The sequence below is a fragment of the Homo sapiens genome, chromosome 7 (assembly GCF_000001405.40).
Source record: "Homo sapiens chromosome 7, GRCh38.p14 Primary Assembly".
Taxonomy (NCBI): domain Eukaryota; kingdom Metazoa; phylum Chordata; class Mammalia; order Primates; family Hominidae; genus Homo; species Homo sapiens.
Genome location: NC_000007.14, coordinates 66,485,278 through 66,959,706, shown reverse-complemented (window position 1 = coordinate 66,959,706; position 474,429 = coordinate 66,485,278). Strand labels below are relative to the sequence as shown.

The following is a 474,429-nucleotide window of genomic DNA, read 5'->3' as shown; positions in this document are numbered from 1 at the left end:
CTGCAACCTCCGCCTCCCAGGTTCAAGTGATTCTCTGGCCTCAGCCTCCCAAGTAGCTGCGACTACAGACACCCCCCACCACGCCCGGCTAATTTTTATATTTTCAGTAGAGACAAGGTTTCATTATGTTGGCCAGGCTGGTCTCGAACTCCAGGCAAGAATGTTTCTTTGAGACAGCAACTAAGTTCACAATGACCTTGAGTAGACTCCGGAGTGCTATAGTCTGTGCGTTCATTCCACTTTTGGGGGAATCCTTACAGATCCGTGAGTGTGAGGGAACTGGAAGCACAGGGGGCCCACCGGGAAAATGAAATGATTTTAAAGCAAAACCTCTGACCTGACTTGAGAACCTGGCACGTATCAGGTTTTACCAGGCTAAGACAGCAGAGAGACATGAGTTCTTCTCCTCCAAGGCGTATTCTGTACTGGGATGGAGGGGAATCACCACCTACACAAATACTTGAGTCCAAGGAGAGAGCAGGAAATAACACTGCGCTCCACGCAGAGTTTGCCTGTTCCAGGCAGGAGGCAGGGAGAGGTGGAGGCAGAAGGAACAAAGAGCTCATTGAGTAGCACCTTCCTCAACCATGAGACTGACCTTGCGACCCCAGCACCTGCTGGGGAGGGAAGGGAAGGGACACAGAGCCTCTGGCTGCTGGAAAGGGGAAGGATTCACATTAGTGAATACGATCTCCCTTTAGCTATGGAAACTGCAGAGGATGCACTGTCTTGGCAAAGGAGGTCTAGAGCGGGCCAGAGCTCTGCAACAGGAGACCGCAGAGCGGGCTGGGCACCTGCGGCTGGGCATACAGGCTTAGTGCATGCTGAGGGTTTATGTCACCGAGAGGGGTGTCTTGGAACTCCTATGTCTATTCAGTGCTCCCTGCTGGTATTTATTATTTACTTCCTTGGGCAGGATTAGGGTCAGGCCTGCAAGCACTTGTTGGTCTAGCAAGCTACAGGAGGTTTTGTACCCTCAGGGGGAAGATGCATGTGCTGGGTGAGGCTGCCTTCAGCAGAATAATGACCACCCCTCGTCCAAATGAGAAGTGACATTTCAAAGCAGCAGCTTGCAAAAAACCCTCAGCTGCTGATCGCACACGTTCTTCCCTTAGAAAACACCCATCCGGCTGGAGGAAGAAGACGCGGAGCAAATAAATTCAGATGTTTTATTCTGTAAAGCACATATGCACATACTTCAAACACGGAAAATTAATCTGGAAGTGAATGCCATAACAGATCAGCTACTGACCATCATGCAGCAAGAGGTGAAATGGACCCACTGGCCCTCAGGACCCCACAGTGCCTGCAGGAAGGGTGAAAACCCAGGAAGCTGAAGCCCTACACGCTGCCGAGGAAAACGCAACAGACATGGCAGGTGCCTCACGACAAGAAACACTTACAAATAGAATCAAAACTGATTCAAGTCATACAGTGAAAGGACAAAAGGAAAAAGGAAAGAGATCAATATGATCCGAAACAATCGTTTTAAGAGTAAGTTGCTGACCTTCTGCTGGCCCTCCAGTCCGAGATGCCTGAGGGTGAGCTGGTGCTCCTGCACGGGGCCGCCCTGAACAGCAAGCGCACTCCGTCTGTTGCACACTTCGAATCCTGAGGTCCACCAGCAAACTCTGGCTGAGCATTGAGCCTGGGAAGTGCCCAGATGGTGACAGGTCCCCTGGGCTTCCCGAGACTCGCTGGAGTCTCTTCAGGTCCTAGGCCTCTTCGTCCAGGCCCCCAGGCCTCCTCTCTCCCCTCAGCCTTCCTTTATAAACCTGATTGACTCTGCGTTTCTGTAAGATCTTTAAGAATTACTTGCTTAGGTGAATGTTGGATTTTAAAGTGTGTGTCCTGGCCTTGGGACAAGCCATCTGTCCAGGCATTTTTGGCACTTCCTTTCCTCACATCTAACAGTGTTGCCCCTCCCCTAGCTACAGATTCCAGCCACTCTCTGTCATTAAAACAAGGGTAACTAATATTAGCAACAAGCTGGATTGAACGAACCAGTGAAATTGGCTTTTTCACTGTTTTTCTCCTTTGATACCACTCTGCCAGCTATAAATCTATCCCTATAACTCTGCTTCATTGGGATTTTATTAATTCAATAGCAGCTTAATCTAAAATCTGATGGTCCTAATGATAATGACGTTTCTAGAGCCAAGCCACATGGCTCTTTCTCAATCTTGTCTCTTAAGGGTCTCAAAGTCTCTAAGGAGAAAACTAAATTAACAAGTTAGCCATGCATCGTGTAAGCAACTCGTATCATACATAGAAACTGGATAGACAAGTACGATTACTGCACTTGAAACATACTAAAAGGAAAAAGAAAAATACTAACATATCAAGTTACTATGGTGATTATTTTAACAATCTTCAATAAAAGCACGCAACTGTTTTCTATTCAAAAATGCCTGGGATAAAATGTTCTAGGCCAATGTATTTCAGAATGCAGGAACTAATCCTAATTTAAAACAGACTACAAACCTAGAGTTAAGGAAAGGAAGCACTCATGGTCATGTCCAATGTTTTCATTGCCCTTCTGTTATAACACTGCCTGGGAGAACACAGAAGTTATTAGTGACAATGAGCTATTAAGGCAAAAAGTTATTTTAAAAAAACAGTAAGAATACAAGAAAGGACTGGAAAAGATAATGTATGGTTTTGCTTAAATGAATAAGGATTAGAAAGAAAAAGAAACAGGGACTAGACAATCAAACAAAATGGTGTAAGAGGGCCGAGAGCAGTGGCTGACGCCTGGAATCCCAGGATTTTGGGAGGCCGAGGTGAGAGGATCATTTGAAGCTAGGAGTTCCAGACCAGCCTGGGCAACAGAGGGAGACTCTGTCTCTACAAAAAAATTTTAAAATTAGCCAGGCGCGCTGGCACACGCCTGTAGTCCCAGCTACTCAGGAGGCTAAAGTGGGAGGATTGCTTGAGCCCAGGAGTTGGAGGCTGCACTGAGCTAAGCTCCAGCCTGAGGGACAGAGCAAGACCCTGCCTCCCCCCTCCAAAAAAAAAGAAAAAGAAAAAAAGTTATAAGAAAAATGCTTTCAGTTTTCCCTGATAAATGGCAAATCAGAATTGCATTCCTTCAAATTTTGCAGGCATCGTTTTCGTAATTTTACTGATCTACTAGTTGCCATTTCCTTCTGAAGATATGTTAGTAGCATGAAAATAAAAGCAAAACAAAAGGGAGAAAATCCACCCACTCTTTAAAAAAGAAAGAAGAAATCCTTTCCTATTAGATAGAATCATTATTCTTTCTTTCCATACTGTCATCTGCATTCCAGAAAGCAGAAGAGCAAACAGTCACTCTAACTCTAGAGCCATTTACATTTTGAAGCCCTTTTGAGTGAAGAGGCGCTTTAACTTTGATAACAGAAGGGAGGGACAAGAGTGGACGACAAGACAGTAGAACCTCCTATGCCAGCTCCAACAAGACCAGGTTCCTGGTCATCCATGTGGAAAATGAAACTTAGATCTTTACCATGTATGTGACTTAAATATTTAACTTTTTAGTCAGGATAAAAGCACAAGTCTGTCCTAACTAGAGTAGTATTAAAATGTGACTATTTTATTTTTTCTTCATAAAGGAAAACAAAAAACAAAAAAACAAAAACAAAACAAAAAAAACTTAAGGTATGTTTCCTGCAAGCAAAATGGAGAAAAAGGTATTATTGTTGTTACTATGATTATTAAGCCACAAACACATAAAATCCACAAAATGGATTGGTGGCTTTGGAAATGCAATACCGTATCAAAGGTGCAGACTGTTTCAAATGTTCTCTACATATTGGGCTGAAACAAGAACCAAACCAAACTTCAACCCCATCAGCGACGCAATGCTCCTGTGACCTTGGTGAAAACATCGTCGTGACCAGCTAGATCCAGGAATCCTTCTCTAGAGACACGTGGAAACGTCCCATCAGGTAGGTCCTCAAGTCCAAGGTGGGGTTGAAGGGCTCTGGCTGTACCCAGGGCAAAGCACGTGCATTATTGGACCAATTTCTGAATAGATTTTTATAAATATGTACAAATCAGTTACAGGCACTTGAAATGTCTTTGGCTGGAATAACCCAACATCGCAAGATAATGTATTCACAGAGCATCCAGGCCCAGGCTGGGTTCAGCAGGCAAGGATTATGGTTCTCTCAGTCTCTCTCAAAAAACAAGGAGCTGTGGAATTAGGCTTCAGCCAAAGCCACCTGGAAGACAGCAAGCCAGGGAAACCAGTCAAAAAAGGGAAGCCTAGGTAACTCAGCCCCTACCCAAAGACCAGGATGCCACACTAATTGCACATATCAACCAGACAGTGAAGTTACTAAATCCCTAAAAAGAAAATCTCACCTAGGAAGAAATTACTAGAAATCTCAAAGTCTCCTGCAAGACGCGGCCCATCTGGAACCACTGTGCGGAGACAGAATTAACTGGTTTTTGTTTTTTTGAGACACGGTCTCGCTCTGTTGTCCAGGCTGGAGTGCAGTGGTGCAATCGTAGGTTACTGCAGCTTCCAACTTCTGGGCTCAAGCAATTCTCCTTCCTCAACCTCCCCAGTAGCTGGGAATACAGGCATGCACCATTACATCTGGCTAATTTTTTAACTGTTAGTAGAGAAGGGTTCTCACTATGTTGCCCAGGCTGGTCTTGAACTCGTGGGCTCAAGTGATCCTTCTGCCTCAGCCTCCTAAAAGTCCTGGGATTACAGGTCCACCTAGCTGAGGTAACTGTCTTTAAACCTTGATAAGCATTCTGTTAGAAGACTTCTTATGCTGATGGAACTACAGAGGAGGCAGCTACCCAGAGTCAGTAGTGCTCCAGTGGAGACTTGAGAACAACTGCCAAGTCACTCCCTTTAATAGCAACAGAGGCTTGGGTATATGATTAAAAATCCAACAACATAATTTAGGTTGAGAGTAAAGACACTTCTAATGAAGACAGAAACTACCGCTGGCCTTCTGTAATTGTGGGTTTCATATCCACAGATTCAACCAAAAATACACAAAAGAGGGCTGGGCATGGTAGCTCACACCTGTAATCACCTGTAATCTTTGAGAGGCCAATGTGGGTGGATTGCTTGAGCCCAGGAATTCAAGACCAGCCTAGGCAATGTGGCGAAACCCTGTCTTTTCAAAAAATACAAAAATTAACCAGGTGTGGTGATGCATGCCTGTGGTCCCAGCTACTCAGGAGGTTGACGATCGCTTGAGCCTGGGAGGTCAAGGCTGCAGTGAACTATGATTGAGTCATGAGCTACGATCGCACCACTCTACTCCAGCCTGGGTGACAAAGTGAGACCCTGTCTCAAAAAAAAAAAAAAAAAAAATTAAAAAAGCAAAAATACTCAAAAGAAAAAAAACCAATACATAAGAATACAACAATAAAAATAACACAAGTTTTAAAAATACACTGTAACAACTATTTACATAGTATTTACATTGTATTAGGTATTATAAGTAACCTAGAAGCTGGGCCCAGTGGCTCACGCCTGTGATCCCAGCACTTTGGGAGGCCAAGGCAGGTGGATCACTTGATAACAGCAGTTCGAGACTAGCCTGGACAACATGGTGAAACCCTGTATCTACTAAAAATACAAAAATTAGCTGAGTGTGGTGGCACATGCCTGTAATCCCAGCTACTCTCGAGGCTGAGGCAAGAGAATCACTTGAGCCCAGGAGGCAGAGGTTGCAGTGAGCCAAGATCGTGCCACAGCACTCCAGCCTTGGTGACAGAGCAAAACTCTCTCAAAAAAAAAAAAAAAAAAAAAAAAGAAAGTAATCTAGAGATTAACGTTACAGAGGATGAGCTGGGCACAGTGGCTCACACCTGTAATTCCAGCACTTTGGGAGGCCAAGGCGGGTGGATCACTTGAGGTCAGGAGTTTGAGACCAGCCTGGCCAACATGGTGAGACCCGGTCTCTACTAAAAATGCAAAAACTTAGTGGGACGCGGTGGCTTGCGACTGTAATCCCAGCTCCTCGGGAGGCTGAGGTGGGAGAACTGCTTGAACCTGGGAGGCGGAGGCTGCAGTGAGCCAAGATAGTGCCACTGCACTCCAGCCTGGGAGACAGAGCGAGACTCCATCTCAAAAAAAAAAGTTACAGAGGATGTGCAGAGGTCATATGCAAATACTGTACCATTTTACAGAAGGGATTTGGACATTCATGAATTTCGATATCCACCAGGGTCCTGGAACCAATCCTCCTCGGATACCAAGGGATGACTGTCATTTCTTTAGACGAAAGGTGCCACCCACAATAAATAGAATAAGGATAACTGGGACTTTCTGTATACAGAGACCTCTAGTAAAATGCTGGCCCGGACCCCATCCACCGCTCACCTTCTCGGGACAAAATTCAGGATTGCTCTGACGCAATTTGCTAGGTCTGCCCTTGATAACAGCATAGCAAAACATTGTTATCACCATCACAAAGAGGAAGTAACTGGTGTGCATGAGATGCAAATTTATTAATGAACGGTCATCCTAAATAAAGAAGAGAAAAAAAATCAGAAACATCTGCTCTGAGTGACTGAAAGGTTTTAATGCTGGGTTTTGAGAGACAGGATTGACAGCCTCCAGACTTGCCACAACTTTTCTTCTTAAGCTGCAAGAGGAGGTTTCTCCTTTTGCCTCCTAAATGACCAAAGCTGGGTCTCATTAAGTGAAGACATGGTGCTCCCGAGCCTCTGTTGGAGAGCACCACGCCTTCCTAGCGCTGTCCTCTGCCCTGCCTTCTGCACCCCCACACTGCCTGAACCCTGCCCCTCCAGCAGGCTTCCTCCCCTGCAAATGCTGCAGACACTCCATCTTTAAGCCCCACTCCTTTCTGGACACATCCTCGTCACAAGACTGCCCTCAGGTTGCATGGCTGACAGCCGAGGCTGCATTCCTAACTCCTGACTATGCCCCCACCAGGAAGGCCTCGGCACCTCACCCCTCCCCAGGGGTCACGCCCTTCCTCCTGCTTTTCTCTATTTCCCTAAGTCCTTGGATGAAAATGCTGAGATCATCCGTGATTCACTACCCTTTGACCTCCCACATGCAGTCAATTCCCAGACCCTGCAAGTTACTAAAGGGACCCCAGACATGGTTCCATTCCTTTACCCTCTAGTATCTCCAGGCCTCAGGACAGCTCTGGGCTCCCCCAGGTCATTTATAACATAGCGGGGCAGCTCAGTCTTCTCAACACACTGCTTTACCAACACCCACGCCCCAAACACAGGCAGGGACTGCCCTTGGCCAGGCACTAAGGGCCTCAGCCCACCATCCAGCCTGACCTCCATAGCTGGCTCCTGCAGGACCCTGGCCTACAAATGAGCCCCAGAAAAGGGCAAAGGTCGGGCATAGTGGCTCATGCCTATAATCCCAGCACTTTGGGAGGCTGAGGTGGGAGGATCACCTGAAGTCAGCAGTTCAACACCAACCTGGCCAACATGTCGAAACCTTATCTCTACCAAAAATACAAAAATTAGCTGGGCGTGTTGGCAGGTGCCTGTAATCCCAGCTACTTAGAATCACTTCAATCCAGGAGGCAGAGGTTGCAACGAACCGAGATTGTGCCACTGCACTCCAGCCTGGGTGACAGAGAAAGACTCAATCTCAAAAAATAAAAATAAAAAAAAATTAAAATAAAGAAAAAAAGAAAAGGGCAAAGGGCCAGGCCAAAAGAAGAGAGATCCAGCTAACACACACTGCCAGAAAGGAACATATTTATAAAATATCAAAGCAGTGTTAAAAAGTGGGCTTGGGCCAGGTGCAGCGGCTCATACCTGTCATCCCAGAAACTTTGGAGGCCAAGGCAGGAGGATCGCTTGAGACCAGGGGTTCAAGACCAGCCTGGGCAACACAGCAAGACCCCCGTCTCTACAAAAAGTTTAAAAATTATCCCGGCATGGTGACATGCACCTGTAGTCCCAGCCACTTGGGAAGCTTGAGCCCAGGAGGCTGAAGCTGCAGTGAGCTATGATTGCGCCACTAGACCCCAATCTGGGCGACAGAGCAAGATCCTGTCTCTAAAAAAGTAAGTGGGCTCAAGTCTAAGTAGGAAGCTGAGCTAGCAGCACACAGCTACTAGATGAGATAGGTAAGTATTTTGTTCCCCTTGCCTCTTGGTTAAGTTAAATCCTATTCAGGCCTCACTCTCTAGCCGAAGATTCATCTCCTCCTACTACTCCCTTCTATCTTTCAGAACTCTAAGCAGCACTATTTCTTGTTCACACGGACACTAACTAGATAGTCTTCTATGAACGTCTGTGAACATCCCTCTAAGATAATATTAATAGAAGGATCCCTTGTAACCCCCCCCAGGGATTAGGCAGTTGCTCAAGAAATAACTGCTGCTGAACAACAGAGAAAATGAAGAGAAAAACCAGATTTTTCTTAACCAATGGGTAACATGTTTTTCCAAGCATCCACCACTCCGCCTAGTGTCCTAACTCACCTGGAAATCTAAAGTGGCAGAGGATACGCTTACCCAGGGAAGTCAGCAGGGCCTACACCAACGGTTGCAGCACATGCGCACACATGTGCATATGCATGCACGCACACACACACACACAATTTTTCTCACTTACATCTGGAACAATCACTGTAAGCTTGGGATTTAAAGCATGATAGACTTTTCCAATGGCCCCCTTATAACACCAGAAAGGATTGTAATCTTGGGCGTATTTTGTGTTGGCATCTCTGGCAGTTGTGAAGATCTTGTACCAGAGCGTGGCGTTGCTGTACGTGTCAGGAACACAGTGCGGTGGCTGTCTGCAGGAGAAGAGGAGGAGGAAAGACACGTGCTCAGTGGCCTGAGTCATTCACTTGTGTCACCCCCACAGCAGCTGGTAAAACACTGAACACGGCAACACACATGGAAAGGAAAAATGTAACTTACACGTTCATGCTTCTTTGAGATAAATACCATTATATTTTAGTTTGAGGGTCTTTTTTAAAAAATAAAAATATAACAGAAAAATAAATAGGTGCCTGACATTTAGGAGTTTGGGTGTTGGATTTTTGCCTTCAGAATTCAGCCTACAGTCCTCTCACATGTGATGCAAAGCACATAAGCTCCTTTTAAGCCTATCTTCTCAAATGAGCTAAACTCTTAGTATATTAGTCCTTTCTCATGCTGCTGATAAAGACATACCCGGGACTGGGTTATTTATAAAGGAAACAGGCTTAATTGACTCACAGTTCAGCATGGTCAGGGAAGCCTCAGGAAACTTACAAGCATGGCGGAAGTGGAAGCAAACACATCCTTCTTCACATGGCGGCAGCAAAGAGAAGTGCCAAATAAAAGGTGGAAAACCCCTTATAAAACCATCATATCTCATGGGAACTCTCTTACTATGAGAACAGCAGCATGGGGGTAACAATCTCCAGGATTCAATTACCTCCCACTGGGTCCCTCCCATGACACATGAGGATTATGGGAACTACAATTCAAAACGAGATTTGGGTGGGGAGACAGCCAAACTATATCATCTTTTTTTTTTTTTTTGAGACGGAGTCTTGCTCTGTTGCCCAGGCCGGTGTGACCTCGGCTCACTGAAACCTCCACCTCCCATGTTGAACTGATTCTCCTGCCTCAGCCTCTCAAGTAGCTGGGATTACAGGTGTGAGCCATTGCGCCCAGCCCAAAGCATATCACTTAGTTACAACTGGAAGCTTTACCTACAAAATTCTATATCAGTCACTGCAACACAAAGTAATGTTTAACTTAATCTGATCTTGTCCTACAAACCTCCAAATGTCTAAAATAGACAAATCCTGAGATAATTCTTATTTAAAAAGGATTCACCATAGAATTATTTTAAATAGGCTATATCTTATGTATTTCACCTATTTATTTATAGATAATTATCTCCTTTATAGAGACAGGAGAGACCAAAAAAAACCAACAACAAAAAAAACCTAAAATGCAAAGCAGTAACACTGAATGCTGCTCAAAAACACTGAAGGAAAAGCTTCAAAAACCTTAATTGTTTAATGGAAAATAAAGTTCAATTTATATTTGATTTTAAAACTAATTTTCAAATTCGCAGGTAAAATTAAAGTAACTGTTTAATGGGAAATGATTTAAAATGTTAGATTTTAAAATTAGTTAATTAACAGAAAATAAGTTTTGATTTATACTTGATTTAAAACTAAAATCAAGATAAACTAAAATCAACGATTTTAAAATATCTTTCTGGATAATGGAGATGAACAAAACCTTTATCTTTGTTTTATTTGATTTATTTATTTTTTTGAGACAGAGTCTTGCTGTTGCCCAGGCTGAAGTGCAGTGGCGCGATCTCAGCTCACTGCAACCTCTGCCTCCCTGCTTTAGCCTCTGAGTAGCTGGGATTACAGACATGTGCCATCATGCCTGGCTAATTTTTATATTTTTAGTAGAGATGGGGTTTCACTATGTTGGCCAGGCTGGTCTTGAACTCCTGACCTCAGGTGATCTGCCCACCTTGGCCTCCCAAAGTGCTGGGATTATAGGCATGAGACACCGCACCTGGCTGAAAACCTTTATCTTTAGAGAGCCTCTTTTCTTTTTTCTTTTTCTTTCTTTTTTTTTTTTTTTAAATAGAGACAGGGTCTCCCTATATGTTGTCCAGGCTGGTCTTGAACTCCGGGGCTCAAGTGATCCTCCCACCTCAGCCTTCCACAGTGCTGGGATCGCAGGCCTGAGCCACGGCACCCGGCCACAGTGAGCCTCTTTTCTGTAACTTGCTGCTTCTACTCCTGCGGGAAAGACAGCCTATGAATGTCCAACAACAGCCAGGTGCTTTTACTGCCTCGAGGGGGCACTAACTTTCTGATTTTATATGCAGAAGTTCTATCTTTAGAATTCCAAATTAAATAATCCTTTAGACAAATTAAATAATCCTTTAGATAGGTCCGAGTAGAGATAATTCTATAAAGAAATGTGAAGTGAGCCATCCTGAGAATTTACAGCTGAAGCAGCCCAGCCGTACTCACGGCAAGTGGAGCTTGTTACGCACGTTCATCAGGTGCCGGGTACACTTACACAGTGACGGGGAACACCCCAGGGCTGGCCGTGAGGGTCATGCAGGCTGTGAATACCACCTGCTCACAGTGACCGTGGAGGGCGCAGTCATCTGAGCTCCACGCTGTAGGCAGGGTGAAGGTGATGTTTATCTCCTCGTGGGCTTCCCTGCCTATGAAAGAGAAATCATTTTTTTATAAAGTCAAGAACCACGTACTTGTCATTCTCTGGGATACAAATAAATCCTGAAATCAAACCCACACAGGAATCATCTATCAGCCCAGGCACCTGCCTTTGTGGGATCTGAGGAAGAAGAGCAGTCCTGACCCTGACCATGAGTCCTACTCAACTCAGAGCCACGAAGCAGCGAAGGAAGTGGCCACTTTCCAGTACATGGCCTGGAGATGCCAAACCAGACCTCGGGCAGATCAGAGATGAAAAGCTCGGGCTGGGTGAATTATCCCCAGCATTTCTGCACAGCTGTCTAGCCATTTTCAAACATCTTTTATATGTATTATTTCACTTAAAATTTACTACTCTCCCATGAACATGACTGAAGAAGTGCAGCTGTTCCCCTTTTACATATGAACAAACAGAGGTCAGAGGGTTTCAGAGTTAAGAAAGGCAAGTGATGAAGCTTAAACTAAAACCAACGTATTGCCAGGCACAGTGGTTCACATCTGTAGTCCCAGCACTTTGACTTTAGAAGGCTGAGGCAGGAGGATTGCTTGAGGCCGGGAATTCACGACCAGCCTGAACATGACAGCAAGATTCTGTCTCTACAAAAAAGTTTTAAAAATCAGCCAGGTGTACTGGTGCACACCTGTGGTCCCAGGTACTAGGGAGGATCACTTGAGCCCAGGAGTTTGAGGCTGCAGTGAGCTATGATCACACCACTGCACTCTAGCCTGGCGACAGATCAAGACCCAGTCTCAAAATTAAAATAAAATTTTAAATAAAAATTAAATTAAAATAAAAAATTAAAATATTAAAATAAAATTAAAATTAAAAAATAGCCAAGCGTGGTGGCTCATGCCTGTAATCCCAGCACTTTGGGAGGCTGAGGCGGGCGGATCATTTGAAGTCAGAAGTTCAAGACCAGCCTGGCCAACATGGTAAAATCCTGTCTCCACTAAAAATACAAAATTAGCTGGGCATGGTGTCACGAACCTATAATCCCAGCTACGCGGGAGTCTGAGGCAGAACAGTCGCTTGAACCCGGGAGACAGAGGTTGCAGTGAGCCAAGATTGTGCCACTGCACTCCAACCTGGGCGACAGAGTGAGACTCCATCTCAAAATAACAACAAAAAATCCCGAAGGTGTCCTTATGCCATGCCATAAGCAACAGGTCCACTTGCTACATGGAAAACCCAGAAGTCACCCATACCTTGATTATTATGGGAATATTCTCACCTCTAACAGCCAATAGGAGGCTGGTGGGCACTTAAATTCCTTGAAGGACTTTTTATTTGTTTCTTGTTTTTTTTTTTTTTTTTTTTTGAGACAGGGTCTCACTCTATTGCCCAGGCTGGAGTACAGTGGTACAATCTTAGCTCACTGTAGCCTCGACCTCCCAGGTTCAAGCAATCCTCCCACCTCAGCCTCACAAGTAGCTGGGACTACAGGTGCACGCCACAACACCTGGTTAATTTTTTTAATTTTTTCATAAAGACAGGTGTTTGCTATGTGCCCAGGCTGGGCTTCAACACCTGAGCTCAAGCAATCTTCCTGCCTCAGCCTCTCAATGTGCTGGGATTACAGGCATGAGCCACTGCATCTAGCCTAAGCAATTTTTAAAAAGCCTTTTGGTAACCAAAGAACAAAAGGTTATTCTTCCAAGGCCCAGGTGTCCCATATGAAGCCTTTCCTGATTATTCCAGCTTCCACTGCCTTCTAGCCCTTCTCCTGCAACACTTACAGTCTGTCATGGGTTTAGTACTGGTCAAAGGGCAGTGCTCCACATTTTATAAGTATGTATTTTTTCATATCCCTTATCAAGCACTTACGTAGCATTTCCTTTGTGGCAGGAACTATTGTAAGTGCTTGATAAACATTAACTCACGTTTATCTTTGTCTCTTCCATAACCCCAAAATTCCAAAAGGAAGAGACCAAATGTTAGGCCTTTTTTTTTTTTGAGGTGAAGTCTCACTCTGTTGCCTAGACTGGAGTGCAGTGGCATGATCTTGGCTCACTGCAGCCTCCGCCTCCAGGGTTCAAGTGATTCTCCCACCTCAGCCTCCAGAGTGGCTGGGATCACGGGCGCCTGCCACCACGCCTGGCTAATTTTTTTGCATTTTTAGTAGAGATGGGGTTTCACCATGTTGGCCAGACTGGTCTTGAACTCCTGACCTCAAGTGATCCACCCACCTCGGCCTCCCAAAGTGCTGGGATTACAGGCGTGAGCCACTGCGCACGGGCCCATCTTAGGCATTGTCTTTTCTTTTCTTTTTTTGAGATGGAGTCTCGCTCTGTCGCCCAGGCTGGAGTGCAGTGGTGCAATCTCGGCTCACCGCAACCTCCACGTCTTGGGTTCAAACAATTCTCCTGCCTCAGCCTCCTGAGTAGCTGGGACTACAAGTGCGCACCACCATGCCTGCATGCCCAGCTGACTTCTTTTTTTTTTTTTTTGGAGAGAGAGTCTCCCTCTGTCGCCCAGGCTGGAGCACAGTGGCATGAATCTCAGCTCACTGCAACCTCTGCCTCCTGGGTTCAAGCTATTCTCCTGCCTCAGCCACCCGAGTAGCTGGGACTACAGGTGCCTGCCACCACGCCCGGCTAATTTTTGTATTTTTAGTAGAGACGGGGTTTTGCCATATTGGCCAGGCTGGTCTCAAACTCTTGACCTTGTGATCTGCCCACCTTGGCCTCCCAAAGTGCTCGGATTACAGGCGTGAGCCACCGCGCCCGGCCAATTTTTTGTATTTTAGTAGTGATGGGGTTTCACCATGTTGCCCACGCTGGTCTCAAACTCCCGAGCTCAGGCAATCCACCCACCTCGGCCTCCCAAAGTGCTGGGATTACATGCATGAGCTACTGCACCCAGCCATCTTAGTCATTTTCTAGTTCTTCCCAGCAGCTTAGCACAGTGCCAGACTAACAATGGCCATTAAAAAATATGTAAACTAATAGCAATAGAAGATGTGTAGTAAGTAATGAAAACTCCAACAGGACAAGCCTGAATTAAAATTACATGTTTGTAAATATTAGACAGGCCTTAACAGTTTTCTCACAGTTTCTCATTCCTACAGGCTTTTGAGAAACTACTTCTAGCCAGGTACTTTACCATGTAACGATGGAACAGAAATGGTTCATGTAGTTCAAACTCAACAAAAAAAAGACACGCGCAAGACTACAATCTAGTACAATATAGTCAGTAAAAACATACACGGTGCATCCTCTTTTTGTAACAGTGGTTGCCTAAGGAGCCTGAGTGGAGAGTGGCTACTGCATACCTGAAAGTCCAATCTGATGCCCTAAGATGGTTGAGTACAGATGGGTGACGTTGCGGGAATACCCTCCGAAGGGTTTCAGTGGGTCCAGGGTTAGGGTGATTGAGACTGAGATATTCACCGGGCCCGAGTCCTCCAGGGCCTGGGGGGACTGGGTGGAAGCTCGGGCCTGCCCGCTGGTCATTGTACTTTCCGGAGTTGTGGTGTCGTTTGTGAGATGCTTGAGGGTTTCATTCTCTGATACACACAAGTCCAAATCATTGAACCGTAGCAGAAAAGTATTCCAATCCTTTGGGAAAGTGAAAGAAAGAGAAATGGGTGTTAAGCAGCGCCTGTCTCCCACTGCGGGAATACAGGTAAGACCCCAGTGTGGCACCGCAGCACATCAGCAAACTACAATTCAGAGCTGATCATTTAAGATCATGACAACTCGGCCACCACCCTCTTCACAGGCAGCATGATGTGGCTTTCCTAATCACTTTTATATTCACAACCTAAAATATGAACTCTTCACTGGCACAAGATACTCAATAAACTGTGAAATCAAATCAATTTATTCAAGAAAATCTTTTTAAAAAATCCAGCATATTACACTTAGAGAAAATGATCTAGCCTCAGAACCAAACTTGAAAAGAACGCTTGAAGAAAAGCATTAATCCAAACTCATTTTGCAACTACAATTCTTTTCTTTAAATAAAGTCACCTTAAAATAATGTCCCAAAAGGTCAATTCCATACACCTTGCTCTCTTTCTCTAGAACACAAAACAGCAGTGAATACTAATACTCATTTGGGACACTGCCCCCCTTCTTATGGACTTTTGATGACACCTTAGAGCAGCAACGATTTCAAAAAGGAAGGGGCCAGGTACGGTGGCTCGCACCTGTAATCCCAGCACTTTGGGAGGCCAAGGTGGGTGGATCATTTGAGGTCAGGAGTTCGAGACCAGCCTGAGCAACATGGTGAAACCACGTCTCTACTAAAAATACAATAATTAGCCGGGTGTGGTGGTGTGTGCCTGTAATCCCACCTACTTGGGAGGCTGAGGCAGGAGAATCGCTTGAACCTGGGAGGTGGAGGTTGCAGTGAGAGGAGATCGTGCCACTGCACTCCACCCTGGGCGACACAGTGAGACTCTGTCTCAAAAAAAAAAAAAAAAAAAGCCATCTGAGGCCAGGTACGGTAGTTCACGCCTGTAATCCCAGCACTTTGGGAGGCCAAGCAGGGTGGATCACTTGAGGCCAGGAGTTCGAGACCAGCATGGATAACATGGTGAAACCTTGTCTCTACTAAAAATACAAAAATTAGCTGGACATGGTGGCGCATGCCTGTAATCCCAGCTACTTGGAAGGCTGAGGCACGAAAATCGTTTGAAGGGGGGCAGAGGCTGAAGTGAGCCAAGATCGCGCCACTGAAGTCCAGCCTCAGCCTGGGTGTCAGAGTGACACTCCACCTCAAAAAAAAAAAAAAGTCATCTGAGCAACCCCTACCCAGCCCAGTAAGTCTACCCTTACAGCATCAGTTTAACTGTATGTGACATTTAGTAAGACTGCAACTGGATCTATCAAATTACATTTTCCCTAACACCTACAAACTCAACTGACCATTCTAGTACATTAGGGTTGAAAATGAACATTCTAGTCTCAGTCCTTCATAATCCTAGACATGAAGAAACTGAGGCCCAGGGCAAATTAGGGACTCTCCAATTCTAGTTCAAGGTAAAATCAGCATTAAGTTCTGATTCACAGCCCCAAATGTTTCCCATACACCACTGCCTTTCCTACAACCTAGGATCCTCATTTGAAAACAAAAATCACGAAACTAATCATAACCAAAGTTCCGCAGCATCTCAACAATGCGTTCCTACAGAGCTGGAGTCCACGTTGAACAGCTGGCTAAAGCCAATGCCAGGCCTAATTTGGATTATTAAGGGCTAATTATCCAGGCTTCAGTGCAACCACTGGCCTTGGCCAAGTGCTCAACATGGACTCAAGCTCTGCGGGAAAGAAATGGCAGGAGGCTGTGCAGCTTTAGTTTTGAGTAGAATATTCATTTTCAGCCCTGATGTGGGGGCAGCCTGTTTTCACAACCTTTAAAGATTGAGGCAGGGTCAGAAAAGAGAGAGAATTAAGCCAGCCAGTATGTCTCTTAGTAATAAACTCTTTGAAAGGGTTACATGGTAGAAATAGCTAAAACTCGTTACTTGAACTGTGCTAGAAAGAGCTCACATGTGTAGGCGGTTCCTTTTGCCAAGATCACTTAAGATCTAGAATGCCCTAGAGCATGAGAGAAAGCTACGATCTCAATTACATGGAACACAACTCTCCTCTCCATTGCAAGGCACACTCAATGCGGCAACCACGCACTCCCAGCCCCACTCCCACCCCCACCTCCACCCACCAACAAACCCAAGAAGAAGGAAATAGAATAAGAGAAGGCACCCAAGGAATCTACTAAAAGACAGGAATTAGGCTGGATGCGGTGGCTCACACCGGTAATCCCAGCACTTGGGGAGGCCGAGATGGGTGGATCACCTGAGGTCAGGAGTTCGAGACCAGCCTGGCCAACGTGGCGAAACCCCGTCTCTACTAAAAAGACAAAAATTAGCCAGACGTGGTGGCAGGCACCTGTAATCCCAGCTACTCAGGAGGCTGAGGCAGGAGAATCGCTTGAGCCCGGGAGGTGGAAGTTGCAGTGAGCTGAGAGTACGCCACTGCACTCCAGACTAGGTGACGGAGCGAGACTCCGTCTCAAAAAACAAAAAACAAATATATTTGGAAATTAGGTCCTGTTTTTGAATTTCTTTAGGATTCCTTCTTATCTCATGAAAAAAACCATTAGTATAGCTGATAAAACTCCATGATGATATGTGGTTTTAAAATACCAAATGTTCAGTTTTCTAAAACAGCAATGAACCCATTTGAGATGGAATATTACAGAGGTGAGGTCTCCAGCTTTTTGACACAGATCATTTTACAAATGTACTCTCCAAAGTGCATGTTTCACTGCTAAAATAGTCTAACTGAAACTGGTAGCATATTTAAATCGAACAATACCCATCTAGGTATTTCCTAACAAAGTGAGTCCTGGGGAGATGGAAAACAGAAAATTCTGAATAAATACTGATTTTTCTCACTAGGAGAGAAAGGCCAAAACCCAAGAAAGCTATATGGCAAGCCACAGGGTGTTGCCCCACTGCACAAGGACCAGCCAGCCCGGGAGAAGTCAGAGCATACTATACCTCTGCCATTTCTGGGGATTTAATCTCCTTGATTTTGAAGAAGTAGCCCAGGGTCAGGAAAGCTATGGCCATGGCGCTTACGCTGATCATGAAGACCACCAGGGGAGGCCGACTGCTGATGTACACCTTCAGGTTCTCCAGGGGGTTGATGCTGAACATTATTCTGATCAGCTCCACCTGAAAGAAATGAATCAGAAGCTTCAAGGACTGACTTGCCAACAGGAAAGCTATGATTCTTTTGTTTCCTTTTGAGGTGTTGGGGGGTGAGCTGGGTGGGATGGGCACTCATTACTGAATTTGAGAAATGTCGGATCATAACTTCATTCAAAAGACTAGAAGGAAGAAACACTAAATGTTAACTGCCATTACCTCAAAGTGGCAGGATCCTGAATACATATTCTCTTTCAGTTTGAATCTTCTAAATATTGTGTGTGTGTGTGTGTGTGTGTGTGTGTGTGTGTGTTTTAAGAAACAGGGTCTCTCGTTCTGTCACCCAGGCTAGAGTGCAGTGGCGTGATCATAGCTCACGGCAGCCTTGAACTCCTAGGCTTAAGCTATCCTCCCACCTCAGCCTCCCGAGTAGCCAGGACTAAAGGTGTGTACCACTATGCCCGGCTAATTTTTTTTTTTCTTTTTTTTTTTTTTTGAGACGGAGTCTCACTCTGTGACCCAGGCTGGAGCAATGGTGTAGTCTTGGCTCACTGCAACCTCTGCCTCCTGGGTTCAAGTGATTCTCCCACGTCAGCCTCCCAAGTAGCTGAGACTACAGGCATGTGCCGCCACACCCAGCTAATTTTTGTATTTTTAGTAGAGATGGGGTTTCACCATATTGGCCAGGCTAGTCTCGAACTCCTGACCTCGTAATCTGCCTGCCTTGGCCCCCCAAAGTGCTGGGATTACAGGCGTGAGCCACCGTGCCCGGCTAATTTATTACCTTTTAAGAGATGGGGTCTCGCTATGTTGCCCAGGCTGGTCTTGATCTCCTAGCCTCAAGCAATCCTCCTGCCTCAGCCTCCCAAAGTTCTGGGATTGCAAGTGTGAGTCACCGTACCCAGACTCAATCTTCTAAATATTCTATAATAAATACTGTTACTTCCGTATCACTTAAGAAAAGGTTTAGGTGGGTCAGTAATGTGACACAAATACACAACATGTACAGAAAGAAAGTGAGGATGCTCTCATTTCCTGCCACTGAAAAGCTGAATTCTATTTATTCGACATTCTGTCCTGCTCATTGCCATATGGCTCACAGCCATCCCAGCCCTGCTTAAAAGCTCCTAAGGCTTCTACCAGACCTAGGAGAGGTCGGCAATAGCTCCCTGTCATGGCCCACAGGGTTTTCAGGACTCAGAAGCCCTGCCAGTCTCCCTGACTGCATCACCATCCACTTCCCCTCCTCCCTCCTGGGCTTTGGCCACACTGGACTTGCTATTCTTCAGGATCATCTTGTCAATGTCTGCAAGGAAATCAGCTGGGACTGACAGGGACTGCACTGAATCTGTGGATCGCTTTGGGGAGTGCTGCTCTCTTAACAAACAACGTTGTCTGCTAGTCAAAGAGCCTTGCAGACCTTTCCATCTATTTAGCTTCCTTATTTGAATAATGTTTTCTGTTTTCAGTGTTAACGTTTGCACTTCTTTTATTAAGTTTATTCATAAGTATTTAATGCTTCCTGCCATTTTTGACCATGATGTAGCTGAAGAATTTTGTATCTGCCTGGATGCTTTCCCCAAACATTTCCACGTTTGCTCTTCTTAAAACGCACATCTATGGCTGGGCGCAGTGGCTCATGCTTGTAATCCCAGCACTTTGGGAGGCCGAGGCGGGTGGATCACTTGAGGTCAGGAGTTCGAGACCAGCCTGGCCAACATGGCAAAACCCCGCCTCTACTACAAATACAAAAATTAGCCAGGTATAGTGGTGCACACCTGTAATCCCAGCTACTAGGGAGGCTGAGGCAGGAGAATCACTTGAACCTGGGAGGTGGAGGTTGCAGTAAGACAGGATCACGCCACTGCACTCCAGCCTGAGGGACAGAATGAGACTGTCTCAATTAAAAAAAAAAATGCAAGTCTCTGTTTAATAGCCAGCTCCTCAGAGCACACCTTCCCTGGTCACCCTCAGCCCCTGCTTTATTTCCTTTATATTGTTTAGCATCAACCAAGAGCACAATTATTTTCCTACTTGTTTACTGTTTGTCATCCCTCATTTATGAGCCCAACGAGAGCGGAGATTTTGCACACCTTCCTTGGTCACCCTCAGCCCCTGCTTTATTTCCTTTATATTGTTTAGCATCAACCAAGAGCACAATTATTTTCCTACTTGTTTACTATCTGTCATCCCTCATTTATGAGCCCAGTGAGAGTGGAGATTTTGCCTGTCTTGTTCACAGCTACAGCCCTGGCCCCTGGCCCCTAGAACAGTAGCTGGCACACAATGAGCACTTATAAACACGAGCAAACTGCGACAACATTAGCAAAAAGCAATTTTTTAAAAAGTCTGTATCAGCGTTTAAATTTTAGAGACAAAAAGATGCATCAACAGCCCCTAAAAATCAACAGCAACACATTTTCCATGCCACTTTCACTCAACATTGTTTTTCTGACATCTCTGTTGATCTCTGTTGATCTAGTTCGTTGAATTTCACTGATGTATATATGTAATTGTTCTGTGGTTGAGTTATTCCAGTCTGAGGGGCCTAGCTGGGTTCCTGTTACTGTTTCACCCACCAAGCGCATTGCAACAGGTACAAGAGTGGCTGTAGTACAACAAAGTCACAGAGTAGGGCCTGTCTTCAACCTGATATTGTCAGACCACTCTCCAAGGAGATCAACCAGTTTACACTTCCCCAGCAGTGAAGGAGCCTGCTCCATTCCATGAGATTTGTGCCAACACTTGATTTCCTAAGGCATATTAATATGGTCCAAAAAGACAGATGTGAAATGATATCTCTATTATTTTAAATGGTATCTCCCTGAAACAAAGCATCTTTCCGCTTTTTTAATCAGCCATTTAGGCCCAATCTTAACTGAACTGCCTGAATCCTCTGGTAAGTTACTAATAGGGTGTTAGTCTATTTCTTATTGATGTTTAGAAATTCCTTTTGTGTTTTGGGTACTAAGCCTTTAACAGTTTTATATGTTACGTATAATTAATCCAAGTCTGGGTTTTCTTTAATATGGTTTATGGTATCTTTTGCCATATGAAAGGTTCTTGAGAAGCCAGGCACAGTGGCTCACGCCTGTAATCCCAGCACTTTGGGATGCCAAGGCAGGTGGATCACGAGGTCAGGAGTTCAAGACCAGCCTGGCCAATATGGTGAAACCCCGTCTCTATGAAAAATACAAAAAGTAGCTGGGCATGGTGGCATGTGCCTGTAGTCCCAGCTAGTTGGGAGGCTGAAGCAGGAGAATCAGTTGAACCCGGAGGGCGGAGGTGCAGCAAGTCGAGATCACACCACTGCACTTCAGCTTCGACGATAGAGCGAGACTCCATCTCAAAAGAAAACAAAAAGAAAAGAAAAAGAAAGGTTCTTGATATTTTTAATAGTATTAAGAAATAATTCACATACCATACAATTCACCCATTTAAAGTATACAATTCAATGATTTTTGGTATATTCACTGATTTGAACAACAACCCTCACTATCAATTTTCAAATGTTTTCACTGTCCTATAAAGAAAGCCCAACCTATAACAGATACATAAAAAATAAAAAGAAATTAAAACATACCACCAGAGAAAAATCACCTTCACTAAAATGAAGACAGGAAGGAAGGAAAGAAAGAAGACAAGACCACAAAACAACCAAAAAACAACTAACAAAATGGCAGGAGTAAATCCTTACTTATCAGTAACAACACTGAATGTAAATGGACTAAACTCTCCAATCAAAAGACACAGTGGCTGAATGAATAAAAAAACCAGATCCAACGATGTGTTGCCTACAAGAAACACACCCTACCTATAAAGACACACATCAAATGGAAATAAAGAAATAACCGGGCGCAGTGGCTCACACCTGTAATCTCAGCATTTTGGGAGGCTGAGGTGGGCAGATCACCTGAGGTCAGGAGTTCGAGACCAGCCTGACCAACAGTCAGTTTCTTTAGTAGAGAAACCCTGACTCTACTAAAAATACAAAAAATTAGCCAGGTGTGGTGGTGCATGCCTATAATCCCAGCTACTCGGGAGACTGAGGCAGGAGGATCACTTGAACCTGGGAGGCAGAGGTTGTGGTGAGCCAAGGTCGCGCCATTGCACTCCAGCCTGGGCAACAAGAGCAAAACTCCGTCTCAAAAAAAGAAAATAAAGAAATGGAAAAAGATATTCCATGCAAATGGAAACCAAAAAAGCGCAGAGCAGAAGTAGCTATATTTAATCAGACTAAATAGATTTCAAGACAAGAACTATAAAAAGAGACAAAGAAGGTCAAACGGTCAATTCAGCAAGATGATGTAACAATTATAAATATATATGTACCCAACACTGGAGCACCAAGATACATAAAGCAAATATTAGAACTAAAGGGAAAGACAGACCCCAGTACAATCATAGCTGGAGACTTCAACACTCTGCTTTCAGCATTGGACAGATCTAGACAGAAAACCAAGAAAGAAATGACTTAATCTGCACTACAGACCAAATGGACCTAACAGATCACATGGATCATTCCCAAAAATAGACCACGTTAGGCCACAGAACAAGTCTTAAAACATTAAAAAAAATACAAAATTATATCAAGTATCTTCTCTGACCACAATGGAATAAAACTAGAAATCAGTTACAAGAGGAATTCTGGAAACTATACAAACACATGGAAATTAAATAACATGCTCCTGGATGGCCAGTGGGTCAATCAAGAAATTAAGAAGGAAATTAAAAAGTGTCTTGAAACAAATGAAAATGAAAACACAACATACCAAAACCTATGGGATCCAGTGAAAGCAATACTAAGAGGAAAGTTTATAGCTATAAGCACCTACATAAAAAAGTAGAAAAACATCAAAAAAGCAACATGCAATGCATCTTAAAGAATTAGAAAAACAAGAGCAAACCAAACACAAAATTAGAAGAAATAATAAAGATCAGAGCAGAAATAAATAAATTTGAAACAAAAAAATATAAAAGATCAATGAAACAAAGAGTTGGTGTTTTGAACCAGATGAAGTCAGAAAAAAGAGAGACAAGATTCAAAGAAATAGTATCAGACATGAAAAAGGAGACATTAAACCAACATCACAGGACTTCAAAGGATCATTACAGGCTACCACGAGCAACTGCACACCGGCTGGAAAACCTAGAAGAAATGGATGAATTCCTATACACACACAACCTACCAAGACCTGATGGCTTCACTGCTGAATTCTACCAAACACTAAAAGAAGAACTAATACCAATCCTACGTAAACTATCTCAAAAAGCAGAAGAAGAGGGAGTACCTCCAAACTCATGCTAGGAGTCCAGTATCACCCTGATACCAAAACCAAAGATACATCAAAAAAAAAAGGAAAACTACAGGCAGATATCCCTGATGAAGATTGTTGTAAATCTCTTCCAAAACATACTGGCAAACCGAATTCAAAACATTAAAAAGATCATTCATCATGACCAAGTGGGATTTATCCCTTAGAAGCAAGGATGGTTCAACATATGCAGATAAATCAAAGCGATACATCATATCAGCAGAATAAAGGACAAAAACCATATGATCCATTCAACTGATGCTGAAAAAGCATTTGATAAAATTAAATATCTCTTCATGATACAAACCCTCAAAAAAACTGGGCTTAGAAGGATCATACCTCACACAATGAAAGCCATATACAACAGGCCCACAACTAGTATCACACTGAATGGTGAAAAACTGAAAGCATTTCCTCTAAGATCTGGAACATGAAAAGGATGCCCACTTTCACCACCGTAATTCAACAGAGTACTAGAAGTCCTAGATACAGCAATCAGACAAGAAATAAAGGGCATCCAAACTGGAAAGGAATAAAATAAATTATCCTTGTTTGCAGATGGTATGATCTTATATTTGGATAAATCTAAATACTCCATCAAAAAACTAGAACTGATAGACCAATTTTCAGTAAAGTTGCAGGACACAAAAACAACCTACAAAAATCAGTAGCATTTCTACGTGCCAATAGAGAGCAATCTAAAAAAGAAATCAAGAGGTCAGGCATGGTGGCTCATGCCTGTAATCCCAGCACTTTGGGAGGCCAAGGCAGGTGGATCACTTGAAGCCAGGAGTTCGAGACCAGCCTGGCCAACACGGTGAAACTCCATCTCTACTAAAAAAAATAAAAATTAGCTGGGCACGATGGTGTGCATCTATAATCCCAGTTACTCATGAGGCTGAGGCATGAGAATCCCTTGAACCTGGGAAGCAGAGGTTGTAGTGAGCCAACGTCGTGCCTCTGCACTCCAGCCTGCACAACAAAGTAAGACTCCGTTTCAAAAAAGTATAAAAACTATTTACATAGTACTTGCATTGCATTAGGTACTGTAATCTAGAGATGATTTAAAGTAAATGGGGCCAGACGCAGTGGCTCACGCCTGTAATCCCAACACTTTGGGAGGCCAAGGTGGGTGGATCACCTGAGGTCAGGAGTTTGAGGCTAGCCTGGCTAACATGGTGAAACCCTGTCTCTACTAAAAATACAAACGTTAGACAGGTGTGATGGCAAGCACCTGTAATCCCAGCTACTTGGGAGGCTGAGGCAGGAGAGCTGCTGGAACCCAGGAGGTGGAGGTTGCAGTGAGCTGAGATTGCGCCACTGCACTCCAGCCTGGGTGACAGAGCAAGACTCCATCTCAAAAATAATAATAACAATAATAATCTGGAAACAACACTAGTTAGGTTAAGATTAATATGATTCATAAATAAAAATGTCAACAGTAAATCAGAGTTCAATTTATTGAGCAAGAACAAAAACTTATTTTTGTTTTTTTGTTTTTTTGGACACAAGAGTCTCACTCTGTCGCCCAGGTTGGAGTGCAGGGGCACAATCTCAGCTCACTGCAACCTCCGCCTCCTGGGTTCAAGTGATTCTCCTGCCTCAGCCTTCTGAGTAGCTGAGATTACAGGTGCATGCCAACATGCCTGGCTAATTTTTGTCTTTTTTTAAGTAGAGACAGGGTTTCACCATGTTGACCAGACTGGTCTTGAACTCCTGTCCTCGAGTGATACGCCCACCCTGGCCTCCCACAGTGTTGGGATTATAGGTGTGAACCACCACACCTGGCCCAAAACCTTAGCCTTATATAAAAATGAATAGGACCCACTTACCACTTGGAACTACAATTATGAAACATTCAGGAAAACAGTAGAAAAATCTGAATTAGAATTCACTTCAAGGAAAACTAATAGTCATTAAAAGCACATCACACCAGAATTTAAACAATTATATCAACAGAAATACCCACAAAATGGCAAATATTGTCAACATAAGCCAATTTAATTTAGGGAAACTTCCAGCACAGGACAATTATAGTCACTAAAAAAGCGAAAGAATGGACCGGGCGCAGTGGTTCACGCCTGTAATCCCAGCACTTTGGGAGGCCAAAGCGGGTGGATCACCTGAGGTCAGGCGTTCGAGATCTGCCTGACTGACATGATGAAACCCCATTTCTACTAAAAATACAAAAATTAGCTGGGCATGGCGGCGTGTGCCTGTAATCCCAGCTACTCAGGAGTCTGAGGCAGGAGAATCACTTGAACCCAGGAGGCAGAGGTTGCAGTGAGCTGACTTTGTGCCACTGCACTCCAGCCTGGGCAACAAGAGCAAAAGTCCATCTCAAAATAATAATAATAATAAAATAATAATAATAATAAAAGAAAGCTTGAATAAAACTATTAAGATTCCAAACATTTTACAAACTTAAAATTCCTTTCTACCATTCACAAGCGTTTTCAAATAGGAAATTAATGAAGACTAAATAAATGTATCCCCTCTGCAAAGAGTTACGAGAAAATTTCTGTAAGCGTCACAGTGGCAAATGTTAGTTTTAATTAATGAATAAATTAAGTTCTGTTTAGGAAAAAAAAAAAGAAAAAGAGATAAAAGAAAGCACACTATTTGACCCCTCCCGCTAAATTCATTCCAACTCCAATTAGGGCATCCTGGTATTGACCAAGATGAAGAAAGAAATGACCACTGCTGGGAAGCTGCCTCTCTGAAAAGTTCAGGGATTTAGGGTACACTGAACATGGCCAAAAGGCAAATTCACAAGCACGTGAGAACATGTGATGAAAATCTATCAGCACAGTACCTTAGATCTCTGAGACTAACTCAGTGAAGACGCTAAACATCAGACGGCACTGTAAGCAAGCAAAAGGCAATACCAAGATTATCCCAAAGATATCTCTAGCAACCCACAAGTTACAAGAACACAAGTTCCTTAAAAAGGGGCGTGGAAACAGCTGTGTTATAAACTTTCTGGAAACCAACTTGGCTATACATATCAATAGTGTTAAAATCTGGCATATTTTATCTCCAACATTCTACTTCTAAGAACTAAACCTAAGGAAACACCCATTGCTCCAAAGATTTAACTACTCAGAGTTATTTTTGGAGTGTTTGCAATTGTTAAAAAATGGAAAACTACATATCCAACAATAGCAGGGGACAACTGAATAAAGCAGGATTTCTCCCCAGTATTGTACCTATCAAAAACACAAGATCTGGGCGTGGTGGCACACGTCCATAGTCCCAGCTACGTGGGGGGCTGAGGCAGGAGGATGGCTTGAGCCTGGGAGTTTGAGGCGGCAGTGAGCTATGATTGATTACGCCACTGCACTCTAGCCTGAGCAACAGAGTGAGTTCTTATCCCCCACAACCACCAAAACAAAGCGGGAGCTAGGCACAGTGGCTCACGCCTGTAATCCCAGCACTTTGGGAGGTCGAAGCAGGCGGATCACCTGAGGTCAGGAGTTCGAGACCAGCCAGGGCAACATGGTGAAACCCTGTCTCTACTAAAAACACAAAAAATTAGCCGGGTGTGGTGGCGCGTGGTTGTAGTCCCACCTACTCAGGAGGCTGAGGCACAAATTGCTTGAACCTGGGAGGTTGAATTGAGCTAAGATCGTGCCACTACACTCCAGCCTGGGTGATGGAGTGAGACTCTGTCTCAAAACAAACAAACAAAACACCCACAGGATCTTAAAATATCACATACAGTTGCCATAAAAAAATAAAATCGGCCAGGCGCGGTGGCTCATGCCTGTAATCCTAGCACTTTGGGAGGCTGAGGCGGGTGGACTGCCTGAGCTCAGGAGTTCGAGACTAGCTTGGGCAACATGGTGAAACCCCATCTCTACTAAAAATACAACAAATTAGCCGGGAGTGGCAGCGTGCGCCTGTAATCCCAGCTATTGGGAGGCTGAGACAGGAGAATTGCTTGAACCTGGGAGGCAGAGGTTGCAGTGAGCCGAGATCACGCCACTGCACTCCAGCCTGGGTGTCAGACTAAGACTCCATCTCAAAAAAAAAAAAAAAAGTTCTCAGGGAAAACTGTGCTCTGCACAATCCTCCATCTGGCGAGGTGAGAACAGGGATGGAGAAACTGAGGCAACAGGTAACCAACAGAAGGCGCTTTACGTAAGCAAAAGGCAATATCCAGGTTACCCTGATAATATTTCAAGCAACCCACAGGTTGCAAGAACACAAGTTCCTTAAGGGTGGCCAGGAAAAGACTGTGTTATAAACTTTCAAAACACTACTAGTTCAGGTGAAAGGGAGAGGTGTGGGAGGAGATGCTTACTTTTTATTACATGAGTTAACAAAAACACAGTTAATTGTGTTGGTGCAAAAGGAATCGCGGTTTTCACCAATACATAATGGCAAAAACCACGATTACTTTTGTACCAACCTAATATAAGGGGAGGAAAGCAGCTAGTAAAGGAGGAAGGCCGGATGGGTGCAGTGGCTCACGCCTGTAATCCCAGCACTTTGGGAGGCCAAGGTGGGTGGATCATGAGGTCAGGAGATCGAGACTATCCTGACTAACATGGTGAAACCCCGTCTCTACTAAAAGTACAAAAAATTAGCCAGGTGTGGTGGCGGGCGCCTGTAGTCCCAGCTACTTGAGAGGCTGAGGCAGGAGAATGGCATGAATCCAGGAGACGGAGCTTGCAGTGAGCCGAGATAGCACCACTGCACTCCAGCCTGGGTGACAGAGCGAGACTCTGCCTCAAAAAAAAAAAAAAAAAAAAAAAAAAAAAAGGAGGAAGGCCTCCTGGTTGGGCACAATAACTCACACCTGTAATCCCAGCACTTTGGGAGGCTGAGATGGAAGGATTGCTTGAGGCCAGGAGTTAGAAACCAGCCTGGCCAACACAACAAGACCCCGTCTCTACAAAAAACAATTTTTTAATAAATTAGCTAAGCATGGTGGTGTACACCAATGGCCCAGCTACTTGGGAGTCTGAGGTGGGAGGACTGGCTCAGCCCAGGAGGTCAAAGCTATAGTGAGCTATGATCATGCCACTGCACTCCAGCCTGGCCAACATGGTGGAAAAAAAAAATGTAATTTTGCAACTTAATAACATTTTATCAGAAAAAAAGTAAGTTAACATTCATTATGCCACAGACACAGGAAGCCTTTCAGTTTCTCCCTCTCTCCAAAGCCCGCATATGTACACATGGCTACTTGTCCAAGTTTTAAACTAACTTTATTGTAGTTTTAAACTGTTCTTTTTTTTTTTTTTTTTTTTTTTTGAGATATTGTCTCGCACTGTCACCCAGGCTGGCATGCAGCAGTGTGATCTCTGCTCAACCTCTGCCTCCCAGGTTCAAGCGATTCTCCTACCTCAGCCTCCCAAATAGCTGAGACTACAGGTGCACATCACCACGTCCGGCTAATTTTGATATTTTTAGTAGAGATGGGGTTTCACCATGTTGGCCAGGCTGGTCTCAAACTCCTGACTTCAAGTGATCCACCTGCCTCAGCCTCCCAAAGTGCTGGGATTCCAGGCACAAACCACCACACCAGGCCCACCATTCATCTTAAATGAGATTTTCTACCTTAGGTTAAATGGGAAGTTTCTGAAAGTTGAGGAAGAGAGGATGGGAGAAGCAAGCCTGCTCTCTACGCCAACCAAAGGAAATACATCGGACTTGTGCTAAGACAGAATGACAGAAACTCACCTTCATGTAGCAGAAAGTAGCATTTCTCAAATATCCTGTGATGTCTGAGACCCTCAAAGAGCTTTAAGGCCGGGGTTACAAACCCTGAGCCTAGTAAACAACAGTCATCGATGCGATGCCAGATTATCCAACACTTAGAGCTGAAGACACTTACTGGTATCAAAGAAACCCTGTGCAAGCTCCAGCACCCAGCTGCCCCAAGCACTGCGCAGAAACCATCTTCCTGCCCCACCGCAAAGCAGTGCAGGCAGAATGAACCTTCAGAGAGACAAGTGAGAAGCAACGAAGACACAGGAGAACTTCAAGGTCTCCAGTAATCTCTGGGCTGCTAAGTCCAAAGCTGGAGCTCCAGTCCCTAACTCATGTTGCTGCAGCATCTGATACAGAAGTGGGGTGGATCCTCTCCCAGTTTCCACTCCGGGTTTTCTTAACATTCATCTGGCCACCCCTTCCTTCTCAGGATCCTTCAAAAGCTGGTGTTCCCAAGTTCCAGCTGGGGCCTCTGCTCAAGGGGGACACGCTCATTCATGCCTTAATCCCATTTTATGTACCTACTCACCTCCAGATCCAAACAGTCACCTACTGGAGCTATCTCCTTAGATGACCCAAAGGCCATCAAGGCCAAAACTTATCCCAAGGCACCAAACTGGCTCCTTCCCTAAGGAAAAACACCGTCATTTACCTAGTGATCCCTGCCAGTCATTCTTTTTTTTGAGACAGGGTCTGGCTCTGGTGCCCAGGCTAGAGTGCAGTGGTATGAGCATGGCAGCCGCCTTGACTTCCTGGGCGCAAGCGATCCTCCCACCTTGGCCTCCCAAGTAGCTGGGACTACAAGTGCATGCTACCACTCCTGGCTAATTTTTGTATTTTTTGTAGAGATGGGATTTTGCCATGTTGCCCAGGCTGGTCTCAAACTCCTGGGCTCAAGCGATCCTCCCGCGTCAGCCTCCCAAATGCTGGGATTACAGACGTGAGCCACTGCGCCCAGCTCCTGCCAGTCATCCTTGACACTCTGGCTCTCCTACAACCAGTTACCAAGTCCTATCGTTTCCACATTTTAAGTGTCTCTCAAGGGCAGCTCTCACTCCATCCCCACTGACACTGCCTCCCTGCACCCTCAGCCAAATTAAATTGTTGTCTGAGCCGGGTGCTCACAGATGTAATGCCAGCATTTTGGGAGGCCGAGGCAGGTGGATCACCTGAGGCCAGGAGTTTGAGAGCATCCTGGCCAACATGAAACCCCATCTCTAATAAAAATACAAAAATTAGCTGGGCATGGCGGTGCACGCCTATAATGCCAGCTACTCAGGAAGCTGAGACAGGAGAATCGCTTGAACCCGGGAGGCGGAGGTTGCAGTGAGCCAAAATCAAGCCACTGAACTCCAGCCTGGGCACGAGAGCAAGAGTCTGTATCAAAAAAAAAAAAAAAAAAAAAAAAAAAATTTGTCTCTCATTTCCATGATATTGTTTCTGCATTCCTCCTACCTTGGACAGTGCCTGACACCAGGAAGGTGCTTAACAATAATAACGTCTACCGTCATTGCCTACTTTTTGAGAGAGGCACTGCTCTAAGAGTTTTGCACCTATTGTGTATGATCCCTAAAACATCTCTATTTTACAGATACGGAAATTAAGGCATATAGAAGTCAGCTAATGTGCCCATGATCACACGGGAAGTGAACCTGGATTCAAATCCAGTTGGCCTCCAGAGCCCATGCATTAACCATTAAGTTCTACTTCGGTCCAATAAATGATATAGGTTTGCATAAAGAAGTCAATCTGGCAGGGCACAATGGCTCCTGCCCATAATTCTAGCACTCTGGGAGGCTGAGGCCAGCCGATCACTTGAGCCCAGGAATTCGAGACCAGCCTGGAAAACACAAGAAGACCCTGTGTCTACAAAGAATACAAAATTTAGCTGGGTGTGGTGGTGCACACCTGTAGTCCCAGCTACTTGGGAGGCTGAGGTGGAGGGATCACCGGAACCCAGGAGTTTGAGGCTACAGTGAGCTGTGATGGCACCACTGCACTCTAGCCTGGGAGACAGAGTTAAACCCTATCTCAAAAAATGAAAATAAAAAGGAAAAAAAAAATTTTTTTAAGAGTCAATCCCATCAAATGAGAAAAGGCAGAAAAGCATCCATATAATTTTGCAATCGAGACATCAATAGTGATGTAAGCAAAACCCCTTTCACTAGGGTGATAGAGGCAAAAACCAGGTGACAAGGACGAAGGAGTGAGAAGAGAGCATTCTTAACAGCTACCACTTAGAACATGCCATTCCCAGGCACCGTGCCAAGCGCTTAACATATTTTTTAATCCTTGCAACACTGCTAGATAGATACTACTATTCCCACTTTACAGATGAGAAAACTGAAGCAAATGAGCTTAAGTAATTTGTACTAGGTCATGCTGCAAATAAATGGCAGAAATGGATTCTGACTTAATTCATCTGACCCCAAAAGCCATGCTATCAATCACAATGCCAAGGTTGATAAGACAGTTTCAAGTCAAATGCCAAAGTGAAAAAAAAAAACAACTCACATGCCATAGATATACAAAGTGCATTTTAGTCACTGATTTTAACAAAGACACAAGTAAGAGATCAACTTTTTTGAAGTTTAAAATGTTTAACTTAGTTTCTTTTTTTTTCAAGACTGAGTTTCACTCTCATCACCCAGGCTGGAGTGCAATGGCACAATCTCAGCTCACTGCAACCTCTGCTTCCTGGGTTCGAGTGATTCTCCTGCTTCAGACTCCTGACTAAATGGGATTACAGGCGCCCACCAGCAGGCCTAGCTAATTTTTGTATTTTTAGTAGAGACAGGGTTTCACCAAGCTGGTCAGGCTGGTCTTGAATTCCTGACCTCAGGTGATCCACCTGCCTTGGCTTCCCAAAGTGCTGGGATTACAGGTGTGAGCTACCGTGCTCAGCCTATTTTCCATTTCTTTAGCAGGATTCCTCCCATCTCAGCACTCATTCATCAGTTAAGAGTATGAAGCAAAGACTGGCACAGTCTTCTGCCAATAGTGTCTTGTTTCTTAATGTGATACAATTCACAGTGTAGAACAGACTTTCACAATAACTCACGTTTAAAAGGAACCAAAGAGAGACTGGGCATGGTGTTTCATGCCTGTAATCCCAACACTTTGGGAGGCCAAGGTCAGAGGATCACTTGAGCACAGGAGTTCGAGACCAGCCTGGACAACACAGTGAGACCCCGTCCCTAAAAAAAAAAAAAAACAAAACCCAAATTAAAAAAAATTAGCTGGGCATGGTTTCACCTATAGTCCCAGCTAATTGGGAGGGCAAGGCAGGAGGATCAGTTGAGTCCAAGAGTTCAAGGCTACTGTGAGCCACGGCTATGGTCACACCACTGCACTCCAGCCTCGGTGACAGGGAGAAACCTTGTCTCAAAAAAAAAAAAAAGATCAAATAAGAAATTACAAGAGAAAGCATAGTTTTAGTTGCTAAACGTGTAGTTTAGGCAACATCAGTAGTCTCATAAAGACAAAAGGAAAGGAATGTAGGCTGACATAATTACATGTCTGGAACCAGACTTACTTCTAAAACTCAGACTTCCCGTTTATTTCTCCTCACTTACGGTTGTTAATGAATGCATCGTTCCATTTTCAAAATCATGATATAAAACCATGGTAACGTTCAACCCCCCCGCTTCTTAAAAAAATTCACTACAGTCTCAAGATGGAAAATAATTTATCTTTGTTCTTTAGTTTTTTAAATAATTGCCAACCATCTTAAACACCAAAATTAAAAGTACTCCCATATTAAAATTTAATAATCTGGGGCTTAATTTTTAAGAAAACAAGTCATGAGGGATGCCAAGATCAAACAAAAGCTAATAGTTCAGTATGAAACCTTTCTGTAACCAAACTCAGTGTGTAAGACTGGGACATGTTTGAAAAACAGCACTTGTAACCAAACAACACAAAAGTCCAAACGGCAGTGTTTCGAAGGCTGTGTCATGTACTCCCCAGGATCACACTCAGGTATGTAATCACACGCAGAAAAAACACTACAGACCTCTTGTCAAATGTATTTGATTCGTACATGAGAAAGTTAACTTAAGGATTTCCATGTTCGAAATCAATCTAAATGAAAATTCAATTTGCTAAAACCTCTATCTTTCCTCCTTTCTGTTTTTTCATTTTAAAGAAAGGCCAAGGTTCTTTGTCCATTTTTCTTTCTTTTCTTTTTTTTTTTTTTTGTTTCAGATGGAGTCTTGCTCTGTCACCCAGGCTGGACTGCAGTGGTGCGAACCCGGCTCACCACAACCTCCACATCCCAGGTTCAAGTGATTCTCCTGCTTCAGCCTCCTGAGTAGCTGAAGTAGCTTGTAAGCATGCTTACAACCATGTGCCACCACGCCCAGCTAATTCTTGTACTTTTAGTAGAGACAGGGTTTCACCATGTTGGCCAGGTTAGTCTCGAACTCCTGACCTCAAGCAATCCACCAGCCTTGGCCTCCCAAAGTGCTGGCATTACAGGCGTAAGCCACGGTGCCTGGCTGCCCATTTTTCAATTGGATTTTTTGTTTTCTTGCTACTGAGTTGTTTGAGCTTTGTATATATTTTGGATATTAACCCCTTTTCAGACGTATGGTTTGCAAGTAGCTTCTCCAAATCCCTAGGGATTAAAAAATGGGCAAGGGACACGAACAGATGTTTCTCAAGAGACCGACAAATGGCCAACAGATATAGTTGGCCAACATATCACAATCACTAGAGAAGTGCAAATTAAAATCACAATGAGATATCATCTCGCGCCTGTCAGGATGACTTTTATCAAAGAAAAACAAATGCTGGTGAGAATGTGGAGCTAAGGGAGCCGTCATGCACTGTGGGAATGTAAATTAGTACAGCCAAGATGGAAAACAGCACAGAAATTCCTTTAAAAACTAAAAATAGGCCGGGCGTGGTGGCTCACGTCTGTAATCCCAGCACTTTGGGAGGCTGAGGCGGGTGGATTATGAGGTCAGGAGTTCAAGACCAGCCTGACCAACATGGTGAAACCCTGTCTCTACTAAAAATACAAAAAATTAGCGTGGCGTGGTGGCGTGCACCTGTAATCTCAGCTACTCGGGAGGCTGAGGCAGGAGAATCGCTTGAATCCAGGCAACAGAGCGAGACTCTGTCTCCAAAAAAAAAAAAAAGAAAAAACTACAAATAGAATTATTTCATGATCCAGCAATCCCACTGCTGAATATATACTACCCCAAATTGAAATCAGATTGTCAAAGAGATGTCTGTTCACTGCAGCACTATTTGCCACAACATGGACAGAAGCGATGAACGTTATACTAAGAGAAATAAGCCAGGCATAGAAGCACAATATAGGATTCCACTTATATGTGGAATCTAGAAGACAATGGAACTCATTGCAGCAGAGAGCAGAACTATGGTTACAGAAGCAGGGGGTGGGGAACAGGGAGATGATGGTCAAAGGGTACAAAGTCCGTTAGAGAAAAGGAATATATTTTTTCTTTTTTGAGTTATATTGCACAGTGTGGTAAATATAGTTAATACAGTTATTTTTGGGTGGCTCACACCTTTAATGCTAGCATTTTGGGAGGCCAAGATGGGAGGATCACTTGTGCCCAGGAGTTTGAGACCAGCCTGAGCAACAGAGTGAGACCTTGCCTCTACAAAAAATCAAAAAATTAGCCAGGTGTGGTGGTGTACATCTGTGCTCCCAGCCACTCAGGAGACTGAGGCAGGAGTATGACTTGAGCCCAGGAGGAGGAGGGTGCAGTGAGCCATGATCACCCACAGCACTCCAGCCAGGACAACAGAGCAAAACTCTGTCCCGTAATAATTATTTTTTTTAATTAAAAAATAGGGCCGGGGCTGGTGGCTCACGCCTGTAATCCCAGCACTTTGAGAGGCCAAGGCGGGCGGATCACGAGGTCAGGAGTTCAAAACCAGCCTGACCAACATGGCGAAACCCCATCTCTACTAAAATACAAAAAAATTAGCCAGGCGTGGTGGTGCGTGCCTGTAGTCCCAGCTACACGGGAGGCTGAGCCAGAAGAATCGTTTGAAACTGGGCGGCGAAGGTTGCAGTGACCGAGGTCATGCCACTACACTCCAGCCCAGACAACAAGGTGAGACTCCATCTCAAATAAATAAATAAATAAAAATAAGGCCAGGTGTGGTGGCTCATGCCTGTAATCCCAGCACTTTGGGAGGCCGCAGTGGGCGGACCACCTGAGGTCAGGAGTTTGAGACCAGCCTGACCAACATGATGAAACCCTGTCTCTACTAAAAATAGAAAAATTAGCCAGGCATGGTGGCGGGCATCTGTAATCCCAGCTACTCAAGAGGCTGAGGCAGGAGAATCGCTTGAACCCGGAAGGCGGAGGTTGCAGTGAGCTGAGATCGCGCCACTGTACTCTAGCCTGGACGACAGAGCAAGACTCTGTCTCAAAAAATATATATAAAATAAAATAAAATAAGGGCTAAGGCTGAGGCCAGTGAGGTCCTGAGATCAGTCATATCATCTAGAGCAATTACATGGCATCCTGTGTGAATGGCTTCAAAGGTTCTTCAGTACTGGGCAAGGGAAACACACCATCTCTGTGACATGGACCAGATTTCACTAAAAACCCTCTGGAGAGGACTGAAGGGCTTGCCATTTATCCTTTGGCTGTAGCCAGAGCTGCAGAGACCAGACTAGAGCTGTGCTCCTGCAAACTGAACACAGGCACTGAAACAACTCACAGACATCAAATTTAATTTCCTGATTGTCAATACCAGACAGGAATGACAATCAGCATCTTTTTCATTGTCCTTAATAAAATAAGTTAAGCATTGTTTTATGCCAACGGCCTCTTACAGAACAAGACAAACTCATTAAATGAAAACAATTCTTTAGAAACCAAAGGCCAGGCCTGGTGGCTCACGCCTGTAATCCCAGCACATTGGGAGGCTGAGGCAGGCGGATCACTTGACGTCAAGGGTTTGAGACCAGCCTGGCCAACATGGTGAAACCCTGTCTCCATTAAAAATACACAAATTAGCTGGGTGTGGCGGCATGCACCTGTAGTCCCAGCTACTCAGGAGGCTGAGGAATCGCTTGAACCCAGAAGGCAGAGGTTGCCGACTGCGTCACTGCACTCCAACCTGGGCAACAGAGCAAGACTCCATCTCAAAGAAAACAAAAACAAAAAAACCCAGAAATCTACGAGAAACTAGACTGGGTAGCTTATGCTTATCTTTCTTAGAAAAGCATTTAACCCTTAACTAGCTGCCTCTGCCAATATTTCTAGGCACTGATTGTCCAGCTACCTAGCCTGGGTGCTTGTCCACCAACTGGCCCTAGTTTTTTCATTTCCCAGCTAATTCTGAATGGCCCAAATCCTCTTGATCTTTCTAGGTCCACCTCAAAGTTTACTTCACGAGTTTCGGGCTGAGCAAGGTGGCTCACACCTATACTTCCAGCACTTTGGGAGGCCAAGGTGGGCAGATCACCTGAGGTCAGGAGTTCAAGGCCTGGCCAACAACATGAAACCTCGTCTCTACCAAAAATACAAAAATTAGCCAGGCGTGGTGGCAGGCAACTGTAATCCCAGCTACTCAGGCAGCTGAGGCAGAAAAATCGCTTGAACCTGAGAGGCAGAGGTTGCAGTGAGCTAACTTCGCGCCACTGCACTCCAGCCTAGGCAACAGAGCAAGACTCCGCCTCAAGAAAAAAAAAAAAGTTAGTTTCTGATCCTAACCATAACAAAATCCTGAACAGTTGGTATACCACTATGGCAATTCAGTCCTGCCACATTTTCTAGCCTATTGCTTCCTCTAAGTACATTCCTTACAGGCAGAAACTATTAATATATTCGCACTTATGCCAGGTGCGGGTGGTTCACGCCTATAATTCCAGAACTTTGGGAGGCCGAGGAGGATGGATCACCTGAGGTCAGGAGTTCAAGACCAGCCTGGCCAACATGGTGAAACCTTGTCTCTACTAAAAATACAAAAATTAGCTGGGCATGGTGGCGGGCACCTGTAATCCCAGCTACTAGGGAGGCTGAGGCAGGAGGATTGCTTGGACCTGGGAGGCAGAGGTTGCAGTGAGCAGAGATCGCACCACTGCACTCCAGCCTGGGCGACAAGAGTGAGACTCTGTCTCAAAAACATATATATATATAATCTACCTTTCCTCCTTGCCACAGATGCAGCTAGAGCCTAAACGGAGAAGGTGCCAGTTAACTAGCCTTTGGTGATTTTAGCATTGAGACTCCGGTGCTAGCAGTGATTCCAGTCCACCTGATTCAGGCCACAGGAATTCTCCCAGAATCTTCACTACAAGTTGAAACTCCAAATCCTTAATCCTAGAGAGTAAATGCACTTAGGGTCAATGCACACCTAAGTATACCTTAGGTGCGCGACAGGTCTATTTCCTGTCAGAATCCCTAGATGAAAAGAGGAAGTAGATGGACACCCTTATCGGTCAAGCGCTGATGGAACACTCATCTACAAATGAGATACACATGCTGAGACCCTAAGCTGACCCAAGCTGATGGTGCTATCGAGACAAACCACTTTATCACATATTCATCAGCAGTCTCGGAGTTTTTCTTCCCATTCCCTCCCGTAGCGGCTCACCTTTGAGGCAGGAAAGAAGCAGTTCAGGCGGAAGCCACAATCTTTACAAAGCAGGCTTCAGAGAAGCTCACCATTCATCAGCCAGTGAGGGCTGTCACCTGCTAGTTGAGAACTAAACTCAGACATCAGATTCTTCCACAAAGGCCTCCTCACCAGCTGTCCGATGGGTACGGCGTTCAAACGACTCAAAACAGCACAACAAGCCTGGTTTTATTTCTGATGGTCCCCATCAAGGGAACTGAAACTACATGCCTCTAGATTACCTTGCGATCACTCCTCATTTTATTAAAAACATGAAGAAAGAATCCACCCCATTCCGGATATTTACCAAGCTTGACACAGGGAACACCACTATGCCATTTAACTTTGTGGACGTACGTGAGTCTCTCCCTCCCACCTTTCTGAGATGTGTTTCACTGCCAAACGGAGAAGAAACGCAAACACTCCCCAAAGCCGAAAAATGGCAAACGACCAAGATGTTTCCCGTGCCAAATCCGAATTATCCAGGCCTCGGCTCCAGACGTGGGAAGTCCCGCCATCTCCAAGGCCGGCAGGGAACCCTGGCTCGGGGGACGCGAGTGGGCAAACCCCAGTGTGGGGGGACCAGGCCGAGGTCGGCCGATGCTGGGCGACCCCCGCCAGCAGTTGGGGCGGGGTCTGCACCCTGAGAAGCGGTGAAAAAAGCCGGCGGAGGAGCCGCTCCCGACCAGCACGCTCCCCGCTCCCGGCCCCGCGGGCAGCCCCGACTGGGCCCGACCCCAGCCCGCCCTCCAGCCCCGGCTCACCCCGCCCCGGCGGGCAGCTGCGCGCCCCGGGCCCAGCCGGGCCAGCTGCTCGGCGGACGCCCGCGGTCGCGCTGGGCTCACTCGTGGCGGCGCGTGGCGGGCCCGAGGCCGCTAGGCACCATCTTCTCCCCGCGCCGGGGGCAGCGTCTGGCTCCGCGGGGCCGACGCGAAGACCAGACGCCAACCGGGCTCCCGCCGCCGCCTCAGTTCGGGCTCCGGCAACCGCGGTTTCCGGGTGAAAAAAAAAAAAAAAACCACGCCACCTCCAACGCCGCCGTGACCTCCGACCCCGGGCGTCCGACGGTGGCGCGGCCGGGACAAGCTTCGTCAGAGGCAGGCGGCGGAGACCACGCTTCCGGGACGGGTAGCGTGCATGCGGACGTGCGTGGAGTGCGTGATGGACGTTTATGGGTCTGTGTGCCGGTCTGGTGTTGTGCGTGTGCGTGTGTGCGTAGTGCGTGTATGTGGCTTGTAGTGTGCATCGTGTACAACGGTGTGTGCAGTGAGTGCATGTATGTGCATCTGTGTGCGCGTGTGTGGTGTGTGATGGTATGGGTGTGTGCATGCGTAGATGTGTAGGGAGTGCGCACACGTGTGCATGCTCATGTGTGTGCTATGCGTGTGTCTGTTGATGTGCTTGTATATTAATCACTGCTGATAAACATGTAATTTTGGACCAGGCGCGGTGGCTCAGGCCTGTAATCTCAGCACTTTGGGAGGCCAAGGCAGGAGGATCGCTTGAGTCCTGGAGTTCCAGACCAGCCTGGGTAACATAGGGAGTCTCTGACTCTATTTATAAATAAAATAAAATGAAAATGAAAATTTTTAAAGTATAATTTTGTACAATCACTTTGCAAAGTAATTTGGCATTATGCAGTACACTTAAAGATATACACATCCTCTCTTGAGAATATATTACCCTGGAGAAACAGTTGCACCTATGCACAAGTAGACAAAATAATGCTCATAGCAACACCAATGTTTTTAGCAGCAGTATGACTCACTAAAAATTGGGGAGAAAAAGCAGATGTCCATACAGTCAAATGTAAAAACCAACTTTGATATATTCATGGTTTGGTTTGTTTTTGTAGAGACAGGGTCTCCCTATGTTACTCAAGCTGGTCTCGAACTACTGGACCCAAGTGATCCTCCCACCTCGGGAGGATCTGGGATTACAGGTGTGAGCTGCCACGCCTGGCCCATCTTCGTGTTTAATCGGGTACAAAAGACCAGTGAAAATTATTTAATACAGCTCACACAATTATGGTAGTCAATTGCAGACTATATTGGCAGGGACCAAATCACAAAATGGTACACTGCTACATATTTCCATTATGTAAAATTCAAAACAGGCAAGTTCATAACATATTGTTTAGAGATGCATACATAATTGTTTGAACTGACATGAAGCATGAGAAAAAGATGTATAAACTTCATGTTAAGTGTTAGGGGAATGGGATGGGGGAGGAGTACAGGGTGCTTTAAAGGTAATAAAGTTTTGTTGTTCTTGCTTTTGAGACAAGGTCTTGCTCTGTCACCCAAGCTGGAGTGCAGTCGCATGATCATGGCTCACTGCAGACTCGGCCTCCCAAGCTGAAGTGATCCTCCTGTCTCAGCCTCCTGAGTAGCTGGGACCACAGATGTGCACCATCGTGCCCAGCTAATTTTCATATTTTTCACAGAAATGGGGTTTCCCCCAAATTGCTCAGGCTGGTCTCAAACTCCTGGGCTCAAGTGATCCGCTCACTTCCACCTCCCAAAGTGCTGGGATTACAGGCATGAGCCACCACACCCAGCCATCTTTAACAAAAGTTTATCAGGTGAAGCCTGTAATGTTCAACACAATGGCTCAGTTCCTTCACTGAATACCCTCTTATTTCCATGATTCTTGCCCTCTTTTGTTATCTTGCACCATTTGAATTATCTTCCTTGTTGTAATGGGTGTGACATTATCTGCAAGTGCAGGCAGTATTGAATTGTGTATATAATGATGGAACCAAACTTCCTAATGAGATGTCCCTTACCAGGCTAGGACTGATAATGTAATTAAAGGAGCCCCACCACCAATGGCACCATATATGACTTAGTGATTGAGACCGTAGGAGAATGTAAAAAAGGCAACCTCAAACCTTTCATCCTAGCTGCCTTGTATGGGATTTCAAAAAAAATTTTTGTTTTTGTTTTGAGATGGAGTCTCGCTCTGTCGCCCAGGCTGGAGTGCAGTGGCACGATCTTGGCTCACTGCAACCTCTGCCTCCTGGGTTCAAGCGATTCTCCTGCCTCAGCCTCCTGAGTAGCTGGGATTACAGGCGCATGCCACCACGCCCCGCTAATTTTTGTATTTTTAGTAGAGAAGGTGTTTTGCCATGTTGGTCAGGCTGGTCACGAACTCCTGGCCTCAAGTGATCTGCCCACCTTGGCCTCCCAAACTGTTGGGATTACAGGTGTGAGCCCGAGTCCAGTAAAAAAAAAAAAAAAAAAAAAGAAACCTTTTTAAATAGAGACAAGGTCTCACTGTGTTGCCCAAGCTGGTTTTGAGCTTCTGGCCTTAAGCAATCCTCCTTACTCAGCTTCCCAAAGAGCTGGGATTATACGTGTGAGCTACCATGTCCAGCTGGATTGTAAAATTCTTTTTTTAAAAAAAGATTACATGGTGCAGCCACTTTTAAACAACAATCTGGCAATTTCTCAAAAAGTTTAACATAGAGTTATCATTTGAAGCCAGGTGTGTTGGCTCACGCCTGTAGTCCCAACAGTGGGAGGCTGAGGCAGGAGGATCGCTTGAGCCCAGGAGTTCAAGACCAGCCTGGCCAACATGGTAAAACCCTGTCTCTACTAAAAAATAAAAATAAAAAAATTAGCTGGGCATGGTGGTGGGCACCTGTAATCCCAGCTACTCAGGAGGCTGAGGCAGGAGAATCACTTGAACCTGGGAGGCAGAGGTTGCAGTGAGCTGAGATTGCGCCACTGCCCTCCAGCCTGGGCAACAGAGTGAGACTGTCTAAAAAAAAAAAAAAAAAAAACCATTCTGGAAAACATAGCAAACCCCATCTCATAAATAAATGAACAAGTTCTAAGACATATGGCTTTATTTAAAAAAATAAAAAGTTACTGGCCACATGTGGTGGCTCACGCCTTTAATCCCAGCACTTTGGGAGCCCAAGGTGGGTGGATCACTTGAGGTCAGGAGTTTGAGACCAGCCTTGCCAACATGGCGAAACCCCGTCTCTACTAAAAATACAAAAAATTAACCGGGTTTGGTGGCCGGTGCCTGTAATCCCAGCTACTTGGGAGGCTGAGATGAGTGGCTTGAACCCAGGAAGCAGAGGTTGCAGTGAGCTGAGATCACGCCACTGCACTTCAGCCTGGGCGACAGAGCCAGACCTTGTCGCCAAAAAAAATAAAAGTTACCATTTGACCTCACAATTCCACTCCTGGAGATCCAAGAGAATTGCAAACAAAAATTCCAAACAAAAAGTTGTACAGGAGTGTTTATAGCAGCATCATAATAGCCAAAAAGTGGAAGCAACTCAAATGTTCATCAACTGATTAATGGAAAAACAAAATGTAGCAAATTCACAAGCAGAATGGTATTCAGCCATGAAAAGGAATGAAGAAATAATGCATACTACAGCATAGATGAATGTTGAACACATTATGCCAAGTGAAAGAAGCCAGTCACAAAAGGCCCTGTATTGGATGATTGCGTGTCTATGAAATGTCCAGAATAGACACATTTATGGAACAGAAAGCAGATTGGTGGTTGGGTTGCCTAGGGTGGGTAAGAGGCAATTGGGAGGTGGTAATAGCCAGGGAGTTTCTTTTGGGAGTGATGAAAATATTCAAAAACAGGCAGTGCGCAGTGGCTCATGCCTGTAATCCCACTACTTTGCGAGGCTGAGGCTGGTGGATCACTTGAGGTCAGGAATTTGACACCAGCCTGGCCAACATGGTGAAACTCCATCTGTGTTAAAAATACAAAAAATAGCCAGGCGTTGTGGTGCCTGCCTGTAATCCCAGTTACTCGAGAGACTGAGGCACGAGAATCACTTGAACCTGGGAGGCGGATATTGCAGTGAGCCAAGATCGTGCCATTGCACTCCAGCCTGGGCGACAGAGCAAGACTCTGTCTCAAGAAAAAAAAAATTATGATGATGGTTGCACAATTCTGTGATTAAACTAAAAACCACTGAAGTGTACACTTTTAATTGAGTTAATTGTATGTATGTTAATTAGATCTAAACAAACTTTTTTTTAAGGTTAAGGCTTTACAAAAGAAATAAAACCAAAACAAGAAAAGGGATAAAAATATAGGCTCTAATCATGTGGAAATCCTTAGACAGTTAATTTTTAAATGGCATGAAAAAGAAGGAAATTGACAAAGAGCCTACAAAACTTTGAGATAATTTTCTAGGAATCTGGGGTTCCCACCGTGAAGTCTCCTCAAACTCCTTAGCATATACAGTTCTGAGGCTTAGAGAAGTTTCAGAAAGAAAATTCTTCCAATGAACCTACAGCATTGAATGCCAAAATACCCATGTTTGTTTGGGTTTTTTTATTTATTCATTTTGAGACAGGGTCTTGTTCTGTTGCCCAGGTTGGAGTGCAGTGGCACAATCATAGCTCAGTGCAGCCTCAACCTGTCGGGTTCAAGCAATCCTCCTGTCTCAGCCTCCCAAGTAGCTGGGACTACAGATGCGTGCTACCACTTCCAGCTAATCTCTTTATTTTATGCTTTGTAGAAACTGTCCATTGCCCAGGCTGGTCTCAAACTCCCAGGCTCAAGCAATCCTCCCACCTCAGCCTCCCAAAGTGCTAGGATTACAGGTGTGAGCCATCGCATCCATCCCCCACTTTTACTATTAAGTCAGTAGTCCCTTGTTCCATACTTGCAAATTTTTATTTAACATTGAGATGGTTTCAAAATTAAAAAATTAGGCAGAGCATGGTGGCTCATGCCTGTAATCTCAGCAATTTGGGAAGCTGAGGCCGGAGGATCACTTGAGGTCAAGAGTTCGAGACCAGCCTGGCCAACATGGTGAAACCCTATCTCTACTACAAATTCAAAAATGAGCCAGACATGGCGGCGGGCGCCTGTAATCCCAGCTACTTGGGAGGCTAAGGCAGGAGAATCGCTTGAACCCAGGAGGTGGAGGTTGCAGTGAGCCGAGATCAGGCCACTGCACTCCAGCCTGGGTGATAGAGTGAAACGCCATCTAAAATAATAATAATAATAATAATAATAATAATAATAATAATAATAATAATAATAAAATAAAAAAGTAAGTGACATTCCTTATCAAAAAAAGAATCAATGTGGTAATAGTGAAAGAAGATCGACAAGAAGGACTGAACCTCGTGATCCAGCTCCCAGTGGGGTTCCTGAGGCCTTTCACAAACATGTGTGGGAAATGGTCAAGATTGAGAAGAAACTCTTTCAAGTTTACCTTGACAGGAACACAGTGGAGAGTATTGCCTAGGCCTACTAATGAGCTTAAGGGCCGCAGAATTGATTCAGGGCTGTATGGGGAAGCCACTGTGATAGGGATCAAAGGTAAAGTCTGGTTCAAAGTTGGAATGTGTCATTTTTAAAAAATGTATAATGTATATTGTGACAGTGTCTCCTTTACCTGAATGCTAATAAGGGTATGGATAATAATGTCTGAATGGAAACTTCTTTCCCTGCTGAGTAAAATGAAATAAGGAATGACATGTACATCTTTCTCCAATTGGACATGCAAAAATGAGAGCCTTTACCATTACCCAAGCCAATTCACATAGTACGTCTGAAACTGTATCAGAGACCTGGGCCAGGCACAGTGGTTCACGCATGTAATCCCGCGCTTTGGGAGGCCGAGGAGGGTCACTTGAGGCCAGGAGTTCAAGACCAGCCTGGGTAACATGGCAAAACCCCATCTCTACAAAAAATACAAAAATTAGCCGGGTGTGGTGGCAGGCGCCTGTAATCCCAGCTACTTAAAGAGCTGAAGTGAGGCTGGGCGCGGTGGCTCATGGCTGTAATGCCAGCACTTTGGGAGGCTGAGGCAGGCAGATCACGAGGTCAGGAGTCTGAGACCAGCCTGACCAACATGGTGAAACCCCGTGTCTATTAAAAATACAAAACTTAGCCAGGCATGGTGGTGCATGCCTGTAATCCCAGCTACTCAGGAGGCTGAGGCAGGAGAATTGCTTGAACCTGGGAGGTGGAGGTTGCAGTGAGCCGAGATTGTGACATTGTACTCCAGCCGGGGTGACAGAGTGAGACTCTGTCTCAAAAAAAAAAAAAAAAAAAAGAACTGAAAGGGAGGACTTGCCTGAGCCCAGGGAGGTTGAGACTGCAGTGAACCATGACCGCACCACTGCACTCCAGCCTGAGTGACAGAGTGGGACCCTGTCTCTTAAAAAAAAAAAAAAAAAAAAAAAAAAAGACCTGAAGAGCAACAAGAAATTGTTTCCTAATTAAGGAATTTTTTTTTGACAATTTTATAACTTTATATGATGTATTTGACAATCAGCGATTAGTTCTCATCCACATTGTAGATTTTTGAAAGTAGTAACAGGTACATAGGTAACCAAAGTATAGAGCTTATTTGGTGAATCTTCAGCCTCATTCTATTTTCTGGACAACCACACACAGACATGGTATGGGATATTCCTTTGGCCCAGACAGCTTTGTTGAGCCTGGTATCAATGTGCATGTCTAGAGTTCCCATCTCCTTCATGGCATATTTCTGAATTTCTTTGAGTGCCCGAGGGGCACGCTTCTTGAAGCCCACTTCATGGATGCGCTTGTGAATGTTGATGGTGTATTCTCGGGTCACCACCTCGTTGATGGCAGAATGGCCCTTTTTCTTCTCACCACCCTTCTTTGCGGGAGCCATTCTGCCGGGTCTCATTAATGAAATATTAATGCAGGTATATTACGAATAAAATGTATATACAAATAGTATGCACAAACTCACTGTATGACACCCTGGTGTGGCCAGTGTGAGAGGCTGACAGATCATAGAGACTCATGGTAGACTACAGGGGATTCAACCAAACAGCAACCCCAAGTAGCCTCAGAGGCCCGGAATATGGTGCAGACTATGCAACTTACACAGCAAACTGAAAGTGAAGTGACTGGTATTCCACAGCTGATCTGGCTAGTCAATTTTGCTCCATGTCAGTTGCTAGACAGCCAATAATAATTTGCATTTATGTGCGATAGTCTACAATATACATGTGCTCTTGAAAGATATTTGAACTCTCTTGCATACTGTCACAAGCTGGTAAGGTGAGACATAGAGCTAATATAACTGGACATTATTCTAGTATGCTATATTGATGATATGATTTTCTGGGAGATTATGGGTTAAGCTAAAAGCAATCATATTTATTTATTTATTTATTTATTTAGAGATGGAGTCTCACTATGTTGCCCAGGCTGGTGTCAAATTCCTGGGCTCAAGCGATCTTCTCGCCTCAGCCTCCCAAAGTGCTGGGATTACAAGCGTGAGTCACCTCACTCAGCCTAAAACAACTTTATTAAGCTCATAATCAGATTAGGGATGGTTAATGAACTGCAAAAATCCAAGACCCACACAGACTGCAATTCGGGAAGAATTACATGGCTTTCAGTGACCTATGACCTACCACATGCAGACAACTTGGAATACAATGTCTCTCCCCACCCCTCAGAGTAAACAAGAAGCTAAATGCCTAGTGGGCCTATGTGGCTTTTGGAGACTCATATTCCTTACTCGGCCTCAGTATATAAAATCATCCAGAAAAGGGATCATCTTTGATTGGCTGGAACAGCTTCTTAGGTCTGCAGAAAATTGTAGCCCAACGTATTCTATTAGAATATGATCCCACCACTAAAATAACATGAGAAGTGTTGGCCACCCACACTCATGGCAGCTGATTCTCTAGCAAAAGCCTATAGCTGCTTGCTAGGCATGATGACTCATGCCTGTAGTCCCAACAACTTGGGAGGCTGAGATGAGAGGATCGTTTGAGGCTAGGAGTTTGAGACAAGCCTGGGCAACAGAGCGGGACCCCATCTTGAAGAAAATAAGAGAATTAAGGAAATAAAAAAACTTAGCCAGGCGTGGTAGCACATGTCTGTGGTCCTAGCTACTCAGGAGGCTGAGGCAGGAGGATCCCACTTGAGGCAAGCAGGAGGTTGAGGCTGCAGTGAGCCATGACTGCCTCATTGCACTCCAGCCTGGGCAACAGAGGGAGGCCCTGTCTCTAAAAAATAAATAAATAAACATTGGCGAGGTGCAGCGGCTCATGCCTGTAATCCCAGCACTTTGGGAGGCCAAGGCAGGCAGATAACTTGAGGTCAGGAGTTCGAAACCAGCCTGGCCAACATGGTGAAACCCTGTCTCTACTAAAAATACAAAAAATTAGCCAGGTGTGGTGGCATGCACCTGTAATCTCAGCTACTTGGGAGGCTGAGGCAAGATAATCGCTTGAACCCAGGAGACGATGGTTGCAGTGAGCCGAGATCATGCCACTGCACTCCAACCTGGGTGACAGAGCCGGTCTCAAATAAATGGATAAACAAACAAACATCGGCCATGTATTGTGGCTCATGCCTGTAATCCCAGCACTTTGGGAGGCCAAAGCGGGAAGATCACCTGAGGTCAGGAGTTTAAGACCAGCCTGGCCAACATGGTGGAACCCTATCTCTAACAAAATACAGAAGTTAGGTGAGCATGGTGGTACACGCCTGTAATCCCAGCTACTCAGAAGACTGAGGCATGAGAATCACTTGAACCCAGGAGGCAGAGGTTGCAGTGAGCCAAGATCATGCCACTGCACTCGAGCTGAGGTGACAGAGTGCGACTCTGTCTCAAAAAATATATATTAAAAATTTTTTAAAAAATAAATATATTCAGGAACAAATAGCCTCTCCTCCTAGGACTTACTCTAGAGATGTCCAGGGACCTGCCTGCTACTATTGCCATATGTACCCCTCTGTTCAACCAATTGCCAGAGGATTCCAGGCAACTGGCTGGCCCACAGATTACAGTTTCAGAATCACAGGCCATAGATCAACATGGAGAGCTGCTACCTGAGTCCAGGAGATTGGCAAACACAAGCTGACCCAGGGGCTATATTCAGCGCAGTAATTGATGAACTGGACACAGATAAAGGACCCATTGGTTGGCTGCAGATTGACACTTGTCAGTGGACTTGCAATGTGGCTTAAGTGGGTTCTTACGTTACTGGAGAATACAATGCATCCCCTTGTGGACTACTGCCCTTGGGAAACCTCCATGGGAATTTAAAAGGCAAGTGAGACCAGGTGCAGTGGCTCATGCCTATAGTCTCAGCACTCTGAGAGACCAAGATGGGAGGACTGCTTGAGGCCAGGAGTTGGAGACAAGCCTGGGCAACATAGCAGGACTCCATCTCTACAAAATAAAAAAAAAAAAATTAGCCAGGTATAGTCGCACACGCCTGTGGTCCCAGGTACTTGGGGAGCTGAGGGAGGAGAATCGCTTGAGTCCAGGAGGTTGAGGCTGCAGTGAGCTATGATCGTACCACTGCACTCCAGCCTGGGGAACAGAACAAAACCCCGTCTCTGAAAATATATATAAAATAAATAAAATAAAAGGCAAATCAAAGCAGGGCATGTCAATGCTCACCAAAAGAAGCCTTATGCCAGGGTCTGAAGGTGGCCAGAATCAACAAGTGAATACCTAGTTTATTTTTTTATGAGATGGAGTCTCACTCTGTCACTTAGGCTGGAGTGCAGTGGAGCGATCTTGGCTCACTGCAACCTCCGCCTCCTGGGTTCAAGTGATTCTCCTGGCTCAGCCTCCTGAATAGTTGGGATTGCAGGCATGCACCACCACATCCTGCTAACTTTTGTATTTTAGTGGAGACAAGGTTTCATCATGTTGGCCAGGCTGGTCTCAAACTCCTTACCTCAAACGATCTACCTGCCTCGGCCTCCCAAAGTACTGGGATTACAGGCATGAGCCACTGCACCTGGCCCCTTAGTTCATTTTATTTATTTATTTTTGAGGCAGGGTCTTGCTCTGTTGCCCAGGCTGGAGTGCAGTAGCACCATCACAGCTCACTGCAGCTTCAACCTTCCAAATTCAAGTAGATCCTCCCATCTCAGGCTCCCAAGTAGCTGGGACCACAGGCATGTGCCACCACACCCAGCTAATTTTTTTTTTTTTAGTAGAGATGGGGTCTCCCTATGTTGCCCAGGCTGGTCTCAAACTCCTGACCTCAAGCAATTCTACTGCTTCAGCTTCCCAAAGTACTGGGATTACAGGCTTGAGCAACTGCACCTGCCCTACTTCAATCTCATAAAGTAGCAATGTGGGTCCATAAAATGAGTGGGCCCGGGGCACTCGTGCCATGAAGTGAGGGGCTGAGCACCATGTAGTACTTTCCCTGCAGAAGTTCAAATGTTTACTAAACATTGCTCTGTTTACCAACAGAAAAGGTTATGTTTGCAGTTAGGTCTGGGAGTATTTCCTGGGGAGGAAGTCCAGCCCACAGCTGGCAAGTAGATGATACTGGCCCTTTACCCATTTTTCCAAGAGAAATTAAATGGACACCGACAGGTCTGCATGCATACTCTGAGTTTGGCTTTGTTTTTATTTTTTAATTATTTTTAGTTTTTACAGGCAGGGTATCACCTGTTGCCCAGGCAGGAGTACAGAGGTGCAATCACAGCTTACTGCAGCCTCAACTTCAGAGGCTCAGGCGATCCTCCCACTTCAGCCTCTTGAGTAGCTGGCACTACCAGTGCATGCCACCAAGCCTAGCTAATTTTTTAATTTTTTTGTAGAAATAGGGTCTCACTATGTTGCCCAGGCTGGTCTCAAATTCCTGGGCTCAAGTGATCCTCCTGCCTCAGCTTTCCAAAGTGCTGGGATTACAGGCATGAGTGATCACACCTGGTCTGTTTGGCTTTGATAGCCATATTGGTTTGGCACTCTCAGTTACGTTTTCCCAGATCAAGACACTCAATCCACAGCCCATGCCGAGCAACAATGAGCAAAGAACCAGCATATTCGATGGACTTATCACATTCTTTATCACTCTCAAACTCTCAGGTTAATTGAAAATTAAAATGGGCAATTAAAACACTGTCATGTCTGTAATCCCAGCACTTTGGGAGGCCGAGGTCAGGAGATCGAGACCATCCTGGCTAACATGGTGAAACCCCATCTCTACTAAAAATACAAAAGTTAGCTGGGCATGGTTGTGCGCACTTGTAATCCCAGCTACTTGGGAGGCAGAGGCAGAATCGCTTGAACCAGGTTGTGGTGGGCAGATCGCTTGAGGCCAGGAGTTCCACATCAGCCTGAGCAATCTAGTGAGACCCCGTATCTATAAAAAATTTAAAAATGAGCCAGAAGTGGTTCATAGTGGTTAAGTAGCTGTAGTCCCAGCTACTCAGGAGGCGGAAGGGGGAGGATCATTTGGAACCCAGGATTGAAGGCTAGAGTGAGCTAGGATTGTGTCACTGCACTCCAGCCTGGGCAAGAGGGAAACCCTGTCTCAAAAATAAAAAAAAAAACTGAGGAGACGTGATAAAGGAGTGACACTCAGCCTACAACCACCCGGCATTTTGTTCAGAGAAGGACTAAGTGTAGGACTCTTTGGACAAATTATTATGCTTTTGTGGTGGGAATTGGGGAAAGGAGGAGGGGTGTGATGGTTAATATTGAGTGTCAACTTGATTGGATTGAAGGATGCAAAGTATTGTTCTTGGGTGTGTCTGTGAGGGTGTTGCCAAAGGAGATTAACATTTGAGTCAGTGGACTGGGAGACGCAGACCTACCCTCAATCCAGGTGGGCACCATCTAATCAGCTGCCAGCGAGGCCACAATAAAAAGTAGGCAGAAGAACGTGAAGAGATTAGACTGGCTTAGCCTCTGAGCCTACATCTTTCTCCTGTGCTGGATGGTTCCTGCCTTCAAACATCGGACTCCAAGTTCTTCAGCTTTGGAACTCAAACTGGCTTCCTTGCTCCTCAGCTTGCAGATGGCCTGTGATGGGACCTTGTGATTGAGTTAATACCCCTTAATAAATTCATATATATATATATATATTCTATTAGTTCTGTCCCTTTAGTGGACCCTGGACCCTAATACACATTTTGGTACCAGAAGTGGGGTCCAGAACAGGAGAAGGCTCTGCAACAGGTCCAGTCCACTGTGCAAGCTGCTCTGCCACTTGGGCCATATGACCCAGCGGACCCAGTGGTGCTTGAGGTGTCAGTGGCAGATAGGGATGGTGTTTGGAGCCTCTGGCAGACCCCCATAGGCCTCTAGGATTTTGGAGCAAGGCCCTGCCATCTTCTGCATATAACTACTCTCCTTTTGAGAGACAGCTCTTCACTTATTACTGGGCTTTGGTGGAAACTGAACATTTGACTATGGGTCATCAAGTCACCATGAGACCTGAACTACCTGTCATGAACTGGTGTTTTCTGACCCACCTAGCCATAAAGTGGGTCGTGCACAGCAGCATTCCATCATCAGATGGAGGTGGTATATATGTGATCGGGCTCCAGCTGGTCCTGAAGGCACAAGTAAGTTACATGAGGAAGTGGCTCAAATGCTCGTGGTCTCCACTCCTGCCACCCTATCTTCTCTTCCCCAGCCTGAAATGATGGCCTCATGGGGAGTTCCCTATGATCAGTTGACAGAGGAAGAGAAGACTAGGGGCTGGTTCACAGGTGGTTCTGCACGATATGCAGGCACCACCCAAAAATGGACAGCTGCAGCACTACAGCCCCTTTCTGGGACATCCCTTATGGACAGCAGTGAAGAAAAATCTTTCCAGTGGACAGAACTTCAAGCAGTGCACCTGGTTGTGCACTTTGCATGGAAGGAAATGGCCAGGTGTGCGATTATATACTGACTCATGGGCTGTAGCCAATGGTTTGGCTCTATGGCCAGGGACTTGGAAGAAGCATGATTGGAAAACTGGTGACAAAGAAATTTGGGGAAGTATGTGGATGGACCTCTCTGAGTGGTCAGAAACAGTCAAGATATTTGTATCTCATGTGAGTGCTCACCAAAGGGTGACCTCAGCGGAGGAGGATTTTAATAATCAAGTGGACAGGGTGCCTCATTCTGTAGACACCACTCAGCCTTTTCCCCAGTCACCACTGCCATCGCCCAATGGGCTCATAAACAAAGTGGCCATGGTGGCAGGGATAGACTTTCTCAGCAACATGGACTTTCACTCACCAAGGCAGACCTGGCTACAGCCACTGCTGAGTGCCCCATTTTCCAGCAGCAGTGCCCAACACTGAGCCCTTGATATGGCATCATTCCTTGGGTGATCACACAGCTACATGGTGGCAGATTGATTATATTGGACTTCTTCCATCATGGAAAGGGCAGAGGTTTCTCCTCCCTGGAATGGACACTCCAGATATGAGTTTGCCTATCCTACACGCAATGCTTCTGCTAAGACTACCATCTGTGGATTCACGGAATGCCTTATCCACCGTCATGGTATTCCACACAGCATTGCCTCTGACCAAGGCACTCACTTTACAGCTAGTGTGACAGTGGGCTCATGCTCTTGGAATTCACTGATCCCACCATGTTCCCCACCATCCCGAAGCAGCTGGATTGATAGAATGGTGGAATGGCCTTTTGAAGTCACAATTACAATGCCAACTAGGTGATAATACTCTGCGGGGCTGGGGCAAATTTCTCCAGAAGGCCATGTCTGCTCTGAATCAGCATCCAATATATGGCATTGTTTATCCCATAGCCAGGATTCACAGGTCCAGGAATCAAGGGGTGGAAGTGGAAGTGGCATCACTCACCATCACCCCTAGTGATCCACTAGAAAATTTTGGCTACCTGTTCCCACAACATTACATTCTGCTGGTCTAGAGGTCTTAGATCCAGAGGGAAGAAAGCTGCCACCAGGAGACACAACGATTCCATTAAACTGGAAGTTACGATTGCCACCTGGACACTTTGGGGTCCTGCCACTTTTAAATCAACAGGCTAAGAAGGGAGTTACAACCTTCTGGGATGATTGACCCAGACTATCAAGATGAAATCAGTCTACTACTCCACAATGGAGGTAAGGAAGAATATGCATGGAATACAGGAGATGCCCTGTGATTAAGGTCAATGGGAAACTATAACAGCCCAACCCAGGCAGGACTACAAATGGCCCAGACCCTTCAGGAATGAAGGCTTGGGTCACTCCAGGAAAAAACCTGCTGAGATGCTTTCTGAAGGCAAAAAGAATACAGAATGGGTAATAGAAAAAGGCAGTCATCAATACCAGCTATGACCATGTGACCAGCTACAGAAACGAGGACTGTAATTGTCATGAGTATTTCCTCCTTTTGTTAAAAACATGTTTGTGCATATATAAGCTTGTACTAAGAATATTTCATTTCCTTTTTCCTTTATTGTGTGAATAACTTATATTGACTTCATATAAGCATCTAAGTGTTAGTTTTATATAAGGGCATTTGGGTTCAGGATTGGTGCATTTCCAGTTGTATGAAGAATACTTTTATTATTATCTTAGGCACAATTATGACCTTATTATTATCTTTATTTGAAGATTATGTATAATTTCAGAAGATGTGTATGGGTTAAAGTTGACAAGGGGTGAACTTGTGATGGTTAATATTGACTGTCAACTCTATTGGACTGAAGGATGCAAAGTATTGTTCCTGGGTGTGTATGTGAGGGTGTTGCCAAAGGAGATTAACATTTGAGTCAGGGGGCTGGGAAAGGCAGACCCGCCCTTAAACTAGGTGGGCACAATCTAATCAGCTGCCAGTGTGGCAAAAATAAAAATGAGGCAGAGGAACATAAAGAGGTGAGACTGGCTTAGCCTCCGAGCCTACATCTTTCTCCCATGCTGGATGGTTCCTGCCCTAGAACATCGGACTCCAAGTTCTTCAGGTTTGGGACTCAGAATGGCTTCCTTGCTCCTCAGCTTGCAGACAGCCTATTGTGGAACCTTGTGATCCTGTGAGTTAATACCCCTTAAGAAACTCCCTTATATATATACATCTATCCTAACAGTTCTGCTCCTTTAGAGAACTGTGACTAATACGAAGGGTGACAATAGAGGAATTTATATGCTAGACTTTTATACTTTACCTCAATTTTCATTACCTTTTGAAGAAAAAATGTTTCACATAATAATCACATAACAATAATTTATTCAAATTTATTAAGGCAGGAGCTGGGCCTAAAGAGGGTGCTGAGAGGCAGGAGCTGGGCCTGGAGAGGTCAACTGAAGGAAATTTTTGGCCTAAGGAGGCTGCCAGGAAGCAGGAGCTGGGCAAAAACAGGTTGTTGTTAGGCAGGATTTGGGCTCATAGAGGCAGCCAGGAGGCAGGAACTGGATCTTTATAAAAGGGGCAACGTAAGGCAGGAGCAGGGCCTGCAGAGTCTACCAGGAAGCAGGACCAGGGCACAAGAGGCTGACATGAGGCAGAAAGTTGCCCTTGGGAGGCCACTGTGAGGCAGGACTCTTGAAAGGACGCAAAGCTGGGCCTGTAGTGGCTGCTAAAAGGCAGGAACGTGGTCTGGAAGGCCCTGGTGAGGAAAGAGTTGGGCCAAAAGAGGCCACTAGGAGGCAGGAGCTGGGCCTCAGGAGGCTGCCATAAAACAGGAGCTGGGACTCGGAAGGCAGACATGAAGCAAAAGCTGGCCTTTGGAAGGCTGATGAAAGGGAGAAGCCGGGCCTGGTGAGGTTGACTTGAGAAAGTTTGGGGCCTGGAGAGATCCATGGGAGGCAGGAGCCAAACTTGTAGACGCTACTGGAAGGCAGGAGGTGGGCCTGGTGAGGTAAACATGAGGAAGTTCTAGGCCTGGAGAGACAAGTCGGAGAAAGGAGCTGGGGGTAAAGAGGCTGTTGTAAGGCTTGAGATAGGCCTGCAGAGGCGGCCTGGAGGCAGGAGCTGGGCCTGGAGATGCCAAATTGAGGAAGTTTTAGGCCTGCAGAGGCCGTGAAGAGAAAGGAGCTAAGCCTGGAGAGACCGATGAAAGGCAGAAGCTGGGGCTAGAGAGGCCATTGGCAGGCAAAAGCTGGGGCTAGAGAGGCCATTGGCAGGCAAAAGCTCGGCCTCTGGAGGCCGCAAGGAGACAGGAGCCGGGCCTGGTGAGGTTGACTTAAGGATGTTTTGGTCCTGGAGAGGCCGGGCCTAAAGAGGCTGTTGAAAGGATGATGCCAGGCCTGTAGAGGCCAACAGAAGGCAGGAGCTGGGCCTGAGAAGCCCAAATTAAGAAAGTTTTAGGCCTGTAAGTTCCCTAAAGAGGCAGGAGCTAGGCATGCATGGAGAGGCTGCTGTGAGGCAGAAGCTGGGCCACTAGAGGTTGCCAAGAGGCAGGAGAATGGCTTGAAGATGTAGCAGTGAAAATGAGCTGAGTCTAAAGAGGTCATTGTTAGGCAGAAGCTGAGATCCTAGAGGACACTCAGAGGTACAAGTTGGGCCTGGAGAGGTCGACTGGAAAAAATTATTGACTTAAAAAGAGCACCAAGGCAGTAGCTGGGCCTGGAGTGGACACAGGAAGGCAGAAGGTGGGACCTGGGAGGCCGCCATTAAACAGGAGCTGAGTTTATGAGGCAAAAGCTGGGCCTTAAAAGGCTGACCAGATGCAGAAGCTAGGCCTGGTGACGATGACGTGAGAAAGTTCTGGGCCTGAAGGGACAATGCAAACGCAAGAGCTGGGCCTAAATAAGCCATTCGAAAAATGGAGTTCGGCCTCAAGAAACTGCAGAAAAGCAAAAGCTGGGCTTGGAGATGCTGCAACGAGGCAGGCACAAAAATGGTCTAGCAACTGGAAACAGCTCTGGGCCTGGAGAGGATGCCGGGAGGCGAGAGCCGGGTCTGGAGAGAGGCCGCCCACAGGCAGGAGCTGGGCCTGAGGCGGCCAAGCCGAGGCACGAGCTGGGCCCGGAGGGGCCACTGTGGGGCAGAGGCCGTGCCCCCAGGGGCCTACGCCAGGCAGGAGCTGGGCCTGGCGAGGCCGACTTCGGGCCGCCTCGGGTGGGCCCGCACAGGCCATCAGCGGGAGGCAGGAGCTGGGCCCAGAGGGGCCGACGTTGAGGAAGGGAGCCTTGGGCTGGGAGACGCCGTCGGGCTGGGCGGGAGCCGGGCCTGGAGAGGCCGCCGCGAGGCACGAGCTGGGCCTGGAGGGGCCCGCGTGAGGCAGGAGCCGGGCTCGTGGAGGCTGCCGGGAAGCCGGCACGAGCATGGCCGGGGAAGGCCGCCACGAGGCAGGAGGCAGGCCTGGAGAGCTGGACCGGAGGAGGCTTCGGGTCTACGGAGGCCGCTGGGAGCTGGGCAGGAGCCGAGTCACAGGAGGATGTTCAGAGGCAGGAGCTGGGCCCGCGGGCGCAGCCACGAGCAAGGAGCTGGGCCCGGAGAGGAGGCCGGGAGGCGGCCACTGGGCTGGCAGAGGCCGACTTGAGGAAGTCCTGGGCCTGGAGAGGCTGCCAGAAGGGCAAAGGTGGGCCTCAGGAGGCCGCGGCGAGGCACGAGCCGGGCCTAAAGAGGCCATTGGGACGCAGGAGTCAGGCCCGCGGAGGCCACCGAAAGGCAGGAGTGTGGCCTGGTGCAGGCCGTGGTGAGGCACGAGATGAGCCTAAAGATGCCATCGGGAGGCAGGAGCCGGGATTGTCGGGGCTGCCGCGAGGCAGGCGGAAACGTGGCCCAGGGAGGCCAACGTGAGGCAAGAGCTGGGCCTGGAGAGGCCGCTGTCAGGCAGGAGCTGGGCCTCTCCATGCCACCGGGGAGCCAAAGGCAGGGCCTGAAAGGCCTGACTTAGAGGATCCTGGGGTTTACAAAGGCTGCCAGGAGCTGGGCAGGAGCTGGGCCGAACGTGGCTTTTGCGAGGTAGGAGCTGGGCCGGCAGGCACAGCTGAGAGGGAGAGTTGGGCCTGGAGAGGCCGGCTGGAAACAGTACTGGGCCTGGAGAGGATGGTGAGAGGCAAGAGCTTGGCCCATGGAGGCTGCCAACAGGCAGGGCAGGAGCTTCGGCTGATGTGGCCACGCTGAGGCAACAGCTGGGACTGGGGGGTTCCACTTTTAGAAGGCAGAGGCCGTGCTTCTAGGGGCCTATGACAGGCAGGAGCTAGGCCCGGCGAGGCCGACTTCAGGATACTTTGGGTCTGCACAGGCCATCAGCGGAGGGCAGGAATTGGGCCCTGGATGGGCCAACTTGAGAAAGCCTTGGGCCGGTCGGGGTGGGCGGGAGCTGGGCCTTGAGAGACCACCGTCAGGCGTGAGCTGGGCCTAGAGACCCCAGTGTGAGGCAGGCGCCGGGCTTTTTGAGGCCGCCGAGAGGCTGGCAGGAATACAGCCGGGGAAGGCCGCCGTGAGGCAAGAGCTGGGCCTGGGAAGGCCGCTGCGAGGCCACAGGTGGGCCTGAAGAGCTGTGCTGGAGGAGGTTTCGGGCCTACAAAGGCCGCCAGGAGCTGGGCACGAACCGAGTCAAAAGCGGCTGTCTGCAGGCAGGGGCTGGGCCTGGAGGTACAGCCGCGAGAGTGTGCTGGGCCTGGAGAGTAGGCCGGGAGACAGCCACCAGGACAGGGGAGGCTTGCCAATTTGGGCCTGGAGAGGCCGCCACGAAGGAAAAGCTGGGCCTTTGAAAGAGGCCATTGTGAGGGACGAGCCGGGCCTAAAGAGGCCGTCAGGACGCAGGAGCCGGACCTGCGGAAGCCGCCGAAAGGCAGGAGCCTGGCCTGGGGGAGGCTGCAGTGAGGCATGAGATGAGCCTAAAGAGGCCATCAGGAGGCAGGAGCTGGGTCTTTCGGGGCTGCCGCGAGGCAGGGGGAAATGTGTCCCGGGGAGGCCGACGCGAGACAAGAGCTGGGCCCGGAGAGGCCGCTGTCAGGCAGGAGCTGGGCCTCTCCAGGCCGCCAGGGAGCTGAAGGCAGGGCCTGGAAGGCCTGACTTAGAGGAGCCTGGGGCCTACAAATGCTGCCATGAGCTGGGCAGGAGTTGGGCCGAACGTGCCTGTTGCGAGGCAGGAGCTGGGCCGGCAGCCACAGCCGGGAGGGAGAGCTGGGCCTGGAGAGGCCGGCTGGAAACAGTTCTGGACCTGGAGAGGATGGCGAGAGGCAAGAGCTGGGCCTGTGGAGGCTGCCAACAGGCAAGGCAGGAGCTTGGCCTGAGGTGGCCATGCTGAAGCAAGAGCTGGGTCTGGGGGGGTCCACTGTGAGGAGGCAGAGGCCATGCCTCTAGGCGCCTACGACAGGCAGGAGCTGGGCCTGGCGAGGCCGACTTCAGGACGCTTTGGGCCCACACGGGCCATCGGCGGGAGGCAGGAACTTGGCCTGGAAGGGCCATCTTGAGAACGCCTTGAGCCGCGAGACGCTGTTGGGGTGGGCGGGAGCTGGGCCTGGAGACGCCACTGTGACGCCTGAGCTGGGCCTAGAGAGGCCAGTGTGAGGCGGGAGCTGGGCTTGTTGAGGCTACCGCGAGGCCGGCTAGAAAATGGCCGGGGAAGGCCGCTGTGAGGCAAAAGCTGGGCCTGGGAAGGCCGCTGTGAGGGGAGACTGGGTATGGAGTGCTGGACTGGAAGAGATTTCAGGCCTACAAAGGCTGCCAGGAGCTGGGTAGGAGCCGAGTCAAAAGAGGCTCTTTGGAGGCAGGAGCTGGGCCTGTAGACACAGCTGCGAGAGAGGACTGGGACTGGAGAAGAGGCCGGGAGGCAGCAACTGCGGTGGGGGAGGCCGACTTGAGGAATTTCTCGGCCTGGAGAGGCCACCAAAAGGGAAAAGCTGGGCCTAAGGTGGCCGTTGTGAGAAATGAGCTGGGCCTAAAGAGGCCATCAGGATGATCAGGACGCAGAGCTCGGCCTCTGCTGCAGAGGCTGCTGAAACGCAGCAGCTTGGTTTGGCGAGGCCACGGTGAAGCATGAGATGAGCCTAAAGAGGTCACTGGAAGGCAGTAGCTGGACCTGTCAGGACATGACGCTCAGGTGGTTATGCGAGCGATGGGGAGGGGCTATAAATACAAACGAATTTTCCCCTCACTTTGCTGCTCACCACCAGCTCTGTGGCCCTGTGGTGGAGACCCCTGCTCAGGTGCATTTGAAAGGTTCCGTCCCATGCCATTCTTCAGAGTCATCTTTATTGCCACAGTGGTGAAGCATAGCATCCGTTAACTCGCATGGCATATGCCTTGGCTAGCATTTCATCACAATAAACAGTAAGTGGTAGCTTCACTCATTGTGAGGACACTTCCTGGAAATCACCAGCATCCCATGTCCCATTGGCAAGAAACTCAGCACTGCTCCTTGGATAACCAAACCAAGGCTGAAATCCCATGTATATGTGTCTATCTCCTGGTACTCTTCCTAGCATCAATTCTGTATTTCTAGGAGTCCAATCAAAACATATAAACCGCTCAAAAGTTTAAACTGGAATGCGCACGGTGGCTCAAACCTGTAATCCCAGCGCTTTGGGAGGCCAAGGCGGGTGGATTACTTTGAGCTCAGGAGTTGAGACCAGCCTGGGAAACACGGCAAAACCCTGTCTCTACAAAAAGCACAAAAAAAGCACAAAAATTAGCCAGGCATGCTGGCACATACCTGTAATCCCAGTTACTTGGGAGGCTGAGGATGGAGAATTGCTTGAGCCTTCGAAGTGGAGGTTGCTGTGAGCAGAGATCATGCCTCTGCACTCCAGCCTTGGTGACAGACTGAGACCCAATACCAAAAAAAAAAAAAGTAACTTTAATATAAAAAATATTAATTATAACAGAGGATCAGCATAATGAGTGACACACTAGCACTAACTACAGACAATTCTAGAGAATACAAAACTAGCAGAGGCCAGGCATGGTGGCTCATGCCTGTAATCCCAGCAATTTGGGAAGCCTAGGTAGAAGGACTGCTTGAGGCCAAAAGTTGGAGACCAGGCTGGGCAACTTAGTGAGACACTGTGTCTACCAAAAAAAAAAAAAAATTAGCCAGGTATGGTGGTGGTGCACAACTGTAGTTCCAGCTACTTGGGAGTCTGGGGTCGGAAGATCCCTTGAACCTGGGAAGTCTAGGCTGTAGTGAACCAAGATCATGCCAGTACACTCTCGCCTGAGCAGCAGAGTGAGACCCTGTCTTAGGGAAGGGGAGGGGAAGGGAGGAGAGGGGAGGGGAGAGGAGGGGAGAGGAATGCTAATCCCCCTATAAGAATCTCCTCTTCTCCTGCCCTCTCTGGAACCTCACTTGTCAGTTCTTCCTCCCACTTCCCTGTATGTTTAACCTGTCCCCTGCTTTTAGCTCCTTCCCACCAGCATTTAAATTACTCAAACTTCTGCTATTTTAAAAAACTCTCCCTAAACTCAGTGTGTTCCCTGCTTTAGGTCTCCAGCACACCCACTGAGCCATCTGCTCCCCCTGGTGCCTTCTCCACACAGCAGCGTGAGCCATGTCTCTCATACGTGAATCTCATCACATTACTCCCCTGTTTACATCACTTCTCCTTGCCTTTGGGATTAAGTCCAAACTCCTTAACAGGCCCTGCTCTGCCCTGTCTTGCAAGGCAGCCTCACTGCTTGCCCCTCTCCATTTTACCTGCTGTGGAGTCCAACTGAGCCTCATCTGTCCCTTGAATGCCCACTCTCTCTCTCTGCGAGCCTGCGAAGTGGGTGATGCCCTCTGCTTAGAATACGCTTCCCCTTATCTACTCTCTTCCTGGCTAGCTTCAGCTCCTCTGTCACTTGTCCGCTTTAGCACCACCTCCTCCAGGAAGTCTTCCTTGACTCCCTAGATTCTCAGGAGCATGGGAAGCGAGGTGCTCCTCCCATAAATGAATGGAGATTAGGGAGTGTGTGTTATTCATGTTTAATTCACCAGTGCTTACCTCAGTACCTGGCACAAAATAGTCATGGTGGTGGCCAAAGTATCACAGTGGTGGCCAAAGTAATGACCCCCCAACTGCTCATGTCCTATGTTACACCGCATAATTACATAGGAAGGGGGAATTAAGAGTACAGATGGAATTAATGTTGCTAATCAGCTGACCTTAAAACAAGATTATCCTGCAGTATCTGGGTGAGCCCATGTAATTACAAGGGTTCTTTAAATGTGGAAGAGGGAGGCAGAAGGTTAAGAACCAGAGACATTGGGCATAATGGCTCATGCCTGCATTACCAGTACTTTGGGAGGCCAACACAGGAAAATCCCTTGAGTGCAGGAGTTCAAGGCCAGCCTTGGCAACATAGCAAGGCCCATCTCTACAAAAAAAAAAAAAAAAGTCAAAATTCACCGAGTGTCATGGCACCAACCTGTAGTCCCAGCTACTGGGAAGGATGAAGTGGGAGGATTGCTTGAGCCTGGAAATCTGAGGTTACAATGAGCCATGATTGGACTACTGAACTCCATCCTGGGTGACAGAGCAAGGTCCTGCTTCTAAAGAAAAAAACAAAAGGACATTGGAATCAGGGTCCCCTCCATCCTAAGGTGCCTACAAGACATCTCTCTCTGCAAATGAGTGAACATCATCCTCCAGCTCCTCACAGAGTGGAGCAGCAGGAAAACTCCCTCACCTCATTTCTGTGCTGCTTGGGAGGCCTGGACAGCTCAATAACCAGCTCCTTGTGGAAGAACCAATTGGGAAATGGCTCGAGTTGAGCTAAGGAGAATTTGGTTCTTTCTTATGGTTCTCAATAGGCAGGGTAGGGGCCAGGCATGGTGACTCATACCTGTAATCCTTGCACTTCGGGAGGCCAAAGTGAGAGGATCGCTTGAGGCCAGGAGCTCAAAACCAGCCTGGGCAACATAGCAAGACCCGGGTGGCATGCACTTGTGGTCCCCACTACTTGGTAGGATAAGGTGGGAGGACTGATTACTTGATCCCAGGAGTTTCAGTCTGCAGTGAGCCATGATGATACCACTGCACCCCAGCCTGGCTGACAGAGCCAGACCATGTCTCAAAAAGTAAAAGAGACTATAGGCAAGCAACAACACATCTGGCTAATTTTTAAATATTCTGTTGAGATGAGGTCTTGCTAGGTTGGTCTAAAACTCCTGGCATCAGGCCAGACACAGTGGCTCATGCCTGTAATCCCAGCACTTTGGGCGGCTGAGGTAGGGGGATCACCTGAAATCAGGAGTTTGAGACCAGCCTGACCAACATGGCAAAACTCCGTCTCTACTAAAAATACAAAAATTAGTCGGGCAGTAGTGGCATGTACCTGTAATCCCAGCTACTCAAGAGGCTGAGGCAGGAGAATCGCTTGAACCTGGGAGGTGAAGGCTGCAGGCAGCTGAGATCACACCACTGCACTCCACTCTGGGCGAGAGTGAGATTCTGTTTCAAAACAAAACAAAACAAAAACCTCCTGGCATCAAGAGATCTTCCTGTCTCAGCATCCAAATGCCCCGGGATTATATTTTTTGTTTACCATAATTGAAAACACTTGTTCTTATACTGCTTTAAGGTATAAACGAAAAAAAATGGACAATAACAAATGTTGGTGAAGGCCAGGCATGATGGCTCAGCCTGTAATTCCAGAACTTTGGGAGGGTGAGGTGGGCAGATCACTTGAGGCCAGGAGTAAGAGACCAGCCTGGGCAACATGGTAAAACCCCATCACTACAAAAAAATATAAAAATTAGCCAGGCATGATGGCGTGTACCTATAATTCCCAGCTACTCAGGAGGCTGAGATGAGAAGATCATTTGTGCCTGGGAGGTCAAGGCTGCAGTGAACTGTGATGGCGTCACTGTACTGCAGCCTGAGAGACAGAGCAAGCCCCTGTCTAGAAAAAAAAAATAATGTCAGTGAAGATGTGGAGGAACTGGAACCCACATACATCACTGGTGGAAATATAAAATGGTGTAACCACTTTGGGTATTTCTTTTCTTGTCATTTTAATTGGATTTTTAAAAGAAAAATCAAGACAGGGTCTCACTGTCTTGCCCAGGCTGGTCTTGAACTTGTGTGCTCAACCCATCCTCTCAAATGAGCCTCCTGAGTAGCAGGGATTACAGGTGTGAGCCATTGCACCCAACTGGTGTAGCCACTTTAGAAAACAGTCTGGCAGTTTCCCAAAAGGTTAAATGTAAAATATAATGTAACAATTTCACTCCTAGGCATATATCCCAGAGAAATAAAAATATATGTCCACACAAAAACTTGTACTGTAATCTTCATAGCAGCATTATTCATAATAGCCAATACGTGGAAACAACCCAAATGTCCACCAACTGATAAATGGATCAACAAAATGCAGTGTGTCTCTACCATGGAATATTATTCAGCCATAGAAAAAATGAAATACTGATATACCCTATGACATAAAGGAACTTTGAAAACATTGTGCTAAGAGGGAAAAATGCCACAAAAGATCACCTATTGTACAATTCTATTTGTCCAGATTAGGTAGTGACAGAAAATGAATCCATGGTTGCCTGAGGCTGGGGGCAAAGGCAGGTTGGGGGAGTGGATGTAATGGCTAAGGGTGCAGATTTCTCTATAGAGTAATGAATGGTTCTAAAAGTGACTGCGGTGATCGATGCACAGCTCTGTGAATATTCTAAAATATTCTGAACTGCAGATTTCAATAAATTGAATGGTGTGTGAATCATATTTTAATAAAGCTATTATTTAAAAACATAATAATAAGGGGCTAGGCACAGGTGGTCATGCCTGCCTGTAATCCCAGCACTTTGGAAGGCTGAGGCAGGAGGATCACTTGAGGTCAGGAGTTTGAGACCAGTCTGAGCAACCTAACAAGATCCCATCTCTATGAAAAAATAAATAAGTAAATAAATAAATAAAAAATTAGCTGGGCATGGCGGCACATGTCCGTAGTTTCAGCTACTTGGGAGACTGACGTGGGAGGATGGCTTGAGGCCAGGAGTTTGAAGCTGTAGTGAACCATGATCATGTCACTGTACTGCAGCCTGGGCCACAGATCAAGATCTTCTCTCTAAAAAGGAAAGAAAAGAAATGCAAGTTTTTATCACTTTTTGAGTGTAGCCAAGTTTGAGGAGAAATAGATAAGAATAAAAGAGCACTGAATAATGATGGTTAGTGGCTGGTTAGGCTCAGCTGCCAGCTAAGTGGATTCTGAAAAATTTGTTAGTAAAGTTACAGCTCTGGGGACAGTCATGCAGTCAAACAATGAATGCTAAATTCATTACAAATGCCCATGGTCTTTCTTTACATGCCTTCTAGTGAAAAATTCCTAAGTGCCTGAATAGCAAGTCTGCAATGATAGCAGCTGTTTATTAAAGGCTACAAAAAAGAAATGGCATCTTCTTCAAGAATGACAAAGTGTTTCATGATAAAGAAGCTCTAATTTTGCATTTGTTCAAGTATTGATTAGATTTAGCCAATATGAAACCAATCTTGGATAAAGTGCAAACAACATAATTTCATTTTCTCATTAATCAAAACTGATTAGGTAGTCTAATGTCAATTCTGATCTTATTAAAAAGTGATCAGATAAAAAAAATTACGGAATGATGAAACCAATAAGATGTTACAACCTGTTCCAAGGAGAATTCCAAAACCCACACATATCTGAGACCATCAAGTATGAGGAAATATATCTGATTACTAAAATTAAAAATAAACTGATTATATAGCCAACAATAATTAGGCAGGGGTCTCCTCATCCACAGCCACACAAACTCAATCATGCAGCTATGTGGCTGCAAGGCCTCCATAGCCTAGAAGGGACTGGTCTGACTTGAAATTTCATTTTATTTGTATTTGTATTTTGAGACAGGGTCCCGCTCTGTCACCCAGGTTGGAGTGCAGTGATATAATCATAGTTCACTGCAGCCTCGTCCAACTGGACTCAAGAGATCATCCTGCCTCAGCCTACCCCTAACTGGGAATACAAGCAAGTGCCACCATGTCAGGCTATTCTTTTTTTTAATTTTTGTAAAGAGAGGAGTCTTGCTATGTTGCCCAAGCTGGACTCAAACTCCTAGCCTCAAGAGATCTGCCCACCTCGGCCTCCTGAGTAACTGGGGCCATAGGTACACAGCACCATGCTCAGCTGTATTTAGTTTACTGTATTAAATTTCTCTATTTTGTTTTTGTAGAGAGGATGTCTTGCTATGTTGCCCAGGCTGCTCTCCAACTCCTGGGCCTTAAAACATACTCCCATCTCTGCCTCTCAAACTGTTAGAACTACAGGTGTGAGCCACTGCACCTGGCCCGACTTGAGATTTCTTTCATCTAGCATCCTTTACTTGGTAGGATTGGGAAAGGCAGCAGTGTTTTTTAAAATTACTTAATAATTCCATTAGAATCAAGCTCAACCTTGACCCCTGCCTTATCTCACAGCCCACACCCAGTCTGTCAGGAAATCCTATTGGCTGACTTCAACATCTATCCAGGTTCTGACCATCTCTCACCACAGCCATGACCCTGGTCAGGACCACTACCATCTCCCACCTGGATGCTGACACAGCTTGGCCCCCATGCTTCTACCCAAATCTTCCCACAGTCTTTCTCAACTCAGCAGCCAGGGGGTGCTTTTAAATCAGGAGACAGATCATGTCGCCTCTCTACTCAGAACCCTCCTGCAGTTCCCATTTCAGTCAGAATAGAAGTCAAAGCCTCAGCAATAGCCTCCCAGGGCTTACACGATCTATACTGATCACCGCCTAGCAACTCCCTGGCCTGCTCCCTTACTTCTCTCCCTCTCTCTCTCTGCTCCACTGGCCTCCTTCCAGAGCCTCAGACTCACCAGGGAGTCTCCTAATGCCTTTATCCTGTTGATTCAGCCTACAACGCTCTTCCCTCAGCACCTTGGCCAGCTCCATCACCTGCTTCAAGCTTTTGCTCAATTTTCACTTGTGAGGCCAACCCTCACCACTCTATTTAACATTTCCATCTGTCATGCGTCCTTCCTTTCTTCCTTCCTTCCTTTCCTTCCTCCTCCCTCTCTTCCCTCCTTCCCTCCCTCTTTTTTTCTTTCTCTCTTTTCTCTTTCTTTCTTGAAAGAGGGTCTTGCTTTATTGCCCAGGCTGGAGTATAGTGGCTCAATCACAGCTCACAACAACCTCAACCTCCCAGACTTAAACAATCCTCCCACCTCAGCCTCCCTAGGAGCTGAGACTACAAGTGCATACCACAACATCTGCCTAATTTAACAAAAATTTTTTTCAATAAGAAGTCTCACTATGTTGCCCAGGCTTGTCTTAAATTCCTGGGCTCAAGCGATGCTCCCCATCTCAGCTACCTGAAGTGCTGGGATTACAGGTGTGAGCAACTGCCCCTGGCTCATGTTCGTTTCTTCTTGCTGCTGCAACAAACTACCCTATATTTAGTGCCTTAAAACACCAAAAATCTGCCATATTATAGTTCTGGGAACCAGAGGCCCAAACTAGGCCTATTAAGGCTAAAGTCAAGGTGTAAGAGGGGCTGCATTCCTTCTGGAGGCTCTAGAGAGAATGTGCTCCCTTGTCTTTTCCAGCTTCTAGAAGCCACCCCATTCCTTGACTCACCTTGAAGATAGCCCCTGACTCCATCTTGAAGGCCAGAACTGCAACATCTTCAAATCTCCCTCTCTGACCTCTTCTTCCATCACCACATCATCTTCTCTAATTCTGAGAATTAATGAAATATTATGCTTGATGTTATTGTGATCATCATACCTATTCCAAACTATTTGACAAGGACAGTGATGGATGATAACATCAAAAGATTAGAAACTGTAATGAGGTCTCTTGGGCAAAATTCCATACAAGCAAATTACTGTCTCTCCAAAGCACTCCTGCCACTCTTACTTCACCATTCCCTGAACAAAATGTGCCATCTTCATTGTCCAGGTCTTTACAGTGCTGGTTTCCCCACCTGGACAGCCCACTCCATCCCATCCCAGCCCATTCCCCATCCCTCCACCTCCTCCTTCCCTCCTCACTCTCATACAACTCTTCCTCATCTTTCAGGACCCAGCTTCAATGTCAACTTAACTGGAAGCTTCTCTCACCCTCCAGAAGTGCTTTCCATTGTTCTTGATGTATGCACTATTATTTGATCATTTTTTAGTTACAGTCCAAGTCTTTTTGTACCTGAATAACATGTTGCCCAGTCAGTCTCTCTTCCTGGACTCTGACGTCTTTCATGGTAGATCCAGCTGGAAGTGACAAAAAGACATCCTTTAAAAAAAAAAGGAGGGATGAAACAGACATCAGTACTTAAAAGTTTTAAATGGTATGTGAAAAGCAAACAAAATTCAAGGGCTTCTAGGAAAAACGTAGGATGGAAGGTGTTAGTGGGAAATATGATAAAGGGTTAATTTTTATTTTATTTTATTCTTTGAGAAAGGGTCTTGCTCTATTGCGTGGGCAGGACTGCAGTGATATAATCACAGCTCATGGAAGCCTCTACCTCCGGGGCTAGAGCAATCTTCCCACCTGATTTTTATTTTATTTAAGAAACACAGTCTTACTCTGTTACCAAAGCTGGAGTGCAGTGGTGTGATCATAGCTTACTGCAGCCTCAACCTCCTAGGCTCAAGTGATCCTCCAGTCTCAGCGTCCCATGTAGCTGGGACTACAGGTGTGCACTGCAATGTCCAGCTCATTTTTTAAAAAATTTTAATAGAAACAAAGTGTCACTCTGTTGACCAGGCTGGTGATGATCTCCTACCCTCAAGCAGTTCTCCCACCTCAGTCTTCCAAAGTGCTGGGATTACAGGTGTGAGCTGCCACATCTGGCTGAGGGTGTTAATTTTTAATTATATAAAGAGTTCAAAGCAAACATTAGAAGGAGCCTAAACGCCTACAGTGGCTGACTGGTAAACTGTGATACATCTATATAATAAAATATTATGCAACCATGAAAAGGAGTAAGATAGATCAATAGGTATTGGCATAGATGTCCACGAAATATGAAAATGTGAAGTGATGTCCAATTAGCCTATATGTATCTTGAAGAATATGGCCCATTTTTGCAATAGCAATTATTTCCTGAGATAAAATTGTGGGTCTAAAGAGTGAAGGAAAATTTTCACTTCTTTATTTAAAAGTATTTACTATTTTTATAATTTCATAAAAAATAGATAATCAAATTAGTAAAAGACTCATTAACTCTATAAATAAAGGGAAAAGACACAGACAGCCCAGGCATGGTGGCTCACACTTATAATACCAGTACTTTGGGAGGGGGTGGTGGGAGGATCGCTTGAGGCCAGGAATTCCAGAATACCCTGGGAAACATAGCAAGACCTCGTCTCTACTAAAAATAAAAAAAATTAGTCAGGTATGGTTCCATGTGCCTATAGTCTCAGCAACCGAGGTGGAAGGATCACCTGAGCCCAGGAGGTCAAGGCTGCAGTGAGTCAAGACTGTATCACTACACTCAAGCCTCGGCGACAGGGTGAGACTTGGTCTCAAAAATTAAAAAAGGACAATGAAGAAATAAAGCTGATAAGCTAACACAAGGAAAGATATTAAAATATGACAAATAAAAATAAAGTAATACTAGGTATTTTATTTATTAAAAATAGTCAAACAAAAAATAACTTGTTAAATTATAATACCCTGTGCCGGCAAAGGTGCAATGAAATGTGCATTTTCTTTTTTTTTTTTTTTTTTTTTTTTTGAGACAGAGTCTCACTCTATTGCCAGGCTGGAGTGCAGTGGCGTGCTCACTGCAACTTCCAACTCCTGTGTTCAAGCGATGCTCCTGCCTCAGCCTCTCGAGTAGCTAAAATTACAGGCACAGACCAGCACGCCCAGCCAATTTTTGTATTTTTAGTAGAGACGGGGTTTCACCATGTTGGCCAGGGTGGTCTCGATTTCTATCTCGTGATCCACCCACCTCAGCCTCCCAAAGTGCTGGGATTACAGGCATGAGCCACTGCGCCTGGCCTGAAATGGGCAATTTTTTTACACTATTAGTGGTGTTTAAATTGTATATAAGCCTTTGAGAGTAAAGCTTGGCAGTCTTTTTAAAATAATACAGACAGTGATTCCCTATACTGCCTCCTCTAACTCCTGGCTTCAAGCAATCCTCCCTCCCACCTCAGCGTCCCAAAGTGCTGGAATTAAAGGCAGACAGCCACCATGCCTGAAAGCTCGACAATTTACATCAGGTGTAATAAGAATGCTCATGCCCTGTGACTCACAGTAATCTCACTTCTGGAAATATCATCTTTGGATATAATTCAAACAAAAGGTCATATGTACCCAGTGAAAATCTGGGAGTAATTTTTTTCTCTTTTTAAAAAATATATGGAATGCTTCACAAATTTGCATGACATTCTTGCAAAGAGGCCATGCCAATCTCTCTATTGTTCCAACTTTAGTATATGTGCTACCGAAGCAAGCATGAGTAATTTAAGATAGAGTGGTTAAGTGGAATAAGGAAGAGTTATGGGGAATTTCAAAAATCTATCATATTTATAGGCACCTAGTAACAGCTCAGTAAATATTAGCTGCTACTTTTATTATTTTTATGGTAATTCCACTCAATTAAAAACTGTCATTAAAAATTACCATTGTCATGGAACATAATGTATCCTACAGTATAACTGTAGAAACAGACACAATTTGTCCCTTGGTATATGGGGGGATTGGTTCCAGCTCCTCCATTTCTATGTATACCAAAATCCACACATACTCAAGTTTTTGAGTCAGTCCTGTGCAATCCACATATAGGAAAAATGGGAAAATTAGTGAGGTGTAGTGACAAGCACCTGTAGTCCCAGCTACTTGTGAAGCTGAGACAGGAGGATTGCTTGAGCCCAGGAGGTTGTGGCTGCAGTGAGCCATAATTGCACCACTGCACTCCAGTCTGGGCAACAGAGTGAGATAGAAGGTTGACTTTTTAATAGAATTTTTCTGTTCACTTGAAGATATGGCCAGGACTGTGCCATATGACAATTCTTCATAAAATAATTATCTCACCCAATTAATGTTGGAATTGGGAACAGAAAATGTTTTGGTGACTATTTATTCCTTCACTTGCTGTTATAGAAACTATTGCCAGTGGGCACTTAACAACCAAAAGTGTCATCTCTGAGCTACCCACAATGAAAGGTGATGTCTGGGGCCCAGGTGTGTTGAGGTCCCCATGTCTGGGCTATGGGTGCTGAGTGGGACTTACTTGTCCATCCATTTTCTGTATTCCAGCACTGGGAAACTTGGGTTTATCCATCTTGATAAGAGGTCATTTAAATTCCACTTGGCAAGAACCCCAAATGGAAGAAAGGCCATGAAACCACAGGCTAGCCCTTGTTCTCAAAAGAATCTTTAGCTTAGGTGGTTCTGTAAAAGAGGAATCACATTGTTGAAAACTCATCACAGGTCAGGTGAAGTGGCTCATACCTATAATCCCAGCCTATTGGGAGACTAAGGCAGGAGGATCCCGTAAGGCCAGAAGTTCAAGACCAGCCTGGGCAACACAGTGAAACCTCATCTCTACGAAAAATTAGAAAATGAGCTGGGTGTGGTAGCACAGTCCTATAGTCCCAGCTACTCTGCAGGCTGAAGTGGGAGGAGGAAAGTGGAAGCTGCAAAAGTGGAAGCTGCAGTGAGCTCTGATCTCACCACTGCACTCCAGCTTGGGTGACAGAGTGAGACCCTGTCCACACACACACACACACACACACACACACACACACACACACACTTTCATCTCAGTCTGCACAGCCTTGACTAGTGAAAAGGGTTTTCTGGTTACAGAAGAGGTATGCTCTTTTTTAGGACAGGGAGGGACCAGCAAGCTTGTTCACAGCCTTTTCCTCATACTCTGCTTAGTTTTCCAAGAACCTTTATGTGGAAAGGGAGTCCCTGAAGAAAGGACCTAAATCATCAGGTTACTAAAGGAGAAATATGCCTCCTTTGTCAATTAATAAATGGAACGCCTGCCTTAAAAACCAGAGTTCTGCTAGGATGAATCACTCCCTACGACCCTGAGCTATGCAGCGAATGTAAAAACCTGGAGTTTGGGGACCTACAATATTGAAGGCCACACTGCAGATATGGAGACCTTACCAAAGTACAGCCTTTCCACAAGGAACTACCAAACACCAGCTGGCTGTCTCCATGGGGCACCGCTGTATCTCTGGCTCTCATTTCCCCAGGAGATGCTCTATTCCAGCCTTCTCTTACATTTTGTATCCCGCACAGTTCCTGGCATAAGGACTCACAACAAAGCAAGCTGCTGAGTTAATGGTGATCTACTGCAGATCCAACTTGAGATTCCAGCAGGGCGATTTGTGTTTGAGAAATTAAAGGGACCCAGCCTGGCACTGGCCAGCTTAGCAGTCTGAAGACATAAGCTGCTCAAACTGACTACAGTGCCTCTGATTTTCTGAGTCTGCCCTTGCTCTTAGGGCTCTTTGGATGAAATTAATTTCTCCTTGTTGAAGAAATGGCTTGCTAGAATATAAAAAATATAAAGAAGAAAAAATATTAAAATAAATTTTTCTCCTAAAGAGCACTCAAAAGCACACTCCCACTAATGGTGGATCTATTTATCTCTCTTGCTTTTTTTTTTTTTTTTTTTTCTTCCTGAGATAGGGTCTCACTCTGTCACTCAGACTGGAGTGCAGTGGCGAGATCACCACTTACTGCAGCTTTCTCAACTCCTGGGCTCCAGCTATCCTCCCACTTCAGCCTCCCGAGTAGCTGGGATTACAGGTGCATGCCACCATGCCTGGCTAATTTTTAAATTTTTTGTAGAGAGGGGGTCTCGCTATGTGGCTCAGACTGGTCTTGAACTCCTGGGTCAAACTAATCCTTCTGCCTTGGCCTCCCAAAGTGCTGGGATTACAGGCTTTAGCCACTGCGCCCAGTCTATTTATCTTTCTACAACTCATATATTAAATCTTCCTCCTTAAATCACCTCATACCCACCCATCTGCAGGAACAGCAAACACAGGTCTCAGAGGGTCAGGCAACCTACATGAGGTAAGGAGGCCAGAGTAATGTGGGAGACCGGGGGAAACTGTAGCAAACTGCAAGGTATTCACTTCAACAGTTCTTCAACACTGTGATGGTCAAACCAAACACAGAAACAGGAAGCCCAGTTCAGTTGCCAGCAGCCAACGTGGGATATTTAATCTACATGCTACAGGGCAAACTTCTTAGGATAAATGACCTGGTCTCCACCAACCTGCTCTTCAAGTCCAGCCGCTCCTGCCCAAGTCCCTACACTTTACTGACATGACCCACATTCACAGTACTCTCCTGAAACTTTGCTTGTTCACTCTTCTTTTCCCCAATGAATATTTCTTTTTTCTTTTTCTTTTTTTTACTTTTTTTGAGACAGAGTCCCCCTAAGTCACACAGGCTGAGGTACGGCGAGGTGATTATGGCTCACTACAGCTTCCATCAACTGGGCTCAAGTGATTCTCCCACCTCAGCCTCCCAGGTAGTTGGGATTACAGCCATGTAACACCACACCTGGCTAAGTTTATTAGTTTTTCTTTTTCTTTTTTTTTTTTTCAGACGGAGTCTTGCTCTGTCGCCCAGGCTGAATGGAGTGCAGTGGCATGATCTCGGCTCACTGCAACCTCTGCCTCCTGAGTTCAAGCGATTCTCTTTCCTCAGCCTCCCGAGTAGCTTGAATTACAGGTGTGTGTCACCATGCCCGACTAATTTTTGTATTTTCAGTAGAGATGGGGTTTCACCATGTTGGCCAGGCTGGTCTTGAACTCCTGACCTCAGGTGATCTGCAGACCTTGGCCTCCCAAAGTGCTGGGATTACAGGCGTGAGCCACCACGCCTGGCCAGCTTATTATTTTTTCTACAGACAGGGTCTCACTATGTTTCCCAGGCTGGCCCTGAATTCCTGGGCACAAGCAATCCTCTGGCCCCCATCTCCCAAAGCAACAGGATTACAGGCTTGAACCAACGCATCAGTCCCTAACAAACACTTACTGAGCACCTACTATATACCAGGCACTATAATAGGTGCCCAGGAAACAGCAGTGAACAAGGTGTAAGAGTTTCTGCCCTTGGCCAGGAGCAGTGGCTCACACCTGTAATCCCAGCACTTTGGGAGGCCGAGGCAGGTGAATCACCTGAGGTCAGGAGTTTGTGACCAGCCTTACTAACAGGGTGAAACCCCGTCTCCACTAAAAGTACAGAAATTAGTGGGGCATGGTTGTGCATGCCTGTAATCCGTTACTTAGGAGGCTGAGGCAGGAGAATCGCTTGAACCTGGGAGGCAGAGGTTGCAGTGAGCTGAGGTCACGGTACTGCACTCCAGCCTGGGCAACAAGAGTGAAACGTCTCAAAAAAAAAAAAGAAAAAAGAGAAGAAAAAGAGTTTCTGCCCTCATGTAGCTTATAGGGTAGCAGGAAATTGATATAGTTTCAATGTTTGTCTCCTCCAAATCTCATATTGAAATTGAAACCCTAATGTTGGAGGTGGTGCCTGGTGGGAGGTGTGAGTCGTGGGGGCAGATCCCTCATGAATGGCTTGGTGCCCTCCCCAAGGTAATGAGTGAGTTCTCTCTCTACTAGTTCACGTGAGAGCTGGTTGTTTAAAGAGCCTGGCACCTCCTCCTCTCTCCGTTGCTCCTTCTTCTCAACAAGTGACATGCCGGCTCCTCCTTCACCTTCCGCCATGAGTGGAAGCCTCCTGAGGTCCTCACCAGCAGATGCTGGTACTATGCTTTTGTTTTTCTGAGACAGGGTCTCACTCTGACACTCAGGCTGGAGAGCAGTGGTGTAATTATGGCTCACTGCAACCCTGACATCCTGGGATAAAGAGATATTTTTACCTTAGGCTCCCAAGTAGCTGAAACCACAGGTATGCATCAATGCACTATCATGCCTGGCTATTTTTTAATTTTTACTAGAGACAAGATCTCACCATGTTTCCCAGGCTGGTTTCAAACTTCTGGGCTCAAGCAATCCTCCTGCCTCAGCATCCCAAAGTGCCAGGATTACAGGTGTGGGCCACTGCGCCCAGCCTGGCACCATGCTACTTGTATAGTCTGCAGGACTGTGAGCCAAATAAACCTTTTTTCTTTATAAACTACCCAGCCTGAGGTATTTCCTTACAGCAATGCAAAATGGACTAATTTAGGAATCGTATGCCAGCACTTACCAGACTGTGATGAGCACATGACAATAGTACAGACTGGGACTGAAACGTTCCCCAGGGGCTTCTTGTTGCATCATAGAGAGTGGGGTGAGACATCTCGGCTAAGGCTAAAGATGAGTAAAGATGAGAGTGAAAGAGTGATGATGGAGGTAGGGAGAGGGTTTCCTGAAGAAGGACCAGTAAAGTCCCCCAAGGAAACTGACATTCCGTGTGGCTGGAGGGTAGGGATATGGGGAGGGTGGTGCAGGATAAAACTGGGAAGATGAGTGGATGCCAGCTCCTACCAGGCCCTGTGGCCAAATTAGTTTGGACTTTGTCTTAAAGGCAATGGGCAGTCACCATCAGGTTTTAATCAAGGACTATTCTGACCCAAATTTGCCTTTTAGGAGAATTCTTCTGGCTTCAGTGAACAGGCTGAAGTGAGCAAGCCTATAGAAGTCAGGAAGACAATTGGAGGTCCTCACAATAAACCAGTGTAAAAGAGAACAGGGCCGGGCATGGTGGCTCCTGCTTATAATCTCAAAACTTCAGAAGTCCAAGGTGGGTGGATGGCTTGAGCCCAGGAGTTTGAGACCAGCCTGAGCAATGCAGTGAAACCACATCTCTAAAAAAAACACAAAAATTAGCCGGCCATGGTGGCTCATCCCTGTGGTCCCACCTCCCCTGGAGGCTGAGGCAGAAGGATAGCTTGAGCCTGGGAGGTTGAGACTGCAGTGAGCCAAGATCACACCACTGTGCTCCAGCCTGGGCAACACAGGGAGACTGTCTCAAAAGAAAAAAAAAAAAAAGATCCCATTCTTCACTTATTAGTGCCCTAACATTCTCTTGAGAACCTTGGTGACACAGTGAATTCAACTGATTCAACTGTCATTGTAATTCGGCAACCCACACATTTAAGTTTGTGTTTGACTTCCAATGATATCAGCCCCGTGGATACAAGAAATAAGAAATTCTGTTTGGGCTATCGTGGATCTTAGACCACGACTTATGCTGAGAGGTAAAGACTTGAGCTTTTTGTTTTTCCCTCTGTAAGTGCTCAAGTGCAGCAGTCCTCAGTTTTTGAGGGACGAGGGACTAGTTTTGTGTAAGACAGTTTTTCCACAGACTCGGGGCAGCAAAGGTCAGTTTTTGGATATATCAAGCACGTTACATTTATTGTGCACTTTATTATTATTTCATTGTAGCATATAACAAAATAATTATATAACTCACCATAATGTAGAATGAGTGGGAGGCCTTAGCTTGTTTTTCTGCAACTAGATGGTCCCATGTGGGGGTGATGGGAGACAGTGACAGATCATCAGGCATTAGATTCTCCTAAGGACAGAGCAAGGTAGATCCCTTGCATGCACAGTTCACAACAGGGTTCGTGCTCACGAGAATCTGATGTTGCCGCTGATCTGACAGGAGGCAGAGATCAGGTGGTCATGTGGGGAGTGGCAGTAAATACAGATGAAGCTTCGCTCACCCACCCTCTGCTCACCTCCTGCTGTGTGGCCCAGTACAGGCCTGTGACCCAGGGATTAGGGGCCTCTGCTCAAGTGAGCAGATCACACCACTGTGCTCCAGCCTGGGCAACACAGGCTGGAGAATCCAAAAGGATTCTTCCCACACCAGTCTTCATAGTGGTCAAGTGCAGCAGCCACTTAGCTCCCAAGGCATATGCCTTAGCTGGCATTTCATCACAATCAACAGTAAGTGGTAGCTTGAGTCATTATGAGGTCACTTCCTGGAAATCACCAGCATCCAATTTCCCATTGGCAAGGAGCTCAGCACTGCCCCTTGGATACCCAAATCTATGCCCAAATCCCAGTTGTGTGGGTCTATCTCCCAGGACCCTTCCTAGCATCAATTCTGTATTTGTCAGAGTCCAAACAGGAGACATAAACCACTCAAATGTGTAAAGTGTCAAATTTAAAATTTAAAAAAAAAAAAACTAATTATGACAGGGCAAAGGCATAATGACAGATTGGCTACCAAAAAAAGAACTCTAGAGAATATAGGACTAGCAGAGGCCAGGCATGGTGGCACATATTTTACATAGTGTCATTGTTCACCTTGTTCAAATCTTTATAGGTTCAGGCTCAGGTCTCTGTGGTTGCGCAGTGTGTCTTTTTACCAAAAGGAACACCTCATGCACTTTACAAGGAGCTCCTTCAGGAAAGGATGGCACCTCGTGTAGAGGAGAGATCTCTGATCCTCTGATCTTTTCCAAAAGGAGAAAAGTAAAGGTTTGAATGTATTTTTAATTCTTGGCATTTCAGAACAGAAATAATCTGGTATTAAGTTGCTAAAAGATGCCTACAAGCTTTCATAGGAGAAACATCTAATTCATAACCAAGAGTTTATGTTATTAAGTAAACTTTCCCTTAACAGGATCAATGAATGAAACGTTTAAATACTCGCTCTCGTCCCCATTTAGTCAGCTGGTATACTCTCTGTGAGGTATACTCTTAGTCATCTGGTATACTCTCTGTGAGGTATACTCTTAGTCATCTGGTATCCTCTCTCTGAGTATGCCAGATGATTAAATGGAAATTACTGCACCACTAAACACCAGTACTGAAAACTATTTAAAAAATTGACACCTAGGACATAAAGAATGATCCTAGGCCAGGTGCGGTGGCTCATGCCTGTAATCGTAGCACTTTGGGAGGCTAAGGTGGCAGATTGCCTGAGCTCATGAGTTCGAGACCAGCTTGGGCAACATGGTGAATTCCCGTCTCTACTAAAATACAAAAAATTAGCTGGACGTGGCAGCGTGCACCTGCAGTCCCAGCAACTCAGGAGGCTGAGGTGGGAGAATTGCTTGAACCTGGGAGGCAGAGGCTGCAGCAAGCTGAGATCATGCCACTGCACTCCAGCCTGGGGGACACAGCAAGACTTCCATCTCCAAAAAAAAAAAAAAAAGAAAAAAAAGAAAAAAAAGAATGATCCTAACGCAGTTATTTCCTTTTGCATTTATGAGGAGATGGAAGAAATACCCATATTTGAGGGTTCGTTGGGAACTGTCTTTGGTATTGTATAATGTATTTCAATACTGTGAACATGAAAAGATGAGAACCCTGCAGACCCTGTGGGAATGGAGAGAAGGAAGTACATTAGAGGGTGTTGTAGGAAATACTTTCATTCCAGGCACTGCTGTTTAAACTACCCAACTTTCTTTCCTTAAAAGAATAGAAAAAACAAAGAGGACAAAAGGCAAAGAAACATTCCACATGACCCTCTGCACCCCTATTTTTTGTAATAGAGGAAAAGCATTTTAGGGATTTTCTTGAGTGCAGTTTATGATGTGATCCATGTTATTTATTTTTTGTTAATCATTTTCAAAATTTCAATTAAAAACATTCAGAAATTTAGCTTTATCAAAGGCAGCTGTTCATATGTACAACTAGTTTGGTTACCTTCAACTGTATAAACACATAGCTAGTGAATTGACATAACTATTACACTGGAGAATCAACAGAAACATGCCAAGGACTGGCCCTTACCTTCCACAGTGACCTCAATGTCAGGAAGCTTTTCATTACTCTCAGGGCTTCATGGTTTTTTTGGGGACTGCAAAGCTATAAAATAAGCACAGAATTACTTTAGTCTATTGTAGGAAAAAAATACAGAAGGAGATGCCTTATAAGGGCAGAGTATTAAAATTCATTCAGTTTGGCCCTTTTCAAAGAAACCTGTGGCTGGGCGCGGTGGCTCATGCCTGTAATCCCAGCACTTTGGGAGGCCGAGGCGGGTGGATCACAAGGTCAGGAGTTTTGAGACCAGCCTGGCGAAAATGGTGAAACCTCGTCTCTACTTAAAAAAAAAAAATACAAAAAATTGACTGGGCATGGTGGCACACACCTGTAGCCCCAGCTACTTGGGAGACTGATGCAGGAGAATTGCTTGAATCCGGGAGGCGGAGGTTGCAGTGAGCCAACATTGCGCCACTGCACTCCAGCCTGGTTGACAGAGCGAGACTGTCTCAAGAAAAAAAAAAAAAAAAAGAAACCTGCAGAATTAAACTTGTAGTGTAATCCTCCACAGGGGGCTCAACAAAGCCATGGAAACATGAATGAAGTGGGATTGCAAATGTGACACTTCCAATAAAATGTTTTTTTAAAGAAAAAGAGGTCCATTAAATAAAACACCTTCAAAAGCCAAGAAACTAACTGCAAGTCCCACAAAGATAGTGGCCAATGATTCTGTGTGATTTAAGGAATGCTGAGAAAGGATGTCTTAATGCAGTGAAATATAATATGAAGTACAGGTAATCTTCTACCTTTAGTGTTTATTTTGTTAGCCATTCCAGGAGGCAAGTAGAAAATAACTACTTCAGGTCTAGAAAACCAAGAAATGTTACAGTAGTCAGTACAATGGTGGTCTCACAGCAAGTAAAATGGTTGTGATATGACCAGGGTTTTTTCCTAAAGGTGTCCACAGAGTCATCCTGTAATGTCACAATAATTCCTATCATTGTGGATGAAAATCTTGACTTTTCCTTCCCATGACTGGCAAGTAACTGAATGAATAGTAAATTACTTCTTTCATGAAAAAGAAAATTAACACTAGTGTACTTTCTTTAGCCACTAAAACTCTGCAGAAACACAGATATAATAAAAAAATCATCAGGCCGGGCACAGTGACTCACACCTTAGTCCCAACACTTTGGGAGGCTGAGGCGGGTGGGTCGCCTGAGGTCAGAAGTTTGAGACCAGCCTGACCAACTTGGTAAAACCCCGTCTCTACAAAAAATACAAAAAGCAGGGCATGGTGGCACATGCCTGTAATCCCAGCTACTCGGGAGGCTGAGGCAGAAGAATCACTTGAACCTGGGAGGCGGAGGTTGCACTGAGTAAAGATCGCGCCATTGCACTCCAGCCGGGGCAAGAAGAGTGAAACTTTGTCTCAGAAAAAAGAAGGAAGGAAACTCAATCGTCAATATTTAGTCCCCAACAAGACTGACCCAGGAATAACAAAGCAAATAAAACCCAGCAGATTAAATGTCATTCAAGTACTTAGGCATAGTGCAAGCCACCACAGTGTGTCTGAACATCGTGGAGGCAGGGGTCACTATTCTTGTACTGATGAAGACGACTGAGTATGGGATGCGGGGTCAATGGAGAGTGCCAGGACTGCAGCTCAGAGCCAGACTTTTCATCAAGGACTTACAGCCACACTTGTCACCTCTAGCTAGAAAAACATTTTAGTAGAAATGTCATTTTATTGTTTTAATTCCAGAAATGACTACAGTGGCAAATAGAACTTACTTTTTTATTGTTGTTGTTGAGGCAGAGTCTCACTCTGTCACCCAGGCTGGAGTGCTGTGGTGTGATCTCAGCTCACTGCAGCCTCTGCCTCCCAGGTTCAAGTGATTCTCCTGTTTCAGCCTCCCAAATAGCTGGGTTTCCAGGTACCTGCCACCACGCCCAGCTAATTCTTTGTATTTTTAATAGATATGGGGTTTCACCATGTTTGCCAGGCTGGTCTCAAACTCCTGACCTCAGGTGATCTGCCTGCCTCAGCCTCCCAAATTGCTGGGATTACAGATGTGAGCCACCACGTCCCGCCTAGAATTTACTTTTTAACAACAAACTTGATTTTATTACTCCCACGAAGGATCCTTTCAAGTCATGGAATTCCAAACCAGGTAGGGCTTCGGAAGGGAATCCTGTCTGGCAAGCCTTCTATATACAGGAAATTGGAGTTTGATTCAAACACAGGATATGGTACTTTTACTGCCTCGGCGAGTCCAACAGCTTGAGCTGAAAGTGCAAGAGAACATAATTTGTAGAAGATAAAATTTGACACAGACATTCTTTTATTTGTATCTGCATTCTCAAGTACATTATGGACAAGTTCCCTACAATCAAGCAATATCCACTTCATATTGAAGGCATTTTACTTAGGATATTGGGCAAATCTGAAGAATAAGCCTAAAAAATAAGTACTTTTAGGAGGAACATTTTAACACTTTCAATCAAAAGGAGAGTTATGTTATTAGTCAAAATGACCTCTGTGCTCTAAGCAGAAATGACCGAAATCCACTCCATACAGCAGTGGCCCCTGGCAGCCTTTGCATTCTCATCAAGAGGCAGGGTAGCTGTTCAAAGACAGGTGGTGTCTATGATGCAACTAAGCAGCGCTCGGTAAGTTCCAGTCATCAGACACAGAGTAGTCAGGATTCCTGATAAGGGACAGGAAACATCAGCACCAGGTATTGAGATAATAAACAGGAATGCCCCAGGAATGCTGGGAGCACTCCCCATTCATTACTTCCTTCTCCATGACAGATACACCCAATCAACTCAAACACACTTTCTTGCTGAGCCTGCTCAGAATCGTTCAAGACAGCACTCCAGGAAACCTCTGTCAACAAATCTAAGTATTTGCCACACGTGTTAGCCAGATTTGAAGTACAGACAGCGGAATGACACTTATCCCAACGCCTCCCTTCCTCTCCCATCCTGACACATGAGAAAGCTGAAACCAAGAGAAATGAAGTTGCCTGCTTAGTTTCAATAGCAAGTGTAGTAGTAGAAATAAACCAAAGCCCGGTTTCTGGGACCTTCCTTTTTTAGGTCCTGAACTTCTATAATTCATTCAGACATGACCCTTCATTGACATGTTATTAAATTAAAGACATACTGCAGGGGAAGGACGATGAGTCCCTTCATGTTCATATGAAAGAGCAAGACTATCTCCAAAAAATAAAAAATACCAAAATGTTTCAATTAAAAAAAAAAAGCGTGATGGTCTTTGGCAGTGTTTAAATAGAAAATAAGAGTATCACTTTCAAATAAGCTGACACTTTCTGAACATATAATAACCAGGGTCACAGAATCAGAGGCCAGTGAGAAGATTAAAAAGTACCCCTGTGAGCCCCAGTGATACATACACCACCAGGAAGATTTCCTGTTCCTGTCCCTCCAACGAATCCACAGCAACATAATCTCGGCAAGTGACACGATCTGCCTCTCCTACCTCCAGGCAGCCACGGGGAAAGTGGACAGCAAAGGGACCATTCCCTGTGTCACTGATAAGTGAGGCTCAATGGGAAACATGAAGCATGAGGGGCACCCAAAGGTAGGTGACAAGTTCAGTGTCTCCCCTTTGTCTTCCTGCTTCATGTATTGTCTGCATCTTCTGCTCTTTTCATGATAAGGAAGGAAGCAGCAATAGCAATAGCATGTCTAAATGTGGGACTACCCATCGGGTATCATGGAACTTAGTATAGAAGTTTATACAACCCTGGGAGCTTTCAGACCTGGTCTCCTAACACGTACATCTAAGTTTTCTAAGGTTCTTGACCAGGCAGTAAGACTGTGAGCCCCCAGGAGTTTACATAGGTTTTCTAGGGTCTTCACACAGCTAACCACAATCGTGGCAACTCCTTCATTTCCTTTTTAAACAAGTGTTTTCCCAATTGTTCCCTTAAAATTGGGCAGTTTAAGTTGGGCACGGTGGCTCACGCCTGTAATCTCAGCACTTTGGGAGGCGGAGGTGGGCAGATTACTTGAGGTCATGAGTTTGAGACCAGACTGACCAACATAGTAAAACCCCGTCTCTACTAAAAAATACAAAAATTAGCTGGGCGTGATGGTGGATGCCTGCAATCCCAGCTGCTCGGGAGGCTGAGGCACGAGAATCCCTTGAACCCAGAAGGCAGATGTTGCAGTGAGCCAAGATTGTGCCACTGTACTCTAGCCTGGGCGACAGAACAAGACTCCATCTGAAAAAAAAAAAAAATTGGGCAGTTTAAAGACTCTGATATAGGAAGTGAGTGTGCACAATGATTAGTGGCAATAAGCTAATAAGCATCATTAACTAGGCTATGGTGGTTTTTTAAAATTGTGATTGGCTGGGCGAGGTGGCTCACGCCTGTAATCTTAGCACTTTGGGAGGCCAAGGCGGGCAGGTCACCTGAGGTCGGGAGTTTAAGAACAGCCTGACCAACATGGAGAAAGCCCGTCTCTAGTAAAAATACAAAATTAGTCAGGTGTGGTGGCACATGCCTGTAATTCCAGCTACTCGGAAGGCTGAGGCAGGAGAATCCTTTGAACCCAGGAGGTGGAGATTGCAGTGAGCCAAGATTGCACCATTTCACCCCAGCCAGGGCAACAAGAGTGAAACTCCATCTCTAAAGAAAAAAAAAATTGATACCCAGCAGACGGTGAGGCATCCATAATGTGACCAGGTGCCAAGGATATCCCTAAGGGTGGAACTACAGTGAAGTCTCCTGAATTTCCTACCTTGGGCCCCTTCCCTGGCCCACCCCCTACCCATATAACCACATACTCACTCTTCTTTCCTAAACACAAATTGAGGGACACTCAAAGCAAAAGCAAGCACTGTACTCACTTCTTAACCGACCCATCCCCTCCTCCATCCCCAACACATAGGAAGAACTTATGTTAGCCTTGAAAATAAGAAACACTTACCATCCCACAGTTATTTTTCCAGGCTGCCTTTTTTAACCACTCACTTGGTAGAAACTGTTATTCTCCAGGCCAGCAGCTATTTGTAAAACTGGTCTGCCTCCCTATTTTCACACCAAAGACACTAATTATTTAGTAGAAAGGGGAGTATTCTAAATCAGACAATTAGCAAATCACCTAGAATTTCCAACCCCTCCACAGAGACACACAAACAAGAGAATTAACCCAATTTGTTGTCTATAATAAACAGGATGTGCTACCCACCACTGAGCCCCAGAGCTTGTTACTAGATGACTAATCCCTAACAGTAATGGCTACAATGGCCCAGTTCCCTATTTTATTGCTGTGTGCAGAAATTTGAAAGGCACTCCTCTCCCACACTCATCTTCCCTTATATACTTTTGCACATCAATCCATTAAGAATCTGAAGTGTAATTTATCTTATTCACTATTATCCTGTTAAGTTGCTCTATAGCTGCCATGGGAGTAATTGCAGTGATCAGTGATTCTGACTTCTTGAGCAAAGGGCCTTAAGTAGGTTTCACTATTAAAATTTCCAAAGGTTTTATTATTGAAATAAACCTGAGAGAGAGCAGTATGCCTCCATGGGGCAGTCATACTAATGATTCTTGAGTTACGAAAAGATGTCAGACTCCGCCCCGTCCGGGAGGTGAGGGGCGCCTCTGCCCGGCCGCCCCTACTGGGAAGTGAGGAGCCCCTCTGCCTGGCCACCACCCCGTCTGGGAGGTGTACCCAACAGCTCATTGAGAACGGGCCATGATGACAATGGCGGTTTTGTGGAATAGAAAGGGGGGAAAGGTGGGGAAAAGATTGAGAAATCGGATGGTTGCCGTGTCTGTGTGGAAGGAGGTAGACATGGGAGACTTTTCATTTTGTTCTGTACTAAGAAAAATTCTTCTGCCTTGGGATCCTGTTGATCTGTGACCTTACCCCCAACCCTGTGCTCTCTGAAACATGTGCTGTATCCACTCAAGGTTGAATGGATTAAGGGCGGTGCAAGATGTGCTTTGTTAAACAGATGCTTGAAGGCAGCATGCTCCTTAAGAGTCATCACCACTCCCTAATCTCAAGTACCCAGGGACACAAACACTGCGGAAGGCCTCAGGGTCCTCTGCCTAGGAAAACCAGAGACCTTTGTTCACTTGTTTATCTGCTGACCTTCCCTCCACTATTGTCCTGTGACCCTGCCAAATCCCCCTCTGTGAGAAACACCCAAGAATGATCAATTAAAAAAAAAAAGAAAAAAAAAATATGTCAGACTCATCATCAATGTTGTGCTTGTGAGTACGAGTAACTGGGAATTTATCAACCAATAAAACTAACTGGGATTCTAAGAATGAAGAATAATAATCTCATTTTAAGTAGCATATGCAGTGCTGTGCAACCCTTTAAAAAGCTGACTTTGGCTGGGCGCGGTGGCTCACACCTATAATCCCAATAGTTTGGGAGGCCAAGGCAGGTGGATCACCTGAGGTCAGGAGATCGAGACTATCCTGGCTAACACGGTGAAACCCTGTCTCTACTAAAAATACAAAAAATTAGCCGGCTATGATGGCACATGACTGTAATCCCAGCTACTCAGGAGGCCGAGGCAGGAGAATCACTAGAACCCAGGAGGCAGAGGTTGCAGTGAGCCGAGATCACGCCACTGCACTCCAGCCTGGGCAGCAAGAGCCAAACTTTCTCTCAAAAAAAAATAAAAATAAAAAAGCTGCCTTTGACCGGGCACAGTGGCTCAGACCTGTAATCCCCAGCATTTTGGGAGGCCAAGGAGGGTGGCTCACCTGAGGTCAGAAGTTCGAGACCATCCTGACCAACATGGCGAAACCTTATCTCTACTAAAAATACAAAAATTAGCCGGGCATGCTGGTGCACGCCTGTAATCCCAGCTACTCAGGAGGCTGAGGTGGGAGAATTGCTTGAACCCAGGAAGCAGAGGTTGCAGTGAGCCGAGATCATGCCACTGCACTCCAGCATGGGCAACAGAGCAAGACTCCGTCTCAAAAAAAAAAAAGCTGCCTTTGCTTACTGAAGTATTGCTTGTAAGAGCAAATACTGGAAACAACTGAAGTGCACATGTATAAGGAACTGATTCAATAAAGTAGGAGGCAGGCATTCACACAATGCAATACTATGCAGCTCTGATTTAAGAATGAGAAAGCTTTCTCTGTACCAACAAGGAAAGATCCCCAAGACATACTGTTAAGGGCAAAACAGTACAGAACAGGTTATATGAGCTACCTTTTGTGTAAAAGAGTATGAGGAGGTAAGAACATACGTTCATATTTGCTTTTATTTACATAAACACTGGACGGATATACAAGGAACTATTAAGAGTGACATATGATAAGGTGGAGAAGTTCTACACGGTGCACCAGACAGGGCTGGAAATATTAAACATCTCAACATATGCCTTTCAAAATAACTTCATATTTTTAATTTACCTTTACTACCTATTTGTTTGGGTCAGGGCTCCATTTCCTCCACTTTGGGACCAGGTAATCAGGCTTCAGACTACCTACCTCTGCCTGTCAGAAGTCACTAACCTCGTGAAAGGAATAATTTAGGTTAAAGGAGGAGCAAAGCTATTACTCAACTGTTTCCTTAGAACAGGAAAAACTGGGCCGGACATGGTGGTTCACACCTGTAATCCCAGAACTTTGGGAGGCCGAGGCAGGCAGATCATGAGGTCAGGAGATCGAGACCAGCCTGGGCAACATAATGAAACCCTGTCTGTACTAGAAATACAAAATTAGGGCCAGGCATGGTGGCTAATGCCTGTAATCCCAGCACTTTGGGAGACTGAGGGGGAGGGATGATGAGGTCAGAAGATCGAGACCATCCTAGCTAACACGTTGAAACTCTGTCTCTATTAAAAATACAAAAAAATTAGCCAGACATGGTAACAGGGACCTGTAGTCCCAGCTACTCAGGAGGCTGAGGCAGGAGAATGGCGTGAACCCAGGAGGCGGAGCTTACAGTGAGCTGAGGTAGTGCCACTGCACTCCAGCCTGGGTGACGAGCGAGACTCCGTCTCAAAAAAAAAAAAAAAGAAAGAAAGAAATACAAAATTAGACAGGCATGGTGTCACGGGCCTGTAATCCCAGCTACCCAGTAGGCTGAGGCAGAAGAATGGCTGAAATCCAGGTGGCAGAGGTTGCAGAGAGTTGAGATCATGCCACTGCACTTCAGCCTGGGCAACAGAGCGAGACTCCGTCTCAAAAAAAAAAAACAAAAAAATAAAAAACAAAGAAAAACTGATAAAACATGTGGGCCCCTAAAATTTGAACATTTAAATGCAAGACTGGGTTAAAATATCTTTAAAACATATAAAAAATACACAAACAGCAGAGGTGTGAGAATATGCTAAAAAATATATAAGGGGAGTGAAAGAGCAAGATAGTGGTCCTCCTTCCCTGCTGTCTTTATAGTTTGATTTCATCCTTGGCTTTTCATAATGGAAAGAGGGTAGATATGCATTTAGGTCTAGGATTACAACTATAGGTGTTTATTTGTTTCTTTGTTGAGATAGAGTCTCACTCTGTCACCCAGGCTGGAATGCAGTGGTGCAGTCTCGGCTCACTGCAACCTCCGCCTCCCGGGCTTAAGCGATTCTCCTGCCACAGCCTCCCCAGTATTACAGGCACCCCCCACCATGCCTAGCTAATTTTTGTATTTTTTGTAGAGACAGGATTTCACCATGTTGGCCAGGCTAGTCTCCCCTAACCTCAAGTGATCTGCCTGCCTCGGCCTCCCAAAGCACTGGGATTACAAGCATGAGCCACTGTGCCTGGCCTGGATTGCAACTATTTTAAGACCACATTCAGCACAAGTGGTTTTTTTTTTTTTTTTTTTTTTTTAATTTTTGAGACGGAGTCCCACTCTGTCATGTAGGCTGAGTGCAATGGCATGATCTCGGCTCAATGCAACCTCCACCTCCCGGTTCAAGCGATTCTCCTGCCTCAGCCTCTCAAGTAGTTGGAACTACAGGACCCGCCACAACGCCTGGCTAATTTTTTGTATTTTTAGTAGAGATGGGGTTTCACCATGTTGGCCAGGCTGGTCTCCAACTCCTGACCTCAGGTGATCCGCCCACCTCAGCCTCCCAAAGTGCTGGGGTGGCATGAGCCACCGCACCTGGCCACAAGTGCTATTTTATTAAATACTTCTGTGGTCCCCCTTCCCCAGACAAAAAGAACAAAGGAAAAAAGAAAGGGGAAGCCATTATTCAGGGCTGGTAAAGGGTTTATCTAGCTTTGTGGTGTAAAAGAACCTGTAATACTTAATAAATTTAATAATACTTAATATTTAATAAATTTAATAAATGTATTAATATTTAACAATATTTAATGGATTTAATAAATTTATTAATATTTAGCAATATTTAATAAAATCAATCCACTGTCTAGCCCTTACGTCAAAACACCAAGGACAACTAGGCCCTCCTACCTCCTCGTAGCTTCAACTAGATAAATGCAAACATGTTGGCTCACGCCTGTAATCCCAGCACTTTTTCTTTTTTTTTTTTGAGTTGGAGTCTCACTCTGTCACCCAGGCTGGAGTGCAGTGGTGTAATCCCAGTTCACTGCAACCTCCGCCTCCAGGTTCAAGCAATTCTCCTGCCTCAATCTCCTGAGTAGCTGGAACTGCAGACACATGCCGACACGCCTGGCTAATTTTTTGTATTTTTAGTAGAGACAGGGTTTCACCATGCTGCCCAGGCTGGTGTCGAACTCTGAGCTCAAGTGATCCACCTGCCTTGGCCTCCCAAAGTGGTGGGATTATAGGCATGAGCCACAGTATTTGGCAATCCCAGCCCTTTGGAAAGCCAAGGTAAGAAGATCAGTTGAGTTCAGGAGTTCGAGACCAGCCTGGACAACATGGGGGAGACACTGTCTCCACAAAAAAAAATAAAAAATTAGCTGGGCTTGGTGGCATATACTTGTGATCCCACACTTACTTGGGAGGCTGAGGTGGGAGGATCACTTGAGCCTAGAGGGTTGAGGCTGCAGTGAGCTACAACTGGGCCACTCAACTCCAGCCCAGAAAACAGGATGAGACCTTGTCTCTTAAAAAGATAGGCCAGGCATGGTGGCTCATGCCTGTAATCCCAGCACTTTGGGAGGCTGAGGCGGGCGGATCACGACCATCCTGGCTAACACAGTGAAACCCCATCTCTACTAAAAATACAAAAAATTAGCCAGGCGTGGTGGCGGGCATCTATAGTCCCAGCTACTCGGGAGGCTGAGGCAGGAGAATGGCATGAACCTGGGAGGTGGAGCTTGCGGTGGGCTGAGATCGCAACACTGCACTCCAGTCCGGGTGACAGAGCAAGACTCCATCTCAAAAAAAATAAATAAATAAAATAAAATAAAAAGATAAATGCAAATTTGAGTCACCTACAGAGTTAAAAGGCCACAAATGTTCCAATGTTAGCTGGGAGTCTAGGAGGGAAGAAGCCTCCACGTCTGCCCCAGTCAACCCAACTAAGAGAAAGAGGTTGGCAGCCAGAGGAACAGGTAAGGCAAGCCTTCATTTGAGACCATCAGCTTCTGCAGAAAAAACATTCCATGGTCATGGGATGACCTGACTGACTGATGCAAACTGTCCATACAGCTAGTTTATCTTTGCCTCCTCTCTAGAGCCAAAATGTATTGGAAATGAATGCCACATGAGACCTATCCCTGCCCTCCTCACCATACACGCTTTTTAGGAGAGCCCACACTAGCTGATGACTCTGGAATTCTGGTGACCATGATTCTGGATATGATGCCGCTCAGCTCTGTCTTTCCAACTACCTTTTAGACATCTCTACCTGGATGTCCTGAGCATCGTGTGTCCAAAGGTGAATTCCTTCTCTCTGGCAACGTGTGTTCTCTGTATCTCCACTTTCCCTGTCTCAATAAATGGCACTGCCATGCACCTAAGATACGTGAACCAGAAACCTGAAGGGCATCCTACAGTCCTCCTTCTGCCCTACTACTATTTCTATTCACCGTGTCAACAATAAGCTGTCCTGATATTTTATCTCCTAAATATCTCTCAAAACCTCACTTCCCTTTCATATTCACTGGCACTCCCTATTCAGCATCTCATCACTCATTCAACAGTATTTAACGAGTATAAAGCATTTATTCTGTTTTTAAACAGAATAAAAACAGTGTGATCTTTGTTTTCTGGTGGCTCAACAATTACTTATTTTTTTCTTTCTTTCTTTCTTTTTTTTTTCCTGAGATGGAGTGTTGCTCTGTTGCCCAGGCTGGAGTACAGTGGCGTCATCTCAGCTCACTGCAACTTCCGCCTCCCAGGTTCATGCCATTCTCCTGCCTCAGCCTCCCAAGTAGCTGGGATTACAGCTACGCACCACCACACCTGGTTAATTTTTGTATTTTTAGTAAAGACGGGATTTCACCATGGTGGCCAGGCTGGTCTCGAACTGCTGACCTCGTGATCCACCCACCTCACCCTCCCAAAGTGTTAGGATTACAGGCGTGAGCCATGTCTCTTATCATTCATTCCCTAAACCATACCTCCTCAAAATTTAAATTAGATCATTTAATTCAGGGGTCAGTACACTTTTTCTATACAAACCAGATAGTAAATATTTTAGGCTTCTGGGCCATATGTGCTCTGTTGAAACTACTCAAGTCTGCTCTTGTAACATTAAAAACAGCCATGGACAATATGTACATCCACGGGTGATACTGTGTTCCAATGTGGTTTAGTCATAAAAATAGGCACCAGGCCAGATTTGACCCATAGGCCGCAGTTTGCCAACACCTGATTTAATCACAATGCTTCTTACTCCATTGGAATTAATCCAGAATCCTTTCCATGGCCTAGAAGGTGCTCCATCCTCATCTGAGTATTACTTGCTCCTCCAGGCTCCACTATGCTCCAGCCACCCTGACCATCTTTATGGTGCTTAAACACCGTGCCAAGTCCGTTCACATCTCAGGTCTCTGCACTTGATGTCCTACCCATCACAAACCACTCTTGCCCAGATCTTCTTTGAGCTGCCTCACCTCAAATGTCACCTCCTCAGAGAGGTCTTCACTGCCCACCCCAATAGGTCAGTACCCATCCCAATGCTCAAACATTCTAACTCCCATAGCTCTATTTATTTTCATCAAATTACTTATCACCATCTGAAAAAATATAATTTGTGGCATGTATATAGTCTGCTTCCCCACCAGCATACCACCACTAGAACAGAAGCTCCCCGAGAACAGAGACTGTCTTACTCATTCTCCCCTAAGTTCCCAGCACCTAGATCTGTGCCTGGCACTTAGCAGGGGCTCAAAAAATATCTGTTATCTAAACTGTTATTGCCTCTAGTCTCACTCCCTCCAACTCACTGGTATCCTCACTACCACTAGTGATCTTTCAAAAATACAAATGGGGCCAAATACGGTGGCTCACGCCTGTAATCACAGCACCTTGGGAGACTGAAGTGAGAGGATCACGTGAACCCAGGAGGCTGCAGTGAGCCATGATCACACCACTGCACCCCAGCCTGGGATAGAGGGAGACCCTGACTCAAAAAAAAAAAAATTGTACTGTATGGTGGTGCACACCTATAGACCCTACTACTTGAGTGGCTGAGGCAAGAGGATCACTGAGCCCAGGAGTCTGAGGTTACAATGAGCTATGATCGCACCACTGCATTCAAGCCTGGGCAACAGAACAAGACTCTGTCTCAAAAACTAGAAAAAGTGGGCTAGTAACAGTGACTCATGCCTGTAATCCCAACACTCTGGGAGGCCGAGGTGGATGGATCACCTGACATCAGGAGTTCAAGACCAGCCTGGCCAGCATGGTGAATCCTCATCTCTACCAAAAATACAAAAATTAGCTAGGTGTGGTGGTGCATGCCTGTAATCCCAGATACTCAGGAGGCTGAGACAGGAGAATCACTTGAACTCGGAAGGCAGAGTTTACAGTAAGCTGAGATCCTGTCACTGCACTCCAGCCTGGGAGCCTGGGTGACACAGCGAGACTCCATCTCAAAAGAAAAAATAAAATACAAATGAATCATTGAATCATGTCACTCTCCTGCTTAAAGTATTTCCATGACTCCCCACTGGCTTTAAGATACAAATGCAAATTATGTGGCAAGATCACTACAGTTCTTATCGCACCTTCCCACACTCTCCCAGTAGTAGACTGTGAGCTCTAAGTGGCAAGGACCAACTCCTATTTATCTTTTTATCTCAAGTGGTCAGCACAGTACCAGGAACACTGTTGGTGTTCCATAAATGGAGAATGAAATCAATCAACATTAGTACAACAACTAGCACAATGCACAAATCTAATGCAGTAACTCAGTAAGTACCCAATTTAAAAGCAATGAAGCAAGATTTTGCACAACTCTTTCCTTTTTTTTTTTTCCCCCCACCGAGGCACAGTCTTGCTCTGTTGCCCAGGCTGGAGTACAGTGGCATGATCTCCACTCACTGAAACCTCCACCTCCTGGATTCAAGCAATTCTCCTGCCTCAGCCTCCCGAGTAGCTGGGATTATAGGCAAGCACCACCACATCTGGCTAATTTTTGTATTTTTAGTACAGATGGGGTTTCACCATGCTGGCAAGGCTGGTCTCGAACTCCCGACCTCGTGATCCACCTGCCTCAGCCTCCCAAAGTGCTGGGATTACAGGTGTGAGCCACCACACCCAGCCTCTTTCTTTTCTTTGGAAGTTACTTGGGTGGGGGCTATGTTTATAACTCTGAATCTGACTTTGGATTTTGTCACCAAGATTTTACCTGGCAGGCAGTCACTCACTACTTTCCATAAGAATGGAGGGGCCGGGCGCGGTGGCTCACACCTGTAATCCCAGCACTTGGGGAGGCCCAGGTGGGTGGATCACGAGGTCAGGAGATCGAGACCATCCTGGCTAACACAGTCAAACATCGTGAAACATCGTCTCTACTAAAAATATAAAAAATTAGCTGGGCGTGGTGGCGGGCGCCTGTAGTCCCAGCTACTGTGGAGGCTGAGCCAGGAGAATGGCGTGAACCCGGGAGGCAGAGGTTGCAGTGAGCCGAGATCGCGCCATGCACTCCAGCCTGGGTGACAGAACGAGACTCTGTCTCAAAAAAAAAAAAAAAAAAAAGAATGGAGGGAGGAGGCAGGGAGAGAAGTCATGCAAATCTATCATGCTGTTTCACACTGATCGACTTGTAAAAGGGTTAGGAAAGGAGACCTAACATGCAGCCTAAAATGCAACTTAGGGATTCTCCATAGATTCCAAGTGTCTACATTCTCCTTGTCATCTATTAGCAAAGAGAACACAATGCTGACTGTTTTGCTGTATAAAATAATCTAAGAGATTCAGGAAATTTCTTCAGAATGGTCTCACCAATAGAATGGGAATTGCTACTTTTGGAAGAATTTCCATTAGCCCTTTGAAATCCTTCAACATTCATTAAGGCCAAAGAGTTCTCACCTAATTTAATCTGATGGGTATGTGAACAGAGTCTTTCTAGGGAATACAGACTCCCAAATTGTTCAGCTGGGAAGTAAGGAGGGAAGTTATTACTCAAAATCAAAGGGAAATGAAAAGAGGCCAACCTAGAATGTCGTTATTCTTTCTTGGGTTGGGGAAATGGGTTCCAGAGTCACTCTGTGACCTTTATTACATGACCTTCTTATTAGCATCTAAAAGCTACCAGTGTTGAATGCAGCCAGCCAGGTTCTCTTCTAATGTAATAAAATCTGCTTCCACAAAGCTTATGTGGAGCCATCTCCAGACTCCAGAAATAATAGGCTATAAATTACTGGATCTCCCGTTTGATATAATGAAGTATAAGCACAGTCCTGAATGACCCCTCTACATACTACTCTGAGTGGCTTGAAGTGAATTTGACACAAGAACTGGAGTGAGCACAAAGCAGAGCTAGATCCAGGATTAATGCACTTGAGCCCACTCCTCACTACTCAACTATAAGCCCAGTTCCAGAACCCAAGAAGTGGGTGGGAAACAAGGCTCCTGGCTTTTTCCCTAGTGTCTACATCTCTTTCACATTTCTTATCTCCTTGCAAAGAAACTAAACAGGTTCAACTAGAATAATTAAATGATTAAACCCTATACAGAGAATCTCCAGAGATTCACAAAACTTCACTCAAGATTGTTACACAGACAACCCTGACGATGACTTGATGCACCAGTGATCTACAATATTTGGGATCATTCCAAATTCCCATCAAGGATCCGCCTGTATCAACATGGGAGCCAAGGACCAACCATTCAAATGGGCCCTGCTGCCCAGCCTTTTTTATAATGCCATCTCTTCATATTGTTCCATTTAACAAAACTGCTGCCCATCATCTATCCTTAAGTCCCTTTGCCAATCAATGGTACAGAGCCAGAGTATGCTCCTCCCTAGCAGGAAATCAACAGGATGACCTGCTAAACAGCATTCAGAAAATGCTGAGACCCATGAATTACAATAGGAAAGAAAAGACAGAGAATTAGTCAGCCAGGTACATGCTGTGCCAAAAAATGCACTACAACCCCCACCCAATTCTGCCTAATCCTAGCTGGGATGATAGCAACCTGATGGACAGGCCTATAAGATCTCAAACTAAAACAGGAACTTCTGAACTGGGTTCTTTAGAACCCAGGAAGCAGCAGTAAATCATTAAAGAACAGATTAAGATCTTGAGGAGGTGAGGGAGGGTTTCAGATAAATGGAATGCTGGTAGAACACAGGGCCCAAAGGAGCAAAAGTTAACTAAGCCCAGGTAGAACCTTGTTTACTGAAGTATTAGGCAACTAATACTCTACAAGGTAACTTGTTTATTAGAGTATTAGAATAGGGGCAACTATTCTAACCGGAGAAATTGGCTCCAGTGAGGGTGGGGTGGCAATCCAAGGTACGACATGCATAGGGCTGGCAAAATTCAGGGTGACTGGAGCAAAAGCTTCAGAACTAGAAAGACCGCATCTGGGGTAGAGCACAAAACTCTCAGGAGATGAGTCTTTGTAAGAGTGAGGCAGAACTACTTGGCACTTTTAGGAGATCTGCTGATGCCCAGCAAGAGCATACTGGCTGTAAGAAGGGATGCAGGCGAGGAGGTTCACAAAAGTGATTCAGTCCAAGAGCCCAAACTGTGTTCTCTACTAAAAGGAATCAAGGCCCCCTAGAGAAATGGCTGACTCCATGCATAGTGCAGTATACAGATCCTGGAACATCTTTTTTGTCAGAAAGCAAGGAAGCCAACAAAGTCCAACAGGATCATATCAAGAAGACATGAGAGTCAACTTGAAGGGATAATTATTAACCTAGATAAGACAATGTAAGCAGTAAGCATCCAAAACAATTAATAAATAATGACTGCAATGGCCTGAAATACATCAAATGCAAACAATAATCTATGAGTTCATGACGATATTTAGAAAAAAAAAAACTATTGGTCACTAAAGTGTATAAGTTACCAGGTCACTGACTCATTATTTTGAAAAGTGACTTAAAATGGGAGGTGGGGTGGAGAATTAGGTATTTATCCAGTTTTTCCTGTACAAACATAAATGTTTAGGGAGACTGAAACAGATGAAACAAGTCTGGCAAAATGGAGACAACTGCTTAATCTGGGGGTTGGGTACATGGAGGTTCATTTATTTCTTTTGGGTATATTCGAACCCCCTCCAAAAAAAGCACAAGACAGAATGTGAGCTAAGCAGCTTAGGGTTTAGGCAAGGTTTCTGCCTACAAGAGACACTAAGATATGAGGGGTAGTTTTAGCCCTGATGGGCTGAGCCAACTGGAGGTATATAGGGAGGTACTAAATTGCAGTGGTATCATGTTGCCCAGCAGTTCATCTAGAATTCTACATCCTAGGTCTGCTTGGTAGCAGGTTTCCTAGGTGGTGGATCTGAGGCGATCGATCTATAGAACTTCCTGTGCAGTCATAATTGGCTTGGAAACTACAAAAGGGCTTGCTCTTGAAAATGGAGCCTGTCTTTGTCCATTTCATGCTACTATAAAAGAATGCCACACACTGCATAACTTGGAAGGGAGGGGAGAGGAGGGGAGGGGAAGGGAGGGGAGAGGAGGGGAGGGGAAGGGAGGGGAGGGAAAGTGAGGGGAGGGAAGGGAGGAGGTAAAGGGAGGGAGGGAGGGGAAGGGAGGGAGGGAGGGAGGAAGGGAGGGAGGGAAAGGGAAGGGAAAAAGGAAAAGGGAAGGGGATGGGAAGGGGAAGAGAAAAAGAAGGGAGGGGCAAAAGGAAGGGGAAGGGAAGGAGAACAGGAAGGGAAGGGAAAAAAGGGAAGAGAAGGGAAGGGGAAAGGAAGGGAAGGGGAAGAAAAAGGGAAGGGAAAGAAAAGGGAAAGGGAAGGGAAGGGAAGAGGAAGGGAAGGGGAAGGGGAAGAGAAGGTGAAGGGAAGAAAAGGGGAAAAGGAAGGGGAAGGGGAAGGGCAGGGTAGGGGAAGGGGAAGAGAAGGGGAAGGGAAGAAAAAGGGAAGGGAAAGGGAAGGGAAGGGGAATGGAAGAGAAAAAATATATTTCTTACAGTTCTGGAGGCTAGGAAGTCCAAGTTTGAGGGGCCTGCATCTGGTGAGGGTCTTTTTGCTGCATCTTCCCATGGCAGAAGGCAGAAGGACAAGAGAGTGCGAGAAAGCAAGAGGGCAAGAGGGGCTGAACTCTCTTTTACAATAAGCCCACTCTTGTGTTACTAATCTATTACCACAATAACAACTTTAATTCATTCATGAGGGCTGTCTTATTAGGCCCCACATCTCAACTGTTGCATTGAGGATTGAGTTTCCAGCACATAAACTTTGGGGGACACATTTAAACCATAGCAGAGCCTTTATGTAAATTCAACCAAGAGGAGATTGGAAAATCAAAGACATGAGAAAGACAGCAAGGGTGAGCAGAGAAGTATGTGCAGGTTAAGGGAAAAAGTCACAATGAATCCTCTAGTGCAGACTACTTTATCAAAAGCACCTAAAAAAGATCTCATTAACTCCCCCAACTCACCTCCACCCACATCTAAAAAGCCACACACAGCACCACCAAAGGCAGCACAATGAGAACTGCATTCTCCTCAACAGATAGGCTGTGAGTATCCAGACAGACACCCGACCTCAACAGCTCCAGAACAGCCCCAAGACAGCTCCTCCCTAACCACCACTCAAGTAACCAGCTGAAAAAGTATTCAGAAAACCTGCATCCTGACACATCACTACCAAACAACTTAAACAGCAAAGAACAACCCATTTAAACAGCAATGCCAGCTGCCAGGAAAAGTAAGGAAAATAAGTAGAGGAAAAGCAGACTCCTTGAGGTCCGCCAAGACCCAGTCTCTCAGCATCAGCATTTTCCAATGTAGAATCCATACACCCCTGGGGCCTGCGGAGCTCCACGAGGGATGCTGTCCTCAAAGATAAATGAGCAGGCAAGCTGGCCAGAAAACCACTCAGGGTATTACTCTTTAAAATGTCTTTATAGACTCAAACAGGAATGAGACTACAGGATATGTGTATTCCCAACAGATTCTGAGAATGATGTCACTATCCCTTTCAAGATGTGTTTAACACTTTGCGGTCACTTATAGTCCTGCCACTGAGTGCCAGTGCTTTCTAATTTGAACTCATTCCAGCTCACGCTGACCCTAGCTCCCTGGAACTGGTTACCATTAGCCAAGACTATCATCCATCCTTCCAAAGAGTCCGAAAAACAGCTCTTCACCTACTCAACCAAGACAAGTGAAAATGTATGCCAAAGAAATGGGGAAAAAAGATTCAGAGAGAGAATACAATTAACATACTACCAAGAGAGCAAAAAGTGAAGGGAGAGGAAAAACTAGGAAAATCATGTGTGGGCTCACACCTATTTCCAAAGCTGGGCTAATATCCTTTTGCTTGTGTCTAAATGAGGCACCAACTTTAAACTGCTACTAGAAAAAAAAAAAAAAAGAGAAAGAAAGAGAGAAAGAAAGAAGCAGGCCTAGGCCGGGCCCAATGGCTCATGCCTGTAATCCCAGCACTTTGGGAGGCCGAGGCGGGTGGATCACCCAAGGTCAGGAGTTGGAGACCAGCCTGGCCAACATGGTGAAACATCATCTCTACTAAAAAATTTTTAAAAATAGCCAGACATGGTGATGCATGCCTGTAATCTCAGCTACTTGGGAAGTTGAGGTAGAATTGCTTGAACCCGGTAGGCGGAGGTTACAGTGAGCCGAGGTAGTGCCACTGCACTCCAGCCTGGGCAACAAGAGTGAAACTTCATTTCAAAAAAAAAAAAGTAGGCCCAAATCTTAAAGTAAAACTTATTGTCTAACAAGAGTTGGTGAGAATTCCATTCCCTGGTTACTTACCCCATAGGCTGAAGAGCTGCCTCTGCCTCTAAGGATCAGGGCATTCTGTGTTTGATGGCAGAACCTATGTTCGAATGCAGCACAATCCCTGACAAGTGAGAAGAACATCAGGGTGAGTTATCCTGACCTTAAGATTGCTTCTCTAGCTCTTTCATTTAAAAAAATATATAAGAACCAAGAAGGAGATCCCCTCTTGCCACCTCAGTTCTTTGAACTCAGCTACTCAAGGTCCATTTTGTCAAGATCAAGGGCTCCCATGAGTGACTGTGAGGCAGATATGATCACTCAGAGGGCAAAAGGTAACCTTATAAAACCTGAAGACGTGAAAGGAGAACGTAGCTGCTGCTCAGAAACTCCACTAGCCCATCTTGAAAAGAAATCATCTACAAACAGTAATTCCCAGTTTCCAATTCTAGGCCTTATAGTTTTGTTGAGTGTCCCTAAACTTTTGTTTTTTTGTTTTGTTTTGTTTGTTTTTGGAGACAGAGTCTTGCTCTATCCCCCAGGCTAGAGTGTAGTGATGCAATCTCGGCTCACTGCAACCTCCACCTCCTGGGTTCAAGCGATTCTCATGCCTCAGCCTCCCAAGTAGTTGGGATTACAGGTACACATCACCACACCCAGATGATTTTTGCATTTTTAGTAGAGATGGGGTTTCTACATGTTGGCCAGACTGGTATGAACTCCTGACCTCAGGTGATCCACCTGACTCAGCCTCCCAAAGGGATTACAGGCATGAGCCACCACATCTGGCCTTCTGCTCTTTCTTATTTTGCCCACCTAATGTAAGAAAACTAAGCTAAAATAAATTTTGTAACCAAACCAAAAGGAAGCTCTCTGGGAGGTATGGCTACTATACTCAGAGACCTGAACTATCCTTGACCTAAAAATGGCTATCTGGAAGTCAGCATCCTCAGAGTACATTTCAGATGCAAACTAGAACACATCAGTGTAAACTAAGAAAGTCCAGAGCCTTTGCTTGAGTAAACCTAGATGCAGCAAACCCATGGGCTTCATGCATGATTGCTATTGTAAGACAAGCCACAGGGAGAATTAAATATGACACCTTCGGCTGGGCGCAGTGGCTCATGCCTGTAATCCCACCACTGTGGGAGGCCAAGGCGGGCAGATCACCTTAGGTCAGGAGTTCGAGACCAGCACGGCCAACATGGTGAAACCCTGTCTCTACTAAAAATGCAAAAATTAGCCTGGCGTGGTGGTAGGCGCCTATGATCCCAGCTACTTGGGAGGCTGAGGCAGGAGAATCGTTGAAGTTCAAGTGAATCAGGAGAATCACTTGAACTCAGGAGGCAGAGGTTCCAGTGAACCAAGATCACACTACTGCACTCCAGCCTGGGTGACAACAAAACTCCGTCTCAAAAAATATATATATATGTGTGTGTGTGTGTGTGTGTGTATATGTGTGCGTATATATGTGTGTGTATACATATATACACACATGCACACATATACACACACATATATATACACACACATATATATACACATATATATATATATATAACACCTTCTTGACCTATGATCAAAGTTCCTTCTAAACTCAATTTGGGGCACCATATATCACAAACCAGATGGCAAGAAATTAGATAAATTTTAGTTGTTTTCATGCCATCCCAATCACATCTTAATCAGTTCACAAACATGTTTCAGCAAATGCTGGAGGAGTTTTTCTCTCTTTAGGAGTCCTCTCTCACTTTACCCTGCTTAATAAAAGACCTCACACACTTACAAACAGGATAGAGACAGGCCAGCTTCAGGACATGCTGCATGGGGAGAACTGACTGTCCCAAAAAGAGAGGGCTCTACACCCCTCTGAACTCCACAATAGACCGGCTACACACAAATGCCTGAAGTAAGGCAGTCCCCTCAGGAAAATGAACAGTTGGCAAGATCAAGACTTCTGGCCCAAAGGGCCTGCAGCTGGTCTGACCATTCATCAAAAAATCTGAATTTAAATGGAGATATATTGGACTGTCACATGCAATAAAAGAACTGAAGCAGCAAATGGTCTTGATTTGGGTTTCCTTCCACCCTACACGGCTCCAGCAAACAGAGGAGTGAGTATGCCTGCGGTGCTCCTGACACATCTAGGGTAGTTCCTATTCACAGTGGTCAACCTTTGGGATTTTCCACACATCGCAGGGTCATTGTCGATGCCCCTGGGTAAAGTGTAGTAGCCTCAACCTCCTGGGCTCAGGCAATCCTCCTACCTCAGCCTCCTAAGTAGCTGAGACTACAGGTACATGCCACCATACCTGGCTAATTGCTAAATTTTTTTGCAGAAATGGGGTCTCACTCTGTTGCCCAGGCTGGTCTCAAACTCCTGGCCTGAAGCCATCTTCCTGCCTCAGCCTCTCAAAGTGCTGGAATTCCAGGCATGAGCCATTGTGCCCGGTCAAGTTTAGCTGATTCTTTTACCATGCTCAATTTCCAAAAAACACAGGAGGGCAGAGGTGGGGCCTCTCATGCAGATCCTCCTTCTCAGGCGTCATCTCCTAGTGACATCCTCCTTCTCAGGTGTCATGAATCTTAGTAACATTATGGTGGCATCGCTAATGATAAACAATTTTCACCACCTGATCTATTTTATTACATCACTTGGAAACATAATGACTTAAAGAGTGGGAAAGATTATTTAGTTTATGGATCACTGGCTGATTTACAGTCAGATATAAGGAGAGATAAAATATCACAAAAAATGCTGATGAGAAGAAACTTAACATTTTGACTTTGTTCAATACATTAAGTTCTTAGAGACGTAAAATAGGATAAGTAGTTCAAAAACTAAGTACACAAATTCTGCAAATAACATACAATTAGTGACCTAAGTTTGTAGTTGCCAACTGAGTAGCACCTAGAAGCTGGTCTCTGAAGACTCAGTGAGTGCCATGCACCCCGCTTCAAATCCATAGGGAGGGCAGGACTCCTAACCCAGGAGACTTGGCTTCTGTGCACTAAAACTCAAAGGGTCTGTTTCAGGAGAAGATGAGGGCCCCAGGGTCATGGGAACATGGATCCCCACTGCAGCCTTCCTTGCTCAGGACAGCTTGCGGCCCTTCCAGATGTGGTGCCTGCAGTCCCTCCTGCGCCCTTAAGTGTCACAATGCATGCTACATGGCCAAAAGCCACAGACATTTCTGCCAGCTTAGAGAACAGTTTATTGCCATGGATTCACTCTGTGAGTATTTGTTGAGCACCTGCTTGAGAAGTAAACAGGACAGGCATGATCTGCGCTGTCAGCACTACTGTACTACAGTGGGAGGAAAAAGTCAGCCAGCAGGGCTTTGTGAAAAATGAAAGGAGGATGAGTCAGTGAGCCTCACAGCTGAGGTGAGACGGTGCTCAGTGAAGACCTCTCCAACATGGTGACATTTAAACTGTGACACAAATAGAAATGAGAGGCACAGAAAGCCCTCAAGTAAGAGCATTCCACAAACACCAGGCCTCAGCCCGACAGCGCCAGGAGGCTGTGACCTGAGAGGAAGAAAGGCACACAAATGACCATGGTGGCTGGCACAGAGCAAGTGATCCACAGAGGGGATGCAGGAAAGCAGAGAAATGGCAGGAAGCAGCTCCCCCACGCCCCTGCAGAACCCATCAGGGGCTGTGAGGTTTACTCCAAGTATAGTGAAAGCCACTACAGATGACAGTCCAGAGAATGACAGGCTCCACCTCCTACTTTCAATGAACTGACCTGGCTGCGCTGTGGCATGACTCCCACTGAGAGCTGGAGGGCAGTGAAGGAGGATGGGGTAGGATCTGAGCTTTCTGTTCAGGGCGGAGTCAGGAGGCCTTGCTAGGCTGGATGTGGGAAGGCAGGAAATCACACCTCAGCGTAACTCCTGGGCATCTGGCTTGGGCAGCTGGTAGACCCTGAGAGGAGCTCCTGAAAAGGGGAATGGAGACTCTGCCTGGGACACATGAGGTCTGAGGAGGAATCAAACAGGTAGGCAAATACAAAGGTCTAGTACGAGGGGCATCTTCAGGGCCAGAAATGAGAGTCTCAATGACACAGACAATATAATATTTTTAAGAAGTGGGCAGGGTGGGATTGTCTGTAAAGAAGACACAGTAAGAAAAAAGAAAGAGGGCTCAGGGTGAAGCTGCTGGCTGGCACTCCCCAGTGTAGAGAGGATAAGGGCAGGGGCCTCAAGAGACTGAAAATGAGACAGGGAGGAGCCAAGCAAGAGCCCACAAGGTTTGAAAATTTCCATAAAAATAGTTTTTAAAAGAGTATTGGGGAGCAGGTGACAACAACCTAGAATTCTGCTGAGAAGCAGAATAAAAGTGGGGCAGACAGTGACTTTGGGAGGCAAAAGATGTTGTAGGAAATATCAAAACTAAGTATTTGAGGTGTTGATGAAGTGTCTAAGGAGCAAGACAGAAAAGAGAGCTTCGCTGAGGCTTCATCTTCAAATGCAGTGGTGGCTGCTGTCAAAGCTCTCTCTGTTACCGCAGAGCGGCACCCAGGCACAAGTACAGCCCAATAAAAAGGATTCCCAACAGTCTCACTCTTCGTGCATAAAACCCTTGACTGTACAGAAAAATGTACTCAGTAAAAAGCATATGGGTTTCCATTACCTGACTCTCTCTCCTGTTATGACTAAAACTTTAATAATGAGTGCACATTAAAAACAGTAAGACGGCCGGGCATGGCAGCTCACGACTATAATCCCACCACTTCAGTGGGTCGAGGCAGGTGGATCACCTGAGATCAGGAGTTCGAGACTAGCCTGACCAACGTGGTGAAACCCCATCTCTACTAAAAATACAAAAATTAGGCAGGCCTGGTGGCAGCTGCCTGTAATCCCAGCTACTTGGGAGGCTGAGCCAGGGAGAATTGCTCGAACCTGGGAGAAAGAGGTTGCAGTGAGCTGAGATGATGCCAGTGCACTCCAGTGTGGGTGACAGAGCAAGACTCCATCTCAAAAACAAACAAACAAACAAACAAAAAAACAGAAGGTGCCATTTGCTATGGGGAGACTAGGGATATGATCTTGCTGCAATCCTTCCATTTTAGTAAATCTAAAGAGTGTAATTCCATTCTGTTTTGTCCCCACTCCACTCCAGAGCCAAAACTAGTAAGAAAATCAATTCTATTTCTATTTCTTTCAAAACACATCTAACAATAAGAGATGATATGCACAGCTCCATACTATAAAAGAAAAACTTATGTCCTGGGTATCATAGACATTTGATGAATGTTTGTTCAGGTGACTGGTGTAGACTTCAATAATAACCCGTTCAATGCATTATGCCAGATAAAATCTTGCATCTCAAAAGTAGGACAAACATTGTTCTTTTAGTTCTGTCTACCCATAAATGCAATATTTACATGTATTTATAATGGGTTAATAAAAAGAAAATGAGTTTACTGTTCTAGAGAGTATTAGAATTTTGAAAATATGAATTCTCCTGTCCTAGCACATAATTGTTAGAGGCATATTATTTAATATGGAAGGCATCATTAAAAAATGTTAAGCATTAGGTAATTATTGCACATAATCTTTTAATCTGACTTAAGACTGAATGCCTACCTCCTGAAGCTGGTTTGTCAAGCTGTAAATCTTCATGTGTTGAATTCATAAGTTCATGTCTGAAAGGTAAGAATAAATACTTAATATTCACTAGGCAATATTCAGCAAAGTAATATCCACTAGTACATATTTCACATTTAATCACCAAGGGTGGTTTTGAAAAGACAAGGCAGGCTGGGCATGGTGGCTTATGCCTGAAATCCCAACACTTTGGAAGGCAGAGGCAGGCAGATCACGAGGTCAGCAGTTTGAGACAAGCCTGGCCAACATGGTGGCACCCCATCTGTACTAAAATCACAAAACTCAGCTGGGCGTGGTGGTAGGTGCCTGTAATCCCAGCTACTCAGGAGGCTGAGACAGGATAATTGCCCGAACCCAGGAGGTGGAAGTTGCAGTGAGTCGAAATCATGCCACTGCACTCCAGCCTGGGTAATAGAAAGAGACTCCATCTTGGAAAAAAAAAAAATTAAGAAAAGACAATCTGGATGATTGAGCACAACTAAATCTTCATTTGAGGTTTCTACAGAGTAACGAAACAAAATAATATTGTAAATTGTCTCATAAGCTGCTTCATGGAGCATGTGTTCTCACAAGTAAAGTGGTAACTCTGCAACCCACAGGTCTTTGAAGCATATTACAAAAATCTTAAATGGGATCCTTTAATATCACATTGCATTCAAGACTATCTTCCTCTACACAACTAGAAAAACAATCATATATTCCCACATATGCCACAAAAATCTCAGGCCTAAAAACAAGACACGGATACTATTTTCTTTAGCAAAAGTAGCAGAAAACTGTGAAAGAAAATGTCAGTTGCATGCTAGTCAGGTGTGGGCAGTGTTCATGTTTCAAAAGCTAACACTGGCACGACTGACTCAATGTTGGACCCAGATATATTAAAAAGTGGAAGATAAAAATACTTAAAATAGGCCGGGTGCAGTGGCTCACATCTGTAATCCCAGCACATTGGGAGGCTGAGGTAGGTGGATCACCTGAGGTCAGGAGTTTGAGACCTGACCAACATGGAGAAACCCTGTCTCTAGTAAAAATACAAAATTACCTGGGCTTGGTGGGACATGCCTGTAATCCCAGCTACTCAGGAGGCTGAGGCAGAATCACTTGAACCTGGGAGGCAGAGGTTGCAGTGAGCCGAGATCACACCATTGCACTTTAGCCTGGGCAACCAGAGAGAAACTCCATCAAAAAAAAAAAAAACCCCATAATATAAGTCAAACTTAAGTAAATATAACCGTAGTGGTAAATATTTGTCAACAATAAAAAAGATGTATTACTCACAAGAGAGATAAGAGTCAAATAAGAATCCAGGAGTCTTACTTTTTAATCACAAAACAAATCCTTTCCATTGCAAGTAATATCCTCTCAAAGCCAGGAATTCTGTAAGTGGATAGCCTTCCTAAAAAAATTTCTGGTGGGGCAAAGTGGCTCATGCCTGAATCCCAGCAATTTGGGAGGCCAAGGCGGGTGGATGATGAAGTCAGGATTACCAGACAAGCCTGGCTAACATAGTGAAACCCTGTCTTGGCCAGGCACGGTGGCTCACACCTGTAATCCCAGCACTTTGGGAGGCTGAGGCAGGTGGATCACGAGGTCAAGAGATCGAGACCATCCTGGCTAACACGGTGAAACCCCATGTCTACTAAAAGTACAAAAAATTAGCCGGGTGTGGTGGCGGGCGCCTATCGTCCCAGCTACTTGGGAGGCTGAGGCAGGAGAATGGCGTGAACCCGGGAAGCGGAGCTTGCAGTGAGCCGAGATCGTGCCACTGCACTCCAGCCTGGGCAACAGAGCGAGACTCCGTCTCAAAAAAAAGAAACCCCATCTCTACTAAAAATACAAAAAAATTAACCAGGCATGGTGACTTGCGCCTGTAGTCCCAGCTACTCAGGAGACTGAGGCAAGTGAATCACTTGAATCCAAGAGGCGGAGGTTGCAGTGAGCCGAGATTGCTCCACTGCACTCCAGTCTGGGCACAGAGCAAGACTGTGTCTCAAAAACAAAAACAAAAACAACAACAACAAAAATTCCTGGCCTAGCGTAGTGGTTCATGCCTGTAATCCCAGCACTCTGGGAGGCTGAAGCAGGAGGATCACCTGAGTTCAGCAGTTCCAGACCAGCCTGGCCAACATGGTGAAACCCCATCTCTATTAAAAATACAAAATTAGCCTGGTGTAGTGGCGGGCGCCTGTAATCCCAGGTACTCAGGAGACTGAGGCAAGAGAATCGCTTGAACCCAGGAGGCAGAGGCTGCAGTGAGCTGAGATCACAGCATTGTACTGCAGCCTAGATCATGCCATTGCACTCCAGCCTAGGCGACAAGAGTAAAAACTCTGTCACAAAAAAAAAAAAAAAAAAAAAATTCCTGTGGGGAAGGCCTTCTACATAAAGATCTTCAGCTTGAGACTGGAAAAAAGGGGTGGACCTTTGGCTTTTACAGCTTGAGCTATAAAGACAAAAAGAAAAAAGCGTATCATTTAAACACAATATGTAGAAAAGAATAATTATTGAATCTGTATTGCTCTTTAATTTTTATAATTTGATCTTTACTTCTGTTACTGTAATTGAGTCCAAAGAAAAATATTATGAGTAAAATAAAAACACCACCAAAAATGCTAATGTTCTGTTCATCAAAGTCTGCAGTGAAATATCCCATTACAGATAAGTGCAGTGACTCACACCTGTAATCCCAGCACTTTGGGAGGCCAAGAAAGGTGAATCAACTGAGGTCAGGAGTTCGAGACCAGACTAGCAAACATGGTGAATCCACGTCTCTACTAAAAATAAAAACGTAGCCAGGCAAGGTGGCAGGCACCTGTAATCCCAGCTACTCAGGAGGCTGAGGCAGGAGAACTGCTTGAACCCAGGAGGCAGAGGCTGCAGTGAGCTGAGATCACAGCATTGTACTCCAGCCTAGGCAACAAGAGCAAAACTCAATCTCAAAAAAAAAACAAACAAAAAAAAAACAGTAAGAGAATTGTGGAGCTGATGGAGCTGAGTCCTACTCATTGTATTTACTTTCCTAAAATAAAACAACATTATAAAAAAACATATGACCAGGCGCAGTGGCTCATGCCTGTAATCCCAACACTTTGGGAGGCCAAGGTGGGAGGCTCACCTAAGGTCAGGAGTTTGAGACCAGCCTGGCCAACATGGTGAAACCCCAACTCTACTACAAATGCAAAAATTACGCAGACCTTTTGGCAGGTGCCTGTGATGCCAGCTACTTGGGAGGCTGAGCCAGGGAGAATTGCCTGAACCTGGGAGATGGATGTTGCAGTGAGCTGAGATCACGCCACTGCACTCCAGTGTGGGTGACAGAGCAAGACTCCATCTCAAAAAAAAAAAGAAAAGAAAACAGCTAGCAGGTGCCATTTGCTATGGGGAGACTAGGGATATGATCTTGCTGCAATCCTTCCATTTTAGTAAATCTTAACAGTGTGATTCCATTCTGTTTTGTCCCCATTTCACTCCAGAGGCAAAACAAGTAAGAAAACCAATTCTATTTCTATTTCTTTCGAAACACATCTAAACAATTAAGAGATGATATGCATGGCTCTATACTCTAAAAGGAAACATTCTTGTGTCCTGGGTATCATGGACATTTCATGAATGCTTGTTCAAGTGACTGGTGTAGACTTCAATAATAACCTGTTCAATGCATTATGCCAGATAAATCTTGCATCTCAAAAGTAGGCCAAATTTTGTTCTTTTAGTTCTGTCTACCCATAAATGCAACATTTACATGTATTTATAATGGGTTAAAAAAAGAAAATGAGTTCACTGTTTTAGAGAGTATTAGAATTTTAACAAATGAGGCCGGGCGGGGTAGCTCTGACCTGTAATCCCAGTACTTTGGGAGGCCGAGATGGGTGGATCATCTTAGGTTGGGAGTATGAGACTAGCCTGACAAACATGGAGAAACCCCAACTCTATTAAAAATATCCGGGTGTGGCAGCGCATGCCTGTAATCTCAGCTACTCAGTAAGCTGAGGCAGGAGAATTGCTTGAACCCAGGAGGCAGAGGTTGCATGAGCCTAGATTGTGCCACTGCACTCTAGCCTGGGCAACAAGAGCAAAACTCCGTCTCAAAAAGAAAAAAAAAAATTAAAAAAAAAAAAAGAATTTTGACAACATGAATTCTCCTGTCCTGGAACATAATTAATAGTTACAAGCATATTATTTCATGTGGAAGGTACCATTTTAAAAAAACAATGTCAAGCATTAAATAATTATTGCACATAATCTTTTTTTTTTTTTTTTTTGAGATGGAGTCTCACTCTGTCACCCAGGCTGGAGTGCAGTGGCGGGATCTCGGCTCACTGCAAGCTCCGCCTCCCAGGCTCATGCCATTCTCCTGCCTTAGCCTCCCGAGTAGCTGGGACTACAGGTGCCCACTACGATACCCGTCTAAGTTTTTGTACTTTTAGTAGAGATGGGGTTTCATCCTGTTAGTCAGGATTGTCTCGATCTCCCGACCTCATGATCCACCCACCTCGGCCTCCCAGAGTGCTGGGATCACAGGTGTGAGCCACCACGGCCAGCCTGCACATAATCTTCTAATCTGACTCAAGACTGAAGACCTACCTCCTGAAGCTGGTTTATCAAGCTGTAAATCTTCATGTCTTAAATCCATAAGTTCATGTCTGAAAGGTGAGACTACTTAATATTCACTAGGCAATATTCAGCGAAGTAACATCCACTAGTACATATTTAACATTGAATCACCAAGGATGGTTTTGAAAAGACAAGACAGGCTGGGCATGATCGCTCACCTGTAATCCCAGCACTTTGGGAGGCCGAGACTGGCAGATCACAAGGTCAGGAGTTGTAGACCAGCCTGGCCAACATGGTGAAACACTGTCTCTACTAAAAATACAAAAATTAGCTGTGTGTGGTGGCAGGTGCCTGTAATCCCAACTACTCGGGAGGCTGAAGCAAGAGAATTGCTTGAACTCAGGAGGTGGAGGCTACAGTGAGCCAAGGTCATGCCACTGCACTTCAACCTGGGTGACAGAGCAAGAGTCCATCTCAGGGAAAAAAAAAATTAAGAAAAGACAATCTGGATGCTTGAGTGCAACTAAACCTTCATTTGAGGTTTCTACAGAGTAACAAAACAAAATAATAATTGTAAAATGTCTCATAAGGTGCTTCATGGAGCATGTGTCCTCACAAGTGACCTACTTTACAACCTACAGGTCTTTGAAGCATATTACAAAAATCTTAAATGGGATCCTTTAATATCACATTGCATTCAAGACTATCTTCCTCTACACATCTAGAAGAACAATCATGTATTCCCATATATGGTATAAAAATCTCAGGTCTAAAAGCAAGACATGGATACTATTATTTTTAGCAAAAGTAGCAGAAAATTGTGAAAGAAAATGTCAGTTGCATGCCAGTCAGGTGCGGGCAGTGTTCATGTTTCAAAAGCTAACACTGGCATGACTGACTCAATGTTGGACCCAGACAAATTAAAAAATGGTAGATAAAAATACATATAATACGCCGGGCGCGGTGGCTCAAGTCTGTAATCCCAGCACTTTGAGAGTCCGAGGCAGGTGGATCACAAGCTCAGGAGTTCAAGACCAGCCTAGCCAATAATGGTAAAACCCCGTCTCTGCTAAAAATACAAAAATCAGCTGGGCATGTTGGTAGGCACCTGTACTCCCAGCTACTCGGGAGGCTGAGGCAGGAGAATTGCTTAAAGCTGGGAGGTAGAGGTTGCAGTGAGCCAAGATTGAGCCACTGCCCTCCAGCCTGGGCTACAGAGCAAGACTCCGTCTCAAAACAACAACAACAAAAAACATAAAATAACTCAAACAATTAAATATAACCCTAGTGGTGAATGAATATTTGTCAACAATAACAAAGATATATTACTAAGAACAGAGATAGGAGTCCAACAAGAACCCAAGAGTCTTACTTTTTAATCACAAAATGAATCCTTTCCTTTGCAAGGAATTCCATAAGTAGATAGCCTTCTTAAAAAAGATTCCTGGTGGGGCGAGGTGGTTCACGCCTGTAATCTCAGCACTTTGGGAGGCTAAAGCGGGAGGATCACCTGAGGTCAGGAGTTTGAGACCCGCCTGGCCAACATGGTGAAACCCTAACTCTACTAAAAATACAAAAATTAGGCGGGCGTGGTGGTGGGTGCCTGTAATCACAGCTACTCAGGAGGCTGAGCTAGGAGAATTGCTTGAACCTGGGAGGCAGATGTTGCAGTGAGCCGAGATCATACCATTGTACTCCACCATGGGCAATAAGAGCAAAACTCTAGCTCAAAAAAAAAAAAAAGAGAGAAATATCCCATTGCTTTAAGGCAATGTAGACACAGCCAGACTTTCTACAAAAATCTGAACCACATTATAAAGCCAAAAAAAATCACCATCTAATTTTATTTAATACATATAGTACTAAATGGAAGAGGTAATATTTTCAAAACATAAACATTAGTGTAACCTTATTGGACTTTTACAAATAATTTTTTACATAACAGAAGCAGAAGATTCTTGTGAACTGCAACATTTCAGCAAGCATTTATTTACTCAAGATTAAAATAATACAACAGCTATAAAAAGTCAAGAGCTGGCCAGGCCTGGTGGCTCACGCCTGTAACCCCAGCACTTTGTGAGGCTGAGGAAGGTTGATCACCTGAGGTCAGGAGTTCCAGATCAGCATGGCCAACATGGTGAAACCCCGTATCTACTAAAAATACAAAAATTAGCAGGGCGAGGTGGCACTCGCCTGTAGTTCCAGCTACTGGGGAGGCTGAGGCGAGAGGATCGCTTGAACCTGAGAGGTGGAGGTTGCAGTGAGCTGAGATGGTGCCACTGCACTCCAGCCTGGGTGACAGAGCAAGACTCTCTCTCAAAGAAAAAAAAAGTCAAGAGCATGGGAAGTATTAAAATCAAACATAATCAATGGTCTCCCATCAGAACAGCTCCATTTTTTTGCTATCATTGTGTTAATGTCTACTTGCTAAACATTGATATTTGTACTAAAGTTTCAAGTGTACCATATAACACATTAGTGCTGACTTAGGTTTAATATCCTTTGCTGTACACTAAACTTCAGTATTATATATCGCAACAAAACTATCTTTCCCTAAGGTAATTACCATTAATATTGCATTAAAATTATGAAATGTGAAGATCGTTTTTATAATTTCACAACAGCTGAACATTATTGTCTTTAAACAAAATAATCTAATAAATCAGCATCACAATAAAAGCCCCACAACATAATCTGTTTCACCTTATAAAAAGCACTGACATTTATAAAATGGTCATAGTCAATTTATAAAACTGTAATAGCAAATTATTTTTATTCAGAATAGTACTAACAATATAACAAAAACATAGGCCAGGTGTGGTGGCTCACGCCTGTAATCCCAGCACTTTGGGAGGCAGGTGGATCACTTGAGGTCAGGAGTTCGAGACCTGCCTGGCCTACAAGACAAAAAACTCTGTCCCTACTAAAAATACAAAAATTAGCTGGGCATGGTGGTGCACGCCTGTAATCCCAGCTACTTTGGAGGCTGAAGCAGCAAAATTTCTTGAACCCGGGAGGCAGAGGTTGCAGTGAGCCGAGATAGTACCACTGCACTCCAGCCTGGGTAACAGAGCGAGATTCTGTCTCAATCAATCAACCAATAAAAACATAAGAAGGAAACATTTACTATGTATTTATATGCCTGGTATTATGTGAAGCACTTTACTACTTTATCAAATCTTCGGGATATTCAGTTCTCATGAACACAAAAGAGGATATTAAGGCTCAGAAAGGAGAAGAGATGTGGCCAGGCTGTGTCCCCAGAGCCTAAGACGTTACCATTAGGTTACAGTGCTTCCAAATAGCACATCTTATGAGGTTTTTGCTTTAAAACGAACCAATAAAAAACAAAGGCAAAAAAGGCGTACACTATTAAAACGTGGAAGAAACACTAAAAGAACCTTAAGCTCATAACTAAAAATATTATGGAAAACTTATTTAATTCATTAGTAAATTTACTCTAATTCTAGACTTTCATTGAGGGATAGGTTATATTACTCATGATGAAGAAAAAATGTTCAAGTATATTAACATAAACACCATCGATATGGTTTATCACGTTTAAATATTCACTTAAATCACTTCAGTTAAAATTCTGCATGTCATACAATTCTACAGCTTGCTAGTAGATTGCAAAATAAATAGTCATCCAAATAAAAACGGCATAACACATGATGTTTTTCACTGGTTGTTGCTATTTTTAGGTGAGCATTTACTATATACCATCAGAGAGATGATAATAACAAATTGCTAATTTCTTTCATCATTATATAAAGGTGGCTTTAGGATAGAATAGGATAAGGGAAAAGAAGAATTTGAAATCTAATGTCAACTCAGCGATGCATCAAGACAAAGGCAGAAACAATAGCGGCATCTTGGTGAATACCGAATTTTTTCTTCAGATAGAATTTTGCTCTTGCTGCCCAGGCTAGAGTGCAGTGGTGCCATCTTGCCTCACTGCAACCTCCACCTCCCGGGTTCAAGCAATGCTCCTGCCTCAGCCTCCCAAGTAGCTGGGACTAAAGGCATGCGCCACCACGCCCAGATAATTTTGTATTTTTAGTAGGTCAGGCTAGTCTCGAACTCCCACCTCAGGTGATCTGCCTGCCTCGGCCTCCCAAAGTGCTGGGATTACAGGTGTGAGCCACTGCGCCCAGCCGAATAACGAATTTAACATAGCAGATTGAGAGAAACAATTAGTTTAAAAAAATATTATTTGGCCAGGCACGGTGGCTCACGCCTATAATCCCAGCACTTTGGGAGGCAGAGGTGGGTGGGTCACAATGTCTAGAGTTTAAGACCAGCCTGGCCAAGATCGTGAAACCTTGGCTCACCTAAAAATACAAAAATTAGTGGGGCATGGTGGCAGGCGCCTGTAATCCCACCTGCTCGGTAGGCTGAGGCAGAGAATTGCTTGAACCTGGCAGACGGAGGCTGCAGTGAACTGAGATCATGCCACTGCACTCCAGCCGCGGTGACAGGGCGAGACTCCATCTCAAAAAGAAAAAAAAAAAAAAAAAAAAAAAAAAAAAATATATATATATATATATATATATATATACACACACACATATATATATACACATGTGTATATATATACGCGTATATACACACGTGTGTATATACGCGCGTATATATATACGCGTGTGTATATACACGCATATATATATATTTTTTTCAGTCAAATCCCTAAGATCTAGGGCTTTGCAATAAATATATAAAGAAATCCCAAATATCCACACTGAAAGTATAAAAGAAATGCTAATTGATAATTAGAGAACTACAACTTTTCCTTAGCTTTCAAGTAATCTAGAAACAAAGAAACTTTCTAATATTTAGACAGACACTACAAAGTACCTTACAAGGAAAGACGTGTAAGGATGGCATGACTCACCAGCAGCCCTGGGTTTGTCCACAGTACCCCCATGATGAAACAGCAACTCCATTGTGTAAATGCTCATGAACAAACTATTACAGGACTTTTCCAGTTTAGACACACTGTATTTTCTTTCAGACAATTCTTCAACTTGTTTACGTAGATCAGTGATACGACTATTCCATTTTTCTGAAAACTGACCAGAAGTTGATTCTCAATAATACATCCCTATACCACAGCAGCAATAACATATAATGACTTATTTCCTGTATTTTACATCCTAACAGATCATATCATTTTACTGCTTTCAAAAAAATTGTTCCCCTTTTTGGTGGTTCTTAGAATTAGTTTAATGGGAGACTATAAGAGAAGTTTTAAAGTTTAGTACCTCTTTTCAGCCTTTTAATTTATGAAAAGCAGGAGTGCAGAAAAGATCAATCAAATTAAACATGACAACAGGGAGGCCACAATGAGGAGGTCTCCAGGGGTCTTTTAGCAAACTTCCTAAAACATGTCTCAGCTGTATGGAAGTAATATTTTACAGTGGTGGTGGTGCAGGCCTGTAATCCTAGCATTTCAGGAGCAGAGGCTGGGCAGACCGCTTTGAGCTAAGGGCAATACAGTGGAAAACCCCCTCCCCTCCCCCACCCCCCAGTCCCACCCCGTCTCTACCAAAAATACAAAACCTAGCCAGGCTTAGTGGCAGGCGCCGGTAGTCTCAGCTACTCGGGAGGCTAAGGCAGGAGAATTCCTTGAACCCAGGAGGTGGATGTTGCAGTGGGCTGAGACTGCGCCACTGCCAGCCTGGATGACAGAACAAGACTCTGTCTCAAAAAAGAAAAAACAAAAACATAAGGTTAAGAGAGACCCCAGACCTTACAGATACAAGTTTAACAGGGACCCCAAAGCAAAAAATCCCAACCCTTTTTCTCCCAATCATTGAAACACCAGGAGGGTGTAATAGTTTTGCAGCCTAGCTGTAGTAGGCTGATGCCCCCAAGATGCCCACATCATAATCCCTGGAACCGGTGAACATGACCTTATATGGCAAAAGGGGCTTTGCAAGTATAATGAAGTTAAGAGTCTTTGGCCAGCTTGTCCCCACAGGGTTTATGTACTCACCTGGATCCTTATAAGAGCAGAGCAGGTGATGGAGAGCGGTGGGAGGTGTAGTGATGAAAGCAGGAAACGCGAGTCATTCGAGAAGGGCAGCACAAGCTGAGGAGTACAGGCCGCCTCCAGGGCCAGGAAACAGATTCTCCCGCAGAGCCTGGGAAGGCACTGACCCTGCTCCCACGTTGACTCAGTGGGACTGACTTTAGAATTCTGGCCTTCAGAAATGTAAAGGAATACCTCTGTGCTGTTTTAAGCCACTAAGTGTGTGGTAATTTATTGCGGCAGCAACGGGGAACTAGTATTGTAGTGAAGCCTCAATACCCACCTGAAGGGGCCAGGCGCAGTGGCTCACGCCTGTAATCCCAGCACTTTGGGAAGCCGAGGTGGGCAGATCACTTCAGATCAGGAGTTCCAGACCAGCCTGGCCAACATGGTGAAACCCCGTCTCTACAAAAATTAGACAGGTGTGGTGGCGCATGCCTGCAATCTCAGCTACTCAGGAAGCTGAGACATGGGAATCACTTAAACACGGCAGGGGGGCGGGGAGGGGGTGAAGGTTGCAGTGAGCTGAGATTGTGCCACTGCCCTCCAGCCTGGGTGACAGAGTGAGACTCCGTCTCAAAAAAAAAAAAAAAAAAAAAACCCACCTGAAGAAGGTTTCCAGTTCTGCCAGCAGTCCCCCACCCAACCCCCAGAAGCAGACATTCCTTTGCTGTGGGCCATGGACAGGCAGAAGGAAGTGCCTCCTCATGGCAGAGGCCTACCCAGGAGAAACCCAAGGTAAGGCACTGCCAGGCCAGCCCCTCTGCCAAAGCCATTTTCTTTTTTCTTTTTTTTGAGACACAGTTTCACTCTGTCTCCCAGGCTGGAGTACAGTGCCACGATCTTGGCTCACTTCAACCTCTACCTCTCCAGTTCAAACGATTCTCCTGCCTCAGCCTCCCGAATAGCAGGGATTATAGGAGCGTAGCATACCTAGCTAATTTTTTTAGTAGAGATAATGGTTTTGCCATGTTGCCCAGGCTGGACTTGAACTCCTGGCCTCAAGTGATCCACCTCTCTCAGCCTCCCAAAGTGCTGGGATTACAGGCGTGAGCCACCGCACCCAGCACTCGTCAAGGTCTTTGATGGCAGGTTTTTCCAGGTGATCAGTCCTTGTCTGGTCTGGCTCTGTCACACTCTCCCTCTCACCAAGTTCGAACCCCTAGCTAGTTTTCAGAGGAGGAGAGTGTGTACCCCAATCCCAGCTTGGTATGGTTCAGATCTGTATTTGGCTCAGGAAGCCTGGCTGCTCCCCAGGCCCTGGAGAAAAAAAGGGTCTCGCTGCAGGTATGATACAAGACGGGCCTGTCCCCAGGACCGTGTAAGAGGGAAGCCCAATGTGCCACCAGGTTGGCAGGGCTGGGGAAGGGAAAGTGTTATGGTAGCCCCAAGACTAAAAAGAGGCAGCAGAGGGAGCAGGACAGTGCTCCCATGGAACTCATGCCGCTGCCTGAGTGAGGTGAGGGAAGAGTGCACCCACTGACATCAGGGGGCAGAGAGGTGCGGTTCCAGCGCGGCTTTTCCTGCTTCTTGCCATGTTACTCTGATCCCCTCCAGGTGAGCCCGCCCATTTTGGGCCCAGGGTTGCCGCTGGGGCCTGTACCCAAATGCAGCCCCCCATGGCCATGGCCCCAGGAGTGCGGCAGAGCAGGGAGGAGTCCTGGAAAGAGGAGACGCAGGGGCAGGAAGGAATGGGCCTCAAACTCCAGGAGGGGGTCCTTCTCATGGGTCCTGCTTTCTGGCCTCTCCTCGCTTACCCCTGGGCTGATCCCCCTGGGAAGAACTGAGCCAAGGTTTCTCACTCTCAAATCCGAGGGATTCAATTACCGGGCCCTTAGGGAGGTGTCAGCCCCCTGAAACGATGCAAGGTGCCCGGCCTAATTTTTATATTTTTAGTAGACATGGGGTTTCACCATGTTGGCCAGGCTGGCCTCGAGTTCCTGACTTCAAGTGATGGCCTGCCTAGGGCACCGAAAATGTTGGCATTACAGGCGTGAGCAAACGCGCTCGGCCAGCTCTATTTATTTCAGCCTATACATTTTGCACTTGTTAAAAGTATTTGAACATACAATTCTGTTTTCTTTAAGCAGTCCCTCCCTGTTGCACACTTGGATAGTTTTTTTACTTTTTTAGACAGGGTTTACCTCAGTCTCGCAGGCTGGAGTGCTGTGATGGGATCATAGCTCACTGCAGCCTTGAACTTTGGGGTTCAAGTATCTGGGAAGCTGAGGTGGGACTACAGAGATGGGGTCGCGCCACGTTGCCTAGGCTGCTCTTTAACTCCTGGCCTGAAGGGATCCTTTCACCTCGGCGCCCGGATATAGTTTTCTAGTTTTGACCCACAGAAACACCGTGCTGGGTCAGAGTTTGTCAACCACCCTTCTCCAGCCAGCAACACACAGAACATGGCGGGGAAGTCGCGGTTACCAGGCACCACTCTGAAGACAAAACAGCCCAGCTCCAGGCACTGTACCGTCACTCTGACGACGCGGAAGGCCTGGCGCTATTGCGTCGCCGAGGGCCCGCGCCTGTGACGTCAGCGAAGGCGCTCCCCAGTGACGACAGAGAGCCACGCCCCTCATGTGGAACCAATCGGAACTCGAGGAGCGGCTGCCGGGTCGTCCAGAAGCGCGCATGCGCAGACGCGTGGCCACAGCCGGCCGGTCAGTGTTCGCAGGCTCCGACCCGGCGGCCAACACCAGTAAGCTACAAGGAGGAGCTTTCCCACTGCCTGTGCTACTACTACCGGCGCGACTTCCCAGCCTGCAGCGTAGGGCGCAGCAAGGGCCTGACGCTGAGCGAGCAGGCGCTGCACACCAAGCGGTTGTCGCCTGGCGGGCACAAACAGAAGGTCGGGCAGAAGCTCCTTAATGGCCACTGCAAGCCGGCTAGCTCCGGCTGCAGCCGTTGCCGCACACTCGCCTCACCTGAGGCTGGGTACGTGCGCCCCCCAACACCTCCTCCAGCCAGGGACCGGGGACCCCGCAGCGTCCCCCGCCGCCCGGCGCCGCTCATCCTGGGCAGGCTCGGCTCCCTCTGAGGCTGCCCCGCTTTAGGGAGCTGAACCCCCCATCTTGACAGCTGATGGCCGTTGCAACAACATTAAAGCCTTTGGAACTTTGTAGCGGGGGTACAAGGGGCTAGGAAACGCAGAAAACATCTTTTTAAAAATATAAGCGATCGGGCCGGGCGCAGTGGTTCACGCCTGTAATCCAGCACTTTGGGAGGCCGAGGCGGGTGGATCACGAGGTCAGGAATTCAAGACCATCCTGGCTAGCATGGTGAAACCCCGTCTCTACCAAAAATACAAAAATTAGCCTGGCGTGGTAGCGGGCACCTGTAATACCAGCTACTTGGGAGACTGAGGCAGAGGCAGAGAATTGCTTGAACCCGGGAGGCGGAGGTTGCAGTGAGGCGAGATCGCGCCACTGCACTCCAGCCTGGGCGACAGAGAGAGAGACTCCGTCTAAAAAAAAAAAAAATTGGTATTCTGATGTATATTGCACAGTGTGTCAACCTCAAATAATCAACAGGGTCAGAATCTAAAGGGAGTTTATTCATGCAGAGTTTAAGGAGGGCCACCTGGGAAGCACAGATACCCAAGAGTGGAAGACAGTGTTCCAAGGCTTAGAAGTTTGGGATCACTTGCATAGACAAAGTTTAGGGAAGCTTAGCAGAATTTCAGCATCTCTCCGTTTAAGGCTTAATACATAGTTAAAACAATCTGATTGGTCCAGGTGGTCTTTCTTTCACTCTGTCACCCAGGCTGGAGTGCAGTAGTGCAATCGCAACTCATTACAGCCTCAGCCTCCCTGGCTCAAGCGATCCTCCCACCTGGGCATCCCTAGGAGCTGGGACTACAGGCGTGCACCAACACACCTGACTAATTTTTGTATTTTTTGTAGAGACAGGGTTTCACCACATTGCCCAGGCCAGTCTCAAATTCCTGGGCATAAGCAGTCCTCTCACTTCGGCCTCCCAAAGTACTGGGATTACAGGCATGAGCGACTGCACCCAGACGAGGTGGTCTTTTTTCCGGGAAAGGTGTATTTTACCTTCTACACTGAAGATGTAAGTCATGGGGTCTTTTGTGCCATCTGGTGTGAGTTAGGTACAGAACAATAAAGGAGGCAGTTAATCTGTAACAAAGATAAGTGATTGTAAGGAGAGGACGACTAGTCTCTGGTCTCTCATAGTCATTTGCAGAATGAAAATAATAAGGAAGGAATAAATTATAATTTAAGAAGCAGAAGTTACAAACATGCTATGTGACTCGGTCAGGGTGTAACTTCCCTCTTGGCATGATAAATTTATAGAGGGTCCTGATACTTTTTTTTCTTTTATACTTGCTAGATTCTCTGCACTGTTGATCCCACAACAATTCTTCCAGGTAGATGCTGCTATCCACTTTTTTGTTGTTTGTTTTCGAGACAGATTCTTGCTCTGTCATCCAGGCTGGAGTGCAGTGGCGTGATCATGGCTCACTGCAACCTCTGCCTCCTGGGTTCAAGCAATTCTCCAACCTCAGCCTCCCCAGTAGCTGGGATTACAGGTGCCCACTACCACACCCAGCTAATTTTTGTGTTTTTACTAGAGACCAGGTTTCACTTTGTTGACCAGGCTGGTCTTGAACTCCTGACCTCAGATGATCCACCCGACTCGGCCTCCCAAAGTGCTGGGATTACAGGCATGAGCCACTGTGCCCCGCCCACATTTTAGAAAACGGATTCTAAGGCACAGAGAGTTCAAGTACCTTTCCAAAGATGACACAGCTCCTAAAGTGCTAGGATTACAGGCATGAGCCACTGCTCCCAGCCTTTTAAACTCAATTTGAATTATAAATGTGATCACTATAGAAAATATGTGTATTATTTATCTGCTGCTATGTAACAAATTACTCCAGACCTAGTGGCTTAAAATAAATACTTAGGGCCAGGCACAGTGGCTCATACCTGTAATCCCAACACTTTGGGAGGCCGAGGTGGGCAGATCACTTGAGTCCAGCAGTTTAAGATCAGCCTGGGCAACATAGTGAGACTCCATCTCTACAGAAAATGCAAACATTAGAGGATTTTGCATGTGTGTGCTTTTTCTGTTTACACATGTATGATATGAAACAGTTAAATGATAGAGAACTGTGTAACACATGGAGCAGGTGCAGTGGCTCATGTCTGTAATCCTAGCACTTTGGGAGGCCAATGTGGGAGGATCACTCGAGCCCAGGAATTCGAGACCAGCTTGGGCAACATGGCGAAACCCTTTCTCTACAAAAAATTTTAAAAAGTAGCCAGCCGTGGTGGTGCACGCCTCTAGTTCCAGCTACTGAGGAGACTGAGGCAGGTGGATCGCTTGATCCCAGGAGTTTACAACCAGCCTGGGCAGCATAGCAAGACCCCATCTCTACAAAAAATAAAACAATTAACTGGATTTGGTGGTATATACCTGTAGTCCCAGCTATTCGGGAGAATTGCTTGAGCCCAAGAGGTTGAGGCTGCAGTGGGCTGTGATTGCACCACTGCACTGGGCAACAGAGCAAGACCCTGTCTCTTAAAACAAAACATACCAAAAACTATGTAACACATGAAGGAAAGCTGCAATCACATCTTCCTCAGGCAACCACTAGTATTCCTAGTATCTACCCTTTGTATGTTTTTTTCTATGTGCTAACTCATGTGATGACTATTTTAAACAAATTGTCCTGTGTTCTCACCTGGATTTTTTTTGTTTGTTTTTTTGAGACGGAATCTCACCCTGTTGCCCAGGCTGGAGTGCAGTAGCACAACTTCGCTCCAACCTCCACCTACCAGGTTCAGCCGATTCCGTATGTGAAAACACTGATTTACAAAGCCAAAATATATCTTAGTTTTATTTCCTGTATGCCCTCAATGAGGTCGTCTCTATTTTTTTTTTTTTTTTAACAGAGACCAAGGTCTCACTATGTTGTTCAGATTGGTCTTGAACTCCTGGCCTCAAGTGATCCTCCTGCCTTGGCCTCCCAAAAGGCTGGGATAACAGGGCTGAGCCACTGCGCCTGGCTGAGGTTCTCATTAAATGAAAATAAAGGCCAGGTGCAGTGGCTTATACCTGTAATCCCAGCCCTTTGGGAGTCTGAGGTGGGTGGATCACCTGAGTTCAGGAGTTTGAGACCAGCCTGACCAACATGGTGAAACACCGTCTCTACTAAAAATACAAAAAATTAGCTGGGCGTGGTGGCAGGCACCTGTAATCCCAGCTACTCGGGAGGCTGAGGCAGGAGAATCGCTTGAACCCAGGAGGCAGAGGTTGCAGTGAGCTGAGATTGTGCCACTGCACTACAGCCTGGGTGGGTGACAGAGCGAGACTCTGTCTCAAAATAAATACACGCCCACACGAGGCTGGGCTTGGTGGCTCATTCCTGTAATCCCAGCACTTTGGGAAGGTGAGGTGGGTGGATCTCTTGACCCCTGGAGTTTGAGACCAGCCTGGGCAACATAGTGAGACCCTTGTCTATACAAAACATAAAAAGTTAGCTGGGCATGGTGGCTGGTACCTGTGGTCCCAGCTACTCAGGAGGCTGAGGTGGGAGGATTGCTTGAGCCTGGGAGGTCAAGGCTGCAGTGAGCTATGATCGCACCACTGCACTCCAGCCTGGACAACAGATTAAGACCTTGTCTCAAAAATACAAACGTGGCCAGGCACGATGGCTCACGCCTGTAATCCCAACACTTTGGGAGGCTGAGGCACGCAGATCACCTGAGGTCAGGAGTTTGAAACCAACCTGGCCAACATGACGAAAGCCCGTCTCTACTAAAAATACAAAAATAATTAGCCGGGTATGGTGGCATATGCCTGCAGTCCCAGCCACTCAGGAGGTTGAGGCAGGAGAATCGCTTGAACCCCGGAGCAGAGGTTGCATTGAGCCAAGATTGTGCCACACACACACAAAAAAACATGAATGCATATATATATACACTTACATGCGTAAACACATACCAACACCAGGTTCGATGCCTGTCCCGAGTGCCCACCAGACCTTGCCCCCAGCAGTCAGCTTGGTTACCATCCACCAACACCCCCCAAGCATGTGTTCTGACCTCTTAGGGGCAGAGGTGGGCTGTTTATCCCAGAATCCCCACATCATATCAGGCCTCTCCCTGCAGCTCCCTGGGTGGGTGGGAATTAACCAAATCATCTGTCCCAGGGTTCCTGCCACCTTCATTCCCCAGCCCCCTCCCCAGATTCTTAACACTTTCCAGGCCCTGCAGGTCTCAGTCCCCCACAAGCAGTGATCAAACCCCTACTGTGCCAAGCCAGGAGCCCCAGAGCTCACAGATGGTGAGGAAGGGGGATCCCCAGATGGTTCACCCCAGGACAGTGAGCAGGTGCCTGGCTTGGCCACCCCTGGAGATTGTGGTCCCTGGAGATAAAGCACAGGGAATCTGTCTCCCTGGTGGAGGTGGGGAGCACCATCCTGGAGGGCCAGGGACTGATGGGGACAGGGATGCCTTCTGCTGTGGCGACCGCGGTGGGCCCCGACCGCCTGGAGGGGCAAGGCTGGGGCAGGGTGGCCCTGGACTTGGCTGACAGGTGTCATTTGCTGCTTCCCTTCACAGGTCAGACAAGGGCAGCATGTGTGAAGACTGCGGGCCAGGTGAGAAGGAACAGGGCCCGCTGTGTGTATCGTGGGCAGGGAGGGCAACCACCAGCCTTGGGGAGGAGCTCAACTCAGCCTATGAGAGTGGAGTGCTAATGAGCCTCCTCTGGGCAATAGAGTGAGACTCCATCTCAAATGAAAAAAAAAAAAGGGAAAGAAAAGGACCCTTGTCTGTGGGGAGACTGGGCTGGGTGGTCCCTGAGGGACTGTGACAGGAGTACAACAGGCAGAAGACACCCATGTCATTTGGAGTTTTGTCTTCAGACCCGTCACCAACCTCTGAGGAAATGACAGACTCAATGGCTGGGCACCTGCCATCGGAGGATTCTGATTGTGGGATGGAGATGCTGACAGGTAAGAAATGGAGCTGGGCTGGTGGTGCTTGGGACTCATCTCCCCAGGGAGCAAAGGGAAAGGGGTGGGCCAGACAGGCCTCAGGCTTTTCTTGGTGTTGACCGGCTCTAGTAGATGTAATCCAATATATGCCTGACCCCAATCCAAGGCTGGGTTCCTTTTGGAAACCTCAAGTAGGCAAGTAGGCTCTATTTATTTATTTAGAGACCTTGGGCATTTCACGTCATCTTTGTGTGTTTATATATAGATATAGATATAGATATATAGATATATAGATATGTACCCATATATATACACACACATATATATACCCATATATATACATACACATATATATACACACATATATATACACACATTATATATACACACATATATACACACATATATACACATATATACACACACATATATACATATATATACGTATATATATACACACACACATATATATACATATATATACATATATATACATATATACATATATATACATATATATACATATATATACGTATATATATATATACACATACACACACATATATATATACACACACACATTTTGAGACAGAGTTTCACTCTCGTTGCCCAGGTTGGAGTGCAGTGGTGCGATCTTGGCTCACCACAACCTGTGCCTCCCTGGTTCAAGCGATTCTCCTGCCTCAGTCTCCTAAGTAGCTGGGATTACTGGCACACGCCATCACGCCTGGCTAATTTTTTAGTTTTCGTATAGACGGGCTTTCGCCATGTTGTTCAGGCTGATCTCGACCTCCTGACCTCAGGTGATCCACCTGCCTCAGCCTCCCAAAGTGCTGGGATTGCAGGTGTGAGCCACCACACACGACTGTAGGCTCCATTTATAACAAGGCTCAGCATCCTTCCCAGGAGCCACCTATTGGGATTAATTTGTCCATTTATCCAACAACTATTTATTGAGCATCTATTGTGTACCTGGTCCCATATAAGGGGCTGGAGACAAAGCAGTGAACCTGAAGTCCCCACCTCCTGGAGTTCACATCCTCATGTGAAGAGATAGATGGATAGTAAGCAAATAAGTAAAATAGGCAAGTTAAGGTGGCTCATGCTTGTAATCCTAGCACTTTGGGAAACCAAGGCGAGGGGATTATTTGAGGCCGGGAGTTCAAGATCAGCCTGGGCAACATACAGAGACCCATCTCTTAAATTTTTTGACATGGATCCTCACTCTGTCGCCCAGGCTGGAGTGCAGTGGCGCAATCTCAGCTCACTGCAACCTCCACCTCCTGGGTTCAAGCAGTTCTCCTGCCTCAACCTCCTGAGTAGCTGGGATTACAGGTGCCCACCACCATGCCTGGCTAATTTTTTTGTATTTTTAGTAGACATGTGGTTTCACCATGATGACCAGGCAGGTCTCGAACTCCTGACCTCTAATGATCCTCCTGCCTCAGCCTCCCAAAGTGCTGGGATGACAAGTATGAGCCACCGTGCCTGGCCGAGGACTTTGTCTTGTTCCCATGTGTCCTCGGTGTCTACAACAGACTAGCTTGGGAGGTACATGCAAAATGATCTCAGCCTGCTTCTGTGTGAAGGCCAGGGTGGGCACCTGTATGGAATCTGGATCCCTGATCCCATTGGAGTGGGTGCCGTGCTTCAGAGTTGGGGTCCCCTGGCCCTCCATTCCCCAGCTATCTGGTCTGACGTCAGCAGTGCAAGGCTTAGGAGATGATGAACATGGCTTCCCGGCATCCTCTGTTCTCTTTTAGACAAAGGCCTGAGTGAGGACCCACGGCCTGAGGAGAGGCCCGTGGAGGGTGAGGCACTGTCTATCCCCCACGTTTTACGCCCACCGCCACCCCATGTCTCCTCCCCTGCCCTCCACCTACCCTTGGCCTCTGGGTCTCTTCCTTCTCTCCATCCCATCTCTCTCCAGCACCCTGGTTTGGGGGTGGGAGTCCTGTGGGCTGCCTGAGGTGGGAGGAGATTTAAGGACATGTCTTCTAGAACCAGGAGGTACCTGGTCAGAGCTGCAAGCGGTTCCCACTGCTAAGGGAAATTACAAGACTTTGTTTGCTGCTTTCCACAAAGGTTTTAAGACTGGGAACTGAGCCTCCTCTATCTGAACAAGTAGAATAGAGGCCTGAAAGCACAAAATTGGCTTTGTGTCCAGCAGACACACCCATTCTCAGGAACGTGAGAATTCCCTCCCTGCTGAGAGTGGAAGTAGGACAGAGAGAGAGGGAGGCCAGCGTGAGGGTGGGTCTGTTTCACCTCTGGAGTATCCTGGAATAGAATGAGTGAGTGTCAGAGGACAGAATTGTCACTTCCCAAACCCAGCCCGGCAGGAGGAACCATGAAGTCTTAACACAGTTCCACTGCCACCTGGTGGCGGTGTGCTCAATTTGCAGGCTTAGTGTGTACCCAGTAGTTCTCAGTCACATACTATACTCAGTCACATACCTAGAAAGATGCATGGTCACTCGTAGTCCACAGAACCTTCCAAATCTTCATTCAGGCTGGTGATGCCCTAGATTTGATTTCACTAACAGGAATGTGAGCACTGTCTGGCTCACAGGAATTGTGGACCTGTCTGCGTGTGCCATTTCTGAGGAAATAAGTTGCCCACTGCCACCACCCCAGCCCCAGCCTTCCCCCATTCCAAGATCCCACCACAAGGCCAATCTTGGTACCAGCAGAGCAGGAACATCAGCCGAGAAGCTGCCACCAAAGAGCCTCAACAGACTGCCTTTTGCCTTCCAGACAGTCAAGGTGACGTGATCCGGCCCCTGTGGAAGCAGGTGGAGCTGCTCTTCAACACAAGATACGGTGAGCAAGAAGTGGGACAGGGTTGGGGGCATCCCAGCCCCCTCCAGTGGCCCTGTTTGCAGAAGGGCTTTGGACCCATCCCCTTGCCAGCTCCCATCCCAGCTGCTCTCTGGGCAGGGACAAGGGAGGGAGGGAAGGGAGGAGCTGGGACCCTCCTTTAAAAAAAGAGAATAAGATAAGATAACCTTAGTGGTGTGCCAGGCATGAGGCTAGGTGCTTCCCCGTGTTTTTTTGTTTTGTTTTGTTTTGTTTTTTTTAGACAGAGTCTGACTCTGTGGCCCAGACTGGAGTGCAGTAGCACAATGTCGGCTCACTGCAACCTCCGCCTCCCAGGTTCCAGTGATTCTCCTGCCTCACCCTCCCGAGTAGCTGGGATTGCAGGCGCTTGCCACCACACCCGGCTAATTTTTGTATGTTTAATAGAGACAGGGCTTCACCATGTCGGCCAGGCTGGTCTTGAACTCCTGACCTTAAGCGATCCTCCCACCTCTGCCTCCCAAAGTGCAGGGATGACAGGCATGAGCCACCGTGCCCAGCCCCCTGTATTCTTCTATCCCACCTCACAAAATCCCCATGTCCTAAGACCCACTTTACAGGTGAGGAGCACTGAGGCCTCGTAAAGGAGTGTGACTCATCCAAGGCCCCACCCCACTCAGTGGCAGAGATCAGGCTCATTCCAAGGTGTGGGTGTTGGTGTTGTAGAGATGAGGTCTTGCTATATTGCCCAGGCTGGTCTTGAACTCCTGAGCTCAAGTGGTCCTCCTGCCTCAGCCTCCCAAAGTGCTGGGATTACAGGCATGAGCCACCACTGCTCCCAGCCTAAAAAGGTTTTTAAGGCTCATGACACACTGTACTGAGTTGCTCTCTGGAAATGTTACAATTTTTGCTTCTCAGGGAGGTACATCTTTCTGTACGCTCATAGGCATAAAATGCAAAAATGCAATCCTAAATTTTTATCTTGGCCATGTGTGGTGGCTCACATCTATAATCCCAGCACTTTGGGAGGCCAAGGTGGGAGTATTGTTTGAGCTCAGGAGTTTGAGACCAGCCTGGGCAACATAGTGAGACCTGATTTCCAAAAATAACCCCAAAACTAAATTTTTCATTTTTGACAACTTGACAAATTTCAAGTGACATTTATTACTAATGAAGATGAATATTTGTCATCCCTTGTTGGCCCTTTGTATGTCTAAATGGTGAATTGTTCATTCATGTCCTTGGTGCATTATTTAATGTTTTAAATGTTTCTTCTTCTTTTTTTTCTTGAGATGGAGTCTCACTCTGTCGCCCAGGCTGTAGTGCAGTGGCACGATCTCGGCTCACCGCAAGCTCTGCCTCCTGGGTTCACGCCATTCTCTTGCCTCAGTTTCCTGAGTAGCTGGGACTACAGGTGCCTGCCACCACGCCTGGCTAATTTTATGTATTTTTAGTAGAGACAGGGTTTCACCGTGTTAGCCAGGATGGTCTTGATATCCTGCCCTCATGATCCGCCCACCTCGGCCTCCCGAAGTGCTGGGATTACAGGCATGAGCCTCCGCGCCTGGCCTAAATGTTTTTTTCTTTACTTATTTGAAGAAGTTCTTTATATGTGAAGCTCATTAACCTTTTATCTGCCACATGGAGTTTGTCATTTGTCTTCTTGTTTTTGATTTAAAAAAACTATTCATTCCTAGATGGGCATTACCCTTATTAAACAACTAATATAATGTGTGATATCCAATGATACATTTAAAACAAGACAACCAATATCTTGATGTACATAAAGATAAACTTCAGAAGACAAACATTAAATGTTTCAACACACATTTGAATGAACTTTACTTACAAATTGTTTAGTTGGAAAAGAAATTTGTGTTCAAAAAATGTTTTCACTGGTGGAAAAATAAATCTAACAAAACCAGCATGTGAAAACACTGATTTACAAAGCCAAAATATATCTTAGTTCCATTTCCTGTATGCCCTCAATGTGATTGTCTCTATTTTTTTTTTTTAACAGAGACAGAGGTCTCACTGTGTTGTCCAGGTTGGTCTTGAACTCGTGGCCTCAAGTGATCCTCCTGCCTCGGCCTCCCAAAAGGCTGGGATAACAGGACTGAGCCACTGCGCCTGGCTGAGGTTCTCATTAAATGAAAATAAAGGCCAGGCACGGTGGCTTATACCTGTAATGCCAGCCCTTTGGGAGTTTGAGGTGGGTGGATCACCTGAGTTCAGGAGTTTGAGACCAGCCTGACCAACATGGTGAAACCCCATCTCTACTAAAAATATAAAAAATTAGCTGGGCATGGTGGCAGGCACCTGTAATCCCAGCTTCTCAGGTGGCTGAGGCAGGAGAATCGCTTGAACCCAAGAGGCAGAGGTTGCAGTGAGCTGAGATTGTGCCACTGCACTCCAGCCTGGGTGGGTGACAGAGCGAGACTCTGTCTCAAAATAAATACATGCCCACACCAGGCTGGGCTTGGTGGCTCATTCCTGTAATCCCAGCACTTTGGGAGGCCAAGGTGGGTGGATCTCTTGACCCCTGGAGTTTGAGACCAGCCTAGGCAACACAGTGAGACCCTTGTCTCTACAAAACATAAAAAGTTAGCTGGGCGTGGTGGCTGCTACCTGTGATCCCAGCTACTTGGGAGGCTGAGGTGGGAGGATTGCTTGAGCCTGGGAGGTCAAGGCTGCAGTGAGCTGTGATCGCACTACTGCACTCCAGCCTGGACAACAGAGTAAGACCTTGTCTCAAAAATACAAACATGTGGCCGGGCACGATGGCTCACGCCTGTAATCCCAGCACTTTGGGAGGCTGAGGCACGCAGATCACCTGAGGTCAGGAATTCGAAACCAACCTGGCCAACATGACGAAACCCCGTCTCTACTAAAAATACAAAAATAATTAGCTGGGTATGATGGCGCATGCCTGTAGTCCCAGCCACTCAGGAGGTTGAGGCAGGAGAATCGCTTGATCCCCAGAATCGGAGGTTGCAGTGAGCCAAGATCGTGCCACTGCACTCCTGCCTGGGCAACAGAGCAAGATTCTGTCCCCAAAAAAAAAAAATACATGGATGCATATATACATATACATATATACATACATGCATACATACATACCAACACCAGGTTCGATGCCTGACCTGAGTGCCCACCAGACCCCGCCCCCAGCAGTCAGCTTGGCTACCATCCACCAACACCCCCCAAGCACATTGTGACCTCTTAAGGCAGAGGTGGGCTGTTCATCCCAGAATCCCCACATCATATCAGGCCTCTCCCTGCAGTTCTCTGGGAGGGAGGGAATTAACCAAATCATCTGTCTCAGGGTTCCTGCCACCTTCATTCCCCAGCCCCCTCCCCAGATTCTTAACACTTTCCAGGCCCTGCAGGTCTCAGTCCCCCATAAGCAGTGATCACACCCCTACTGTGCCAAGCCAGGAGCCCCAGAGCTCACAGATGGTGAGGAAGGGGGATCCCCAGATGCTCACCCCAGGACAGTGAGCAGATGCCTGGCTTGGCCACCCCTGGAGATTGTGGTCCCTGGAGACAGGGCACGGGGAATCTCTCTCCCTGGTGGAGGTGGGGAGCACCATCCTGGAGGGCCAGGGGGTGATGAGGGCAGGGATGCCTTCTGCAGTGGCAACCGCGGGGGGCCCCGACGGCCTGGAGGGGCAAGGCTGGGGCAGGGTGGCCCTGGACTTGGCTGACAGGTGTCATTTCCTGCTTCCCTTCATAGGTCAGACAAGGGCGGCATGTCTGAAGACTGTGGGCCAGGTGAGAAGGACCAGGGCCCACTGTGTGTGTCATGGGCCGGGAGGGCAATCACCAGCCCTACCCGCAGCTTTGAGGAGGAGCTCAACTCAGCCCATGAGCCTGGAGTGCTAATGAGCCTCCTCTGCCCACCTGCATCTCCCAGGCCTTGCAGCGCCGAGGTGCAAGGCATACTGGGAGCTTACTGGGGTGGGGACATGGAGAGCTAGGTGCTGGCATCACCACTGCCTCCTGTCAATGCCCAGACCCAGGCTGCAGGCTCTTGAACCAGCAGCCTCCCCTCTGGGGGGCCTCAGTTACCGGGTCTGTAAATTGGAGCCCCTAAGCCTGGCCTGAGGGCCCCCTGACCTCCAGTTCCGGTCTGGGCAGAAGCCAGGGGAGTGACATGACTTGTCCTAGGTAGGTCCTCACTAACAAGTTACAGACACCAGAATGTTCTGGAAAGACTCACTCTGCCTGGTCAGGCTCTTGCCAGACTTGACCAGATCCTTCTTTTCCTCCTTGCAGGAACCTCCGGGGAGCTGGGTTGGCTGAAGCCAATCAAAATTGAGCCAGAGGATCTGGACATCATTGCGGTCACTGTCCCAAGTAAGCGACGGACATCTGACCACCCCCTGCAGAAATGAGGACCGTAACATAAGCCTCCTGAGGGTCTGCCCTGGTGAAGAAGAGGCCTCCAGGCCACTGTTTCTCTCCATGGATTCTGAGGCCCACCTGGGTATTGTGAATTCTTTCTCTGGCCACATCTGCCCCCTGCATTGTGAACCAGTGTTCTTAGCTCTGACGTTCCAGAAGATCCCCTCAAACATCACCTCCCTGGCTTGGCTTCCCTGGGATTTGTGAGGCTGGAGAGAAGAAAAAGGCATAAGCCTGAGAGGCTCCAAGTTGGACCCTACCCCCTGCCAAGCCTCATTTTCCACATCTTCAGAGGAGAGGGTAGATTTGGGCACTGGAGCCTCAGTATGGGGTGACTGTCAGAAGCCAAGAGGGTGCCGGACGCAGTGGCTCATACTTGTAATCCCGGCATTTTGGGTGGCTGACATGGGAGGATTGCTTGAGGCCAGGAGTTCAAGACCAGACTGGGCAACATAAAAAGACCCCCCATCTCTACAAAAAATACAAAACATTAGCCAAATGTGGTGGTGTGTGACTGTCAGTGCAGCTTCTCAGGAGGCTGAGGCAGGAGAATCACTTGAGCCCAAGAGTTGGAGGCTGCAGTGAGCTGTGATCACACCACTGCACTGCAGCCTGGGCAACCAGAGGAAGACCCTGTCTCAAAAAAAAGAAATGGCCAGGTGCAGTGGCTCACGCCTATAATCCCAGCACTTTCGGAGGCTGAGGCGGGCGGATCACCTGAGGTCAAGAGTTCGAGACCAGCCTGGCCAACATGGTGAAACCCCATCTCTACTAAAAATACAAAAATTAGCCAGGTATGATGGCTCATGCCTGTAATCCCAGCTACTCAGGAGGCTGAGGCAGGAGAATCGCTTGAACCTGGGAGGCGGAGGTTACAGTGAACCGAGGTGGCACCACTGCACTCCAGCCTGGGCGACAGAGTGAGACTCCATCTCGAACAAAAATAAAAAAAGAGAAAGAAAAGGACCCTTGTCTCTGGGGAGACTGGGCTGGGTGGTCCCTGAGGGACTGTGACAGGAGTATGACAGGCAGAAGACACCCATGTCATTTGGAGTTTTGTCTTCAGACCCCTCGCCAACCTCTGAGGAAATGACAGACTCGATGCCTGGGCACCTGCCATCTGAGGATTCTGATTGTGGGATGGAGATGCTGACACGTAAGAAATGGAGCTGGGCTGGTGGTTCTTGGGACCCGTCTCCCCAGGGAGCAAAGGGAAAGGGGTGGGCCAGGCAGGCCTCAGGCTTTTCTTGGTGTTGACCGCCTCTAGTAGAGGAAACCCAATATATGCCTGACCCCAGTCCAAGGCTGGGTTCCTTTTGGAAACCTCAAGTAGGCTCTATTTATTTATTTAGAGACCTTGGGCATTTCATTTCGTCTTTGTGTGTTTCCCTATTTTTTTTTTGTTTGAGATGGAGTTTCACTCTTGCTGCCCAGGCTGGAGTGCAGGGGCACGATCTCGGCTTACCGCACCTTCTGCCTCCTGTGTTCAAGCGATTCTCCTGCCTCAGCCTCCTGAGTAGCTGGGATTACAGGCACATGCCACCACGCATGGCTAATTTTGTATTTTTAGTAGAGAGGGGCTTTCGCCATGTCAGTCAGGCTGGTCTCGACCTCCTGACCTCAGGTGATCCACCTGCCTCAGCCTCCCAAAGTGCTGGGATTGCAGGCCCGAGCCACTACGCCCGACCATAGGCTCCATTTATAACAAGGCCCAGCATCCTTCCCAGGAGCCACCTATTGGGATTAATTTGTCCATTTATCCAACAACTATTTATTGAGCGTCTATTGTGTACCTGGTCCCATGTAAGGGGCTGGAGACGAAGCAGTGAAGCAAGCAGAAGTCCCCATCTCCTGGAGTTCACATCCTCATGTGAAAAGATAGATGGATCGTAAGCAAATAAGTAAAATAGGCAGGCTAAGGTGGCTCATGCTTGTAATCCCAACACTTTGGGAAGCCAAGGCGAGGGGATTATTTGAGGCAGGGAGTTCAAGATCAGCCTGGGGAACATACAGAGACCCATCTCTTAAATTTTTTGACATGGATCCTCACTCTGTCGCCCAGGCTGGAGTGCAGTGGCGCAATCTCAGCTCACTGCAACCTCCGCCTCCTGGGTTCCACCAGTTCTCCTACCTCAATCTCCTGAGTAGCTAGGATTACAGGTGCCCGCCACCACAGCTGGCTGATTTTTTTGTATTTTTAGTAGACATGGGGTTTCACCATGATGACCAGACAGGTCTCAAACTCCTGACCTCAAATAATCCTCCTGCCTCAGCCTCCCAAAGTGCTGGGATTACAGGCGTGAGCCACCATGCCCTGCCTCAACAAATATTTATTGAGCACCTACTGTGTACTAGGTCCTGTGTAAGGGGCTGGGGAAAAAGCAGTAGACCAAACAGATGTCCCCACCTCCTGGGGTACACATCCTCGTGTGGAGAGATAAGCAGTAAGCAAATAAGTAAAATAGGCAGGGCAAGGTGGCTCATGCCTGTAATTCCAACACTTTGGGAGGCCAAGGCGAGGGGACTGCTTGAGGCCAGGAGTTCAAGACCAGTCAGCAACATAGCAAGTCCCTATCTCTACTGAAGAATTTTTTTTAATTGGCTGATGCAGTGGCTCGCACCTATAATCTCAACACTTTGGGAGGCCAAAGCAGGAGGATCACTTCAGCCCAGGAGCTTGAGGCTAGCCTGGGCAACATGGTGAAACCCTATCTCCACAAAAAGTACAAAAATTAGTTGGGCGTGATGGTCCGTATCTGTAGTCCCAGCTACTTGGGAGGCTGAGGTGGGAGGATTGATTGAGCCCAGGAGGTTAAGGCTGTGGTGAGCTGTGATGGTGCCACTGAGCAAGACCCTGTCTTAAAATAAATAAGTAGGTCAGGCGCATTGGCTCACACCTGTAATTCACCACTTTGGAAGGCTGAGGCGGGCAGATCGCTTGAGGTCAGGAGTTGAAAAACAGCCTGGCCAGCATGGTGAAACCCCGTCTCTATTAAAAATACAAAAATTAGCTGGGCGTGGTGGCACATGCCTGTAATCCCAGCTACTCAGGAGGCTGAGGCAGGAGAATCACTTGAACCCAGGAGGCAGAGGTTGCAGTGAGCCAAGATTTTGCCATTGCACTACAGCCTGGACGACAGAGTGAAACTCTGCCTCAAAATTAACAGATAGAGAGATAGATACTAGATACATAGATAGATAAAAATTAGACAGGCACGGTGGGACCTATGTTTAGTCCCATCTACTCAGGAGGCTGAGGCAGGAGGATCCATTGAGCCCAGGAGTTGGAGCCTGCAGTCAGCTATGATGGTGCCACTGCACTCCAGTCTGGGAGCCACAGCAAGACACCATCTCAAAAAAACAAAAATAGGCTGGGCATGAAGACTGAAGACTGCGTAATCCCAGCACTTTGGGAGGCCGAAGCGGGCAGATCACCTGAGTCCAGGAGTTCAAGATCAGCCTGGCCAACCTATTGAAACCCCATCTCTGCTAAAAAGACCAAAAACATTAGCTAGGCATGGTGGCAGGCACCTGCAGTCCCAGCTACTTGGGACACTGAGGCAGGAAAACCTCTTGAACCTTGGGAGGCGGAGTTTGCAGCCAAGATCGCGCCACTGCACTCCAGCCAGGTCAACAGAGTGAAACTCTATCTCAAAAACAAAGAAAGAAACAAACAAAAATAGGCAACAAGGAAGGATGCTTAGGATGTAACATTAAGAAAAAGAAGAAAAATTGATTGTGCTTTTCTTACAACTGTGTTGCAAACATAATCACTGGGGAAGAACAACGGTATAGCAAAACAGTAGCAGTGTTAGGCAAAATGATTTGTGTTTTTTATTTTCTAAATCAGTTATGATGCACTTCTAATACTTTGGTAATGAAGAAAAAAATATGCTTTGTCCAGCACACACTGGGCATGACTAGACTTGACAGCAGTCTGTGGTGTAGCTATCCAGAGAGTTTGGTTGACGCCAAGCTCAGGCTGAGATGACAGCATGGCATGGCGGCTAAGGAATTGACGTGGCACACGGATGGGTTTCGCTGCGGCGTTAGAAAACACCGTGGAAGCCAGGCGCGGTGGCTCACACCTGTAATCCCAGCACTTTGGGAGGACGAGGTGGGCGGATCATGAGGTCAGGAGATCGAGACCATCCTGGCTAACCCGGTGAAACCCCATCTCTACTAAAAATACAAAAACTTAGCCAGCCGTGGAGGCGAGCACCTGTAGTCCCAGGTACTTGGGAGGCTGAGGCAGGAGAATGGTGTGAACCCGGGAGGTGGAGCTTGCAGTTAGCCGAGATCGCGCCACTGCACCTCAGCCTGGGCAACAGAGCGAGACTCCGTCTCAAAAAAAAAAAAAAGAAAGAAAAAGAAAACACCGTGAAAGCCTCCATGCAGCACTCAACAGCCAGAGGCTGGGTGGCACTGCAGGGGCTGGGGGTCTTGGATGAGCATAGCACCACTGCTGTTTGTTTCACAGAGCAGAACACAGGCTTAGCCAGGTTCAGACTCAGCCACCTCCCCAAGGTCATACAGCCTTGGGCTGGAACACATGTTTCCCATGCAGAGCTCCTTCCCAGACACCCCAGTCAAACCTGATGAATTAAGAAAATTCTGGCTGGGCTTGGTAGCTCATGCCTATAATCCCAGCACTTTGCGAGGCTGACGTAGGTGGATTACCTGAGGTTAGGAGTTCGAGACCAGCCTTGCCAACATGGCAAAACCCCCATCTCTACTAAAAATACAAAATTAACCAGGCATGGTGGTGCGCACCTGTAATCCCAGCTGTTTAGGAGGCTGAGGCAGGAGAATCATTTGAACACAGGAGGCGGAGGTTGCAGTGAGCCAAGATCGCACCATTGCACTCCAGCCCGGGTGACAAGAGCGAAACTCCATCTAGAAAAAAGAAAAAGAAAATTCTGTTGGTGGTGCACGCCTGTAATCCCAGGTAATCGAGAGGCTGAGGCTGGAGAATCGCTTGAACCCAGGAGGCAGAGGGAGCAGTGAGCTCAGACTGCACCACTGCACTCCAGCCTGGGTGATAGAGTGAGACTCTGTTTCAAAAAGAACAAAACAACAAAAAAGAAAATTCTGAGATGTCCAGGACCACCGTGGATTAAAGGATTTTGCATGTGTATGCTTTTTCTGTTTACACATGTATGATATGAAACAGTTAAATGATATAGAACTGTGTAACACATTGAGCAGGTGCAGTGGCTCATGTCTGTAATCCTAGCACTTTGGGAGGCCAACATGGGACGATCTCTTGAGCCTAGGAGTTCGAGACCAGCTTGGGCAACATGGCAAAACCCTTTCTCTACAAAAAATTTTAAAAAGTAGCCAACCGTGGTGGTGCATGCCTCTAGTTCCAGCTACTGAGGAGACTGAGGTGGGTGGATCGCTTGATCCCAGGAGTTTACAATCAGCCTGGGCAGCATAGCAAGACCCCATCTCTACAAAAAATAAAACAATTAACTGGATGTGGTGGTACATACCTATAGTCCCAGCTCTCCAGGAGGTTGAGGTGGGAGAATCGCTTGAGCCCAAGAGGTTGAGGCTGCAGTGGGCTGTGATTGCACCACTGCACTCCAGCCTGGGCAGCAGAGCAAGACCCTGTCTCTTGAAACAAAACAAAACCAACAACTATGTAACACATGAAGGAAAGCTCCAATCACATCCTCCTAAGGCAACCACTAATATTCCTAGTACCTATCCTTTGTATGTTTTTTTCTATGTGCTAACTCATGTGATGACTATTTTAAACAAATTGTCCCGTGTTCTCAACTGTGTTTTTTTTTTAGACAGAATCTCACCCTGTTGCCCCGGCTGGAGTGCAGTGGCACGACCTCGCTGCAACCTCCACCTCCCAGGTTCTGGCGATTCTCCTGTCTCAGCTTCCCAAGTAGCTGGGATTACAGGCGCCTGCCACCACGCCTGCCTAATTTTTGTATGTCTAATAGAAACAGGGCTTCACCGTGTTGGCCAGGCTGGTCTTGAACTCCTGACCTCAAGCGATTCGCCCACCTCGGCCTCCCAAAGTACAGGGATTATAGGCATGAGCCACCATGCCCAGCCCCCCATGTTCTTGTATCCCATCTCACAAAATCCCCATGTCCTAAGACCTACTTTACAGATGAGGAGTACTGAGGCCTGATAAAGGGGTGTGACTCATCCAAGGCCCCACACCACTCAGTGGGAGATCAGGCTCATTCCAGGGCATGGGTGTTGGTGTTGTATACATGAGGTACCTGGTCAGAGCTAGGAGCAGTTCCCACTGCTAAGGGAAATTACAAGGCTTTGTTTTTATTACACACCCTGCTGCTTTCCACAAAGGTTTTAAGACTGGGAACTGAGCCTCCTCTATCTGAACAAGTAGAATAGAGGCCTGAAAGCACAAAATTGGCTTTGTGTCCAGCAGACACACCCATTCTCAGGAAGGTGAGAATTCCCTCCCTGCTGAGAATGGAAGTAGGACAGAGAGAGAGGGAGGCCAGCATGAGGGTGAGTCTGTCTTACCTCTGGAGTATCCTGGAATGGAATGAGTGAGTGTCAGAGGAGAGAACTGTCACTTCCCCAAAACCAGCCTGGCAGGAGAAACCATGAAGTCTTAACACAGTTCCACTGCCACCTGGTGGCGGCGTACTCAATTTGCAGGCTTAGTGTGTACCCAGTAGTTCTCAGTCACATACTATACTCAGTCACATACCTAGAAAGACCCATGGTCACTCCTAGTCCACAGAACCTTCCAAATCTTCATTCAGGCTGGTGATGCCCTAGATTTGATTTCACAAACAAGGATGTGAGCCCAGGAATTGTGGACCTGTCTGCGTGTGCCATTTCTGAGGAAATTCAAGTTGCCCACCGCCACCACCCCAGCCTTCCCCCATTCCAAGATCCCACCACAGGGCCAATCTTGGTACCAGCAGAGCAGGAACATCAGCCTAGAAGCTGCCACCAAAGAGCCTCAACAGACTGCCTTTTGCCTTCCAGACAGTCAAGGTGACGTGATCCAGCCCCTGCGGAAGCAGGTGGAGCTGCTCTTCAACAGATGATATGGTGAGCAAGAAGTGGGACAGGGTCTGGGGGCATCCCAGCCCCCCTCCAGCTGCCCTGTTTGCAGAAGGGCTTTGGACCCATCCCCTTGCCAGCTCCCATCCCAGCTGCTCTCTGGGCAGGGACAAGGGCAGGGACAAGGGAAGGGAGGAGCTGGGGCCCTCCTTAAAAAAAAAGAATAAGATAAGATAACCTCAGTGGTTGCTGCTGGGCATGGGGCTAGGTGCTTCCCCACTTTTTTTTTTTTTTTTTTTGACACCAAGTCTCACTGTATCACCCAGGCTGGAATGCAGTGGCACAGTGTCGGATCACTGCAACCTCTGCCTCCCAGGTTCAAGCAATTATCCTGCCTCACCCTCCCGAGTAGCTGGGATTACAGGTACCCGCCACCATGCCTGGCTAATTTTTGTATTTTTAATAGAGACAGGGCTTCACTGTGTTGCCAGGCTGGTCTTGAACTCCTGACCTTAAGTGATCCACCACCTCGGCCTCCCAAAGTGCAGGGATGACAGGCATGAGCCACCGTGTCCAGCCCCCGTGTTCTTGTATCCCATCTCACAAAATCCCCGTGTCCTAAGACCCACTTTACAGCTGAGGAGAACTGAGGCTTGGTAAAGGGTGTGACTCGTCCAAGGCCCCACACTACTCAGTGGCAGAGATCAGGCTCATTTCAAGGTGTGGTGTTGGGCCACACCAGCGTGTGGGGTTGCTTATGGTGGCAGGAGGAACACTCGGGGGGCCTTACTGGAAGGGTGAGGCTGAAGGGACTCAGGGGGAAGCAATGCCGAATCTCAGCAGCCATTAGCGGTGGCTTCTGTGCTGCCTGGGCATGAGGGCATGGACCCAGTGTGGGCCTTGGGGTAACCCTGGGTTGAGTTCTTATCCCCTGGCTCTGTCGTTCAGTGGCTCTGTGACCTCAGACAAGTCATGTCCCCTCTGAGCTCCAGGTTCCTTTCCTGCAGGCTGGGGAGCTACTCTTTCCACCTCCCAGGAAGGCTGGCAGGCCCTCAAAAGGGCTCTGGCAGCTTTGCCCCCTACACAGGCATGGGACACAGGGGTTGAGGCTCCTGGCCCCATGGCACCGGGTGGCCATGTCTCTGCAGCCATGTCTCTGCAGCCAAGGCCATTGGCATCTTGGAACCAGTCAAGATGCCGTACTCCAAGTTTCTGATGCACCCGGAGGAGCTGTTTGTGGTGGGGTTGTCTGAAGGCATCTCCCTCCGCAGGCCCAACTGCTTCGGGATCGCCAAGCTCTGGAAGATTCTGGAGGCCAGCAACAGCATCCAGTTTGTCATCAAGAGGTAAGGCCCAGCTAGGTCCATGGGAGACAGCACCAGGACTGCTCAGCACCCGGGGCAGGAGCAGCACCAAATCACCATCAAGCGATTCTTGTGCCTCAGCCACCCGAATAGCTGGGACCACAGGTGTGTGCCACCATACCCAGCTAATTTTTTGATTAATTGATTGATTGATTTTATTTTTTTAGAGATAGGGTCTGGCCACATTGCCCAGACTGTTCTCAAACTCCTGGACTCAAGCCATCTCCTGCCTGGGCCTCCCAAAGTGATTACAGGCGTGAGCCACCGCGCCTGGCCACTATTTCTTTTTTCCTTTAGACAGAGTGTCACTCTGTCTCCCAGGCTGGAGTGCAGTGGTACGATCTTGGCTCACTGCAACCACAGCCTCCTGGGTTCAAGTGATTCTCCTGACTCAGCCTCTCGAGTAGCTGAGACTACAGGTGCCCACCACCACTCCCAGCTAATTTTTGTATTTTTAGCTGAGATAGGGTTTCACCATATTGGCCAGGCTGGTCTTGAACTACTGACCTCAAGTGATCCTGCCACCTCAGCTTCCCAAATTGCTGGGATTATAGGCATGAGCCACCACACCAGGCCTTTCTTTTCTCTCTCTCTCTTTTTTTTTTTTTCTTTGACAGCAAGGTGTTAGATGGGTTTGGCTGCAGTTGGCAGATGTGAGGCTTCTCAGGCCTGTCAGACCCAAAGCCACCGAGCTGACCCCTCTCACAGTCTCAGGAGAGCAGTGTTCAGTTTGCCCAGATGCAGAATGGGAATGTCCCATCAGCTCACAGGTTCTCCAGGCTGGTGTGTTGGTGTCCTGGGCCAGGGGCTGGTGGCAATGCCCCATTGTCCCAGGATGGGAAAGTCTGGCAGTGGCTTCTCCAGGCTCTTTCTGTTTCCTTGAGCATGTTGTGTTTTTGCCAGTGAGGTCCCAGGGCAGCACCCATGGATACACTCTGTGTGCCCAGCTAGGATAAAATGTCCCTTTGGAGAAGGCGGTGGCAGTTATTGAGTAAAAATGTGGTCGGGGGATTTCAGGAACAGTGGTTCATGCCTGTAATCCCAGCACTTTGGGAAGCTGAGGTGGGAGGATTGCTTAAGCCCAGGAGTTCAAGACCAGCCCGGGCAACATAGCAAGACTGTGTCACTACAAAAAAAATTTTATAAGCTCTAGTGTAGCAGCACATGCCTGTAGTCTCAGCTACTCAGGAGGCTGAAGCAGAAGAATCACTTGAGGCCAGGAGTTCAAGACTAGCATGGGCAACATAACAAGACCCCATCTCTACAAAAAACTTTTAAATTAGCTGGGCATGGTGGTGCACACCTGTAATCTCAGCTACTCAGGAGGCTGAGGTGGGAGGATCACTTAAGCCCAGGAGGGGTTTGGAGGCTCCAGTGAGCTATGATTGCACCACTGCACTCCAGCCTGGGTAACAGAGCAAGACCCCTCCTCAAAAAAATAAAAAAACAAAACAGGGAATGGGAGGATCCTATTTCCATTTTGTGTTTGTTACTTCTGTGTTACTGTAATAGCATACATTTAGGCTTGGTTTATGGTTGGGCACGATGGCTCATGCCTGTAATCCCAGCACTTTGGGAGGCCAAGGCAGGCAGATCACTTGAGGTCAGGAGTTCAAGACCAGCCTGGCCAACATGGCGAGATCCCATCTCTACTAAAAATACAAAAATTAGCCAGGCGTGGTGGCTCATGCCTGTAATCCCAGCTGTAATCTCCCTGTCATCAGGAGACTGAGGCAGAAGAATCAGTTGAACCCGGGAGGTGGAGGCTGCATTGAGCTGAGATGGCACCACAACACTCCAGCCTGGGCGACACGGTGAGACTCTGTCTCAAAAAAAAAAAAAAAATTAGGCTTGGTTTGGTTGAAAGCAGCAAGAAAGAAGAGACTCTTAAGGGTTTGTTCATCCAGGGGAATAGATGGTTCTCAAACTGGGAGACTCACAGTGTCATTTTTGCATAAAGTGGCGAGGAGATCTGCTGGGACAGGGAGCTCTTCTGCAGGGCCTGCTCTATGCCAGGAGGGAGGCTGCTGCTCCATGACACACAAAGAGCAGATAGCAAAAAGCTATGCAAAAGGGCTGGAGAGCAAGAGTCGTGATTCATGCAGTAGAATCAAAGGCTTCAGCAGGCCAGGATGAAATGCAGCCACATACCTGGTGTGTCTGGGCATATTAAAAGGAAGATTGAGCTGGGCACAGTGGCTCATGCCTGTAATCCCAGCATGGGAGGCTGAGGTGGGCAGATCACTTGAGATCAGGACTACTAAAAATACAAAAATTAAGGCCGGGCACGGTGGCTCACACCTGTAATCCCAGCCCTTTGAAAGGCCGAGGTGGGCGGGTCACCTGAGGTTGGGAGTTCGAGACCAGCCTGACCAATCTGGAGAAACCCTATCTCTACTAAAAAATACAAAATTAGCCAGGTGTGGTGGTGGGTGCCTGTAATCCCAGCTACTCGGGAAGCTGAGGCAGAAGAATTGCTTGAACCCAGGAGGCAGAAGTTGCAGTGAGCCAAGATCATGCCATTGCACTACAGCCTGGGCAACAAGACCAAAACTCCATCTCAAAAAAAAAAAAAAAAAATTAGCCAGGCTTGGTGGTGTGCACCTGAAGTCCCAGCTACTTGGGAGGCTGAGGTGGGAGGATTGCTTGAGCCAGGAGTTCGAGGCTGCAGTGAGCCATGATTGCACCACTGCACTCCAGTCTGGGTGACAGAGTAAGGCCCCATCTGAAAAAAAAAAAATGTAAATACATTCTGGCCAGGCGTGATGGCTCATGCCTGTAATCCCAACACCTTGGGAGGCCCAGAAAGGAGGATCGCTTGAGCCCAGGAGTTTGAGACCAGCCTGGGCACTGTATGGAGACCCCATCTCTACAAAAAATTTTTAAAATTCTCACACCTGTAATCCCAGCACTTTGGGAGGACAAAATGGGAGGGTCGCTTGAGGCCAGGAGTTTGAGACCAGCCTGGTCAACATAGCGACCCCATCTCTATTTGATTTTTAGAATTAAAAAATTAGCCAGGTGCAGTGGTATGTGCCAGTAGTCCCAGATACTTGGGAGGCTGAGGCGGAAGGCAGAAGAATCGCTTAAGCACAGAAGGTCCAGGCTGCAGTGAGCTATGATGGCATCACTGCACTCTAGCCTGGGTGACAGAGCAAGACCTCGTCCCTTTAAAAATACAAAGAGAGGGCCGGGCGTGGTGGCTCACGCCTGTAATCCCAGCACTTTGGGAGGCCGAGGCGGGCGGATCACGAGGTCAGGAGATCGAGACCATCCCGGCTAAAACGGTGAAACCCCGTCTCTACTAAAAATACAAAAAATTAGCCGGGCGTAGTGGCGGGCGCCTGTAGTCCCAGCTACTTGGGAGGCTGAGGCAGGAGAATGGCGTGAACCCGGGAGGCGGAGCTTGCAGTGAGCCGAGATCCCGCCACTGCACTCCAGCCTGGGCGACAGAGCGAGACTCCGTCTCAAAAAAAAAAAAAAAAATACAAAGAGAGGCCGGGCGTGGTGGCTCACGCCTGTAATCCCAGCACTTTGGGAGGCCGAGGCAGATGCATCAATTGAGGTCGAGAGTTCGAAGCCAGCCTGGCTAACATGGTGAAACCCCATCTCTACTAAAAATACCAAAAATTAGCTGGGCGTGGTGGTGCTCACCTGTAGTCCCAGCTCCTCGGGAGGCTGAGGCTCAAGAATCACTTGAACCTGGGAGGTGGAGGTCACAGTGAGCTGAGATCGCATTACTGCACTCCAGCCTGGGCGACAGAGCGAGACTCCTTCTCAAAATAAATAAAAAAATATATATATAAATAAATAAAACACAAAGAGACAAACAAACTAAAAAACCATCCTGGATGCCTGCCAGGTCCTGGGCTTGCAGCCCAGCGGTAAATGCCACCAAGTTGCCCTGGAGTTGCCGATGTCACCCAGACAAAATCACAACATCATGTCACGTAGAGATAACTGCTGTGACAGGATATAATTCAGAGTGAGGGGGAGAGAGGGACAGGAGGAACCTGGAAAAGGAGGTGACATTGGAGCAGCGACCCAATGAAGTGAGAGGGCCAGCCAGGTGCATAAAGAGTGTGGGAGCAGGCCAGGCGCAGTGGCTCATGCCTGTAATCCCAGCACTTTGGGAGGCTAAGGCAGGCAGATCACAAGGTCAGGAGTTCGACACTAGCCTGACGAACATGGTGAAACCCTGCCTCTACAAAAAGTACAAAAATTAGCCAGGTGTGGTGGTGCGTGCCTGTAATCCCAGCTACTCAGGAGGCTGAGGCAGGAGAATCGCTTGAACCCAGGAGGTGGAGGTTGCAGTGAGCCGAGATCATGCCATTACACTCCAGCCTGGGTGACAAAGGGAGACTCTGTCTAAAAAAAAAAAAAAAGACTGTGGGGATAGAGAAAAAGTCATGCCAAGTCTCAGAGGCAACAACGTGCTTGTGTGTTTGAAGGCTCGCAAGGTGCCCTTGTAGCTGGTACGGGGTGAATGAGGGAAGGATGGTGAGGTTGAGGCCCAAGAAGTAGCAAGGGACCAGGCGCAGTGGCCCATGCCTGTAATCCTAGCACTTTGGGAGACTGAGGTGGGAGGATTGCTTGAGCTCAGGAGTTTGAGACCAGCCTAGGCAACATAGTTAGACCCTATCTCTATAAAAAAAAAGAAAAATAGGTCAGGAGCGGTGGCTCACGCCTGTAATCTCAGCACTTTGGGAGGTCGAGGAGGGTGGATCACCTGAGGTCGGAAGTCCAAGACCAGCCTGGCCAACATGGTGCAAACCCATCTCTAAAAATACTGTCATGGGGTGAGGGGAGCGGGGAGGGATAGCATTAGGAGATATACCTAATGTCAATGACGAGTTAATGGGTGCAGCACACCAACATGGCACATGTATACCTATGTAACAAACCTGCACGTTGTGCACATGTGCCCTAGAACTTAAAGTATAATTAAAAAAAACAAAAGAAACAGAAAAAAAATACAAAAATTAGCCAGGTGTGTTGTTCGGGGTCGGGGTCCTGTAATCTGTAATCCCAGCTCCTCGGGAGACTGAGGCAGGAGAACTGCTTGAACCTGGGAGGCAGAGGTTGCAGAGAGCTGAGATAGTGCCACTGCACTCCAGCCTGAGCAATAAGAGCAAAACTCTGTCTCAAAAAAAAAAAAAAAAGAAAAAGGTAGCAGGGGCCAGATCGCATGGGTTTGGGGCCAGCTTAAAGAGTTTGAATTTTATTTTTAAAAAATTCTTAGAGACAGGGTCTCATTCTCGTTTGTTTTTGTTTTTGTTTTTGCTTTCAACGCCCACTCCCTCAAACCATAAACCAGGGGCACCCGGGCAGCTTGAGGTTAGGTGCCAATTCAACAGCAAGTCCTCATGAATGACATTTTTTATGGTTTTGTGCAGAGACACCTTGTGCTCATGAGCATTGTTTTTTTGTTTTTTGTGGGTTTTGTTGTTGTTGTTGTTTTCTATTTTTTGAGACAGTCTCATTCTGTTGCCCAGGCTGGAGTGGAGTGGTGCGATCTCGACTTACAACATCTGCCTCCCGGTTCAAGCAATCCCCCTGCCTCAGCCTCCTGAGTAGCTGTAATAACAGGCGCATGTCACTATGCCTGGCTAAATTTTGTATTTTTAGTAGAGACGGGGTTTCACCATGTTGGTCAGGCTGGCCTCAAGTGATCCGTTCGCCTTGGCCTCCCAAAGTGCTGAGATTAGAGGCGTGAGCCACCATGCCCAGCCTTTTGCGGGTTTTTTTGAGACAGAGTCTCGCTCTGTCACCCAGGCTGGAGTACAGTGGTTCCATCTCGGCTCACTGCAGCCTCCACCTTCCAGGTTTAAGCAACTCTCCTGCCTAAGCCTCCTGAGTAGCTGGGATTACAAGCATGAGCCACCATGCCTGGCCATGAGCATTTGTTTTAAGAGACAGGTCTTTCTGAAGCCCAGGCTGGAGTGTAGTGGCACAATCATAACTCACTGCAGCCTTAAACTCCTGGGCTCAAGCAATCCTGCCTCAGCCTCCTGAGTAGCTGGGACTGCAGGAGCACGCCACCACACCTGGCTAATTTTTACATTTTTTGTAGAGAAGGGGTCTCGCTATGTTGCCCAAGCTGGTCTCAAACTCCTGGGCTCAAAGCGATCCCCCTGCCTCAGCCTCCCAAAGTGCTGGGATTACAGGTTGAGCCACCATGCCCAGCCTTGAGCACTTTTTAAAGTCACGATGGCTTTCTACACCTGTCATTTGGAAAAGGAGGCAGATCAGCGCAGTGGCCGACGGGAGAGGCTGTCTGGTGGGTTTGAGGCCAGCTCCTCCTGTTACTCCCTGTGGCCTTGGCAGCCGGCTGTGCTATTTAAGGGGAAGCACTGTCGCTACTCTGGCCTGGGACTCAGGGGCTCTGCCCAGCTTCTGCCTCTCTAAGTTTACTGCTGGGAAGTCACTTCCCCTTTCAGAACCTGAGTTCTCCCATAAAGAGGAGGGGCCCAAATGCAGTCCGAAGCCTTTTCTAGCTCCTGAGACTGTGGTTCAAGGCAGGGTTATGCTTCCCCCTCCCAGCCCTGGCCCTGTGACCCCAGCTCTGTGCCTGGCACTGTTCAGAAGCTTAAGAGATGCCCACCGCCAGAGCAGGCACCAAATCCTCATCTACTGGGGACCCAAGGGGTGCCCTCCTTGAGAGTTTGGCCTTTGGGCTCACTCTCAGGCAGAGACTCCTCAGTGCTGCTGCTTGATTACCCCTGTGACAGAGAGCTCATTACCTCTCCACTCCATGGCCTACCCTGCCATCCCCCGACAGCCCCCTTCTGGCCAGCATGATTTTCCCAGTGTCCTCTACCCACCACAAACCCCAGCCCCCCAACAGGCTTGCTCTAACAGGACAAGTTGTGCTGAAGATGGAGACTTTAGAAGCAGTGTGGTATGATAAAGAAGGTTGATTCATGTCTGGACAGGGCTTTCTGGAGTCTGTGGAGCTAAAGACATTATTATAATACAAAGCTGGGCTTGCTCACTGGCACTCCCGACTGCATTTACACAGCAGCTCTCAGATGTGAGCCACAGATCTGAGACCTTTCCAGAAGCTCAGAGTTCTTGCTATGTAGTGGACCCCGACTGTTTCTACACTTTATTTATTTATTTATTTATTTATTTATTTATTTATTTATTTATTTTATTTATTTATTTAGAGATGGAGTCTTGCTCTGTCATCCAGGTTGGAGTGCAGTGGCGCTATCTCAGCTCACTGCAACCTCCGCCTCCTCAGCGATTCCCCTCCCTCAGCCTCCCGAGTAGCTGGGATTATAGGAGCCTGCCACCGCACCCAGCTAATTTTTGTATTTTTAGTAGAGACGAGTTTCACCATGTTGGCCAGGCTGGTCTCAGACTCCTGACCTCAAGTGATCTGCCTTCCTCGACCTCCCAAAGTGCAGGGATTACAGGCGTGAGCTACTGCACTAGACCTTGTTTCTACACTTTAAACCAGCTCCACAGGAGGCCCCCTGAGGCCGCCTGCTCCAATCCCAGGTAGTGACAATCGTGCAATGTCCCTGGAGCAGGAGTGAGATATCAGACGGACCTGTTCAGGACTGGGTGGGTCTCACTCCCAGCTGGATCCTTCAAGCCCAGGGCAGCCCCCCAGATTCCACACATGGGGCAGCAGGGACTCCAGGCCTAACTGTGCGGAGCCAGGAGGGTCCATTGCAGGGATGTGCAGACCGAGGCCCAGAGGGGAGGGCTGGGCAGTCCCAGAGATGCTTGGAGGGACCTCTGTGATGGCCCCACTTGTGTTTTCCAGGCCTGAGCTGCTCACTGAGGGAGTCAAAGAGCCCATCATTGACAGTCAAGGTACCCAGCGCGGGGTCGTGGGACATGGTGTGGGCGGGCAAGGGAGGGGCCCAGGAGCCTCTGCCACCAGCCCCTCCTCCTGCTGGCTCTGTCCTGCTCTCATCTTGGCCCTGGCATTCTCCCCACACCCCCGCACTGGGTTTCCCCTAATGATGCCATCTTGGGTCCCAGGAACTGCCTCCTCACTTGGTTTCTCTCCCCCTGCCCTGCCCCCAGAGAGGGATTCCAGGGACCCTCTGGTGGGCGAGAGCCTGAAGAGACAGGGCTTTCAAGGTAAGGTTGAGCTCAGGGGGAGGTCTGTTGTCCCAGCACCATGACCCTGACCTGGTTTGGGATTGGAGGGCCAGGCTGGAAGTGGGGAGGAGCTGGCCCCCAACTTCAGGGCCTAAGGGACCAGGCAAGCCAGGTTAGCAATCCAGGCCCGACTGTACCCTGCCAGCTCTGTGTTAGAGACTCCAGGGGAGAGGAGGTGCCTACAGGTGGATGGTGGGGGGACCTAGGGGGTGGGAGGGTACAGGGCCCAGGAGCCTGCCTGCCCCCCTCCGGGAAGGTAGCTGACACGCCCACTCCTTATTCAGCAATCAGCTGTGGTCTTAGTGCTTTGAAATCAGAATAGGAGCCAGGTGCGGCACCTCACGCCTGTAATCCCAGCATTTGGGGAGGTCAAGGAGGGAGGATGGCTTGAGGCCAGGAGTTCGAGACCAGCCTGGGCAACATGGCGAAACTCCACGTCTACCAAAAAAATGCAAGAATTAAGTCGGGTGAGGTGGCGTGCACCTGTGATCCCAGCTACTCGGGAGGCTGAGGCGGGAGAATTGCTTGAACCTGGGAGGCGGAGGTCGCAGTGAGCCAAGATGGTGCCACCGCACTCCAGCCTGGGTGACAGAGCAAGACTCTGTTTCAAAAAAAGAGAGAGAGAGAGAGAGAGATGGTGGTCTGGGATCCCTTTGGCACATGCTAGCACTTGTCTTCGTTTGTTTTGAGATGGAGTTTTATTCTTGTTGCCCAGGCTGGAACACAATGGCGTGATCTCAGCCCAATGCAACCTCCGCCTCCTGAATTCAAGTGATTCTCCTGCCTAAGCCTCCTGAGTAGCTGAGTTACAGGCTCATGCCACCACAACTGGCTAATTTTTGTATTTTTTTAGTAGAGATGGGGTTTCACCATGTTGACCAGGCTGGTGGTCTCCAACTCCTGCCCTCAGGTGATCCTCCTGCCTCGGCCTCCCAAATTGCTGGGATTACAGGCATGAAAATTTCGGGGAGATTTTCAGTTGCTATTTAATATTTTTTAGCCATATGCATTTTTCTCCTCTCCTTCTGTTACTCCAGTGACAATGATAGATCTCTTTTTTCTTTTAACCATCCCACGGGTCCCTGAGCCTACATTTTAAAAGTTCAATTTTTGCTCTGTTGTTCACATTGGGAATTTCTATTGATCTATATCCCAGTTAATCCATTCTTCGATCACTGCAATTCTAATATGAATTTTTTTTTTTTTTTCAGATGGAGTGTCGCTTTGTCGCCTAGGCTGGAGTGCAGTGGCATGATCTTGGCTCACTGCAACCTCCACTTCCAGTTCAAGTAGTAATTCTCGTGCCTCAGCCTCCTGAGTAGCTGGGATTACAGGCATGCACCAGCATGCCCGGCTAATATTTTGTGTTTTTAGTAGAGACAGGGTTTCACCATGTTGGCCAGGCTGGTCTCGAACTCCTAACCTCAGGTGATCCACTCACCTCAGCCTCCCAAAGTGCTGAGATTACAGGTGTGAGCCACCACGCCCAGCCCTCTAATATGAAATTTAAAAACTTTCAGTTATTGTCATTTTAAATTCAAAAATTTCCATTTGCTTCATGTCTTCAGTGGTTTTGCTGGGGTTTTTCATTTGTTTCAAGCATGTTTGTCTTTAGTTATTGAATTTTTATGATGCCTTCTTTAAAATCTTTGTCAGATAATTCCAACACATGTGTCATTTGGTTCAGATATGATAAGTGATTTTTTTTTTTTGAGACACAATCTCACTCTTGTCTCCCAGGCTGGAGTGCAGTGGTGTGATCTCGGCTCACAGCAACCTTCGCCTCCCGGGTTCAAGCTATTCTCCTGCCTCAGCCTCCTGAGTAGCTAGGACTACAGGCTCCCACCACACCTGGCTAATTTTTGTACTTTTAGTAAAGACGAGGTTTTGTCATGTTCGCCAGGCTGGTCTGGAACTCCTGACCTCAGGTGATCCACCCGCCTCAGCCTCCCAAAGTGCTAGGATTACAGGTGTGAGGTATTGTGCCCGGCCTTTTTTTCTTTTTTTTTTTTTTTTGGCAGAGTCTCACTCTGTCTCCCAGACTGGAGTGCAGTGGCACAATCTCGACTCACTGCAACCTCCACCTCCCGGGTTCAAGTGATTCTCCTGCCTTAGCCTCCTGAGTAGCTGGGATTACAGGCATCCAACACCACGCCCAGCTAATTTTTGTATTTTTAGTAGAGATGACGTTCAGCTATGTTGGTCACGAACTCCTGACCTCAGGTGATCCGCCTACATTGGGCCTCCCAAGGTGCTGGGATTACAGGCAGGAGCCACTGCCCCCAGATGGTCAGTGATTTTTTTTATTGTGTCTTGAAGGTTTGGGGTGTTGTTATGTTAGGAGGCTCTCAATCTAATTTAAATATTCTTTAGCCAATGTCACACTGGTGAAGAAAGTGAGTTGTGACCTCATTATCATGGGTGGAGGTAGAAATCCAGGCTCCCCCCTCAGCCCCCACCAACACCACAGAAGAGGGTGGAGAGGACAGGAACAAACACTTCATTCTCACCTGGCAGGGCTGGAAGTTCAGTCTCCACCCATCCTCTACTGACACTGTGGAGAAAGGGAAGTGCCCTACACTTCCAAAAGCAGGGGGAGGAGTTTCAGGTTCCCCATTCAACCTTTTTAACACACTGAGGAACCTGTGGGCAAAAACTTAAGTATAAATTTCTTTTTTCGGTGGGGTGGGGCACGGAGGCTCATGCTGGTAATCCCAGCACATTAGGAAGCCAAGGTGGGAGAATTGCTTGAGCCCAAGAGTTTAAAACAAGCCTGGACAGCTGGGCGCGGTGGCTCACGCCTGTATTCCCAGCGCTTCAGGAGGCCGAGGCAGGTGGATCACGAGGTCAGGAGATCAAGACCATCCTGGCTAACACAGTGAAACCCCATCTCTACTAAAAATACAAAAAATTAGCTGGGCATGGTGGCACGCACCTGTAGTCCCAGCTACTTGGGAGGCTGAGACAGGAAAATCACTTGAACCCAGAAGGTGGAGATTGCAGTGAGCCAAGATCACACGACTGCACTCCAGCCTGAGTGACAGAGCAAGGCTCCATCTCAAAAAAAAAAAAAAAAAAGATCAGCCAGGACAACATAGTGAGATTCGTCTCCATAAAAAATTTAAATATTAGCTGGGTACAGTGGCACACACATGTAGTCCCAGCTACTCAGGTGGCTGAGACGAGAGGCTAGCTTGAGCCCAGGAGGTCCAGGCTGCAGTAAGTCATGTTCACACCACTGCACTCCACAGCCTGGGTTACGGAGCCAGACCCTATACCCCCCAGCCCAAAGAAAAACAAAAACAAAAAAGAAGAATTTCACGATGGCAGCTACAGAGCCCTAAAGTCCAAGCACAGGGCCCTTTGCAGTCACACCTTTGTGCTTCTCACTCAATTTTCTGTTTTTCGTATCGATCCTGAAAGCTCTTGTTCTCTGTAGGTGATTTATATTTGTTTCTATTGTAAATTGATTTTTTTCTCCACAATGTTTGCTAAGTGGTTAGTAATGGTATATAGGAAAATCATTTTGTACAGTTAGCTTTTATCGCTATTTTAGAATTTTCATCTTTCACTAATATAGAGATGAAATTCTATAGTTTCAATATAAATTCTCTTGGGTTTTCTTTTTTTACATTTCTGTTTTTCAAGACAGGGTCTCACTCAGGCTAGCATGCAATGGTGAGATCACAGCTCACTGCCACCTCAAATTCCTGGGCTTAGGTGATCTTCCCACCTTAGCCTCCCCAGTAGCTGGGACTACAGGTACACACCACCATGCCCAGCTAGTGTTTTTTTTTTTTGTAGAGATGTGGGTCTCACTATGTTGCTGACATTGCTCTCAAACTCCTGGCCTCAAGCATTCCTCCTGCCTTGCCTCCAAAAGCGATTACAGGCGTGAGCCACAACACCCAGCCTTCTCTTGGGTTTTCTACATAAAATAACCATCTACAAATAATAGCTATCATTTGTTCTAAGTTCAGACAACAACCCCATGAAGCAGTAATATTATTAACCCCATTTCACAGCTGAGGGATCTGAAACAAGAGATTTGTTCAGGGCCAATGAGCTAATAAGTAGCAGAATAAAATTCAAAACCAAATCCAAGCCTTCCAGCTTCAGAGTTCATGTCCTCACCAACAGACAATAATAGCTCTATATTGATTACATTAACTCCTTTTTTCTCTACTTTTATGTCTGTTTGAAGACTGAGTACCTTGGTAGAACTGCAAGAACAAGGTTGATTGATTGTGGTGACAGCAAATATTCTTGTCTTCTTAATTTTAACTGACAAATGTCTCTAATGTTTCATTTTTAGGTATAGCTTAACCAGAAAACCTCTGTAGCATGAGAATATTAATAATAATGTATATTTTCCTAAGAAAGAACCAAATCAATTTTTGGAAGAGGGACGGATTGTGAAACTTTATTGATAAAGAATTCCGTTCCAAAGGTGTATTCCAGTCACATTTACCCTACATAAAATACCAACATCTTCTTATTGCAAAAACAGAAACTCCGGCCGTTGTATTGATGCTGACTTAAGAGAAATAGAAGCCTCTATATAAGGCAAGAGTCCATACCAGAAGAATTCGACCAATATGAGATACCTCCAAAAAAATCAACTCAATAACCTACTTTATATGTAAGAGACCCAAAAAAGTCAGCTTTTGTGGGAAGTTGATATGCAGTTTATTGAACAAACAGAGTGTACAGTAACTAAACGAACTGTGTATTTCCAAAGGAATTAAGACCGCATATCTGGATTCACACCTAAAAGCACATAGAAAATTAAACCAAAGAAGGGCAAGTTTTGTACTAAAATCACTTGGGCCCAGGTTATTCTATAAGAAGATTCTCACTGGCATTTGATAGTAACTTATCACCTTCTGTGCGAGCTTGGGAACCAGCTGACTCAGTGAACTGCTTCCTGTCTTCAGTGCGTGATGACACAGATGTGTCAAGCTTAATAGATCTTATATGTAAATTTAAGAATAAGAAGTTTTATACCCACCCTGGTTTTATTCCAAAGTTACTGCTCTGCAATTTTGGGCTCCATCCTTAGGAAGATACTGGAAAAGCAAGAGAACCTTTCTCAGCTGCCTGTGTGAAGTGACGTTGTTCTAGAACGGTGCCCTGGGGCCTCATGCACGATTTCACAAGTATAGCTGCATAATCTGTGGATGTCACTGAATGGAAGAAGAATCATCAATGGTATATTTAGGTTATAGAAGGTTCCACTGAGATAAGAAAAGGTTCTACAATGCAGGTAGCTGTCAAGCCTCCTAAATATTTAACTCGTTTTAGTTAACATCACACTGTGCATTGAGTGCAAGATTCTTTGGTTACACCATATTAACCACCAGGAGGATAACTCCTGGTTTGTAAAAGACATCAGTGGTTCTTAACGGAGGGGTGATATGGCCCCAGGAGACATCTGACTATGTCTGGAGAGAATTTTTCACAGCTCTAGCGGGGGTGCTACTGGCACCTAATGGATATGGATGGCAGGAATGCTGCTGAACATTCTACCATGCACAGGGTGGCCCCACAACAAACACCTCTCAGGCCACTAATATGAATAGTCCCGAGGTTGAAATGTCCTGAAAAAGGTTCAGAAAACATGTCTAGACGTTTGCAAAGTCAAATGTATATTATGGAGGCTGCAAGGCGCCCCTTGCATCTCACAGCTGAGGGACCCCGTCACCTCTCACCATCAGAGGCCCATTCATTCCCGCCTTCCATTCCAGGCCCAGTGCCTGCTCCTTCTCACTGAAGAACTCAATAGAGATTTGCTGAATGAATGAGGGAAAAATAAGCTAGAAGCATAGTTTAAAGTCTTCCATCGACTACATTAAACAGCAATTTTATGTGGCCTAAACTTTATTCTGAACCTTAGTGGTGTCATAGTCTCTGACTATATAGAACCTCAAAGTTAAGGCTAACACGTTCTTAAAGATGGAGTGCACATCTTAAGGGGAGTTTGTCTAAACACTTCTCGAGTCATTTTAGTGGGACAAACCAAATAAAATGGTGCTAAAGGCAAACATTCAATATACTTCATTTTAAACTAAAAAATTAACATATAAAATGCCATGCACAGCAGACACCATTCTTTTTTTTACATATTTACAATTTTACATATTTACTTATCAATATAATTTCTATCTTTACAATTATAAAATTATTCCAAACTGTGGAAGAGTGGTACCATTTAATTTTCTTGAACATACACTTTGTAGCATTCATTTGTTTAATCCTTTAAAAGGCAATTATTTACCAAAACCACAGTGAATGCCAGAGGAAGCACATAGGAAAATCATGGAGGGAAAAAAGATTGAGACAAAATTTGCACACAAGCCTTAAATGAATCTGTATCAGTAACTCAAATAAGTAGTATTTTATTATTAACTAAGGTTCCCCTGCTAGGAAAAACGAAACAATCCCCATATACTGTACCTTTAAAAAATGCTGACATTTATAAGCAATTTAGTTACATTCTAGATCCCAATCAGTTGAGTGTAGTAAGGGCTACCTACAATTTAGGCTCAAATAAATACTCTCCACTAAATTGTGATCATCCTGCATAAACTTGAGGTTGCAGTGGTGGAGGAAGTTTATCATTTTCAACGTTTTCAGAGTCAATAGCTGCTAACGGTTGATTCGGAGGCTTAATTTCCAGTGGGTATTTCTCAACGATGTCTTGAACTTCTCTTGCAATTCCATCTGTCCAATCTATGAGGTCTTTTTCCAGTTTCTTGGCTTCATTCATGATCCTTTCTTGTCGTTCATTCAACTGAGACAAGAGATCCAAGTTCTTATACATTTGCTTGACGCCTAAGCAAGCATCAGGAGACCAACTCTCAGCTTCTTGCTTCCTGGGAGAGGTCTGGCCAGACATGTAGCGATCAAAATCCTCCTGACTTAGATTCAAAGACTGGGCGTCTAGCTTCTCAATGAAAGCCACAGCACAGCACTACAAGAAGAGGACGTTAATACAGTCATATTAGGAAAGCTATGCATACTCGAGTCGATTTGTAAAAATCTTTTGATCACAGACCATTTAAAACAGAAGCTAAAGTAAACAAAACAAACTCATGAACTTCTGTGTATTTCAGCCTCAAAAATTACCTACTCCTATCCCCGGTCGTGCTTCCTATACACTCCCAGGAGCTCCAGGGCCGATGTCTGGGTGCAGCCTCCCCAGGTGCACCATGAAGCCATTCTGTCTGAGTCTTCCCAGACCTGCTATCCCCACCCAGGATATAGTCCCCAAGTAGGTGTGGCACACAGACCTCTGATCCTCAAATGAATATTTTAACATCAAGTGGTTAAAAGAACAGCTCCAGACCGGGCCCGGTGCCTCAAGCCTGTAATCCCAGCACTTTGGGAGGCTGGGACGTGTGGATCATGAGGTCAGGAGTTTGAGACCAGCCTGGCCAACATGGTGAAACCCCATCTCTACTAAAAATACAAAAATTAGCTGGGCGCAGTTGTGGGCGCCTGTAATCCCCGCTACCTGGGAGACTGAGGCAGGAGAATTGCTTGAACCTGGGAGGCGGAGGTTGCAGTGAGCCAAGATCACGCCACTGCACTCCAGCCTGGGTGACAGAGCAAGACTGTCTCAGGAAAAAAAAAAAAAAGGAACAACTCTGAAGTGACTGAACCTGAGTTCACTGTCACCTCTTTCACTTAACAACAACAGTGAGTGACCGTGGGAAAGTTACTTAAGCTCTCTGAGGTTTCTGTACCTGTAAATGGGGGGAAATACCACCTAGATTTATTGTGAGAATTAAACAACATAACATGTCACGTGCTTCCGAGAGGCCTGCAGCGAGCAATGAATACACGGTAGCAATTATTAGTACAGACATGGCACTGCAAATGCCCAATTCAACAGACATCTGAGCCAGGCGTGTTGGCTCGTGCTTGTAATCCTAGCACTTTGGGAGGCCGAGGTGGGAGGATTGCTTGAGACCAGGAGTTCAGACCAGCCTGGGAAACAGTCGGGGTAGAAACCATCTCTAGAAAAAAGGAATAAAGAAAAAGAAAAATCTGATTCATCTGAGTAGAACGGAACACCATCTGGCTCATGGTGTGTGTGGAGTTGCTGTGGCCCCTCTGTGACCTGGAAAGAGGAGGTGATTCTAACTCCTCACTTAGGTGAATGGAGACATGGCATTGCCACTAAAAGGAATAGAGAATACTGGAAAAGAAACAAACATCTGAAGGGGAAGTAGCTCTGAACAAATTATATTTGAGGTGCAATACAAGTGTAAGGTCAAGACAGGTGACCCAGAGCTGCAGGCCATCACTGCACAGTGAGTGACAGCTCTGTGACAGAGAAGATGGTGCAGGAAGAGAGATGCAGAGACAATGGAGTCCCATGGAATGACACAATTCAAGGTGGAAGTAGAAGACACAGACTTTACAAAGAGACAAGGAAGTAGTGGAATTGTGGAAGCCAAGGAACAACAGAAGTTGCAGAACAAAGGACTCTTGGAGAGTGCTATGAGAAGCGAAGGAAGATGAAGACTGTGAGTGCCCGTGGGGTTCGTCAGCTGGAAACTTTTTACTTTTGCCAGAGCAGTTTCATTGGAGCAATGGGTGTAGGAGACAGACTCTGAGTCAGGCAAGAAGAGGACAAAGAGAGAAGGCACAAATGTACTTAAGGCTGCAGGCCAAGGGCACTAGAAGCTGCTAAGTGTGTGCAAGCCAGCCACCTCTACTGTCAGTGACCGTGGCTACGCTCAAACACGTCCTGGTCCTCCTCCACTTCTCTCAATACCTGCCATGTCTCCACCTTCACACTTCTCAGGGACTTCCAGGTTGTCTGACTCGCTTTGGATAAAGAACTGAATCCAAAACGCTCTTCCCTCGTAGGCAAGTGTATGTTTCATTTATATTAAGAAATATGAGGCCAGGTGCGGTGGCTCATGCCTGTAATCCCAACACTGTGGGAAACTGAGGTGGGTGGATTGCTTGAGGTCAGGAGTTCGAGACCAGCCTGGCCAACAAGGTGAAACCCCGTCTTTACTAAAAATACAAACATTAGCCGGGCATGGTGACACACATCTGTAATCCCAGCTACTTGGGAGGCTAAGGCATGAGAATCACTTGAACCCAGGAGACGGAGGTTGCAGTGAGCTGAGATCACACCACTGCATTCCAGCCTGGATGACAGAGGGAGACTCCATCTCAAAAAAAAAAAAAAAAAAAAAGGATATATGAGTACTTCTAATCTCATTCTATATGGGCCACTTAAACTTTTTTCAGTACTACAGATTAAACCACCATGTGCCTGGGAGGATGGAAAACAGTGTGAATAAAGGTAAAAGCATCATTCTGATCAAGAGCACCAAGTCCCTCCACCTATAAATCACACTCCCAAGATGCTGGTGACTACAGTAACATGTAGCTGAACACAATGCTGGAGGGTGATGAGTGATGGGGGCAGGTCCAAGTTTGGAGGAACCTGAAGCTTATACAATTTTGGGAACCTACTTACAGGAAAAGGAAGAAGAGTGACAAATACAAAAGTAGGTATAAATGTGAATACATACTTAGAACCTAGAAATAAATCATGACATATTTTTAGAGACTGAGAGATTCACGTACCTGTGAGACTTTTTTGGCAATTTATCAGAAATACTCGCAATGCATCCTGGCTTCCCCTCCCCACCTCTTAGTTCCCAGGCTCTCAACACAGAAAACCAAGTCCATACGCTGCCCCAAGTCTCCAAATTCATTAGCTTTACAGTACATTCCCTCTAAAGCAAATAAGCAGAGTTTAGTAGGAAGAAAAAGGAAGAATTCAGGTCAGGAGTGGTGGCTCATGCCTGCAGTTCCAACTCTTAGGGAGGTCAAGGTGGGAGGACTGCTTGAGTCCAGGAGTATGAGACCAGCCTGGGCAACACAGCGAGACCCCATCTCTCAAAAAAAAAAAAAAATTGGCCCGGTGTGATGGTGCATGCCTGTGGTACCAGCTTCACAGCAGGCTGAGGTGAGAGGATTGCTTGAGCCCAGGAGGTCAAGGCTGCAGTGAGCTATGATTGTACCACTGCACTCCAGCCTGGGTGATAGAGTGAGACCCTGTAGTAGAATGAATGAGTGAATGAATGAGGGGGCAAATATTCAGCCTTATTAACTTATACATAATTTGCCTTATTCATGGTTGAAAAAGCCCTGCCAAGTGAAGGACTCTTCTACCCAGGACCGTGGGGAGTGATGCCCAACACATGTCATCTGTTTCCGTAGGATAAACACAATCTCTGATCAAGTGCTGGGAGGCGGAGTGTCTGTATGGCCTGGTCCTTGTGCTCCCTGATGCAAAGTGAGCTTCCTCAGCCATGCTGCCTTCTCACACAGAAGCATTCACCTGTCACGGGCCTAAGTGACCTGTCACATCCCCAAAACCACCACCTTCCTAGTCCTTCTCCACAACACCAAGAACTCACTTACTCACCAGATTGGTGAAATAGTAGCCATCCTCTCCAGTCATCAGTCGGCTTGGATTGCAGAAGCGCGTGATATACTGGATATTAGACTGAAGGCGTGGGGGGTTGCCCTTCAAAACAATGTAGATGAGGGTGGGGAGGAAGTCATCCGCTGACGCCGGCTCATTCTTGGTGATCTTGATGGCATTGAAGATGTGCTTGCTGCACTTGGTGATGCAGGCCAGCTTGTCTCGAGGCACACGCTTGGAATCCATTTCAATGATATCTACAAAGCAGAAAAGACAATATTTCCCAGGAGAAAAGAATCACAAAAAAGAAGCAATAGGAAAATCATGTTTTATCTCTAAAGTTATGAAGGAATCCTTATTAACCCCTTTTCCAGCAGTTAACTTAGTATATAATAACTTAGTAAATATGATCTCATACTCATGGAAAACAGAACCAAGAGCCAGGTAATACACAGTGTACCCTACAAGCACATTTCTCTAATCCTCATATTATGCAATGGATACTCTTATTAATATTATCCATTTTAGGGATGAGGGGGCTGAAGTTCAGAGAGGTTAAATGATTTGCCCAAGATCATACAGACAGTATGTAGCAGGGTGGGAATTTGAAACCATGTCTACCTGACTGTAAAGCCCACACTTTTTTTTTTTTTTTTTTCAGACTGAGTTTCACTCTTTGTTGCCCAGGCTGGAGAGTGCAGTGGTGTGATCTCTGCTCACTGCAACCTCCGCCTCCTGGGTTCAAGCGATTCTCTTGCCTCAGCCTTTAAAGTAGCTGAGATTACAGATGCCCGCCACCACACCCAGCTACTTTTTGTATTTTTAGTAGAAACGGGGTTTCACCATGTTGGCCAGGCTGGTCTCGAACTCTTGACCTCAGGTGATCCGCCCACCTTGGCCTCCCAAAATGCTGGGATTACAGGCGTGAGCCACCGTGCCTGGCCAAGCCCACACTTCTAATCACAATGTAAGCTGCCTCTGAGCTCCATGGAGAAGGAAGAAGTTGTCTGATGAAGAGTCTTTTTACTGCTTCTGTGCCTCTGTTACATTTTAGAATGTTTTTCGACAGTCCCAATTTGCATACTGCTTTTTAGAAATGTGGCTACTACACAAAGCATCTTTGTATTGAATGTGAGAATACAAAAATTAGCCGAGTGTGGTAATGTGTGCCTATAGCCCCAACTACTGGAAAGGCTGAGGCAGAAGGATGGCTTGAGCCCAAGAGGTTGAGGCTGCAGTGAGCTACGATCATACCACAGCACTCCAGCCTGGGCAACAGAGCAAAATCTTGTTAAAAAAAAAAAAAAAAATCCAGCTACTGGAATCCGACACACTTAGTTCAACAGTGGCCAAACTCTCCAGCATGTGGATCTCCACTAGCTACAGAAATCACAACATTCACACCTGCTGATTGGCAGAGGGGATCAAGCAAGGGAATAAACTTAATCTCAAAATAACATTTTACTTCTCCCAGGGAAAAATTTCTTTCTTTCTTTTTTTTTTTTTTTGAGACAGCATCTCACTCTGTTGCCCCGGCTAGAGTACAGTGGCACGATCTCGGCTCACTGCAACCTCCGCCTCCCGGGTTCAAGCGATTCTCCTGCTTCAGCCTCCTGAGTAGCTGGGACTACAGGCACGCACCACCACGCCCGGCTAATTTTTGTATTTATAGTAGAGATGGGGTTTCACCATATTGGCCAGGCTGGTCTCGAACTCCTGACCTCGTGATCCGCCCACCTCAGCCTCCCAAAATGCTGGGATTACAGGTGTGACTCACTGCTCCCGGCAGAAAAATTTCACTACCCACAACTATCACTAAGTCCAAGCAGTGGGCTCTCATGAATGCCCACCCTTTTCCAACAAGCCTGGGGGACAGCGAAGGGTGCTGAAGCACGTGGTGACAGCACCGCTGGAGAGGCAGCGTACCTCTGGGGTTGCACATCGGCCAGCAACTTGGGACATCACAAAAGAAAAGAGCCAAGGCAGCTTAATTTTACACCAAATTCTTGCCACTAGCAGGAATAAACGTTTCAGACTCTGGCCAGGCGGTGGGGTATACCAAAGGGTTCTTTCAGCTTTTAGATCATCCCTGAGGTCAGCTTCCTGGGGAACCCTCCTAGGCCCATCTGCCATGAAAGACAACGTGTGGGGGACAGATGTGCTAGGCAGTGCACAGGCATTATTTTAACTTTTGAGTGCTTTTATTCCCTTACTTATGAGGCTACTGTGTGAATTACATAATTTTTGCTGTTTTATTGTTTGCTTCCTTTAATCCTTTAATCCTGGGTTATAATTATTGTTACATTGATCTATTTATTTTTCTTTTTCTACTTATATGGAACTTATTCTAAATAAGAATTGGGTAAGATTGGGTAAGATTTTTTAAAGCCATTTTTACTACCTTCATTTATCTTTAGCCTTCTACCTTTTATTGGTGATTTTTTTTTCTCTCTTTTATTTAAACTACTTTCTTGTTAATCTTTATTTTTCAATGTTCTTTCATCTTGCATCCTGTTCATCTTTACTGTTGACATTTTGAAAGCGAGTAAAAAGTGAATTATGTTTTATCTGGATGTGTGGCTGCTATTGCCATAAGGCAGGGCTGGGGTGGAAAAAGGGAGAGAAGGGAAGGAAAAGGAGAATAAAGAAAGACAAACACCCCCAGGGATCTCTTCCACATGCTTCATCCTGCAGAGACCCGTTCCTAGCATCCTCTGGCCTGAAGGAATTCTTCGTGGAACTCTTTGGATTTTCCCATGTGTGCAATTCCATGATTTGCACTGCTTCAAAGTCTCAACTAGGAGACATGTGAGGAGAAAGCAACACACAGGAAACTCACTGCTGTCTAATAATTTCCCTCCCCAGCCTGCCTGCTATGATTTACTCTTCAGAGCCCTGCATAATTGCTCTATGTCTTCTCCCAGGGCTCTGCCTTCACATGAATAGGAAACACAGAGCTAAGTATACGCTCCATCTCTGCTGGATCCAGGTGTCCAGGCTTATCTTTAATGGAGTTGTGAAAACAAAGGCTGTACCTCCAGGTCATGGCTTCTCAACATGGACACTCCTGACATTTGGGGTTGAATAATTCTTTGTTGTAGGGAACCATCCTGTTCATCACAGAATGTTTAGTAGAATCCTTGGCCTCTACCCACTAGGTGTTAGTAGTACTCCCACAGCTGTGACATTTAAAAATGTCTCCAGGCCTGGCTCAGTGGCTCACACCTGTAATCCTAGTAACTTAGGGAGGTGAGTCTAGGAGTTCAAGAGCAGCCAAGGCAACATGATGAAACTCTGTCTCTACAGAATGTAAACAAAAATTAGCTGGGTGTGGTGGCACGTGCCTGTGGTCTCAGCTACTCAGGAGGCTGAGGCGGACGGATCGCTTGAGCCTGTGAGGTCAAGGCTGCAGTGAGCCATGATCGTTGCCACTTGCACTCCAGCCTGGGTGACAGAGAGATCCTGTCTCAAAAATAACTAACTAACTAACTAACTAAATAAATAAGTCTCCAGATGTTGTCCAATGTCTCCGGGGGACCACTGGTGCCTGGCTAAGAACCACTGCCCCCATAGCCACACAGAAGTCATGCAGGTGGAGCCAAATGGGAAAGGGTGTCTGTCAACAGATGAATGGATAAAGAAAACATGGCACACATACACAGTGGAGTACTATTCAGAATGGGATCCAGTCATTTGCAACAACATGGATGAAACAGGAGGATATTATGTTAAGTGAAATAAGCCAGGCACAGAAAGATAACCATCACATGTTCTCACTCATTGGTGGGAGCTAAACACTTAAAACTGAAGGATGTTTTACCAGAAGGATGGTTACCAGAGGCTGGGAAGGGTAATGCAGGGCATGGGGGATAGTGGGGATGGCCAAGGGGTACCAGAAAAGTTAGAAAGAATGAATAAGACCTAGTATTTGCTAGCACGACAGGGGAACTATAGTCAAAAGTAATTTAATTGTACATTAAAAAGTAATTAAGAGAATATAACAGGATTCTCTGTAATACAAAAGCTAAATGCTTCAGAGGATGGACCCCATTTCCCCTAAGGTAATTACCACTCATTATCCGCCTGGATCAAAATAGCTCACGGAACTCATAAATAAATACACCTATTATGTACACATAAAAATTAAAAATTAAACAAAACAGAAAGAAAGGGAAACTTCCACCATCAGCCACAGGCCCTGACACTCTCCTTGTCCTAAACTCTTGGAGCTAAGAGGAGCTGATGATGGACTCTCTGATCCCCTTCCTGGGGTGGCACACTCTTCCTTTCAGAAGTCCTAAAGAGTGTTCGACCTCAGGGCAGAGGACTTGATGACTTTCAAAATTTTATGCAGTTCTCTTCAACAGACCTCGTATTTGTTACTTGTCAGCCCAGAACATGAGCCTCCTGCCCTAGAAGAACGTGACCCACACTGTGTAACTTAACGGGCAGCCTCTCCTATCGAGTCCCACTATTCATGGAACACAGCTATGCTTTCCTGATCCCTTGGGCCACCCACCTCTACTTTCACCACTGATGGGTCACACAAACACTCGCTACCAGCTGTCGCCCAGTGAACCATGCCCTACTTGGGTGAAAGAGGCCAGGAAGGCTGGGGACTTCCCTATTAGCAACAGGCCGTAAAGGCTACGGTGGCTTGGACAAAACTCTCATAGAACACTCTAAATGTAAACCAGCTGATCTTGAACTTTCTAGTAAGAGTCAGGAAAAACACAAGTCCCAGGTCCATATTCAGGCTTTTAGAAGGCCTCCACCTTCAACCTCTTATGGGGTTCCCCGAGCAAAAGGTGCGGGGGGCAGAGTAGTCATGACCTACGCCATAGCCTAGCAGAAAAGCTTGCAAGAAAAAAAAACAATAGTATTGATCTGGGCCACTTGGATTCTACCTTCAGAACTTGCACAAGAAATTACAGAAACTAGTAATTTACTTAACAACAGGAGTTGACACGGGAAGATAAAGAGAAGCAGAACCCGAGAAAGTGGAAGAATCACATCAGCAGAGAATGCCTGGAGCAGACCCTCTTGCCGTTGTAGAGGCAGTAAGATAGCCCACTCCCTGGATGACCCTTGGGGCTAGGGTCCTGAAAGACTCCACCTCCTTTATAACCCTGATAATACCTTAAGCAAACCTCCATTTCTTCTGTAGCTTGGGTGAGTCTCTGGTTCCTGTAACAAAAGGAGCCTACTCGATGGCCAGCCTCCAACACTACTAATATCAGTTAACCCACTTCCTTTCCAATAGAATTTCATTAACAATGTCTACATGAACAAGCCTTTCCAAGGCCTCTTTCTAATAAAGGAGACACTGGCCAAAGATGACCATCTCTCCATTAAGATTTTTTTTTGTAATTTAAACGTTTGTGTTGCACTCTTGCTGGTTCATTCCCATGAATGAGAAACAAACCTTATTAGGAGGCTGGACCTGTCTAGAACGGCAGTGTCACATCAATTTGGGGAACTTCATTTATTTCCTGATCAAACCAGAAAAATAACTCATAGCGCTTCTCTAACAACCAGTCAGAGGCATCATTTTACTACGTTACTCCAGCGTGGGGATTACCTTGCCTTACCAGTTCCCTTCCTCTATCCAAAATTATTTTGAATATATAAATGCAACTGAATCCTAAGAAATTTATTCTATCATGGAACAGTCAGCTGAATAAAAACTAAATAAAAAAAGAAGTACAAAAAAAAGAAAAAAAATTTATTCTATCTGCATTTGACCTTAGTTTAGTTTAATGCCCAAGAAACGAGACCATAATCCCTGAAAATAAAGGGGTAAAAGAGAACCTGCTCTTCTGAATGCCATCAAATTCATAAAACAATCTTACAAATCACTTTTACTACATTCCAATGTACCTTCGACAATCTGCATTTTACAAATGTATAGATGAATATTACAGTAAAATGTTAACTTTAAGGGGAAAACATCCCAATAAAAAGGCTCTTGGTTTCACTGACCTGTGATCGCCTTCACCACCATATCAGACACTTCTGGGATGTCTTCATTAACAGGGACACACAGCATCTGAGGCGTAACCCAGCGCAGGGCTCTAAAGAGAGAGAGACAGTAAACAAGAGCTCCAAGGATAAACTGTGGCCATTTGTCTTGTCACCTCCTTCAGTTTAGGGAAAGCCTGAGGCATCACTGACCACTCAATCCCAGGCCCACACACATCACCCCTGCAAGTACTACGAGCTCTAATGACGTGATGAAGCAGCTAGGATCCTAAAATGAGACTTCTGCATTTATCACAAGAATGGAAGGCCATCTTGCTGACTGAAATGACATTACGCAGTGCTACCAAGACTGAAATGCACTCAGTATCTGAAAGTGACCATTTGAGAATTGGCTGCTGCCTGTCCTCGCTGCCTACTGCGTTAATGTCCTTTTACACTCAGTCCTCAACTTCTTTCTTTTTTGAGATGGAGTCTCACTCTTGCCCAGGCTGGAGTGCCAATCTTGGCTCACTGCAGCCTCTGCATCCTGGGTTCAAGCAATTCTCCTGCCTCAGGCTCCCAAGCAGCCGGGACTACAGGCGCCCACCTCCATGCCCAGCTAATTTCTGTACTTTTACGAGACAGGGTTTCACCCTGCTGGCCAGGCTGGTCTCAAACTCCTGACCTCAGGTGATCTGCCTGCCTTGGCCTCCCAAAGTGCTGGGATTACAGGTGCGAGCCACCACACCTGGCCTCAACCCTCAACTTCTGAGGCACACTGGAGCTTGTATAGGAGGCCACGGGCAGGACCACCATGCCTGAATCACTGTGTGTTTCCTGGTCCCACCCTAACTGCACTCCAACTACCCTGCAGCAGGCCTGCCCTCTTGCTTGGTTACTGCTTCTGTTCTGCATCTTGGTCCAGGGCCCCTCTAGTTACTTCTGGCTCCTGACCTTGGGCTCCACATCTTCAGCCTGCCCAGTATCAACTCCTCACTTCAGCTATGAAACTTCCAATACAGATCTAGCAAGTACCAGCCCCTTGTCTGGAACCTGGGACTCCGAGTCCCTTCTCCCCTTAAAACACCTCATCAGCTCAGCCTTGGCCCTGTTCCCACACTTGGGTGGTCTCTTCCTCAGTGTCCACCGCAACTGGAGTACACAGTGCTGGGGCTCACCCCAGTGAGCCTGGAAGACTGGGTGCTGTGGGAAATGTCATCAATCCAATGCCAGTGAAAGATGTGACTAGGGAATGCTGAAAAATGCACACCCCTGGGAGGAATGAGGAAAGAGGACATCTACTGACTTGTTATTTTTTTGAGAAGGAGTCTTGCTCTGTTGCCCAGGCTGGAGTGTGGTAGCATGATCTCAGCTCACTGCAACCTCTGCCACCTGGATTCAAGCCATTCTCGTGCCTTAGCCTCCCAAGTAGCTGGGATCACAGGCGTGCGCCACCATGCCTGGCTAATTTTTGTATTTTTAGTAGAGACGGGGTTTTACCACGTTGCCTGGGCTACTCTTGAACTCCTGGCCTCAAGTGATCCTCCCAAAGTGCTGGGATTACAGGTATGAGCCACCGGGCCCAGCCGACATCCCCTGCCTTGATACCGATATTCACAGCTTCCCACTTGAGGAGATGGTAATGGACCAAGAACACAGTCCCCCTATTCCTTGGAGATTTCAGGGATTGAAAACAATCTCAAACACCAAACACAACTCTTACCAAAAGCTGCCTTGAGGGAGATGGATAGGTGAGGTCACCACATTCCTCGTCTTTCTTACACAACAGAGCTGCTTCCACTCTAAGGAAGCAGGAACATGAGCTATTGCTTTCCCTTAAGGTTTGAAACACAGGTGCATTATTTTCCCCCCAGTGTGTTCTTCCATTAGAAGGTAGTAACTACAAAGCAAAACAAAATAAGCAACTACCTGATTCTCTTTTGAATGGCAAGATCTTTCTTCTCATCATCAGTAGTTTCTGGACAGAATACATATTTATAGAGACGAGTCATGATGTACTTTTCAATCTGATCCATTATCTTCTCGACTCTTTCTGGAGGCACTGAAATAACCAGACAGAGAAAAGATCAAGATATATATATTTTTTCTCTCTCTTTTTTTTTTTTTTTGCAAACAAAGAGTCTGGCTCTGTCGCCCAGGTTGGAGTGCAGCAGCATGACCTTGGCTCACTGAAACCTCCACCTCCTGGGCTCGAGCCATTCTCCTACCTCAGCCTCCCAAGTAGCTGGGATCACAGGCACACGCCACCATGCCTGAATAATTTTTGTAGGTTTTTTCTGTGGAGATGGGGTTTTACCATGTTGCCCAGGCTGGTCTCGAACTCCTGGGCTCAAGCAATCTACCTGCCTCAGCCTCCCAAAGTACTAGGTTTATAGGTGTGAGCCAGAATGCCCGGCCAAGAGTATATTTTCATAGCACTGTCTACACAGCAAAAAACTAATTTACTAGAAATAAATTAAACACACTCAGAACAAAAGTATAAGAATGTTATATTTAAAAATACGCTTAAAAAAAAAACTTACCAGCTGGGTGCGGTGGCTCTACTCCTGTATTCCCAGCACTTTGGGAGGCTGAGGCAGGTGGATCGCCTGAGGTCAGGAGTTCAAGACCAGCCTGGCCAACATGGTGAAATCTCCTCTCTAATAAAAATACAAAAATTAGCTGGGTGTGGTGGCACGCACCTGTAATCCCAGCCACTCGGGGGCTGAGACAGGAGAATCACTTGAACCTGGGAGGCAGAGTTGCAGTGAGCCGAGGTCACACCACTGTACTCCAGCTTGGACGACAGAGTGATATTCTGTCTCGACAAAAACAAACAAACAAACAAACAAAAAAATCTTCTTCCAACTGTTGGGCTGCCTTCCACAGCAACCTCAGTTCTAACTGAAGTTGTCTGACAGGACCTAACAGTGTACACCCTGCCAAATGGGGAGACTTCAGCAAGGTCACTCCCTGTCCTACATTACAAAGGCATTTGCAACTCCCAAGACTGATGAATGCTGATGAAACTTATCCTTTCATTTTTCTGAGGTTTACCATAACATCGTAGAGCTCTCTGAGGTATACAAATGGAGATTTCTCTGACACACACATGTGCTAAGTATATCCTAAAGTCTAGTATCAGTGAAGGTTGAATCCATAAAGAATCCCTAAAAACTTGAAGCTCTTTTTTTTTTAAACTATTAATACAATAACTCACCAAAATGGTGATTCCAAGATGGAAAATTCATTTAGCAAAGCCTTCCAATAAGTTTTTCTCTTTCTCTCTCTCTTTTTTGAAGACAGAGTCTCGATCTGTTGCCCAGGCTGGAGTGCAGTGGCACAGTCTCAGCTCACTGCAACCTCCGCCTTCCGGGTTCAAGCAATTCTTGTGCCTCGGCCTCCCGAGTAGCTGGGATAAGAGGTGCACCACAACACCCGGCTACTTTTTGTATTTTTAATAGAGGCGGGGTTTCACCATGTTGGCCAGGCTGGTCTCGAACTCCTGGCCTAACGTGATCCGCCTGCTTTAGCCTCCCAAAGTGCTGGGATTACAGGCATGAGCTACTGAGCCAGGCCCTAAGATGTTTTCGTCAGCTCCAGCCCTGCCCCAATGGAGTTATTAAATGTTACTCAATAAATTATCCAATTGCTCCTGGAAAGATACGCATGGTACAGTTCAAAGGCACTGCTAAGTATAAGACCAGTTCCCAGAATGTCCATGAGGTTACAGGATGAAGTCTACAAACCAGCCAGACCATCAGAGAAAGAAAGAAATTGCTAAGAGACTGAGCAGTCATCCCTGTGCAATACCCGCAATCTCTCAATGGCTAACAGTGTTACCTTTCCCACGAGTTTGCATCCTTTCGGCCACATTGTGGTAGAAATCCTGAGCACACTCTGACTGTTCTTCAATGCTTAGATCCTGAAACAGAGAGACAAAGAGGCTGCTTGTAGCTGAACAAAGTGCAGAAGCACAGCTCTACATTCTAAGAACTTTCCAAAAGCCATTCCTTGTACTGGTAGTAAGCCTAAAAGTACTCACAGGTTATATTAATCCTGCAGGAGAGTAAAACCTATCCATTAATATTATTTCCAATATCCATTGTTGCCGGACTTTTCCTTAGTTCAGCTAAAGACGGGATCCTTGTCCGTCTCACAGCCACAAAAATTTAGGCTCGCAGGCGGTTTGAATGGTGGGTAAGACAGGGTTTTATTAGGTGAAAAGGAAGAAAAGGGGGAATCCGAGACACTCACAAGGCCAGAGTCCCTGCTAGAGTGCTTCCTGCCAGCAGCTAGAATCCTGGGCTCCACACAGAAAGAAGAGGGGCCAGGCTCCTCCCTGCTACAAATGGTGCAAACTTCCCAAAACTCCACCCCGGTGGGCAGGCTGGCTGGAGTTTTTCCGGGGACCCCTTCCCACCTAGCGGTCTCACCATGACCATCTCATTCTTTTTGCTAAATCTACGTATTCTTAAATAGATTTAATGCATGTTTTGATAATTTACATATTTTATGTACATTTCTATTTATCTAATCCACTGAATCATTTCTGGTGGCTTTATAACACTGCATTATATTAACTGACTTCTTCGACTCTCCTCTACCACTGTGCATTTGAGTTGCTCCCCCTCTTTCACTGTTGTGCACTGTAGGTATAAATAATTTTGTAAGGACTATCTTCTTTTCGGTTCTCTGTCATACATTTCCAAAAGTGGCATTAACCGCTTAATATGAATAAACAATGTTATAGCACTAAGTATCTATTGCTAGCCACACTCCTCAGAAACTCAGTGCACACTGTCATTAACCACGTGTATGCACTTACTTCCCTATGGCCCTTACAACATTGGGCTTGATAATTTTTATTTGGTTTTACTGATTTTATAGGTGTAATATATGTATTTGTTTCTCACTTTCTGCCAAAGAATATTTAAAGGCTATTTAAAAGATAAATGCAGTTCAGCACAAGAGACTAGAAAATAAAAAGAATAACAAATAACTGTAATCCCAGTGCTCTGGGAGGTTGAGGCTAGAGGATCGATTGAGCCTAGGAGTTTGAGGCCAGCCTGGGCAACATAGTGAGACCCCATCTCAAGAAAGAAAAGAAAAGAGAAGAGGAAAGAAAGAAAGGGGAGAGAAAGGAGAGAAAGGAAAGAAAGAGAAAGAAAGAAATTAAAAAATTTTTTTAACAATAATAAGTAAAAAAAAAAAAAAAAAAAAAAAAATTAAACATGGAGAGAGACCTAAAGCAGAGCCACAGATGACAAGACAGAAATGTTTTCCTGGAAGATGTCTAAATTAGTCAAGAGTCAGCCCATACATCTGTCTCTAACTAAATTTTTTAGCAACCATCACTAGGATGAAAACAGTTATGTAATTCAGGGTTCAAAAGATGAAAGCAAACAAATTATTCGGGTGAAATTCTGACACCAAAATCAAAAATTTCTCCCAACGGTTCTCATAAGGATGTCACAGTAGAAGAACATGAATAAGGCCGAGAACAAACCCCCAGGACGGGCTGTCACAGACTTCATCTACACAGGCCACTGACCTCACACGCCAAGGGCCGATACATCCTGTGGAAGCCCACAGCAGTCTGACCATCTGGCTTAACTCTAAAAGGATGGCAGGACACTTGGGGTCAGGAGCAGTCACCTCATTCCCTCAGTAAAAATGGCCAAGCACTCATGGCACTTTGTGATCACCTTGACTGCAGCCCTTGTTACTGTCAACTAGTTACCCATATACATGCACACACTGCAGTGCTCAAATCTATCCTTCTACTTCAAGTATTTTATGCAAAAGCTTATCCATTCAATCTTTTTAGGTAGTTTACACATGGTTTTACACCTTTCATTTGCACCAAATTTTAGCACTTAACTTAGAAGAAACTATATTCATTCTTGTGATTATTACTACAGATTTGAGCATTCCTAACCCAAAAATAAAAAATCTGAAATGCTCAAAAATCCCAAATTTGTCAGTGTCGACATGACACCACAAGTGGGAAATTCCACACCTGGCCTCATGTGATGATGGGCTAGAGTCAAAAAGCAGCCAAAACTGTTACATGCACAAAACTGCTTAAAATGTGGTATAAAATTACCTTCAGGCTATGTATGTAAGGCATATATTCAACAAATGAATTCTGTGTTTGGACTTGGGTCCCAGTCCCAAGTTATCTTATATATGTGTAAATATTCCAAAATCTGGGAAAACCCCAAAATCTGAAACACTTCTGGTCCCAAGGCTCTCGGATAAGGGATACTCAACCTGTAGTGCTCGCTTCCAACTAGAAACTCTCTGAGCTCCTTTTAGAGACCCGAGAGGCCTGTCTTACTGGTGTCAAGGGATCATATTCTCCTCCCCCAGCCCAGCACAACCCCTGTAATTTTACAATACAATGCCGAAAACTCCTTTTCTATTTCTACTGCAGTTTATGCTCCAGTACAGTATTGCTTTCATAATGTAAAAGAACTCACCCCTGCCACTGTCTCTCATCCTGCTTTCCATTCTTGTAGGACTTAACACTATGTTACAGATCTGCTTATTGTCCATTTCCCCAACTAAAATGTTAGCTCCACAAGGGCACTGTTCACCACCATATCCTCATGCCTAGAACAAGGCCAGGCACAGGGTTAGTGCTCAGTATGGGTTGAATGAATAAATGTGGCCATTTATTACCATTCCTCCCTTTATAAGATGCTGAAGACAATTCTCCATAGATCTCTTTCTACCTATCTGTGAGCAAAGGCAATGACTGCCTTTGTTTTGCAACATCTTTTCAAGGATTTCTTTATAGAAAACAGCTTTAGGAGACAGAGATAGTGCCTCCTTCAAGAGAAAAGGGTAGACTGCTTACTGTCTAATAAGGATCCCTAAATCCAAGGTTCCTCTCCTCTAATACAACTCACTGCATGCACAGGCTTTCCCTGGTCTTCTCTGCATTATCCTATAGGAACAGATACTCGGGGATAAGCACAAATGCAAATGCTCTGGCTACTGCTACTGCTGTAAGAAACTGGCCTTTGTCTCTGACCCAGGAGACTCGTGTCTTTGGCCAGTATCTGTGAAACCATGGCAGGTTAATTTGTTAGCCTGCAAATAAGGTAACTCTCAGGCCCCTCACAGTGTTTGCCAAAGGGGCAAAGTGAGGGCAGGTTTGTGTTGGTAAGTTCTTTTAGGCTCTACAAAACTCCAAAAGGTTTGTCATAATTTTCCAAGAAAAAAAGATAGTAGAGCAGTGAGTAAATCCTTTACCTCAAGTACTCTCTAATCATTGTACGGGATCATCTTTTCTATAATCTTTTTTTTTTTTTTTTGAGATGGAGTCTCGCTCTGTCGCCAGGCTGCAGTGCAGTGGCGTGATCTCAGTTCACTGCAACCTACGCCTCCCAGGTTCAAGCAATTCTCCTGCCTCAGCCTCCCGAGTAGCTGGGACTACAGGCATGTGCCACCACGCCCAGCTAATTTTTTTATTTCTAGTAGAGACAGGGTTTCACCATCTTGGCCAGGCTGGTCTTGACCTCCTGACCTCGTGATCCATCCTCCTCGGCCTCCTAAAGAGCTGGGATTACAGGCGTGAGCCACCGCACCTGGCATCTTTTCTATAACATCTGAGTAAAGTTGTCGTTTTATTTTTCTAAAATAAATTTTTACTCTGTGATTAAGACATTGACAAGTGGATGTCTATCTTTGAACATTATGCTGAGAGGCACTCTATACACTTTCTTAACAGTCTGGCTGAGATCTTTGTTTCCACTTCCAGTTTTGAAAACCTTTGACTATTTTCCTTGCCTATGTTTTCTGTGTATTTCATCCAGAACTTCCATCATTTCAATGTGAATTGCCACATTCTATTTTATGGGTTCATTAAGTTTTGTCTGTACTGCTGTTAACTGCTTAATCTATTTAGGTATTAGCTTTCATGTCCATATTTTTTTGTATTACCAATTTGTGCTGCCTTCAATAATTTTTTAAAGGAAAAGAACCATATGAGGGCTTTAATCCTCTTTAAAAATGAAACACACATTTAAAGTGTGCCAAGCATGCAGTCCTCATATTCTGAGAAAGTCCATCTCACCAGGGAGTATATCTTGAGGTCATTAGTAACTAGTAGAATACAGACTTAAACATTTCCACATTTAGATGAAGAAAACAGGGCAAAACTAACTGTGTCAAATTCAATTACTGGCAAAATAAAGGTGATGGGAACCGTTAAGATACATATGCTCATTTTGCATCTCCAAAAACAAACAAAAAAGCCAGAAATCCGTCATTTTTAGCAGCTAGACAGTGTCTAAGGAACGCATATGTTCTTCATAAAGGTCATCATGAAATTATTTTTAGCGTAAGAAATGTTTCAACCCTTGCTTTCCCTTTATTGAATGAAATGTGTAGTGGGCTAAGAAATCCAGTAACTCCCATGTTACAAGTTGCACAAGAGACACACAGTGCAGACAGAAGGGTCCAGATTGCCAAAAAGCAGAATTCCCAAAGACATTTTGTTCATTTAAAATACTTTGATGTCACTAGAGTCTGAGCAGATACAGCGTGATTCATGAACTCTAGAAGACCTGTAGTGTCCTATTGGCCTTTTTTACTAAGTAAGTGGAATTATTAAACATGCGGTACTAAAAATCAGAGAACACATTCCTGAATAGGAGTTCATTAATGCAACTGTGAGATCAGCTTACTTTTCTGTTTACCTACTGGTTACTTCTGCTTTCCAACAGCCTTAGGGAAAGTCAAAAGTATTTAGATGAAAAAACATCAACCAGCTTTTCATGAACTACGGCAAGTGATTTAAAGAAAAGAAAATCTTGTAAGAGGCAGCTAAGCTTCCTTCACCTCATCAACAAGGGCGGCGCTAAGGGGCTGCCCATGCTTGAACCTCACTTTTGTAACTAGAACCACTGGGCTCAGCTCTTTCCCCTAAACCAGCATGTGGAACAAGACCTCATGCTAGATCTTCCTGTAGTTCATAAGTGTGATGACTGGGTTTTCACGCTGGGTTTTCATGTGTGAGATATGCCTCCCTCAAACCTTGTTACAACACTGGCACATTGCCTGTCGCATGTGAAGAAAGACGAAAAAAAGACCTCATGCGCATAAGGGTGGAACTTGGCTCTGACAGGGTTCAGCTTGGCAGTGCTTGCTGAACACTTCCTGAATCTGGACTCCACTCATTGTTGAGAGTTTCACAGAGGTTCTTCAGGTGAGGGTTATTGTCTTTAATTTCTTCTTCTGGAACACACTGTGTTGCCTTCTCCAAAACATCTGCAACCTCTAACGAGTCCTTGCAGAAGCCCTGAATGCTATACATATTTGCCTCCTCCACCAATTTTTGGCTGATCTGCTGCAAGTCCTCAGTATCTGCCAATGCTTGCTTATCTTCTTCTACAGCCTCCTTCAGCTGCTCTTCTAACTTGACTTCTTCCATGAGTATCTTGTCCGTAGAGGGAGTATCTGTCCTCCATTTGGTTTGGATCCACATCCTCTTCCAAGTGCTGGCAACTGTTCTTTTGTTTTGTAGCTGTGTGCAGAACTGAGAAGGCTGGGAGACAATGCCAACACCAGGAGACTGCATGGCACCAGCCTCACGCATGGAGCCACCACGGCTGCCCCAGGATGATGATTTAAGTTTCCCCTCGCCTATCACTATGTGCTTCTATGAAACATTTTTAATTATTTTTACTCACTCAACATAATTATCAAATACATCTTTTTTTTTTTTTTTTTTTTTTTTTTGAGATAGAGTCTCGCTCCGATGCTGAGGCTGGAGTGCAGTGGCGTGATCTAGGCTCACTGCAAGCTCCGCCTCCCGGGTTCACGCCATTCTCCTGCCTCAACCTCCCAAGCAGCTGGGACTACAGGTGCTCGCCACCACACCTGGCTAATTTTTTGTATTTTTTAGTAGAGACGGGGTTTCACCGTGTTAGCCAGGATGGTCTCGATCTCCTGACCTTGTGATCCGCCCATCTCAGCCTCCCAAAGTGCTGGGATTACAGGCGTAAGCCACCGCACCCGGCCTCAAATACATCTTTTATCTACTTTTTTTCCTTATGACTTATAGATGCTGAGAGCTCAGAGCTATTTCCACTGCCTCACTTCTCATCCTCAGTGCTTCCAGTTTTAAAATTAGGTCCTGGGTTGCTACCCCTGCTGAAGTTCTCACAATAATTAAAGCCTATTTGCTAGTTAAAGGTTCTTTGTTTTGGGTACATACTTCTGTTCTTCTGACAGTAAATTACGTGGCAGGGCAAACTACTCCTTGATTAAATATATAGTTTACAACAATAGAGTCATTTTAAGGTATAGGAGGACACTTATCTTTCTACTTGTTCTGGGAAAGAACATGGGACTGAAGATATAACCATGTCTTAAACTGTGTATTTTTTTGTCCTCATTCAGGTACAAAGCTTTAAGTCCATATAATATAATCAGTATCAGATTATTATTATTATTTTTTTTTGAGACAGAGTTTTTTTGCTCTTGTTGCCCAGGCTGGAGTACAATGGCGCGACCTTGGCTAACTGCAACCTTGGCCTCCCAGGTTCAAGTGATTCTCCTGCCTCAGCCTCCCTAGTAGCTGGGATTACAGGCACCCGCCACCACGCCCAGCTAATTTTTTGTATTTTTAGTAGAGACGGGATTTCACTATGTTGGCCAGGTGATCCACCCGCATTGGCTTCCCAAAGTGCTAGGATTACAAGCGTGAGCCACTGTGCCCAGCTCAGTATCAGATTTTTATAGGACTGGCTAGAAAAATAACAATGAAACAAGCAAAAGGTGTTATGTTGTGCTTAACTGCTTCCTTAGAAAGAAGAGCTTATCAGAATGACTATTAAGAAGTCTTTTAGAAACTGAATTGATTGCCATGAATGGAGTATTAAGGGACTAATACAAATTAAAAAAATAAAAATAACTGAATTGAGAAACCCAAAAAATGAGGGGTGTTTTGTTTTGTTTTGTTTTTTGTTTTTTTTTGAGATGGAGTCTTGCTCTGTTGCCCAGGCTGGAGTGCAGTGGCATGATCTCAGCTCACTGCAACCCCACCTTTTGGGTTCAAGTGATTCTTCTCCCTCAGCCTCCCGAGTAGCTGGGACTACAGGCGAGCGCCACCATGCCCAGCTAATTTTTGTATTTTTAGTAGAGACAGGGTTTCACCATATTGGCCAGGCTGGTCTCGAAATCCTGACCTCGTGATCCACCCACCTCAGCCTCCCAAAGTGCTGGGATTACAGGTGTGAGCAACCTCGCCCAGCCCCAAGTTTATTAAAAAGCACTACTGCAATACCCAACAAATTAAAGGGTAGGTACTTTGAGGAAGTAGAGCCTGCCCCCTTTAAAAGCAGGACAAGCTACACTTTCAGAATAGGGAAAAAATGTATCTGAGGGATTTATTAACACTTAGCAAGGGCAGGATTTAAATAGTTTGAGCAGCAAAAGAGTTTTTCCAGAAGTTTTATTTACTTTTATTTAATTGCAGTCTAAACATGTGTCTTACAGTGAGCGTTTTCATATAAATAATTTACAGAAAAAAGTTATTTACAAAGCCACAGATCTCATTCAGTTAGGTAATATGGTTTTCTAGTTATTATGGGAAAGGTTAACACTTGATTGGGTCTATACAGTGCCTTAAAATTGCCCTCACCACATGAAGCTCTGTCCAGATGACAAAGAGAATGTATACCTCTTCATAAGTGACTATATATACTCCTGAATCCATAATCACTCTCAGACCTGTGTGAAGCTTGGTTAAGGTGAGATTCTTAAATTCAAGTTAGGCCAGGTATTGTGGCTCAATCCTGTAATCCCGGCACATTGGGAGGCCAAGGTGGGCGGATCATGTGAGGCTAGGAGTTCATGACCAGCCTGGCTAACAGAGTAACACCCCATCTCTACTAAACATACAAAAAATTAGCTCGGCATGGTGGTGCACACCTGTAATCTCAGCTATGCGGGAGGCTGGGGCATAAAAATTGCTTGAACCTGGGAGGCAGAGGTTGGGGTGAGCCGAAATCACGCCACTGCACTACAGCCTGGGCAACAGAGCAAGACTCTATCTTAAAAAAAAAAAAAAAAAAAAAAAAATCAGGCCAGGCATGGTGGCTCACTTCTGTAACCCCAAGATTTTGGGAGGCCAAGGCGGGCAGACCACTTGAGGTCAGGAGTTCAAGACTAGCTTGGCCAACATAGTGAAATCCTGTGTCTACAAAAAAAAAAAAAAGTAAAAATTATCTGGGCATGGTGGCACATGCATGTAATCCCAGCTACTCGAGAGGCTGAGGGAGGACGATCACTGGAACCTGGAAGGTAAAGGCTGCAATGAGCAGAGATCACACCACTGCACTCCAGCCTGGCCAACAGAGCAAGACTCCTATCTCAAAAAGAAATAATAATAATTCAAGTTATGTTGTACAGATTAGGTTTTAAAAATTAAGCTTTATTAATTTGGCTCAGCAATTTAAATTCTTGCTATGATGATTTGTAAGAACAGAAAAGTAGCTGATGGCAACTATATTTTCAACATAAAAGGATTTTGTGTTAATGACATAGCTGCCCGTCTCATTTGCAATGGAAATATCTTGTTTTAAAGAATGTATAGAAGTACTGTAAGAGTATACATGTTTTAACATTAAGTGGCTAGTAAGACTAGCAAGAAAGAAAAAAGAGCAAAATAAACAAGCTTCAGAAAAATATTAGCAAACAACATTTGCTGAATAGCACTGGGCGCGGTGGCTCACACCTATAATCCCAGCTCTTTGGGAGGCCAAGTTGGGAAGATCACCTGAGGTCAGGAATTCAAGACCAGCCTGGGCAACATAGGGAAACCCTGTCTCTACAAAAAATAAAAAACTCAGCCAGACATGGTGGTGTGTGCCACTAGTCCCAGCTACTCAGGAGACTAAGGCAGGAGGATCACTTGAGTCTGGGAGGTCAAGTCTGCAGTGAGCAGCAACTGCGCTATTGTGCTCCAGTCCAGGAGATAGAGCAACACACTGCTTCAAAAAAAGAAAGAAAAGGAAAGGAAAGGAAAGAAAGAGAAGTGTGTTGCATAGTAAAGCATTATACTGCCATACTGCAGTGGGTATGAAAATTACGTAGGTGCTGAAATTTAAATTCTAAAAACAAAAAACATCTTAGTGTAGACAAGGTGTTTCTTGATAAAGATAAAATGGCTTAAAAATTTTAATGCAGTTCGGAAAAGATTTAATTTTCTAGACTTGACCCATATGCTGAAAAGGCTGCTCACCACCGGCATATACAGGGCTTGGAGAAAACAGAAATGATGTGGGAAAGATGTGGGCAAGAGCAGATCACTCTCCTGGATCTCAGAAATTTTAGAAAGAATAATACTGTGGGATGCAGTAGGAACAATTATCCATTTATGGCAAGGCTGACTGGGCAGTTTTTAAACAGGTAAGAATGGATTTTCATATTGCATAGGCCCTTAGGATACCATCTAGAAAGTTTAGTTGGTGGTAATAACATTAATTTAAAGGTTTTGCGCAGTTTTGAAGAACTGAGTACAAAGACTTTTTTTTTTTCCCCCCCAGATGGAGTCTCGCTCTGTCATCCAGGCTGGAGTGCAGTGGTGCAATCTCCGCTCACTGCAAGCTCCGCCTCCCAGGTTCACGCCATTCTCCTGCCTCAGCCTCCCAAGTAGCTGGGACTACAGGCGCCTGCCACCACGCCCAGCTAATTTTTTGTATTTTTAGTAGAGACAAGGTTTCACCGTGATAGCCAGGATGGTCTCTATCTCCTGACCTTGTGATCCGCCTGCCTCGGCCTCCCAAAATGTTGGGATTACAGGCGTGAGCCACCGCACCCGGCCACAAAGGCTATTTTATACTACCACATTCTTCACAACTTCAGAGGAACTGCCCCAAGAAATTTATATGATTAGTGATCTGAAGCTAGTTATGTTAGTTCAGGTGTAAAGAGTGTTTATTTATTTATTTGAAAGGACATTAACTTGCAGACAAAGGCCAAAAGGGCTTCTCTAGGGACATTCAGTTTAAAAAACATCTCTTTCATATATGGTATGTGCAGACTTCACACTAAAGATACCTGAGATACATGCATAGGACTTGGCCACCTAACCATGAAACACATAGTGTAGAAATGGAAAATAGGTGGCTTAGTGGCTCTTAAAACAGGAGGAATCTGAGGCCATATGCAGGTCTCTGATATAAACTAGTGATGCCTTACAAATAGGCATTGTGATATTTGTACCAGTTAATTACCTCTTTACTTTAGTATACTCATTTAGAAGTCTACTAAATTATTACAGAGTAAGAACACATCACACTTCTGAGCAAAAGAAAAATACCAAATCTGAGTTGAGCAATTTTCTAAAACATATTATACAGCATACATGCTATATGTACTACAGTATACATACACTAACTTAATATAGCTATCCCGTGAACATTTCATGTGGGCTCAAGAAAAAAATAAATACAAAACCTCAGTTTTTAGTTCTGATAAAAATGAAAGATGGTGTCATATGAACTCTGAATTGTTCCATATTAAGGATATCTATCATGTTTCCTAACTTAAAAAAAAAACAATAACAGCTCACTTGTTTTGACTCTAAATGTTTTACTCTAGAGAGAAAAAATACCTAGAGAAAGACAGCTACTTACTTACACAGTCTAATTACATTTCTGAAGGGCGAGAAAGCAAGCTTTTCTCCTTTACAAACTGAATTCAATATCTAAAAATTATTTTGACACAAGTCCACTGCTTATTAGCCTAGTGATTGCTGACCCCAGCTAGAATATAGCTAAACAGTTAAACACCCTGCTGCTTTTCTAATTTCCTTTTTCTTTCTAAGACTTCCTTACTGCATAGAAGGAACTTTCAGAGCTAATTCTGAGTTTAATGGTTATAGAATGTTACAACAGAATTAATCCCTATTTACAAAATGAATTCCTTTACAGGCAGTCTTATTAATTATTGCCACTGAAATTATGGGTAAAAGAAACAGGTGTGGAAATCACAAGTTCTGGTTGACATTGGCAAAATCTAGCTGTGTAACCTTGGACAAGTCACTTATCCTCTTTGGCTCTCAACTTCCTCATCTATAAAATAAAGGGACTGAAACTCCATAGTTGCTAAAGTCCCTTTCATTGTCTAAATTCTATCTGTCCTTTCTCTAACTGAATGAAAAAATTCAAAATCAAAATACAAAAAACAAAACAGAATTCAACAACAACAACCCTTAAAATTACTGCCACTGGCCTAACAATGGTTGCACAGAGTTAAAGGTCTACTATCGCAGTTTATACTATTTACAAGGTCACAAGTCAAAAAGGCCTGTTACTAAAGCACATAATTCAAGTGGCTTCAGGTCAGAATTTCCACACAAAGATGATCCAAACACCACTGAGTTGCAGTGGAAAAGTACTAGCCTAAGAGTTGGGTTTTAGCTTGATTCAGAGGCTTTTCTTAGGTAAGTAATTTAACATCTCTTGGTCTGGATTTTTCTCAGGCATAAAATGACAAGGTTGCACTATATTATCTCTAAGACCTTTCCTCAAACCAAAACTCTATGTTTCTACGTGGTTATTCTCAACCTACCCTTTTGTAATGCATTCCTTCCAAAAACAGCTTGGTCTGTTTATAGATTTCTTGGCCTGTCTTGTGGAAGGTCTTGAGAAATTCTATGAACTCCTTAGACACTCTATCCGTTTCAATGCTGGTTTGCCGGTTTATGGAAGGACTGGGAGCTTTTGCTTCCTGAATTTCTGCTGGGAAAATTAAACATAGTAAGTTTCATGACATAAAAGATCCATGCATGGAATTACTTTAAGTATCTTACCTAAGGTTATTTAAATTATGTTTCATCAAAGTTAAACTTGAATTTAAATAATTTTATGTTTGAATGGTTGGACAACTTTCCTTAAAGTAAACTAAATCTGTTTTACAAGTAGGAAGTATGAGTAGACAAAACTACATTATCTAAAAGATATTCCTACTGAAATAAAAGTTGTTCTATTAGTATTTTCTTTGCCAAAATCTATCACACTTTGATCTATATATTCAATCATGAACACTGAAATGGCACCACTAGGCTTCTCAAAGACTGCTGGAGTTTATAAAACTAGTCAACAAATAGAATAACAATCAATAGAAGCACTGACATGTTAAATGACTTATAAATGTCAGACAACCTTTCCAAATCCCATTTTACTTGAGAAAAAAGCAAAGGTTAATGTGTTTATGTGGAGACTCACAATTATTTACCCACCATTTCGTTGGTGAGTCATACTGATCAAAGTGAAAGAACGCATCCAAAGTATTAATAGCATGATAAACACAACAAAGCATACAATGAAGAGACAAGGGAAACATGCACTACACTATCCCACCGGCTGGGCAGACAATTCTTTCCCCTCTTCAAATAAACACACTGAAAGGAAAATGGGACATTTACACAAGAGACATAAGGATGTTGTAACAGGCAGTAAGTGCTTTCAGAAAGTATGAACTACCACTTGGTCTTTGACCACATTCTAAGCCTCCTGATTTTGAACTATGCTCTCTAATGTTTATAAGGAAATTAAGTTCCCCATATCCCAATGATTTCCAAAACGAAAAAATAATTTTTTTAAAAGTATGTTTTATTTTTTTTTTGAGACGAAGTCTTGCTCTGTCGCCCAGGCTGGAGTGCAGTGGCATGATCTCAGCTCACTGCAACCTCCACCTCCCAGGTTCAAGCGATTCTCCTACTGAGCTACTCAAGTCTCCGAGTAGCTGCTCTCTCTACAGAAAGTAAGAACATTAGCCAGGCATGGTAGTGCATACCTATAGTGCCAGCTATTTGTGGGGGTTAAAGCAGGAGGATCGCTTGAGCCCAGGAGTTTGACGCTGCAGTGAGCTACGAGATCATCCCACTACACTCCACAGCCTGGGCGAAAGAATGAGACCTTGTCTCTTCCAAAAAAAAAAAAAAAGTAAGGTATGTACACTGTGCTATGTTTTATGTAAAATAGGGGGTAGTGGGATAAGAATATATGTGTTTATAACTCAGAATAAAAGCACAAAAGGATACACAAGAAACTAGTAACAAAAGTTGTCTGAAAGTGGGAGAAACAAAGCAGTGGTGCTTAGGAACTAGATGGGCAAGAGACAAACTAGAAAGGAAACTTCTGACCATACCTCTTATGCTAGAACCATTTGGATATACTATGTTTTAAGTACATAAATAAATCAGGTACAATCTAATTTAAAACAAAAAATGCAACATCTTTTCTAAAATATTTTTTATCTCAATGGAAAACCAAAGATTGTGTTGACATCGGTATGATTAGAAAAAAATTCTTTAGTGTTTGAAAGTGAATCCTTCTCTAATAATTCTGCTTCTAGTCATGATGGAATACTCTGATGGCATTCAGGTTTACTCTACTATCTTAACAACTGGAAGGTCAGACAAAAATATGAACAAAAGGTTTTCAGACACTGGATGACAGACAAACAGCAGATTAACTCCTCAAAGAAGGGAAACAAACAGAGTCTGTCCTAGAGTGTCCCAGCTCACTGCTGGGAGAGTTTTAAAGTCTTGGCACAGGGAGAGGCCACTCAAACAGAGCCTAGCTGACTTGCTGAATTGAGCAGATAGCATTTGGAGTTCACGGAGGCCAATGTGACCAGAATTTGCATGGCAAAATATCATGCAAACACTACGGAGGGGAGAGGGCTACATAGAAAAAGCTGCAGGTATCTGCAGAGGGTTCCCTTGAGTGTGGCTGACTACCGCACATGTGTATGAGGAAACTACCCAAGATGAGAGAAAAACCACCAAGTAACGTGTAGAACCACAGCACAAAGGATGGGAGGAAGAAACATAAGAATCCTGTTTAGGGAGGGGAACATCACACACCGTGGCCTATTGGGTGGTGGGGGACAAGGGGAGGGATAACCTAATTAGGAGAAATACCTAACGTAGGTGATGGGTTGATGGGTGCAGCAAACCACCAGGGCACGTATATACCTATGTAACAAAACTGCATTCTGCACATGTAACCCAGAACTTAAAGTATAATAAAAATAGATAAATAATAATAAATTACATTTAAAAATTCCCGTCTAAGATTATTTTATGTAAAGTGGTATAACACTACTGTTTTAATTTTTTTTTCTTTTTTCTATAAAGTGATATAATACTACTTGAAGGTAGGTAAGTTAAAGATGTATTCTGTAAACCCCAGAACAACCAGTAACAAAAACAAAACAGAACAAAGAGGTATAGCTAACAAGCTGATAGTGGAGATAAAGATGTGGTCATAAAGAAGGCAAGAAAAGAAGAGAAAAGGAACTAAGACAAGTTGGGATAAATACAAACAGCAAGATGGCAGGGGTAAACCTTCCCTTATCAAAAATCACATTAAATATACGTGCTATAAACAGTCTGATAAAATGTCAGAGATTATCAGATTAGGTTAAAAAAACAAGACCCCACTTCATGCTGTCTGTAAGAAATTAACTTTAAATATAAAAATACAAATATGTTAAATACTAATGAAAGGAAAAGCATACTCTGAAACAATGAAAAAGAGCTTAAGTGGTTGTACCAATGTTAGACGAAGTAAACTTAAGAACATGGACCATATTACCAAGAACAAAAAAGGGGCATCTCATCATAAAAAAGAGGTTCATTCTTCGAGAAGTCACAGCAACCCTAAATATATATATACTAATAACACTGCTTCAAAACACATAAAACAAAATCTGACAGAACTGAAAGGAGAAACAAATTCACAGTATTTGGAGATTTCAATATTCCTCATTTAGTAATTGACAGAGAGGTGATTTTTAAAAAGTCAGTAAAGACAGAAGACTTGAACAATGCTATCAACCAACTTGACCTATCTGACTCTGATAGAACACTCAACCCAACAAAAACATAACACTCCATCTGACAAAATAATAATGTTAGTAACTTACATATAGATAATGCCTATTATGCACTAAGTACTTTTACAATGTTATTTTGTATAATCCTCACAAGTCTATCAGGTTGTACACTTACAATATTTACAAATGAGGAAGCTGAGGCTTGAATATGTTAAGTAACTTGAATAATGTTGCAGTCACTTACATAGTAAAGAATGGAATTTGAACCCAGGTCTGTGCGCTTAAATCCAAAGCCTGAGCTGTTGACTATTAACAACTGACTATGAGGTAGTACAACTACCTCAGTAAGCCAGAGGACTGAAGACTCTTCAGAAGAACACCAACTCCTCTGACTTTGGAGGTCTGTACACCAGTCAAAACACAGGAAAATCCTACTCATTTCCTTTATTGCTTTGCTTACAACATGCCTCCCTCCCACACATACTTTTCCAAAGACACACTTTTGCTTTAAAACAAAAAAAACCCTTTTAAAATGTAAATGAGGATTAACTCTACTAGCTAGTTATGATCATACAAGTTACTAAAATCAACACTTGGTTGTTTTTCTCCAAGCTTCCTAAAAATCAATCCCTACTAAGAGGCCAGAAGTTTGGATTAGAGAGGGGAAAGTGAGAGACAGCTCAGGTGTTCGGTATGCAGGGAGGAGGCGACTTATGTTTGAACAGCCAATAGGGATTCCGTGTGTAAGATGAAAGAAGTGAAGAAGTAGGAAATATGGAAAAGAACAACCTCATCCACGTTACAGTTCATAATTTTGGCTAGGGCTCAAACAGCAAGTGCTTGCTCCTAAACTTAAAAGTCACCTTGTGTTTTTGGTGTTTTTTTTTTTTTTTTTAATCAGGGTCTCGCTCTGTCACCCAGGCTGGAGTACGGTTGCATGATCACAGCACATTGCAGCCTCAACCTCCCAGGCACAAATGATCCTCCCATCTCAGCCTCCCAAGTAGTTGGGGCTACAGGCACTAGCCCAGCTAATTTTTTAATTTTTTTTTCTTTTTTTAAAGATGGGGGCCTCACATTGTTGCCCAGGCTGGAGTGCAATGGCACGATCTTGGCTCACTGCAATCTCCACCTCCCAGGTTCAAACAGTTCTCCTGCCTCAGCCTCCCAAGCAGCTGGGATTGCAGGCACGTGCCACCACCCCCAGCTAATTTTTGTATTTTTAGTAGAGACAGGGTTTCACCATGTTGGCCAGTCTGGTCTCGAACTCCCGACCTTAGGTGATCCACCTGCCTCGGCCTCCCAAAGTGCTGGGATCATAAGCGTGAGCCCCTGTGCCAGCCGTATTTCTCTATTTTACTAAATTAACACACGGATTATGATTTTTGTTCAATCAGTTATACTTCATTTATTGTCCTTATTTATAGATTTCTTCATTTTATTTTATTTATTTTTTAAGACGGAGTCTCACTTTGTTGCCCAGGCTGGAGTGGCACGATCTCAGCTCACTGCAACCTCCACTCCCCGGGTTCAAGCGATTCTCCTGACTCTGACTCCCAAGTAGCTGGGATTACAGGCGCACACTTCCACACCTGACTAATTTGGTATTCTTAGTAGAGACGGGGTTGTGCCACGTTGGTCAGGCTGGTCTCAAACTCCCAACCTTAGGTGATCTGCCTGCCTTGGTCTCCCAAAGTGCTGGGATTATAGGCCTGAGCCACCGTGCCTGGCCTTATTGTCCTTATTTATTTTGACATTCAAATTATCCCAGACTTGGCCAGTGGAAACCCCTCCAAGCTGGCTTCTGGATCTTCTGAAATGTCCCCAAAATATTGAAGGGGCCCTTTTTTCCCTACTCTAGCCCCAGAATCAGTCACTTCTCCAAGAAGCCCTGATTCACTTTAATGAATAATAGGTTTACTTTCTAAGGTCTGGGTGGTATTGGTATTTTAACTCTAAAAATGAAAAGATATGCTTTAGAGAATCACCGTCTTCAGATCCGTTCATGAAAGAGGTACACAAGATTCTACTTGGAATGACAACATTATAGGAGTTCTGAAAGAAAAGGGCACTTTGGAATGTATAAGCAAGTATCTCAGCTTGGTCAACCACTATGACTTCCTCTATACAGCTCACTCACCCTGACTGTAGAGACTAAAACACTTTAACTGAGTCTTTACAGTCAAGACATTCCATTTACTTTCTCTGAAGGCGTATCCAACTCTAAAAGAATGTGAAGATATTCTTCAAATTCCTTAGAAGGTTATTTGTATTTTGTCTGCTACCAAGCTGCTACGTATGGCATAAAAACTTTCCTTTATGCTACTAACAGAAGCAAGTAAAACACCAACAGCAAGGGTATCATGGACTAAGGAAGATTCAAGAATACAGAATCCAAAAAGTCTGTTTCTAGTCTAGACCTAATACATTAAAACGGCACTTAGGCTAATCTTATCCAAACACAATGGCCAAACAAAAGTAATCAGTGTGAAATGCAAAATTTACCTGGCTAAGTTATATTAAGTGATCTGTGAAACAAAGATACAATGGAATCTTCTTTTCTAACATGAATTTTTAAAATACTTTAAGGTCTTTATCCCCAAAGCTTTCTACAGACAAAAAGCAACTAAAGAACAAACAATCTAAAGTACAAATCTATCATTCAAAAAGATGGGGGATGAGGGGAGACAAGAACAAAGGTAAAAATCATTCTGCATACATATTTTTAAAACAAAATTCACCTGGATTCTTTATTAATTAATTAATTTTTTTAATGTTGGTGTCTCACTCTGCTGCCTAGGCTGGAGTGCAGTGGCACAATCAGAGCTCACTGCAGCCACTAACTCCTGGGCTCATGTAATCCTCCTACCTTAGTCTTCCAAGTAGCTGGGATTATAGGTAGGTAGAAGCCACTGCACCCAGCTCCAGAAATGTTTCTTTTTAAAGTACAGACTCTGCATTGAATTGTAAATTTTCTTTCAATAGTATAATGCACACTGTACAGAGGCTTTTGGGACACAGGTTTTTAAAACCACCAAGGAGAGTTAGCAAATATAAATGACAATTATGTACTTAAGTAACAGAAACTTAATTTCATATATATATATTATTTATGATATATATTAAATAACCTGGGCTTCTGAAGTATACACATTGGATAAAGGAATATAATGGAAAAATATTGACCCAGGAATTAGGAGACATGAGTTCTCATGCACAAACTCATTGTGCAACCTTGGGTAAATTAGTTAACCTTTATGGACTTTCACACTGTCCTCTGCAAAATGAGGCTATTGGAGCTGATAATTTTATACTTGTTTTACTATTTCATCTGTTATCATAAATACTTATCATTTCACTACATATCATCAAGAAACAGACCTTAAGCTAAATAGGAATGAGTATTCTTCATAGCAAATGCCCTTGTGCTCCCTGCAAGATAATTCTATCAGAAGAATAACTTGCATTTTAAAACAGCTAACACTTACTGGAGATCTACTGTGTGTGTCAGGCACTGTGCTAAGCTCTTTACATGCATTAACTCACTGAATCCTCATCACGTGCCTCTGGTAGGTATTATTGTCCCTCAGTGTGGACAGGACTCGGAGAGGTTAGTCTGTCCAAGGTCACAAAGCTGGTAAATACAAAGCTAGGGCTCAAACCAGGAGTGACTCCAAAGTCACCTTACTACCTGGCTATTCCACCTCCTAATAAATAAATCATGAGCCCAATACATTCTTATTTAATCTCTGGCAGGTACTAATTTTTCCCCCCTTTTTCGTAGAGATAAAATTGCTACAACTGGCAGCCAACCAAGAAACAACTTCAAATTAATCATGTAATCAATCTTTTTTCTTTTCTTTCCTTTTTTTAGACAGGGTCTTGCTCTGTCACCCAGGCTGGAGTGCAATGGCACGATTTCGGCTCACTGCAACCTCCTCCTCCTAGATTCAAATGATTCTCCTGCCTCAGCCTTCTGGCCTCAGCTGGAACTACAGGCACATGCCACTGTGCCTGGATGATTTTTCTATTTTTTGTAGAGGCGGGGTTTCACCATGTTGCCCAGACTGGTCTCAAACTCCTGAGCTCAGGTAATCCATCTGTCTTGGCCTCCCAAAGCGCTGAGATTACAGGCTTGAGCTACCGCACCAGGTCTGGTATCCATGTCTTAAAGAGAGGTGTGTTTTTGGTTATGAGCAATATTTCCTTTTAATAAAACAAAAGGAAACAGCAAAAGTCACAAAACCTAGAAGACCAGCAAGTATCTTAAGAAGTAACACTGTCTTATTATTCATTCCCCGGCCTTCAGGGGAGACCTCATTACAATTACCCCAGGGTAGGAACTGGGGAGCAAGTGAGGGGGCTCCCAGAGAACAGGTCTTCTGACAGCATCAGTGTTGGTTCCCAGTCTCCCTCATTATTTCGCTTTGACTGCATAACTCTGAGTACCAACATAAATTTTCAAAGACAGACTGAGGCCTAACAACAAAGAGTCTTTCTTGCTTCATGTTGGGCCACTTCAACTAGCTAGTCTGCTCAATGGTAGAACAACTGTGACTTAAGTGACAATCCTCTTGCTGGTTATATGGCATTTTAAAAAGCAGGGTGAATATGATCACCTACATACAAATCCATGCACTGGAAAATAGCTACTATGGCTCACTTTCATCCCCCCAAGAGCCCAACTTGGGCCTTTTCCTATATGTTCTCAATACACTTCCTCAAGACACAAGCTGTCTCTCAAATAAGCTCTCAGGCAGAAAATCTCTCTCTCAGATGACTATCAAGCCTAGAAATCACCATTTCTGACAAGCTATGAACAGTGAGGGTATTATACCACAGAACAAACCAGGATCCACAAATAAAGGCACAAAAACCAAAACATCCAAAGAGATAGTCATTTGGATGGGGATGAATTTCATAAGCAAAAGTACCTATTTCAATTCTCTTGATTCCTCCTATAAACAAATTTCTCTAAAACACAATGTCTTTCAACCAAAGAGAGTATTGATTTCATATACTGTCTGACCCTCAAGCCCAATTTCAGTGTCAAATCTGAGCTGATGTTCTCAAAAAGTTGACAGAAATTACAAAGCTGAGCTTATGAGCATTGGGGATCTCCTCTGTGTCTCACTCAGGCAGAGAAGAAAAAAAAGAGTATCAGAACATTACCCTTCTTTGATCCGACCCTGGAAGATGCACTGAAGAATTTCTTCACTGTGGTAACCTTGCGGGTCTTCTCGTTGGTTTTCTTTTCTTCAAACTTGGAGAATGTGAGGGATTGGGCCCCTTGGCTGCTCTGACTGCTGGCAAAGGCCTCTTCTTCCTCCCGCTGGAGTCTGCAATTCAAGAGAGGATTAGAATGACCTAGATATTCTCCAAGGTTTCTCTGTATGTGAAGGTTATTACTCCATTAATTCAGGAGGATCTAAAGATTTTAGACCTAGAGACTAAATATGCCAAATCAGTCTGAGGTCTCACATTGCTACAGGATGGACGGCTCTTCATGCACTACAGATTTCAAATGGGGTCTTCTCATACTCATTCAGCTACTGCTCTAGGGTTACATGAAAGAAATCAAGTCTAATCCTTTTCCCTAACAAGCTCAAGGCTGGAACAGACAAAAAGGTAAGTAAACAACTGCTACAGAATGGGACAGCTGCTACATCAGAGAGTAAAAGTTGAGTGCTGTGAGAACACAGGAAAGAACAACTCAATCTGCTGGGGGAGTCTGACGAGGCTTTACAACGGTGATGTTTGGGTGAGGTCTTAAAGGATAAATAGGATCCTTTTTTTGGTTGTTTTTGAGACAGAGTGTCACTCCATCGCCCAGGCTGGAGTGTAATAGCATGGTATCAGCTCACTACAACCTCTGCCTCCCGAGTTCAAGCAATTCTCATCCCTCAGCCTCCCAAGTTATTGGGACTACAGGCGCACACCACCACACCTGACTAATAAGGCTGAATAGGATTCTAAGTGAAAGGACATTCCAGAAAGAAGGAACTACAAATGTGCAAGCCTGTGGTTTGCTTCACAACAAGCTGAATGTAGCCAGAGCACTGGGCGTGTGATGAACTGTGATGCTGGATATACAGGAAGGCTCCAGAGGGTAGGGAATCTTGATTGCTGAGCCCACTATTCTGGATTTCATCATGTGGTAGGGAAGCAAGAAAGACTGTAAATCCAAGGAGTTATCGCTGTCAGATCTGTACTTTAGAAAGATCATGCAGGTAGCTGTGTGAACAACTTGAAGGGTAGAGAAACTAGAGACAGGAACAAGAAGTAAGAGTATATTATAAAGGTTTAAGTAAAAGAAAATAAGCACCTGGAAAATAGGAGTACAAAAGGTAAAATTCAAAAGACTTTTCTGAGTTGGAAGAAATAGAACTTGGTCAAGTTGTAGCTAGCATGGGAGATAAAAGAGAAATCAAGAATGAAACCAAGGTTTTTTAGCTAACTTGGTAAGTAGTGATGCCATTAATTGACTCAGGAGAAGGGTTAGGAGGAAAATGTTCAGAATGCGGAGAATAATAAATAAAAGCAATAAATTTGGCTTTGGATTAGCTGCATGTGAACCACCTGTATTAATTCCCAAACACAGGCCAGGTGCAGTGGCTCACGCCTGTAATCCCAGCACACTGGGAGGCCAAGGCGGCCGGATCACTTGAGCTCAGGAATTTGAGACCAGCCTGGGCAACATGGTGAAACCCTGTCTCTACATAAAATACAAAACTTAGCTGGGCATGGTGGCATACTTCTGTAGTCCTAGCTACTTGGGAGGCTGAAGCAGGAGGATCACTTGAGCCCAGGAAGCAGAGGTTGCAGTAAGTTGAAATTGCACCATTGCACTCCAGCCAGGGTAACAGAGCAAGACCCTGTCTCAAAAACAAACAAACAAACAAAAAGCACAAGCACTATCTAAAAGACAATGATTTTCCAAGTATGATTCCCCAGACAGCAGCGCAGCATCACCAGGCAACTTGTCAGAAATGCAAATTCTCTAGTCTTACTCCCAAGCCACTAAAATCAGAGACTCTGTGGGTAAGGTCCAGCAATCACTGCTTTTACAAGCTTTCCGAGAGATTTAGCAGGGTCACAATTAAAAGCAGTAAGAAATAGAAACAAAAATCACAGGTGGAGGTGCTAAGTCTGAGGGTGGAATCGGGACCCCTCTTTCTCTGGGACAGACAAGAAGTTAATATAAAGGTACTAGGACATTTTTATGTGGTGAGGGGAGGAAGCTGAGGGAGTTTGTGCCTAGTGGCCTCTACTCTGTTTTTGAAACAGGATCTGCTACTGACAGCATCAGGCATGCAGTGGAAACCCTGAGGAGATCATTCATGTTCTCGGCTAAAATTTTCTCTCTTTGATTGAACACAGTCACTGAAAGCAATGTGTAATTTCTAATTCTCTGAGTTCACTACAAATGACAGCAAAGGAGTCACTCAACAAATATTGGCTGACTGGATGAAAAAAAAAAAACAAACAACTAGCTAGAGGAGTTGGCAGAATTCCATTTGACTTTCTTCTGTTGAAGCAGTTTTAGAATTCTAGAATGCTCTGGCAAAGAATTAACATTATTCATGGCATTTTATTAGTTCCTATGCTCACTAGCCATCCCATCATTTATTTATTTATTTATTTATTTTTTTTTGAGACAGAGTCTCACTCTGTCTCCCAAGCTGGAGTGCAGTGGCATGATCTCAGCTCACTGCAACCTCCGATACCTGGGTTCAAGCAATTCTCCTGCCTCAGTCTCCCAAGTAGCTGGGATAACAAATGCGTACCACCATGCCCGGCTAACTTTTTTAATATTTTTAGTAGAGAGGGGGTTTCACCATGTTGGTCAGGCTGGTCTCGAACTCCTGACCTCAGATGATCCTCCTGCCTCACCCTCCCAAAGTGCTAGGATTACAGGCGTGAGCCACTGCGCCCGGCCCATCGTTTAATTTTTAACATCATTATATTTCCGGATAATACCAAATGCTAACCTAATTTTTAAATATAAGTTAAATTTCTACAATGCAATGACTATGTATACAAGTCAACAGATTTCTACTACTGTGTTTTATCACTGAGCTAGATGCCATGCTAAATATATATTAAAAGAATGAGGGAAATAATGCTTGATGAGTGCCATTTCCAAGCCCTGCAGTGGGTACGTCAAATTTATTAGCTCATTTAATCTTCACCAGGAAATATGCCTATCTCCATTCTTCCACTCCAAGGAGCTTATTGTCTACATTTGAGAACTAAAACTAACACAACCCAAAGAAAATAATCAGAAGACAAACACAAAATGAAGAAACTACTGAAAGCTGTTCATTAAAAGCTGACTGAGAAGAAGAGAGGAAAACATCCTTTTCCTTAATATTAAACTGACTTGCTGATAGCTCAAAGCAGAAGTGAAAAAATGTATTTAGACGGTGACAGAACTATGTATCCAGTCACGTCACTGTTCAACCGCCCCTAGTTAAGTCCTTTTACCGCTCCGCCAGCTCCCAGTCCTCCTGAATCTGCTTCTGCCTGGCTTTGTGGTACTCTTCCCTCCAGCACTTGGAGCAGAAACCCTGCCAGGCAGGGTTGCCGTAGTAACCACATCCTTTCTTGCACAGGAGATCCGATTGATCCACATGAATTCCTCGGCGTTCAGACTTAAGGCTCATCTTCTTCCTGCTAACCACTGAACAAACAAGAAAGTGCTGTTGAAAATGAATTATCATTCTACTAAATAAAATCTTACCAATTATGAACAAAAAGTGAGTGATTCCATTATCTTCAAGCTGTTAAGAGAGGGATGGAGGGAATGAAGGAGGGAGGGAGAAAGAGGAGGAAGGAAGAAAAAAGAATGTTAAATATAGTAAATTCCTGACACAGCCATATTAAAGAAAGACTTATTCCCTGCCCAAAATAAAAAATAAAAAATAAAAAATTAAGAAAGGACTCACATTAGATTAAAGACCTAAATGTAAAGGCTGCAAACTAGAAAACTCCTAGAAAAAAAACTTAGGGGAAAAGCTTCCCGACACTGGATTTTGCAATGACTTCTAGGATATGACACCAAAAGCACAGGCAACAAAAGCAAAATCAGACAAATACATTATATCAAACTTTAAAATGTCTGCACAGGCCGGTGTGGTGGCTCACACCTGTAATCCCAGCCCTTTGGGAGGCTGAGGAGGGCGGATAACAAAATCAGGAGATTGAGAGTATCCTGGCTAACACGGTGAAACCCTGTCTCTACTAAAAATACAAAAAAATTAGCCAGGCGTGGTGGCGGGCGCCTGTAGTCCCAGCTATTCAGGAGGCTGAGGCAGGAGAATCACGTGAACCTGGGAGGCAGAGCCTGCAGTGAGCCAAGATCACGCCACTGCACTCCAGGCTGGGTGACAGAGCAAGACTCTGTCTCAAAAGAAATAAAAAATTTTTAAAAATTAAATATCTGCAAAACACAGGAACCAACTGACAGGGTAAAAAGGAACAACACACAGAATGGGAGAACTTATCTGCAAACCATATATCTAATAAGGGGTTAATATCTAAAATACGAAGGAACTCCTACAACTCAATAACAACAACAACAACAACAACAACAAACCCAAATAATCCGATTAACAAATGGGAAAAGGACTTCAATAAACAATTCTCCAAAGACATACCAACAGCCAACAAATGTGAAAAATGCTCAACATCACTAATCATCAGGGAAATGCAAATCAAAATCACAATGAGATATCACTTTACACCCATTAGGATGGCTACTGTAAAAAAAAACAAACCCAGGCTGGGCATAATGGCTCATGCCTGTAATCCCAGCACTTTGGGAGGCCAAGGTGGGAGGATCACTTGAGGCTAGGAGTTCAGGACCAGCCTGGGCAACACAGCAAGATCCCATCTCTACAAAAAACACAACAACTAGCTGGGAGTGATGGTGTATGCCTGTAGTCCCAGCTAATCGGGAGGCTGAGACAGAAGGATTGCCTGAGCCCAGGAGTTGGAGGCTGCAGTGAGGTATGATCACACCACTGCACTCCAGCCTGGGTGACAGAGCGAGGCCTTGTCTAGAGAGAAGAGAAGAGAAAAAAATTGAAATAATACCTTAAGTTCCAAAGTCAGTTTTCTTTTCTACTGTATAATATTTAAACTCATTTGTTCAGTCTCACAGCTGTATGGTAAATCGCTATGCAACAATTTCCGTTCAAACTGAAACCACATGGTCTTCATTCTTCTCCATATAAACAAACTGCCAAACAAGCACAGAAAAAAAGCAGCACTCCACACCATTCATTCAAGAAGACTCACATGTGCAGATAAAATTAAGCCCTATATCTTGGGGATCTTATTAATTTAACTCAAACATTTACTAAGTGCCAACTGTGTGCAGAGAATTGAGCTAGATGGCACTGGTGATGCAACTCATAGAACATGTCCTTACCCTCATGAAGCTCATAACCAAAAGTACAGGCAGACTGAAAAACGCAGAAAAAGAGAAAGTGTTAGGAAACTGTTAGGGAGCAACAGACATAGGAATTCTCACTTACGGAGTATAGAGAGACCACTTGGGGATGCTGGCGATAGACCTTAAAGAGCCTTGTGTTGAAAGGGTCTTGGAAGGATGACAGAAAGAGGGAGGGCATTCTGGACAGGAAGGATGCCTTTCACAAAAAGCTCAGAAGCAAGAAGGCAAGTGTAAAATATGAATGATGTAGCACAGACAGAAGGTAAACTAAACAACTTAGGTGGGAAGTCAAATCATGATGGCTTTTTAAAACTCTAAGCTACAGAGTCTGGATTGAAAGTCACCACTGAAAGCTCCTGAAAAGGGGAAAGCATGATAAGATCTCTATCTTAAGACATAAAACTTGAGATGTAGAGTTCTGTCTTCTAGCATGACTAAGTGAGAAGGAAAATAAATCCTCTCCTGCAAAAGCAACTGTAAAGATGGACAAAACTTCCACTTTCTGCAATGCATCTACGTCCAGGCCAAGGAATGAACTCAAATTTCAAGCCCTCCCCTCTAACCTCACTCTTATTTTTACAAGGTTCTCCTGTGTCTCCTCTGTGTATGCACATGCTCTGCTGATCAGAGTGGAAGCCTAACTAAAGATTGAGATGTTTGAGCGCAATCTCAATCTTTGTCTGAAACAACAATCTTTGGCTGAACATTAAGGTGTGCAGACACACGGGTGACAGCTAGAAGGAAGTCAGGCATAAATGAAAACAAGGAAGAAAAACTGAGCACAGCGACTGCAGTTGCTGGGGAGAGAGGCCTCACAGATTTCATCCAGCTATCAAATCTGGACAGTATGCACTGTGCACTATTTTTGAGGATTCTGAAAAGCAAAATGGAGAAGTGGGGAAGACCAGAATTGGAAGTATCACCCAGCTGTCTAAGAGATTACCACTTTCTTCCAACCAATACCACCAGCCAACCTGGAAATGGGCCCCACAGCACAGAGAAAGCTCCTCTAGTTTGGGCTCCAGCCATGTGAAAGGGAACTCCTAACAGCCAGAGAGAATATGGGGATCCCCCCACTTACCATCTCCTCCTTCTCTTGAGCCACAGTGCCCAGCAATCGTGTGCTTTGTCTGCAGCTATGGCTGAAATGAGAGTGCAGGAGCCAAACTCTGAGGCAGGAGAACTATCAATTTTTCCCAATCTCTATCCTTGGTCTCAAATGTGCAGGCAGTGGTGGAAAGACATGGCAGAGTGGAGTAACTAAATCCACAGTTTTCTGGACAAAAGAAAGAAAATATGAGCCCTTTGAGAACAAAAAGTGTGGGAAAAATTGCTGAGGAGAACTCAAGAAAGCAATTTCTAGGCTTACCCCTAGGCTGCATATGCATGGATCTGACGCTATTCCGTACCAAAGGCTTCCAAATTGGAACTAATGGAGAGACCACTATGCAGGTCTCAGATCAGCACATATATGAAACAGATGGAAACAGCACTACAAAACTCTGAACAATGAACTGACATTAAAGCCACAGCCCACAGAACCTGCATCCCAAATCTGGCAACAAAACAAAACATTTTGCTCTGGGAATAACTGTTTAGAAAACAAAAAGACAAGCTACAGAATGGGAGAAACTACTTGCAGCAAATCACATATTTGGCAAAGAACTTACATACCCAGAATGTATAAAGAACTCTCAAAACTCAGATGTCAGAAAACAAACCACCCAATTTAAAAATGAGCAAAAAACCTCAACAGACACTTTAACAAAGAAGATATATACACTGGTGTCCCACATTTCCATGAGAGGCCTTTGCTACATACTGTGCAGTCAAGGATGTTTGTATATTGAACATCCTTACAAGAGAAAGACGACAGCTCCTTCCACAGCAGAAGACAATTTGTTAACTGTCCAGTACAGTAAATATAATGTCTCCCTTCACATCAAAGGTTTGAAACGTTTGCTTGCAATCCCTCTCCTGGGTATTTCCTCTAGAGAAATAAAAATTGCTATTTACAAAATTCTATACGCAAACGGTTATAGTAGCAATATTTGTGATGACAAAAAATGACAACTAAAATATCCTTCAATGGGTGAATGAATAAACAAACTATGGTGCACCCATACAACAGAATGCTACTCAGGAAAACAACAACAACAGGTATCAGTACACCCAACAACTTTGATGAATCTCAAAGGCTTTATGCTGATAGAAGCCAGCATCTTAGTTCCTTCTGGCTGCAGTAACAAAATACCATAAACTGGGTAGGTTATAAAAAACAGAAATTTATTTCTCACAGTGCAGGAAGCTGGCAAGTTCAAGATCAGGAAGTCAACAGATGTTGGTGTCTGGTGGTTCAATGAAGATACCTTCTCCCTGTGTCCTCACATGGTGGGAGGGGGAGACAGGCTAGGCTCTCTGCAGTCTCTTATAAGGGCACTTACAAGCCCCAGTCATGAGGTCTCCACTTTCATGAACTAATCACCTCCCAAAGGCTCCACCTCCTAGTAGCAACACCTTGTGGTTTAGAATTTCAACATATGAATTTGGGGGACAGACAAAGATTCAGACCATAGCAGCCATCTTAAAAGTTTACATACTATATGATTCCATTTAGGAACTAGGGGTAGGAAAGAATGTGACTATAAAGGATTAGCACGAGAAAGTTTTTTGGGGTGATGAAACTGTTCTGTATTCTGATTGTGGAGGTGTTTACATAAATCTAATAAAATTTAAAAATTCGCAGACCATTATACTCCTCCCAGATCAATTTTACTCTATGATTTAAACAAAAAAAAAACCTCGGCTGGGCACAGTGGCTCACACCTATAATCCCAGCACTTTGGGAGGCTGAGGCGGGTGGATCACCTGAGGGCAGGAGTTTGAGACCAGCCTGGCCAACATGGCAAAACCTCGTCTCTATTAAACATACAAAAATTAGCTGAGCATGGTGGCAGACGTCTGTAATCCCAGCTACTTGGGAGGCTGAGACACAAGAATCGCATGAACCGGGGAGATGGAGGTTGCAGTGAGCCAAGATCATGCCATTGCACTCCAGCCTGGGCAACAGAGGGAGACGCCATCTCAAAAAAAAAAAAAAAAAAAAGAAACTTGACAGGCAATTTCCAGGTTGGATTAGGGAGAAGTACAGAACAGAAGACACAGATACTGACCAAGAGACAACTACAATTAGAGGACTTGAGGTAACACAGTGGGTAGCCAGGCATGGTGGCGCTTGCCTGTAATCCCAGGTACTCAGGAGGCTGAGGCACAAGAATCGCTTGGACCTGGGAGGCAGAGGCTGCAGTAAGCCGAGATCGCACCACTGCACTCCAGCCTGCGCAACAGAGTGAAACCCTGTCTCGAAAATAAATAAATAAATAAATAAATAAATAAGAGGTAACAGTGGGAATGGAAAGACGACGGGTGGTAATCTACCTTAGAGATCAGATCTTTAATAGTTATTTAATGAGACTTGACAGAGAGAGGGAAATCTAATTAGAAAAAACTCTCAAGTTTACTGTTTACTTCCTCTACAAGGTTAAAGCCCTCCAAGGTCAGGATTTAGATCTAAGACACCAGCCATTTATAAATAGTAGATAAGGCTGAGGTAGAAAGCAAGAAAATAACAAGTAGAAAAAAAGAAAAGAATAGAGTCCTAGAATGTTTTTAAAGACCATCTACTACATCCTATAGTAAGAGATAAAGATACTAACATTAAGAAATCATGACTTATTCCATCAAAAAGGTAGTAAGTGGCAGAGACATCACTAAGCACTAAGCTTCCTTTTTTTTTTTTTTTGGAAGACAGGGTCTGTCATTCAGGCTAGAGTGCAGTGGCGTGATCACAGCTCACTGCAGCCTTGACTTCCCGAGCTCAAGCAATACTCCACCACTCAGCCACCATGCCTGGCTAATTGTTGTTATTTTTTTGTAGAGGCGGTGTTTCGCCACGTTACCCAGGTGGTCTTGAACTCCTGAGCTCAAGTAAGCCTATACTTAGTATGCCAAGTCCTGGGTTTCAAATTATTTTGAAAGTCTGAGCTAATCTTGCCATTATCATCCTGATGTCCCTTTTCTTCCCTTCCAAGAGAAATGGGCAAAAGGAAGATACCTATTTTTAAGTATAGATCAATTAAGTTTTTTTAAATTTTGTACTATAAGTATGATAGTACTACTCAATGTTACTAAAATGAACATAGTTTGGGAAGTCTGCCTAGCACATAACCTCCCATGTTATCAGGAAACTGTCCTCTCAATCCACAAAGATAAGCTGGCAGCAGCTATATTTGTATAAGGTGAATGGTCCCCCAATTCAGGATCACAGCTGATTGCCTCCAACTGTGTTAGAGTCTTTTGCTTCGAGTTTTGGAAATGGGACTAAGTCGGGGCTGTTCTCTTGAATGATGGAGCTGTGTGACATGATCCTTCTATCAAGTGGTCTGAGTATCAGGACAGTCTACAGAATGAAATAGACATACCCCAAGAAGCAGAGAAAAGTAGAAGGTCCTGTACGTCCTGAATGATTTCAATCTCCCAGTTCCAATCCCTGGCTAAGGTTTACGTGCACGCCCATCCTCAGATTCTGAGTCATACACCCTGGTCCCCTAACTACTTTTGTCGTTTTTTCTTAAGCTGGTTCCAGTAGAGCCTATTATCTATGCCAAAAGACTTGTACAGATGCTCTTTAAGAGCTAGAAAAACATAAAGGAGTGCTCTGTGGATTACTTGGCATACAATAAAAGCTCACTATGTATTAGACAGAAACAATAACAATAGCTCTGAGTCTAAGAAGACTGATTTGGTGTGGACCATGAAATCACAGAGATCAGTCCTATCTGCACTCCAACCCCAGCTCTGCCACGTACTGGAAATGTAACTTTAGGCAAACTATGTAATATTTCTGAAACTCCCTTTCCTATATCCCTCTCCAACCTCTCTGCTCCTATCATTCTCCACCTTTTCACCCAACTAAGCCTCATAGGACCTGTGCACCCATGACCTTCACTCTCTGGTGCTACACCTGTGATTATGTCACCTTACACTGCAAAAAGGACTTTGCAGATATAATTAAGTTGACTAATCATTAAAATAAGGAGACTATGCTAGATATCTAGATGGGCCCAATGAAAGCACATGAACTCTAAAATGCAGAAGATAACAAGGGCCCAGAATGGCCAAAACAATACTGAAAAAGAATGTAAGAAAACTGACATTTCCTAATTTCAAAACTTACTACAAAGCCATGGTAATTACTACAGCGCGGTACTGGCACAAGGAAAGTCATAGAAATCAACGGAATAGAATTGAGATTCCAGAAATAAACCCATACGTCTTCTGTCAACTGATTTTCCATAAAAGTACCAAGACTACTCAATGGAGAAAAGAAGAGTCTTTTCACCAAATAGTGCCGGGAAAATTGGATAGCCACATGCAAAAGAACGATGTTAGATGTTAGATGCTTACTTCATACCACGTACAAAAACTAACTCAGAATCAATCAAAGACCTAAATGTAAAAGCTAAAACTAAAGCTCTCAGAAGAAAATGTAGAGGTAAAATTTTCATGATATTGGATTTGACAAAGGATGTTTAGATATGGCACCAAAAGCAGGAGCAACAAAAGACAGATAAATTGTACTCCAACAAAATTTTAATGTTTGTGCTTCAGAGGACCTTATCAAATGAAAACAGAACCCACAGAATAAGAGAAAACATTTGCAAGTCATTTATGTAATAAGGAACTTGTATCCAGAATATATAAAAAATTCTTACAACTCAATAAAAATTAACAATTTTTTTTAGCAGGTAAAAGATCTGAATGGACATTTCTCCAGAAAGATATGCAAACAGTCGTGAGTATATGAAAAGATGTTCCACATCATCAGTCATCAAGGAAGTGCAAAACGAAACCACAATGAGATGCCACTTCACATCCAGTAGGATGACTAGAACCAAAAAGTCAGAAATAACAAGTGTTGCCAAGAATGTGGGGAAACTGGAACCCTCATATACTGTTTGTAGGAATGTAAAATGGTACAGCCATTGTGGAGAAGTCTGGCAGTTTCTCAAATGATTAAACAATATTACCATAGAAACCAGCAATTTCACTCCTAGACTAAGAGAAATAAAAACATGTGTCCACAGAGAAACTTGTACGTGAATGTTTATATCAGCATTATCCATAATAGTCCAAGAGCAGAAACAACCCAAATGTACATCAACTGATGAATTAATAAACAAAATGTGGTATATCCATAAAATGGAATATTACTTGGTCATAAAAAGGAATGAAGTGCTGATATATGCTACAACATGGTGAACCCTGAAAACATGCTAAGTGAGAGATGCCAGTTATAGAACACCACACATTATATGATTCCATTCATCTGAACATCCATACCAGGGAAATCTAGAGACAGAAAATAGAGTAGTGGTCACTGAGCACTAAGAGGGATAAGAGAAAGGGCATGGGTTCCTTTTTGAGATGATGAAAATGTTCTAAAGTTGGCTGTGGTAATGGCTGTCACTTAAGTGTGCACTTCAAAAGGGAGAATTCTATGGTATGTGAATTATACCTCAATAAAGCTGTCTTTTTAAAAAACAGAAGAGACAGAATGTGAAGTTAGAGAGAGTCAAAGCACTATTGATGGTTTTGAAGCTGGAGGAGACTAATAGCCAAGAAATTTGAGTGGCTTCTAGAAGCTGAGAATGACTTCTGGCTGACAGCCAACAAAGAAATGAGGACCTCAGACCTTCACCACATGAAAATGAATTCTGCCAACACGAGTGCATCTGGAAGGAGACTCTCTCTATCACCTCCAAATAAAAACCCAGGCTGGCCGATGCTTAATTCTGACCTCCTGAGGTCCTCAGCAGAATACCCAGCGGAGCCTGCTTGAACCTCTAATCTACAGAACTTTCAGATAATAAATGAGTGCTGTGGACTAGGGGCAATGGCTCACGCCTGTATTCCCAGCACTTAGGAAGGCTGAAGTAGGACGACTGATTGAGGCTGGGAATTTGAGGCTGCAGCGAGCTATGACTGCACCACTGAACTCCAGCATGGGCAACAGAGACCTTGTCTCTTAAAAAAATAAAAATAAAAAATAAATGAGTGTTTTAAACTGCTATCCTTCCCACTTACCCCTTTGTTGGGAGAGCCTTTGCACATGCTATTCCAAAGTGAGGAATGCTGTGGCCCTTGCTGTCCAGGTGGTGGTTTGTTTCTCATCGTTTAGGTCTAAGCTTTCACATCAGACTGTGAGAGGCCTTCACTAGCCTCTGTGAAATACTACCTACCCCAGCCTACCCAACCCTCATCTCCGTATTGGACCCAATGCCATTTCTCCATGTCCTATTTATTATTATTCTTTTGGGGGACGGGGGTGGCAGGAGAGGGTAGAGGCGTGTTCTTACCACCTGGCCCAGGCTGGCCTTGAACTTCTTACAGATGTGAGCCACCATGCCCAGCCTTCATGTCCTATTTCTTTTTTTTCTTTTTTTCTTTTCTTTTCTTGAGACAGGGTCTCACCCTGTCACCTAGACTAGAGTGCAGTGGTGTGATCATGGCTCACAACACTCGACCTCCCCAGGCTCAAGCGACCCTCTCGTCTCAGCCTCTTGAGTAGCTGGGACTATAGCATGTGGCACCATGCCTGGCTAAGTTTTGTATTTTTTGTAGAGACAGGGTTTCGCCATATTGACCAGGCTGATCTCGAATTCCTGGCCTCAAGTGATCCACCCACCTTGGCCTCCCAAAGTGCTGGGATTATAGGCATGAGCCACTGCACCCAGCCTCCATGTCCTATTTCTAATAAATATTTTTTATTTACTTATTTACCCATTGGTCTGTCTCCCTCACTGCCAGAATGCAATTTGCTGAGGACAGAGACCTTATTTTCCTTCTCCACTGTTACATTTCTAGTGACTCAAATAGTACCAGTGTGGTGTTATAATATATATTGGTTTTCGTCCACAGTCCCTGGCTGGTAACTACCATAGCCCTCATCCTAGGATTTTATGTTTTTGTTTTTGTTTTTTTGTTTTTTTTTGAGACAGGGTCTCGCTCTGTTGCCCAAGCTGGAGTGCAGTGGTGAGGTCTCAGCTCACTGCAACCTTCGCTACCTCCCGGGTTCAAGTGATTCTCCTGCCTCGGCTTCCCAAGTAACTGGTACTATAGGTGCCTGCCACCATGCCCAGCTAATTTTTGTATTTTAGGTAGAGATGGGGTTTCACCATGTTGGCCAGGCTGCTCTCGAACTCCTGACGTCAAGTGACCTGCCTACCTCAAACTCCCAAAGTGCGGGATTACAGGCATGAGACACCACGCCCACCCCCAGGCTTTTGTTAAAAGGCTGGGTGTGTTAGGCTTCATGGGCAGCCTCTCTTTCTCCTACCCTCCTTTTACCTGCCCCAAGGCAGGACTCTATTCTGGATTGGTCTTAAACCCTCCCCAGAGAGGGTCCAGCTCTGTACTCTGAGGGACGAATGCTGGTGTCAGGAAGCCTCCATAAAAACCCAAGAGAACTGGGCCCAGGAAGCTTTCAGACAGCTGAACACAGTGCAGGTTCCTGGAGGGTGTGCACCCAGGGAAGGCATGGAAGTTCTGCACCTTCCCCCATTCCTCGCCCCCAGCATCTCCTTTACCTGGATCCTTTGCAATATCTGTTATAATAAACCAGTAAACAGAAGCATCTCCCTGAGTTCTGTAAACCACCTCAGCAAATTAATTGAACCTAAAAAGGGAGCCATGGGAACCCCAACTTGAAGCTGGTCAGTTAGAACTTCTGGAGGCCCAGAGTTGCAACTGATGGGGGTTAGGAGGGGCACTCATGGGGACTGAGTCCTCACCCTGTGTGATCTGACACTATCTCCTGGTAGATAGTGCAGGAAGTGAACTAGAAGACACCCAGCTGGTGTGGTGTGTAGGGGAAGAAACCCAACACATATGGTCATGGAAGTCTTCTGTGTTGATGATTCCTGTGGCGTGAGCAGAGGAAAAACACAGTTTGAGGGGTTTTGTTCCCTGCACAACTGGGCATATCACAGGTTCTCAATTCTTTGTTGAAAGAAGAAAAACTAAATGAATAAGGTTATTGTAGAGACCATAGAATAACAGGGCTATAAAGCAATGATACGTACTAAACGCTTAATAAATACAAAAATCCCTTCCCCAGGGCCAGGTGCAATGGTTCACGCCTACAATCCCAGCACTTTGGGAGGCGAAGGTGGGAGGATGGCTCAAAGTCAAGCGTTCAAGACCAGCCTGGGCAACACAGCAAGACTCTGTCTCTATTATTTAAAAATGTTCAAAAATCTCTTCCCCTCGTGAGTATTAGCCATTATGTTAAAATTATAAATGCTGGCTGGGTGCGGTGGCTCATGCCTGTAATCCCAGCACTTTGGGAGGCTGAGACGGGCAGATCACATGGTCAGGAGTTTGAGACCAGGCTGGCCAACACAGTGAAACTCCATCTCTATTAAAAATACAAAAATTAGCCGGGCATGATGGCATGCACCTGTAGTCCCAGTTCCTCAGGAGGCTGAGGCAGGAGAATCACTTGAACCCGGGAGGAAGAGGTTGTGATGAAGTGAGGCCGTGCCATTGCACTCCAGCCTAGGCAATAGAGCGAGACTCTGTCTCCAAAAAAAAAAAAAAAAAATACATGCTAACCAACTTTACAAGGGAAAATAAACATCTATGGGATGGTTAAATAAACTGGGGCATGACCACACAAGAGAATACCGAACACTAAAAAGAACAAACTATTAACACAAGAGCAACATGTTGAGTTTTCTAAAAAGTGCATCTTAAAAGGTCACATACTCTAGGATTTCTACAACCTTTCCAAATGACAAAACCACAGATATGGAGGACAAATTAGTGCTTTTTCCAGGTTAAGAGTGTCGAAGGCAAGGAAGAGGAGGGGAAGGAAAATGGTGTAAGCAGTTAACCCAGCAGGCCTGAGTTGCTCAAATGATGCACATTCTCAGACGGGCCTGCTTGGTCAGCTGGGTTAGACTGGCCCTTGGTCAGCTCCTAGAAACTGAGGTCTTGTACTAGCCCTATGCTCTATATGATAAGGGTGTTTTGTATGGTTACGGTACTGAACCACACTGTCCAGCTTGTCTAGATATTTTGTGCAAACTGTATGATTTATGGTAAACACCTGATTTCCTTCTGGAGTTGCTGTAACGGTGATCAGTTTTAAAGGGACTATATGCCTATGTGATATGGTTTGGAACTGTGTCCCCACCCAAATGTCATGCTGAATTGTAATCCCCAATGTTGGAAGTGGGGCCTGTGAAAGGTGATCTGATCATGGGGCAGTTAATCATGAATGGTTTCGCACCATCCCCTGTGGTTCTGTGCTTGTGAGATCTGGTTGTTTAAACGTGTATAGCACCTTCTCTCTTGCTCCTGCTCCCACTAGGGGAGACACTTTGCTCCCCCTTTGCTCTCCACTATTACTGGAAGCTTCCTGAGGCCACCCTAGAAGCAGAAGCTGCAATGTTTCCTGTACAGCCTGTAGAACTGTGAGCCAATTAAACCTCCTTTCTTTATAAATTACTCAATCTCAGGTATTTCTTTATAACTACGTGAGAATGAACGAACTAATATACTATGTGACCAACCTCCAGTAAAAGCCCTGGATTCTGAGGTGTACATGAGCTTTCACAATAAAAAACACTTCACACATGTTGCTAGAGTTTACGGCTGGGGAAGTAAGCACATCCTGGGCAACTCTGCTGGGAGAAGACGCTTCGAATCTTAACAATGCTGGTGTCCTGTAGAATCTGCTCAATGCACAACTAACCTTTATTAATCCTACTTTGTATCCCCTCACTGTAACAAACCATAGCAAGGAATAAATATGTCCTGTGAGAGCCTCGAACGAATTACGAAACCTGGGGGCAGCCCTGGGGACTGCTGACACAGGATGTGACTACAGAGTCATAAGGGAAGTCTTTGGGGTAATGGAATAGTTCTGTATCTTGACTATGGTGGTGGCTACAGGAATCTACGTATGAGATGAAATGTGCATGACACTATACACATACATTGCACAAATATCAATTTCCTGGTTTTGACATTACATTATAGTTATGTAACATGTAACCATTAGGCAAACTAGAAGAGTACACAGGACCTGTCTGTACTGTATTTACAGCTTCCTATGGATTTGAAGTCATTAATTGTTCCAAATTTTAAAGTTTAGTTAAAAATCACACATGAACGTTTTTTAATAAAAATAACACCTATCATGGGACTAATGTGTACCAGTTAAACACAACACTCAGATCATTCTGCTGCTTCTAAGTATAAAAAGAGAGCAAGGGTACCACCAAAAGAGAGTGCCATCATTTGAAAGGCTATGTGGTGGTGGTGACAGCTGTTACGGTAGAAGGCAGGAGAGTCGGCACACCCAGATTGGACATCACAGCTACAGACAGCATATCCTGTAAACACAGGAAGAAACATGGGGGATCAGCTGCGTGAGACTCAACTCCTTCTCTCCTGGGCAGACAGACCTGTCCCTAGACAGTAACCACCACCAGCACTGCTTCCAGGAGGGAGCTCCGAGGGGCCACACATCGCTCCTGTTGGAGCACTGCATTCCAATAAATAGAAGCTTGGTTGAGCAACCTGGGCATAAAGAATGCACAATTCAATTGGTCCCACTTATGTCAGGGAAGACAGAGTAAAAATGATCTCTGCTGCTGGGACAGTTAGGATTCTGTAAATTGTGCCTCGGCGCTAGGTTTTATTCTAGGTCCAGGTACCCTAAAAAGGACAGAGAGGTACAAAGCTTACTTACAAAGCTCACAGAACTATTAGTGTTCTTTCTTAAGGCTCTGGATGCAAACCAGTTTCGTCTCAGAAAAGCAAAACGAAAATACTTTGCAGATGTGAGTAGTTTCCCTCTATCCTTCTTGGCGGTCCGCTTCCTATTCCTGGGTTCAATGTCATGCCCTCAGAGGTCATTCCTCTCTCCAGGCAACTCATCTGGGACTTACAGGAAACATCCAATCAATTCTAGTAAAACGATAAGGTATCCTTTGACCTCAGTTAAGAAATAAAACTTACGGGTGATTTTTTTCCCTTAAATTTTTTTTCCAGTTAGAAAATAATGGAATACTCATTATTTACAAAACCTGATATATACAGACAAGCAAAAAAAAATGTTTTGGTCGGCCGGGCGCAGTGGCTCACGCCTGTAATCCCAGCACTTTGGGAGGTCGAGGCGGGCGGATCACGAGGTCAGAAGATCGAGACCATCCTGGCTAACACGGTGAAACCCCGTCTCTACTAAAAATACAAAAAGTTAGCCGGGCATGGTGGCAGGCGCCTGTAGTCCCAGCTACTCAGGAGGCTGAGGCAGGAGAATGGCATGAACCTGGCAGGCGGAGCTTGCAGTGAGCCGAGATCATGCCACTGCACTCCAGCCTGGGCGGCAGAGCGAGACTCCATCTCAAAAAGAAAAAAAGTTTTAGTCATCATCCAGAGGCAGTTACTGTATATGGTACATATTCCTATAGTGTTCCCTCTGCATTCATTCAAATATTTATATACTGATTGATTACTGCACGAAAGGCACTTGGGATACAAATGTAAGTAAAAATAAATCATTTCAGTCATTGCGGAGCTTAGTGTGTAATATGAGAGATATGACTATGTATCTGAAAGGCCTAAAGAAAATAAAACACTATTAATGCTGAGAAATTAACTTTAAAATGGCTAACTTTAAAAAAGAATTCACATTTATGTGAAATAAGCTAGATAGGTACATGAAATCTGTGGAACTCTTGTAACAGAGAAACAATAACAAGTTAGAAAGTATAAAAAAGATATCAGTCATAATAGCATCAATATGTAAACACTTGTAGAAAAACATTTTAATGAGAAAATATAATCCACATAAAAATATGGAAATATACTTAACATAATGTGTGAAAATAAATGTTGTAACAGTGTCAAACATTCCAAAATGTGTAAGTTTACTACAAATGGCCATAAAAATCCCACAAGACTTTTTGGAACTCAACAAAATGAATGTCAGCAAAAATAAACAGACTCAATTATTTTTTGATTTTCTAAATTAATTTTCTGAATTTTTATTTGCAAACTAGTTAGAAGACTGTGAACACAAGAACAGACCTGTCAAACCACTACAGGATACACTGACTCAAAAATGAATCTAATGTAATATATAAGGTAATTTAATGTTAGAAGAAGGAGGGGAAGGGGAAATTTTCAATAAATAGTGTTGCAATAACTGGTCAGCAATCTGACACCCCCTACATTAATTACAGGTATCTTTAAAAAGTTAAAGATTTTAGAGACAAACAGAAAATGGAAAGAACTAAAATGAAGTATTCATGAAAGTTCTAAAGAGATGAGTGTCATCTAAGGTTACAAACTGCAGGGAAAGTCAGAAAGGAAACAAAACTTAAAATACATAAACTGAAACATCTAGCTAGTTTTTAAGAGGCTATCTGTAGCCAAAATATAAAAGCAAATAAGGGACTAGAAAAAAAAATCTGAACAGGACAATGAAGTATTTTATTAAATTCAGAAATAGTACTAACACAATTTATAAATCTTTGATAGCCAAGCAGGACAAGGTTATGAGCAGACCATGACCTTGAGCAGACCGCAAAATGTGAGCAGTTTGCTAGAAACAGAAACGGAATGCCAAAGGGTATGTGCATTTAAAATTCTGACATATACCAAACTGGTCTGACAAAAAGGCTATACCATTTACATTCCCACCTACAGTGTATGAGGGAATCTGGTCTCCCATAACCTCATAAGCATAGCATTATCGAACTTTAATTTTTTGTCAATCTGACAGGCAAACAAAAAAAATCATTTAACGTGCATTTCCCTAAGGTTAGCCATCTTTAGAGATATTTATTAGCACTAGTATATTTTCTTTGAATAACTGATTTTGCTCATTTTTCTATGTCATTACTATTTTCTTTTGATTTATAGATATTCTTCTTATATATCTTTCAGTACTCACCTTCATGGTATGAAGACGCCATCATTCTAATAAAAGACTTATTAGCATTTGCAATCTGTAATCCAAGGTTCACCAACTTTCATATGATTAAATATAATGCTTCCAAAATGAATGTGAATGTCAATGTCAGAGTTTTAATGTTAAATATAACAAAACATTATTTGTCCAAACGTTAGCTTGGACAAATAATTCCAAATGATAATCAACTCCCTGGAATACAATGTAGAGTTGATTGCTGCTGGAATGAGCAGAGCAAGCAGGGGAGCATTCTCAAGGAATGAGTTCTAGACAACAGTCTTCTATTGTACTAGATCACGCTCTCCTTGGTTAAGCAAAATTGTAACTCTAATCTGAGCATGCCATTCTCCGGAATAACAGCTCAAAATTACATACAAGATAATCTGGCTACCGTAGCCTACTTTGTACCATTCTCTATGCCCTCGCCCAGGGAAGCAGCACAAATGGTCAATTTATTCACTAAGTTACTGACCAAAAATTATTTCTCCTAACTCCACCTAAGGTAACAGCAACTTGCAACATATTAGGTGGTCTCTGTTAAAGGCATTTCTTTTCTTTACGCTTTTTTTTTCTTTTCTTTTCTTGACATAGGATCTGGCTCTATAACCCAGGCTAGAGTGCAGTGGCATGATCACAGCTCACTGTAGCCATGACTGCCCAGGCTCAAGTGATCCTCTCCACCTTAGCTTCCCAAGTAGCTGGGACTACAGGTGTGCATCACCATCCCTGGCTAAATTTTTTGTTTTTTGTTTTTTGTTTTTTTTTTGAGACAGAGTCTCACTCTGTTGCCCAGGCTGGAGTGCAGTGATGCAATCTCAGCTCACTGCAAGCTCCGCCTCCCAAGTTCACACCATTCTCCTGCCTCAGCCTCCAGAGGAGCTGGGACTACAGGCACCTGCCACCACGCCCAGCTAATTTTTTGTATTTTTAGTAGAGACCAGGTTTTACTGTGTTAGCCAGGATGGTCTCAATATCCTGACCTCGTGATCCGCCTGCCTTGGCCTCCCAAAGTGCTGGGATTACAGGTGTGAGCCACCGTGCCTGGCCAACAGAGACAGGATCTAGCTATATTTCCCAGGCTGGTCTCGAACTCCTGGCCTCAAGCAATCCTCCCATGGTTTGCCACCCAAAGTGCTGGGATTACAGCCATGAGACAATGCACTCAGCTCAGAACTTTTTTCTCAAAGGCATATCATAGTTTTAGCTTTGCTGTAGCCATTTCATCCATAATCACTTGCTGTGGCTGGGTAAAGTGATACACACATACACACACGCCCACACTGGTTTAGAGAAATACAAAACGCAATGCCTAGACGTGAAATGTATTTATTCAGATTTGTTAGATGGCGCAATCAAATAAATATTTGTGTTATGCTCTAAGCTTTTAAGAAGTCTTTTGTATCTAAAATATAAGACACATATGTAAATGACATCCAGCTGAGCTGGACTGGCCAATGTACTGAAAAAGGGCTACCACATGTAGCTACAAGGTCTCACCCTGTTGGCCAGGCTGGTCTCCAACTCCTGGGCTCACGTGATCTGCCCACTGTGGCCTTCCAAAGTGCTGGGATTACGGGTATAAGCCCCCATGCCTGGGCTAAATTCTCAACAGAAATAATAGAAGCCAGAAGATAACCTGACAGTGCTGAAAGATATTAAAGTATGATGGCTTTAAAAAAAAAAAAAAAGCTGAAAGAAAAAACCTGCCACCTAGCATCCAGTGCTCAGTGACTATTTCCTTTAAAAACTGATGGCAAAGGCCTGGCACAGTGGCTCAGGCCTGTAATCCCAGCACTTTGGGAGGCCAAGGTGGGCAGATCATGAGGTCAGGAGATCGAGACTGTCCTGGCTAACATAGTGAAACCCCGTCTCTACTAAAAATACAAAAAAATTAGCCAGGCGTGTTGGAGGGCGCCTGTAGTCCCAGCTACGCGGGAGGTGAGGCAGGAGAATCGCTTGAACCCAGGAAGCAGCCGTTGCAGTAAGCCAAGATTGCGCCACAGCACTCCAGCCTGGGCAACAGAGCAAGACTCTGTCTCAAAAAAAAAAAAAAATGGCCTAGTACGTTGGCTCATGCCTGTAATCCCAGCACTTTGGGAGGCAGAGGCAGGTGGATCACAAGGTCAGGAGTTCAAGAACAGCCTGGCCAACACAGTAAAACCCCATCTCTACTAAAAATACAAAAATTAGCCAGGCATGATGGCGCATGCCTGTAGTCCCAGCTACACAGGAGACTGAGGTAGGAGAATTGCTTGAACCCGGGAGGCAGAGGTTGCAGCGAGCCAAGATCGTGCCACTGCACACCAGCCCAGGTGACAGTGTGAGACTCTGTCTCAAAAAAAAAAAAAAAAAAAAAAACGATGGCAAAATAGACATTTTCAGATGAGAGAAAAAACACTGTTATGCGAAGACATCCACTGGAAGAAATACCAGGGAGAGCTCTTCAAACTGAAAGGGAAATTACCCTACCCCAACTGGAACACAGAGATGCAGAGAGACCCTGGCCCAAAATACAACTTTTATATCCACTGGGTAACACAAAAATTTGTGTGACTCACTTTATTACAGTGGTGCAGAACCAAACCCGTAATATCTCCAAAGTATGCCTGTAATATTTTACAGCAGCCCTGGGGGAAAAATATACCATCCAATAAGAATTGTTGTAAACTCTACAAATAATTAGAAGAAATGAGTTTTCCACAAATTTACATCGAACTCTGGGTTCACAGCAACACCTGTTCTTTACAAATAGGACAATCATACACCCCAGTTAGCAAGCAACAGTCCTGGCCTAAAAGCACCCCCTTTGATTCTCAAAAGTGACCACCTGTGGATAATAAGTTACATGGTCATCCTATTTATGAACCCACTTAGAATACCCTTCTGTCTGTTCACCTTCAAATCCTACCCTGTTCAAGGATCAAGGGACATCTGACTCCAACTTCCCCACTGACAGGGTAATTCTCTCTCCCGTTCCTGTAGCTTTTTATAAATACAGCCATTATAATACTCATGTCCTATTACAATTACTTGCTTACATGTCCACCCCATGCTCTTAGCCACTTAGCACAGTGCCAGGAACTGAGGAGGTGCTCAATAGATGTTTTCTAGGTTTCTCAAACAATTCATCAGAAGACTGGCAAAGTACCTGCAGAGACAGTGTTCTCTCACTTTTGTCCCTTCCACACTCTCCAGGGCCCAGTGAAGGTGGGAGTAAAAAAATTAAACAGCAAACAACTAACCTGACAAGCAGTGTTTCTCAGACTTGAATGTACATCAATATCACTTGGAAGACTAGTTAAAACACAGAGTACTGGGTCCCACCCCAGAGTTTCTGATTCAACTGGCCTGGGAAAGGGCCTGAGAATTCGAATTTAACAAGTTTCCAGGTGATACTGCTAGGAACTACCTTTGAGAACCACTGCTATAAAGAAAACACCACAATTACGAAAATGTCCATTTATTCTCAGGACTTCATTCCCAATGGGAGACTCCCTTTTCTGAATATGAGGAACCATGAGAGAGCTTTTGGAAGAGACAAAAATCAAGACTTTTTTTTTTTTTTTAGACGGAGTTTCACTCTTGTTCCCCAGGCTGGAGTGCAGTGGCATGATCTCGGCTCACTGCAACCTCCACCTTCTGGTTTCAAGTGATTCTCCTGCCTCAGCCTCCCAGTAGCTGGGATTACAGGTGCCCGCCACCATACCTGGCTAATTTTTGTATTTTTAGTAGAGACAGGGTTTCACCATGTTGGCCAGGCTGGGCTCGAACTCCTGACCTTGTTGTGATCCGTCCACCTCGGACTCCCAAAGCGCTGAGATTACAGGCGTGAGCCACCTCGCCCAGCCAAGACTTTTTTTTTTTAATTGGGACAGAGTCTGTCACTCAGGCTGGAATGCAGTGGCACAATCATGGCTCACTGTAGCCTCAAACGTCTGGCCTCAAGCAATCTTGAGCCTCAGCCTCCTGAGTAGCTGAGTTCAAGCCACAACACCTGGCTAGTTTTTTGCGGGTTTTTTTTGGTTTGTTTATATAGATGGGGTCTTTGTTGCCCAGGCTGGTCTTGAAGTCCTGGGCTCAAGTGAGCCTCCCACCTTGGCTTCCCAAAGTGCTGGGATTACAGGTGTGAGCCAATGTGCCCAGCCTAAGATTTTGACTTTTGGGACTCAAGGGCCCAGTGAAATAGGAGTCAAAGATCCGGGGAGGAGGCTGGTTTTCCCCTGAAGACACAATCCAAATTCTATAGCCACACAGGGAAGGCTTCAAAACAAAACTAAAAGCCTCTGAAAATCAAGAGTGAAATTTTCAGCAATCTCATTGTTCTCAAGAGACAAATATGACAGTATAAAACCTCTGTCGGGGAGGGACTCCTATAAACTCCCAGACTATCAGCTGAAAGTCTTAGGTGGGTACCTGCTAGGAGTAAGGGCAAATCAGAGCAAAATGCGGCCTTATCCAACCTGCAACACAACCTCAACCCTCAGCTCAGTCTCTAGCAGTATTAGGTGATCAGCCCCACTCTACCTGCCTAGCAAAAGGAAGAGTGATTTCTTCTCTGAAAAATAGCATCATCCAGACCCTTACTGTATTCACGATGTCTCACATTCAGATAACTAAAAACCAACAGGAAACGCAGATAATAGAAACAGATGCTCAGATGATTTATACTTGATTTTACCAGAAAGACTTATTTAATGGTATGTTTTTAAAAACAGAAAAAAAGAGGGAAGGCCAGGTACGGTGGCTCACGCCTGTAATGCCAACACTTTGGGAGGCCGAGGCAGGCGGATCACCTGAGGTCAGGAGATCGAGACCAGCCTGGCTAACACGGTGAAACCCCGTCTCTACTAAAAATACAAAAATTAGCCAGGTGCGGTGGCGCACGTCTGTAATTCCAGCTACTCAGGAGGCTGAGGCAGGAGAATTGCTTGAACCTGGGAGGTGGAGGTTGCAGTGAGCCAAGATCACACCACTGCACTCCCGCCTAGGCGACAATGTGAGAGACTCCGTCTCAAAAAAAAAAAAAAGAAAAAAAGAGGGAAAACATAAAAAGATTAAGAATTTCAACTGTGAATTGGAATTTGTGTCAAACTGAAATTCTAGATCTGAAAAGTATTTCTAAAATTAAGAATTCAAACCGTGTATTTAACAGCAGAACAAACACAGGAGAAGAGTATTTTCTAGTACTCAGATTCTTCTCCAAATACACATAAAGCGTCTGCTGAAGAATGAAACTGAAATCTTTGCATTTCACTGACGTAAATGGCAGAATCACTACCATAATCACTATTGCTCATGTTTGGGGCTGGAACTGGTTGGACCTGTAGTCCAACTGGCTGATCAGTTTTTCTGTCAGAATCTAAGAACCTTAACCTTAAAATAATCTCAACTTATTTCTCAAGCACCATTATATGTGTGTATATTATATTTAAATGTACCAATATATTTATAGCACTAGAAAAATATGTATCTTTTAATGCATTGAGTTACTAGACAGAAGTATTAAAAAGGCAAAAATTCCTCTTTAAGGAAATAGCTTACATCCTATAAGTGCTCTTACAGGTAATGAAAAAACTGTGTCTGCAATTTGTTCCCTAATATGTCATAAACCAAAAATAGGCTCTTGGGAGAAAGTAATATCTACTCAACATAGCTGGTATTTAAAGAACTTAAATACTGAATTTCAGTACTGTCTCTGTCATAAAACATTGTATTTCCTGGGGCAAGTAACACCTTAACAATGTTTTATAAAAAGCATCAGCAGTTAGCATATGGGTATGAAAACACTTTGCCATTGAATTTCTCATAGATGGTATTAAAAAGTGTCCATTCATGACTATACAACTTTTAAAACCCTAGACAAATAAAAATCCACATGCACTCACTACAAATAAAATCTACACTCTCATCAGACAAAATCTACATTCTCAATACAACCCCAACTGCAACGGCCAATAAATTTACACAAATAAAAATATAATCCAACTTGCTAAACAGGACCCAAACGTATTATCTCGTGAGACACCAGTTATGATAAATTTTGGACATTCTATTTCATTATTCTGTAGTTTTGTTTGTTTGTTTTTGAGATGGAGTCTCGCTCTGTCGCCCACGCTGGAGTGCAGTGGTGCGATCTCGGCTCACTGCAAGCTCCGCCTCCCAGGTTCCAGCGATTCTCCTGCTTCAGCCTCCCGAGTAGCTGGGACTACAGGCGCCCACCATCACACCCAGCTAATTTTTTAAAATATTTTTAGTAGAGACGGGGTTTAACTGTGTTAGCCAGGATGGTCTCTATCTCCTGACCTCGTGATCCGCCCGCCTTGGCCTCCCAAAGTGCTGAGATTACAGGTGTGAGCCACCGTGCCTGGCCTGTTTGTTTGTTTTTAGAGATGGAGTCTTGCTTTGTTGCCCAGGCTAGAGTGTAGTGGCTATTTACAGACACAATCATAGTGCACTGCAGCCTCTAATACCTGACCTCCGGCAATCCTCCTGCCTCAGCCTCCCAAGTAGTTGGGACTACAGGTGAACAACACCTCGCAAAGTTCTGTTTTTTGTTTTTACACTTTGTATTTGCTTTCTTACAATATTCTATTCAAAACTTTGGTCACTAGCCCAACTCCTTTTTGAGGAACACATTTAGAAAACAATGTCAAAAGCTTTATGGATATACAATTAAGGAAACACAGCATTACATAACTATATTTAGGCAAGGGCAGTTTCACCCACTGTTTACTGAGTAAGAGTGAATAAGGATGGTCTCTCTCCATTAACACAATGCATGGCTCCTGCTAGCATTTGATAAATTTGAACTATTATTACTTGAAAGTGCAACTGTTCAGCTGGAGCAAAATACAGGCAATACAACTTACTGGACATTTCATCTGAGACGAGTAGATCTGGATCTGCTCCCATCTTCATATTTGGTATTCCCTCAGCCCATCTCTGTATGGAGGTGAGGTGGCTTTCATTCAAATATGTGCCCCTGTCAGACATACACTGGGTCATGCCACCACCAGGGCTTCAGTGGAGGAAGTCACGGTGAGCCTGAAGGCCTGATATCACCTACCAAGAGCCTCAGGGAACCCAGCCAGCAAAGCAGCAGCGGCCTTGCTCTTATGACATAAAACAGTTTTTGGAGAGTGCCCAGAACCAGGGTGACAGAAAACTCTGTGAGGGTTTCAATAAGGTGCTGAAACAGTGCAGACTTGCAAACAGATTGGTCTAATCAGAAAGTTCGAATTGGAGAAATGGAAAATCAGCTCTCATAACCAAGTGATTTAGCACAAAAATACAATTGATAGTGAAGGTATAAAGTGTAATCATCAGGTAAACCTCTCCTCTCTCATAGCGTCCCTGCTTCAGGACTGCAATGGAAAAGGAAATTCTTACTGTGTAGAATTTCATTAAGATGGCTGGGTAGATGTTTGTGTGGCACCCTTGAACTAGCCGTTATGATTTTATTCTTTGTTGAGTTAATTAGAATAAAGTGATTTTCCTCAAAAAACAAACAAACAAATATGTGCCCTTGTCAGACTGTTCCATCGTGATACCCCCACGATAAACCATGCCTGTTAAAACATATGGTTCCGTGATTCACCAACAACAGAAAACAGATGCATTCAAGGAACTTGTGAGGAAGCACAAACTCAAACCCCACTGCTGATAAATTCATTACAAAAGATCCACTGAGAAAGTATGGAAGGTAGGTGAAGAATGTGCAATCCACCTACTCATCTAGATAATCTAAAACAGATCCTTAAATCAGCCTAGAGATCTAAGTACTCGGATCACATTATTTTGCAGGCAAGAGAAATGCTTTTACGGAATGTTTTGATGTTATGTCACCGTCTTACACAAAAAGCCAATAAGGAGTTTTACTAACACACAAAGTAAAACTCGACACCCAGCCCTTTGAAACGCATGCTGGAAAGTCTTTGGGAATCCAAAGCAGAAATGATCTCTTTTGTCGTATGGTCACTGACCCATGTAACTGATTATATTTCTCTCTTAATTGGCTACTCAAAAGCAAAGCCAAATTTGTGGCCCTCTGCACTTAAGACTTCAGTCCAAGTGCTCTGTGTACACAGCTCATTCCTGTTTCCATCTTAATTTTCCCTCAGTCCTGCATTCCTCACCCACTTATCTGTTATGTTACCAACAGTATGTCGCACGTATCTTTGTAAGTCATTACAAACCCTTTCTGGAACAAGATGTGGAATAATGGAATAAGTAAATGATATGTTCCACTGAAAAAAATTATAGCACAATAAGAAAACATTTTCTTCGATTAATAAACATTTTCTATGTTCAATTTCTAATGGCATTTTCTTTTATGTGCTCCAAAGTACCTTCTAAAGGAAAAATGAAAGTGCTTAAAATTAGAAAATTCTAATTTTAAGAATTTAAATTTCCTCTGTACAACAGAGGAACTACAAAAATAAAACTTTCACTATGTATTTTTAACTGCAAAGCACACAGAAAATTATAAATATACCCCTATGTGAAAATCCCCCAAAAGCGATTTTTAATTTTAGCATACAGACCAAATCACCATAAATTCAATTACAGTTGTGTATTTATTTTGAATGGGAACTGAACAGACTAGCTTCAAATGTGGTTCATAAGGTCTTTGTACAATTCCTCCTGAGTTGTTCTGTGCCTAGCATAGAGGATGCTGCCAAACCATTCCTTAGGGTGAAACAGCAGAGAATTTAGAGCCCTCAAAACTCTTGTTACATTCCTGCTTCAGAGATTTCAGCAATCTGCTCACTGTTACTGGGGGAAAATTAAAAAGCTTAATACTCTCTCAGTGTGTAATATTTTACGCATTCATGAACACATACTTATTCTAACTTCTGACTTTTAACCACATTTAATTAATTGATCATAATAATGGTATTTGGCCCTCTTAATGACCATTGCCAAGAGAGCTATGCTACCAGAAACAAATTAAAATGTTCCACTAGGGCCGGGCACGGTAGCTCACACCTGTAATCCCAGCACTTTGGGAGGCCAAGGCAGGTGGATCACCTGAGGTCAGAAATTCGAGACCAGCCTGGCCAACATGGTGAAACCCCGTCTCTACTAAAAATAAAAAAATTAGCTCAGCATGGTGGCGCGTGCCTGTTAACACCAGCTACTTGGGAAGCTGAGGCAGGAGAATCACTTGAACCCAGGAGGCAGAGGTTGTAGTAAGCCAAGATCGCACTATTGCACTCCAGCCTGGGCAACAAGGCTGAAACTCAGTCTCACTCCAGCAAAAAAAAAAATTAGCCGGACGTGGTGGCAGGAGCCCATATTCCCAGCTACTCAGGTGGCTGAGGCACAAGAATCGCTTGAACCGGGGAGGTGGAAGTTGCAGTGAGTAGAGATCGTGCCACCACACTCCAGCCTGGGTGACAGAGCAAGACTCTGTTCTCAAAAAAAAAAAAAAAAAAAAAAGGTTATATTATAAATAAAAATTGCACTTCCTGCCGGGCACGGTGGCTCACGCCTGTAATCGCAGCACTTTGGGAGGCCGAGGCGGGTGGATCACGAGGTCAGGAGTTCGAGATCAGCCTGGCCAATATGGTGAAACCCCGTCTCTACTAAAAATACAAAAAAAATTAGCTGGGTATGGTGGTTAACTACTCGGGAGGCTGAGGCAGAAGAATCCTTGAACCCAGGAAGCAGAGGTTGCAGTGAGCCAAGATCGCGCCACTGCACTCCAGCCTGGGCAACAGAGCAAGACTCCGTCTCAAAAAGAAAAAAAGAAAAGTAAAAAAAAAAAATCACACTTCCTATCCCACTGACAGTAACTTCATTGAAAACAGGAATTTCACAGGAAACTTCAAAACAGCACCATAAAAGTATAATGTTTTCCTAAAGCATTTTAGGAGCTTTATCCAAACATCAAAGAGATAAACATAAGTTAAATAATATTAAGTGGGATAACTGTTATTTCACATGTTTACATATTGTAACAATAGTCCAGATCATTTAAACTCACTTCAGCCATGTGAAACAACACACATGATGTTTCTACAGTGCTCTATGAAAGAAGTGTACATTTAATAAGATTTTCAAGATGTTTGGCCTGTACTATGAAACTTCTTTTTATAGAGACAGGGTATCACTCTGTCACTCAGGCTGTAGTGCAGTGGCTTGATCACAGCTCACTGCAGCCTGGAACTCCTAGGCTCAAGCGATTCTCCCACTTTGGCCTCCCAAAGCACTGGTATTATAGGCATGAGCCACTGCACCAGCCTGAAACTCTTGGTTTTAGTGTGATCACTTTTTTTTTTTTTTTTTTGAGATAGAGTCTCACTCTGTTGCCCAAGCTGGAGTGCAGTGGCACAATCTCGGCTCATTGCAATTTCCGCCTCCCGGGATCAAGAGATTCTTGTGCCTCAGACTCCCGAGTAGCTGAGATCACAGGCGCACATCACCATGCCTGGCTAAGTTTTTTGCATTTTAGTAGAGACGGAGTTTTGCCATCTTGATCCAGGCTGGTCTCAAACTCCTGGCCTTAAGTGATCTGCCCACCTCAGCCTCCCAAAGTGTTGGGATTACAGGTGTGAGCCACCGCACCCAGCCTATGGTGTGATAACTTTACTGATGGGCTAAGAAGCCACTCACTTGGTACCATTTCTATTCTGAGTCACAGGTGTTAGGTTTACACAGGTATTTCCTACATTTGAGGGATAGGTCATCTCTGCTAGAGATGTTTCCTCTGCAGCCAATAAAAACCCACATGCCAGAAATTAAGCTCACACAGTCAAGACTGAAATTCTATGTCTCTAGCCAAAGACTCACATAAGTAAACAGAATTTTAGTTCTATATGTAGACATCACAATGAGTAAGTACTGATATCATTTTTTTTTTTTTTGAGATGGAGTCTCGCTCTGTCGCTCAGGCTGGAGTGCAGTGGCACAATCTCGGCTCACTGCAAGCTCCGCCTCCCGGGTTCACGCCATTCTCCTGCCTCAGCCTCCTGAGTAACTGAGACTACAGGCGCCTGCAACCATGCCCGGCTAATTTTTTGTATTTTTATTAGAGATGGGGTTTTACCATGTTAGCCAGGATGGTCTGGATCTCGTGACCTCATGATCCACCCGCCTCAGCTTCCCAAAGTGCTGGGATTACAGGCGTGAGCCACCGTGTGCGGCTGATAACATTTTTTTCACTGAAAACCAGCAACAAAAAATCAAAGAAATCAATGAGTTATTCTTATCAAATCAGTTAAGTACTCATTAAACACTTGTGTGCTCAATTGGGGTTGAGAAAGCAAAGAGAGAAATGAATGCAGAATTCCTGTTTACAAATTAGCCAGGTCAGACATCCTTATAGAAAGAAACAACTAGGAAATGAGTATACATTCACGTCAAGCATCTTTTTTTTTTTTTTTTTTTTGAGACGGAGTCTGGCTCTGTCGCCCAGGCTGGAGTGCAGTGGCGCCATCTCGGCTCACTGCAAGTTCCACCTCCCAGGTTCACGCCATTCTCCTGCCTCAGCCTCCCGAGTAGCTGGGACTACAGGCGCCTGCCACCATGCCCAGCTAATTTTTTGTATTTTTAGTAGAGACAGGGTTTCACCGTGTTAGCCAGGATGGTCTTGATCTCCTGACCTCGTGATCCGCCTGCCTCAGCCTCCCAAAGTACTGGGATTACAGGCGTGAGCCACTGCGCCCGGCTATCTTTTTTTTTTTTTTGTAGAGATGCAGTCTTGCTATTTTGCCCAGGCTGGTCTCCAACCCCTGACCTCAAGCAATCCTCCCACTTTGGCCTCCCAAAGTGCGAGGATTACAGGCGTGAGCCACCATTTCAAACATCTAATAAGCAGAAAAAATTAAAATACAAGATAGCAGTAATTAGCTGGGCGTGGTGGCGCGCGCCTATCTATGGTCAGTCCCAGCTACTCAGAAGGCTGAGGCACACAAATCGCTTGAATCCAGGAGGCAGAGGTTGCAGTGGCCAAGATCATGCCACTGCACTCCAGCCCAGTCACAGATCAAGACTCCGTCTTAAAAAAAAAAAAAAGAAAAGAAAAGAAAAGAAAAAAGCAAATAATCAAGCACTACACTGAAAACATTTATCCTTATCAGCTACATAGCAGCCTGTGTGTAAGAGTTACATAAAATTCCATTTTAGGGCCGGGTGCAGTGGCTCATGTTTGTAATCCCAACACTTTGGGAGGCCGAGGCTAGAGAATCACTTGAGGCCAGGGGTTGGAGAGCACCCTGGGAAACATACAAGGATTCCATCTCTACAAAAAAATTTAGCCCAAGTGTGGTGGCTCACACCTGTAATCCCAGCACTTTGGAATGCCGAGGAGGGCGGATCACGAGGTCAGGAGATTGAGACCATCCTGGCTGACACAGTGAAACCACATCTCTACTAAAAATAGAAAAAATTAGCCAGGCATGGTGGCGGGCATCTGTAGTCCCAGCTATTCAGGAGGCTGAGGCAGGAGAATGGCGTGAACCCAGGAGGGGGAGCTTGCAGTGAGCCGAGATCGCGCCACTGCACTCCAGCCTGGGCGACAGAGCCAGATTCCGTATCAAAAAAAGAAAAAAAAATTTAGCCAGGCAAGCTAAATTAGTAGGTGGCAGGCCTGTGGTCCCAGTTACTTGGGAGGCTGAGACAAGAGGATAGCTTAAGCATGGGTGGTGGAGGCTACAGTGAGCTGTGTTCCTGCCACTGCATTCCAGCCTGGGAGACAGGGAGAGAGAGAGAGCCTTTTTTTTTTTTTTAAATTTTTTTCTTTTTTTTGAGACGAGGTCTCGCTCTGTCGCCCAGGCTGGAGTGCATTGGTACAATCTTGGCTCACCACAACCTCCTAGAATTGCTAGGTTCAAGCAATTCTCCTACCTCAGCCTCCTGAGTAGCTAGCATTACGGCAGGCGCCATCACACCAAGCTAATTTTAGTGTTTTTAGTAGAGATGGGGTTTCACCATGTTGCTCAGGCTGGTCTCAAACTCCTGACCTCGTGATCCGCCCGCCTCGGCCTCCCAAAGTGCTGGGATTACAGGCGTGAGCCACCGCGCCTGGCCAGAGAGACCCATTTTAACCACACAAGGACCCAGCTAAAAAACTTCCCCTGGTTCTGTCACCATCAGAGGAAGCCTGAGCTCCTACATCTCTGTCCTGCACTTTTTCACTTTAGTAACGACCCTCCAGGCTCGGTAGCTGATGCCTGTAATTTCAGCACTTGGGACGCTTGAGGCAGGAAGATTGCTTGAGTGCAGGAGTTTGAGATCAGCCAGGGCAACACAGCAAGACAACATCTTTACAAAATATTTAAAAATCAGCTGGGTGTGGTGGCACGCATCTGCAGTCTTAGCTACTCGGGAGGCTGAGGTGGGAGGATCACTTCAGCACAGGCAGTTGAGACTTCAGTGACTCGTGATCGTGTCACTGTACTCCAGCCTGGGTGACAAAGTGAGACCCTCTCTCTCAATAAATAAATTAATAGGCACCTCCTTGTAGTTACTGGCCTCCTCTCCTTTGATTCCCCCCTCTCCCTCACTCCACCCTGTTAGTCTGAATGTTAGTCATTCTTCAAGACACATGCAGAAAGTATTCCCTGATCCCTTCCAGGCTCCACACCCAACAGCATGGCCTAAATGCCCGGCTCCTTCCTCGGTGCTCCATCTTAGCTCACATTCCTTACCACACTGTTTTGAAAGTATCTTGACTGTCCCTTCTCCTCAACTGGCTAACTTCTAGAGAGCAGAAACATGACTGCTTGGAAGGTCATTAAAAATTCAAATCCTGAACATTTCTTAATCCTGCGGATATGAATCAGTGACTCTTAAAAGCAAAATGTTATTTATCATTAAATATTAACAATATAATCACATTTTCTTGCATCTCTGGCAAGTTTCTTGGTACAACAATTTTAAGGAACAGACTCTTAGTTTTTTTTTTGAGATAGAGTCTAGCTCTGTCGCCCAGGCTGGAGTGCAGTGGCACGATTTCGGCTCACTGCAACCTCCGCCTCCCGGGTTCATGCCATTCTCCTGCCTCAGCCTCCAGAGTAGCTGGGACTACAGGTGCCCGCCACGATGCCCGGCAAATTTTCTTTTTCTTTTTTTTTTTTATTTGTAGTAGAGACGGGGTTTCACCGTGTTAGGGAGGATGGTCTCAAGCTCCTGACGTCATGATCCGCCTGCCTTGGCCTTCCAAATGCTGGGATTACAGACGTGAGCCACCGCACCCGGCCGGAACACACTCTTTAACAGCAGTTAAAGCCGCGCAATGGCTCACGCCTATAATCCCAACACTCTGGGAGGCCGAGGCGGGAGGATCACTTAAGGCCAGGAGTTTCACACCTGCCTGGGCAACACTGTGAGATCCCATGTCGAAAAAAATAATAAATAAAAACAAAGCAGTTCTAGGTTTAGAGGGGGGAAAGCAGCTCTCCAGGCCAAAAACCAACTCCCAAGGTGCTCCGGTAAACTCGTCCTGGGAAAATTTCCTACCTAATCTCAAAGGCAAAACGAGCCCACGGGCGCCCACGACACATTTCCCAACCGCAAGGATTGGTCACCCGCGCTGAGACACCGCCAGCTGCCTATGACCTAGCCTCCAAAGCGGCAGAGTCCCTCCCTCTCTCTCCCTAAACTGCCGTGATGGGCATCCCTCGGCTCTCCTCCCAGACGGTTCGGAAGCAGGGACTTCTGCTCCTAACCCCGGCCCCGCAGCCTCGCCCTCAGCCACGGGGTGGAAGTCAGGACCACAGGCTTCAAATCCCCTCCCAACTCCGGGACACTTCTGCCCCCTAGGGTGACGTGGGATCAAGTCCCCGCGCCCCTGCCGCGGCCGGGGGCTGTGGTCTGGGTCCGAGCGTCCCATACCAGCGCTTTCCGGGGAGGTTGTGGGAGGGGCCCCGTGCGACCACAGACGCTGCTTCGGAGCCAGCGGCCTGGACGGAAGGTGGGAGCCGGGGCGAGGGGAGCCGCCGGAGAGGGAGGCGGCCAGGAAATGCTCCGCGTCAGGCCGTCGGGGCTCGGCTGGCGCTGGAGATCCCGGCAACTAGCGTCTGGGACGGAGAGGCCGCACTCTGAGGATTAAGGGAGCCGAGGGCGGCCTGGAACGGGGAAGGCGGCGCTGACGGAGACGGAATGTGGGACGAAGGACAGCGGGAGGCACCGACGCGCAACTGCCCCAGCCGCGCGGATGGCACGGACCGACCGCCCTGCCACCCCCAGCCCGAGACGCCCCGCCGCCCCGCTCCTGTAGCTGAGAGCCGAGCAGCTCTCAGCCCCAGTCCGTCCGCTCCGTACCTCGCCCGCGTCTCCGCCGGCGTCCAAACCACCGCTCGCCCGCTTCGCCCGGGTAGGTCTGGGCTCCGCGGCCAGCTCCCGCCTCACACCCACCCTCCTGCTCGCCCCGCCCCCGGCACCGCCAGCGAACGCACGTTACGCGCGGCGCGTAAACGTCACTTCCGGGGCCTTTGACTCTGGACGGGAGGAAGTGCGAGTGGATCCAAAGGGTCGAGCGGAGTGGGGTACCGCCCTGACGCCCAAGAGCAAATGGAAGAGGGCGGCCTCCGGGGTAAAGGTGGGGCGCTGGGGAGCCCCGGAGAAACCGGCGTTTCCTAGTCTGTCGCTCAGTCCCTGCTTCCGGCTTCCGACGCGCAACAGCTGGAGGGCGACGCTGGCTCCGCGGCGACTCCTGGGGCTGCGGCCGCGGTGGTAGCGCGAATGGGAGGTGGAGCGGAGCTACTGCGCCGAGGGACGCTTCAGAAACTCTGTTTCAGTCCTTCGCGGATCCTAGGATGTGACAGGTGTTCGAGTTAAAAGGTCTTAAGGCGATCGGTTGATCCAAAAGCAGCTGAATCTTTAGGAGGCCCAGGCAGGAGGATCGCTTGAGTCCAGGAGTTCGAGACCAGCCTGGGCCACAGAGCAAGGTCACCATCTCTACAAAAGAAATTTTACAAATCAGCCGGACATGATGGCGGGCACCTGTGGTCCCAACTACCAGGGAGGCTGAGGTGGGAGGATCGCTTGATAGCCCAGGAAGTTGACGGTGCAGAGATCCCTCCACTGAACTCCAGGCCGGGTGACAGCAGAGCGAGATCCTGTCTCAAAAAAAACATAACCGACATCCAGAAGTGAAATAAATTAGCCAGTGTCACAAAGTATTAATGGTTGAGTCACAAATTGAATCCTGTTTACCTGATTCTTTACGTGATTCCCATGTAAGGAATGTTAAAAACAGTAAATACTAATTCCTCTGCGTCCTGAATGCCATGTATGGCGTAACGTGCAGTCACAGCAAGAAAAAAAAGAAAATACTATGCTGTGGCTGTGAGATAGACCTGGGTTAAAATCCCAGCTTTGCTAATTGTCGCTGTAGTGTTCTTGGACAGGTTGCGTAATTTTTCAGTCTATTTTTTTTTTTTTTTTTTTTTTTTTTGAGACTCTCACTCTGTCGCCCACACTGGAGTTCAGTCGTGCGATCTCGGCTTACTGCAACCTCCGCCTCCTAGGTTCAAGCGATTCTCCCACCTCAGCCACCCAAGTAGCTGGAATTACAGGCACCCGCCACCACGCCCAGCTCATATTTTTTTTTTTGTATTTTTAGTCGAGACAGGGTTTCACCATGTTGGCCAGGCTGGTTTTGAATCCTGACCTCAAGTGATCCGCCCACCTTGGCTTCCCAAAGTGCTAGGATTATAGGTGTGAGCTACTGCGCCCGGCCCGAGTTTCTCAGTCTTTATTCATTATTGGTAAAGTAGGGATTAACTGATTCGTTTCTCAGATTCTTCCTAAGTGCCTAATGTGTGCTACGCTGAGGGTACAACAGAGTATAAAACAAAAGTAAGGCCAGGCGCAGTGGCTCACGCCTGTAATCCTAGCACTTTGGGAAGCCGAGGCGGGCAGATCACCTGAGGTCGGGAGTTCAAGACCAGCCTGACCAACATGGAGAAACCCTGTCTCTACTAAAAATACAAAATTAGCCAGGCATGGTGGCACATGCCTGCAATCCCAGCAACTTGGGAGGCTGAGGCAGGAGAATCACTTGAGCCCGGGAAGCGGAGGTTGCAGTGAGCTGAGATTGCGCCATTGCACTCCAGCTTGGGCAACGAGTGAAACTCCTCCTCAAAAAACAAAACAAAACAAAAAAACACAAAGTACCTGTGCTGAGGAGGTGGAGGAGGGAATAAACAATAATTATTTACAGTAGTACCTTGGATGGTGGTAATTGCTATTACCAAAAGACAGAATAACATTTACTTTAAAGCTCTTAACTGACTTTTGTGATTACAGAATCAGGCAACACACCATTCTATAAACCATTCTGTGAAACAGAATGAGTGTTTCTTTTTTTTTTTTTTTTTTGAGTTAGAGTCTCACTCTGTTGCCCAGGCTGGAGCACAGTGGTGCAATCTCGGCGCACTCCAGCCTCCAACTCCCTGGCTCAAGTGATCCTTCTGCCTCCACCTCCCTAGTAGCTGGGATGATAGGTGTGTGCCAGCACACCCAGCTAGTTTTTGGGGTTTTTTTGTAGAGACAAGGTTTTGCCATGTCGCCCTGGCTGGTCTCGAACTCCTGGACTCAAGCAATCTGCCCACCCCGGCCTCCAAAAGTGCTGGGATTACAGGCATGAGCCTAGACCCCTGGGCCCAGAATGAGTGTTCAATGGGCTGAGCAGAAGAGGTTGGTGCTAAAGACAGAAAAGGCCTGAGGAAAGCAGTAACAAAAACTGAATATCATTTCAAAGTTTCTTTGTGAAGGTTAAGCTAGAGAGGACTGGCCGGGCATGGTGGCTCACGCCTGTAATCCCAGCACTTTGGGAGGCCAAGGCAGGCTGATCACCTGAGGTCAGGAGTTTGAGACCAGCCTGGCCAACATGGTGAAACGCCACCTCTACTAAAAATACAAAAATTAGCCAGGTGGTGGCCTGTACCTGTAATCCCAGCTACTCTGGAGGCCGAGGTGATAGGATCACATGAGCCTGGCAGGTTGAGGCTGCAGTGAGCAGTGATCATGCCACTACACTCCAGCCTGGTTGACAGAGCAAGACCCTGTCTCAAAAAAAAAAAAAAACAAAAAAAACAAAAAACACAACCAAGAAGCTTGCAGCTTTAAAATAGACCGGAGCGGCCTCATGAGGTGACCTGAATAAAAGATGAGGGAGCCAGCTGTGCTGCTATGCAAATATCTGGGCAAGAATGTTCTAGGCACCGAGCAGCAAGAGGGAAGACCCTCCTGACACCGCTAACCTGTTTAGCAGTAGCAGGCTGGGGCACGGTGGTAGGATCATGGCTCACTGCAGACTCCAACTCCTAGGCTCAACCAATCCTCCCACCTCAGGCTCACAAGTAGCTGTGACTACAGGCAAGTGCCACCATGCCTGGCTGCTATTTTGCTGTTGTTGAGAATGTGTTTTTCCACGTTTTAGTGTTAAGTGACAGGAACAACAGAGGTTTTTTAAAAAAGACTTTCCTTGGCAAAATTAAAGGAGAACAGCACTATATCAGTCTTTCATCTTTTTTTTAATTGTTTTAAACTACTGAAAGAAGTCTGGTAACCACTGCTACACACCATGCCTCCTTCCCATGGCAAGGCTGAGCCCCGAAATCCGGATCTAAAGGTACTCTCCATATTGTTTTAGACTGCCCCCCCCTACCCAGTCTCGTATTGCGTAGGATAGCCAGGTGTGGTGGCACACGCCTGTAGTCCCAGCTATTCAGGAGGCTGAGGGGAGAAGACTACTTGAGCCAGGAGATTAAGGATGTAGTGAGCCATGATGGCCCTGGTGAAGAACAGCCACTGCATTCCACCCTGGGCAATAGAGCAAGACCCTATCTCCAAAAAAACAGCCCCCAAGAAACAAAAAAACACCTAAAAATTAAATAAATACTGTAATACCAGCATTTTGGGAGGTCAAGGTGGGAGGATTGCCTAAAGCCAGGAGCTTGAGACCAGTCTCGGCAACACAGCAAGATTCTCTCTCTCTCTCTCTCTCTCTCTCTCGCTCTCGCTCTCTCTCTCTCACTCTCTCTCTCTCTCTCTCTCCCCCCTCATATATATATAATGATGATAATATCACCCACATCAAGTAAGAGCAGTGGAAGCCCCAGTGCATCAGCACATATATATATTTGTGTGCGTGTGTGTGTACGTGTGTGTGTCTGTATACGTAGGTGTCTGTGCATGTGTGTATAATTAGATAAATAAAAATAAAACTTTGTTTTGTTTTGTTTTTTGAGATGGAGTCTCGCTCTGTCGCCCTGGCTGGAGTGCAGTGGCGCAAACTTGGCTCACTGCAACTTCTGCCTCCTGGGTTCAAGCTATTCTCCTACCTCAGCTTCCTGAGTAGCTGGGATTACAGGCGCAAGCCACCACACCTGGCTAATTTTTGTATTTTTAGTAGAGATGGGGTTTCACCATGTTGTAGTGAGCTGGTCTCAAACTCGTGGCCTCAAGTGATCCACCTGCCTCACCCTCATCACCTGCCAAGTCCTACCCATTCTAACCCTGATAGCTCTTAAATCAGGTCTTTCCACCTCAACCTCATTATCACTGCTCTAGAGCTCAAGCCTTCAGTGTCCTTTCACTTCCTGAATTTACTGTCTTAGTGCTCTTGCTCACATTGTATTCTTTGCCCAAAATGCTCTTACCACTCCCCTTCTTCTTCTGTCTATAGGGCAAGTTAAATGGCCCCATATAGTGGTATAGGTTGTTCACTGCACTGAGACTATCCATCACCACCTCTACCTCATATGTGAAAGGACTTTTGCTAAAGGAACATTCCTGTCCTTGCTTTCCATCCTTGTTTCTCCTCTCTCAGTATTTTCTGCTGTGCTCCATAGTAATTTTCTGGGGATAGGGTTTATCTGAGAAAGTGTGTGCATGGGTGAAGACCTAGGGGGTCTGGTATTACCTATGACTAGGGGTCTTGAGTCTATCTAAGGCAGGAGTGAATGTCAGGATGCCCACTGAGGCTTTGTTTTTTGTCTTGTTTTTTTCCATCATCATCCCTTTCATTTCCTTTTCCTGTCTTACTGCATTGGCTAGGATCTCCAGTGCAATGCTAAATACAAGTTGTGACAGTGGACAGCAACCACCTCTACTCAATAATAAGGCTGATGTTTTATCAGCCTTATTATCAGCCATCTGATGTCTATATCTAGTTCTCAATTTGTTCTGAATGTGTGAGGGAGATACTACAGGCCTCTGTATTCGTTTGTTCTTGCACTGCTATAAAGAAATGCCTGAGACTGGGTGATTTATAAAGGAAAGAGGTTTAATTGGCTCACGCTTCTGGAGGCTGTACAGGAAGCATGGCTGGAGGGGCCTCTGGAAACTTACAATCATGGCAGAAGGATGAAGGAAAAGCAGGCACGTCTTCACATGGCCATAGCAAAGGGAAGAGAGAGAGAGGGGGAGGTGCTACACATTTTAAACCACCAGATCTCACAATAACTCACTCACCATCACGAGAACAGCACCAAAGGGGAAACCCCCCCCACAATGATCCTGTCACCTCTCACCAGGCCTCACCTCCAACTTTAGGGATTACAATTTGACATGAGATTTGGGCAGGGGCACAGAACCAAACCATTTCAACCTCCCAGAAGTCCATTTTACAGATGAGGAACTGTGAGGTAACTCACCCAAGGTCACACATTTATTAAGAGGCAAAGGTCTTATGTGGATCTCTGCCAGTTTGACTTCAAAGCCCATAATCTAAACTACTATGCTATAAAGTCTTCCATAAAACATAGTCTAAGGGAACAGTCATTTAATAGCGTGATGCTGGAGTGAGATCAGGGATACACACGGTTGGAATAGGCTACAAAGGAGCGATTATGTATAAGAACCAATCCTACCTAAAAATGCAAGCCATGATAACACAAGCACTACACAACAATGGGAAATGGGGCAGGCATTTGAGGGGGGAGGAAATTAGCTAACACTTTATATCTAACACTAAAATGACCTCCAGACAGATTATAAAGTTAAAACTTACATAAATAAGTAATACAATTCTAGACTAGCTAGTAGGAAATAAATTCTTTTTAGCCTCTGGAAAAGCATTCATAAATTTTCCTTAACTTCCTTAACGTTCCTGAAACTTCCTAAGGAGTTTTATAAATGTTCTAGCAAAAGAAGAAATCACACGGAAAAAGACAAACCTGTTTGGCCATGTGGTGAGCAGTTTTGTGGGGTGGCGAGGGGGTCCCCAGGAGCACCACTACTGCAGACATGTGCAGGAGTGACCAACCGAGCAGGAGGAAGCCACAGCGACCAGCAGTGTCCGTCATTTTTGAAGACCGAGAAATGACAACAATATCATGCACCCATTGGTCTCCCACAGGAGTGCTCCTTTGGGGCCAGGCACGGTGGCTCACACCTGTAATCCCAGCAGTTTAGGAGGCCAAGGTGGATGGATCACTTGAGGTCAGGAGTTCGAGACCAGCCTGGCCAACATGGCTCATCTCTACTAAAAAAAAAAAAAAAAAAAAATTAGCCAGGCATGGTGGCTCACGCCTGTAATCTCAGCACTTTGGGAGGCCAACATGGGCGGATCACTTGAGGTCAGGCATTCAAGACCAGCCTGGCCAACATAGCAAAACCCCATCTCTACTAAAAAAAATACAAAAATACAAATCATTGCTTACACTACCCTGGCAGGGAATGATGTCCAGCTTCATAGACGAGGAAACAGAGGCTCAAAGAGGGTGAGCATCTTACCCAGAATACACAGCTAGGAGGTGGTAGAGCTTAAATTCCAGCCCACACCATCCTATGCTCTAGGCTGCCCCAGAGCAGGCTTCCCTGGGGGCAGGAGCCGGGTTGCCTCCATCAGACACCGATAACCCGTGCCTCTCCTTGCCTCCCAGGTCCCATCAGCTGCCCCCGGACTCTGTGGTTTGGGGCATGGCTGTCCTGCCTGACAATGCGTCTAATCTTCAAAAATACCTCAAAAGTATGGAGTGGAGAAATGAATGAATGTGTCCCCAGGGCCCCGTTAGACCAATGTTGGACAATGGGGCCACAGAAAAAAGGAAACCAGGCTGATGACTGCCTCTAGGAGGTTTTTTTTGTTTTTTGTTTTTGAGACGGAGTCTCGCTGTGTCGCCCAGGCTGGAGTGCAATGGCACAATCTCAGCTCACTGCAACCTCCACCTCCCAGGTTCAAGTGATTCTCCTGCCTCAGCATCCTGAGGAGCTGGGATTACAAGGGTGTGCCACCACACCTGGCTAATTTTTTTATATTTTTGGTAGAGACGGGGTTTCACTATGTTCACTGGGCTGGTCTCAAACTCCTGACCTCAAATGATCTGCCCGTCTCAGCCTCCCAAAGTGCTGGGATTATAGGCGCACCTGGCCTAGGAGGGTTTTTTTGTTTTGTTTTGTTTTGTTGAGATGGAGCCTCACTCTGTAGCCCAGTCTGGAGTGCAGTGGCACGATCTTGGCTCACTGCAACTTCCACCTCCCGGGTTCACGCAATTCTTCTGCCTCAGCCTCCCGAGTAGCTGGGATTACAGGAATGCGCTGCAATGCCCAGCTAATTTTTGTATTTTTAGTAGAGATGGGGGTTTCACCATGTTGGCCAGTCTGGTTTTGAACTCCTGATCTCCTGATCTGCCCACTTCAGCCTCTCAAAGTGCTGGGATTACAGGTGTGAACCACTGAGCCTGGCCTAGGAGGTTTTATATTGGTGGAGAAGACAGGCTAAGACCCAAATCGGTGCCCCCAGTGTAACAGTCAATGTCACACCAGTGTCACATTGGTGCACAGCAGCCTAAGTGGGGCAGCCTCGAGGGGGTGGTCAACTCCCCCAGGCTGGGAGAAAGTGGGGAGGCAGTGTGGACACTTCATGGAGATGGGGATGTTTTGGCCAAATCTTGAGAGAAGGCTATTCAGGCCTGGGCTGCAGGGGCACTGCCAAACGGCCAAGACTTTCCAGGAATCACCTCACCTGGAAGGCAGGTGAGGTGCACAGGGAGAGGGAACCAGAGAGCACCAATGCCTTAGGGGCCAGGACTCCAGGAACCTTGACTACGCGGCTAAGGAGCTGGAACTTTCTCTGCATTATATAGGGAGCTGGGGAAGGGCGTCAGGCTAAAGGGACACAGTCATACGGTTGGACTTGCCACTTTTGCAAGCTCACCCTGACTGCCGAGAAGTTTAGAGAAGCAGGGCGAGCCTGGGGTCAGGGAATTCTGGCAGAGGCTGGTGCAATAATCCCAGTAAGGGATGGAGAGGTCTGTGATTAAACACTGTCATGTGGCTACAGAGTGAGAGCGAGAGCAAAAGCGAGAGAGACAGCAAGAGAGAGCGAGTGAGAAAGAGAGACAGCAAGAGAGCGAGAGAGACAGCAAGAGAGAGAGAGCGAGAGAGAGTGAGCGAGAGAGAGAGAGCACAAGAGCGCAGCTTGTCAGGAAAATTGTGAACCAAATTTCATGATGGAGTGGAACTGAAAGTCAAGGGGGTGGTTATAGAGGGCTGCCTGGACTCTGGGGAGACTGTCGGTTTCACCTGCTGAGATGAGACACCCAGAGGATCGGGGGAGGCTTGCAGAGGGTGAGTGACTGGGGACACCCAGTGGGAGATACTTGGGTATATGGACCTCCACTTGCCTCCTCTCACCTGGAAAGTCTCCCCTAAAACACCCACTTACTGCCAGCTCCCATCTCCTACCTTAGGTCTCATCTGCTTCTCCTCACCTCTTGGTGGGTGGTGGGCAGCAGGGGAGCCAAGCCCAGATGCCAGGCCTGAGCCCAACCCTGGCCCCAGAGGCAGCCCCAGAGGCCTCGCACCCCCTGCTCAATGAGGCTCCGTGTCCAGACGCCAGCTGCCTGCTCAGCCCCATGGCTAGCTGCAGCTGGCATGGACCCAGGGCTCGCTTATGGACGGTGCTCCAGGCACCGAGGCCCACTGGTGTGGGAGTTGTGCCTGGACCATAGGAAGAGAGGGCGGTGGCCTGGTGAGCCGGGCGTTCTAGCTACCCTTGGTACAGCAGGCACCAGGCCCTGGCAGAAGCAGGCTGGGCTGGGGGTGGCTGGCAGCCCTGGCCCGCAGGCGGCTGACTGGCTGAGCAGCTGCTCATCTTGTTTTCCATCTCCTCCCCAGATCATCGTCCAGCCTTCCCCCATGGGCCCTGGGGGGAGTGGATGGAGACAGGGGGCTTCTGTGCACATCTCAGGGGCGTCGGATGAACCTTGAATCCTCCCAGCTCTGCTTTCACTGTGCACCTTGGGCAGTTGCCAAACCTGAGCCTCAGTTTCTCCACTATGACATAAAGTGTCTGGGGCAGCTCTAGATGAAGGTGAGGCAGGCATGACTGTGGCACAGGAGGGTGGCTCTCCTGGCAGACCTGATGCCAAGAATCCTGATGTTAGACAAGGTCTCGCTCTCTGTCACCCAGGCTGGAGTGCAGTGGCACAATCATAGCTCACTGCAGTCTCGAACTCCTGGGCTCAAGCCATCTTCTCACTTCAGCCTCCTGAGTAGTAGGAACTACAGGCATGTGCCACCATACCCAGCTAATTTTTTTTTTTTCTGGAGAGACAGGGTTTCACCATGTTGCCCAGGCTGGTCTCAACTCCTAGTGCTTAAGTGATCCACCTGCGGTGGCCTCCCAAACTGCTGAGATTACAGGTGTGAGCCATCATGCACAGCCTCCAAGATCCTTATTTACCAGCCAGGCGTTCATGCTCTTAGAGCCTCAACCCCACACGGTGCCTTCTCAGGTCTCCAACACTTGCCTGATCAGATACCCTCTCCTGTGACCCCCTTCTTCCTCTTCTCTGGTTTTCCAAGGCCTCCTGGTTCCCTGACACCCACCTCAGCCCAGCCCTTCCCAACATTCTTGCCCTTGAACTCCTCAAGGACATTCTGCCAAGTCCTGTTGCCAGGCCTGGAGTTACTCTCTCCCTCCCAGCCCCACTCTGCTGCCATGAGCCTAACCTTCCCCTTACCTGGCCCAGCCATGGCTCCAGGGCAGGGGCTGGGCCTCAGTGTCCCTGTGTGCCCCCTTGAAATGTGGTACACAGTCCCAAAGCAGCAGGAGGTTAAAAAAGGAACCAGGAGGCCCGCAGCCTGGCCCCGAATCCCTGCGCTGTCATTTCAGACTAGATGACCTCAGGCAATTCTCCCCGAATCCACCCCACCCCTGCCAGTTCTGTGCCTCCCTCTGAAAAGTGGGGCTATACCACCCCTGCCTACCTGCTCACAAGTGAGAATTGAAACCAAGTGCTGGGCCTGGCACGGTGGCTCACACCTGTAATCCCAGCACTTTGGGAGGCTAAGCAGGAGGATCACTTGAGGTCAGGAGTTCGAGGCCAGCCTGGCCAACATGGTGAAATCCCATCTCTACCAAAAATACAAAAATCAGCCAGGTGTGGTGGCGGATGCCTGTAATCCCAGTTACTTGGGAGGCTGAGGCAGGAGAATTGCTTGAACTGGGAGGCGGACATTGCAGTGAGCCGAGACTGTACCATGGCACTCCAGCCTGGGTGACACAGTGAGACCCTGCCACCAAAAAAAAAAAAAAAAAAGAAAAAGAAACCAAGTGCTATATGTGAATGAGCTCAGGTAATCTGCATAGACTCTACCCCTTAACTTAAGCCCAGGAGGTTGACGCTGCAGTGAGCTATGATTGCAACACTGCACTCTAGCCTGGGCAACAGAGCAAGACTCTATCTAAAAATAATAATAATAACCTACCGTTTAAGATGCCTTTATGTGGTAGATTAAGTGGTGGAGCCTATTGTTTATCCCCTGTCGATAGATGAGGAAGCTGGCGCTCAGCAGAAACAGTGAGTGACTTCCTCAGGGTCTCAGGGCTGCTGAGAGGTGGAGGCTGGAAATGCTCCCAGGTGGTCTGAGATGGAAGCCCTGCTGGGAAGTCCTCCCTCAGGGGACAGGAGCCTGTGGACATGCCTTGCACCCTGTTGCACTCTCCGTGGACGTGAGGAAGTGCTGCTCTTTTCATCTTAGAGATGAGAAAGGGAGGCCTGAAGAGGAGGCAGTGACTTTTGGAGGCCACCCTGAGTCTATGGCACAGCTGAAACACTGATTTTGCTTTCAGCTCTTCCCTCCTACTGGAATTTCCTGATTTCTTTGAGATCTGAAGTAAGGGGGACAAGGCTCCTGGGCCTCCATGAGCCAGGTGGCCCTGATGATGAGCCACCCACAGATCCGCAGGCATTGGCTGCAGGTGCCAAGCCAGTCAGCACAGACCTCTGCCATTTGCTGTCATTGCCATGCAAGGAAAGAGTCCCAGCTCACAGGCAGACGTGCTCCACAAGGCAGCCAGGACCTGCAACCTGGCCACATCCATCCATCATCTAGGGTCACCTCTCCGTCCAGACCCATGCCTGGTTATTAAGAAGTATTTAGTGATGGCAGGAGACCCACCTGGAGACTGGATGGGTGATGGTGGCAGTGATGATGGTGGAGTTAGTGAAGACAGTGGAAGTGAGAATGGAGGTAAGGACAGGTGTGAAGGTGAAGGTAAAGGTGGAAGTAAGGATGGAAGTGAAGGCAGAAGTAAGGATGAAGGTGAGGATAAAGGTGAGGTTGAAGGTGAGGATAAAGGTGAGGTTGAAGGTGAGGATGGAGGTGAGGATGGAGAGCAGGAGGAAGGGGAGGACAGAAGTGAGGTTGGAGAGGAGAATAGACGGGAGGACAGAGATGAGGATGGAGGTGAAAGAGGGACAGTGAGTGAGAAGAGAGTGAGAATGGAAGGGAAGATTGAAGTGAGGAAGGGAGAACAGAGGGGAGGATGGAGATGAGGAACGAAGAATGGAGGGGAGGATGGAGGGGAGGATGAAGGCGAGGATGGTGGTAATGGTGGAGGTCAGGGCTGGGTGCGGTGGCTCACACCTGTAATCCCAGCACTTTGGGAGGCCGAGGTGGGTGGATCCTGAGGTCAGGAGATCGAGACAATCCTGGCTAACACAGTGAAACCCCATATCTACTAAAAATACAAAAAATTAGCCAGGCATGGTCGCACGCACCTGTAGTCCCAGCTACTCGGGAGGCTGAGGCAGGAGAATCGGTTGAACCCAGGAGGCAGAGGTTGCAGTGAGTCGAGATCGCGCCACTGCACTCCAGCCTGGGTGACAGAGCAAGACTCTGCCTCAAAAAAAAAAAAAAAAAGTGGAGGTGAAGATGGAGATTTGGATGGAGGTGAAGATGCAGGTGAGCGTGGAGGTGAGTTTGGAGATGAGAGTGGAGTTGAAGGTGGAGGTGAGGATAGACGTGTAGGTGTAGGTGAAGGTGGTCTTGAGGATGGAGGTGAAGGTGGAGGTGAGGATGGAGGTGAAGGTGAGGGTGGAGGTGAGGATGGCGGTGAGGGTCGAGGTGAGGATGGAGGTGAAGGTGGAGGTGAGGACAGAGCTGAAAGTTGAGGTGAGGATGATGAGGATGGAGGTGAAGGTGGAGGTGAGGACAGAGCTGAAAGTCGAGGCGAGGATGATGAGGATGGAGGTGAAAATGAAGTTGGGGATAGAGGTGGAGGTGGAGATAAGGATGGAGGTGATGGTGGAAGAAATGGTAAAAATGGTGAAGACACTGGTGATGGCAATGGTGAAATGGGAATGCCATTGTGGGTCATGAAATCGAAGGTCATGGTTATGGTGGGAACAGGAACAAGCAGAGGCAACTTCCTGAGAATAGTTCTTGACCCAGGTCCCTCCATGAACCTCGAAGCTGACCCAGCCATAGGGGGGATACCTTCATTTCAGTCCCAGCAGCCTCCCCCAACCAGTCAGGGTCCCTGAAGAGCATCTGGCTCTCCACAAGACAATAGACAGGAAGGGGACCCAGTGGCCCCCCCAAGCTTAGCTAATGTGAGTGAAGAACCAGGCAGAACCCAGGCAGCAGATGGGATAGGAGTTTCCAAGCCAGTGCTTAGGGATAGGCCCTCCCAATTCAGAAACAAAGCAAGGCCCTGGCCACAGCCAGGAAGGATTGTAAGGGCCTTCCTGAGCAGACACAAAGGAGCCCTGAGCTGCTGGGGGTGATGAGGAGCGGAGGCAGGGCCAGGCAGAGGGTCTGCAAAGAATTACACTGGAAAGGTGGAAGGGGGACATTGGGTCTAGTGGTTTGGCCTGTGGAGAGCTGTCAGGAGAGGGGAGGATGAGGTTGGTGGAGACGCCTGAGGCAAGGGTGTTTGGGGGTCTTGTTGGCAGCATGGTGGCAAAAGGCTCCAGAGGCAGCCACGCGTGTGTTCCAAGGCAGCCGCTGGGAATCCCACCACCTCTGGCTCACAAATGCCTCTCCTATTGTTAACATGAACACAGACCTGTCAGGCCCTCCATAATCGATGCCTGGACTTTTCCATTATCCACGGGCAGCCTGCCACTCACGGTTCCCCAGGTGTGCCCACTTCTGGCCACCGCCAGGACCCCTGCGAGGGGCTGGCCTGGAGAAGCCTGGCTGGGAGCATGGGCCGGCCTTCCCGACTCACTGCACAGGCTGTGGGCCTTGCCAGGTGTCAGACTCAATTTCCTGACCCTTCCTGCTCAGAGAACCAAACATCTCATCTCTCCACCCAAGCTGGGTCCACCCAGGTCACTGGCTTGGCAGGAGGAAGATCCCTGGGGGTCCAGACCAACTGACCAGGCAGGGCAGGGTAGGAGCAGAATGCTGAAAGGTCATGAATCCAATTTGTCACCCATGGGACAAACTTTCAAAGGGAAGGCAATGCCATGGGATGGGGTGGCCAGGGAGGCCGTGGAAGGTATTGGAGGAAGCCCTAGGCCCTGAGTCCAGAGAACCCCCAATTCAATCCCCTGACTCACCCTGTCCCACGGACAAGAACCAGGGCCAGCTCCACTGGCAAATCAGGTAGTTGAGTAACTGGATTTTTGAGGTCCACCCCACCTTCCATTAGTCAGCAAAGATCCCGATTCTACAGCCAACCCCATATCCTTACACAATTTTGAATGTATTGCTTTTATTAAAAGAATAGCTTTATTGTAATAAAATTCACACACCATACAATTCACCCATTTAAAGTGTACCATTCAGTGGTTTTTAGTATATTCACAGAGTTGTGCAATCATTTCCACAGTCCATATTATATTTTATTTTATTATTTTTTGAGATGGAGTCTTGCTGCGACACCCAGGCTGGAGTGCAATGGCGCAATCTCGGCTCACTGCAATCTCCGCTTCCTGGGTTCAGGCGATTCTCCTGCCTCAGTCTCCCAAGTAGCTGGGACTACAGGCACATGCCACCACACCCAGCTAATTTTTGTATTTTTAGTAAAGACAGGGTTTCACCATATTGGCCAGGCTGGTCTTGAACTCCTGACCTTAAGTGATCAGCCCACCTCAGCCTCCCAAAGGGTTGGGATTACAGGCGTGAGCCACCGCACCTGACCTCGCAGTCCATTTTAGACCATTTCATTATCCTGAAAACAAAACCTCTGCTTTTTGGGCTGGGTGCAGTGGCTCATGCCTGTAATCCCAGCACTTTGGGAGGCTGAGGTCGGGGGATTACTTGAGCCCAACAGGAGTTTCAGACCAGCCTGGGCAACATAGCAAGACCCCATCTCTTTAATAAATTTAAAAACTAGCCAGGAGTGGTGGTGCATACCTGTAGTCTCAGCTACTTGGAGGCTGAGGTGGGAGGATCGCTTGAACCCAGGAGTTGGAAGCTGCAGTGAACTATGATGGCACCACTGCACTCCAGCCTGCACAACAGAGCAAGACCCTGTCCCTCTTAAAAAAAATGCTTAAATCCCTCCTAATCTCTGGGAGGCCTCCTGGTCTTTGAGCCTGGAGTGAAGCTGAACCCACAGGTGAGAGAACAAGAGGCCCCAGCTACAGGAAGAGAGGACTGCAGAACTGGAGGCACTACCACCCAGCAGATATGAATAAGCACCCACTGACTAGGCACTCTCATAGTCATTTGATGGCTCTGGGTCCCAGCTGTGGGCAAAGCCCAGGCTGGGTGCTTTGGGATTCTGGCTCTGTGCCTGGCATCCCTTCTGGCCCTGTCTGAGTAGCAGCTTCCTGCAGACAGATGTGGCCTTGTGCCCTGTGCTGGCAGGTCCTCCCGAGAGCTGAAGGTGCCTTAGGACCCAGGCCCATGGCTGCTGACCTCCACTGATCAAGGGAGGCCTGATGAATGGGGGTTTTCTAAGTGGGATCACATCTCTCCTCAGGTCACAGTGCCCAAGAAAGGGTCACAGCTTCCCCCTCTGATTGGGTCTTCACATGGAAGGGTCCACGTCCCCCTCAGATTAGACTTTCCAAAGCATGGGTGTAACTCCCTCATCAGACTTACTTTTCGGGGGAGCTCCTTGTGTCTTCCCTCAGACCTTTTGCAAAGCATGCCTATGTTTCTCCCCTTAGGGTAAGGCCATGTCCTCTCTGTCATACCAGCTTCCTAGGAGTTCCACCCACAGTGTGGCCTTCTATCCGAGCTGCACTTTCCTCATCCATAAAGTTGGGGGAGTCATATCTGCCTCATAAAATTGCCATGGATGGAACAAAAACAGCATAACATCACAATATTCACGAACTCATCAAAACTCACTATAGCCATACTATGTAATGTTATTGGCAATAAAAAGAAACAAGAACTGATACATGCCACAACATGGATGGACTCTGAACACATGATGCTAAGTCACAAAGAATCACAGATTGCATTATTCCAGTTATATGAATAGACAAATCTATAAAGACAAAAAGTAGATGGGTGGTGGCCTAGGGCTGAGGGTGGGGCAGAATGGAGGGACTGTGGGACAAGGGCTAAGGGGAGTGAAGCTTCTTTTAGGGATAAGGAAAATATTGTAAAATTGATTATGATGATGGATGTACAATTCTCTGAATATACTAAAGGTCATTAAAGTGTACATGTTAAATTAGTGAATTGTATGGTAAAGTAAAGTGTATCTTGATAAAGCTGTAAAAGGATGTACAGACATGTAAGGAAGTGGGAAAATATGACCTGTAATTAAAAAAATAATAATCGAAACAGACCCAGAAGTGACAAAGATGATCAAATTAGTTTCCAAGATTTTAAATCGGCTATAGAAATATGTTCAAGATTTTAAAGGGAAAACAAATATAATAAGGAGAGAAATAGAAGATTTAAAAGAGAACCAATGGAACTTCTAGAGCTGAAAACATAATGTCTAAGATAAAAAACATATGGGATGAGCTTAACAGCAGATTTGGCACTACAAAGACAAGATCAATGAACCTGAATCTATCTAAACTAAAGCACCAAGGGAAAAAAGCAAGCCAAAAAAAATTTTAACAGAGCCTTGGTGACCTATAGGACAATATTAATCCATCCAACACACATATAATTGGAGTACCAGAGGCAGAAGAAATAATTGCTGAATTTTTTTCAAACTATAAATTTGATGAAAACCATGAACCCAAAGATCCAAGAAACTCAAAGAGCTCCAAGAAGAATAAATATTGATTCAGGCCAGGTGCAGTGGCTCACGCCTATAATCCCAGCACTTTGGGAGGCCGAGGTGGGTGGATCACAAGGTCACGAGATCAAGACCAGCCTGACCAACATGGTGAAACCCTGTCTCTACTAAAAATACAAAAATTAGCTGGGCGCAGTGGCATGCGCCTGTAATCTCAGCTACTCGGGAGGCTGAGGCAGGAGAATTGCTTGAACCTGGGAAGCGGTGGGTGCAGTGAGCCGAGATCGCGCCACTGCACTCCAACCTGGTGACAGAGCGAGACTCCGTCTCAAAAAAAAAAAATAAAATAAATAAATACTGATTCAAAGAAAACCACACCAAAACATATCACAATCAAGTTGCTGAATACCAAAAATAAAGAGAAAAATCTTAAAAGCAGCCAGAGAAGGAAATAACACATTATGTAGAAGGAACAAAGATAAGAATTACTGCTGACTTATTATCAGAAACAATGAAAGCTAGAGGACAATAACATGACATCTTTAGAGTGCTGGGGGGAAAAAGCTGTTAACCTATAATTCTTTATTCAATTAAAATAGCCTCTCTCAAACGAAGACAAAAAAAAAATTTCTTAAGAAACAAATGGTGAGAAAATTTATTGCCCAACAGAAACTGCAACACAAAAATTTATAAAATTAAAATTTCAGGCTAAAGGAAAAAGATAAACATAAACATGAAATACAAGACAATGAAAAGCACTAAAAATGGCAAATATGTGGATTAATGTAACAGATATTTTCTCTTATTTTCATTTCTTTAAAAGATAATTGGCCAGGCATGGTGGCTCACACCTGTAATCCCAGCACTTTGGGAGGCTAAGGTGGGCAGATCACCTGAGGTCAGGAGTTCGAGACCAGCCTGACCAACATGGTGAAACCCCGTCACTACTAAAAATACAAAAGTGGCCAGGCGTGGTGTCACAGCCCTGTAATCCCAGCTACTCAGGAGGCTGAGGCAGGAGAATCACTTGAACCCAGGAGGCAGAGGTTGTGGTGAGCCAAGATCACACCACTACACTCAAGCCTGGGCAACAAGAGTGAGACTCCGTCTCAAAAAAAAACAAAAACAAAAACAAAAAAAACAGTAATTGTTTAAAGAAAAAATAGCAGTGTATTGTGGGGTTTATAACTTCATAGGTGTAAAATGCATGACTACAATAGCATAAAAAATGGAAGATTGAAATGAAAGTATGGTGTTGTAAAGTTCTTATATTATTCATGAAGTGTTAAACGCAACGTAAGGGTAGATTGTGAAAAGTTAAAGATTCACATTATAAACTCCAGGATAATCGCACACACAAATAGCTAATGGGTCAAAGGTGACAAAATGGCAAACAAAAACCAAAACAAACAAGAAACTTCAATCTAAAGGAAGGTAGGAGACCCAGTGTGGTGGCTCATGCCTGTAATCCCAGCACTTTGGGAGGCTGAGGCAGGCAGATAACATGAGGTCAAGAATTGGAGACCAGACTGGCCAACATGGTGAAACCCCGTCTCTACTAAAAATACAAAAACTAGCCGGGCGTGGCAGCGCTTGCCTCTAATCCCAGCTACCAGGGAGGCTGAGGTAGGAGAATCGCTTGAACTCAGGAGGTGGAGGTTGCAGTGAGCCAAGATCACGCCATTGCACGCCAGCCTGGGTGACAGAGTGAAACTCCATCTCAAAAAAAAAGAAAAAAAGAAAAGAAACAGTAATTAAAGAAGACCTAAATAAATGGAAAGACATGCTGTGTTTATGGACTGGAAGACTTAATATTGTTAAAATGCCAATAATCCCTAAAATGATGTACAGATTCAGTGTAATCCTTATCAAAATCTCAGCTGCCTGTTGTAGAAAGTGACACGCTGATTCTAAAATTCATACGGAAATGCAGAATTACAAAACAATCTTGAAAAAGAAAAAAATTGGAAGACTCACACTCCTTGACTTTAAAACTTACTACAAACCTGTAATAATGAAAACATCATAGTAGTGATGTTTTATAGACCCAAATATAAAAGCTAAGGCGACAAAACTCTTAGAAGAAAAGGTAAGCATAAATCTTTGTGACCTTGAATTAGGCAATGGTTTTCTTAGATACAACACCTAAAGCACAAGTAATAAAAGAAAAACTTCATAAATTGGAGTTCATCAAAATTTAAAACTTTGTATTTCTTTTTTCCTTTGTTCTTTCTTTGTAAGGACAGGGTTTTTTTGTCTTTTTGTTTTTGACACGGAGTTTTGCTCTGTCATCCAGGCTGGCGTGCAATGGCACAATCTCAGCTCACTGCAACCTCCGTCTACTAGGTTCAAGTGATTCTCCTGCCTCAGCCTCCTGAGTAGCTGGGATTACAGGCGCGCACCACCACGCCTGGCTAATTTTTGTATTTTTAGTAAAGGTGGGGTTTCACCATGTTGGCCAGGCTGGTCTCGAACTCTTGACCTCATGACCCACCCACCACAGCCCCCCAGAGTGCTGGGATTACAGGCGTGAGCCACCGTACCCAGCCCCTGAGACAGGGTCCTATTCTGTTGCCCAGGATGAAGTGCAGTGAAACAATCATGGCTCCCTGAAACCTTGAACTCCTGGGCTCAAGTGATCTTCCTGCCTAGCTGGGACATCATCAGGTATATTGGCATGTGCTACCATGCCCAGCTAATTTTTTTGATTTTTTGAAAAGACGGAGGGGGGGTCTCACTATATTGTCCAGGCTGGTCTTGAACTACTGACCTCAAAGTGATCCTCCCACCTCAGCCTACCAAAGCACTGGGATTACAGGCATAAGCCACCCCACTTGGCCAAAAACTTTCTGTTTCAAAGCACCAAGGAAGTAAAAAGACAAACCACCTAAATTTGTGTTTTGAGTAGAGACGGGGTTCTACCACGTTGGCCAAGCTGGTCTCAAACTGCCAAGCTCAAGAGATCTGCCCGCCTTGGCCTCCCAAAGTGCTGGGATTAGAGTCGTGAGCCACTGGACCCAGCCTAAATTAAGGATCTTGAGGTGGAGAAATTATCCTGGATTATCTGGATAGGTCCCACTGCAAAGTTTCTCATAAGGGGGGAGGCAGGAGGGTCAGAGTCAGAAAAAGAGATGTGATAATGGAAGCAGAGATAAGTGCCAGAGCAAAGGGGGTGGAATTTGATGATGCTGCACTGTTGCATTTAATGATGGAGGAAGAGGCCATGAGCCAAGGAACTCAGGCAGCACCTAGAAGTGAAAAAAGGCAAGCATCTCCCCCAAGAGCCTCCAGAAGGCGAATCTGTGACATCTTGATTTCAGACAGACTGACTTTGGACTTCTGACTTCCAGGACTGTATGGCAATAAATTTGTATTAAGTCACTATATGGCATATGTTAGAGTAGCAGTAAGACACTAATATACATGTCTCTTATTAAATTTATTCCTAGGTATTTTGATTTTTAAACACTATTATTAATGGCTTTCTTTTGGCCGGGCACAGTGGCTCATGCCTGTAATCCCAGCACTTTGGGAGGCCGAGGCCGGCAGATCACTTGAGCTCGGGAGTTCGAGAGCAGCCTGGCCAACCTGGTGAAACCCCATCCCTACTAAATATACAAAAATTAGCCGGGCGTGGTGACGTGCGCCTGTGATCCTAGCTACTCTGGAGGTTTCAGGCAGGAGAATCACTTGAACCTGGGAAGTGGAGGTTGCAGTGAGCTAAGATTGTGCCACTGCACTCAAGCTTGGGCGACAGAGTAAGACTCTGTCTCAAATAACAACAATAATAATAATAATGGCTTTGTTTTTAAAATTTCAGTTCCCATTGTTTGAGCTAGCATATGGAAATTCAATTGACACTTGGTTCTGCTAACTTATTAGTTCTAGTAGCTTATTTCATATCTCCTGGGACTTTCTATACAGATGATCATGTTGTCTGCAATAAGAACAGTGTTACTTCCTCCTTTCCAGTTGGTATGTCTTTTACTTTTTCTTCTTTTATTATTGCACAAGCTTGAACCTCTAGTACTATGCTAAATGCAAGCAGCAAGAGTGGACATGCTTGCCTTGTTTCTAATCTTAGGGAGAAACAATTCATACTTTATCCATTAAAATATTAGCTTTAAGTTTTTGTAGCTGTATTTTTTCTGGTTGAGATAGTTCCCTTTTATATTTAGTTTGCTGATTTTTTTTTTTTTTAATTATCAGTGGGGTGGGCACAGTAGCTCGTGCCTGTAATCCTAGCACTTTAGGAGGCTGAGGTGAGTGGATCGCTTGAGGCTAGGAGTTCGAGACCAGCCTGGCCAACATGGCGAAACCCCGTCTCTACTAAAAATACAAAAATTAGTTGGGCGTGGTGGTGCATGCCTGTAGTCCTAGCTACTGGGGTGGCTGAGGCACGAGAATTTCTTGAGCCTGGGAGGCAGAGGTTACAGTGAGCCGAGATCGCGCCACTGCACTCCAACCCGGGCAATGGAACAAGACTCACCCTCTCAAAGAAAAAAAAAAAAAAATAATAATAATAATAATAATAATAATGAATGGATGTTGAATGTTGTCAAATGCTTCTTTTCTGCAAGTATTGAGATGATCCTGCCATTTTAAACCTTTCTTCTGTTAATATATTGCATTACATTGACTTATTTTTGTTTTTGTTGTTAAAGCAACATTGTATTTCTGGGACGCATTTCACTTGATCTTGATATTTTATCTCTTTTATTTATTGGGTTTGATTTGCTAATCTTTCTAAAGCATTTTTGCATCTTTTTCCATGAAGACTGCTGGTCCACATCAGGGACCAGCAAACCTTGTTCTGTAAAGTCAGTAAATATGTGAGGCTTTGCAGGCCATATAACTTCTGCTATAACTACTCAACCCTACTACTGTAACAGGAAAACAGGAAAAGACAGTATGTAATTTAATAAATGTGGCTATGTTTCAATAAAACTTTATCTACAGAAACAAATCATAGTCTGGTTTGGCCCCACAAGCCATGGTTTGCTGACTCCTGGTCTATTTGTTAGGTGTTTGGTTTTGGTATCAGAGTTAACACTGGCCTCATAAAATTACTTGGGAAGTATTGTCTTCTATGTTTTCTAAAAGTTTTTGTGGGATTCATATTACTCCCTCCTTAATTATTTGAAAGGATTTACCAGTCAAGCCATCTGGATCTGAAATTTTTATCAGAAAGATTTACATAAAAAAAATTTTGGCCAGGCATGGTGGCTCATGCCTGTAATCCCAGCACACTGCGGGGGGCCGAGGTGCTTGAGGCCAGGAGTTTGAAACTAGCCTAGGCAACATAGCAAGACCCCATCTCTACAAAATATATATAAAAATTAGCTGGGCTTGGTGGCGTGCACCTATGGTTCCCAACTACTCAGGAGGCTAAGATGGTAAACCAGGTACAGACAGAAGGAGCTCTAAGAGAAGCTCTCCATTTGTGGTTCAGACTGCGAAAGGAGGCCCCTACAGGTCAGGAAGAATGGAGACAGCCCCAGTTTGTTTTTTGTGATGTTGTTTTTGTTGGTTGGTTGGTTTTTGGTGTTAATTGCCGTTCCCTACTGTCCCAGCTTCTAGGCAATCACATGACATGGTGAGACAAGCAAAAGCAGTTGGGTAACCACCAAATGCTCTGCGAGGGAACACTTCTCTCAAGAGTCTGTGGCCCCAAGAGTGCTGGAGGGATTCCTGTTGCTGTCTTTCTCTCTATGCTCTTGCCACTTGGCACTGAAGAAAGATGCAGTCGTAAGAAGTATGTGGCAGAGCAGAGAAACTGAAGCCCTGGCTTTAGAGTTAAAGGACTAGGGAGGGGCCCTTGGGAGCTGAAAAGTGTCAGTGAAATTGATGAGAAGAGGGAGCTTGAGATGACAATTTGATTAACAATTTATATAAACTCTTCAGCTCACCCCTGAGCTGCATGTGTGTGCATTTGATCCTAAACAGCACAGGCTTTGAGAAAGAAATTACAGGATGGACCACTCCCCAGGTTCCAGGCTGGCCACTGCGTGGTACATACTCAGGACATATCTGAATACTGCGAAGTATTTGGGAACTAAACTGACATTGTAACCACAGCTCACGGAGTGCAGGTAGGAAGTTGCAGCTTGAACCTAACCAAATCCATTGCCTATTTTTTTTTTATAAATTAAACTTCTCCATAGAATTTAACCACGTAACACTATGTTTGAGACATCCAAAACACAATTCAAAATTATCCAATATATAAAGAACTAGGGAAATCTAAACATCTTACATGGAAAAAGATAATTAACAGATGCCAACCCCAAGATGGCACAGATGTTGGAATTACCAAACCAGGATTTTAAAGCAGCTATTTAACTATTTTTCTTCTTCATTTTTAGACAGAGTCTTGCTCTGTCACCCAGGCTGGAGTGTGCAGTGGCATGTTCTCAGCTCACTGCAACCTCTGCCTCCCAGGTTCAAGCAATCCTCCCACCTCAGCCTCCTGAGTAGCTGGGATTACAGATGTGCACCACCACGCCTAATATTTTTTTGTATTTTTTGTAGAGAGACAGGGTTTCACCATGTTGGCCAGGCTGGTCTCGAACTCCTGGCCTCAGGTGATCTGCCCGCTTCAGCCTCCCAAAGTGCTGGGCCACCATGCCTGGCCTACCTATTTAACTAGTTTTCTAAGGGAGAATATTTTTTAAATGAATGGAATGATAGAAACCCTCAGCAGGAAAATAGAAGATACAAAAAAGAACCAAATAGATATTTTAGAACTGATAATATACAATTACTGAGTTTTAAAATTAACTCAATGAGTTCAGTAACAGAATGTGCATGACCGAAGAAAGAGCTAGTAGACTTGAAAACAGGTTTTAAAATGTTATCTGGTGGCTCAAGCCTGTAATCCCAGCACTTTGGGAGGCCAAGGCGAGTGGATCACTTAAGCCCAGGAATTTGAGACCAGCCTGGCCAACAGAGCAAAACCCTATCTCTGAAAAATACAAAAAAATTAGATGGGCATGGTGGTGTGCACCTTTAGTCTCAGCTACTTGGGAGGCTGAGATGGGAAGATCTCCTGAGCCTGGGGAGGTCAAGGCTGTAGTGAGCTGTGATTGTACTACTGCACTCCAGCCTGGGTGACACTAGAGACGGGGTTTCACCATACTGGCCAGGCTGGTCTTGAACTCCTGTCCTCAGGTGATCCACTGCCTCGGCCTCCCAAAGTGCTGGGATTACAGGTGTGAGCCACCACGCCCTGGCCTAAAATACATATGATTATTGAAAGCAAAAGATGTAATATTGTCTAATAAGTATTTTAAAAATAAGCTTTATTTTTTAGAACAGTTTCAGATTCTAATGGAATTTCAATGTTTATAGATGCAATACATATGATAACTACAACATAGTAAGGACAGGGGAAAGGAACCTACATGATAGCCAGGTTCCTACATTTTACAAGTGGTAAAATATTAATTCTAAGCAGAAAGTAAAAAGTTTGGTGTACATACTGTAATTCTTAGAGCCACCACTAAAGAACACTACACAAAGAGATATAATAAAATAATCAATTGATAAATTAAAATTGAATACTAAGCAATAGTCAAATAACCCAAAAGAAGGCAGGAAAGGAAACAGTGAGGCATAAAAAACAGAGAGCAGCCACATGCAGTGGCTCACGCCTGTAATCCCAGCACTTTGGGAGGCTGAGGCGGGCGGATCACCTGAGGCCAGGAGTTTGAGACTAGCCTGGCCAACATGGCGAAACCCCGTCTCTACTAAAAATACAAAACTTAGTGGGGTATGGCAGTGGTCGCCTGTAGTGCCAGCTACTCAGGAGGCTGAGGCACAAGGATCACTTGAGCCTGGGAGACAGAGCTTGTGGTGAACCGAGATTGCACCACTGCACTCCAGCCCGGGCAACAGAGCAAGACCTTGTCTCCTGTCTCAAACAAACAAAAGAGAGCAAACAGAAAATAACAAAATGATAGACCTAAATCCAAGTACATCAACAATAACAATGAATGTAAATGGTCTATTCACACCAACTAAAAGACAATGACAGAAGAGTTTTTTTTAAAAAAAGACATGACTATACATTTTGTTGCTGCTGTTTTATTTATTTATTTATTTATTCTGAGACAGAGTCTTGCTCTTTCACTCAGCCTGGAGTGCAGTGGTGCCATCTTGGCTCACTGCAACCTCTGCCTCCCAGGTTCAAGCGATCCTCATGCCTCAGCCTCCTGAGTAGCTAGGACTACAGGCACATGCCGCCACACCTAGCTAATTTTTTGCATTTTTGGTAGAGACAGGTTTTCGTCACGTTGCCCAGGCTGGTCTCAAACTCCTGGCCTCAAGTGATCTGCTTGCCTCGGCCTCCCAAAGTGCTGGGATTACACGCATGAGCCGCTGCACCTGGCCTGACTATATATTTTAATATAGGTAGATTATAAGTTTAAAAATGGAAAAAGATATGTTACGTAAATGCTGGTCAAAGGAAAACTGAACTGATTATATTTACATAAGACAAACTATACCTCAAAGCAAGGAAATTTACAATAGATTAAGAGGGACATTACATAATGGTAAAGACCCAACACCATTTAAAATGTGTACACATCTAAAAACAGACCTCAAATATATACAGCAAAACTGACAGAACTTGAGGAGAAATAGACAAACTCAAAATTATAGTTGGACTCTTCAAGAATGGACAGAACAGATAGAAAATCAGCTAGGATATGGAACTAAACACAATCATAAACCAACTAATATTGATAAAACACTCCATCCACAACTGTAGTCTTTTTGAAGGCACATAGCCAGGCATGATGGCACATGCCTGCAATCCCAGCTATTCAGGAGGCGGAGGCACAAGGAGCACCTGAACCCAGGAGTTGGAGACTGTAGTGCACTATGATTGTGCTGGGAATAGCCACTGCACTCCAGCTTAGGTAACACAGCCGAGACCCATCTCTAAAAAAAAAAGCATATAGAACATTCACTAAGATTATGTCCTTGGTCACAAAATAAACCCCTAACAACTGTTTGTAATTTAAAATTATATAAACGATGCTTTCTGATCATACAATTTAACTAGAAGTCAATAATAGAACACTAAAAAATATTCAAATGCCTAGAAATTAACTACATACTTCTACATAATCCTGGGTGAAACAGGAAGTCTCCAGGGAAGTAGAAAATATTTTAATTTGAATGAAAATGAAAATAGAACATGTCAAAACTTACACGATGCCGCCAAATTAAAGGGGAATTTATGTAATGAAATGATTATATTAGAAAAGAAGAGGCGGGCACAGAGGCCCACACCTATAATCCCAACATGTTGGGAGGCCAAGGTGAAAGGATTGCTTGAGGCTAGGAGTTCAAGATTAGCCTAGGTAACATAATGAGACACGGTATCTACAAAAATTTTTTTAAAAATTAGCCTGGTATGGTGGCACATACCTGTAGTCCCAGCTACTCGGGAGACTAAAGCAGGAGAATCACTTGAGCCCATGAGTTTGAGGATGCAGTGAGCTAGGATCCTGTCATGGTACTCCAGCCTAGGTGATAGAGTGAGACCCTGTCTCAGGAGAAGAAGAAAGAAGAAAGGAAGAGGAGGAGTTGGAGGAGGAGGAGAGGAGAAGGAGGAGAAAGAGAAAGAGAAGGAAAAAGAGAAAGAGAAGGAGAAGAAGTAGTGAAGAAGAAAGAGGAGGAAGAAGAAGAGGAGGAGGAGGAGGACGACGAAAGTTTTCTAATCGATAACCTAAATTTCTGTTTTTTGTTTTGTTTTGTTTTTTTGAGACGGAGTCTCGCTCTGTCGCCCAGGCTGGAGTGCAGTGGCAGGATCTTGGCTCACTACAAGCTCCGCCTCCCGGGTTCACACCATTCTCCTGCCTCAGCCTCTCGAGTAGCTGGAACTACAGGAGCCAGCCACCATGCCCGGCTAATTTTTTGTATTTTTAGTAGAGACAGGGTTTCACCATGTTAGCCAGGATGGTCATGATCTCCTGACCTCATGATCCGCCCGCCTGGGCCTCCCAAAGTGCTGGGATTACAGGCATGAGCCACTGCGCCTGGCCCTAAATTTCTGTTTTAAGAAACTATAAAAAGAGTAAAATCAACCCAAGGTAAGCACAAAGAAGGAAGTAACAAAGGTAAGAGCAGCAACCAATGAAACTGAAAACAATAGAGAAATCAATTAAATCAAAAGCTGATTCTTTGAAAAGATGTGTAAAATTCCCAAACCTCTAGCCAAATAACAAAAAAAGAGAGAAAAGAAAGGAAACGAGACATAAATTATCAATATTGGGAATGAAATACGTGATATCACTACAAATTCTACAAATGTTAGAAGGATAATAAGGGGATATTATGAACAAGTCTATATCATAAATTTAACAATGTAGATGAAATGAACCAATTTCTGAAAAACCACAAACTACCAAAACTCACACAAGGTAAAACAGAGAATGGGAATAGTCCCATACTATTAACGAAATTGAATTTGTTGTTAAAAAACCTTTCAAGAGGAAATCTCAAGGCCTAGATAATTTCTCCAGATAATTCTTACCAAAGATTTAAAACAGAAAAAACACCAATTCTACACAATTGTTTCCAGAAAATAGGGAAATGAACACTTCCAAAATTGTTGTATAAAGCCAACATTACCTTTACATCAAAACTAGACTATGGTAGTACAAAAACAGAAGTCTACACAGACCAATAGTCTCTATGAACATAGACCAAAAAAACTCAAAAAAAGTAGCAAACAGAATGCACCAATATATAAAACAGTAATAAATCACAACCAGGCAGTTTTATATCAGCAATGCAAGGCTGGTTCAATATCTGAAATCAATCAATGCAGTGTATGTTATTAACAGAAGAAAAACATACCAACACATTGATCAATGTATCCATTTCTTAAAATAATCAATATATCAATATGATCATATCAACGTATCAATGTATCATATGCAGAAAAAGCATTTGAGAAGATTCAACATCCATGCTAAATAAAAACTCTTTTCAAAATAGGAATAAAGGGGAACTTCCTCAACCTGATAAAGGACATCTCCAAAAATCCAGAGCTAAAGTCATACTTCAAGACTGAATGTGTTCACCCAAGTTAAGGTACAAGATAAGGATGTTCATTCTCATCGCTCCTGTTCAACATTGTACTGGAAGACCAAAGTAGGGCAATAAGGCAAGAAAAGAAATAAAGAGCATACAGATAGAAGAGGAAGAATCAAAATTGTCCCTACCCAAAACTCCTGATTGTCTCCATAGAAAATCCCACAGGTTGGGCTAGACGCAGTGGCTCAAGCCTGTAATCCCAGCACTTTGGAGGGCCAAGGCGGGCCGATCACGAGGTCAGGAGATTGAGACCACAGCGAAACCCATCTCTACTAAAAATACAAAAAATTAGCTGGGCATGGTGGCGGGCACCTGTAGTCCCACCTACTCGGGAGGCTGAGGCAGAAGAATGGCATGAACCCGGGAAGCAGAGCTTGCGGTGAGCTGAGATCGCACCACTGCACTCCAGCCTGGGCGACAGAGGGAGACTACGTCTCAAAAAAAAAAAAAAAGAAAAGAAAAGAAAAAAAGAAAATCCCAAGGGCTGGGTGTGGTGATTCATGCCTATAATCCCAGCACTTTGGGAAGCTGAGGCAGGAGGATCGCTTGAGCCCAGGAGTTCGAGACCAGCCCTATCAACAAAGCAAGACCCCATCTCTACAAAATATAAAATAAAATTAGCCAAGTGTAGTGGCACACCTGTAGTCCCAGCTATTTGGGAGGCTGAGGTGGGAGGATGACTTGAACCTGGGAGGTCAAGGCTGCAGTGAGCTGTGTTTGCACTATGGCACTCCAGCCTGGGTGACTAAGCAAGACCCTGTCAAAAAAAAAAAGGAAAGGAAATGAAAAAGAAAAAGAAAAATCTCAAGAAATCTTCAGAAAGAGGCTGGGTGCAGTGGCTCACGCCTATAATCCCAGCACTTTGGGAGGCCAAGGTGGGTGGATCCCTTGAGCCTGGGAATTCAAGATCCAATCTGGGTAACATGGTGAAACCCTGTCTCTACCAACGATACAAAAAATTGGCTGGGTGAGGTGGTGCACACCTATAGTCTCAGCTACTCAGGAGGCTGAGGTGCGAGGATCCCTTCAGCCCGGGAGGTCGAGGCTGCAGTGGGCTGTGATCACGACACTGCACTCCAGCCTGGGGAACAAAGTGAGAGCCAGTCTCAAGAAAAAGAAAAAAAGATATCTGCAGAAAGAAAAATATTTAAAACTATAAATAAGTTTGTAAAGGTTGCAACATAGAATTGTGTATTTATGTGCTAGCAACAAAAGATTAGAAACTGAAATTTTAAAACTGCTATTTATAAAACACCAAAACAACGAAGTACATAGGTATAAAATTAGCAAAACGTGCAAAATATTTATGCTAGAAATGTCAAAATGCTTTTAAAAGGAATCTAGAAAGACCTAAATAAATGAAGAGGCATACCATGTTCACAGATTAGAAGACTTGATACAGGTTGGATGTCACTGCTTCCCAAAGTGATCTGTAGATTTAACAAAACACAGATCAAAATCTGAGCAGGATTTTTGTAGACATATGCAAGCTGGTTGTAAAATGTATATGTAAATGCAAAGGAATTAGAATAGCCAAAGCAAATTTGAATAAGAATAAAGTTGGAGGACTCACATTACCTGAATTTAGGACTTACTATAAGTAATTAAGTAATTGCTATAGTAATTAAGACAGTGTAGTATTGGCAATGAGACACAGGTCAACACCATGGAATGAAATAGAATACATCAATGCAAAAGAATAGAGTATACAGTCCGGGTGCAGTGGCTCACACCTGTAATCCCAGCACTCTGGGAGGCCGAGGCGGGCAGATCATGAGGTCAGGAGATCAAGACCATCCTGGCTAACATGGTGAAACTCCGTCTCTACTAAAAATACAAAAAATTAGCCGGGCATGGTGTCAGGCACCTGTAGTTCCAGCTACTCGGGAGGCTGAGGCAGGACAATGGCTTGAACCCAGGAGGCGGAGCTTGCAGCGAGCCGAGATTGTGCCACTGCATCCCAGCCTGGGTGACAGAGCAAGACTCCATCTCAAAAAAAAAAAGAAAAGAATAGAGTATACAAATAGACCCACAGAAATACAGCCAACAGATTTTTGACAAAACTGCAAAGACATTTCAATGGAGTAAGGATAATCTTTATAACAAATGGTGCTGGAATATTGGATATTGTTTGGCAAAAATAAGTGAACTTCAACCTAACCTCACAGCTTATGCAAAAAAAAAAAAAAAATTAGCACAAAAAGATCTCAGATCTAAATGTAAGACTAAAACTTTAAGAAGAAAACATCGAAAAAAATATTGTGACATTAGGTTAGGCAAATAATTAGGTTAGGCAAAGAGTTCTTAGATACAACATCAAAACCACAATTTGCAAAATAAAAGATTAATTGGATTTCATTAAAATGTTAAACATCTGTTCTCTGAAAGATTACTATTAAAATGAAAAGACAAGCTACAGAAAGAAAAAAATATTTTTTTAAGATGGTCTTACTCTGTCAACCGGGCTGGAGTGCAGTGGTGCAATCACAGCTCACTGCAGCCTCAACTTCCTGGGCTCAAGTGATCCTTCCACCTCAGCCTCCTGAGTAGCTGGGACTACAGGTACACGCCATCATACCTGGCTAAGTTTTTTTATTTCCTTTATTATTTTTTTTTTGTAGTGACAGGGTCTCGCTATGTTGCCCAGGCTGGTCTCAAACTCCTGGCCTCAAGTGATCCTCCTGTCTTGGCCTCCCAAAATGGTGGGATTACAGGTGATCCTCCTGTCTTGGCCTCCCAAAATGGTGCGATTACAGGTATGAACCACTGTGCTCAGCCCCAAGAAAGAAAATCTTTAAAGAACATATACCCAACAAAAGACTTGTATCTAATATATAAAGAATTATTAAAACTCAACAGTCTATTTCCCCAACTTGCTCAGGCAAAATAGGAGGAAAATTAAACAGACATTTCTCCAAAGAAGACAAAACAGGTATGGTATATGAACAAATGCTTTATATCATTGGTCATTAGTGAATGCTACTTAAAACCATAAGAGGATACCACTAAACACCTCCTTAGAATGGCTAAAATTAAAAGGGCTGATCATATAAGTGCTGACAAAGATATAAAATGACTGGAACTCTCATACAATGCTAGAGGGAGCGCAAAATGGTACAACCACTTTGGAAAACAGTTTAGCAGTTTCTTAAAAGATTAAATATATACCTACCAGATGACAGCATTCCACTGCTGGGTTATTTACTGAAGAAAAATGAAAGCATGTGTCCATACAAACACTATTATCTGGATGCCTATAGCATCTTTACTGGTAAAAGCTAAACGCTAAAAAACAACCTAAATGTCCATCAACAAGATGAACGGATTAAAAAATTGTGGTATATCCAATCAATGGGGTAATACTTAGCAATAAAAAGGAATGAACTATTGATACACATAACATGCATGAATCTTAGAACAATTATGCTGAATGAAAGATGCCAAAAAGAGTATATAGTAAATGATTTCATTTATATGAAATTCTAGAACTGTGTGGTGCAATGTAGAAGGTACCAGTCACGTGGCTGCTGACTACTTGATAGGTGGGCTAGTGCAAAAGAACTTTCAAATTTTACTTAATTTAAAATTAAAAATGAAAGCAAAATAAAATATTTTCTCCACTAAACAACTTTATTGTTTTGGTAGAACTGCATTTCATGACTGTGTTAATTAATGTTACTTTTGCATTGTGGTGTGAGGGTTGGGTATACCCAATTGTTTCTAGTATTACCTCCTAGGTGTACATGACACTTAGACATCTAGTCAAAATCAATGACCTGATTTAACTGGAATATTTGCTTTCTTTCTTTTTTCTTTTCTTTGACATGGAGTTTTGCTCTTGTCACCCAGGCTGGAGTGCAGTGGCTTGATCTTGGTTCACTGCAACCTCCACCTCCCAGGTTCAAGCGATTCTCCTGCCTCAGGCTCCTGAGTAGGTGGGATTACAAGATGCCTGGCTAATTTCGTATTTTTAGTAGAGACAGGGTTTCACCATGTTGGTCAGGCTGGTCTCTAACTCCTGAACTCCTGATCTGCCCACCTCGGACTCACAAAGTGCTGGGATTACAGGTGTGAGCCCTGCGCCCAGCCTCAATTTGAATATTTTCTATGGTACCACTGTAATACTGTAATATGTATACTGATTTGAATATTTTATGTAGATAGCACTAGTTATAGTGATGCTTATGTACACTGTAATGGGTAGGAAAATTACAATACTCTTATTTCCATTATGATTTAATTAATTCATTTTTGCAGTTTAAAAAACAATTACAGATGCATTTTAAAATTTAAAACAGGCAGAGCACGATGGCTCACACCTATAATCCCAGCACTCTGGGAAGGCAGATCACCTGAGGTCAGGATTTCGAGACCAGCCTGAACAACATGGTGAAACTCCATTTCTACTAAAAATACAAAAATTAGCCGGGCATGGTGGTGGGTGCCTGTAATCCCAGCTACTTGGGCAGGAGAATTGCTTGAACCCAGAAGGCAGAGGTTGTAGTGAGCCGAGATTGTGCCATTGCGCTCTAGCCTGGGCGACATGAGTGAAACTCTTGTCTCACCAAAACAAAAAAAAAAAATTAAAATAAGGTCATACTACTGATGCAGAATCAAGTAGAGAGGCATAACAGGAAAGAAAAAAAAGACTGAAAGAAGGCATATTGCATATTTCTTTTTTTCCCTATCCCCCTCCCATCACAAATTTCATGATAAATAACAATTTGGCTGTATTAGAGCAAAACAAAACAAAACCTATTTTTCTGTTGTTGTAAATTTTTTTTCGAGACAGGGTCTTGCTCTGTCACCCAGGCTAGAGTACAGTGGTACAATCATACCTCACTGCAACCTCAACCTCCTGGGCCCAGGAGATCCTCCCACCTCAGCCTCCTGAGTAGCTGGGAACACAGGCGTGTGCCATCATGCCTGGATACTTTTTAAAATTATTTTATTTTTGTAGAGATGGAGTCTCCCTATGTTGCCCAAGCTGGTCTCAAACTCCTGGGCTGGCCAGGGGCGGTGGCTCACGCCTGTAATCCTAGCACTTTGGGAGGTAGAGGTGGACGGATCACTTGAGGTCAGGAGTTCGAAGCCAGCCTGACCCAACATGGTGAAACCCCGTCTCTACTAAAAATACAAAAATTAGCCAGGCATGGTGGTGCAAGCCTAGAATCCCAGCTACTTGGGAGGCTGGGGCAGGAGAATCACTTGAACCCAGGAAGCGAAGGTTGCAGTGAGCCAAGATTGCGCCACTGCACTCCAGCTTGGGCAAATTGGAGTGAGACCCTGTCTCAAAAGAAAAAATTAGGAAAAAAAAAAAACCCAAACTACATGGCTATAAACAAAGATGTTAATTGTTATCCCAGGGCAAACACAAAGAACTAAAAAATATATAGTAAAAGTAACAACAAGGAATTAAAATGGTGTACTAGAGAGTATCTACAGAACATAAAAGGAGGGCTATAATGGAAGAACCAAGGAATAAAAAGGCAAATGGCATATAGACTGGGAGAAGTAAATCCTTATGATTAATTACATTAAATTAAATGGGTTAAAGTCTCTAACTAAAAGGCACAGATTGGCAGAATGGATTAAAAAACACAAATAGGTTGAAAGTAAAAGGATGCAAAAATATTCCATGCAGAAAGTAACCAAAAGAGAGCTAGAGTGGCTATATTAATGTCAGAAAAAAATTGGCTTTAAGACAAAAAAAATGTTACTAGAGACAAAGAAGGACATTATAGAATGATAAAAGGGTCAATCCTTCAAGAAGATATAACATTTGTAAGCCTATATGCACCGAAAAACAGAGCCTCAAAGTACATGAAGTAAAAACTGCAGTAATTGGAGGGAAGATAAACAATACACCAATAATATTTAGCCACTTCAATACTCTTTTTGTTGTTGTTGAGATGGAGTCTTGCTCTTTTGCCCAGTCTGGAGTGCAGTGGTGCAGTCTCGGCTCACTGCAACTTCCACCTCCCAGGTTCAAGCAATTTTCCTGCCTCAGCCTCCCGAGTAGCTGGGATTACAGGTGTGTGCCACCACGACTGGCTGGTTTTTGCATTTTTAGTAGAGACAGGGTTTCCCCATATTGGCCAGGCTGGTCTCGAACTCCTGAGGTGATCTGCCTGCCTTGGCCTCTCAAAGTGCTGGGATTGCAGGTGTGAGCCATCATGCCTGGCCTTCATTTTTAATAATAAAGAGAACAACTAGATATCAGATCAGAAAAAAAACAGAATGTATGCCAACCAGACCTAACGAACATCTATAGAACATCCTACCCAACAACAATATGATACACATTCTTCTGAAGTACACATGAAACATTCTCCACTATAAATTATATGCTAGGCCATAAAATATGTCTTAATAAATTGTTAAAATCTGAAGTAATTCAAAATACGTTTTCTGACCACAATGGAATGAAATCAGAAATTAATAACAAAGATATTTGGAAAACTCACAAATAAGTGGAAACTAATCAACATACTTCAAAAATAACCAGTACGGGCCGGGCGCGGTGGCTCACGCCTATAATCCCAGCACTTTGGGAGGCCGAGGCGGGTGGATCACGAGGCCAGGAGATCGAGACCATCCTGGCTAACATGGTGAAACCCCGTCTCTACTAAAAATACCAAAAAAAAATTAGCCAGGCGTGGTCGTGGGCGCCTGTAGTCCCAGCTACTCGGGAGGCTGAGGCAGGAGAATGGCGTGAACCCGGGAGGCAGAGCTTGCAGTGAGCTGAGATCGCGAAACTGCAGTCCAGCCTGGGCGACAGAGCAAGACTCCCTCTCAAAAAAAAAAAAAAAAAAAAACCAGTATGTCAAAGAAGAAGGTAAATTAGAAAAATCATAAGGTAAATTAGAAAATATTTTGAGTCAGCTAGGCGCGGTGGCTCACACCTGTAATCCTAGCACTTTGGGAGGCCGAGGCGGGCGGATCATGAGGTCAGGTCAGGAGATCGAGACCATCCTGGCTAACATGGTGAAATCCCGTCTCTACTAAAAATACAAAAAATTAGCCGGGCGTGGTGGCACACACCTGTAGTCCCAGCTACTCAGAAGGCTGAGGCAGGAGAATCGCTTGAACCCGGGAGGCAAAGGGTGCAGTAAGCAGAGATCACACCACTGCACTCCAGCCTGGGGACGGAGCGAGACTCCGTCTAAAAACAAAATAGTACAGCCACTTTGGAAAACAGTTTGGCGGGTTTTTAAAAACTAAAATACATACCTATCGTACGACCTAGTCACTTCATTCCTAGGTATCGCATAAGAGAAATGAAAGTATATGTTCATACTAAGACATGTATAAAAATGTTCATATCAGTTTTATTTATAATATCCAAAGATGGAAACAACCCAAGCGTCCATCAAAAGAATGAATGAATAAACAGGCCGGGCACGGTGGCTCATGTCTATAATCCCAGGACTTTGCGAGGCCGAGGCGGGTGGATCATGAGGTCAGGAGATCGAGACCATCCTGGCTAACAAGGTGAAACCCCGTCTCTACTAAAAATACAAAAAATTAGCCGGGCGCGGTGGCGGGCGCCTGTAGTCCCAGCTACTCGGGAGGCTGAGGCAGGAGAATGGCGTGAACCCGGGAAGCGGAGCTTGCAGTGAGCCGAGATTGCGCCACTGCAGCCCGCAGTCCGGCCTGGGCGACAAAGCGAGACTCCGTCTCAAAAAAAAAAAAAAAAAAAAAAAAAAAAAAAAAAAAATTAGCTGGGTGTGGTGGTGTGTGCCCATAATCTCAGTTACTCAGGAGGCTGAGACAGGAGAATTGTTTGAACCCAGGAGGTGGAGGTTGCAGTGAGCTGAGATCACACCATTGCACTCCAGCATGGGCAACAGAGCAAGACTCCGTCTCAAAAACAAAACAAAAAAAAACAAAAAAAAAAACACTTGTATCTATCAAACTGAAAGTGCTTGAAGTAACATAAAAAAGGTAGATATAATTTTCTTTCTTAATTTTGATGGCTCTAAAAGATAATTGAAGCAATTATAGCAAGGTTGCAGGACATAAAGCTATATATAGAAGTCTACTGCTTTTCTCCATTTTTCTTCCTCCTCTTCCTCCTCCTCCTCTGCTTCCTCCCCCTCCCCCCTCCTCTCTCTCTCTCTCTCTCTCTCTCTCTCTCTCTCTCTCTCTCTTTCTTTCGAGATGGAGTTTCGCTCTGTTGCCCAGGCTGGAGTGCAGTGGTGCAATCTCAGCTCACTGCAACCTTTGCCTCCTGGGTTCAAGTGATTCTCCTGCCTCAGCCTCCCTAGTAGGTGGGATTTCATTTTTGGGAGAGCTAAAATGTTCATTTTTGGGACAGGCATGCACTGCCACACCCAGCTAATTTTTTGCATTTTTAGTACAGACGGGGTTTTACCATGTTGGCCAAGCTTGTTTCGAACTCCTGACCTCAAATGATATGCCTGCCTCGGCCTCCCAAAGTGTTGGGTTTACAGGCATGAGCCACCGCGCCCGGCCATCTATTGCTTTTCCATATATCAGCAAGGAACAAATAGAATTTGAAGTGAAAAATACATTCCCATTTACATCAGCTCTCCCAAAAATGAAATACTTAGGTATACATGTAACAAAACATGTACAAGAATCCTCATCTATTGCTGGTGGGAATGCAAATTGGTATAGCCATTTTGGAAGACAGTTTGGTGGTTTCTTAAAAAACTAAATATAGGCCAGCTGCAAGGCCTAGTGAAAAGTTTTCTCTGCACATGAAGTAGCATATTACTTGAAGATACACGTTGGTTATTTAAACTTTTTTTTTTTTTTTTGAGACGGAGTCTCACTTTGTCACCCAGGCTGGAGTGCAGTGGCACAATCTCGGCTCACTGCAAACTCCGCCTCCTGGGTTCACACCATTCTCCTGCTTCAGCCTCCTGAGTAGATGGGACTACAGGCGCCCACCACCACGCCCGGCTAATTTGTTTGTATTTTTAGTAGAGATGGGGTTTCACAGTGTTAGCCAGGATGGTCTCGATCTCCTGACCTCGTGATCCACCCGCCTCGGCCTCCCAAAGTGCTGGGATTACAGGTGTGAGCCACCGCACCTGGCCGACTATTTAAACATTTTAATTGTAACCCCTCATATGTAGCTGGTGGGAATGTAAAATGATACAACCACTTGGGAAAATAGATAGGCAGTTTTAAAATAAGGCATACAGAGTGATGTCACTGAAAATAGCAGAGTAAGGACCTCCAGAAATCCATCAGTCCATTAAAGCAATAATTAAGCTGGCAAAAAGTGTCAGATTCAAGTTTTCTGGAACTCTGAAATTTTTTTAAAAACCTGCAACAACTAAAAGAGTGGTTAATTAAGAAATAACCTGTTAAATTTTGGTTAGGAGAATGTTGCAACTTTTCACTTAGTGCCTACAGTCTCCCACTGTCAACCTTAGAGGTGGCTGTGGTGGTGACAGTTTGTGCCCCCAGTGTGGCTTGCTAGTGCCAGATGGGGATAATAAAGAACTCTGTTCTATACACTTGCAATAACAATTCAAAAATAAAATTAAGAAAGCCATTCTATGTGCAATAGCTTCAAAATCAATAAAACACTTAGGAATAAATTGAACAAAGGAGGTGCAAGACTTGTGTGCTGAAAAGTACACAACATTGTTGAAAGAGATTAAAGAAAGCCTAAATAAATGGGAAAGCGTCCCATGTTCATAGACTGGAAAACAGTATTGTTAAGATGGCAATACCCATCAAAATGATCTACAGATTCAGTGCAATCCCTATCAAAATTCCTACTGCCATTTTTCACAGAAATGGACAAGTTTATCCTAAAGTTCAAATGCAAATGCAATGAATCTCAGCCAAAAACAGTCTTGAAAAAGAACAAAGTTGGAGGACTCAAATTTCCCAATTTCAAAACTTACTTACAAAGCTACAGTAATTAAGACCTCATGATACTGCCATAAGGACAGACATATAGACCAATGAAATAGAGTTCCAGAAAAAAAAAGCCAATACATCTATTGTCAACTGATTTCCGAAAAAGGTGTCAAGATCATTCAATGGGGGAAAGAATAGTCTCTTCAACAAATGGTGCTGAGACAACTGGATGTCCACATGCCAAAAAATAAAGTTAGACCTTTACCCCACCTCATGTATCTTTACCTGACATCATAATTCAAAATGGATAAAAGACCTAACTGTGAGAGCTAAAATTGTAGAATTCTTAGAAGAAAACAGAGGTAAATCTCCAAGACCTGGGATTTGGCAATGATTTTCTAGATATGATACCAAAAGTACAAGCAACAAAAGAAAAAATAGATAGGTTGAACTTCATCCAAATAAAAAACTTACATACAGGCCAGGCACGGTGGCTCATACCTGTAATCCCAGCACTTTGGGAGGCCAAGGCGGGCGGGCACGAGGTCAGGAGATGAGACCATTCTGTAACACGGTGAAACCCCATTTCTACTAAAAACTACAAAAAAAATTAGCCAGGCATGGTAGCGGGCGCCTATAGTCCCAACTACTTGGGAGGCTGAGGCAGGAGAATGGAGTGAACCCAGGAGGCAGAGCTTGCAGTAAGTTGAGATAGCACCACTGCCCTCCAGCCTGGGCGGCGACAGAGCGAGACTCCTTCTCAAAAACAAACAAACAAAAAAACTTAGATACATTAAAAGACACTATCAAAAAAGTGAAAATAAACCCTACAGAATGACAGAAAATATTTGCAAGTCATATTGCTAATAAGGATCTAGTTTCCAGAATATATAAAAAACTCTCAAAACTGAACAACAAAAAGACAAACAACCCAATGAAAATATTGACAAAAGACTTGAATAGACATTTCTATAAGGAAAAAATACAAATTGGCAAAAAGCACATGAAAATCTGTTCAACATCATTAATCATTAGTGAAATGTAAGTGAAAACCACAATAAGACACCACTTCATACCCATGAAGATGACTATAATCAAAAAATGAAAGATAAATTTTGTTGAGGGTCTGGAGAAATCGGAGTTCTCATATGTTGCTGGTGGGAATCCAAAATGGTGCAGCCTCCGTGAAAAACAGTGTGGCAGCTCCTCAAAAAGCATAGAATTGCCCTGTGACCCAGTATTTCCACTCCTAGATATATACCCAAGAGAACTGAAAACATGAGTTCACACAAAAACTTGTAGATGAAGGTTCACAGAGGTACTATTCAAAATACCCAAAAGTCAGACCCTAAAGGAGCTGACACACACACACACACACACACACACACACACACACACACACAAACAAAACAATAGCCAGAAGGTGGAAGCCACCCAAATATCCACCAATGGATGAATGGATAAACAAATTGTGGTCTATCCATACAATGAAATATTATCCAACCCTAAAGAGGAATGAAATTTTGATACATTCTGCAAAGTGCATGAACCTTGAAAACATTATGCCAAGTGAAAAAAGCTAAACACAAAAAGTGACCTACTGTTGATTCTATTAATATGAATATCCAAATAGGCAAATCCATATAGACAGAAAGTGGATTAGTGATTGTCAGGGCTGGGAAAATGGGAGATTGGGGAGTGACAGCTTAATGGGTATTGGATGCCCTGCCCTTTTTGAGTTGATGGTAGTGATGATATTTGCACAATATTGTGGATGTACTTAATGCCACTGAATTTTACATTTGAAAATGGTTAAGATGATCCGTTTTATGTCATGTATACTTAACCACAATTTTTAAAAACAGTCATCAATAAAAAAATTAATAAACAAACCACAGACTTATAAGAAAATAGTCACAAACCATATATCTGATAAAGAACTTGTATCCAGAATCTATAAATAGCTCCTACAAATCAATATAAATGAGGCTGAGGTGGGTGGATCCCTGAGGTCGTGAGTTCAAGACCAGCCTGGCCAACATGGTGAAACCTTGTATTTACTAAAAATACAAAAATTAGCTGGGGGTGGTGGCAGGCACCTGTAATCCCAGCTACTTGGGTGGCTGAGGCAGGAGAATTGCTTGAACCCAGGAGGTGGAGGTTACAGTGAGCTGAGACTACACCATTGCACTCCAGCCTGGGCAAGAAGGGCGAAACTCTGTCTCAAAAAATTAAAAAAAAAAAAAAAAAAAGAGTCAGAGTCTCGCTCTGTCCTCCAGGCTGGAGTGTGCTGGTACAATCACAGCTCCCTGCAGCCTCAACCTCCTGGGCTCAGATCCTCCCATCTCAGCCTCCCTAGTAGCTGGGGCTACTGGTGTGCGCCACCATGCCTGGCTAATTTTTTAAATTTTTTTGCAGAGGTGGAGGTCTCGCTATGTTGCCTAGGCTAGTCTCAAGCGCCTGGGCTCAAGCCATCTTCTTGCCTCAGCCTCTGAAAGCGTGGAGATTACAGGCCTGAGCTACTGTGCCCAGCCTCCCTGTTACTTCTCGGATGAAATCCTGCCCTGTTGGTGACACTTTCCAGGCTATGGATGGCAGTGCCTGTCTACCCCTCCAGTCCTTCTTCCTATCATACCTGCCACACGGCTGCTCACAAACAGTCCCCACCCCTGCCCCACTGCCAGGCCTCTATCTAGCCTCTTCCTCATTCAAGCCCAGCTGGAGGGTCAGGCTCCCTCCTCCAGGACGGCTTCCTTGGGCTGCAAGACAGCGCTGCCCACCACACTGAACTGACTCACAATGGCTCTCTGCCACCCCAGAGCAAACCCAGGGAGGGGCCTCTGCAACCCTGCCCCACAGTATGAGAGTCTGGACAGGGCCAGCAGCCCGCATCCCACTGGCCTGGGCCGCTGGGGCCTTTGCAGAGATGTCCTCAGAGAGTGTCCAGGCCTCGGGCCATTCTGTCTTGGAGTTCCCAAGGCCCTGGATGGAAAGAGACAAGGCAGAGTGGTCAGCCCCAGGCAGGTGGGAGGTCAGAGGGCACGGCTTAGGGTGGGTGGTGTGAAGAGAGCTGAGTGGCAGAAGTGTGACCAGGGAGGGAAAGCCTGGGCCCCCTGCTACGCACGAACCCCTTTTCTCCATTGAGCTCCCTTCCACACCCCTAAGCCCCTTTACTCCTCCTCACTGTCCCAGCTAATTGAGCTGTACCCTCTTACTAAGTCCCCTCCCCCAACTCCCCTTTCCCCTCCCCTACCTCCCCCTCCGGGGCCCGCTTGGCCCTCAGTCCCTTGGCTCCAGGTCCTGGGGCTGTGGCCTTTTCCCAGGATCTGACCTGGAGTCAAACACTTTCCGGGGAGACCTCTAGTCACTCCCTCATCCATGGCATGTCAGGAACGCAACCCTACACAGGCAGGACCCCTTCAAGGCGAAAGAGGAGCTCAGGCCGATGGACTTTTAAGGACTGAGCAGAGAGCAAGCTCCGGCCCAGTAGGGCTGTCCTCTGGATCTGGCCCCATCGCAGTGGGGCTTGGCTGGGTGCCCTGGTAGGGAGAGATCTCAGTGCTTGGATCCAGAATGAACCAGGGCTGGAATGTGCAGGGTCTGGCTGGGCCTCCGTCCCTCCCTTCACCCAAGCCTCAGTGATGCTCAGGGCTGAGGACTCTTGTCCCTCTCCAGCAGGGGCTCTGGGCCAGGAACTTGGGGGTCCCTGGTTTGCACTGCCTCCCCTGAGTTGGGGTCTCTGGGTGCTCCTCAGAGGAGCCCGGAGAGGATGAAGATAACTGTGCCCACATTTGCTGTTCCCATCTGACAGGGACAGGCTCTTTCCTGCCTTAGCCCATGTCATTCTCCAATGGCCCTGGGTTTGCTATCATTCCCATTTTATTTTTATTTTATTTTTGAGACAGGGTCTCTCTCTGTCACTCAGGTTGAAGTGGAGTGGCATGACTTTGGCTCACTGCAGCCTCAACCTCCTGGGTTCAAGTGATCCTCCTGCCTCAGCCTCCCGAGTAGCTGGGACTACAAGTGCACACTACCACACCAGTTTTGTTTTTTTTTTTTGAGATGGAATTTTGCTCTGTCACCAAGGTTGGAGTGCAGTGGCACGATCCCAGCTCACCAAAACCTCCTCTTCCCAGGTTCAAGTGATTCTTCTGCCTCAGCCTCCCGAGTAGCTAAGATTACAGGTGCCTGCCACGACGCTCGGCTAATTTTTTGTATTTTTAGTAGAGACGGGGTTTCACCACGTTGGCCAGGCTGGTCTCGAACTCCCGACCTCAGGTGGTCCATCCGCCTCGACCTCCCAAAGTGCTGGGATTACAGGTGTGAGCCACTGCACCCAGCCACTCCCATTTTACAGATGAGAAAACTGAGGCTTGGAGAGATTCAATACCTTGCCCAATGCCTTATATCTGGTGAAAGGCAAAGACAGGATTCAAATCCAGTCCTTTGTCTCCCGGTCTAGGGGAACAGAGAATGAGGCAGAAAAAGAAGAATGTATGCCCCGTGCCCCCCATTCCTCCTGGGCTGGACATGGGTCCCTAGCTCTCCCTGGAGAGGGGCTCTAGCCAGGTGCTCAAGCCAGAGCTCGGGGGAGAGAATGGACCCACGAGGAAACCCAGAGGGGCCTGGAATTCGCCTCCCCACAGGTTACCAAGGCCAACCCTCCCAAGGCCAGCCAGATATCTCCCCGCTCCTCCATGCGGCTCTGTCTCAGTGACTTCCCAGAGGTCCCAGCGCTGCATGTGGGACTGAAGGACGGGCTGGACTCAGCTTTGTTGCTTCCTGCACCTTGGCCCTGCAGTCACCGGAGTTACTTGTGACCAGCCAAGGGGAAAGAGCACACCATGGAACCCCCTGCTGTAGGTGTCCCTGTCCCCATTTTCCAGATGAGGAAAACCGAGGTTAGAAAGGTGGAGGAGTACCAGGGTGGAGTCAGGAGTGAAACTCCCGTGGGTCTGACACAAAGCTGGAGCCCTGGGTGGCAGAGTCAGACCCACCCACACTGAGACTCAGAGACCCAGGTCTGGGGTGATGACTGCTTGGGGACAGCACCTTGGAGCCCTGGAGGAGGGGGACAATGCATTTTCACAGGGGATCACCGCAGCCTTGCAGGGAGTGGGGAGAGCTGCCACCAGCAGAGGCTAAACTGCTGCCTCTGCCCTGAGCAAACCTGGCCCCTCCCTGCCCAGAGACCCTGCTCCAAAATCACCTCCCCTCACCCATCGTCCAGACCCGGGCTCCTGCTCCAAACCAAGGAACTGTTTGCGCCTGACCTAGAAATAACGGATTCCTCTGGGCCCAGGTGAGCCCATGGTGGGTGGGGACCTTGCACTCTCCTCTGACTCTCTTTCGTGGGCTGCCCACTTTGATGATCCAGTCCTCTCTTGTCACCCCTGATGGGGAGACAGGCCTTGCCCTGGGGGTTCTGATCAGAGGGAGGAGGTAGAGCTCTGGCTGGGAACCATGGTCTAAGGGGCATGGCCCTAGCCTGGGACGCTGGCCTTGCTGTGCATGCACTGGTGAGGCTCAGGACACTTGGTTTTAGGGAGACATAGTCTTGCTCTGAAATGATGGTCTAATGCGGGAGGCACAGCCTTATCCTGGGAGCTCCAGGTTTATCCTGAAGTACTGGTCTGAGGGTGGGGGGGGTGCGTGGCTGTGATGGGGAATTTGGGGAGCTGGGGTGGGCAGCGGGAGGGAGTGGCTGGAGGCTGCTGACTTCTCTGTTCCTTGGCTGTTTGGGAGCTGGCTTCAAACTCCTGGCCCAGCCTAGGTAGTGGGGATGGAGAGGGCCGGGCTTCCCAATAAGGAAGAGGCTCATGGAGGGAAATAGGATCAGGGGTTTGAGGTGAGCAGCCTCACTTGCTCTCGGACTCCTGGACCTTTTTTCCCTGGACATGAAGCAGGTGGCAGCCTTCCTCCGATGGCCCCACCGCAGTTCTGCTGAGTCCCAGACGTGACCTCAGTTTATGGGGTGATGTTCCCTCCCTGGCCAGCCTAGCGGCCACTTCAAACATGAACACCCCCCACCTCGCTGAGGCCGGAGAACACAGTCTGCGCCTCCCCCAGCCCCAGCTACCCCCGCCCTGCTAATCCTCAGTGAATGGTGAGGCCAAGAATATCCTGCCTACTCTGGCAGGCAGGCAAGCCACGAAGCCTGCTGGAAGGGCATGAATCATGGTCCCCGCCTGCCAAGTGCTCACTTGGGATGTGTTCGAGGCTGGCCGTGCCCAGAGTTGACAGGGAGAAGGGAAGGGAGGGGAGCTGGCGGCTGGGATGGGCAGACAGAGCCACTGTGAAGGGAGAGACGTCGGTTTGACCCATCCCTGGTGGCAACACAGAAATTATGTTATAGAATGTCAGGATCCTGGAATCCCCAAGTATGGACTTTTCTGTGTTCTGCAGGCCTGAAATGCAAGACTTGTGAGACGCCACGCTGCAAGCCCCCTACAGCACATGGAGGCTGAGGCCCCATTCTCCAGGTGGGGAAGTAGAGGCTCTTGGGGCAGAGAGGTCGGCTCTGGGTCTCTTATTGAATCCAAGGTAGGGCTGGGCTGGAGCCCAGGCCTCCTCTTGCCTTCTGGACGGAGGTTCTTCCCAGCCCCTCTCACTCCTGCTCTGCACCCCCTCCACCCTCACCACCATGACTGTGCTTCCTGGTTGACACAGAGGGAAGATGGACCTGTGCCCAGCAGTAGGGTCCCCTGGGGCATGGGGTCAGGGGTGCCTCCTTCTGCAGTCCTCTCTCTGCTCCACGCACATTGGCTGCACCATGGAGACTCCCATGTATCTTGCTCCCCATCCCCCATGGCCAGCTGTTCTTCCCCTTCCTGCATCCACCATCACCAAGGGAACCTGCACCATGTCTGGGCCTGCTCCTGTCATCTGTGCCCAATAACTTGCTTATTCAGAAACCATCCACCAGATGGGGGGCCAGATGTGCTCTGAACACAGGGACCTCACCCAGGGACTTCCTTTTGCTCTCCCATGCCTGCCAGTGTTTCCCAGCCCTCAGCACATGACCACGCTCCATTTTTCTTTTTTTTTTTTTTTTTTTTTTTGAGACGGAGTCTCGCCCTGTCACCCAGGCTGGAGTGCAATGGCATGACCTGGACTCACCGCAACCTCCACCTCCTGGGTTCAAGTGATCCTCCTGCCTCAGCCTCCCAAATAGCTGGGAATTCAGGTACCCGCCATCATGCCTGGCTAATTTTTGTATTTTTAGTAGAGACAGGGTTTGACCATGTTGGCCAGGCTGGTCTCAAACTCCTGACCTCGAGTGATCCACCTCCCTTGGCCTCTCAAAGTGCTAGGATTACAGGCGTGAGCCACCACGCCCAGCCCCACGGTCCACTTTCTCTCATTTAAAAAGTTTTAAAAGTCCCTTGGCCACACTGGATGACTCACACCTGTAATCCCAGCACTTTGGGAGGCTGAAGCAGGCAGATTGCTTGAGATTAGAGTTTGAGACTAGCCTGGGCAACATGGTAAAACCCAGTCTCTACAAAAATATAAAAATTAGCCAGGCATGGTGTTAGGCACTTGTAATCCCAGCTACTTGGGGGCCAGAAGCGAGAGGATAGCTTGAGCCCAGGAGTTTGAGGCTGCAATGAGCTATGATTGTGCCACTGCACTCCAACCTGGGCAACAGTGAGACCCTGACTCAAGAAAAAAATATATATATATTTTAAAGTCCCTTGTAAGGCCCACGTCCAGCCCCACCCAGCTCTGTCTCTCCCCAGCCAAGGTGCTTCAAAGAGTCATCTACACTTTATTTTTTTTTTTTTGAGACAGTCTCGCTTTGTTACCCACGCTGAAGTACGGTGGTGCGATCTCAGCTCACTGCAACCTCCGACTCCCAGATGTAAGTGATACTCCTGCGTCAGCCTCCTGAGTAGCTGAAATTACAGGCGTTCGCTACCACACCCCTGTAATTTTTGTATTTTTAGTAAAGACAGGGTTTCACCATGTTGCCCAGGCTGGTCTCAAACTCCTGACCTCAGGTGATCCTCCTGCCTCAGCCTCCCAAAGTGCTAGGATTACAGATGTGAGCCACTGCGCCTGGCCAGTTGTCTACAAAGTGCTGGGATTATAGGCGTGAGCCACCGTGCCCAGCCAGTCATCTACACTTCTAATCCCTCACTTTCTCACGACCCACTCTCTCCAAAACTCTCTCCAGCCTGGCTTTTGTCCCCAGTCCTCCCCAGATGGATGGACAGACAGGGGCTGCAGCAACTCTTGTCACTGAATGGTCGCTCCTCCTCCCTGACATGTGGGCCAAGCCACTGTGGAACCTCTTGCGTCAAAGCCCCTGCCCATGACGGTCTCTCTTCCTGCCTCTCTTCCAGAGCCTTCCTCTGAGCTCCTCTTGCCCATCCCTTTCATGTGAGTGGCCCTCAGATCTCATCTCAGACCCTTTCTCGAGGTCCTTTTTTTTTTGAGACAGGGTCTCGCTCTGCTGCTCAGGCTGGAGTGCTGTGGCACAATTTCAGCTCACTGTAACCTCCGCCTCCCAGGTTCAAGTGATTGACCTACCTCAGCCTCCTGGGTAGCTGGGATTACTGGTGCACGCCACCGTGCCCGGCTTATCTTTGTCTTTTTAGTAGAGACAAGGTTTCACCATGTTGGCCAGGCTGGTCTTGACCTTCTGATCTCAAGTGATCCGCCCGCCTCGGCCTCCCAAAGTGCTGGGATTACAGGCATGAGCTGCCGCACCCAGGGCCTCAAGGTCCTCTTTCTGAGCCATTCCTCCACCCTGTGGCTTGACACCATACTCTCCCTGGGTCACCAGCCTCGTCCTCAACAGGGCTCCAGGCCAGCATGTCCGGAACCAGGCTGATACCTCCACCTGGGGACCCACAGGCCCACACACCCCTAAGTCCAGGGCTAACTGATCCCCCAGCCCCGTTGTTCCCCTCATTGAGAGAAGGGCCCTGACGCCTACCAAAGCACCCAGAGAGTGATGCTGGCATCATCGGAGGCTCCGCCCTCCCCCTCCCCTCCACCCTCTGTCCCATTGGTAGACCAAGGCCAATCCACGAGATTCCGACTTCATTCTCTCCCTACTGCCACTGGCTTCACCCTAAACTCACACTATTTGGCCGGGGTATCGTGACATCCACGTCACTAGCTCCTGGGCCCTGCCCCTCCAGCTGGTTCTCCATAGGGAGCCAAAGGCTTGCATGAACTCCTTCTCATGCAAACCTGACCGTGCCCCTCTTTAGCTCAATGCCCTTTGCTGGCTTCCCACTGCCCTCCAGGCCCCGCCGGGCCCTCTGTGGCCTGGTCCTTTCCCACCTTTCCAGCCAGACCTTATGTTCCGTCCAACTCCCCGGGTTCATCACTCCTAACGGTGCCTCACTGATCCTCGCTCCATCTTCTCCCGACCATCACTGCTGCCTGTAATGAACCTTCCTTCACTATTCCACAAACCACCTTGCCAAGTCAAAAGACTCCTCCTTGGTGAAGCTCCCCAGGATCTTTCCCATTCCCGTGGCACCCTTTACTTACCATGCCAGATGCCACCGCTGCCCCACGGTGTCCCCCGCTGCATTGGGACCTCTTTGAGAGCAAGGATGTGCCTGATCCTTCTGCTCTCTCTGCAGGCTTGGAGCAGAGGGAGAGCAAGAATTTACCGAACAAGGCTGGGTGCAGTGGCTCACGCCTGTAATCCCAGCACTGTGGGAGGCCCAGATGGGTGGATCACTTGAGGCCAGGAGTTCGAGACCAGCCTGGCCAACATGGTGAAACCCCGTCTCTACTAAAAATACAAAAAATTAACCAAACGTAGTGGAACGTTCTTGTAATCCCAACTACTCTGGTGGATGAGGCAGGAGAATCGCTTGAGCCCCAGAGGCGGAGGTTACGGTGAGCCGAGATCTCGCCACTGCACTCCAGCCTGGGTGACAGAGTGAGACCCTGTCTCAAAAAAAAAAAAAAGAAAAAAAAGGAAAGAGTTTACTGAACAAATGAAAGAATGCATGAATAATGAATGAATGATTCCCTGAGGGTCGTAGTCCTCTCTCTCGGGACCCTCCTGAAATGGTGCCATCTGAGTCCAGGCTGCACTCCCAGCCCTGGGCCCTAGCAGGTCCAAGTTCTCAATGTTTCTGAGCACTGGTAAGTGTGGAAAACTTTTGCTCCTCCAGGATTCTTAACTCCATGGGAGAGGGCAGGGTGGGTGAGGGCCTGGGAGCCAGGAGGGCTGGCAGCCGAGGGAGGGGAGGAGGAGTAGTCAGGGGACCAGACACTTGGCTGTGTCTCTGGGGGCAGCAGGGTCTTGGAGCCCAGGGAGGGGCATGAGACCTACCTTCTCACCCTGAGCCAGGCCTGCCCTGGAAGCCCAGGCCAGGAAACCAGGGAGTAAGGAAGCCAGGGGAGAGACGGAGTTTGTGCAACAGTATTCAACGTGTTTGCAATAAAGGGGAAATGGAAAAAATGTTAATTTACTTTTGATGGTGCCCTGGGGGGTGGAAACATACATGACTGTGAAGTCTCCAATTGCCACCCATTCAGCCCGGCTCTGGACACTCAAGGGAGGGAGGGAATGTGAGGGTGAAGGGTGAGATGTTCCAAATACCCTGTCCCCGAATCTCCCCCTTACACCCTGTCACTGTGCCAAATGCTCTGTCCATGAAGAAGCCCGCTCAGGGCTTCTAGAACGACGTGCCTTTCAGCTGAGTGAAGGCCACGGGACCAGCCGGCTCACTGCTTTTTTCCCCCGCTAGGAGGGCCTGGGCCTCTAGAAAAGATCCCCAGCAGGGAGGTGCCAGCCCCTTCCGGCATGGGGGGCCTTGAGCCTGGTATTACCTGAAACTCCCATGATCCTTGCCTCAGCCCTCAAGCCTGGGGGGTAGGGTCCAGCCAGGATGTAGGTGCCAGGAGCCAGCTGACTTCTCAGCAGCTGTGTGGACTCTGTGGAATCACTTCCTTTTTTGGAGTCTCCATGTCCTCCTTGGGAATGTGGAGGTTCCTTAGGAGGGAGTTCCCATCCTAGGCTCAGGGGGATGTAGGACATCAGTGCTTGGCTGCAGAGAGGGGTGGGTGGGAGCTTTAGGTGGGAGGCGGGTGGGGAAGGGATGACCAGGGCCTCTGACTCCCCAGTCCCACCACTTAGAACTGGAGGGGCTGGACTGCTCGGCCCCAGATCTCAGGATTGTTGACCTTCCTGTGCAATCTCTGCCCATCCCTTTACCTGTCACTTTTGGAGAGGTGACGGCAGGAACACAGTCCCTCAGCTCCTTCATGGTGATGGTTTTGGGTGGGAACAGCTGGCAGGGCCACTGTGCCTTGGAGCCACCCCAGCTGCCCCCACCTCACACCAATATCACTCAATGCACTCGCTGAGGTTCTTCTTACCTTAAGACAATGCTGTAGGTGCAGAACTTTTACATGGGAGGAGATGCCAGGAAGCATGGGTAAGAGAGGGAGGCAGGGAAAGGAAAAAAAGCCAACAAAGAAAGGGTCCGCTAATGAGCAGCAGAGGCCCAGTGCCCAAGGGACCTTCCGAAACAGCACTGCCCAGTTGAACTTTCTGTGATGATGAAACTTCTTAATCTGCCAATGCAGATTGTTCAGTATGGCAGCCGGTAGAGCTACCGAGTGCTAGAAATGTAACTAGTGCAACTGCAGAAATGAAACAAATTTATACACTTTTATTTATTTATTTATTTGTTTGTTTGTTTGTTTTTTAAGAAAACAGGGTCTTGCTTTGTCGCTCAAGCTGGAGTGCAGTGGCACCATCATGGCTCACTGCAGTCTCAACCTCCTGGCCTCAAGTGATCCTCTCACCTCAGCCTCCACAGTAGCTGGGACTACAGATGCGTGCCAGCACACTTTACTAATTTTTTTTTTTAATTTTGTAGAAATGGGATCTTGCTACATTGCTCAGGCTGGTCTTGATCTCCTGGGCTCAAGTGATCCTCCCGCCTCAGTCTCCCAAAGTGTTGGGATTACAGGTGTGAGCCACGGTGCCAAGCCTTAGCTTAGCCTGTCTTAAACATGCTCAGAACACTTACATTAGCCTTCAGTTTGGCAAAATTATTGAACACAAACCCTATTTTGTAATAAAATGTTGAATTTCTCATGTAATTTATTGGATACGCTACTGAAATTGAAAAACAGGAGGGTTTTATGGGTACTTGAAGTACAGTTTCTACTGAATGCATATTGCTTTTGTTCTATCATAAAGTTGAAAAAATCCCAAGTCAAACCATTGTAAGTCACAGACCATGTGTATATGTTTTTTGGGTCCAATTTTTTTCACTCAGCATATTTTTTGACACTCATTCATGATTCTACATATATTTTGTTCTGAGTACTATCCCACTATATGGATATACCATCATTTATTTTCCACTCTTCTGGGTACAGACATCTGGGCTGTGTACAGTTTTGTACTTTTAGGAATAAAGCTGCTTTGAATACTTGTGTTCAAGTCTTTGTGTAGATGTATATTTTTAATTTCTCTTGAGTAAATGCCTAGGAATATATAGAATTATGTACGGTATGGGAGGTGTACAACTAACTCTTTAAGAAACTGTCAAACTGTCTGTCAGTGTGGTTGCTACTAGTTTACAGTTCCACCAACAATATATGAGACTTTTCACTAATCCATATCCTCTGCAACATTTGGTGTTGTCATTTTCTTTTTGTTTTTTTGAGATGGAGGCTCGCTTTGTCGTCCAGGCTGGAGTGCAGTGGCACGATCACGGCTCACTGCAACCCCTGCCTCCCCGGTTCCGGCGATTCTCATGCCCCAGCCTCCGAAGCAGCTGGGATTATAGGCGCTCCCCACCACACTCGGCTAATTTTTTTTTTTTGTATTTTTAGTAGAGACAGAGTTTCACCATGTTGGCCAGGCTGGTCTCCAACCCCTGATCTCAAGTGACCCACCTTCCTCAGCCTCCCAAAGTGCTGGAATTTTAGGGGTGAGGCACCGCACCTGGCCTTATACAATCCTTTTAATAACATTCTAAGTTCAATTTGGCAGTGTTTTCTCTTTTTGTAAATTTAATTTTTTAAAATATTTATTTATTTATTTTATAAGATGATGTCTTGCTCTGTCACCCAGGCTGCAGTGCAGAGATGCAATCATGGCCCACTGCAGCCTCAACTTCCCAGATCCTTTCACCTCAGCCTCCCAAGTAGCTGGAACCACAGGCATGTAACACCACACCCAGCTAATTTTTGTATTTTAGGTAGAGATGGGGTTTCACTATGTTGCCCAGGCTGGTCTTGAACTCTTGAGCTCAAGTGATCCACCTGCCTTGGCCTCCCAAAGTGCTGGGATTACCAGCATGAGCCACTGTGACCAGCCAGTTTGGCAGTGTTTACTTAAGAATTTTTTATCAGGCCGGGCGCGATGGCTCACGCCTGTAATCCCAGCACTTTGGGAGGCCAAGGCAGGTGGATCACGAGGTCAGGAGTTCAAGACCAGCCTGGCCAAGACGGTGAAACCCCATCTCTACTAAAAATACAAAAATTAGCCGGGTGTGGTGGCACTTGCCTATAATCCCAGCTACTTGGGAGGCTGAGGCAGAGAACTGGTTGAACCTGGGAGGCAGAGGTTGCAGTGAGCCAAGATCGCACCACTGCACTCCAGCCTGGGCGACACAGCGAGACTCCGTCTCAAAAAAAAAAAAAAAAAAAGAATTTTTTATCAATGTTTATAAACAATATTGATCAGTTGTTTTCTTGTAGTGCCTTTGTCTGGCTCTAGTTATCAATGCAATGCTGGCCTCATAGAATGAGTTAGAAAGTATTTCCTCCTCTTCAAGTTTTTGAAAGAGTTTGCAAAAAACTGGCATTAATTTTCCTTTAAATGTCTGGTAGAAGTCACTGGTAAAGCCACCCAGTGAGGGGTATTTCTTTGTTGGGAGGATTTTAATTAGCAATTTAATCTTCTTACTAGTTATAGGTTTACCCCTATTTTCTTTTTTTTTTTTTTGAGACGAAGTCTTGCTCTCATCCCCCAGGCTGGAGTGCAATGGTGCAATCTCGGTTCACTGCAACCTCCGCCTCCCGGGTTCAAGTGATTCTCCTGCCTCAGCCTCCGAGTTGCTGGGATTGCAGGTGCCTACCACCATGCCCAACTATTTTTTACATTTTTAGTAGAGACAGGATTTCACCATGTTGGCCAGGCTGGTCTCTAACTCCTGACCTCAGGTGATCTGCCCACCTCGGCCTCCCAAAGTGCTGGGATTATAGGCGTGAGCCACCTTGCCCGGCCAGTTTACCCATATTTTTTATTTATTTGTGATTTAGTCTTGGTAGGTTTTGTGTTTCTAGAGATTTGCCATTTCATTTGGTTATTCAATTTGCTGCTGTACCTATGTTTATAGTATTCTCTTATAATCACTTTAATTACTGTAAAGTTACAGTAATGTCCTCATTTTCATTCTGATTTTGGCTATTTGAGTTTTCTTTTTTTTTTCTTAGTAAATCTAGCTAAAAACTTGTCGATTTTGCTGACCTGTAAAAAAGTTTTAATTCTACCTATTCTCTTCTTTTCCTATTCTTTATTTATTTTCACTGTAATCTTTGTTTCCCGTATTCTGCTAGCTTGGGTTTAGCTCTTCTTTTCTAGATCCTTTAAAGTGTATAGTTAGGTGACTGATTTGAGAGCTTTCTTTTAATTTTTATTTTTATTTATTTTTTGAGATGGAGTCTCACTCTGTCACCCAGGCTGGAATGCAGTGGTGCAATCTCGGCTCACTGCAACCTCCCTCTCCCAGGTTCAAGGAATTCTCCTGCCCCAGCCTCCCAAGTAGCTGGGATTACAGGCCTGCACCACCATGCCTGGCTAATTTTTGTATTTTTAGTAGCAATGGGCTTTTGCCATGTTGGTTAGACTGGTCTTGAACTCCTGACCTCAGGTGATCCTCCCGCTTCGGCCTCCCAAAATGCTGGGATGTTGACATGAGCCACCACTCCTGGCTTTCTTATTTTTAAAGGTAGATGCTTACAGCTATACATTTCCCTCTGAGCACTGCTTTAACTGCATCCCATAAATTCTGGTATGTTGTGTTTTCATTTTTATTCATCTCAAAGTGTTTTCTAATTTCCTGTATGATTTCATCTTCAACCAGTGATTGTTTAAGAGTGTGTTTACTTTCCATATATTTGTGAGTTTTCGAGTTTTGCTGGTTACTGATGTCTAGTTTCATTCCATGACGATTATAAAATACTTAGCACTTTGGATACTTTCAATCTTTTAAAACATTAATACTTGTTTTGCAGCCTAATACACTATATACTCTGGACAATGTCCCACATGCTCTTGAAAAGAATGTGTATTTTGCTGTTGTTGGGTGGGTATCTGTAAATGTCCATTAGATCTAGTTGGATTATCATGTTGTTCAAGTGCTCTCTTTCCTATTGATCTGGTCTCTGATTGTTATAAAGTTGAGGTAGTGAGGTCACCAATGATCACTGTGAAACTCTTCTTTTCCCTTCAATTCTACCCTTTCTTGCTTCATATGTTTTGGTGCTCTGTTGTTAGGTGCATATATGTTTAAATTGTTATATCTTCTTGTTGGATTAAACTTTTCATCAGTATAGAATTCCCTTGTCTCTCATAACCATTGTTGGCTTAAAACCTATTTTGCCTAACATATGGCCACTCCTGATGTCATTTGGTTACTTTTTTTTTTTTTTTTTTTTTTGACACAGAGTTTCACTCTTGTTGCCCAGGCTGGAGTGCAATAACACGATCTCAGCTCACTGCAACCTCTGCCTCCTGGGTTCAAGCGATTCTCCTGCCTCAGCCTACCGTGTAGCTGGGATTACAGGCATGCACCACCACGCCTGGCTAATTTTGTATTTTTAGTACAGACAGGGTTTCTCCATGTTGGTCAGGCTGGTCTTGAACTCCCGACCTCAAGGGATCTGCCCGCCTCAGCCTCCCAGAGTGCTGGGATTACAGGCATGAGTCACTAAGCCTGGCCTCATTTGGTTACTTTTTGCATGGAATTCATTTCTTCATTCTTTTGTTTTCAATCTCATTGTGTCTTTGTATCTAAAGTAAGTCTGTATTTATAGACAGTATATAGATGGATCATGTTTTATTTTATTTAACTAATTTTTTTACATTTCCCAAGGCTCTGTCATCCACCTATTCATTTAATACATTCTACCAATCTCTCCTGGGCTCAAGAGATCCTCCCACCTCAACTGCCTGAGTAGCTTGGACTGCAGGAACATGCCACCACTCATAGCCTATATTCTTCTTCTTCTTTTCTTTTTTCTTTCTTTTTTTTTTTTTTTTGGCTTAAACAACAGAAATTTACTTCTCTTGGTTATGGAGTCTGGAAATCCAAGATAAGGGCTGGGCGCGGTGGCTCATGCCTGCAATCTCAGCACTCTGGGAGGCCGAGGAGGATGGATCACCTCAGTTCAGGAGTTTGAGACTGACCTGGCCAACAAGGCAAAACCCCATCTCTACTAAAAATACAAAAACTTAGCAAGGCATGGTGGTGCATGCCTGTAATCCCACCTACTGGGGGGCCGAGGCAGGAGGACTGCTTGAACTTGGGAGGCAGAGGTTGCAGTGAGCCAAGATCGAGCAACTGCACTCCAGCCTGAGCAACAGAGCAAGACTCCGTCTCAAAAAAAGAAAAAAAAAAAAAAAAAAAAAAGCCGGGCGTGGTGGCTCGTAATCTCAGCACTTTGGGAGGCTGAGGCTGGCAGATCACGAGGTCAGGAGATCGAGACCATCCTGGCTAACACAGTGAAACCCCGTCTCTACTAAAAATATAAAAAATTTGCCAGGCGTGGTGGTGGGTGCCTGTACTCCCAGCTACTCGGGAGGCTGAGGCAGGAGAATGGCTTGAACCCGGGAGGCGGAGCTTGCAGTGAGCCGAGATCGCGCCACTGCACTATAGCCTGGGCAACAGGGGAAGACTCCATCTCAAAAAAAAAAAGAAAAAGAAAAAAAAGTTCTACTATAAATAAAAATTAGACTTCCTATCCCACTGACAGTCACTTCATTGAAAACAGGAATTTCACAGGAAACTTGAAAACAGCACCAAAAACTATAATGTTTTCCTACAGCATTTTAGGAGCTTTATCCAACATCAAACAAATAAACATAAGTTAAATAGTATTAAATAGGATAGCTGTTGTTTCACATGTTTACGTATTATAACAACAGTCTAGATTATTTAAACTCACTTCAGCCATGTGAAATAACACACGTTTCTACAGTGCTCTATGATAAAAGTGTATATTTAATAAGATTTTCAAAATGTTCGGCCTGTACTATGAAACTTCTTTTTATGGAGACAGGGTATCACTCTGTCACGCAGGCTGTAGTGCAGTGGCTTGATCACAGCTCACTGCAGCCTGGAACTTCCGGACTCAAGCGATCCTCCCACTTTGGCCTCCGAAAGCACTGGTATTATAGGCATAAGCCACTGCACCAGCCTGAAACTTTTGGTTTTAGTGTGATCACTTTTTTTTTTTTTTTTTTGAGACAGAGTCTCACTTTGTTGCCCAGGATGGAGTGCAGTGGCACAATCTCGGCTCATTGCAACCTCCACCTACTGGGTTCAAGAGATTCTTGTGCCTCAGACTCCCGAGTAGCTGAGATCACAGGCACACACCACCATGCCTGGCTAAGTTTTCTGTATTTTAGTAGAGACGGGGTTTCGCAGTCTTGATCCAGGCTGGTCTCTAACTCCTGGCCTTAAGTGATCTGCCCACCTCAGCTTCCCAAAGTGTTGGGATTACAGGCGTGAGCCACCGCACCTGGCCTATAATGCGGTAACTTCACTGATGGGCTAAGAAGCCACTTGGTACCATTTCTATTCTGAGTCACAGGTGTTAGGTTTACACAGGTATTTCCTACATTTGAGGGATAGGTCATCTCTGCTAGAGATGTTTGCTCTGCAGCCAATAAAACCCCACGTGCCAGAAATTAAACTCACACAGTCAAGACTGAAATTCTATGTCTCTAGCCAGAGACTGACATAGGTAAACAGAATCTTAGTTGTATATGTAGACATCACAATGAGTAAGTACTGGTAACATTTTGTTCACTGAAAACCAGCAACAAAAATCAAAGAAATCAATGAATTTATTCTTATCAAATCAGTTAAATACTCATTAAACACTTGTGTGCCCAACTGGGGTTGAGAATGCAAAAACAGAAATGAGTGCAGAATTCCTGTTTACAAATTAGCTGGGTCAGACATCCTTACAGAAAGAAACAACCAGGAAATGAGTATACATTCACTTCAAGAATCTTTTCTTTTTTTTTGTAGAGATGCAGTCTTGCTATGTTGCCCAGGCTGGTCTCCAACTCCTAGCCTCAAGTGATTCTCCCACCTTGGCCTCCGAAAGTGCTGGGATTACAGGCGTGAGCCAACATGCCTGGCCTCACTTCAAACATCTAAAGAGCAGAGAAGATTAAAATACAAGACAGAAGTAATTAGCTGGGCATGGTGGCGAGTGCCTATATTCCCAGGTACTCAGAAGGCTGAGGCAGGCGAATCACTTGAACCCAGGAGGTGGAGGTTGTAGTGGCCAAGATCAAACCACTGCACTCTAGCCCAGCGACAGAGCAAGACTCCATCTCAAAAAAAAAAAAAAAAAAAAGCAAATAATCCAGCACTATACTGAAAACATTTGTCCTTATCAGCTATATAGCAGCCTGTACGTAAGAGCTACATAAAATTCCATTTTAAGGCCGGGTGCAGTGGCTCATGTTTGTAATCCCAACACTTTGGGAGTCCAAGGCTAGAGAATCACTTGAGGCCAGGGGTTGGAGACCACCCTGGGAAACATATAGGGATTCCATCTCTACAAAAAAATTTAGGCCAGATACAGTGGCTCACGCCTGTAATCCCAACACTTTGGAAGGCCGAAGCGGGCAGACCACGAGGTCAGGAGATCGAGACCATCCTGGCTAACATGGTGAAACCCCCGTCCCTACTAAAAATACAAAAAATTAGCCAGGCATGGTGGCGGGTGCCTGCAGTCCCAGCTACTCGGGAGACTGAAGCAGGAGAATGGCATGAACCCTGGAGGCGGAGCTTGCAGTGAGCCAAGATCAGGCCACTGCACTCCAGCCTGGCTGACAGAGTGAGACTCAGTATCAAAAACAAACAAACAAAAAATTTAGCCAATCAGGCTAAATTACTAGGTGGGAAGCCTGTGTTCCCAGCTACTTGGGAGGCTGAGACAAGAGAATCACTTAAGCCTGGGTGGTAGAGGTTGCAGTTAGCTGTGTTCCTGCCATTGCATTCCAACCTGGACGACAGATAGAGACCTTTTCTTGTTTTTGTTTTGTTTTGTTTTGTTTTGTTTGAGACGAAGTCTTGCACTGTTGCCCAGGCTGGAGTGCACTGGTGCAACCTCGGTTCAGACAACCTCCGCCTCCTGGGTTCAAGTAATTCTCCTGCCTCAGCCTCCTGAGTAGCTAGGATTACAGGTAGGCGCCATCATGCCCATCTAATTTTTGTGTTTTTAGTAGAGACGGGGTTTCACCATGTTGGTCAGGCTGGTCTTGAACTCCTGACCTCGTGATCCAACCGCCTCGGCCTCCCAAAGTGCTGGGATTACAGGCATAAGCCACCGCAGCTAGCCAGGGAGACCCATTTTAACCACATAAGGACCCAGCTAAAAACCCTTCCCTGGTTCTGTCACCATCAGATTAAAGCCTAAGCTCCTGTATCTCTGTCCTGTACTTTTTCTCTTTAATAACCACCCTCCAGGCTCGGGAGCCGATGCCTGTAATTTCAGCACATTGGGACACTTGAGGCGGGAGAATGGCTTGAGTCCAGGAATTCAAGACCAGCGTGGGCAACGCAGCAAGACAACATCTTTACAAAATCTTTAAAAATCAGCTGGGTGTGGCGGCACCCATTTGCAGTCTCAGCTACTCGGGAGGTTGAGGTGGGAGGTTCACTTGAGCCCAGGCAGTTGAGACTTCAGTGACTCGTGATCGTGTCACTGTACTCCAGCCTGGGTGACAAAGTGAGACCCTCTCTCTCAATAAATAAATAAATAAATAAATAAATAAGCACCTCCTTGTAGTTACTGGCCTCCCCTCCTTTGGTTCCCCCCTCTCCCTCACTCCACCCTGTTAGTCTGAATGTTACTCATTCTTCAAGACACATGCAGAAAGTATTCCCCGATCCCTTCCAGGCTCCACACCCAACAGCATGGCCTAAATGCCCGGCTCCTTCCTCGGTGCTCCATCTTAGCTCACACTCCTTACCACACTGTTCTGAAAGTATCTTGACTGTCCCTTCTCCTCAACTGGCTAACTTCTAGAGAGCAGAAACTGACTGATTGGAAAGGTCATTAAATATTCATATCCTGAACATTTCTTAATCTTGAGGATATGAATCAGTAACTCTTAAAAGCAAAATGTTATTTATCATTAAATGTTAACAATATAATCACATCTTCTTGCATCTCTGGCAAGTTTCCTGGTACAACAATTTTAAGGAACAGACTAACAGCAGTTAAAGCCGCGCAATGGCTCACGTCTCTAATCCCAGCACTCTGGGAGGCCGAGGCGGGAGGATCGCTTAAGGCCAGGAGTTTGACACCTGCCTGGGTAACATTGTGAGATCCCATCTCGAAAAAAATAATAAGGAAAAACAAAGCAGTTTTAGATTTAGAGAGGGGAAAGTAGCTCTCCAAGCCAAAAACCAACTCCCAAGGTGCTCCGGTAAACTCGTCCTGGGAAAATTTCCTATTTAATCTCAAAGGCAAAACGAGCCCACGGACGCCCACGACACATTTCCCAACCACAAGGATTGGTCACTCGCGCTGAGACACCGCCAGCTGCCTATGACCTAGCCTCCAAAGCGGCAGAGTCCTTCCCTCTCTCTCCCTAAACTGCCGTGATGGGCATCCCCCGGCTCTCCTCCCAGACGGTTCGGAAATAGGGACTTCTGCTCCTAACCCCGGCCCCGCAGCCTCGCCCTCAGCCACGGGGTGGAAGTCAGGACCATAGGCTTCAAATCCCCTCCCAACTCCGGGACGCTTCTGTCCCCCCAGGGCGACGCGGGATCAAATCCCGGCGCCCTGCCGCGGCCGGGGGCTGTGGTCTGGGTCCGAGCGTCCCATCCCGGCGCGTTCCGGGGAGGTCCTGGGATGGGTCCCGCGCGACCACAGATGTTGCTTCGGAGCCAGCATCCTGGACGGGGAAGTGGGAGCCGGACCGAGGGGAGCCGCCGGACAGGGAGGCGGCCAGGAAGTGATCCAGGTCAGGCCGTCGGGGCACGGCCGGGCGCTGGAGATGCCGGCAACGAGCACGTTGGACGGAGAGGCCGCGCACTGTGAGGATTAAGGGAACCGAGGGCGGCCTGAAACGGGGCAGGCGGCGCTGACGGGGCCAGAATATGGGAAGAAGGACAGCGGGAGGCACCGACGCGCAACTGTCCCGGCCGCGCGGACGTCACGGACCAACAGCCCCGCCACCCCCGGCCCAAGATGCCCCGCCGCGCAGCTCTTAGCCCCAGTCCGTCCACTCCGTACCTCGCCCGCGTGTCCGCTGGCGTCCGAGCCGCAGCTCGCCCGCGTCTGCGCCGTGGTCCAGGTCACCGCTCGCCCACGTCGCTCGGCAGGTCTGGGTTCCCCAGTCCGCTCCAGCCTCACACACACCCCCTGCTTGCCCCGCCCCCCCGGCACCGCCAGCGCACGCCCGTAACGCACGGCGCGCAAACATCACTTCCGGGGCCTTTGGCTGATGACGGGAGGAAGTGCGAGCGGGATCCAAAGGCTTACACAGAGTAGGGTGCCGCTCTGACGCCCAAGAGCAAATAGAAGAGGGTAGCCTCCGCGCTAAAGCTGGGGCGCTGGGGAGCCCCGGAGAAACCAACGTTTCCTAGTCTGTGGCTCAGTCCCTACTTCCGGCTCCCGATGCGCAGCAGCGGGAGGGCGACGCCGGCACCGCGGCGACTCCTGGAGCCGAGGCCACGGTGGAAGCGCGAATGGGAGGTGGAGCGGAGCCACTGCGCCGAGGGACGCTTCAGAAACTCTGTTTCAGTCCTTCGCGGATCCTAGGATGTGACAGGTGTTCGAGTTAAAGGGTCTTAAGCCAATCGTTTGATCCAAAAGCAGCTGAATCTTTAGGAGGCCCAGGCAGGAGGATCGCTTGAGGCCAGGAGTTCGAGACCACCCTGGGCCACAGAGGGAGAGCCCCCATCTCTACAAAAGAAATTTTACAAATCAGCCGGGCATGATGGCGGGCACCTGTGGTCCCAACTACTGGGGAGGCTGAGGTGGGAGGATCGCTTGATAGCCCAGGAAGTTGAGGGTGCAGAGATCCCTCCACTGAACTCCAGCCCGGGTGACAGAGCAGAGCGAGACCCTGTCTCAAAAAGAAAAAAAAAAAAAAAAAGCGTAACTGAGACCCAGAAGTGAAATAATTAACCAGTGTCACAAAGTATGAATGGTTGAGTCACAAATTGGATACTGTTTACTTTCTTTATGTGATTCCCATGTAAGGAATATTAAAAACAGTAGCTACATGCTGATTGCTCTGAGTCCTGGATGCCATCTATGGTGAAAGGTGCAGTCACAGAAAGAAAGAAAAGAAAATACAATGCTGTGGCTCTTAGATAGACCTGGGTTGGAATCCCAGCTTTGCTAATTGTCGCTGTGGTGTTCTTGGACAGGTTGCCCAATTTTTCAGTCTTCTTTTTTTCTTTTTTGAGACAGTCGCGCTCTGTCACCCAGAGTGGAGTGCAGTGGTGTGATCTCGGCTCACTGCAAACTCCGCCTCCTAGGTTCAAGCGATTCTCCCACCTCAGCCTCTCGAGTAGCCGGAATTATAGGCGCCCGCCACCATGCCCAGCTAATTTTTTCGTATTTTTAGTCGAGACGGGGTTTCACCATGTTGGCCAGGCTGGTTTGGAATCGTGACCTCAAGTGATCCGCCCGCCTTGGCCTTCCAAAGTGCTAGGATTACAGGTGTGAGCCTCCGCACCCGGCTAATTTTTGTATTTTTACTAGAGACAGGGTTTCATCATATTGGCCAGTCTAGTCTAGTACTCCTGACCTCAAATCATCCACCTGCCTTGGTCTCCCAAAATGCTGGGATTACAGGCGTGAGCCACCGCGCCCGGCCCTAATTTCTGTTCTTGCTCATTATTGGTAAAGTGGAGATTAATTGATTCGTTTCTCAAATTCTTCCTAGGTGCCTAATGTGTGCTAGGCTGAGGGTACAACAGAGTATAAAACAAAAGTATGGCTGGGTGCGGTGGCTCACGCCTGTAATCCCAGCACTTTGGGAGGCAGAGGCGGGCGGATCACCTGAGGTCAGTAGTTAGAGACCAGCAGAACCAACAGAGAGAAACCCTGTCTCTACTAAAAATACAAAATTAGCTGGGCGTGGTGGCACATGCCTGTAATCCCAGCTACTTGGGAGGTTGAGGCAGGAGAATCACTTGAACCCAGGAAACAGGTTGCAGTGAGCCGAGATCACGACATTGCACTCCAGCTTGGGCAACAAGAGCGAAACTCTGTCTCAAAAAAAAAAAATGAGAAAACAAACACAAAGTACCTGTGCTGAGGAGGTGGAGGAGCCAATAAACAATAAATTTAAAGTAGTACATTACATGGTGATAATTGCTATTACCAAAAGACAATAATATTTACTTTAAAGATCTTAACTGACTTGTGATCATAGAATCAGGCAACACACCATTCTCTAAACCATTCTGTGAAACAGAATGAGTGTTTCCTCTTTTTTTGAGATATGGTCTCACTGTTGCCCAGGCTGGAGCACAGTATTGCAATCTCAGCACACTCCTGCCTCCAACTCCCTGGCTAAAGTGATCCTTTTGCCTCAGCCTCCCCAGTAGCTGGGATGGTAGGTGTGTGCCACCACACTCAGCTAGTTTTTGGGGTAGAGCTAGTTTTTTTTGTAGAGACAAGGTTTTGCCATGTCGCCCTGGCTGGTCTCGAAGTCCTGGACTCAAGCAATCTGCCAACCCTGGCCTCCCAAAGTGCTGGGATTACAGGCATGAGTTTAGGCCCCTGGCCCCACAATGAGCGTTCAATAAGCTGAGCAGAAGAGGTTGGTTTTAAAGACAGAAAAGGCCTGAGGAAAGCAGTAACAAAAAGTGGGTATCATTTCAAAGTTTCCTTGTGAAGGTTAAGACAAAGAGGACTGGCTGGGTGTGGTGGCTCACACCTGTAATCCCAGCACTTTGGGAGGCCGAGGCGGGCTGATCACCTGAGGTCAGGAGTTTGAGACCAGCCTGGGCAACCCCACCTCTGGTGGTGAAACCCCACCTCTACTAAAAATACAAACATTAGCCAGGCGTGGTGGCCTATACCTGTAGTCCCAGCTACTCTGGAGGCCAAAGTGGTAGGATCACATGAGCCTGGGGGGTTGAGGCTGCAGTGAGCCGTGATCATGCCACTGCACTCCAGCCTGGGTGACAGAGCAAGACCCTGTCTCAAAAAGAAAAAAAAACTGCAACCAAGAAGCTTGCAGCTTTAAAATAGACAGGAGTGGCCTCGTGAGGTGACCTGAATAAAAGATGAGGGAGCCAGCTGTGCTCCTATGCAAATATCTGGGCAAGAATGTTCCAGGCACCGAACAGATAGAGGGAAGACCCTTCTGACACCGCTAACCTGTTTAGCAGTAGCAGAGTGAATGAGGGGATGTAGAAGAGGTCAAAAGGCAAAGCAAAAGCCAAACCAACGTCAATATGGGAGGGAACTAGCAAGAGCACGGATGCTGGAAAGTCTGACTTACTGGGACATTAATGGAAACATCTATCACACATGACTTTATGATTCCACTGCTAATTTTGATGTTGGTTATTGGTTTAGAGGAGGGATTCTTTATCATGCCACGTGAGTACTTTCTTGTTTAACTCAGGAATGAAAACGTGGTTACCATCTTTACCTGTAATTCTGTGAAAACACTGACTACCTCAGTATTAAAATGACTGTTAATCTAGGTGTGTTTATGAATTTCCTTTGTCCATGCTTGCCAGCAGTTATTACAATGTCTGAGTTTCCCTGTGGGAGGACTGCCTGGGGCCAGGAGTTTGAAACCAGCCCGGGCAACATGGTGAGACCTCATCTCTACAGCAAATAAAAATAAAATAAATAAAATGTCTGAGTTTCCACATTGCCACATTGTCTTGTCTCTTCATCCCTCTCCCTCCCTGGGTCCACTGGATTACCTTTTCTTTTTTTTTTTTTTTTTTTTGAGACGGACTCTCACTCTGTCACCCAGGCTAGAGTGCAGTGGCGCCATCTCGGCTCACTGCAAGCTCCGCTTCCTGGGTTCTCGCCATTCTCCTGCCTCAGCCTCCAGAGTAGCTGGGACTACAGGCGCCTGCCACCACGCCCGGCTAATTTTTTGTATTTTTAGTAGAAACAGGGTTTCACCGTGTTAGCCAGGATGGTCTCAATCTCCTGACCTCGTGATCCGCCCACCTCGGCCTCCCAAAGTGCTGGAATTACAGGCGTGAGCCACCGCGCCCGGCCTACTGGATTACCTTTTCTCTTCTCCCCAAATATTTTGGTCTAAAAATACCAGCAGGATGGGAGGGGCAGGGGAAAGAGAATTGCCTTGAGGAAGAAGGCATCTCATGGGTAGATGGAGAATGCAAGGGCCATACCTTTTTCTGTGGGCTATTAGATGTTGAGACTAAATTTTATGAACTTGCTTAGTAGCATGGATTTTCCTTTGTAGGTTTCTTTTTTTTTTCGAGACAGGGTCTTTGTCACCCAGACTGGAGTGCAGTGTCACAATCTTGGCTCACTACAGCTTCAACCTCCCAGGTTCAAGAGATGTCTTGCCTCAGCCCCCCAAGTAGCTGGGACTACAGGTGCACGCCACCACGCCTGGCTAATTTTTGTATTTTTCATAGAGACAAGGTTTTGCCATGTTGCCAGGCTGGTCTCAAACTCCTGGACTCAAACAATCCACCAGCTTCAGCCTCCCAAAGTGCTTGAGCCACCAAACCCGGCATTCCTTTGTAGATTTCTTTTTTTTTTTTTTTTTTTGAGACGGAGTCTTGCTTTGTCACCCAGGCTGGAGTGCAGTGGCGTGATCTCAGCTCACTGCATTCTCCCCCTCCCGGGTTCACGCCATTCTCCTGCCTCAGCCTCCCGAGTAGCTGGGACTACAGGCACCCGCCACCAAGCCCAGCTAATTTTTTGTATTTTTAGTAGAGACAGGGTTTCACCATGTTAGCCAGGATGGTCTCGATCTCCTGACCTTGTGATCCGCCCGCCTCGGCCTCCCAAAGTGCTGGGATTACAGGCTTGAGCCACCATGCCCAGCCTGTAGATTTCTATAAACAGAGAAAAGTACCATCAGGTTGGTACTTGTCTTGTTTCTGATTTCTTATTTTTTATAGAGATAGGGGTCTCACTTTGTTGTCTAAGCTGGTCTCAAACTTATGGCCTCAAGTTATCCTCCTACCTTTGTTTCCGGCCTTAGTGGAAAAGCTTCTAGTTTTTCACCATTGAGTATGATGTTAACTGTAGATTTTTCAGGCGTGGCCTTTATCATGTTGAGGAAGTTACATGCTATTCCTAGTTTGTTAGATTTCTTTTTATCACAAGAGTATTAAATTTTTAAATTAGATTTGTATTGTGGTAAAATGTACATGACATAAAATTTAATGTAAAAGAATGAAGTTAGATCCTTACCTATCACCATCTACAAAACTTAATTCAAAAATAAATCAAAAACCTAAATGTAAGCATGAAAAATACAAAACTCTTAGAAGAAAACCTGGAGGTAAAGCTTCATGACTTTGGATTTGGCAATGATTTCTTGGCTATGAAACCAAACGGACAGGCAATAAAAGAAAATAGACAAGTTGGACTTCATCAGTAGTTTTTTAACTTTTGTGCATCAAGGGACACTATTCACGGACCAGGTGTGATGGCTTATGCCGCTAATCCCAGCACTTTGACAGGCGGAGGTGGGAGCTAGGCTTGAAGCCAGGAGTTTGAAACCAGCCTGGGCAACATAGTGAGAACCCCCTCCATGCAAACAATTTTTTAAAAACTTAGCTGGGCATGGTGGAGCTTGCCAGCTACTTGGGAGGCTGAGGTGGCAGAATCGCTTGAGCCCAGCAGTTCCAGGTTGCAGTGAGCTAGGATTACACCACTGCACTCCAGCCTGGGCGACAGAATGAGACCCTGTCTCAGAATAAAAAGGCAATCCCCAGAATGGGGGAGAGAGAATACAGTTCACCCTTGAACAACACAGGTCCGAACTGCGTAGGTCCACTCATACATGGATTTATTTAACCAAATACGGATTGAAAATACATTATTTGCCCAATGTGAAACCCACATATGTGGAGGGCTAACTTTTTATAAGCAGGGGTTCTGCAGGGCTGACTGCAGGACTTGAATATGCTTGAGTATGTGAGGATTTTGGTATATGTGGGCATCCTGGAACAAATCCTCTGTGTATACCGACAGATGATTCTATTTGCAAATCAAGTATATATATATATATTTTTTGAAACGAAGTCTCGCTCTGTCACCCAGGCTGGAGTGATGTGGCACAATCTTGGCTCACTGCAACCTCTGCCTCCTGGGTTCAAGCAATTCACGGGCCACCACTCCTGGCTAATTTTTGTATTTTTAGTGGAGATGAGGTTTTGCCATGTTGGCCAGGCTGGTCTCAAACTCGTGACCTCAATGATCTGTCTGCCACGGCCTCCCAAAGTGCTGGGATTAGAGGCTTGAGCCACCATGCCTGGCCTGAAAATCACATATTTGATAAGGGATTGTTATCCAGGATATATCGAGAGCTCTTAAAACTTAACTAATTAACAACCCAAGTTACATGACATGTCTTTCCATTTATTTGTCTTCTTTGATTACTTTCAGCAATGGTTTGCAGTTTTCAGTGTAGAAGTCTTTGACCTCCTTGGTTAAATTTACCCTAAAGTATTTTATACTTTTTCATGCTGTCATACATGAAATGTTCTTAATTTCCCTTTTGGGATGTTCACTGTTTGTGTGCAAAAATGCAACTAATTTTTGTGTGTGTTGATTTTGCATCCTATTACATTGCTGAATTTATTAGTTCTAACAGTTTTCGTCTATGCTGGATCCTTACGGTTTTCTACACATAAGACCACATCGTTCATGAAAAATTTTATTTCTTCCTTTCCGATCTGAATCTTTTAAATTTGTCTTGCTGAATTGTCCTGACTAGAACTTCCAATGCTATGTTGAATAAAATTGGCACAAATTGGTATCCTTGTCTTGTTCATGATTTTAATGGAAAAGCTTCCAGTCTTTCACCACTGAGTATATTAGCTGTGGGGAGTTTTTTGGGGTTTTTTTTGTTTGTTTCTTTTTTTTGAGACAAAGTCTCACTCCTGTCCCCCAGGCTGGAGTGCGATGGTGTGATCTTGGCTCACTGCAACCTCCGCCTCCCAGGTTCAAGCGATTCTCCTGCCTCGGCCCCCCGAATAGCTGGGATGACAGGCTCCTGCCACCACGCCTGGCTAATTTTTGTATTTTTAGCAGAGACAGAGTTTCACCATCTTGGCCAGGCTGGTCTCGAAACCAGACTGCCAGCTGTGTTACACTGGGTAAATAAACTTAACCTCTCCATGCCTCAATTTCCCTGTCTGTAAAATTGGAGAAAATAATAAAACCTCATAATGTATTAGGGAATTAAGTGATTAGAAAATCGCTGGCACAGAGTAGGGCTTCAATAAGTGTTATTAGTTGTTATCAGTAGGCAACTATAATTACTATTATTAGGTATAATATTAGGTATATGTAAGTGTAATGGAAAAATATGACATCTAGCCCTTTATATATATATATATATAGTTTTATAATTGAGGTGAAATAGTCAACAAATATACACATATTAACTGTACAGTTCAATTTTTATAAGTATGAATATTCCCGTCCAACCACCACCTAGATCAAGATGAAACTTTTCCATTCCTTAAGGTTCCTCATGTCACTTCCCAGTTAATCCCTACGGAAGCAACCACTCTAACTTCTCCTAGATCAGTAAAGATGAGTTTTGCCTTTTCTTGAAATTTATATAAATAGAATTATATAGTATGTTCTCTTTTGTACTTGGCTTCTTTCCTTCAACATGTTTTTGAAATTTATCCACCATATTGTGTGTACCAGTAGTTTGTTTTTATTATTTATTATTATTTATTATGTAAGTATACCCTTGCATGAATACCTGTTGTCTTGTTGATGGACATTCGGGTTGTTTCCAGTTTTGGGCTATTATGAGTAAAGCTGGGATGAACATTCCTATGTAAGACCTTTAGGACGGGCGCAGTGGCTCACACCTGTGATCCCAGCTCTTTCGGAGGCCGAAGTGGGTGGATCACCTGAGCTCAGGAGTTCAAGACCAGCCTAGCCAAAACGGTGAAACTCCATCTCTACTTAAAAAAAAAATCAGCCAGGTGTGGTGGTGGGTGCCTGTAATCCCATCTACTCAGGAGGCTGAGGCAGGGGAACTGCTTCAACCTGGGAAGTGGAAGTTGCAGTGAGCTGAGATCATACCACTACACTCCAGTCTGGGTGACAGTGTGAGACTCCATCACAAAAAAAAAAAAAAAGCCTTTAGTGGACACAAGCACAAATTTCTTCCGAGTAAGTACTAGGCGTAGAATAGTTCAGTCATAGGGTAAGCGCGTGGTTAACAAAGTGGTTGCAGCATTTTACATTCCCAACAGCAATGCAGAAGAGTTCTAGGTGTTCCCCATCCTTGCCACTAGTATTATTCTGTAGCTATGCAGAGCAGGTAAAATGCCTAACCATAATATCTGAACGAACTCGTTCCAGGGCTGAATAAAATCACATATTGCATTTTCTTAAAATAAAAATTCAGTCCTTCTAATTCACTTTTCAGATTTTTTTTCTTCTTTTTTAAGAGATAGGATCTCGTTCTGTCACCCAGGCTGGAGGGCAGTGGTGCAATCATAGCTCACTGCAGCCTCTAACTCCTGGGCTCAAGTGTCCTCTTGCCTCAGCCTCCCGAATAACTGGGACCATAGGTGCAAGCCACCAGCTTTTTAGATTATTTAGTGCTCAGAGTAATCAGATACATCACCCGTACGTGCGGAAGACAGTGAGTAAACCCCAAGATAATGCTGCTACCTCAATAACAGCTTAGTCTATGACCTAATACAACACCAGCTAACACTCGCTAAGTATTACTCCATGCCAGCCACTATTCATGGGTTATCCCATGTAATCCTCTCAATGACATTGGGGGTGTGTGCTATCTTATCTCTATGTCATAAATGAGGCTCAAGTGGGGCCCAGACAGGTTCAGGAACATGCTTGCTCAAGTAGCCACCGCTGCCAGAGGCTCAGATCCAGCCATGACTGACTCTACACCCACATCCACGATGGTCCAGCTTCAGCAGAAGCATTTAGACCAGAGTGCAGCAAGCTAATGACAATGGGGAACGACCCCAGATTGAGGCCCAAGCAGCCTTCACGGTGGATGCTAGGGATACATAAGCTGTATAGTAAGAAATGCACCCTACGAAATGCCCTGAACCACCTATTTTATCTGAGTCATTCAACAACTTCATCTGCTGCTGATGAATCATAGGTCACAGGAGCTCATCAGCCAAAGTAAGAATGTCGCCATCTCCTGCTTTCTGCCATGCCCTTGCCTGGCGCTGTCACTCTCTAGCTGTGGCCACCTGAGCATGGGCACATCCACCTCAAGTCAAACCCAGAGCCCCTCCCCAAAATCCCTTCTAGATCTTCAGCACACCTTGGTGAGCTCTGAAAAACAAAACCCTGGGGCAAGGCCCAGCTAAGGGTGCTGTGGGAGCTGCTAGCTGGGGCCGGCACTTTCCTTCCCCAAACAGCCCGCAAACAAACATCTTTTTATAGTTCTGCAGAGCGATGTGACACTTTGTTTTCTCAGCATTGGAGGCAGCTGATAGCCCACTGGGGAAACCCAGATGCTTCCAAGCAAGTTATCTGACCAGGGGCTCCTTTCTGAGAATAAAAATGATCTTTCCCACAATGTGGGCAATCCTTCTTGGAGGCCAGCACAGAGATGTAGTGGTTGGAGAGTTTCTGCCTCCTGGGCACTTGGTTCAAGGTCTCTAGTCATCTCCAATGTCAGACTGAAGGAGCTAAGAGTTCCAGCCACGTACTCTGAAAAGGACATGGCTAGGGGTCACACCAAGGCTCTTTATATAATCCTCTTTGACAAGCCTGTGCAGCAGCTATAATTATTTCTCATTTCACAAACATGGAACCTGAGACATAAAGTCTTTAAATTGTTTACATGTAAGACTGTCAGAAGTCCTTTCTTGGGAAAGGTTTTGTTTTGTTTTTTTGTTTGTTTGTTTGAGATGGAGTCTCGCTCTGTCTCCCAGGCTGGAGTGCAGTGGCACGATCTCGGCTCACTGCAAGCTCCGCCTCCCAGGTTCACACCATTCTCCTGCCTCAGCCTCCTGAGTAGCTGGGACTACAGGTGCCCGCCACCGCGCCCGGCTAATTTTTTTTTTTTTTTTGTATTTTTAGTAGAGATGGGGTTTCACCACGTTAGCCAGGATGGTCTCAATCTCTTGACCTTGTGATCCGCCTGCCTCGGCCTCCCAAAGTGCTGGGATTACAGGCGTGAGCCACCGTGCCCGGCCAGGTTTTTTTTTATTTTTTAACAGACAGAGTCTCAGCCGGACACAGCCTATAATCCCAGCACTTTGGGAGTCTGAGGCAGGAGGATCACTTGAGTCCAGGAGTTCAAGAACATCCTGGCCAACATACTGAAACCTCATTCCTACAAAAAATCAAAAATTAGCCAGGCGTGGTGGTGTGCACCTCTATTCCCAGCTACTTGGGAAGCTGAGGCAGGAGGATTGCTTGCACCTCGGAGGTCAAGGCTGTAGTGAGTTGTGCTCATGCCACTGCACTCAGCTTGGGCAGTGCAGCAAGATGCTGACTCAAAAAAAAAAAAAAAAAAGACAGTCTCACTCTGTTGCCCTGGCTGGAGCACAGTGGTAGGATCATGGCTCACTGCAGACTCCAACTCCTGGGCTCAACCAATCCTCCCACCTCAGCCTCACAAGTAGCTGTGACTATAGATAAGTGCCACCACGCCTGGCTGCTATTTTCCTGTTGTTGACATTGTGTTTTTCCACGTTTTAGTGTTAAGTGACAGGAACAACAGAGGTTTTTTAAAAAAGACTTTCCTTGGCAAAATTAAAGGAGAACAACACTATATCAGTCTTTCATCTTTTTTTTATTGCTTTAAACTACTGAAAGAAGTCTGGTAACCACTGCTACACACCATGCCTCCTTCCCATGGCAAGGCTGAGCCCCGAAATCCAGGTCTAAAGGTACTCTCCATGTTGTTTTAGACTACCCCCCTATGTGGGATTACACTTATTCCTCTCCACACAGATGACAACTTCCTGGTCTCATATTGCGTAGGATAGCCAGGTGTGGTGGCACATGCCTGTAGTCCCAGCTATTCAGGAGGCTGAGGGGAGAAGACTGCTTGAGCCAGGAGTTTAAGGATGCAGTGAGCTATGATGGCACTGGTGAACAGCCACTACATTCCACCCGGGGCAACATAGCAAGACCCTATCTCCAAAAATGCAGCCCCCGAAAAAACAAAAAACACCTAAAAATTAAATACTGTAATACCAGCATTTTGGGAGGCCAAGGTGGGAAGATTGCCCAAGGCCAGGAGCTTGAGACAGTCTGGGCAACACAGCAAGATCCCATCTCTCTATCTCTCTCTCTATATATATATATAAATATAGATATAGATATATATAGATACATAAATAATGAGAGTATCACACACATTAAGTAAGACCAGTGGAAGCTCCAGTGCATCAGAGCACATATGTGTGTGTGTGTGTGTGTGTGTGTGTGTGTATACGTATGTGTATTAAATAAATAAAAATAAAATTTTGTTTTGTTTTTTGAGACGGAATCTTGCTCTATCACCCAGGCTGGAGTGTAGTGGCGCCATCTCGGCTCACTGCAACCTCTGCTTCCCGGGTTCAAGCGATTCTCCTATCTCAGCTTCCTGAGTAGCTGGGATTACAGGCGCGAGCCACCACACCCAGCTAACTTTTGTATTTTTAGTAGAGATGGGGTTTCATCATGCTGTAGTGAGCTGGTCTTGAACCCCTGGCCTCAAGAGATCCACCCGCCTTGGCCTCCCAAAGTGCTTGGATTACAGGTGTGAGCCACCGCGCCCAGCTAAAAATAAAAATTGTTTAAATATCTATCACTGAAGCAATTTCATCCAGCCAGTGTGTGTTATTTGGAATTTCTCTGGCTGTCTTTGTGTCCTCTAGCCAAAAAAAAAAAAAAAAAAAAAAAAAAAAAAATCATCTCATTCAATAAGCCCATTTATTAAATTCCATCAATATGTCATCTCCTCTTCTAGGTACTATGTCACCCAGCCTGGGTGACAGCATGAGACTCCATCTCAAACAAAAAAGTTTAAGTAAGCTCCCAGCTGAGACCTAAAGTATGAGAAGGGACCAGTGGGGAAAGAATTGCAGGGAAGAGCATCCAGGCAAAGGGAACAGCTTATGCAAACACACAGATTCCAGGGGAAAAGAACTAGGGGACAGTGAAATTGGAGGAGGTGAGGCAGCACCAGGTCATGGTGAACCTCAGAGCTATTTGGGGGGTGTCGATTTTGGTGCAAATGCAATAGGAAGCCCTTGGGGAAAGGGGCGGTTTAAGAAGGAGAATGAGATGGGGCCTGATTTACATTTTCTGCAAGTTATTCTGGCTGTTGGGGGTAGAGAGGAGGCAGGGAGGCGGGAAGGAGGCTGTGCTGGCCTCCAGGGCCAAGCTGGTGATGGCTTGACACAGGGGTGGCAACGAGAACAGAGGGAAGTGGGGTAGGGATTTATTTTGGAGGTAGAATTGAAGAGTCTTGGTGGTGGCCCGGGTGTGGGTGGTGAGGGTGAGATGATCCAAAGATGCCTCCCTGTTTTCTGGCCGGAGCCACCAGGTAGATGATGATGGTGCCATTTCCCGAGACGGGGAAGTCACAGGAGGGGCAGGCTGGGGAAGGAACCAAGAGTTGACTTTTGGACGCATTATGTTCAAGCTGTTATTTGTCCTGCCTGGCTAATGACTGACAGAGCTCTGTGGGCCTCATTGAGATAATGCTTATAAAGGTTTCATGCCAAAGCTACTGAAAAGCAAGTGTGAAATTTGTTTTTATTATTATTTAGTATTGCCTGATCTCCTACCCAAGCCCACCATAAAGGTCTGATTATGAAATCCACAAGCCAGAGGTCCCCACCACCTTCTTGTCTTTTGCTGCCTCCCTGCCACCCATCCCACAGCAACCTTAACAAAGCTCTGATGGTGGGATTCCAGGCATCGTCAACCAATGGCAAGGGAGGGGGCGCTGAGTTACCCCATATTGGCGCCTGGCAGCCTCTGGGGGCTGTGGGGTGGGCAGGGCTGGCCTCCTCTGGTGACTGGGGAGGGAGCTGGCAGAAGGCCGGGGAAGGGGGACAATGGGCCTTTGTCTTTGCCGAGGTTTCTCCATCCAAGATGCTCTAGCTCCTAGAAAAACATGACCTCATTCGTCCTCCAGGCTCCAGGACCCAGGGCAGAGACAGGCTTGGAGTTGGATGCACCCACCGCATTTCACAGACTGGAAAACCAAGTCACACAAGGAAAGAAGACAAGAGGACACCAAGGCTCCAGCCCTAAGACCCAGCCAGAAGTCATGCCCTCCCGGGTTGCTGAGCCCAGGGAGGGGACTCACAAGAGGGTCTTCTAGGCAGCAAAGGTCTAGCTAGCCCGCAAGCTCCTGGGACAGGCAGGTTGCACTTGGATCTGCTACTCACAGCTGTGTGGCTCTAAGCAGATTACTCACCTACTCTGCGCCCTGGTTTCTGCATCTGATGCAAGACTGGCAGCCTCTTTCTTGCAAGGTTAGAGTGCCCCTGGAGATCGCTGCTAAGAATTCAGAAAGGCCTGCTTCCCGCCATGGCATCTGCGCCCACTGCTCTGCCTAAGAGGTGATCTTCCAGGGAAGAAAGTGGGGATTAAGGCCCATCCCACGCAAGCCTCCAGGGTCCACAAATGTCCCTCTCTTGCCAGGGGCTCTGCAGTGACAAGGCCTGGCAGGAGTCTGGCATATCTTTCTGGTAGCTTCCTAAGTGACGTTCTCCCACACTGGCCCTGCTGGGCTTTCACCCCCGGCCCACAATAGCCCTCACTTCCTATGCCAATCCCCCCCTCTCCAGAGGGTCTTCTCCAACCTGGTCTCCATCTCCACAACCATCTGGGGACACCCCTGCACCTGAAACCTCAGCAATTCAAGTTGCAAGATGCCAGCTGGAGGGACTCCCGGCCATTCTCTCAGTCTCATGTCTAAAATAGGATAGTGGGGCTGGGCATGGTGGCTCACGGCTGTAATCCCAACGCTTTCGGAGGCTGAGGTAGAAGGATGGCTAGAGGCCAGGAGTTCGAGATCAGCCTGGGCAACATAGCCAGACCCCATTTCTAAAAACAAAAAAATTAAACAATTAGCCGGGCATGGTGGTGTATGGTCCCAGCTACTCGGTAGGCTGAGGCAGGAGGATTACTTGAGTCCAGGAGTTCAAGGTTGCAGTGAGCTATATTTGCACCACTGTACTCCAGCTTGGGTGACAGAGCAAAACCCTGTCTCTAAAAATAAGTAAAATGGGGCCAGGCGCGGTGGCTGACACCTGTAATCCTAGCAATTTGGGAGGCCAAGGCCGGTAGATCACCTGAGGTCAGAAGTTCGAGACCAGCCTTCCCAACATGGTGAAACCCTGTCTCTACTAAAAATACAAAAATCAGCCAGGCGTGGTGGCATGTGCCTATAATTCCAGCTACTAGGGAGGCTGATGCAGGAGAATCACTTGAACCCGGGAGGTAGAGGTTGCAGTGAGCCGAGATTGCACCATTGCACTCCAGCCTGGGCGACAGAGCAAGACTCCATCTCAAACATAAATAAATAAACAAATAAATAAATAAGTAAAATGGGATAATGGAACTTCTTGGGGACGTGGGAGCATTCGGTGAGAGGAGACTCCAGGGACCTGCACAGGGCTGGACACAGAGTAGATGCTTATGAAATGACAGGCTTATTAATACCAATTTTTCATCCCTTTCAAAGGTCATTCAGAACAACCTCCCAAGTCACTTACAGAAAGTAAAACCAGAGAGGGTTAGTTGTCAGTCGTCGTCACACAGCCTGTCAGTGTCAGGGCTCGGTGCAGACCCGGCCTCTGCATGCTGCCTTGGGGGTTCTCAGGCCGGGCCATGATCCTCAGCCCAGGGACCAGGTGAGGGAGGAGGGTGAGTGAGGCTGGAGATGGCCCAGGCTCTGGACTTTCCCTTGGCCCCATCTTCCACCGAGGCTGCATTCCCAGTGAGATAAACAAGGGATCAGCGGGAACAAAATGGATGAAGTAACGGGGAAGATATGAGTGGCTGTGCACAGCCCCCAGCCCACCCCACCTGCCTGCCCACCAACAGGGACTGCTTCAGGAGAGGCATGGCCGGCCCCTGAGTCTCAGCCCGTGCCAGGCACTAAGGGTGCTCAGCACTGGCCAAGCCCTTCCTGATCCCCGGGCTCAGGTGGCAAACCTCCTGTGGTGCCCTTGGACCCTCTCTGGGCCCTGTCCCTATGCTCCACCCTCCCTGGGCTGGGATTATTTCAAATCCCCTCCACCAGAGCCTTGGAGGAGACAATTGCATGCTCCCAAATGCAAATTCAGAGCCCCAGGGCTGTCTGGAGTGGACATATGATTTCCCACCCTGGCTCAACTGGTCTGGGGTTCAGCCTGTGTCTCTGGGGCACCTGCAGTGCCTTGCTGCCTGAGGCCAGCTCCCTACTGTGGTGGAGAGGCTGTGTCTGCCCAAGGCTTCCCCAACCCCAGTGCCAGCTCCCTGCCCCTGCAAATTTCTGCCCATCCTGACCTCTCCAAGGAGCCCTGGAACTCAGGGGACCATCTCCAGGGCCGGATGGGAGGCTGGCACTGCTGCCAAAGCCTGGACGCCCACCCAGCTGGACACTAACCTGGGTACCTTCCCTTGCTGAGACATAGATAAAGAGCAAGGGTGTTGGCCAGACAGGGCTCCACCCGCCGGCTGTGAGCAGCCAGGACCTGCAGCCTTGGGCCAGGGACCCCAGAGGCTCAACATCTGCCCCTACTTGCCTCAGAAGGAGGCAAGAAACGAGCCCTCTCCCTGCCAGGAAACATCACTGGAGTGCCCACCAATACCCTGAGCTGGGAGCCTGGCACAGAGGGGGTGTGCGGTGGGCACCCTAGGGCCCGCCTGGCTCACTTCGGCCTCAGTTGCCCTCAGCAAACAGTCCCCAAACTGCACCAGGCCCTGACTAGGCTAAGAGGGGGCTGTCTCTCTTCCCTCCCAGGTTTTTTGCAACCAACAGAGCTGGGATGGTGGAGCCCCAGGCCCTGGAATCTGCATTTTGGGACTCCTCGGGTGATATGAAGGCAGGTGGTCTCTAAGCACAACTGGAGAGACTCCACTGTGGTCCCTTCCCCATTTCCCCGTCCCCTCCCCGGCTTCAGAGGGCCCTGTCCCTACCTGCAGAGGAGGCTCCTTCATCCCAGCTTCCCGGGTACTCCGGTCCCCACTTTGCCGGCTGACATTCTGCCCCCCACGCCCCAGGCATCCTGTTATGACCATGGAGAACCACATAGGTTTCCCCAGCACACAACCACCTTCCCTCTTCAATAGCTGCTTCCTCTGTCGGAAATGCTTGTTCCGTGGTCTTTCCACCCAAAATATTCCCACTCAGCCTCGCAGGCCAGCTCCTATGTCACCTCCAAGAAGCCTTCCTTGACCTCCACCTGGTCCGTGCAGTCCCTCCGTTCTAACATCTCTTCTACTAGTGCTCATCACACCGGAATGAAATCGCCTTTCCTCTGGCTAGGAGCTTGTCAAGAACTGAGACCGTGTCTGAACCTCCCATACTGAGCCAGCCAAGGGCTGCTGGCTGAGCAGGACAGGCCAAGGGACCAGGCCACCCCCCAAGCTACAACAACACACTTGCCCAGACTAAGATGTCTCAGGGAACGTCACCTTTGGAGTGTGGGGGAAAGGGACCGACATTTGCCGAAGTCCTACGATGTTCTAGATTCTCTTGTACCCTTTCTTCAAAGGAGAAGACTGAGTCCCAGGGAAGGGAACTGACTCGCCCAGGGTCACTCAGCTCAGAGGTGGTGAGGTTGGCCTGGGAACCCCTGTGATCATTTCCAAACCTTGCTGACCCCATGGGACCACAGTTTCTAGCTCATCCCATCCCCCAGCAGGACACACTGCTTGAAGTTAAGAAAAATTCTAGGCCAGGTGCAGTGGCTCACGTCTGTCATCCCAGTACTTTGGGAAGCCAAGGTGAGAAGATCGCTTGAGTACAGGAGTTTGAAATCAGCTTGGGCAACATAGGGAGACCCCACCTCTACAAAAAAAAAAAAATTAGCACGGCATAGTGGTGTGCACCTGTAGTCCCAGCTACTAGGGAGGCTGAGGTGAGAGGATTGCTTGAGCCTGGGAGGTTGAGGTTGCAGTTAGCCGAGATTGCACCACTACACTCCAGTCTGGGTGACACAGTGAGATTCTAGTTAAAAAAAAAAACAAGAATTCTGAGAACAAGGACTTGCCCAGAGCCGAGGCCCAGAGCCAGGGGCCTGACTCTAGACAGTGGAACCAAGAAGCCGGCACTCGGGACATACATGGTCCCTGTCTGTGTGGCATACAGTGGATGCACATGGCGAGACTCGCCAGCTCATGAGCGCAGGAACCCTGCCCCTCTGGCCTAGAAGCCACCTGCCGTGGGGGCCACGGGCTCCTGAAGCTGCTCCCCCAAGAGTCACCAGGCAGGGTCTGGATCGCAGAGTTGACACTAAACACATGCTCGTGCAGTAGACAGGCGTGGGAGGCACCCCGAAGAGGTCAGTACTGTTTTGAACAGAGCGGGGATGAGGTGACCCCTGACTCCCTGACAGGAAGCTACTTAAGCGGCAGCCGCCGGCGCACCGGAGACACCCAATCTGTCAGCACTGGCTGCGTGATGGGCCGGCCTCCAGAGGGGAGCCAGATGGGCCCAAAGCCCTGGCTCAGGGGGAGGCGGGGGCTGCAGTTGCCATCTGTAGGGAGCCACTCTCTATTTTAATTTAAATTTAAGAGACACGGTCTCGTTCTGTTGCCCGGGCTGCAGTGTAGTGGCACAATCATGGCTCACTGCAGCCTCAACCTCCTGGGCTCAAGGAGTTTGAGGCTAATCCTCCCACCTCAGCCTCCTGAGTAGCTGGGACTACAGGGGCACTCCACTACCCTTGACTAATTAAAAAAAAAAAAACAAAAAACTTCTGTAGAGATGAGGTCTTGCTATATTGTCCAGGCTGGTCTTGAACTCCTGACCTCAAGTAATCTGCCCGCCTCGGCCTCCCAAAGTGCTGGGATTACAGGTGTCAGTCACTGCGCCTGGCCCAAAGTAATTTTAAGAGTTGCCTGTGTTCACTGTTTACACATTTCACTTACTACTTTCCTCCTTCATGTCCTCCAACCTGGTTTCTGTCACCCCATTCCACCAAAACTCTTCAGGTTCACCGATGACCTTTCTGTGGATCAATCTTGTGAACTCTTTTCACTCCTTATTTTACTCAAAACTGCTGCAGCATTTCATGTTAGCTTTTTTTTTTTTTTTTTTCTTTTTGAGACGAAGTCTCACTGTCACCCAGGCTCGAGTGCAGTAGCACAATCTTGGCTCACTGCAACCTCCACCTCCCGGGTTCAAGCAATTCTCCCACCTCAGCTTCCCAAGTAGCTGGGACTACAGGTGCACACCACCATGCCTGGCTAATTTTTGTAGTTTTAGTAGAGATGAGGTTTCACATTGTTGCCCAGGCTGGTTTTGAAGTCCTGCCCTTAGGTGATCCACTCACCTTGGCCTCCCAAAGTGCTGGGATTACAGGCGTGAGCCACCATGCCCAGCGATTCACACTAGTTTTATTTATTTTTATTTTTTTATTTTTATTTATTTATTATTATACTTTAAGTTTTAGGGTATATGTGCACAATGTGCAGGTTAGTTACATATGTATACATGTGCCATGCTGGTGCGCTGCACCCACTAACTTGTCATCTAGCATTAGGTATATCTCCCAATGCTATCCCTCCCCCCTCCCCCACACTAGTTTTATTTTTTTGTGAGAAGGAGTTTTGCTCTGTCGCCAGGCTGGAGTGCAGTGGCGTGATCTCAGCTCACTTCAACCTCCACCTCCCAGGTTCAAGTGATTCTCCTGCCTCAGCCTCCCAAGTGGCTGGGATTACAGGCGCCCACCACCACGCCCAGCCAATTATGGTATTTTCAGTAGAGACCAGTGCTGAGACCAGCATGGTTGGGGAGACCCTAACCCAGCGGCACTATAGGAATTAAAGACACACACACAAAAATATAGAGGCGTGAAGTGGGAAATCAGGGATCTCACAGCCTTCAGAGCTGAGAGCCCCAAACAGAGATTTACCCACATATTTATTAACAGCAAACCAGTCATTAGCATTGTTTCTAGAGATATTCAACTAACTAAAAGTATCCCTTATGGGAAACGAAGGGATGGGCTGAATTAAAGGAATAGGTTGGGTTAGTTAACTGCAGCAGGAACACGCCCTTAAGACACAGAGCGCTCATGTTATTATTTGTGGCTTAAGAATGCCTTTAAGCGGTTTTCCGCCCTGGGCGGGCCAGGTGTTTCTTGCCCTCATTCCCGTAAATCCACAACTTTCCAGCTTGGGCGTTAGGGCCATTATGAACATACACACCTGCACACACATGCCTGCACACGCACACCTGCACATGCATGCCTGCAAACACACACCTTGCACATGCACACCTGCACACACATGCCTGTACACACGTCTGTACATACACACCTGCAGATGCACACCTACACACACATGCCTGCACACGCACACCTACACACATACACCTGCACACACATGCGTGCACACACGGCTGTACATACACACCTGCACACACGTGCCTGCACACTTACACCTGCACACACACGCCTACACACTCAAACTCTTCCTGGCGCCAGATTTTGCCACAGGGAGGAACAAGGAGCAGGGTTCTCTAGAATGATCCCTCCCTCCATCCTGTCTCTTGAAGATCAGTTGATTTGTGGGGTCAGGTTCTCCTGACCCATTGGGAAGCCTCCCTGCCTGTCTCTACCTTCCAGCACAGTTCAGGAGATCCATGGGGTTGATGTCAGCTCCTCAGACACCCTCAGCTGGCATGGGACAGGTAGAAGTTTCTCAGGGTCTGGAGCAGCCAAATGAGGGGAACAGGGAGAGAGGATTATCCAGCCTGATCACCCCAGTCTCACTGCAGCCTCAACTTCCCAGATCCTTTCACCTCAGCCTCCCAAGTAGCTGGAACCACAGGTGTGTAACACCACACCCAGCTAATTTTTGTATTTTAGGTAGAGATGGGGTTTCGCTATGTTGCACAGGCTGGTCTTGAACTCAATTTTTTTTTTTTTTTTTTGAGACGGAGTCTCGCTCTGTCACCCAGGCAGGAGTGCAGTGGTACGATCTTGGCTCACTGCAAACTGCCCCTCCCGGGTTCATGCCATTCTCCTGCCTCAGCCTCCTGAGTAGCTGGGACTACAGGTGTCTGCCACCGTGCCCGGCTAATTTTTTTATACTTTTTAGTAGAGACGGGGTTTCACCGTGGTCTCAATCTCCTGACCTCGTGATCCACCCGCCTCGGCCTCCCAAAGTGCTGAGATTACAGGCGTGGGCCACCACGCCCAGCTGGTCTTGAACTTGAGCTCAAGTGATCCACCTGCCTTAACCTCCCAAAGTGCTGGGATTACCAGCATGAGCCACTGTGCCCAGTCAGTTTGGCAGTGTTTTCTTAAGAATTTTTTAACCAATGTTCATAAGTAATATTGGTCAGTTGTTTTCATGTAGTGCCTTTGTCTGGCCCTAGCATCAAGGCAATGCTGGCCTCATAGAATGAGTTAGAAAGTATTTCCTCCTCTTCAAGTTTTTGAAAGAGTTTGCAAAGGACTGGCATTAATTTTCGTTAAATGTCTGGTAGAATTGACTGGTAAAACCATCCAGTCAGGGGTATTTCTTTGTTGAAAGGATTTTAATTAGTAATTTAATGTTCTTACTAGTTATAGGTTTACCCCTACTTTCTTTTTTTTTGAGAAGACTCGCTCTTGGCCCCCAGGCTGGAGTGCAATGCAGTGCACTCCAAAAGTGCTGGGATTACAGCTGGGAGCCACCATGCCCAGCTGGTTTGCCGATATTTTTTCTTTATTTGTGATTCAGTCTTGGTAGGCTTTGTGTTTCTAGAGATTTGCCATTTCATTTGGTTATTCAATTTGCTAGTGTACCTATGTTTATAGTATTATCTTATAATCACTTTAATTGCTGTAAAGTCACAGTAACGCCCTCATTTTTTTTTTTTTTTTTTTGAGATGGAGTCTCACTTTGTCACCCAGGCTGGAGTGCAGTGGCACGATCTCGGCTGACTGCAAGCTCAGCCTCCTGGGTTTACGCCATTCTCCTGCCTCAGCCTCCTGAGTAGCTGGGACTACAGGTGCCCGCCACTGCGCCTGGCTAATTTTTTTGTATTTTTTAGTAGAGACGGGGTTTCACTGTGGTCTCGATCTCCTGACCTCATGATCCACCCGCCTTGGCCTCCCAAAGTGCTGGGGTTACAGGCATGGGCCACCACGCCCAGCTGGTCTTGAACTTGAGCTCAAGTGATCCACCTGCCTTAATCTCCCAAAGTGCTGGGATTACCAGCATGAGCCACTGTGCCCAACCAGTTTGGCACTGTTTTCCTAAGAATTTTTTAACCAATGTTCATAAGCAATATTGGTCAGTTGTTTTCTTGTAGTGTCTTTGTCTGACCCTAGCATCAAGGCAATGCTGGCCTCATAGAATGAGTTAGAAAGTATTTCCTCCTCTTCAAGTTTTTGAAAGAGTTTGCAAAGGATTGGCATTAATTTTCGTTAAATGTCTGGTAGAACTGACTGGTAAAACCATCCAGTCAGGGGTATTTCTTTGTTGAAAGGATTTTAATTAGTAATTTAATGTTCTTACTAGTTATAGGTTTACCCCTACTTTCTATTTTTTTGAGAAGTCTCGCTCTTGTCCCCCAGGCTGGAGTGCAATGGAGTGCACTCCGAAAGTGCTGGGATTACAGGCGGGAGCCACCATGCCCAGCTGGTTTACCCATATTTTTTCTTTGTTTGTGATTCAGTCTTGGTAGGCTTTGTGTTTCTAGAGATTTGCCATTTCATTTGGTTATTCAATTTGCTGGTGTACCTATGTTTGTGGTATTATCTTATAATCACTTTAATTGCTGTAAAATCACAGTAATGTGCTCATTTTCTTTTTTCTTTCTTTTTTTTTTTTTTGAGATGGAGTCTCGCTTTGTCACCCAGGCTGGAGTGTAGTGGCACAATCTTGGCTGACTGCAAGCTCAGCCTCACGGGTTTACACCATTCTCCTGCCTCAGCCTCCTGAGTAGCTAGGACTACAGGCGCCCGCCACCACACCCGGCTGATTTTTTTCTATTTTTAGTAGAGATGGGGTTTCACCGTGTTAGCCAGGATGGTCTCGATCTCCTGACCTCGTGATCCGCCGGCCTTGGCCTCCCAAAGTGCTGGGATTACAGGCGTGAGCCACTGTGCCCAGCTTAATGCCCTCATTTTCATTTCTGATTTTGGATATTTGAGTCTTCTTTTTTTTTTTCTTAGTCAATCTAGCTAAAAATTTGTCAATTTTGCTGACCTGTAAAAAAACTTTTAATTTTATCTATTCTCTTCTTTTCCTTTTCTTTATTTATTTCCACTCTAATCTTTGTTTCCCCTATTCTGCTAGCTTGGGTTTAGTTCTTCTTTTTGTAGGTCCTTTAAAGTGTATAGTTAGGTGACTGATTTGAGATCTTTCTTTTATTTTTTATTTTTATTTATTTATTTTTTTTGAGATGGAGTCTCACTCTGTCGTGCAGGCTGGTATGCAGTGGTGCAATCTCGGCTCACTGCAGCCTCAACTTCCTGGTTCCAGTGATCCTCCCACCTCAGCCTCCCAAGTAGCTGGAACCACAGGAGGGTAACACCACAACCAGCTGATTTTTGTATTTTAGGTAGAGGTGGGGTTTCACTACGTTCCCCAGGCTGGTCTTGAACTCTTGAACTCAAGTGATCCACCTGCCTTGGCCTCCCAAAGTGCTGGGATTACCCGCCTGAGCCACTGCGGCCAGCCAGTTGGGCAGTGTTTTCTTTTTTTTCTTTTTTCTTTTTTTTTTTTTGAGATGGAGTCTCACTCTGTTGCCCAGGCTGGAGCGCAGTGGCGCAATGTCGGCTCACAGCCACCTCCGCCTCCCGTGTTCAAGCGATTCCCCTGCCACAGCCTCCCAAGCAGCTGGGGTTACAGGCACCCACCACCATGCCTAGCTAATTTTCTTTATTTTTAGTAGAGACAGAGTTTCACCATCTTGACCAGGCTGGTCTCAAACTCCTGACCTTGTGATCCACCCACCTTGGCCTCCCAAAGTGCTGGGATTACAGGCGTGAGCCACCACACCCAGCAGGCAGTGTCTTCTTGAGAATTTTTTAATCAATGTTCATAAGCAATATTGGTCAGTTGTTTTCTTGTACTGTCTTTGTCTGGCCCTAGTAACAAGGCAATGCTGTCCTCATAGAATGAGTTAGTGTTTCCTTCTCGGCCGGGCACCGGGTGGCTCATGCCTGTAATCCCAGCATTTTGGAAGGCCAAGGCAGGCGGATCATGAGGTCAGGAGATAGAGATCATCCTGGCTAACACAGTGAAACCCCGTCTCCGCTAAAAATACAAAAAATTAGCCGGGCGTTGTGGTGGGCGCCTGTAGTCCCAGCTACTCGGGAGGCTGAGGCAGGAGAATGGCGTGAACCCGGGAGCCAGAGCTTGCAGTGAGCCAAGATCGCGCCACTGCACTCTAGCGTGGGCGACAGAGCGAGACTCTGTCTCAAAACAAACAAAAAAAAGAAAGTATTTCCTCCTCTTCAAGTTTTTGAAAGAGTTTGCAAAGGATTGGCACTAATTTTTCCTTTAAATGTCTGGTAGAATTCACTGGTGGAGCCATCCAGTCAAGGGTATTTCTGTGTTGGGAAGATTTTATTGGTAATTTAATCTTCTTACTAGTTATACGTTTACCCATATTTTCTTTTTCTTTTTTTTTTTTTTTTTTGGAGACGAAGTCTCACTCTTGTCCCCCAGGCTGGAGCACAATGGTGCGATCTCAGCTCACTGCAACTTCCGCCTCCCAGTTCAAGTGATTCTCCTGCCTCAGCCTCCTGAGTTGCTGTGATTACAGGCGCCTGCCACCACACCCAGCTCATTTTTGTATTTTTAGTAGAGAAGGGGTTTCACCATGTTGGCCAGGCTGGTCTTGAACTCCTGATCTCAGGTGATCCGCCTACCTTGGCCTCCCAAAGTGCTGGGATTACAGGCACGAGCCACTGCACCTGGTTGGTTTACCCATATTTTTTATTTCTTTGTGATTCAGTCTTGGTAGGTTTGTGTTTCTAGAGATTTGCCATTTCATTTGGTTATTCAATTTGCTGGTGTACATATGTTTATAGTATTCTCTTACGATAACCTTAATTGTTGTAAAGTCACAGTAACGGCCTCATTTTCATTTCTGATTTTGGATATTTGAGTCTTCTTGTGTTTCTTAGTCAATCTAGCTAAAAATTTGTCAATTTTGCTGAACTGTAAAAAAAACTTTTAATTTTATCTATTCTCTTAATTTCCTTTATTTATTTCCACTCTAATCTTTGTTTCTGGTATTCTGCTAGGTTGGGGTTAGCTCTTCTTTTTCTAGATCCTTTAGAGGGTATAGTGAGGTGACTAATTTGAGATCTTTCTTACTTTTATTTTTTATTTTTATTGATTTTTTTTGAGATAGAGTCTCACTCTGTCACCCAGGCTGGAATGCAGTGGTGCTATCTCGGCTCACTGCAACCTCCCTCTCCCAGGTTCAAGCGATTCTCCTGCCCCAGCCTCCCAAGTAGCTGGGATTACAGGCCTGCATCACCATGCCTGGCTAATTTTTGTATTTTTAGTAGCGATGGGCTTTTGCCATGTTGGTTAGACTGGTCTTGAACTCCTGACCTCAGGGGATCCTCCCGCTTCAGCCTCCCAAAATACTGGGATGTTGGCATGAGCCACCACTGCTGGCTTTCTTATTTTTAAAGGTAGATGCTTACAGCTAAACATTTCCCTCTGAACGCTGCTTTAACTTCATCCCATAAGTTCTGGTATGTTGTGTTTTCATTTTCATTCATCTCAAAGTGTTTTCTAATTTCCTGTATGATTTCATCTCCAACCAGTGATCAAGAGTGTGTTTATTTTCCATATATTTGTGAGTTTTCAAGTTTTCCTTGTTACTGATTTCTAGTTTCATTCCATCGTGATTAGAAAATACTTAGTATTTTGCATACTTTCAAACTTTTAAAACATTAATATTTGTTTTGCAGCCTAATACACTGTATACTCTGGACAATATCCCACACGCTCTTGAAAAGAATGTGTATTTTGCTGTTGTTGGGTTGGTGTCTGCATATGACCATTAGATCTAATTGGATTATCATGTTGTTCAAGTGCTCTCTTTCCTATTGATCTGGTCTCTGTATTATTAACATTGAGGTAGTGAGGTCTCCAATGATCATCCTGAAACTCTATTTCTCCCTTTAATTCTATCCTTTTTTACTTCATATGTTTTGATGCTCTGTTGTTAGGCACATATGTTTTAAATTATTATATTTTCTTGTTGGATTAAACTTTTTATCAGTATAGAATTCCCTTGTCTCTCATAACCATTCTTGGCTTAAAACCTATTGTGCCTAACATGTGGCCACTCCTGGTCTCATTTGGTTACTTTTTTTTTTTTTTTTTTTTTGAGATGCAGTTTCACTCTTGTTGCCCAGGCTGGAGTGCAATGGCGTGATCTTGACTCCCCACAACCTCTGTCTCTCGGGTTCAAGCAATTCTCCTGCCTCAGCCTCCTGAGTAACTGGGATTACAAGCAGGTGCCATCACAGCCGGCTAATTTTTCTGTTTTTAGTAGAGACACGGTTTCACCATGTTGCTCAGGCTGGTCTCAAACTCCTGACCACATGATCCGACCGCCTCGGCCTCCCAAAGTGCTGGGATTACAGGCATGAGCCACCACGCCCAGCCAGAGAGACCCATTTTAACCACACAGGGACCCAGCTAAAAACCCTTCCCTGGTTCTGTCACCATCAGATTAAAGCCTAAGCTTCTAGATCTCTGTCCTGCACTTTTTCACTTTAATAACGACCCTCCAGGCTCAGTAGCTGATGCCTGTAATTTCAGCACATTGGGAGACTTGAGGCGGGAGGATTGCTTGAGTCCAGGAGTTTGAGACCAGCCTGGGCAACACACCAAGACTCCATCTTTACAAAATATTTAAAAATCAGCTGGGTGTGGTGGCACGCATCTGCAGTCTCAGCAACTTGGGAGGCTGAGGTGGGAGGATCCCTTGAGCACAGGCAGTTGAGACTTCAGTGACTCGTGATCGTGTCACTGTACTCCAGCCTGGGTGACAAAGTGAGACCCTCTCTCTCAATAAATAAATAAATAAGCACCTCCTTGTAGTTACTGGCCTCCTCTCCTTTGATTCCCCTCATTCCACCCTGTTAGTCTGAATGTTACTCATTCTTCAAGACACATGCAGAAAGTATTCCCCGATCCCTTCCAGGCTCCACGCCCGACAGCACGGCCTAAATGCCCGACTCCCTCCTCGGTGCTCCATCTTAGCTCACACTCCTTACCACACTGTTTTGAAAGTATCTTGACTGTCCCTTCTCCTCAACTGGCTAACTTCTAGAGAGTAGAAACATGACTGCTTGGAAGGTCATTAAAAATTCAAATCCTGAACATTTCTTAATCCTGCAGATATGAATCAGTAACTCTTAAAAGCAAAATGTTATTTATCATTAAATATTAACAATATAATCACATTTTCTTGCATCTCTGGCAAGTTTCTTGGTACAACAATTTTAAGGAACGGACTCTTTAACAGCAGTTAAAGCTGCGCGATAGCTGACGCCTATAATCCCAGCACTCTGGGAGGCCGAGGCGGGAGGATCGCTTAAGGCCAGGAGTTTGACACCTGCATGGGTAACATTGTGAGATCCCATCTCAAAAAATATAATAAAGAAAAACAAAGCAGTTCTAGGTTTAGGGGGGGAAAGTAGCTCTCCAAGCCAAAAACCAACTCCCAAGGTGCTCCGGTAAACTCGTCCTGGGAAAATTTCCTATTTAATCTCAAAGGCAAAACGAGTCCACGGGCGCCCACGACACATTTCCCAACCGCAAGGACTGGTCACCCGCGCTGAGACACCGCCAGCTGCCTATGACCTAGCCTCCAAAGCGGCAGAGTCCCTCCCTCTCTCTCCCTAAACTGCCGTGATGGACATCTCTCGGCTCTCCTCCCAGACGGTTCGGAAGTAGGGACTTCTGCTCCTAACCCCAGCCCTGCAGCCTCGCCCTCAGCCACGGGGTGGAAGTCAGGACCACAGGCTTCAAATCCCCTCCCAACTCCGGGACGCTTCTGTCCCCCCAGGGCGACGGGGGATCAAGTCCCGGCGCCCCTGTCGCGGCCAAGAGCTGTGGTCTGGGTCCGAGCGTCCCAGCTAGGCGCGTTCCAGAGAGGTCATGGGAGGGGCCCCGCGCGACCACAAATGTTGCTTCGGAGCCAGCGTCCTGGACGGGGAAGTGAGAGCCGGGACGAGGGGAGCCGCCGAAGAGGGAGGCGGCCGGGAAATGCTCCGCGTCAGGCCTTCAAGGGCTTGTCCGGGCGCTGGAGATGCCGGCAACGAGCACGTTAGACGGAGAAGCCGCGCACTGTGAGGATTAAGGGAGCCGAGGGCGGCCTGGAACTGGGAAGGCGGAGCTGACGGGGCTGGAATGTGGGACGAAGGACAGCGGGAGGCACCGACGCGCAACTGCCCCAGCCGCGCGGAGGGCACGGACCGACCGCCCCGCCGCCCACGGCCCGAGACGCCCGGCCGCCCCGCTCCCGTAGCTGAGAGCCGCGACGCTCTTACACCAGTCCGTCCGTTCCGTACCTCGCCCGCGGCTTCGCCGACATCCACACAGCCGCTCGCCCGCGTGGCTGCAGTAGGTCTGGTCTCCGTTGTCCGCTCCCGCCCCACACACACCCTCCTGCTAGCCCCGCCCCCGGCGCGGCCTGCGCACGCACGATACGCAAGCCGTGCAAACGTCACTTCCGGGGCCTTTGGCTCTTCACCGGAGGAAATGTGAGCCGGATCCAAAGGGTCGAGGGGACTGGGGTGCCCCCGTGACGTCTAAGAGCAAATAGAAGAGGGCGGCCTCCAGGCTAAAGCTAGGGCACTGGGGAGCCCCGGAGAAGCCTGCCTTTCCTAGTCTGTGGCTCAGTCCCTGCTTCCGGCTTCCGGCGCGCAGCAGCGGGAGAGCGACGCTGGCCCCCTGGCGATCCTGGCGCTGCGACCGCGGTGGTAGCGCGAATGGGAGGTGGAGCGGAGCCACTGCGCCGAGGGACGCTTCAAAAACTCTTTGAGTTTCAGCCCTTCGCGGATCCGAGGATGTGACAGTTGTTCGAGTTAAAGGGTCTTAAGGCGATCGGTTGATCCAAAAGCAGCTGAATCTTTAGAAGACCCACGCAGGAGGATTCCTTGAGGCCAGGAGTTCGAGACCAGCCTGGGCCACAAAGCAAGATCACTGTCTCTACAAAAGAAATTTTACTTGCTGGGCGCGGTGGCTCACGCCTGTAATCTCAGCACTCTGGAAGGCCGAGGCGGGCGGATCACGAGGTCAGGAAATCGAGACCATCCTGGCTAACACAGGGACCCCGTCTTTTCTAAAAAATACAAAAAATTAGCTGGGCGTGGTGGCGGGCGCCGGTAGTCCCAGCTACTCGGGAGGCTGAAGCAGGAGAATGGCGTGAACCTGGGACGCGGAGCTTGCAGTGAGCCCAGATCGCACCACTGCACTCCAGCCTGGGCGACAGAGCGAGACTCTGTTTAAAATAAACAAACAAATTTTACAAATCACCCAGGCATGATGGCGCGCACCTGTGGTCCCAGCTACTGGGGAGGCTGCGGTGGAAGGATCGCTTGATAGCCCAGGAAGTTGAGGCTGCAGAGATCCCTCCACTAAACTCCAGCTCCGGTGACAGAGCAGAGCGAGACCCTGCCCTCCCCTCCCCCCACAAAAAGCATAACCGAGACCCAGAAGTGCAATAAATTAGCCAGTGTCACAAAGTATTAATGGTTGAGTCACAAATTGAATCCTGTTGACGTGATTCCCATGTAAGGAATGTGAAAAACAGTACCTAAATACTGACTGCTCTGCGTCCTGGATGCCATCTATGGCGTAAGGTGCAGTCACAGCAAGAAAAAAAAGAAAATACTATGCTGTGGCTGTGAGATAGGCCTGGGTTGGAATCCCAGCTTTGCTAATTATCGCTGCTGTGTTTTTGGACAGGTTGCCTAATTTTTGTCTTTTTTTGGTGGGGGAGTCTCGCTTTGTGGCCCATACTAGAGTGCAGTGGTGCGATCTCGGATCATTGCCTCCTAGGTTGAAGGGATTCTCCCACCTCAGCCTCCCAAGTAGCTGGAATTGCAGGCGCCCACCACCACGCCCAGCTAATTTTCTTGTATTTTTAATCGAGACAGGGTTTCACCGTGATGGCCAGGCTGGTTTCGAATTCTGACCTCAACTGATCCGCCCCCCTTGGCGTCCCAAAGTGTTAGGATTACAGGTGCCCGCCACCACGCCTGGCTAATTTTTGTATTTTTAGTAGAGACGGGGTTTCACCGTGTTAGCCAGGATGGTCTCGATCTCCTGACCTTGTGATCCGCCCGCCTCGGCCTCCCAAAGTGGTGGGATTACAGGCGTGAGCCACTGCGCCCCGCCAATTTTGTATTTTTAGTACAGACGGGGTTCCTCCATGTTGTCAGGCTGGTCTCAAACTCCTGACCTCAGGTGATCCACCTGTCTCAGCATCCCAGGCATGAGCCACCAAGCCCAGCCTCATTTGGTTACTTTTTGCATGGAATTTATTTTTTCATTCTTTTGTTTTCAATCTCTTTGTTTCTTTGTATCTAAAGTGAGTCTCTTATAGACAGTATATGGATGGATCATGTTGTATTTTATTTTACTTATTTTTTTTACATTTCCCAAGGCTCTGTCATCCACCTTTTCATTAAATCATTCTACCAATCTCTCCTGGGCTCAGGTGATCCTACCACCTCAACTGCCTGAGTAGCTTGGACTGCAGGCACATGCCACCGCTCATGGCCTATATTCTTCTTCTCTTTTTTTTTGGGTGGGGGGGTGGTGCTTAAACAACAGAAATTTATTTCTCTTGGTTATGGAGTCTAGAAATCCAAGTTAAGGGCTGGGCGCAGTGGCTCACACCCGTAATCTCAGCACCTTGGAAGGCCAAGGCAGATGGATCACCTGAGGTCAGGAGTTCCAGACTGGCCTGGCCAACATGGCAAAACCCCGTCTCTACAAAAAATACAAAACTCAGGCATGAAAAACCAAAAGAAATCCAAAATCAGATCACAGAATTGGCAGGTTTGGTTTCTCCTGAGGCCTCTCTCCTTGGCTTATAAATGGTCACCTTTTCACTGTGTCCTCACATGGCCTTTTCTCTGTGAACATGCATTCTTGGTGTCTGTGTGTGTGTCCAAATTTCCTCTTTTTATAAAGTCACCAGTCGAATTGGACTAGGGCCCACCCTAATGGCATCATCTTAACTCACCTCTTTAGAGACCCTATTCCTAAATACAGTCACATTCTGAGGTATTGGAGTTAGGACTTCAACATATAAATTTGGTGGGGATCACAATTAAGCCTATAACATAATCATAGTTACTTAAAAAATAAATAACATGGTGATATAGAATAAGCAGGCAGGAGCGAGGGTTTGGGAGCCTAGGGAGAACCTGGTAAGATGGCACCAAGTTGACACCATAAGGGACTGTGAGGGTGAAGCCACCTGGGAAGGAAGAAGAGAAGGAAGATGCCAGACAGTCCTGGAGGTTAGGCAGGACTTAAATGACTTTGAGACTGGTCACTCATCCAAATATGAAAACTCTCGGGACTCAGAAAATGATAGGACTAAGCAAAAATCCAGCACCAGGGCGGGTGGCTCATGCCTGTAATCCCAGCACTTTGGGAGGCCGAGGTGGATGGATCACCTGAGGTCAGGAGTTCGAGACCAGCTCTGGCCAAATGGTGAAACCCCATCTCTACTAAAAATACAAAAATTAGCTGGGCATGGTAGTGCACACCTGTAATCCCAGCTATTCAGGAGGCTGAGAGAGGAGAATCGCTTGAACACGGGAGGCAGAGGTTGCGGTGAGCTGAGATTGCGCCATTGCACTCCAGCCTGGGTGACAAGAGTGAAACTCCCATCTCAAAAAAATAAAAAGGCAGCACGAGTGCAAATGTTTTGGCTTCTTCTTGTGTAGCTCATCTCATATCTCCCAGTTAGAAACTTTCCTTGTAATGTAGAATCCCTATTGCTGGGATATAAACCTGTATCCTCCTGTTCTGTCCCCAGGGAAGAGATGTCACAAGTCTGTTCATTCATTAGAGTACTATTATTTATCTTTTCTGTAGACTTATTTTCCGCAAGTTGTTTTGGCTTCTTTTCTGTAACTGGATCTGGGTAACCTGACAGTGCAGAACCAGGCCCTGGGCTTCAGCACAGGGACATGCCGAGGCTCGGGACACAGACACGTCCCCACTCTGCTACCCACTAGCCTAGGGACTCAACTGGGCTAGTTAGTCGGCTTTCTCAAACTCTTCATCTGGAAAACAATGTTAGATTCTGGTTAAATTTAGCTCTGAATATGATCATATCTATTTAAGCATTATTATTATTATTATTATTTTTTTTTTTTGGAGATGGAGTCTTGCTGTATCACCAGGCTGGAATGCAGTTGTGCAGGCTCTGCCTCCTGGGTTCAAGCGATTCTCCTGCGTCAGCCTCCCGAGTAGCTGGGATTACAGGCATGTGCCACCATGCCCGGCTAATTTTTGTATTTTTAGTAAAGATGGAGTTTCACCATGTTGGCCAGGCTGCTCTTGAACTCCTGACCTCTTGATCCGCCCACCTCAGCCTCCCAAAGTGCTGGGATTACAGGCCGGAGCCACCGCGCCTGACCTATTTAATCATTTCTAAGGTTTTCTAAAAATCAAGCCCTCTGTATTACTTCTCTCAAGCTTTGGAGCCTAAACTAGAAGAAATAAAAGTCTGATTTCTGCCTCTTATTTTTCTTTACATTCTATTTCAGCTCATGATGCTTGTTCATTTTTTGGACAGTTAAATAGCAGCTTGGACTCAAGTTCACTATAAAGTTCACAATTACTCCTCGGCCATTTCTAGCCAACAGTGGTGTGGTCCAGCCATTCCCTTCCTCATTTTGGTCACCCACTGACCTCCAGGTTGCTCCTCAAATCCAATAGTTTGTGGGCACTTGGCACATAGTGGGTCTCCATGCTGGACATCCATGACAATGGCCCATTTGATTTTGTTTTGTTTTGTTTTGTTTGTTTTTTGAGACAAAGTCTAGCTCTGTTGCCCAGGTTAGAGTGCAGTGGCGTGATCTCGGCTCACTGCAACCTCCACCCCCTGGGTTCAAGCAATTCTCCTGCCTCAGTCTCCTAAGTAGCTGGGATTACAGGTACACACCATCACGCCCAGCTAACAATGGCCCATTTGATATTCTCACCTTCTGGGTTCTAACTGCCACCTCCCCTCATAGAGTTAGATAGAGTTGATCCCATCCAAAATCCAGTCTTGTAGAATCCGCATCTGATGACCATCATCTCACTCCCTCAACACCCTTGTGTCATAAGCTTGCTTTCAGACCCTATCAGGCTTTGGACCTGTACACCTTTCCCAGTTGCTGAGTCCAGAAACTGGCCCGTCTTATTTCTTCTTTACTTCATCCAGGTCCCATCATTCCAACCACACTCCTGCAGGTTAGCCCCATCCTTTGATGCTCACTGCTTGAGCACTGCCTCTACTCGTCATCTTGCCAGGACCCCCCAGCTATCTGGCTTTCTCGCTCTCTCATGCTGATCGCTGAGCCTTGTGAGACAAATGAAAAGCTGATCTGATCTGAGTTACTACAACTCATCAGAGCTGGTTTTCTCACTTCATCCAGGTCCTCAGTGCTGCTTGGCAGTTACTCTGTTTGTCCTCATGCAGTTTCCTCTCTCTCACTCCCACAATGGCTAGCCCAAAATGTCACCAGTTTACTCCAGCCCCTTTCTTGACCTGCCTATTTCTTTATAGTTATCTTTATTTGCTGATCCCTCACTTCTCTAATTAAAGGTATAAGTTATTCAAATTACTCTGTGATTTCTATCTCCTAATACAAATGATCCTAAATACAATACAGGCCAGATGACCCAAGGAGACAATGACCAATGACGGTGTAGACTTTTTTTTTTTTGAGACTGGGTCTCACTCTGTTGCCCAGGCTGGAGTGCAGTGGCCTTATTACAACTCACTGCAGCCTCGACCTCCTGGGCACAGGCAATCCTCCCACCTCAGCCTCCTGAGTAGCTGGGACTACAGGCATGTACCACCACACCCAGCCAATTATTATTATTATTATTATTTCTTGAAGAGACAGGATTTCGCCATGTTGCTCAGGCTGGTCTGGAACTCCTGTGCTCAAGCAATCTGCCCACCTCAGCCTTCCAAAGTGCTAGGATTACAAGTGTGAGCCCCTGCACCCACCCCAATGTGTAGGCTGGTCTTACATGTCAGATACAAGGTTCCAAGAATGCCATGTTATTTTGAATGGGTGACACGTGAATGCACATGGGATGCATTTGGGCAGAGCAACAGCGCCTCAGCTCATCTTCCTCTCTTGGGTGGGACATCAGGAATAGTCCCCGCTGGTGTCCACTTTGGGAAGCTCTGGGATTCAGCTGGCCTCTGCTGCACATGGGTACCTAACTGCAACTTGCAGTGGCTCTTCTCAGTTAGGCATAAGAGCTGGAATTTCTGTTAATCTCTCAATATTTGCATGTGTAATGAAGTGTATTCTGAAGCCAAAATATTTGAAAAAGAATGGCCCCCCCTTATTGTGTGGGTCAAAATCTCAGGTTCACCTTGGCTGCTCCAGGCTACTGTGGATAGATATCCCTGAAGGGGTTCTTTCAAAAGGTACCTCTAGATCTTGAAACTGTTAATTATATTGCAACTGTCACACCTACAAGGATTGCTGGCCTCAGTCAACCCCTCATCATGGAGCTGTAGAAACAAGGGAGAGGCTGCCCCTGCTCATGGCCCTCTCTATAGCCTTACTGAGGGGTTCAAGTGTGTCTTGGGTAAGGCAGAATAGGAGAAAAGCTATAACAGGGTTTTCAGCTATTGGAATTCTGGATCCTTTGCCAGGGATCGGGTAAAACCATGTCCTAAAAAGACAGAATGATTAGGTAAAAAACAGGGTCACAAATGGCCAGTACTGCTTACAAACCCCAGAAATCCTGGGACACGGTGAGAGCCTTCCACTCTGGAAACATCACTTGATACCTTGGTTGGACTGTCTGGAAATTCTACCTTTGGATCTCAATCTACAAATCTGGGTTGTCCCAGGGGTGTTGTTGCCATAAAAGGGTCAGAATTGCCATGCAAACAGAGAACAGTGCTGACAGGTGTTCAAAATCAAGACGTAAACCCCATCTCAATGGAATCCTCTAGCCCATGAAGTGTTGGAATACTCCTGCAGGCAACTGGACAGGGGATTTCTTCTCATTGTTCTGTCTCTCTGGACCAATGGGAGTTTCCAAATACAGCCGCCTTTGAAGAATAAAATTAGATAATTGGGTGGAATATCCCCTGAATATGTCTGGAAGCAATTACATTCTGCCTTGACTCCTGGGAGTGCTGAGTAAATAATGCCACCCTCATTTCATCTAATAGCGATGTGGTCAGCTCATTAGTTAAGTTCATATTTTTGTTAAGAAACTCATGGTGAACTCGGTTTCCAAGCAAAATATTTATTTATTTTACTTTTTATTTTAGAGACAGGGTCTTGTTCTGTCACTGAGGCTGGACTGCAGTAGTGCAATCACGGCTCATTGCAACCTCAACCTCATGGGCTCAAGTGAACCTCCCACCTCAGGCTCCCAAGTATCTGGGACTGCAGGTGCACACCACCCTGCCTGGCTTATGTTTTTGAATTTTGTTTTTTTGGACATAGGATCTTGCTATGTCACCCAGGCTGGTCCTGGACTCCTGGCCTCAGGCAATCCTCTTGCCTCTGCCTCTCAAAGTGCTATAGGATTACAGGTGTGAACCACCATGCCTGGCCAGGCAAAATAGATTCTTCCTTTCTGGTGCAGAAGATGAAACTAGTGTGATGAAACTAGTGTGTCTGCTCAGTGTGATCCTGCAGGCATCCTCTGCAGCTGTTGTGGAGGTAGATACAGAGTTTCCAGGATGTGTATCCACCTTACCTTAACTTAGGTGGATACAGAGCCTGCAGGATCCTATGCTGCTGCTATGAAGACTGAAAATGCTCTCCAGTTCCTAGCAGGCCAGATGTAAAAGCTGACTTGGAAAGCAAGAGACATCAGTGCTGAGAGCACCTACCTGCCTGAGAACAAGAAGCAGACAGTCCTGGGTATGGCATCACTGTCATGGTTGGCTAACAGGTACCAGATAAGGCATGGCCAGAAGTGGCCAACTAGCTTTTAAATATCAAAGACAGGACAGTTACAAACAGAGGGGAGAGGTGGAGGAGGACATGGTGAGAGGGACAGTAAACACCTGCAACGTGTGCACACACGGGTGGGCCCTTGGGGCAGTCAGCTGAGGTACAGTTGGTGATGAAGATGCTATGTTGAGAAACTGGATACCCAAGGCATTTATAAAAGTTCACAAAGACTGTAGGGACTTAAGCCTACTCATGATACCACCCTGACCTCTTTACAAAAATACTGGAGATACAAAGATTTCTTCAACTGGACTCTGAACCTGTAAGTTTCTTTTAATGAGGGTCAAGCTCCAAGTTTTGTGTTGCTATGTGATTCTATTTCTTGATTTTAATAATGACTGAGAAAAGTATGGATACCTCCATTCCAAAAATCTACTGGGGCTGGGCCATCTGCCAGGATCATATGATACGGGGAAGAAATGAGGGTCTGTATTACATTAAGAGAATCCTGGCCAAGTGCGATGGGTCACGCCTGTAATCCCAGCACTTTGGGAGGCTGAGGTGGGTGGATCACAAGGTCAGGAGTTCAAGACTAGCCTGGCCAAGATGGTGAAACTCCATCTCTACTAAAAATACAAAAATTATCCGGGTGTGGTAGCGAGCACCTGTAATCCCAGCTACTTGGGAGGCTGAGGCAGGGAATTGCTTGAACCCGGGATGCGGGGGTTGCAGTCAGCTGAGACTGCACCACTGCATTCTAGCCTGGGCAGCAGAATGAGACTCCGTCTCAAAAAAAAAAAAAAAAAAAAAAAAAGAGAATCCTCAGAAGTCATGGTTTGTTGAGGTGTGAATAAGGTTGACATAGAGGCCAGAGGTGGCTAGAAAAGGTACATCATAATCTGATGACAGGCCCCTGTTACGGAGTATTTCTGGATGGTTCATGGTTCAGTCTTTCCCACAGTTGACTGGATCTTCTCCTGGTGTACAACAGCTCTGTGTCCACCTGGTGTCAAGTGGTTGGAGAAGGGGGATACCTAGGATTTCCAGATCATGTCATTCCTCAGGAAAAACAAGTGTGTGAGAGAAGAAGTCCTTTGCAGTCCAGGAATTGAACTGCCCTCTTCCTAAGGCTGCTCTGTTTATTATTTCATGTGTGTGTGTGTGTGTGGTGTGGTGGAGGGTCAGGGGTACACTTTGGAAGAAGACATAAAATTCTGTCCTTTGAATATACCTAGATAATGAACATCTATGAATTTTATAGTAATACTGTCACTCTTACTTTGCATTTAGATTTTAGAAGCAGGTATTCATCTGAGAAAAAATGAGGTACCTAAGTTCACAGCTAATAAGATCACTGTAGACATGACTGGGGAAGGGAAAAGAAAAGCACCTAACTATTCTTTCTCAAAACAAAAACTACTAGGCTCGGTGTGGTGGTGGCTCATGCCTGTACTCCCAGCACTTTGGGAGGCCAAGGCGGGTACATCACCTGAGGTCAGGAGTTTGAGACCAGTCTGGCCAATATGGTGAAACCCCATCTCTACTAAAAATACAAAAATTAGCCAGGCTTGGTGGCGCGTCTGTAATCCCAGCTACTTGGGAGGCTGACGAAGGAGGATTGCTTGAACCCAGCTGGTGGAGGATGTAGTGAGCTGAGATTGCACCACTACACTGCAGCCTGGGCAACAGAGCAAGACTGTCTCAAAAAAAAAAAAAAGAAAGAAAGAAAGAAAGTTTAAAATTATGTTTAAAAAACAGAGAAATTAAGCTAAAGTACATGATAGGAAAAACAATGTGGTAAGGAATTAAAAGAAAGCTAAAGGTAAGTAAATAAAAGCTAAGGGAACAGGCTATAAGTTCAACAAACCAAAATTAAGTAGTGAAGAGGTCATCTACACAAGAATGAAGACGGGACACTTGGCAGTATAGAGATCTAAGTCCAAGGGCCATGAGTCCCAAGCCAGGCACATGGCATCCCCTGAACTACACTAAGGAGTCTCCCATTCTGTTATGCTTTTGATGTTGGAAGTAGGCTATCCAGCTTGTCTATGCAGGGATACCTGCAAGGCTTCAGGAGTGTCATTAACTCAGGTGGTTCCAGATCATCCCACCCTTGGGGTCTAGCCAAGGAGCCATGACTCACCTACTCTGTCATACTCCATACATCATCCTGTGAACAGGGCCTCCTTCACCTAGCGGATATGTGTCCCTCACTAAGAAGGTCAGTAAATCGGGAGCCCCATCTACCCCCTTAACACAGGGGCTACATAAGGACTACACATTTGATATGGTTTGGCTCTGTGTCCCCACCCAAATCTCATGTTGAACTGTAATCCCCACTTGTCAGGGGAGGGACCTGGAGGGAGGTGATTGGATCATGGAGGTAGATTTCCCCTATGCTGTTCTTGTGATAGTGAGTTTTCACGAGCTCTGATGGTTTAAAAGTGTAGCATTTCCCCACTCTTTTTTTATTTTTGTGGGATGGAGTCTCACTCTGTTTCCAGGCTGGAGTGCAGTGGCATGATCTCGGCTTATTGCAACCTCTGCCTCCTGAGTTCAAGTGATTCTCCTGCCTCAGCCTCCCGAGTAGCTGGGACTACAGGTGCACGCCACCATGCCCAGCTAATTTTTTTGTATTTTGTTTTTTAATAGAGATGGGGTTTCACCATGTTGGCCAGGATGGTCTCAATCTCTTGACCTCGTGATCTGCCTGCCTCGGCCTCCCAAAGTGCTGGGATTATACAGGCATGAGCCACCATGCCTGGCCTCCCCATTCTCTCTCTCTCCTGCCTCCATATAAGATGTGCCTTGCTTCTGAACTTCGCCTTCTGCCATGATTATAAGTTTCCTGAGGCCTCCCAGGGATGTGAACTGTGGGTCAATTAAACCTCTTTTCTTTATAAATTAACCGGTCTCAGGTAGTTCTTTACAGCAGTGTGAAAATGGACTAATACAACATCTATGGGAGATTTTTTTTTTCCTTTTTTCCTAAAATCCTTTCCTGAAGTATGAAGACTTTCTAATACTTGTCCTAGATATGTGCTTTCAAATCTTCACAGGTCAGGTAGAGTGAAGCCCTAAACCTCAGGAGGAGGATACGAGCTGTCAAGAGGAAGGGAGGATCATGCTGTTGAACACCTCTGAGGATTTCAGAAAGGGGCTCTGGGTTTGAATCCTGACTCTTCCACTTACTAGCTCTGCACTCTTGGGGAAACTACATACTTCTATGAGCTTCAGTTTCCAGCCTGTATTATTAGTGTACTATAACTATGTGACTGTACTCAGTAATTAGTCAGGGAATACATTTGGCACAGATGATACAGTGCTTTTGTTTAAAAGCCAGAATAATCAGAGGTTTAAGGGAAGCAGTTGGAGGGTATGAAGCTACTCAGAGCCTCAGAACTCACCTTTCTGCGTTAATCCATGATGTGACTCCAGGGGGCATCTTGATGAGGACACTCATTAGCCAGGAAGGTGTCAAGCTCTGCTTTCAAAGGAAGGGCAACTTACGTCCATTTTTCTTAAGGAAGGGTCTTAACCACTGAGGCTTACATAAATTTAGAGCTACTTATTTCCCCCATTGAAAAGGAAGTGGTAATATGACAGGAGGAATTTATTTTAGAACTACCTGACATGGTTGTGAGCCACACACGTGACTGCACCTGCAGTCTCTTCTTTCCTTGGAGAACTCCCAAAAGAAGAGGACAGAGATTTTGCCTAGGCTGGGGTGGGCACATGCCTACATGAAACAGGGACAAGTCTAGAGTAACTCTAGAAGGGTCCTCAAGAGGCCCACCTCCCTTTCAGGGCAGAAATTCAGCTGCTGGTCTCAGGGAAAAGCCTGTCTTGTTGTGTGGGGCATCCCCAAACACACCACATTTTAAGCAGAAATAAAAAATATTTGCTGGCAAAGTGGGGGTCAGAGAAGAGATGAGAGCACATCTCTAAAAAAGAAAGGCACAGCACCCAGGTTCTAGTTCTTGACTTTAATGCCCTTGGAGTGTACTGAGGCTCAATACACCAAAGCACTCACAGACAGGTACATGAACTCACACAGGAAGTGTTATAGTGTGTACATAAACCCAACACCATACAGAAGGAAGACGACGGACCCAGGTGACCTCCCACACTCGAGGTGACTGCCTGTTCCCATACTCACTGTTTGTTCCCACCTCCCTCAACCCCTGCCAACCCCCATCCTTCCCCACTCAGTATGTATATACACAGATATGATTCTTTCAGAATTCCAAAAAGTGCCTCTCCCACCCCAGTTCCCAACACTACAGCTTTGGATGAAAAAAGCCTCTCTCTTTTAAGGATCATGAGACAGGTACCACCTTCACGCAAGAGCCCCAGCAAAATAGTACCCAAGAAAGCTTAATAATGTATATTGGAATCAAATATGGATAGAACATATGCAGAAGGACAATATTTGAAATATTACTAGGATCAAAACGCTCAGCATCAGTAGTTTTTGTTTTGTTATTGCTGTTTGCTTTAACCTGTTCAAGAGCTGGTTTAGACCAAGACCACACATGGATGCTCACACCGCCTGTGTCTTATAAATGTCACTTCCTATTCCTCCAGCAAGCAGCCCAGAACAGGAAGATTATATCACCTGATAAGCCTTAGGCACAAGGCTCAGACAGCTCCCAGAATATCCTAAGCCCCAGGAAAGAAGAACAGAAACTTCCAGAGTACAGCTGACTGCTTTCTGCATGGTAAGCACTGGGCAGCCTGGTGAACAAGGCAGAGGTAAAATAAGGAAGGTGATGATTCCTTCCATTTATTTAGAGTGTTACGCTAAGAATTCCTCTCCTGGAGTGGGATGCATTTCAGTGTGGTTTTGCTTCAGTCTTTTTTTGTTGCTATAACATTAGCTTTTTTATTTTTAAGGAATTTTGTTATGGCGAGCATTGCACCATTGGTCCCATCTCCTGAAACTTTCACTTTGCTTTGACTCACTGATAACTACTGGCCCGTCTCAAGGCAAGATGAATCCAGTCCCTTGTCAAGTGAGAGGGATTTACTGACATTATGCACAACAATTCTATAAAGATGCACTTCCTTATGATCAGGGAGAAGCTTTCATCCTTTGGAGCCTTCCTTCCAGACCCAACCCTTCTTCTGTTCTGGGCCTGGCCATTTAGAGTTGAAAAGGGATCAAATGGGGAAAAGTCACTTCCACAGGGATAACCCCTTTATCTGGAGGCCGTTACCACAATCCACCACATCTAATTGCACTTTTCAGCCTGGCCTTGGTTTCTCATTAGAGAATGGCGAAACTAGGCCACTGAATTCCTTCACTCCATTTAGAAAGAGCTCTCAGCTTGCTGCCCAGTGTCACCTCTCTGCCTGTTCTACTGGCCCAGAGCCTTGTGTCCTACAGTGGCACAGAATACATTACTGTGAGGATCACAAAGGGAGTCAGAGAAACAGGGATTTCTCCAGCGAGAGAGAGGAACGGTGTTCTTACCCAGCATCCCTGTAATCCTAAGCAAGCCTTCAGGACCTGTTTTTGAGCAAACTTGCATTTGAGCAAACAAGTCTCTCAATGGCTTGCATGTATGGACTCTAAATAACCAAGCCCTGCCATGCTCCATGGGAGAAGGGGGAAGCAGAAGGGGTCAAGGCCACATTACTGAAAGCAATGGGCTTAATGAACTGCTCTCTGTTCACACAGACTTTTTCAATAGTCTGCCTCTCTGTCAAAAAATGAACACATATTAGGCAGTAGGTAACACCAATCAGAAGAACCAAAATGAAAGCCTTTTCTCTTAGAACAATACAAGAGCCATGTTTTGGGGCTAACCTCCAAGCAGGGACATCAGCTCCAGAAAAGAGACTATCCCTTTGTGTACGAGAACAATAGAGAGAGCGCATATCTCAGAACGTGAATGACTATCCTTTCCTCTTAGATCTCAGTATCCACCTCTTTTCCACCTCTAAAAGAGTACAACAGGAGTGCAAAACCACGCCCTGGAATCTTTGTTTACACATAGGGAACAGGAGATCACTGCCGTCCAGCCCCACGGAGGAATTCAGCCAAAGTCCCAGGGCTTGGTCTTCTCTTCCTCATATGAACACAGACTTCAGCTCCCCTTATACCCATCTTGTCTATCTGGTCCTGTAAGTCTGATACCAGTGAGGCTGTCCTCCCCAATTTATTTATTTATTTATTTATTTTTACGATGGTGTTGCCCAGGCTGGAGCACAGTGGCTAGCCACAGGCACGATCATAGTATACTACAGTCTTAATCTCCTGGGCTCAAGTGATCCTCCTGCCTCAGCCTCCAGAGTAGCTGGTACTACAGGTGTGTGCTCGAGTGGCCTGGACTACAGGCGTGTGCCCAAGTAGCTGGGACTACAGACATGTTCCTGGCTCGCATCAATTCTTTACACATTAAAAAAAAAAATCTCCCTTTACCCAGGAAGAGACAGGTACAATCATGATTAGAGAGAGACACCCTTAATGCAGCATGGAAATGTTACATTGTGATCAATGGTGCTACACAGTTCTTCCTTTAGGAGATGCATGTCCAGACCCTGACTAGTTGGCCTAGGCTGTAGACAGAGCAAGAAGGAAATGCAGTAGTAACAGATCCTTGGGGATCTTTTTCAATTTCTGAAATAGAGGAGTAAGTAAACCAAAATATACAGGAGTGAGGAGTAAAACAAAATATAAAGAAGTGAGTAAAACAAAAATAGAGGAGTGAGGAGTAAAACAAAAGGGAAGTTTTGTCTTCCTACGGCTCCTAGGATAGCTGTGTGTCTCACCCAGCCCTTCCTTTACCTTCTCAGAAGAGAGGCTCTCCTAGAAGGAGAATGTTACCAGGACAGAGGAACAGGGTTTAAAGAGAGGGGGTCCCCTTCCAAAGAGGTTCACCACAAACTGGATTCTAACACATGAGATAGCAGCCAAGGAGGTGTTCTGAGCCTCTAAAAAGGATGTTACATGTCAAAGATAACAGAAGATCTAGGCATCTTGCCTGCTTGACTTGGGGAATCTTCAAAAGAAGCCTCTGAAATTTGCATTCCAGCCCTGTGAGAAGATAACCCTGCAAGCAAGGAAGGTGGTGGAAGATAAGAGAAGCCGCGGCCCTAAGACAGGGCTGTAAACATTGTGGTTTTCTAAGGCCAACTGGGTGCATAGCTTTGGCAGCTATGGTTAAATCTCCAAAAGGTGGTGAAGAACATGTTCCGGAAGGAAAAGAAAAGTCTTTCCACATTTTGGGAATGTGGGCAACTATTCTTGGAGGAGAAGGGGTGCAGTGGGAGAGAAGATGCTCTTTCTTCTTCAGCCAGGGGCTATGGGGTGGCTGGTCAGGTAAATCCCCCATCATGTTCCGTGTTCACACCAATATACTGAGCACAAGGGAGGGACGCTTGAACAGGGTTGAGGAAGTGATTAGGCCTACATCGATTTGGTAACGTGGCTCTAAAATGGGCAGAAACTCTCTTGCAAGGTCAAGAAGGTGACAAAACTTCTCGGGACTTCCTGGTCAAGCCCTAGCTATCAGCCTCAAGGAAAGACTACCATGCCTTGAGGAAAGGCCAGGTGAGCGCTGGCTGGAGTGCCTGCAGGCCGCAAGCCCTGAGCCCAACCCTGAGGTGCAGTCAGGGAGATTGGAGCTACACCTCTGTCCCCTGGGAGCTGTGCCTCAGGATGCTGTTCTCACCTCGGCAGATTCTGGGGCAGTCAGCAGCCCCTTCAGGGATCTTACTCCCAGAGCCACCAAGCAAGGTGGACATCCTCCCTGATGGGACTCTCGCCTACCGGGGCTACTCACCACCATGTGATCTTGAACTCATAGATGGGGCGCTTGCAGTAGTAGTGGTTCACGAGGTGCTTGTCACACACCCCGATGCACTGGTGGTCCACGGTGAGACCCTGGGCCGAGAGGTCCGTGACCAGGCAGTGCAGCAGGTCATAAACATCAGCCACAGCCTCCCAGGGCCCAAAAGACACATCCACTTCACAGTGGTGCTCAAAAAGCTGCCCGTCACTCTCACTCCGCTCAAATCGCAGGGAGTTGAGGAGCGGACACTCATAGGGGGTGATGGGCATCTCCTCCTTGAAGACACAGACCTTGAGCTTGGCAAAGCGGGCCTTCCGCTGGACCGCACGCAGCCGGGCGATCTCCACAATCCGCTCCAAGTGGTCTATAAGGATGAACACAACACCTATCACTAGGGTGAAGAGGCAGGACAGGGCAGCAGAGATGCACAGAGAAACAGTCCTGAAGATGGCAGGATGCAGGAGGGGAAAGACAGATTTCCCGGGGAAGGGACTCAGGGGGCCAATGAAGGGCACAAACTTAAACAAGGGTCACGGTTCTCCACAGCAAAGGGAAGCCAATGGGACGAGGGCTGTCCTTCTGAAATACAATTTGCTAACTGTCATAGGCCAGGTAGGCCCACCTTAACCTGAATCTCCCCAGCGTGACTGGGAAGGGATGACACTCCATCGCATCTTGAGTAATCTGGATGAATGCTGCCCCCGGTGTTCTGATGGAGACCTAAACACTCACAGATGCCTTGCAGACCTCCTCCCACATACCCACCATCCTGGGCAGCTGACCCTCACCTTTGTAATAGGGCATGAGTCCCAGAAACGCTTGGCGCACCTTCTCGCCCTTCAGTGGCTGCATGTTCTCCAGCTGCTCCAGGAGGGGCCCGATGGCATAGTACTGGGCCTCTTTGTACACAGCTCGAACACGCTCCCTGGGTGGGAGGTCCCCTGAGCGCAGGAAATTCAGCACATCTCTAAGCAGGAAGGAAAGAGGGTCGGTGACAAGGAGCTTATGCTCCTGGGCAGTGCCACACAGTGTGCATTGGACAAAATCTAAAACCAGACTGCCAGCTGTGTTACACTGGGTAAATGAACTTAACTACTCCATGTCTCAGTTTCCCTGTCTGTAAAATTGGAGAAAACAATAAAACCTCATAATGTGTTAGGGAATTAAGTGATTAGAAAATCCCTGGCACAGAGTAGGGCCTCAATAAGTGTTATTAGTTGTTGTTATCAGTAAGCAACTATAATTACTATTATTAGGTATAATATTAGGTATTATTAGGTATATGTAAGTATAATGGAAAGATATGACACCTAGCCCTTTATATATATATAGTTTTAGAATTGAGGTGAAATATTCAATAAATGTACAAATATTAACTGTACAGTTCAGTTGTTTTTTTAAGTATGAATATACCCATCCAACCATCACCTAGATCAAGATGAAACATTTCCATTCCTTAAGGTTCCTCATGCCACTTCCCAGTTAATCCCTACGGAAGCAACCACTCTAACTTCTCCTTCCATCAGTAAAGATGAGTTTTGCCTTTTCTTGAAATATATATATAAACAGAATTATATAGTATGTTCTCTTTCATACCTGGCTTCTTTCCTTTAACATAATGTTTTTGAAATGTATCCACCAAATAAATAATAAAAACAAACCAGTAGTTTGTTTTTTTGTTTTTATTAGTTATTATTCATTATGTAAGTATACCCTTGCATGAATATGGTGTAATTTATTTACCCTGTTGTCTTGTTGATGGACATTTGGGTTGTTTCCAGTTTTTGGCTATTATGAGTAAAGCTGGGATGAACATTCCTATATAAGACCTTTAGGCCAGGCACGGTGGCTCACACGTGTGATCCCAGCACTTTGGGAGGCCGAGGTGGGTGGATCATCTGAGCTCAGGAGTTTAAGACCAGCCTGGCCAAAACGGTGAAACTCCATCTCTACTAAAAATACAAAAATTAGCCAGGTATGGTGGTGGGTGTCTGTAATCCCAGCTACTCTGGAGGCTGAGGCAGGGGAACTGCTTCAACCTGGGAAGTGGAGGTTGCAGTGAGCTAAGATCACGCCACTGCACTCCAGTCTGGGTGACAGTGTGAGACTCCATCACAAAAACAAACAAACAAAAGAAACCTTTAGTGGACACAAGCACAAATTTCTTTTAAGTATTAGCAGTAGAGTCATTCAGTCATAGGGTAAGCACGTGGTTAACAAAGTGGTTGCAGCATTTTACATTCCCAACAGCAATGCAGAAGAGTTCTAGGTGTTCCCCATCCTTGCCACTAGTATTATTCTGTAGCTATGCAGAGCAGGTAAAATGCCTAACTCTAATGTCTGAACAAACTGGTTTCAGGGCTGAATAAAATCACATATTGCATTTTCTTAAAATAAAAATTCAGTCCTTCTAATTCACTTTTCAGATTTTTTTTCTTCTTTTTTAAGAGATAGGATCTTGTTCTGTCACCCAGGCTGGAGGGCAGTGGTGCAATCATAGCTCACTGCAGCCTCTAACTCCTGGGCTCAAGCAGTCCTCTTGCCTCAGCCTCCCGAATAACTGGGACCATAGGTGCAAGCCACCAGCTTTTTAGATTATTTAGTGCTCAGAGTAATCAGATACATCACCCGTACGTGCGGAAGACAGTGAGTAAACCCCAAGATAATGCTGCTACCTCAATAACAGCTTAGTCTATGACCTAATACAACACCAGCTAACACTCGCTAAGTATTACTCCATGCCAGCCACTATTCATGGGTTATCCCATGTAATCCTCTCAATGACATTGGGGGTGTGTGCTATCTTATCTCTATGTCATAAATGAGGCTCAAGTGGGGCCCAGACAGGTTCAGGAACATGCTTGCTCAAGTAGCCACCGCTGCCAGAGGCTCAGATCCAGCCATGGCTGATTCTACACCCACATCTACCATGGTCCAGCTTCAGCAGAAACATTTAGACCAGAGTGCAGCAAGCTGATGACAATGGGGAACGACCCCAGACTGAGGCCCAAGCAGCCTTCACGGTGGACGCTAGGGATACATAAGCTGTATAGTAAGAAATGCACCCTACGAAATGCCCTGAACCGCCTATTTTATCTGAGTCATTCAACAACTTCATCTGCTGCTGATGAATCATAGGTCACAGGAGCTCATCAGCCAAAGTAAGAATGTCGCCATCTCCTGCTTTCTGCCATGCCCTTGCCTGGCGCTGTCACTCTCTAGCTGTGGCCACCTGAGCATGGGCACATCCACCTCAAGTCAAACCCAGAACCCCTCCCCAAAATCCCTTCTAGATCTTCAGCAAACCTTGGTGAGCTCTGAAAAACAAAACCCTGGGGCAAGGCCCAGCTAAGGGTGCTGTGGGAGCTGCTAGCTGGGGCCGGCACTTTCCTTCCCCAAACAGCCCGCAAACAAACATCTTTTTATAGTTCTGCAGAGCGATGTGACACTTTGTTTTCTCAGCATTGGAGGCAGCTGATAGCCCACTGGGGAAACCCAGATGCTTCCAAGCAAGTTATTTGACCAGGGGCTCCTTTCTGAGAATAAAAATGATCTTTCCCACAATGTGGGCAATCCTTCTTGGAGGCCAGCACAGAGATGTAGTGGTTGGAGAGTTTCTGCCTCCTGGGCACTTGGTTCAAGGTCTCTAGTCATCTCCAATGTCAGACTGAAGGAGCTAAGAGTTCCAGCCACGTACTCTGAAAAGGACATGGCTAGGGGTCACACCAAGGCTCTTTATATAATCCTCTTTGACAAGCCTGTGCAGCAGCTATAATTATTTCTCATTTCACAAACATGGAACCCCTGAGACATAAAGTCTTTAAATTGTTTACATGTAAGACTGTCAGAAGTCCTTTCTTGGGAAAGGTTTTGTTTTCTTTTTTAAGACACAGAGTCTCGGCCGGGCCGGACACAAACTACAGGCTGGGCCTGTAATCCCAGCACTTTGGCAGTCTGAGGCAGGAGGATCACTTGAGTCCAGGTGTTCGAGAACATCCTGGCCAACATAGTGAAACCTCATCTCTAAAAAACATCAAAAATTAGCCAGGCGTGGTGGTGTGCACCTCTAGTCCCAGCTACTTGGGAAACTGAGGCAGCAAAATTGCTTGCACCTGGGAGGTCAAGGCTGTAGTGAGCTGTGCTTGCATCACTGCACTCAGCTTGGGCAACAGAGCAAGACGCTGACTCAAAAAAAAAAAAAAAAAAAAGACAGTCTCACTCTGTTGCCCTGGCTGGAGCACAGTGGTAGGATCATGGCTCACTGCAGACTCCAACTCCTGAGCTCAACCAATCCTCCCACCTCGGCCTCACAAGTAGCTGTGACTACAGGCAAGTACCACCACGCCTGGCTGCTATTTTGCTGTTGTTGACATTGTGTTTTTCCACATTTTAGTGTTAAGTGACAAGAACAACAGAGGGTTTTTTTTTTTTTAAAGACTTTCCTTGGCAAAATTAAAGAACAACACTGTATCAGTCTTCCATCTCTTTTTATTCCTTTAAACTACTGAAAGAAGTCTGGTAACCACTGCTACACACCATGCCTCCTTCCCATGGCAACGCTGAGCCCCAAAATCCAGGTCTAAAGGTACTCTCCATGTTGTTTTAGACTATCCCCCTATGTGGGATTACACTTATTCCTCTCCACACAGATGACAACTTCCTGGTCTCATATTGCATAGGACAGCCAGGTGCAGTGGCGCACACCTGTAGTCTCAGCTATTCAGGAGGCTGAAGGGAGAAGACTGCTTGAGCCAGGAGTTTAAGGATGCAGTGAGCTATGATGGCACTGGTGAACAACCACTACATTCCACCCTGGGCAACATAGCAAGACCCTATCTCCAAAAAAACAGCCCCCGAAAAAAAAACAACACCTAAAACTTAAATAAATACTGTAATACCAGCATTTTAGGAGGCCAAGGTGGGAGGACTGCCTAAGGCCAGGAGCTTGAGACCAGTCTGGGCAACACAGCAAGATCCTATCTTTATTTTTATAGATAGATAGATAGATAGATAGATAGATAGATAGAATCACACACATCAAGACCAGTGGAAGCCTCAGTGCATCAGAGCTCATATATATACATATATATATATATATATATATATGTATACACACACCCATATATACATATATATATATGTGTGCATGTATGTGTACATCTGTGTGTGTGGGTGTATAATGAGATAAATAAATAAATAATAAATAAATAAAAATGAAATTTTGTTTTGTTTTTTGAGATGGAATCTCGTGTCGCCCAGGCTGGAGCGCAGAGGCGTGATCTCGGGTCACTGCAACCTCTGCCTCCTGGGTTCAAGCGATTCTTCGACCTCAGCTTCCTGAGTAGCTGGGATTGCAGGTATGAGCCACCACACCCAGCTAATTTTTGTATTTTTAGTAGAGATGGGGTTTCACCATGCTGTAATGAGCTGGTCTGGAACTCCTGGCCTCAAGTGATCTACCTGCCTCAGCCTCCCAAAGTGCTGGGATTACAGGCATGAGCACCGCGCAGAGCTGAAAATAAAAATTGTTTAATTGTCTATGATTGAAGCAATTTCATCCAGCCAGTGTGTTATTTCGAATTTCTCTGGCTGTCTTTGTCTCCTTTGGCAAAAAAAAAAAAAAAAATTGATCTCTTTCAATAAACCCATTTATTAAATTTCATCAATATGCTATCTCCTCTTCTAGGTACTATGGAAGATATCAAGGTCCCATACTCAAGCCTACGCTAATCACCTGCTAGGACTACAAAGTTGATTGTAGAGGGAGAGACATACCCAAAGTGTGTGCCATCTCGGTCGATGAAGTACCGGCCCTCGGAGTCCGTGGGGATGTAGTGCCGCCCACTGAACATGGCTGCCAACATGGTGTCTTCGTAGCACCGCAGTGTGGACAGGCGTGTAGTGAAGTGAGCCCCTCCGATGTTAAGGGGAACAACCTCAGGAAACTGGAAAGAAATCACCAGGGCTCTCAGGCAGGCAACGGGGAATGAGAGCTGGGGCTGCTCCATCTTCAATCCCTGGGGTCTGATTGGTGCCACACCATTCATTCAGTCACTCAAGCCCACGGGTCCATCTGAACACTTTCTTCTCTCTCCTCCCTCTGCCCCACCCTCATCATCTGCCAAGTCCTACCCATTCTAACCCTCATAGCTCTTTTTTTTTTGAGATGGAGTTTCACTCATCTCCCAGGCTGGAGTGCAGTGGCGTGATGTTGGCTCACTGCAAGCTCCGCCTCCCGGGTTCACGCCATTCTCCTGCCTCAGCCTCCCGGAGTAGCTGGGACTACAGGCGCCCTCCACCACACCCGGCTAATTTTTTGTATATATATATATATTTTTTTAGTAGAGATGGGGTTTCACTGCGTTAGCCAGGATGGTCTCGATCTCCTGACCTCATGATCCACCTGCCTCGGCCTCCCAAAGTGCTGGGATTACAGGCATGAGCCACTGTGCCTGGCCCCCTGATAGCTTTTAAATCAGGTCTCTCCACCTCAACTCCATTATCGCTGCTCTAGAGCTCAAGCCTTCAGTGTCCTTTCACTTCCTGAATTTACTATCTTAGTGCTCTTGCTCACATTGTCTTCTTTGCCCAAAATGCTCTTACCAGTCTCCTTCTTCTGTCTATATGGCAAGTTAAATGGACCCATACAGTGTTATAGGTTGTTCACTGCATAAAAGCACCTGGATGAGAGTCATCTGCTATGTGCCCTTTTTCTTTTTTTTTTTTTTTTTGAGACGGAGTCCCAGCCTGTGTCACCCAGGCTGGAGTTCAGTGGCGCGATCTCGGCTCACTGCAACCTCCGCCTCTCGGGTTCACACCATTCTCCTGCCTCAGCCTCCCGAGTAGCTGGGACTACAGGTGCCTGCCACCACGACTGGCTAATTTTTTGTATTTTTAGTAGAGATAGGGTTTCACCGTGTTAGCCAGGATTGTCTCGATCTCCTGACCTCATGATCCGCCCGCCTTGGCCTCCCCAAGTGCTGGGATTACCGGCGTGAGCCACCACGCCCGGCCTGCTATGTGCCCTTTTTCTAATTCACACCAACACACCATACAGTTTAGTGGCATCTACTCATTCTAGAAATTTCTATTCAAGTTCCCCTCATCTGTGAGCATTTCTGTCTACTGTCCCTCACCTGCCCCTAGGACAGAGTTAATGACACATTCTTCGACTGTGCCTTCACCGTGTGTCATATTCTCCTCTATAATAGCACCTAGCACGATACATCGCCAATTATTTCCCTCTGTCAATTCACTCCACTAGACCCCAAGCTTCCCAAAGACAGGGAAAGCATCTTGGTCACCAATCATGGGCTGCCCACAGCAGAGCTCAGTAGTTGTGTGTTGAATACTTCCAGGCATCTACTCCTCTCCTAATCTGTAGAGTGAGCCTGGTTTCCGGTCCAGCTAAGGTTCTGGAGGTAAGGGCTGAGTGAGGAACATGAAAATGATGGTATAAATGTGCCCTAAGAAGCTCGAGGTTTCCCTTAAAATGCAAGGCTTTTTTTTTTTTCCTGTTTTGCACTGCTTGTGGTTTCTACCAAACTGCATTTGAAAAAATGAGGTCAGTTTAAGTTCTCTTTAATCTTCCCACAAACTTCCTCCAGATCAATTCAAATTGTATCCCTATGCATCTTTTTTTTTTTTTTTTGAGACGGAATCTCATTGCAACACCCAGGCTGGAGTGCAATGGCACGATCTCGGTTCACTGCAACCTCTGCCTCCCGGGTTCAAGAGATTCTGCTGCCCCAGCCTCCAAAGTAGCTGGGACTACAGGTGGGCATGGCCACACCCAACTAATTTTTGTATTTTTAGTAGAGATGGGGTTTCACCATGTTGGCCAAGCTGGTCTCAAAGTCCTAACCTCAAGTGATCTTCCTGCCTTGGCCTCCCAAAGTGCTGGGATTATAGCCATGCATCCTTTTCAATATTACATCTCTCCTGCTCCAGTGAAAGTCTGCTTATCTACACAGTACCTTTCCCAGCTTTCAAATCCTTTGTGAAATAAAATAGGGTACAAATACATTAAATAAAGCTGACCCAGGGCCTTGTGCAGCGCCTGGCTCAAATAAAGACCCAAAATTCACCGAATGAATGAAAGAAATAGACAGGTAGTTACACTTCCGTGTGTGTATGCACTGTTACTCTTCTGCACCCACAGGACATGAAAATGCCTTGCGCTTATTCTGTAGGTCCTCTAAAACCATTTTATGTGTATATCAAGGGCTCAGATATCATTTTGGAATAATAATACTTAACATTTCTGGAGCTCTTTAAACCTTTTCTAAAGATACTTCATACCAATCCAAGTGCTTGCTCCATATTAGAGATGAGAGGATTGAAGCAGAGAGGACAAAAGCCATCGGAAACAGTTTTGGAGCTCACATGGGGCAATGTCATCAGTGGGGGGAACTGGTGGTGGGGCCCTGGTCTGCAATCTGTGGTCTTGTGCTCTTTCCCTCAAACCATATCATTTTCCCAATGACAGTGCACAAAAAAATAGCACCACTGTGACTAATGACTTTTTTCCAATTGCAGAGATTACTTCTAGATTTTTGCTCATTTTCCCATGGCATTGTGTGTATGGGGCTTGCAATCCCAGCACAACACTATCTGCTTCCCAAGAGCATCACCTAGCCCAGCCTGTTGAGGGCCTCAATTGTTGAGGGCCTCCATTGTCCTGGGACTCCGCATACCACATGCTCCTGGATCTGGCACTACCTTAGTCCCTGCCTCCTAGAAGCCATCTTCGGTGTCCAGTAATGCTTCACCTTCCCTCCTCTTTATTTTTTATTTGTAGAGATGGAGTCTGTGTTGCCCAAGCTGGTCCCAGACTCCTGGCCTCAAACCATCCTCCTGCCTTGACCTCCCAAAGTGCTGGGATTACAAGTGTAAGCCACCACACCTGGCATCGTTTCCCTTCTCTTGCTTTTTTTGTTTTTGTTTGTTTGTAGGTACGGTCTTACTCTATCACACCCAGGCTGGAGTACAGTGGCACAATTACAGCTCACTGCAGCCTCAACCTCCAGGGCTCAAGCAATCCTCCCAACTCACCTTCCTGAGCACCTGGGACTACAGGCACACACCACCAAGCCTGGCTAATTTTCATTTTTGTAGAGGCAGGGTCTCACTGTTGCCCTGACTAGTCTCTAACTGCTGGGATCAAGCAATCCTCCCACCTCAGCATCCCAAACTGCTGAGATTACAGATGTGAGCCACCATGCCTGGTATCTTCTCCCGTCTCTTGAGTGTCATTTCAGGTGTTGACATGATAGTATCACACACATTAAGTAAGACCCGTGGAAGCCCCTGTGCACCAGAGCACAGCAGCCTGTGAGTGAAAGCCATGGGATGCCAGGTGACCGTGCCTACATCTATGAACTGGCCTGCCCCTTATGTGCAGACAGCTCCTTGCCTTGTTCCTTAGGTAGCTGGAGACTAGGTGTGGGCAACCACTACAGCATCCTGTTGGATTCTCTAGAAGACATCTTTTTCTTTTCTTTTTTTTATTCATCCAACCCAAAATGCCTTTGTTTTTCCAGTCGTAGTAGGGACGGGGCCTCGCTATGTTGCCCAGGCTGGCCTCCAACTCCTGCCCTCAAGCGATCCTCCCTCCCAATGTGTTGGGATTACAGGCTCGAGCTACGGTGCCTGGTCAGACACACCATCAGCTCTCGGGGCTCCAGGGTCCCCCTCCCACGGCCCACCCTCCCTCCTGTCTTCGGTAAAAGTGGGACATGGCGATGGGAGTAAATCACCCCAGTGACTACTGGGCGGAGGGTGTAGGGGGTGGGGAAGCACACCTAGTGGGTGTAATTGACAGGGGTTGAAGGTGGGTGGGTAGGGGTGCAGGTGGGCGGGGGAGTTGCAGGTGGGCGGGGGAGGGGCGCAAGTCCGCGGGCCCCGCCCCCAACCCCGGCCCCGCCCACCCGCCGAGGACCGCTATGCCCCGCGCCCGCTTCTCCCCCGCGCCCCTCCCCACGCCCCGCGGCCCGCCGCCCGCCCGGGTACCTCCTGTGGCAGCAGGGGCAGCGCGTGCCCCGCCTGCGTGGCCGTCGGCGTGGCCGGCTCCAGAAAGTCGTCTTCGGCGTCAGAGCTGGACATGGCACCGTCCTGACGACGGCTGTCTGGCTCCCGCCCCGTGACTACCACCATCCCTCTGGCTCTGGGCAGTGGGCGCGGCTTCGGGCGGGCGGAGGCGGCGGCCCCGGGCACTCCCTACCGCCGAGCAGCGCCTGGCATGACGCGGCCGGCTGCGGGCTGGCCGGAGGGGGGCGAGAGGCAGTGCGCAGGCGGGAGGGCGGTGGCTCCCTCAACGCCGACCCGCTCGCGCCCAGCTGGGGCCTGACCCGACCGCCTCCCGCTACTGGCCGACGCCGCGCTGGTTCCGCCCTGATTGGCAGGAAGCTCGCCCAGTCGAAGAGCAGGCAGCGCCAGCGGCCGGCGCCTGAGTGGTCCCTGGGTTGGGGGGGGGGGGGGGGGGCGGCCTGCGAGCCTGCCGTGCACTGATTGGTCCTCTGGCCAGCGGGCGCGCCCTCTCCGAGAGACCCGGCGGTGGTGCGCCGCTACGCTCTCATAACTGGGCGTCGGAGTCTGCCGTGAAGAGGGTTCTCACCCGCGTCAGGGTAGACGCCTTATCCCTTCACACAGGGGGTCACGACTTACTCGTGTGTCTGGCCCCAGAGCAGCGGGTCCTTGTCTCCTCAATGGAAGGCCTGAGCAGCCTTTCCTGGAGGATGTGGCGGGAGGAGGGCTGAGGTGGCTGCGGACACGCCACCGCGGCTGGCCCCGCCCCGAGCCGCAGGGCACCGCCCGGGTGTCCAGTTCTTCCTCACTCGCTCGCGCAGAAATCCGAACGAGAAAACCCAAAATAGGAGCGCTTGAGTTCAATGAATAATGACAGTGACTCCCCACCGTGACCGTTTTTCCACCGGGACACACAGATGGAGACAGGCCCTTCCCCAAGATGCTCCCGGCTCCCTGGGAGGCGGAGTCCAGCCCTAGAGGCTCTATCAGCGCAGGGAGTCTCCTGGGGGTCAAGGTTCTTAGCCCGTTCAAGCCATTTTCTCCTTTCTTTAAAAGACAAAGTCTCACTCTGTTACCCAGGCTGAAGTGCAGTGGCGCAATCATAGCTCATTGCAACCCCTGGGCTCAAGCAATCCTCCCGCCCCAGCCTCCCGAGTAGCTGGGACCACAGACGCGCACCACCACACTCAGCTGATTTTTTAAAATTTTGGCCGGGCGCAGTGGCTCACGCCTGTAATCCTGGCTCTTTGGTAAGCGATGCGGGTGGATCACCTGAGGTCAGGAAGTTGAGACCAGCCTGGCCAACATGGTGAAACCTCATCTCTACTAAAAATACAAAATTAGCCAGGCATGGTGGCACACCTGCAATCCCAGCTACTAGGGAGGCTGAGGCAGGAGAATCGCTTGAACCCAGGAGATGGAGATTGCAGTGAGGCGAGATCACGGCCACTATACTCCAACCTGGGCAACAAGAGCGAAACTCCGTCTCAAAAAAGAAAAAAAAATTTTTTTTTTTTTTTTTTTTTAAGAAATGGGGTCTTGTCATGTTGCCCAGGCTGGTCTCAAACTCCTTGCCTCAAGCTGTCCTCCCTCGTCAGCCTCCCAAAGTGCTGGGATCGCAGGCGTGTGCAACCATGCTTCTCCTTTTCAAACCGTTTTCACACCCAGTTCCTCATCTCATTCTCACAGTGTAGTGACAGAAAAGAAAACTGAGTCGTAGATTAGACAGCTCCAGGATGGCAAAGATGAGCTGGTGGCATAGCACTTCCTCTGTTAGACCATCGCACTCCCAGCTGCAGGAGTGTCCTAGGTCTGTGTTTTCTCCAACTTCAGTTGCATCAAAATCCCTGGAGGGAGACCTTGTTTAAACACAGATGAAAAGGAATGAAATCACGTCATCTGCAGCAACGTGGATGGACGTCATTATGTTAAGTGAAATAAGCCAGGCACAGAAAGACATAAATATTGCATGTTCTTATCTGTGGCAGCTAAAACAAATCGATCTCATAAATTTAGAGAGTAGAAAGAAACCAGAGGCTGGGAACGGTTGGGTGAGAAATGAAGAGATTTAGGTTAATGAAGGACATACAGTTAGATAAAAAGGTTTATGTTCTATGGTTCAAAAGCAGAGTAGTGACTATAATTAACAACAATGGATTGTATATTTCAAAATAGCTGGAAGACACTTTGGGAAGCCAAGGCGGGAGGATACCTTGAGCCCAGGAGGTCAAGACCAGCCTGGACAACGTAGTTAGACCCTGCCTCTACAAAAAATAAAATATATATATAGCTGAGTGTGGTGGCTCACATCTGTAGTCCCAGCTACTAGGAGGGTAAAGCAAGGAGGATCATGCGAGCCAGGGAGGTCGAAGCTGCAGTGAGCTGTGATTGCACCACTGCATTCCAGTGCCTAGGTGACAGAGACTCTGTTTCAACAACAACAATAACAAAAATCTAGAAGAGAGGACTTGAATTGTTTCCAACACATGAGTAAATTCCCAAAGTGATGGATACCACTAATGCTCTGACTTAATCATTACACATCCTATGCACGTAACAAAATATCACAGATATCCCATACATATGTAAAATATTATGTATCCATAAAAAGTTAAAATAAAAAAATAAACAGAGCCCCAGTCCCACCCTCAGAGAATCTGAGTTGATCAGTCTTGGGTGAAGCACTTGGTAATTTGCATTCCTAACAAATCCCAGGATAATTATGATGCTGCTGGTCCATGAACCACACTTTGAGTAACACTGCCCTAAAGGAGGCCCCTTGAGGCCCTCTCTTGTCTTCCATTATACTCTAGTCTTTCTCAAAAATACCTGTAACAAAATTTCCTCTTTCAATCCTTATGCCAATTGGGATGTTTCAGCTGTACCAAGAAACTGCAACCAAAAGTAGTTTAAGCAGTCAGGGAATTTTATTTTATTTTTATCTTATTTATTTATTTATTTTGAGACAGAGTCTCTGTCGCCCAGGCTGGAGGGCAGTGGCGCAATCTCGGCTCACTGCAACCTTCACCTCCTGGGTTCACGCCATTCTCCTGCCTCAGCCTCCCGAGTAGCTGGGACTACAGGCGCCCGCCTCCACGCCCGGCTAATTTTTTGTATTTTTTTTAGTAGAGACGGGGTTTCACCGTGTTAGCCAGGATGGTCTTGATCTCCTGACCTCAGGTGATCTGCCCGTATCGGCCTCCCAGAGTGCTGGGATTACAGGCATGAGCCACCACGCCTGGCCTACACAGCAACTTTTATTGAAGCAGCAATGTACAGCAGCAGCAGAGATACTGCACCTTGCAGAGCAGGGCTACCCCATAAGCAGTGTGCCCAGCGTAGCAGCTCAGAGGCAGTTCTGCACTTATATTTATACCAACTTTTAATTATATGCAAATTGAGGGGCAGTTTACATAGCAATTTCTAGGATGAGGTTGGTAACTTGAGGGTCAGGTCATTGGGTCACTGCTGTGGAAAGGGGCAGTGTTGCTATGGCAATGGTAAACTGACCATGCACACTTGTGTGTGTATCTTATGGAAAGCTGCTTCCACCCCAGACCTGTTTTAGCTAGTCTTCAATTTGTTGTGGTGTCTGAGTTCCACCTCCAGAGTCCAGTCCTACCTCCTTTCTCACTCCTTTGTTTTTTTGTTGTTGTTTGTTTTTATTTTTTGAGATGGGGTCTCACTCTATTGCCCAGGCTGGAGTGTGGTGGTGTGATCTTGGCTAACTGCAACTCCACCCCCTGAGTTCAAGTGATCCTCCATCCTCAGCCTCCCAAGTAGCTGGACCACCAATGTGTGCCACTATGCCTGGCTACATTTTTGTAGTTTTGGAAGAGATGGGGTTTCACCATGTTGTCCAGGCTGGTCTTGAACTCTTGACCTCTGGTGATCCGCCCTCCTCGGCCTCCCAAAGTTCTGGGATTACGGGCATGAGCCACCTCACCTAGCCCTACTTCACTTCACTCCTTTGAATTTCACAACCCTCTTCTGGCTCTCCTCTGATCTCCATCTCATTTCTATCTTTTTTGCAGATCCCATTCTCCCCTCTCATCAATTTTTTTTTTTTTTTTTTTGAGGCAGGGTCTCACTGTCACCCAGGCTAGAGTGCAGTGGCGTGAACTCAGCTCACTGCAACCTCTGCCTGCTGGGCTCAAGGAATCCTCCCACCTCAGCCCCCAGGTAGCTGGGAGTACAGGTCACCTGTACTCAGGTGACCTCAGGTGATCCACCTACCTAGGCCTCCCAAAGTGCTGGGATTACAGGTGTGAGCCACTGTGCCTGGCCAAAAAACACTTTTTAAGGATGAAAGAGCAAGTGAAGGCCAAACTTCTAACTCCACCCTCTCAACTGATATTTCTCCCTTCATTCCTCTTGGCTAAGGGACAAATAATTGAAAGAATTGAAGGAACTAGCCAAGCGTGGTGGCTCACACCTGTATTCCCAGCACTTTGGGAGGCTGAGGCAGGTGGATCACCTGAGGTCAGGAGTTTGAGACCAGCCTGGCCAACATGGTGAAACCCTATCTCTACTAAAATACAAAAATTAGCCAGGCGTGGTGGCAGGCACCTGTAATCCTAGCTACTCAGGAGGCTGGGGCATGAGAATCAGTTGAACCCAGGAAGCAGAGGTTGCAGTGAGCCGAGATCACACCACTGCACTCCAGGCTGGGTGACAGAGTGAGACTTTGTCAAAAAAAAAATTGAAAAATTGAGGGAAATAAAGACAGATGAAAATATTTGGTGGGAAGATGATGTTAGATTTGGACATGGTAAGTTTGAGGTGCCCCTGGGGACATCAGTAGGCACTGTCGGTTTCACGTAGGATAAAAATTTGAAGTTCAAGAGAAAACTCTGGGTTGGCAATTTAAATTTAGGAATCTTTACTATATACAGGTGGTAATTGAAACCAAGAAAGCAGATGAAGTCACTTTGAGAGAATATGCAGAATGGGAAAGGAAGCAAGCCAGTGACTAATTCTAGAATCCAACACTGCAGAATCCATGAGAAGGGGCTGAACACGGTACCTCACACCTGTAATCCCAGCACTTTGGGAGGCAGAGTCGGGCAGATCACCTGAGATCAGAAGTTAGAGACCAACCTGGCCAACATGGTGAAACCTGGTCTCTAATAAAAATACAAAAATCAAAAATTAGCCAGGTGTGGTGGTGACTGCCTGTAGTTCCAGCTACTCAAGGGGCTGAGGCAGGACCGTCACTTGGACCAGGAAGGTGGCGGTTGCAGTGAGCTGAGATCATGCCATTGCACTCCAGACTGGGTGACAGAGTGAGACCCCGTCTCAAGAAAAAAAAAAGAAAAGAAAAAAGTTTTTTTGCCAGCAGCCTCCCCTGGCATAAAAGCTTGGCTAAGGGCCTACTGCTCTCAACTCCCCCTCAGTCGCTGATACACCCCCATTCATTACCCACTGTTATTCCTTAGCTTGGACTTTTCTTCCAATTGTCCACTTCGTAAATGTGGCCAATAGTTCAGATTGGCTTTCTCATCTCTTTTTTTTTTTGAGACACAGTGTCACTTTGTTGTCCATGCTGGAGTATAGTGGTGTAATCTCGACTCACTGCAACCTCTGCCTCCCTGGTTGAAGGGATTCTCCTGCCTCAGCCTCTCGAATAGCTGGAATTACATGCGCACACCACCACGCCTGGCTAAATTTTTTTTGTATTTTAATGGAGACGGGGTTTTACCATGTTGGCCAGGCTGGTCTCCAACTCCTGATCTCAAGTGATCCACCTGCCTCGGCCTCCCAAAGTACTGGGATTACAGGTGTGAGCCACCTCTCCCAGCCCTCTCATCTCTTTTCTGGCCTCCCTAAAGTGTGCCTCACTTGAATGCTGGAAGCTTGAAATCTAAAAGTTACTTTTTCCCAGAGTACCTTGTGTTCTGGGTTCTGCAGGTGACCCAGCCTTCACCAAGCGGATCAATACCCTGGAGATTTGGAGGGCAAATGTGAACACCGGATTGAAGACCATATACTTTTTGCTCTTTCTGCAGGCAAGCTTGGACACGAATATGTTAAGACTTTTCTTTTTTGCTGTGGCTGTAGCAGAGGTCCCAGTGTTGGTCTCCAGCTTTATGGATGTCAAAAGACTGGATGGATGGATGGGTGCCATGTGGCTCATGCCTGTAACCCCAGCACTTTGGGAGGCCAAAGCGGGCGGATCACCTGAGGTCAGGAGTTCGAGACCAGCCTGGCCAACATGGCGAAACCTCGTCTCTACTAAAAATACAAAAATTACCTGAGCATGGTGGTGGGTGCCTGTAATCCTAACTATTCAGGAGGCTGAGGCTGGATAATTGCTTGGACCTGAGAGGCAGAGGTTGCAGTGAGTGGAGATCGCACCACTGCACTTCCTGGGTGACAAAGCAAGACTCTGTCTCTAAAAAAAAAAAAAAAAAAAAAGACAGATGGAAGCATCCATTTTGCTGTTCTATTCATCTCTGTAATATCTCCGCAGTCTAGTACAATGCCTGGCGCATAGTAGAAACTCAATAAATTGATATGTGAAAGAAGTTTGTGCTATGATCAAGCTCAAATAGTTACCAATGACCATAGATTTTTTTCTCATCTATTTCATTAGTGCTATTAGCATATAGAGGAATAAATTGCTGTTATTAATATCATAGAGGTAGGGAATCCCAGGATACTATAATGCTGGGCTGGTGGGAAGGGTCTTAAGTGGTGAGCGTCCTGGGAGTATTAACCAGAGCAAAGCATTCAGGGAGGGCTCTTTGGTTTGGGATGCACGTTAGTCACCATAGATATCTTCACTGTGCACGATGACACAGGTCCTGAAGTGCTCTCAACTCAAGCTCTTTACATGTAGGCTTCTTTTCCTTTTGTTGTTTTTTTAAAAACAGAGTCTCACTCTGTTGCCCAGGCTGGAGTGCAGTGGTGTGATCATAGCTCACTGCAGCCTCAAACTCCTGGGCTCAAGTGATCCTCCCATTTTAGCCTCCCGAGGAGCTAGGTCTTGCAATGCTTTTTCATACAATGTGTGGAATTTACAGATAACACAAGTAGTTATTATTTTTTTTAATTCCTAGGGCCGGATGGTGGTGCCAAGGTTGTCTGGCTACTTATCTTCTGTTTCTTTCCAACTTTTTGCTTTCTCTCTTTCCTCCCGTTTTGTGAACTAGGCAATGTCGTGGGAGAAGGGCAGCAGGAGTAGTAGTGGGCTCCTTCCTTATCTTTTTTTTTTTTTTTTTTTGAGACGGAGTCTCGCTCTGTCGCCCAGGCTGGAGTGCAGTGACGCGATTTCGGCTCACTTCAAACTCCGCCTCCCGGGTTCACGCCATTCTCCTGCCTGAGCCTCCTGAATAGCTGGGACCACAGGCGCCCGCCATCATGACCGGCTAATTTTTTTTGTATTTTTAGTAGAGACGGGGTTTCACCATATTAGCCAGGATGGTCTCGATCTCCTGACCTCGTGATCCGCCCGCCTCAGCCTCCCGCCCAGCCTCCTTCCTTATCCTGACCTTGTGATCCATCCGCCTTGGCCTCCCAAAGTACTGGGATTACAGGCATGAGCCACCGCACCCAGCCTTTTCTTTTTCCTTTCTTTTTCTTTCCTTTTTTTTTTTTTTTTTTTTTTTTTGAGACAGAGTCTCACTCTGTCGCCCAGGCTGGAGTGCAGTGGCACAATCTCAGCTCACTGCAACCTCCGCCCTCCGAGTTCAAGTGATTCTCCTGCCTCAGCCTCCCAAGTAGCTGGGATTACAGGCGCCTGCCACCGTACCCAGCTAATTTTTTGTATTTTTTGGTAGAGATGGGGTTTCACCATCTTGGCCAGGCTAGTCTTGAACTCCTTACCTCGTGATCCACTCGCCTCAGACTCCCAAAGTGCTGGGATTACTGGCGTGAGCCACCGCGCCCGGTCTTTGTTTTCCTTTTTTTTTTTGTTTTTGTTTTTTGAGACAAGGTCTCACTCTGTTACCCAGGCTGGAGTGCAGTGGTGTGAACATGGCTCACTGCAGGCACGACCTCCCAAGCTCAAGTGATTCCCCCACATCAGCCTCCCAAGTAGCTGGGATTACCGGAGTGCACCACCATGTTCTGCTGATTTTTAAAATTTTTCATAGAGTTGGAGTCTCACTACGTTGCCCAGGCTCGTCTTTTTTTCTTTGAGACAGGGTCTCGCTCTGTTGCCCAGGCTGGAGTGCAGTGGTGTGATCATAGCTCACTGCAGCCTCAAACTCCTGGGCTCAAGTGATCCTCCTATTTTAGCCTCACGAGGACCTAGGTCTATAGGCATGCACCACCATGCCCAGACAATTTTTAAAGTTTTAAAATTTTGTGTAGAGACAGGGTCCCACTATGGTGCTGAGGCTGGTCTCGAACTTCTGGCCTTAAGTGATCCTTTTGTCCTAACCTTCCAAAGTGCTGGGAATACAGGCATAAGCCACCATGCCCAGCCTACATGTAAGCTTTTGATGAATTCTGTTTTCTATTTTTATTTATTTTATTTAATAAAATTATTAATATAATTATATTGAAGTGGCTCATGCCTGTAATCTCAACACTTTGTGAGGCCGAAGGAGGTGGATTGCAAGGTCACTAGTTCGAGACCAGCCTGGCCAACATGGTGAACCCGTCTCTACTACAAAAAAATACAAAAAATTAGCCAGGCGTGGTGGCATGAACCTGTAGTCCCAGCTACTCAGGAGGCTGAGGCAGGAGAATCGCTTGAACTCGGGAGGCAGAGGTTGCAATGAGCTGAGATGGCGCCACTGCACTCCGGCCTGGGTGACAGAGTGAGACTTCATATCAAAAAAAAGAAGAAGCAGGGTGCCGTGGCTCATGCTTGTAATCCCAGCACTTTGGGAGGCCAAGGTGGGCAGATCATGAGGTCAGGAGATCAAGACCATCCTGGTTAACATGGTGAAACACCCGTCTCTACCAAAAATACAAAAAATTAGCCGGGCGTGGTGGCGGGCGCCTGTAGTCCCAGCTACTCCGTAGGCTGAGGCAGGAGAATGGCGTGAATCTGGGAGGTGGAGCTTGCAGTGAGCCGAGATCGTGCCACTGCACTCCAGCCTGGGTGACAGAGCGAGACTCCGTCTCAAAAAAAAAAAAAAGAAAGAAAGAAAATAGTGTTCCTTGAAGTTAGTTTGAGAATCCATAGTTGTCTTGCATAATATTGCATGTTGCTTTTTCATCATTATGTTTCTTTCTCATTTATTTATTTATTTATTTATTTTTGGAGACAGGATCTCCCGCTGTCCTCCAGGCTGGAGTACAGTGGCACCATCATGTGGGGAAAAGAAAGAGAGATCAGACTGTTATTGTGTCTATGTAGAAAGAAGTAGACATAAGAGACTCCATTTTGTTCTGTACTAAGAAAAATTCTTTTGCCTTGAGATGCTGTTAATCTGTAACCCTACCCCCAACCCTGAGCTCCCAGAAACATGTGCTCTGTCAACTCAAGGTTTAATGGATTAAGGGCTATGCAGGATGTGCTTTGTTAAACAAATGCTTGAAGGCAGCATTCTTGTTAAAAGTCATCACCACTCCCTACTCTCTTGTACCCAGGGACACAAAACACTGCAGAAGGCCGCAGGGACCTCTGCCTAGGAAAGCTAGGTATTGTCCAAGGTTTCTCCCCATGTGATAGTCTGAAATATGGCCTCATGGGAAGGGAAAGACCTGACCGCCCCCCAGCCCAACACCCATAAAGGGTCGGTGCTGAGGAGGATTAGTAAAAGAGGAAGGCCTCTTTGCAGTTGAGATAAGAGGAAGGCATCTATCTCCTGCTCGTCCCTGGGGCAATGGAATGTGTTGATGTAAAACCTGATTGTATATTCCATCTACTGAGATAGGAGAAAACCACCTTAGGGTTGGAGGTGAGACATACTGGAAGCAATACTGCTCTTTAAGGCGTTGAGATGTTTATGTATATGCACATCAAAAGCGCAGCACTTTTTTCTTTACCTTGTTTATGATGCAGAGACATTTGTTCACATGTTTTCCTGCTGACCTTCTCTCCACTATTACCCTATTGTCCTGCCACATCCCCCTCTGCGAGAAACGCCAGATAATGATCAATAAATACTAAGGGAACTCAGAGACTGGGGCCGGCGCTGGTCCTCCGTATGCTGAGCACCGGTCCCCTGGGCCCACTTTTCTTTCTCTATACTTTGTCTCTGTGTCTCTTTCTTTTCTCAAGTCTCTCATTCCACCTGACGAGAAATGCCCACAGGTGTGGAGGGGCAGCCCACCCCTTTACCATGGTAGCTCACTGCAGCCTCAAACTCCTGGGCTCAAGGGATCCTCCCACCTCAGCCTTCCAAGTAGCTGGCATTACAGAATGAGCCACTTCCGCACGGGTAGTTTAAAAAACTTTTTGTAGAGATGAGGGTCTTGTTATGTTGCCCAGGCTTGTCCTGAGTTCCTGGCTTCAAGTGATCCTCCTGCCTCAGATTCCCAAAGTGCTAAGATTACAGGTGTGAGCCACTGTGCCTAGCTCAATCCTTACATCTCTAAGTGAGCTCTTGTTCTAGCCACCTCTGGAAGCACTGTGGTCAAATCCCACTCATGGGTGTAAGTATATTGGAGCCACTTCTTCAGTTCTCGTCCCACACCATAGCCAGTTTCTGTGTCATTTCCACTGGTGCATCATTTCAGATTTAAGCACCAAACAGCTTCTATATCTATTACCTCAGTATGATTCCATTAAGTGGAAAAAGAATTTCGCTGGAAATATAATCCCTGACACCCAGATAAAATGAACCCTGTCTCCTAATGTCCCCATCTTCTAAGGCTTCTCCGCTCTGCAGGCTTCCTTCTCCCAGCCCTCCCAACCCTCTTAAGAACAGCATTGGATTTGAGGCTGGGATGCACCTGCTTCTCTCAGAGGCAGGAGTAGAGTACCAGGGAAAAACAAGTTGCCATTTGGTGGCTTCTAGCTCTGGAGTTCTGACATTTGTTGGGAACTGCCAGCTGAGAGTTCTCTTGGTTGGCTAGAAACATTAAGGCATAGTGAAATATTAAAATATCCCAAGGCAGTATAGGATTTAAATAATCTGTAAGAGCAGGGGGGCCCGGCGCGGTGGCTCACGCCTGTAATCCCAGCACTTTGGGAGACAGAGGTGGGTGGATCACTTGAGGTCAGGAGTTTGAGACCAGCCTGGCCAACATGGTGAAACCTCGTTTCTATTAAAACAACAAAAATTAGCTGGGTGTGGTGGTGGGTGCCTGTAATCCTAGCTACTTGGGAGGCTAAGGCAGGGGAATCACTTGAACCTTGGAGGCAGAGCTTACAATGAGCCGAGATTGTACCACTGCACTCCAGCCTGGGCAACAGAGTGAGACTCCGTCTCAAAAAAAAAAAAAAAAAAAAAAAAAAAAAAAAAAGAGCAGGGGTCTGCAAAACTTTTCTTTTTTTAAGAGACAGGGTCTCAGAGTGCAGTAGTGCGATCATGCTCACTGCAGCCCTGAATTGTCAGGCTCAAGCTATTCTCCCGCCTTAGCCTCCCAAGTAGTTGGAACTACAGACATGCACCACCATGGTCAGCTAATTTTTTAATTTTTTGTAGGGACAGGGTCTTGCTATGTTGCCTAGGCTAGTCTCCAACTGCTCGCTCAAGCAATCCTCCCACATCGGCCTCCCAAAGCATTGGGATTATAGGCGTGAGTCACCGTGCTTGGCCTGCAAACTTTTTCAGCAAAGAACCTGATAGTAAATATTTTCAGTTTACCAGGCCATATGGTTTCTGTCTTTACTCAACTGTGCCCTTGTTGCAGGAAAGGAGAATGGACAGACAAGACATAGACGAACGGGCATGGTGAGACTGGGCTCACTCACTGTAGTTGCCAACCCCTGCAAAGGAGAACGAAATAAATCTTAACCGCACTGTGATATTTTCAAGTGTACCCAGTCTAATGTCCTAATAGCTGACACACTGCTTCATTTCTGATTCGAGTTTCAGTTATTCAGGCCAGGCACGGTGGCTCATACCTGTAATCCCAGCACTTTGGGAGGCTGAGGTGGGTGGATCACTTGAGGTCAGGAGTTCGAGACCAGCCTGGCCAACATGGTAAAAACCCGTCTCTACTAAAAATATAAAAATTAGCTGGGCATGGTGGCACATGCCTGTACTCGGGAGGCTGAGGCAGGAGAATCACTTGAACCTGCAGGCGGAGGCTGCAGTGAGCCGAGATCGTGTCACTGCACTCCAGCCTGAGCGACAGAGCAAGACTTCATCTCAAAAAAACAAATAAAAAAAACCTTTCATTGTTTTTGTACTTTTTTCACAAAAGTAATTCATATTCATCATAGCACATTTAGAAAACAGCATTAGGGTCAGGTGTGGTGGCTCATGCCTGTTATCCAGCACTTTGGGAGGCCAAGGCGGGAGGATTACTTGAGCCCAGGAGATGGAGACAAGCCTGACCAACATAGCAAGACCCCTGTCTCTATTTAAAAAAAAAGAGAGAAGAAGAATAGAAAACAGAGTTAATCAGTTAACAGCCATCAGGGTCTGTTAATTTTTGATTAACAAGGTTTATCAAAAATCCTTACAGCTTCACCACTAAGAGATACCACTGGCAACATTTTGCTTTAATGTCCATCAATTTAGTGATGCTATTTATTTTTCTTTTCTTTTTCTTTCTTTCTTTTTCTTTTTTTTTTTTTTTTGAGACAGAGTCTTGCTCTGTGGCCCAGGCTGGAGTGCAATGGTGCTATCTTGGCTCACTGCAACCTCCACTTCCTGGGTTCAAGCGATTCTCCTGCCTCAGCCTCCCAAGTAGCTGGGATTACAGGCACCCACCACCACGCCTGGCTAATTTTGTGTATTTTTAGTAGAGATAGGGTTTCACTATGTTGGCCAGGCTGCTCTTAAACTCCTGACATCGTGATCCACCCTCCTCGGCCTCCCAAAGTGCTGGGATTACAGGCATGAGCCACCGCACCTGGCCTTTTCTTTGTCTCTCCTTTTTTTTTTTTTTTTTGAGACAAGGTCTCACTCTGTCACCCAGGCTGGAGTGCAGTGCAGTGGTGTGATCTCGGCTCACTGCAGTCTCAACCTCCACAAGCTCAGGTGATCCTTCTGCTTCAATTTTTGTATTTTTAGTAGAGATGGGGTTTCACCATGTTTCCCAGGCTGGTCTAGAACTCCTGGGCTTAAACAATCCTCCTGCCTTGGCCTCTGAAAGTACTGGGATTGCAGGTGTGAGCTACTGTGCTTAGCTTCTATTTGCTTTTTTGTCTATCCTTTAAATAATAAAAATGGAGAGCCAGGCACAGTGGCTTGCATCTGTAATCTCAGTGATGCTTGAGACCACAAGTTTGAGACCAGCCTGGGCAACAGAGTGAGATCCCATTTCTACAAAAAAAAAAAAAAAAAAAAGTCATGCAGATGTCGTGGAGCACTTGTAGTCCCAGCTACTCAGGAGGCTGAGGTGGGAGGATCTCTTCAATGCAGGAGTTCAGAGCTGCAGGGAGCTATGATTGCACCACTGTGCCCCAGCCTGAGAGACAGAGTAAGACCATGCCTCTAAAAATAAAAATAGTAATAATTCTAACAATAATAGAATCATACTAAACAGCTTTGTGACCTCAAATTTTCACTTAATATAATATAATATGAACTTTTTTGTGAGTTAGTAGATATTTTTCTACATCTTATTTCTGAGGGTTTTTTTTAATGTTATTTATTTATTTTTTTTTAGATTTATTTATTTATTTTTTTTATTGATCATTCTTGGGTGTTTCTCGCAGAGGGGGATTTGGCAGGGTCATAGGACAATAGTGGAGGGAAGGTCAGCACATAAATAAGTGAACAAAGGTCTCTGGTTTTCCTAGGCAGAGGACCCTGAGGCCTTCCACAGTGTTTGTGTCCCTGGGTACTTGAGATTAGGGAGCGGGTGATGACGCTTAAGGAGCATGCTGCCTTCAAGCATCTGTTTAACGAAGCACATCTTGCACGCCCTTAATCCATTTAACCCTGAGTGGACACAGCACATGTTTCAGAGAGCACATGGTTGGGGGTAAGGTCATACATCAACAGCATCCCAAGGCAGAAGAATTTTTCTTAGTACAGAACAAAGTGAAGTCTCCCATGTCTACTTCTTTCTACACAGACACAGCAACAATCTGATTTCTCTATCTTTTCCCCACCTTTCCCCCTTTTCTATTCCGCAAAACCGCCATCGTCATCATGGCCCGTTTTCAATGAGCTGTTGGGTACACCTCCCAGACGGGGTGGTGGCCAGGCAGAGGGGCTCCTCACTTTCCAGAAGGGGCGGCCGGGCAGAGGCGCCCGCCACCTCCCGGACGGGTCAGCTGGCCGGGCGGGGGCTGACCCCCCACCTCCCTCCCGGACGGGGCGGCTGGCCGGGCGGGGGCTGCCCCCCACCTCCCTCCCGGAAGGGGTGGCTGCGGGACGGAGACGCTCTTTGCTTCCCAGACGGGGTGGCTGCCGGGTGGATGGGCTCCTCACTTCTCAGATGAGGCGGCTGCCGGCCAGAGGGGCTCCTCACATCCCAGACGGGGTCGCGGCCGGGCAGAGGCGCTCCCCACATCTCAGACGATGGCCGACGGGGCAGAGACGCTCCTCACTTCCTAGATGGGATGGCGGCCGGGAAGAGGCGCTCCTCACTTCCCAGACTGGGCAGCCGGGCAGAGGGGCTCCTCGCATCCCAGACGATGGGCGGCCAGGCAGAGACGCTCCTCACTTCCCAGACGGGGTGGCGGCCGGGCAGAGGCTGCAATCTCCGCACTTTGGGAGGCCAAGGCAGGCGGCTGGGAGGTGGAGGTTGTAGCGAGCCGAGATCACGCCACTGCACTCCAGCCTGGGCACCATTGAGCACTGAGTGAACCAGACTCTGTCTGCAATCCCGGCACCTCGGGGGGCCGAGGCTGGCAGATCACTCGCGGTTAGGAGCTGGAGACCAGCTCGGCCAACACAGCGAAACCCCGTCTCCACCAAAAAAATACGAAAACCATCAGGTGTGGCGGCTCGCGCCTGCAATCCCAGGCACTCGGCAGGCTAAGGCGGGAGAATCAGGCAGGGAGGTTGCAGTGAGCAGAGATGGCGGCAGCACAGTCCAGCTTCGGCTCGGCATCAGAGGGAGACCGTGGAAAGAGAGGGAGAGGGAGACCGCGGGAGAGGGAGAGGGAGAGGATTTAGTTATTTTTTGAGATGGAGTCTCGCTCTGTCTCCCAGGCTGGAGTGCAGTGGCGTGATCTCAGCTCACTGCAATCTCTGCCTTCCGGTTCAAGCAATTCTCCCTGCCTCAGCCTCTTGAGTAGCTGGGACTACAGGCATCCGCCACCACGCTCGGCTAATTTTTGTATTTTGTAGTAGAGATGGGGTTTCACCATGTTGCCCAGGCTGGTCTTGAACTCCAGCCTCGGCTTCCCAAAGTGCTGGGATTACAGGGAGCCTTGAGTAGTATTTTTTTTTTTTTTGAGACGGAGTTTCGCTCTTGTCGCCGAGGCTGGAGTGCAATGATGCGATCTTGGCTCACTGCAACCTCCACCTCCTGGGTTCAAGCAATTCTCCTGCCTCAGCCTCCTGAGTAGCTGGGATTACAGGCGTCCGCCACTACGCCCAGCTAATTTTTTGTATTTTTTAAGTAGAGACAGGGTTTCACCATGTTGGCCAGGCTAGTCTTGAACTCCTGACCTCAGGTAATCCACCGGCCTCGGCCTCCCAGAGTGCTGGGATTACAGGCGTGAGCCACTGCGCCCAACCTAGCCTTGAGTGGTATTTTATGATGTGAATGTGCCATTATTCATTCAACCAATCGCCTTATTACTAGATTGTTTCAAATGTTTTGCTTTTATAAACTGCATTGCAATGGACACGTTTGTAGAGAAAGCTTTCAACATGTTCATGATCTATTTCCTTATTTCTTTTAACTTTAAAACTTTTTCGGCCAGGCGCGGTGGCTCAAGCCTGTAATCCCAGCACTTTGGGAGGCCGAGGCGGGCGAAACACAAGGTCAGGAGATCGAGACCATCCTGGCTAACATGGTGAAACCCTGTCTCTACTAAAAATACAAAAAATTAGCCTGGCCTGGTGGCGGGCGCCTGTAGTCCCAGTTACTCAGGAGGCTGACGCAGGAGAATGGCATGAACCGGGAGGCGGAGCTTGCAGTGAGCCAAGATCACGCCACTGCACTCCAGCCTGGGCGACACAGCCAGACTCCGTCTCAAAAAAAAAAAAACTTTTTCATAGGTTTAGCATTCCATGTATGGCTATCAGAGGGCATCTTAGGATTTCCTTCACACGACAGGGCCATGAGGGCATTTCTATGGTATATAATTTTTTTTTTTATTCTTGAGACGGAGTCTCGCTCTGTCGCCCAGGCTGGAGTGCAGTGGCGCGATCTCTGCTCACTGCAAGCTCTGCCTCCCGGGTTCATGCCATTCCCTGGCCTCAGCCTCCCCAGTAGGTGGGACTAGAGGTGCCCGCCACCACGCCCGGCTAATTTTTTTTTTTTTTGTATTTTTGTATTTTTGTATTTTCAGTAGAGACGGGGTTTCACCATGTTAGCCAGGGCGGTCTCGATCTCCTGATCTCGTGATCCACCCGCCTCAGCCTCCCAAAGGGCTGGGATTACAGGCGTGAACCACCGCACCCGGCCTCTATGGTATATAATTTTTAAAAGTGGGCGGGCGCGGTGGTTCACGCCTGTAATCCCAGCCCTTTGGGAGGCTGAGGCAGGCAGATCACCCGAGGTCGGGAGTTCTTGAACAGTCTGACCAACATGGAGAAAACCCGTCTCTACTAAATATACAAAATTAGACGGGGGTCTGCCAGGCACGGCGACTCATGCCTGTAATCCCAGCACTTCGGGAGGCTAAGGCGGGTGGATCACGAGGTCAGGAGCTCCAGCCCAGCCTGGCCAAGGTGGTGAAACCCCGTCTCTACTAAAAATACAAAAATTACCTGGGCGTAGTGGCGGGCACCTGTAATCCCAGCTACTCGGGAGGCTGAGGCAGAAGAATGGCTTGAACCCGGGAGGCCGAGGTTGCAGTGAGCCAAGATGGTACCACTGCGCTCCAGTCTGGGCAACAGAGTGAGACTCCATCTCAAAAAAAAAAAAAAAAAAAAAAAAATTAGCCGTGGGTGGTGGCTCATGCCTGCCTGTAATCCCAGCAACTCGTGAAGGCTGAGGCAGGAGATTCGCTCGAACCCCGGAGGCGGAGGTTGCCGTGAGCAGAGATTGCACCATTGCACTGGAGCCTGAGTGACAAGAATGAAACTCTGTCTCAAACAAACAAAAACAAATAAAAAGTGGTTTCATTGTGAAACTTATTCAATTTTGGATTTTCAGTTGTTATTATTATTATTATTATTATTATTTTGAGACAGAGTCTCGCTCTGTCACCAGAGTGCAGTGGCGCGATCTCCGCTCAATGAAACCGCCGCCTCCCGGGTTGAAACGATTCTCCTGCCTCAGCTTCTTGAGTAGCTGGGACTACAGGCACGTGCCACTACCCCAGGCTAATTTTTGTATTTTTAGTAAAGACGGGGTTTCACCATATTAACCAGGCTGGTCTCCAGCTCCTGACTTAAGTGATCTGCCCACCTTGGCCTCCCAAAGTGCTGGGATTACAGGCGTGAGCCACCGCGCCCGGCCAATTTTCAGTAATTATTAACAAACTCCTAGGGGAGAACAAGTCATTTATTTGTCTAACAAGATTAAACACCCCCTCCCCAATACTCAAATAATGAGCTGCTTTGTTAGGACTTAACCCCCCTGCAAAATAAAGATGACTTTTTTTTTTTTTTTTGAGACAGAGTCTCGCTCTGTCACCCAGGCTGGAGTGCAGTGGTGTGATCTCGGCTCACTGCAACCTCTGCCTCCAGGGTTCAAGTGATTCTCCTGCCCCAGCCTTCCATGTAGCTGGGATTAGAGGCACGCACCACCATGCCTGGCTAATTTTTGTGTTTTTAGTAGAGATGGGGTTTCACCATGTTGTCCAGGCTAGTCTTGAACTCCTGGGCTCAAGTGATCCACCTGCCTTGGCCTCCCAAAGTGCTGGGATTACAGGTGTGATCCACTGTGCCCGGCCAAAAATGACCTCTTTTGCTCATTTCAGAATTACTAAAGGAGTGTTCTGGTTTATGAAAAGACATGAGGTCTCTGTAGAAGACTGTGGTTAATAGTGACTGGCAGTAAATGCAACTCAATCCTGAAAATTCCTCCTTCCCTCCTTTCCTTCCTTCTTCCCAAAAATACTGAATTTGCCAAAGATCCCCAAGATTTTTAGCTCCCTAGAAATACAAATTTTGGGTTAACATTGAATTGAGTCTTAACTACACCAAGTCTTAACTTACCCATTACTTACCAGCCAGTTTTCACTAGGTAATACTACACGTTTGTTACATAGAGTGTGAAATAAAGGTTTTTTGTTTTTTTTTTGTTTTGAGACGGAGTCTCGCTCTGTCGCCCAGGCTGGAGTGCAGTGGGCAATCTTGGCTCACTGCAAGCTCCACCTCCCAGGTTCACGCCATTCTCCTGCCTCAGCCTCCTGAGTAGCTGAGACTACAGGTGCCCGCAACCACGTCCGGCTAATTTTTTGTATTTTTAGTAGAGAAGGGGTTTCACTGTTTTAGCCAGGATGGTCTTGATCTCCTGACCTCATGATCCACCCGCCTCGGCCTCCCAAAGTGCTAGGATTACAGGCATGAGCCACAGCACCCGGCCGAAATAAAGGTTTTATGTATGTTTTTCTTGATTTTCACCAAAATCATAAAGTCCTAAGGGCAGCGATCTGCCTTGGCACACACAATTATACCTATCTATTTACTAAGTACATGGCAGCTACTTAAAAGTTGTCACATGGTGGTCGGGCACAGTGGCTCACACTTATAATCCCAGCACTTTGGGAGGCTGAGGCGGGTGGATCACCTGAGGTCAGGAGTTTGAGACCAGCCTGACCAAGATGGCGAAACCCCATCTCTACTAAAAATACAAAAAAATGGCCGGGAGTGGTGGCTGACGCCTGTAATCCCAGCACTTTGGGAGGCCGAGGCGGGTGGATCACGAGGTCAGGAGATTGAGACCATCCTGGCTAACACAGTGAAACCCCATCTCCACTAAAAATACAAAAAATTCTCCGGGCGTGGTGGCGGGCGTCTGTAGTCCCAGCTACTCCAGAGGCTGAGGCAGGAGAATGGCATGAGCCCGGGAGGCGGAGCTTGCAGTGAGTGGAGATCGCGCCACTGCACTCCAGCCTGGGCAACAGAGTGACACTCCGTCTCAAAAAAATAATAATAATAAAAATAAAATTACCTGGGCGTGGTAGTGGGTGCCTGTAATCCCATCTACTCAGGAGGCTGAGGCAGGGAGAATCACTAGAACCCAGGAGGCAGGGGTTGCAGTGAGCTGAGATCGCAGCATTTCTCTCCAGCCTGGGCAACAAGAGTGAAACTCCATCTCAAAAATAAAATAAAATTAAATTAAAAAGTAAAAAAAAAAGAAATACAAAAATTAACTGGGCGTGGTGGTGGGTGCCTGTAATCCAAGCTGCTTGGGAGGCTGAGGCAGGAGAATCGCTTGAACCCAGGAGGTAGAGGTTGCAGTGAGCCGAGGTCATGCCATTGCACTCCAGCCCATGCAACAAGAGCGAAATTCCGTCTCAAAAAAAAAAAAAAAAAGAACAAAAGAGTAAGTTTACCTTTACTTGATGAGCCAGGTCTCTACTCAGTGTGTGAAAAATTAAATGCTTTTTTTTTTTCTGCCACCCCAGACTTCTGGGAAAGGAACCCAGAGCTGTGCCCAAGCATCCCAGCCTTTGCCCTCAATTGCAAACAGAGTGGAGTGTCTCTTAGCTAAGAAGTTTGTGCTACTCAAGAGTTTGCACAAACACGAAGTTGAGAAATACTGCTTGTTAAAAGGCATGTAAAAGGCAAAGGACAAACTGGTTGTCCTCTGAAGTGAAGACATTTCTATTCTACGTTGGGCTAGGATCTTGGAGGATGCAGGCAGGGAACGAGTTTTGCTGGTTTTTCAATGAGAGACCCCTTATGGTAAGAGAGGCTCTTCTGTCTCTACCTGCTTAGTTACTTTGTCTCTTTGGTACCCAGTTTCCTCATGTTTAAATTTAGGGAGTGAAAGCACACGTCCCCTAAGATCCTTTCCTCTTAGCCATTCTATGAGTTAATTAATGAGATTTGTTTTCCCATTAGCATACATCCAAAAAGGCACTCAAGCTAGGTTTTCCGTGTTTCCTGGAATCTTGTAATTGCCCCAAATGAAGTGGGAGTATTTGGAAGAGAAGCCCTTCCTTGCTTCCTTTATTTCCTTTTTAGAGACAAAATCTCTCCCTGTCACCCAGGCTGGAGAGCAGTGGTGCAATCCTGGCTCACTGCAACCTCCAACTCCTGGCCTCAAGTGATCCTCCCATCCCAGCCTCTGGAGTAACTGGAACAACAGGCACACACCACCATGCCCAGCTAATTTTTAGAATTATTTTGTAGAGACAGGGTCTCACTATGTTGCCCAGGCTAGTCTCAAACTCCTGGCCTCAAGTGATCATTCTGCCTCAGCCTCCCAAAGTGCTGGGATTACAGGCGTGAGACATTGTGCCTGGCCATTCATTGCTTTTTAATAAACTTAATTACCTTCTTTTGAATATCTTTAGAACTGCAGTGGTTTTGTCTTTTGAGGCTAGAGTTGATTTCCATAAATAGTCATTTTGAGCCAGGTCTTTTGAGTAAAGTGAGTGGCCAGGGATGATGCCACAACTTTGGCTAAAACAGTTTCCCAGAGAGCAAGCCGTGAACTCTAGAATGCTATGTGCTGGTCACCGGGCCACAGTTCACTCTTCTTCTTCTTCTTCTTCTTTTTTTTTTTTTTTTTTTGAGACAGAATCTCTCTCTGTAGCCCAGGCTGGAGTGCAGTGGTATGATCTCACTCACTGCTACCTCCACCTCATGGGTCCTTGTTCAAGCTATTCTCCTGCCTCAGTCCCCTGAGTAGCTGGGAATTACAGGCACGCACCACCACGCCCAGCTAATTTTTGTATTTTTAGTAGAAACGGGGTTTCACCATGTTGGCCAGGCTGGTCTTGAACTCCTGACCTCGTGATCCACCCGCCTTGGCCTCCCAAAATGCTGGGATTACAGACGTGAGCCACCGCGCCCGGCCCACAGTTCGCTGTTCTTACCAAACTCGGAATTGCAAATTTTATTTTATTTTATTTTATTTTTTTAGACAGAGTCTTAGTCTGTCTTACAGAATGGAGTGCAGTAGTGTGATCTCGGCTCACTGCAACCTCCGCCTCCCTGGTTCAAGTGATTCTTCTGCCTCAGCCTCCCATGTAGCTGGGATTATGGGCATGCGCCACCACGCCTGGGTATTTTTTTGTCCCTTTTTTTTTTTTTTTTTTTGAGATGGTGTCTCACTCTGTCACACAGGTTGGAGTGCAGTGGTGTGATTTCAGCTCACTGCAACCTCCACCTCCTGGGTTGAAGTGATTCTCCCTGCCTCAGCCTCCCGAGTAGCTGGGATTACAGGCACCCGCCACCACACCCAGCTAATTTTTGTATTTTTAGTAGAGATGGGGTTTCACCATGGTGGCCAGGCTGGTCTCGAACTACTGACCTCAGGTGATCCGCCCCCCTCGGCCTCCCAAAGTGCTGGGATTACAGGCGTGAACCAGCACACCCGGCCTAATTTTTGTACTTTTAGTAGATACGGGGCTGGTCTCAAACTCCTGACCTCAATTGATCCGTCCACCTCAGCCTCCCAAAGTGTTGAGATTACAGCTGTGAGCCACCACGGCCAGCCTGGAATGTTTAACTGCTGAATTTGATTCCTGATTTTGGTTGTGCTAGACACTCCCACTACTTTTTTCTTTAAAAATTACTCGTTTGTTCAGCTCCTTAAAAAAATCTTTGGTGTTTTATACGTCAAAATATGTGAGGCCAGGTGTGGTGGCTCACGCCTGTAATCCCAGCATTTGGGGAAGCCAAGGTGGGAGGCTCTCTCAAGCCCAAGAGTTCAAATCCAGTCTGGGCAACATAGTGAGACCCGTCTCTACAAGAACTAAAAAAAGTAGCTCTTTCCCGAGGAGCGGGCAGCGGCGGAGGCGGCAGCGGCCTGTGCAGCAATGGCCAAGATCAAGGCTCCAGATCTTCGCGGGAAGAAGGAGGAGCTGCTGAAACAGCTGGACGACCTGAAGGTGGAGCTGTCCCAGCTGCGTGTCGCCAAAGTGACAGGCGGTGCGGCCTCCAAGCTCCCTAAGATCCTAGTCGTCCGAAAATCCATTGCCCATGTTCTCACAGTTATTAACCAGACTCAGAAAGAAAACCTCAGGAAATTCTACAAGGGCAAGAAGTACAAGCCCCTGGACCTGCGGCCTAAGAAGACACGCGCCATGCGCCGCCGGCTCAACAAGCACGAGGAGAACCTGAAGACCAAGAAGCAGCAGCGGAAGGAGCGGCTGTACCTGCTGCGGCAGTGAGCGGTCAAGGCCTGAGGTGCGCGTTGTCAATAAAGCACGTATGGCTGAGAAAAAAAAAATTATCTGGGCGTGGTGGTGCATGCATGTAGTCCCAGCTCTTGGAAGGCTGAGGCAGGAAGATCGCTTGAGCCCAAGAGGTCGAGGCTTTAGTGAGCCATGATCATGCCACTGCACTCCAGCTTGGGTGACAGAGTGAGACCCTCTCTTGAAAAAACAATAACAACAACAACAAAAAAACCAAGTAGACTAATAATTGCAGAAACATTTTCTGTGCTCCAGCTTACTTTAAAAATTAGGCCAAATCGCCGGGTGTGGTGGCTCACGCCTGTAATCCCAGCACTTTGGGAGGCAGAAGCCAGTGGATCATGAGGTCAGGAGTTTGCCACTAGCCTGGCCAGCATGGTGAAACCCCGTCTCTACTAAAAATACAAAAAAATTAGCTGGTGTGGTGGCATGCACCTGTAGTCCCAGCTACTCTGGAGGCTGATGCAGGAGAATTGCTTGAACCCGGGAGGCAGAGGTTGCAGTGAGTGAAGATCGGGGTACTGCACTCCAGCCTGGGTGACAGGGTGAGACTCCGTCTTAAAAAAAAAAAAAAAAAAATACGGCCAGGCATGGCGGCGCGCACCTGTAGTCCCAGCTACTTGGGAGGCTAAGGCAGGAGAATCGCTTGAACCTGGGAGGCAGAGGTTGCAGTGAGCAGAGATAGTGCCAGTGCACTCCCGGCTGGGCAACAGAGTGAGACTCTGCCTCAAAAAAAAAAAAAAAAAAAAGTCCAGATGAGGTGGCTGACGCCTGTAATCCCAGCACTTTGGGAGGCCAAGGTGGGCAGATCACGAGGTCAGGAGATCAAGACCATCCTGGCCAACACGGTGAAACCCCGTCTCTACTAAAGAATACAAAAAATTAGCGGGGTGTGGTGACAGGAGCCCGTAGTCCCAGCTACTCAGGAGGCTGAGGCAGGAGAATGGCATGAACCCAGGAGGCAGAGCTTGCAGTGAACGGAGATCGTGCCACTGCACTCCAGCCTGGGTGACAGAGCGAGACTCTGCCTCAAAAAAAAAAAAAAATTAGGCTGAATCTTGGCTGGGCGTGGTGGCTCACGCCTGTAATCCCAGCACTTTAGGAGGCCGAGGCGGGTGGATTGCTTGAGATGGAGAGTTCGAGACCAGCATGGCCAACATGGTGAAAGCCTATCTCTACTAAAAATATTAAAAATTAGCCAGGAATGGTGGCAGGCACCTGTAATCCCAGCTACTCGGGAGGCTGAGGCATGAGAATTGCTTAAACCTTGAAGGTCAAACTCTTGACCTCATGATCCGCCCACCTCAGGCTCCCAAAGTGCTGAGATTACAGGCGTGAGACACCGTGCCTGCTCCATCAAAGCAGTTAACTTGCATTTAGAGACAAGATGGCCAGGCATGGTGGCTCAGGCCTGTAATCCCATCCATTTGGGAGGCCAAGGTGGGATGATCACTCTAGGCCAAGAGTTTGAGACCAGACTGGCTATCATAGAGAGAACTCCATCTCTACAAAAAAAATAGTGGGTTGTGGTGGCGCAAATCTGTAGTCCTTGCTACTTGGGAGGCTGAGGCAGAACTGCTTAAGCCCAAGAGTTTGAGGCTGTAGTGAGCTATGATTGTGCCACTGCACTCCAACCAGGATGACAGAGAAAGACCCTGCCTCAAAAATAAATAAATAAAATAAAATAGACAATAGAATCTTCTGAGCTTTTCACCCTTTCCACAGGTCATAGGTGCCTGCAAGAAATAGTGAATGTTACAGGTAGACATTTTGCATTGCAACAAAATTAGGATACGTTTCCTAACCATGTTACTGTGCAGACTGAAAAGAATAAAGAGCCAGTTTGCTGGGGATATAGGAGGAATTCAGGCACTGTGCAGATGGCTGGATTTGAAGGGACTTTTCTTTTCTCTCTTTTTTTTTTTTTTTTTTGAGACTGAGTCTAGCTCATCGCCCAGGCTAGAGTTCAGTGACGCGATCTCGGCTCACTGCCACCTCTACCTCCCGGATTCAAGCGATTCTCGTGCCTCAGCATCCTGAGTAGCTGAGATTACAGGTGCGTGCCACCACATCCAGCTAATTTTTGTATTTTTAGTAGAGATGGGGTTTCACCATGTTGTCCAGATTGGTCTCGAACTCCTGACCTCATGTGATGTGATCTGCCAACCTTGGCCTCTGAAAGTGCTGGGATCATAGGTGTGAGCCACTGTGCCTGTCTGATACCACCCTCTTAAGTCTGGATTAGACCTGCTGGCTTGCTTCTTTTTTGTTTTTTTTATGAGACAAGGTCTTGCTTTGTCCTCCAGGCTGGAGTGCAGTGGTGCAATAGTTCACTGCAGCCTCAACCTCCTAAGCTCAACAAATCATCCTGCCTCAGCCTCTTGAGTAACTGGGACCACAGGCACATGCCACCACTCCCACCTAATTTTCTGTAAAGGCAGGGTCTTACTATATTGCCTAGGCTGTTCTTGAACTTCTGGCCTCAAGTGATCTTCTCACTTTGGCCTCCCAAAGTGCTGGGATTACAGGCATGAGCCACTGCACCTGGCAAGAAATAAGGTTTAATTTATTGGTGACAGCTGTCTGTCCAGTTGGCCTTGCAGAGAGCTGCTGATGTGAGTGGGTTCAGGGCCAGGTTGAGAAGCCGTGATCCTTACGAGCTCCTCTGCACCTCCACCTTCTGGAAAAGGGCAGGGTCCCCACAGTCAGACTCTTTGCCGGCTCTCGGTGGGACCTGACTCAACAACCTGCTGACTTGTTGTCATTGTGGTTCCTGGCATGTGGCACTAAGCACTATTTTTTTTTTTTTTGAGTCAGGGTCTCACTCTGTTGCCCACACTGGAGTTCAATTGTGCAATCTCAGCTCACTGCAACCTTGACCTCCCAGGCTTAAGTCATCCTTCTGCCTCAGCCTCCCAAGTAGCTGGGATCACAGGCACTTGCCACCACATCCGGCTAATTTTTGTATTACTATGACTTTTTTTTTTTTTTTTTTTTTGAGACGGAGTCTCACTCTGTCGCCCAGGCTGGAGTGCAGAGGCTGCAACCTCCGCCTCCCAGGTTCACGCCATTCTCCTGCCTCAGCCTCCTGGGTAGCTGGGACTACAGGTGCCCGCCACCAGGCCCAGCTAATTTTTTTGTGTTTTTAATAGAGACAGGGTTTCACTGTGTTAGCCAGGATGGTCTTGATCCCCTGACCTTGTGATCCCCCCGCCCCTCAGCCTCCCAAAGAGCTGGGATTACAGGTGTGAGCCACCTCGCCCAGGCTATTATTACTTTTTAGAGATACTGGGTATCCCTATGTTGTCCAGGCTGGTCTTGAACTCCTGGGTGATCCTCCCACCTCAGCCTCCCAAAGTGCTGATGTTACAAATGTGAGTCATCACAACCCAGACAGAGTTTTTTAAAAACCAAATTGAGATTTTATTTTAAAGTTTAAACAAAATTTTAAAATGTTTAAATTAGGCCAGTGCAGTGGCTCATGCCTGTAATCTAGCACTTTGGGAGGCCAAGGCGGGCTGATTACCTGAGGTAAGGAGTTCAAGACCAGCCTGGCCAACATGGTGAAACCCCGTCTCTACAAAATGCAAAATGCAAAATACAAAAAATACAAAAATTAGGCCGGGCGCCGTGGCTTACGCCTGTAATCCCAGCACTTTGAGAGGCCGAGGCGGGTGGATCATGAGGTCAGGAGATCGAGACCATCCTGGCTAACATGGTGAAACCCCGTCTCTACTGAAAATACAAAAAATTAGTAGGGCGTGGTGGCAGGTGCCTGTAGTCCCAGCTACTCAAGAGGCTGAGGCAGGAGAATGGCATGAACCCAGGAGGTAGAGCTTGCAGTGAGCCGAGATTGCGCCACTACACTCCAGCCTGGGTGACAGAGCAAGACTCTGTCTCAAAAAAAGAAAACAAACAAACAAACAAAAAATTAGCTGGTCATGGTGGTGGGTGCCTGTAATGCCAGCTACTCCGGAGGCTGAGGCAGGAGAATCACTTGAACCAGGAAGACGGAAGTTGCAGTGAGCTGAGGTCGTGCCACTTCACGCCAAGCTGGGTGACAGAGCAGGACTTCGTCTCAATCAATCAATCAATAAAATGTTTAAATTATTTTCTTAGCTGGGTGTGGTGGTGTACACCTGTGGTCCTGGCTACTTGGGGTCTGAGGCAGGGGGATGGCTTGAACCTGGGAGATAGAGGCTGCAGTGAGCTATGATCACACTACTGCACTCCAGCCTGGGTGACAGAGCAAGACCTTGTCTCAAAAAAAAAAAAAGAAAAATTTTTCCTCTGAGTCGCAGGTATTCTAACAAGCCTTGACAGCCCCCATTTTGAGATTACAGCCTGTGGCAAGGGCCTGGCAAACAGCTTCTGTGTGTATAGTTGAGGTCCTTGTGGAGTAACATGACCTCGGGCTGCATCAGTCTGTGGGTGAAAGTAAAGTTGGGTGCGGTGGCTCTCCCTGGATTCCTTGATGCTTTTAATGCCCTGAGTCCTCTACCCCACTCAACCACATTGACACTTGTGCACCAAGGTGCATGGTGTGGCCCCAGTGCCCACAGGATGGCTTGTGAGAACTGCTCCTTCAGCCCCCACCTGTGGCCTCTCCTTCTTTCTAGGGTGAAGTCTGGTTCCTGATGTTCATGCCACGCTCCTTCTCACCAGGGTGCACAGGCATCACTGTTTCTAAAACACCTCATTGAAACCTGTTCCTGGTTGGGCCACCTCACCAGTCCAGGATGGCTTTCTCTGAAGCCAGTTCTCCCACCATAGTGGAAGTAAAGAAAATCATGAAAACTGGCTGGGTGTGATGGCGCATGCCAGTAATCCCAGCACTTTGAGAGGCCAACTGGGGTGGATCACTCAAGGTCAGGAGTTTGAGACCAGCCTGGCCAACATGGCAAAAACCCATCTCTACTAAAAATACGAAAAATTAGGCCTGGCGCAGTGGCTCACGCCTGTAATCCCAGCACTTTGGGAGGCTGAGGCGGGTGGATCATGAGGTCAGGAGATCGAGACCATCCTGGCTAACAAGGTGAAACCCCGTCTCTACTAAAAATACAAAAAATTAGCCGGGCAAGGTGGCGGGCGCCTGTAGTCCCAGCTACTCGGGAGGCCGAGGCAGGAGAATGGCGTGAACCCGGGAAGCGGAGCTTGCAGTGAGCCGAGATTGCGCCACTGCAGTCCGCAGTCCAGCCTGGGCAACAGAGCGAGACTCCGTCTCAAAAAAAAAAAAAAAAAAAAAATTAGCCGGGTGTGGTGGCGTGCACTGTAATCCCAGCTACTGAGGAGGATAAGGCATGAGAATGGCTTGAACCTTGGAGGTGGAGGTTGCAGTGAGCAGAGACCATGACAGTGCACTCCAGCCAGGGTGACAGAGCAAGACTCTGTCTCAAAAAAAAAAAAAAAAAAGAAAGAAAGAAAGTTATGAAAACTCTCTCTTGAATATATGGGTACCTCCTGAACAGGGAGATGGTTGAGGGGAGCTCCTAGCAGGTGGGAGAGGGTATCCTGGTAGAGCAGGAGCTGGGACCTCAGTGTATTCAGTGTCTAGACCTCAATGGTGCCCTTTGTCACAAATATCCATCGGCATCCACTGGCTTATGTGGGGGAACCTGGGGAAAAACCAATGATATGGTTTGGCTGTGTCCCCAGCCAAATCTCATCTTGAATTTTAGCTCACATAATCCCCACGTGTTGTGGCAGGGACCCAGTAGGAGGTAATTGAATCATGGGAGCAGGTTTTTCCCAGGCTGTTCTCATGATAGTGAATAAGTCTAAAAGATCCGATGGTTTTATAAAAGGGCAGTTCCCCTGCACATGCTTTCTTGCCTGCCACCATGGAAGATGTGCCTTTGGTCTTCCTTTGCCTTCCGTCACGATTGTGAGACCTCCCCAGCCATGGTGAACAGTGAGTCCATTAAACCTCTTTTTTTAATATAAATTACCGAGGCTCAGGCATGTCTATCCCTATTTCTTTTATTTCTTTTTTTTTTTTTTTTTGAGACAGTCTCTCTCTGTTGCCCAGGGTAGAGTGCAGTGGCGCGATATTGGCTCACTGCAACCTCCGTCTCCTGGGTACAAGCGATTCTCCTGCCTCAGCCTTCTGAGTAGCTGGGATTACAGGCACCCGCCACCATGCCTGGCTAATTTTTGTATTTTTAGTAGAGATGGAGTTTCACCATGTTGGTCAGGCTGGTCTTGAACTCCTGACCTCATGTTCCGCCCGCCTCGGCCTCCAAAGTGCTGAGATTACAGGCGTGAGCCACCGCTCTGGACTCTTTTTTTTTTTTTGACACAGAGTTCCGCTCTGTCACCCAGGCTGGAGTGCATTGGCATGATCTCAGTTCACTGCAACCTCTGCCTTCCTGGTTCAAGCGATTCTCCTGCCTCAGCCTCCTGGGTAGCTGGGACTACAGGTGCCCGCCACCATGCCTGGCTAATTTTTCATATTTTTAGTAGAGATGGGGGTTCACTGTGTTAGCCTGATGGTCTCGATCTCATGATGTTGTGATCTGCCTGCCTCGGCCTCCCAAAGTGCTGGCTCATTACAGGCATGAGCCACCAGGCCTGGCCTTTGCCATCTTTTTTTTTTTTTTTTTTTTTTTTTGAGATGGAGTCTCGCTCTTGTTGTCCAGGTTGGAGTGCAATGATGCGATCTTGGCTCAACACAACCTCCACCTCCCAGGTTCCAGCGATTCTCCTGCCTCAGCCTACCGAGTAGCTGGGATTACAGGCATGCGCCACCATGCCTGGCTAATTTTTTATTTTTAGTAGAGAAGGGGTTTCTCCATGTTGGTCAGGCTGGTCTCAAAATCCCAACCTCAGGTGATCCACTCGCCTCAGCCTCCCAAAGTGCTGGGATTACGGGCATAAGCCACCGCGCCTGGCCAGGATTATCTTAATGTAATACAGACCCTCATTTCTTCCCCGTATCATATGATCCTGGAAGATGGCCCAGCCCCAGTAGATTTTTGGAATGGAGATATCCATACTTTTCTCAGTCATTATTAAAATCAAGAAATAGAATCACATAGCAACACAAAACTTGGAGCTTGACCCCCATTAAAAGAAATTTACAGGTTCAGAGTCCAGTTGAAGAAATCTTTATATCTTCAGTATTTTTGTAAAGAGGTCAGGGTGGTATCATGAGTAGGCTTAAGTCCCTACAATGTGTATGAACTTTTATAAATGCCTTGGGTATCCAGTTTCTCAACATAGCATCTTCATCACCAACTGTACCTCAGCTGACTCTGCCCCAAGGACCCACCCGTGTGTGCACACGTTGCAGGTGTTTACTGTCCCTCTCACCATGTCCTCTCCACCTCTCCCCTCTGTTTGTAACTGTCCTGTCTTTGGCATTTAAAAGCTGGTTGGCCATGGCTGGGTGCAGTGGCTCACGCCTGTAGTCCCAGCACTTTGGGAGGCCGAGGTGGGCGGAGCAGGAGGTCAAGAGATCGAGACCATCCTGGCTAATATGGTGAAACCGCGTCTGTACTAAAAATACAGAAAAATTAGCCCGGCATGGTGGCAGGTGCCTGTAGTCCCAGTTACTCGAGAGGTTGAGGCAGGAGAATGGCGTGAACCCAGGAGGTGGAGCTTGCAGTGAGCGGAGATCACACCACTGCACTCCAGCCTGGGTGACAGAGTGAGACTCAGGAAAAAAAAAAAAAAAAAATGCCGGTTGGCCACTTCTGGCCATGCCTTATCTGGTACCTGTTAGCCAACCATGACAGTGATGCCATACCCAGGACTGTCTGCTTCTTATTCTCAGGCAGGTAGGTGCTCCCAGCACTGATGTCCCTTGCTTTCCAAGTCAGCTTTTACATGTGGCCTGCTAGGAACTGGAGAGCATTTTCAGTCTCCTCAGCAGCAGCAGCAGCAGCAGCAGCAGCAGCAGAGGATCCTGCAGGCTCTATATCCACCTAAGTTAAGGTAAGGTGGATACACATCCTGGAAGCTCTGTATCTACCTCCACAACAGCTGCAGAGGATGCCTGCAGGATCCCACTGAGCAGACACACTAGCTTCACCTTCTGCACCAGAAAGGAAGAATTTAATTATTTTTGCCTGGCCAGGCATGGTGGTTCACACCTGTAATCCTATAGCACTTTGAGAGGCAGAGTCAAGAGGATTGCCTGAGGCCAAGAGTCCAGGACCAGCCTGGGTGACACAGCAAGATCCTGTGTCTAAAAAAAAACAAAATTCAGGCCAGGCGCGGTGGCTCACGCCTGTAATCCCAGGACTTTGGGAGGCCAAGGCAGGTGGATCATGAGGTCAGGAGTTCAATATCAACCTGGACAAGATGGTGAAACCCCATCTCTACTAAAAATACAAAAAAATTAGCCGGGCGTGGTGGCGGGCACCTGCAATCTCAGCTATTCAGGAGGCTGAGGCAGAGAATTGCTTGAACCCAAGTGGCGGAGGTTGCAGTGAGCCGAGATCACGCCACTGCACTCCAGCCTGGGCAACGAAATGAGACTCAGTCTCAAAAAAAAAAAATTCAAAAACATAAGACAGGCAGGGTGGTGTGCACCTGCAGTCCCAGCTACTTGGGAGCCTGAAGTGGGAGGTTCACTTGAGCCCATGAGGTTGAGGTTGCAGTGATCCATGATTGCACCACTGCAGTCCAGCCTCAGTGACAGAGCAAGACCCCGTCTCTAAAATAAAAAGTAAAATAAATAAATAAATAAATAAATATGTTACCTGGAAACTGAGTTCACCACGAGTTTCCTAACAAAAATATGAACTTCACTAATGAGCTGACCACATCGCTATTAGTTGAAATGAGGGTGGTATTATTCACTCACCACTCCCAGGAGTCAAGGCAGAATGTAATTGCTTCCAGACATATTCAGGGGATATTCCACCCAATTATCTAATTTTATTCTTCAAAGGCAGCTATATTTGGAAACTCCCATTGGTCCAGAGAGGCAGAATAATGAGAAGAAATCCCCTGTCCAGTTACCTGCAGGAATATTCCACCACTTCCATGGGCTAGAGGATTCCACTGAGATAGGGTTTACGACTTGATTTTGAACACCTGTCAACATATTCTCTGTTTGCATGGCAATTCTGACCGTTTTATGGCAACAATACCCCTGGGACAACCTGGATTTGTGGACTGAGATCCAAAGGTAGAATTTCCAGACAGTCCAACCAATATCAAGTGATGTTTCCAGAGTGGAAGGCTCTCACAGTGTCCCAGGATTTCTGGGGTTTATAAGCAGTACTGGCCATTTGTGACCCTGTTTTTTACCTAATCATTCTGTCTTTTTAGGATATGGGTTTACCAGATCCCTGGCCAAGGATCCAGCATTCCAATAGCTGAAAACCCTGTATATCTTTTCTCCTATCCTGCCTTACCCAAGACACACTTGAACCCCTCAGTAAGGCTATACAGAGGGCCATAAGCAGGGGCAGCCTCTCCCTTGTTTCTGCAGCTCCATGATGAGGGGTTGGCTGAGGCCAGCAATCCTTGTAGGTGTGACAGTTGCAATATAATCAACAGTTTCAAGGTCTACAGGCACCGTTTGAAAGAACCGCTTTAGGGATGCCTATCTACAGCAGCCTGGAGCAGCCAAGGTGAACCTGAGATTTTGACCCACACAATAAGGGGTGGGGGGCATTCTTTTTCAAATATTTTGGCTTCAGCAGACACTTCATTACATATGCAAATATTGAGAGATTAACAGAAATTCCAGCTCTTATGCCTGACTGAGAAGAGCCACTGCAAGTTGCAGTTAGGTACCCATGTGCAGCAGAGGCCAGCTGAATCCCAGAGCTTCCCAAAGTGGACACCAGCGGGGACTATTCCTGATGTCCCACCCAAGAGAGGAAGATGAACTCTGGTGCTGCTGCTCTGCCCAAATGCATCCCATGTGCATTCACGTGTCACCCATTCAAAATAAATAACATGGAATTCTTGGAACCTTGTATCTGACATGTAAGACCAGCTTACACATTGGGCTGGGTGCAGGGGCTCACACCTGTAATCCTAGCACTTTGGAAGGCTGAGGTGGGCAGATTGCTTGAGCACAGGAGTTCCAGACCAGCCTGAACAACATGGTGAAATCCTGTCTCTTCAAGAAATATTAAAAAAAAAAAATTGGGCTGGGCACAGTGGCTCATGCCTGTAATCCCAGCACTTTGGGAGGCCGAGGCAGGTGGATCACCTGAGGTCGAGAGTTCAAGACCAGCCTGACCAACATGGAGAAACCCTGTCTCTACTAAAAATGCAAAATTAGCCAGTCGTAGTGGTGCATGCCTGTATTCCCAGCTACTAAGGAGGCTGAGGCAGGAGAATTGCTTGAACCTGGGAGACGGAGGTTGTGGTGAGCTGAGGTCATGCCATTGCATTCCAGCCTAGGCAACAAGAATGAAACTCTGCCTCAAAAAAAAAAAAAAAAAATTGGCTGGGTGTGGTGGTACATGCCTGTAGTCCCAGCTACTTAGGAGGCTGAGGTGGAAGGATTGCCTGTGCCCAGGAGGTCAAGGTTGCAGTGAGTTGTAATCAGGCCACTGCACACCAGCCTGGGAAACAGAGTGAGACCCAGTCTCAAAAAAAAAGTCTACACCATCATTGTCTCCTTGGGTCATCTGGCCTGTCTTGTATTTAGGGTCATTTGTATTAGGAGATAGAAATCACAGAGTAATTTGAATAATTTATACCTTTAATTAGAGAAGTGAGGGATCAGCAAATAAAGATAACTATAAAGAAATAGGTCAAGAAAGGGGCTGGAACAAAGTGGCGACATTTTGGGATAGCCATTGTGGGAGAAACAGAGACGAAATTGCATGAGGACAAACAATAATTTCCAAGCAGCACTGAGGACCTGGATGAAGCGAGAAAACCAGCTCTGATGAGTTGTAGTAACTCAGATCAGATCAGCTTTTCATTTGTCTCACAAGGCCCAGCGATCAACATGAGAGAGCGAGAAAGCCAGATAGCTGGGGGGTCCTGGCAAGATGACGAGTAGAGGCAGTGCTCAAGCAGTGAGCATCAAAGGATGGGGCTAACCTGCGGGAATGTGGTTGGAATGATGGGACCTGGATGAAGTAAAGAAGAAATAAGACAGGGGCCAGTTTCTGGACTCTGCAACTGGGAAAGGTGTACAGGTCCAAAGCCTGATAGGGTCTGAAAGCAAGCTTATGACACAAGGGTGTTGAGAAAGTAAGATGATGGTCATCAGATGGGGATTCCATAAGACTAGATTTTGGATGGGATCTACTCTACCTAACTCTATGAGGGGAGGTGGCAGTTAGAAGCCAGAAGGTGAGAATATCAAATGGGCCATTGTTAGCCGGGCATGATGGTGTGTACCTGTAATCCCAGCTCCTTGGAGACTGAGGCAGGAGAATCGCTTGAACCTGGGGGTGGAGGTTGCAGTGAGCCGAGATCGTGCCACTGCACTCTAGCCTGGGCAACAGAGTGAGACTTTGTCTCAAAACAAAACAAACAAAAAAATCAAATGGGCCGTTGTCATGGATGTCCAGCATGGAGACCCACTATCTGCCAAGTGCCCACACACTGTTGGATTTAGTGAACAACTTAGATGTCAGTGGGTGACCAAAATGAGGAAAGGCATGGCTGGAATATGGCAGCCACTGTTGGCTGGAAATGGCCAAGGAGTAATTGTGAACTTTATAGTGAACTTGAGTCCAAGCTGCTATTTAACTGTTCAATAAATGAACAAGCATCATTAGCTGAAACAGAATGTAAAGAAAAATAAGAGGGAGAAATCAGACTTTGATTTCAGGACTATTTCTAATTTAGGCTCCAAAGCTTAAGAGAAGTACAGAGGACTTGATTTTTAGAAAAACTTAAAAATTATTAAATAGATAAGATCATATTCAGAGCTAAATTTAACCAGAATCTAACATTGTTTCCCAGATGAAGAGTTTCACAAAGCCGACTAACTAGTCCAGCTGACTCCCTAGGCTGCTGGGTAGCAGAGTGGGGACATGTCTGTGTGCTGAGACTTGGTGTGTCCCTGTCTTGAAGCCCAGGGCCTGGCTCTGCACTGCCAGGTTACCCAGATGCAGTTATAGAAGAAAAGCCAAAACAACTTGCAGAAAATAAGTCTGCCGAAAAGATAAATAATAGTATTCCAATACATGAACAGACTTGTGACATCTCTTCTCTGGGGACAGAACAAGAGGATACAGGTTTATATCCCAGCAAGAGGAATTCTGCCGAGACCAGTTCGGTCAGGGAGACCCTAACCCAGCGGCGGTAGAGGAATTAAAGATACACACACAGAAATATAGAGGTGTGAAGGGGGAAATCAGGGGTCTCACAGCCTTCAGAACTGAGAACCCTGAACAGAGATTTACCCACGTATTTATTAACAGCAAGCCAGTCATTAGCATTGTTTCTATAAGATATTAAATTAACCAAAAGTATCCCTTATGGGAAACGAAGGGATGGGCCGAATTAAAGGAATAGGTTGGGCTAGTTAACTGCAGCAGGAGCATGTCCTTAAGGCACAGAGCGCTCATGCTATTGTTTGTGGCTTAAGAATGCCTATAAGCGTTTTTCTGGTTTTCCGCCCTGGGTGGGCCAGGTGTTCCTTGCCCTCATTCCGGTAAACCCACAATCTTCCAGCAAGGGCGTTATGGCCATCATGAACATGTCACAGTGCTGCAGAGATTTTGTTTATGGCCAGTTTTGGGGCCAGTTTATGGCCAGATTTTGGGGGGCCTGTTCCCATCAGATTCTACATTAAATACAAGGAAACTTGGCCGGGCACGGTGGCTCACGCCTGTAATCCCAGCACTTTGGGAGGCCGAGGTGGGCGGATCGCGAGGTCAGGAGATCGAGACCATCCTGGCTAACACGGTGAAACCCCGTCTCTACTAAAAATACAAAAAAATTAGCCGGGTGTGGTGGGCGCCTGTAGTTCCAGCTACTCGGGAGGCTGAGGCAGGAGAATGGCGAGAACCTGGGAGGCAGAGCTTGCAGTGAGCCGAGATCACACCACTGCGCTAGCCTGGGTGACAGAGCGAGACTCCGTCTCAGAAAAAAAAAAAAAAAAGGAAAGTTTCTAACTGGAGATATGAGATGAGCTACACAAGAAGAAGCCAAAACATCTGCCCTGGTGCTGCACTGTTGCTCAGTCGTATCATTTTCTGAGTCCTGAGAGTTTTCATATTTGGATAAGTGATCAGTCTGAAAGTCACTTAAGTCCTGCCTAAACTCCAGGACAGCTGGCATCTTCCTTCTCCTCTTTCTTCTCACGTGGCTTCACCCTCACAGTCCCTCATGCTCTCAACTTGGAGCCATCATCTTATCACGATCTCCCTAGCCTCCCTAACCCTCACTCCTGCCTGGTTATTCTATATCACCATGTTATTTATTTTTTAAGTAATTATGATTACGTTATAGGCTTAATTGTGATCCCCACCAGATTCATATGTTGTAGTCCTAATCCCAGTACATCAGAATGCAACTGTATTTAGAAACAAGGTCTCTAAAGAGGTGAGTTAAGATGATGCCATTAGGGTGGGCCCTAATCCAATTCAACTGGTGACTTTATAAAAAGAGGAAATTTGGACACACACAGAGACACTAAAAATGCATGTTCACAGAGAAAAGGCCATGTAAGGACACAGTGAAGAGGTCACTTTCACTGGTGTCCGTGTGAAGAGACCACCAAACAGGCTTTGTGTTAGCAACAAGGCTGTTTATTTCACCTGGGTGCAGGCAGGCTGAGTCCTGGAAGGGACTCAGAGTCAGGGAAGGCAGATAGGGGTGGGGCTGTTTTATAGGATTTGGGTAGGTAAAGGAAAATTTCAGTCAAAGGGGGTTGTTCTCTGGCAGGTAGGGGCGGGGGACACAAGGTGCTCAGTGGGGAAGCTTTTGAGCCAGGATGAGCCAGGAAAAGGAATTTCACAAGGTAATGTCATCAGTTAAGGCAGTAACAGGCCATTTTCACTTCTTTTGTGATTCTTCAGTTACTTCAGGCCATCTGGATGTATACATGCAGGTCACAAGGGATATGATGGCTTAGCTTGGGCTCGGAGGCCTGACAGTGACTATCTATAAGCCAAGAAGAGAGGCCTCAGGAGAAACCAAACCTGCCAGTTCTGTGATCTTATCTTGGATTTCTTTTTTTTTTTTTTTTTCGTTTTTTTAGAGGGAATCTCTCTCTTTTACCCACGCTGGAGTGCAGTGGCACGATCTCGGCTCACCGCAACCTCTGCCTCCCAGGTTCAACAGATCCTCCTGCCTCAGCCTTTCTAGTAGGTGGGGTTACAGGCACGCGCCACCTTTGGATCCACACCTCCTCCCGTCCTGAGCCAAAGGCCACGGAAGTGACGTTTGCACGCCGTGCGTAACGTGCATTCTGGCGGTGCCGGGAGCGGGGCGAGGAGGAGGGTGGGTATGAGGCGGTAGCGGACCGCGGAGTCGAGACCTACCCGAACGACGCGGGCGAGCGGGGCTTTGGACGCCGGTGGAGACGCAGGCGAGGTACGGAGCGGAAGGACTAGGGCCAAGAGCAGCGCGGCTCTCAGCTCCGGGAGCGGGGCGGCGAGGTGTCTCGGGCCGGGGTTGGGGGGAGCGGTTGGTCTGTGCCGTCCGCGCGGCGGGGGCGGTTGCGCGTCGGTGCCTCCCGCTGTCCTTCGTCCCACATTCCAGCCTCGTCAGCCCCGCCTGCCCCGTTCCAGGCCGCCCTCGGCTCCCTTAATCCTCCCAGTGCGCGGCTTCTCTGTCTCAGGCGCTGGTTGCCGGCGTCTGCAGCGGCCGGCCAAGCCCCGAAGGCGTGAGGCGGAGCATTTCTTGGCCGCCTCCCTCTGCGGCGGCTTCCCTCGGCCCGGCTCCCACTTCCCCGTCCAGGACGCTGGTTCCGAAGCAACATTTGTGGTCGGGCGGGGCCTCTCACAGAACATCCCCGGAACGCTCCGGGATGGGACTCTCGGACCCAAACCACAGACCCCGGCCGCGGCAGGGGCGCCGGGACTTGATCCCGCGTTGCCCTGGGGGGACAGAAGCGTCCCGGAGTGGGGAGGGGATTTGAAGCCTGTGGTCCTGATTTCCACCCCGTGGCTGAGGGCGAGGCTGCGGGGCTGGGGTTAGGAGCAGAAGTCCCTGCTTCCGAACCGTCTGGGAGGAGAGCCGAGGGGTGCCCATCACGGCAGTTGAGGGAGAGAGAAGGGGGGACTCTGCCGCTTTGGAGGCTAGGTCATAGGCAGCTGGCGGTGTCTCAGCGCGGGTGACCAATCCTTGCGGTTGGGAAATGTGTCGTGGGCGCCCGTGGACTCGTTTTGCCTTTGAGATTAAATAGGAGATTTTTCCAGGACGAGTTTACCGGAGCACCTTGGGAGTTGGTTTTTGGCTCGGAGAGCTACTTTCCTCCCTCTAAACCTGAAACTGCTTTGTTTTTATTTATTATATTTTTCGACATGGGATCTCACAGTGTTGCCCAGGCAGGTGTGAAACTCCTGGCCTTAAGCGATGCTCCCGCCTCGGCCTCCTAGAGTGCTGGGATTATAGGCGTGAGCCATCGCGTGGCTTTAACTGCTGTTGGAGTCTGCTCCTTAAAATTGTTATGCCAAGAAACTTGCCAGAGATGCAAGAAAATGTGATTATATTGTTAATATTTAATGATAAATAACATTTTGCTTTTAAGAGTTACTGATTCATATCTGCAGGATTAAGAAGTGTTCAGGATTTGAATTTTTAATGACCTTCCAAGCAGTCATGTTTCTGCTCTCTAGAAGTTAGCCAGTTGAGGAGAAGGGACAGTCAAGATACTTTCAAAACAGTGTGGTAAGGAGTGTGAGCTAAGATGGAGCACCGAGGAAGGAGCCGGGCATTTAGGCCGTGCTGTTGGGTGTGGAGCCTAGAAGGGATCAGGGAATACTTTCTGCATGTGTCTTGAAGAATGAGTAACATTCATACTAACAGGGTGGAGTGACGGAGAGGGGGGAACCAAAGGAGAGGAGGCCAGTAACTACAAGGAGGTGCTTATTTATTTATTTAATTGAGAGAGAGGGTCTCACTTTGTCACCCAGGCTGGAGTACAGTGACACGATCACGAGTCACTGAAGTCTCAACTGCCTGGGCTCAAGTGATCCTCCCACCTCAACCTCCTGAGTACCTAAGACTGCAGATGCGTGCCACCACACCTAGCTGATTTTTAAAGATTTTGTAAAGATGGGGTCTTGCTGTGTTGCCCGGGTTGGTCTTGAATTCCTGGACTCAAGCAGTCCTCCCTCCTCAAGTGTCCCAAAGTGCTGAAATTACAGGCATGGGCTACCGAGCCTGGAGGGTGGTTATTAAAGTGAAAAAGTGCAGGACAGAGATGTAGGAGCTTAGGCTTCATCTGATGGTGACAGAACCAGGGAAGAGTTTTTAGCTGGGTCCTTTTATGGTTAAAACGGGTCTCTCTGGCAGGCACTGTGGCTCACGCCTGTAATCCCAGCACTTTGGGAGGCTGAGGCGGTTGGATCACAGGGTCAGGAGTTCGAGACCAGCCTGAGCAACATGGTGAAACCCCATCTCTGCTAAAAACACAAAAATTAGCCAGGTGTGATGGCGCCTACCTGTAATCCTAGCTACTCAGGAGGCTGAGGCAGGAGAATTGCTTGAACCCAGGAGGTGGAGTTTGTGGTGAGCCGAGATCATACCAATGCACTCCAGCCTGGGCAACACAGTGAGACTTCGTCTCAAAAAAAAAAAAAAATGGGTCTCTCTCTCTCTCTCGAATGCAGTGGCGGGAACACAGCTCACTGCAGCCTCCACCACCCAGGCTTAAGCGATCCTCTTGTCTCAGACTCTCAAGTAGCTGGGACCACAGGCCTGCCACCTACTAATTTAGCTTGCCTCGTTAATTTTTTTTTTTTTTGAGATGGATTTTCGCTCTGTCCTCCAGGCTGGAGTGCAGTGGCGCGATCTGGGCTCACTGCAAGGTCCGCCTCCTGGGTTCAAGGGCTTCTCTTGCCTCAGCCTTCTGAGTAGCTGGGACTATAGGCGCGCATCTATAGTAATCCCAGCACTTTGGAAGTCCGAGGCGGGCCGATCACAAGGTCAGGAGTTCGAGCCCAGCTTGGCCAACATGGTGAAACCCTGTTGTGGTGGTGGGCACCTGTAATCCCAGCTACTGGGAGACTGAGGCAGGAGAATCACTTGAAACCGGAAGGTGGAGGTTGCAGTGAGCCGAGATCACGCCACTGCACTCTAGCCTGTGGAAGAAGAGTGAAACTCTGTCTCAAACAAAAAAAAGTCTTGATTTTCGTATTTTCCAAAAGCTCTCTCATGGTTCCTCATATTCAGAAAAGGGAGTCTCCCATTGGGAATGAAGTCATGAGAAGAAATGGACATTTTCATAATTGTGGTGTTTTCTTTATAGTAGTGGTTCTCAAAGGTAGTTCCTAGCAGTATCACCTGGAAACTTGTTAAATTCGAATTCTCAGGCCCTATCCCAGGCCAGCTGAATCAGAAACTGAGGTTGGACCCAGTACTCTGTGTTTTAACTAGTCTTCCAAGTGATATTGATGTGCATTCAAGTCTGAGAAACACTGCTTGTCAGGTTAGTTGTTTGCTGTTTAATTTTTTACTCCCACCTTCACTGGGCCCTGGAGAGTGTGGAAGGGACAAAAGTGAGAGAACACTGTCTCTGCAGGTACTGTGCCAGTCTTCTGATGAATCGTTTGAGAAACTTAGAAAACATCTGTTGAGCACCTGCTCAGTTCCTGGCACTGTGCTAAGTGGCTAAGAGCATGGGGTGGACATGTAAGCAAGTAATTGTAATAGGACATGAGTATTATAATGGCTGTATTTATAAAAAGCTACAGGAACTGGAGAGAGAATTACCCTGTCAGTGGGGAAGTTGGAGTCAGATGTCCCTTGATCCTTGAACAGGGTAGGATTTGAAGGTGAACAGACAGAAGGGTATTCTAAGTGGGTTCGTACATAGGATGACCATGCAATTTATTATCCACAGGTGGTCACTTTTGAGAATCAAAGGGGGTGCTTTTAGGCCAGGACTGTTGCTTGCTAACTGGGGTGTATGATTGCCCTATTTGTAAAGAATAAGTGATGCTGTGAACCCAGAGTTCGATGTAAATTTGTGGAAAACTCATTTCTTCTAATTATTTGTAGAGTTTACAACAATTCTTATTGGATGGTATGTTTTTTTCCCTAGGGCTGCTGTAAAATATTACAGGCATACTTTGGAGATGTTATGGGTTTGGTTCCACATCACTGCAATAAAGTGAGTCACACAAATTTTTGTGTTACCCAGTGGATATAAAAGTTGTATTTTGGGCCAGACTCCCTCTGCATCTCTGTGTTTCAGTTGGGGTAGGGTAATTTTCCTTTGAGTTTGAAGAGCTGTCCCTGGTATTTCTTCCAGTGGATGTCTTCCCATAACAATTTTTTTTCCTCATCTGAAAATGTCTATGTAGCCTTTTTTTTTTTTTTTTTTTGAGACAGAGTCTCACAGTGTCACTTGGGCTGGTATGCAGTGGTGAGATCTTGGCTCGCTGCAACCTCCCCCTCCCTGGTTCAAGCGATTCTCCTGCCTCAGTCTCCTATGTAGCTGGGACTACAGGCGCACGCCATCACGCCCGGCTAATTTTTGTAGTTTTAGTAGAGATGGGGTTTCCCTATGTTGGCCAGGCTGGTCTTGATCTCCTGACCTTGTGATCCACCTGCCTCTGCTTCCTGAAGTGCTGGGATTACAGGCATGAGCCAACTCGCCAGGCCATTTTTTTTTTGAGACGGAGTCTCGCTCCATCGCCCAAGCTGGAGTGCAGTGGCACGATCTCATCTCACTGCAACCTCTGTCTCCTGGGTTCAAGCGATTCTCCTGCCTCAGCCTCCCATGTAGCTGGGACTACTTGCACATGCCACCATGCCTGGCTAATTTTTTGTATTTTTAGTAGAGACTGGGTTTCACCATGTTAGCCAGGACAGTCTCCATCTCCTGATCTCGTGATCTGCCCACCTTGGCCTCCCAAAGTGCTGGGAGTACAGGTGTGAGCCACTGTACCAGGCCTTTGCCATCAGCTTTTAAAGGAAGTGGTCACTTAGAACTGTATCCTAGGTGGGCAGGTTTTTTCTTTCAGCTTTTTTTTTTTTTTTAAAGCCATCATACTTTAGATTGTTTCAGCACTGTCAAATTATCTTCTGGCTTTTATTATTTCTGTTTAGAATTTAAGCCAGGCATGGTGGCTCACACCTGTAATCCCAGCACTTTGGAAAGCCACAGCAGGCGGATCACATGAGCCCAGGAGTTGGAGACCAGCCTGGCCAACAGGGTGAGGCCCTGTAGCAGCATGTGGTAGCCCTTTTTCAGTACATTGGTCAGTCCAGCTCAGTTGGATGTCATTTACATATGTGTCTTATATTTTAGATACAAGAGATTTCTTAAAAGCTTAGAGCATAACACAGATATTTATTTGATTGCGCCATCTAACAAATCTGAATAAATACATTTCAGGTCTAGGCATTGCGTTTTGTATTTCTCTAAACTAGTGTGGGCGTGTGTGTATGTGTGTATCACTTTACCCAGCCACAGCAAGTGAGTATGGATGAAATGGCTGCAGCAAAGCTAAAACTATGATATGCCTTTCAGAAAAAAATTCTGAGCTGAGTGCATTGGCTCATTCCTGTAATTCCAGCACTTTGTGTGGCCAAGATGGGAGGATTGCTTGAGGCCAGGAGTTTGAGACCAGCCTGGGCAATATAGCTAGATCCTGTCTCTGTTGGCCAGGCGCGGTGGCTCACACCTGTAATCCCAGCACTTTGGGAGGCCAAGGCAGGTGGATCACAAGGTCAGGAGATCAAGACCATCCTGGTTAACATGGTGAAACCCCGTCTCTAATAAAAATACAAAAGATTAGCCAGGAATGGTGGCGGGTGCCTGTAGTCCCGGCTGCTCTGGAGGCTGAGGCAGGAGAATGGCATCAACCCAGAGGCAGAGCTTGGAGTAAGCCAAGATCGCGCCACTGTTCTCCAGCCTGGGCGACAGAGTGAGACTCAGTCTGGAAAAAAAAAAAAATTATCCAGGGTTGTTGGTGCACACGTGTAGTCCCAGCTACTTGGGAGGCTAAAGTGGGGAGGATCACTTGAGTCCGGGCAGTCATGGTTATGGTGAGCTGTGATAATGCCACTGCACTCTAGCCTGGGTTATAGAGCGAGACAATATGTCAAATAAAGAAAAGAAAAGAAACTTAAGAAAAGAAATGCCTTTAACAGAGACCATCTCATGTATTGCAGGTTGCTGTTACTTTAGGTGGAGTTAAGATAAATAATTTTTGGTTAGTGACTTAGTGAATAAATTGACCATATGTGCTACTTCCCTGGGCGAGGGCATAGAGAATGGTACAAAGTAGGCTGCAGTAGCCAGATTATCTTGTATGTAATTTTGAGCTGTTAGTCTGGAGAAGGGCATGCTCAGATTAGAGTTACAATTTTGCTTAACCAAGGAGGGTGTGATCTAGTGCAATAGAAGATTGTTGTCTAGAACTCATTCCTTGAGAATGCTCCCCTGCTTGCTCTGCTCATTCCAGCAGCAATCAACTCTACATTGTATTCTAGGGAGTTGATTATCATTTGGAATTATTTTCCAAGGCTAATGTTTGGACAAATAATGTTTTGTTATATTTAACATTAAAACTCTGACATTGACATTCACATTGATTTTGGAAGCATTATACTTAATCATATGAAAGTTGGTGAAACTTGGATTACAGATTGCAGATGCTAATAAGTCTTTTATTAGAATGATGGCGTCTTCATACCATGAAGTTGAGGACTGAAAGATATATGAGAAGAGTACCTATAAATCGAAAGAAAATAGTAATGACATAGAAAAATGAGCAAAATCAGTTAATTTCTTCAAAGAAAATATATTAATGACAATAAATATCTGCAAAGATGGCTAACCTTAGGGAAATGCACGTTAAATGGTTTTTTTTGTTTGCCTGTCAGATTGACAAATTAAAGTTCAATAATGTTATGCTTATGAGGTTATGGGAAACCAGATTCTCATACACTGTAGGTGGGAATGTAAATAGTATATTTTGTCAGACCAGTTTGGTATATGTCAAAATTTTAAATGCACATACCCTTTGGCATTCCGTTTCTGTTTCTAGCAAACTGTTCGATTTATTTTTAATTACATTTGTATCCCAAGTGCCTGTCCCAAGTGCCTGTGTCCCAAGTGGCTGTCGTACAGTAATCAATCAGTGTATAAATATTTGGTGAATGAGTGCAGAGGGAACACTATAGGAATATGTACTACATATAGTAACTGTCTCTGGATGATGATTAACACATTTTTTTTCTACTTGTCTATATATTATCAGGTTTTGTAAATAATGAGTATTCTTTACTTTTCTAACTGGAAAAAAAAATTTAAGGGAAAAAAATCACCCATAAGTTTTATTCCTTAACTGAGGTCAATGGATAGCTTATCGTTTTACTAGAATTGATTGGGTGTTTCCTGTAAGTCCCAGATGAGTTGCCTGGAGATAGGAGTGACCTGTGAGGGCATGACATTGAACCCAGGAATAGGAAGCAGGGCCCGCTCAAGGATAGAGGGAAAATACTCACATCTGCAAAGTGTTTTCGTTTTGCTTTTCTGAGATGAAACTGGTTTGCATCCAGAGCCTTAAGAAAGAACACTAATAGTTCTGTGAGCTTTGTAAGTATGCTTTGTACCTGTCTGTCCTTTTTAGAGTACATGGACCCAGAATAAATCCCAGCCCTGGGGCATAATTTGTAGAATCCTAACTGTCCCAGCAGCAGAGATCATTTTTACTCTGTCTTCCCTGACATAGGTGGGACCAATTGAATTGTGCATTCTTTATGTCCAGGTTGTTCAATCAAGCTCCTATTTATTGGAGTGCAGTGCTCCAACAGGAGCAATGTGCGGCCCCTCGGAGCTCCCTCCTGGAAGCAGTGCTGGTGGTGGTTACCTGTCTAGGGACAGGTCTGTCTGCCCAGGAAAGAGTTGAGTCTCATGCAGTCGATCCCCCTGTTTCTTCCTGTGTTTACAGGATATGCTGTCTGTAGCTGTGATGTCCGATCTGGGTGTGCCGACTGTCCTACCTTCTCTACCATTACAGCTGTCACCACCACCACATAGCCTTTCAAATGATGGCACTCTCTTTTGGTGGTACCCTTGCTCTCTTTTTATACTTAGAAGCAGCAGAATGATCTGAGTCGTGTGTTTAACTGATACACATTAGTCCCATGATAGGTGTTTATTTTTATTAAAAAGTTCGTGTGAATTTTTTTTTTTTTTTTAGATGGAGCCTCGCTCTGTCGCCAAGACTGGAGTTCAGCGGCACGATCTCGGCTCACTGCAAGCTCCACCTCCGAGGTTCACGCCATTCTCCTGCCTCAGCCTCCCAAGTAGCTGGGACTACAGGCGCCTGCCACCATGCCCGGCTAATTTTTTTTTGTATTTTTAGTAGAGGCGGGTTTCACCGTGTTAGCCAGGATGTTCTCTATCTCCTGACCTCGTGATCTGCCCGCCTTGACCTCCCAAAGTGCTGGGACTACAGGCGTGAGCCACCGCGCCCGGCCTCGTGTGATTTTTAACAAAACTTTAAAATTTGGAATAATCAATAACTTCAAATCCATAGGAAGCTATAAATATAGTACAGAGAAGTCCTGTGTATTCTTCTAGTTTGCTTAATGGTTACATCTTACATAACTATAATATAATGTGAAACCAGGAAATTGATATTTGTGCAATGTGTGTGTATAGTGTCATGCACATTTTATCTCATATGTAGATTCCTGTAGCCACCGCCATAGTCAAAATACAGAACTATTCCATTACCCTAAAGACTTCCCTCATGCCCTTTTAGTCACATCCTGTGTCAGCAGTCCCCAGGGCTGCCCCCAGTTTTTGTAATTCACTTGAGGCTCTCACAGGACATATTTATTCCTTGCTGTGGTTTGTTACAGTGAGGGGGGATGCAAAGCAGGATTAATAAAAGGTAGTTGTGCATTCAGCAGATTCTACAGGACACCAGCATTGTTAAGATTTGAAGAGTCTTCTCCCAGCAGAGTTACCCAGGATGTGCTTACTTCCCCAGCCTTAAACTCTACAACATGTGTGAAGTGTTTTTTATTGTGAAAGCTCATGTATGCCTCAGAATCCAGGGTTTTTATTGGAGACTGGTCACATAGTATATTAGTTCATTCTCACATAGCTATAAAGAAATACCCGAGACTGAGTAATTTATAAAGAAAGGAGATTTAATTAGCTCACAGTTCTACAGGCTGTACAGGAAGCATTGCAGCTTCTGCTTCTAGGGAGGCCTCAGGAAGCTTCCAATCATAGTGGAAAGCAAAGGGGGAGCAAAGTGTCTCCCCTGGTGGGAGCAGGTGCAAGAGAGAAGGTGCTACACATGTTTAAACAACCGGATCTCACAAGCACAGAACCACAGGGGATGGTGCGAAACCATTCATGAGTAACTGCCCCATGATCAGATCACCTTTCACAGGCCCCACTTCCAACATTGGGGATTACAATTCAGCATGACATTTGGGTGGGGACACAGTTCCAAACCATATCACATAGGCATATAGTCCCTTTGTGGTTATCACTTTTAGAGCAACTCCAGAAGGAAATCAGGTGTTTACCATAAATCATACAGTTTGCACAAAATATCTAGACAAGCTGGACAGTGTGGTTCAGTACCGTAACCATACAAAAACACCCTTATCATTTAGGGCATAGGGCTAGTACAAGACCTTAGTTTCTAGGAGCTGACCAAGGGCCAGTCTAACCCAGCTGACCAAGCAGGCCTGTCTGAGAATGTGCATCATTTGAGCAACTCAGGCCTGCTGGGTTAACTGCTTACACCATTTTCCTTCCCCTCCTCTCCCTTGCCTTCGCCACTCTTAACCTGGAAAAAGCACTAATTTGTCCTCCATATCTGTAGTTTTGTCATTTGGAAAGGTTGTAGAAATCCTAGAGTATGTGACCTTTTAAGATGCACTTTTTAAAAAACTCAACATTTTGCTCTTGAGCATCCAGGTCTTTACATGTGTTAATAGTTTGTTCTTTTTGGTGTTAGGTATTCTCTCGTGTGATCATGCCCCAGTTTATTTAACCATCCCATAGATGATGTTTATTTTCCCTTGTAAAGTTGGATAGCGTGTATAATTTTTTTTTTTTTTTTTTGAGATAGTGTCTTGCTCTGTTGCCCAGGCTGGAGTGCAGTGGCACCACCTAAGCTCACCACAACCTCTGCCTTCTGGTTTCAAGTGATTCTCCTGCCTCAGCCTCCTGAGTAATTGGGACTACAGGCGCATACCACCATGCCCGGCTAATTTTTGTATTTTTAATAGAGACGGAGTTTCACTGTGTTGGCCAGGCTGGTCTCAAACTCCTGACCTTGTGATCTGCCCACCTTGGCCTCCCAAAGTTCTGGGATTAGAGGCGTGAGTCACCGTGCCCATCCAGCATGTATAATTTTAACGTAATGGCTAATCACTCATGAGGGGAAGAAATGGCTAATCACTCATGAGGGGAAGAGATTTTTGAACATTTTTAAATAATAGAGACAGGGTCTTGCTATGTTGCCCAGGCTGGTCTTGAACGCTTGGTTTCAAGCCATCCTCCCACCTTCGCCTCCCAAAGTGCTGGGATTATAGGCGTGAACCATTGCACCTGGCCCCGGGGAAGGGATTTTTGTATTTATTAAGCAGTTAAGTATCATTGCTTTTTAGCCATGTTATTCTATAGTCTTTACAATAACCTTATTCATTCAGTTATTGTTCTTGCAACAAAGATTTGAGAACCTATGATATGCCCATTTGTGCAGGGAAAAAACTCCTCAAACTGTATTTTTCCTCTGCTCATGCCACAGCAGTCATCAACACAGAAGACTTCCATGACCATATGTGTGGGGATTCTTCCCCTACACAACACACCAGCTGGGTGTCTTCTAGTTCACTTTCTGCACTGGGTGTCTTTTAGTTCAGTTCCTGCACTATTTACCAGGAGATAGGGTCAGATCGCACAGGGTGAGGACTCAGTCACCATGACTGCCCCTCCTAACCCCCATCAGTTGCAACTCCGGGCCTTTAGGACTTCTAACTGACCAGCTTCAAGTTGGGGTTCCCATGGCTGCCTTTTTAGGTTCAATAATTTGCTGAGGTGGTTTACAGAACTGAGGGAGATGCTTATGTTTACCGGTTTATTACAACAGATATTGCAAAGGATCCAGGTGAAGGAGATGCTGGGGGCGAGGAATGGGGGAAGGTGCAGAACTTCCATGCCCTCCCTGGGCGTACACCCTCCAGGAACCTCCACTGTGCAGCTATCTGAAAGCTTCCCGGGCCCAGTTCTCTTGGGTTTTTATGGAGGCTTCCTGACATCAGCATTCGTCCCTCAGAGTATAGAGCTGGACCCTCGCTGGGGAGGGTTTAAGACCAATCCAGAGTAGAGTCCTGCCTTGGGGCAGGTAAAAGGAGGGCAGGAGAAAGTCAGAGAGGCTGCCCATGAGGCCTAACACACTCAGCCTTAAAACAAAAGCCTGGGGGTGGGCGTGGTGTCTCATGCCTGTAATCCCAGCACTTTGGGAGTCTGAGGTGGTCGCCTCCCGAGTAGCTGGGACTACAGGCGCCCACCACCACGCCCGGCTAATTTTTTTGTATTTTTAGTAGAGATGGGGTTTCACCATGTTTGCCAGGATGGTGTTGATCTCCTGACCTCATGATCTGCCCGCCTCGGTCTCCCAAAGTGCTGAGATTACAGGCGCGAGCCACTGCGCCCGGCTGAAAAGACTCTTTTTTCGCCATTGAATGGTCTTGGTACTTTTGTGGAAAATCAGTTGACAGAAGAATTGTGGGTTTATTTCTAGAATCTCAATTTATTCCGTTGATTTCTATGACTGTCCTTGTGCCAGTACCACACTGTAGTAATTACCATGGCTTTGTAGTAAGTTTTGAAATCAGGAAATGTCAATTTTCTTACATTCTTTTTCAAGATTGTTTTGGCCATTCTGGGTCCTTGTTCTCTTCTGCATTTTAGAGTTCATGTGCTTTCATTGGGCCCATCTAGATATCTAGCATAGTCTCCTTATTTTAATGATTAGTCAACTTAATTATATCTGCAAAGTCCTTTTTGCAGTGTAAGGTGACATAATCACAGGTGTAGCACCAGAGAGTGAAGGTCATGGGTGCACAGGTCCTATGAGGCTTAGTTGGGTGAAAAGGTGGAGAATGATAGGAGCAGAGAGGTTGGAGAGGGAGATAGGAAAGGGAGTTTCAGAAATATTACATAGTTTGCCTAAAGTTACATTTCCAGTACGTGGCAGAGCTGGGGTTGGAGTGCAGATAGGACTGATCTCTGTGATTTCATGGTCCACACCAAATCAGTCTTCTTAGACTCAGAGCTATTGTTTCTGTCTAATACATAGTGAGCTTTTATTGTATGCCAAGTAATCCACAGAGCACTCCTTTATGTTTTTCTAGCTCTTAAAGAGCATCTGTACAAGTCTTTTGGCATAGATAATAGGCTCTACTGGAACCAGCTTAAGAAAAAACGACAAAAGTAGTTAGGGGACCAGGGTGTATGACTCAGAATCTGAGGATGGGCGTGCATGTAAACCTTAGCCAGGGATTGGAACTGGGAGATTGAAATCACTCAGGACGTATAGGACCTTCTACTTTTCTCTGCTTCTTGGGATATGTCTATTTTACTCTGTAGACTGTCCTGATTCTCAGACCACTGGATGGAAGATGATCATGTCACACAGCTCCATCATTCAAGAGAACAGCCGTGACTTAGTCCCATTTCCAAAACTCCAAGCAAAAGACTCTAACACATTTGGAGGCAATCAGCTGTGACCCTGAATTGGGGGACTGTTCACCTCATACAAATATAGCTGCTGCCAGCTTATATTTGTGGATTGAGAGGACAGTTTCCTGATACACAGGAGGTATTTGCACGTGCTAGGCAGACTCCCCAAACTTATGTTCATTTTAGTAACATTGAGTAGTACTATCATACTTAACAGTACAAAATTTAAAAAACATAATTGATCTATGCGAAAAAATAAGTATTTCCTTTTGCCCATTTCTCTTGAAAGGGAAGAAAAGGGACACGGGATGATAATGGCAAGATTATTTATTTATTTATTTATTTATTTTTGAGACGGAGTTTCACTCTGTTGCCCAGGCTGGAGTGCCCTGGTGTGGGATCTTGGCTTACTGCAGTCTCTGCCTTGCGGGTCCAAGTGATTCTCATGCCTGAGCCTCCCGAGTAGCTGGGATTACAGGCAAGCGCCACCACACCTAGCTACCCACTGTGTTACCTCTAGTCCTTGACTGTAGTTGTGTCTTGGTCAGTATCCGTGTCTCCTGTTCTGTACTTCTCTCTAATCCAACCTAGAAATTGCCTCTCAAGTGTTTTGTTTTGTTTTGTTTTTTGTTTTTTTGAGATGGTGTCTCGCTCTGTTGCCCAGGCTGGAATGCAGTGGCGTGATCTTGGCTCATTGCAACCTTTATCTCCCTGGTTCAAGTGATTCTCGTGTCTCAGCCTCCTGAGTAGCTGGGATTACAGGCATCTGCCACCACGCCTGGCTAATTTTTGTATGTTTAATAGAAACGGGGTTTGCCATGTTGGCCAGGCTGGTCTCGAACTCCTAACCTCAGGTGATCCATCTGCCTCGGCCTCCCAAAGTGTTGTGACTATAGGTGTGAGCCACCGTTCCCGGCTGAGGTTGGTTTTTTTTTGTTTTGTTTTGTTTTTTTTATCATAGAGTAAAATTGATTTGGGAGGAATATAATGTTCTGCAAATTTCTAAATTTTAATAGATTTATGTAAACACCTCCACAATCAGAATACAGAACAGTTTCATCACCCCTAAAAACTTTCTCGTGCTAATCCTTTATAAGTCACATTCTTTCCTATCCCTAGTTCTTAAATGGAATCTTACAGTATGTAAACTTTTAAGATGGCTGCTATGGTCTGAATCTTTGTGTGTCCTCCAAATTCATATGTTGAAATTCTAATCCACAAGGTGATGCTACTAGGAGGTGGAGCCTTTGGGAGGTGATTAGTTCATGAAAGTGGAGCCCTCATGATTGGGATTAGTGCACCTATAAGAGACCGCAGAGAGCCTAGCCATGTGAGGACACAGGGAGAAGGTACCTTCAGTGAACCACCAGACACCAACATCTGTTGACTTCCTGATCTTGAACTTGCCAGCTTCCTGAACTGTGAGAAATAAATTTCTGTTTTTTATAACCTACCCAGTTTATGGTATTTTGTTACTGCAGCCAGAAGGAACTAAGATGCTGGTTTCTATCAGCATAAAGCCTCTGAGATTCATCGAAGTTGTTGGGTGTTCTGATACCTGTTGTTGTTGTTTTCCTGAGTAGCATTCTGTTGTATGGATGTACCATAATTTGTTTATTCATTCACCCATTGAAGGATATTTTAGTTGTCATTTTTTGTCATCACAAATAATGCTACTATAACTGTGTATAGAATTTTGTAAATAGCAGTTTTTATTTCTCTAGAGGAAATACCCAGGAGAGGGATTGCATGGTTGGATGGTCATTGTATGTTACACATTTTTAAGAAACTATGGAAGTGTTTTCTCTAGTAGTGTCTGTACTATTTTGCATTCCACTAGGAAGGTATGAGGGTTTTAGTTGCTCTGCATCCCTGCCACCCCTTGGTATTGTCAGTATTTATTTTTTTTCTGAGGTGGGGTCTCACTCTGTCACCCAGGCTGGAGTGCAGTGGTGTAATATTGGCTTGCTTCAACTTCCACCTCCCAGGCTCAAGTGATCCTCCCACCTCAGCCTACTGTGTAGGTGGGACCACAGCCATGCACCACCATCGCTGCCTAATTTTTTTTTTTGTATTTTTTTGGTAGAGACTGGGTTTTGCCATGTTGCCCAGGCTGTGTCAGTATGTTTTATTTTGGCCATTCTAATAGGTTTGAGTGATATCTCATGGTGGTTTTAATTTGCATTTCTCTAATGATTGAACAATGTTGATCAACTATTCATGTGCTTATTTGCCACCACGTCAAAAACTGCAAATGTTTTTTTTGTAGTAGCCATCCTAATGGGTACAAAGAGATATCTCATTGTGGTTTTGATTTGCATTTCCCTGATTTAATGATCTTGAACACTTTTTCACGTGATTATTGGCTGTTGGTATGTCTTTGGAGAATTGTCTATTGCAGTCCTTTTCCCATTTGTAAACCGGATTATCTTGTTTTTTTTGTTACTGAGTGGTAAGAGTTCCTTTATGTTCTGGATATTAACTCCTTATTAGATATGTGGTTTGCAGATATGTTCTACAATTCTGTATATTGTTCCTTCTTACTCTGTCATTTGCTTCCTATGTTGTGCAGAGATATTAAAATTTGATGTAATGTATTTGTCTGATTTTGCCTTTGTTGCCTGTGCTTTTGGTGTCATATCCTAGAAGTCATTGCAAAATCCAGTGTTGGGAAGCTTTTCCCCTAAGTTTTCCTCTAGGAGTTTTCTAGTTTCAAGCCTATACATTTAGGTCTTTAATCCAATGTTAGCCCTTTCTTAATGAGTTCTTTGTATTTTGGGCAGGGAATAAGTCTTTCTTTAATGTAACTGTCAGGAATTTACTATATTTAACTTTTTCCTTCTTCCTTCCTCCCCTCTTTCCCTCCCTCCTTCCCTTCCTCATTCATTCCCTCCTTCCCTCTCTTACGGCTTGAAGATAATGGAATCACTCAGGTTTTGTTCGTAACTGGTAAGGTTTTAGTTTAGTAGGATGATAATTCATTTTCAACAGCACTTTCTTGTTTGTTCATTGGTTAGCAGGAAGAAGATGAGCCTTAGGTCTGAACGCCGAGGAATTCATGTGGATCCTGTGCAAGAAAGGATGTGGTTACTGTGGCAACCCTACCTGGCAGGGTTTCTGCTCCAAGTGCTGGAGGGAAGAGTAGCACAAAGCCAGGCAGAAGCAGATTCAGGAGTACTGGGAGCTGGTGGAACGGTAAAAGGACTTAACTAGGGGCGGTTGATCAGTGATGTGACTGGATACATAGCTCTGTCACCGTGCAAATACATTTTTTCTCTTCTGCATTCAGCTATCAGCAAGTCAGTTTAATATTAAGGAAAAGGATGTTTTCCCCTCTTCTTCTCAGTCAACCTTTAATGAACAGCTTTCAGTAGTTTCTTCATTTTGTGTTTGTCTTAACTTCTGGTTATTTTCTTTGGATTGTGTTAGTCTTAGTTCTCAAATTTAGACAAATTCCTTGGAGTGGAAGAATGGAGACAGGCATATTTCCTGGTGAAGATTAAATGAGCTAATAAATATGATGTACCCAGCGCAGGGCTTGCAAATGGCAGTCATCAAGCATTATTTCTCTCGTTCTTTTACTATATTCAGCATGGCATGTAGCTCAGTGATAAAACAGTAGTAGAACTCTGGTGACTCGTATACATAGTCCTTGCATTATAGAAATTTATTCCTTAAAAATTAGGTTACTCAAAGGCAGTTTGTATTATCTGGATATACAGTGATGTTAAAAATTAAATGATGGGTCGGGCGCAGTGGCTCACGCCTGTAATCCTAGCACTTTGAGAGGCTGAGGCAGCTGGATTACCTGAGGTTAGGAGTTCGAGACCAGCCTGACCAACATGGTGAAACCCAATCTCTACTAAAAATATTTAAAAAGTTAGCCGGATGTGGTGGTACGTGCTTGTAATCCCAGTTACTTGGGCGGCTGAGGTAGGAGAATTCCTTGAATGCAGGTATCGGAGATTGCAGTGAGCTGAGATCGTGCCACTGCGGTCCAGCCTGGGCAACAAGGTGAGACTCTGGTCTCAAAAAAAAAAACAAAAAACAAAACAAAATTAAATGATGGGATGGCTAGTGAGCATAGGAACTAGTAAAATGCCATAAATAATGTTAATTCTTTGCCAGAGCATTCTAGAAATTCTAAAACTGCTTCAACAGAAGAAAGTCAAATGGAATTCTGCTAACTCTTGCTAGTTTTTTTTTTTTTTCATCCAGTCAGCCAATATTTGTTGAGTTGACTTCTTTGCTGGTATCTGTGGTAAACCCAGAGAATTAGAAATTACACATTGCTTTCAGTGACTGTGGTCAATCAAAGAGAGAAAATTTTAACCCAGAACGTGAATGATCTCCTCAGGCTTCCGACTGCATGCCTCATGCTGTCAGTAGCAGACCCTGTTTCGAAAACAGAGTAGAGGCCACTAGGCACAAACTCTCTCAGCTTCCTCCCCTGGCTACATAAAATGTACTAATACCTTTATATTAACTTCTTGTCTGTCCCAGAGAAAGAGGTGTCCCGATTCCATCCTCAGACTTAGCACCTCCACCTGTGATTTTTGTTTCTATTTCTTACTGCTTTTAATTGTGACCCTGCTAAATCTCTCGGAAAGCTTGTAAAAGCAGTGATTGTTGGACTTTACCCTCAGAATCTCTGATTTTAGTAGTTTGGGAGTAAGACTAGAGAATTTGCATTTCTAACAAGTTGCCTGGTGTTGCTGCTATTGCTGTCTGGGGAATCACACTTGGAGAACCACTGTCTTATAGATAGTGCTTGAGTTTTTTGTTTGTTTTTTGTTTTTTTGAGACAGGGTCTTGTTCTGTCATCCCTGCTGGAGTGCAGTGGTACATGGTACAGTCTGGACTCACTGCAACCTCTGCTTCCTGGGCTCAAGTGATCCCTCTGCTTCAGCCTCCCAAGTAGCTAGGACTACATGAGCATGCTACCACGCCCAGCTAATTTTTGTATTTTATGTAGAGACAGGGTTTCACCATGTTTCCCAGGCTGGTCTCAAATTCCTGAGCTCAAGTGATCCGGCTGCCTTGGCCTCCCAGTGTGCTGGGATTACAGGCGTGAGCTACTGTACCCCGCCTGTGTTTGGGAATTATTACAGATGGTTCACATGCAGCTAATCCAAACCCAAATTTATTGCTTTTATTTATTATTCTCCGCATTCTGAACATTTTCCTCCTAACCCTTCTCCTGAGTCAATTAATGGCATCACTATTTACCAAGTTAGCTAAAAAACCTTGGTTTCATTCTTGATTTCTCTTTCATCTCCTATGCTGCCTACAACTTGACCAAGTTCTGTTTCTTCCAACTCAGAAAAGTCTTGAATTTTACCTTTTGTACTCCTATTTTCCAGGTGCTTATTTTCTTTTACTTAAACCTTTATAATATACTCTTACTTCTTGTTCCTGTCTCTAGTTTCTCTACCCTTCAAGTTGTTCACACAGCTACCTGCATGATCTTTCTAAAGTACATACAACGATCTGACAACGATAACTTCTTGGATTTACAGTCTTTCTTGCTTCCCCACCACATGATGAAATCCAGAATAGTGGGCTCAGCAATCAAGATTCCCTACCCTCTGGAGCCTTCCTGTGTATCCAGCATCACAGTTCATCACACGCCCAGTGCTCTGGCTACATTCAGCTTGTTGTGAAGCAAACCACAGGCTTGCACATTTGTAGTTCCTTCTTCCTGGAATGTCCTTTCACTTAGAATCCTAGTCAGCCTTATTACTCAGACGTGGTGGTGTGCACCTATAGTCTCAATAACTTGGAAGGCTGAGGGATGAAAATTGCTTGAACTCGGGAGGCAGAGGTTGTAGTGAGCTGAAATCGTACTATTGCACCCCAGCCTGGGTGATGGAGTGACACTCTGTCTCAATAAAAAACAACAAAAAAAAGGATCCTATTTATCCTTTAAGACCCCACCCAAACATCACCGTTGTAAAGCCTTATCAGCTCCCCCCAGCAGATTGCGTTGTTCTTTCCTGTGTTCTCACAGCACTCAACTTTTACTCTCTGATGTAGCAGCTGTCCCATTCTGTAGCAGTTGTTTACTTACCTTTTCGTCTGTTCCAGCCTTGAGCTTGTTAGGGAAAAGGACTAGACTTTATTTATTTCACTGAGCTTGTTGGGGAAAAGGACTAGACTTGATTTCTTTCATGTAACCTAGAGCAGTTGCTGAATGAGCATGAGAGGATCCCATTTGAAATCTGTAGTGCATGAAGAGCCGTCCATCCTGTAGCTATGTGAGACCTCAGACTGATTTGGCATATTTAGTCTCTAGGTCTAAAATCTTTAGATCCTCCTGAATTAATGGAGTAATAACCTTCAGGTATAGAGAAATCTTGGAGAATATCTAGATCATTCTAATCCTCTCTTGAATTGCAGACTCCAGCGGGAGGAAGAAGAGGCCTTTGCCAGCAGTCAGAGCAGCCAAGGGGCCCAATCCCTCACATTCTCCAAGTTTGAAGGAAAGAAAACCAACAAGAAGACCCGCAAGGTTACCACAGTGAAGAAATCTTCAGTACGTCTTCCAGGGTCGGATCAAAGAAGGGTAATGTTGTGATACTCTTTTTTTTCTTCTCTGCCTGAGTGAGACACAGAGGAGATCCCCAATGCTCATAGGCTCAGCTTTGTAATTTCTGTCAACTTTTTGAGAACATCAGCTCAGATTTGACACTGAAATTGGGTTTGAGGGTCAGACAGTATATGAAACCAATACTCTCTTTGGTTGAAAGATATTGTGTTTTAGAGAAATTTGTTTACTTTATAGGAGGAATAAAGAGAATTGAAATAGGTAGTTTTGTTTATGAAATTCATCCCCATCCAAATGACTATCTCTTTGGATGATTTGGTTTTTGCGCCTTTTATTTGTGGATCCTGGTTTGTTCTGTAGTATCATACCCTCATTGTTCATAGCTTGTCAGAAATGGCAATTTCTAGCCTTGAAGGTCATCTGAGAGATTTTCTGCCTGAGAGCTTATTTGAGAGACAGCTTGTGTCATGAGGAATTGTATTGAGAACATATAGGAAAAGGCCCACATTGGGCTCCTGGAGGGATGAAAGTGAGCCATAGTAGCTATTTTCCAGTGCATGGATTTGTATGTAGGTGATCATATTCACTCGGCTTCTTAAAATGCCATATAACCATCAAGAGGATTGTCACTTAAGTCACAGTTGTTCTACCATTGAGCAGACAACCCAGTTGAAGTGGCCCAATATGAAGCAAGAAAGAATCTCTGTTGTTAGGCCTTGGTCTCTGAAAATTTATGTTGGTACTCGGTCTTTGAAAATTTATGTTGAGTTATGCAGTGAATGTGAAATAATGAGGGAGACTGGGAACCAACACTGATGCTGTCAGAAAACCTGTTCTCTGGGAGCCCCCTCACTTGCTCCCCAGTTCTTACCCTGGGGTAATTGTAATGAGATCTTCTCCCCTGGAGGCAGGGGAATGAATAATAAGACAGTTTTTATCCCTTAAGATCCTTGCCAGTCCTCTAGGTTTTGTGACTTTTGCTGTTTTCTTTTGGTTTATTGTAAGGAAATAAAAGGAAATATTGCATATAACCAAAAACATACTTCTCTTTAAGACATGGATACCAGGTGTGGTGGCTTACACCTATAATCTCAGCACTTTGGGAGGCCACGACGGGTGGATCACCTGAGCTCCGGAGTTTGAGACCAGCCAGGGCAACATGGTGAAACCCCGTTTCTACAAAAAATAAAAAAATTATCCAGGCACAGTGGCATGTGCCTGTAGTCTCAGCCTGGGTGACAGAGCAAGACCCTGTCTCAAAATTAAAAAAAACAAAAAAAATAATAAAATAAAAAGAAAAGAAAAAAGAAAGATTGATTAGCTTTAAGTAATAAATCTTTGTTCACATGATTAATTTGAAGTTGTTTCTTGGTTGGCTGCCAGTTGTAGCTATTTTGTCTCTACTAAAAAGGGGGAAAAATTAGTACCTGCCAGAGATTAAATAAGAATGTATTCAGCTCATGATTTATCTATTAGGAGGTGAAATTTCCAGGTGGTTAGTCAGGTGACTTTGCAGTCATTCCTGGTTTGAGTCCTAGTTTTGTCATTTACCAGCTTTGTGACCCTGGGTGGACTAACCACTCCAAGTCTTGTCCACACTGAGGGACAGTAATACCTATCAGAGACATGTGATGAGGATTTCATGAGTTGACACATGTACAGAGCTTAGCACAGTGCCTGACTCACACAGTAGATCTCCAGTAAGTGTTAGCTTTTTTAAAATGCAAGTTATTCTTCTGATAGAATAATCTTGCAGGGAGCTCAAGGCCATTTATTATTAAGATCCTTCATTCCTATTTAGCTTAAAGTCTGTTTCTTCCTGATATGTAGTGAAGTGGTAAGTATTTATGATAACAGATGAAATATTAAAAAAATTATCAAATTATCAGCTCTAATAGCCTCATTTTGCAGATGACAATATGAAAGTCCATAAAGGTTAACTAATTTACCCAAGGTTGCACGATGAGTTTGCACATGAGAACTCAGGTCTCCTAACTCCTGGGTCAATATTTTTCCATTGTATTCCTTTATTCAATGTGTATACTTCAGAAACCTAGGTTATTTAATGTATATAATAAATAGTAAATATATATATATATATATAAATACGTTTCTGTTACTTAAGTACATAATTGTCATTTATATTCACTGACTCTCCTTGGTGGTTTTAAAAACCTGTGTCTCAAAAGCCTCTGTACGGTGTGCATGATACTATGGAAAGAAGATTTACAAGTTAGTGCAGTCTGTACTTTGAAAAGAAACAATTCTGGGGCCGGGTGCAGTGGTTTCTACCTACCTATAATCTGAGCTATTTGGAAGACTAAGGTAGGAGGATTACATGAGCCCAGGAGTTAGTGGCTGCAGTGAGCTGTGATTGTGCCACTGTATTCCAGCCTGGGCAGCAGAGTGAGACACCAACATTAAAAAAATTAATTTAAAAAAGAAACAGCCGAGTGACTTTTATTTTAAAAATGTGTATGCAGAATGGTTTTTACCTTTGTTCTTGTTTCTCCCCACCCCCCGTCTTTTTGAATGGTAGATTTGTACTTTTGATTTTTTGTTCTTTAGTTGCTTTTTGTCAGTAGAAAGCTTTTGGGGATAAAGACCTTAAAGTATTTAAAAATTTATGTTAGAAAAGAAGATTCCATTATGTCTTTGTTTCACAGATCACTTAATATAACTTAGCCAGGTAAATTTTGCATTTCACACTGATTACTTGTTTGGCCATTGTGTTTGGATAAGGTTAGCCTCTGCAGTTTTAATGTATTGGGTCTAGATTAGAAACAGACTTTTTGGATTCTGTATTCTTTGCCTTCTTTAGTCCGTGATCCCCTTGCTCTTGGTATTTTACTTGTTTCTGTTAGTAGTAAAAAGGAAAGCTTTTATGCCATACATAGCAGCTTGGTAGCAGACAAAATACAAATAACCTTCTAAGGAATTTGAAGAATATTTTTACATTCTTTTAGAGTGGGATATGCCGTCAGAGAAAGTAAATGGAATATCTTGACTGTAAAGACTTAGTTAAAGTGTTTTAGTCTCCACAGTCAGGGTGAGTGAGCTGTATAGAGGAAGTCATAGTGGTTGGCCAAGCTGAGATACTTGCTTATACATTCCAAAGTGCCCTTTTCTTTCAGAACTCCTATAATCTTGTCATCCCAAGTAGAATCTTGTGTACCTCTTTCACAAATGGATCTGAAAACAGTGATCCTCCAAAGCATATCTTTCCTTTTTTAGAGTTAAAATACCAATACCACCCAGACCTTAGATTCTAAATACTATTATTCACTAAAGTGAACCGGGGCTTCTTGGAGAAATGACTGATTCTGGGGCTGGGCCAGGGAAAAAAGGGCCCCTTCAATATTTTGGGGACATTTCAGAAGATCCAGAAGCCAGCTTGGAGGGGTTTCCACTGGCCAAGTCTGGGATAAATTTGAGTGTCAAAATAAATAAGAACAATAAGGCCGGGCACGGTGGCTCAGGCCTATAATCCCAGCACTTTGGGAGGCCGAGGCGGGCAGATCACCTAAGGTCGGGAGTTTGAGACCAGCCTGGCCAAAATGGCACAATCGCGTCTCTACCAAAAATACCAAATTAGTCAGGTGTGGAGGTGCGTGCCCGTAATCCCAGCTACTTGGGAGGCGGAGTCAGGAGAATGGCTTGAACCCAGGAGGCGGAGATTGCGGCGATCTGAGATCATCCCATTGCACTCCACCTTGGGCAACAAGAGCGAGACTCCATGTCAAAAAAAAAAAAAAGTTGTCATGTTAGTAGTAAAAATTGATTCAAGTAAACTTTATCTGGGTGCTAAATCTGGGATGAGGGGAGGGAGTTTCCCAGGGAACAAGTTATGAACGTGATCTCAAATTAACTGCCTATGAATCATTTATTTATTTTTCTTTTTTTCGTTTTTTTGTGGAGACTGGAGGTGGGTCTCACTATGTTGCCCAGGCTGGTCTTGAATTGCTGGCCTCAAGTGATCCCACCACTGCAGCCTCAAAGTTCTGGGATTACAGGTGTGAGCCACCATGCCCAGCCAGATTATTAATTATAAATAGAGAAATGGTAACTATAAAATGGGGATGTGTGAGGCAAGGATAGATGTCATGTGCCTCCAGACATGACACTTTGAGAACACAACATCATTTATGAAATATCTAAGCCGAAAAGTTTTAACAACCTGAATCCAGTCATGAGGAAACAACTGGCTAACCCAATCTAAATGGCATTCAACAAGATACCTGGCCTGTGTTCTTCAGAAATGTCATGCGAGAGAAACAAAGGCTGGGAGCATTGTGAACAATTGAGAAAATTGGAATATGGATTTTCAATTTAGTAAAAGTATCGTATCAATGTAAATTTTCCTGAATTTGGTAACTATCCTGTAAGGTACATAAAACAATGGCTTAATCCCTTTGCATTGCTACAAAAGAATACCTGAGGCTGGGTCACTTGTAAAGGAAACAGGTTCATTTGGCTCACCGTTCTGCAGGCTGTGGAAGAAGCATGGAGACAGGCCAGGTGCAGTGGCTCACGCCTGTAATCCCAACACTTTCAGAGGCCGAGACGGGCAGATCACTTGAGGCCAGGAGTTCAAGACCAGCTTGGCCAACATAGCAAAACCTGTCTCTACTGAAAATACAAAAATTGGCCAGGCATGGTGGCCTGTTCCTGTAATCCCAGCTACTCGGGAGGCTGAGGCAGGAGTATTGCTTGAACCTGGAAGGCAGTGTTGAAGCGAGCCGAGATTGTACCAGTGTACTCCCACCTGGCCAGAGGAGTGTGAGACTCCTTCTCAAAAAAAAAAAAAAAAAAAAAAAAAAAAAAGAGAGAGAGAGATACTGGGCAATGGAAGGCTTGACAATCATGGTCTACTTGCTGTACCTGAAACACAAGCTTTGTTTCTGTATTAAAAACATAAGGTGTAGCTGAGTCCACTGGCTCATGCTTGTAATCCCAGCATTTTGGAGACTGAAATGAGGCAGGAGGATTGCTTGATCCCAAGAGTTGAAGACCAGCCCAGGCAACATAGTGAGACCCCATCTCTTTTTTTTTTTTTTTTTTTTTGAAACCCCATCTCTTAAAAAAAAAAAAAAAAATTAACTAGGCTAGTGCCTGTAGCCCCATCTACTCTGGAGGCTGAGGTTGGAGGATCATTTCAGCCTGAGCAGTTGAGGCAGAAGTGAGCTGTGATCTGGCCACCGTACTCCAGCCTGGGTGACAGAGTGAGACCTTGATTAAGACAAAACAAAACAAAAACAAAACAAAAAAAACAAACACAAGGTGACTTTAAGTTGAAGAGCAAGCACTTGCCATTTGAGCCTTAGCCAGAACTATAAACTGTAATGTGGGTGAGGTTGTCCTTTTCCATATTTCCTTCTTCTTCACAGAGGTTGATTTTTAGAAAACTTAGAGAAAAACAACCAAGTGTTGACTTCAGTAACTTCTATGATCGTAACTAGCTAGTAGAATTAATTGTCATTTATATTTTTAAAGGGTTTTTTTTTTTTAAAGCAAATTGTCTCTTTGTGAAGAACATGTGCGTTCCTTAGACACTGTCTAGCTGCTGAAAATGACGGATTTCTGGTTTTTGGTTGGTTTGTTTTCGGAGATGCAAAATGAGCATATGTACCTTAACGGTTCCCACCACCTTTATTTTGCCAGTAATTTAATTTGAGAAAATTAGTTAGTTTTGCCCTGTTTTCTTCATCTAAATATGGAAATGTTTAAATCTGTGTTCTGCTAGGTACTGATGACCTCAAGATATATTCCCTGGTGAGATGGACTTTCTCAGAATATGAGGACTGCATGCCTGGCACACTTGAAATGTTAGCGTTTCATTTTTCAAGAGGATTAAAGCCCTCATATGTTTATTTTCCTTTAAAAAACTACTTAAGGCAGCACAAATTGGTAAAAAAAAAAAAAAAAAAAAAGGACATCAAAACTAAAACCTAAATAGATGAAGCAGTTAACATCAGTACAGACAAAACTTAATGAACCCAGAAAATCGATTGTGGTGATTCACATTGAAATGACAGGAGTTCCAGATGAAATACACAGAAAACATAGTTAAGGAAAATAGTCAAAGGTTTTCAAAACTGGAGGTGAAAACAAAGATCTCAGCCAGACCGTTAAGAAAGTGTACGGAGTGCCTCTCAGCATAATAGTCAAAGAAAGACACCCAACTTTCAATGTTGTAATCACAAAGTAAAAAATTTATTTTAGAAAAATAAAATGACAGATTTACCTCAGATGTTATAGAAAAGATGATCCCATACAATGATTAGAGAGTACTTGAGGAAAAGGGTTTACTTTCACTGCTCTACTATCCTTTTTTCTTGGAAAACTATGACAAACCTTTTGGAGTTTTGTAGAGCCTAAAAGAACTTACCAACACAAACCTGCTCTCACTTTGCTCCTTTGGCAAACACTGAGGGGGGGCCTGAGAGTTACCTTATTTGCAGGCTAACAAATTAACCCTAACCTCCCACGGTTTCACAGATACTGGTCAAAGACACGAGTCTCCTGGGTCAGACACAAAGGCCAGTTTCTTACAGCAGTAGCAGTAGCCAGTGCATTTGCATTTGTGCTTATCCCCTGAGTATCTGTTCCTATGGGATAATGCAGAGAAGACCAGGGAAAGCCTGTGCATGCAGTGAGTTGTATTAGAGGAGAAGAACCTTGGACTTAGGGATCCTTATTGGACAGTAAGCAGTCTACCATTTTCTCTTGAAGGAGGCACTCTGTCTCCCAAAGCTGTTTGTTATACAGATATCCTTGAAAAGATGTTGCAAAACAAAGGCAGTCATTGCCTCTGCTCACAGATAGGTAGAAAGAAATCTATGGAGAATTGTCTTCAGCATCTTATAAAGGGAGGAATGGTAATAAATGTCCACATTCATTCAGTCAACCCATACTGAGCACTAACCATGTCCCTGGCCCTGTTCTAGGCATGAGGATATGGTGGTGAACAGTGCCCTCGTGGAGCTAACATTTTAGTTGGGGAAATGGACAATAAAGAGATCTGTTACATAGTGGTAAGTCCTATAAGAATGGAAAGCAGGATGAGAGAGTGGCAGGGGAGTTCTTTTACATTATGAGAGCAATACTGTACTGGAGCATAAACTGCAGTAGGAATAGAAAAGGAGTTTTCGGCATTGTATTGTAAAATTACAGGGGTTGTGCGGGGCTCGGGGAGGAGAACATGATCCCTTGACACCAGTAAGACAGGCCTCTCGGGTCTCTAAAAGGAGCTCAGAGGGTTTCTAGTTGGAAGCGAGCACTACAGGTTGAGTATCCCTTATCCGAGAGCCTTGGGACCAGAAGTGTTTCAGATTTTGGGGTTTTCCCAGATTTTGGAATATTTACACATATATAAGATAACTTGGGACTGGGACCCAAGTCCAAACACAGAATTCATTTGTTGTATATATACCTTACATACATAGCCTGAAGGTAATTTTATACCACATTTTAAGCAGTTTTGTGCATGAAACAGTTTTGGCTGCTTTTTGACTACAGCGCATCACATGAGGCCAGGTGTGGAATTTCCTACTTGTGGTGTCATATCGACACTGACAAATTTGGGATTTTTGAGCATTTCAGATTTTTTATTTTTGAGTTAGGAATGCTCAAACCTGTAATAATAATCACAATAATGAATATAGTTTCTTCTAAGTTAAGTGCTAAAATTCGGTGCAAAAGAAAGGTGTAAAACCATCTGTAAACTACCTAAGAATACTGAATGAATGCATAAGTTTTGCAGAAAATACATGAACTAAAAGGACAGATTTGGGCACTGCAGTGTATACTTGTAGTCCCCACTACCCAGGAGGCGGCTGAGGCAGGAGGATTGCTTGAGCCTAGGAATGTGAGGCTGCAGTGAGCTACAGTTACGTCTGTGAACAGCTACTACATTCCCTCCTAGGCAATGTAGTGAAATGCCACTTCTAAAGAAAAATAAATAAATTAAACAATAACAAGTTAAATTATAGCACCATAAAAGAAAATTCAAATATCAGTTAAAATGCTGTCACCCATGTTAAAGTTAGACTTGAGGTCTTAATAGTAAAAAAAAAAAAAAGCTCATCTTGGCCGGGCGTGATGGCTCACACCTGTCATCCCAGCACTTTGGGAGGCCGAGGCAGGCAGATCACCTGAGGTCAGGAGTTGAAGACCAGCCTGGCCAACATGGTAAAACCCCATCTCTACTAAAAATACAGAAATTAGCCAGGCGTGGCGGCAGGCACCTGTAATCCCAGCTACTCAGGAGGCCGAGGCAGGGGAATTGCTTGAACCCAGGAGGTGGCGATTGCAGTAGCCAAGATCGCACCATTGCACTCTAGTAGCCTGGGCAAGAAGAGCGAAACTCTGTCTCAAAAAAAAAAAAAGAGAGAGAGAAAAAATGTCACACTCCATAATGGTAGTCCTTTTGTTATACAGACCCATTCTACTTATTGAAAGGATTTGAGGTTTACAGAATGAATTTAAAATAAGAGTGAGAGAACAGGGTCATAATTTGATGGTACTTGGAGTTGATAAACATGTTCTTATGGACATGTTCTTCATGTAGCTACTACTGTGATTACCTACATAGAAGTCCAGGCATAGGCTGGGCGTGGTGGCTCATGCCTATAATCCCAGCACTTTGGGAGGCCAAGGCAGGAGGATCACTTGAGGCCAGGAGTTTGAGACCAGCCTGTTCAACATGGCAAAACCCCGTGTCTACTAAGAATACAAAAATTAGCTGGTGCAATGGTACTCACTTATAATCCCAGCTACAAGGGAGGCTGAGGCACATGAACCTGGGAAGCGAAGTTGCAGTGAGCCGAGATGGCACCACTGCACTCCAGCCTAGTCAACATAGCAAGACTCTTGTCTAAAAATACAAAAAAATCCCAGGCATAAAACTAAAACTAGTTCTCTGAAAAAATATCTCCAGCAGATCTAAAGTGTAGTCCATGGATGTATTTGTCAGAAATGAAACTTAGAGAATTTATAAGGTAAATGTATTTCATCAATTCATAGATGAGGGGTAGATGGAAGTCTCTTTGGAGAACTGGAAATAGAGATGTGGGGTGGTGGTAATGAAAACCTGTGCATTTGACGTACAGAGCATGCTCAGATCGAGGCTCATCCTGCTTTCACAGTCAACTGTAGTGGTAGGGTGGGTAACATCAGGACTTTTCTCATAGAGTAGTTCTGGATCTACTTGGGTTCACACCGCAGAGCAGGAAGGTAACAATCTTTCTCGCGAGCATCGCTAGAAAGATCTGGTCACCACCATCTCACAACAGGCGTTAGTATAAAATAAGCACACTTAACTGCTGCTGCCACAGTACCTATCTAGAGAAGGAGACAGCTCCAGTAAGAAAAAGTGAGACTGACGGTATGCCCCACAGTACTTTGTCCTTCTTGTTTGTAATTATAGAATATTATAATGATTGTATTCAGTCTTCTCACTTAAATTGAAAGCCATCTGAGCATTTTCTTGACCTTTTTATAGAATTGGTACAGTGGCTTGAGTTCTACTAATCATGTAATGAGTAATGAGTGCTTTTAGAAGGAATGCAAATGTAATTTTTAGGAAATCCAGGAAAGAAAGAATCTTAGGAAAATCCAAGGGAAAACAGAACAGTAATAAAAGTACAAATATAGCAACATGGCAAGATAAGTCTAAAAAATTTACTTACAGTGTACATACTAGTGATAAGAAAATTAAACAGCCTAGCATGTTTTTTAAAAATAGTAATTTTTAAAGACAACAGCAATAAAGAATGTTAAATATTGAGAATTTAATGTAGCAAATTAGAAGTTCATCTAAAGAATTAAAAGACAGTTTGATGGTGGTGGGGCGTGGTGCCTCACACCTGTGATCCTGGCTCTTTGGGAGGCTGAAGCGGGTGGATCATTTGGGGTCAGGAGTTCAAGACCAACCTGGCCAACATGATGAAACCCTGTGTCTACTAAAAATACAAAAATTAGCCAGGCATGGTGGAGGACACCTGTAGTCCCAGCTACTCAGGAGGCTGAGGCAGGAGAATCGCTTGAACCTGGGAGGCAGAGGTTTCAGTGAGCTGAGATCATGCCACTGCACTCCAGCCGGGGTGACAGAGCGAGACTGTGTCTCAAAAAAAAGAAAAGAAAAATATGAAAAATACTTTGCAGGTCAGTATAAACACTTAAAATATCATTTAAGTTATAATGTTACGTTATTCTATGAAAACAAGGAAACAAACATACCATATGATTCTTTTTGTGAGGGGTAAAAAGCAAGAATTTGTGAAGCAGGGAGGCTTCTAAATTCAGCAGACTTTTAAATATATTCTAAAATGAAAGTCATCACACCTAGATGAGATTTGGGTAAAAAATGAAAATATAGAACAGTGAAATAAACCAGAGATTTCAGAAATAGATTTAATTTCTGAGGAGCAATTTATATGACAACTGGGAGGATGAGGGGGAACAAGATCGCACTTTACTAACTACTGCTGATGATGACAGATACCTGTATAGAGTTTATTTTAGTTCTGTGTTTCGTACCATGCACCTTACATTCCAGCCAAATCAAAGAGCTAAACATGAAAAAATTGAGAAGAAAGTAGTTAGGATATAGGCTGGGTATATAGTTAGGATATATGCCTTTACTCCCAGAGCTTTGGGAGGCCAAGACAGCCGGATTACTTGAGGCCAGGAGTTCAAGACCAGCCTGGCCAGCATGGTGAAACCCCGTCTCTACTAAAAATACAAAAATTAGCCGGGCGTGGTGGCAGGTGCCTGTAATCCTAGCTACTCAGGAGACTGAGGCAGGAGAATCACTTGAACCGGGAGGCGGAGATTGCAGTTAGCCGAGATCCCACCATTGCACTCCAGCCTTGGCGACAGAACGAGACTGTCTCAAAAAAACAAACAAACAAACAAAATAAACCAAAAATTAGCTGGGTGTAGTGGTTCATGCCTGTAATCCCAGCTACTTGGGAGGCTGAGGCAGGATAATCGCTTGAACCTGGGAGGCAGAGGTTGCAGTGAGATCACTCACTGCGCTCCAGCCTGTGTGAGAGAGCAAGACTGTGTGTGGGGGTTGGGGAGTAGATTAGAACATGTATTTCAGCAGTGGAGAGGAGCTAAAATTGAACTATCGAAAAATTGTTTTGCTCTGGTACAGTGGCTGACACCTGTAATTCCAGCACTTTGGGAAGTCAGGGCAGAAGGATCACTTGAGCCCAGGAGTTTGACACCAGCCTGGGCAACACAGTGAGACCTTGTCTTATTATTTTTTTTTTTTAAAGAAAATTGAAAAGTTGGTTTTTGTTTCTGTTTTGTTTTGTTTGAGATGAAGTCTCACTCTGTTGTCCAGGCTGGAGTGCAGTGGCACCATCTCGGCTCACTGTAACCTCTGCCTCCCGGATTCAAGCAATTCTCCTGCCTCAGCCTCCCAAGTAGCCAGGACTACAGGTGCACACCACCACGCCCAGCTAATTTTTGTACTTTTATTAGAGATGGGGTTTCACCCTATTGGCCAGGCTGGTCTGAAACTCCTGACCTCAGGTGATCCATCTGCCTCAGCCTCCCAAAGTGCTGGGGTTACAGGCGTGAGCCACTGCACCCGGCCAAAAGAATTGTTTTTAATGACCGGGTAAAAGGCTTAATTGTATTAACTTTTTAAAAGTCTGTGCGATAAAAAATAAAACTCAGATAAAGTAGAAGGCAACAGTGGGAAGTCATGAATATAAATAAGGGCTTAATATAGTGAAATATCTAAACTTTATTAAAGGTAGTACCTAGGCTTTTTTTTTTTTTTTTTTTTGAGATAGAGTCTCACTCTGTTGCCCAGGCTGGTGCAATCTCGGCTCACTGCAACCTCTGCCTCCCGGGTTCAAGTGATTCTCCTGCCTCACCCTCCCAAGTAGCTTGGACTACAGGTGGTGCCACCACGCCCGGCTAATTTTTTGTATTTTGTTGTAGAGACGGGGTTTCACTGTATTAGCCCAGATGGTCTCAGTCTCCTGACCTTGTGATCCACCTGCCTTGGCCTCCCAAAGTGCTGGGATTATAGGCATGAGCCACCCCACCCAGCATACCTAGGCCTTTATAGATGAGGGATCAATTTTAGTTCAAATAAATGGCACGTATATGGGTAACTAGTTGATAGTAACAAGGGCTGCAGTCAAGGTAATCAAAAAGTGCCATGAGTGCTTAGCCATTTTCACTGAGGGAATGAGGTGACTGCCCCTGACCCCGAGTGTCCTGCCATCCTTTTAGAGTTAAGCCAGACAGTTAGGCTGCTGCAGGCTTCCACAGGATGTATTGGCCCTTGGCGTGTGATGTCATTGGCCTGTGGTAGATGGGGTCTGTGACAACCAGTCCTGGGGGTTTGTTCTCAGCCTTATTCATGCTCTTCTATCGTGACATCCTTATGAGAACCCTTGGGAGAAATTTTTGATTTTGGTGTCAGAATTTCACCTGAAGGATTGGTTTGCTTTCATCTTTTGAACCCTGAGTTATGTAACTGTTTTCATCTTAGTGATGATTGCTAAAAAGTTTAGTTAGAGACAGATAGATGTATGGGCTGACTCTTGACTAATTTAGACATCTTCCAGGAAAACATTTCTGTCTTGTCATCTGTGGCTCTGCCTGTGGGGTTTCTCCATGTTTCTTTTGTTTGTTTGTTTTTGTTTACTTATTAAATTATTATTATTTTTTGAGACAAAGTCTCTCTCTTGTCCCCCAGGCTGGAGTGCAATGGCGCGATCTCGGCTCACTGCAACCTCCACCTATTGGGTTCAAGTGATTCTCCTGCCTCAGCCTCCCAATAGCTGGGATTACAGGTACGTGCCACCATGCCTGGCTAATTTTTGTATTTTTAGTAGAGACAGAGTTTCACCATGTTGGCCAGGCTGGTCTACGAACTCCTGACCTCAGGTGATCTGCCTGCCTCAGCCTCCCAAAGTGCTGGGATTACAGGGTGAGCCACCGTGCCTGGCCTATTGTTTATAATTTTTAAAAAATTGTTTAATGCCTATCTATCTATATTTACTAGAGATGGGGTCTCACTATGTTGCCCAGGCTGGTCTCGAGTTCCTAGGCTCAATCGATATTCTCCCTCATCCTCCCAGAGCATTGGTATTACAGTTGTTATTCTTTTTATTTTCTAGTCTGTTATGCTGAATTGCATTTATCTTTTAAATAGACTTTAAATATTCTTTGGCAGAAAGTGAGGAATAAATACATATATTACACCTATAAAATCAGTAAAACGAAATGAAAATTATCAAGCCCAATGTTGTAAGGGCCATAGGGAAATAAGCGCGTACACGTGGTTAATGACAGTGTGCACCGAGTTTCTGAGGAGTGTGGCTAGCAATAGACACTTAGTGCTATAACATTGATTCTTTTTTGTTTTTTGTTTTTTTTTGTTTTTTGAGATAGAGTCTCGCTCTGTCACCCAGGCTGGAATGCAGTGGTGCGATCTCGGCACACCGCAAGCTCCACCTCCCAGGTTCACACCATTCTCCTGCCTCAGCCTCCGGAGTAGCTGGGACTACAGGCGCCCGCCACCACGCCTGGCTAATTTTTTGTGTTTTTAGTAGAGACGGGGTTTCACTGTGTTAGCCAGGATGGTCTCGATCTCCTGACCTCATGATCCACCCGCCTCAGCCTCCCAAAGTGCTGGGATTACAGTTGCGAGCCACCGCGCCCGACCTATTTATTCTTATTAAGCGGTTAATACCACTTTTGGAAATGTATCGCAGAGAAGTAACCCAAAAGAAGATAGTCCTTACAAAATTATTTATAGCTGCAGTGCACAACAGTGAAAAGAGGGGAAGCAACCCAAATGCACAGTGGTAGAGAGTCAAATAAGTCAGTTAATATAATGGAATGTTACAAAGCTACCAAAAAGGATTCAGTGGGTTAGATAAATAGAAATGTCCACAAAACATGTAAATTATCAAAACATGCATTAAATCTATTTAAGAATATGTAGATATAGCAAAAAGAATGAGCTGGTCATGGTGAGACTGCTAGGTGGGAAGGGGTCCTGGGAAAAACCCCAACCGGCCTGTACACTGGGGTGGAGCCCCCCGGAAAAACTCCAACCGGCCTGTGCACTGGGGTGGAGCTTCGGGAAGTGGCGCAGTCTTTTGTAGCAGGGAGGAGCCTGGCCCCTCTTCTTTCTGTGTAGAACCTGGGATTCTAGCTGCTGGCAGGAAGCACTGTAGCAGAGACTCTGGCCTTGTGAGAGTCCTTCTTTCCCCCTTTTCTTCCTTTTCACTCAATAAAACCCTGTCTTACTCACCATTCAAACCGTCTGCCAGCCCGGGGCAGACACTCTTCTGTCTCCTGCTTCCAGTCCTGTAAAGATGCCAGGATCTCCCAGGGCATGGCAGGCACCCTCAAAGGTAGACGTGATTGAGGCCCTAATGGGCTGTCTCCAGCCTGCTGACGGGGGTGGCGGCTTCTCCCGGGCTGCCGCTGGCCAACCCACTGCGCTGCAGTCCACCTGGTGCTGGGGCTGTGGTGCTAGGGCTGTGGGGCACAGTCCTTCAGGACCCACTCCCTTTCCTGCCCAGAAGATCCAGGCCTGGCGTCCTTATGTCCCCTGGAAAGCTCACTCCCATCCTCAGGGTAGGAGGGCAGTTGCACGCTGGGCTGGTTTGGGCGTGTCCTGGGACACCCCTGCAGGCCAGATGCAGCAGGGGATGTGGCTCTGAGGGGTTGCTGTGGGCAGGTTAGCGTGGAGCTGGGTTCTGGAAAGGAGTTGCCGTGCTGTCTGCCAGGACCCCTCCTCTGAGACAGGGTTGCCTTGTGGGACAGTGCCCCAAAGTGCCCTGGGCACGAGGGGTCCCTGCGCCCCCCACACACTGACCCCGCATTGGGGGGCCCTGCACCCCACACACTGATCCTGCATCGGGGGGCCCTGGACCATCCTTGATGTTGCCATGCCCCTAGCTCTGGTGGCACTGGGACCCTCCAGGATGGGCTGAGCAGGGGCCCCCTCCACCAGTGCAAACCCCAGCACCAGCGGGAGTGGGCCTAGGCAGGGGGTGCAGGGAGTGACACTCAAGGGGACCTGCCCCAGCCTCCTCTTGTACTCTGGGGGTTCTCGTTTTCCTTGGCTGAGGGAAGTGGCCTCTCCCCGCTGAAACCTGGGGTCAGGCTGAGTGTGGGAGGAAACGGGGGTGGGGAGTGAGCAGGACCCCAGACCTTGGGAATCCTGAGTTGGGGTGGGGGGGCAGGCTCTGCCTACGATGTGCCTGGGGGCCTGGGCTGAACCCCCTCCTGGGGAGCCAGGCTCACAGGTTGTTCTGTGGGACTCAACAGGGGACAGCGTCCTGGCCAGGGTGAGGAAGGCCATCACACCGGGGTCTGCGGGAGGCATATGCAGGCTAAGCTCTCACCTGCCTGGCCCCCCCCACCCCGCAATCTGCTGCAGCCATTCTCTCTGCCTTGGCCGGGACCCGAAGTCCGACCACCATTCCTGGGGCTCCCCTGCCAGGCGGGCACCCCCTGCTTAGAGGCCATCCCCACCCCCTCCATCTGCCCCTGTCCTAGTGACAGCCACCTGTCCTGGTGCCCTGGTTGAGGGGAGGAAGCTGTCCTTGCACCCCTGGTCTCGGGCGCAGCCTCAGCGCCGCATCAGAGCTGCCCGGCCCCCCTCTACTGGCCATTGTCGGAAGTGCAGCCCGGCGTGAGCATTGCCTTTCCCTGGAGATGGGACCCAGAGCAGCACCGCTGGAAACAGGGAGTCCCCCACTGTTCCTGACAGCGGCAGTAGCAATTGCGGACCATGCAGACTCAAGAGAGCCCCAGCCCATGTCAGCACCAGGAGCCAAAACCGAGTCAAGGGCTCGGTGCGGGGACCAGCTGGGGGCGGACCTGGGAAGCCTGGATGGCAAGTGGGGCAGGAAGGCGCCCACTCCGGGACTGCCTGGGCTGCAGGGGGTCTCCAGCCAGAGACGTTGGGTGAGACAGGGCGTCCGCCCTCGAAGGGCTGAGTGACAGAACTGCCCTGGGGTTCCGCCCAGCCCAAACGGGCTAGATGAAGGTGGAGTCCAGAGGCCTCCCCGTCCTGCTGGCTGAGGGCCTGGGCCTCAAACAGCTGCTTCATTATGAGCGCCGACTTCTGCTCCAGCTGCATGACGCGCCCACTCTTCTCGGTCACCTCCTGGGTGAGGCGTCGGTTCTGCTCCTTCAGCATAAGGATAGTCTGCTGCTGCCACCCCGGGAAGGAGGTGAACGTCAGGGCAGGGCAGAGGGGCCCGGAGGAGGACGTAGGTAGGGCCCGGCTGGCACCGGCCGCAGCCAGCAACTCCCCCACGCACCGGGCCACCTCCTGTACCTTAGGCAGTAGCCGCCCCAGTGGGTGGGGGCTCCCCGCAGGCCCAAAGTCGGCGCTGGCTCTGCTCTGGCCCAGGCGGCACTGGCGGTCCTGCACTGGTTGCAGCCGCTGCTGGTACCAGTCGCGACCCCGCCATCATCTCCAAACCCTGCAGCAGCACCACCTTCTCCTGCTCCAGCTCCTTCATCTGCTTCAGCAGGCCGCAGTCCACGCCGCTGGTGATGGTGAGCCTCCGACTTCCCTTCGGGCACGGGGGGCCAGTCGGACATCCCGAGTCCACCTCCAGGGCCCTGCAGGCCAATGAACCTGCGTCCGCGCTTGCGCTCTGGGTCCGCTCTGGCTCCGCGGGCAGGACGCCGCCTCGGCGGGGGGTGTACAGCTGCTCCGGGCTGCGGGCCGCGCCGCGCCGCCTGAACCTGGGCGGGGGCTTCTCCAGGACTGTCTGTGGCTCGTTGGCCAGCGTAAACGCCAGGCGCTGCAGCGGCTGGTCCCCAGGCTGGGCCGGGGCGCACGTGGGGTCCCGGGGGCAGCCGATGGCGCTCAGCAGCTAGGTGGGCAGGTCGGCCACAAAGCGCTCGAAGGTCAGGCAGCCACTGGCCGAGGCCACCTGGCGCAGGCCCTCCAGCATCCCACGGGGCAGCTCCCGCGTGTCGGCCCCCCGCCAGCGGGACTGGCTCTGGCGCAGGTGCACGCAGCCGCCCCGCGGGTCGTCCAGGATGTCCAACAGGGTGCGCAGGCTCTGCAGGAAGGCGCACGGCAGCCCCTCCGTGCTGGGCGCGGGCGCGGGCGCGAGGGGGAGGCACGTGGCCCCGCTCAGCCATGGCAGCCCCAGCCATGGGCGCCCGGGCTCGGTCCCAGCGTCCACCCGCGTCCGTCCCCGTGCGGCCCCACGGCGGGGCCAGCCCAGCCCACAGCAGTCTCAACCTCTCGGGCTCAAGCCATTTTTCTGCCTCAGCTTTTCGAGTAGTTGGGACTACAGCCACGCACCCCTACGTGGGCTAATTTTTGTATTCTCGCATCCAGTACAAAGATGCTTTTTGTAGTAGCCACATTTCTAAAAAGCGGTATGCAAATTGAGATTGTCGAAAACATTCTAAAATGTAACAGAGGCACAGAAGCAATAAAAAGATTCTTTTATCAGACAACTTCTTCCTTCTCCGTGGAGCTCAGAGGCAGCTTACGTTGTGATTAGAAATGTGGGCTTGGCCAGGCGTAGTGGCTTACACCTGTAATCCCAGCACTTTGGGAGGCCAAGGCGGGCAGATCACCTGAGGTCAAGAGTTCAAGACCAGCCTGGCCAACATGGTGAAACACTGTCTGTACTAAAAATACAAAAATTAACTGGGCGTGGTGGTAGGCGCCTGTAATCTCAGCTACTTGAAAGGCTGAGGCAGGAGAATCGCTTGAACCTAGGAGGCAGAAGTTGCAGTGAGCAGAGATCAGGCCACTGCACTCCAGCCTGAACAACAAAGAGTGAAACTCCATCTCCAAAAAAAAAAAAAAAAAAAAGACTGTGGGCTTTACAGTCAGATAGACATGGTTTCAAATTCCCACCCTGCTACCTGCTGTCTGTATGATCTTGGGCAAATCATTTAACTTCTCTGAACTTCAGCCCCCTCATCACTAAAATGGATAATATTAATAAGAGTATCCATTGTGGCTGGGCGTGGTGGCTCACGCCTGTAATCCCAACACTTTGGGAGGCTGCCTGAGGCAGGCGGATCACCTGAGGTCGGGAGTTTGAGACCAGCTGGCCCAACATGGAGAAACCCCAACTCTACTAAAAATACAAAATTAGCTGGGCATGGTGGCACATGCCTGTAATCCTAGCTACTCGGGAGACTGAGGCAGGAGAATCACTTGAACCTGGTGGGTGGAGGTTGCGGTGAGCCAAGATTGCACCATTGCACTCCAGCCTGGGCAAAAACAACGAAACTCCATCTCAAAAAAAAAAAAAGAAAAGAAAAAAAGAAAAAATAAGAGTATCTATTGCATAATCTTAGGATTAGAGAAATGTGCTTGTAGGGTACACTGTGTAGTACTTGGCTTATGGGTCTGTTTTCCGTGAGTATGAGATCATATTTACTAAGTTATTATACACTAAGTTAACTGCTGGAAAGGGGGTTAGTGAGGATTCCTTCATAACTTTAGAGATGAAACATGATTTTCCTATTGCTTCTTTTTTGTGATTCTTTTCTCATGGGAAATACTGTCTTTTCTGCTTTGTAGATATTGAAATGGATTCCAGGCGTGTGCCTCGAGACAAGCTGGCCTGCATCACCAAGTGCAGCAAGCACATCTTCGATGCCATCAAGATCACCTAGAACGAGCTGGCGTCAGCAGATGACTTCCTCCCCACCCTCATCTACATTGTTTTGAAGGGCAACCCCCATGCCTTCAGTCTAATATCCAGTATATCACGTGCTTCTGCAATCCAAGCCGACTGATGACTGGAGAGGATGGCTACTATTTCACCAATCTGGTGAGTAAGTGAGTTCTTGGCGTTGTGGAGAAGGACTAGGAAGGTGGTGGTTTTGGGGATGTGATAGGTCACTCAGGCCCATGACAGGTGAATGCTTCTGTGTGAGAAGGCAGCACGGCTGAGGAAGCTCACTTTGCATCAGGGAGCACAAGGACCAGGCCGTACAGACACTCCGCCTCCCCGCACTTGATCAGAGATTGTGTTTATCCTACAGAAACAGATGACATGTGTTGGGCATCACTCCCCACGGTCCTGGGTAGAAGAGTCCTTCACTTGGCAGGGCTTTTTCAACCAATGAATAAGGCAAATTATATATAAGTTAATAATGCCATTTCGAACCGAGACAGATGGCAGCTAAATGAAGTTTAATTAAAGAATGAGCGCTGGGGCCCTTTTTATTGGGTACTGCATCTACTTCGACCACAAAAGACGAAGTGACCCCAACTTCAAGAACAGGCTTTGAGATGGAAGAAAGAAACAGAAGCTTGCCAAGGAGAGAGCTGGGCTTTCCAAGTTACCTGACCTTAAAGATGCTGAAGCTGTTCAGAAGTTCTTCCTTGAAGAAATACAGCTTGGTGAAGAGTTACTAGCTCAAGGTGAATATGAGAAGGGCGTAGACCATCTGACAAACGGAATTGCTGTGTGTGGACAGCCACAGCAGTTACTGCAGGCCTTACAGCAAACTCTTCCACCACTAGTGTTCCAGATGCTTTTGACTAAGCTCCCAACAATTAGAGAATTCTAAGTGCTCAGAGCTTGGCTGAAGATGATGTGGAATGAGAAACAAATGTTAACATAATAAAATCTCAGTTAAAAATATTTAAAAAATTCTTGGTAGTTGAGCAGCTCTGGGGGAATAAGGGCAAATATCCTTGTTATGAACTACACTGAAATCTACCAAAGTTAATGTTTACTTTGTGTAGGTCCATTTGTCTATTTTATTTATTTTTCCCAGTGAAAAGTGTATTTTGATAGAGAACTTTTCATTTTATAAATACACTATGAGTTACTGAAAATTCATATCATGGATTTCATTTATTCCTGAAACATAGTTAAAATGTACATATGACATGGCTTATGTTAAAAATACCCAGTGCTCAGTTTTGAAAGATAGGCACAAAAAAAAAAAAAAGTATAGGAGAAACTGAAGAATGTACACCTTTTTAGCTGGCACATTTTGCTGTAAATCCGGAAATTTGATAGACTTGATTGTGTTTGTGAAAACTGAGCATTAAAGGTTTTTTAATTGATCATTTCTTTAAAAAAAAAAAAAAAGAATGCTTTTTTTTGGAGACGGAGTCTAGCTCTGTCACCCAGGCTGTAGTGCAGTGGCGGGATCTCGGCAGGAGTCAGCAGGTGTTTTGCGGTTGCTGAATTTCCTTGAGGTGAAGATGTAAGACTTTGAGCAGCACATCCTGATTGGATGGGTTACTGCATGGAAACCTCGCCCAGCCCGATAAAGAAGGGCTTTTTTTGTCTTTTTTGAGACACGGTCTCACTCTGTCACCCATGCTGGGGTGCAGTGGTGTGGTCTTGGCTCACTGCAGCCTCCATCTCCCAAGCTCAAGCGATCCTCCTGCCTCAGCCTCCTGAGTAGCTGGGACTACAGGTGCACACCACCCTGCCTGGCTAATTTTTTGTAGAGACGGAGTCTATGTTGCCCAGTCTGGTCTTGAACTCCTGGGCTCAAAGAATTCTCCTGCTTCAGCCTCCCAAAGTGCTGGGATTACAGGCGTGAGCCACTGCACTCAGCCCACCAGAAGGGTCTTAATGACACAGAGTAAGGGCAGGCTCGGTCCACGGGGCAAATGTCTCTTCAATTGGTGGAGAAAAGTCAGAAACTAGGTGTCTGTGATGTGGCATAGAGACCCTGGGAAAGAGAAGACCCTGGAGGCAGGAGGAGCCCAGGCTATGAGTCAGAGGGATTTTTGTGGGATATTCAACATGAAAAAGAAGTCAGATGCTGCCCCACCCTCTGTCTCAGACTGGTCCATGGGCTGTGGCCATCCTTGAGTCACCATGAGAGATGGCCATATTGGAGGGAGTGGTGGATGTGGGTGACAGTGCCCACCCTCTGGGCATCTGTCCCAAATCTTCCTGAGGCATTTATGTGGCCTTCTGTGTCTCTGCCATGTTTTTTGTTTTTTGTTTGCTCTTTTTTTTTTTTTTTTTTTTTTGAGACAGAGCCTGGCTTTGTTCCCCAGGCTGGAGTAGAGTAGCATGATCTCGGCTCATTGCAACCTCCACTTCCTGGGTTCAACTGATTCTCCTGCCTCAGCCTCCTGAGTGGCTGAGATTACAGGCGCCCACTACCAACCCCGGCTAATCTTTTTTTTTTGGATTTTAGTAGAGACGGGGCTTCACCATGTTGGCCAGGCTGGTCTCGAACTCCTGACCTCAGGTGATCCACCCACCTCCCTGCCTCAGCCTCCCAAAGCGTTGGGATTACAGGCGTGAGCCACCGCGCCCGGCCTGTCTCTGCCTTTGACCTGAGAGCAAACCAGGTCGCCTCCAGATCTGTATGTTCAGTGCCAGGCCTGACCCTTGTAACTGGCTCTTTTTTTTTGGGAAACAGTGTCTCACCCGGTTGCCCAGGCTGGAGCACAGTGGCGCAATCATAGCTCACTGCAGCCTCCACCTGCCGGCCTCAAGCACTCCTCCTGCCTCATCCTCTTGAGTAGCTGGGACAATAGGTACGCGCCACCACGCCTGACTAATTTTTAATTTTTTTGCAGAGACGGGGGCAGTCTCACTACATGGCCCAGGTTTGTGATCAGCTCTTGGTGGAAGGAGGTGGCTTCTAGCTGGGCTATGCCACCCCAGGCTGTGGAGTTCCAGGTGAACCTGGTCCTGACAGGAGTCAGGGCCTAGGGTCTCAGGCCAGGTTGTGGCGTGGCCTTGCTGAATCCTATCACTGTCCCTGCTGAGCAGCCATACTGGGCCCTGTGGTGGTTCAGATGGATGGTCCTGACAGCACGGTCTGCACAGCGTCTGACTCACTTTGTGGCCTGGGCAAGTCCCTGGCATCTCTGCACCTCAGCTTCCCAGCTGTACAATGAGGTGGGGTAAGATTAGATCAATATTTTTTCTTTCTTCTTCTTTTTTATTTCTTAGGAGATGGGGTCTCAGCCAGGCACAGTGGCTCCCACCTGTAATCCCAGCACTTTGGGATGCTGGGGTGGGAGGATCACTTGAGGTCAGGAGTTTGAGACCAGCCTGGCCAACATGGTGAAACCTCGCCTCTACTAAAAATACAAAGAATTAGCTGGGTGTGGTGGTGCATGCCTGAAGTCTCAGCTACTCGGGAGGCTAAGGCATGAGAATCGCTTGAACTCAGGAGGTGGAGGTTGCAGTAAGTCAAGATTGCAAGATTGACTCCAGCCTGAGCGACAGAGCGAGTCTCTGTCTTGGGAAAAAAAAAGAAGGCCGGGAGCAGTGGCTCACACCTGTAATCTCAGCACTTTGGGGAGCCAGGGTGGGTGGATCATGAGGTCAGGAGTTCGAGACCAGCCTGGCCAACATGGGGAAACCCTGTCTCTACTAAAAATAGAAAAAACAGCTGGGCGTGGTGGCAGGTGCATGTAATCCCAGCTGCTTGGGAAGCTGAGGCAGGAGAATCAGTTGAACCCAGGAGGCAGAGGTTGCAGTGAGCCGAGATCGTGCCACTGCACTCCAGCCTGGGCAACAGAGCGAGACTCTGTCTTGGGGGGAAAAAAAAGAAGAGATGAGGTCTCATTCTGTCATCCAGGCAGGAGTACAGTGGCATAATCATAGCTCACTGCAGCCGTAAACTCTGGGGCTCAGGTGATCCTCCGGCCTCAGCCTCCTGTGTAGCTGGGACTACAAGTGCCTACTACCACGCCTGGCTAATTTTTAGAAAAAACTTTTTGGTCTATGGCCATACCACCCTGAATGCGCCTGATCTTGCCTGATCTCAGAAGGGAAGCAGGGTTGGGCCTGGTTAGTAGTTGGATGGGAGAAAAAACTTTTTGTAGAGACACGGTCTCATTATGTTGCCCAGGTTTGTCTCAAACTCCGGGACTCAAGCAATCCTCCCACTTAGGCCTCCCAAACTGCTGGGATTAGAGACGTGAGCCACCACACCTGGCCAATCAGTGTTTCTTTTTCTTTTTCTTTTTGAGACAGAGTCCTGCTCTGTCATCCAGCTTGGAGTGCAGTGGTGTGATCTCGACTCACTGCAACCTCTGCCTCCTGGGCTGAAGCCATCCTCCCACCTCAAACGCCCAAGTAGCTAGGACTACAGGCGTGCGCCACCATGCCGGCTAATTTTTCTTTTTCTTTTTTTTTTTTTTTTTTTGAGACAGAGTCTTGTTCTGTTTCCCAGGCTGGAGTGCAGTGGTACAGTCTTGGCTCACTGCAACCTCTGCCTCCCAAGTTCAAGTGATCCTCCTGTCTCAGCCCGCCTAGTAGCTGGGATTACAGGCATGCATCACCATGCCTGGCTAATTTTTGTATTTTCAGTAGAGATGGGGTTTTGCCATGTTGACCAGGCTGGTCTCCAACTCCTGACCTCAGGTGATCCGCCCACCTTGGCCTCCCAAAGTGCTGGGATTACATGGGTGAGCCACCGTGCCTGGCCCTAATTTTTCTATTTTTAGTTGAGACAGGGTTTCACCATGTTGGTCAGTCTGGGCTCGAACTCCTGTTCTCAAGTGATCTGCCTGCCTTGGCCTCCCAAAGTGCTGGGATACAGTGTTTCTTAATCGGGTGCACATCATAGTCACCCGTGAGTAATTTCTCCCAAGTCCTATCATACACCTTAATCGGAACCATCATGCCAGGTGGCCCCCAGGTGCCTGGTGAAAGGTTCTGTATACCCTGCAGATGCCAGCAGAACGGAGGGGGTCCAGCCAGTCTCTGGCAGTGCCCGCCTGCCTCACCCCTGTCAGTCACATGCTACCCCTCTGCTACCCAGGAGGCCCCCATGATCCTCCCTGAGGCCCAGCCTGCCTCTTGTCCTTCTAGCTGACCTCATACACTCATTGGTGCTATGGCAGGGCCTTCCCTCTGTAGGGCACCTGCAGGTTTCGGGGGGCCTCTTGGGGATACCTGTCCTTGTTCATGGAGACCTCAGGCTCCCTGGGGAGGCACCAGGGTGGAGAGGGGCTATATTTTTTTCAAGGTGGTAAGCCATCTATTGCATGCCCACCTGGACCACATCTATCTCTGCCTTTAAAAAATTTATTAAAATTTTTTTTTTAGAGACAGGGTCTTGCTCTGTTGCTCAGGCTGGAGTGCAGTGGTACAATCATAGCTCACTGCAGCCTCCAACTCCTGGTGTCTCTGTCTTTTTCATTTTTTTTTTGAGATGGAGTCTTGCTCTGTCTCCCAGGCTGGAGTGCAGGGGTGTGATCTCAGTTCACTGCAACCTCCGCCTTCCGGGTTCAGCAATTCTCCTGCCTCAGTCCCCCAAGTAGCTGGGATTGCAGGTGCCCACAACCACGCCCAGCTAATTGTTGTATTTTTAGTAGAGATAGGGTTTCACCATGTTGCTCAGGCTGGTCTTGAACTCCTGACCTTAAGTGATCTGCTTGCCTCCCAAAGTGCTGGGATTATAGGCGTGAGCCACTGCACCCGGCTCTACCTTTTTTTCAAAAGGAACAGTCTAGTCCCCACAGGGCAGAAGGGTGGCTTCCTTGCCTCCGACTCACCTGGCACCTTGGCATCATTGCAGATTTCTGCAAAGGGTCTGAAAAAGAAAGAAAAGAGGTGGCAGTTAGAAAATGAGGTTTTCCCCTCCTTTTTTTTTTTTTTTTTTTTTTTTTTGAGATGGAGTCTCGCTTGGTCACCCAGGCCGAAGTGCAGTGGCACAATTTTGGCTGACGGCAGCCTCCACCTCCTGGGTTCACACCATTCTCCTGCCTCAGCCTCCTGAGTAGCTGGGACTACAGGTGCCCGCCACCACGCCCAGCTAAGTTTTATATTTTTAGTAGATACGGGGTTTCGCCGTGTTGGCCAGGCTGGTCTTGAACTCCTGACCTCAGGTGATCTGCCTGCCTCCGCCTCCCAAAGTGCTGGGATTACAGGCATGAGCCATTGCGTTTGGCCGTTTTCCCCTCCTTCTCACCTGCCCTCTGAGATGTGGTGCTGCTGCTGCTGCAGGAGCCTGGTAACACCGAAATAAAAATGGGGAACACACCGTCCCGACAGAGCATTCCCCATATAGGCCCTGGACGATGGACCTGGGCTGGCAAATCATTCCTCCAGGTCTGCTGTCCTCATCTATAAAGCGAGGATATTGTCTGACCAAGGGATCAGAAACGTGTGCCCAGATTTATGCAAGTGGATAGTCATCACAGCATTATTATCAATTACTATTTTTGAGACAGTCTTACTCTTTTGCCCAGGCTGGAGTTCAGTGGTGCCATCCTAGCTCACGGCAGCCTCAAAGTTCTGGGCTCAATCAGTCCTTCTGCCTCAGCTTCCCAGTAGTTGGGAATGCAGGTGCACACCACCATGCCCGTCTAATTTATTTTTTAATTAATTAATTTTTTTTTTTTTTGAGATGGAGTCTTGCTCTGTTGCCCAGGCTGTTGTGCTATGGCATGGTCTCAGCTCACTGCAACCTCCACCTCCCAGGTTCAAGCGATTGTCCTGCCTTAGCCTCCTGAGTAGCTGGGATTACAGGCGTGAGCCACCACACCTGGCCGTTTTCCTGCATTTTCTAGTTGTTACTTCGGGGGGGTGAACTATCTGTGGGAGAAAGGGAAACCTCCACTTTTTGATTTTGAACAATTTGGGTTTTTTTGACACATGCAAATATTATCTTAATTTAAAAAAACATGCAGGTCAGCACAGTGGCTCATGTTTGTAATCCCAGCACTTTGGGAGGCCAAGGCAGGCGGATCACTTAAGGTCAGGAGTTCGAGACCAGCCTGGCCAACATGGTGAAACCCTGTCTCTACAAAAATACACAAATTAGCCGGGTGTGGGGGCAGGCACATGTGATCCCAGCTATTTGGGAGGCTGAGGCACAAGAATCACTTGAATGCCGGAGGAAGAGGTTGCAGTGAGCCAAGATGGTGCCACTGCACTCCAGTCTGGGTGATAGAGCAAGACCTCATCTCAAAAAAACAAAGAAACAATACATGTAATATAACATTGAAGGCGGGCTGGGCGCAGTGGCTCAAGCTTGTAATCCCAGCACTTTGGGAGGCTGAGGCAGACAGATCACCTGATGTTGGGAGTTCGAGACCAGCCTGACCAACGTGGAGAAACCCCGTCTCTTAAAAATACAAAATTAGCTTGGGTGGTGGCGCATGCTTGTAATCCCAGCTACTCAGGAGGCTGAGGCAGGAGAATTGCTTGAACCTGGGAGGTAGAGGTTGCAGTGAGCCAAGATCGTGCCTTTGCACTCCAGCCTGGGCAACTAAAGCAAACTCCATCTTAAAAAAAAAAAAAAGAAAGGCCGATGTGGGAGGATGGCTTGAGCCCAGGAGTTTGAGACTAACCTGTGCAATAAAAAAAAAAAAAAAAACAAACGTCTGGGCGTGGTGACTCATGCCTGTAATCCCAGCACTTTGGGAGGCCGAGGCGGGTGGATCACCTGAGGTCAGGAGTTCGAGACCAGCCTGACCAATATGGTGAAACCCCGTCTCTACTAAAAATATTTTAAAAAAATTGGCCACGCGTGGTGGCATGTACCTGTAGTCCCAGCTACTCAGGATGCTGAGACAGGAGAATTCTTGAACCTGGGAGGTGGAGGTTGCAGTGAGCTGAGATCACGCCACTGTACTCCAGCCTGTGCGACAGAATGAGACTCCATCTCAAAAATAAAGTAATAATATATTAATAAAATAATAATTTAAAAATATAAAGAAATGCATCAAAGTGTTGACTTTCAGTAGGAGACTTACAGCTATCTTCTTTTCTTCTATCTTTTCATATTTTCCAGGTTGTTTTGTGTATTGTTCTGAAAATAAGCGAATCATCTATTGTATTAAAAAAAAAAAAAAGACTGGGCCACACAGTTTGGGTGTGGTGGCTCACGACTGTAACCCCAGCACTTTGGGAAGCCAAGGTGGGAGGATCACTTGAGCTTAAGAGTTTAAGACCAGCCTGGGCAACACAGTGAGACCCTGTTGAGGCTGCAGTGGGTCAGGATCATACCTCTGTACTCCTGCCTGGGCAACAGAGTGATACCCTGTCTCAAAACAAAAACCAAAACCCAAAAGACTGTAAGGATATATGGTATAGTAGTAATAACGGAGGCTGGGTGCAGTGGCTCACACCTGTAATCCCAGCACTTTGGGAGGCTGAGGCAGGCAGATCACTTCAGGTCAGGAGCTCGAGACCAGCCTGGCCAACATGGTGAAACTCCATCTCTACCAAAAAATACAAAAATTAGCCAGGGTGGTGGTGCACACCTGTAATCCCAGCTACTTGGGAGGCTGAGGCATGAGAATGGGTTGAAGCCAGGAGGTGAAGGTTGCAGTGAGCTGAGATCGTGCCACTGCACTCCAGCCTCGGTGACAGAGCAAGACCCTGTCTCAAAAAAAAAGAAAAAAAGGTAATCACTGAGACTATGGAATTATAATTATTTTAAAAAATATAATAAATATTCATATTTATATTTAAACATTGATATTTAAATACAAACGTATTTATATTTAAATGTTAAAAATCAGAATTGTATAGTCAGAAACAGTCAAATTTAATTAAAACATGTTTTTGTTTCTTCCCCAGAGAACAAATATAATATCTAAAAAAAAAAAAATCTTTAAAAATAAGTAAATGTCCATAAGTGTTGAAGTTGTATGTTTCAGGAGAAAGAGGCAGGAACTATTGTAGTACACCTGGGTCTGGATCCCAGCTGACCCACCATGACCTTGACTTTCACCCTCCCCATGGTCTTGCCCTCTCTGTTCCCCGTTCCAGAGGCTGGGCACTCACTGCAGCTGGCTAATGATGACCATGTGGACATGCTTTCGGGCCTTCAGGATCTTCTCCAGCCAGTGGATGTCGTACGTGTTGGGGTTCCGGAAAGGGATGTCAGGTGGTGGCTCACACCTGCGATCCCAGCACTTTGGGAGGCCAAGGCGGGTGGATCGCTTGAGCCCAGAAGATCAAGACCAGTCTGGGCAACATGGTGAAACCTCGTCTCTACTAAAAATAGAAAAATTAGCCGGGAGTGGTGGCGCACGCTTGTAGTCCCAGCTACTTGAGAGGCTGGGGCAGGAGGATTGCCTAAGCCCATGAGGTGGAGGCTGCAGTGAGCAGACATTGCACCACTGTACTCCAGCCTGGGCAACAGAGTGAGACGCTGTTTAAAAAAAAAAAAAGAAAATCAACATACACAAAATGTGGGTCATGGGCAGAGCAGCCATGTCCCCAGGGAGCAGGCAGGCCAGCTGGGGGCTCCTGAAGGCTAGGCTGGCTGCAGAGGGAGGGAGGGCCTCCCCCTTTCCCCGGGAGGAGGGCTTGGTGTGCTGACCCTGACCACAGACACTGACTGTATTTCTCGTTGAAGAGTTCCTTCACCTGCTCCTGCAGGATCACCTCCCCAAGTCTGTTGGTATCATCTTCATCTAAAGAGGAAGACAAGGGGGCCTGAGAGTTGGCACTGGCTTGGCCACCAGACCTGCTGCTTCTCCCACCAGGCATCCCTGACCTGCCAAAACATTCTCTGCAGGCCCTGCCTACTCCCATGCAGCTGTTTGTTTGTTTAGTTACGTATTTATTTTATTTAATTAATTAATTAATTTATTTTTTGAGACAGAGTCTCGCTCTGTTGCCCATGCTGGAGTGCAGAGGCGCGATCTCAGCTTACTGCAACCTCCACCTCCCAGGTTCAAGTGATTCTCCTGCGTCAGCCCCCCAAGTAGCTGGAATCACAGGCACCGCACCACCATGCCTAGCTAATTTTTGTATTTTTTAGTAGAGACGGGTTTTCATCATGTTGCTCAGGCTGGTCTCAAACTCTTGGGCTCAGGTGATCCACCCGCCTTGGCCTCCCAAAGTGTTGGGATTACAGGCGTGAGCCACTGTGCCTGGCTGTAGCTGGTTTCTAGCCCCAGTTGTTGGTCTGTCCATCCATCCATTTTTCTTTCTTTGAGACATGGTTTTGCTCTGTCACCCAGGCTGGAAGGCAGCGGTGCAATCAGATAGTTCACGGCAGCCTCCAAATACCAGGCTCAAGTGATCCATACTGCCTCAGCCTCCTGAGTGGTTGGGAATACAGATGTGTGCCACCATACCTAATTTTTTAAATTTTTGGTAGAGATGGAGTCTCACTATGTTGCCCAGGCTGATCTTGAACTCCTGGCCTCAAGCGATCCTCGTCTTGGCCTCCCAAAGTTCGGGAATTACAGGTGTGAGCCACGGTGGCCAGCCCATCCGACATTTTCTTATCAGTGTCCCCAGCATAGGCCCTGTGTTGGGCACAAAACAACCTAAAGAGGCAGGGCTGCTCCCCTGAGGGTCTCCCAGCCAGAGGGGGTGTCACCTGGTCACCAAAGTACAACAGACACACTTAGGAGACAAGGGGCATGAATGAGGATGCCCATCCTGTCTGGGCAAGTCTGGGGAGACCTCCCCCAGGAGAGCAGGATGCTTGAATGGGCTCTCAAGGCCTGACATTGGTGGCTCATGCCTATAATCCCAGCACTTTGGGAGGCAGAGGCAGGCAGATCACTTGAGGCCAAGGGTTCAAAACCAGCCTGGCCAACATGGTGAAACCCCGTCTCTACTAAAAATACAAAAAGATTAGCTGGGCGTGGTGGCAGGCACCTGTAGTCCCAGCTACTCGGGAGGGTGAGGCAGGAGAATCGCCTGAGCCTGGGAGGTGGAGGTTGCAGTGAGCAGAGATCATGTCACTGCACTGCAGCCTGGGAGACAGAGACCTGTCTCAAATAAAAATGAAAACAACAACAAAAAAAATGGGCTCTGAAAAGGCAGGTAGGAGTTTGTGAAGGATGGAGTGGCAGTGTGAAGACACCGGGGCAGAAGGACCAGCCATGCACAGGCACTCAAGGGTGAAAGATCCTATGCTGGCCAGGTGTGGCGGCTCACGCCTGTAATCCCAGCACTGTGGGAGGCTGAGACGGGCAGATCACCCTGGCCAACATGGCAAAACCCCATCTCTACTAAAAATACAGCAATTAGCCGAGTGTGGTGGCGGGCACCTGTAATCCCAACTACTCAAGAGGTTGAGACAGGAGAACTGCTTGAACCCGGAAGGCAGAGGTTGCAGTGAGCCGAAATCACGCCATTACACTCCAGCCTGGGTGACGAGCGAAACTCCGTCTCCAAAAAACAAAAAAAAGAAAAGAAAAAAAAAGAAAGATCCCTTGTCCTGGAAGTGGCTGAACTTGGGGGTGGTACAGGGGAGACAACTGATGGGCCTAGCGGGGTCCGTGCACAGGGGCCGGTGTCACTGTGCTGGGCTGTTGGAAATCCCCTGACTGCTCGCTGGCCAAGGTCTGTGAATGGGAAACAGACTGTGTCTGGGAGTGTGGGGGCTATGCATTCTCCCTGCTCACTGCCCTGGCAACTGTCACGGCTTATCTGCTGCTTGAGCCCCGGCGTGCTCCGCTCTCCCCTCCCTGTAGCCTAGAGTTGCTGCTGGGGTCAGTTAGCCCTGGAGACGGGGCCTGAGCTGGGCTGTAAGGCTGAGGGGTGGTTGGGCTGGAGATGGGGTCTGGGGCAGAGCTCTGCAGCAGCCTGTGGGTTTGTGCCAGGGTTGAGGATGGGGCTGGGATTGCAGGAAGGCTGGTTTGCATGTCCAACAGGAAATCTCTCTGAGAAGCATGGGTTCACATGGGCTGGGCCTCTGGGGCAGGCAGGTTGGGTAAGGGTGAGATGTTGAGGGGGGTGAAGCTAGAAGCAGGCAGGGAGCTAGGGCCGGATGAGGCAGGGCAGAGCAGACTGATGAGTCGTTGGAACAAAATGACTCCTTTTTTTTTTCTCTTTGTTTTTCCAAGACACAGTCTCACTCTGTTGCCCAGTCTGGAGTGCAGTGGCGCAGTCTCGGTTCACTGCAACCTCTGCCTCTCAGGTTCAAGCCATTCTCGTGCATCAGCCTCCTGAGAGCTGGGACTACAGGCGCCTGCCACCACATCCGGTTAATTTTTGTATTTTTAGTAGAGATGGGGTTTTGCCATGTTGGCCAGGCTGGTCTTGAACTCCTGAGCTCAGGTGATCTGCCCACCTCGGCCTCCCAAAGTTCTGGGATTACAGGCGTGAGCCATGGTGCCCAGCCTGGCTCCTGTTTTTTGAGACAGGGTTTCACCCTGTTTCCCAGGTTGGAGTATAGTGGTGCCGTCATGACTTACTGCAGCCTTGAACTCTTTGGCTCAAGCAGTCCTCCCCACTCAGCCTCTCTAGTAGCTGGGGCTCCAGGCATGAATCACCGTGCCAGACTAAGTTTTTTTAAAATTTTTTGTAGAGAGAATCTCTCTCTGTTGCACAGGCTATTCTTGAACTCCTAGGCTCAAGTGATCCTCCTGCTTCAGCCTCCGAAAGTGCTGGGATTACAGTTGTGAGTCACTGTGCCTGGCTCTTTTAATCTTGAAAACTCTGGGAAGAGCTCACTTCTGTTTAGGAGGCTGCCTTGGGAACTGCATCTCCTGGGCTGGTGCTCTGTGCTGCTTGGAGTCTGCAGACCCTATCTGGGTCGCTTGGCCTCCCGTGCACAAGCTGCCAGAATGGAGGCCCCATTCTCAATGTGGGGGCTGCCCAAAGAGCAGGGAGCTTCCCACAGGACAGAGGCTGGGCACCTGCTTGGCCTGGTTCTTCCTTTTCCCAGGGCTCCAACACCCACCCCCTCAGGTCCTCCCAAACCCTGCAGGTCCCTGGCCTGGTCCGTCCACACCTACACTCAGGAATCTCTACACATCTCTGAGTTGCTGCATCTGTCTTCAGGCACAGCCCACCAGCCCCCCTGGGTACCCAAAGACACCGCAAATATCAGCCATTCCAGACAACGTCCTCCTCCCGTGTCCCTATCTCATGGAGTAATGCCTCTAATTCAGCCACACCAAGACCCCACGCTCCACATCCCCTAGAACTCTCATCTCCTGTGGCCCAACATGGCCCTTCCTTTCAGCAGTGGGATGTGGGAAGGATCAAGGTCACCCTTGTCCAAATCCCATGCAGACAACGGTGTTGGAGTCTTGGGCCCAAAGACCAGCTCCTAGAACCTGCAGGGAAGCAACGGCACGTTCCATCTCTCCCCATGCCACTGAGGAATCATTGGTGGCAGGATTCTCAGCAGGCATGGCCGTGGGTGCACAGAACAGAGAAAGGATGGCCTGGACCACACACATCACTGTGTGCAGATGCTTTCCTAGACACTGCAGCCAAGGACACAGAGGCTCAGAGAGGTAAAGAAACTTACCCAAGGTCACACAGCCACTAAGCACCAAGAGTACTCTGTGTCGACCCCAAAGCCCTGGTCTTTCCACTCTACCATGAGCCCTGGGTTTCCTGGTGTCTCAGATTCCCCTACAGTTTTTCTTTCTTTTCTTTCCTTCCTTCTTTCTTTCTTTCTTTCTTTCTTTCTTTCTTTCTTTCTTTCTTTCTTTCTTTCTTTCTTTCATCTTTCTTTCTTTTTCTTTTCTTTTTTTCTTTCTTTCTTTCTTTCTTTCTCTCTTTCTTTCTCTCTCTCTCTCGCTCTCGCTCTGTCACTCAGGCTGGAGTACAGTGGTACGATCTTGGCTCACTGCAACCTCTGCCTCCTGGGTTCAACTGATTCTCATGCCTCAGCCTCCTGAGTATCTGGAATTACAGGTGCCTGCCACCATGCCTGGCTAATTTTTGTATTTTTAGTAGAGACAGGGTTTCACCATGTTGCTCAGGCTGGTCTTGAACTCCTGGCCTCAGGTGATCCGCCCGCCTCAGCCTCCCAAAGTGCTGGGATTATAGATGTGAACCACCATGCCCGGCCTCCCCGACAGTAGCTATAGAAAGAAGGCTTAGTCTTAAAGATAGTTTCCCCTAAATCTGTTGCTTTCAGCCCACAGTGCCACGCCTCTGTCTTCTCCTATTCCGGGACAGAGCAAGACTCAAAGTCAGAGCTCTACGAAGCTTGCAGGATAGAAAGAAGCTTAGCAGGCCCCTCAAAGATGAGGCCCAGGCCGGGTGGAGAGGCCGAGGTGGGTGGATCACTTGAGGTCAGGAGTTCCAGACCAGCCTGGCCAACATGGTGAAACCGTGTCTCTACTAAAAATACAAAAAATTAGCTGGGTGTGGTGGTGTGTGCCTGTAATCCGAGTTACTCAGGAGGCTGAGGCAGGAGAATCCCTTGAACTGGGAGGTGGAAGCTGCAGTGAGCTAAGATCGCGCCACCGCACTCCAGCCTGGGTGACAAAGCAAGACTCCGTCTCAAGAAAAAACAAAAAACATGGGACCCCAAACTCACTATGCCAAAGGGAAATGTTAAGCTTGGGAACTGAGTCATTCAATAGCCTTTTGTCCCTAAGCAGATGGCTGTAAGACAGAAGGTCACCTATCTCCCGGGTGGCTTCCCTCACCCTGGTCATGTAAATTCACAGCTTATCTTCACAGGCAGGGGACAAAGACAAGAATAGAAATTATCGCTCTGTCCACCCAAGACAAATACGTATTTAACTTCCTCTATTCTGTTTACATTATCTTATGTAAAATGCAGATTTACTGAGCACAGGATGAATACATCATTAACTATTCCTCTTCTTTTATTTTTTTATTTTTTGAGACAGTCTCACTGTTTTCCAGGCTGGAGTGCAGTGGCATGATTTTGGCTCACTGCAACCTCCGCCTACTGAGTTCGAGTGATTCTTGTGCCTCAGCCTCCAGAGTAGCCAGGATTACAGGCACCCGCCACCACGCGTGTTGAATTTTTTGTATTTTTAGTAGAGATGGGGTTTCATTATGCTGCCCATTATGCTCCTGACCTCAGGTGATCCACCTGCCTTGGCCTTCCAAAGTGCTGGGATTACAAGCGTGAGCCACTGTGCCCAGCCCCCCTCTTTCCCCTTTAAATACCAAAGTCCTCAAAATCCTCTCTGGAAAAAAGCACAGGCCACAGACCCTATTGCAGCTTGAGTCTCTTTTTCCTGGCTGTGTCCTCCACCATGGCAAAATAAATCTCTAAATCGATTGAGACCTGTTTCAGGCACTTTCTGGTTTACATGGCCCATGGGAGCCTATAGCAGGGAGGGCTTCCCAGAGGAGGTGACCACCACACGGGGCCCAAAGCTCCAAGGATGTGGGCTCATCTGCACTCTGGGGCTCATCACACAGACCTCCAAGGCAGTTGGGAGCGGCAAGTAAGACACAAGGAAACTTGTAGTATCCTGTAATTTCAGGTGCTTAACACTCATTAGCCAATCAGGAAACTTCCCCTGTTCCTTCCAAGTCTTGCCTGGTCTGGGGAGAAGTGCAACCCTAAACCAGGCTGCGGCTAACCAGCAGTGACACTACGGGGCAGTCAATAGCACACTATGGCAGCTCTACGTGAGACACAGGTCCCAGGCGGTGAACCAGAAGTGGCGGGAGTGTGCGTGTCAGGAAAGTGGGGCTGGGCTGGCTGAGGGGGCTGGCGGTTTGGGGAGGCGTCCTGACCACCTCCAGAGTGTGGGAGGGGTGGAGTGGGTCTAAATGCCTTTGTCAATAACACCAGGAACTGACCAGATGTAGTGGCTCATGCCTGTAATCCCAGCACTTTGGGAGGCTGAGGCCAGGAGTTTGAAACCAGTCTGGGGAACATGGCAAGACCCTGTCTCTACAAAAAAACAAACAAACAAAAATTAGCTGGGCATGGTAGTGTGTGCCTGTAATCCCAGCTACTTGGGAGGCAGAGGTGGGAGGATCGCTTGAGCCTGGAAAGTCAAGGTTGCAGTACGCCATGATTGCACCACTGCACTCCAGCCTGGGCAACTGAGCTAGACCCTGTCTCAAACTAACAACAAACAAATTAAAAAATAAAAAACAAGCTTGGCCATATTACGTGCAGACACTGTGCAAAGCCCACAGTATACCTTGTCCGTGGGATTCTCTAGCTCAGTCAACAAGCTCTGGAAGAACACTGATTTTTCTCTGTAGCTGCTCTTGCATTTTCCTACCTCTTTATTTAATTTAGAGGAAAGAGGATTACTTTTTTTTTTTTTTTTTTTTGTTAGAGACAGGGTCTTGCTGTCATTCAGGCTGGAGTGCAGTAGCTGGGGCTACAGGTGCAGGCCACCACACCCAGCTAATTTTTCCATTTTTTGTAGAGATGGGATCTTGCCATGTCGCCCAGGTTACATTTTTTTAAATCATGAGTTTCTGAAGGAAATGGGGTAGGGCAGGCTCTGGTAGGGGCTGGATTGTTCGAGCTCCTGCTTGAATTCCTGCATACACTGGGGAAAAGGGGGATCCCCAGGGCCAGGGATGGGGAAGGTCCCTGGCTCATTAGACAGGAAGGCAATCTTGATTCTAACCCCTAATGCTGTGTGGTGTATGGAAAGTCACTCAACCTCTCTGTTTCCTAATTTGAGACTCTGGGCCTGCTGGGTCTAATCTCACATAGCAAAAAGCACTACAGGCTGGGCATAGTGGCTCATGTCTGTCATGCCAGCACTTTGGAAGGCTGAAGTGGGACTATTGCTTGAGGCCAGGAGTTTGAGACCAGCCTGGGCAACAGGGAAAACCTGTTTCTACCAAAAAAAAAAAACCTGGGCATGGTGGTGCACACCTGTAGTCCCATCCCAGCTCTTCTGGGAACTGTGAGTGCACCAGAGGCAGCTCCTTGGGCACTGTCTGGGAGGGAACCTGAACCACAGGTGAAGACCGACTCCCCTGTCCCCTGCCGTGTCTGGGGACCTGACACTGGGTTTGTGTCTGTGCTCTAGCCGTGCCCTGTAGGGGAAAGGGCAACATCTCGATCTGAACAGATATTCCTGTTGGGGCTCTGAGGTGTGCAGGCTGGTGCCAGTCTCTCCCGCCAGGAATCGTGGCCACTGCTGCAACCGAGACAGCTCGCCCACACTGGTTAGCCCCGAGGGAGGGAGAATGCTAAGATCCTTGCTAACCTAGATGCCCCAGCCAGGCGTTTTTTGTTTGTTTGTTTGTTAATTGAGATGGTCTGGCTCTGTTGCCCAGGCTGGAGTGCAGTGGAGCAATCTCAGCTCACTGTAACCTCCGCCTCCTGGACTGAAGCCATCCTCCATCCTCAGTCTCCCGAGTAAGCTGGTGCTACAGGTGTGTGCCACTACCTGGCTTATTTTTGTATTATTTGTAGAGACAAGGTCTCACTATGTTGCCCAGGCTGATCTTCAACTCCTAAGCTCAAGCAATCCACCCATCTTGGCTTCCCAAAGTGCTGAGGTACAGGCATGAGCCACCATGCCCAGACCAGCTGAGCACCTCAGAGAGCTGCAGGTGGGTCATGAGTCCCCTTTCCTGACAGAGCCAGGCTCCTGCCACCCTCATCTTGTCACCATCAGGGAGCTCCCCAAGGACTGCTGTGGGCAGTGGTGGCCTCAGCCTCGGGTGGGGCAGGGCAGCTCCAGCATGCCTGGTCACCTCTGAGTCTAATCTGCTCACGGGAAAAACACGGATCAGAGAACCGCCTCAGAGAGCTGCTGAGAACACTGCAGGGGCAGGCGCAATACCAGGCCCTGCAAGGCCAGGGCCACAAGCCCAATGGTCTACCCAAGACTGATTGCCTGGGTTCAAATCCCAGCTCTGCTATCAGCTCGCGACCCTGGGCAAGTCCCTGAACCACTCTATGTCCTCATCTGTAGAGCAGCAATGGGCAGGCGTGCAGTGGCTCACGCCTGTCATCCCAGCACTTTGTGGGGCTGAAGTGGGCATATCACCAGAGGTCAGGAGTTTAAGACCAGACTGGCCAACATGGTGAAACCTCATCTCTACTAATAATACAAAAAAATTAGCTGGGCGTGGTGGCGGGTGCCTGTAATCCCAGCTACTTGGGAGGCTGAGGCAGGAGAATCGCTTGGACCTGGGAGGCGGAGGTTGCAGTGAGCCGAGATTGCACCACTGTGCTCCAGCCTGGGCAACAAGAGCAAAACTCCATCTCAAAAAAAAAAAAAGGGGGGTCAGGGGAGTGGGTTTAGTTTACTGTCCTGAATGCCAAGTCAGCAAACCTATTCTTGGGGGCACCTGCCTGAGCTTTCCTGAACCCAGGCTGGCTGTAAATGACACCCACGGCTGCAAACATTTCAGAGTGTTCTGTTTGGAAATGTCATAGTTAGGACTCAGTGTGTGTGGGGGTTCACCTCATGGTCTGCCCCTAGTGCTGTGCAGAAAGTCCTGCTGAAAGAACCCATCCCTGCAGCAGTGACCTCCTGCCCACTGCCCCTGGACAGTGACGCCTTTGGTGGACAGGCCTTCCCTTGACATTTCTCCTGCCCCTTCCTGCTCATGCTGTTCTTCGGTCTCCTCTCTCTTTAACACTGCCTGGGCAACTCTCAGCTTATCTTTTCCAACCTGCTGTCTGTTAGCCCAAGGAGTAACTGAATTTTGCGAAGGGGGAAAAAAAAGACAACCAAGCTCACTGAATCACAGCCATGCTATGTACACAATTTTAAACCAACTGGCTGGGGTGATGCCTGGGCTGGCTCTGTGGCTCTCTCCTGGGGCAAAGTGCAAGAGCCTTGGCCAGCCTTGGCCTCTCCCTGCCTAGTTAGAGGTCTTTAGCTCAGACTGACGATCTCGTATTGGTAATTACGACCATTCACAGCAGGGAGACGCAGCCAGCGAAGGGCAAGGGCGGTTTAGAGGGGAGAGACTGCGATCTGTAGCAGAAGCGTGGGATAATAGCCTTCCTCTCCCCTCCTGAACCATTTCACAGAGCCCCAACTCACTGCCAGGCCGGGGCAGAGTTCATGGCTGCAGCGATTGCACCACTGCTTTCCAGCCTGGGTGACAGAGTGAGACTCAGTCTTGAAAAAATAAAAAAGGTACATTCAGGTTCAGCATTTAACTGCTTGTAGGGCCTGTGCACAGGTTTAGCAGGAATTCCTTCAGCTCCATTTCATGGATGAGGTAACTGAGGCCTGGAGAGAGGAGGGCCAAGCTGCAGTGGGGCAGAGACCTGTGCCCGTGGCAGAGACCTGTGCCCAGGCCAATGATCATGAGTCTGTGTTGCTTCTGCCATCAGACCTGGCTGAGCCTGGACACTGCGTGCAGGAGGGGCCCTTAAGCCTTGACCCATTTTACAAAGGGAACTGTCTTTTTTTTCTTGAGATGGAGTCTCGCTCTGTCGCTTAGGGTGGAGTGCAGCGGCATGATCTGGGCTCACTGCAATCTCCACCTCCCAGGTTCCAGCAATTCTCTTGCCTTAGCCCCTCGAGTAGCTGAGACTACAGGCACAAGCCACCACACTCAGCTAATTTTTGTATTTTTAGTAGAGACGGGGTTTCACCATGTTGGCTGGGCTGGTCTCGAACTCCTGACCTCAGTTGATCTGCCCGCCTCGGCCTCCCAAAGTGCTAGGATTACAGGTGTGAGCCACTGTGCCCGGCCCAAAGGGAACTGTCTTAAAGTGGGATTGTTGAAGTACTCTCTGTGTCCCCAAGACCCCTCCTTCTGAACCCCTCTAGGGCCTAGACATGCCAGAGCCATCAAACCCCCAAATCCAAAACTCCAGTGTGGGTGGGAAGGAGGCTGCTGGAATGGGGGAATCTCCACTTCTCTTCCTCTGCATTTTATTTTATTTTTTTTCAGATGGACTCTCACTGTTGCCCAGGCTGGAGTGCAGTGGCACTATCTCAGTTCACTGCAACCTCTGCCTCCCGGGTTCAAGTGGTTCTCCTGCCTCAGCCTCCCGAGTAGCTGGGATTACAGGCGTGCACCACCATGCCTGGCTAATTTTTCTATTTTTAGTAGAGATGGGTTTTCACCATGTTGCCCAGGCTGGTCTTGAACTCCTGGGTTCAAGCAATCCACCCACCTCGGCCTCCCAAAGTGTTGGGATTATAGGCGTGAACCACTGCACCCGGCCTTCTTCCTCTGCTTTTCAAAAATTATGTTTTTAGAGATGTAGACTCATTTTGTCACCCATGGAGTGGTGCGATCCTAGCTCACTGAAGCCTTGACCTCATCCTCCTGCCTCAGTCTCCTGAGTATGTGGGCCTACCGGTGCACACCACCACGTCTGGCTAATTCTAAAATTTTTGTAGAGACAGGATCTTGCTACATTGCCCAGGTTGATCTCAAACTCCTGGCCTCAAGCAGTCCTTCCCCCTCGGCCTCCCAAAGTGTTGGGATTACAGGCGTAAGCCACCAGGCTGGGCCTTAAACTTTTTAATGGATCTATGCTTCTCTTCCGTTGCTTTTTTTTTTTTTTTTTTTTTTCTGAGACAGGATCTCGCTCTGTTGCCCAGGCTGGAGTGCAGTGGCATGATCTCAGCTCACTGCGACCTCTGCCTCCTGAGTAGCAAGCGTGCCACCATGCCTGGCTAATTTTTTTGTGTTTTTAGTAGAGATGGGGTCTTGCCATGTTGCCCAGGCCGGTCTCAAATTCCTGAGCTCAAGGGATCCTCCGGTTGCGGCCTCCCACAGTGCTGGGTTTACAGGCATGAGCCGTCACGCCCGGCTATAAGTGTTAATTGCATTCTTAGTAACAGCAAAACAATGGAAGCAGCCCAATCCCCAAGGAGAGGAGAGTGAGGAATTGCATCATGGTAAAATTCCACTCAATGGAAGATTATAGAGCCATGAGAACTAAGAGGCTACAGCTACACACTTTGACATTATGTCAACCAGAGCTAAGTGGTAAACAGCAAGACCCAGATTCTATTCAGTAACATGCCTTTGTTATAAAAGTAAAATTATAGGCTGGGCGCGGTGGCTCACGCCTGTAATCCCAGCATTTTGGGAGGCCGAGGCAGGTGGATCATGAGTTCAGGAGATGGAGACCATCCTGGCTAACACGGTGAAACCCTGTCTTTACTAAAAATACAAAAAATAAGCTGGGCATGGTGGCAGGCGCCTATAGTCCCAGCTGCTTGGGAGGCTGAGGCCAGAGAATCACTTGAACCCCGGAGGTGGAGGTTGCAGTGAGCTGAGATCACACAACTTCAGCCTGGGTGACAGAGCGAGACTCCATCTCAAAAAAAAAAAAAAAAGTAAAATTATAAGCAAAATGAAATAATTTTTGTTTAGGCAAACATACACAGTAAAATAATTAAAAAAAATTAACCTGTGAGCCTGGTGTGGTGGCTCACGCCTGTAATCTTACCACTTTGGGAGGCCAAGGCAGGAGGATCACTTGAGGACAGGAGTTGGAGACGAGCCTTGAGCAACATATAGAGACTCTGTCTACAAAAAATTTAAGAGTAGCTGGTGCAGTGGCACCTGGCTGTAGTCCCAGCTACTCGGGAGGCTGATGCGGGAGGATTGCTTGAACCTAGGAGTTGGAGGCTACAGTGAGCTATGTGATAGTGTCACTGCACTCCAGCCTATCTCTACAAAAATAAAAAATAAAATATGAGCTGGACATGGTAGCACGTGTGCTTGTAGTCCTAGCCACTCGAGGGGCTAAGGTGGTAGGATGGCTTGAGCCTAGAAGGTCCAGGCTGCAGTAAACTATGACTGTGCCACTGCATTCCAGCCTGGGCAAGAGGGAGACTGTCTTTAAAAAAAAATTTAAAAAATCAACCAGTGAAAAATGATTATATCATGAATGAGAACAGGCACAGAAGACGTTTTTGGAAATTTGAATAAAGACCATATATTAGATGACAGGGAATTACTCAGTTTTATAAGTGTGATGATACTATTGTGAGTATGTAAGATAATAGTGTTTTTCTTAGGAGATGTGCATTGAAATATTTAGGCATGAAGAGTCAAGATGTTTGCAACTTCAAATGGAGAAAAAGAAATTATTTGTGTGTGTGTATGTATGTGTGCGTGTGTGTGAGAGACAGAGATAGAGCAGGGAAAATGGCAATATGCTAAGAATTACTGAACCCAGCTGGGCGCGGTGGCTCACACCTGTAATCCCAGCACTTTGGGAGGCCGAGGCAGGTGGATCGCTTGAGGCCAGGAGTTCACGACCAGCCTGGCCAACATGGCGAAACCCCGTCTCTACTAAAAATACAAAAAATTAGGTGGGCGAGGTGGTGCGCGCCTGTAGTCACAGCTACTCAGGAGGCTGAGGCAGGATAATCGCTTGAACTCAGTAGGCAGAGCTTGCAGTGAGCTGAGATCGTGCCACTGCACTCCAGCCTAGGCAACAGAGCAAGACTCCGTCTCAGAAAAAAAAAAAAAAATGCCCGACCCCTCATGGGCACTTGGTGACTCAGAGAACCTGAGCTCTTCTGTGCCAGGCACTGCTCTTTGATCTTTGCATGGATTCATTTAATCCTTAAAACGGGGCGGTGCTCAGTGGCTCACGCCTGTAATCCCAGCACTTTGGAAGGCCAAGGTGGGCAGATCACTTGAGGTCAGGAGTTCGAGACCAGCCTGGGCAACATGGTGAAACCCCGTCTCTACTACAAATACAAAATTAGCCAGGCATGGTGCCACGTGTCTGTAATCCCAGCTACTCAGGAAGCTGAGGCAGGAGAATTGCTTGAACCTGGGAGGCAGAGGTTGCAGTGAGCCGAGATCGCGCCACTGCACTCCAGCCTGAAGGACACAGCAAGACTCTGTCTCAAAAAAAAAAAAAAAAAAAAAAAAAGACAAGGAAACATTTTCCCCTAGAGCCTCCAGAAGGACCCAGCCCTGCTGACACCCTTTTTTTTTTTTTTTTTTTTGACACAGAATAACCTCCATCTCCTGGGTCCCAGCGATTCTCCTGCCTCAGCCTCTTCCTATTTCACAAGTAGGGAAACTGAAGCCCAGGTAGGCAAGCCTGACTTGCTGGAGTCACACAGGAAGTTGGCAGCTCTGCTCCATCCCTGGGATCTGGAGCCCCTGCTCTGGGGAAGGAGAGGTGGGGCGCTGCCTTCCCAGAGTCCCCTCAAGCTGGCAGGGACGGCTGTACCCCCAGGGTCAGAGGAGAACTAAAAGGAGCGGAAGCTGGCCTGGGTCCAGGGAGAGACCTCGTGTTTGCCCAAAAGGGAGCTGGAGAGGGGCAGCTGGGCCCATATGCAGGGAGGAGCTGCAGGGAGCTGGTGGCGGGGCAGCAAAGAGAAGTGGATTTGGTGGGTAGAGGGGCCCCTCCTTGGTTCTAGTCCTCCCCGCAGCCCCTTGCAAACAGGCGGGGCTCTCCTGTCCTTCTTGTCTCCTGCAGCAAGCCCTACATGAAGAGGCCTCTTTGGTGAGTGGCAGCTCAACCTCTGCTAAATGCCTCCAGTGATGGGGAGTTCACTACCTTCCAAAGTTTTTAAAAGATGTTAACCACTGCTATTCAAGAACAATTCTAGAATTTTTTTTTTTTTGAAAGACAAGGTCTCATTCTGTCTCGCAGGCCAGAGTGCAGTGGTGTGATCATAGCTCACTGCAGCTTTGACTTCCTGGGCTCAAGCAATCCTCCCTCCTCAGCCTCCTGAGTACCTGAGACTACAGATGTGCACCACCACACTGGCTCATTGTTTTCATTTTTTGTAGAGACAGGATCTCACTATGTTGCCCAGGCTGGTCTCCTGGCTTCAAGCAATCCTCCTGCCTTGGCCTCCCAAAGTGCTGGGATTACAGGCGTGAGCCACTGCATCTGGCCTTTTTTTTTTGGAGATAGAGTCTCGCTCTGTCGCCCAGGGTGGAGTGCAGTGGCGTGATCTCGGCTCATTGCAACCTCCGCCTTCCGGGTTCACACCATTCTCCTGCCTCAGCCTCCCGAGTAGCTGGGATTACAGGCATCTGCCAACCATGCCTGGCTAATTTTTGTATTTTTTGGTGGAGACAGGGTCTCACCATGTTGGCTAGGCTGGTTTCGAACTCCCGACCTCAGGTGATCTACCCGCCTCAGCCTCCCAAAGTCCTGGGATTACAGGCTGAGCCACCGCGACCGGCCCTGCTGTTGCTTCTGAGGTTTGAAAACCGCTGCCTCAATGCTCCTGATTCAGCTCTTCTTACCCAAAGGTTCCCCCACCTCATCTACTCTGTTCCTGCACAGTCGCCCTTTTCTCTGATGCCCCGGGCAGGTTTCTCTCTGCCAGCTCCACGCTTCTGGAGTCCCCCATCCGTCTTGGGGCCCAGCTGCCCACTGTCTGGGTTCAGACCTTCTCAACACTCCCTGGCTTCTCTGCCCTAGTTTTGCCTTCTCCAATCCACTCTTGGTGGGTGGAAGTACGGTTACCATGGTAACTTGAAGACAACGCAAATCTGATTGTATCATTACAATGACTGGGAAAACCTCCAGTGCCACAAAATAAAGCTCAAGTCACTAGCTTTGCAGTCCAGGCCCTTTACCATTCCGGCAGCATTTCTGGGGGCTATTCTCCTTCCCCCCACTGCACAACCCCGCCTGGCCACCCCAGGCTCAGGCTGCAGAACAGCGTAGACCAGGGAGTGGCTTTGGGGTCATGCTAACTACCTGGTTTTTGTCTCTTTCAGGCTGTTTGCTCAGTTGCAAAATGGGAAGGACAACAGCACCCGCCTCACAGGCTAAGAGGCTGTGTGTGAAAAGCCCGCAGCACAGGATCTGGCACGCGTGGACGTGCGGGATGGGAGGAGGGGATTTCCCAGCTCCTCATCTCTGCAGGGACTGGCCTTGGCCTAGGGAACACTAGCTGTCCAGGGAGGGGGAGCTTTCCCTGAGCCCCCCGATGTGTGGCAGGCAGAGGAGAGCAAGCTACTTCTGGGAGGGGAGTTGTGGGGAAGGGCAAGTTAGTCTTTACTGAGGGTGGCAGTGAGCTGGCACTTTGGTCTCACCTCGGCTGCAGAAACCCACCCTGCTCCCGTCTTATTTCCTGGGGATTTCAGCTGTGTGCAGGCACAGATGCATCTCCCAAGTGCCTCATGCTTGCCTTGATCTCCTCTCCTTCCTCTGGCCAGTCCTGAACCTCTTGGTGATCCACGGCGGCACCTCTGTGTCCTACATCCTTCTCTGGCCATCTCCTTCCCTCCTTCCAGCCCTCCCTCTAGGACCCTGACCCCAACCATCCTTCATCCCCATGGGGACATTCAGTCCACTGACTCATCACCCTCCCCTGTCCCTCTGTGAGAGAAGGAGCAGGCAGAGAGGATCTTGCAAGAGCCTTCAGCAACTCTCTTCCACCCATCCTGTTGCTTGCTGCTTTTTTTTTTTTTTTTTCCAAAAAAATAGAGATGGGGTCTTGCTATGTGGCTGGTCTCAAACTCCTGGGCTCAAGTGATCCTCCTGCCTCGGCCTCCCAAAGTGCTGGATTACAGGCGTGAGCCACCACACCCGGCTCCGTTCCCTTTCTAAGCAGGGTGCTCCTTTTCTTGCCATTTCCCCCATCCTCCTTCCTCTCCCACAGCTCACTTCCCTCTCTACTGAATCTGCTGAAGATCATGCAGCTGCTGTTCCTGCCTCTAAAACCCTCTCTTGGCTGGGTGTGGTGGGTGACATATGTAATCCCAGCACTTTGGGAGGCTGAGGCAGGAGAATCACTTGAACCCGGGAGGCGGAGGTTGCAGTGAGCCGAGATTGCGCCACTGCACTCCAGCCTAGGTGATAGAGCAAGACTCTGTCCCCTCCCTCCACCAAAAAAATAAAGCCCTCTCTGCATCCATTCCACTCTCCACTCTTGCTCATTCTCTCCTGCCCTCTAAAAGGTGATCTGTCTTTGGCAGATTCAATCACTTGCCTTTCTCATTCTCTCCTGAGCCCACTATTCCACTCTGGTCCCCACCACTTCCCCCAAAACTGCTTTGAACCATCGCACTGCAACCTGTTGCTTAGCCCCTCCATCTAGTCTCAGGCGTTAGGACTGACTGCCCAGCAGAGGCTGGTGCAACCAATCACCTCCTTTAGTAAGTTTCTCCCTGGGCTTCACCTCTTCACCTGTGGGCTTTCCACCTGTCTCTCTCTTTTTTTTTTAAGACAGTCTCCTCTGTTGCCAGGCTGGAATGCCGTGGCGCAATCTCAGCTCACTGCAACCTCTACCTCCTGGGTTCAAGCGATTCTCCTGCCTCAGGCTCCCAAGTAGCTGGGATTACAGGTGCCCGCCACCACACCGGGCTAATTTTTGTATTTTTAGTAGAGTCGGGGTTTCACCATGTTGCCCAGGCTGGTCTCGAACTCCTGACCTTACGTGATCCACCCGCCTCAGCCTCCCAAAGTGCTGGGATTACAGGCGTGAGCCACCGCACCTGGCAGTCTCCCTAATTTAATTCAGTGCCACTGCGGGCAGGTGGGGTGTGGCCTGGTTGGGCAGTATAGAGCTACCAGCTACCAATGGTGTTCAGCCCTCAGGGTCGAGCGTGGGTTGTCTCAGCCCCTTGCAGGCAGGGCTGGAGTTCCTTCTGGTGCGAGTTGGGGGACCCAGCTCCCCCATCCCTCTGCAACCCCAGGCCCCCCACCAGGTCCCCTCTGGTTCAGCCTGGTGCCTTCCAGCACCCCTGGCCCCCAGAAATCCCTGGTCCACAGCTCCCTTGACCTGAGGCCTGAAATTGACCCACTGCCCCCTGAGGCTTGGTCCAAGTCCAAGTATGCCTTCCTCTCCAGCCAGATGCCTGCCTGCCACTCAGCATGTCAGAGCAGGCAGGGCCTCTAGATTTTAATGGGGAAACTGAGGCACTGAGGGCAGATGTGATGTCCCCAGTTGGGAAAACATTAAAGACATTCTGGGCTTCTCTCTCTTTTTTTTAGAGACAAGATCTCACTCTGTCATGCACGCTGGAATCATGGCTCATTGCAGCCTCCAACTCCTAGGCTCAAGGGATCCTTCCACCTCAGCCTCCCGAGTAGCTGGGAGTACAGGTGTTCGTCCCCACCATGTCTGGCTAATTTAAAAAAATGTCTTTGCAGGATGGGATCTTGCTATGTTTCCCAGGCTGGTCTCAAACTCCTGGGCTCAAGTGATTTTCCCATCTTGGCCTCCCAAAATACTGGGATTATACGTATAAGCCACCACGTCTGGCCTGAGTCATCTCTTTTGACCCAGAACAAAACCAGTCCAGGAGTGGCTGTACTCCCCAGGAGTGTACACTGGGGAGGCCCACAGCTCCGGGGTGCAGTGGGGCTCTTGCAATTTAATGACTGATTCATCTTCAAAAAAGCACAATCTCAGCCAGGCGTGGTGGCTCATGCCTGTAATCCCAGCACTTTGGGAGGTTGAGGCGGGCTGATCACCTGAGGTCAGAAGTTTGAGATCAGCCTGGCCAACAGGGTGAAACCCTGTCTCTACTAAAAATACAAAAATTAGCCAGGTGTCGTGGTGCACACCCGTAATTCCAGCTACTTGGGAGGCTGAGGCAGACGAATCACTTGAACTCGGGAGGTGGAGATCGCAGTGAGCCAAGATCGTGCCATTGCACTCCAGCCTGGGCAACAAGAAGCGAAACTCCATCTTAAAACAAACAAAACAAAACAAAAACAAAAAAGCATAATCTCTTTCAGAATTTTTACCTTCTTGGTGTGGTTCTGTTAGGAAAGGCTTCCATGGGAACCTTCAATAAGTGACCTAAAAAAAAATCTCAGAGCAATTCCTTTTTTTTTTTTTTTTTTTTTCAGACAGCATCATGCTCTGTCACCCAGGCTGGAGTGCAGTTGCACAATCTCAGCTCACTGCAACCTCCACCTCCTGGGCTCAAGCCTTCCTCCTGCTTTGGCCTCCTGAGTAGCTGAGACTACAGGTGCATGCCACCGTGCCCGGCTAATTTTTAAATTTTTTGTAGAAACGGGGTCTTGTTATGTTGCCCAGGCTGACCTCAAACTCTTGGCCTCAAGCGATCCTCCTACCTTGTCCTCCCAAAGTGCTGGGATTACAGGGGTGAACCACTGTTCCTGGTTTAGAGCCATTCTTTTTTTTTTTTTTTTTTTTTTTGCTTTGTGGTTTTGAGACGGAGTTTCACTCTTGTTGCCCAGGCTGGAGTGCAACGGCATGATCTCGGCTCACTGCAACCTCCGACTTCCAGTTTCAAGCGATTCTCCTGCCTCAGCCTCCCGAGTAGCTGGGATTACAGGCATCCGCCATCATGCCCAGCTAATTTTTTTGTATTTTTAGTAGAGACGGGGTTTCACCATGTTGGGCAGGCCGGTCTCGAACTCCTGATCTCGTGATCTGCCCGCCTCGGCCTCCCAAAGTGCTGGGATTATAGGCATGAGCTACCACGTCCGGCCCTAGAGCCATTCTTAACAGGGTTTGTCTCCCTGGAAACTTCCCGAAGCCTCACCCTCCCAGGAATTCCCTGCTAAGTGCCACAGTCATCTCTTCACCACTCGGTTTCCACTCTCCCATCCTTGCACCGAGATCCCACTGTTAGGCCTTTTTCAAGCACGGACCTTCTCATGCTCAGTCTCTCTGTGGTGTGGAAGTGTCTACTGGGTGGGCCTCACAGAAGGTTCCAGGCCCTGGTACAAGCCCAAGGGAAATGATGATCCAAAATGGACTCCGATAAAGTTTCTGCCACTCTGCATTGGGGGCTTTTGGTAGGAGTCCAGTTCAATTTTATAAAAATAAAAATACATGTCTCGCACTTCTGAGTTTGCAGACTCAGGTCCATTCTGTATTTGCAAACGAGGACAAAAAGAAAGGTGGCTGGGTGCGGTGGCTCACGCCCACCTGTAATCCCAGCACTTTGGGAGGTCAAGATGGGTGGATCACTTGAGGCTGGCCAGGAGTTGGAGACCAGCCTGGCCAGGAGTTGGAGACCAGCCTGGCCAACCAGCCTGGCCTTTCACCATGTTAGGGTGCCTAAAAATACAAAAATTAGCTGGATGCTGTGGCACACGCCTATAATCCCAAATACTCAGGAGGCTGAGGCAGGAGAATCATTTAAACTTGGGAGGTGGAGGTTGCAGTGAGCTGAGATCATGCCATTGCACTCTAGCCTGGACAATAAGAGCTAAACTCCATCTCAAAAAAAAAAAAAAAAAAGGCAATTGGGGGAAAACAGTCCTTCCAGCTCACCTAGCACTGCCCATCTTTTTCCATATTCAGATCACATGGCGAGGCAGGTATGCTTGTCCATCTTGGCGGTAAGGAAGCGAAGGCTCAGATTCCCATGGCTAGTCAGGCAGGTACAGGGACTTGAACAAGATGGCACTTTCCCATGGCCCACATGCTGCCTAAGACCCTGAAGGCTGACTCCTGGACACTGTCCCCAGCCATCTGCCTCTCTGCAACTATCTGCCACCCCTCCACCTGCCCTGGGACAACTGCCTCCAGATGAAGGAGCCTGCTATTGCCTCTGCCTCCCCCAGCAGACCCCAGCTTCCACTCCGATTCGCCTCAGAACTGCTGGTGCTGGCCCAGGCCAGGCTTTGGGCACTGTGTGAGGGAGGGGTTTGAGAAAAGCCCATTCTGGTGCAGGAATAGCACTCAAAGACTTCTGGTGAACCCTCCGAGACTCCCAGGAGCCTGGACATGTTCCCAGCCCAGCATGACTAGTGGCATGAGTAAGTGTGGATACCTGGTGGATACCTGGCTTGGGTGCCAACGCCTGGAAAGGGGCTGGCAGGTCCATCCCTGAGGGCTGGGGCCACGGCCACCTGCTAGCCCTGGGACACAGAGTATTAATACATCACTCACACTGAGCCTCAGTTTCCCCCTCTGTAAGGTGAGCTCTAGCATCTACCTCCTAGGTGTGAAGACTAAATGAGATGCCTCCTCTGTCTGCACTCCGCTGTAACCCTAGTTCCTAGAATACCACCTTGCCCCAGCAGGATCTCCCGAAATATGTGTGAAAGGCACCTGCATAAAGCACCCAGTGCAGGGCCAGAAACCCAGTGACCTCTCAGCCGGGTGTCCACTGGAGGCACACTGACTGCATTGTGCTGCTGCAGTTTCCACTGTCTCCACCTTTCCAACATCATCTGACCACTCTGCCCCTCTGAGAGCTCTGGAAACACACTTATGGCATCCAGTGACCCCTCAACCCCTGCCGTTCCCCCGCCAAACACAACCCACCCTCCTCTCTGCCTCTCAAAGTCCCATCTTCCCCTGAGGCCCAAGCAGGGCCTTCCTTCAGGCAACCTTCTCCAACTACCCCTCACCCTCCTGATCCCCCTTTTGGGGGCTCCTGTGGCCTGTTGGCAGCTGCCACAACAGTGTACCCTAAGTACTTTTTTTTTTGAGACAGAGTCTCACCCTGTCGCCCAGGCTGGAGTGCAGTGGTGCTATCTCGGCTCACTGCAACCTCTGTCTCCCGGGTTCAAGTGATTCTCCTGACTCAGCCTGCCAAGTAGCTGGGATTACAGCTGCGTACCACCATGCCTGGCTAATTTTTGGATTTTAAGTAGACACGGGGTTTTACCATGTTGGTCAGGCTGGTCTTGAACTCCTGACCTCAAGTGATCCTCCTACCTTGGCCTCCCAAAGTGCTGGGATTACAGGTGTGAGCCACCATGCCTGGCCCACCCTGAAGGCTCTGGCCAGCCCTTAGTGCTCACCATGTGGCATGTCGCCCTGCAGGGACAGCCCCTGCAAATCTGGGTTTGGGAGGCCAGAACACAGCCCTTGGTGGACATGGAGGTGGATGGGTGGCTTAAAAAGGGTCAGGAGGCCGGGCAAGGTGGCTCATGCCTGTCATCCCAGCATTTTGGGAGGCCGAGGCAGGAGGATCACTTGATGCCAGGAGTTTGAGACCAGCCTAGCCAACATGGTGGAACCCCATCTCTACTAGAAATACAAAAATTAGCCAAGCATGGTGGCATGTGCTTATAATCCCAGCTACTCGGGAGGCTGAGGCAGGAGAATCGCTTGAACCTGGGAGGTGGAGGTTGCAGTGAGCGGAGATCGTGCCACTGCATTCCAGCCTGGGCAACAAAGTGAGACTTGGTCTCTCTCGCTCTGTCTATATATATATAATGTAAAAAAAAGGGTCAGGAGAGGCACTGCGCTGTTTAAGGCGGGGTAGACACCCCCCACATCTTACCACCACGCTTGTGGTTCCCATGCAGACACCCCTCCTTCTGTGGTTAGGAACCCACTCGCCTCCAACCTCATCTATTCACTGAGGTCAACCACACCCCCTTTATCAGGAGGAGGGGGTGCACTGACCCGGCCTGGCCCCTCCCTCCTGAACCCAGACTGGGTAAAACTTAGAAGTCACTGGCACCACCACTCCTTTCTCTGCCCCAGGATGTGGGGCCACATTCAAGCTTAGCCTTCCTCCATCTATCTGGGGCAGGTGCCCAGGTGAGGTGGCTAAACAGAAGGGCAGGAGCCCAGGCTGGGCATGGTGGCTCACGCCTGTAATCCCAACACTTTGGGAGGCCGAGGTGGGTGGATCACTTGAGGTCAGGAGTTTGAGACCAGCCTGGCCAACATGGTGAAACCCTGTCTCTACTAAAAATACAAAAAATAGCCAGGCATGGTGGCAGTTGCGTGTAATCTCCCTGTCATCAGGAGGCTGAGGCAGGAGAATCACTTGAACCCAGGAGGTGGAGGTCGCAGTGAACTGAGATCACACCACTGCACTCCAGCCTGGGTGACAGAAAAGGACTCTGCCTCATAAAAAAAAAAAGAAAGAAAGAAAGGCAGGGGCCTGGCTTCTGTTCCCAGACCCCAGAACTTGTGCCCCACAGCAGGCTTAGCTCCAGCCCCCAGCACCATGACCTGGCCCTATTCCCAGTGACCCCTCCACAGCCAGTGCCTCTTACCAGGCTTTCGGATGAGTCCTTGGAAAGGCCTAGAAGAGAAACAGAGGCAGGGGTGTCAGGGGGAAGGGCCTGGGGATGAGGAAGACACCCCTGGGATGCAGTGGCCTCAGTCTCCCCTGGGAGCACCCCAGATCTACGGCAGCAGAATCTGCATTTTAATAAGCTGCCCTGGGGCTCTGTGTGCGTGGGACACTGACACCATGTGGCAGGGTGCTGGCATTGGCAGTGCCACTCTGCAGGATGCAGACCTGGGCCTTGGGTAGGCTCTGCCCTGGCTGGCCCCAAGACCTTGGGCAAATCCCTCTGATGGGGGCTAAAGGCATTTCCTGGGGGCTGGGGGTACAGTGAGCAGGTGTTGCTGAACAGGTTGAAGATGCCCTCGAAGGCTGCCCTTGCCATGGTGGGGTGACCAGTCCCACTTCTGAAGGACACCTTGCACTCAGGCTGGCCTGCAGTCCCTTTCTGGCCACCCCCAGGACCCAGGATGGTGCCAGGAGAGCCACCTTGTCCAGTGGGGAGGGCACGACCTAGGGAAAGGCTAAGGATTCGCAGGTGTAAGCCCCCATCTGAGCTAGTCCTGCCTCTTCACCCTCACCCTTCCCCCTGAGTACCTGGTGACTGTGAACGTGATCTTGTTGGCCATGGCAAGAATCCTCTCCAGGTTCTGGGAGCCGAAGGGCTTTCGGAACAGGATTCCTGGTGGCAGCTCCTCGATGATCATGGAGCCGGGGTTACTCTTGATCCACTTGTAGGGGACCTGAACCGGGTACTTGATGCCCAAGGCTTCCCCTGTGGGTGAGAGGCAGGGTCCTGCCCGTCAGGAGTGAGAGGCAGCGTGGGGTGTGTGTACATGGGATTGCGGGGGTGTGATGGAAAGACATGCGTGCAGGAGAGTGAATGGTACGAGAAAGCTCTTATGTAGCATTGTGGAAAGGTATAGGCATTACAATCTAAGCTATTTGATCAGAACATTAAAAAAAGGCCAGCATGGTGGCTCATGCCCGTAATCCCAGCATGTTGGGAGGCCAAGGCAGGAGGATCACTTAAGTCTAAGATTTCGAGATCAGCCTGGGCAACATAGCAAGATCCTGTCTCTACTACAGATTTCTAAAAAACAGCTGGACATGGTGATGCATGCCTGTAGTTCCAGCCACTTAGGAGGCTGAGGCAGGAGGATTGCTTGAGCCCAGGAGTTTGAGGCTGTAGTGAACCATGATCACGCCACTGTACTCCAGCATGTGTGACAGAGTGAGACCCTGTCTCAAAAAAAAAGAAAAGAAAGAAAAAGCCACACCAATATGCTCCCATGTCGTATGCTCCTTTTTTTTTTTTTTTTTTTTTTTTTGAGACAGATTTTCGCTTTTGTTGCCCAGGCTGGAGTGGAATGGCACGATCTCAGCTCACTGCAACCTCTGCCTGCCAGGCTCAAGCGATTCTCCTGCCTTAGCCTCCTGTGTAGCTGGGACCACAGGTGTGCACCACTGCACCTGGCTAATTTCTTTTTTGTATTTTCGGTAGAGATGGGGTTTCACCATGTTGCCCAGGCTGGCCTTGAACTCCTGAGCTCAAGCCTCCAAAAGTGCTGGGATTACAGGCATGAGCCACCGAGCCGGGCCCCTGTCTATTAAATTCTGTGTGTAGTTGTTGAAAGTGTGTCTCACCTCATTGGTCTGCAAGGCTCATGAGTACAGGGACTGTGTCTGTTTTATTCACAGCAATATCCCCAGTGCCTGAGACAGTGCCTGGCACATAGTAAATGCTCAAGAAATACATGTAAAGGGGTGAATCGTTTCCCCAGAAATCCCCTCGGCTGGAACTGGGAAACCTGCCACTTCTCTGTCCACAGCAGCTACATGTCCCTCCCCAGGGGTTCTGCGCTGCTTACCATATGTCTTATTGAAAAGCTCCTGGACCTGCTCCCTTAGCGTGTTGGCAATGTCAATCCGTAAGAGCCTCGCGTCGTAATTTTCTGCAAAGCGCAAAATGATTATGGGTTTGGGCTGTTCAGTGAAAAGGCACTTGGTGACTTTTAAGGAAGATGATTTTCTAATTATGGGGAACTCCTTCTCTGGCAATTAACGGATCTTTGGAGTGGGCCGCTCAGGTTCTTCAGCACCAACGTCTTGATGGAGATGTGTTTTTTCCAGAAGGACATGCACTGTTGCCACAACAGTGATGAGTTGGAAATTCAGTTAATTGTTGACATTTGAAAACCACCAAATCAATAAATAAGCCCGGAGAGGAGGGACACCATAGAGTGCAGAGTCCTGTGCCCTGGGCTGGCAGGCAGGGGGTATGGGCTTCATGAAGTCACTGGGGGGCTGGAGACAAAGGAGGGAACGGAAGCCCAGCTGATCCAGCAGATGGTGGAGGACGGGCAGTCCCCACAGACACAGGGGACACGCCTGGCAGCTCCCAATGCAACCTCCACCTCCCAGGCTCAAGCAATTCTCCTGCCTCAGCCTCCTGAGTAGCTGGGACCACAGCTGTGTGCCACCATGCCTGGCTAATTTCTTCTTTGTGTTTTTGGTAGAGATAGGGCTTCGCCATGTTGCCCAGGCTGGCTGTGAACCCTTGAGCTCAAATGATCCACCTGCCTCAGCTGGGATTACAAGTATGAGCCACCCAGCCACCCTCACCCAGAGAGTGTTCATTAAAAACCCCCAAGTGTGGCCAGGCGCGGCAGCTCATACCTGTAATGCCAGCACTTTGGGAGGCCGAGGCGGGAGGATCACCTGAAGGAAGGAGTTGGAGACCAGTCTGGCCAACATGGTGAAACCCCATCTCTACAACCCCGTGTCTACCAAAAAACTACAAAAATTAGTTGGGCATGGTGGTGTGTACCTGTAATCCCAGCTACTTGGGAGGCTGAGGCAAGAGAATCCCTTGAACCTGGGAGGTGGAGGTTGTAGTGAGCCGAGATCACACCACTGCATTCCAGCGTGGATGACAGAGCAAGACTCTGTCTCAGAAAAAACAACAACAACAACAACAACAACAAACAAAAAGCTGGGTGCAGTGGCTCATGCCTGTAATCCCAACACTTTGGGAGGCTGAGGCTGGCAGATCATCTGAGGTCGAGAGTTCGAGACCAGCCTGTCCAACATGGTGAAATCCCGTCTATACTAAAAAAAATACAAAAATTAGCCGGGTGTGGTGGCGTGCACCTGTAATCCCAGCTACTCAGGAGGCTGAGGCAGGAGAATCGCTTGAACCCAGGAGGCAGAGGTTGCAGTGGGCTGAGATTGCGCCATTGCATTCCAGCCTGGGCAACAAGAGTAAAACTCCATCTCAACAAACAAACAAACAAGACAAGTGCCCGCATGTGCCGGAGGGATCCTACACCACCATTTCTCTCTCCCCCCACTCTTTTTTTTTGAGACAGGGTGACAGGGTCTTGCTCTGTTGCCCATGCTGGAGTGCAGTGACACGATCCTGGCTCACTGCAAACTCCGCCTCCCAGGTTCAAGTGATTCTCCCACCTCAGCCTCCCAAGTAGCTGGGATCACAGGTGCATGCCACCTCGCCTGACTAATTCTTGTATTTTTTTGGTAGACACGGGGTTTCGCCATGTTGGCCAGGCTGGTCTTGAACTCCTGGCCTCAAGTGATCCACCCATCTCGGCCTCCCAAAGAGCTAGGATTACAGGTGTGAGCCACTGCACTCAGCCTCTGATTTCTTTTCTTAAAAATAGACCTAGAGATGGGTTCTATGTTGCCCAGGCTGGTCTCGAACTTCTGGCCTTGAGCAAGCCGCCTGCCTTGACCTCCCCAAGTGCTGGGATTACAGGCGTGAGGTGCCACGCCTGGCTCTTATTCTGATTTCAAAGCACTAAGACCACAGCTGATTGCTGAATAAGGAGTGGGCATGTCAGCTACCTTCCTGGAGGGGGGCAGGCAGGCTCCTGCGCCCTGTAGCCTCCCAACCCCCAATTTCCCCCACCGTCCACCTGTAGGCACCCCCTCTCCCCTGGAGTCTCTAACACAGAGCTTACAGGGTACAGCCGGGCCTGGGCTGCCAACCTGGCTTGCCTGGTCCCTTAGGCCCTGAAGTTGGGGGCCAGCTCCTCCCCACTTCCAGCCTGGCCCTCCAAACCCAAACCAGGTCAAGGTCCTGGTGCTGGGACAACAGACCTCCCCCTGAGCTCAACCTTACCTTGAAAGCCCTGTCTCTTCAGGCTCTCGCCCACCAGAGGGTCCCTGGAATCCCTCTCTGGGGGCAGGGCAGGGGGAGAGAAGCCAAGTGATGAGGCAGTTCCTGGGACCCAAGATGGCATCATTAGGGGAAACCTAATGCGGGGGTGTGGGCAGAATGCCAGGGTCAGGGTGGGAGCAGGACAGAGGCAGCAGGAGGAGGGGCTGGTGGCAGAGGCCTGGGGCCCTCCCTTGCCCGCCCGCACCATGGCCCGCGACCCCGTGCTGGGTACCTTGACTATCCACGATGGGCTCTTTGACTCCCTCAGTGAGCAGCTTGGGCCTGGACAACACAAGCGGGGCTATCACAGAGGTCCCTCCAAGCATCTCTGAGACTGCCCAGCCCTCCCCTCTGGGCCTCAGTCTGCACATCCCTGCAATGGACCCTCCTGGCTCCGCACAGTTAGGCCTGGAGTCCCTGCTGCCCCACGTGTGGAAACTGGGGGGCTGCCCTGGGCTTGAAGGATCCAGCCAGGAGTGAGACCTGCCCAGTCCTGAACAGGTCCGTCTGATTATCTCACTCCTGCTCCAGGGACATTGCACGATTGTCACTGCCTGGGATTGGAGCAGGCGGCCTCAGGGGGCCTCCCGTGGAGCTGGTTTAAAGTGTAGAAACAAGGTCTGGTGCAGTAGCTCACGCCTGTAATCCCAGCACTTTGGGAGGCCGAGGAGGGCGGATCACTTGAGGTCAGGAGTCTGAGACCAGCCTGACCAACATGGTGAAACCCATCTCTACTAAAAATACAAAAGTTAGCTGGATGTGGTGGCAGGCTCCTATAATCCCACCTACTCGGGAGGCTGAGGGAGGGGAATCGCTTGAACCCAGGAGGCAGAGGTTGCAGTGAGCTGAGATAGCGCCACTGCACTCCACCCTGGGTGACAGAATAAGACTCTGTCTCAAAATGAAAGAAAAGAGAAGAAAAGGAGTAGAAACAGTTGGGGCCCACTACATAGCAAGAACTCCAAGCTTCTGGAAAGGTCTGAGATCTACGGCTCACATCTGAGAGCTGCTGTGTCACTGCAGTCGGAAGCGCCAGTGACCAAGCCCAGCTTTGTATTATACTAATGTCTTTAGCTCCACAGACTCCAGAAAGCCCTGTCCAGACATGAGTCAACGTTCTTTATCATACCGCACTGCTTCTAAAGTCTCCATCTTCAGCACAACTTGTCCTGTTAGAGCAAGCCTGTTGGGGGGCTGGGGTTTGTGGTGGGCAGAGGACACTGGGAAAATCATGCTGGCCAGAAGGGGGCTGTCAGGGGATGGCAGGGTGAGCCATGGAGTGGAGAAGGTAATTAGCTCTCTGGAGAGGTAATGGGCCTGGAGAGGTAATGAGCTCTCTGTCACAGGGGTAATCAAGCAGCAGCACTGAGGAGTCTCTGCCCGGGAGTGAGCCCAAAGGCCAAACTCTCAGGGAGGGTACTCCCTGGGTCCCCAGTAGATGAGGATTTGGTGCCCACTCTGGCAGTGGGCATCTCTTAGGCTTTTGTACAGAGCCAGGCACAGAGCTGGGGTCACGGGGCCAGGGCTGGGAGGGGGAAGTATAGCCCTGCCTTGAACCACAATCTCAGGAGCTAGAAAAGGCTTCCGATTGACCGGGCGCAGTGGCTCATGCCTGTAATCTCAGCACTTTGGGAGGCCGAGGTGAGCGGATCACGAGGTCAGGAGATTGAGACCATCCTGGCTAACACGGTGAAACCCCGTCTCTACTAAAAAATACAAAAAATTAGCCAGGTGTGGTGGCAGGCGCCTGTAGTCCCAGCTACTGGGGAGGCTGAGGCAGGAGAATGGCATGAACTTGGGAGGCGGAGCTTGCAGTGAGCTGAGATCTTGCCACTGCACTCCAGCCTGGGCGTCAGAGCGAGACTCTGTCTCAAAAAAAAAAATAATAATAATAATAATCAAATAGAGATGGGGTTGCTATGTTGACCAGGCTGGTCTCGAACTCCTGGCCTCAAGCGACCCTCCTGTTTTGTCCTCCCAAAGTGTTGGGATTACAGGTGTGAGAATTTTTAAAATTTTTTGTAGAGATGGGGTCTCGATACAGTGCCCAGGCTCGTCTCAAACTCCTGGGCTCAAGCGATCCTCCTGTCTGGGCTTCCCAAGGTGTTGGGATTACAGGCATGAGCCATCATGCCCGGCCAGAATGTATTTACATTTTTTTTTTTTTTTTTTGAGACAGGGTCTTACCCTGTCACCCAGATTGGAGTACAGTGGTGCGATCATGGCTCACTGCAGCCTCGACCTCCTGAACTCAAGTGATCCTCTCACCTCAGCCTCCTGAGTAGCTGGGACTATAGGTGCTCACCACCAAGCCTGGCTATTTTTTTTTTCCCCCCAGAGATGGGGTTTCACCACATTGCTCAGGCTGGGAATTTGTTGAATGAAGCGTTCCTTCAATCAGTACAGTACTATACATGTATACAGTAGAGCCAATTACTATACTATAATTATACATAATCTCTTGTGAATCTTTATTTCTGTATGTTTTCACACATCTGATGGGCCATATGTCTATCACGAGTTTATCCTTAAACCACCTGAAATGTGATCTTCCCTTTTAATTTTATTTATTTTTTTGAGATGAGAGTGTTACTCTGTCCCCCAGGCTGAAATGCAGGGGTGTGATCTCGGCTCACTGCAACCTCTGCCTCTCGGATTCAAGCGATTCTCCTGTCTTCGCCTCTTGAGTAGCTGGGATTACAGGTGCATGCCACCATGCCTGGCTCATTTTTTTTTTTTTTTTTTTTTTTGAGATGGTGCTTTGCTCTTGTTGCCCAGGCTGGAGTGCAATGGCATGATCTCGGCAACTTGTGCCTCCTGGGTTCAAGCAATTCTCCTGCCTCAGCCTCCCGTGTAGCTGGGATTACAGCCACCCACCACCATGCCTGGCTAATTTTGTATTTTTTAGTAGAGACAGGGTTTCTCCATATTGGTCAGGCTGGTCTTGAACTCCCGACCTCAGGTGATCTGCCCGCCTCAGCCTTTCAAAGGGCTGGGATTACATATATGAGCCACCGTGCCCTGCCTTAATTTTTGTATTTTCAGTAGTCCTGATCTCAAGTGATCTGTCCACCTCAGCCTACCAAAGTGCTGGGATTACAGGCATGAGCCACCATGCCGGCTCAGTCTTCCTTTTAATATGCCCAGACACACCGGGCATGTGGCTGCATTTCATCCTGGCCTGCTGAAGCCTTTGATTCTACTGCAGGATCACAACTCTTGCTCTCCAGCCCTGTTGTGTAGCTTTTTGCTATCTGCAGCAGACTCCCTCCTGGCATAGAGCAGGCCCTGCAGAAGAGCTCCCTGTCCCAGCGGATCTCCTCACCACTGTATGCAAAAATGACGCTGTGAGTCTCCCAGTTTGAGAACCATCTATTCCCCTGGAGGAACAAACCCTTAAGAGTTTCTTCTTTCTTGCTGCTTTCAACCAAACCAAGCCTATTTTTTTTTTTTTTTTTTTTGAGACAGAGTCTCCCTCTGTCGCCCAGGCTAGAGTGTAGTGGAGCGATCTCAGCTCAATGCAACCTCCGCCTCCCGGGTTCAAGTAATTCTCGTGCCTCAGTCTCCTGATGACGGGGAGATTACAGCTGGGATTACAGGCATGAGCCACCACGCCTGGCTAATTTGTGTATTTTTAGTAGAGATGGGATTTCGCCATGTTGGCCAGGCTGGTCTCGAACTCCTGACCTCAAGTGATCTGCCCGCCTTGGCCTCCCAAAGTGCTGGGATTACAGGCGTGAGCCATCGTGCCCAACCATAAACCAAGCCTAAATGTATGCTATTACAGTAACACAGAAGTAACAAACACAAAATGGAAATATCATCTTCCCATTCCCTGTTTTGTTTTTTATTTTTTTGAGGAGGGGTCTTGCTCTGTTACCCAGGCTGGAGTGCAGTGGTGCAATCATAGCTCACTCTAGCCTCCAAACCCCTCCTGGGCTTAAGTGATCCTCCCACCTCAGCCTCCTGAGTAGCTGAGATTACAGGTGTGCACCACCATGCCCAGCTAATTTAAATTTGTTTTGTAGAGATGGGGTCTCATTATGTTGCCCATGCTAGTCTTGAACTCCTGGCCTCAAGTGATCCTTCTGTTTCAGCCCCCTGAGTAGCTGAGACTACAGGCATGTGCTGCCACACCAGAGCTTAAAAAAAAAATTTGTAGTGACACAGTCTTGCTATGTTGCCGAGGCTGGTCTTGAACTCCTGGGCTCAAGCAATCCTCCCACCTCAGCTTCCCAAAGTGCTGGGATTATAGGCATAAACCACTGTTCCTGAAATCACCCAACCACATTTGTACTCAATAACTGCCACTGCCTTCTCCAAAGGGACTTTTTATCCCAGCTGGGCACACAGAGTGTATCCATGCGTGCTGCCCCGGGACCTCACTGGCAAAAACGCAACATGTTCAAAGAAACAGAAAGATCCTGGAGAAGCCGCTGCTGGACTTTCCCATCCTGGGATGATGGGGCATTGCCCCCAGTCCCTGGCCCAGGACACCAACACGCCAGCCTGGAGAACCCGTGAGCTGATGGCACGTTCCCATTCTGCATCTGGGCCAACTGAACACTGCTCTCCTGAGACTGCAAGAGGGGTCAGCTCGGTGGCTTTGGGTCTGGCAGCCCTGGGGAGCCTCATGTCTGCCAACTGCAGCCAAACCCCATTTAACACCTTGCTGTCAAAGAAAAAAAAAAGGAGAAAAGAAAGGAGGTCTGGTGCGGTGGCTCATGCCTGCAATCTCAGCACTTTGGGAGGCTGAGGTGGCCAGATCACTTGAGGTCAGTAGTTCAAGACCAGCCTGGCCAACATGGTGAAAACCCATCTCTGCTAAAAATACAAAAATTAGCCGGGCGTGGTGGCGGGCACCTGTAGTCTCAGCTACTCGAGAGGCTGAGTCAGGAGAATCGCTTGAACCCAGGAGGCTGTGGTTGCAGTGAGCCATGATTGCACCACTGCACTCCAGCCTGGGAGACAGAGTGAGACTCTGTCTACAGGAAAAAAAAAAAAAAGAAAGAAATAGTGGCCAGGCGCGGTGGCTCACACCTGTAATCACTTTGGGAGGCCCAGGCAGGAGATGGCTTGAGTCCAGGAGTTTGAGAACAGTCTGGACAATATGGCCAGACCCTATCTCTAAAAAAATAAAATCAATCGATTCAATCAATCAATCAAAAAATTAGCTGGGCATGGTGGCACACACCCGTGGTCCCAGCTATTCGGGTGGCTGAGGCACAATAATCACTTGATGGCAATTTGGTGCTGCTCCTGCCCCTGGGTGCTGAGCAGGCCTGGTGCTGTCTCCCGTGGACCTGGTCAGGCCTTACCTCTTGATGACAAACTGGATGCTGTTGCTGGCCTCCAGAATCTTCCAGAGCTTGGCGATCCCGAAGCAGTTGGGTCTGCGGAGGGAGATGCCTTCGGGCAGCCCCACCACAAACAGCTCCTCCGGGTGCATCAGAAACTTGGAGTACAGCACCTTGATGGGTTCCGAGATGCCAATGGCCTTGGCTGCAGAGACATGGCTGCTGTAAGTCCAGCCGGTGCCACAGGGCCAGGAATCTCAACCCCTGTGTCCCATGCCTGTGTAGAGGGCAAAGCTGCCTGTCCTTTTGAGGGCCTTCCTGGGAGGTGAGCCAGGCGTGAGCCACCTTGCCCTGCCTATATTACTTATTTGCTTACTGCTTATCTCTCCACACGAGGATGTGTACCCCAGGAGGTGGGGACATCTGTTTGGTCCACTGCTTTTTCCCCAGCCCCTTGCACAGGACCTAGTACACAGTAGGTGCTCAATAAATATTTGTTGAGGCAGGGTGCATTGGCTCACGCCTGTAATCCCAGCTCTTTGGGAGGCCAAGGTAGGAGGATCATTTGAGGTCAGGAGTTTGAGACCTGCGTGGCCATCATGGTGAAACCCCGTCTCTACTAAAAATGCAAAAAAATTAGCCAGGCGTGGTGGTGGGCACCTGTAATCCCAGCTACTCAGGAGGTTGAGGCAGGAGAACTGCTTGAACCCAGGAGGCGGAGGTTACAGTGAGCTGAGATCGCACCACTGCACTCCAGCCTGGGCGACAGAGTGAGGCTCCATCTCAAAAAATTTAAGAGATGGGTCTCTCTATGTTGCCCAGGCTGATCTTGAACTCCCGGCCTCAAGTAATCCCCTTGTCTTGGCTTCCCAAACTGTTGGGATTATAGGCATGAGCCACCTTAGCCTGCCTATTTTACTTATTTGATTACTATTTATCTATCTCTTCACAGGAGGATGTGCACCCCAGGAGGTGGGGACTTCTGCTTGGTTCACTGCTTTGTCTCCAGCCCCTTACACAGGACCTGGTACACAATAGATGCTCAATAAATAGTTGTTGGATAAATGGACAAATTAATCACAACAGGTGGCTCCTGGGAAGCATGCTGGGCCTTGTTAGAAATAGGGCCTATGGTAGGGCGTGGTGGCTCACGCCTGCAATCCCAGCACTTTGGGAGGCCAAGGCAGGTGGATTACCTGAGGTCAGGAGTTCGAGACCAGCCTGACCAACATGGCGAAAGCCTGTCTCTACTAAAAATACAAAATTAGCCAGGCGTGGTGGCACGTGCCTGTAATGTGTGCCTGTAGTGTGTGCCTGTCAGTGTAGATTCTCAGGAGGCTGAGGCAGGAGGATCACTAGAGCCCAAGAGTTGGAGGCTGCAGTGAGCTGTGATCGCACCACTGCACTCCAGCCTGGGCAACAGAGGGAGACCTTATCTCAAAAAAAAAAAATGGCCGGGTACAGTGGCTCATGTCTATAATCCCAGCACTTTGGGAGGCCGAGGCAGGTGGATCACCAGAGGTCAGGAGTTTGAGACCAGCCTGGCCAACATGGTGAGGCTGAGGCAGGAGAATTGCTTGAACTCAGGAGGTGGAGGTTGTAATGAGCCGAGATCGCGCCAAGGTCTTTAAATAAATAAATAGAGCCTACTTGAGGCTTCCAAAAGGAACCCAGCCTTGGATTGGGGTCAGGCATATATTGGGTTTCCTATACTAGAGGCGGTCAAAATCAAGAAAAGCCTGAGGCCTGCCTGGCCCCCCGCTTTCCGTTTGCTCCCTGGGGAGATGAGTCCCAAGCACCACCATCCCAGGTCCATTTCTTATCTGTCAGCATCTCCATCCCATAACGAGAATCCTCCGATGGCAGGTGCCCAGGCATCGAGTCTGTCATTTCCTCAGAGGTTAGCGAGGGGTCTGAAGACAAAACTCCAAATGACATGGGTGTCTTCTGCCTGTCATACTCCTGTCACAGTCCCTCAGGGCCCACCCAGCCCACTCTCCCCACAGGCAAGGGTCTTTTTCTTTCTTTTTTTTTTTTGTTCGAGATGGAGTCTCACACTGTCGCCCAAGCTGGAGTGCAGTGGCGCCATCTCGGCTCATTGTAACCTCTGCCTCCCAGGTTCAAGCGATTCTCCTGCCTCAGCCTCCCGAGTAGCTGGGATTACAGACGTGAGCCACCACGCCTGGCTAATTTTTGTATTTTTAGTAGAGACAGGGTTTCACCATGTTGGTCAGGCTGGTCTCAAACTCCTGAACTCAGGTGATCCACCTGCCTCAGACTCCCAAAGGGCTGGGATTACAAGTGTAAGCCACCGCTCCTGGCCTTTATTTTCTTTTCCTTTTTTATTTTTTTTTTTAGACGAAGTCTCATTCTGTCATCCAGGCTGGAGTGCAGAGGCATGATCTCAGCTCACTGCAAGCTCTGCCTCCCAAGTTCATGCCATTCTCCTGCCTCAGCCTCCTGAGTAGCTGAGACTACAGACACCCGCCACCATGCCCGGCTATTTTTTGTATTTTTAGTAGAGATGGGGTTTCACCATGCTGGCCAAGATGGTCTCAATCTCTTGACCTCGTAATCCACCCGCCTTGGCCTCCCAAAGTGCTGGGATTACAGGTGTGAGCCACCGCACCTGGCCTATTTTCTTTTAATGAGAACCTCAGCCAGGCGCAGTGGCTCAGCCCTGTTATCCCAACCCTTTGGGAGGCCGAGGCAGGAGGATCACTTGAGGCCAGGAGTTCACAACCATCCTGGACAACATAGTGAGACCTCCGTCTCTGTTAAAAAAAAAAAAAAAAGAGGGGACCTCATTAAAGGTATACAGCAAATGAAACTATGATATGATATATTTTGGCTTTGTAAATCAATGTTTTCACATACTGGTTTTGTTAGATTTATTTTTCCATCAGTGAAAACATTTTTTGAACACAAATTCCTTTTCCAATTAAACAATTTGTAAGTAAAGTTTATTCAAATGTATGTTAAAACATTTAATGTTTGTCTTCTGAAGTTTGTCTTTATGTACACCAAGATATTGGTTGTCTTGTTTTAAATGTATCATTGGATATCACATATTCTATTCGTTGTTTAATAAGGGTAATGCCCATCTAGGAATGAAGAGTTTTTTAAAATCAAAAACAAGAAGACAAGTGACAAACTCCATGTGGCAGATAAAAGGTTAATGAGCTTCACATATAAAGAACTTCTTCAAATAAATTAAAAAAAAAAAATTTAGGCTGGGAGCGTTGGCTCACGCCTGTAATCCCAGCACTTTGGGAGGCCAAGGTGGGCGGATCATGAGGTCAGGAGATTGAGACCATCCTGGCTAACATGGTGAAACCCCATCTCTACTAAAAATACAAAAAATTAGCCGGGCATGGTGGCGGGTGCCTGTAGTCCCAGCTACTCGGGAGGCTGAGGCAGGAGAATGGTGTGAACCCGGGAGGCAGAGCTTGCAGTGAGCTGAGATCTCCCCATTGCACTCCAGCCTAGGTGACAAAGCGAGACTCCATCTCAAAAAAAAAAAAAAAAGAAAAAGAAAAAGAAAAAACATTTAAAACATTAAATAATGCACCAAGGACATGAACGAACAATTCACCATTTAGACATACAAAGGGCCAACAAGGGATGACAAATATTCATCTTCATTAGTAATAACTGTCATTTGAGATTTGTGAAGTTGTCAAAAATGAAAAATTTAGTTTTGGGTTTTGTTTTTTTTTTTTTTTTTTTTTGAAATGAGGTCTCCCTGTTTTGCGTTGCCCGGGCTGGTCTCAAACTCCTGAGCTCAAACAATCCTCCCACCTTGGTCTCCCAAAATGCTGGGATTATAGGTGTGAGCCACCACATGGGGCCAAGATAAAAATTTAGGATTGTATTTTATGCCTATGAGTGTACAGAAAAATGTACCTCCCTGATAAGCAAAAATTGTAACATTTCCAGGGAGCAATTCAGTACAATGTGTCACAAGCCTTAAAAATCTTTTTAGGCTGGGAGCAGTGGTGGCTCATGCCTGTAATCCCAGCACTTTGGGAGGCTGAGGCAGGAGGACCACTTGAGCTCAGGAGTTCAAGACCAGCCTGGGCAATATAGTGAGACCTCATCTCTACAGAAAGTTTAAAAAAATATTATTTGGGCATGGTGGTACACACCTGTAGTTTCAGCTACTCAGGAGGCTGAGGTTGGAGGATTGCTTGCACAGCCCAGAAGATTGAAGCTACAGTGAGCTTTGGTCACACCACTGCACTCCAGTCTGAGTGACAGAGTGACTCTGCCTCAAAAAAAAAAAGAAAGAAAAAAGAAAAAAAATTTACTTTTTGGCACACTAACTCCACTTCTAGACATCTATCCTAAGATAATAATCAACATATAAAAATGCACATACAAATATTGACTATAAGAATAAAAAAATTTCAGCATTTAAGCTGTACAGGTGAATGTTTAAATTATGGTACACCCATTTGTGTTATTTATTTTAAAAAATTTTTTTGAAGTATAACTATGTAGAAAACTGTCCTAGCATAATGTTAAGCATCGTTCCCAATGTGTTTTAAAATCTGATGCAAAGCAAACAGAAGGCAGGCAATTGGGAAGGAAGGATGGGGGAAAGAAAGAAAGGAACAATGAAAAGGAGGAAAAGGAAGGAAGAGAAAGAAAGAAAGAAAAGAGAGAAAGAAAGAAAAAAGAAAGAAAAGAAAGGAGGAAGGAAGGAAGAAACATAGGGAAGAGGGAGGAAGGAAGGGAGGGAGGCAGAGAGGGAGGGAGGGAAGAAAGAAAAAGAAGAAAGGAAGGAAAAAGGAAAGGAAAAAGAAAAATGAAAGGAAGCAGAGAAGGTAGGAAGGAGAGAAAAGGAAAGAAATAGGAAAGTAGGGAGGGAGGGAGGAAGGAAGGAAAGAAAAGAGAAAATGGGAAAAAAGACAGCAAAATCTTAACAGTAGTTACTATTGGATTTGAAGGTTACAGGTGCTTTTAATTTTCCTTTTTAATATTTTCTAAATTTGCTATAGGGGTAGAATCACCCCCTCTTGGCAGGTTCTGAGACTTGTCCCTCTTTAATATAATAATGAGTTGGGCCGGATGCAGTGGCCCATGCCTGTAATCCTAGAACTCTGGGAGGCTGAGGCAGGTGGATCACAAGGTCAGGAGATCGAGACTATCCTGGCTAACACGGTGAAACCCCATCTCTACTAAAAATACAAAAAAAAAACATTAGCCAGGCGTGGTGGGATGCGCCTGTAGTCCCAGCTACTCGGGAGGCTGAGGTAGAAGAATCGCTGAAACCTGAGAGGTGGAGGTTGCAGTGAGCCGGGATTGCACCACTGCACTCCAGCCTGGGTGACAGAGCCAGACTCCATCTCAAAATAAATAAATAAATAAATAAATAAATAAATAAATAAAATGTGAGTTCTCTGCGGGGTACGTGTCTGGTTACATTTCCTCTGTAGAACTGCACATCTGCAGAATGCTTTCACTGCCAGAGAAAATTGCTTGCTCCCTTAATGAAAAGTCAATAAAGCTGAAAGAAATCTACTTCTTGGATTTGGGGTGGAAGCCAGAAGACTGGTAAGCATTCTTAAATGCCAGGGAAACTCACCCGGGCACTGAGAGGGGATGGTTGTCAGGATGGACCTGAAATTCTCATGACATTTGCTGTGGGGGCCGTGGGCAGGGCCTCTAGTCACTGTCTCCTGATTTGAAAAGTTAGAGGGGTGAATGAATGCACAGGACCATGATTTCAAGTGGAAATGTCATCACTTTGAAAATAATAGCAACTCATCCTGAACTCCCTACCTTGTCTGTGTGAATGTAGATGAATCCATCAGTGGGGGACTGGGCTAGATGCACTTCCTTTCACACCACATTAATTCTGTGCCCTAAGGCCAGGCACAGTGGCTCACACCTGTAATCCCAGCACTTTGGGAGGCTAAGGCAGGAGGATGGCTGGAAGCCCAGGAGTTTGAGACCAGCCTGGGCAACATAGTGAGATCCCATCTCTACAAAAAATAAAATGAAAATAAAGTTCTATGCCCTAAATATATGTCCAGCTCAGGCTACATATCTATAGTGCTGGTGAGCCTGCAAGAACACACAGGTTCTGGACCTTGCTTTCAGTTTATTTACAATTCAGTGGAAATGGAAAAATATGAAAAGTTGCCAAGCACAGTGGCATGTGCATGTCATCGCAGCTCCTGAGGGGGCTGATACAGGAGGATTGCTTGAGCCTGAGAGTTTGAATCCAGCCTGGGCAACATAGTGAGACTCCCTCTCTTAAAAAAACAGAAAAAGGGGCCAGGTGTGGTGGCTCATGCCTGTAATCCCAGCACTTTGGGAGGCTGTGGTGGGCGGATCACCTGAGGTCAGGAGTTCAAGACAAGCCTGGCCAACATGGCGAAACCCCCTGTCTACTAAAAATACAAAAAAATTAGCCTGGCATGGTGGCATGCGCCTGTAATCCCAGCTACTCGAGAGACTGAGGTAGGAGAATTGCTTGAACCCGGGAGGGAGAGGTTGCAGTGTGTCGAGATCACACCACTGCACTCCAGCCTGGAGGACAGAGTGAGACTCCTCTCCGGGGGCTGGGGAAATGCAACTTTTGGCAGGCATGGTGACTCATGCCTGTAATCACAGCTTTTTGGGAGGCTGAGGCGGGCAGATCACTTGAGGTCAGGACTTCGAGACCAGCCTTGCCAACACGGTGAAACCCAGTTTCTAATAAAAATCCTAAAATTAGGCCAGGTGCAGTGGCTCACGCCTGTAACCCCAGCACTTTGGGAGGCCGAGGCGGGCGGATCACGAGGTCAGGAGATCGAGACCATCCTGGCTAACAAGGTGAAACGCTGTCTCTCCTAAACATACAAAAAAATTAGCCAGGTGTGGTGGCAGGCGGCTGTAATCCCAGTTACTTGGGAGGCTGAGGCAGGAGAATCGCTGGAACCCAGGAGGCAGAGATTGCAGTAAGCCGAGATCGCGCCACTGCACTCCAGCCTTTTTTTGAGACTCCGTCTCAAAAAAAGCAAAAAACAACAAAAAAACCCAACTCGGGTGCTGTCGCTCGGCTGCAGTGGCTGCGGTTGGCGGTGGCTGCGGCGGCCACCTCGAGCTCTCATGCATCCGCCGAGGCGGGGCGGGGCGGGCCGGCCGGGGGCCAAGGGCCCGGGGCTGAAGCCTGAGGGCCGAGGCGGGCGGCGACCGAGGCGGCTTCGGCCAAAGTCGGGCCGGGGGCCGGTGGGTGGCGGCCGTGGCCGGGACGATGACTCTGGAGTCCATGATGGCGTGTTGCCTGAGCGATAAGGTGAAGGAGTCCAAGCGGATCAACGCCGAGATCCAGAAGCAGCTGCGGGGGACAAGCGCGACGCCCGGCGCCAGCTCAAGCTGCTGCTGCTCCTCACGGGCGAGAGCGGGAAGAGCACCTTCATCAAGCAGATGCGCATCATCCATGGCGCCGGGTACTAGGAGGAGGACAAAAGGGGCTTCACCAAGCTCGTCTACCAGAACATTTTCACCGCCATGCAGGCCATGATCCGGGCCATGGAGACGCTGAAGATCCTCTACAAGTTGGAGCAGAACAAGGCCAATGCGCTCCAGATCCGAGAGGTGGACGTGGAGAAGGTGACCACCTTTGAGCATCGGTACGTCAGCGCCATCAAGACCCTGTGGGACGACCCCGGCATCCACGAGTGCTACGACCGCAGGCGCGAGTACCAGCTCTCGGACTCGGCCAAGTACTGCGTGACCGACGTAGACTGCATCGCCACCTCGAGCTACCTGCCCACCCAGCAGGACGTGCTGCGGGTCCGCGTGCCCACCACCGGCGTCTTTCGACCTGGAGAACATCATCTTCAGGATGGCGGATGTTGGGGGACAGCGGTCGGCGCAGAGGAAGTGGATCCACTGCTTTGAGAACCTGACGTCCATCCCGTTTCTCGTCGCCCTCAGTGAATACGACCAAGTCCTGGTGGAGTCGGACAACGAGAACCGGATGGAGGAGAGCAAAGCCCTGTTCCGGACCATCATCGACTACCCCTGGTTCCAGAACTCCCCCGTCATCACCTTCCTCAACAAGAAGGACCTGCTGGAGGACAATATCCTGTACTCACACATGGTGGACTACTTCCCCGAGTTCGAAGGGCCCCAGCAGGACGCCCAGGCGGCGCGGGAGTTCATCCTGAAGATGTTAGTGGACATGAACCCCGACAGCGACAAGATCATCGACTCCCACTTCACGTACGCCACCGACACGAAGAACATCCGCTTCGTGTTCGCGGCCGTGAAGGACACCATCCTGCAGCTCAGCCTCAAGGAGTACAACCTGGTCTGAAAGCGCCCAGGCCCAGGGAGACGGGACGGAGACAAGGGCCGGGACAAACCTTCCTTCACACCCAACCCGCGGCTGCCGGCCAGGCAGCGCTGCTGAGCCCGGGCGGGGCCTCTGCCCGCGGAGGATTTTTTTTTTTTTTTAATATTTTTAACAAATGGTTTTTATTTCACAGTTATCAGGGGATGTATATCTGTCTGCACACTTCGCGCACCTTCTCACCTTTTGTCAACGTCAAAGGGAGTCTTTTTCTGGCCTTGACTTACGGTTCGCTTTTTTCTAAAAAAAAAAAAAAAGAAAAAAAGGAAAAAGAAAAAACCCAACGAAACCTAAAACACACGTGCGCCCCGTGTCCCCAGCGACTCTGGGCCTCACAGAGCCCCTTGCCAGCCAGCATGGGGGTCCCCACCCCGCAGCCTCCCGTGACTGTCCTTCCAACACCACATACTTTTTCTTTCTCTTCCCCGCTTCTTTTCTTCTTCAACACGAAACGCATGGAGACTCGGGAACTGATATTTTCCCCCCTTTTTAAAGTTATTGACGCCCAGTGCGCCTCTCCTCTTCACAACTCAATGCTGTGTTTTGCCCACTGGACTCCTGAAGAGGGGGTGGGGCACTCCCTCAGTCGCCCACCCTGGGAAGTGCCTAAACTTTTTTTTTTTTAAGTAAAAAGAACGCCTCACTGCACAGGTTCAAGAAATGCCCAGGGTCCTGTCTTATGGCCGGGTACCCCGTCCCTCTGCAGAGGCTGGGAAGGGCCCCTGGGCTGGAGTTACAGGGGCTCGAGGCTCCTCTGGGCTGTGCCTCCAGGGGCAACACTGGCAGCTTGGGGCTGCCGGGGGGCTCCAGAGGGCTGCACAGCCACCCTGTCCCGGCTGGAGTGTACCCCACTGGAGCTCACGTGGGCTTAGCTGCTGGAGGGACGGTCCCCCAGTAACACCGAGAGAAAGGCCACTTGGATGGGGGCATTTCTTTTCGTTTTGTTCTGCTTTGTGTTGTCCCCAATTTGGAAACAGTGAGGGTGGGGTGGGGACTTTTACAGAATATTCTCAGGTGTGTACCTGAGAGGTAGAGAGAGGGACATGGCAGGCAGCTCCGTGCATGGCCTTGTCCCATGCACTTGTGCCGCCCCCGAGGAGCGGGAAGCCAGCACTTGCACTTGGGCCAGGGGCGCATGGAAGGTGGTGGCAGGCACTGGCCCTGGCAGCTTCCAGGCCTGGCTGGCCATGGCCATGGTCTGATGGGGAGCCCGCCAGGCCACGGCTGCACACTGAGCCACAGCCCCAGGGACTGCCTCCCGGGACCCCTTTAGGCACTGAGGTACCCAGACTGGTTCTCCCCGAAAGACTCGGAAGGTGGGGAACGAGGGGACTCTTTTTGGGGTGGTGGCTTTTTCGTCTGCTGTTGACTGAACACTGTGGCGCTCTGTGGGTCTGGGCTTCTCATAGCTGTCCCGGGGATGGATCACCCGTGCTGCCCTCGCCTGCTGCCATTCCGGGACCCCGCACGGCTGCTTCTGGCCTTGACAGATTACAAAAGAAATAGCCCCCAAATAAGACCACCCGGATCAGCAGTTCCCAGCTGCCACTGTCAGGCCTGCCCCGGACTCCTCGTGCACAGGGGCTGTCTGCTGGCTTCTGGGGGGAGAAGAGGGGGACCCCCGTGGAGGGGGCAGGGGAGACGCATGCTGGTCAGGGCAGGTACATTTCTGGTGATCAGCCCCACTGGGAAACGGGGCAGTGCCCCCCCTCCCCTCGCTTCCCCATGCCACTTTTCCTCTTTTGTCTCTCCTGGAAGCGTCCTTTTTTTGTGCCAAGTGTCTACTTAAGACGGTCGGTACCAGAAGCCCCCCATGGTGAGTGCTGGGGCCCGGAGGTGCCCTGGGGGAGCACATGGTGCCACCCCTGGCGGGGCTGGTGCATCCATTGCTGGCAGCGGACCCCTCTAGGGGGCCTGGGCTTGTGGCATCTCTGAGGGCCCAGATCGCACAAGGGGACCCGAACCCGGCTGGAGGATGGAATCGCCTAGCATGGAAGCTGGGGCGCTGCCGGGCTAAGTATTAGCCCTTCCAGGGGAGGGGGCCGTGCCAAGCATCCCAGAGCCAGGCTGAGGCCACCAAACCATCTTGGCCTGGGTCCTCTGGGTCTGACTGCCTGATCCCTTGACCCCTCAAAAAAGCAGAGGTGGGTGTTGCAGGCCCGGGGCAGGGGTGCCTGTCCCAGTAGAGTCCCAGGCAGTGGTTCTCGTGCCAGTGACACCCTCATGTCAGGGAAGGGGCAGCTGACCCCCATCCTTATCATGTGTGGGGCCACGTGTGGGGTGTGTGTTTTTACCTTGGTGAATCTCACCTGCCAATGCTTTCTCGTTACCGCCGACCACCTTCTCTGACCATGTCATGCCCAGGCAGCAGCAGCCCCTGGCCATCGCAAGAGCCACACCCTGGGTCCCCCCGGCTCCCATAGAAGAGCATTCCTGTGCCAATGTCCCCCAGTGGTGGCAGCAGATCCTGCGGCTGGCCTGGCAGACAGGATCCAGTGATAGTTATATATTACACTGTCCTGATTTCAGACAATTTCAACCTTATTTAAGAAAGAATATTCTATACCATGCTGTTTTTACACCTTTTACCATTTGAAATGCATGTGTCGTGCATGTTGGGGGATGGGAGGGGCTGAGGAGTGACTCATTGTCAATTCCCATGGCCACTGGCCTTGACCCTTAATCCAGACACCGATGGAAGTTGACTTTTCATATCTTTCTCCTGAAATGAACTGTTTTAAATTGGAACATATTTTGTTAAAAAAAAAGACCCCCAAACCCCAAAAACAAAAACGAAAAACAAAATACCCACTAATAGATCCCTCTACAGAGTCACCAAAAATCCTAAAGCTGAAAGCACTAACAATGCCAAAGATTAGGAGGATGTGGTGTAACAGAAATTCATACAGCTCTAATGGGAGTTTACATTGGTGTACCCACTTTGGAAAACTGTTTGGTAGTGTGTGGTGGTGTTGGTAACACACTCAGATCTCCCTATTTTATTTTTTTGAGGCAGAGTCCCACTCTGTCGCCCAGGCTGGAATGTAGTGGTGTGATCTCGGCTCACTGCAACCTCTGCTTCCTGGGCTCAAGTGATTCTCCTGCCTCAGCCTCCCGAGTAGGTGGGATTAAAGGTGCCCACCACCACGCCTGGCTAATTTTGTATTTTTAGTACTTATGAGATTTTACCATGTTGTCCAGGGCGGTCTCAAACTTCTGAGCCCAGGCAATCCGCTCACCTCGCCTCCCAAAGTGCTAGGATTACAGGCGTGAGCCACTGCGCCCAGCCAGTTCACTCTTTAGTAAAATTTTTATAGCAATTTCTCATTCCATAGTGATTTCAGTCACTCTCAACAAATTCACTTATAGTTATCAGTATTTGAACTTTTGCAGGTGTTGTCATAGATAAGAAATTTGGCCAAATGGACTCTTGATTATTGCAGTAGAAATTCTGCTCAAATTAGGTAACAGGCATTTGAAGTTTTAAAATTATGCAAACTGTGTTCCAAAAATTTCACTTCTAGGGATTTAAGAAACAGTCATGATTGTACAAATAAATGTGCTGTAGGGATGTTCATTTAAAAAAATGTATAAAACAGGGAAAACCTGTAAACAACCTAAGTGTCCTATAATAGAATTCATTAAATAAGTTATGATACATACATATGATGAAATGTATGCAACCATTAAAAAATGTTATGAGGGGCTAAGTACGGTGGCTCATGCCTGTAATCCCAGCACTTTGGGAGGCCGAGGTGGGTGATCACTTGAGGTCAAGAGTCTGAGACTAGCCTAGTCAACATGGTGAAACCCTGTCTCTACTAAAAATACAAAAAAATTAGCTTGGCTGGGCATGGTGGCTCACGCCTGTAATCCCAGCACTTTGGGAGGCCGAGGCAGGTGGATCACAAGGTCAGGAGATCAAGACCATACTGGCTAACGCGGTGAAATCCTGTCTCTACTAAAAAATAGAAAAAATTAGCTGGGCGTGGTGGCAGGTGCCTGTAGTCCCAGCTACTCGGGAGGCTGAGGCAGGAGAATGGGGTGAACCCAGGAGGCGGAGCTTGCCATGAGCCGAGATTGCGCCACTGCACTCCAGCCTGGCTGACAGAGTGAGACTCCGTCTCAAAAAAAAAAAAAAAAAAAAAATTAGCTCGGCTTGGTGGCTCATGCTTGTAATCCCAGCTACTAGGGAGGCTGAGGCAGGAGAATCACTTCAACCCATGAGGCAGAGGTTGCAGTGAGCAGAGATCGCACCATTGCACTCTAGCCTGGGTGACAAGAATGAAGTTCCGTCTCAATAAAAAAAAAAAAAGGAAAGAATATTTGACATGAAAGGTATTTTTTATAATACATACATTAAGTGAAAGAGCAGATTACACCACAGTACATATAGTGTATTTATATTTTGAGAAAATATATATTTTGAATATTGGAATTATATACATCCAACTAGTAATGTTATCCATTGATTCATGGAATTACAAGTGACTGTTTTTTCTGCTTGTCCCTATTTTCCAATTTTTCTACAGTGACTGTACTTGCAATAATTAAACATAGTATGGTCATTTAAAATATGTCCCCAAATTCTCTGATACTCTCTTCAAAAGGCGGAGCCCAGTTCCTATCTCTTTTAGTGTGGGCTGGGTTACGTGATTCCCTTCTGACAGATAGGAAAAAGCAAAAGTGATGGCTTGCAACTTTGCAAGCTACATCATAAAAGGTACTATGGCTTCCTCCTTGCTCACTCTTTGATTACTCACTTGGGAAAGCCAGCTGTCACACCATGACACCTAAGCAGCCTGTAGGGAGGCTCATGTGACAGGAACTGAGGCCTCCGGTCAGCAGTCACATGAGTGAGCCATCTTGGAAACAGGCTTTAGGTGACTGCAGTCTCAGAGGACAGCTTGACTGCAATGTCACGAGACACCCTGAGCCCAGATGACCCAGCTATGCCACTCCTGAATTCCTGACTCACAGAAATGGAGTTCCTAAGTAAATATTTTATTTATTTATTTATTTATTTATTTTTGAGACAGAGTCTCACTCTGTCACCCAGGCTGGAGTGTGGTGGTGTGATCTTGGCTCACTGTAACCTCTCCCTCCCTGGCTCAAGTGATTCTCCCACATCAGCCTCCTAAGTAGCTGGGACCACAGGTGTGCACCATCACACCTGGCTAATGTTTGCATTTTCTGTAGAGATGGAGTCTCACTATGTTGCCCACGTTGATCTTAAACTGCTGGACGCAAGTGATCTTCCCACCTCGGCCTCTCAAAGTGTTGGGATTACAGGCATGAGCCACTGTGCCTGGTCCTAAGTATTTATTTTCAGCCACTAGGTCTGGAGTAATTTGTTACATAGCAGCAGATAAATAATACACGTATTTTCTATAGCGATCATATTTATAATTTAAATTGAATTAAAAAGGTTGGGAGCAGTGGCTCATGCCTGTAATCCTAGCACTTTAGGAGGCTGAGGCTGGAAGATCGCTTGAGCCCATGAGTTTGAGACCAGCCTGGGCAATATGGCAAAACACTTTCTCTACAAAATACAAAAAAAAATTAGCTGGGTGTGGGCCGGGTGCGGTGGCTCATGCCTGTAATCCCAGTACTTCGGGAGGCTGAGGCCGGCGGATCACGAGGTCAGGAGATCAAGACCATTTTGGCTTTAATAGATGGTGAAACCTCGTCTCTATTAAAAATACAAAAAATTTAGCCAGACGTGGTGGCAGGCGCCTGTAGTCCCAGCTACTCAGGAGGTGGAGGCAGGAGAATGGCATGAACCCAGGAGGCAGAGCTTGCAGTGAGCCGAGATCGCGCCACTACACTCCAGCCTGGGCAACAGAGTGAGACTCTATCTCAAAAAACAAAATAAACAAACAAAAATTAGCTGGGTGTGGTGGCGGCGTGCACCTGTAGTCCCAGATACTTGGAGACTATGGTGGGAGAATCACCTGAGTCAAGGAATTCGAGGCTGCAGTGAGCTGTGACTGTGCCACTGTACTCCAGCCTGCATGACAGAGTAAGATTTTGCCTCAAAAAACATTTTTTTTGGCCGGGTGCAGTGGCTCATGCATTTTGGGAGGCCGAGGCAGGCGGATCACGAGGTCAAGAGATCAAGACCATCCTGGCCAACATGGTGAAACCCTGTCTACTAAAAATACAAAAATTAGCTGGGCATGGTGGCATGTGCCTGTAGTCCCAGCTACTCGAGAGGCTGAGGCAGGAGAATCGCTTGAACCCAGGAGGCGGAGGTGGCAGTGAGCCGAGATCACACCACTGCACTCCAGCTCAAAAAAAAAAATTTTTTTTTTTAATTAACAAGTTCTAGTATCTAAAATGAGCAAAATCGTCACGTGTGGTGGATCACACCTGTAATCCCAGCACTTTGGGATGCCAAGGCACGTGGATCATCTGAGGTCAGGAGTTCAAGACCAGGCTGCAGTGAGTCAAGATTGCACCACTGCACTCCAGCCGGGGAGACAGAGTGAGACTCCATCTCAAAAAAAAAAAAAAAAAAAAAGAAAAAAAAAAAAGTAAATATGCGTTTGAAAAGAACAGCATCAGCCAAGTACAGTGGCTCACGCCTGTAATCCCAGCACTTTGGGAGGCCAAGGGTGGAGGATAGCTGAGCCCAGGAGTTTGAGACCACCCTGGGCAACATGGTGAAACCCTGTCTCTACAAAAAATACAAAAATTAGCCAACTGTGGTAGCACAACCTGTAGTCTCAGCTACTTAGGAGGCTGGGGGAAGGATTGCTTGAGTCTGGGAGGTCGAGGCTGCAGTGAGCCATGATTGCGCCACCTCACTCCAGCCTGGGCAACAGAGCAAGAACCTCTCTCAAAAAAGAAAAAAAAAACATGCAAAAAGAAAACAAAACAGAACAGCATCATTTCCTTATCATTAGTTTGAAGGAAGGGAATCACTGGTAAAAGTTTCCATTTTCTTTTTTTTGAGATGGAGTCTCACTCTGTTGCCCAGGCTGGAGTGCAGTGGCATGATCTTGGCTCACTGCAAGCTCCACCTCCCGGGTTCACACCATTCTCCTGCCTCAGCCTCCCAAGTAGCTGGGACTACAGGCACCCGCCACCATGCCTGGCCAATTTTTTGTATTTTTTAGTAGAGATGGGGTTTCACCATGTTAGCCAGGATGGTCTCAATCTCCTGACCTCGTGATCCGCCCGCCTCAGCCTCCCAAAGTGCTGGGATTACAGGTGAGAGTCACTGTGCCTGGCCAAAAGTTTTCATTTTCAAAAAAAGCATTAAAATGTAGTGTGAGGCCAGGCATGATGGCACATTCCTGTAATCCCAGCACTTCCGGAAGCTGAAATGGATAGCCTGAGCCCAGGAGGTTAAGGCTGCAGTGAGCAGTGTTTGTGTCGCTGCACACCAGCAGCCTGGGCAACAGAAGAAGAGCCTGTCTCAAAACAACAAAACATGGTTTACCACAACCAACAGGAAAATTCTGGATAAAGCTATGTATGAAATATTTACTGCTCTGCTCAACAAGGTAGTGCAGAGGTCAAGGGCAAAAGTCCTGGGGTCAGGTCACCTAGTCTGCTGTCTAATTAGCTGTGTCATCTTTGGAAAGGTACTTGAACTCTCTGTGCCTTATAATTCATTTTCTAAAATGTGGGCAGGGCGTGGTGGCTCATGCTTGTAATCCCAGCACTTTGGGAGGCCAAGGCGGGTGAATCATCTGAGGCCAGGAGTTCGAGACCAGCCTGGTAAACAAGGTGAAACGTGGTCTCTATTAAAAACACAAAAATTAGCTGGGTGTGGTAGTGGGCACCTGTAATCCCAGCTACTGGGGAGGCTGAGGTTGGAGAATTGCTTGAACCCAGGAGGCAGAGGTTGCAGTGAGCCGAGATCATGCCACTGCACTCCAGCCTGGATGACAGAACAAGACTCTGTCTCAAAAACAAACAAACAAAAAGTGGATAGCAGTATCTACCTCGAAGAATTGTTATGGGATTGACAGTGCAGAGAACCTAGCAACTATAAAATAAAAAAAAGTTTCAGGACCCTCTATAAATTTATCATGCCAGGAGGGAAGTTACACCCTGACCGAGTCACATAGCATGTTTGCAACTTCTGCTTCTGTTTTTTTTTTGAGACGGAGTCTCGCTCTGTCGCCCGGGTCAGAGTGCAGTGGCAGGATCTCAGCTCACTGCAAGCTCCACCTCCCGGGTTCACGCCATTCTCCTGCCTCAGCCTCCCAAGTAGCTGGGACTACAGGTGCCCGCCACCAAGCCCAGCAAATTTTTTGTGTTTTTAGTAGAGACGGGGTTTCACTGTGTTAGCCAGGCTGGTCTCGATCTCCTGACCTCATGATCCACCTGCCTCAGCCTCCCAAAGTGCTGGGATTACAGGTGTGAGCCACCGCGCCCGGCCACTTCTGCTTCTTAAATTATAATTTATTCCTTCCTTATTATTTTCATTCGGTAAATGACTATGAGAGACCAGAGACTAGTCCTACTCTCCTTCCAATCACTCATCTTTATTACACATTAACTGCCTCCTTTATTGTTCTGTACCTCACACCAGATGGCACAAAAGACCCCATGACTTACATCTTCAGTGTAGAAGGTAAAATACACCTTTCCCGGAAAAAAGACCACCTAGTCTGGGCGCCGTCACTCATGCCTGTAATCCCGGTACTTTGGGAGGCTGAGGTGAGTGGACTGCTTAAGCCCAGGAATTTGAGACTGGCCTGGGCAATGTGGTGAAACCCTGTCTCTACAAAAAATACAAAAATTAGTCAGGTGTGTTGGTGCACGCCTGTAGTCCCAGCTACTAGGGATGCTGAGGTGGGAGGATCACTTGAGCCAGGAGGCTGAGGCTGTAATGAGTTGCGATTGCACCACTGCACTCAGCCTGGGTGACAGAGTCAAAGAAAGACCACCTGAACCAATCAGATTGTTTTAACTACGTATTAAGCCTTAAACGGAGAGATGCTGAAATTCTGCTAAACTTCCCTAAACTTTGTCTATGCAAGTGATCCCAAACTTCTAAGCCTTGGAACACTGTCTTCCACCCTTGGGTACCTGCGCTTCCCAGGTGGCTCTCCTTAAACTCTGTGCATGAATAAACTCCCTTTAGATTCTGACCCTTTTGATTATTTGAGGTTGACACACTGTGCAATATACATCACAATACCAAATATTAACCTTCAGAGTAGTCTGTGACATTTAGGTAGAAGTCTTTTTTTTAGATGGAGTCTTGCTTTGTTGCCCAGGCTGTAGCGCAGTGGCATGATCTTGGCTCACCGCAACATTGGCCTCACAGGTTCAAGCGATTCTCCTGCCTCAGCCTCCCAAGTAGCTGGGACTAAAGGCGCCCACCACCACGCCCATCTAATTTTTGTATTTTTAGTAGAGATGGGGTTTTGCCATGTTTGCCAGGCTGGTCTCGAACTTCTGACTCCAGGCGATCGACCACCTAGGTCTCCCAAAGTGCTGGGATTACAGACATAAGCTACCGTGCCCTGCCAACATTTAGGTAGAAATCTTACACATATTCCTATCTTTGTTCTCTCCCCACTTACATTTCTGACCTCTTCTTTACAGCTAAGAACAAATCATTTGTGGACTTGAAAAGAGTTATCATAGTAACTGAAAAAAAAACCCCAAAAACCAGAAGAGTTAAAATGCCATTCTTGCTGCTCTTTTAATTAATCAACCCTAAAAAGGCTAACTCACTTGGACACTACTTAATTAACAATCAATTAGTAAGGAAAAGATATTGAAGCAGTAAACTTAAGTGGCGGCGAAAAGTTCTGTTGACCAAACATGGATTCTCTCCTCCTAGAACCAAGTTACAGTTGGAGTTACAGAAAATACTTTGAACAGGTCCTTCGGCATCCTGTAGGAAATCAGACAAAAACACAGATCAGTTACTTTCTCTTTTTTCTTTTTTTGACACAGTGTCTCACTCTGTCGACCAGGCTGGAGTGCAGTGGCGAGATCACCGCTCACTGCAGCCTCCACCTCCTGGGCTCAAGCGATCCTCCCGCCTCAGCCCCGCAAGCAGAGGGGACTACAAGCCCGTGCCACCATGCCCAGCTAATTTTTTGTGTGTGTGTGTGATGGAGTCTCGCTCTGTGGCCCAGGCTGGAGTGCAGTGGAGCGATCTCCGCTCACTGCAAGCTCCGCCTCCCGGGTTCACACCACTCTCCTGCCTCAGCCTCCTGAGTAGCTGGGACTACAGGCGCCCACCACGACGCCCAGATAATTTTTTGTATTTTTGTAGAGACCGAATTTCACCATGTTGCCCAAGCTAGTCTGGAACGCCTGAGCTCAAGGGATCCGCCCACCTAGGCCTCCCAAAGTGCTGGGATTACGGGTGTGAGCCACTGGGCCGGCCCAATAACTTTCTTCAGTCTGAGCATGAGCACTGGAAGAAAAGCTCTCACTTGCATATATTTTTTTTTTAGAGACAGGGTCTCCCTCTGTCACCCAGGCTGAAGTGCAGTGGTGTAATCTCGGCTCACAGTAACCTCAACCTCCCGGGCTCCATCGCATATATATATATATATATACACACACATATATATAGTTTTTTATTTTTTAGACGGAGTCTTGGTCTGTCGCCCAGGCTAGAGTGCAGTGGCACGATCTCGGCTAACTGCAGCCTCTGCCTCCCGGGTTCAAGCAATTGTCTGCCTCTGCCTCAACCTCCCGAATAGCTGGTATTACATGTGCCCGCCACCACGCCCGGCTAATTTTTGCATTTTTAGTAGAGACGGGATTCACCATGCTGGCCAGGATGGTCTTGAATTCCCGACCTCGTGATCCACCTGTCTCGGCCTCCCAAAGTGCTGGGATTACAGGCGTGAGCCACCGCGCCCGGCCCGATCGCTTATATTTTTAAAAAGATGTTTTCTTGGTTTCCTAGCCCCTCGTACCCCCTACAAAGTTCCAAAGGCTTTGATGTTGTTGCAACGGCCATCAGAGGTCAAGCCGAGGGGTGCAGCTCCCTAATGCGGTGCAGCCTCAGACGGGGCCGATCCTGCCCAGGATGAGCGGCGCCAGGGGTGGGGGACGCTGCCGGCGTCCCCGGGACCTGGCTGGGGGAGGAGTTGGGGGGCGCACCTACACAGGCTCAGGTGACGCGAGTGTGCGGCAAGGGCTGTAGCCGGAGCTAGCGGACTTGTGGCCACTGAGGAGCTTCTGCCTGAACGTGCCCTCCAGGCGACAGCCGCTTGGTGCGCAGCGCCTGCTCGCTAAGCGTCAGGCCCTTGCTGCGCCCTACGCCGCAGGCTGGGAAGTAGCGCAGGCAGTAGTAGTACAGGCAGCGGTAAAGCTCCTCCTTGTAGCTTATTGGTGTCGGCGGCCTGGTCTGGGCCTGCGGACCCTAACCCACCGCCTGCTGACACTGACCGGCAGTCTGTGGCCATGCGTCTGCGCATGCGCTCTCCTGGAATACCCAGCCGCTGCGCCTCGAGTTCCGATTGGTTCTACAGAAGGGGCGGGCCTGTGAGATATCACAGGGGCGCGCCTCAGCTGACGTCACAGGCGCGGGCCTTCCGGCGTCGTAATAGCGCCGGCCTTCGGCGACGTCACAGTGGCGCTACAGTGCCTGGAGCTGCGCTGGTTTTTCCTCGGAGTGGAGCCTGGTAACCGCGACTTCCCCGCCATGTTCTGTGTGTTGCTGGCTGGAGAAGGGTGGTTGACAAACTCCGACCCAGCACAGTGTTTCTGTGGGTCAAAACTAGAAAACTATGTCCAGGCTCGGCCGAGGCGGAAGGATCCGTTCAGGCCAGGAGTTAAAGAGCTGCCTGGGCAACATGGCGCGACCCCATCTCTGTAGTCCCACCTCAGCTTCCCAGATACTTGAACCCCAAGGTTCAAGGCTGCAATGAGCTATGATCCCATCACAGCACTCCATCCTGCGAGACGGAGGTAAACCTTGTCTAAAAAAATAAACTATCCAAGTGTACAACAGGGAGGGACTGCTTAAAGAAAACATGATAATTGTATGTTCAAATACTTTTAACAAGTGCAAAATGTATAGGCTGAAATAAATAGGGCTGGCCGGGCACGTTGGCTCACGCCTGTAAATTCCAACATTTTGTGTGCTCGAGGCATTCCGATCAGTAGACATGGGTGAAACCCCATGTCTACTAAAAATATAAAAATTAGGCCAGGAACTTTGCATCGTTTTAGGGGGCTCGCATCTCCCTAAGGGCCCGGTAATTGAACCCCTTGGACCTGAGGGTGAGAAACCTTGGCTCAGTTCTTCCCAGGGTGATCAGCCCAGGGGTAAGCGAGGAGAGACCAGAAAACAGGACCCATGAGAAGGTCCCCCTCCTGGAGTTTGAGGCCCATTCCTTCTTGTCCCTGCGTCTCCTCTTTCCAGGACTCCTCCCTGCTCTGCCCCACTCCTGGGAGTGGGGTCATGGCCATGGGGGGCTGCTTTTGGGTACAGGCCCCAGCGGCAACCCTGGGCCCAAAGTGGGCAGGCTCACCTGGAGGGGATCAGAGTCACATGGCAAGACGCAAGGGGAAAAGCCGCGCTGGAACCGCACCTCTCTGCCCCCTGATGTCAGTGGGTGCACTCTTCCCTCACCTCACTCAGGCAGCGGCTTGAGTTCCATGGGAGCACTGTCCTGCTCCCTCTGCTGCCTCTTTTTAGTCTTGGGGCTACTATAACACTTTCCCTTCCCCAGCCCTGCCAACCTGGTGGGACATTGGGCTTCCCTCTTCCTGGGGACAGGCGGGTCCTGGGGACAAGCCTGTCCTGTATCATACCTGCAGCGAGACTCTTTTTTTCTCCAGGACCTGCGGAGCAGCCAGGCTTCATGAGTTAAATGCAGATCTGAACCATACCCAGTTGGGATTGGGGTACACACTCTACTCCTCTGAAAACTAGCTAGGGGTTCGAACTTGGTGAGAGGGAGAGTGGGACAGAGCCAGACCAGACAAGGACTGATCACCTGGAAAAACCTGCCATCAAAGACCTTGACGAGTGCTGGGGGCGGTGGCTCATGCCTGTAATCCCAACACTTTGGGAGGCTGAGACAGGTGGATCACTTGAGGCCAGGAGTTCGAGTCCCGCCTGGGCAACATGGCAAAACCCTGTCTCTACTAAAAATACAAAAATTAGCTAGGTATGCTATGCTCCTGTAATCCCAGCTACTCGGGAGGTTGAGGCAGGAGAATCGTTTGAACTGGGGAGGTAGAGGTTGCAGTGAGCTGAGATTGTGTCACTGCCCTCCAGCCTGGGTGACAGAGTGAGACTCCGTCTCAAAAAAAAAAAAAAAACCCACCTGAAGAAGGTTTCCAGTTCTGCCAGCAGTCCCCCATCCAACCCCCAGAAGCAGACATTCCTTTGCTGTGGGCCATGGACAGGCAGAAGGAAGCGCCTCCTCATGGCAGAGGCCTACCCAGGAGAAACCCAAGGGAAGGCACTGCCTGGCCAGCCCCTCTGCCAAAGCCATTTTCTTTTTTCCTTTTTTTTTTTTTTTTTTTTTGAGACACAGTTTCACTCTGTCTCCCAGACTGGAGTGCAGTGGCATGATCTTGGCTCACTTCAACCTTCACCCCCTCCCCCGCCCCCTGCCGGGTTCAAGTGATTCCCATGTTTCAGCTTCCTGAGTAGCTGAGATTGCAGGCATGCGCCACCACACCTGTCTAATTTTTGTAGAGACGGGGTTTCACCATGTTGGCCAGGCTGGTCTGGAACTCCTGACTTGAAGTAATCTGCCCACCTCGGCTTCCCAAAGTGCTGGGATTACAGGCGTGAGCCACTGCGCCTGGCCCCTTCAGGTGGGTATTGAGGCTTCACTACAATACTAGTTCCCCGTTGCTGCCGCAATAAATTACCACACACTTAGTGGCTTAAAACAGCATAGAGGTATTCCTTTACATTTCTGAAGGCCAGAATTCTAAAGTCAGTCCCACTGAGTCAAGGTGGGAGCAGGGTCAGTGCCTTTCCAGGCTCTGCGGGAGAATCCGTTTCCTGGCCCTGGAGGCGGCCTGTACTCCTCAGCTTGTGCTGCCCTTCTCGAATGACTCGCGTTTCCTGCTTTCATCACTACACCTCCCACCGCTCTCCATCACCTGCTCTGCTCTTATAAGGATCCAGGTGAGTACATAAACCCTGTGGGGACAAGCTGGCCAAAGACTCTTAACTTCATTATACTTGCAAAGCCCCTTTTGCCATATAAGGTCATGTTCACTGGTTCCAGGGATTATGATGTGGGCATCTTGGGGGCATCAGCCTACTACAGCTAGGCTGCAAAACTATTACACCCTCCTGGTGTTTCAATGATTGGGAGAAAAAGGGTTGGGATTTTTTGCTTTGGGGTCCCTGTTAAACTTGTATCTGTAAGGTCTGGGGTCTCTCTTAACCTGGTGTTTTTGTTTTTGTTTTTTGAGACGGAGTATTGCTCTGTCATCCAGGCTGGCAGTGGCACCGTCTCGGCCCACTGTAACATCTGCCTCCTGGGTTCAAGCAATTCTGCCTCAGCCTCCCAAGTAGCTGGGACTGCAGCTGTCTGCCACCACACCTGGCTAACTTTTGTATTTTTGGTGGAGACGGGGATGGGACTGGGGGGTCGGGGAGGGGAGGGGGGGTTTCTGCTGTGTTGACCTTAGCTCAAAGGATCTGCCCTGCCTCTGCTTCCAAAGGGCTAGGATTACAGGCCTGCACCACCACCACTGTAAAATCTTATTTCCACACAGCTGAGACATGTTTTAGGAAGTTTGCTAAAAGACCCCTGGAGACCTCATTGTGGCCTCCCTGCTGTTGTGTTTAATTTGATTGATCTTCTCTGCCCTTCTGCTTTTCAGAATTAAAAGACTAAAAAGAGGTACTAAACTTTAAAACTTCTCTTATAGTCTCCCTTTAAAGTAATTCTAAGAACCACCAAAAAGGGGAAAAATTTTTTCAAAAGCAGTAAAATGATATGATCTGTTAGGATGTAAAATATAGAAAATAAGTCATTATATGTTATTGCTGCTTTGACATAGGGATGTATTGAGAATCAACTTTTGGTCAATTTTCAGAGAAATGGAATAATCTTATTGCTGATCTATGTAAACAAGTTGAAGAATTGTCTGAAAGAAAATACAGTGTGTCTAAACTGGAAAAGTCCTGTAATAGTTTGTTCATGAGCATTTACACAGTGGAGTTACTGTTCATCATGGGGGTACTGTGGACAAGCCCAGGGCTGCTGGTGAGTCACGCCATCCTTACACGTCTCTCCTTGTAAGGTACTTTGTAGTGTCTGTCTAAATATTAGAAACATTCTTTGTTTCTAGATTACTAGAAAGCTAAGGAAAAGTTGTATTTCTCTAATTATCAATTAGCATTTCTTTTAAACTTTCAGCATAATATTTGGGATTTATTTACATGCTTATTGCAAATCCCTGGATCTTAGGGATTTAATTGAACATATATATATATATATATATATATATATATATATTTTTTTTTTTTTTTTTTTTTTTTTTTTTTGAGATGGAGTCTCACTCTGTCGCCGAGGCTGGAGTGCAGTGGTGTGATCTCAGCTCACCGCAACCTCCGTCTGCCAGGTTCAAGCAATTCTCTGCCTCAGCCTACTGAGCAGGTGGGATTACAGGTGCCCACCACCACGCCCCACTAATTTTGTATTTTTAGGTGAGATGGGGTTTCACGATCTTGGCCAGGCTGGTCTTGAACTCTGGACCTTGTGATCCACCCACCTTGGCCTCCCAAAGTGCTGGGATTATAGGCGTGAGCCAACTCACCAGGCCATTTTTTATTTTTTTAAACTAATTGTTTCTCTCAATCTGCTTTGTTAAATTTGTTATTTGGCCAGGCATGGTGGCTCATGCCTGTGATCCCAGCACTGTGGGAGGCCGAGGCAGGCGGATCACCTGAGATGGGAGTTCGAGACCAAACTAACCAACATGGAGAAACTCTTTCTCTACTAAAAACACAAAATTATCCGGGTGTGGTGGCGCATGCCTGTAGTCCCAGCTACGCAGGAGGCCAAGGCAGGAGAATTGCTTGAACCTGGGAGGTGGCGGTTGTGGTGAGCCAAGATCACACCATTGCACTCTTAGTCTGGGCAACAAGAGCAAAATTCTGTCTAAAAAAAAAAAATTCGATATTCATCAAGATGCCCCTATTGTCTCTACTTTTTATCTTGATGCATTGCCGAGTTGACGTTAGATTTCAAATTCTTCTTTGCCCTTATACTGTTCTATCCTAAAGCCACCTTTATATAATGATGAAAGAAATTAGCAATTTGTTGTTATCTCTTTGATGGTATATAGCAAATGCTTACCTAAAAATAGCAACAACCTGCGAAAAACATCATGTGTTTTGCCGTTTTTATTTGAATGACTATTTACTTTGCAGTCTACTAGCAAGCTATAGAATTGTGTGATACGCAGAATTTTAACTGAAGTGCTTTAAGTGAACATTTAAACATGATAAACCATATTAATGGTGTTTATGTTAATATACTTGAAGTGAACATTTTCTCTTCATCATGAGTAATATAACGTACCCCTCAATGAAAGTCTAGAATTAGAGTAAATTTGCTAATTAATTAATAACTTTTCCATAATATTTTTAGTTATGTGCTTAAGGCTCTTTTAGTGTTTCTCCTACTTTTTAATAGCTTATGCCTTTTTTGCCTTTGTTTTTTATTGGTTCATTTTAAAGCAAAAACCTCATAACGTGTTATTTGGAAGCACTGTAACCTAGTGGTGAGATCATAGGCTCTGGGGACACAGCCTGGCCACATCTCTTCTCCTTCTGAGCCTTAGTATCCTCTTTTGTGTTCATGAGAACTGAAGATTTATCCCAAAGATTTGATAAGATAGTAAAGTGCTTCACATAATACCAGGCATATAAATACATAGTAAATGCTTCCTTCTTATGTTTTTATTGGTTGATTGATTGATTGATTGAGACAGAATCTTGCTCTGTCACCCAGGCTGGAGTGCAGTGGCACTATCTCAGCTCACTACAACCTCTGCCTCCCTGGTTCGAGAAATTCTGCTGCCTCAGCCTCCCAGGTAGCTGTGATTACAGGCGTACATCACTATGCCCAGCTAATACCAGCTAATTTTTGTATTTTTAGTAGAGACAAGAGTTTTTCCATGTAGGCCCGGCTGGCCTCGAACTCCTGACCTCAAGTGATCCACCTGCCTCCCAAAGTGGGATTACAGATGTGAGCCACCATTATGTTTTTATTATATTGTTAATTTAGTACTATTCTGAGTAAAAATAATTTGCTATTACAGTCTTATAAATTGACTATGACAATTTTATAAATGTCAATGCTTTTTGTAAGGTGAAACATTAATGTTGTGGGGCTTTTGTTGTGATGGTGATTTATTAGATTATTTTGTTTAAAGACAATAATGTTCAGCTGTTGTGAAATTACAAAAACAATCTTCACATTTCATAATTTTAAAGCAATATTAATGGTAATTACCTTAGAGAAAGATAGTTTTGTTGTGATATATAAGTATGATACTGAAGTTTAGTGTACAGCAAAGGATATTAAACCTAAGTCAGCACTAATGTGTTATATAGTACACTTGAAACTTTAGTATAGATATCGATGTTTAGCAAATAGACATTGACACATAATGATAGCAAAAAATGGAGCTGTTCTGATGGAAGACCGTTGATTATGTTTGATTTTAATACTTCCCATGCTCTTGACCTTTTTTTTTTTTTCTTTGAGAGAGAGTCTTGCTCTGTCACCCAGGCTGGAGTGCAGTGGCACCATCTCAGCTCACTGCAACCTCCACCTCTCAGGTTCAAGCGATCCTTTCACCTCAGCCTCCCCAGTAGCTGGAACTACAGGCGAGTGCCACCTTGCCTGGCTAATTTTTGTATTTTTAGTACATATGGGGTTTCACCATGTTGGCCAGGCTGGTCTCAAACTGCTGACCTCAGGTGATCAACCTGCCTTGGCCTCGCAAAGTGCTGGGGTTACAGGCATGAGCCACCACACCTGGTCAGCTCTTGACTCTTTATAGCTGTTGTATTATTTTAATCTTGAGTAAATAAATGCTCGCTGAAATGTTGCAGTTCATGAGAATCTTCTTCTGTTATTTAAAAAATTATTTGTAAAAGTCCAATAAGGTTACACTAATGTTTATGTTTTGAAAATATTACCTCTTCCATTTAGTACTATATGTATTAAATAAAAGTAGACAGTTTTTTTTTTTTTGGCTTTATAATGTGGTTCAGATTTTTTTAGAAAGTCTGGCTGTGTCTACATTGCCTTAAAGCAATAGGATATTTCTCTTTATTTATTTATTTGTTTGTTTTTTTTGAGCTAGAGTTTCGCTCCTGTTACCCATGGTGGAGTGCGGTGGTGTGATCTCGGCTCACTGCAACATCTGCCTCCCAGATTCAAGCAATTCTCCTAGCTCAGCCTCCTGAGTAGCTGTGATTACAGGCACCCACCACCATACCCTCCTAATTTTTGTATTTTTAGTAGAGTTGGGGTTTCACCATGTTGGCCAGGTGGGTCTTGAACTCCTGACCTCAGGTGATCCTCCCGCTTCAGCCTCCCAAAATGCTGGGATTACAGGCATGAACCACCTTGTCCCGCCAGGAATGTTTTTTAAGAAGGCTATCTACTTACAGAATTCCTGGCCTTGAGAGGATATTACTTGGAAAGGAAAGGATTTGTTTTGTGATTAAAAAGTAAGACTCTTGGATTCTTGTTGGACTCTTATCTCTGTTCTGAGTAATATATCTTTGTTATTGTTGACAAATAATCATTCCCCATTAGGGTTATATTTAATTAAGTTTGAGTTATTTTATGTTTTTTGTTGTTGTTGTTGTTGTTTTGAGATGGAGTGTTGCTCTGTCGCCCAGGCTGGAGGGCAGTGGCATGATCTCGGCTCATTGCAACCTCCACCTCCCAGCTTTAAGCAATTCTCCTGCCTCAGCCTCCCGAGTAGCTGGGAGTACAGGTGTCCACCAACATGCCCCGCTGATTTTTGCATTTTTAGTAGAGACGGGGATTTACCATTATTGGCCAGGCTGGTCTTGAACTCCTGAGCTTGTGATCTGCCCGCCTTGGACTCCCAAAGTGCTGGGATTACAGACTTGAGCCACCACGTCCGTCCTATTATATGTATTTTTATGTATCACTTTTTAATTTATTTGGGTCCAACATTGAGTCAGTCATGCCAGTGTTAGCTTTTGAAACATGAACACTGCCCGCACCTGACTGGCATGCAACTGACATTTTCTTTCACAATTTTCTGCTACTTTTGCTAAAAATAATAATATCCATGTCTTGCTTTTAGGCCTAAGATTTTTATAGCATATGTGGGAATATATGATTGTTTTTCTAGATGTGTAGAGGAAGATAGTCTTGAATGCAGTGTGATATTAAAGGATCCCATTTAAGATTTTTGTAATATGCTTCAAAGACCTGTGGGTTGCAAAGTTACCACTTTTGAGGGCACATGCTCCATGAAGCACCTTATGTGACAATTTACAATTATTGTTTTGTTTTGTCACTCTGTAGAAACCTCAAATGAAGGTGTAGTTGGGCTCAAGCATCCAGATTATCTTTTCTCTTCTTATTTTTTCTTCTTTTCCCAAGATGGAGTCTTGCTCTGTCACCCAGGTTGGAGTGCAGTGGCATGACCTTGGCTCACTGCAACCTCCGCCTCCTGGGTTCAAGCAATTCTCTTGTTTCAGCCTCCCGAGTAGTTGGGATTACAGGCACCTGCCACCACACACGGCTAATTTTTGTATTTTTAGTAGAGAGAGTGTTTCATCATGTCGGCCAGGCTGGTCTAGAACTCCTGATTTTGTGATCTGCCAGTCTCGGCCTCCCAAAGTGCTGGGATTACAGGTGTGAG

At 46.7% G+C, this 474,429-nt stretch overlaps 3 protein-coding genes, 4 long non-coding RNA genes and 11 pseudogenes across 64 annotated transcripts, besides 50 other annotated features; 5 read left to right on the top strand and 13 right to left on the bottom strand.

Moving 5' to 3' along the window:
* Positions 1-1,155: 1,155 nt before the first annotated feature.
* TMEM248 (transmembrane protein 248) lies at positions 1,156-38,482 on the bottom strand. Of its 4 annotated transcripts, none has more exons than NM_017994.5 (7): positions 38,246-38,482; positions 17,683-17,859; positions 14,446-14,731; positions 11,013-11,163; positions 8,572-8,755; positions 6,338-6,481; positions 1,156-4,205 (listed from the first exon to the last, which is right to left on the bottom strand). In NM_017994.5, exons 2-7 carry the CDS (start codon positions 17,839-17,841, stop codon positions 4,185-4,187), a joined length of 945 nt encoding a protein of 314 aa, NP_060464.1. In that variant the 5' UTR covers positions 17,842-17,859; positions 38,246-38,482; the 3' UTR covers positions 1,156-4,184. The 4 variants fall into 4 exon arrangements, with proteins under 4 accessions (NP_060464.1, XP_024302589.1, XP_024302588.1 ...); XM_024446821.2 differs by lacking the exon at positions 38,246-38,482 and adding an exon at positions 37,858-37,873; XM_024446820.2 differs by lacking the exon at positions 38,246-38,482 and adding an exon at positions 31,930-31,947.
* Positions 6,791-7,085: a silencer, noted in NCBI's record as "tiled region #14266; K562 Repressive non-DNase unmatched - State 14:Gen5'". NCBI's record gives its function as "represses a minimal TATA promoter and a strong SV40 promoter by Sharpr-MPRA in K562 cells {active_cell/tissue: K562}" and the evidence as "EXISTENCE:reporter gene assay evidence [ECO:0000049][PMID:27701403]".
* Positions 6,791-7,085: an enhancer, noted in NCBI's record as "tiled region #14266; HepG2 Activating non-DNase unmatched - State 15:Elon". NCBI's record gives its function as "activates a minimal TATA promoter and a strong SV40 promoter by Sharpr-MPRA in HepG2 cells {active_cell/tissue: HepG2}" and the evidence as "EXISTENCE:reporter gene assay evidence [ECO:0000049][PMID:27701403]".
* Positions 8,106-9,305: an enhancer, noted in NCBI's record as "CDK7 strongly-dependent group 2 enhancer chr7:66415389-66416588 (GRCh37/hg19 assembly coordinates)". NCBI's record gives its function as "activates an origin of replication core promoter dependent on BRD2, BRD4, P300/CBP, MED14 and CDK7 cofactors, with strong dependence on CDK7, by STARR-seq in HCT116 cells {active_cell/tissue: HCT116}" and the evidence as "EXISTENCE:reporter gene assay evidence [ECO:0000049][PMID:35650434]".
* Positions 38,191-38,440: a silencer, noted in NCBI's record as "silent region_18218". NCBI's record gives its function as "represses an Ori minimal core promoter by ATAC-STARR-seq in GM12878 lymphoblastoid cells {active_cell/tissue: GM12878}" and the evidence as "EXISTENCE:reporter gene assay evidence [ECO:0000049][PMID:35858748]".
* RPL31P38 (ribosomal protein L31 pseudogene 38) lies at positions 44,786-45,137 on the bottom strand (annotated as a pseudogene).
* LINC02604 (long intergenic non-protein coding RNA 2604) lies at positions 53,410-55,587 on the bottom strand. The gene has a single exon (NR_136637.1). It is a non-coding gene; the product is annotated as a long intergenic non-protein coding RNA 2604 (long non-coding RNA).
* Positions 68,416-68,519, bottom strand: RNU6-1254P (RNA, U6 small nuclear 1254, pseudogene; annotated as a pseudogene).
* Positions 75,434-112,257, bottom strand: GTF2IP23 (general transcription factor IIi pseudogene 23; annotated as a pseudogene). Its single transcript, NR_135738.1, has 7 exons — positions 112,145-112,257; positions 111,041-111,218; positions 101,572-101,630; positions 96,014-96,101; positions 78,504-78,998; positions 76,740-76,814; positions 75,434-75,454 (listed from the first exon to the last, which is right to left on the bottom strand). The product of NR_135738.1 is annotated as a general transcription factor IIi pseudogene 23 (transcript).
* Positions 99,663-99,722: an enhancer, noted in NCBI's record as "active region_26090". NCBI's record gives its function as "activates an Ori minimal core promoter by ATAC-STARR-seq in GM12878 lymphoblastoid cells {active_cell/tissue: GM12878}" and the evidence as "EXISTENCE:reporter gene assay evidence [ECO:0000049][PMID:35858748]".
* Positions 109,788-110,287: an enhancer, noted in NCBI's record as "H3K27ac hESC enhancer chr7:66314407-66314906 (GRCh37/hg19 assembly coordinates)". NCBI's record gives its function as "activates a minimal SCP1, AML or CMV promoter by ChIP-STARR-seq in primed H9 embryonic stem cells {active_cell/tissue: H9 hESC(primed)}" and the evidence as "EXISTENCE:reporter gene assay evidence [ECO:0000049][PMID:30033119]".
* Positions 110,288-110,789: an enhancer, noted in NCBI's record as "H3K27ac hESC enhancer chr7:66313905-66314406 (GRCh37/hg19 assembly coordinates)". NCBI's record gives its function as "activates a minimal SCP1, AML or CMV promoter by ChIP-STARR-seq in primed H9 embryonic stem cells {active_cell/tissue: H9 hESC(primed)}" and the evidence as "EXISTENCE:reporter gene assay evidence [ECO:0000049][PMID:30033119]".
* Positions 114,250-114,751: an enhancer, noted in NCBI's record as "NANOG-H3K27ac-H3K4me1 hESC enhancer chr7:66309943-66310444 (GRCh37/hg19 assembly coordinates)". NCBI's record gives its function as "activates a minimal SCP1, AML or CMV promoter by ChIP-STARR-seq in primed H9 embryonic stem cells {active_cell/tissue: H9 hESC(primed)}" and the evidence as "EXISTENCE:reporter gene assay evidence [ECO:0000049][PMID:30033119]".
* Positions 114,752-115,252: an enhancer, noted in NCBI's record as "NANOG-H3K27ac-H3K4me1 hESC enhancer chr7:66309442-66309942 (GRCh37/hg19 assembly coordinates)". NCBI's record gives its function as "activates a minimal SCP1, AML or CMV promoter by ChIP-STARR-seq in primed H9 embryonic stem cells {active_cell/tissue: H9 hESC(primed)}" and the evidence as "EXISTENCE:reporter gene assay evidence [ECO:0000049][PMID:30033119]".
* Positions 114,818-114,937: an enhancer, noted in NCBI's record as "active region_26089". NCBI's record gives its function as "activates an Ori minimal core promoter by ATAC-STARR-seq in GM12878 lymphoblastoid cells {active_cell/tissue: GM12878}" and the evidence as "EXISTENCE:reporter gene assay evidence [ECO:0000049][PMID:35858748]".
* GTF2IRD1P1 (GTF2I repeat domain containing 1 pseudogene 1) lies at positions 114,821-149,714 on the top strand (annotated as a pseudogene). The gene is made up of 11 exons (NR_003934.2): positions 114,821-115,031; positions 119,773-119,810; positions 120,078-120,167; positions 122,907-122,972; positions 126,685-126,722; positions 127,227-127,437; positions 128,422-128,511; positions 134,346-134,411; positions 135,635-135,709; positions 143,505-143,554; positions 148,164-149,714. The product of NR_003934.2 is annotated as a GTF2I repeat domain containing 1 pseudogene 1 (transcript).
* Positions 115,118-115,227: a silencer, noted in NCBI's record as "silent region_18217". NCBI's record gives its function as "represses an Ori minimal core promoter by ATAC-STARR-seq in GM12878 lymphoblastoid cells {active_cell/tissue: GM12878}" and the evidence as "EXISTENCE:reporter gene assay evidence [ECO:0000049][PMID:35858748]".
* Positions 126,185-126,746: an enhancer, noted in NCBI's record as "H3K4me1 hESC enhancer chr7:66297948-66298509 (GRCh37/hg19 assembly coordinates)". NCBI's record gives its function as "activates a minimal SCP1, AML or CMV promoter by ChIP-STARR-seq in naive H9 embryonic stem cells {active_cell/tissue: H9 hESC(naive)}" and the evidence as "EXISTENCE:reporter gene assay evidence [ECO:0000049][PMID:30033119]".
* Positions 133,892-133,951: a silencer, noted in NCBI's record as "silent region_18216". NCBI's record gives its function as "represses an Ori minimal core promoter by ATAC-STARR-seq in GM12878 lymphoblastoid cells {active_cell/tissue: GM12878}" and the evidence as "EXISTENCE:reporter gene assay evidence [ECO:0000049][PMID:35858748]".
* Positions 142,418-142,467: an enhancer, noted in NCBI's record as "active region_26088". NCBI's record gives its function as "activates an Ori minimal core promoter by ATAC-STARR-seq in GM12878 lymphoblastoid cells {active_cell/tissue: GM12878}" and the evidence as "EXISTENCE:reporter gene assay evidence [ECO:0000049][PMID:35858748]".
* RABGEF1 (RAB guanine nucleotide exchange factor 1) lies at positions 148,243-305,140 on the bottom strand. Of its 41 annotated transcripts, none has more exons than NM_001367727.1 (12): positions 305,081-305,140; positions 258,858-258,938; positions 247,483-247,540; positions 246,239-246,379; positions 187,629-187,824; positions 184,314-184,480; positions 175,866-176,032; positions 164,115-164,196; positions 162,201-162,333; positions 160,293-160,384; positions 154,311-154,567; positions 148,243-150,821 (listed from the first exon to the last, which is right to left on the bottom strand). In NM_001367727.1, the coding sequence occupies exons 5-12, from the start codon at positions 187,805-187,807 to the stop codon at positions 150,423-150,425; spliced, it is 1,476 nt and encodes a 491-aa protein (NP_001354656.1). In that variant the 5' UTR covers positions 187,808-187,824; positions 246,239-246,379; positions 247,483-247,540; positions 258,858-258,938; positions 305,081-305,140; the 3' UTR covers positions 148,243-150,422. The 41 variants fall into 41 exon arrangements, 39 of the variants coding, with proteins under 39 accessions (NP_001354656.1, NP_001354655.1, NP_001354654.1 ...); NM_001367726.1 differs by lacking the exons at positions 246,239-246,379; positions 247,483-247,540 and adding exons at positions 190,682-190,876; positions 198,453-198,581; NM_001367725.1 differs by lacking the exon at positions 246,239-246,379.
* Positions 169,243-169,353, top strand: LOC124901840 (uncharacterized; annotated as a pseudogene).
* Positions 169,364-169,892, bottom strand: GRPEL1P2 (GRPEL1 pseudogene 2; annotated as a pseudogene).
* On the bottom strand, positions 199,233-201,848 carry LOC107986707 (uncharacterized). Its single transcript, XR_001744945.1, has 2 exons — positions 201,422-201,848; positions 199,233-201,062 (listed from the first exon to the last, which is right to left on the bottom strand). It is a non-coding gene; the product is annotated as an uncharacterized LOC107986707 (long non-coding RNA).
* Positions 208,946-209,005: an enhancer, noted in NCBI's record as "active region_26087". NCBI's record gives its function as "activates an Ori minimal core promoter by ATAC-STARR-seq in GM12878 lymphoblastoid cells {active_cell/tissue: GM12878}" and the evidence as "EXISTENCE:reporter gene assay evidence [ECO:0000049][PMID:35858748]".
* Positions 218,631-219,297: an enhancer, noted in NCBI's record as "H3K27ac hESC enhancer chr7:66205397-66206063 (GRCh37/hg19 assembly coordinates)". NCBI's record gives its function as "activates a minimal SCP1, AML or CMV promoter by ChIP-STARR-seq in primed H9 embryonic stem cells {active_cell/tissue: H9 hESC(primed)}" and the evidence as "EXISTENCE:reporter gene assay evidence [ECO:0000049][PMID:30033119]".
* Positions 218,751-218,890: a silencer, noted in NCBI's record as "silent region_18215". NCBI's record gives its function as "represses an Ori minimal core promoter by ATAC-STARR-seq in GM12878 lymphoblastoid cells {active_cell/tissue: GM12878}" and the evidence as "EXISTENCE:reporter gene assay evidence [ECO:0000049][PMID:35858748]".
* Positions 218,911-219,180: a silencer, noted in NCBI's record as "silent region_18214". NCBI's record gives its function as "represses an Ori minimal core promoter by ATAC-STARR-seq in GM12878 lymphoblastoid cells {active_cell/tissue: GM12878}" and the evidence as "EXISTENCE:reporter gene assay evidence [ECO:0000049][PMID:35858748]".
* Positions 219,311-219,360: an enhancer, noted in NCBI's record as "active region_26086". NCBI's record gives its function as "activates an Ori minimal core promoter by ATAC-STARR-seq in GM12878 lymphoblastoid cells {active_cell/tissue: GM12878}" and the evidence as "EXISTENCE:reporter gene assay evidence [ECO:0000049][PMID:35858748]".
* Positions 231,513-232,013: an enhancer, noted in NCBI's record as "H3K4me1 hESC enhancer chr7:66192681-66193181 (GRCh37/hg19 assembly coordinates)". NCBI's record gives its function as "activates a minimal SCP1, AML or CMV promoter by ChIP-STARR-seq in primed H9 embryonic stem cells {active_cell/tissue: H9 hESC(primed)}" and the evidence as "EXISTENCE:reporter gene assay evidence [ECO:0000049][PMID:30033119]".
* Positions 262,304-262,805: an enhancer, noted in NCBI's record as "H3K4me1 hESC enhancer chr7:66161889-66162390 (GRCh37/hg19 assembly coordinates)". NCBI's record gives its function as "activates a minimal SCP1, AML or CMV promoter by ChIP-STARR-seq in primed H9 embryonic stem cells {active_cell/tissue: H9 hESC(primed)}" and the evidence as "EXISTENCE:reporter gene assay evidence [ECO:0000049][PMID:30033119]".
* Positions 266,211-266,711: an enhancer, noted in NCBI's record as "H3K4me1 hESC enhancer chr7:66157983-66158483 (GRCh37/hg19 assembly coordinates)". NCBI's record gives its function as "activates a minimal SCP1, AML or CMV promoter by ChIP-STARR-seq in primed H9 embryonic stem cells {active_cell/tissue: H9 hESC(primed)}" and the evidence as "EXISTENCE:reporter gene assay evidence [ECO:0000049][PMID:30033119]".
* Positions 277,016-277,755: an enhancer, noted in NCBI's record as "H3K27ac-H3K4me1 hESC enhancer chr7:66146939-66147678 (GRCh37/hg19 assembly coordinates)". NCBI's record gives its function as "activates a minimal SCP1, AML or CMV promoter by ChIP-STARR-seq in primed H9 embryonic stem cells {active_cell/tissue: H9 hESC(primed)}" and the evidence as "EXISTENCE:reporter gene assay evidence [ECO:0000049][PMID:30033119]".
* Positions 277,498-277,747: a silencer, noted in NCBI's record as "silent region_18213". NCBI's record gives its function as "represses an Ori minimal core promoter by ATAC-STARR-seq in GM12878 lymphoblastoid cells {active_cell/tissue: GM12878}" and the evidence as "EXISTENCE:reporter gene assay evidence [ECO:0000049][PMID:35858748]".
* Positions 290,105-305,188, bottom strand: LOC100996437 (uncharacterized). Its single transcript, NR_110037.1, has 4 exons — positions 305,081-305,188; positions 292,097-292,309; positions 290,794-290,943; positions 290,105-290,477 (listed from the first exon to the last, which is right to left on the bottom strand). It is a non-coding gene; the product is annotated as an uncharacterized LOC100996437 (long non-coding RNA).
* Positions 292,131-292,870: an enhancer, noted in NCBI's record as "H3K4me1 hESC enhancer chr7:66131824-66132563 (GRCh37/hg19 assembly coordinates)". NCBI's record gives its function as "activates a minimal SCP1, AML or CMV promoter by ChIP-STARR-seq in naive H9 embryonic stem cells {active_cell/tissue: H9 hESC(naive)}" and the evidence as "EXISTENCE:reporter gene assay evidence [ECO:0000049][PMID:30033119]".
* Positions 292,871-293,611: an enhancer, noted in NCBI's record as "H3K4me1 hESC enhancer chr7:66131083-66131823 (GRCh37/hg19 assembly coordinates)". NCBI's record gives its function as "activates a minimal SCP1, AML or CMV promoter by ChIP-STARR-seq in naive H9 embryonic stem cells {active_cell/tissue: H9 hESC(naive)}" and the evidence as "EXISTENCE:reporter gene assay evidence [ECO:0000049][PMID:30033119]".
* Positions 296,518-296,718: a silencer, noted in NCBI's record as "peak6548 fragment used in MPRA reporter construct". NCBI's record gives its function as "represses an SCP1 promoter by STARR-seq MPRAs in K562 erythroleukemia cells {active_cell/tissue: K562}" and the evidence as "EXISTENCE:reporter gene assay evidence [ECO:0000049][PMID:32103011]".
* Positions 304,090-304,695: an enhancer, noted in NCBI's record as "H3K27ac hESC enhancer chr7:66119999-66120604 (GRCh37/hg19 assembly coordinates)". NCBI's record gives its function as "activates a minimal SCP1, AML or CMV promoter by ChIP-STARR-seq in primed H9 embryonic stem cells {active_cell/tissue: H9 hESC(primed)}" and the evidence as "EXISTENCE:reporter gene assay evidence [ECO:0000049][PMID:30033119]".
* Positions 304,696-305,301: an enhancer, noted in NCBI's record as "H3K27ac hESC enhancer chr7:66119393-66119998 (GRCh37/hg19 assembly coordinates)". NCBI's record gives its function as "activates a minimal SCP1, AML or CMV promoter by ChIP-STARR-seq in naive and primed H9 embryonic stem cells {active_cell/tissue: H9 hESC(naive and primed)}" and the evidence as "EXISTENCE:reporter gene assay evidence [ECO:0000049][PMID:30033119]".
* Positions 304,830-305,079: a silencer, noted in NCBI's record as "silent region_18212". NCBI's record gives its function as "represses an Ori minimal core promoter by ATAC-STARR-seq in GM12878 lymphoblastoid cells {active_cell/tissue: GM12878}" and the evidence as "EXISTENCE:reporter gene assay evidence [ECO:0000049][PMID:35858748]".
* Positions 305,090-305,159: a silencer, noted in NCBI's record as "silent region_18211". NCBI's record gives its function as "represses an Ori minimal core promoter by ATAC-STARR-seq in GM12878 lymphoblastoid cells {active_cell/tissue: GM12878}" and the evidence as "EXISTENCE:reporter gene assay evidence [ECO:0000049][PMID:35858748]".
* Positions 305,302-305,907: an enhancer, noted in NCBI's record as "H3K27ac-H3K4me1 hESC enhancer chr7:66118787-66119392 (GRCh37/hg19 assembly coordinates)". NCBI's record gives its function as "activates a minimal SCP1, AML or CMV promoter by ChIP-STARR-seq in naive H9 embryonic stem cells {active_cell/tissue: H9 hESC(naive)}" and the evidence as "EXISTENCE:reporter gene assay evidence [ECO:0000049][PMID:30033119]".
* Positions 316,478-330,826, bottom strand: KCTD7 (potassium channel tetramerization domain containing 7). Of its 2 annotated transcripts, NM_001167961.2 has the most exons (5): positions 330,499-330,826; positions 326,263-326,432; positions 321,276-321,454; positions 320,479-320,851; positions 316,478-319,313 (listed from the first exon to the last, which is right to left on the bottom strand). In NM_001167961.2, coding segments are annotated over exons 1-5 (867 nt in total). In that variant the 5' UTR covers positions 330,643-330,826; the 3' UTR covers positions 316,478-319,312. The 2 variants fall into 2 exon arrangements, with proteins under 2 accessions (NP_001161433.1, NP_694578.1); NM_153033.5 differs by having other exon boundaries at positions 316,660-320,851.
* Positions 323,357-323,446: an enhancer, noted in NCBI's record as "active region_26085". NCBI's record gives its function as "activates an Ori minimal core promoter by ATAC-STARR-seq in GM12878 lymphoblastoid cells {active_cell/tissue: GM12878}" and the evidence as "EXISTENCE:reporter gene assay evidence [ECO:0000049][PMID:35858748]".
* Positions 327,141-327,190: an enhancer, noted in NCBI's record as "active region_26084". NCBI's record gives its function as "activates an Ori minimal core promoter by ATAC-STARR-seq in GM12878 lymphoblastoid cells {active_cell/tissue: GM12878}" and the evidence as "EXISTENCE:reporter gene assay evidence [ECO:0000049][PMID:35858748]".
* Positions 330,466-331,035: a silencer, noted in NCBI's record as "silent region_18210". NCBI's record gives its function as "represses an Ori minimal core promoter by ATAC-STARR-seq in GM12878 lymphoblastoid cells {active_cell/tissue: GM12878}" and the evidence as "EXISTENCE:reporter gene assay evidence [ECO:0000049][PMID:35858748]".
* Positions 332,046-332,245: a silencer, noted in NCBI's record as "silent region_18209". NCBI's record gives its function as "represses an Ori minimal core promoter by ATAC-STARR-seq in GM12878 lymphoblastoid cells {active_cell/tissue: GM12878}" and the evidence as "EXISTENCE:reporter gene assay evidence [ECO:0000049][PMID:35858748]".
* Positions 352,550-353,004, top strand: RPL35P5 (ribosomal protein L35 pseudogene 5; annotated as a pseudogene).
* Positions 366,701-366,872: a silencer, noted in NCBI's record as "fragment chr7:66057822-66057993 (GRCh37/hg19 assembly coordinates)". NCBI's record gives its function as "represses an EF-1alpha promoter that drives an FKBP-Casp9 reporter gene in an ReSE screen in K562 erythroleukemia cells {active_cell/tissue: K562}" and the evidence as "EXISTENCE:reporter gene assay evidence [ECO:0000049][PMID:32094911]".
* Positions 367,131-367,425: an enhancer, noted in NCBI's record as "tiled region #7945; HepG2 Activating DNase unmatched - State 1:Tss, and K562 Activating DNase unmatched - State 1:Tss". NCBI's record gives its function as "activates a minimal TATA promoter and a strong SV40 promoter by Sharpr-MPRA in HepG2 and K562 cells {active_cell/tissue: HepG2 | K562}" and the evidence as "EXISTENCE:reporter gene assay evidence [ECO:0000049][PMID:27701403]".
* Positions 367,190-367,259: a silencer, noted in NCBI's record as "silent region_18208". NCBI's record gives its function as "represses an Ori minimal core promoter by ATAC-STARR-seq in GM12878 lymphoblastoid cells {active_cell/tissue: GM12878}" and the evidence as "EXISTENCE:reporter gene assay evidence [ECO:0000049][PMID:35858748]".
* On the top strand, positions 367,300-429,402 carry RABGEF1P1 (RABGEF1 pseudogene 1; annotated as a pseudogene). 8 transcript variants are annotated; one of them, NR_111973.1, is made up of 11 exons: positions 367,300-367,450; positions 371,127-371,195; positions 375,241-375,362; positions 386,157-386,322; positions 399,032-399,128; positions 404,870-405,122; positions 407,858-407,887; positions 414,021-414,106; positions 418,345-418,465; positions 427,836-427,916; positions 428,308-429,402. The product of NR_111973.1 is annotated as an RABGEF1 pseudogene 1, transcript variant 2 (transcript). The 8 variants fall into 8 exon arrangements; NR_111977.1 differs by lacking the exons at positions 375,241-375,362; positions 407,858-407,887; positions 414,021-414,106; ... (1 more) ...; positions 427,836-427,916; positions 428,308-429,402 and adding an exon at positions 382,775-382,952 and having other exon boundaries at positions 404,870-406,239; NR_111978.1 differs by lacking the exons at positions 371,127-371,195; positions 375,241-375,362; positions 407,858-407,887; ... (2 more) ...; positions 427,836-427,916; positions 428,308-429,402 and adding an exon at positions 382,778-382,952 and having other exon boundaries at positions 404,870-406,239.
* Positions 367,520-367,659: a silencer, noted in NCBI's record as "silent region_18207". NCBI's record gives its function as "represses an Ori minimal core promoter by ATAC-STARR-seq in GM12878 lymphoblastoid cells {active_cell/tissue: GM12878}" and the evidence as "EXISTENCE:reporter gene assay evidence [ECO:0000049][PMID:35858748]".
* Positions 369,980-370,481: an enhancer, noted in NCBI's record as "H3K4me1 hESC enhancer chr7:66054213-66054714 (GRCh37/hg19 assembly coordinates)". NCBI's record gives its function as "activates a minimal SCP1, AML or CMV promoter by ChIP-STARR-seq in naive and primed H9 embryonic stem cells {active_cell/tissue: H9 hESC(naive and primed)}" and the evidence as "EXISTENCE:reporter gene assay evidence [ECO:0000049][PMID:30033119]".
* Positions 400,301-400,533: a silencer, noted in NCBI's record as "fragment chr7:66024161-66024393 (GRCh37/hg19 assembly coordinates)". NCBI's record gives its function as "represses an EF-1alpha promoter that drives an FKBP-Casp9 reporter gene in an ReSE screen in K562 erythroleukemia cells {active_cell/tissue: K562}" and the evidence as "EXISTENCE:reporter gene assay evidence [ECO:0000049][PMID:32094911]".
* Positions 400,560-401,375: an enhancer, noted in NCBI's record as "H3K4me1 hESC enhancer chr7:66023319-66024134 (GRCh37/hg19 assembly coordinates)". NCBI's record gives its function as "activates a minimal SCP1, AML or CMV promoter by ChIP-STARR-seq in naive H9 embryonic stem cells {active_cell/tissue: H9 hESC(naive)}" and the evidence as "EXISTENCE:reporter gene assay evidence [ECO:0000049][PMID:30033119]".
* Positions 401,376-402,191: an enhancer, noted in NCBI's record as "H3K4me1 hESC enhancer chr7:66022503-66023318 (GRCh37/hg19 assembly coordinates)". NCBI's record gives its function as "activates a minimal SCP1, AML or CMV promoter by ChIP-STARR-seq in naive H9 embryonic stem cells {active_cell/tissue: H9 hESC(naive)}" and the evidence as "EXISTENCE:reporter gene assay evidence [ECO:0000049][PMID:30033119]".
* Positions 401,871-401,980: a silencer, noted in NCBI's record as "silent region_18206". NCBI's record gives its function as "represses an Ori minimal core promoter by ATAC-STARR-seq in GM12878 lymphoblastoid cells {active_cell/tissue: GM12878}" and the evidence as "EXISTENCE:reporter gene assay evidence [ECO:0000049][PMID:35858748]".
* Positions 401,933-403,555, bottom strand: SAPCD2P3 (suppressor APC domain containing 2 pseudogene 3; annotated as a pseudogene).
* On the bottom strand, positions 414,036-448,153 carry LOC100420547 (GTF2I repeat domain containing 1 pseudogene; annotated as a pseudogene).
* Positions 428,437-429,301: an enhancer, noted in NCBI's record as "H3K4me1 hESC enhancer chr7:65995393-65996257 (GRCh37/hg19 assembly coordinates)". NCBI's record gives its function as "activates a minimal SCP1, AML or CMV promoter by ChIP-STARR-seq in primed H9 embryonic stem cells {active_cell/tissue: H9 hESC(primed)}" and the evidence as "EXISTENCE:reporter gene assay evidence [ECO:0000049][PMID:30033119]".
* Positions 442,640-442,952: a silencer, noted in NCBI's record as "fragment chr7:65981742-65982054 (GRCh37/hg19 assembly coordinates)". NCBI's record gives its function as "represses an EF-1alpha promoter that drives an FKBP-Casp9 reporter gene in an ReSE screen in K562 erythroleukemia cells {active_cell/tissue: K562}" and the evidence as "EXISTENCE:reporter gene assay evidence [ECO:0000049][PMID:32094911]".
* Positions 453,272-455,142, top strand: LOC346329 (G protein subunit alpha 11 pseudogene; annotated as a pseudogene).
* Positions 456,312-456,811: an enhancer, noted in NCBI's record as "H3K4me1 hESC enhancer chr7:65967883-65968382 (GRCh37/hg19 assembly coordinates)". NCBI's record gives its function as "activates a minimal SCP1, AML or CMV promoter by ChIP-STARR-seq in primed H9 embryonic stem cells {active_cell/tissue: H9 hESC(primed)}" and the evidence as "EXISTENCE:reporter gene assay evidence [ECO:0000049][PMID:30033119]".
* On the bottom strand, positions 464,233-466,075 carry LINC03011 (long intergenic non-protein coding RNA 3011). 4 transcript variants are annotated; one of them, NR_134573.1, is made up of 2 exons: positions 465,970-466,075; positions 464,233-464,452 (listed from the first exon to the last, which is right to left on the bottom strand). It is a non-coding gene; the product is annotated as a long intergenic non-protein coding RNA 3011 (long non-coding RNA). The 4 variants fall into 4 exon arrangements; NR_134570.1 differs by having other exon boundaries at positions 465,495-466,016; NR_134571.1 differs by having other exon boundaries at positions 465,682-466,016.
* Positions 466,177-466,386: an enhancer, noted in NCBI's record as "active region_26083". NCBI's record gives its function as "activates an Ori minimal core promoter by ATAC-STARR-seq in GM12878 lymphoblastoid cells {active_cell/tissue: GM12878}" and the evidence as "EXISTENCE:reporter gene assay evidence [ECO:0000049][PMID:35858748]".
* Positions 467,881-468,486: an enhancer, noted in NCBI's record as "OCT4-NANOG-H3K27ac-H3K4me1 hESC enhancer chr7:65956208-65956813 (GRCh37/hg19 assembly coordinates)". NCBI's record gives its function as "activates a minimal SCP1, AML or CMV promoter by ChIP-STARR-seq in primed H9 embryonic stem cells {active_cell/tissue: H9 hESC(primed)}" and the evidence as "EXISTENCE:reporter gene assay evidence [ECO:0000049][PMID:30033119]".

What these genes read in the sequence shown, in the direction of transcription:
- TMEM248 (XM_024446819.2), bottom strand. An exon ending in TTACAGTGATTGTTCCAGAT is followed by an intron (nt 6,482 to 8,571) that starts GTAAGTGAGAAA and finishes TTCTTTATTTAG; the next exon opens with GATGACCGTTCATTAATAAA. An exon ending in CTGAATTTTGTCCCGAGAAG is followed by an intron (nt 4,206 to 6,337) that starts GTGAGCGGTGGA and finishes GCTGTCTTCCAG; the next exon opens with GTGGCTTTGGCTGAAGCCTA.
- RABGEF1 (NM_001367741.1), bottom strand. Translation starts at nt 187,807, where the DNA reads ATGAGCCTTAAGTCTGAACGCCGAGGAATTCATGTGGATCAATCGGAT. An exon ending in AGAGCCACCGCACCCAGCTG is followed by an intron (nt 162,334 to 162,814) that starts GTAAGTTTTTTT and finishes TGGTTATTTCAG; the next exon opens with TGCCTCCAGAAAGAGTCGAG. An exon ending in GCCATTCAAAAGAGAATCAG is followed by an intron (nt 160,385 to 162,200) that starts GTAGTTGCTTAT and finishes CTCTCTCTTTAG; the next exon opens with AGCCCTGCGCTGGGTTACGC.
- KCTD7 (NM_153033.5), bottom strand. Translation starts at nt 330,642, where the DNA reads ATGGTGGTAGTCACGGGGCGGGAGCCAGACAGCCGTCGTCAGGACGGT. An exon ending in CGAGATGGCACACACTTTGG is followed by an intron (nt 321,455 to 326,262) that starts GTATGTCTCTCC and finishes CTTCCTGCTTAG; the next exon opens with AGATGTGCTGAATTTCCTGC. An exon ending in ACTCATGCCCTATTACAAAG is followed by an intron (nt 320,852 to 321,275) that starts GTGAGGGTCAGC and finishes TCATCCTTATAG; the next exon opens with ACCACTTGGAGCGGATTGTG.